Source organism: Protopterus annectens, chromosome 10.part0, assembly GCF_019279795.1.
Source record: "Protopterus annectens isolate FY-2018-M chromosome 10.part0, PAN1.0, whole genome shotgun sequence".
NCBI lineage: Eukaryota > Metazoa > Chordata > Ceratodontiformes > Protopteridae > Protopterus > Protopterus annectens.
The window spans coordinates 641,272,020-641,848,735 of NC_056744.1; the positions used below are offsets into that span (position 1 = coordinate 641,272,020).

Consider the following 576,716-nt stretch of genomic DNA (forward strand, 5'->3'; position numbering starts at 1 on the left):
ATATCACTAGGTGGGTTGCAAACTGGCTCACAGGTAGAACCCACAGTGTGAAAGTAGCTGACCAGTCACAAGTGTAGGCACACAGGGTTCGGTTGTGGGTCCTCTCCTGTTTGGCATGCACTTCTCTGAAGTCCAGTCCAACACGAAGGGACTCTGGCTGACAAAGTTCGCAGACAATTGAAAGTTGGGAGCTGCTATTAACTCCCCGAGTGATGTTGACATCCTACAGAAAGGACTCACTGAGACCAATGACTGGTGTCAGAACCAAAGCTCAGTGCCAAAAAATGTGTCACCATCCCCTTTGGGAAAAACCCGGTTCCCATGAATTACCACATCGATGGTAGTCCACTGAATATAGAAGGTGTTATAAAAGATCTGGGAGCACAGGTTGACAGCAATCTCTCTTTTGACCACCACATTGGCACTGTGGTCAGAAAGTCCTTCTATGTGGCACATCTCATTACTAAGGGTTTTGTGTCCAGGAAGAAAAAGGTCATTATCTCCCTCTACTCTTCCCTAATTAGGCCGATCATTGAGTCCAATGCCCCATTTGGCATGTACCTCACTTAAACACCTGCAACAACTGGAGAGGCCGCATACAAAGAGGATCCTTGGCCTTAAACATTAAGTTTAAATGTTATGAAATTGGATATTATGGGTTTTAGGTGTTTCAAAGTAGACCCATACATACATACATACATACATATATATATATATATATATATATATATATATATATATATATATATACAATATGTATGTATATATATAAGTATGGGTCTACTTTGAATCATCTAAAACCCATAACATTGAATTTCATAACATTGAGACCAGAACATCTAAAACCTTTAACATTTAATTTCATAACATCTAACACTACAAATCACAAGAAAATAACACCCCCTCCACATATAACAACACCAAACTACAAAACAGACATTTTACTACATTTTTGAAGATGGGGACAAGCCTTCCTGCACCCCCCCCACACCTCCTGTAAATATATATATATATATATATATATATGTGTGTGTGTGTGTGTGTGTATATATATATATATATATATATATATATATGTACACACACTGTTGAAAATGTAAAGTCCAAATACAACCAAGATATTCTGAGAATTGGGTAATTTTACAAATATTTAGAGACTTTGTGAACACAAGTTATTAATACGATATTTAACCTAGATAAGAAATCATTCCCCAAATTATTGGAATTCTTAATAAATATCAGTAATGCAATAAAAATAAATCATATTTGTCACAAGTTCATAGAATTCACATTTCACCTATTTAGGCATTTCGTATTGGAACTTCTCCTCAAAAAATTAGTAATGAGAACTTCTCTTAAGAATACAAGAAAATAATTTTAAAATCTACAGATAAAGCTACATCCACATTATACTGGAAATTTTTCATTTGGAAATTATTGCTTAATTACAGTTATGCATAAAACAGAATTAAATGCTGGAGATGTGATTCTGAAATAGACATATACAGTATACAAATGTGAAATCATCTCCCCTTTTTGGAAAGAAATGAATAATGTCATTCAAGCTCTGTGGTCAAATAGCTATAATATTTCTAAATCTTTAGTTATATTTAATGTTCTTATTCCTGAGATAATTTGAAAAACCTAAGTGCATCTTCTTTGGTCTATTCTTGCTATTGCCAGAAAAGTAATTACTGAAAATTGGAAAAGTAAGTTACCCCGCTAGTGCTGAATTTATTAGTTTGGCAAAAAGTGTTTACAGTAGTGAATTGCATACTATAAAGATGAGAACTTTATTACTCATTCATATAAATCTTGGCTTATACTTAGACTTGTTTGAAAATTATTAATTACTGATATGTAAAAATTGGATATATCAATTAGCTGTTGACCTATATAAATAGTTAATTTGCTTGTTTCATAATTGATTTATTTGTTTATTGTTTTAAAACCAAATACAAAAATAAAAAAAAATGTGCTTAATTGTGAATTCTGAAATCTGAAGATACTCATTAAAAGCAATATGATTTACAGAAATGCCTTTTTTTTCTTTTTAAGGTGGTAGCTCAATGGCAAGATGTAATGTCCGAGACTTGTAAACCACATGAACATATTCAGTCCAGATTGGCTGCTCAGCAGTTCTGTAAGGATTATTTTCTTTATCTTAATGTATAACAAGCTGTGGAAAATGCATGTGGTATAACTCAGTTTCACTCTCAAAATTCCTTTGTGCTGCAAGAAGAATGTGGTATCTTACACTACCCACTAAGATTTAGACACATCAATACAGAAGTGGTTGGTATTTTGTACACTATAAACATTAATGCACCTGATTTTACTGTGTTTTCTACTTTGTCTCATGTCTGGTGGTGAGGTGCACATTTCACCTGGGCATTGCACATTGTTGTGAAGAAAGGCTAAGGGCCATGATATTGCAATAATTTTAATTGTTAATAGCAGTTGACTTCGTCCTGGAGCTATCTATTGCAAGCACATTGATACTTTGTTCAAGTGACCCTATGTGTGGATTTAGGAAGAGTTGGCAACCTTCCAGGCATGGGGACTCTCTGCTGTCAAGTCTAGGAAGTCATAAGGCAGTAGCATAGTTGAGCTATTCCAGTACAGCACCATCTTTCATTAGAATGGCTAGTTTGCTGTTTTGTAAATAAATCAGACGTGGCATGACCCATGAACAAAGTAAACATTGTTTTCCTTGCAGTGATGTGCATCACATTTAAACTGCTTAACATGAAATTCTTGAGCCATGTACTGAGAAACTGTATTTAAAATTTGTTAGTAGAAAGTAACTTCTTGGTCTGTTCAATCTGCCCTCAAAGTAATGGATCTTCTTTGTTAAGGATGAATTCCGTCTCTGTTGGGCTTGCCATAGGAATACTACAACCTATCAACTTTTCCATCTTTACTCCCTCCCTCCTGACCTTACTCCTTATCAGCTTTCAACTATCACTACCTCTTCACCCACCTTACTTCCTTTTATACTTATCCAGTCTTCGTCTGTTCTCTTATTTTACAATAGTTAACCACCTAACTACTCACTGCGATAATGTTACACTACTCCTTACTACTCACCCTCCTTGTAACCTATGTCCTTACTTTGTACGAAAACCAACAGCTCAAAAGGTATCATTTCCCTGTAGGACACACTATGCCCCTAGCTGAAAAACTACCCATTTTCAGTTATACATTAAACCAGGGCACCAAACCAGAACACAATTTATCATCATTCTCACTCCTACAGCGTAATAACCCCCAGCACATTAGTACTAAATCCAAATTATATGACAAACATTTAAACAAACTCAAGAGGCTCATTGCTGAGTACAGACTTAGCCTTATACTCAGTGGAGACATACACCCTAACCCAGGCCCAACTACCCCCAACTCACCTTTTAACTGTGACTTAAACCACAAGAACATAATCAGAAGACCAACTAACTCCCTCTTATGTCATCTTAATATTAGGAGTTTTAACAAAAAAGTACATGAACTGTATGCCCTCCTAGCTGTCTATTCTCCTGAGATACTATGTCTGTCTGAGACTTGGCTAAAACCTTCCACTACCGACAATGAAATTCTACCACCTGGGTACAATCTACACAGGCTGGATCGGGCTTCTAGGAAAGGGGGGGGGGAGTAGCTGTTTTCTATAATTCTGAGCTGAATGTTACCACAGAAGTCTGTTAGTCCTGAATTGACAGGAGAAGAATTTTCCTTTGGGGACACATTTCCCTGATGAGAGAACATTTTAAGTAGCAGGACTCAGGTGTCTCTGAAACTAAAAAGTGATACTTTGAATTATTGCAGATGGACCAGCCCTCTCCATCTGCAGGCCCTCCCCTGCTTCCAGCCTTTCATGATGCCTTTCTGGCTGCATCCCAGACCCTTAACTCTCAGCCCCTAGCTTCCAAACATCCAGATAAAAAGTTCCTCAGGATACACAGTTCTTATTCAAGAACCACCCTGCTGTCATTGCAGTGTCAGCAGATAAATCATCCAGACAGCTGCCCTACACCTCTCTGTTTCCCACTGACAAGGACAGCAAATTTATGGATAGACTAGCCTATCCATCAGAGCCCTAACCTATAAAACTCACATGGCTATGTTTGTTTTGGATACCTTATCAAAAGCCTCTGCATTGATTCCAGATGTGCCAGACTCTCCTGCTAAGTCACAACTCTCTGCCCTGTTCTCTACTGCCTCTCAGGTGACCAAGAACTCCATAAAGTGCAGTTATGATGTGGTAGAGGCATCCTCCAAATCTGCAGCCTCGGGTTCTGTCTTAAGAAGATATTCTTGGGTGAGTTTTCAGCCCCTTCCCATGGATGTCCAGACCAAACTGCTAGGTGCACCTCTTAATAAATAAGGCCCTTTTCGGTGCACCCTTTGCAGAGCTCCTGAAATCCCTACAGGAAAAAGGCAAGGAGCTACAAAATTTAAAGCATTTGTTAGTCTTTCCTATTCCTAGGTATCATAGGAACTACCCTCAAAGGACCACCTTTGTTAGGAGGCAGTTATCTCATTCTAATGCCCCACAGTCTAAGGGAAGCAACCTAGGAGACACTGCACTCCTAAACAACCTTCCGCTTCCACTCCAACTCCCTTTTGGAGGCAGCGTGACCAGGACAGAGCCCCTCCACTGTGACTCAAACCCATTACTCAACTCCACTCCCTTTATCCCTCCACCTCACCCTTTCCCTAACCTCCTGAAAATAACCTCAGAGACTTAGGTTCTTTCTATCATCCAAACAGGATATTTTATGACTTGGTAGACACTTCCTCCCTTTCAAGGGGATACCCCAACTGTCTACAAGTCAGCTTCATCTCTTCCCCCCCAGTTCTGGATCAGCTCCAACCTCAGGGCACCATAGAAATAGTACCTCCAGAACAGAAGAACAAGGGCTTTTACTCCAGGATGTTTTTGGTTCCAAGAAAATATGTCCCTTCGAGGCCAATTCTGGATTTGTGTGTACTCAATCTATTCCTCAAGGTGCCTACCTTCAAAATGCTCACCTTGCATCACCTCCTACCCCTCATCAAGCCTTCATGGTATCCCTGGATGTGAAGGAGGCTTACCTTCATATTCCTATTCACCCTAGATACAGGAAGTTCCTACACTTTTTCATAGGTTCCTTGCATTTTCAATTTTCTGCATTGCCATTTGGTCTCTCCACAGCCCCCAGAGTATTCACAAAGTGCCTAGTTCCAGGCATTGCCCACTGCAGAGTGAGGGCATTCAATATATCCATACCTAGACAACCTCTTGATACTTCACTGGGATTGCCACACCCTCCATTACCACATAGGCATGGTGTTCAGTACCCTGGCAAACTTAGGGTTCACTGTGAACCGGGAAAATCTCACCTGACACCCACCAAAGATCTGGTTTTCTTGGGGTGCAGGATAAAAACAGACCAGATGGTGGTCTTCATTCTTTGCCAGAAGGCGGAAGCCATCACACATTTCCTCCAAACACTCCTCTCTCTCCAAACATTATCAGCCAGGGAATTCCTGGGGGTCCTAGGCCACATGGCATCCTTGATACTCATGCTTCCCTTAGCAAGGCTGCATATGAGAAAATTTCAGTGGTGCTGAGGATTTGGTGAAACCAACATTCACACTCCCTGGATACTCCTCTACCTCTCTTCCCATGCCTGAAAAAAGAGCTGCAATGGTAGGTTGCAGCCATACGCCTCAGTCAGGGATATTTCTTTGCAGATTCCTCCTCCCTCACAACAAATCTTCACAGTTGCTTCAGACCTGGGTTGGGGAGCTGTCCTGCAAAAAACACAAGAAACAAAGCAAAGTTCAGGAAAAGTGGTCTTCCCTCAGACAAAGGGACCACATCAGTATCATAGAGATGAGGGCCCTTCTCCTAGACTTAAAAACCTTCCACCCAAATCTCCTACCAGGCACCTTAAAAGTTGCCACAGACAATATGACGGTCTGTGGTGTATCAACAAGCAGGGAGGACAAGGTCCTACCCACTCTGCAGCAATTCAGATATGGTCCCTGGCAGCAGAACTGCACATTCATCTGCAAGCAATGAACATTCCTTCAGCAGAGAATGTGATGGCGGACACTCTCAGCAGAACCTCTGCACCCTGTAACGAATGAATGCTTCACAGGGAGGTGGTTTGCAGCTTATTCACAAGTGGGGTATTCTTCAGGCAGATACCTCTGTTTTGCACAAGGGATCTACATCCACAGGCTTGGAGGGTGGACACCTTCTCTTTTTCTTGGGTGGGATTGGATCTTTATGCCTTTCCCCCCCCTTCACACTGATTCAAAGAGTCGTCCTGAAGATTCAGAGGTACAAACCAAAAATCCCGCTGGTGACTCCCTTTTGGCAAAGACAGCATTGGCTTCCCCTTCTTCACCTACTAGCCAAGGGCAATTATCACAGGTTACCCCACCGATTCAACTTACTGTCACAGGACAGGGGGTCACTCATACACCCTCAGGTGCTCAACCTTAGACTCACTCTTATGGGTGATAGTGTTCTGATCCCCTTCAGACACCTATATTTAGAGGATGTACTCAATGTCCTGCAGGAGGCCAGGAAATCTCATACTAGGAGAAGTTGTGTCAAAAGAAAAAACAGGACCCCTTTCTTATTCCTGTACCTGTGGTCCTTTCTTACTTGTGTGAGCTTCTACATTTAGGACTGACTTACTCTTCCGTTAAGGTACACTTGTCAGCCATTACTGCCTATCTCCCTTTGGTTCCTCCCTTGGCATACAGATTAGAGGTAAAACTATTCTTAAGAGGAGTCCTCCATATCATACCCCCTCGAAAACTGATACTGCCTTCATGGGACCTTAATTGTGTCCTTGAAAAACTCACACTACCTCATTTTGAACCAGCTCACTCAGCATCACTGAACCAATCTACTTGGAAAACACAGTACTGCTGGTAACCCTCACATCCGCCAGGAGGGTCTCAGAATTCCAGGCCTTCATGGCTAAACCCCTTACCTCATCTTCCATAAGGACAGGGTCTCCCTCAGGACTAACCCCTCGTTCATCCCTAAAGTGGTTAATGAACTGTCCTTGAATCAAGCTATTAACCTCCCTGTGTTTTCCGTCAACCTCAAAATCCATCTGAAAGAACCCTATATTCCTTGGATGTTCATAGACGGCTTGGGTATTACCTGGACAAGACTAAATCCATTAGAAAGTCTAACCAGCATTTTGTCTCCTTTCACCCAAAGACCTTGTAGAAGGCACTCTCTAAACAGACTATATCATCATGGATTTCTAAAGCTATCTCTGCCTGTTATTCCTTTCATGGAAAGGGTTTAACTACCAATGTGAGAGCACATTCTACTAGACTAGCTGCCTCTTCTGCAGCTTTTTTCAGGGGAGTGGACTACGCTTCCATATTGGAAGCAGCCACCTGGTCCTCAGTCAATACTTTTACCAAGCACTGCAAGCTAGACTTGGTCTCTAGAGCCAGAACTAGGTTTGCTAGGACAATTTTACAGGGTCTCGTAGACCAGGCCCCTCAACCTACCTTCCAGGTTCATACCTAAAGCTTGGGTACTCTCCCTGCAATTATGAATACTGCAACATGAGAATAGAAGGACATAGAATAGTTGTGTAAGAACTTACCATAACCTTAGATGTCCTTCTCTTCCATGTTGCAGTATTCAGCCTCCCACAACCCCCTCTTGCTCTGTTTTGTCCAGCTGGAGTGACTTTCTCTACCTTCTGTCCATCCTGACAGGGCGCCATAACAGGCACATACATTTATTGGGCTCCTTTAGCCTGGTGGCATATGTGGGTCTGAAAAACTTCCTTTCCTTGCTCCCCAGGGGTACTACTGTATGCAGCAGTCATTTCTGAAGGGGGTACGTGCAGACGTCACTTTTATAGCTGACGTCAGTTTATGGCCCTGACAAGCAGCGTAGCACATACCCCTGCTCCTAAGACTTTGGTATACTGACCGAATGTCCGGTGCTGCAGACAGCAACCTCCCTACAATTATGAATACTGTAACATGGAAGAGAAGAACATCTAAAGTTATGGTAAGTTCTTACACAACTATTCTTTTTCTTTACAATGATGTGCATCACATTTAAACAGTATGACATGAAATCCTTGGGCCACACATTGACAAACGGTATTTAAAATTTGTTAGCAGAAAATAAATTCTTGGTCTATTCAGTCTGCCCTCAAAGTAATGAATATTCTAGCCTCTCCAGTGTCATAGAGGGATAAAGCCCTAACTATAGCCCAGCTGACCTGGGTTTGATTAGCGTCTTGAGTGATTGACTGAGCAGCAGGGAAGGAAGGGTGCTTGTTGTTGATGCTCATAGGCGAGTACTTGCCAGGGAAGGAAGGGTGCTTGTTGATGATGCTCATAGGCGAGTACTTGCCAGGGAAGGAAGGGTGCTTGTTGATGATGCTCATAGGCGAGTACTTGCCTAGCTGTCCTTGCAGGCCATTTTAAGTCTAGTCAGTTTCCCTTCAAAGGTGAGAAAGAAACCCTGTACCTATCGTCTGTGAGGTATGCACCTTAACATTTGTCAGCCCACATCCCTCTTGAAATAGTTGTGTGAGCCCTCTCTCTGTGCAAATCTTTCCACTGAGGGGAAGTGCACACTCACTCACTCACTCACTCACTCACTCACTCACTCACTCACTCACTCACTATCAAGTTCCTGAGTAGTAAACTGGCAAACAAGACATTCGAATCATGTCAGTATAACTCATCCAATTGCCCTCAATTTGATGCCCTCAGTTTTCATTTGCTGCTTTGTGATTAAGCAAATCACTTAACAGAGAGGTAGTTCCTTTTTTACCCCCCAAAAGAGGCACTTTTGCCTTGTGTTTAGCCTACCTCACAAGTCGGTGTAAAAAATGTATACAGATAAAAGCTCAAATTCAGAATCTGCATAAAATTATGTGCAGTCTTTGTGATACAACACTTGTCAAGCTGAATGCATTTAATTCCTATAATTTCCTTGTCATAAATTGATCCTTCTGTCATGAAGAACCCTCCTTGGTGGGTCGAGTAGTTTTGTTTATCCTCTTCACTATTCAACATTTGGCAGTGTTTTGCCAAAAGTTCTTGTACTCAGGATTGGGCATGTGCCCAAGATGATTCAATTTGTGATTAATGCATGACCTCATAACTACAGTCATCCCCTGTGTGCAACACTGCTTTTTTGGAACTTTCTCAGTTCAGGTTTTGATCATGGCATTTGTCAGCAAAATGTTCCTGTTCTCCCTTGTGTTTTGGTTTTACTTTGGTGCATTTCCAAATGGGCAAAGAATGGTAGAAGGAAGTTCCTAAAAGACTTGTGGAAGAGTCTCTTTCAACACCTGATATATGAAGTAGATTTTTTTGTTGGAGGTCCTGCTTGGAAGACTGGCTTAGCCTTTGCCATCTAGAGGTGAATTTGCATTGTCTGCAGATTTTCAACTGTCCATGGGGTATTAGATTAATTTTTCCATCTCTGTTGGGAGGCTGATGGGGCAGTAGATTAATTTTTCCATCTCTGTGGGGAGACCATGAGACCTGAGAAGAGGTGCAGTTCCAACTCACATGTTGCAACCACTAGCACTTACCGAGGATACGAGAACTTTTCAGAGGTTTGGGATACATGGCTAGGCTTAAAAAGTACCTTGTAGTCATTAACCTATCCTCTGGTGATGCATCCTGAGGTGCTTCTACCACCTCCCCCTGAGAAGCAGTTTCTGAGGTCATCCAGTTACAAGTGAGGAGTGTTTAGAACAGACAGGGACACCAATCAGTTTTAATTGATTAATTGAGCTGCTTATATAAGGGGAGGTCTACTGTGACTTTTATACAAGGATCTGAAGAAGCTGTAATGGTGAAAGTGCTCATCCGTATGTTATAAGTGCACATTCTTGGAATTAAATTTGGAGTTTTGTTCTTACTTCTGCTGTACTCTGCTTCCTTTGTGACTTACATTATATCTACCTCACGGAACTACAGCGTTTGCTTGCTGAGCAGTGGATTCTACTTTACTTTATTTTTTATTCAGTACATTTTTTCTGCTTGCCAGCAAGAGTAAGACTCTTTTCTTGGGTAATGGCGAATCTTGAACTGGATTATGTCCCAAGAAGTGAAGACCGTGGGACTGGAGCGTTGCAGGCACGCTTCCAACAGTATTTAAAAGAAACTGTCAGTGCATCTCTGTTTTTTGAGTCTACGCCGACCTCCGATGATGTCATGACGCCGACCTTGAATTCGGAAAGACTACATGCAGTTTTGGATAGCATGGAGAAGGATTTCATGAGGCTCAAACGCTTACAAACACAGCGGATACACTTCCAGTTCTGCCTCGAACAACATATTATTCCGTGAGGTTTAAGGGTTCTTAATATGCCAAATCAAGGCAAGGAACATCCAGATTTAATCGCGAAATGGCAACGGCTGAACATTGAGGTGAGTCGCAAGTATTTGCAACTACTAATTCACTTTTTCATCCCTGAAGTGGTTAGGTTAACAGATAATATTAAGCGCAAACAGCAGGAGCTGTTTAGTAACTTTTCGGATAAGGTGGTTGCACCATTGTTTGAGAACTTGCTAGATTGTGTGCTAGCGTATGAAAGAAAACTTTTACAGCAGAAAAAACACAAAGCCACCAGGGATATTAATGATTTTAAATTGGGCAATGTATTCTTATGGCCCAGAACAGGGCAGGATTCCTCTACAACGTCTCAGATGCATAGGGATCCTTCTACCCCATGCCTCCTAGGAAAGTAAAGGAATCTACACACTTTAATTTTATCAACGATGTTACAAGTAATAGTGTAACAAATGACATGAATGTGGGTGTTGAACTGAATGGACATAACAGCATTACTCCTGTGGAGATGGACTCTGCCCAAGTTTGTACTGGGGGGTCACCATCAGTAATGATGCATGTATTTTGGAAGAAATACCACCTGTTGCTGGGACTACCACAGACAATTGCAAGGACTCTGTGGATGTTATTCATATTGTACATCCCAGTACATGTACTAGAAACCACTTATATTCTGAAGTACATGTGGTTAAGAATAGACCTGTTTCTACAAAAGAAGGATCAGAGCCTGTTGTTAAACCTAAGAAAACTACTACTTTGACTGATTCCAGCAAGCTCTCAAGTTTGGATTTGACTTTTCCTCTGCCAGTGCGCATGGAGAAAGGTCCTCGCAGACCTCGCTCCATGAGCAGGGGCAGACAGAAGAGGAAATTAGGGGATTTTATGCCCCATCAGACTTTAAAGAGAATGTGGAACAACAAGCGTTAATTTATAATTTGTCCCACATTACTCTGACAGATGATGATACCAGTTTATTAAACAAAGGTTTGAATTTTATTCCTAAAAGCCAGAGCAAATTGACTGATACAATGGTGGACTTAAAACTTTTTTGTAAGAATGTAATGCTTAGATTCATTTATAATGATTCTGAGAAAGAATCAGCACAGAGCAGGAAGTTTGCTTTTAAGAATTTAAGTGATTTTGTACCAACTCACCACCCATTAGTTGAAGCATTCCTTAAGTTAACAGAGGAGGAATTGTATAGTTACTATAATACTCAACTGGGACCCCAAAAACAGAAGAGGCGGGATAACTTGAGCTTTCGGGAACGTCAGTGTCTGAGGAAATTGCAGAATGATCCTACCATTATAATTAGACCAGCTGATAAAGGTGGGAAAGTTGTAGTATTGGATATGTCATTTTATATGGAGGCTATGTCCTCCATGTTACAGGACAGGTTCTATGAACCTTCTTCCATGGAACAGGTTCACTCTGTTGTCAGATATATTCATGACACGCTTTATGATATTCTTAGAAGTAATTTGATAAATAAGGAGCTATATGGATACCTTATGATTTATACACCCACCATACCGATTATACAAGGTCTCCCCAAGGTACACAAAAATATGAAGAACCCACCCATGAGACCCATAGTTTCTGGCCGTGGTTGGGTAACTGAACACCTTTCAGTTTTTGTGGAGAAACATCTGAGATGTGTATTGAATGACAATGTTACAGTCTTGAAGGATTCCAAGCAATTTTTGATTGATCTGTATGAATGTATTGGACACCATGATAGAATCTCTAGTTGTACTTTTGTGACTTTTGACATTCAATCCCTATTTACCGTAATACCTAATGATATAGGACTTGATTATGTGTTAAATTATCTGAAAGCACACAGTACTTACACTGCAGTATTGATAGACCTCATAGTTCATTTTTTAGAACTGGTCTTGGAGAACAACTTATTTATGTTCCAAGACCAGATCTATAAACAGCGTGATGGCGTAGTTATGGGCACTCCATGTGCAAATAGCTACGCCATCATGTTCCTTGCATATTGGAAGGAACATGTTTTATTTAAGAATGCACTTTTCTGTGAACATGTGGTGTTCTACAGAAGGTTTGTTGATGACCTTTTTGTTCTTTGGAATGGAACATCAGAACAGCTGGAATCAATGCTATCCATCATGAATGATTTAACTACATTCCTTACTTTTACCATGAACTATTCCACACATAGAGTTGATTTTTTAGACCTATATATTGAGAGATTAACAGATGATATGATAAATACGGGGGTCTATCGCAAGGCATGTTACTGCAATTCCTTGTTATTAAGGTCTAGTATGCACCCACAATTTGTTTTTAAGAATATAATGAAAGGACAGGCCATTAGAGCCTCGAGATTGAACCCCACTGAACAGGGATTTATCTCAGAATTAGACAATCTGAGAAATAGATTACTGACCCGGGGATACAAGGATAATGAGATTATACCATACATGGAGGAAGCATACATGTCCCGCACCACTTCAGGTGCACCATACTTTGGACCCAGGGTCCAAGATCAAACCGTTGGAGATCATATGTTAAATAGATCTATTAAATTTTCTACTCTGTATACTTCTGATCAATATCAGTTAAAGGAAATTATTAGCAAACATTGGGATATTCTCCTGGTTGATGATGACTTGAAACGCATTGTGGGGGAGACACCAAGTTTCTTATTTCGGAATAAGAGCAACCTAAAGCGATTGCTTTGTCACCCCAGACATGATAGGATTATGAAGAACACTGGTCACACTAAACCCTGTGGTCACTGCAACTTCTGTTCATTTATTGATAGCAGTGAGGTGTTTATACACCCGAATTTACACACCATTTTCTCCATCAAGGCAGATGCAGATTGTATGACACCTAATGTGGTGTATTTAGCTACTTGTCAGGCATGCCCGAGTTTCTATGTTGGTAAAACTAACCGGCCGTTAAGGGATAGAATGAGAGAGCATATTTACCACATGAGAAAGGGCACTTTACACAATGCCTTAGCAAAGCATATAACCACCAATGACAATGATCATACTTTCTTGTTCCGGGTCCTAGAGATAATTGTTGTGAATAAGAGGGGTGGTAATACTATGAATCTTACTGAGTCTAAGGAGACTGACTGGATCATTCGTTTGAAAGCTGATAGGGGGCATGGGTTGAATGATAGAGCTTCTATAAAACCTAAGCTGAGATAACGCAGGCACATAAAATGAACTATCATTTATTTGTATATGTTCTTGATTATGTATTTTATCAATATTAACTTATCAGTATGTTTATTTACATGTTTTTAGGTCACTGTGCAAGTTTTATGTATTTTTGTCTTACTTTACATTAACATGTTTATATATGTTAGAGTTCTTTAAATTCTCCAGCATTGCTTTTAATTGTTTAAATTGTTTTAATTGATTAATTGAGCTGCTTATATAAGGGGAGGTCTACTGTGACTTTTATACAAGGATCTGAAGAAGCTGTAATGGTGAAAGTGCTCATCCGTATGTTATAAGTGCACATTCTTGGAATTAAATTTGGAGTTTTGTTCTTACTTCTGCTGTACTCCGCTTCCTTTGTGACTTAACTTAAATTTAGAGAACTGTAACTTTTAGCTAACTGATTTGGTATACTATTGTCAGTTATGTCTGAAATAACTGTGAGGTGTTTAACGCCATTTTTATTAGCTGCTGCCTCTGTGGTACATACTCTTGTGAAAATGAACGGATTCAGGGAAGCTGTGTATGGGTTGTTAGTATTTTTGAAATATTGAGCTGGGTGTGAGTGTAAGTTGGTGAAGTAACAAACATTGATAGCTAATCAGGTCACATACTCAAAATGTTTCTAATACTCAAAATGTTATTTGTCATTTTAGATGGGAAAATGAAGATTTTGAACTATTTACCTTACAATTCAGGTTCAGAAGAAACTGTTTCACTGCTGCACTTTTACAGAGAAAAGCAAAATTTATCTGCACAAAGTGCCAGAGAAGTCACAGTAAGAAGAGACACTAGACTGAAAAATAAAAGATTGCATGAGGATAGCACTAAAGAGCAGAACCCGTCATCCGTGTCACCATCACTAAAGCGAACCTACGCAGCAGAGTTCAGCTTGGAAGACTGGGACTTGTTAAATAGTTATTAACTTGGCATCTAAAGTTTGTACCATTTTCTTTAATATAATAAAATTTCAGTCATATTGAAATAGTAATGACTTGCCTGCTGCCATTTATTTTTGGTTGCTGCATTAGTCGGCCGTAGTGGTGTAGCGGTTAGCTTTGTCGCCTCACAGCAAGAGGTTCTCAGGTTTGATTCTCAGCTGAAGTGCCTTCTCTGCAGAGTCTGCATGTCCTCTTTGCGATTGAGTGAGTTTTAAAGACATGCAGGTAGGTGCGTGTGTATATGTGTGTGCCTTCTGTGAAGGTTGGGCACCTGGCTGGCAACTTGACACAGTAAAAACACCACTGCCAATCAGTCTGTGTACCGGTGATCCACTGTGGCGGCTCCTACCTGGGAAAAGCCGAAAGACATTGCTATTGAAATGTCATTACATTAGGTATTTTTTTTCAGTGTGCATTTTTACTGGACTTGCCCTGTTGAATGAAAATATGCCAGCTCTTCGTTAATTATACTATAAAACTTGTATACATGATGTGATTTAACACGTTTTCAGCCCCCCCCCCATATGCTGTGAAACAGTGATTAGAGTTGACTCTGTACCTGTGAGATGCAATAGTTTTTCATCGGAGAGTCTGCAAGAGTTTGTTTTCAGTGTATTGCATTTGGAATCCAGTCAGCTTGGAAAGGAGCCATTGGACCAGCCTGTCTATCCAGTAATCAAAATAAGTAAGTAAAACATAGAATAACACAAATTTGGTTTAGAAATAAAGGAATAAATCTGAAAGATTTTTCAAACTTGCTGTGGCTAAAGTATTACATAACATTAGCACACTGACAAAAACTGTGTATTTAAAGTGGTTACAGGCATGAAGGTGGAAATAACTGAAATGAAGTTTTCAGAAAATTATGTATGGGATACAGTACAAGTGATAAATACAACTTAGATGTGTGCTAACATTGTGAAATGTTGAATATTAATATAACTGCAGTAGTGGTCAGACTGCATAGGTTGCTTTAGAGCACAATAACCGAAAGAAGAAGTGATTGTTAATGCTAATTTGTTGAACAAGACATGACACTTGGATATTTTTATGTTTTTACTACAGCAAAGGCAGTCTGACAGTATTGGTGATAGGGGTGTGTATTACTCAGCTATGTCAGCATTCGGACATCCCACTACAAGAGCCAGCGCCAATCTCTCACTGTAGCCTTATGAGCATAGTGTAGTATAAGCAAGCAATAATGCCTGACAAAGGTGGGTGTCATTGAGGAAAATAATGCCTGCCCAGGAGTGTTACGAGGTACATTTGCATTTTTTCATCCTGTGTTTCATGGCAACTTAATATGCAGGCATTTTTAATGAAGCTATATTTGCATGCTCACACCCTGTTGGAGAATAATTAATGTTCTGCGTGTTTCACAATTGCAGTCTTCACACTTGGATTATCTACCTGCAGGTAGCCCTCAGTCAGCCTGAATACCAGAGTCTTGGGATTTCTGTGTCAGATGCTGTCGCCTCTTCCATGACATTAGGGGTATAAAACATGCAGCCGACACCAGTACATCAGCTTTTCTTACCGCGTGGGAGTCTGAAGCAGAAGCAGTTCTCAAGTGCCGGTCGGCCACTACCTGAAATTTTCGTTTTTCAAATTTCAAGCCTGAAGTCTTCTAAAGCTAAGTACCCCATTGGGGATCCTTTTTTCTTGCTCTAATCGATGTCATAAAAAGTTAACTGTTGCCTTACCTGTGGAAAGCAAATACCTCATAGAGCTTTTCATTCTTACTGCATCAGCTGTTTAGGCCCAGACCACGACATTCCTCGCTGTCGGTTTTGTGCCTTATTCAACACCCAAACTATTCATCATCGGGCTGCTTTTGTCACTAAATTATTTTGCTCTCGTTCTCCGTATTCTGAAATGTCTTTGATAAGCCATCTGACTATCGATCTTCCAAAAAAACATAAGGATAAAGACAGACCGCATAGGTCCAAAATTGCCGACGCTTCTGTTAAGCTAGTCGCCAATCCGCCAGTACTCAGTGAGACACTTTCGCAACCCCTGATACCCACGTCTATAGATTCGCAGGCCTCTACTGAGACCCATTTGGAGTCCGGTATGCCTCCAGATGCTTCTTCAACTATGGAACCTGCAGATGTCTCTACCTTGGATGGGTCCAGAGCCACTGTGCAGGCATTTACTTCTGAGGGTGTATTCAGACCTACTGATGTTCGTATTAAACCGATTACTTCATTTCTTACTAAAGCTACCAAATTTCTCAGGCCCAGAGTTCGCACTACGCCTAGAAAACCAATGACCAAAGCACATTCTAAAGCTCCCATGCCACAGAAACAAATGCTTAGAATGGCTGAAGACCTCATTACTTTAATTAGGGGAAGCCAGCCTTCCCCCTCTAAAAGACAAAGAATTGATTTTCCTTTTGATTCCTCAGACCATGAGTCCGATGACTCTGATTACCAGGACATACCCTTATCTACCTATGAGTATTCGGATGCAAAAGATTCTATTCCCTCTGCTTCCCCAGAGGATTTTTCTTTCGGTGAAACCTTGCATACCCTAAGAGGGCATTTCTGCTGGGAATGCCAGGACTAACCCCAGTCCCAAAAGAGACTCAGGGAATTCTTAGACTTGCCTCAGCACATGTCTCTAGCTATACCACCTGTCCTGGATATTGTAGATGATGTCTTCATGGAATCCAGTCTTACCCCTGATACTTTACCACCAGCTCCTAGAAAGCCTGATAGGTATTATAGAGTACCTGATGCTCACAAATGTCTCTAAGAATCCCACTGCAGATCCAGAGATCATTTCCCAGGGACCTAAAGTTATTAAGGCTACTACGCCAAAAACCCTACCCCTTCGGACAGAGATTCTAGGGTAAGAAGGTTTATACTTCTGCAACTTTTGCTTTCAGGGCTTTAAATTGCCAGTTTCACATGTTGATGTACCAGCAGCATATAGTGAAACTAATTAAACAAAAAATGTTGTTGATTCCTGATTGTGCAGAAAATAAAGATTTACAAGAGTTAATGCATTCTGCAAACCAAGTTGGTAAACATACTTTGCAGTGTAGTTTTGATGCCTTAGAAGCATCTTGCAGGGCTGCTGTCACTGTGTCTGTTCTGAGAAGGTATGATTGGCTGAAGGAACAAATCTTGCCAGACCATGTCAAAGCAAAATTACTAGATGCTCTGTTAAACTTGATTGTTTGTTTGGCACAAAAGCAGAAGAAGTTCTTAAAAAGATGGAGGAAAAAGCTAAATCTATGCAAACTGTTAAAGATTTCTTACAGGTACAGCCACCTAGATTCAGTAGGCATTGGCCTTCAAAGAACTGGTCATTTCCAGTCCCTCCCAGACCTTCTCTGTCCAAAGCCAGGGGCAACAGACCACAAAGACTACAGTCTCAGGGTACGCACAGATCTACACAATGGAGTACTCCCACCTCAAAATCAGGGAGTGGTAAGCCACCCCCTTATGGAAAAAGTAAACAATGACTTGTGCTTCATCCTTCCCAGCCATGCCCAAGTGCTTGCACCCCTAGGAGGGAAACTTTCCCTGCATGCAAAAAACTGGGAGTATATTACCCAGGACCAATGGGTCTTAAACATTGTATCCCAGGGATACAGATTCTACTTCCAGTCACTGCCAACCCCAAGCGGATTGCCAGTTCTTCCTCCAAACCAGTGGGCAGAGGTCCAAAAGCAAGTACTTCCCTTCTCAGTGTCAGGGCTATTCAACCTGTTTCCTCAGAGCAAAGGGGACAGGGTTTCTACTCCAGACTGTTCCTGCTGCCAGAAAAGAGAACTCTTGGCACCCTATCCTGGATCTGTCAGTTCTCAACACCTTCCTGGTGGTACCAAAATTCAAAATGCTTACACTCCAGCAGCTGCTTCCTATGCTAGCCAAGGACTCCTGGCTGGTCACCCTAGACTTAAAAGAAGCTTATCTGCATATCCCCATAAGGGAATCTTGCAGGAAATATCTACGTTTCAGGGCAGGTTCTATGCACTTCCCTTTGGCTTATCTACTGTGCCCAGAGTATTCACAAAGTGTCTGGCTCCAGCCATTGCATACTGCATGCAGAGAAGTATTCAAATCTACCCATACTTGGACGATTGCCTGATTCAGGCAGACAGTCAGGAATTGCTACTTCAGCACCTGACGTTTGTAAAGAGACTCCTAAGTTCTCTGGGGTGTACTATCAACGAAAATAAATCACAGATGGTACCCAGCCAAAAGATTGTATTCCTGGGAGCAAGCTTGAACACAACTTCCCAGATGGCATTCCTCACTCCAGAAAAGCAGGTTTATTTGACAAATTACTTCAAACTACTATCCACCCAAACACAGCTATCTGCAAGAAAAATACTGCAAGCCCTAGAATTCATGGCCTCATGCATTCTCCTAATTCCATATGCAAGACTGCATATGTGGAAACTTCAGTGGTACTTAGAGTCTCTGGTGTCAATACTCTCAGGATTTGGAAACAGTGATTCCTATCATTCCTTGCCCAAGGACAGAGTTCCTTTGGTGGGCAGAGGCTTGCAAACACAACAAGGGACTCCTTTTACTCAACCCCCTGCCACCCAAACCCTGACAACAGATGCATCAGACTATGCATGGGGGGCTCACATGACAGGCAAATGCATTCAGGGAAAATGGAGCCCAGGACAAAATGTACCTGCATATCAATCAGAAAGAAATTTTAGCTGTACAGAATTCACTGCCAGCCTTCAAATACCTTATCTTTCCAGGACAACTCTTGATAAAGACAGATAACACCACAGTTATGTGGTACATAAACAAGCAGGGGGGAATTCATTCCTACCCACTCTGCAGGTTAGCCATGGCTGTGTGAAACACAGCCTTGAGCAATCAAGTGCACCTGCAAGCTCAATTCCTGCCAGGCAAACAAAATTCACTGGCTGATGACTTAAGCAGAAATCTTATGGACCCACACGAGCAGAAACTAGAACCCAACTCATTCAAATTTCTAATTTACAAGTGGGGAACACCAGAGGTGGACCTCTTTGCTTCCCCCCAAAACCATCAATTGAGCAAATTTTGATCCAGAACTCCCCACAGCCAAGCATGGAAAGTGGATGCCCTATCCTTCACATGGGAAAACCTCTCAATCTATGCCTTTCCTCTTCTGCCCCTCCTCTCAAAAGTACTGCTCAAGATCAAACAGGACAGGCCAAGGACAATCCTTATTGCACCAGACTAACCACACCAGCACTGGTACCCACTCCTATGCAGCCTGACAGCAGTGCCACCCTGGCACCTACATCAGACCCCCTCTCTGCTGTCCCAGCAGGAGAGACAGATTCTGCATCCTCAGCTGCAAACACTGAACCTGGCAGCCTGGCTTATTCCCTGAATACATCACCAGTAACCCTCAGCAAATAGGTGCTGGATGTCATCCTTGAAGCCAGGAGGCCTAGTACTAGGAAATCTTATTCAGAAAAGTGGAAAAGATTCTGTTCTTGGAGCCAGTCTCAAGGAAAGGACACAGCCGTGCCCTCCTTACCTCAAATTCTAGATTATCTAGCAGAGCTGCTCCACAAAGGCCTATCCTTCTCATCTATTAGGAATCATGCCACTGCCATCTCAGCTCATTACAATACTGAGCCATCCCTCTTCTCTCACCCTCTGATCAAACAGTTCCTTTGAGGAGCGAACAATTTAAGACCCCCAAGGAGAGCTTCCACTCCTGCCTGGGACCTTAACTTTGTACTAGAGAAGCTCACGCTTCCCCCTTTTGAACCTGCAGCTTCAGCAGAGTTAAAATTCCTCTCTTGGAAAACAGCCCTACTTCTGTCCATCACTTCAGCAAGAAGTGTGTCTGAGTTACAGGCCCTTATGGCTGTGGAATCCTTCATTATCTTCCACGCGGACAGGGTTTCCCTCAGGACGAGCCCATCATTTATGCCCAAGGTGGTATCCAGTGTGGCTTTAAACCAATCCATTCATTTACCAACCATTTTCCTAATCCTCAGAATAAAGGGGAAAGGATCCTACACTCCTTGGACATGCACAGATAGCTCAGGTTCTACCTTGACAGGACTAAACCTTTCAGAAAATCTGACCAGCTGCTAGTCAGTTTTGCTACAGGGGCAGAGGGCAAGGCCATTTCAAAGCAAACCATTTCCAAATGGATAGCACACTGCATCCATTTCTGCTACAAACACCATGGAAAACCTACCCCACAGGGGATCAGAACTCATTCCACTAGGGCTACCTCAACTTCTACAGCATTTCTCTGGGGAGTCCCTACCTGGGACATCCTGGAAGCTGCAACCTGGAGTTCTGTACACACCTTCACCATGCATTACCACTTACCTATCTTTTCTAAATCCAGAGCTGGATTTGCCACAGCAGTCTTACAGGGCCTGCTAGCCAGCCCTAATACTTCTTCACTGCCTCCACCCTTCCTCAGCTTTGGGAATCAACCCGAGTGTGATGACTGCAACAGTGAAACACGAAGAACATAGTACAGTTGTATACACTTACCATAAATGTAGATGTTTGAGTGTATTCGCTGTTACAGTCCTGGTTACCCTCCCTCCAGCCTCCTGACTTTTCTATTTTTTCTACCTATCCTCTTTATTGGCCATATCTCATAGCAAAGGTATTTACTTTTTACTGGAGGTATTCCATACCATCTAATTGCTTCCTATTTTCGGGGCTCCTGACATTTGGGGCAAGAAAAACTGATGCAATGGCGCCGGCTGCATGTTTTATACCCTGATGACCTGACATCATGGAAGAGGCGACAGCATCCAACGCAGAATCCCAAGACTCTGGTATTTGGACCGACTGAGGGCTACCTGCAGGCAGATAACCCAAGTATGATGACTGCTACAGTGAATACACTTGAACATCTACATTTATGGTAAGTGTACACAACTGTACTTTATCCATTACGGTGACAGTGTATGTTTCACCCATTCTCCGAGTCCTTTTTAAAAGCAAGTAGCACCGGGGGCATCATCTTTAGTTCTTCGCCGGTCTTTGGAACCATTGATGATGTTCTTGTTTCATTGTTGCAGTCATCACATTTGGGTTATCCCTACCAGGGTAGCCCTCGGCCGGCCCGAATACCAAAGGATTAGTATTTCTGCATCGGTTGCTGTCACTTCAGGACTGACGTCAGGTCGTCAGTAGTATAAAGTAAGGCAGCCAACGCCGTTACATCAGTCTTTCTTGCCGCGAAGCAGTTCGCAAGAGTGCCGGTCGGCCGCTACCTGGGTTTCGTATTCCAAGCTGAAACTGAAGTCTTCTAAAGCTAAGTACCCTGTTGGGGATCCTTTTTTTTTTTTTTTGCACTAACCGGTGTCAGAAAAAGTTAACAATTGTCTCACCTGTGGAAAGCAAATACCAAACCGAGACTTTCATTCTTACTGCGTCACTTGCTTTGGCCCAGACCACGACGTCCCCCACTGTTGCTTTTGTGCTTTATTCAACACCAGAACTGTACATCGTTGGGCCTTTATTGTAGCTAGATATTTTCGCTTACAGTCCTCGAATTCCGATATGGCTTCGGTAAGCCATCCGACAGCAGATCTTCTGAAAAAATGTAAGGATAAAGACAGACAGACCGCACAGGTCCAAACCTACCGATGAAGCTTCCGTTAAGCTAGTTGTCAGTTCTCCGGTCCTCAGTGAGGCGCTTTTGCAGCCCCTGATGCCCACTTCTCTGGATTCTGCTACTGAGACCCTGTTGGAGTCCAGCATGGTGCAAAACTCTTCTTTGACTAAGGATCCTGTGTTTGTGTCTCCCTTGGATGGGTCCAGAGCTGCTGATCAAGCACCGGCTTCTGAGGAAGTACTTCGCACTACCGATTCTTGACTTAAACAGATGACTTTTTTCACATCTACTGTTCTTTCAAAAACGACAGAGTTTCTAAGGCCCAGGGTACGAACCACACCCAAGAAACAGACGACCCAATTTCAGGCACCTGCTTCCTTGCCTCGGTCTCAAATGCTTAAAATGGTGGAAGACCTTATCATGCTGATCAGGGGAAGCCAAGCTACCCCTTCCAAAAGAAAAAGAGATCTGTCCTCAGTAATTTTGTCTGAACAGGAGTCTGATGACTCTGATGCATCTGAATATGAAGACATGCGTTCCCTCTCTGCTTATGAGGATTCTGATGCAGAGGACTCCATTCCTTCAGCCTCTCCCCCCAAGGACTTTTCCTTTGGAGAAACCCTTCATACTTTAAGGGAGCATTTCCAATGGAAATGTCAGGACTACCCACAGTCTAAAGAGACTCGGAGAATTCTTAGAGCTCCCACAGCAGAGATACCCTGGACATTCCACCAGTCTTAGATGTTGTGGATAATGTTTTGCTGGAATCCAGTTCGACTCCTGACACCCTGCCTCCTGCACCCAGAAAACCTGACAGGTATTGCAGAGTCCCTGACTTACACAAGTTTCTTTTTAAAAATCCTACTGCTGACCCTGAGGTAATTTCTCAAGGGCCTAAGGGAATTAAAGCAACCTCTGCTAAGAATCCCACCCCCACAGATAGAGATTCCCGCGCACTAGACAGGTGGGGAAAAAAATATACACCTCTGCTACTCTTGCTATCAGAGTACTAAATTGCCAGTTCCATATACTAAAATTTCAGCAACTTGCCATGGAACTCCTCAAACAAAAAGTGTCTTCCTTTCCTGCTTGTGCAGAATCAAGAGTTAATGCATTCTGCAAGTCAAGTAACTCAACACACTTTGCACTGTGGTTTTGACACCCTAGAAGCTTCTTGCAGGGCAGCAGTCACCGGTTCTGTCCTTAGAAGGCATACATGGCTTAAGGAACAGTCCTTGCCAGACCATGTTAAATCTAAATTGTTGGATGCACCCTTGCACAAAGAAAACTTATTTGGCACTAAGGCAGAGGAGGTCTTAAAAAAAGATGGAAGGAAAAGCTAAATCTATGCAGACAGTTGAGGATTTCTTACAGGTCCAGCCACCCAGGTTCAGCAGGCATTGCCCCTCCAAGCACTGGTCCCTTCCTGCTCCCACCAGGTCAGTTCAGCCCAGACCCCATGGAAGTAGACCCCCCCCCCAGACAGCAGCCATATGGAATGCAGAGATCAAAACAGTGGAATTCCTCCACTTCAAAAATGGGGAGTTCTAAGCCACCCCCTCATGGTAAGAACTCACAATGACTCTCCTCCCCCATCCCCTCCCTCTGCCCACATTCACTTACCCCTAGGAGGAAAAGTCTTCTTTAATGCAAGCACCCAGGCCACCATTACCAACGACTGCTGGATCCTCAACATGGTGTCCCAGGGATACAAATTTTCTTTCAACACTCTTCCAGCTCCAAAAGGGTTCCCAGATCTACCCCCAAACCAGTGGGTAGAGGCGCAGAAGCAAGTCCTTTCCCTGCTCTCTATGAGGACAATAGAGCACGTTCCTGCAGTAAAGAAAGGCCAAGGTTTCTACTCCAGACTTTTTCTGGTACCAAGAAAAGAGGGCACCTGGTTCCCCATCCTCGATCTGTCTATTGTAAATACCTTCCAGGTGATACCAAAATTCAGAATGCTCACCCTCCAGCAACTGCTACCCATGATCTCCAAGAATGTTTGGCTAGCCACCCTAGACCTAAAAGAGGCCTACCTCCACATTCCTATCTGGGGATCATGCAGGAAATATGTACATTTCAGGGCAGGCTCTCTGCACTTTCAGTTCTCTCCACTTCCCTTTGGCTTATCTACTGCTCCCAGAGTTTTCACAAAATGTCTGGCTCTGGCCATTGCCATTTGCAGAGAAAGGAATATCTAAATTTACCCATACTTAGATGACTGCCTAATTCAGGCAGACAGTCAGGAAAAGCTGCCCAAGCACCTGGCCTTTGTAAAGTCCGTACTGACCTCCCTAAGGTACACAGTCAATGAAAAGACATCCAAACAAGTACCCACCCAAAGGATTATATTCCTGGGAGCAAGCCTGGACACAACATCCCAGGTGGCATTCCTTACTCCAGAGAAGCAAACTTACCTGACAGCCTACTTCTCTCAACTAGCCACCAGACCCCAGTTATCTGCAAGGGAAATCCTGCAAGCTCTAGGGTTCATGGCCTCTTGCATTCTACTCATTCCATATGCCAGACTGCATATGAGGAAACCTCAGTGGTACCTAAAAAGCCTTTGATGTCAACACTCTCAAGACCTGGAAACTCTTATACCCATGATACCTTGCCTCAAAAAATATTTTCTTTGGTGGGCAGCAGCATGCTCCCACAACAGGGGACTACCTTTCTCACCACAGATGCATCAGACTATGCCTGGGGTGCACACCTGGATGGCAGGTGCATACAGGGCCAATGGAGCCCACAGCAAATCCATCTGCACATCAACCAAAAAAGGATGTTAGCTGTGCAGCAGGCATTGACAGCTTTCAGGCCCCTTCTCTCCCCAGGGGCTCTCCTGATCAAAACAGACAACACCACTGTGATGTGATATATCAAAAAGTAGGGGAGGGACTCACTCCTACCCTTTATGCTGGCTGGCCATGATCCTTTGGCACACAGCCTGTACCATGCAACTCCACCTGTTAGCACAATTCCTACCAGCTTCTCTAAACTCTGTGGCAGACCACTTAAAATCGTCTGGACCCACGAGTGGCAACTAGACAAAAGAACCTTTACTTTGATAACTCAGAAATGGGGCACCCAAAGGTCAATCTCTTTGCCTGCCACACCAGCCATCAGCTCAGCAAGTTCTGCACCAGGGAGCATCACTGCATGGCTTGGAAAGTGGATGCCCTGTCCTTCCCCTGGGTCAATCCTTTGGTCTATGCCTTTCCTCCACTATCTCTCATCCCCAGGGTACTGCTCAGAATAAGGGAGGAAAAACCAAGGACAATTCTGATTGCTCCAGACTGGCCTTGCCAGCACTGGTACCCACTGCTGCGCAGCCTATCCGTACTGTCACCATGGCATCTCACTCAGACCCCAACCCTCCTGACCCAGAGGGAAGGAGAATTCATGCATCCCCAAATGCAGACCCTCAATTTGGCAGCTTGGCTTATTCCCTAACCACCGAGCAATCTGCCAACCTCAGTAAACAAGTCCTAGATGTTATATGTGAGGCCAGATGCCCTAGCACTAGAAAGTGTCATGCTGACAAATGGAAAAGGTACAGCACCTGGATGCAGGCGAAGGGAGCCAATACGGCACAGCCCTCCCTTCCCTCTCATCCTGGATTACGTAGCTGACCTGTTACACAGTGGTCTCTCTTTTTTCCCCTATTAAAAGTCAAGCCTCAGCTATCTCAGCTCATTTCCCCACTGAGCAGCCCGTTTTCTCACATTCTCTGATCAAACAATTCCTAAGAGGGGTTAGCAACTTGAGGCCACCCAGAAGAGCACCTACTCCAGCTTGGGACTTTAACTTTGCGTTGGAAAAGCTTACCCTGCCCCCCCCTTCCAACCAGCATCTTCAGCAGAGTTAAAATTTCTCTCCTGGAAGACAGCTTTCCTTCTGGCTATCACTTCAGCCAGAGGGGTCTCCGAGCTACAAGTACTCATGGCTGTGGAGCCATTCATCATCTTCCATGCTGACAGGGTTTCCCTCAGGACTAACCCATCCTTCATGCCCAAAGTGGTGTTCGGTGTAGCTCTCAACCAATCCATTCATTTGCCCACCTTTTTTCCCTAACCCACAGAACAAAGGGGAAAGGATCCTGCACTTTCTAGATGTGCACAGATAGCTCAGATTCTATCTAGACAGGACTAAATCCTTCAGAATGTCTGATTAATTGCTGGTTAGCTTTGCCCCAGGAGTAGAGGGCAAAGCCATCTCCAAATGAATAATTTCCAAATGGATAGCACACTGTATCCATATCTGTTAGAAGCAACACTGAAAGCCTCCCTCTAAGGGGGTCAGGACTCACTCATCAAGAGCAGCCTCCACCTCTGCAGCTTTCCTCAGAGGAGGAGTCCCCACAAGGGACATCCTGGAGGCTGCCACCTGGACATCTGTTCACACTTTCACCAAACATTACCACCTGCCTATCTTCTCCATATCCATGGCAGGGTTTGCCACTGCAGTCTTGCAGGGCATCCTAGCTTGCCCCTAATCTCCTTGATTGCCTCCACCCTTTTCCTCACCTTTGTGATGACTGCAACAGTGAAACACGAAGAACATATTACAGTCGTGTACACTTGCCATAAATGTAGATGTTGGAGTATATTCACTGTTGTAGTCCTGGTTTCCCTCCCTCCAGCCCCCTCTTTTCTTCTCTCTCCTTACAAGAGATATTTTGGAATTTACTTTCTACTGGTAGGGTTCTTCTACCAGAACCTGGCTCCCACTTGGGGGGTGCCGACAGGGCAAGAAAAACTGATGTAATGGCGTCGGCTGCCTTACTTTATACTACTGACGACCTGACATCAGTCCTGAAGCGGCAGCAACAGAAATACTAAGCCTCTGGTATTCGAGCCGGCCATGGGCTAGTCTAGCAGGGATAATCCAAATGTGATGACTGCAACAGTGAATATACTCAAACATCTACATTTATGGTAAGTGTACACAACTGTACTTTCATCTCACTGTTTTGTTTGATTCATTCAAAGATTGTGCCTGTTTATAAGTGGGCTGACCTTAAGTTTTTATTTTTGAAAAATGTATTCCATCCTGTTTGCACTAAAAGACACATGATCTGTATCTGCAGACATAACAGTTGTTCATTGTTTGTAGATTTTGACCCTCCTCCATTTCACAAATAAATAAGCCTGTACATTGTGACTGTCATAAAGAACTAAGTGACTGTATTCATTGTAATATTCACTGTTGTAGGCCTCACATTTGGAATACCTTGTATGCTGGTGGCTGGCTGAGTTTCCCTAACTTTATCCTGCCGCAGGATTTCAGCTGATGCCCTTCCACCAAGAACATCGGTATAACATTGGCTGATACCATCTGGCAACAGACTAATGTATTTAGAGAGATTGTCATCTAAAGTTGATGAGAATAAGAAGTGAGTATAGGTAGAAAAAAGTACCTATCAGCCAGTAAGAACTGCAGTGATCAGAGTCCAGTAGTGATAATAGTAAAGATTTTAGGGCAGCTATTGTACTGCATAATTCAGTTGATACATTTAGAATTATGCATATTGTTATAAATAATTGGAAGGTTATAAAATGATTCCCTGATGCAGTTAGTAATGTAGGTGTAGCTCATGTTTTTATTAAAACATAAGAGAAAAATGTTAAGGATACCTTTCAGTCTAAGTCGAATATTTTCACCAAAGATATTTTTTAAAGTTTTGAAACTTTTAAATGCACTGATTGTAACCAGTATAGATATATAGCACATGGGACTGCTTATGTGTTTTAAAAGGGAAGAAGATCTATGCCTTGGGCAGTTTTATTGTATATTTAACTTTTTTGTATGTGTGACTTGTTGACAGTTATGATGCTCCTTGTATAGGGAAAAACTATAAATTTGCAAGTTAGAATATATGAACATATGTATGCTATAGAGACCAGTAATATGGCAACCGTTTAATGCAAGCATTTAAAAAATTGTCCAAATTACAAAGCCAGTTTTCTATTATAGGTTATATACAGAATGTAAAAACAGTAGGAATTGAATTGAATTGAATTGGAAAGAGTACTGGTAGCAATCGGGCTGAATGCCTGCAGTCATCCTGGCATCAGTGGTATGGAAAATTTCAAAGTGCATCTGACATGATAAAAATTAAAAAAATTTCACTGACGGTATTATGTGACCAGTAATCATGTGATGCATGTTAGGTGTTATTTTAAGTAGAGTTATTGAAGTATTTCACATTCCGATTAAGTATTTTAGTCAGATAAAAAAGCTTACAGAAAAGTGAATTCAGATTATTATTGTTGTGTTGCAGTGGTGGTGCTGCGGTAGCGTTGTCCCGTTCGATTCTCAGCTAGACCGTCTTCTGTGTGGAGGCATACGTGAATGGGGCGTGCCTTCGTTGAAGGTTGTGCGTCAGGGCTGGTAACCTGTGCGTAAAATCCACTACCAATCATTAGCGGACCGGAGTTCCGCTGTGGCGACCCCTAACCGGGAAAAGCCAAAAGACACAAACAAATTGTTGTGTTGTTGTTATGATTATTATTATTATTATTTTGTTTGACAAATGTGGTCGGCTATTTTGTTGTCTATTTATGTATGATTTCAAGTTTATTTTTTGCTGAACATGAATTTTCAGTGGTACCTATGAAGGCTCAAGGTATAAAATAGCAGAAAAAGAAGAGCCATTTTCTTTCTGATGAATGACAAATTTTTTATCCAGTATAGCAACACTTTCCTTAGCATATAGTTTATTTTTAGGGACTACTAATTCCAACCTTCTTAGTCTCCATCTCAAGATAGTGCTTTCACCAAGACATTTAATGATATGTGACAATTATTTTGTTTTGTTTTTTCATCAAAATAAGGTATATGAAAATATTGAAACTGCCAGATTCTTGATGCAAGATTCCTCATGTAGTTAAAATGTTTGATTACTCACTGAAGCCCAGTTGTTTACATCCATACACAAACACCAGCAAAAAGTCTTCAGATGTGTTATATGAATGTACTAAGTAGGGGTCAGACCTGTATTTTAATTTGAAATTTAACCCAGCAAACAGTTTAACCATTACATTTTCTTTGACAGCACATCTTTATGTTTTAGTGAAAACTACAATAGCCAGCAAAGCTAGAGCCTTCACTGGAGGCCTGTGGGATATATGCACATGTGAAGGGAGAAGTGTAAGATGAGAAAATGTATTTTGTTATGCATGTTGTTTCAAGATGGAGCCTGACAAGCCTGGGCCTTAGCTTATTTTTCTTTTAATGCAAACATGGATATTGCCATCATAAATATTGTTAGTATACAAAGTTCCAAAGTGGAAGATCAGAACTTGTGCTTAATAAGGAAAGGCATAGATACATGGTCTGCAGATTCTTAGTTTTAATTGGTCAGTAATATAGTTTAATAGATACAAAATATTCTGCCGAGAATATTTTCCAGTACTTCTGGCCATCCTAAAGGATCAGTTTACAACACTAAATTATGGCAGCAGCAATGGCAGCCTGATGTTTCTCATTCTCATCTAATGCTAATGAAAATAGTAAATAAGGGTAGACAGTTGTATCCAGAACACAAGCATGCATCTGGGACAAAATGTATAAACAAGTTCAAATAATTCAGTAGTAAAAGCACCCCTTCTAAGACAAGTACTTTGAACAAAAGATAGTTGCACAATTTCCTGTAGTCATTCACTGAAAAGAATAGAGACACCACCTCCTAAGCAAAGCTTTGAGGATGCATCTAATTCTGATTCATCCTCTGATGATGACAGCCTCAATACTAACACACCATCTGATACTCAGAATCGCCGTATGAGGGGGGCACCTAATCCTCCAGCAGTCCGGGACAGTGATGCTGAACCTACCATAAGAGTAGTACGTCCATGGACTGCAATAGATTTTCATACTATTGTAGATTCTTTCCCTCCCTTCCAAACTCACTTAGCAAAATATGCTAAAATTTTAAAGGGACACATGCAGTTACAAAAACCTACAACTGACGACTTGTGATAAGTTTTAAAAGCTTTTCCTCCTCCTCCTCTTCCTCCAAATAGTTTTAAAAAATATGGGAAAAATCTGTTATAGGAGATGATACTCCAAAACATACAGATAAAAGATTCATAACAGCAAGAGACAATTTACTGAAAGCAATCACTACAGCATGCCATCCAAAACATAACTGGTCAAGAATTAAAACAATCGCACAAAAAAAGAATAAATCTATTGATGTGTATCTTCAGAACAAGATAGATGATGGTGAGGGGGTTTTCTGGGCATCCAGACTACAAAAGAAGCAGCAGCCTGTTGGGGTATCAGCAGCATTTGTAGAAGGCTTATTACCACCAGTACAAGGACAGATCAAGAAAGTGTGCCTGAACTGGGTCAGGCTATGTATTCATGAAGTTGTTAATCAAGCATAATATATGGCAGACAATGAAGTGAGTGAGAAAAAAGAACAGCAAAAAAATTAGTTGTTCATCTTCAAAACTGATTGATGTGGAAGGGATGGGAATGAGAAATTGCAGAGGTAGAGGTAGATTTAGATTATTTCCATAGCAAGCCCTTAGACAATACTTGCAAAATTTTTACAGACCCTGAAGCACAGGCCATGTATTTTGTGCTTTAATTGTGGTCAGAGTCAGCAGTGGTGTAATGATAATCCTTTCCTTCACCAGACAGACACTTTTTTTCAGCCTACCAGTCAGCCGTATGTTCAAGCATCACAACAATTGGAAATGCATCCTCCAACTTGACAACCACAGTCATGGTAGCACGATCATTATGATAGTTGTAAAAAGGAGACATGGCTATTTCCTTTGGTACCAGTTGACCAAGAAGGTCCCTTTGTTAATGTTATGTATGCATTTGTACTGTTCCCTTTCTTGTTGACAGAGGAGCAACTCTATCTATGATCACCTCATCAAATGCAGAATATTTTCCACTCTCTACAAAGTCAGTACAGAGTGTGGGGTCTCAGAGGTTTCTTTGGATTACCCAGGGAGGAAACCTATGCCCATCCTAGTTAGGTCCATTAAAGAAGAACATGCTTTCACTGTAGGAAATACTACCCTTTTGAATCTTTTAGGAAGAGATTTATTGTGTAAATTACACTGTCCTACATTTTGCACTCCAGAGTTTTAGTAGATTTCGGGATGAACATTCCCCTTTGGGTCTATTTTCAGCTTGTGTACAAAAAGACACACTTGGCAGTACTTAGATCAGAACTGACCTCAACTATGGTTAATTTGGACAGAGTGGAAACCATTCTTCTGCAGCTGTGGACTACCCTTGACAACGAGGTAGGACTGATGCAGAATCAGTTAGTTTCTTTAAAACCTTATGAACACGTACCTATACTCAGTTTCTCTTTCATTTGTGGCAGAGAAAGAAATTAAACCTGTCATTTCTGCATTACCTCAACAAGGAATAATTGTCCCTACTAGAAGCCCATGTAATACATCTAGTTTGCCAGTTAAAGAGATAGGCAAGAACATGTATAGGTTTTTATAAGTCTGAAGAGGCATTAATGCTATAGTAGTGCCTTACTGGCTACAATATTAAGTTCTGTCCTGCTAACGCCTTTTCAGTGATAGATATTTCCTCTGCTTTCTTCTCTAGTCCTATTTATTTGCCTTTGCTTTACAAAGAAGAGTACACAAAGACTACCTCAAGGAAACAGAGAAGCATAGAATCACCTACTCTCTTTCTCAGATAAATTCAGTTTCCACGCGTGCCTGCCTTAATGCAGTACGTAGATGATCTGCTTTTTAGCTTCGGATTCTTACCCTAGCTGTAGACAAGACACTATTTTTTCTTTTAAACAAATTAGCAGAACTGGGACTTAAGCTTTATAAAGCAAAGTTGCATCTGTGGAAACCACAAGTTCAATGCTTAGGACATTTCATTTTAGAAGGCTTCCAGCAAGTCTTACCTTCACTCATTACTGTTCTTCAAGCTGCACCACACCCTAAAATGTTAAAATAGTTGCGCGTTTTTCTGGCACTGACAGGCTGCTACTGACAATGGATTTTTAATTATGTAGAAGTAATAAAGCCATTATTAAAATTACTAAAGAAAGACTCTCCTGAGTCATTGCACTGGCAGGAACATCATGAACAAGCTTTTGTCCAACTAAATCTTTACTTTCTAACCCTCCTGCTCTTGGGTTACCCGATTATTCAAAGAGATTTTCTCACTTCTGTTGTGAAGGGAATAAAGTAGCATTAGGACTGTTGGTGCAATGTAGAAATGATAGTTTTAGACCTGTTGCTTATTTCAGTACAAATCTTGATCCTGTAGCAGCAGCTCTCCCCGACTGCCATGGGGCACCTGCTGTAATGGGCATAGTAGAAGCAGCTGCCCCAACTCTTGGGGAAGAGACTTTTGTAGCAGTTCTGCATTCTGTAAAAGCTCTGTTACTAAGAACCAAAATGCAGTATTTATCTGCTACATGATTGTCTAAATACAAATTATCTTTGCTTAATAACCCTTCTTTTCAGGTCATTAGATGTCCATTTCTTAACCCTGTTTCTTTAATTCCTTCAGTGAGTAAAGGAGAACCACATAATTGTGCTTTTGTAGTTAATTATGTGCTTCCTCCTATATCAAATTTAAAAGGTGCCCCAGTACCAAATTTCGAGCTACTTCAATTTGTTGACAGGACAGTTAAATGGAACTGTGTCTGCTGAAGTAGCTATTACTGAAGCATGCAACTTATCAAAGGTCAAAGCAGTAACAGTTTTAACAGACATGCTTATGGGGGTAGTTCATGATTTTGGGACACTTTGGAGACCGAGCTAGTTTTTGTTCACAAACAGATGAATGCACTTTTGTTATTCAAAGAAATAGCTTTGGTCGTGTTATGCACATAAGGCTGATGATTCTTGTATTTCAAAAGGCAGTAGTTTTGCAGATATGTCAGCAAGTCATTGTTTTATCCTGTTCAGGCTTCATTTTTGCAGCAGTTGCAGGAAACTAACATGTCTGTTCCTTTATCGAAATTGCACTTTTAAAATCGAAGCTGATTCCTCAGAAAGGATAAGGTGGATCTGTGATGGCTATATCCACTCTCCGGACTCACTTTGGCACCACCTGGATGGGAGGTAGCCCTGCCATCTTTTCTAACTCATTTGGTTTGAAATTATTTGCCTTCTCATTTGAAGAAAAATGCATTAAGACACATTTTGATTGTTATGCTCCTTACATTTGCAAAGTCATTCATCATTTTGTACATAATTGCATATTTAAAGTACTATGTGTCAAAACATGTTTTTGTTCCTAGATAGTCTTTGAAAAAGCCATAGGGATGTTTTTGTTGTTTACAGTGGGTTATCATTGAATTTACACATTCTCAGAAATTTAATATGTTTTCTTAATTGTAGATTTTTTTTTTTTGGAAGGGTTGAAGCTTACCCTTGTGCTAGAAATGATGCCACTGTTGTCACTAAAACTTTTGCAAGGGGTAATACCCAGATTTGTTGTTTCTTGTTGTATTTGGTCAGACAGAGGGACTCATTTAACAAGCTAGGTTGTGCAATAAATATGTAAAGTTTTAAAAGTAGACATGCAATTAGACAAACCCTAAACTTCAAGAATATGTTAAAGGGCGTTTATATCACGTTATCGAAAGATGAAAATAACGAACGCTATTTCATCGCCCCCAAAACATCTAAACATGAAAATATCGAACATTCAGAACAGAATTTTTCCCATGGAAAAAATTCACTGCTCCAAAACACACACACACAACACAAGCACATCAAACAAACAGTAACCACACACATACACTTAAATTCCTACATCTAACACTATGCTAAACTAAACATACACTACTATCTACCCACTTACCTTAACCCAAACCCTAACCCCAAGGTCCCTCACTATCGCACACTCACCTAACCCGCGCCCTAGCCCTAACTCACTTAAACCACCCCTAAGCCTAAAGTCTGTCACTATCGCACACACACCTAACCCGCCCCTAATCCTAACTCACTTAACCCGCCCCTAACCCTAACGTACAAACAATCGCACACTTATCTGAACCCAACCTGTAACTTTCCACCACAGCGCTAAGAATAGCGAAGCCACAGAAACGGGCAACCGAATTTTTCCCGATGAAAGAATTCGCTGTTCTGCAGCTTTGCTTTTCTTAGCGTTCACTGAATAGTGTTCGATATCAGAACATTCAAAGTTTTAATACTTAGATGTTCTGATATAGACCCATTAAAGGAATGAATACGATTTTAAAATCTTAGACTTGTCAAACTGTGTGGAAAAAAAACCTGTCACAAATGACCAGAAGCATTTCCTCTAGTACTATTTGGTGCTTGTAGAGCAGTGAATAGTACTAGCAACTATTCCCCACATGAAATTCTCATGGAAAGGCCTAAGAAGAATGATGGCAACACCTTGCCCAAAAATTTGGAGTTACAAAATGTTAAGGAATCTGTTTTACTTTGATGCAAGCGTCTTTTCTGTGTTCTGCAGCACATATACCCTAGAGTTATAGAAAGCCAGCAGCAACCTAGCCCAACCACCTATCATGATGTTTCACCAGGGGACCTGGTATTCATCAGAACATTTTCAAAAAGACACACTGTTAACTAAGATGACAAGGACCCTTCCTGGTTTTGTTCACAATTGTTAAAGCCATCTAATCCAAAGGATCACCCTCTTGGATTCATGTTTTGCACATCAAGAATGCCGTCCCTAGTGACAGATATCAATGAGATGCCAATGACGTCATTTCATTCAATGTATTTGGAAGTAAGACCTAGTGATTTAGCAACGTTATTATGGTCAGAAATAAGGCTTAGTGGTTCTTAAACATTATCAGAGGTGAGGATTAATGATCCAGCAGCAATGTCATCTACAATGGACGATGAGTAAAAATTGGCCCAAGAGCCAAGGAATGATTCAAGTGACCACAGAATGCTTGTGGAACTGCAACTAGTTCAAAATTCAGGATGGAGTTTGTTTGGAAATCAGTACCATATGGACTACAGAAGGTTTATCATCTGTGTTTCCAAATTTTTAAGAACCCTGTCCAGCCCTGGTCTGTTTAATATTCGTATGGACGTTATTGGGACTACTGTTTTGGTGTTCATCATTTTACTGTATTTTCTTCTTTCAACAGAAGCCATTGTAACTGTAAGTACTGAAAATTCTTGTATCCGAGGTAAGGATTTGACTAAAATCAGAGATAGGTGTTTGGTTAAAATTGAGCAGAGAATACTAGACTTAAGTTTAACTATGAATACTCCCTCTGTTATGTTGTATACATATGCAAAATGAATGTCAGTAACTGTGTACACATATAGCAGCTGCACATGATAGAGGTATTCCCCTATTTCTAGTATCAGCAAACAAGGTAGAACTTGGGAGAACATTTTGTACAAACTTTTTAACTAAAAGTCAGAAATCTAAACCTATTTCTTTGCATGACACTACCCTCTTTAAACCTGGTTCCACTTCATTTGTCAGTGACTGTGAAGGGACATGCCTGTTACATTAAAAATGGGTCATTTTATGTAGGATGGAGCACCTGCAGTTTTACGCAAGAAATATATGATTGAGCTAGAGGGTTGGGTATAGCAGCATTGCATGAGTTTTATTATATTTGTGGATCAGTAGACTGGCCAGAATGTTGTTAAATACAGTAGAAAGTCAATTATCCAAACGTCAGTTATCTGAACCTAGTCTTCTGAAATTTTTGGGTAGGAAAAAAATCTTAAAAGTCTGAATATTTAAACATTATATGTATTAGCTTGTGCATGTTTTTTGAACTTGTAGCCTGCTTGTGTGTGAACAATATTCTTTATTGTCCTCTGGACTTGCTGAATGGTTGAAAAGTATATTCCCTGAGTGCAGAAAAAACACAATTTTAGAAGTTTTATTATCCAGTTCAATGTATGTTTCATTATCCGAACAGTTAGATTTTCCGAACTGCCCTTGGTCCCAATTAGTTTGGATAATCGACACTCTACTGTAGGTCATGTTATTCCAGCTGTTTGACATTCAGAGATTTTACCTAATGGGAAAATTTGCAATGCCCACCAAAAGAGGGAGGCAAAAGACATTAAAAATTCAGTTAGGAAAATAGACATTTCTTGGGTTTACCATCACACCATAGAAGAGATTGCATTTAAAGGATTATCTCACACAGATCTGGGTGATAATGTTATTTCAGGAGCAGGAATCCTGCCCACTTAAATTTGGGAGTTAAGAAAACTGTCTAAACTAGTAGAAATATTAAGCAATGCTACTTTTGAGTCAATAAATCAGATTACAGTTGAAATGACTGTCATGCACAGTGTGGTGCTGCAAAACAAAATGGAACTTGATTTCACCTTTGCTTGTAAGGGTGGTATGTGCACACTCACCAAAACAGAGTGCTGCTGTTATTCCTGATAATGAAAATGCCATTCACTGTCACCTTGAAGTTATACAAAATTTTACAGACTTGTCTCATGCAAAACAGACTGACAGGTGTCAGTGGGCATTGTTAAATAGTTTGTTTTTTGGGTAGGGAGAAAGTATTTTGAAAAGGTTCATGTTGATTGCAATAGTACTTATTCATGTGCAAAATATAAATTGTAAAGCATCTTGAGTCTAGAAAAAGTATCAAATTGTAAAATGTGCACATTAAAAATAGTGTAGAAACATTCAAACTGACCATAGCTGAAGAAAATTATAATGATAACAGAGGATAGCGAGGAACATATATTAAGAAATTTTGGACAGATATATGATGATTTGTTTGGGACAAGGGCTGAAACTGACAAATATTCAAACTGTCTTTTTATTTTATCCACACATAAGTATGTGTTTATTGCTCACAGAACTATTTTTGGTAAGCGTTTGTATAAGTGAGTTGCAATAGTGCAGCAGTTAACATTGTTACCTCACAGCAATAGGTTCTTCGCTTCGATTCTTGGATGGGGTGCCTTCTGTGCAGAGTTTGCGTGTCCTCCCTGCCTTTGTGTGGGTTTCCTTTAGGTACTCCAGTTTCCTCCCACATTCCAAAGACGTGTCTGGAGTGTTTCTCCCCAGGCCTCTGATGAAAATATGCTCTGTCTTAGTCAGACTTTCCTGGTCAACAAATGTTAATCAAATAAAAGTGTTGTGCATGTCAAGGACAGAAAGAAACAGCATGTGATGACTGCCTGATTGCATGTGGAAAGCCCATTTAAAAACCTGCTGTTATTGTTCATTCATTAGAAAATATATGACTTGAGTGATGCTTCATAGCATCAAATGGGGAATTGTGATGGGAGAAATGTGTATATGTAATAGTTTCAGTTTTTGCAATCCGTCTTGTTTCTGGATGGATTCTGGCAGCCTGGTCTTTACTTAGTTTCCTTTTAATGCAAACATGAATATTGTAATTGTGAATATTGCCAGTATAGAAAGTTCCAAAGTGTCAGATCAGAACTTGTGCCTAATAAGGAAAGGCACCAATATGTGGTCTGCATATTCTTAGTAAGCAAAATAATACAAAAAGTGTTTAGTTTTAATTAGTCAGTAGCTATAGTTTAGTATAATAAATAGATACAAACTATTCTGCCTAGGGTCATATACAATAACATTGAATGAAGTTTCTTGCATTAGAGGAGACAAGACCTTGATTAATTTGCCTCCCACATGTATGCTCTTTACAGTAAAGGCGGTTATGCTACTCTACTGAACTGTGTTGCATGAATTTATTTTTTACCTTAACACACGTTACCCTTTAAAGGACATACTAGTGTTTGAGCTACATGGCTTCTGAATAGCCATGACTTTTTTTTACTTTGACTTTAAGTCTTTGCTGGCGCAGTCATTCTGGTAAAGCCAAAGCCCACTAGCTGTAGAGATGCCATGTTTTGCACTCTTTCTGGGCTCATCTGTGCAGCATATGTGGAGTGCCTTGCCATTCTTAAGCACAGGGCTGAAAAAGAATCCTGATATCTACAACTTTAAGGTGACTGCAGAATACCCAAATAACATCCAAGCCAAAGGGTAAAAAGATCACAGATATGTGCATCATTCAGTGAAAACTACAAGGAAGGAGCAGCAAAGCTAGAGGCTTCACTGTATAATGCCTTAAACCTCCTGTAGTAGAGGCCCATGAAATATGAAAATGTCCCCTTAAGGACATACCAGCGTTTCAGCTACATGACAGTGTAATTAGAGAGGTTTATAAAGAAGTTGGATGCATCATTTACTCTGAATAGTAGAGAAATTAAATTATCTGATTGACTTGTCTAGTTATGAGAGTGCATTTCTAGAGCATATTCAAGACACTTTGCATAAGTTAAGTAAATATTACTAGCTACTAGCTGTATATGTGTACAAGGTGACTGTGTAACTGAGACATACTACTCAATTCCAGATTTTTATAGAATGTCCACATGCTGGCCTCATATTTTTGGTCCATTTTTTATTGTGTTTTTCTGGCAAATTAGTGGTAAATCATTAAAGACTAAAGTTAAAAAAATAATGGGTATTAGAGTTTCAGACTTCATATCCTTCAGAAAATTCATGCTAATACAAAACCTGTTATTCTGCCAACTTTTTAAGTTTGTAACAGTAATATTTAAACATCGTCCCTATTTTTGGGCCTTTTTCCCACTTAGCTTTATCCAGATTTCTTGCTCTAAGAGGTTGAGAGGTGGAACTGAGACTGTATACTTAAAACTCTGAAACTGTTAAAACTTCATGTTAAAACTTTATATATGGAGTAAATAGCACTAGGTGAACTAAAACTGGTGATAGGCACTTAATGTACATTGATGCTTCATTGGAGAAATCCAATTATGATATGCCTGTATTGCGTTATAATTAGATCAGTTTGACTAATTGGTGCCTTAAAGACCTGTCCTTTTTATATGGCCGTAAAGTTCATGTCATTCATAAGAGGAGGGCTGACTGCTTGTAAGATTAGCTGCCAGTAATAGTCACTCTTTTTCCTTAGTCCAGAGTTCTTGTCATCGCCTCTTTCCCTAATAGTTCCAGTATGTTAAGCAGAATGTATATGCAGAGCATTGTGGGATCATTTTCTTTTTTATTGATAAAGTAATAATGCTCATATACACACACTTTTAACTTCCTTATGATTTTTTACTTGTATAAAAATCCATTACACTGTGCATTATAAACCACTTCTTTACTTTTTGCAGTCAGTGTCCACTTTAAATTGAATGGAGGAAGTGTCAGCTGACACAACACCACAACCCCATGCAGAAAATGGGGAAATGGAGGTTGATGATGATGATGCTGGAAGGTAATGACAGTAGGTATGTATCCCTTACATTTACATCCCCAGTTTGATGGTAGGTGTACCTCCATTGTTTACGTAACGATTCTTATAATCTTCGTCTGCAGTGGATATAAAAAGTGTACAAACCCCTGTTAAAATGCCAGGTTTTTGTTATATTAAAAAAATGAGACCACAATAAATCATTTCAAAACTTTTCCCACCTTTAATATGGCCTGTAACCTGTACAATTTAATTGAAAAACAAACAAATCTGTTAGGGGAAAAATATAAAAAAGTAAAAAACGTACAATAAGCTGGTTGCATAGGTGTACACACCCTTAAACTAATACTTTGTTGAAGTACCTTTTGATTTAATTACGACATTCAGTCTTCCTGGGTAGGAGTCTATTAGCATGGCATATCTTGACTTGACAATATTTGCCCACTCTTCCTTGCAAAAGTGCTCCAAATCTGTCAGATTGCGAGGGGATCTTTTGTGCACAGCCCTCTTCAGGTCTCTGCGCTCTGGCTGGGCCATTCCAAAACTTTAATTTTCTTCTAGTAAAGCCATTCTTTTGTTGATTTGGATGTATGCTTGTGGTCATTGTTGTGTTGAAAGGTGAAATTCCTCTTCATCTTAAACTTCCTAGCAGATGCCTGAAGGTTTTGGGCCAAAGGAACTGTTCATAATTCCCTCCACCTTGACTAAAGCCCCAGTTCCAGCTGAAGAAAAGCAACCCCAAAGCATGATATTGCTGATGGCGTTCTTTTGGTGACTGTTTCCAAATGCTTAGAGCTGGATGAGATCTTAATAAAAATGAATGTGAATTAAATTTTAAATTTATATATGTAATAGCACTGTGAATAAGGTAGGCACTAATGTTTGATTTCATTGGAAACAATTAAACGTGTTTGTTTAATAGTCAGTGACTATTTGGTCCTTAAAGCATACTTTTATTGCCTAAAGTTCATGACATCATGAAGAGGGCTACTGCTTGTAAGAGACTGCCTTATATTGCCTTCCTGTCCAGTTTGTAAGGCCTTTGCCTAATATTAACTGTGTTAAGCAGAATTATATTACCAATTAGTTCCTTTAAGAAAATATGTTTGAGCTACATGGCTTCTGAATAGCCATGACTTTTTTTTACTTTGACTTTAAGTCTTTGCTGGCGCAGTCATTCTGGTAAAGCCAAAGCCCACTAGCTGTAGAGATGCCATGTTTTGCACTCTTTCTGGGCTCATCTGTGCAGCATATGTGGAGTGCCTTGCCATTCTTAAGCACAGGGCTGAAAAAGAATCCTGATATCTACAACTTTAAGGTGACTGCAGAATACCCAAATAACATCCAAGCCAAAGGGTAAAAAGATCACAGATATGTGCATCATTTAGTGAAAACTACAAGGAAGGAGCAGCAAAGCTAGAGGCTTCACTGTATAATGCCTTAAACCTCCTGTAGTAGAGGCCCATGAAATATGAAAATGTCCCCTTAAGGACATACCAGCGTTTCAGCTACATGTCAGTGTAATTAGAGAGGTTTATAAAGAAGTTGGATGCATCATTTACTCTGAATAGTAGAGAAATTAAATTATATGATTGACTTGTCTAGTTATGAGAGTGCATTTCTAGAGCATATTCAAGACACTTTGCAGAAGTTAAGTAAATATTACTAGCTACTAGCTGTATATGTGTACAAGGTGACTGTGTAACTGAGACATACTACTCAATTCCAGATTTTCATAGAATGTCCACATGCTGGCCTCATATTTTTGGTCCATTTTTTATTGTGTTTTTCTGGCAAATTAGTGGTAAATCATTAAAGACTAAAGTTAAAAAAATAATGGGTATTAGAGTTTCAGACTTCATATCCTTCAGAAAATTCATGCTAATACAAAACCTGTTATTCTGCCAACTTTTTAAGTTTGTAACAGTAATATTTAAACATTGTCCCTATTTTTGGGCCTTTTTCCCACTTAGCTTTATCCAGATTTCTTGCTCTAAGAGGTTGAGAGGTGGAACTGAGACTGTATACTTAAAACTCTGAAACTGTTAAAACTTCATGTTAAAACTTTATATATGGAGTAAATAGCACTAGGTGAACTAAAACTGGTGATAGGCACTTATGTACATTGATGCTTCATTGGAGAAATCCAATTATGATATGCCTGTATTGCGTTATAATTAGATCAGTTTGACTAATTGGTGCCTTAAAGACCTGTCCTTTTATATGGCCGTAAAGTTCATGTCATTCATAAGAGGAGAGCTGACTGCTTGTAAGATTAGCTGCCAGTAATAGTCACTCTTTTTCCTTAGTCCAGAGTTCTTGTCATCGCCTCTTTCCCTAATAGTTCCAGTATGTTGAGCAGAATGTATATGCAGAGCATTGTGGGATCATTTTCTTTTTTATTGATAAAGTAATAATGCTCATATACACACACTTTTAACTTCCTTATGATTTTTTACTTGTATAAAAATCCATTACACTGTGCATTATAAACCACTTCTTTACTTTTTGCAGTCAGTGTCCACTTTAAATTGAATGGAGGAAGTGTCAGCTGACACAACACCACAACCCCATGCAGAAAATGGGGAAATGGAGGTTGATGATGATGATGCTGGAAGGTAATGACAGTAGGTATGTATCCCTTACATTTACATCCCCAGTTTGATGGTAGGTGTACCTCCATTGTTTACGTAACGATTCTAAAATAGCTTTTCAGTGTTCTTTTTTGTAATTAAGTAAAACATGTAGCCTCACCTATGAGCTGAACAAACTTTGTTTCTCTGGTAATATGTTCCAGTTATTGTGTGTGATATTTATAATTGCAACTACATCAAGAGAAAAACCCAGAGTGAATGTGTGCATGTGACTATGAGTCAAACAAGGCGTTTGTATCAAGAACCAATCGTAACAAGGGGCGTAAACATGTTAGGTTTCAACCGGAATCCGACAAAGCACGCTCCTTAAACTCCTCGGCTTCTGCTTCAGAGAATGGTTACACATCTTATGAAGACGATGGATTGGATTCTGATTTTCCACATTTACCAGCAGCCGAGAATCCTGAGCATTTAAGGCATAATTTTCGTGCAGAATATCCGCAACAGCAGAGAGATAATTTACGGCACAAACGCCAGCGAGAACATCAGGACTACATCCCTTCAGAATCAACGAAACGGGGAGGTTTCAAACGAGGAAGATGGTAGTGAGACTTTTAACTCATTGAACTGTTACGTTGTAAATTTATCCAATTTTGAACTTAGCAATGATGAACTATCAGTACTGAATTTAGGTTTAAAATTTATTCCAACTGTGGTCTCTAGGCTATACGACTTGCAAATGGATGTATATAAGTTTAGTCGCAAACTGTATTTGAAGTATTTTTTTAGTTTAAATACTAATGAGCAATGTGTTGATTCTAATTCTGATGACTCTAGCTCTAATAATAGTTTTTATTCTTGTTTGTCAGATGAATTTACCAACGCTTATACTAAGCTTAACACTGAAAAGGTTCCTTCAAAAAGTAATTTTTTTCCCTTGGTTTCTAACCATGATGTTGCTAATTTTACTAAAATGGTGAATCATTCCTTAGACATGGGATATCATGAATTTATGTTCAATAATAGTAATATTGAATATAATATGTCGAAAAAGGACTGGAAGATCTTAATGAACCTTATCAAGAATAGTAATGTTGTTTTTAAACCTGCTGACAAGGGCAACAAATTGGTTGTCTTAAATAGTATGGATTATTTAAACATGTGCATGCAACATCTCAATGATAATAATGTCTATGAAAAATGTGAGATACATAAATATTATGAGGCCATATCACAATATAATGAAATGATACATAAGGGCTATAGACTGGGTTATTTTGAGATGAAAGATGTGAAAAATAAATTTCAAACAGAAGGTTGTAGTAAAGCTTATTTTTATTGTTTGCCTAAGATCCATAAAAGTCTTAACAAACCCTCAGGCCGCCCTATAGTTTCTGGTCATAACTATTTTCTAAAAAATATAGGTATCTTTTTACATAATTACTTAATTTCCTATGTGAAGAAACTACCCTCTTTTTTAATGGATGTTTTTGATTTTTTGAATAAAATCAAAGATATAAAATGGAATAAAAATTTATATTGGTTGTCTGTAGATGTTAAAAGCCTTTATACCAATATAAGCCATGATTTTGGATTAGAGGCATTGAGACGGTTTTTGGGTCAGTCACCCGTCTCTGAATTTGTTATTGAGTTAATATATTTTTCATTAACAAACAACTATTTTGAGTTTAACAACATTATGTATCGCCAGAAACAGGGTACAGCCATGGGGGCTTCATTTGCCCCCATGTATGCCAATTTGGCCATGGGACTTTTTGAATATGAGTATATTTACAAACATAGGTTTTTTCAAGACTATGTTATTAAATACTATAGATTTGTAGATGATTTAATTTTTCTGGTAGAGGGGGGTCAGTCTATGGCTGTAGAATTTATTTCTGATTTGAAACATAATAGATTTGGTCTAGATTTTGATGGGTTAACTATGGGTCCACGAATACCGTTTTTGGATGTTATTTTGGACATCTCTAGTGGCCATAAACTAGTAACCTCGGTTAACAGAAAGTTTGAAGGCCCTATTGCTTATGTACATGGTACAAGTGGTCATGTTCCCCACATTAAATATTCTTTACCGTATGGAGAAATGTTAAGATGTTTTAGACTATGTAATGATGATAAAATATTTAAGAATGAATTAGATTCAGTTTATAACTCATTTCTTGTGAGAGGGTATAGTACATCTTGTTTGGAGGAATGTCTGAATAAACTATGGGACCATATTAATAATCATAGTAAAGAAAATATGATACAAAAAAGAAGACCTGAAGTTAGTATCTGTAAAAAAAAGTGGAAAAAACAAATTCCTGGTGAAGCTATATATTTTGTCACTACTTATGGCTGTTATACCCCTGAATTTGTTAAAAATGTTTTATTATTTTGGAAGTATTTTAGTTCTCTTAATGAGGTTAAAGTGTGGTTAAATGTAAATTTAAAATTTTCATACAGAAAAGGCAGAAGTATTAAAGATCTTTTGGTACGAAGCAGATTTAGTGCCCCTACGGATAGTATGGTGGGACAAGTTAGATTAAAAGGAACATATCAGTGTGGAAAATGCAAGGCTTGTAGCTTTGTTATTTGTAGTTTTAATTATATAAATGGTATCCCTTTTAAAGTTCATGGTTGTTTTAACTGTAAAACAGAAGGGGTAATCTATGCATTATCATGTCCCTGTCAGAAATTTTATATTGGTGAAACAAAAAGACCTTTCAAAGTAAGACTATTAGAGCATATCAGGGACATAATTAATGTTAAAAATGAAAGCCCTGTTGCCCAACATTTTTTTGAACAGCATAATAGTGATGAAAGGCTGCTCAAAGCTTCAATTTTGGAGCAAGTATCTAATAATGATGGTGATATGTTTAGAATTAAACAGTTACTATTATATAAGGAAACTGTTTATATTTTAAAGTTTAAAACTTTATATCCGAATGGACTTAATGAGGATTTCAACTGGAAAATGTTGTCTAATTAACTGATTTTTAATATGTTGATTGTTTAATTATTTGTATAATTGATCCAACCTGTATATAAGACTTGGTGGTTTCATTTGTGTTATACTCCTGGAAGGCGAAGGCCGAGACGTCAGAGTGCTTTGTATTTTTCATAGAATAAACCGTGTTTGGTGAATCCTGCCTTGTTGTTTTTTGAATGTGTGCATTGTCTCTTTGCTGTTGTTATATTTCCTGTCCTGTAGGCAGTATTAGCTATGGAAAACAGGGGACATTTCTGCCTACTCTGTCCTATAGAATGCCCTGTATATATTTATTTGTAACGTAATCTTTATATCCTTACTCCCATCAATGTGTTTGTAATATGTATAAAGATTCTTGCCAAAATATTGTCATCTAGAGTCACATGAGAGGCCTTGAAAATATATGTGGTTTACATTATGCTTAATAAAGTTAGGATGTAAACTTTGTTACATGTAGTTAAGTGTTTGATTACATATTTATTATGTATACTACTATGTAAATTAAGTGTTTGTAAACACTGAGGTCCAGAATATTAATATTTGCTTTATCAATTTTTTATATTAATTATTATTATATTAATTATTAATATACTTTAATCTTCGTCTGCAGTGGATATAAAAAGTGTACACACCCCTGTTAAAATGCCAGGTTTTTGTTATATTAAAAAAATGAGACCACAATAAATCATTTCAAAACTTTTCCCACCTTTAATATGGCCTGTAACCTGTACAATTTAATTGAAAAACAAACAAATCTGTTAGGGGAAAAATATAAAAAAGTAAAAAATGTACAATAAGCTGGTTGCATAGGTGTACACACCCTTAAACTAATACTTTGTTGAAGTACCTTTTGATTTAATTACGGCATTCAGTCTTCCTGGGTAGGAGTCTATTAGCATGGCATATCTTGACTTGACAATATTTGCCCACTCTTCCTTGCAAAAGTGCTCCAAATCTGTCAGATTGCGAGGGGATCGTTTGTGCACAGCCCTCTTCAGGTCTCTGCGCTCTGGCTGGGCCATTCCAAAACTTTAATTTTCTTCTAGTAAAGCCATTCTTTTGTTGATTTGGATGTATGCTTGTGGTCATTGTTGTGTTGAAAGGTGAAATTCCTCTTCATCTTAAACTTCCTAGCAGATGCCTGAAGGTTTTGGGCCAAAAGGAACTGTTCATAATTCCCTCCACCTTGACTAAAGCCCCAGTTCCAGCTGAAGAAAAGCAACCCCCAAAGCATGATATTGCTGATGGCGTTCTTTTGGTGATGCAAAGTGTTGTTTTCTCACCAAACATACCTTTTGGAATTGTGGCCAAAAAGTTCAACCTTGGTCTCATCAGACCATAACACATTTTCCCACATGCTTATGGAGACTTGATGTATTGTTTTGCAAATGTTTGCTGGGTCTGGATGTTTTTCTGTGGAAGAAAAGGTTTCTGTCTTGCAACCCTACCCCATAGTCCAGACATATGGAGAGTACTGGAGATTGTCACATGTAGTACACAACCAGTACTTGCCAGAAATTCCTGCAGCTCCTTCAGTGTTCCTGTAGGTCTCTTGGCAGCCTTCCTGACCAGATTTCATCTCGTCTTTTCATCAGTTTTAGAGGGACGTCCAGGTTCTTTGCAATGTCACTGTTGTTCCATATTTTCTCCAGTTTTTGATGACTGTCTTCGCTGTGTTCCATGATATATCCAGTGCTGTGGAATTTTTTTTGTACCCTTCTGACTGATACTCTTCAACAATGAGATCCCTTTCATTCTTTGTAAGCTCTCTGTGAACCATGGCTTTTGTTGTAGCAGACAAATGAGTAAATGTCTGGAAAATCCTACTAGGACAGCTGAACTTTATTTGGGGTTAATCAGAGTCTCTTTAATTGATGGCAGGTTGTGTACCCAGGAAGACCGAATGCTGTAATTAAATCAAAAGGTGCTTCAGCAAAGTATTAGTTTAAGGGTGTGCACACTTATGCAACCAGCTTGTTGTACGTTTTTTTTATTTTTCTCCTAACAGATTTGTTTTTCAATTGAATTGTACAGGTTATAGGTCACATTAAAGGTGGGAAAAGTTTTGAAATGATTTATTGTGGTCTCGTTTTTTTATATCACAAAAAAATGGCATTTTAACAGGGGTGTGTGCACTTTTTATATCCACTGTATGTTCAATTCTTCTCCTTAAAAAAATATTGGCAAATTAAAAAAAAATTAATAAACTTTAATAGACAAATTCTGTATCCCATTTACCTATGTATCCATTAGCAGAGCTGGGATCATTGCAACAGCAGTAGCTGTGCCTTCTTGTTTATTTTTTGGCCAAAAACAAATGCAAAATTGCTTAACATGATAATTAATAAGTTACTCAAATGTTTTGATAAAGTCGATACTGTACCCACCTTATCTCTGGGAAATACCACGGTATTCTACAGTAACAACCCCCAATGGTTGCTGTATAGTTTCCCTATATTTTCTTTTAGCTAAAATAATATGTTGGGTAAGGCAAGCATAGGGCAGGCCAAGAGATGGTGAGGGCGTGTTTTTTGGAGCATTTAAGTAGTCAGGAATATGTCTCCTGTGAGTCCTGTAGCTTTGCATTTCGTAAAAGAACAGGTCAGATTCTAATGGTCTGAGATTGTGTTAATATAAAATAAATAGAACTGTATTTGGATCTGTCTGAAATGTTGAGACAAAAAGAGACATAGTTAAAAATGAAGTATGAAACTTTATTACCTCCATGTATAAATGATGTTCCACTCAAGTACTTGCTGCCTTAAGAAGGAAATGTGTTGCAGTCAGGCGTAGTTTATTTCTAAATGATGTAATTATGTATAAGCAAGGATGAATAATTTTTTGGCACACCTGCAAAGGTAAAGGCCTAGGCACAAGTTTACACAAACCTATGATACTTTCTCATTTTTAGTTTGTGTAGTTTGTAATATCAGTAAAGATTTTCTAACTAAATCACTTTTGTCTGTGTGAGGTTATATGTTGTATAGATTCTTTAAGGTTCAACAATCACTATTTAAATAAATGAACATTGTTTGTTTGAGGAAACTGGCACAAGTTCTTCAGGTTAATATTAAATTATGTGTAACCACATTCTAAGGAGATTGCAACTCTCCTTTAAAGCCTGATTAGTAGAACCTGGCTGAAGTTCATTACTATGATAAACTAATGTCTTTTGACTTTTCCCGGTTAGGGGTCGCCACAGCAGAACTCCAGTCCACTAATGATTGGCAGTGGATTTTTTACGGTGCCGAGTTGCCAGCCCAATGCCCAATCTTCAAAGAAGGCACACCCATTCACGGATGCACCTACCTGCATGTCTTTAAACATCACTCGACCACGAGGAGGACATGCAGACTCCACACAGAAGTTGCTCCAGCTGAGAATCGAACAGGAGAACCTCTTGCTGTGAGGTGACAACGCTAATCACTGCACCACTGCGGCCCCTTCTTTATTACCATGAGTACACAAAACAAACTTTTAAAACCAGAAACAAAGAAAAAAAAGGCCTTGGAACTGTTTACCCCTTTTTTAAAACAATATTGAGTGCTTTCTTCAGTAGTAAACCATGATTTCTTCAGAATAACTCAACCACAATCAATTGACATTTATATACATACGTAAAACCACATGACCAGCACCAATGGAACCCTAATCAATTAGATTAAAAGAACACTAGAGTGTAGGTTAAAATATCATTAATTCAAATCTACACAATTGTACACTATTGTAAAGTGTTGACATAAAAATATGAATTTATACCAGACTTTAACATATGCATTACTCAAATCCTGAAAAAAGTCATGAAATGAATAAAAAACATATTTTTGAATAAAATTACATATAACATGCCATACCAAAACCTAAAATAAAATATCCCGTGTAAACATTCTATAATATGAACTCTCCCTTTACTTTCAAAACACTTCTAATCAAAACTGTCTCATTGAGGCCAGGGAATACCATACATTACATTTCAATTGCCTTATACTCAAGATGAAGGTCACATGGCGTACCGCTGGGCCCGAAATCAACCTGATGTATGGCAATGAAATTAAAATTGTGGCCGAGATATATCTTAATATGTTTGGCCAGGGCATTGGTTTCGACTTGTCTCTGAATGTCATACAGATGTTGGTAAATTCTGTTCTTAAATAATTTTGTTGTTTTACTAGTATAAAAACAATTACAGCCCTGGCACTTAGTCACATACACAATCCCTCTACTAAAACAGTAATATTTATGTGCGAGTGTAATTGCCCCATACTTTGCAATAAACACTTCTGAAGCCTCCAAAGTATGTCTGCATTGTGGCCATAGTCCACATTTGACCATAACCCCAAGGGAATTAACCTTTGGTGTTCTCTCTAATATAGTTTTAAAAGACATCTTTCCTACAAACCACCACTGTACAGGTTGGTCCCAAATTTCCTCTGAGTTCTATCTTTGAAAAAGGAAACATCAAGATAATGGTCCGTGTCTTTGTGTACTTCCATCATAAATTTCCAAAACTGAGGACTAATATTCAAGAACTGAAAAGCCTGGACTAACCTATTTCCTGGTTTGAGTCCAAAAGATGATAATATCATCCAAAAAACACCTGTAGAGAGACCAACTATCAACAAATTCAGAGGTGAAAATCAGATTGTTTTTCCATTGTGCCAAAACTATATTGGCAAAAACAGGGGCACAAGTGGCCCCATTGCCACCCTCTTTCTCAGTCTGAATAGTTGGTTTTCAAATGTTATAAACTTATTCTCTAGACTGGCCATCATAAGTGTTCTTAACATGAGCATTTTCTTGTGGTCAACACCAGAATTGGAAATCAGAAATCATAAAACAATTCCAGGCCTTCATCATGGGGATAACTGAAATAAAATCTTGAATGTCAATGGTAATGAACAGCAGATTATCTGAATAAAGGTCGTGCAATACCTTCAATAAAAAATCCCAAGAATCCTTGAAAAGATATTTTTGTTTACCAAGGACCGCTTTGTTGTGATGATCCACAAACTTTGCCAAAGGAAAAGTTTTGGATGCTTTTGCATCCACTATAGGTCTCAGTGGAGATCATAAACGCACTTATGAATGTTGGAGATGCCAAAAATTGTTGGGGTCCTGGGGTGCGCCACTCTCAAGAAGTCAAGCTTGGCCAAGCTAATTTGGTCATTAAAAACTAAGTCCTCTAACGTAACATCAATCCTTGTAAGTGCAATGTTCATCTCATTGGCCAAGACTTCTTCATAGGTATCCGTATATAATAATGCAAGCATCTTGCAATATAATCATTCACATCCATAGCAAGAAGACCTACACCCTTATTAGGTTTCATAACCATGATACATTTGTTGTTCATTATCTGCTTCAACAAGCCAGTCTCATCATAACTCAAGTTGGAGGGGTAATTCCTAACTTGGAAGAGTCATTTCCTGATGTAATTTTCACATAGTTTATTGATCAGGTGCACTACTGGATGTAATGGTAGATTGAATGTACTTGGGCCCCTTACCACAAAAGGGCACATTTGTACCAGTATTTGAATCATCAAAATAAAACCCAAAGTTGGGTTTTCTAACAAATAATTTCAAATGCAACAAAATCTCATCTATTTTTGCTAGTTTAATGGGTATGAATGTAAGCCCTTTCTCAAGCAAGTCAGCCCATTCCATAGTAATTTCATTCTCAATCAGATTGTACACTTTAAAATATCCTGTTTTGTTGACAGTTATATCACATATTTCCACCCAACTGTCTACCACCTGCTCCCTCTCTCCTCTGGTTCTCCCCCTCATTGGATAATATCCTTGAAAGGAATCGTTCTTTCTTGCCATAGACCCTGAATATTGTTGCCTCTGATTCATTAGTCATTAAGACCTCCTCAGAGGAACATCCTCTAAAGGGACACTATTGCTGTCATCATCACAGTTATCAAAATTAATTTTCTCCCTTTCATTTTGTGGCACCGAAACATTATTATGAACCAAACCATTACCTGGTGGGGTAGTGCACTCTACCAGCTTCAGATTCAAGCTTGTCCCTATGCAATTTCTTGGCTTTCTTATTTTTCAGTACATCAATGGTCTTATGTATCTGTACAAATGGAAAAAAGCATATTGCTGGCCGCTCCACTAGCACAACAATTAATATTAATGTTCTCATTTCCATTCACGGATGTCACACCTGTGTAGCCAAAAGGCGATTGGTGATTTTGTCCTCCCTGGGAGAATGATAGCCCCACGGATTTGCCAGTGGTGTTGGAATTCAAGGCAAGACCCCTCGAACTAGGAACTACCAACAATAGCTGTTTAAGTCCTTGAATCAATGCAGTTAAGTTGCCAATGGATGCAACTAAGTCGGACTGAATGGCCAAAACTGGGCTAACAGCTCTCAAGTCCTTCTCTGTTAAAACAAACCTCTTGAAAAGTACACAAAACAAACTTTTAAAACTGGAAACAAAGACAAAAAGGCCTCAAAACTATTTATCCTTTATTAAAGCAAAATTGAGCACTTTCAGTAGTAAACAATGACTTCAGAAAATAACTCAACCACAATCGTCATTTATATACATATGTAAAACTACCTGACCAACACCAGTGAAACCCTAATAAATCAATTAGATTAAAAAAATACGTTAGCGTGTAGGTTAAAATATCATTAATTCAAATCTATACAATTGTGCATAATTGTAAAGCGTTGACATACAAATATGAATTTATACCAGACTTTAACATAAGCTTTACTCAAATCCTGTAAAAAAAAAAAAAAAAAGTCATGAAATGAATAAAAACATATATTTAAATACAGTTACATACAACATGCCATACCAAAAGCTAAAATAAAATATCCAGTATAAATATTCCATAATATGAATTCTGCCTTTACTTTCAAGATGCTAAAACTGTCTCATTGAGGCCTGAGAATACCGTAACATTACATTTCAATTGCCATTTCAAAACTCAACTCTTCTCATTTCCAGTCTTGCTGGAAGCCAAAGTAAATAAATATATTCACATTTTGATTGGTCATTACCAACAGATGGATACTAACACTAGTAAACCAGAAATAGCCATTAGAGGAACTTACTAAGCTACTCTGTGTAGTGGCAGTCCTGGTCATTGCTCTGTGGTATTCCAGTGATGAGACAATGTGTCAATCATTGTGTTTAAAACATTGCCTAATCTTATGTTGGTGACAATAGCCACAAGAAAAATCAAGTGCAGTAAAGATATTTATTCTCTCAACATTATCTAGTGTTAGCGTCCATCTGTTTGTCATTACATTATTTTATGCATCTGTATGGCTAATTGCTAGTAGCGTCCTGAATGTCTTATAGGTTTATAGGTAGGTACTAGGCTATCGGCCCAAGGGCCTAAGTAAGCCTAGCCAACAAGGCTCCCTGGCTTATGCCACCCAAGAAAGTTAATTTCCTGTGCCTCTGTCGAGCATAGCCACAGAAGTGATCCCTGGGGGTGTATTTCCTATTTCCCACGTAATGTAAAAGATCTAATGTACCCCTGTGTAGTTGTTCCATGATCTACTGCTTGCCTTCATTATTAACAGATTCACAAATAGCTCCACTTCAGGTGGATACTGCTGTTAAATGAAGTAGTTATGGATGCCACACACACTACAAAGCCATCCTTTCTTCCTGTTGGCAGGATAGTAGCTTTGCAGGATCAAAAATACAAACTGAGATATAATTAGATGTCAAAACCTGACAATTAGCTGCTGAAATGAGATATATCTTATTTCAAAATAAAGTGTAATTTATACTTTTCATATGGATGGCTAAATTAATTTTTATTATTTTTGGAAGACTTGCTGAGAGTGTGTACTTTAGCACACTGGCAAAAACTGGCAGGGATACATATCTAGGGTCCCTTTACAGGTTGAACTTATCTGGCCAGAGTTTAAACAAACTTGGGACAGCTCATTTGTGTAATAAAACACTAAATAAATAAACAAGATTACCATGAAAGATCAACATTACCTCCATGTACTGCATTTATTAGATTTGTAAGAGCAAAAAAAAAAAAAAAAAAAAAAAACTTTTTGTTCATAATATTTTTGCTTGCCATCCATTTGTCCTATACCTTGATTTCTCGTTTTTTCATCAGTGATGTAAGGTGCCATTTACAGTGAGACTATCATCGAGGCAGTCAAAAGAAGATTTTGTGCCCTGACCCCACCCCCACCCCCAGCAGCTGACATGTACAGTCACATGCATGAAGGCTGGGAATGCCTTCCTTTATGAGCATGTGCTTTCAGTCATTTACCCTATAAAGGCTACCACATGCACACTTCTCGACAGAACCAAGCACACACCCCTAACTTATGCACAACATGCTATGCACCCCTCCTGTACTCTCTGTCTTGCTGTGTCTCTGTCTCCAGTAGGTGCCACCAACTTAGTAGGCTAAACTGCCTCCCTCCGCACCTAGGATGGCCAAGCTGACATCAGCTTCTCACTCCTATCCTGTGTTACCAGTTTCTCCTGTACCTGCTTTCCAAGTCTATCTCGTTTTATTTGCGTCACATAATACTTCTGTAACTTGGAGTCAACCTTGCAAGACCATACCTTTAGCAATAAACTGACAGATACAGACTAATATTTTAAACAGTTAAATACCATGTCTGCTGCCATCTCTCCATAACTTAAAAATATACTGCTTAAACATATTGTCATTTTATGAAAAGATGGCCAGAAAATGTGAATAAAAATAAACTCAGAAGCGAACCTTAGTTCAGTCAAGTCATAGACAGTACTTAAAGCCAAAAAGATACATAAATATACAGCAGAATTTAATTATAGGCAGTATAAGAAAAGTAATCAAATTTAAGATTGCCCACTTAGCTTTAAAGCAAACCTTAATAAAGGTGTCTTAATAGATATATTTGGGTGGATATTTCTGAAGCATAGTAAAATATGAAAAGTGCATTTTTGTAAGTATGCATTACTGTCCAGCTCAGAAATCTGTTTCTGCAAAATATGTTTTGTCTTTATTTTTTCTCTTACTTAAAGTGAAGTTGGTCTTCATCTTAAAAGACAAAAAAAGTATCAGAGTTAAAAAAAAAACATAAAAACATTTCTTACTGAACCTGTAACTAAGCCCGTTTTCTCTTTCTCCATATTATGCACCTTTTAATATTTCCTCTTTATTGATGGAGTGTTATTTTCTTCCCCAGACTTGCTAAAATTGTAGTGTACATGACCCAAAGTTCTAGAAGTATCCTTTGGATGAATGTCTAATGACTAGCCACTGACACATTCAGCAAAGCTAAATTTGTCTTGGACAACCCACCAAAACCACAGGGCATGTTGGATGGCTTCAGTGAATTAATCATCTCCCACTAGTTGTACTACATGCCTCTGTAGTTTGAAATGGATTTGAAGCAAAGATAGCAAAGCAATTTTGCATGTCGTGCAATAACTCTAAGAATGCAGGGGTCAAAGTCCCAGAAAATTTGATGGAATTAGCGCAATCTATATACTAGGATCCAGTGCATGCTTCAGGGTTTTAGCTCTGTGCCCGATGCTATTCATATTGGTGATGGACTACATAAGCAAACTGGTCAGAGGGAACTGATCAACAAAGCTGCTGTACGCAAATGATGTGGCATTACAAGCCAACTCTGGACAGGAAATACAGCAAAATGATAGGGAAATTGACTGCAAAACTGAAGGCACATGGGATGAAATAGAGAACAGACAAGGCTAAAATGAGGAAGTCAGCAGAACCTGAAATTTGAGATAGAAGGTAAAATAGTGGAACAAGTTAACATCTTCATGTTTCTGGGAGTGGTGTTTGAGGAGAAGGAAAGTCTGAATGAAGAGGTCAAAGCTAGAAACACCGGAGCCACTGACAAATGGTGCAAAGTGTCAGGGGTGCTATGTGAACAAAGAATCTGAAAAGTAGAGTATAAAAAACAGCGCAAGCAGTACATCTGCACGGTATAGAAACATGGGCAGAGAAAGCAGTGCAGTTGAGATGGTATAGGTGCTAGAGAAGTGCTTGAGACAGGTGGTAAGATGCGTGCTGTGAGACAGACAAATGATACAGCAAAAAGCTAAAGCAGGTCCAGTTGCAGAGATGGTCAAAGTGAACAGGGTATATTGGTTCAACACATGCAGGAAAGCAGATGATGATTTGATGAAAAAGATTTGAGAGACAAGAAGAAGGCAAGAGGAAAGAAGGACATCCAGAAAGGAGACAGATGTATTGCATGAGAGAAAACCTGCATCAGTCAAGCATGACTGACTACAGATAGAGAGTACCATTGTCTCTATCATGGTAGTGCTTCATCATGTTATCATGACAGAGTTTGTTTCTTTGCATCCTGCATGGCAACTTAATGGCATAGTTGACATCTCTTACCTCTCTAAAAGTCATGAAAGAGCCTTTTGATACTGACTGCAGCTTATACTGTCAGACAGGATTATAAGCCATCACTTTTTGTCTGCTGTCCATTCTCAGGATTTAGCTGTGTGTTCATGCCAGACCTTTTTGCTTGTGCTGTATGTGGCTCTGCCATCCCATGAGATCTCTAAGCCTGGTCCTGAACATTTGAACATGCTTCACAATAGACTGCTTCTGGGATCACATTCTCTTTTTCTTGCGCTTGAACAAAAGCAAGGGTTCCTTTACCCTGTGGCCATAAAGTAGCTCAAATGGAGCAAATCCTGTAGACCGTTATGGTACCTCTTCATATGAGATAAGACAGGTATTTGTCTCACTCCCACTTAAACTTGTCTATGAATGTTCTCAGTATGGTTTTGAAAGAAGAGTTAAACCTTTCCAACAGAGCATTTGTTTATAGGTGGTAGGGGAAGTATTTAGCTGTTTTACCTCATGATGCCTTCACAAACAGGTCAACATGTCTGGCATAAAATTAACACCTCTATCTGTCAGCATTTCTTCTTGCTAAATATTCCTAACAGTGCATTTCACACTTTTTGTGCCTCAATAGAAGACAGGGCCTAGAGAACCAGGCTTGTGTTTAACATGCAAATGATTGACTCTTATGTGAGTGAGCATTGTGTTTACCTTATGGCACAGGGATTTATTTTTCCTGCTGAAATGGTGGTACATCAGAATTCATATAAGTAGAAGGGTGTGGGTACAGTACTCCATATCATAAAGGGCTCATGGGAGCTCGCCCTACAAAAACACATTTTTTTCTGTAAATTTTACATTTCAAATGATTTTCACATTTGAGTTATTTCAATCATTTGTGATCACAGTTATGACAGTTAATCACAAAGGTATCAAAGTCTTGGCAGGGAGCTCCCTTACTAGTAGTGCTTGAAGTACTAACAGGACCGACAGTGTCTATGACTACCCTCATTAAGAGGCAAGAGCATCAAAGCAACCGTAATTTTGGCTCCTATCTTGTCAGACTTCTGCCATTGCTCCCACGTCTTGCCTATTATCTCTTATGTCTTTTCCAATATATGTGGTCAGTAGATATTTTTCATATGCCATTGTCATGTGCATTATTACCCAAATGGCCTGAAAAGGGGATATCTTAGGCCATGACTAAAAGCCCTTGATGACAGGCTGTTGGTAATCAATTGCACAAGTATAGAATCCTCCTGCCTTGGAAATTTGAAGCTTTCCTGGCTACCTCCCTTTAGTCCTATAAGGTGAATCTAAAAGCTGTGCCTGTCTCAACTCTTTGTTTGGCTTCCTTACTACGTACTCTTGCAAAGAGAGTCTAGTACCTCCTGAAAGCTGTGGCAGAGATTTGAGCTTGCCGCTACTGCCTAACTGTTCAATTGACATAGCCACATCAAAGAAAGTCTAGTACCTGTTGACAGCTTTGACTAAGATTAAAGTTTACTGTTACTACTCAGTTTTTCCCTGAAGTAACCACATTACCAGCTTGTGTTGGAGATGTGGGAGGTGTGGGCACTGTCTAGATTCCCCTCCCACTGCCTTCCCTCTATGCCTGATTGCATGTAACTATATGTATACAAGGTACTGTATCATAAAATAACTTCCTATTAACACACACTGAAGAATATAAACTATCATTGCCACCTGCTTAATTTTGTGGCCCCCTTCCAAGTAAATTCTAGCCAGTGGTACCTGAAAAGTTGTCCTTCCCAGGGACCTAATTTGAGTGGACTGCTTGGGCAAGGATTGCTGCCTTTTCCACAACTGCAGAGTTAACAGTAGTTGTGTTTTATATGATGTCCCATTTATCAATGGTTTCTTTTCCCTCCACCATGACAGGCTACAGGCCCTTGTGGCAGTTTGTAATAGCTTGTGTCTCAAGACAACCACCACTACTACAGCAATACAATCTCTGCTAACACCCTCACTTAGCTTTTGTTCCTCAGTCTGTCGATGTGGATATACGGGCTATACATGCCAGTTTTGGCTACACTGGAAACATATAACAGCAAGGTTTTGCAATGTACTGAAACAGGTGGTGCTTTTTTTGCTTGTGGAACCTGCTGTGATGGTTTAGACTACCCCTGTAGGTTCCCCACTGACCATGTGTAGTGCTAGGTAGACCTTTCTTGCGAAGCTGTGTCCTTTTGATAGAAAGAGGTCACCATTTCTGCCCATTTCCTCAGCAATGTTACTTTCAATGTCTGTCAGTCAAATTCACATATCCTGAGGTAAATTACTGAGTGCTTGCTTTCTTTTCATAAGGTCTCCCAACATTTGAAAAGTAGTAATTTGATATCCATACACCCACTTAGTAAAGTAACTATTTAGTTCTGTAACAAAATTAACATAATTTTTAACTTCTAAATAATCAAGATGCTCAGTCTTATTAATGTTACTGATAGGATGCAATGCCTTATCCAAGAACAGAGGAGTTAAAGCCCTCAGCCATTGCCCCTAATCTGTCTGGTCCTGATCATGCACACATTCAGAAGCCTATCAAAGTTATCCTGCTCCTATTTATACTGATGAAGCTGTTTAGTAGCAGCCTTGGCATCCACGACTGGGTATTTATCCCTGCTATTCAAATGCATTTAGTGAAGTAAGACCATCTCTTTTCATGTATTCAGTCTTTCTTCTGCTGTGGGTTTGGTCTCTCTTTGCTGTCACTCCTTGTACATCTCAAGCTGTTTCATTCCTTCAGCCAATTCATTTTATCTCATTTCCATCACTTCCTGTATATCTCAAGCTGTTTCACTCTTTCATCTGATACGTTGTATCCCATGTCCAATCGATCTCCTTTTTCAACTGCTCAAGCTGCATTTTGAGATCATTTGGGGCTATAATGAGTTACTTCTGTGCTGCATGCTCTGAATTAACAGCCATTATCAAATTCTCTCCAGATTTTGTAGACTGCTTAATCTGCAGCATGTGGGATTCCCTTCAGTTTATGCTGTGTTTATTTGTGATACTGGCATCTCTCTATAGTCTACAGAGCTTGTTTTTCCTGACTCCTGCATGGGGTTCACCAGGTAGACCCACAGAAGTAGAGAAACATCCTTTCATGCTTGACTGGCACAGAAAGAACTGGAATTCTTAATGCAGTTGTTGGTTTCAGAGTTGGACTAGCCTTCTGTTAGTATGGTTAATCCCCAACCCCTTACAATGATCCACAGAAAAGGTCATCACCATAATGAATTACTAGAAAGAAAAAAAAAAGCATTTAGCAAGGATGTGACTGGGAAGCAGAAACCTAACCAGTTTGTGCTGAATAGGCCCAAAGATGCCATGTCCAAAGAGATTACTGCTTAGGTCTGCATATACAAACTGTCTTATCATCATGCACAGCCAAACCACACAGTTTTGCACCTTATTTGGAAGACCTCTAGCCTGTGCAGCAGTTCTGTAGTGCAGTGCCTCACAGTAGCCCATTCCTTTAATTAAAAAAAAAACACACCCACAGAATACCTTATGGGGTATCTAATAGGACTCCCCATGGAATAACATTGAGCATACCCTATATAACAATCCATGAGGTATAGCACAGAACACCCCTAGAACAGTCCATGGCACTCATGCTAGCAGTGCAGTGTTGTTTATCCAACCCCCACCCAGCCCCATGTGTGTCCTGTGACCTTCAATATGTATATATTCCCCACCATTTTTTGATATACCCCCTGTCCCCTATGAAAAAGATGATGGATTGCCCATGTGAAATTTTTCAGCTTGTGCTACAGTGAGTTAAGATCTGATGCACAGTGTGAACAGGCCATAACCTGCACCACATAGACTACACTTATTTCAGCATGGCAGCTACTGTTTTGTAAGCATCCGTTTGTTCTGTGTAGTTCTGCCACTTGTATACTGTTATTATAAATACATCTATACCAGATGCTGCTACTTTGCCTGTGCTAACTTCTACTGGGCTTTGCATCCACAGGGTAGCCTGTCTCTCTCCACTGTCTGTTTGCTCGCCACTTTTACTATCATCACCGTGACAAAAATTGTGGTGTTCGTGGCTGGCATGGTAACGGTTGTCCACTCACAACCTAGGCAGCCTACTTCCTGATGATCATGTTGTGCAGTATGGCACACACAACAAATGTCTTGCTAACCTTTTCAGGTGAATTCTCGAATACCCTCCCACAATGTCAAGGCTTTTTAAAATTGCCTTGAGCACTGTAACTTCATGTTCAACAACATTACAAGTTTGATTATGACTGGCATTGTAATGATCTATCAATATATGAGGGTGCTGTTCTGAGGATTTCTGCCATACCTTTCAACCACTTAGAGCAAGAAGTCTGGACAAAGCCATATATAAAAGTGGGACAAAGGCCCAAAAATAGGGACTGATAGAATAACAGGTTTGCATTAGTATGAAGTCTGAAATTCAAATGTCTGTCATTATTTTCTAATTTTAGTCTTTAAAGATTTGCCACTAATTTGCCAGAAAAAGCACAATTTTATGAAACATGGACCAAAAATATGAGGCAAAAATCTGTATAGTTGAGAGGTATGATTTCTACATGAGTTGTTCATAGATTTATACATGTTATGCATTAATAGGCAATATGATTCCTGCACTGCTGAAAGAGATGGGAATGGACAAACATGTAACATATGATGACATCATGCTTACTGTCAGAGTACCAAACATGAAGAGAGAGTTTCTGGAAAACTTTGATGTCTCTGATTTATAAAGTTGGGCCTTACTCAGGCTGTGCTAAGGAAGGATGAGAAAGTACTAACTACTGCTGAAGACATTGTCAACCTCCTTAAATTGGTGAAAATGCCCTCTTATTTGGGAAGCAGTGCTTGAAATCTCTGGAAGTTGAGGGTAGATTACTCCAGCAGAAGTAACTAAAGTAGATATAGTTCTCTGTAGTGGCAAGGCTGCAGGTATGCACAGGATCTTGTAAGAGATATTGAAAGCACCGTACCGGGTTAGGTTACAGAGGCTAATGTACTTCTTCAGTGTTGTATGGAAGAGGGGGCAATACCACTCGATGGACTAATTGGGATGGTGATCCCCATCTTTAACCAGGGGATAAGAGTGTGTGTACCCACAGTACAGAATCACACTCATGGATTTCTCAGGGGAAAAAGTATGCCAGAGTACTGTAGAAGAAATGTCATTAATATAAAAAGTCTTGTATTCAAAAAGATCAGCACATTCAGTCCAGAGTGAACAGCTCTTTAGCTTTGAGCAGATTTGGAACTTGGTATGGCAGTTTGCTAATCAAGTCTACAATTCTTTTCCAAGCTTGGGCAAATTTTTGATTGTGCCATGTTATATAAAATGTGTTAGATTTCTGAAGAAGGCTGCTGCTCCTTGCTATCTAGCCCATGTATGAATTTATTGAGAATTCATACATGGGCTTCCTGTTTGTGCCAAGGTGAGGAGCTTCATAATCCTGGAGAGCACTGTTGTAAAGATGATGTTTTGGCTCAAGGCAAGCCAGTTGATGTGGTTTGAGCATTTTATAAGGATGGCCCAGTTGACCCTCCTTGGAGTTACTTCAATAATAATGTACTAGGAGGAGGCTTTTCCAAATGGGTAGATGCTCATAAAGAAATTAATCACAAACAGTAAAGAATGGCAGAAAAAGAGAGTAATGTGCAAAGTGCGTTTTAGGCCCTTGTGAGAATATGTCATCAGAAAGTATACCATGCTGCATGTTCAATATATATTGTAGAGTTGATGATTTTACTCAAAGTCCACTGTTGATTACAAAATTCTATCATTAATTACCTAGTAGAGCATTGTATGCAAGGAAGATTGTCTGAAGCAAAACAAGAGTTATATACAGAGGAGGTGGTATGTGGTGCATTTATATTACATTGATATAACAGCACTTCGAGTCTGTCTTTAAAGTGGATTTAATATTTTATCTCCTGTCTACCCTTTCTTAACTCTCAACCTTTTCTTGGCCTGTGGAAGCATACTTACATAGTCAAAGGATCTTCAGCAGTATACTGTAAGTGTGGTCCACTCTGATACAGTGACTTGTATCATTAGCCGAATCACTGGGGTCATCTAAGTACCGTGCTGCAGTTAAGAAAATAAAAAAATGTGCAGTAAAGAGAGATGTCAAAGGAGGGCATACCTCTCAACCTCTTGTCATAGGAAATCTGGATAAAGCCCAAAGTAATAGGGGGACAAAGACCCAAAAACAGTGACAGATTTTAAATATTGATCTTATAAACTTAAAAAGTTGGTAGAATAACATATGTGATTGCATGTAATTTCTGCAGGTTGTGAAATCTGAAACTCAAACATTTGTCATTATTTAGTGACTTCAGTACTCAGTGATATGCCAGAAAACCACACATTTTATGAGGGAAAGACCGAAAATATGGGTCGAAAGTCTGGACAGTCTGTGAAAATATGGACAGTTAAGATATATTAAAAAGGAATAGAATGGGACATGATTACGTGCCTTGTGGGAGCAGACAAACTTCATGAAGTTGTGTCATTAAGTAGGGTCACTGCAATGACCTGATTAGTACACTGCAGTCAAGGAAGATGAGCAGGAGTGGTAGATAGAGGCAGAAAAAAAATAGCAAGCACTGGGATTTAAGGTCTTGTATGCCCATTTCAATGTTTTTTTAAGGTCAGTAGCATCATGTAATAAATGCAGTGTAGGCAAGGTCCCTGTATAGTCTTTAAAGTGTGGTATTATATAGAGCTGCTGAGGTCAGCTGACTAATGCAGTGTAAGCAAGAAAACATGTTTGCGACATGTGGACAGACAAACACACACACTGTCAATAGGTGTGTGAATGCTCATGTGTGAACAGAGACACAGTCATATATGTGTGTGTGTGTCCTGTATAAAATCAAGCAAGAGTTTTCTTTGTGTAATACCTGTAGTCGAGGCCCAGGGGTTATACACAAATGACCTCTTAAGGACATTGTGTTTCAGCTACATGACTTCTGAATGTCCATGACTTTTGAAATATAGCCAAACTATGCACTTATGTTGTGCTGATGAGGTCAATAAAAAGGTCAAAACATGCATGTCCACAGCTAGTGGGGTTTGGCTTTACTGGCCTGAATGTAACCATAAAGACGTAAAAAGCCATGGACATTCAGAAGCCATGCAGCTAAAACACATGATGTCCTTAAGGTGTCAATTGCATATATCCCATGGGCTCCACTACAGGAGTCTTAAGGCATCCCACAGTGAAAACTCTAGCTTGGCTGGGTTTTTTGCAGTGTGCATATGTTTGTTTGTGTGTGTGTGTGTGTGTGTGAATATATATATATATATATATATATATATATATATATATATATATAGTTTGTAGAATTGACCAAAAATGTGTAAATAGTTGTGTTGTGTAAATAATACTTGTGGGAGTGTTATAAAGAGTCAAACATAAAACAATGATGTTTCCTTAAATGAAACGTTTCTGTTAAGTTGTACTGTTTATGAACAGGAAGATACCTGATGGAATTAATGAGAACAGGCTTGTTTAACAAACTATTTAATGTAATATACAAAGATGGGAGAAACCCAGTTAGAGAGCTTTTCCCTTTATGGAAGGCGATTTGATGTCCAGAGCAGTAGTTTTGGGTTAGCGAATCAACCACAGTGAGGAAGACCTTGAAGAACCTGAAATTTTTTCCTGCCAGAGAGAACTGCCAACAGCAAATACTTCCCAGTAGTATAACACTGAGTTAGTGGCCCTTGCTGTGCATTTAGTTAAATCACAAGACTGTTTTGCTTGGAAGACACTTCCTTATTTTCCTTTGTGTATAAATAAAGTCTGGTAATCTCATCTGCTTTAATCTTCCAAAGTATCTACATATCTAGATTTGAATGCTGCAAAAAATCTTGATGATACAAGCATAGTCAGGCTCAAAGGAGGTGACTTAATAAGAAAGTACCACACAGACAACATAACACAAAAAGCCAAAGAGGCAGAGACATATTGAAGCCAGTACAAAACAAGAAAATCAATAACAGCTGTTACAATATGTCACAATAATGGGGAAAAAAAGTGAAAACATTTAGTAGAACTAAGTGCAGAAAGGGAGACCAAGAATAATCTTTGAAATTTATCATTAATTATAATTGATAGGGTATGCTCAAAACAATGATTTGAATGTCTTTCCATGTATAACAACAAAGAGAGTTTAGTTATTGAAGACTTGGAAGTATTGATAGCTACATTTACAAAACTAATTCACAAGGACTGTTATATAAAGACCCAAACATACAAGACAGTCTTTAGAAACACACACACACACACAATATATTTTGTGTGTGTGTGTGTGTGTGTGTGTGTGTGTGTGTGTGTGTTTATATTGCATGGGTTTATAACAAACAACTGCTGGCTAGTTTGATCGAAACACAACAATCACACAAACTCATCATCAATTTGCAATTTCTTGATACACTGGAAAATATTAGGGTACACCCCAACACCCTAATAATGGTCAATTTCAACTACCCCACCATTAACTGGAAAAACTACTCATGTACCAGATCTTTTGCTCAACGTTTTCTGAAATTCATAAATTCCAATGTCTTGGATCAACTTATCCACACCCCCATCAGGGGCAGCAATATCCTAGGCCTGGTCATTACAAACATGGGCGATTGGTGTTCCACACCAGAGATCAGTTCCTCATTGGTCACATCCAGCCACAATCTAATCACCCTAGACATCCATATCCCACCCCCACCCCCATTAGGGAAACCACCGTAAAAAAATTCTCCAAAGCCAACTTCACACTTCTCAACACAAGTGGCAAACTTCACAACACCCATGCAGATGGACAATAGAGGTACGACTGTTGAATCCTACACAAATGCACTTTATAAGCACTTACACGAATGCATGGATCGGGCTATCCCTAACAGAACCACGATGCTATCCTCCAAAAAAAGGAAGTCAATCTGGAGGTCCCCTGCCATAAACAAACTCTACAACAGAAGAAAGAAACGGTTGCAAAAAAGAGTAAGATCTCATGATTGGAGGAACTCCCTGGTCAGCCTCAGTAAGAAGCTGAGATCCCTCATAAAATCCTCCAAAGCTAGTTACAAAAACAAAATTGCCACTGATTCTAAAGACAACCCCAAAGCATTCTATAGCTATGTTGAGAATCTCAATGGCAACACTCAGATCTGCTCTGAGTTGCAGCACAATGGCACTAAATATACCGAACCAACTGATATTACCAACATCCTGGCAGATAGGTTCAGTGCTAACTTTACACCCCTCTCACCACCTAAAGAGCCCATCTCTATACTGGAAGAATGCAGAGTTCCTGTAATCATGGCTGCATAGCTAAAAACTACACTCTCCAAAGCCAAGAACACAGCATCCATGGGACCTGACAACATCCAAGGCTGCATTCTACATGATCTACAGAATGAACTGGCACCCCACCTAAGTACCATGTTCAATCATAGCCTCACCTCAGGCTTTGTGCCCACTGAATGGCGCACAGCAACGGTTATCCCACTCCACAAAGGGGGAGCCACCATGGACCCTAAGAACTACCGCCCCATTAGCCTGACGAGCCTAATCTGCAAGGCCATGGAATGTATCATCATGGAACTTATAAACAAAGATATTGATAATCTCCAAACTTTGGACCCTACCCAGTTTGGGTTTGTAAAAACAGATCATGTCTCCTAAACCTGATAGACGACTTTGAAGCAGTCACCAAAGCTGTAGATGAGGGTAAGGTGGTTAACACAGCCTATCTAGATCTCTGCAAGGCTTTTGACATCACCCCCACTCTGGAATTATAGATAAACTCACTAAACTAGGTATAAATCCCCTATGTCACAAGATGGGTTGCCAACTGGCTCACTGACAGAACCCACACTGTGAAAGTAGCAGACTCCAAATCCGAATTCAGACCAGTGACAAGTGGAGTACCACAGGGTTCAGTCCTGGGTCCTCTCCTGTTTGGCATCTACTACTTTGAGTACAGGCTAACACAGAAGGTCTTTGGCTAATGAGCCATAATCGAAACTCCTAATGATGTGGACATCCTACAAACGGGCCTCACTGAGACATATGCCTGGTGTCAAAGCCATGGCCTCAAGCTCAATGCCAAAAAGTGCATTGTCATCCCCTTTGGTAAAAACTCTCTACCCATGAACTACCACATAGGCAGTAGTCTACTTAACACCTAAAGTATGATAAGAGACCTTGGGACACAGGTGGACAGTAGTTTCTCCTTTGATAATCACACTGCCACAGTAGTCAGGAAATCCTTCTACGTGGCACACCTCATCACAAAAGGTTTCTCATCCCGGAAAAAAAAGGTCATTGTTCCCCTCTACTCGTCCCTCATTAGACTCATGATAGAGTACAACGCCCCTTTTGGTATGTACCTCACCAGACATCTACAACAACTGGAAAGGCTGCAGAAATACCTCACAAAGAGGATTACCGGCTTCAAACAGATGTCCTATGCAGACCATCTCAAAAAACTCCAGCTTTACTGAGAGGCGATCTCTGCCTAACATACAAAGCTATGTCAAACCCAGAGCTGTTGGACATGCTCCACTTAAAGAAATCCCAATCCCTCCGAGCTACATGCTCTAGGGACCTAAACCTCATCACCACAATAAACAGAACATGCTGAAGGGATAGATTCCTGTCCCAGAGACATCCCATACTCTGGAACAAACTACCTGTCTATATCAAATAAAGCTCCTCATTAGCACTCTTCAAGAAAAATCTTGATGATTGGATAGGAAATAGGAAATTCACCCCGGAGATCACTTCTGTGGCTCTGCTCAACAGGGGCACAGGAAAATAATTTTCTTGGGTGGGGAAAGCCAAGGTACCTTTTTGGCTAGGCTTATTTAGGCCCTAGGGCCACTAGCCTAGTACCTACCTATGACCCTATGAATTAATCACAAATATAGACCAATAGGTTACATTTGAGATTACCAAAAGTAAAACAAAAACATAGCATTGACATTGAGGGCTTCATCCCCCCACACCACCCCATTGTGGGGCCTCTGCTTCCACGCACAGAAATTGAATACACTAACTCCACACAAACTTGGTGAAAGGGGAAAAGCCCATGATTTGTGTAATGGATGATCTGTTGAGCTTCAGCCATTACATAATTCAATCAACAATACAACCATGTCTCAGCACGTAATGAAATGCGTTCAGCAGTAAATCACATAATAACTATATACATAACCCCCCCCCCTCTCTCTCTCTCTATATATATATATATATGCATACATATAATACATAACACACACACAAAATGGAGACCAATACAGGCATGTGCATAATCTGACTGTGCTTTGTAACAGACTTCACCCCAGTAATTGTCAATTGTATGATTAAAACTGGCAATATTACACAATGTAGACATTTCAGTAGGCAGGGTATTCCATTTCCCAAAAAATGTAAATAAAAGTAAACAATATTGCTTCTTATGTTTACATCTCTATGGTTAGAGAAGATTTGCTGTAAGTTAATTTATGTTTTTACTATTCCTATTTCTTCAGAAAAGAAAAGTGAAAGGTTTTCCTCACTTTCTGACTGAAATTCAGTCAGAAGTACAGGAATAGAATATTGTACTTTGGGATTTTTTACTCAAACTGAAGATTCTTGGAAAGTGTTCCTGTAGAATTCCTTCCAGAAGACCTTTCTTTTTCTGAAACTTTAAAATAAAAGAGTTTCCGTTGGGATCAGAATGTTCCTTTTCTCAGCTAATGTATTATAATTTGTTACAGTTTGACATTCCTCAATCTGCAACTGTTCTTCATGTTTTATCTACATGAGAGAATGTTTTCCTCACAGCTTTCACTTTATCTGAAAACCTCCTGCCTCTAGATATACAGGGCACCTCCCACTCGCAAATTCTTGCTTTGTAATCCTAAAGCAGATCCTGCTGTGGTTTCTCTATCTAAAACTGCCTCTGCTAGACAAATTGCTAATACTAATTTCATTCCCTCTGATAGGATGAGAACGTTTTTGACATATTTTGGAATAAATTTTATTCTACTGCCATCTTACCATTCAGAATTTTAAACTGCCAGGCTCATATGTTAACATGTTTACTTCTGTTCTTGGAGAACATGAACAAGTTTAATTTCAACGGTTTGTCTTTGGAGGAAATCTTTGAAAGCCTCCTTTGTATGTGCTTCTCATGTTATTGAACATGCCTTAAAGTGTTCTTATAACACTGCTGGTACTGTCTCTAGGGCTGCTGATTATGGATCAGTCATGAAAAGATTTACTTGGTTACATTTTCAAAATCTTCATAAAGATGTTAAAATTGAAATTTTAAATTCTCCCTTGGACATTGGAGTTCTTTTTGGCCCTCCTGCAGCTGAGGTGATTAAGAAGCTTGACGGGGGAAGCTGATTTAAGGTGTAACCCAATTTTTCCAAACTACCTATTTTAGGGCAAATAAAAATATTCTTTCCACTTTAACTATCATTTTCAAAAAAAAAAGCAATTTAAGCAGCAAAGTGCCAATAAACAATAGTTTTAAAATCAGTGACAAAAATGACTCCAAAGAGAGAGCCTCACAAAACCAAGGGCAGTTAAAATAACTATTTGCCTCTTCGGACTCCCTCCTTGGCAACCACTCTCTCAATCTTCTTCCCTTGTGGCAGACAGTTGGGTTCTTCCAGTCATTCAACGGGGGTACACTTGACAATGGGCTCCATCTTTTTCAGGAGATCCCTTCTTGCCCAGCAAATGAAACATCCCAATGTACTCCTATTCTAGAGCAAATGTTAGTTCAGAGACTTGTATAACCAATGTCTGCAGACCAGAGGGGCAAAGGGATTTATTCAAGTTTTTTTTTTTTTCAGGTGCCAAAGTAAGAAGGGACTTGGAGGCACGCACTAGACCTCTCCTTTCTCAATCTTTTTGTAAAGGTCCCAAAGCTCAAAATATTGTCCCTAAAGTCCATGTTACCTCTAATCCCTTTACTAACTTTTGTGGTAAAGCTGGACTTAAAAGATACCTACCATAACATACCTACTTGGCATATCTGGCTCACATTATCATTTCTCTGTCTTACCCTTTGGACCATCTTCTGCTCTTATTGCAACAGATTTCAAGGCATTCGTACTTTTCTTTATCTGGATTATTGTCTGATATTTACAGACTTTTTTTTTTCCAGTTGTCAAGCACCCTTAAGAAAGTGTTTAGAATCTTCTGTATAGGTTCATGGATTCATAGATGAGTACTAGGCCAGCTGTCCTTGTGGGCCATTTTAACTCTAGACAGTTTCCCTTTTTCTGCTCAAAATAATGTATCCCATTTAGCTATAGACTGTTCTTACCCATCCCATGGTTATAATTATATACAACCTCGGTGAGAATAAGTGGGATCATACCATAGATAATTTTAAGGGACCTATGCATGGAATAAAGCATTTCAGAGCTGTCTCTATCAATTAATGGTATAGGGGCAGTCTTGGGGTAAATTTTCTATTTCCTGTCCATAGATCTAAGTTATGCTTGAATATGGATAGGGATGAACTTTTTCTGTAGATGGGGAGTATGTTCCACAGCAATGATATTCTCTGTGAGATATACCTGTTCCTTCAAACTGTTCTGTTGATGTAGCAGAAGAAGTTTAGATACCTAGACCAAGTATTTCTGACACCGTTTGATTTTCTGATGTGCAATGAATCCATCAATAATGGGTTGGAGGATGCCTTGTTTTACAGACATAGATCACCTCTTAGCTGTCTGTTGGATACCAAGTATAGTGATAGGGCTTTGATTTGGTCCATGTAGGACATGTTGTTTAGACCTTGTATCCTTTTAGTAAGATATTTCTGTAGACATTCCAGCTGTTGCATGTATGTGGACAGATACATGCCAAAGGGGGCACTGTGTTCAGTGACTGGCATAATGAAGTCTGAGTAAAGGGGGACAATGGGACAGTCATATCCCTAGATATAGAGGCAATCCGTTTATTTATAAGCTGTTCAATGTAGAAGGGCTTTCTTACAATAGACATGTTGGTCAAAAGTTAGGTCCCTGTCCACATAAGCTCCCAAATCCTGAAGTACTGGGTCATCTCTTAGGGGCATTTTGTCAATGTGGTAGTTCCTTGGGGTAGATGACTTCCCAAATGATACACAGTTTCAGACCATGATTTTGACAGCAGTATTTATTTACGACAAACTTTCCTGCAGAATGGCTAAGTCATTTGAGGATTGAATGACTGTTCTTTGTTTGCAGTCATCTGCAAATTTAGTCAGCCAGAGCCCTTTGGTACCGACTTTTCATCAGAAAAGTAGATGTCAAACAGGGATGTCTACAGACTGGGTTTTCAAGTGACCTTACAGTAATCTTCTCTCATTCCATCTCACAGTATTGTTTTCTTCCTCCAGACAAAGTAGAAATGTTCCAAAAGTTCTTTCTGAGATTTTCCAGTCACAACTAGGTATCAGGCAGGGAATTTCTCATGATCTTGGAGTACATGACTTCTGTGATTTTTATGATTTCCATGGCCAGATTTCACATGAGAAAACTTCAGTGGTACCTCAGGTTACTCTGGACTCAGCATCATCTCCCTTTATCTTTTTAGGTCCCCATTTTGTGTTTTATAAACAGGGAGGTGCTGTAGTGGGTAGACCAGTTTTCTCAAAATCTAGGCTTTCCTTTGTCTTTTCCACCTCTTCTTCAGTCTCTCACAACAGATGCTTTAGACTTGCTGTGGGGAGAAGTTTCAAACACAGGTGACTGTTCAAAGTATATGGAACAAACAAGAGAGACAAAAATGCCAATGAAATGTTGGCAGGAATAAATGTTGTGATTATTTTGGGAAGTAGCAACTTGGCCAAGTTTGACTCTTTAGGCTTTGTAATTATGTCAGAACAAAATAGCAGACAAGCTAAGCAGGACCAGGATAGACTGTTACAGATAGAAACTTCACCATGGGGTCTTCTGAGAATTGATCCAACTGTTGGGAACACCTCAAGTGTATATGTTTACTTCCTCTTTGAACAGACAGCTAAAGAAAATCTGTTCACATTTCCTTGCAAACAGTCCCGGAAGACATATTCTTTCTCATTCGAATGGAAGATAATGTCCTGCTATGTTTGTACATCCTTTACCTATATCCAAAGGTTCTTCTAAATATCCAGAAGGACTCTTCAAAGATTGTGATGGTGCCTCCAACCCCCCCCCCCACACACACACACACAAACACTTTCTGGCCATGGCAACAGTGGTTCTCCCTTCTTTTGAAACTGGCCAAGAGCAGTTACCACAGACTTCAACATGGACTGGATTTACACACACACGACAGGGGTTGTCAGATACATTCCAAACTAAAAAGTCTTCAGTTGACTGCCTATATTTTAGAATTTTGATATTTTTATACACCTATGTTTCCTGACGACATGAAGCAGGTATTGAAGAAGGCTAAAAAAAACTAGAAGATCATGTATGTATAAGTGAAAGCGATTTTCTAGTTGGTATCATTCCAAGAAACAGGTCACCTGATAAGGCTCAGCTGCTTCTGGTTCCTGGTTTTATTTTCCCTCTATTATGGTTCATTTATTGACCATTTCTGCTTGTCTGCTTTTGATCCTTCTCACATTCTAACCATCTTCAAGCCAGGCAAGTTTTTGAAATGAGTATTACATATCAATTTATACAGGAAACAGGTGACTACTCCTTGGAATCGTAACCCTGTGCTTGCAAAACTTACACTTTTTTCCATTTGAACCAACTTATCGGGCTGAATTGTGGTTCTTAGCATGGAAAACTGTTTACTCATTGCTCTGACTTCACCATGGGGAGTATCTAACTTACAAGCAGTAATGGCGAGTCAACATGATCTCCTTTTCCACAAGGACAGGGTTTCTTTGAGAACTAATCCCTCTTTTATGCCTAACGTAGTTTGAAGAGTCTACCTTGAGCCTGTATGTTAATCACCCTGTCTTCTTTCCTGATCATAAGAACATGGAGAAAAAAAATTGTTCATACTTTGGATATCAACAGGCAACTCGTATATTACGGAGACAAAATTCAGTCCTTCAGGAAAGCTGATCAGCTGTTTGTCTCCTGTGAATGTAAGAGGATAGGGCAACCAGTATCAAAGCAAACTATTTCTGGATGGTTGTTTCATGCTATTTCTTTTGGTTATTGTCAACCATAATAAGCCACTTCCAGGTAGGTTTAGAGCCCATTCCACCAGTGCTTTGGCTTCTTCTGTGACTTTATGGAAAGGAGTAAATTGTAGAAATAGTCTAGAGGCAGCAACTTGGTCTTCAATAAATATGTTTACAAAGCACTACAAAATTGATTTTTTTTCCAGGTCCAGAACAGACTTTGCTAGGATCATTCTCATAAGGCACTAGGATTGTTAATTTATTTCCTGTTCCTTTCTTAGTTTTTAATAATCTGCCCACATAGCTTAGGCTACTGCAAAAGTGATCTAATATTGAACATAATGCAGTTGTGCAATAAACTTAACCAATAGATCACTGATGCAGTAACCATCTCCACCCTCCAGCCCCCTTGATGTCCTTCAAGAATGCAACTGCAGTCCTGACATATGGGTTGTCCTGCCTCAGGCAGCCCCTCGGTCGGCCGGATTACAAAGTCTGGGTCCGGCGTCGGCTGTTGTCACCTCTTCCCTGACGTCAGAGCAGCTGGGGCATAAAATCATCAGCCAACGCCATCTTATTCAGTCTTTCTTGCCGCGCAGTGCCCGAAGCAGAAGCAGTTCGCAAGTGCCGGTCGGCCAGCTCCTGTGTTTTCAGTTACCGAAGTCATCAAAAAGCTAAGTACCCCGTTGGGGAACCTTTTCTTGCCTCAGCCTATATCAGTTAAAACTGCAAAAGTTAATAATTGTTTGTCTTGTGGTAAACAAATACCTCATAAGGACTTCCATTCTTACTGCCTTCTCTGCCTGGGCCCAGACCACGACGTCTCGGCCTGTGCTGCCTGTGCTTGCTTCAATAAGTGCACACTTAGGCGCCAGGCAGAATTTGCTGAAGACTTTTTTGGGGAAAATTACTCCTATATCATGCCGTCGGAGCTTCCGACAGCACACATTTCCAAAAAACGGAAGGACCGGGACCGACCTTCGTGGCCCGCGACTTCCACCGACACCACGCCTAAGCCTTCCGCGAGTGTATCGGTCTCTTCGGAGGCAGTAATTCAACCGCTCCAGGTCGACGACACCGTTTTACCGCACACTACGGTCCCGGAGGCTTCCTCGGTGCCGGTTGTTGCTTTTCCTCCAGAAACCAAAGCCCAAGATTTGCCTGACACCATACCGGTGGACAAAGTTACTCCAGCACGTGGGACAGCTAGGCCTCCTGTGCCTATGTCCATCAAGGCCTACACACGTGCCAAGGCTGCCAGCCAGGCTAAGTCTGACCCTCCTAAACCTTTTTCACAGACTCCCACTTCGGATAAACAGATCATGACTTTAGCTGCAGATCTAATTTCTTTAATTGGGCTCTCAGGCTCATCCAGACAGAGGTTCTCAGCCGCCTTCAGACAAAAGGCCTAGGGTTGAGCAGACAGATACCCTTTCCTCAGATGAAGCCTCTGGTGAGTCAGGCCTTTCAGATTCCCAGGAAGAACCCTTCCCGGCCTACGAGGATTCTGATACAGATGAATCCATTCCTTCTGCCTCTCCTCCTGAGGATATTTCTTTCGGGGAAATTCTCCACTCCATGACAGAGCATTTTCAGTGGCAGGGCCAGGATTTCTCCAACTCCAGGAAAAGGCTTCGGACTTTCCTTAAGTTACCCCAGCACAGGCCTTTAGCTATACCCCCAGTGTTAGATGTATTGGATGATGTGTTCTCAGACTCCAGTACTTCTCCTGATTCTGTCCCTCTTGCTCCTGTCAAGCCAGACAGATATTACAGGGTTCCTGAAACTCATAAGCATCTTTTTAAGGCCCACTCTGTTGATCTAGAAACTATTTCTCAGGGGCCCAAAGGAGTGGCCACTTCCACGACCAAGAATCCTTTGCCCGCAGACAGGGAATCTAGGTCCCTGGAGAGGTGGGGTAAGAAAGTTTATACCTCTACCACCCTTGCCATGAGGGCTCTTAACTGTCTTTTTCATATGTTTCAGTATCAAGATTTTCTGATGGATGATTTGCAGAAAAAGTTAGCCTCTCCTGAGCCTTTAGATAGAAAGGCTTTGCAGGATTTGGTTCATAATACTCAGCAGGTTAGCAATCATTTTCTTCAGTGTGGTTATGATGCATTGGAAGCTTCATGTAGGGCAGCTATGACAGGGGCCATCATACGTAGACATGCTTGGTTGAAAGAACAGTCATTGCCAGATCATGTTAAAGTAAAGCTTCTAGATACACCTCTGGAAAATGACAAGCTATTTGGTGCTAATGCACAGGGTGTGTTGAAATCAATTGAGGAAAAGGCTAAATCAGTACAAACAGTCAAAGATTTCCTCCAGGTTCAGCCACCAAGGTTCAGCAGGAATTGGCCTTCGAAGAATTGGTCCTTTCCAGACACTGACAAGTTTCAAAGGGGAAAAAGCAGGCATGCTCGAGGTAGTGGGCAATACCGAGGCTCCTACAGGGGCCGCCAATGGCAACCAACTACTCAGAGAAGTGGCGCAGGGACTCCCACTGCTCCATAGGGACAATCACAATGACTTGACTTTGACACCACCGACCAAGGCTCAAAGAGAAGCTCCTTTAGGCGAAAAGTTATCCTTATTTTCAAAACATTGGCACGTTTTTACAAAGGACGGATGGATTTTGAACATAATAGACAAAGGTTACAGGTTCCACTTCCATACCTTACCAACAAGACAAGGCATGCCAAACCTGCCACACAATCAAAGGGCAGAGGCACTCATACAAGTTTCAAAGCTGCTACAAATCAAAGCAATAGAAAAGGTTCCTCCTCAGGAACAAGGCCAGGGATTCTACTCAAGACTGTTCCTTGTTCCAAGAAAAGAAAAGCAATGGAGACCTATACTGGACTTGTCCGCTGTAAACACCTTTCTCTTTGTGCCAAAATTCAAAATGCTGACGTTACAGCAACCTCTTCCCATGCTGGGCAAGGGGTCTTGGCTGGTTACTCTGGACCTCAAGGAGGCATACCTGCATGTCCCAATCAGACACAGTTGCAGAAGATACCTCAGATTTCTTGCAGGGTCAGAGCATTATCAATTCTCAGCATTGCCGTTTGGCTTATCTACTGCGCCCAGAGTATTCACGAAATGCCTGGCATCAGTAATTGCACATTGCAGAATCCAGGGGATACAAATTTACCCTTACCTGGACGACTGCCTTATACAAGCGGACAGCAAACAAGCCTGGATAAGAAACTTGGACTATGTCATACACTTACTACAGGCTTTGGGATACACAGTCAACATTCAAAAATCAAGACTACTGCCATCCCAACAAATAATTTTTCTATGAGCCAAACTGGACACAAACTCACAAATGGCTTTCCTCACGGAAGAAAAACAAGAACAATTACCAGATTACTTCAAAAGCCTAGCAAAGCTCACCCAGATGACTGCAAGGAAAATCCTGCAGGGCCTGGGTTTCATGGCATCTTGCATTCTTCTGATTCCACTGGCAAGACTACACATGAGAAAACTACAATGGTACCTAAAAAGTTTATGGTCTCAACACAGCCACAACTTAGAAGAAATTATACCACTCATTCCATGTCTTCAAAAGGAATTTTTGTGGTGGGCACTAGCAAGTCAATTAAACAAAGGCATGTCTTTCAACAAACCTCAAGCAAGTCAAACCATTACAACAGACGCCTCAGATCATGGATGGGGGGCGCACATGGAAGGCAGATGCATGCAAGGGCAATGGGCTCCCCGGGATATGCATCTGGACATAAATCAAAAAGAGATGTTGGCAGTGATTCATGCAATCGAGGCCTTCGGAAAATTTCTTCAGCAAGGTCATCTGCTAATAAAGACAGACAACACCACTGTCATGTGGTACATAAACAAACAGGGAGGCACTCATTCTTACCCCCTCTGCAGACTAACAATGACTCTTTGGGAAAAGGCCCTGAAACTGAACTTACAGTTGCAATCCCAGTTTGTTCCAGGCAAGGACAATGTTCTGGCAGGCAGTCTAAGCAGAAACATTTTGGACCCACACGAATGGATGCTGCATCCAGACATTTTTTCGCAAATAACTCATGCGTGGGGAAGGCCGGACATAGATCTCTTTGCCTCTCACCTCAATCATCATCTGAAGAAGTTCTGTTCGAGGACACACCATCCTCAAGCCTGGAGAATGGATGCTCTCCCCTTCAGCTGGAATTCTCTGACAATCTACGCATTCCCACCTCTACCATTAATGACCAAGGTGTTACTGAAGATCAAAGCAGAGCAACCGAAAGGTATTTTGATAGCTCCAGACTGGCCAAGGCAGCACTGGTATCCATTACTAAGGAGCATATCTCGCACCAATCCGTGCCCTCTGCCTCAATGGCCTCTGCTACTAACTCAGCACAATTACAGGACTGTTCATCCCAACCTGCAAACATTGCAGCTGACAGCTTGGAGGGTTCCATGACTTCTACCCATATCTCTCTCTCCAAAAAAGTTCAAGAGATCCTACTGGAAGCACGCAGACCTTCCACCAGAAAAACTTATTCAGCCAAATGGAAGAGATTCATCACCTGGAATGCCAACAAGGGTCAGGATGTGTCAGTAATAAACATGGCACAGATACTAGAATACTTGGCAGAAATACTTCATAGTGGCCTTTTATATTCTTCCATAAAAATACACGATTCAGCAATCTCAGCAAAATACAACTGTGATCCACCTGTGTTTTCACATCCTTTGCTAAGACAGTTTCTAAGAGGGATAAAGAATATCAAACCTCCCAGGAAACCACCAGTGCCTGCGTGGGACCTCAACTTCGTCTTTGAAAAATTAACTCTTACTCCTTTTGAGCCAGCAGCATCTTCAGAGATGCAATTTCTCTCCTGGAAAACAGTTTTCCTGTTGGCAGTTACCTCAGCAAGAAGAGTCTCGGAGATGCAGGCCCTCATGGCAGTACCTCCATTCCTCATTTTTCATCAGGACAGAGATTCTTTAAGAACCAGTCCTTCATTCATGCCAAAAGTGATATCTAGGGTGTCTCTAAATCAAGCAATTCACCTGCCTACTTTCTTTCCCAATCCTCAAAATAAAGGAGAAAAGCTGCTGCACACTTTGGACATACACAGACTATTATGCTACTACTTGGACAGAACAAAGGCCAACAGAAAGTCTGACCAACTATTTGTAGCTTACGCTGCTGGAGTGCAAGGAAAGGCAATTTCCAAAATGGATTGGACACTGCATCAGATTCTGTTATTCTTTCCATGGAAAAGGTGTGCCAGCCAATATCAGGCCACACTCCACCAGAGCTATAGCCACCTCCACAGCCTTTCTAAGAGGGGTGGCTACAAAGGACATTCTAAAAGTTGCTACATGGAGCTCCGTACATACATTTTCCAAACACTACAACCTGCCTTTATACTCCAGATCCCGAGCAGGCTTTGCTTCGGCAGTCCTGCAGGGTTTTTTAGCTACATCATCTTTTTCTTAGATCCTACCACCCCCAGCTTGGCTATGGTATTCTACCCATATGTCAGGACTGCAGTTGCATTCTTGAAGGACATAGTACAGTTTTGTACCTACCATAAATGTAGATGTCCGATAGATATGCAACTGCAGTCAGGTTTACCCTCCCTCCTACCCCTCAGTAATTTACCTTTTTGGGTCCACTACCCCTTTTCCAACTTAGCTGGGGATAGCTTTTATGGTGCATCTGTTTATTACTATTATGCATGTCTGGAATTTTATGCATTCTCTAAATTTAGCCTTCCTTGGAGGGCACCTGGCATCTGGGGCAAGAAACACTGAAGAAGATGGCGTTGGCTGATGATTTTATGCCCCAGCCGCTCTGACGTCAGGGAAGAGGCGACAACAGCTGACGCCAGACCCAGACTTTGGAATCCGGCCGACCGAGGGGCTGCCTGAGGCAGGACAACCCATATGTCAGGACTGCAGTAGCATATCTATCGGACATCTACATTTATGGTAGGTACAAAACTGTACTTTTTGGTGTTTTTTTGTGTTGTGGTGTGGATGTATATTCCCTTATGCACATAGTTTGGTTTATGTTTTGTTTCCTAGCATCTTTTCCTTTCAGGGCTATTGCCTCCCTTCTTGAGGCAACAATGCTCTGAATTTTTTTTTCTGTTTTGTCTTGTTATAGGAACTCCTCTTGGGCACTGGACAGTTAGAACACATGAAGTACACCCTTAAGCTTTGAAAGCTGGCCAGTGGCAGGGTGTTGGACCCATACAGCTTAGGCTACAGCAACAATGCTCCATTCAACCATCTACTGTTATGGTAAGTTTACTTCCTCAACTATACTTTCTCCTTATCATATGTTTTCTCAAGTGATGCCTGTGATCCACGTTCTGGTATCAGTTTATGGTGTTTTAGCACCTGATTCCAACTGTATTTTTATTTGTAATGGAAAAATAAATCAAACTTTTATATTGTTTTTTCTCAAAGTTTTCACCAAAGGTCACGTGGCTTTTTTTTCAATTTTGAATCTTTGTTTTCCATTTCCTTTCTTTGTTGAGGTTCATGTCATAGCTTGGGTAGCCCTCTTAATGCCACAAGACAGGCCTCCCATCATTTTTAGTGTTTTGGGATTACATGGAGTTCAGAAGCTTACCATATAATTTCCTTCAAAATGCTCAGGTATACCAAATATTCTGATATTATTTCATCTCTCTGTTTTCTAAGCGTTCTATCTTCTTCATTATCTATGTATTTTGTTTTTAATAAAAATTATTTTTGATGATCCTATTACTTAACTCATCTATCCAGTTCATTTAGCATTCTGTGTGTGCCATCCTTAGATACTATATATTGCTTAACAGTTCATTATGCTTCATACACGTTTGCTGTTAAATTGTCCATTTTGTTCTCAGATAACTGTTTTTATTGTTAGTTCTTGCATTGATGTAAGCAGTTGTTGCAGATCTTTTCTCCTTCATATTCTCTTTGTTCAGTATACTTGAGCTCATTCTGTGAGGCAGTCTTCTCAATTTCTAGACAAATTCGCAGGAACATTGCTTCTTTTAAATCATTTTCCTTCATTAAAAAAACTGTTTCAGATAGGCTATAATGTTTTACTTCCTAGGTGCATTAGGTTTGCACATGTGTGATTTTTACATAGGCTCTCATGTCTGTATAAACATTTTCCTGTAGAACCTCTTCACACTGTTGTTTCTCCATCATGATTGTCCCTCTCCTGTATCTTGATCACCCCTTGAACTGCTTTCTACCGACTTTTTTTTAAAAGTAGATGTCAGCCATAGTTACAGTAGTGGGAAGTATGTATGGCATGTCAGGATATGTTAATCTGGCTGAGACATCACATACGTCAGGTATAATGTTAGGTACACATGCTCGTGTTGGATGCAATTAAGCTATTAAAGTGCCAAAATTATTTATTTAACTTCCTTACTAATGCTGTGATTACTGGGATATCTACTCTGTTGAGTCTCATTTCCAATAGAGGTTTTGTTAGGAAAGTTTCAAGTTTACATGCACATAATGACATATAATATACGCATAATATAATTATCATAGGCACATCTAGGTTCACCTAACACTTAATGACTTACTGATTCTAGAAGTGGATATTTTTTTTTACATGATTACTGTATACAAATGTACAATTAGTAGTCATACTGTGACTCGCCTTTGTTATTTATACATAGGTAGTACATGCGATTTGCAAGTATGACAGAAGACTTTAACAGTCTTTAGCTTGGTCAACAAAGTCTGTATTTAGTACTTTTTTTGAAGGCATCCATAACAGTAATGTTTGTAATAATAGCTAGTAATTAATTCCAGATCACATAATTGTTTAAACACTGCATCTCGTGAGTTGTTCCTACTGTATTTGATTGGTATGCTGTGTTTTCAGGCACAGATTAAATTGCCTTATTCAAAAGAAAACTAGTACTGCAATTGACATTTTCTTGCTTGATGTGAGGATGCGATGGCTAGTGAAGAGGAGGTTTTTAGATCATTAAATTACAGTTGGATGCTTTCCAGTAAAGTTATTTTTTATCTACGTAAGGGTATGCTAGGCTTCCACTCATATTCATTTTCTAACTGATGAGTTATTGCATTTAAATAAAAGCTTTGTTCATGGCATTGCATAGTTGCTGTAAGTTGATATACAACTCTATTTACTCATTTCATGTCTTTAGAAATGCAATACTGTCCCTAGGCACATTTCTCAAAGGTGCAACATGAAACCATACTCTTTCACTTGAATAAGCTATTGCAACATATCCAGGATGTCATAAGTAAAAGTGCATATTGAGTAAGATTTTGCTTCTGCAGGGAGCATCCACAAACATAACAATAAATCAACAGAAGGTTGTGCAACAGCTGTTAACAGTAATGTGACAAATAAATCACTGGATACCTGTGCTCGTATTAGCAATGGTATCTGGTTTGCAAAGAATAAAATCAGTAAATTAAAATTTTGTGAAAAAGAAGCCACATAAAGAGTTCCAAATGCAGTTTGGCATTTAATATTAAAACATATTTATGTTGTCTGCTTCATGATGTATACTGCATTGATTCATTCTTCTAGTGTGCTTACTTGCATTTTCTGAAACATTGTATACCAGAAAGTTCATGCATCTGAAATCACTTTACAGTTTGTATTTTAAATATTACCGCTTTTCAAGTTTCTTAATACATTTCAAATCTAGTAGAACTGCATGGTTCTTACATAGGTTAATATCAAACCAAAACAAATGGGTTGGCTTACATATGCTGAAGTGTGCATTGCCTACCACTTAAACTATTATAATACACCTCTTCTCAGATGATAGCTAGAGAACATTCTGGAATTTAAACAATTTTACCATTTTTTCCTTTATGTACAGCTACATCAAGTTTTGTTATGTATCATGCACCCTCAAATATATACTATAATCCATTAGTAAAAATAGAACATGGTGGTATTCATACACCCCACTTCCTCAGGAGGCTAATGTTAGAAAATTATTTGATCAAGTATTTAGATTTCTGTGTTCGTTTACACCTTTATCGCAGTCTTATGGTGAGTACTTAACTCAGAGAGGGCAACACAGCTTCCACGTAAGATAAAGGAGTAGGTCGTCTTAGTAACATGAAGTACAAGCTGATACAATCTCCACTGCTTAAGTTACTTTCTGATTGTTATCTGCAGGACATTGCAAAACTTAAACATTACAGAAAATGTCATCACAGCAATAAGGAAAGTTAGATGATTGATTTTACTGCACTTAAGTAAACAGTAAAATGCTACTGTACTGAAATCATGATCTGAACTTGGTTTATAGTGCAGTGTTTTATATGCTACTACTTTCGCTTATGCTAAGATGCATTTATTTTTAAAGTGCCTGTATCTTTTCCAAGTGGAAGGCAACAAGTGTTATCCTTACCTGCAAAGGATTTAAAAGAGATTTGTTAATATCTACTACAGAAGTTCATCATTATGATCACTGCTGCAGTGGCATAAGCTGTATGGGTTATATCCTGCACAGGATATAGTAGCCGACCAGCTACTAAAGCTTCAGGGCACCTTCCACACACACACAGACCATTAGTTTAAGCTGAGCTGACTAAAAGTCAGGGTTGGGTGCCAAGATCCTTAAAGCTTTCCTGAGGCTGAGAAGAGCACTCCTCTGTGGACTTTTGAAGATCAACGGTGGGCTAATGTTGCTCCATTGCTGGTCAGATAAGTTCCCTTCAAGGAAAAACCTTCTACTTTACTTTATTCATACATAAAACATACTTTACTTAAAAATAAACCCTTTTAAGCTAGGAAAAAAGTATTTTTGGATGACTGTCTTGTAACTTTTATGTACCTTTAAATGGAAGTGGACTTCTTTTTATTTTTGTGGTAGAAGGTTGTTAAAAGTTGTTTAAAACTACTTTTTCTATTGGAGAAATTGATTATTTTACTTTTCCAGGCTGGGAAAAGTGTGTTTATTCTAACTATTGCAGTTAAAGCTTCCCAACTAAACAAACATAAAGTTTGACTTGACCATGAAACAACATACCAGTTACTTGGTTGGATCTTCTTCCAGTCACAAAAAGAAAAACATTGTCAAGCACCCTTTGTCATCATAGCAGGCTGATAATTTCCCTCAGCCACAGGTGGATGATTCTGCTGTGGCAAAAGTTGGTTCCTCAGACCACTCTTTTTTTTTCAGATCCCTCTCATGTAGTCCATACACCCACCAAAGCCCAGGGTTAGACAAGTCTTCTGTGGTTGTAGGGGTCCCTTTAGTGGGCAAGGGAGGGCTGCTCTTGTCAATCATTGGAGAAGGGACAGGGAATGTACCCCTGCTTACACAGAATGTTATGCTCATCCCTGGGAAAGTTGTTGCTTGCAATGCTGGGTCTATTTTTTCAGAAACTCCAGTCAAAAAGAGACAAAAAAGTAAACATTTGTCTTCTCCTTTGCAAGTTACTCTGAAGAATGTTAATTTATTAGTTTTGGCAAAGGGTCTTGTGCAGACTGTAGACCATTCTCATAAGGCTGTTTCTGGTAAAAGAAAAAGATTCCTCTTTCGCTGAAGAGGTGCAAGAAATTGAACCTGTATGGGAATATGATGGGACAGATGCAGTTTTTCATCAGGTTTTTGATTCAGATTCTGAGGAGAGTGTGGAATCTAATTCTTCCTGTGAGGATGCATTGATGCTTTCATTGTGAGAATGCTGAGGTTTCTAAGTCCCTCAAAATATGTTATGATTTTCATTACAGCTGGAATTTCAGGAATCTCCACCTATTCTTCCAGTTTTGTTAGCTTTGGAGGATGTTTTTGTCACAGATTGCAATTTCCCTGACAGTCAACCTGTTGTCTTTAAAAAAAATAAATAAATAAAAAACAGATAGATTGTATAAATTCCTCAGTTTTTACACCTGTTCTAGACCTAGTGAATCCAGCTGCTGCTGAACACTTTAATTTTAATCCCTCTCCTTCTGATAAGGATGAGGAGGCTTTTGATAAGTTTGGGGAAAGGTGTGTGCTTCTGCAACTTTGATTTTTTAGAATTTTGAACTGCCAGGCTCATATGTTGACATACCGCTCAACCTTTTAGATCAAGAAATCTGGACAAAGCCATAAACAGAAGTGGGACAAAGGCCCAAAAATACAGACAATTTTAAATATCGGTCTTACAAATTTAAAAAGTTAATGGAAAAACGTTTTGCATTAGTATGAATTTTCTAAAGAGCATGAAGTCTGAAACTCGAATGTCTGTCATTATTTTCTAACTTTAATGATTTACCACTAATTTGCCAAAACCCCCCCACAAATTTATGAAAAACAAACCAAAAATATGAGGCAAAAATCTCGACATTTTGCAAAAATCTATACAGTTGAGAGGTATCTATGTTAAAGTTTATACTGGCTAGCTGTACCCTGGAAAACAAATACAAATATAATAAATTGTGAAAGTATGAGGAATGTTTTGGCTTCAGTTTCCTCTTGTGAGGACAAATCTGCATTGTGTAATTTAGTTTATGACTCTGTGGATACTTTCTCCAGGGCTGTTGTCACTGGAAGTGTTTTAAGGAGTTTTACTTGGCTGCATTCTCAGAACTTCACAGATGTTACAAAGGAAATTCTGAATTCTCGTTAAAAGTGAAATTTTGAATTCTCCCCTTAGACAGAGATTTAGTTTTAGAAACTTCTGCTGCAGAAGTCATGAAAGAGGTTGACGAAAAGGGAAAACTGATTCAGGGAATCACTCAGATTTTCCCGTTCTCTACTTCCTGGCAAGTAGACATTTAAAAAAAATAGCAAGAATGTTCCAGGAAGAAAGCAAGAGCCCCTGAGAACAAAGGATAGTCAAACAAGTCAAAATGACTATATGAGGGGCCTTGTCACCCCCCCCCTCCCCGTGGCAGTCCCTTAATCCTCCCAAAAAGTTTGGATCTCCTTTTTTATCTTTGGCAACAGTGTGTTTCAGACAGAGAGTTCCTGAATGTGATCAGTGAAGGTTACAGATGACATTAGGAAGCTCTCCCTCCTTTCCAAGGGATTCATCCTCCTCTCCAAAGCAAACTCCTCTCTTTCCTCCTGCCTTACATCACATGCTTTCTAAAGGGGTAATAAAAACTCTTTTTCTTCCTCTAGTTAGAGAAGGATTTTATTCAAGAATGTTTCTGGGGCCAAAGAAGGAAGATTCTTGAAGACCAAACTTGGATATGCACTTCCTGAACCGCATTCAAAATGCTTTCATTTCACAGTCTGTTACCCCTAATTCCTCATTTGAGTTTTGTAGTAGCCTTAGACTTAAAAGATGCATATCATTTCATTTATATTCATTCAGATTTCAGGCATTTCTTAAGGTTTTGTGTGTCTGGATCACATTATCAATTCTGTAACTTACCCTTTTGGATAATGCTCCATGAGTGTTCATAGAGCGTCTAACTCCTGTGATGGCCCACCGCAGACTGCAAGGTATCCACATTTTACTTATTTAGACAACTTCCTTATCTGTGCAGAGTCTTTATCAACATGCCAGGAATCTCTCTCTCTCTCTCTTGCTCTGTTGGGTAAGAGTTCTCCTACACAGGCTGGGATTTAAAAGAGAATGTTCAGAATTATTTTCTGATGCCTTCTCACAGTATTTTTTCTGGGGTTCCTACTGGATACACAGAGCTTTTCTTCAGCATAAAATATATATTTGTATTTAGGTCTATTTATGTGGTTACACATACAGACTTTAGTCTCCACAGGGGAATACCTCAGGATTCTGGGTCCCATGACATCTGTGATTCTCATAATACCTCTTGCAAGACTCCACATGAGAAAAAACAATGGTGTCTGAAATCTCTTTATTTCCAGCATCAGCACCCTTTGACTTTTCAAATTCCAGTCTTAGGTTTGTAAAAAGGGAGATCATGTGGTGAAAACATCAAATTTCTTGGAATCCAGGTCTTATATTCTCCCCTCTGCACCAAAGCATTCAGTCACAATAGATGCCTCAGACTTTGCTTGGGGAGCATAATAGTGTGTGATCTTTGAGGCAAAAAAAAAAAACCAGACCAAAATGCATAAACGTCAAAGAGATTCTAACTCTTATAAATGCTGTTAACTCTCAGAATCATCTGTGGTCCCCAGGACTTCAAGTGTTTACAGACAGCACCACAGTAATATGGTACATAAGCAAGGGGGACTATGATACAGGCTAACCATGTTAGCATGGATTATAGAATCATAGGAGGTTCCTAGGCTGTTGGCCCTAAGGCCTCTACAAGCCTAGCCATGTTATATCCTTGTTCTGGACCAAAATATATAGTCTATGTTTGTGCATAAATATAAGATCAGCACCAGCTGCCTCTGTCTAAGAGGGCCACAGGTGAAATCTCTGGTGTAAATTTACAGTTTTGCATCCAACTGCCCAGGTTACGCTTAAATAGGATCATTGAAGACCTCTGTTTTACATGAACTGGGAGTTTGTTCCAGAGGAGTGGCAAACTCTGGGAGACATATCTGTCTCATCTCTCCAGCATGTCCTGCTAATATCCCAGCCTAGGTTAAGATCCCTAGAACATGTGAATCTTGTCTCATTGGATTTGTGGATGTGCATCACCTTCATCAAGGCAGAGTGTGAGACTGCTCTGTAGGCCAGGCACAAGTTGCCTCTAAGCAGTCTATATGATACTGAGTAAAGTAATAGGACCTTCCACCTGTCCATGTAGGTCATGTGTTGTAGGCCCTGAATTTTGCTGGTGAGAAACCTCTGAGGTCTCTCCAGTTGCTGCAGATGTCTGGTGAGGTACATACAAAAGGGAGCATTGTACTCTATTATTGGTCTGATGAGACCGGGGAGTTATAACCTCCTCAGCTTTGGATGCTACACCTTTGCTTATGAGGTATGCAATGTAGAAGGCCTTCCTTACTACTGTAGACACCTGATGATCAAAATTAAGGCTGCTATCAACTTGTGTTCCTAAATCTCTCACCACTGGGTTTGAATTTAGGGGGTATTATTAATGCTGTAACTAATAGAGGTTTCTCCTTTGCTGAATGGGATGATAATGCATTTTTTTGTGTTTAGTTTAAGTCCATGGCTTTTACACCAATCATTGTTTGTATAAGCCCATTTTGTAGTGTGTTGACATATTTGGGGGATTCAATGGTTGCACCCAGTTTGCAGTCATCAGCAAACTTGGTAAGCCATAGACAATCTATTTTTGTCTAGACTTCTAAAAAATAGATACCAAACAGTAGGGGGCCTAGCACAGATCCCTGTAGAACACCACTGGTAACAGGTCTGCTAGTAGAGTTGGCATCCCCAATTTGACTTTATGTGTTCTGTTTGTGAGCCAGCTGGCAAGCCATCTAGTGATGTAAGGGTTAATCCCCAGCTGGGTGAGTTTCTCAATGATGCCTGAGTGAGGGAATGTGTCAAAGGCCTTGGCTAGGTGGAGATAGGCCGTGTGAACCGTTTTGCCTTCATCTAGGGGTTTGGTGACATTCTTGAAGAAGTCCACTAGGTTTAGCAGGCAAGATCTGCCTTGAAGCCAAACTGGGTTGGATCAAGAGTTTGAAGGTCACCTATATCCTTGTGATAAGATTCATGATGATTCTCTCCATGGCCTTTCAGTTAAGGCTGGTTAGGCTTATGGATCTGTAGTTCCCTGAGTTGGTTGAGGGACCCCATTTGTGCAAGGGGATTATGGTTGCTGTTTTCCACTCAGCTAGGAAAAATCGGTTGTTTAGACTGAGTTTGAATAGTGTGCGCAGTGGTTCCACTAACTTCTGTTTTAGACCATAAGCAGCATGGAATGTTGTCCAGTCCCATACAGGCTGTGTTTTTGACCTTGGAGAGTGCAGCTATGACCTGCTCTCTGGAGATACTAGGCAGAATACTGGTGACAGGTATATTATGGAGTATGATTGGTGGGGACGGGGGGTGAAGTTTTTGCCAAATCTGATTGCTAGCAGGTTGATGATATCTTCAGGTGCAGTATAAGTGGTACCATCCACAGCTAATTTGGCACAAAGCTGGGCCTTCCCTTTTATATTTGAAAGTAGCTAAAGAATGCTTTGTGATTTATCTTAGCTAGAGATGCTAATTTAGTTTCGTAATTAGATTTAGAGGACTTTGCAAGATGAATAATCTACTTGTTTATGCTTTGGAGGGAGTTCTTCCTTTGGTGGGACCATTTCCTCATTTTTTTTTACATCAGTTTCTTTCTCTTTTGTATAACCTATTTATGCTAGATGTCCACAAGGCAGCTTATTTTTTTGTGAGGATCTTTGCTTGATTCGTTCCATTACAGCTGCATACATTTATATAGGTGTTTATACAGGACATTTGTGTACACCTCAGTATAGGGGTCATTGCTGTCAGTGTTGGCAGGGCATCTGAAATTATTGATGTCATCACTCAGTAGGCTATAGTTTGCTTTGGAGAAAATGTTTAACCTTTTTGCTCATGAGGGTGGGTCAGGTATGATTGTTAATTCGAACGAGACTGATTTTTGATTGAACTTTACCAGGGAGGGTCCCACACATGGGACGGTGCAACGATCCCTCATGTTGGTGAGCACTATGTCAAGGATGTTAGAGCCCCTTGTTAGGGTGCTGACTATCTGCTCCAGAGCATTTGTGGTAACAAAGTCTAGGAACCTTCGGGCAAGAGCGCTTGTGCTTTATATGTTACCCAATTGATAGAAGGATAGTTAGTCACCCATGACCAGGGTATTTGACTGTACTGAGAGTGACTCAATTAACTCCAGGTAAGCTGTGTGGTTTTTGTGGTTCATGGTGGGGAACCTATAGCTGACAATGACGTGGAAGTGGGTCTTTCCTACAGTTAGTTGGACTTGGAGTAACTCTATGGAGTCCATTGTTCAACCAGTCTAGAGGTGTATATGTCTTTAGCATAATATGTCTTTTACAGCACACTCTAACTATACAGCATCTTACATTCCATCAGAACAAAATTGTGGAGTAGACAACCTGAGCAGGACCAAGGCAGCCCTTCATAAATGGAAAATGATTTCAGGATTTGATCCATCTGTCAGGACCACCTCAGGTAGACCCTTTTGCCTCCTCTCTAGACAATCAGCTGGCAAAATTCCATTCTAGGACTCCATGCAAGAAGGCCTGGAAGACAGATGCTTTTACTTTTCCTTGGCCTGTAATGTTCCTTTATGATTTTCTACCCTTTTCACTAATTTCCAGGAGGACACCCCAAAGATCATTGCAGTGACTCCCCTCTGGCCCAGGCAACAGTGGTTCTCACTATTTTTGGGACTGGCCAGGTGCAATTACCACAAGCTTCCTCACAGAATGGATTTACTCACACAAGATCAGGGGTGTTTGATACATCCTGACCTCAAACAACTGCAACTGATTGAGTGGATGAGAAAGTATTAACACCTTTTATGCAGCTGTTTTCTGAGGATATGCAGCAGGTATTAATGGAGGCAAGCAAACAGAAAAAAAATGTTTTAGTTAGTGCCGACAAATGAAGCAGCACCCATTCAGGGATAGTGTCTCCCTGGTTTTACAGTATTTGTGTGAGTTACTTTCCTATGGCCTATCTTACTCCTCAATCAAGATACATTTGTCAGCTATTTCAGTATGTCTGCCTATGGATCCCCATCTTTCAGTGCAATCTTATGTGAAAGTTTTTGAAAGGGTGTCTGCCTAAGATCTCTCCCAGAAAACCAGTGGTTCCTTGAGTTTCTTAACATGGAAAAAAGTTTTACTCATTGTTCTAACTGCTGTAAGAAGAGTATGTACATTGCACACTCATGGTGGTCAACCTCATCTCATTTACCACAGAGATATGGTTTCTTTGAGAATTAGTCCTTTTATGCCTAAATTGATATCTAGGTTTACTTTATGTCAATCTATCCATCTCCTCTCTTCTTTCTAGAACCTAAAAATATGGGACTAAGAATACTTCATACCTTAGATGTCCATAGACAAGTTAGGTGCTATATTGACAGAACAAAATCTTTCCGAACTTCTGATCAGTTGTTCTTTTTTTTACTGAAGGTAAGAAGAAGGGACAATCTGTGTCAAAGCATACTATTCCAAATAGTTGTCTCAGGCTATTACCTTTTGTTCCTTTTCTTACTCCAATGACAAGAAAACCATTCCAGACAGGGCCAAGGCTCATTCTACCAGGGCATTGGCTTCATCTGTGGTGTTTTGGAAAGGGTTAGACTCGAAGTATTTAGAAGCAGCAGTTTGGTCTCCTCTTCATTCTTTTACAAAGCATTGTTAACTAGATTCCATCTTCAGGTATAGGACAGGCTCTGCTAGGACTATTCTTCAGGGGCTCCAGGATCTTTCTCCTACCACATCACATTTTTTTTCAAGCTATGGTAATCTATTCATGCAGCTTAGGCTACTGCAACAGTGATCATAATGATAAACATAGTATAGCTGTGTAAGTAAATTTACCATAACAATTATGCTCGAATGCTCAGTGCAGTAGCTGCTTCCTCTCTCCATTCCCCTTATTTTTGTTTGTTTTTTATGCCAGGGTGTAGACATGTATTTTTTTTTAATTTTCTTAGCAATGTCTTTTCAGGGCTTAACCTCCCTCTCAGTTGTCATGAAAGCTCTAAAGGTCTGGACACCCAAACCTGACTTTGTCAGTTCAATTTGAACTAACTAATGATTTAGACATATGGAAGGTGCCCTGAAGCTTTGGAAGCTGGTTGGCTGCTATACCTTTGGCAGGATATAACCCACACAGCTAAGGCTACTGCATCAGTGACCATTTGAACATCTACTGTTGTGGTAAGTGGATGCAATTTCTGGCCTGAGTTGTGCAGGAGAAGCCATAGTTGGAGGACCTATACAAATACAAACCCCTCTTCCAGTCTTTTCTTTAAACATTTATCAAAGAGAATAGAGAGACAGTCTAGGGCCTTGGAGTTGGAGATGTGTAGTTGTCTCCTCCCCTGGGTATGTTGTATAAAAGCTATGTCTGAATTTATTCCAACATACTGTAAATCACTAATAACTTCTTCTATTCAAGACCTAGAGAAATCTCAAGCAGGTACAGGTGACACTGAGGGGTTGTGTTTGTTGATGAGCATCATATACAAGATGCATCATTTTTTTAAATATTTTTATTAAGGATATAATAAGAGAATAAACACTGTTTAATACATTGATTATACTGAACAGACAACTTTTAACAACAGTGAAACTAAATCAACTATTTACATAGGCCTGAAAAATGTTTGAGTAGTACAAATTTAAGAAAAAAAGATGTCAGTGATGCAAACAAATGATGATTAAACAGGGTTAAAAATCAAATTGGAAAGTCTCAGTTAGGTTTGAAACCTTTGTCCATGGATTGTTAGTAAAACTCCTCTGATATATTCTAAGTTCTTTAGTTCTGACTTCCTTGTTTATGGTTTCTTCTAGTAAGGAGAGAAATTCACCAAGACTCGGAGAGGTGGTAGAGGTCCATTTCCTTGTAATATATTTCCTGGCTACTGCTAATATTGTCCATAAGTATGAATCTAATTTATTCAATGCAAAGGTTTCATCAGCATTAAGAAAAATTAAAGTTTTAGTTAATGTGAAGTTATCCGAAAATAAAAGATCATCAATATCTCTCCAAAAATTCCTTAGTTTAGAGCAGTCAGAAAATATGGAATCAATCTGCATTACATGGTGTTAGACATCTCCAGCAAATGATGTTATTCAATTTTTATGAATTTGGTAAGTTTGTCAGGAGTTAAAATGTTTTGTGTTAATACTTCCAAGTAAATACACTCCAATATTGACCCCAAGAAGTGAATTTTACTGAAGATTGAATTTTAATTTTTTCTGTCTGGAAGCGACTGTGAGAAAGGCCTTTAGTCATTGTGTTCCATTGCTTAGTTATTAAAATGAACCTGTAACTTAACAAAATGGTGTATAATTTGGATACTAAATTGTCAAGCTGTTGATCATTAAATAATATAGATATGAGAGTGATTAAAGGAGGTTTTTCTAAATATGAAGAGATCTAAATAATTCTGCATAAGTCTTGAGAATAAGCAATTACACTTTGTAGTAATAACCAGCCTTGCGATGATAAGTTATACCCTGGGATTCATGAAGCTTGTGCCATGCGCCGGAGTAGCGTCGGCGATCTAGCACCAAATATGGCCATCGAGCGATTCAGGTAAGAACTGTTTCCACGTACACTACCAGCGTACGCCAGAGCTGTGCAGCTCCTGGCACATGTATGCTAATTACCCCATGTGCAGCAGTGTAGCATGCAAATGAAGGTATATAGCGATTCATGAAGTTGTGCAGGCATAGCGTAAGCATGTAGAAATGTAAACCAAAAAAAATGATTTACATTTTGTCAAACATAAAATCGGTACCCATGAAAGCGGACCAAACTTACATATTATAATGTTAATATATGCCAATGGCTAAATATATAGCTAATGGCATAAAACAACATACACAACATATAAAAAATAACATTTAATGTCATGGCCACACCAATGCAAAGTAAAACCGCAGTGCATCGGTGCGCAAACAGGATCACAAGGAAAATATATTTTGATGTCATAAAACTGTAATGTAATGCAATTCATGATATCCCCATAATAGTCAATGGCATGGATGCTACACCACAACCATGGTGCAAGGGTTGCTAAGGGTCTGTGACAGTGTTCCTTGCGGTAACTAGGAATTAGCAGTCAATGCCTTGCAAATGAGTCAAGTAATACTGAATCGCAAACACCCCACCTGCATAAGGGTGCACCACACGGCGTAGTGTTACAACACTGAGGAGTGGCCTGGAGGTAAACATGACATCAAGAGAGGGGTGTGCCACCATAGCTGTAAGCACATTGGATCATTGCTAATCCGTGTTGCTAGGCAAAGCCACAGGATAGGGGTGTGGAAGTAGCCATAGCTTTGTTTGGCTGAGAACAAACAAGGTAACTGAAAGTTCATGTGAACGTGGATGAAAATGCGCACGAAACCCGGTAAACGGCTGTGTGCGGCATGCACCACAGCTGAAACAGGAAGGATACGGGAAGACAATAAGGAAATGCTGCAGCATGGTAATTGGAGTACAAATGAGTAATTAACACCTAGACACTCACAGTGGGCCATAGACAACAGCTAAAAAGGCTGCTAGCAGCTACCTGCAGAACAGGAAAGGGGAGGTGCCGTACAGCAAAGAAAAGAGAACTGTCACAGCAGAACAAAGCAAACTTGCAGTAGATCAGCTGCATAACACATTTCCCAACACAATCCTGGGTTGTGGAAGCACAAAACAAGAAAGGCGGCAGCTGGATGCATGCCTGACAATGGGAGGTGAATCAGGTTGAAAATAGAAGTAAAGGGCAATAGATGAATCACGGCAGACAAGCCTAAGTCAACACCAAAGACCCCAAAATAGCAGTACCTGCTGTAAAACCAATAATTAAGATACCCTGCAGCTGAAATAGCAGAAACACACCCAATAACACCAGCATCATCCATTGCACAATAGTATAAGGTGTGAAAGCCCCACACACACACTTGTGTATTCCCAGACACTCTGCACTATTGGTGTATACAGACGGGGAACTTTTAATATGTATATGTTAGGAGCTGCCATAGCTTTGATTCACCAGCATGTGTTGGAGACCGATGGTGGTGTGGAGGATGATGCTAACAACCATCTCAGGCACCTGAGGAGGAGACGAGTGTTCAGACCCAGGGTAACCTACCAGGGGATATATGATCTGGAGATAGTGGAGTGTTACAGGGTGGACAGGGGCATCATAAAGCAACTTGTTGAGCTGTGCCGGCCACGCCTCAGAGCCAGAAGTAACAGAGGGGAACCCATCCCAGTGGACATGAAGGTATGTGTAAGCTTGAGAATACTAGCCACAGGTACCTTCCAAAGGCCAACTGGGGATATCATGGGGATCTTACAGGCATCAGCATCCAGGGTACTCCACCAGTTCCTGGATGCCATGTTACCACATGTCAATGTGCACATATACTTCCCCCGAATGCAGGGAGGAGTTGGCCAGCAATATGCGTCTCTTCCACCATGTGGCAGACTACCTGGAGGTACTGGGTGCAATAGACTGCATGCACATACACATCAAGTCACCACCCGGTGAGCAGGGTAGGCACTACATAAACCACAAGGGATTCCCCTCCATCAACTGCTAGGTCGTGTGCAATGTCCAGGGCATTACCATGGATGTGTGTGCTGGCAGCCCTGGAAGCCATCACGACTCCCACATCTGGCATGCCTCATAGCTGTATCAGGTATTTGCCAGGGGGGACATCCCATATGGCCACCTGGTGGGGGATGCTGGCTATGCACTGGAAACATGGATGATGACTCCCATCAGAAATGCACATACAGCCACGTAAGAATGCCGTAATGAGGCACACGCAGAAACCAGAATCATCATAGAGCACATGTTTAGGATGCTGAAATCATGGTTCTGTTGCTTGCACATATCTAGTGGAGCCTTGCAGTACTCTCCAGGAATGTGTGCCCACATCTTCATAGTATGTGCCATGATACACAATATGATCCTGCGGAAACAGCTGCAGCAGGGACAGAATGGTGAAGGCCCTCACAGCCCACCACCATTGCCAAGGGACCCACAGGCACAGGGGGACTGAGACCATGAACACCCTATGCTAGCCCCAGTAGGCAGACAGAGGCGTGCCCAGTATGCCCATGCCTTGGCAAAGAGGGTACGTATAGCGCACACACTGACAGTGTAGGCACTCATGGACTAACACCCTTCTCCACCTGTGCACACATCAAACATGGATGGCACACACATGACCACCTGTAAATTGTCATGTATAGGTGGCCTACTGTTCACCACCCACTCTGCAAGGATTCCCCGGAGGTGAGGGGTTTTGTATAATTCCGAAAGAACATAGGTAACCCTCAACTATTGTACACACGGCCGCCATTGGCACAAGGTAAGTCAATACCTGAACAGTAAATTAAGCTATCCGCATGTGTCCATACTGTATGTACAGGTTCATAAATACATAGGTAGGTACATGCCCAACCGCCGAGGCCGCTCATAAGCATAGGTAAAACGTGTCTGCTGTCGCCATCCCATCAATCAACTAACTGTCCCTCTGTGGAGTAGAGCCAGTTGCGGGATCCCTGGGTTGTAGCTACTGTTCACCACCCACTCTGCAAGGATTCCCCAGAGTGTCAGTGAGGGGTTTTGTATAATGTAATCAGGGATGTAGTTCCAAATAATGGGGAGTATCCCTGACAGGAATCTTCACAGATGTGCACATGTTACATAGTATACCTTAAACACAGCTTGCATATATAGGTAGTTCTCCACAGAATAATAAACATGTGGAACACACAACTGCTGAAATGTGCGTTACTTTGCACTACCAGTGCCTGCTCTGAGAGATAAGATATCACTGCCAGGATTAGAACACTCAACCATGTACACATTCATCACAATAACTTACCACTAAGCTACCTGAGATGTACCAATGGTAGTCGTGTATACTGACAGGAAAAAACACAAAAGGTAAGAATGTGTTGAAATAGGACAAACTGGCATGTACCCAATGAAAGTGTATGTTTTATATATATATATATATATATATATATATATATATATATATATATATATATATACACACACACACACACACACACACACACACACACACACACACACACACATCATCCTATATAGAGAGGGAGAGATATGTTGATATATGGGGATATACATATATATGTAGATATATAGCTAGGTTAACAACATCTACATAACCATGGAGGTACATATAAATGAGATACCTATCACATACTGACTGCTTTACATACCGACGCGCGTAATCCCCGAAAGAACACAGTACCGAAACACCAGATGCACGAGGTGTAATCTCACAATGCTAATGGACAGTTAGTCAGTGCTTCTGGTATTGCAGTTTGGGTAGGTTACTGTGTGTACGTGTGTTTCATAGGGCTGTAGTGTGTGTAAGTGTGTGTTCTGTGTGTGGTGTGTGTTCTTGGGGGACTGTAATTTGTGGTTGTGGGCTAGCTTTGTGCATCTGTTTGTGCAACCTAGGATGTAGAATATTAAAGTAGGGGGTGGTGTGGGGGGTGTAGGGGGGCTTGGCCATCTGCTCATATGTGATGTAGGATGGTTTGTTTGGATGTGTTGGGTAGCAGTGTGTCTGTGTGTGCATGTGTGTGTTCCATGTTCGTGTTAACTTCGTGAGTTACTGTCAATGTTGGTAATGTGGGGTATGGGAGTCCTGGTATGTCGGAAAATTGTGGTTTTGGGATTCCGTAGGTCTCCCATATACAGCGGTTGAAGTGTTCATATATGTGTATAACATAGACCATAGCAATCACACATTCCACCACTACCAACCTTTGTGAACAAAGGATATGGAGAGTATATGCCTATACACTATTACATATATGTGCTGTGGACATGAGCCAATGATAGTGTTACCACCTGTCCCACTTTGCGAGGGACACTCCCTCTTTGGGCGGTTGTGTCCCGACCAAATATATTAAACGTGGCAAATGTCCTGGGATTGTAGGACATAATTATGTCCCATATGTATTGTAATAGTTGCATATAATAGTTATTTCTGTATCTAAAATACCTACATGTTACAGGAAACAGGATAAGCAACTAAACTGCTACAAGAATAAGCTTATAATTAGGCAAGAAAGGAAAGTTCTACCCCTTGTACTGACCATGGGTTTGTGTCTGCCTGTAAAATCAGATGTGTGTCCCAAAAAGGTCCCACTATGGCCATATGAAAAGGTGGCAATCCTAGCCAAAGAGGGTCAGTCACCAACACAACTACGATGACTGAAAATACCTATGACAAAAATACACAGCTATCATGTAGCAACACGTTATTACATTCAGATGTATTACCGAAGGGATTCAAGGACTAACATCACCTGCATGCTATACAGGAACCACATAACAGTGCCTTAATGAATCAGCCTGCAATTACTATTGTATTAGTCCACAAAAGGATAGGTGTTCAAATCGGGAAGGAACCCTCATGCACATAGTGATTATGTATAAAAGCAGTTCCTACACACCTGCATCTGCTAAGCACACCCACCAACATCACCACCGCACCCAAACATATTACAATGCAAACTGTAATAACATCACAAATCATTCACACACTGTACGACATCTGCAGAAGCCTTAACATACCTTGTCAGAGACACACTAACATGGCCCTGTGTGAAATAGCTTCTGTTATACAATGGAACAGCTGCTAATGTAATAGGGTTTGTTTGCACTAATCCCATTTCAGAGGGTTGTGCGTACACCAGGATGTGTTAGCAATTAGTGAGTAACAGCACAGTATGATACACTTGTACACCAAATCAAGGATGTCTGGTGAGCACACTGTACACCACATAACAGTTCATGCATAGCCATACGGCCTTGAGCTGGCCAAACATCCTTGCCAGACTTAAACATTTGCAGAAGTATCATGTACAAACAAACCCTGCATAAGTAGCAATGTTCCGAAATATAACAGCTGTACTCACATGTAGAACTAAATCGTCTAGCCATTCGGAAGTCATGAAGCTAATCTCTGTGTGTCTCCATATATTGCAATAACACATCTAGGCCGTCTCCCTCGAAAGTAAGGCAAACGGACAACACTCATAAGGAGTATTCACTTATACACCAGTGTTGCCATGGTATCGGCTAATGGAGTAGCTGCACAGCTGATGTGCATCCAATTAACTACTTTGTAACAGCAATTGGTGGACAGGATACCACGTTACCGATATGCAACTAGAAAAAGATGTGTTATCACACATTTAAACCATCCATATATACCAGCAGAACGTTACAAAGAACATTGAAACACAAACCGAAAAGGATTGAATCAACAGTTAACGACACCTCAGGTTACTAATAAGATATGTAGAACAGTCAGTATGTCTGTGTATGTAGTACTGTTCTGTAGTATTTAAAGTGCACGCAATCCATATAGTGGAAACAGTTATCTTGTAGTGATGTATTGTTGAGCATAGTAACACTTGTAGTATTTGTGTGTACTGCTGTAGGTCACAAGGCAAACACTGCATACACCACAAGGGATGCTATATAAGGGCTTTGAACAGAAATACTCCTCACCAGCTGATGTCAGTGGCAGGGCTGGTCCAACAAGTATGTGCTATAACAGGGGATAGTATATGTTGATATATTGTAACTGTAGCCATATGTATGGGTGTATTACAGAGAATAACATGTGGAAGGTTGGGCCACTGTGCAAGTATGATTTGCATTGTGGGATATTGTGCCAATAACTGTGTAATGTACAGTATTGTAGGCAGATATGTATTACAAGCTAAATGGCATTAATGTAATGTTAGGCAAACATTAGTTATGTCAATTGGCATTTACAATACACAATAATAGGATACATATGTCTTTTAGTGAGCCGACAGTTTATCAGCATGATAGCAAAGTAAAATGGAAGAGCTATTTAACTATCCATGCACATAAGACATGTAGTATGTGCAAAGGTAGGTACTAGGCTGTCTTACCAAGGGTGTCTGTAAGCCTAGCTAGCGTGTGTTGGCTTTTGCCACCCCCATAGGTTGGTTCCCTGTGCCTCTGAACAGCAGAGCCAATAGTTACCTGTGCCTCTGTCCAGAAGAGCCACTGCAGTGATCCCTGGGATACATGTCTGTCTCCCATCCACACGTCATGGTTTCCCTAGAAGAGTGCTCATGAGGGGCCCTACCTGATGTACATTGGAATCATGTTCCAAAGCATAGGGAGTGTCCGGGTCAGGAATCTATCCATCCAGCACATCCTACTCATCATTGTGGTTAGGTGTATATCCCTAGAGCATGTGGCTCTCAAGGGCTTCTGTTTAGATGGAGCATATCCAGCAATACAGGGTTGGACATGGGCCTTGTATGTCAAGCAGAGATCACCTGTGAGTATACGGTATGCAGTACAGCTGGAGTTTCGTAGGTTGGGCTGCTTAGGTGATCTGATTGAGGTCAGTAATCCTCTTGGTGTGGTACTGTTGTGGTCTTCTAAGCTGTTGCAGTTGTCTTGTAAGGTGTATCCCAAATGGGGTGTTGTATCCTTTAATGGGTCTAATATGACATGTGTAGAGTCACAATGGCCCCTCTGATCTGGATGCAAACCCATTAGAGATTAGGGGGGCGATGTAGAAGGATATTCTAACCACCTTGTCATTATGGGTATCAAAGGAGAGATTGCCATCTACTGGGGTTCCCGGATCCCATATTACCTTTTCTGTATGTAGGGGACTAACACCTATGTGGTAGTCTGCGGGTAATTAGTTATATCCAAAGGGGATGACTATGCACTTTTAGGCATTCAGCTTGACGCCATGATATTAACACCAGATATCAGTTTCAGTGCGACCCTTCCAGAGGGTGTCTGTAACAGCTGGGGAAACAATTATGTCCCCTAGTTTGCAGTCGTCTGCAAACCTTTTCAGCCAAAGCCCTCCTGTGCTTGTCTGTATGTCAGAGAAGTATATACCGAACATGGAGGGGTCCTAGGGTATACAGTCAGACCTAAGGTATGCAACTCCCACTGTGTGGGTTCTGTCTGTGAGCCTCTTTGCAAACCATCACAAGACATAGGGGTTAATGTTTAGGCGGATGGGTATGTTGATAATACCAGAAGGAGGAATGGTGTTGAAAGCCTATGAGAGATCTAGGTAGGCTATGTGGACCTCCTTACCCTCATCTAATGCCTTGGTAACTGTCTCTAAGAAGTCCACCAGGTTTAGGAGGCATGGTCCTGCCTTAACAATGCCAAACAGGGAGGGTTCAAAGGTTGGGATATACCCAATGTCTCTGTGACAGTGATCCATGATGTGCACCATAGCCTTGCGGACCAGACTAGTCAGGCCTATAGGGAAATAGGTCCCATGGTCCATTGTGGTGCCACCTTTGTGGAGTGGGATAACTGTTGCTGTGCGCCATTCAGGAGGCACTATGCCCGATGTGAGGCTATTATTGAACATGGTACGTAGGTGGAGAGACAGTACGATCTGAAGTTCATGTAAAACACAGCCTGGGATGTTGTCTGGTCCCATGGATGCTGTGATATTGCCTTTAGAGTGTGCTGCTTTGAGAGGGATCTGCCAGGATTTTGCCAATATCAATTGTTTCTGTAATGTTCGTGCCTTTGTGCTGTAACTCAGAGCAGATATGGTTGCTGACATAGAGATATGTGACATAGCTATAGAATGCTTTGTGGTTGTTGTTGGTATTAGTTGCGTTATAGTTTTCTTAGCTAGCTTTGGAGGATCTTATAAGGGATTTCACCTTCTTACTGAGGCTGGCCAGGGATCTCCTCCATGCATGATATTGTACTCTCGTTTGTAACAGTGTCTTCCTCCTGTAGTACAATATGTTTATGGCAGGGGACCACCAGATTGGTTTAGTTAATTAGGAGTATAGCGTCCTGATTCTGTTTGGGATAGCACAAGCCATGCACTCCTGTAAGTGCTTATAGAGTGCATTTGTGTAGGGTTCAGCAGTTGTAACAATACTGTCCATCTGCATGGGTGTCATGACGTCCACCATGTCTGTCTTAAGAAGCATGTAGTTGGCCTTGTACACATATTATACTGTGGTTCCCTTAATGGGGGGTAGGATGCGGGATGTGGATATCAACGGTGTTCAGCACATGGTCTGATCGGACCAACGAGGAGTTTGCTTCACATGTGGAGCACCAGTCACTCATGTTGGTAATGTTTAGGTCTAGAATATTGTTGCCCCTGGTGGGTGTGTGGATATGTTGAGTCAGGGCATTGGTGTTTATGAATTCCAGAAACCGTTGAGCTAATGTGTTGGTACAAGAGTAGTTTTCCCAGTTAATGGTGGGGTAGATTCAGTTAGACTTATGTGATGAGTGTGGTGTTGTGCGACTGTGTACCTTCTCCACATGACAGTCAGGGTCAGGCTTGGCTGGAGAGACCTTTACCTCCACTTTGGGCTAGATGAGTGCATCTCTCACAGGTTGTAATGTTGGGTGGTAGGTGGAGAGGCTTGTCTATGTACATGAGCAATGTGTAAATTGCCTCAAGATGTCCAGATTCATCAGATAAACTGACAATAGTTGAGTAAAAAAGAGACCTTTATAGTAACAACAAAACTTTCAGGTTAAAAAAACCTTTCTCAATGTATGACAACAGGTTTAATAAAAACACCCATATAAATACAAAAAAGAAATCATATGACCTGCAGCCATGATCACATGATTCACATTAAACAAGCATTTAAAGCCAATGTTCAAAATATAAAATTAAGTAATTATTTAAACATACAGAATTAAACTATATTAGCATTGTATATAATGGCAAAACATAAAACACAAAAGTAAATATAAAAAGTAAATATAAATATAAATATAAAAGTCATTTTAATCTGGTCTGCTGTATCCTAGTTAGAATAGGTTTTAAATATACTGTTGCATTTAGACCAGGAGGTATATCAGCAGAAAGTCTAACTATCCACTCATATTCCTTAAGGTCCAAATATTTGGACAAATCTCCTCCTCTAGTTGTTGCTGAAACATGATCAATCACCCTAAATTTGAAACAATGCCTACTACCTTGAGATACAATATGCTTAAATAATGCATTGTTCTCATTAGAATGTCTAATATTAGACTTGTGTTCTGTTATTCTTTCCTTAAGTTTTCTCGTGGTTTTTCCCACATAAAAAGATGGACAGATTTCACATGTTGCCAAATAAACCACATAATTGGTAACACAAGTAGCATAACAATGAAAAGTATATAATTTTCTTGACACAGGGTGTAAGAAAGTATCTAACTGGGCTAAGCCTTTGCTCTCATACTTGACTATATCTCCACAGCAACTACAGTTATGACAAGCATAAGTACCATGCTTTATGGTTACATTCAGACTAGGTTTTACATTACTAAAATCTTTATATCCAAGTATACTTTTTAATGTTCGCATATTTCTATAACTAAAATAAGGTTTATCACCTACTATCAGTTTAATATCTTCTTGTGCTAGTAACACCTTCCAATATTTGGTTATTATTTTCCTGATGGCATGTGTCATTGAATTAAATGAGGTTATAAATCTCAATCCGCATGCATTTCTTAAAGACTCCTTTAGATCATCCCTTTCAATGGGTACCCTATGAAAAATAGGTTCATATAGTCCTTCCCTATGAGATGTTACATATTCCCGGATATTTGCAAGTAAATCTACAGGATATCCACTATTCTTAAATTCTTCATAGGTTTCATCTATTTGCTTCATAAAAGTCTCATCCATAGAATTTAATCTACTTACTCTAGCCATTTGGGCTTTAACAATACCTCTAAACACGTGGGGTGCATGCATGCTAGTTGCATGCAGATATCTACCTGCTGCTATTTCCTTCTTAAATACAGATGTATTAACATTATTATTATGTTTGGTAACTGTAACATCCAAGAAATTTATGGATATATCTGATACTTCTATTTTAAACTTCAGGAAGTTGGTAGTGTCATTTAAAAATGAGATGTAATTCATAAGATCAGGTAAACTTCCCTTCCAAAGAAGGAAGCAGTCATCTACGAACCTCTGATAGAAAACAATATTATCATTCAGGAATTTTTCACCATCACTTACATAATCCTTCTCCCATTGGTAAAGGACAAGGTTAGCGTATGTATTTGCCACAGGTGTACCCATTGCTACCCCTGTTTGTTGCAAGTAAAAGTTATTATCAAATAGAAATATGTTGTTCCCCAATACTAGTTCTAATAATATACAGATATTCTTTATATGTCTAGTTGTGAACTTAGAACGTTGTATTAAAAAGCTTCTAATAGAATCTACTCCATAGTCATTAGGAATGACGGTAAATAATGAGTTAATATCCATAGCTACCATGTATATGCTATTAATATTAGCATCTATTTCCTTCAATCCTACATAACACTTCCTTAATTTTGCCAGAAAATCAACCGTATCTTTAAGTACTGTTTTACATACAGTTAATAAAGGCTGTAACTGCTTCTGCAAGTATAAAGATATCAGCTCGGTAATCCAGCCCTTGCCAGATACTATCTGCCTCATTGGTGGATTTTCCCTAGATTTATGTACCTTAGGGACACCATATAATTGTGGAATAACAGGACAGGAAACTGTAAAGAAATGAAACAGGTCTAATGTTATATCATTTGACAATTGAAGTTCGTAGATACACATATTTACATAACTAATGCATCTCTTAACTTCCAAAGCTGATATCTGTTTAAATGCCGTTTGATCTCCAATTAATAACATTACAGATTGCTTATACATCCATTTATCCATAATAACAATAGAACCTCCTTTATCAGCTTGCTTGATTATGATGTTTGAATTATCTCTAAGTTCATTCATTGCTATATATTCAGAGTATGTAATGTTAATTTATTATACCTGTTGTCATACATTGAGAAAAGGTTTTTTAACCTGAAAGCTTTGTTGTTACTATAAAGGTCTCTTTTTTACTCAACTATTGTTGGTTTATTTGGATTTATACAGACTTTATACCAGTGCTTGGTTTTGTTCGTCAGATTCATCAGATAGACAGGTGAGAACACTCGCAGTTGACTCTTGGACATGCCTGAATATAGAACTACATTCACCTAGATAAATGAGGAAAGTGAGTACAAGAGCTACATTACTCTACGCAAGTGAGAAAAGTATGCACAAAACCTGTTCACCCTTATCTGTAGATAATGAGGAAGATCGAGTGCTATAGTAATTATTAGCTTACGTAGTGTTTACAAGTCCTGAACAAGTGCTTAGCATGAATAAGCAATCTGGATAGGGTCTTGGATAATACAAACACACAGCCCCCTCCCCCCAACAGGTACACAAGCATATATCCATGTACACCTCAGGGCCCTTGTACCCACAACTCACTCAATCTGCATGGGACCTGCCCACATCACAGGTTGTATCATACACATATGGCAAAACAAGATGCTCTCCATATACACATCATGCTCCATGTCAGGTTGTGTACACACTGAATGGTGCACACCAACAGGTATCACAACCCACAAAGGGGGAGACACCACTGATAATAGGTAAGTACTTTACTACTACCCTGCTGAGTCTGGTCTGGAAGACCATGGACCTTGATCACTTAAGTGATGTCAGCAGTACAGATGTAGATGACAGTATGGTTGATGTCACACTGCATATTGCCAGGTCATAGGACATCATCACCCATACTGTGTACCACCTACACTCGGTATACTAGATGTACATTCCTATGTCACAGGAGTGTTTTGCAACAGGACTGCTGACAGAACCAACAGTAGAGAATTTGTCTGAATAATACGTGATCATCACACCAGTGGCAGCTACAGTATGTCAGGGTTAATGAATTTTATTCCCTCTCATTGTAGTCCATACCTCACAGACAAACAGAAGGCATCTGCCTATTGACGTATGTGAATGACTATGACCTAGGAGCAATAGCTGACTCGCATTGTCACCCCTATGTTAACCCCATACCCATGAACTACCACCTAGGCAGCGGTCAACATAATGGACACTTGTGTGTGAGGGATGCAGCTGGACAGTTGTCTTTCCTGTGATAGCTACGTCACCACACCTGTCAGGTAGTCATATGTGGCAACCCTAATAATGATAGGGTGCCATTCATGAATATAGAGATCATTGTCCAGCCATACAGAACACTCAAGTGACCCATATCAGATCACATATTTCCTTTAAGGGGTATTGGCCATGTGCAGATGGCCTACACCAGCCTTCCCATTCCCCATCTCCACTATGTAGCATGATGCATACCCTGAATAAATCCATGTCCAACCCAGTGATGTTTGACATGCTACACATACTCATCCTGATCTCGAATACATACTTCATGGACAGCCACCTACCACATGCTGGACAGATCCTTGTCCCATACACTTGACATAGTCCTGCCATACTATGCATTCCTGTCCGTCAAAGCTGCATATTGCTCCCCTCTCAGACATGGTGCGATGACCACATGGTAATGCATGGTATATGTATCATTAACCCTGTGGATCAGTAATGTGGCACTGCTCCACCTGGCCGCACAGACCCGCCTGTCGGCTACTGCCAGGTAACCTTTCATCCTAGATTCATACATGGCCCATGACATATAGCCCACTAGTTGACTTTCACTGTACATGCTATAGTTGATATCCATCTCTGCAAATACCATCTGGCTAGCCAGTGTCCCATGTGTATTACATGTGCAACACAGGTGATACATGGCAGGATGTTGAATCACTGTACAGTGCCATGTAGATGTATATGGCAGAACACATACATGTAAAACCTTATGTGAGCATGTCTGCAGGGTCACAGGTCATGTCTGTTAAGGCAGTGTAAGTCCTTATATGTGACATATACACTGCATCAAGGTCGACTGCATTAATGTGGGCACATCCAGCCATGTGCTGATAGGTAGGAACACCAGTACAGGCAAACAGACATGCCCACATCAAGACAGCAACCATGTGGAGTATGAGCAATGTAATCAGGTGACACATACACACATATATGGTGATAATATCAACATTGAGTGTCACGTGTGTGACACAAACACGTCAGTGTCATGTAGGTTTGCAAATACAACTATTTAAACTGAATTAATGAGATACACATGTATGTTCAGCTGTAGCACTGTATGTCTCTGTGAGTTACTGTGACCTGTCTACATCATTATGTCTTCCAGGTATGCCACGTGCAAGGCTTCCCCCTTTTACACGCTTGGAGGATGAGGCTGTCATCCCATACCTACTCGACAATCACAATATCCTGTTCAGCCATGTGCCACAAGATGCACAGCAGCGGGATGCCCTGTGGATGGAACTTCGCAGGAGGGTTAATGATGTGGGTAGCCACAACCACACATACCAGCAGGTGTGCAGTTACTGTGCAGACCTCATTAGATGGGCGAAACAGCGTGTGAATGCAATCACCAGGGAACAAGGTGCAATAGGTGGTGGACCACCAACCCAGCCCCCATTCACACTTACCGAGAAGCTACTGGCCAACCTGGGGACACCTGTAGAACCATATCCACAAGCCTTAGCCGATATTGTGGAGGTGGGTGTCTCTCAACCACTGAGCCTGGAGTTGCCTGGTAAGTCAGTACTGCACCTATAACAACTATATTCCATATAGTTGCATGTGTCACTGTACAATATGTAATGTAACATCATATGCAAGGCATGTATACACACATGCCGCATACCATAGTATGCTACTCTGTGTATGCACACATGTGCATACACCATAGTATAGTCTAATGTACTGGTGTATGTGTTATGCACATTGCTCCCTGTAGCCTTTATACAGAGGTGGATTATGCTCATACTGCTGTGTTACTCCCATTTAGTTACATCTGGTGTTCCGCTGTGACAGCAGCCCATTGCAGATGAGTGTTATTATTTATCAGGAACCATAATGCACAAATCTATCTGCCATGTGGCCAATCACAACATGTACACATAATGTATGGTCCTGTCACAATATACAGGTCGGACCTGCAATGCATCACAATGACTACCCATGTGCAACACTTACAAACTATATGAATCATTTCACCGACATGAATCCTCACAAACTTTATTGCCAGATGTGTTACAGCTGTGCATACAATGGTGGAGGTGCTGTTCACTTTAGGGACGTACAACAGATCTGATCTACACATGTGGTGAATACAAACAGTACTACACAGTGGGCTGGAGTATAGCCAGCACACAAGTTTCACCGGTGTGGATCATAGCCCTGCTATGAATGTCACACAATGTGATGTGCTATCTTGACATGTCCATGACATCTATTGGCCTGGCTGCTACACTGCCTACCTAACCTGAAAACATATCCCACATACCACCCTTTATCTACATAACCCTGTTGTCAGTGGAGCATATATGTCATATGGGACAACACAGACATGTGAAATAGATGCCCATCACAATAATTTGGAAAACACATGTACACACATGGCCATGGAGGATGGCCAGAGACATGGAGCAACACACACAGTAGATGTGCTGTGCTTGTGTGTACACCCTGTCGTACAATGGCTACACATGGTTCAACCATGGCCTTTGTATAATGGTCATAATGTAAATGTGGAACACTAGACATCCTACAGGCCTGTGCACATTTTGTGTAGGCGTAACATCAATCCACCACATAAGATGTGTTGAACATCTTGAGGGTGTTGCAACATGACAGCAGTCACCTGTACAGTGTCCACATTGGGCCACAGATACAATACATTCCCGTTGCTGGTGTTGGACATAAATGCCATACTAGCTCCTCGTGTGTGTGTGTGTGTGTGTGTGTGTGGGTGTGTGTGTGTGTGGTACATAGATGTCATGTGGGACATGGTGTACCGACATGTTCGCCATGTCTGGCCATAGTTTCCAGGCTGCAGCAATATGGTTACAGATGTGCAGGGGTGTCATCCGTATACCCATCAGTGACCTGTGTCACAACTTCCACATCATGGTTTAGTGTGTATACACATCAGTGACGTGGGTCACATTCCACAGTATATATGTATTGTATCTGAACACAGTCAGGGCTATGAACCCTGTCTGTAACTCACACTGTATAGCACTAGAGATGCCTCATGATTCCCTGCAATGGCCATGCACATCAGCTAAATTTGCAGTATATCTGTCGGGTGGACAGACAGCACTGAATTGGTACACCATTGCCCCACTGTATATTTGACAGGACACCATTGTGTTAAACATGAATGCATGTCATTGCACACATCATCAGATCACATGTCATACTTCATGTGATTATCAAGGTTATATGCCACATATCAGGCAGGTGTACTGTCAACCTGTCCTGGTCCACATGGTGTAACACAGGGATGTATGCTAACCACTACTATGATTGTGTAATTTGCATGCCATCTGCTATGACACACGCATGCTGTTGTGTGCAACCTACGGATGTATAACTACCACTATTATTGTCTGTGCTGCAAGTCGTCTGCCGTATCACATGCATGTTGCATGACTTCTGTCATATCACATGCGTGTGTGTGTGTGTCTGTTGTATAGATTGTAATGTACAGTTCTTGTCTGCCCTCACAAGTGATGTAGGTGCATTGCCCTCCTGCGGTACATCAGATGTTAGTGTCCCCACAGACTCTAGCAGTGATGATGAACATATGATTGGGACACAGGCAGAGTTGTCAGGGCTGGAACTGTGCCATTAGTTGCTATTCCATCTATATTCACTTCATCCCCGCACACAGATCCCATACCTGCACATACCCTATCACCAGTGGTCATAGAGGAAGGACAGTTGGCGCGTGGTAGCTTGGAACAGGAAAGTGTGGGGGGCTATGGAAGGTGTGCCTGCGCATCATGGTGTCAGCCAAAGTACTGGTGGTGCCCCACACAGGCACATGGCCAGTGCTGCTCGTAGGAGGACCTCTGGCCAACATGCTCCTGCATGACAGAGCGCAGCAGCTGGTGTTACCAGACGCATGTTTCAGGCTGTAATGGAGGCACAGGCATGTGCTGAACGGTGCAACAGAGAATATCAGAGGCTACAGTGGGATGCTGTCCGTTTGTTAAACAACAGCATCCAGGCAATGGTAAATGCTCAACAGCAGATTGCTGATGCTTTGGTTAGACAGTTGGGTGACATGGTTGGAGTCCTTGACAGTGGCATGACAATCCGCGAGCGTGAGCTGTTTGTGTTGGAACATCTGGTAGGAGTGAGGCCTCGGGCATGTGGATGCAGGCCTGCTACATCACCTGTGTCAGGTCTACGTGTATGAGCTACCTCACATGCCCACTCCCATAGTGGCGGTAGCAGCAGCAGTGCATCTGGTGCTGTGCTGTTCACACCACGACACAGCAGGCCACGTGAACATGGCCCAGGATGGTCCCAACAGGGACACGGTTCCAGTGGACAAGTGACATCAGACAGTACCTAGTCTGCACCTCTGTCCGGTAGTGCCCGTGCAACCCCTGGCAGGCACAAACCTCGCCTGTACAGTCTTCAGCTGTCAGTAATACCCCTGTGTAGGCCAGACACATGGGAAAACTGTGTGCAGACATACACGCACACACTGGACACACATGTATGGCACCACAGCACACACATGCATAACATCCACACATGCCCAATTAGATTAAAGATCCAAACCCACATACATGATGTCATCCAATAGTGCAGCCTAGGCCTCTGGCAAACATTAACACCGAGTGCATATGATGATACCTGTGCCACATCCCTGACATCCACACCATCAGTGCAGGGACATGCTCATATGGTCTGATGCACATGGTGAATAGACTAGGATGATACATGCAGTTTGCAAATGTTGAGGACTGTTGACAGACAGCAGATATACCATGTAGTACAGGTGTACAATACTGTTAACAGTATGTGTCTTGTGTAATAACAGTGCAGCCTAGGCCTCCACAAACATTAACACTCTCTGCATATGATGATGCCTGTGCCACATCCCTGACATCCACACCATCAGTGCAGGGACATGCTCATATGGTCTGATGCACAGGGTGAACAGACTAGGATGATATGTGTAGTTTGCAAATGTTGAGGACTGTTGACAGGCAGCAGATATACCATGTAGTACAGGTGTACAATACTGTTAACAGTATGTGTCTTGGGTAACAACAGTAAATGCATGTTGGTCATGATGTTCTGCTGTCCTTCTTCAGGTCTACTTGCACGTGCCGGTGGATGTCAGTGTTTGAAGTTGTGTCCCATATGTCATTGTGGACTACTCACAGGTATGTATGAATATACCAGCACACACCGTGTAGCTGCCACATACCAGTGAGAATGTCCTATGCTACAAACATGTCTACCATTCCAAGAGCATAATAGCTGTGTATTAAGCTACTTTGGCCACAGACGTAACATCCATAAAGGGTGACATCACAGATACAGTTACATGGAGTGGTGAGGTAAGAGAGTGGAAAAGCTAATTACAAGGGTAGAGGCCAGTGGGAAGTGTGATGCCTCAATGGGAATCAGTAATACACGTTCCCATGACAGGATGCCAACACACAACTGCACCCACACACTCCGGTATTGACACACATGTATTCAGTGACACTGTAACACACACACACGGCTTCACCAACACAGTAACACACACTCGCACACAGTTGCTACTGGTGGGACGAGGACCCCTGCCTATGTGCAAATCATAATTACAGTACTGTGCACCTACATGACGCGCCACAGAGAATACACATGTACAGGTAGTCAGTACGGCCTAAGATCGGGGACACCAACATGGATAGTAGAATGCATCGCCTGGATGGTGGGAGGGGTCTTATCAGTTCTGTATGGTAACATACATCCTCATCCCAGTGACCAGTCAGCCCTACATACACACACTGTGGCATTCAGTAATTAATACACCTATTTCATGCACATACAGATACCTCACGTGTGAGATACATGCCCCTGCCTATGTCCTGCTTTCTACATTGCAGTCTGTACAGATGTGTACACTAACAATTGAGATGTATTCCTCACAATACGTGACATATATGGACACACACGCAACCACACGCCAGTACTGTGAATCTCAGACCTGCCTAGCTCATGTTATATGTGTCAGACGTACAGCAGTACTGCATGCATTACAAACTGTACTGATGCTTCCTGTGCCAACAGTGCTGATATATGCACTAGGAACGTCATATCTATTAACAGGTGTCAAGTGATTTACCTTCGCTGTCACCCTGACCGCTGTCTAAGTTGTGGGTTATGTCCTTCAGTTAACGAAACCATTGCTTACCAGTTACACAGGGTATTGTAGAACCACTTGTGATGCACCTGTGAGCTGTCCACAGCAAATATCCATCTGCAAAGATGCTCCACCACTTAGTTATTTCAACACATCTGTCCATACCTGTGGTACATCTTTCTGTACATTCAGCATATCACCATATACAGCTGGCAGTGTTGAGGCTGCATTGCAGCTGCATGATGTACTAGGATACACGCCACCTGCATACATCAGCAACTGCACACATCTGTCCATACCTGTGGTACATCTTTCTATACATTCAGCATATCACCATATACAGCTGGCAGTGTTAAGGCTGCATTACAGCTGCATGATGTACTAGGATACACGCCACCTGCATACATCAGCAACTGCACACACATGTTATTTGAATGCACAACACTACATGTACAGGTGTGTAGGTCCTACAATCCTGACATTTGGTCATGTTTGTAGACATTGCAATTGGTGGATATGTGTAATGACATACATGACACATGGACTGTTGTATGATTTGATGGGTGACCAGTACAGAGGGGATGTTACCTCTGTCAACATAGATATCACACCTTATGTACTATTAGCATTCAGCAGCCATGGACCTACATTCCATGTGCATGTGTGTAATGGCTGTAGCCACCTGTTTGCATAAAGGACTACAACAGCTATGCTATTTACAGGTATGTTGTGTGTGTGGCATGTACATAACCAGGGCAGGTACATGTATGTCATATCCATACATGAGGGTGTGTACTGGTGTACAGCAACAGACATCTGCTAATGGTGGAAGTACTGAGGGCCCCTGGTATGTGTACAGCTGACCTGGTCACAGACAGTGGTATCATTGCATTGCATAACACATGATGCAACTGTGTCAGTACATGTGTACTCTCTACAGTTGATGTAGAGCCTAGTACAGTACACAGGTCAAGGGCACATGGTGGTATACTCGTCTATGTCATACATGTATGGTTGCATGTTGGTGGTCCGAGGGCATGGTGGTGTCTGCAATTTACATCCTAGAATGCAGCATGTGACACTGTGTCCTGCACATGGCTCATCTGTGATGGCTTTCATGGGGGGACCGATCAGTACATGTGAGTGGCCTTTATGTATGTGGGTACACCACCTGGAGCGGTCTGTACCTGTGTTATGGCCCACATGTCTGGTTCTGAGATATATTGCGGTAGTGCTATTATGCACTACAGAGACATCAGCCAGGTGTTACTGCACAGATGGCAGTACTCCCCATTGTTGGATCTACAGTGACCAGCTGTGAATATGGATGCTACACATCTAGCACTGGTTAGCATAAGAAAACAATGCAGTTGTCCTGTAGGTGTATGGGAGTTAACCTGTGTTTAGGAAATTTGCCTTGGAATGGCACTGTGTGGGTGGATGCAACTTGGGTAATATCCACACTTCCTTGTATCATGGATGCATGTGATATGTGACAAAGGCCTGCCTACTGTCAGCCATGTCATCCCAGAATGACAGCTGATGTGTAAAATACCAATGTCAAATATATGTAGAGCAGCGTTCCCACTAACAGTGACAACTACTAACACCAGAGCCCATTACAATGTGTTCTTTATGTCTACCTGTAATAGCATGGCCACTGTGGCCCTCCGTGTTTAGCATCAGAGTGCATCCCAGTCAGCCTTGTGCAACTAGGAGTATGAGCATGCCCAGTATATCCTTGTGTAGATGGACACCTAGTAGTGCATTCCGACCAGCCTGTGCTACTAAGTGTGTGAGCATGCCCCCTGTGCTACTAAGTGTATGAGCATGCCCAGTATATCCTTGTGTAGATGGGCACATAGTAGCACAGGGCTGTTCGGAATGCACTAAATGTGTGAGCATGCCCAGTGACACCTTGTGTCGGTTATGTGCCGCTGTGTATGGGCATGGCCATTGTAACCCTGTATAGTGGTAGTAGTCGTCCATTCCACAGATGGGCATACACCAGGTCAGGATGGATTCCTACTTTAAACACACAGGTTCACAGGTATGTACATCTTAACTGCCAGCATCCCTGTTAATGTCCGCATTCCCAGACAGTCATAATGACAGCCTTGACATGTAGTCTGTGTGGCATATTTTGTAAGTATGTAGTATTGTAATAGTAATCTGTAAATAGGCAGGTGTTCCGTAACCACCACTGGCGTGTGTGTGTGTATGTCTGTCCCCGTTTGCCAGTGGACTCTAAATTGCTTTTAGACTGCCCACACTCCATACATTTCTTATACCCACCATTCGCAAGGCCGATGATGTCACCCATCTACAAATACACCTTTGGGAGGGCTGTGTCCCAGTAATCTCGGTAGCGCGTTCTGTAACTGCGTAATGCTGTAGTGTAATAAAGTAGTTAAGTCGGTGTTCTAGCCCACACTTGCTGTGTGTGTGTGTGTCTGTGTGTGTGTGTGTGTGTGTGTGTGTGTGTGTGTGTGTGTGTGTGTGTGTGTGTGTGTGTGTGTGTGTGTCCATTTGCCTGAGGACTGAGTAATGCTTTTATACTACTCACACTCCATACATTTCTTATACCAACCGTTAGCAAGGCCAATGATGTCACCCATCTACAAATACACCTCTGGGAGTGCTGTGTCCCAGGAATTTCGGTAGCGTGTTCTGTAACTGCATAATGCTGTAGTGTAATAAAGGAGTTAGGTCGGTGTTCTAGTCCCACACTTGCTGTGTGTGTGTGTGTGTGTCCCTTTTTGCCTGAGGACTGAGTAATGCTTTTATACTACTCACACCCCATACATTTCTTATACCCACCGTTATCAAGGCCGATGATATCACCCATCTACAAATACACCTATGGGAGTGCTGTGTCCCAGTAATCTTGGTAGCGCATTCTGTAACTGCGTAATGCTGTAGTATAGTAAAGTAGTTAGGTCAGTGTTCTACTCCCAGACATGCCAACTGTGTGTGTGTGTGTGTGTGTGTGTGTGTGTGTGTGTGTGTGTGTGTGTCTCTGCCTGCGTGAGACAAGTACAGTGCTTTGTAGTATTCACTGTAGCGCGTGCCCTAAACACGTATTGCTGCAGTGTGATATGGTAGGGGTTTGTATACAGGACATGGCAAGTGTGTATTTGTCTCAGAGCCTGTGTAGAGGTGGCCGTGATTGTCTTACCATTGGACATGTTTGGAAGCAGGTTTTGTAGTTTTCCTATATAGTATTCGTCTTATGACACATTGGCCACCTCACGAGGAGTACAGCTGTCAGTCAGCCACGGCATTGTGTTGGCAAGCCATACCAATACATCTGGCAAAAGGGCTGGTGAACTAAGTATGCAGCCCTACTAGTACCCGGTATATGTCCCGCACCCATGTGCCATGCACATACAACCTTGCCTAGGATATCCCACTATGTTGCTAGTAACATGCACATTGAGGACAGATAGTAGGCATGGTGTGACCGCAGTGGCCTGCAGAGGACATGGCACCCTGTACAGCAGTACAATAGGTACATATATGCGGACATTGTGCCTTCACTATGTTCCACACTGAATGGCTGCAACATATGTGGTGCCATCATATGTGATCCACTAAGACCAGACAATGCTGTACACATGTGCCCTGTATGGCCCCATACCACTGACACTATGGAATACTTGTCCATTCTATCCATGCAGGTGCTGGGCCGACCTGCTCACTATAAGCAGGTTTCGCCACACCAAGCCAGTATTGGCATATCGGGGTATAACAGGCTGTGTACACTACATGTGTCTGCAAACCAGGTACACCTGTACATGTCACTGTACAGTATTGTGGGACATGCACATCCCAGGCAATGTCCATGTGAAGGACTGTCAAACACAGACATGGCATGCATTGCAAAGCTATGGCCCTACACATTGGTAACCAGGATGTCAGGCCAGATAATGCAGTACCCATCTGTGTGGGACATTGCAAACACTACACCCCTGCACTGCACACCATTGTTGGGTGACGCGATGGCAAGGATTACCCCTCACCCAGCCTTGTACAGCCATCTTGCACAGCCAAACACTACACACCCATGGATCAATGCATTCCTGCATGACAGTGCTGGCACCCTGTGTCTGCATGTGAGTTGTGATGCTCCCAACCACAGTCACTCCCAGTATAAACCTCGTTGGCATACCAACAGTTGTCAAGCACTTTCACATGCCCTAGCCCATATAACCTCCAGATATCCCCTGTGGTGCATGTGGTCCTGTGCATTACTGCAGTTTGGCAAACTAACTAGTTACATTGTGTATTTGCCACCCTGGCAAAGGTGTCAATGCATGTCCATTAGAGTGTGGCTGTGGTGATAATGGCATCCGTTCATGTGGACTGACGTGTGCCACACCAAATGTATGTCTACTATATCTGTTGCAGATGGCACTCACTAACCTACACACATGTTCTTACAGCACTGAAACATGCCACCTCTGTGGCACATGTAACGTCATGCACATGTAATAGTAATGAGTAATCAGGGGTTTTCCCCTGTACTATTCAGCATGTGGCAGATGTTGCTTATGGTTAAGTCTCCAAGCCCTTCCCTGGTGTACATTCCGTCTCGCGCACACACTCTCTGGTGGATGTAAATGTGTACACCTGCACAGCAGCAGCATGTGTATTGTAACAGATGGAAATGGTCAGGTGATGGCCTCTGCACCTATTGCAGTCCTCCTCTAGCTGTTTGCATGTGGTACATCTGGTATTCCCATAGCCATCCGCATGATAAACACAGTACACTATCTAGGGAAACATGTTATTATCTGGCCATGACAGTCGCTGTGAGTGGTACCTGGATGTGTGTTCTGACATGGCATCACAGATGATATCTGGATGTACTGCAATCATTTTCCACAGTGGGAAATAGCCTAATGACAGGAGGGTGATGTGCCACACAACTACAGCATGTAAGTGTAGCTATACTGCATTGAGACTACTGCCTGTTTAACATGTGTGTGGTAATGGCTATTCTGCATGTTAAAATACACACAAGACAGTACTGTGTTCATAAGGGAACCCCATCTGTAGGGCCATCTGTGAACAGGTCAGTGTGTGCAACCATTTGTTTCCTGTGTTACACACTGAACACACTTCTGTGCACAGCAGAAGCATGGTGTGGGGATTGCAGACAGTACATGATGATAGGGATGTGTTACTGCCATCGCATCCCTGACTGGACATGTGTCACATGAGACAGTGGTATGACTGACACTGTGTGGGATTCCTAGTGATAAGCCAATGATGGGTAACTGTTCATAGCTGCAGTCACACGTTTACTACACATTGTACAGTTGCCATGCGGTATATATGCATGTGTTGTGCTCCCTCTGCAAATGTATACCATCTGTTGTGTTGGGTTGCTGGTGATATATATACATACTGTCATAGGTAATCCTGTATGCTGTTTTCTATCACTAAGCCATACGTGGATTTAAAACTCAACACCATGCTGAATGGGTTGGTAGGTCGCGGCAGATCCTCCTGTCTCAATTCAGCTGACCATGGCACCGGGCCCTAGCACATCTGGGGCCCAGCCATTAACATCAACCTGTGTTGGCTCTGCACCACCTTCTGGTGGTGCCACCACTGAGGATAGAACATGTCCTCCTTGGGAGCATTGCCAGACAGGTACATATCTGCTGTCGTGCGGTCCTGAACATATTGCATATGTGACTCTCTAAGGGGTTACGAAGCCAGATACGCCAGTTCAAGGGCGGAGTGTCACATTTACAGGGTGGTGCTGCCCCTCCTGGACAGCCCCCAGCATTGCCTCCTTTGCAGCTGTGTAGGTGCAGTGGCAGTTGCCCATGGCTGGAGACCTCCGTCCCACTGTTCCCATGGGCTTTTGAATGCCGAAGACCCATCCCCATCCATGGTGTATCCCCCCCACATGTGTCATATACCAACCCTGTATGCTGTCATTTCTGTGCTCCTACCTATCCTCCATGGCCATACCTACACTCCTTCCCCAACATCTGACCCTTACCTACGGACACATAAGGCCATTCGGCTCCTAGGACACCATCTGCCCTATACATAGCTGTCCATTACACACACGTGCCCACTGGACACATGAAACCCTTGTGATATGCATCATAACATACTACTGTTATCCGTACCACTGTCCCTCAGGCGCATGGTCCTGGTATGCACATCACTCCTACATAGTCCTGGTACACGTGAGGACGACGACCCCATTGTACACAAAACACTACTGGCCCCCCTATGGTTACCCCATTTACCTTTGTCATGATGATGATGTTGCACACAGCACATTGCAGGAGTACTGTTCACACATAATGATTGGACAGGTACTGTTGTGTTAATGTACATTACATGCACAGAGTGATGTATAGGGCCAGTGTACAACTATTTGCATGTATGACTGACACATGTCTGTCTGAGGGAGCCTTGTGATCACATAGAGCAACACCACTACATAATACAGGCGTCGCTGGTGTTTCCCATTTCATTTGTTTGTAATGCTTTGTTGCCACATGGTATGTCCCTGATACATCTCTATATATGTATGTACCTATATGCTGGACATAAACACTCACATGTACATCTACATGATGGGATACATTCCTATACTGTTGAATGACTGTGCTGTATGATATCCTCTGATTACAGCCTCTTATGCTCGATTAGCCTCTACATTGCTTAACCAATGCAATACTCGCATACTGGTAGCCAAACACACTTACATCCGCTCGATCCCGCACTTGCTAATGCACCGGCATTGGTGCTTGCATCTGTCATTCACACCCCTGGGTGTGAGCGAGGACCACAATGTTACTTTGTGATGCCTATTACATCGTACTACATGACTCCAGTATCGGGATTGGCCACCCATTAGGTGACGGCATCGCGTTTGACTGTACAGAATCAGCGGCCTGTCCAGTGACACAATCATATTTGTGTGTACCTCATACAATGTGCTCCCACCTTGTGATGCCTATTACATTGGAATACATGAATATAGTATCGGAAATGGCTGCCTATTAGGTGACAGCATGGCGTTTGACTGTACGGAATCAGTGGCCTGTCCAGAGAATCATTCATATTCATGTGTTCCTCTTAGGCATTCCTTGTGATGCCTATCACATCAGACTACATGACTGCAGTCATAGCCGGCCTTAGGCATAGGACACCTAAGCAGCCGCCTAGGGTGCCGCTTTAGTGGGGACACTTTACCAGTAGTTAGTTGGTGTAGGTAGACCAGGATGGGGGGACTGGGTGGTGTGGTGGAGGCTGCCGCTGTGCCCTCTGCCTAGGGCACCAGTTGACCTAAGGCCACTCCTGACTACAGTATCGGGAATTGCTGCCCATTAGGCGACGGCATGGCATTCGACTGTACGAAATCAGGGGCCTGTCCAGTGAATTAATCATATTTGTGTTTTCTGCATACACTCTGCTCCCGTCTGGTTGATACATGGGAACCGAGACCCTGCATTACAAACGAGTAGTTGGGTTGTGGTAGCCACATCCGTCGGACGGGTCATGCTACTGCATACCTATTATAGGTTTGCCACCTTCTCAATTGGCCAAGGTAGGACTTTAGGGTTACCACCTGTCCCACTTTGCGAGGGACAGTGCGAAAATAATCAAGACATAGCACATGTCCAGATTACAGGACATTATTATATTCTACGTTTCATTAATAATTGCATACAACAGTTTCTTCATATATGACACTTCTATATGTTATGTGAAGTAGTATAAGCATTTCAAATGCAACTAGATTAAGCTTTTATTTGTGCAAATAAGTGTAATCCTGTACTATGCATGGCTGTAGGTATGTTCAGTCTTGGAATGGCTGACATTTCTACAGAACATGTCCCACTCTGGCCATTTGGAAACTTGGCAACCCTATAGGACCTGTATGCAGAGACATCAGACTTTGCAGGGCAACACACCCACAGCCAGTAGAAAGGGGTGTACTTCACTGTTTTGCCTAAATAAAAGGTTACTCTTGTAGCATTATAGTTGCTTATACTGTTACCTATAACATTTAGGTGTTGAAGAGGAACATAATTGTTTTATGCTACTACTACAGACAATATAGGTAGTCTTTGCCCTAAATCACAGGACATTTACCTTAATTACAGTTATGCAGGACACAACTGCCCACAGGGGAGTGTCCCCCACAAAGGTGGACAGGTGGTAACCCCGAACCTATTATTCTATCAACTTTCTAAGGTAGTTGGCGGAACAAGACCTCTCATATGAATGGGGAAGAATAAACACTGAGTCAGGGACACTGCATAACAACCTCAAGGACGCATTTAGAAGGTTGGTGCTATTAACCTGACACATTGATGGACACAGAGCACATATGTATTCATACACATTGTCTGAGGTGTATGCAGTTTGAGTCTTACATGTTGTCATTATTCATTACATGTATTCCGCCACCTTTCCTCCTAATATCACTAGTTCTAGGATGGTTTAGTTGGGACTGTGTTAAGATTCTGATTCGTAATCATGGACGTCCCTGGTAATCAGGGACAGTTCAATGATATAGTCCCTATGTATTCCCCCAGTGGTTTACGGACTTTCCAGTAGATGTGCTGTTACAGTTTGGGAGGTATAGGCGTCTGCTATACCCACATCGGAATATTACTTAACGCCCACGGGGCAGTCCTAATACGTGTCTGCCAGCCAACACCTGCACGCCTAGCCCCATAATCGCATATCCATAGTTCCCCCACCTGCCACTATGCTACAGCACTCATCCTTACTGTGGGCGCAGGTGGACACAGGTGGGATATGAACACACCCCTACACACTGCCCACTCTCCCCATGTCAGGACACATGTCATACGTTGTGTCAACCCATGTGTTATCAGGCTTGCACAACCTACTGTTCCGTGTACAGCTACATCCTGGTCATAATTATGTTCCCCCATTGGCTGAATGTGCCAAATTTTTGGTGTTCCGCAAGGGACGTCACTGTCCATGTTTAAAGTGTAGACCTTGTAGATCTCTCCCACTGGTAGTTTCCTGCCAGTGGTCTGGGAAACAGTGTTGTATTTACCTTTATTGCATGTCTGTATGTCTCACCGGCCTAGCTGGGGGGGGGGGGGTGGTGGTGGTAAGTAGACATTTGTTGAGTGGACCTCCCACCAACATATGCCCAGTCTAAACATGTTACGCATAATTGCTGTAACATAACCTAGGTATATACATGTGTATATTTATTGTAACATATATATATATATATATATATATTTACATTAATATATACAGACATATCTGCATATGTATTCATACATGTATATTCATATCTTGCTGTTTTTTATATATATATATATATATATATATATATATATGATTATATATATGTACATCAGTGTGTCAATACATTCCCCGCTCATATGCACTTACACATGCGTAATGGTGTTTATAAGCCTCACCAGCATACTAGTGCCTTATTCATTATAACACTGACACACTCCAGTTATCTTTTAATCGGTATGTAGCACGTTATACAGTGGACAGATGTCGCTATATGTTCATGTACGGATTACAGATGGTAATTGGAATGTGATAGTGTGATTCGACCTGTCCCTGTTCTGCACAGCCTATTATTCCATGTACTGTCGATGTTTGTATGGGCACATTTCTATTATTTATGTCAACAAATGGAATGCATGTATTACAGAATTTGTACTTCAACATATATTGTTGTCTGCATGTGAGTATGCATATATACCTATTACGACCTAGCTGACCTCCACGGGGTGGTCCATTAGAACCGGCCCATCCAACCGTGGCACGCCTGGATCCATAATTGCATACCCATAGTTCCTCCACCCCACCCATGTTAAATTTACACGCGTAACATCCATTATCCACTTGTTATTGCAGCCATGACATACCTTTACACATTTCCCTCTCCAGAGCTTTTGGGGCCCTACACACATTCTGTACCACCTCGTGTATTTACAGTGTCTCCTGCCATGTATATTTGCACATACGTGCTTTTACTGGGGTTATGGAATACGGCCATTTGCACTTTCCAGTTTTTGGAGGTCCCAGTATGGGACTACATTCCGTCTGTGTGTAAAGTAGACCCAGCATTTCAACAATGTTACTCCCACTGGTAAAATCCTGCCTGTGGTGTGAGTAGTGGTGCTCTGCTCACTCCTGGGCAACTTTTTATGACATACGCTGAAAGCACTTTATAATACCAACATTGCTCTTGATTCCCATCACATCCCTTGTGTATGCTTTGTTACAACGTCCATTCTTTATATATATATATATATATATATATATATATATACATATATATATATATATATCTATATATATATATATATATATATATATATCTATACATGTATATGTGTGTGTGTGTGTGTGTGTATATATATATTATATCTGTACATACAAACATACATTTCCTATGCTGGGAGCTGCTTACACCTGCGCAGGTGCACTCGCCTATGCTTACTGTGCATTACATATGTTTACTGTTGCTTATTTGTGCTTTATACATTATGACAATACCACTTTGATTGAAAGGATCTGGTTAATAGTCCCATGCGATACACATGTTTACCTTTACATGTCTAAATGTCGGCTTTTCAGCAGAGCAACATTCATTCCACAAGGAAAATATGTGCTATTGCCGACCTTGAACCGTGAATGCCTTTTCGTTAGGCGGATGCTCTAACCACTACACTATTGGTGTTCTGCCTCATTTATATGTATACCCATGGTGCATAGTTACCCGAACACATTCCTCATCACTTCACTTACACAGTAGGCATCCATTTACCTGTTGGGGAAAAATGCACTACTACACATGCACCATTCCCTATTCCCTACTGCTGTGGACTCGTGCCGCATGGTGACTCACTCCGAAGATATTCAGACCTCCAAAGCCTATAGTCCTGGCACATAAGTGTGTACGATTGTCAGGGTGTTCATATTGTCTTTTGGGTTTAGGCTTGTCCGACTGGGGACTGGGACTGCCCTGTACCTAGTTGAAAGTCAGACTTAGCAAGTGGAGATCGTTTGTTCCACTTTTAGCGTCCTACCTGTGGTTGGGGATGCAGAGGTGTGCTCACCTATGGCCATCCTGATATATAACAGCACTAACTATTACGGGGATTTCCTATATTGTGACCATGTTCATTCTTTGTATCTACATATATATATATATATATATATATATATATATATATATATATATATATATATATATATATATATATATATATATATATATATTATATATCTATATATCTATATATATCTATATTTATATATATTGGTCTGTACATACACATGCATATACACCTACATGCTCATTTACATTTCCCATACCGCTGAATCACTGCCACCTACCGTCACTTATACACGCTTGCATACCCACTTACGTCTCGGGTTGCCACCTTTTCATATGGCCAAAGCGGGGCATTTTCGGGACACACTTCAGATTTTACAGGCCGATACATACCCATGGTCAGTACAAAGGTTAGAACTTTACTTATTTGCCTAAATGAACACTTATTCTTGTCGCGGTTTGTTTGCTTAATCTGTTTCTTTGAGTATTTTACATAAATAACTATTTTATGCAACTGTTACATGAAATATGGGACATATTTCCTACAGTCACAGGACATTTGCCATTATATTATATTTGGTCCGGACACAACTGCCCAAAAAGGGACTGTCCCTCACAAGGTGGGGCAGGTGGTAACCCTACTTACGTCTGCTTTACAGCGCCTTAAGCACCCTATATCCGACTGCCACTATGCGAATGTGTAAGGTATATATTCCCGATAATGCACGTGGGGAGACGTGCATCATGGTCAGGTGTTTAATACCGGGTCATAGATTCTGCAGGACCGGCTGGAGGCTGAGCAGTCTTGTGGACAACTACTGCTCATACAACTTGTGTCCAGGTGTATACAGGACTAGACATCATGTCGTGACTCGAAGTCTAGTGTTTAGAACAGATACATATCCCATGAGGGATATCCAAAAATTGTGGGGACCGATGACCATGTTTGCTTTATGGCTGTAAGGTAGGGTTATACATGCAAAGGATACATAGTTTGCAATCCTGAGACTACTTAGGGTGAGACTGCCTACTAGATATGGGTAGGGGTCACTATGTGCAGATATGGCTGCACCTATCTAGCAGTCCGAGTATAGCTGGTTTTGGTGGACGTTCAGGAAGGGGAGGGTGGTGTGCTGTGAAGGGGATGATGGGTATTCAGTTATGAATCCAGGTGTGTTGGGGCTGGATAACTCAGTTCAGGCCAGACCATTATGTGGGTATGTGCCGGTAATGTTTCTGTACATGTGTATTGCACATTTTAATGTTCACATGTTTGTGGGATTGTATTGCGGATGTGTAAATTTGTTCTTTGGTTATCTTCCTGATTCACCCACTGCTCCCTCGTAGACTTCCAGTTCACCTATTTTGCATCCAACCCAGTCTCCCCTTGGTGAATTATTACATTACCCGTCACCCCCACCCCCATATTCCACAAAAAACATTCATCCCTTCCCTAGTTGATGACCCATGGCACAGTCAACGGAACACATTGCGTACACTACATATCTATGGGACCAATATGGTTGTGAGGTCTATACTAACATTTCAGATCATCCACATGCTTTACTTCACGCAGATAGGTACTCGCAAATACTTATCTTTCATAACATGGTAGGTAGACCCAGTTAATACCCGTTCATCTCTGGGCTGTCCTGACAAGGACAACTTGGACCGTGAATGGGCAGATATTGGGCAAATGCTCTGACCATTGGTAAGGTTGACACCTTTTCATATGACCTGGATGGGACATTTTCATGGCACACATCTGAGTTTACAGGCCAACACATACCCACGGTCATTACAAAGGATAGTACTTTAGTTTCATACTTACATATAAGCGTTTATTGTTGTAGTGGTGTAGTTGCTTATTCTGTTTCGTTTACTTGCTTATTCTGTTTCTTGTAACATATAGGTATTTTATATATGGACATACATACTGTATGGGACTATTACATAACATATGGGACATAATTATGTCCTACTATCGCAGGACATTTCACATTTATTATGATTTTGGTATGGACACACCTGCCTAGAGGGGGATTGTCCCTCACAATGTAGGACAGGTGGTAACCCAAACCATTGGCTAGGTTTGGCAATTGGCGGTGTGCTAACACGATGCGTTTCGCTTCCACTTGGTATAACTAGCGACACTACAATGGAATACAGGCACAGGGTTTTAAATATCTTTGTTCGAGGGATGGGGACTCAATATTCAGCTATGTGCCTTTGTGTTTAATTCTTATTGTGGTTTTCACAATGATGTCTTGTATGCTTAGCATACATTTCAGTTTCCATGGACACTGACAGGAGTGATTGTTATTAGAGGCAGGCTGTACTAGCCAGCATTTTAGGTTGCGTGTCTGCAGCCATGTTCACACCTCCATGCAGCGCTTGGACATGGCCCCTGCACTTGTACATGTTTCCTATGCACGTGGCCATTACGACAGCGCACCTTCATTAATATGCATGTGGTGCTGCTGCGCCATCTCTACGCCACACAGTCGGTGCAAGGTTAACGCCGTCTTTGCGCTGAACTTCATGAATCCTGGGGATAGTCTTTCATAATTTGCTGAAGTTGTAAAGTTTCCAAGTCTTTAATACACTGTTTCCAACAAGTAAAACTTTTAGTTTCCCATTCATTAAAGATGTTAATGTGAAGTTTATCTGGGAAGTTTTTTTTTGTGATTTTAAAGGGGATTATTAGATCAAACCAGGATTTGATATCTGCATTTGAGTATATTACTTTCTAAAGTTGTCAATAATGTTATTTAGATAGTTTAGTTTCATGGGTTTTGTCACATTATATTGAACCGTGTGACTAAGAAGAAACCAGAACTTATTGGATGGATGTCTGGAAGGAATTTTACATGACAGTTTTCATTCTGTATTATAGCAATATGGAGATCTTTCCAATCTGAGTTGTAATTTGAGTCAATCCAATTTAATGTGCTTTTAAGTAATGATGCTTTGATATATGTTTCCAAGTCAGGGAATCTTAAACCACCACCATCCCAAGATCTAATACGATGTGTATACGCAATCCTATTTTTGTTTGGGTACCATAGGAAGTTTAATAAAGTTTTATTTATGAGTATAATGTAATTATTCCCAGGAAGGGTGTTTAGAGCCAGAACAATATATACATTTTTTGGAAGGAGAGTCATTTTTAACAATTGCAGTCTGTCCTCGAATGAAAAAAAACATGTTGTTCCAGCTATTTATGTATGAATTTACCTGAGATATTATGGTTTTATAATTTGTTTCTCTTATTTCTTTCCAGGTTTTTGCTTAAGGTTATCCCTAAGTAGTTTAGTATATTACCTTGTTCTCCAGGAATGCTTTGTTTAACTATCTGCAACTTCCCTTTGTCATTAAGAATAATATGCTTAGATTTTTGCTTATTAAAGTGGAGGCCTAACATTTTTGAAAGTTATTATTGTGTCTATTTCTAATAATTCTTGATTTGACTTGGGTAAGGTAAGCAGAATATCATCAGCAAATAGCGCTATTTTAGAATTGTATTAATTATTAATATTACTGCCTTTGATTTCTTGATTATTTCTTATTGATGACACTAATATTTCTGTGACAAGGGCAAATAATAATGGGGATAAAGGGCAACCTTGTGTGGTGCCTTTGGTTATGGAGATGTACTTTGAAGTCAAGCGGCCTAATTTGATGTATGCTAAATTATCTTTATAAATAGCCTTTATCATGGAGATGAAAGATATTGGAAATGAGAATGCTTTTAGAGTTTCAAACAAAAAAATCCCAGTTTACAGAGTCAAATGCTTTTTCTATGTCTAGACTCGCCAACAAGGCTTCTTCATTTTCTTTGTTTAAGAATTCTATTAATGTTAATATTTTTTTGATATTATTATTGTGTGCCTTTTATGAATAAACTTGGTTTGGTCATTATGAACTAATTGTGAAAGTGGAACCTTTGTTGTGTCCTCAGATACAGACGTAAAGATTTTGCAGTCAATTAATAAATAAATTGGTCTATATGATTTGCATAGCTGCGAATGTTTGTTGGATTTAAAAATAGGGGTAATCAAGGAGCATCTCCAAGAGGGAGGGATCAGATTTTTAGTTTGTGCTTTTACCAGGGTCTTATGAAACAAAGATATAATTGAATCTGGAAAAAAATATATAAATCTCTGCTATGATGCCATCTATGCCAAGAGCTTTGTTAGGTTTAAGGTTTCTGATTTTATTTTTCATTTCATTTAGAGTTATTCATTTCTCAAGAGTTGTACTAAAGTTTTCTGGGATGGCATTCAAATTTAAAGTGATTAATTTTTGGGCTATAATGTTTTTGTTTATATTATCAGAGTTATAATGTTTGGTAAAATGATATTTAAAGGCTTCTAATATATATTCTGTATCAGAAACTATCTTATTAGTGCCCTCTTGTAATAATTTTAAAATATTATTTGCCTCGGAATGTAATTTTGCTCTTAATGACAAATTGTGCACGTGTTTGGGAGTAAGAGTGTAAGAGTTTAATTTCATTTTTTCTAGTGCTAAGTTTGTTTTGTGTGCCAAAATATCTAGATATTTCTTGTTTATTGTGTCTATTTTTTATTTGAGTTTAATTGCGACGACTCAGGGAGGTTAACTGAGTTTTTAGCTTTTGTAGTTCTGATTCCCATTCATTAAGTTTTTTTCTTATATGAGAGTATAGTTTTACCATAAATATATGCTTTTAGAGCATCCCAAACTATAATAATGCTTGTTTCAGAGTTATTTGTCTCTAAGAAGAAGTTTAATTCTGATAATAACCATAGTTTAAAGTCTTTTAGTTTGGCAACATAGGCAGGAATTCTAATAATAGTATTTAGTTTCGTGAAGTATACTTGTATATCTAATATAAGACAATCATGGTCTGATAAAGGGCAAGGAAGGATAGTAAGGATGGTTTGACTTTTAAATCGATGATCGGTGTGTGTATAACAGCGATTTGTTATTTTTAGAGTTGTATGTATCATACAGATTATGAGAATTTATCCATTTCTTAAGAATTTTGGCAGTGGATGTTAGTCTAAGTGGATGACTACTTGTTGTATCAGAATTTTCTAATAAGCTGTTAAAATCACACCCTAGAATCATATTCCCTTTTGATATACTGTCAATAAGATTGAGATGTTGTTTAGCAGTTGAAGCACCCAGTCCTGGGAACCAGTAAAGGTTAGCAAGTGTCCAAATTCTAGGATTGAATTGTAGGATAGTGATAGCTAGGAGTTCCTCGGGGTCTTCATGCTTGTATAATATTTTAGGGCAGATAATATTAATCTTCCATAGGATCATTACTCCTCTCCTTTTAGACGTAAATGAAGCATGAGCTAGTATCGTGTAAGTGTTTGGTTTCCAAACATCCTTTTCTGTATTTTTAAAATGTGTTTCCTGTAGGAATACTGTTTGTGGTTTAAGTTAAGGTATCTCAAAAAGTTAGACCTCTTCTTTGAATTATTGATGCCATTTATATAAGTGAAGCTAAAGATAAAGACAAGGTGAGTTATAGCAGTAATTTCTCAAAGCATTCAATGAAAAGTTGAGACTTCCAAACTTTGATTTGTTTAAATGACATGTTTGCAAGAATCATTACTGTGAATATAATGTGAAGTGTATTATAATTAAGTCTAAGTGCAGAAAGAAACAACAAAATAGTCATATTTAAACAAAGAGAAACAAATAATGCATTTCCCAATCACATACATGGAATTAAAAAAATTCCTAGTTTGAAAGATGAGAGAAAATGAATCAAACTGCTTTCCCAAACCATCATGAAAATACATATCAGCTGCTCTAAAATGTACTAGTAAAGAGATTTGTGCTTTAAACATACAATTGAATGAACAGTTTCCACTAAGTTATTAAAATGTAGTGAGGAAAAAGGAGAAACGCGCATATATCAGTATCTTAAATTACATATGTAATACTGGGTGTTGAGATTCCTATCTTTGACATGAATTACTGTATGAGATTAAAAGAGTTTTAAACAATAACAAAATCTTTATCTAATACCTAGAGTCAATAAAAATTAAAATGAACAGGGTAAAGGAAGTTGGGCTCACCTTTTATAATATATATGTTTCAAAAGACTGGTCACATATATTAGAAAGTATTGTGAACAACAGTAATGAATATCAAAGGAGCCTAAAGTCTGGCTCAGACATTTATATCCCGTTAGAGTATATGTCAGTCCAACTGAAAGTCTATCATTTTGTATTTAAAAACACATTAATTAACCAGCAACTTGTGTAAAAATCTCTGAGACAGTGTAATACATATATAAAAAAATGCATAAATGATTACTTGTGCATAGTTATTCATCAACACTGTAATCTTTTGTTCATCTATATTGTTCTAATCAAGTAAAAGCTGGATGTAAAAGTAAAAGCTCCCAAAGATTTCTCTTAGATTAACATTAAGGGGCTTCACAGTTACCTCAGTGAAATATATTAAAGTACATTTTGTTAAGATGGACAGATAATGTTGGACTGCATTTATTTCTATAGGATTAAGTCTAAATTCATTGTTATCTATATTTGTAACAAGAAGTAGTGAATGACCAAATCAGTAAATGGAAAGGGAAGGGACTACATTAAAATGTGTTTAATGTTGACTGTTCACCAACACTGCAAAAATAAAACCTCATGTAGGCTGTTCTTATAATGGTAGTAACGCAGCTTCGTATCGCTACTAAGCATTGTTAAGTAAAGATTAGTGATGATTTTTACATATCCTGTATTATTAAAACAAACTTCTTTACATCACACTCTTTCATCTTCTGTTCAGATACAGATAATTTATTATGTGTTCTGTTCTAACCATTCGTCTTACATCTATTTATTATTTCTTTTACTTCTGCAAGGTCTTCTTAACTTGCTTCTTGTTTTCTAAACAATCTCAGTTGGAGTGTAGCTACTTCAGATATTTTACATATAATAGAGAAATTCCAACAAAATTTGTAATAGAGAAGCAAGTTATATGTTCATTAAGAAAAGGAACCTTATTGATGTAACAATGCTTGCAATTGTTAAGTTTACCACCAGAGGTCAACTCATGTATTTTTCTTTTGGTCAGGCTGTAAATGTTTTTTTTTTTCCAAAAAATTTTTTCTATATTGAATTTTTCAAAGACCAAACAACATCAACAATGTATTAATACACTGGGTACAGAATTAAAGGTGGACAGTATTTATACATCACATGATACATCAGTATTTACAACTGTACAAACTGCCATAAATTATTTTGTTACATCCATTTATCGAGCTTACCCTGTTATGGAGAAATCTTGTCATTACATAACTATATATATATATATATATATATATATATATATATATATATATATATATATATATTGAAGGTATAACTGTGCATAAACGCCTGTGTCTTTATGATAATGTGGGTGGATTAAGCTAGCAGAATGTTAAATATCTGTTCCCAACTCATGTATTTTAATCTATGTTAAATCTAGTTGTCATTAAAAGACAGATGATTCTTAGACGTTTTTCTTACTCAAGATTCTTTCAATTATAAAAGCTTCTAGATAGCCAAAATCTGCCGACATTGGACTGCGCCTGAGGCCACTATCTTAGTGCAGTTGTCTACAGTATCATAATCACGTTTAACTGCGTGGTTATTCACCCTAAGAGCTGTCAGCAAAAACGTTTCTGAGAAGTACTGTTTGACGGTGGCATCCAGGACCATCTCACACACGTTCTTATCCTCATAGTAATGAAGCTTTTTTTTTTACATAACTGCCTTAATGTCTACACTTAGCAGAGCTATAACACCTTCTAGTCAAAAATGTTATTAGTTGACACCCATATAGACCCCTCTAGTCTTATGCAGCAATATGAAAAAGCTGTTAACCAGGTTCTGTTGTACAAATACTCTGTACTTGTCTTCAGTTTAATAGAACTTCCTTGGCACTAAAGCTTGAGGGAGCAGTTATAACCAAAATGTACTCAATAGCTTGTACAGTTTGCTGTCTTCAAGTATTACATAAATCAATACATTTCTGATCTAAATTTTATGAGATGAATATACAGGTGTCACAACAGCTGAAACCCAGAATAAAGAAGTTATCAGTGAGACAGGATGTTAAATCTACTGCAAGAGGAAATTGGTGATTCAAAGACATTTTTAATGTCTGGAACTTCAGTGGCAGTGATCATAAAGAATTACAAAAACTTAAGAGAATATGCATCGAAAATAAAATTAGACATATTTTGATGAATGAAGAAAATGTGGGAGAAGAATCAAGAGGTGAAGTCCGAAGGTAAAGATCAGGAACAGAAGCTATCCTTGTATGTTCAGGAAAATAATGTTCACTATATGGAAAAAGAAGCATTTATCAAACTGTTAAACTAAAAAGAAGCTAAAAAGAGGAAAAAGGCTAGGCAGATATCTCATCCAGAGGAGGTTTGTGACAAAAAAGGATAAAAGGTGCTAGTGTGCACCACTATGAAGGGTTTACGTGTGACAGAGAAATAGGAGTTATAGGCGGCAAATGGCTAGGAGTAAGAGAAGGAAATAAACTTATAGCAGTCCAGTGAGTGACAGCAATAACCAGTGTTTGTCTAAGAGAGTGCTGAAAATAAAGTGCATAAAAAGAACTCTGAAAAATATAATGACACCTTATTTTGTGGAGAGAGTAAAAAACTCTACTGATGGTGAAGTCCAACAGGAGGCAGCAGTACATGTTGTAAGCTAAATAAAGAAATGCTTCCTGAGGAGAAGGAAGCTGTAACTAAATCTGCTATCAGTGAATCAAAGGAAGGAAGGACAAGTGCTGATAGCAACAGGATTGACAGATGTGGCTGTACAAACTGGCATGTTAGCTCAGAAAACTCACTATCAATACCAGATGCTAACACATCTGAGGAGGATGTACAAAGTTTTTAGTGGAAACCCAAAAAGAGGCAAGAAAACAAGACAGAAAAGGACTGTGAGATTTGTTCTTTCGTACAATAATGTATAGAGACATCAGTCTGGAATAGAATGCTTATTGGGTGAGGAGAAATGTAGTAAGGTTTTGGGGTGGCCTGAAAAGCAATGTTTTGAACTCGGGGCAAATCCAGAAAGTAAGAAGGTATTCCTTCATAATAAGAGGACTCATAGAGGCAGTACCAAACATGAATGAGTTAAATCTTGCTGCTCTAACCATAGAATGTCTTCTTTTGTCTTCAATACTTAGCCTCATAATATTAATCAATAATGGATGATTACATGTCTGGATGTGTCTGAAGAGGCTGTTTATAAAGCTATTTCTCACAGCTCCTGAAAAAAAGTCATCCTGAAGCCAGTGACAGCATCACTTCTAGCTAAACTATAATGCAAAGAATGTTACACCAACCCGTCCAGACATTGATAATTGGAAAGTGATGATAATTTTTTAAATTTCCTTTGTCTAATACCTTCAAATTCTTTCTTGATATTTAATGCAGGTCATATTGTACATTTAGAAATTAGCATGATACTCAGTGTGATCAAACTAAAAATAAGCAAACCAAAACAGGTAAACTATAAAACTACCAAATCCTAATATAACCCTTGCTATACAGCCAAAATACGTAAAATGAAATGTCATAAGAAAATAACCTCAGAATTAGACTACAAAACCATTCATAAGACCGTATTAACAACAGCCAACAACAACAAAAATCCTGCTTAACTTGATAGGAACATTAATCAAACACTCGCACTTACACATACCCTTATACATTAACACATGGGCGCACACGCGTATACACACACACAAAATAAATAGCATGCGAGGTCTGATTTGTGAGATACATGAAACATTGTGCTGTACAATTAGTGAAATTGGATCATGATTTGAAGCTTTACCAGTTGTAATTAATTTAAACGTACAGTACAAGATATTTCATGTATTACATACTATACTACCCAATAATGTCTGCATCCATGGGCACTGTGCACTGTACCAACAGCATTATTATCTGGATGACTATAAGTGTTACTATTACTAAACAAGATGATAAATCTGAGCCCCAGTCTAAGCTTGTGGACATTAAAATGAGGGTGGGGGGTCCAATATAGGACAGGATAGCAAGCCACTCTGGTACAGCGTAATTCAGCTCTTCATTATTATATTCAAATGGTTTATGAGTATGATCAGCTGCAAGTGAGTGACTCACAGTATAGAAGCAAAAAGAAGCATTGAGTCCTTGCATCATCTTGACTGCAATAACCAGCACTGTTAGCTGCCACTGCCTGAGTAGGGTGCTGCCGTTTTCAGTCAGTCATTGAATATTTTTATATGTAAAATATTCAGTGAAGACAATAATATTGTTATTTCACTTTACTACTGTTATTATTTATGAATAACATGTCTGCTTATCTGCATAGTCTTAAAATGATTCTTTATGACTAGGTTTAGTTTATTCCATTGTCAACCAAGTGTCCAGTGCCCATCTTAGTGACCACAGTGTTACACTAACCCTCTTTGCCACCCAAATACAGAATCTAATGAAGCCAAGTTTAAAGCATTTTGGGGCCTCTGCCTGCTGCAACCTTTGCTGCGGGAACGCCCTCATCTCTTATCTCTAAGTATAGCATCTTCAAGGCTGCATCAACTCTCACACTGGAAAGTAGACTTATTCCATTTTCTCTAAGTTGGTATGACCTTGGAGGTTAAATATTTAGAGTTCGAGGAATGGGACAAAGCCCCTACTTTAGTGGATGTAGGGAGATGCAGCACCATTTCAAAAAAATATTTGCTTTAGAACTGTACTACTCACACACACAACTATACTACTTTGTGCACACAGAACTGAATTACTCCACTCACATAGAACTGTACTACTTCATGCACATAGAACTGTACTACTTTGTGCACATAGAACTGTACTACTCCTCTCATATAGAACTGCACTACTTCTTGCACATAGAACTGTACCACTCCTCTCATATAGAACTGTACTACTTTGTGCACATAGAACTGTACTACTCCTCTCATATAGAACTGCACTACTTCATGCACATAGTACTGTACCACTCCTCTCATATTGAACTGTACTACTTTGTGCACATAAAAATGTACTATTTTGTGCACATAAAACTGCACTACTTCTTGCACATAGAACTGTACCACTCCTCTCATATAGAACTGCACTACTTCATGCACATAGAACTGTACTACTCCTCTCATATAGAGCTGCACTACTTCATGCACATAGAACTGTACCACTCCTCTCATATTGAACTGTACTACTTCATGCACATAGAACTGTACTACTCCTCTCATATAGAACTGTACTACTTTGTGCACATAGAACTGTACTACTCCTCTCATATAGAACTGTACTACTTTGTGCACATAGAACTGTACTACTCCTCTCATATAGAACTGTACTACTTTGTGCACATAGAAATGTGCTATTTTGTGCACATAAAACTGCACTACTTCTTGCACATAGAACTGTACCACTCCTCTCATATAGAACTGTACTACTTTGTGCACATAGAACTGTACTACTCCTCTCATATAGAACTGTACTACTTCATGCACATAGAACTGTACTACTCCTCTCATATAGAACTGTACTACTTTGTGCACATAGAACTGTACTACTCCTCTCATATAGAACTGTACTACTTTGTGCACATAGAAATGTACTATTTTGTGCACATAAAACTGCACTACTTCTTGCACATAGAACTGTACCACTCCTCTCATACAGAACTGTACTACTTTGTGCGCATATAAATTTACTATTTTGTGCAAATAGAACTGTACTACTCCAGTCACATTGTGGCAGACTTCCAGGCAGTGGCCAGGTAGTCTTCAGTGAGCTGAGCACAATACAGTCTGCTTCAGTAACTCAAAGTAAACTCCTGTGATCTAATGCTTCCAAAAGGACAAATACCGTAATAAATTGGACCCAGACCTGTAGCAAAGAGGGATAAAGCCCTTACTTCTCCCTAGGTGATCCCTGTTTGATTAGTGCCATGTGCATTTGAGGAACTGGGAGGGGAAGAATGGGAGTGAGTGGCTGAACTGGCTTGCCATTCAGGGGGAAGGGAGGATGCCAAGGTTCTCTGTTACAGTGATATTAAAAACCTGGTGAGCTAAGTGGTGCAAGTAGTGTACTTCTTGGTCAGAAGGTTGCACATGTCTGGAAGCATGCACTCATCTACTGAAGACAAAGATTGAAGAGGTTGTAAGGCTGCCATAGGTTGGTGGTGGGGCTGGACAGTCCCTGGTAGCAGTATGATACTGCACTAATGCCATTACTCATATGGTGATGCAGGCTGAATACTTTAGTTTGGCTACTGTTTATGTGCAATCACTGTGGACACTTTTACGCCATTAATTTAATCACATCTGAAGTGTACACAGTAAACAGATGTGGGTCAGAATGATCCTGGGAAACATTAAGATGGGTCTGGCAGACCCAGTGATCAAGGAGCCATGCTGGTGGCAGCTGATAGCCAGCTGTGAGAGGAAAAAATAGCGTAGTGAATTGGAGGCCTGTCTTCAAGATGATTCAACAAGATCAACTTTCTGGTTTATATCTAAAACTTGATAATCCATTATATTTAGCACTAGCTAAAAAGTTTTAGTTTCCTCCATTCTTATGTACTCTGATCCACAAGGTAATTATATTACTCCTGTGGATAAGTGCAAATATTTGGGTATCCTTATGGACATTGTTGTATGCTTTCATTGGCATGTTGAAATATTGATCAGTAAATTTCTGTGTCATCTCAAATTTACAGATAAATTAACTATCGTTTTCTCTCTGAAACTCATAAAGATATAGTCAAAATGTTCTCATTCTCAAATTCAAATACACATTACCTCTATACACTCTTGCTAAGTCACAAAACATAACTTCTGTTCAAAGAACACTAAATACAATTTGGCAATAATTAATTTGGCTATTTATAGAGCCCATCACTGCTTTCTACTTATCTCTAGAAACATTCTCTGTGAGAGGTATTTATAAATGTTAACGCATTGTGGAGTGGGGCTTGTGCACTATTCAATTGCACTCTAAAGCACTGTATGATTTTCAATAACATTAACACAAAGGACCAAGAGCCACAGCGTGGTCTTGTTTAATTATGTAGTGCTAGTACCCTAACCCCTACCCATATGTGAACCCCCCCCCCCGACTATATGCAATTCACAAATCCAGCACCACTGAAGTAGTGACTGGTCCCAATGGGGGTACTTACAGGGCATCAACAGAGGAACATAAAAGCACCAGACGAAAAAAAAACCCTCCTTGGCACAGAGGAAACTATGAAGTATGACAATAGATCCCTGTTATTTGTGCTAAGATACCACTGACAGAGTTACTCTACATTTTCCAGTGTTATCTTTTGTAAGACTTGCAGCTACTGAATTACATTATCTAAATTCTCGTTTGTAAACTTTACAAATGTTAAATACTGATTAGATCTATATATATATTTTATATATATATATATATATATATATATATATATATATATATATATATATATGGTTCTACCTGACATAATCGAAACCACACAACACCGACAACCACATCACCGACACCACATATTCGACAGTCCATAAACACGAAACCACACATAACCGACAACGAAATAACCGACGGTACACAAACACGAAACCCCATACAAAACAAAACACATCCCCATTCCACAAACCACACACACAACACAAGCACACCAAAATCCTTACAAGCCCACACTAAACCTTACCTAACCCTAAGGTCCGTCACTATCGCACACTTACCTACCGCTCCCTAACCCTAACTCACTTAACCCTATCGCCCCTAACCCTAACTCACTTAACCCACCCCTATCGCTCCCTAACCCTAACTCACTTAACCCACCCTATCGCTCCTAACCCTAACTCACTTAACCCACCCTATCGCTCCTAACCCTAACTCACTTAACCCACCCCTATCCCCACAGACCGTCAATCTCCACACTTACCTGCCTCGCACCCTAACGTCCGTCACTACCGCATACTCACACAGCCTTTCCCCATGTCGGCATCCTCGGCGTTGGTGTTGTCATCCGTCGTGTCGGTCTTCTGCATTGTCGATGTTCTGCAACCCGCGATTCGCGTCGGTCTTCTTCGCTTTCGATCTTCTGGAGCTCCGGATTCCGATGTCGGTCTTCTCAGCTGTCGACGAAGTCAGGTAGAACCATATATATATATGCATGCATTAATGAAGATGTTGCTTACGCTATTTTATGTCTTGGTAAGCTACATTTCTACATGTTTTCTTGGATTTTCATGTACACTTGCATTTTAGCTGTTAGAGCCTTTTGTCTGGGTCATTTCGCTCTGCTTCCATCATGTAGATACATTTGAGTAGTGATTAAACACCAGCTGTACATATTTGGCATATGTTTATTTATAAACATAGTGTGCATGTCTCTTTAATAGCAGTAAGGAATGGGTTATACACTTTCATTTTACTTGGATGGTCTATTCCCAAAATGCACTATGTCTGACTTGCAAATGTGGCCTGCTTGTGTACATACAGCGCAATGCCAATGTATGTTTTATCTAACCAGTGCTGTTGAGATGCATCTGACTCCTGTAGTGACCCCATGAACAGCTGATGTTGTCAACAATTAGGGGGCAGAAGTAGATTGCCAGGCCTTTCTTCCTTGTGTTACACACACACACAATTTAGTGTCTCCAGTCTACCTACTGCAGTTCTTATGGATGTAGGAACAACTTAGGGTCTCAGGGAAAACCTACATAAATCCATGCACACACTGGAAAAGCATAATTTGTGTTTAATTTGTCAGCACTGTCTTTGCAAACCTACATCAGCATGATGCCACTCGCTTTACTCTGTTATAGCCCTCTTTTTTCTACACTATGTCCAATGATTACACGGAGTATTGCACTCGCACATAAGGGGATTTGCTACCTTAATACTGAATACACTAATACAGCTTTCTTTATGAAAATGCGTATATACTCTTCATAACGATCCTCCAGCACACCAGCTAATGATATTTTGCTGTAATGTCACTGTTTTCCTTCATTTATAACTACAACTTTAAAGGACTTTATATTAACACCTCACACTTATGAGACTGGAGGACTAACAATTGTTACCCATGACTTGACACTTGTTGACAGAATACTTTAGTATATATTAAAATACATTTACTCATGCATTTTGATTTCAGCGTTATAAATTGCATACACATGCTGTTTCAGTTTTCCATTTTCTATATGCTTAATTTCAAGCTCAGTTTTCATGCATTTATAAGGCACACACATATACACATGTATGAACTATCAAGTTTCTCCTTACTGGATTCCAGATTAGTAAAAAAATCTCTGTGAAACTTACTTCAGCAAACATTCAAACGAAGTGCTGCCATGGGTCATACAAGGGAGTGAGTCTGTGTCATGGACAAAGGACTTACCAAGATTTCAAGCAATTGTTTATTATGTTGTGCTTTAGTAAAGAACAGCATAGCAAAATGCATGAAAAAGTGACAGTTGTGGAATTCATTTTAATTCATACACCCTCATTTTTCACCAGGATCTTTCTTTTTGAACAGGCTTTATATTCTTACCAGTAACAAAATATATTCTTACATACTTATTACTTCACTCGCTTATTTCTTCTGTTATCTGTCTACCCCTGTTCATTATCTGTCATGTTCATGTAACCTTTAACATGAAAATTCTCATTTCTGTTTAAACCAATACAGCAAATGTTTAAATTATCTAGTTGGAGACATACAAGTTTGGCATTTATTGTCCCTGTTACTTTACAAGTGACAAAGTTATAGTTGAAAATGGACTCTTGTAGTCCAGTCTACCTACCTACGTGAAATTAGTAAAAGTAAAATAAAACCAGGATTCAAGTATGAGAAGGAAGAAAGGTGAAAGTAATAGAATATAATGATCACTAAGGGGCATCAGACCTCTAAACTGTCCAGATTTTTGCTCAATGTCCATATTTTTGCCTCATATTTTTGGTCTTTTCTTCATAAAATTTGTCATTTTTTGACAAATCATTGAAAACTGAAGTCACAATAATGACAGGCTTTTGAGTGTCAGACTTCATATCCTTCAGAAAAAAATGCATGTTAACACAAAATCTTTTATTCTAGCAACTTTCTAAGTTTAAAGAAGCAATATTTAAAATTGTCCCCATTTTCAGACCTTTGTACCCCAATTATTTTTGATTTTACCCAGATTTCTTGCATTAAAAGGTTGAGACATATGAGGGGTATATAGGGAGAGATAGATGACATGCTCAGGATGTGGGACATCAGTTTGGCTTAATCCATTGGATGGCAGAGGATATGAGGCTTGCAGTATAATGGGGAAACTACAGGAAATAGATATCTTAGTGCATTGGCCTTTCAGGCAAGAAAGGGCTGTTAAGAATTGGAGAACAGGACATTACAGGAAGCCAGTAGAGAAGATGGTATAGAAAAATGAAGGGAGACAAAAAAAAACAAAGGAAAGGAAAACATGGGCAGAGGTTATCTGAAGAGTATTAACAAGTGGAGTCAGACAACATAAAGTGAAATTAGACTGTGGACAATGCAGCCACAAATTAGACTACAAGCAGAAGGAAGCCAAGGTGGAAATGCAGGTTATGAAGGGGAAGAACAGTCAGATGTGGGCAAGCAGGAGCCAGCACTGTGCCAAATGTAGGAAGAGAACGCGAAGGGAGGAACATTCAGCCAGATGGAAGTGACAGATGGAGAAGACAGGGAACAGTAGGTAAGGCTTGACAAAAGACTATAGTAGGGAGAAGGTGATTAGTTACAGCAGAAGGAGGGAACATAATGAACACAGCCAGTGAGAAATGTTGGGAATGGTAAAATTAAAAGGAGTGAGACTGCCGATAGGAGTGGTGGTGGCATATCAGGCAGAAGAGTAAATGAAAGCCACTATGAGGACACAGAGAAATGGTTTGGGTAACTGGTGACTCAGGTTTTGGCAAAGGAGAAGTGAGGAATGACTAGAATAAAATGAATATAGTCTTGGAGCTTAGATTTAGTAAGACATGAGGGAAGCGGGGATGAGTAAGGCAGTCACAGAGGGATTGATAGATCCATGCTGTGGTGCATATAAGCACCAATGACCTGTTAGAGGAGACAGATAAGACAATATGTAGGGACAGTGAGGTGGTGGTGTGATTTTACACAATACCAACAACAGAGGTCATACAGGAAGAAGAACATATTCATCCCATAAAAGGGCTGTCTGACTGTGCATTGTCAGAAGCTAAGGTAACCCGCCTGTTGGTTAAGATAGAAAAGGGCAGTTCTGGTGAGTCATTACATTATACTAGTTATAAAACACATTAATGGGCAAAGAAGAGGCTGGAAGGAGAGACTAAAGAAGAAGACTCGGAGGAAGAGGGTTGTAATCATAGTGGATCACAATATGTTAAAGGCAGATGCAGTTATGAGGTTCCCCTTGTAGAAAGTGAGTTCACTGAGGTCTGGGACTATCATGATTTAATCTGGCTGGTAAAGGCCTGCACAAAAGACAGAATTATGGAATAAGTCCTAGCCCAGTAAGAGGAGGTGAAGAATGTGCTGGAGATGACATTGCTAGACCACTTTATTGTTTATAGCTGGAAGGAAGGGTAGGAGTACAAAATGGGGAGAGATTTTGGAGGGCTAGATTATGCTGAACTGGGGGAATATATATTAGAAAGATTCCCACTAGCACTTCCAATAGAACAGTTGTTCCACTATCCACTGTGGATGGAATCACACATGAATAAAAGATGCTGTTGCACAATATATACTGCAACTCTGAAGTTTAGATATTCCGTAAGGAGCATCCTAAGGGGCTAATACTTAACTAAAGCTTGTGATGCCCCAGTGAAAGCTATCAGAAAAAATATTTAATCTTTTTTTTTTTTTTTTTAGCATCATTGAATTACAGCTTACATGCTGAGAATATCAGCAATAGAGATGGCCCACCCCCTAATTAATGAAATCAAAACTTGAAAATACTTGACTTATAACAAAGTATAATATCCAACTAGCAAATAAGATATAATAAGTCATACAGGCAACATTTTTCCAATTTGTCTATAGAAAAAGAGTAAAATGTAGTATGAAAAACAGCAGTTCAGGATATATAGATTGTACTGAATGTTGTTTGACCTGTTATTGTTTGTCTCATAGTCCTGAAAAGTTAATTACTGAAAATCTATATCTCATTCCTCTCAGTCATTTAATTCCTTTTCCTTTAGTAATCAAAGTTGAGAGACTTTATCCATTGTCAGACCATCACTAGCAAAACAGTGCACTCCAAAAGGAAGGAAAACTTAGAACAGCTGAATATATTGGACTTGTGCACAGTACTGGTTGAGTGTGGCTGCTTCCTCAAGACCCTATACTTAGCATGATATTAAAACCATTAAAAAGCATGAGTAGTCACTTTCCAATGTAGTTTTCATTCTAGGGCAGTCTAAAGATGTTCTTCGTGTTTTGCTATTGCAGTCATGACATTTGGGTTATCTGCTTGCAGTAGCCCTCAGTCAGCCTGATTATCTGCTTGCAGTAGCCCTCAGTCGGCCTGATTATCAAAGTCTTGGGTCCTATGTCGGTTGCTGTCTCATCTTCCATGACACCAGGTAGTCAGAGGTATAAAGCATGCAGCCGATGCCATTTTGCCAGTCTTTCTTGCCATGTGGTGCCCAAAGCAAAAGCAGTTTGCAAGTGCTGGTCGGCCATCTCCTGAAATCTTTGTTTTCGAGTTTCAGAACCAAAGTCTTCCACTAAGCTAAGTACCCCATTGGGGAAACTTTTTCTTGCTCTAAACCGATGTCAGTAAAAGTTAATAATTATATTTCTTGTGGAATGCAAATACCTCATAAAGATTTCCATTCACACTGCATTCATTGCCTAGGCCCAGACCACGACGTACCTCGCTGTCGGTTTTGTGCTCTATGTAAACAACGAACTATTCATCGGTTCAGTTACAATTCTAAATATTTTGGTACTTGGTTCAATTATCCAGTAATGGCTTCAGTAAGCCACCCGACTACTGACATTCTGAAAAAAAATGCAAAGATAAAGACAGAGACAGACCACTTAGGTCCAAAGCTGCCAACGACGTTTCTCCTAAGCTGGTCGCCAGTTCGTCAGTACTCAGTGAGGCTCTTTTGCAGCCCCTGATACCAACTACTTCTGATTCGCAGGCCTCTACTGAGACCCATTCAGAGTCTGGTATGCCAAGAGATGCTTCTTCTACTGTGGAACCTGCGGCTGTCTCTACTTTGGATGGGTCCGGTGCTGCTGTGCAGGCACTGGCTTCTGAGGGTGTATTCAGGCCTACTGACTTGCATATAAAACCAATGCCATCTTCTTCTTCTAGGCCTAAAACTTGATCTATGCCTAAAAAATGATGCCCAGACCACATGGTCAGGCCCCTATGCCTAAAAAACTAATGATAAGAATGGCTGAGGCCCTTATTACTCTAATCAGGGGAAGCCACCCTTCCCCCTCTAAGAGACCTAGGACTGATTTTCCTTCTGATTCTTCTGATCAGGATTCTGAAATTTCTGTTTTCTCTGATGACCAGGGTTTGCCCTTATCTACCTATGAGGATTTTGATGCAGAGGACTCAGTTCCCTCTGCTTCCCCTCCAGAGGATTTCTTTTTTGGTGAAACCTTGCATACTCTTAGGGATCATTTCTGCTGGGAAAGCCAGGATTACTCTGACTCCAAAAAGAGGCTTGGGGAATTCTTACTCCTCCCTCAACACAGGCCTTTAGCTATCCCTCCTGTACTGGACATTGTAGATGATGCCTTCTCGGAATCTAGCCTGGTCTCTGACTCTCTACCTCCTGCTCCCATAAAACCTGATAGGTATTAAGGGGTACCTGACTCTCACATTTTACTCTTTAAAAATCCTACTGCGGATCCTGAAACCATTTCACAATGACCCAAGGGCATTAAGGCTACTACTGCCAAAAATCCTACCCCCTCTGGTAGAGATTCCAGGGCACTGGATAGATGGGGAAAGAAAGTATACACGTCTGCTACTTTAGCCATTCGGGCTTTAAAATGCCAGTTTCATATGTTAAAGTATCAGCAGCATATTATTGAATTGCTTAAACAGAAAATGATGTTGATTCCTGACTGTGCTGAAAATAAAGAATTACAGGATTTAATACATTCTGCTGAACAAGTTGGAAAACATACTTTGCAATGTGTTTTGATTCATTAGAGGCATCTTGCAGGGCTGCTGTCTCTGGGTCTGTACTTAGAAGGCATGCTTGGTTTAAGGAGCAATCTTTGCCAGATCATGTTAAAGCTAAATTGCAGGATGCTCCCTTAAGCCAAGACCGCCTGTTTGGCAACAAAGCAGAAGTATTTAAAAAGATGGAGGAAAAAGCTAAATCTATGCAAACTGTTAATGATTTCCTGCAAGTACAACCTCCCAGATTTAGTAGGCACTGACCCTCTAAGAATCGGTCCTTTCCTGCCTCTTCCAGGCCTTCTCAGTCCAAAGCCAGAAACAGCAGAACACCCAGGCTTCAGTCCCACGGTACTCACAGGCCTAAACAGTGGGGGGCTCCCACTTCCAAAGCAGGGAGTAGTAAGACTCCCCCCATGGTAAACTATCTCATTGACTTAACTTTAAACCTTCCAAGCCCTGCTCAACTGACTGTTCCTTTAGGGGGAAAGATTGCCCTGCATGCAAAAAATTGGGAACTCATTACCCAGGACTAATGGGTTTTAAATATTGTTTCCCCAAGGATACAGATTCCACTTCTACTCCTTACCAACCCCAACGGCTGGCCAGACCTACCCCCAAATCAGTGGGCAGAGGCTCAAAAGTAAGTTCTCTCTCTTTTAAGCATCAGGGCTATTCAACCTGTTCCAGAAGAAGAATGGGGGAAAGGTTTTACTCAAGACTTTTCCTGGTACCCAGAAAAGACAATTCCTGGCATCCTATCCTGGATCTGTCTATCCTAAACACATTTTTGGTAATCCCAAAATTCAAGATGCTAACTGTTTATCAGCTGCTTCCCATGCTAGGCAAAGATGCCTGGTTGGCAACACTGGATTTGAAGGAAACCTACCTGCACATCCCAATAAAGGAATCTTGCAGAAGATACCTACGCTTCAGAGCAGGCTACATGCACTATCAGTTCTCTGCACTGCCCTTTGGCTTATCTACTGCACCAAGGGTATTCACAAAGTGCCTAGCTCCAGTCATTGCATTTTGCAGGCAAAGAAATATTCAGATATACCCATACCTGGACGATTGTCTAATTCAGGCAGAAAGCCAGGACATACTATTAAATCATCTGGCATTTGTAAAGAAATTGCTAACTTATCTGGGGTACACCATAAATGAAAAGAAATCACATATTGTACCCTGCCAACAAATTGTATTACTGGGAGCAAGCTTGAATACAACTTCACAGATGGCCTACCAGACGCCAGAGAAAAAAGTTCATTTGACAGCCTACTTCAAGCTACTGGCCACAAATACCCAGCGACCTACAAGGAAAATTCTGCAAACCCTGGGGTTCATGGCCTCCTGCATTCTACTAATTCCATATGCAAGACTTCATATAAGGAAACTACAATGGTATCTAAAAAGCCTATGGAGTCAACATTCTCAGGATCTAGAATCAATGTTTCCTGTCATACCTTGTCTATAGATAGAGTTCCTTTGGTGGGCAGATGCCTGCCTCCACAACAAGGGACTGCCATTCATTCTACCCCCTGCTACCCAAACCCTAACAACAGACACAGACTATGCATGGGGGGCTCACTTGGCAGGGCAGTGCACTCAGCGCAAATGGAACCCAAGTCAAATGCACCTGCATATCAATCAAAAAAAATGTTAGCTGTACAGTATGCTCTGACAGCCTTCAAGGACCACATTCTTCCAGGACAATTATTGGTAAAGATGGACAACACTACTGTTATGTGGTACATAAACAAGCAGGGGGGAACCCACTCATACCTTCTCTGCAGGCTAGCTATGGCTCTGTGGGTCACAGCCTTTAGCTACCAAGTGTACCTACAGGCTCAATTCCTGCCAGGAAAGCTAAAAACACTGGCAGATGACCTAAGCAGAAATCTCATGGACCCACACAAGTGGAAACTGGAACCAAAGATATTCAACATGTTGAGAAACAAATGGGGGAGCCCAGAGATAGACCTGTTTGCCTCCCCCCAGAACTACCAACTGGACAAATTCTGCACAAGGACTTCCCACAAACTAGTTTGGAAAGTGGATGCCCTGTCCTTCACCTGGAAAAACCTATCAGTTTATCCCTTTCCTCTGCCTTTCCTCTCCAAGGTACTACTAAAGGTCAAACAGGACAAACCAAGGACAATACTGATTGCACCAGACTGGCCTCGCCAACACTGGTACCCCCACTTGCGCAGTGTGTCACTGCTGACACCATGGCACCTGCCTCAGACCCCTGCTCTGCTGTCTCAGCAGGAGGGCCAGATTCTGCACCCACAGCTTCAAACCCTGAACTTGGCAGCCTGGCTAATTACCTGATCTCACCATTCCCATCACTCAATAAGCAAGTGATGGATGTCATTCTGGAGGCAAGAAGGCCTAGTACTAGAAAATCCTATGCTGAAAAATGGTAAAGATTCTGTTCCTAGAGCCAAACTCATGGGATGGGCACAGCAGCTTGTTGTATAAGCAAGGTGAGGCCGATGCCAATAAGGAGATGAAACAGGCTCCAAACAGACTCCAAAACAAAGACTTACAGGTACCAACCAACTCCAATAATCCACAAAGAAAACTCTGTACCAACTTAATATCGAACACTGCTTTATTGTTGTAATTGACCTAGGTTTCGTCCTTACGAACTTCTTCAGAATACTTTCTATCATTTTACTTCACCCTTTTATACACCATTAATTATTCAATAATCCTTCAATTAACAAATTAATTTCCCGCCATAAATTCTTAAAACAGTAATGGTTTTGTTTAAAAACATTTTCTTATTTAAATACAATGCATTTATACATCTCTACTTCATATATATCTTAACTGACTATTTATGCATAGTTACACATTTAAAATTGCTTATAAACTATCCAATTAATCTTTTATATATATATTTATTCTTACAATTGCATATATAAAACGTTACTACAAAGAATCGTACATAATGTACACTAATAATGTTTTATACTCAAACAAACATATATATAGTTATTTAAAACCCATTAGTTTTTAAATGTTCCAAATAAATGTTAAATATACTCTATAATCTTTGTATGAAATATAATGAAACTATGTCCTAGTGGTATGCATAATTATTATCAATTGACTTTATGTTGTTTTTATAGTATACCAATTATACATGTTTTTCTTGATGGATGCAAGTGTTTTATGTATGTTGTTGTATGTATATAGTGTGCAACCCATTCATTTTCAAATCAATTTCTTCAATATATTTCGATGAATTATTACTAAAAATTTTTTTTCATATAATATTGTTATAAATATATTTGATGAATTTATATTTGACAAATTTAATCATGATGTGTTGTTATATATAATTGATGTTATATGTCATTTATTGTATATTCTGTTCAATTTCAATAATGGCATGATGGTCATATATTCATTTAAACCCGGATGTATACAGGAATTAAGGAATATTTGCCATTTTAGTTCTTCCATATCCAAGTGATACATGGTTATCCTTCCTTGTAAGTCGTGTTTTATTTGATTTACGACCATAAATTTAAATTTATGGTCGTTGTATTCCACTATATGTCTTGCCAAGGCGTTACTATTTTTCTGATGCTGAATGTCTAATAAATGCTCTTTTATCCGTTCTCTAAATTTTCTCTTGGTTTTTCCAACGTAAAAAGCTTTACATTGTTGACATAAAGCTATATATATTACATTGTTGGTGTAACAATTATAATGCCCATGTATTTTTATATTACATTCATTAATCCTAATATTAGTACCTGTCTCGTGGATATAACTACATGTACTACATGTTCCGCATTTAAAATTACCTTCTCTTAAACATGTATATTTTTCAATATTTCTCTTATTTTCTAATATATTTTTAAGGGAGGGGCTTTTTTTATATACAAATTTTATTATTCCATTAAATATGTTTCTCCCAATTTTGTCATTAATAAAGAAATCCCAATTTCTTTTAATGATATGTTCTATATCTTTAGAACAATCGTCAAATTGTATTATATATAATGGGATATTATTACAAGTTTGTTGATCCGTTATATCTTCCTTATTAATTGACATTGCCCCAGTGCTTAAAATTGCCGTATATGTTCCATTTTTTCTTTTATTTATTACTTCATTAAATATTTGAATACAAAGTTGTTCTGGATATTCCCTATTAATGAATAATTGCATGATATATTTCATTTCTTCTAAAAAATCTGCTTCTTCGCTGACCATTCTGGCTGCCCTGACCATCTGCCCCTTTATTATAGCTTTTTTCTGATGGTCAGGGTGCCAGCTATCATAATGCAAATACGCATTTGAAAAAGTGGGTTTTCTATGTATCTTTGTCTTCAAAATATTTATTTCTTTGTCATGTGTTATATCCACGTCCAGATAGTTAATATTATTGTCTTGTACATTATAAGTGAACTTCAAAAATTTAACTGTATTATTAATATGTTGTAGAAATTTTTCCAACATATTTTTATTTCTATCTCGATCCCATATGATAAAAATATCGTCCAAATATCTGGTATACATGATGAGATGTTCATGAAACTCTGTTGTAAATATATAATTATGTTCCCAATAACTCATGATTAAATTTGCATACATGGGGGCACAAGGTGCCCCCATGGCTACCCCACTGATTTGTTGAAAATAACTGCCTTCAAAAAATATATAATTATTATTGAGTACTATTTCCATTAGATTTATTAATATATTTATCTGATCTTGTTCATATAATTTTGTCAAAAAAAGTTGTTCTTCTAGCCATAATAGGCCTACATCATGGGGTATTGTGGTAAATAAATTTACTACGTCTATTGTAATGAAAACATATTCTTTCTTCATTGTTATTTTATTGAGTCTACTCAAAAAATCCCATGAATCTTTAGTTATGTAACTGAAAGATTTCATACTTTCCTTAAAGAAGTGATCCAAGTATTTACTGATGTTACATGTAACACTTCTATTTCCATCTACTATGGGCCTAAAATCCAAATTATTGAGGCCTTTGTGTATTTTTGGTATTCCGAAGATACCACTGATAACTGGATATTCATTTCTCAGATATTCATGTTCTTTTTCAGTGATACCCCCTTGGTATAACATGTCTTCTAACATTGCTTCAATTCTTTTATATGCTATATGTACTTGGTTTCTACTGATTTCTGCATATGTATTACTCATTAACATGTTGGTCATGTATAGGCTATAATCATTATAGTCCAATATGACTATCCCATTACCTTTATCTGGCCTCATTACTCTTAATTTTGGATCATGTTGTATATCTTTCAAAAGTTGTTTTTCAGTTGTTGTAATATTAACATGTTTTTTGTATTTGTATTTCTTATAAAATTTTCTCATGTCATACTCACTTCTCCTTTCAAAATACATAATTTCATCATTCATGGGTGGATTGAATAGACTTGGTTTCGTGAACTTCCCATTTACCCCAGTTTGACATTCATTACTGTTGTTAAAATATACCTTTAAATTTAATTTTCTAGAAAATAGCTTTAAATCTAGAATAGATTGTACCATATTGCCTTGAATACATGGGACATAATTAAGTCCTTTTGAAAATAGATCAGCATGTGCTGTTGTAATATCCTTGGAAGAATAATTATAGATTTTATAATCTTTTTTTTTTTTTTTTTTTTGTATTCATTATAACACTTGGATTACTTAAAAATTGCTCCTCATTTTCTATTGTTGAATTCATATTTGAACATACTGCTTTATCTATATCATGTGGGTGCACACTATTCCCACTTTGCACAATGTAATTATCTGGGTTTTGATTTATATAAAAATTAATTAATTGACTTTGATCGTTGACACATTCTACATCATTTTCATCTCCATTTATATCTCTTACATTGTATACATCGTTGCTTATTTCCTCCTCATGATATTGGTATATACTTAATTCTAACAAAACATTGTCATGCTCGTTGTCATTTTGTTTGTAAAATAATTGAGTGTTTATATAACACCCATTATTTTGCTTTTGCGTACCACTATTACCATTAATTATATTCATATGCGATGCATTATCATCAGAAGAAGACGTAATGTTATTACAAGTGTCCTGTAGATAACCAGAGTTAACTGTGGCATTATTACAGGATTTACTCACTGTTGGGTGAAAATGTTCCGAATATATCATTGGTGACAGTACATGAGGTTCTTGTATAATGTCCGTTGCTATCTGCACTCTTGCTGTTCCACCAATGATACGGTTTACATTCTCCGTTTTTTGCCCATGGTTAGTCCCAAAAAAGTCTGTTTTGGTCTTGCGCCTGCTTTTTGATTTTCATGCTGGTTGTTCACTTCATTGTGATTCCTTAACCGCTCAGACCATCTTCCGCCTTCTTCCGTGCTGTCCTCACCTTCTGTACGGATGTTATCGTCATCTCCCTCAAACGGCGGATTGACGTCATCAATGGTGGTCGGATGATGTGGTGTATGGCCGTTGTCTTGGTTACTACTGCCTGGATTATACGATTTAGGATATGCTTGATGTTTTGCATACATTTGAAGATCTCGTTGGATTTTATTGCTTTTTTTTCGAAATATATTGTCACAGCATGTAGTTACATCTGTAATAGTATAGGAATACTGTTCGTAAATATGTTCAAATAAAAGATCTTTAGATATGTTATCGTTGAGTTCTTCTAATTGGGCAAACAGTTCTGAAATCTGAATGTCATTATGTTTGACTATGATATCCATTAGTCGAATGCCACAGTTGTCAAATAAAGCATGTAAGTCTTTAAGCATATTCTTATTGTTTGCACTACCATTTGGATATCTCCAGAGCCGTAAGCCTTTGGGAACAATTCCCAATTCGATGTTCCTCAGTAAATAACTGTTTTCCAATTGTAGCCGTTTTAATTTAAAAAGTTTTTTCTCAAATAGTTTGAGCATGTCTTGCATAGGTTTTGTATTTTGTATGGCTTCCAGAATGGAAGTTTGTTTAATAGAACCATTTGTAAAATTATATTTATTGTTCTTCCAACTATTAACATCTTTAACCGGTTGTTCTTTATCATTGCTTAAAAGGTTACCTTGATTGTTAGAGTTGGATGGCGTTGGTTGTGTCAATGGGAACCCCAGACTGTTCCCTACTTGTGTAGAATTCACCGTATCTCTGGTGAGCAATTGTTGTATAAGAACCGAATGTTCTTGTAGTGTCTCTTGTATATGCTGTAACATACCCCCGACATCTACTGGACCACTCTCGCTCGCCATAAACCAGGAACCAAAGAATAAACTGTAACTTGTTGTATAAGCAAGGTGAGGCCGATGCCAATAAGGAGATGAAACAGGCTCCAAACAGACTCCAAAACAAAGACTTACAGGTACCAACCAACTCCAATAATCCACAAAGAAAACTCTGTACCAACTTAATATCGAACACTGCTTTATTGTTGTAATTGACCTAGGTTTCGTCCTTACGAACTTCTTCAGAATACTTTCTATCATTTTACTTCACCCTTTTATACACCATTAATTATTCAATAATCCTTCAATTAACAAATTAATTTCCCGCCATAAATTCTTAAAACAGTAATGGCACAGCAGCACCCAATTTACCTCAAATTCTTCAATACTTAACTGAGATGCTTCAAAAGGGCCTTTGCTTTTCCTCCATCAAAATTCATGCCTCAGCCATTTTGACTCATTACAATACAGAACCACCTCTCTTCTTTCATTCACTGCTGAAGCAATTTCTCAGAGTGGCCAAAAACTTAAGACCACCTAGGAGAGCTTCTACTCCAGCCTGGGACCTTAACCTTGTATTGGAAAAGATTACTCTACCTCCCTTCGAGCCAGCTGCAAGTGCAGAGATGAAATTCCTTTCTTGGAAAACAGCTTTTTTTCTAGCCATCACTTCAGCTAGAAGGGTATCTGAATTACAGGCCCACATGGCTGTGGAGCCTTTCATCATATTTCATGCAGACAGGGTGTCCCTCAGGACCAATCCCTCCTTCATGCCCACGGTGGTATCCAGTGTGGCCCTTAATCAGTCCATTCATTTGCCAACCTTTTTTTCTAATCCACAGAACAAAGGGGAACAAATACTGCATTCCTTGGATGCGCACAGACAACTTAGATTTTACTTGGACAGGACTAAACCTCTCAGGAAATCTGAACAGCTGCTGGTTGCATTTGCTGCAGGGGCAGAGGGGAAAGCTATTTCAAAGCAAACCATTTCTAAGTGGATTGGCCATTGCATTCATTTCTGCTATAAGCACCATGGAAAACCTACCCCACAGGGGATAAGACCATTTTCAACCAGGGCTGCATCTGCCTCTACAGCCTTTCTCAGAGGTGTCCCTACCAGAGACATCCTAGAAGCTGCTACCTGGAGTTCTGTACATACCTTCACCAAGCATTACCACTTGCCAATTTTTTCTAAATCCAGAGCTGGCTTTGCCACTGCAGTCTTGCAGGGTCTTATAGCTGGTCCTAATGCTATCTAATTACCTCCTCCCTTCCTTAGCTTTGGGAATCTACCCAAATGTGATGATTGCAACAGTGAAACATGAATAACATAGTGCAGTTGTGTACACTTACCATAAATGTAGATGTTCAAGTGTATTCACTGTTGCAGTCCTGGTTACCCTCCCTCCAGCCCCCTGACTTCTATTGTCTATACCTCTGTTCTTGTTTACTATGCTTAAAGCTTTCTGGTGTATTTGCTTTTTGTTGGAGGCGTAACCTTGCATATAATTGCTTCCCATTATGGGGGCACCTGACATCTGGGGTAAGAAAAACTGATAAAATGGCATCAGCTGCATGCTTTATACCCCTGACTACCTGACATCATGGAAGATGAGACAGCAACCGACGCAGGACCCAAGACTTTGATAATCAGGCTGACTGAGGGCTACTGCAAGCAGATAACCCAAATGAGATGACTGCAACAGTGAATACACTCAAACATCTACATTTATGGTAAGTGTACACAACTGTACTTTATCGTCTTTTGGCTGATAATGGAAGAAATGGATTGTCTGGTGGAATAAAAGTACTAAGAGGAAGGAATCAACCGTAAGCTGCACAATGGTGGTCCTGATGTTATGTGACCTGTGTCTAGAGAAGTTAAAACGCTGTTGAGCTTTAAAATTGTTCTGGTCAAAACTGCCTGGAAACTACATAAACTGGACTATGGACTTGCAGTGGTATGTTGGAAGTATACATGAAGCAAATGTCAACTGAAATGGGGAAATAGTTGAAATCCTTGCAAAACCAGCAGGTGGCAATGGAACCTGTTAAACAGCAAATATGTGAAGTCTGAGATAAAGCAACTAGAAGTACAAAATAGATTGAGCAGCTAAAGCGGTATCTAACTGGAATAGAGAATAAAGGCAAGAAAATGACATTTAAGACTATATGGAATTATAGAATGCGAGGAGTACAAAAAAATTATGGAATATGTGAAAAACCAAATGGCAGAGTAGACAACTGCAAAACCCTAACAAAAAAAAAAAAACAAACTGGCTCCCAGTCAAGCAAAGAATTGCCCTCCTGCTAGGATCTCAAATATTCAAACTTATATACAACCAAACATTATCCTCCTTAGCAGCTAAACTAGTTTGACAAGCCCGATCTTACAACCTCAGGAATCATGACCATTCACCCCTAAACTAAGCTTCACTGCACATATCATTGCTTCTCAATTTTTAGCCCAAAACTCTTGGAATCTATTCCCTCATATCTCAAAGAAATATCATCATGCCAAATCTTCCAGACACAACTAAAAACTAATTTTCTGAAAATTCCTAAAGGACAGTGTTACACCCTTGGCCACATTACCTAACTCACTATATTCTCTTACTGTCTAATAACTTTCATACTCTCTTGATCCCTCTAACCTTAATATTTGGCTGTCTTGTACATTGGTGTATATAACTTCTACTCAATTTATAAGCTAATTTCAACTTCAATCAGTTGTATAATGTAAAGACATTCTCATACTGGATGCCTAACTATATTTACAGCGTTGTCACATTACTCTAACCTTGTAGTACTCATTGTATTGCATTGACTCTCTGTATGTATTGCATAATTTAATTTTATTGCTATACTTCTCTGTGGAGTGAAATTGAAATTGGTCATTTGTGATCAGCATTCTAATGTAGTTAACAAGTTCAAATAAATAAACTTGTGAGATAGAATAATTCTCTGTAAAATGCAGGTACCACCGAAAGATAAAGAAGAAGTTCAGCTGAGAGGTGTGGATGCTGCCAGAAATGTGAATGATGACATGAATGTGCTAGGATAACTGCTGTGTGTGCATGTGTGTTAACTTGTGGTTGATTGTAATCTGTGAGAGGAAAATAAAATAATGAGTAGCATACCTCTCTTGATCTCAGAAATCTCTTCTGTCATAAAATAAGTGATCATTTCATAAAATATTACAGTTTATTGTCAACAAATAATGGAAAATAGTACAATTACAGGACTATTTTAATTCTGAAAATGTACAAGAATTGAAGCTGTTTTATTCCATCAGCCTAATATGTCAGCAGGACAGATATTTAAAAGTGCCACTGATATGGGCTTTGCCTTTGATTATTTTTGGATTTGTTCACTATTTTGGAGTAAAAGGTTAAGAGCAATGATGAGCAATACATTACTGTGGCCATTTTTTTTTTTTACAATTAAACAGCATGGGGTGTATATAGTCAAGTCAGTATGACAGTAAATCATACATTAGAGCTGAACTATACATACTCAAAATATGTCAATAACTGCTGAGTAAGGGCGCTGTATGTGAATAAAAGTGACTGACCCTATCATTGTTTTCTCATGTAAGCAGTCATTACTCATTTGAGTGACACAGGCTGAATACTTTAGTTTGCTTGCTGTTTATGTGCAATCACTGTGTATATTTTTGTGCCTAATTTTAATCACATCTGAAGTGTACACAGTAAACAAAGTGGATATAATTGTTGGGTATGGGGATGTTTGTGAAGACTAATGTGTATTTGTATGAAGTAAGTTAAAATACTTTACTGTGACTGCTGTGCTTTTGTTGGAGATACACCTGCAATATATTACTGTGGGCATTTTTTCACCACAACTTGACATCTGTTTTATAGTTTGCTGTGGCTGTAATTGATAGTTATGGTTGTCATCTGTGGAAGAATGTAACTTTCTCATATTGTTTGCTCACAGCTAAGCATTCACTGATAGGAGTAGCAAGAGCAGTGTGGCAATGCATTTTATTTGATAAAATCAGTGCAGAATGATCACTGTACTGATGAGTGTGTGTGTGCTAATAATAAGCTAACTATATGCACATGATAGCAATAAAGTGAAATAATATACCATTGCTATTATTTATGCATGTATTCATTTGATCACAATCAGACAGCTATGATGTACACTGTCAACAAACTGTCTGTAACTGGTAAACCCATCTGGTTTTGTGTGGGAGGAGTATAACATGTTGCAATATATGCAATTGACAGCAATAAGGTAAAATATAGTACTATGTCTTTTGAACTTATGAGTGTATTCATGCAAACGTGTTCATTACTACACTATCATCTATTAACTGGAGCTTCCTAAAAATCCTCCCCTTAGACAATACTATAAATTAATTCAGTACAACTTTTCTAAATATCCTAAATAACCTTGGACCTCCTAGAAGGAAGAGACTAAAAAGAAATAATGTAATCTAGCTATCCAAAAAGAGTAAAATGTTAATGCAGGTTAGAGAAAAAGCATGGAAGGAATGGCAAAAGTGTAAAACACCTCAGTATCTCAAAGTCTTTAGAATGCTTCGCAATCATTTTAAAAATGAAGACAAAAACTATACTATAACCTTCAGAATAATATTAAACCTAACCGTAAAAATTTTGTGCATCCATTAAGGAGGTCTTAGATCCAGGCCAAAAATTCAACCCAAACCCCTCTCCCAATAACATACCACTCAAAACTACAATACAGTTCAGCTCTTATTTTATAGATAGTATAGTGTCTCTAACCAAGGATTCTTCAGCATTTAATCCAAACACTACCCAACAGACACATATCGCCACATCCACTTTCACCTTCAAAGTTGTGCCCATGTCATATATGAAACTACTCTTGAACAAACTTAAACCTTAAATAGGTCAATCCAGGAATCTCATGTTCCCTCTCTCTCTGGAAAAAGTCATACATTATTTATCTCTCTGCATAAAAGAGGAAATTCAATAGACATTAATAACTTTAGACCTATAGCAATCTTATCTCCCCTCACCAAAATACTTAAAAATGTATTCAAAAACAATTTCTGACTATCTCCTGAAGAAAGAACTCCTATCCACTACACAGCATAACTTCCATCCTTCCCATAGTACTAGCACTGCCCTTCTAACTTGTGTAGATACTGTCAACAAAGCTAGAGGTAATGGCAAACTAGTCTCTTCCTTATTTCTAGACTTGTCTAAAGCCTTTGAAACAGTTTGTCACAGCAAACTTCTACTTCAAATGTCCTCACTAGGTCTCTCTCAGCCCACCCTTCTGTGTTCAAAAGCTGCTTGTCCAAGGTATCACTCAGTAAAATGGCACTCTACACTCTTTCCTTACCCCCCATTCACCACTGGTGTACTTTATCCTTGGTCCTTTCCTCTTTAACATTTTTACCAACACTCTCTATACATCCACACAACAGGCCACCCTAATACAATACGCAGATGATTCCACTCCCATTTGCACATCTGACAACATGGCACACCTCCAAAAACTTAGGAAGCATTGACAGCCACTGTAACATGACTTTGTAACTCACAATTTATGCCCAACTCAAAAAAAGACCAAACTACTACTTTTTCCCCAAATTCCTCTCTTATGAAAAAATAAAATTTAAAGTCCTCTCTTATGATAATACAACCATTGAAGTTGCTTCTCATAGTTAGGGGTGGTGATAAGCTTACATTCAACTTGCATATATAAAATAGCATAAGAAAAATTCATCAAAAACTAGGGATGCTTTACAGAGCCAAAACCTTTCTCACCAATGCAACTAAAAGTACAATTGCCAAGGCTTTTCTCCTCACCATACTGTTTTATGGTGCTGTCATCCTTGCTAACCTCCAAGCTTCAAAAAAATTGAAACTTGAACAATGCTATAACAAAGTCATTAAATTTGCAGCAGATAGTCCCTTTGGAACCCACCACTGTATAGCGCTAAACAGCCTAAATTGATTAGAACAGCCTCATCAACTAACATATACACAATTTCTTGCCACCTGTAAAATTTATTCAGCATCTATTTATTTACCTGGCCAGCATTAAAAGCCATTCTACACAACTATGTTCCCTGCTGGTTATTGCAATACAGTGACCAAAAACTCCTGTCTGTTTACAAACCTATTGAATCTGCTGAGCATTGTCTGTACTTGTGTAATGTTGTTAAGGCCTGGAACTCCTTACCTGTATCCATCAGGTCAACACCCTTCCTCCCATCTTTCAAAACCACTCTGAAAGACTTTCTAGCTAAAATCTCTCTGTTCTTGCTAAAATTAGGATAAAATATATCCCTAAATGTGAGTGCAAGTGCTGTTTTATTCCTTATACATCCTTACTCATTTACTTCTTTACTTCCATCAAATTCTTTTCCCTGTCTTTCTCTCCTTATACATCCTTACTCATTTGCTTCCATAAAATTATTTTCCCTGTCTTTCTCTCCTTATACATCCTTACTCATTTACTTCTTTACTTCCATCAAATTCTTCTCCCTGACTTTCTCTCCTTATATATCCTTACTCATTTGCTTCCATAAAATTATTTTCCCCTGACTTTCTCTGTAAATGTACCATAAGCCTGTTTTTCCCTCACTTCATATTGGAATTCCTGTTTGTATTAGACTAACTTACATTTAATTTCTCTAGAAGCTGTCTAAAATGTATATAAATATTAAATGATTGTCATATAACTTGCATTAACTCTTAATGAATGTTTTATATAATCACTAATTTGTTATAATTATTTAAACTGCAGATGTTTTTGTTTTAATTTTAAAGATTATAAAATTATTGTTTTTAAAATGTTTTGTAATAATTTAGATCTTTTCTCCCCAGGCCTCCACTGATAATGGGCTTCTACCCAGTCAACGAACAAAACAAAGAGGTGAGTTCAACAAACCACAGGAAGCCGAAGTGGAATCCAAAATAGCTTTTACTGGAAACTTGTAAGCGCTTTCGTGTTGTAGTATCCAAACACTTCTTAAGACAAGTTTTTTTTCATTTCCAACCACAGTTTAAATATACATCTCTATTACCACATTTATTCAATTACATAAAAAAACAATTAAACCAATTTTTCAATTAGTTAACTCCTGCCCTAATAAAAACTGAATACTACATTAAAAACAAAGTTTTTTTAAAACCAGTGTTGTTATTGCAACAATTTATTACATAAGTTAAAAACCTAAGTCAAAGTAAATTTGTTAAATACTGTTAAAATATATTATAATTCCCAAGAAATCATGTTTATGTTTTCTAGTCATTGCAAGTCAAACTTATTATATTAAATTCACTATTTTATTTTTTATTTTTTATATATATATATATTTATATATATGTGTGTATATACAAAAATTGTTTATGTAGACAAATAAATGAATGAATACATAAACAAAATGTGTAAACAAAATGTATGAACAGAATGTGTGAACACTATCCCCAACTTACGTATATTAATATAAAACAGTTATTGTTTATATGACAAAATTTTGTTTATCTTATAAGTGCTTTTTGTTTTAATAAACATTTAATTGAACATGTTTCGTTTATCCCAGGGTGGATATGTGCATTTGTTTTTAGTTGCCAAAGCAACTCACATTCTTCTAGCTTTAAATGCCATGGTCCTCCCCTGGGGTTTGTTGTTATTTTTTGCACAACGTTGAACACAAAGCTATGGTTAATATTTTCTGAAATGTGTTTTGCAAGTGCATTATTACTGAAACCATGAAGTTTATACTGCGGCGGTGGTGCTGCGGTAGCATTGTCGCCTCATAGTAAGACGTTGTCCCATTTGATTCTCAGCTAGAGCATTTTCTGTGTGGAGGCATACATGAATGGGGCATGCCTTCGTTGAAGGTTGTGCATCAGGGCTGGTAACCCGGTACGTAAAAGTCCACTGCCAATCATTAGCGGACCGGAGTTCCGCTGTGGCGACCCCTAACTGGGAAAAGCCGAAAGACACAAACAAACTGAAACCATGAAGTTTGGAACTTTGAATTTACCAGCTCACCTTTTTAATTTTAAATAAATGTTTGCCAGTGTAACTCCCACATCCCCTTCCACCTGTGTAAAGTGTTTGCAGAATGTTATACAATTTGTGGAATATTTCCTATATTTGCAATAACTGGGTTATAAATGGAGTGTGAAAATGTTGTGATAAGTAAGACCTGTGCATGCAGTTGTTGTAAGAGAACAAATGATGGAAAACACAAGTGAGTAAGAAAAACATAACAAAAATGTTACTCTCCATATGAAGTACACTGTATTAATATTAACATTATTCTAACGTTGGTACTAATATATCATGAAAAGTAGGTTATTGGTTTATAAAGAAGGTGCCATCTGTATTCTGACAAGATTTTCTAAGTACCATAAAAAATATCACTGTTGGATATACAAAGGTTTAGTTAATGAAGAATGTTTGAAAAGGTTATGAAAAATGTGAAATATTTTACATAATTAGATTCAAGAAAGCAAAAAATGGTATGTGATATTGTCATGGGGGTTACACACCCAGTAGTTGTTAGAAGAAAAATGACACTTAGACAGACTTGGGTGAAACAAGCAGAGACATAACCATAACTATTTGCTTGATGTATACCGTGGTCATTTTAACAATATTCTAATCATAGTATAACATCTTATGAGCAATGAGCTATGCATAATGGGCTGCAGTGCCATCTGAAAGCTAATATGTTTTTGAATGAATAATTAAGTCACTGATATATTGAGTATATGTTACATAATTACTGAATATAACTATTTGTTAGTCCATGATACTAATATGTTTTGGTAAGTAAAATGTAATTTTTCTTTCACAAATTTGCACTATAAATTCAATGTAACAGTTGGGCTTTTGATACTAACATCAGTACATAGCCATAATCTAATGAACAACTTCTATATTTTGCACTTTTTTATAATTGCATTGTTTCTTAGATATTGCAAATCATATGAGGCATGATTTCAGTAGAGGATCTGTAAGAAAACCTCTCAGGAAGCCAGTGTTGTCTTGTCATAAGTGACTTCAGGACTGAATGAGTTCATGTTGGTTCATTTATGTAATTTGATATACCTAGCTGCTGAACTGTAAAGTTATCTGAGCTCATAATTAAGAAATAGAGTCGCTTGTTTAAATATTTATAGAAATTCAATGTTCTTGCCCTTTAAACATTTTCCTGGATTTTCAAACATTAGGATTTGTACTGCAAAATTAGTTCATGCTATTGTCTGGTGACTTAAACATTTCTTACAATCTACTGAGAAGTTCAAGAATGATAGTATTACGAAGTCTACAATGTTTTCTTAACAGCTGGCATAAAAAATGTAAATATTAGGTTATATCTGCATTAATTAATCTCTTGTTAAATGCACTTTGCCTTACTCTGCTAAAAAAATGAACTTTTGAATGTGAGTTTAACTAAAAACTCTGAGCAACCATGAAAGACACCATTTATCAGAAAGAACCATGAGATCTCTGAATGTTGGGTCATTTATTTATTTATATATTTTTAATTAATTAATTAATTTATTTATTTATTGACATGTCAGGGATCACAGGGTTGGGCCTTGCAATTCTGATGGCCATAAAACCGATATTGTGTATGGAGGGGAGTCAGGAAAATCCGTGGAAATGTAAGCATGCTACTGTAACAATAGTGACAGGGAAAGTAATGGAAAGAATGGTGTGTAATTAAAGTAGAGAATGCAGAGGGTTTTGGAGAGAGAGGGAGAGACATGATCTCATTAATAAAGAAATTGACTAGTAAATTGCTTCTTGGGTCAGCCTTGGGTTCACTGTTCTTTAGTGTTCTTGTGTCACATGTATCTGACAGAACAGACGATGGGATTATACTCATAGCAAGAAAAGCTATGTTCTGTTTACTCATTCTACAATGGGTCATGCATCATCAGTTGTTTTAATACTCAATAAGCATAACTCAGAAAACATAAACACTGAAAGAAATGTTTTTTTTTTTTTTTTTTTTTTTTGCAGTGAAATGTTAGGTTTACTCCCCATGCCCTCTAAGTTATATATACCAAGTCCAATGCCACACTACAGTAGGGAAAAGTAAACAAAAATGTAGCACACTGGCAGGTCACATAATATATGTATGTGTGTTTGTGACAAGCCACAATTAGAAGAAATTAAAAAAGACACTCTATGAACTTACTCCCATTGGAGAATAGGTGTGCCATTCTGGCAAAGAGTAGAGGCTAGAGGGGTAGAAGAGTCTAAGGAAGGATTTGGGAAAGCTGACCAAATGAGCAAGATGAGCAGAAAGTCTTAATTTGAAGTTCATTGCAGACAAATGAACTATATAAGTACTCCACTTAGTCAGAAGTATCAGCTTAATGGGGGGAAATGATGGCAAGAGAGACTTAAAATGACCTGGGAATGCCGATCATACCTGGACTGGACAAACAAAGCATACTGGGAGCAAACAGCAATGCTTAAGAGATCCCTAGGGGGATAGAATCCAGAAGAAAATATGTAATTCTTCCACATTACTGACCAATGGTCAAGCCACACTTTCAACAGTGCATGCTGTTCAGGATGCCATACAAGGAGAGGGGCAGAAGGAGTCCAACCACCAGAAGAATGCATGACATTGAGGAATAACAAGATGACCAAAGCCTGGAGGTAGATGCAGTTGTTCACAAGAGAGACCAGAAGAGGCAGGGAGGACATTATATTGAGTACAAGATCTTGTCAGTAAGATGTAAATGGATCCCCCTTGATAAAGAGGACGGATGAGGAGGAGGTAGCAAAAGTAGCAGATTGTAGGTGCTGTAGCCCTGTGAAAATACTTCTTCAAAAAAGAGGTTTGTGGACTCATGGAATGGACTACAGGACTGTAGAAAAGGAATCCACAAAGACATTCAAGAGGTCAGGGGACAGGCAGATGATCGATAAGGAGAAAATGTGGCATGGAAATGAGACAGAATGTTAAATTTGCGTAAAGGGCAGATTAAAGAAGCTAATTGCCTCCTTCTGCCATTAAGCAAATGCAGAGTAATAGAATGAACTGAAACATCCTCTGCTTCCATAATTAACAATAATGTGAAAAAAATAAAATATGACCCACTCTAGGAGTATGTGTGCTCTGGATAATAATAGTTCAAGGAAATATTACATGGAGGAATTTTGGAACAGACTTTTCAAACTAAATAGGATTTGTAAGCCTTACTGCTCTTTGAGAGCTTATTCTTTCAAAATACTGATTTCCAATTCTTAGAATATAACAAATGAATTTAATAAAATCTTTTTTAATTTCTAACTCCAGGGCTAAACCAGTATAATAAATGTATGGCAGAAACCGTTAACTACCAGATCATTACCAAAGATATGATTATAAATACTATTCAGAGTAAAAACTGTAGTATTCCAAGCATATTAATGAAAAACATAATTACCTACTGAGCCATCACCTTTTTTTATTTAATGTTTATCTTGCAAACATTGTTTTTTGTGGTGGCATCAGGTTCAAATTAATATCTATTTATAAGACACGAAGATGTTTTGTACAAAATCACAGCACATTTAGCTTCATATCAGTTATATCAATTTCTAATAATATATGTTTACAGGACTGGAAGAAGATATTTGGAACAAAACTGCAGCACAATTAACCTCATCTCATTTATAAAGAAATCCTCTGAATAATCACTGCTGAGGTTATTAGTGGACAGTAAATGTTATAGACAGCTGGAGAATCTTTACCAACATTTCAATTGACTTTTGTGAGAATGTAAGCCTATCTGTTTATCTTAAACTCACTGTGTGCTGTGTGTAATAAGATTTAAGCTATATATATTTTAATGACATACCCCGTTATTATTAAAAGTATAGTCCTAAGATCGTTAATCCTTTAACTACTAGAAGGGTATTATTTGATATTTACATGGTTTATTAATAAAATGTAAATTTATAACTAAAGTACTGTCAAGTGTAGAGAAATGTTGGAGGCTCCCTATTTGTTTTTTGAAATCTGAAACATGCATCAATTGGTATAAAGATATGTTGAAACTTATTTGGGTCTTATGGGGACAAATAAACAGAAATGAATGATAGAATAGTAGTAACTAAGGGTGCGACCTAAGACAGAGGTAAGATGGCATGTAAGTCAATTGATGAGACTCTATAATCATTCTAAATAAATTAGAGGGTGGACTAAATATAACAGGAAGTGACTGTCTTCCAGTCATATCTTGGAATATTCAGCTAATAGAGGTATAATCTAGAGTAGTATGGAATTATAGAATGTAATATCGGAGACTAAACTAATTCATATGTCACAGCGGGGGACTGTGCTGACAATGATACCAAAGGAAGGTAAAAATTCTAACACATCATCATTGTATAAGCTGATATCAATGTTAAGTAATAATTAGGAATTGTTTATTGAAATTTTGGTAAGAAGATGGCTAGAGTAATAACAAAATTGATATACAGTGATCAACGTGGTTTGTTGCTGCAAGAAAAATGCTTGACAATATTTTGAAATCTGCTGTGTTGGTGGAAATAGCTCAGCAAACATTGCAAATGCTGTTTGTGGTGAGTTCTAATAGAAACAAGGCCTTTGATAGCATAGAATGGCATTATTTGATGTAGGCCTTATTCGAATTTTGCTTTCCCAATACAGTATGTTGAACTGCTAAACACTATTTTTTCAGAACCATGTAGAACAATTACACTGCACTTAGGTATGTCAATAAGTTTGAAAATATCAAGAAAACCTCAGAGCGATAGTCAGATGTCACCAGTATGTTTTGCAATGTATTTTTAAATCACTGGCCTTGATGATTAAAAGGTCAAACTTGAAGGGCTACAAAATAAGTGGGGAAGAATCTAAAACATCATTGTTTACACATAATGTACTAGTGTATTGGCCTTATCTCTAGGATATTGGTAGGTTATTTCAGATGTCAGATGACCTTTGTAAGACTTCTAGTTATAACGTGAATAAAATGAAAACTAAGGCAGTGATGACAAATTATGGCCTTTTCTTTTTTGTACTCAAATGATTTTTATTTTGATGAAATAACACAATCATTTAATACATTATGCCCTTTTCTTGACAGCCGCAGTGGTGCAGCGGTAGCGTTGTCGTCTCACAGCTAGAGGTTCTCCCGTTCAATTCTCGGCTGGAGCGCCTTCTGTGTGGAGTCTGCATGTCCTCCCCGTGGTCGAGTGGCATTCAAAAGGCATGCGTGAATGGGCGTGCCTTTGTTGAAGGTTGTGCGTTGGGCTGGCACCTCGGCACCGTAAAAACCTACTGCCAATCATTAGCGGACCGGAGTTCCACTGTGGCGACCCCTAACCGGGAAAAGCCAAAAGAAAAACAACATGGCCTTTTCCTGATACCTTAGAGAGAATGTGACTATTTATGGAAGGATAAATAGTTATATATTCATTGGGTTAGGCAGTTCTTTAGTGGAATCTAGTAGCAAAACATATGAAAACTTGAGGAATAGTTTATAAGGACTTCTGAAGATGAAAAAAATATAGGTTTGCAGATGGATCACTGGGTGCAGGTAAAATACTTTCTCTATAACAATCAGTTATGTGTGAATACTAACAAATTATTTACATATTTATAAAAAAAAATGGGCGTAATTACTGTACGTCTTTAAATCTTATCATTTCAATGTATATTTAACAACACCTCCCCCCTTCCTGCAAGTGATTCTTTACAGTCACAAGGAATTTTTTTCAGCACTGTTGTCTCTAACAATCCATGTCAAATTTCACAGTTTTATTCAATTTTCACATCTCTACATATACCATTCCTTAAATTTCTTGAAAGCAAGATAAATGCTATTTTACTTATGAGTTAATTGTAACCTTACTTTCTTTCTGTGCCTTGGAACCTATAAAAAGAGAAAAAAAAAACTCTGCTTAAAATTCTTACCTTTGTTTCTTCATTTGTAATTGTTGGTACTTCAAACTTCCATACCATAATGCCCAGTATCAGCAAACGGGTAATTTTCCCCCTAATATTGCCCTGGGACAGTACATACAGCATCCATTCTGTTATTTCCCCCAAGCATCCCTTGCTTTATGTTTTCCTCCACCACTCACATAACATGCAACTATCCACACTAACCCATCAAAGATTGAAACAATACTAATTTCATGAACTTTAATCATACTTTGACTTAGAAATGGGGTCCATTCCCCTCATGGTCTTAGAAACCCAAAAGATTTGGAGAAATTAAAAAGAGAGAATTGATATTTTACTTGGTTTTCCATCTTATAATTGTTGCAAACTGTGGTGCCACAAATCTTCTCTTACTCCCAGCTTCCTATGCATTCATTAATCTCTTTTCATATCTTTCAACAAAAATAATTCTCATACTTTCTGTGCATTCCACATTCTCAGCAGAATAATCATCCTCCAGCCTTGTTTATGTACTTACATGATCCATTGCTTTTAGAAGGGGCCTTTAACATGCTCAGAAGAAACATCAATTTTTGATGCCATTTTGTGGTTAATAGAGCATTATTTTCTTAATTTTTTAGTCCCCTCAGACCTCATTTTTACCAGCCCTGCCCACATTACCCAATGTCCACACCAGATCTGCCATCTACTCGCCAACCATCTGGACTTATTCCATTTTTACTGGGGCTGGTCATGGATCCTGAAGGTGTCCTGGGGGCTGAGCTTATCTGTGCTTCTGTCCAGGGGGAAATTTTTTTTAATATGATCTACCAACTCCCTTTCCCTGGTCCTCAAGCTCACTGATTATGTCTTAGGGCAATTACCCTCTTTGGACAACACCTCCCCTTAGGGAGCATATCGAGGAATGCCCTCCCACCTTGGATGGACACACCCATCACTTCTCTGCTGCTCCATCAGTCACCCAATCCTCTAATCGAGGCCATAGTCAAAGCGTTATCCCTATATGTTAGAGGAATGGCCAGTTAACAGAACATTCTAAGCACAACCAGAGTTTACTGTATTGCACAAGGCATTCATTTCAACCTGTGATTAACATATTTAAAAACATTCTTATTTTCTTACTTGTGGCAACAGAAATGTGAAATGTGATCAAAGTGTCCTGGGTACATGGGGAAATACTTTTTTGCCCTATTCATGTTTGGTTTACATTCCAGTATGAATTTTGTATGCTTACTACTGAGTTTAGCACAAAAGGATACATGGAATGAAGAACTTCGTATGCTAATGGAATGGAATAAATGCATTTAGTGTAATAGCATGGAGAGGGCAATGTTATTTTTAATAATTTTAAAGATAGCTAACTAGGATGACTCTATCAGTTAAATATGTTGTAATGATTATGGATGAGTTAAAAGCTAAACAAAGTCAAATAGTAAAGAAAAACACATGGCAAAAATATGACCCTAAATAGTTTCCTTCAAAACTTTACGACACTGTTAAGACTGATGTAAATGGTAGTGGGCTATGACCCTTGGATTCATAAGAAACTATTTGTTATTATATATTCTTTTTCTGTCTGTCAGTATTGTAAATGCAAGTACTAGGCTAATGACCGCTGGGGCTTTTGTAAGCCTAGCCAAGCATCCCAATTGTATCCCGCAAGTTTATATACCTTACAGGTTATTTAAAGGGTTATAGTTAGAGCAAAATTTACAGGCTACCTCTGTCCTTTAGTGACACAGGTGCTTGATGCAGAGTGTATTTCTGATTTCCCATTTTTATTTTATTTTACATTTGTTAACCGGGAAAGTCCGACTGGATACAGGTCCATTTTCAGCAGAGGCCTGGGGAGAAAAGTTCCAAATATACAAAAACAAGTGTAAATACAGTGAAATTATTACAGTGAGTTATCACAAAACTGAGATTCGTTTAACAATATGTACACACAGGTACATCCACTGGTCCAGGCTTCTCTTGAATAGGATTATGTAAGAGCTCTGCTTCACATGGATGGGAAGCCTGTTCGAGAGAAGGGGAATTCTCTGAAACACATACCTCTCCCTCCAAAGTGTCCTATTTATGTCACAAGCAAAGTTTAAATCCCTAGATCAAGTAATTCATATGCTATTTATTTGTGGATATGCAAGAGGTCCATCAGAAGGGGATTCAAGGATGCCTTGTATGACAAGCATAGATTGCCTCTCAACAGTCCATAGAAAACAGAGTATAGTTATTTAGAATGCATTCTGGTATATTATTGGGGCCCATCAATGCAGTATTCTTGTCTTTAGAGAACGCATCTAGGACTACTCCCTTATGATATTTGGGGGAGTTTGTTTGATGGTATTTCCAGGAGGGTGACTGGGGGAAGGGGCAGTAAAATTGGAGCTGAATTTCTTGGCCAGCAGATTTGCTCTGTCTTCCAGCTCTGTGTAGGTGGCTCCATTTACAATCAGTTGTGTGCACTGCTGTGTGCTGCCTTTGATATTTTGGACATAGCTAAAGAAAGCCTTGTGGTTGTCCTTTGCCAGGGAGCCTAACTTTACCTGAAATTTGGCTTTAATAGACTTGATTTGCCCTCTTAATGGTTTGTTTAGATTGATGAGGGAGTTTTTATAATGCTGGGTGTATCACTTCCTAATCTTGACTGTGATTTTTTTCTTTTGTTGTATAACCTGTTTATGTATGGATTCCACCAGAGAGATTTGTTTTTTGAGTTAGTTCTGGGCTTGTTTCTTCTGGTAGGTACAGATGTCTTTATACATTTATTGATATGATTTTAGTGGGTTTCTGTAAGAATTCTGCATAGGCAGCTGTGTTCTCAGAGTTTATTGGTGGCTTGGAAGTTTGTCAGGTTATTACTTATTAGCAGGTAATTTGCTTTAGAATAGTTTCTAAATGTTACAGGGTTAGCCAGAGTCACAGAATATATTTTTAATATGAAAGAGACAGCTTTGTAGTCTGATCTTACCAGAGAGGACATTACACTGGGGGGGGGGGGGGGGGGTAATCCTTTCTATGGCAAAATTACAAAGGATTATTATAAAATGTGATATTAAAGGGCAATGAATTCAAAGACTGAAACTTCGTGTTCATTTAAGTATTTAACATTTAGCCATATATTTCAGTATAACTTGTTGAAAGCCATCAGAAGTAAACATCTAAGAGAAAAAAAGGAGTGTTCATCAATTGTAAATGCATGAATGAAGAAAATAACCATTGTTAAATATGGTTGGAGTTTATTATTGTATTTTTGGACTTGTTAATTGTTGGACAAGTAAGGCAGTGTTTTCAAAAATATTGCTAACAAAGAGAACACAGCTTCTATTCATGGTCATCTACCAAATGAAGCTGTGGCTAATGACAGAGTACCACAGAGATAATGGTTCGGGCACACTACTTTTTAATTTTTTTCACATCACCAGCATCTAATAATACAGGAATACATTACTACAAGACTACCAAGATCTTCAGTCTTTATTGTCTTCACTGTGTCTAAAGAGTTACATACAAATGAATTTGAAAAGTGTGTGATGTACTGTGTCCCCCATATTATGTACTTATCTTACTGTGAACACTTGCAATTACTAATGAAATCAACACTTTAGCTATTACAGTAAGTAACACTGTATTGTATAAAATGAATGCTATACTGGCAAAAATCAAAGTTAATTAAGTACATCAGTTTGCTGTACATATTAATGATTTCATGTGCCATCACTATTTTGACTGAAAATGTATAAAACTATACTAAAGCCAGTTCTGCAGTGTAGCTCAGACTCTAACAAAGATGGTTATTAGCAGCTTTGACTCTGTAGAAACAGTTAACATCAAAGTAAATAGCAAATATGTATGCATTTTAAAAGAAATTGATAAAATAATGCCCCCTTAGATTAGTTCCCTGTACCTCTGTCCAGCAGAGCCATTGAAGTGGTTCCTGGGGTAAACTTTCTGTTTCCCATCCACTCGTCAAGGTTTCTCTTGAAGAGGGTTAGCGAGGAGCTCTGCCTAATGTAGATTGGAATCTTGTTCCAGAGCATGGGAAGTCTCTGGGGCAGGAATCTATCCCTCCAGCACATCCTATTTATTGTTGTAGTGAGGTTTAGATCCCTGGAGCATGTGGCTTGAGGGGATATGGTTTTCTTTAGGTGGAGCATGTCCATCAATTCTGGGTTGGACATGGCCTTGTATGTCAGGCAGAGATCACCTCTGAGTAGGCGGTATGCAACCGAGTACAGATGGAGTTTCTTCAGTCGAGCTGCATAGGGCATCTGCTTGAGGCCAGTGATCCTCTTGGTGAGGTACTTCTGTGGTCTTTCCAGTTGTTGTAGGTGTCTTGTAAGGTACATCCCAAATGGGGCATTGTACTCTACGATAGGTCTGATGAGTGATGTGTAGAGGGGCCCAATGACATCTTTTGATCTGGATGCAAACCCTTTTGTGATTAGGTGGACCACATAGAAGGATTTTTCTAACTACTTTGGCAATGTCATTATCAAAGGAGAGGTTACTATCTACTTGGGTCCCCAGATCCCTTATTATGTCTTCCGTATTTAGGGGGCTACCACATATGTGGTAGTTTGTGGGTACTTTGTTTTTTCCAAAGGGGATGACTATGCACTTTTTGGCATTTAGCTTGAGGCCATGGTTTTGACACCAGGTATCTGTCTCAGTGAGTCCCTTTTGGAGGATGTTTGTGTCAGCCAGAGAGTCAATTATAGCCCCTAGTTTGCAGTCATCTGCGAACTTGGTCAGCCATAGTCCTCCTGTGCTTGCCTGTACCTCTGAGAAGTATATGCCAAACAGGAGGGGTCCTAGGACTGACCCCTGGGGAACGCCACTTGTAACCAGTTTAGAGTCAGACCTAGCTCCTGCAACTCTTACCATGTGGGTTCTGTCCATGAGCCAGTTGGCAACCCATCTCATGACATAGGGGTTTATGTTCAGCCTGGTGAGCTTGTCTAATAATACCTGAGTGAGGAATGGCGTTGAAGGCTTTTGCAAGGTCTAGGTAGGCTGTGTGGACCACCTTTCCCTCATCTGTAGCCTTGGTAACTGTCTCAAAGAAGTCCACCAGGTTTAGGAGGCATGATCTGCCCTTAACAAAGCCGAACTGGGTAGGGTCCAGTGTTTGGAGGTTTCCTATATCTTTGTTAATGAGATCCATGATGATGTGCTCCATAGCTTTGCAGACCAAGCTAGTTAGGCTTATAGGGCAATAGTTCCCGGGGTCCGTTGTGGCCCTACCTTTGTGGAGTGGAATAACCGTTGCTGTGTGCCACTCTGTGGGCACGTAGCCTGTGGAGAGGCTGAGTTTAAACAGTATGTTTAGGTGAGGGGTTAGTTCATCTTTGAGCTCATGTAGGATGCAGCCTGGGACATCATCCGGTCCCATTGATGCTGTGTTGTTTTGGCTTTGGAGAGGGCTGTTTTAACCTGAGTGTCTGTGATTTCAGGGGCACTACATTCTTCTAGTATAGTTATGGGCCCTTTTGGGGGTGAGAGGGGGGTGAAGTTTGCACTGAACCTGTCTGCCAGGATGTTGGCTATACCGGTCGGTTCAGTGTATTTTGTGCCATTTCCGCACTAACTCTGAGAAGATCTGAGAATTGCCGCTTAGATTCTTGACATAGCTAAAGAATGCCTTGTGGTTATCTTTGGAGTCCATGGCAATTTTTCTTTCAAAGCTAGCCTTGGATGATTTTATGAGGGAATGTAGTTTCTTGCTGATACTGATCAGGGATGTCTTCCCTTCTTGGGATTTTACTCTTCTGTACTAGTTTCCTCCTTCTATTGATATAGCTTGTTTATGGCAGGGATCCCCCAGACTGGTTTCCTTTTCTTGGAGGAGTGAGTCTTGGTTTTGTTTGAGATAGCACAATCCATGCATTCTTGAAGGTGCCCGTAGAGTGCATTAGTAAAGGACTTTGCAGCTTGGACAGTGTTATCCTTTAGCATGGGGGCTTTGAAACTTCCCACCTCGGTCTTAAATAATATGAAGTTTGCTTTTGAAAAGTTTTTCACAGAGGTTTCTTTGACCGGGGTTGGTGGCGGAATGTGGATATCCAGAGTGATTAGTTTATGGTCAGATCTAACCAGCAAGGGGTTGACCTCCAGTGTGGAACACCGGTTGCCCATGTTGGTGATGACCAGGTCCAATATGTTGTCACCTTTGGTTGGAGTGTTGACCAGTTGATCCAGGGCATTTGAGTTTATAAATTCTAGGAAATGTTAGGCAAGGGAGTTTGTACTTGAGTAGTTCTCCCAGTTAATGTTTGGTTAATTGAAATCACCCATTATCAGGGTGTTTGGTAGGACCTTTATGTTTCCCAGTGTTTTCAGGAATGTGGAGTGGGGGTCCTGGGACATGGTGGTTGATCTGTACCAAGCTATCATTTGAATAGCAGTTTTGCCTGTTAGTTGCACGTGGATGATCTCTGAAGCATCATGCTGTGCCACTAACCTGGAGGTGTGAGTATCCTTGATGAATATGGATACTTCCCCACCTTTTGTATTTTAGTCAAGGTTTTGTGGCCGAAATGTATGGTATGAGTTGTAGCTTGGTAGTGCTGGGGTGCTCTCTGGAGCCTTACTGCACATATGTCGATTTTCTCCTTACTGAGGAGTGCCTCGAGTGTGTGCATTTTGATGTTTAGACTTCTGGCATTGAGTAGCATTACCCTCAGTTTTTTGTTACTTGTGCTATTTATGGCAGTGGGTTTGTCTTTTGAGCCTTGCCTAAAAAAGGCACTATGGGGATGCCAAGAGCCTTGACCATTATTCAAAAGCCTAAGGGTGACAAGTGCAAGCCGTCTCTAGTGAAGCAGCGTGGCTTGTCGAGCATGTCATCCCAGGCTGACAGACACTGGATTCCCTTTGAATGACACCAGAAGCTTAGCCAATTGTTGAAACTGATCATTTTTTCTCTATACCATGGTATCATTCTTGGTGAGGGCAGCATACTACTCAGGGTCAGAGTCATACCGGCCTGGGCTACGTGATCAGAGAGCTCCTCCATGTCCCTTTTCATGTAATCCAGGGAGGTACGGCTCAGGTCATTCACACCAACATGGACAATGACAGAGTCATATTTGTACTTATTCTGGAGTGACCTGAGTGCTTGAGTTATGTGGCAGATCCTAGCACCCGACAGGTAGCTAACAGTAACCTTCTCCTTGTTCAACCTAGTGAGTGGGACGTCAGTGTGTCTGACTATAGAGTCACCTATTACTAGTGTGTTGGGTATGTTATTTTGCCTTAAGGGCTATGCTTGTGTGGCACACTGGTTTTGTGAAGTATGTATTTTATAGTTTATGTTGGGGGGGGGTGGAGGTTGCTTGGATGTCTGCTTTGGAGGTCTCTGTTGGGTTTGCAGATTGTTATTTAGAGCCACCGAGTATGTTTTCGTGTATTTATATGTGTTTTTTGCCGGTGCTGGTTTTATACGTCTTTGTGAGACTGGTGGTGTGAAGCAAGTAATTCCCTTCTCCTCTTGACTGCCTGGTCCAGTCTTGGGTTGAGAGAGCTTAGCCTCCAGTTTGGCTGTATAATTGCATCTCTTGCATGTATTAATGTTTGGTGGATGGAGGAGAGGGTTGTCTGTGTAAATGAGGCAATTGTAACATTGCTTCAAAATGCCCAGATTCACCAGTTGGACTGGAGAGTACACCTGAAACTGCCCTTTGTACATTCCTGGATAGGTACAGTGAACTGTTTTACTGATTAGCTGGCAAGGTCGAATAGAGAGCATTGTCCTTCTCTACAGTATAGGAGGGTCTAGTGCTAAGGTTTATTAGTGCTTGCTATGAGTTTTGAGCAAGTGCCGTGATGAGAAGTGAATGGTTTGAGTGCTTAAGTTGAAAGTATGTCTAGTTCCAAGGGGAAAATTGAAGAGTACACTTTGTGGAGCCGGGAATAGATATACCCTAGCTAACCGGTGTTGCCCAGCGTGCAAAACTTTGCAAATGCGGGTTTTATAGCAGAGAAATGAAAGAGAGAGAAATTAGCCAAAAATGGCCAATAAACTACTAATTTCTGGGCTGAAACCACTCCTCCAGGGACAGATAGGCTGCTCAAAGCTCCCTCTTTCACAGTGAACAGAGAAACTTCCTTCTATCCAAGTAAGGTATGGGCAAACACAGAAACTTGTAACACAGCCCTGAATTCAGCACTAACCTGAAAACTGGACTATACTAGCTTAGAAAGGTGGGAAAACAAGTATATATATATATATATATATATATATATATATATATATATATATATATATATATATGGTTCTACCTGACATAATCGAAACCCCAGAACACCGACAACGAAATTACCGACACCACATAACCGACAGTGCAAAAACACGAAACCTCACATGCCCGACAACGAAATAACCGACGGTACACAAACACGAACCCTCATACACTGCACACACCACAATAACAACAATCAACAAACAAAACACATCCCTGTCCAAAAACCACACACACAACACAAGCACACCAAAATCCCTACAAACCCACACTAAACCACACATACACAACTATCTACAACCCTAACCCAAACCCTAACCCTAAGGTCTGTCACTATCGCATACTCAGCTAACCCGCGCCCTAACCCTAACTCACTTAACCCGCTAACCCAAAGACTATCACTACCGCACACTTACCTAACCCAGTCCCTAACCCTAACTTACTTAACCCACCCCAACCCAAACACTATCACTACCACACACTTACCTAACCCGAGCCCTAACCCTAACTCACTTAACCCGCCCCTAACCCAAAGACTATCACTACCGCACACTTACCTAACCCAGTCCCTAACCCTAACTCACTTAACCCACCCCTATCCCCACAGACCGTCAATATCCACACTTACCTTACTCGCACCCTAACGTCCGTCACTACCACATACTTACACAGCCTTTTCCCATGTCGGCATCCTCGGCGTCGGTGTTTTCATCCATCGCGTCGGTCTTCTGCATTGTCGATCTTCTGGCGCGATTGCTTGTCGGTGTTTTCCGCTGTCGATGATGTCAGGTAGACCCATATATATATATATATATATATATATATATATATATATATATATATATATATATATATATATATATATATATATATATATATATATATATATTTTTTTTTTTTTCCAGAAAATAAAGCAGATACAATAAAAAAAACACTTTAAATGCACAGAAATGGCTATCACACTTGACTGTGTAGCCTACAACAGTTAAACAGGTAATTTAAACACAAAAACAACTTTGTTAAAGTGCAGGTAGTACAATAAGTACAATATGTAGCTGAAACAAGTTTTTTAAATCACAGAAACTCTAGATAATTAGCGTTTTAGGCAGAATTAGCTAAAGGCAGCAAGAAAATGCAGAAAAATGATACTTAATCACTCCAAAGTCTCTCTGCTGCTGTAGAACTCTGCAGGGCAACAGGTAGGAGCTTGCTGAGCTGTATACTAGCACAAAAACCTTGCAAATGCTGGTTTTATAGCAGGGAAATGATATATTGAGATATTGAACATTATTTGTATACTGTTTATTTGTATTGTAATAATGTTCATATTTCTCTAAATATCTCAACATTCAGATAACCTCATATGAAAGCTCACAGCTGTATGAAGGAAATCCTGATGGTAGCATATGCCTTGGTTGAATAGTTACTGAAATATCATGAGCTTTGTATGCAACATTGCAAAATGAATATTCACTGTCTTTATTTTTACGTATAAAATCCAGTTTAAAGCATCAAACTGAATGAATGCCACCAATATAAAGATACATTTATCCTGAGTAGCTTTCCATTTACATTTTTCTAGTAACACTTACAGTTCCAGTGATATGAATATTTTTTCCTTCCCTGTCATCCTTCCTTCCCCCTGAACCCAATTACATCCAATAACTCAGTAGGGGACGCTCAGCTGCTCAACTTTCCACTATGATTTGGAATAAAAGACCCACTGCCTACTTACCCTAATGTCTCTCCCTTTCCTTCATAAGAGTATCCCTGCCTCTCTTTCATAACAGTAACTATTCTACTTCCTCTATGAAAATAATCTAATCCTTAAACTCTACCTATACTATCCCTGATACCTTTCCTATCTTTCCTTCATCTCTGTTCACATTTATTATCATTTCATTTAATATGTTTTTATAATGAGGATTGTGCTAAGCACATCACACAGTAACTGATTTTCTATATTTCACATGTGTGTAAAGAGTACTGTGTTATGAACATCTCATAGCCTGTTACTTTTACTCACTTAAAAAGTAATCTCAAAAAAAAAAAACAATTTTTCCCGTTTCCATTACATCTGCATTTATTTTTATTGTTACACTTTATTAATTGATGTACTAATAATTTGGAGCTTTTCTCCCCAGGCCTCTACTGAAAATGGACATATATCCAGCTAGACTAGCCCGGTCAACAAATGTAAAATAAATAAATAAATAAAATAAATAAATATTTGTTTGAACTGTAAGGTGATAGCTTCATTTTTTTAAAGACTCAAGCCACATCCACTGGGAGTTAAAGGTACACACTCAGAAGAGCTGCACTGGAGGGAATAAGTTGACTTATCCATGCCATGGTACTACCACACTTAAGGAAAGTTAATTGTCAGAACTTGCTTACTTAACATAGATTATAAAATGTTTATGGCAATTTTTGCAAATAGAATCAAGCATTTCCTCCCCATAATAATAAATGAAGATCAGACAGGCTTTATAAAAGGAAGAAATACTTATGATAACATTAAAAGAATCTTAACACTAATAGATTATGCTAAACATAGAAACAAATATTAAACCTTAGTTTCCTTAGACATCAACAGTGCTTTTGATACAGTAAATTGGAGATATTTAAATTTAGTTTTAGAAGAATATTTCCCAAACAATTTATAAACTTAATGATGACCTTACACGAAACTTCTTTAAGATATGTTAAACTAGGATCTTATAGATCAGGTCTATCTCAATTAAAAAAAGGAACCAAACAAGGCTATCCATTGTCACCTTTATTATTTGCCTTATTGACTGAACCTTTTACAAATAATATTAGATCACAAGATAACATACAAGGTATAGAAATAACCAAAAACTTAAACTTAAAACTCCAACTGTTTGCAGATGATATTCTCTTAACTCTGTCCAATGCAAACCATTCTATACAAACATTATTTAAAACCATGGCTAATTTCCAAAAAGTCTCTGGGCTACGGTTTAACGAAGAAAAAACAAATATTTTATGTCTGAGTTCCAAAACAGATATCAACTTAAATAAACAATCTTTCAAAATATCTTGTTACTGAAGGTAATCTTCCATATTAAGGAGTTCATTTAACACATGACTTAAATGATACTTGTATTTAACTACACCACTATAATAAATAATATAGAGACAATGATTACAAATTGGAATAAATATCTATTTACAATGGAGAACAGGTTGTATTTGATTAAATCAATTATATTCCCCAAATTACTATATCTCATTCAAGTATTTTCTCTACCACCACCTAAATGTATAATGCAAAAATATAATAAGATAATGTTAAAATTCCTGTGGCATCCACTTAAACCACGAATAGCTCTAAATCACTTACCAAACTGGGAGGATGGAGAAATTAATCTTCCAGACATGGGACTTTATGCTCTATCTGCTGTACTTAAAAATATTACATTTTGGCTTCATCCTTCATTCTCTTCTATATGGAAATTACTACATGAACAAATTTGCTTAGCAACTATGCAAAGAATGAAGGAATGAAGGTCAGCAGGACTAAGACAGAATATGTGTGTGAATGAGAGGGAGGATAGAGGAATGGTGAGGATGCAGGGAGTAGGGTTGGTGAAGATGGATGAGTTTAAGTACTTGGGATCAACAGTTCAGAGTAATGGTGAATGTGAAAGAGAGGTGAAGAAGAGAGTAAAGGCAGGGTAGAATGGGTTGAGAACAGTGTCATGAGTGATTTGTGACAGATGGGTACCAGTAAGAGTGAAAGGGAAGGTCTACAAGAGGTTAGTGAGACCAGCTATGCTGTATGGGTTGGAGACAGTGGCATTGACAAAAAGGTAGGAGTCAGAGCTGGAAGTGGCAGAGTTAAAGATGTTAACATTTGTACTGGGTGTGACGAGGATGGACAGGATTAGGAATCAGTATATTAGAAGGTCAGCTCAGGTTGGACGGTTTGGAGACAAAGTCAGAGAGGTGAGATTGTGTTGGTTTGGACATGTGCTGAGGAGGTATGATGGGAAAATTGGGAAAAAGATGCTAAGGATGGATCTTCCAGGTAAGAGGAAAAGAGGAAGGCCTAAGATAAGGTTTATGGACATGGTGAGAGAGGACATGCTGGCGGTTGGTGTGACTGAGCAATATGCAGAGAACAGGAAGAAATGGAAACAGATGATCCGCTGTGGCAATCCCTAATGGGAACAGCTGAAAGAGAGAAGAACTATGCAAAGTCATATTCAAGAACATTTACTTATTGTATCAAATATCTTCTACTAGATTTTAAAATCATACAGTTTAGAAAACAAAATAAAATATCATCTTATATAAGTTATACATTAACTACATTTAAAAAAAACGTGTAAACTCAGATCCCAGCATTAAATCCTGGATATTTTTATAAAATACTTCTAAAAATTTTAAAACAATTCAGTTTAATAAAATGGAAACATTGAAGAAAGCAGAATTAATATACTAGCATCAATTATTAGACAAAGACAAGACACCATCCATAACCTATCTTATAGATAAATATAATTTAACCAATGACATATGGCTATCATTAGAATCATTGAGACAATCTCTATTAAATAAAAGAGATGCAATGCAAATTTCTGTTAGAGACAAAATACCTAAATTCACTGACTACATAATAATTATCACAAACTAACCTTTCCAAGGAAATGGATACTTGTCTAGTATTTACAAATTAATTAAAGAAATGAAAGTTTATCACAAGAACACTTATTGGAGCTATTATACAGAGGTTAAGAAACATCCACCGCAAGATGATGAGAAAAAAAATTTAAGGTCCTCAACATATACTACATTGTCACTATACTGGCATTTGTTCTCATGGAGATTCCTACATAGAAGCTTTTACACTACACATAAATTAGCATTAATGTTTGATAAACAAGATAGTTGTTGAAGATGTGAAAAGAAATTAAAAGCAAATTGGGAACATGCATTCTGACTGTATAAAGATAGAAAACTACTGGAACAACATAAATTCTTTCTTTCAAGCTATATTTAATGACAACTTTAAATTAACTAAAACATTGGTTTTATTTAACTCACCTATACCTAACTTTATTTCAAGAAATAGACTATCAATTCTATGGACTTTGTTGTCTATAGTCAGAAAGATAATTACCACTAACTGGAAAAAAAACATACTTATCCTACATTTAAGGAATTTAAAAACATTACCATGTTGGTCAAATGGACATGAAGATTGTAAAAAAAAAAAAAAAAAAAAAGAGCTAACAGAATTACATCATACCTGAATACTTGGATAATAGTAATAGAAAATGGATAACATGTCTAATTGATTTGAAATGATTTATATTACATGCAGTCATTTCTTTCAAAATGATTAGACACCTTTGTAAATAGTTCTGTTTTATGGATGTTATATTATTACTGTTGTAATTGTCTTCTATTTCAAATTTTCTGTAATATTTATCAGAATTTATATATTGTAATTTCTAAGTTATCTTAAAACTGTTACTTATTCTGGAAAACAATAAAAAATATAATAGAAAAAAAGACCAAGTCCTAAAAGTGCTAAAAAAAAAAAAAAAAACAAGGACTTGCTTGGGCTATGTCTGATTGTCTCTTTCAATGGCCATTTAACAGTGTTTATAATTTGGATGCATAGCAATTGTACTCTTTGGCCTCAATTGTCCCAAGCTACTAAGATAAAGATATATGGAACTTCTCCCCTCAAAAGCTTAGGCTAGTTCTACAAGATACTAATGGGCACCTTTGATTTCTCTTTTCTACGATAAATCAAGCTATTGGGTCCTTTACTTTCTGTTTCTTTTCAGTACTTAGTAATAGAGCACCCATGAAGAAAATGAGAGCTAAGAATACCCACCTTCTCAGATGATAAAGGTGTTATATATTTGCATGAGGATAAGGAACAAGGCAACCCTCTGCTCATCAGACATACTGAGCCCACTGGAACATCTACATGACCATGGCAAGAGAAAGAAATAAGCGCTATGTAATAGATTTTCAGGAGTGAAATTATACAAATTCTAAGGCATTCTGGACTGGATTTAAGACCACAATGGACAGGACAACTAGCAAAACACAGATACCTTTTACTGCTATATTAGCTGAGCCTTTTGCAGAAAAGTTTGTTCAGCCATTCTTTGGAGCATCCTCATTATCTGTAAGTGATCTTCCTCAAGACATAACTGCTGGGTGCTATCACCTATACCACCCTTTAATTCTTTAGCCTGTCAGTACAAAGTTAGTTTTTAGGTTTCTGCCCCAAAGCAATAAAGACTCTTTTTAGTGGTTGATCTTCCATCTATGTTCATGCAGATATTGATTTCTTCGCAAACTCATTTATCTGATAATAATGTAATATTATGGATTTTACAGTTCTTCTTTTATAGAGGTCTGTCTTTGTTTTGTTCTATCCAAAAAGGTAGTGACCCTAACCTAATTAATAATTACGATCTATTGCATATTTAAGTGCTTAGCAATGGGATTAGAGAAAGCTGTCCATTTCAGGCTCGTTTTCTGTCCATTCACTTATACCCTTCTGTCTGAAGTGAAACAGATTTCAGACTAACAACATTGTAGCCAGTGGTCTGATTGCAATTATAAATCAGACTGCAACCTTTATAGATAAAAGTAACTTTGCTAGAGCTGTTTCTCAATGTCACAAAGCCATCTGACTCAACTGCACATGCTCTTCTGTGGAACAGAGTGAAGTCTGAAGGTACTGACTATCAGAGGTGTGCAATGGTTTTAGAGCTATCTGTCCAACTGTACACAGTTTGTCTGTTGGGCTTATACTACAACAGTTCCTAATGTTTTAGAGATGGGAATTCCTAAGGGATCAGTGCTAAGCCATTTAATTTTCTTTTCTTTTTAAAAATTACATGTGCCTTTCCTGTGGTGAAGTACACTGATGATTTTACTTTGGTAAATATTGCCTTTAGGGCATATAAACACAGCTTGATAGGCAGGAAACACTACATTCTGTGTAAACTTTATAATCTGATAGTGGTCTGTTAGTGAATCCTTCCAAATTCAAAGCCATGCTACTTGATCCTAGGTTCTACTCCACTCCTGTCTCTCATCTCCAGAAATTGCACACTTATTTTCATTGTGGTTTAAGTTGATAACTGGGCATCACACATAAAGAGAAGCTAGCTTACAGCAGTCCTGGAACTATCACTGTCAAAAAAGTTTCAACAACAGTTTGTTTGCTGTGTCAGAGACCACCTTACCATGATAGAGAAGTGCAGCATTGCATGTTATATACTCCTGCCTTATCTACTGTTTGACAGTTACGGTAATTTATAATTAGTGTTCATATAGAGCCTGGAATTGCATTGCAAGGTTTGCTGAGGATGTGCCTTGATCTCAGTGTTGTTGTATATTATCTCACTTTGGGTTGCTCTGTTTCCAATAAAATTTGTGCTTATTCCATTGAAAATTTGTGCAGTATTCCATTCAAAATTTGTTAGTGGCAGCTGTTAAGATAGATGGCAAGGTATCATCAGTTTTAGCTGATAGTGCTCAGGACTTTTGGTGCTGTGGGGACAGATACTTTATCTCAGAAGTTCCTTAAGTATAAAACCTCTTGCCAGTACAGGTCTAAGGTCACTTCTGCTATACAATATTTAAAAATGAGGTATGTCTTTTCTAAAAGCAGTTCTCAAGCTACACTACCTGTGGTGTTATGTGGGAATTTTATGACCAGTATGGTGTATATTAACCCATTAACTCCACTCATTGTCTGCATGTACATTCTATGACTGTATAAATATTATTGTGGTTGCATATACATGTTATGGACTTAAATGTAATACTAAAATATTAAGAGGATCAGCTATTTTGATAGCCGAGTGTATGAAAGATGGCTGAGACAGAATTATACATTAATGATTACTGCTCATTTTTCCATTATATTTACCTTTATTTAGCCATATTGATAGATATTTTCTCCCAAGGCCTGTACTACAAAAAGGTAAGTCCAGTTATACTAACCTCATATGCAACTGTAATAAATAAATAAATAATAATAACAATAAAAATGGTACTTAGAGAAAGGATACTTTTATTTCGCAGTCCATTCTATGCAACAGGCTATGTTGTACCATCTAATGCAAAAGACTAGATGAAAGACAGGGTCAAAAATGTGTAAAGGAGACCATGTTCCTTGAAGGCAAGTAGGAAAAGAATGGGTGTGTTATTAATGAATCTGTGAAGATTACTAAGAAAATATTCTTGGGAATTCATTAAAGGGCATAGCACGAGCTATACAGCTCACACTAAAATGACGCTGCTTCCATGACCTGGTATTTTGTGATTCAGAAACATGTTAGCTGCAATGAAGTAAGAGATCATTATCAGCAAATTTACCTGCCCCTGAATCACAATTACTACCATGACATGCAAATTATTGCTTTTCTGCACATCTTGGTAGTAAACTGCTGCTTTTGTAGGCACTGGCATTCCCCACCACAGTCATCCCACACACACAAGTATATAATCAAAATACACACACACCTATTCCTGACTTCTCTGTCCTCCCATGCCCCTCCCCATTCCAGATCCTCATAGTAGTTGAAATGCCATTATGACACAATTGTAGTTATCATGGTGACTAGTGCTTCCATCCCTCAAACTCTGTACTGCTGGAAGTGCTGCTATACCACGTTTGTAGAATCCCTGATATTTAGTGTTCGCCCCTGTCCCTCAATCCCATACTGTTGTCCATTGTCATTATAGTACTAAACTGTAGAGTTATCACAGGAGTCAAGTGTTCTCCCCCACCCCTGATCCCTGTGTGCAGTCATGTTAGGTTGTTGAACATGGCCTTTTCACCCAGTACACTAAATGAACTTGGTAGGCCTAGCCATGCTAATATATACACTCCAGTGATTTCTTAAATTGCTTGCCCTGCAGATGCCTTCCTGGAGACAGTTTTAGGGGAGAGAACACATGGCTAATAAGCATTTATGTGTCCCACAGACTATCTCATTAACATTAGCACAGCCTCACAGCCGGCCCTATGAGGTACTGTACATCTTCATGACAGCAGAGTCTAGTGTAAAATGTAATATACTATTCATTGTCCATTTATGGGAAATCCATTAACTTGTGCAACATATATATGCCAAAATGTAACTTTACCTTTCCAGTAGTGTGCTGGTTTCACTCTTCTAGAGTAGGACAGGATGAAGCACTGGAACCCATTGTTCTTTGGTTGAGCATATTGTCTGGATTTTGAACCCATGGTGCCAAAGTAGGCATTCTAATGAAGTAACAGAACTTGTCTCCTTCAGGGATGGATTAAAGGGTGATTAAAATGTACTAAAATATAAGAAATAAATATGGCCTTAGAATAGTAACAGAGAAAACTATAAGCATTTGCCTGCACAGTAATAAAGCACTTCTCACAAAAATGGAGAATGGGGCAGATGTGAAGTGTACTGAGCCATGTCATACTTAAGATACATTCTTAAGCAAGATCTATTAAAGAGTTACCTAGGCACATTCCTAGGGTCTGGTGTTGGGGGCGCATACATGCTGCAAGCCCCATCATGCAGCCAACATCATAAATGCTCTTTTGCCAGTATGAGACTGACCGTAGCACAACCATGTTAGTTGTTACTAAGTTCCATGATTAAGTTCCAAGTTCTAACATTATTGTGTATGAGTATAGTTACAACAAATAAATTAAAAAAATGTGTTCTACTTCAGTAGCCTTCATTCCATCCCACATGTTTTACCATTGTCCGACTGGACTTTCAGCAGTGTGAGCAAATCTCACAAACACACACACACACACACACACTCTTCGAACTTTGGGTTTTTCCACTGTGGGAGGAGGCAGCAGGTTAGGGACTAGTGTTTTCTATTTCTGTTATATTTTAATGAGATGCAGAAAATTTCCCAAGGTGTTTTTGGCCACTTCTTCTCCTTCAGACAGATTCAATGTATATTATTATAAGCCCTATCCCTACTCCCTCCCCATCTTGGATGGAATGTGCTAGTTTGATCAGACCTGTAGGAAAATTCTTGGATTTATTTTTGAAGTAAAGTTCTGCAAAAAATTTGGCTACCACTGTGGCACATAGATTTAAGGTAGCTGTTGTTTCAGGAAAATATACAAAGGTTCCTTGACTGACTCAAAAAGAACTAGTTCAAAAAGAAGTTGTGCATTTGACATTAGACTTTAGGAAAGTGTTTTACATTTACACAGTCTTGACACTAGTTGAATGGTGGTAACATGGGCAAAACTTTGGCAATGCACCTACATTCTGTGTACTTAAATAGGCAGTCTGTATCATATAAATCAGGATGGAGATCCAGTGAAGTCCTTAGGAATTGAATGGCATTCTTGAGTTTGTTTTACATTCAAGAATCTCATCAGAATTCCCTGGATGTTTTATTGAAAAATGCCTTTGAGGATCTGACAAATGACCTCTTATATACTGTTAGTAATCCCAATGTTTCAGGTAGTTTTTTTGTTGTCACACTATGACGCAATACTTAACACAGGGGCTATATGACCTCTGCACAAAAAGCCCAGTAAGACGGATGTCCAGAATATATGTGTTCTAAGTTATAATTATGCTACAAGTAAAATATTTCACTGGGGGAGAAAATAATTTCAGGTATAAAATGTTGTGACTACAGTGCCATGATTTGATATGGCTAAGGGTGTTCTTTCAAGCAAAACACTGAGGTTCACTGAAATTCTTGAGAATTGAATAGAATTTTAGGTGCATTTTTTAGTTTCTCACCTTGCCTGCTACTACCTTAAGATTTCATAATGAACTCTAAAAGGCAAAATTGAGACATAGCTTTTCAGAGATTGCCAACAGAGGCATTGGGATTTATGTGTTTACTGCCACAGTCTGACATTTACATTATATTAGGTTTCATGTGAGTGCTGTAGTGTGCTTCTGCTTGGCATTCTGAGTAGAGTAATGGCATTGAATAGTTCTTTATTGAATTTTTATTACATCAGATGTAAAACTCGTATATTTTACCAAAAATGTTTTGTCTTCATTTGCAACTTACTATAGTCAACATGCTAAATGTTTGAGAACTGCAGTTATTGGGTCAAATTCAATGCAAATATGCAATGAAACTCAAGGGTAGTATATGCATCTTATCTGTTTTTTTAGCTGATTTTACTTTTACTACTTCCTGGAAGTTTCACAAAGAAATCTCAAAGTGGAAGAGAAATGTAGGCTTTTACAAATAGACACTAAAACAATAAGGTTTGATGTGTTTACCACCACTGCCTGACATTTTGCAATATATCTGGCTTTTATTTGGAGTGTTGCTTTAAACTTCTCAGTACACAGAACAACATAATGGTGTAAATTACTTCTTTTCTGTGCTATGATTAGATCAGAAGTAAAACCCCTATGTATCTCACACCAAAAAAAATGTTATTCAGTTGTAATATGCTGTAAATACAATCCCATACTTTCAAGTGGTTAAAGCTATGAGGTCAAATTCAATAGAGTACTGCACAGGTAGCTGTGAGGTTAGAATTGCAGTTTAGTTTTCACTCTTTAGTTTCTTAATTTCATATTCACACACATTGTTGTCACTACCTCAAGTTTTATAATAAAATGCCAAGGGGGGGTGGCAAAGAGATAGGTTCCTAAGACAATGTCCTAATAGCTTTAGCTCATATGCCTTTACACCTAGAGTCTTACATTTTGCATTATACTTGGTTTTCTTTTTGGGTGCTGTGTTGATGAGTACAATAATTGCCTTGAGTAACTAATCACTGAGTTGTCATTACATCAGTGTAATATGTAGTTTTCTATCATTGGACTTATGACCCCCCACACACACACACAGATTAGACTCATCTGCAATAAAGTCCATTACAAGAAGATAAAGTCATATGTGGACATTTACAGATGGGGCCACCAGCTAACTACACTTTGTAGCTGAGGATAATGATCCTTACAGATTTGTTACAGTACTTAATACTATTTACACAGAAATGGTTCTTTATTTCTAGGTGCCACCAAACATCTTTATATGGCCATTTGCACGTTTTACTTGTATTGTTCCTTTCACAATAAGATATATAATTAGCACTGTCTTGAGGCTAAAAACCTCAGTATGCATCTGAGGCATATCATTGGGATATTTTTATGAAGTGAGAGCCAAAACTCACACGTTTCTAGGAAAAAGTAATGTCTTGTTACTTGTATACTATAGCAAAATACATATAATTTACATGTACAGCAGAGCATGTACATACATGAGTTTCTGTCGTCTACTTTCCCTTATATCTGATAGGATGTGTTAAACACAAGTAAAGTGTAAGTACAGTGGGATCTTGTCCTGAAAATGTCATGAGAATATCTTGAAGCAGCAGAGGGATAATATCATTTGAAGTTAGAGTGGAATTTAAGATAGAAGGACCTTTGTAAATTCAGAGGGTTCAACTTTTACAAAGCAGTCACCTGAAACACAATTGTGTAGATTTCAGTTCTCTTTAGAGTAAAATAAATAACATAAACATAAGTAGATAATGCTGGGGTGATTTCAGAGTGAAAAAGAGTATGTGTTTCTTCATTTATAAAAGTGATCAATTTATTCTTGGTATAGGTTGAGGCATAAAAAAATTACACTAAAATTGATTTCTGTTTCTCTACATTCAAGATGAGTTTGCTCTTTTGTCTTTGAGGGTAGGAGCCCAGTCTAAAGATGTTTTATAGATAATCATGCTGGCACAAATACAAATATTTAAGACCTTGCCAAAAAGTAATGTATTTTCTGTTAGAATGTATAATCGTTGATGCCAAATTATAATTCCCCTTGTACAGTGTTTCCAGTAAATGTTACCTGTATAAATCAGAGGATCCCATAGTTTACTGGAAATCACAGGAATGGATAGTTCTCTAAGGAGGCAAGGATCAATGTCTGTTTACACTGATAGTTTCTGCCTACCTTGAGATATTCTTTGGGTAAACAAGTCAGTAGCATTGCACTGCATAACATTAGTTTGGAGCATTACAGGACAATAAATGCAAATAGATGGTAACTATGTGCACAACTGATTGATAAAATCAGAACTCTTGATTGCTTTACTGGGACAAAAAGATTAGTCTGGCTGGGAGAAACATTGTGACAAGAAAAGTAACTGTCAAGTTATTCATTACAAGCGTGAAACAGCATAACTCCCTGATAATCTCATCTTCCATTATGGCTGTTGTTTTATCTTTATTTTACTGTACAGTACTAGTGAATTAAAATGTGCTATAGAACCAAAAAAAAAGACAGTAATACATCAAGAAATACTTTGTAAAGTAATGAAATAATCAGAATTTGTAGGTATTCAGACAGTAATACCATCTCTGAACATAACGCACAAAATACATTTTGTTGTGAATGTAATTGCCACATACTGGCATTACTGACGTAGTAATACCCATAAAAATGATGATTAGAAATTACATCAAACATAACTTTGTGTTTCCTGTCATTTATCAAACATAATTATGTTTTTCTTAAAATTCTGCAAAAAGACAGGTGTTTTCATTGTTTGTTTGTTTGTTTTCTAACCAAGATGAGACATTACTGAAACTGGCAGTTAATAAACTATACAGGTAAAGTGTATGCAGTGCACTTTCTTGCATCTACTACTGTTTCTGCTTCTGTATTTAGTTTGTGCAGGTAAATTCATCCGACCAGTCTGAGCAGTGTTGTATACCATCTCTGCAAAGGCTCCTGGGAATGCAGTTGCAATACTGGTAGAAGACAGATACACATGTCCACCACTGGGATCCACATGCTGGGCAGTTTGCCCCTAGAAAAGAAAGAAAATATAATCAACCATGTACATAAGAGTTTCTTCCTTCTGTCCCTTCCTCAATATTTTCATCTCACCCTGGTTTTATGTTTTACAGGTAAGTTTCCATTTGGAAAAAAATAAATTATAGTGTCAACTACAGACATATATATTTTTTTCATCTTGCTCCATCCTCACTGTTTTCATCCCATTCGAATTCTGTCTTCTACCCAGAAGGAATGAAACAAGAATTTATAGTCTATGTTGTTGTCCTATGCAATGTTTTTAAAATAGTATGAATTGAGAGTGTTCCATAATCTCTGCGCCCTCTCCAAAAATGCTGAAGTTATTTTGGAAGGAATTAGCATAAAGCTCTTGAAATTATATGTAAATGGATGCTTCATTCTTAACTGACTTGATAATGCTTCTGTAACTTTGGTGATAGGTCTCCAGAAGTATGTACAGTACTCCAAAATAGTAGTCAGCATCTGTCTATACAGAGGTAATTATTAATACCTTATCTTGGGAAATATGTTCCATAACACATCATTGTTGCTTTGTCACTTTAGCTATTTAACTCATCTAATTTAATCATGCAAAGGTCCCCTTCATTTTATAGTGCAGCTATTACTTCCCGCCAACTACATAAGCTTTTGAGTTTTGTTTCCCCGATGCATTATTTTGCATTTCTTTGTAGGCTGCAGCAGTGTCTGATGTACTTTACCCAGCTAATGAAATATAAAAATTCACTAGATTTTCCTGATCTTTCCAAAATCAAATTAATTATTGCTTACTGTTTCCATTGAAAACAGGGAGAAGACCATAAAACTATGTCTAGATGCTTGCAACTAACAAAGAAGAAAAGGAGTCATTAAGATATTCCTTCTCCATTTTAAGGACCCGGAGAGCTGCACTATAAGGGTCTTAGTTCAAGAGCCTACAATCCTCAGCCACTGTTAACAGAGCAGTAAATTAAAAGGAAAGGCAAAACTGCATACTATTATGAAAATATGCAATGCTCTGTGGAAAAAGAAGCACATTAACATGGGTGTAAACACTGTGCAGTTTTCATGTAGAGCAGTTTATAAATTAACCACAGAGGAAAAAGAATCAAAAGCTAAGGCCGAGAAGTTGAATGCTTTCATCTTCTTTAATCCAAGAATTCAAAACAAATGAAATATTCATATGGCATTAATTTTCAACTGACGACAAATGCTTTGTTTAAGCATTCAGTGATATATAATCACTCTAGATTTCATTTTTTTGTAGTAGATTATGCTTAGCATGCACAATTGCAGAGTTGTAACTAGGGCATAGCAAAGGGGACAGTTGCCCCAGGCACAAGATGTTAGGTAGGATGCATAATCGGCAGATGCTGACAAGGAGATTGCAGTGCTGATACTCCATTTGCAGTCATTGCTGAAGTGCTGAAGCACTCATTGTTTGGAAAGGAGAAACTGTAGCAAACTGCTTGTTATATTTGTAGGAAGCAGTTTGCTACAGTTTTAAAGCAGAAGAGCTATTTTGGGGGATTTTCAAATCTGAGAAGACATTTTTGCTGCTCATCTTTGACTTGAATTGGGCATCAGTCCAAGGCATTGAAGGGCACCAGATGACATAGCAACAGTTCTGCACAGCTGGCTGAGGGTAGTAAGATACTGCTTAAAATCAAAGAACTTTTTTTATCAATTAAGGACAAATCAAAGTATTCAACCAAAGTGAAATAAAGGGGTAATATTAAATACATTTAAAAAAGGAAAGCTACTAACCTTTAACTCATTATTTAATTAATTTAATGACCCCATTAGGCTTTGCCTTTTTGATTGCTCTGTGCATGTGATCATGTGATTAGTATACTCTCTTAAATCATTTGATTTTAGCACCTGTTTGATTTCTGATGAAGTTTTGAATTAAAGAAGATGAAAACACCTATTTTCCTGTCCTTGGCTTGTGTTGCTTTTTGTTGTGTGCTATTGAGATGTGATTCACACACTGCATAAAGGTGTGTGTGTGTGTGTGTGTGTGTGTGTGTGTGTGTGTGTGTGTGTGTGTGTGTGTCCTTTCCTTTAATTTTCTTTCATTTTAAAAATGTATATAGAATCATATTATTTTTTTCAGCCAGCTTTGTAATGTCCATTTGGTTTAATGTGTTTCGATGTGTTTTTCTTTTTATGTTGGCCAAGTGGCTCTTTTCCCGGGAATCAGTTTCGGTGATTCATTACAATGCGATTTTGTTGTCTTGGTTATTTGTAATTCGAGTAAGTGGTATTTCGGTCTACGGAAGTATATATATATATATATATATATATATATATATATATATATATATATATACATAAAAGTCTACTTCAGAAACCCGAATGCTCACTTACCCAACTTTTAAACCACTGAGATGAAAAGGCTGATGACTGCACAACATCGACGTCCCAGAACACTTTACACTTCAGGTAAGTATATTTTTCAAGTATTTTGGTGAGGGAAGATAAAATTGCTATAGGTCTAAAGTTATTAATGCCTGTTGAATTTCCACCTTTGTTCAGAGAGATAATGTACAACTTTTTACAAAGAGAGGGAACATGGTATTCCTGGATTGGCCTATTTATAAGGATTGAGATATGATAGGCAATGCTATTGTCTGCTATTTTTAGGTACTTGCTTGGAAGGTAATTAGCTAAAAAAGCATTATTTAAATTTATTTAACAGATTTTTTTATATAGGATGTGGGCACAGGCTTGAAGGTGAAAGTGGATGTGGTGATACGTGGCTGTTTGGCAGGGTTGGGATTAGATGTTGAAGAATCCTAGGTCAGAGATGATATACCATCTATAAAATAAGAGTTGAACTGTTTTGCAGTCTCAAGTCATGAGTTATCAGGAGAGGGGGGTTGGGATGAATTTTTGGCTGGGATTTCTTTTATGGATGTCCAAAAATTTTTAAAGTTGTGTTTAGTATTATTCTGAAAGTTATTATAGCATAGTTTTTTGTCTTCTTTTTTTGCTTTTTAGTACGATTATAAAGCATTCTGAAGTTTTCAAGATATTGAGGTGTTTTATATTTTGCCATTCTTTCCATGCTTTCTCTCTATCCTGCATTAGTATTCTACACTTTTTGGACAGCCAGATTGCATTATTTATTTTCAGTCTCTTCCTTCTAGGAGGTGCAAGGCTATTTAGGATATTTAAAAAAGTATTGAATTTAATTACAGTATTGTCTAAGGGGAGAATTTTTAGGAAATTCCAATTAATAGATAATAGTATAGTAATGAACATTTCTAGGTAAAACTTGGAAAGGTTATGCATTGTTTTATAAATATGCTATTTAACTGGATGTGTGAGATGTCCAGTCATATACATTGGGAGATGATCACTAAGACAGCCTGACATTGTACCTGTGGTGGAGTATATGATGCCCGTGCACTGGCCCAGCAATCAAGGAGCCTCAATCCTCACCACTAACACCAGTGAGGGGCGTCCACATTGAGAAGGCTAACAAATACAGACACAGTAAAGTACAATTTCCCTTAAGAGCACACAGAGATCACAGTCAGTCTGGGGCTGGTTTCTCCCTTTCTCTCCAGATCCCCAGTAAGACTCTCCACTGGCACAGCTATGGGGTCCAGATCTCAGCCTAATGGGCAAGCTAAAAACTCCAGCACCCTCTCTGTCCAACCAGTGCTTCATGTCCCTGCCCATGTAGCTGAAACACACAGACACACACACACAAACACACACACACACACACACACACACACACTTTGAGATATGAGTTATGTGCAAACACAGAAATACTCCTGGGGAAGACTAGCACAGATTCTCCAGCTGTACCCTCTTTCTGCCCAGTCTAAAACATAGTACCAGCTGCCACCACCCACTAATATCAGCTACTAAAAAGGCCCTTAACAAAGGGTGTCCAATTATTACAGTGCAATATTATTATCCAATTACTAAGTGCAACTGAACAGCCGAGGCTTATTTGGAGTGACTTGGACAGTATCACTATGTACATGCAATGTACTTTAGAGCAAATTATCTCTACACAAAACAGCCACAGTAAATAATAAAAACACACGACAATACTTTTACTACACGGTGCTAGTCAAGAGTTCAGACACAGGAAACTGCATAAAATAATACAGTAAAATAGTTCTGACATCAATACAGAAAAAAGACTAATCTACTCTTCGTATTTTCTAGCTATATCTAAGAGAAAATCAGTTCTAAAATAAACCTACATATAGAGCATAGGCAGTGCTGGTGAGTTGGATGTTCTCAAGACAAATGTTAAATGCTCTCTGATTCTCTCTCTTTAAATTGATAACACAGTGCTGCTTCACATTACATCACTCTTAACAAATTTCTGTTTTCCTAGGCTAGAACAAACTCAGAGGTTAATAGCCCTTTTGATCTTGCAGCTGGTCTGGAAGCTAGAGCAAAAAAAGAAATTATACATGCCAAGTCTAGCAATTAACTCTGGTTTCAAAACAATAGCCAGAATTCCTTCATCCAGACATCTCAACTCCGAGCCCTGAGATCAAAGACAGTCATGAAATGCTTGACTTACCAGCTTTCTTACAGCAGAGTGCACTGTTGTTACATTTTTGCAGTTCCACATTTAACACCATATTCTTCCATTTAAGAGAACAAGCCTGCAGCTTATATTAATATTTACAAAAGACAGAATTATCTACAAAATTCTATCTTGCTAGGCTGGCAGCCTTCACCTATCTTCATATATCTTCCCCCCTGGAGAACTCAAGCTAGTTTTTCAAGTGACCCTTGAGAAACGTTGCTTGAAAGTTTTTGGTCATATACCTTACTCCATTCCCTGTCTTGAGAGCCCATCTGTATTGGCATTGCTAATCCCACTGCAGTGCTGCACTGACATATATGCTTGCAGCCCTAGGCTCCATCTTAGCAACTTGGCATTTTGCTGGCTGACTCTGTGTGACAATATTAGGGGTTGTGATTTGTCACTACAGTGAATTTTCTTCCATACAGATCAGGCTAAAGTTTCTGCAGTGCCCACACTATGGCTCGGCATTCCTTTTCTACAGCTGCATAGCATTCCTGCCTGGGTTGGAGCCTATGACTGAGATAAACCACTGGGTGCTCTTTTCCCTCTGAAGAAATCTGGCTAAGTACAACCCTACCCCATGGTTTGAAGCATCCACCTGCACAGCAAATTCTTTGATGTAATCTGGACTGGCTAACACAGGGGGTACTCCCAAAGCTTCTTTAAGCTTCTGGAATGCATGCTCACATGCTGGGGTCCACACTACCTTATCTGGCCTGTTTTTCATTGGCAGGTCTGTGAGGGGAGCAGCTATGGTACTGTACCTGAGGACGAACTTTCTGTAGTACCCTGCTGTCCCCAAGAATGCCCTCACATGCTTTTTGGTAACAGATGCAGGCCATGCCTGAATGGCTTCCACTTTGGCAGGTGCAAGCCATGCCTGAATGACTTCCACTTTGGCAGGTTCTGGCCTGATCTTACCACTCCCCACTCTATGTCCCAGGTAGGAGACCTCTGCCATACCCACCTGACATTTGCTGGGCTTAATAGTCAACCCTGCCCTCTGTAGTCTGCCCAGTACCTCCCTGACATGTTGAAGGTACTCTTGCCAGGAATGGCTGTAGATGGCAATAGCATCTAGATAAGCAAGGGCAAACCCTCCTACTAGGATGTGATTTACCAGCCTGTGGAAAGTCACTAGGGGATTTTTCATCCCAAAGGGCATCTTTGTGAACTTATACAAGCCAAAAGGAGTCTCAAAGGCTGACTTCTCTCTAGCACTGGGAGTCAAGGGCACTTGCCAGTAACCCTTGGTAAGATCAATGGTTTGAAGATACTTATCCCCACCCAGCTGCTCTAGGGCCTCATCTGTCCAGGGCATGGGGTAAGCATCTGACTCTGTGTGACTGTTTAATTTCCTGTAGTCCACACAGAACCTGGTACTACCATCATTCTTTGGCACCAGCACCACTGGGGAGGCCCAGGGACTGTTGGACTCTTGAATTACTCCTAGTTCTAATATCTCCTGAATCTCCTCCCTCAGAGTCTGTTTGACTCTCTCAGGCACCCTATAAGGGGTCTGCCTAGTAGGCATTTTGGGGCCTGTATCCTCCTGGTGCTGCACCAGGTGGGTGCACCCTGGTTTCTCAATGAACATGTCTACAAACTGCTGTAGCACTGCTCAGATTTCTTGATCCTGGGTAGGAGATAGCTGCTGGGACATTGCTACCCCTTCCACTGAGGTGTCAGTCCGAGCCTCACTGAGGAGATCAGTCACCAGATCTTCCTCAGACTCCTCTTGCAACCCACTGCAAATATTCAGCATAAGGGCCTCCCTATCATGGTAAGGTTTCATCATGTTAACATGGTACAATTTATGCTCCTGCCTAGGAGTTCTACAAGTAGTTAACATCACTTACCTTTCTTACCACCTTGTAGGGTCCCTCCCAAGCTGCATGCAGCTTGTTGTGTCTGACAGGAATGAGAACCATTACCTGCTGCCCCACAGCATACTCTCTAGCTTGAGCATTCCTGTCATACCATACCTTTTTCTGTTGTTGGGCTTCTGCCAGGTTCTCCTGGGCCAAGCCCATGAGTTCCCTGTGCCTTGTCCTGAGGTTTAGCACATATGCCACAACAGACTCCTTGTGAGATTCACACTCACCTTCCCACTTATCACAAATTAAATCTAGAGGTCCCCTCAAACTATGCCCATACAGCAACTCAAAGGGTGAAAAACCTGTGGATTCCTGGGTGGCCTATCTTTAAGCAAACAACAGATGGGGCAAATATTTGTCCCACTCCCTCTTAAACTGGTCTGCAAATGCCCATAGCATGGACTTGATTGTAGAGTTTAACCTCTCATCAAGACCATTAGTCTGGGGATTGTAGGTGTAGGCTTCAGGTGCTTCACCCCACAGTCCTTCCACAGACAAGCCAGCAGGTCTGACATGAAATTGACACCTCTGTCAGTCAGTATTTTTTTTTTGGGAAACCTACCCTGCTGAAAATCTTTAACAACACATTTGCCACCTTTTCTGCCTCAATGGAGGACAAAGCCATTGCCTCAGGCTATCTTGTAACATAATCTACTACCACTAGGATACTTTTTCCCTGTGGAACTTGGGGTACTCAGAGGCCCTACAGTATCCATAGCTACCCTCTGAAATGGCTCCTCAGTCACAGGCAAAGGCATCAAAGGAGCTCTTACCTTGTCTCCTGCCTTGCCTACCTTTTGGCACTGCTCACAGGTCCTGCAGTACCCTGTTACATCTCCGGAAATATCAGGCCGACAGAAGTTCTGCATAATACGTCTCTTTGTACATTTTATGCCCATATGGCCTGCAAAGGGAATATCATGGGCTATGACTAGAAGCACCAGACGGTAGGCTCTATGCACTACCAACTGCTGTATTCTCTCACCTTCTAGCCCTCCCTCAAGTGTCCACTGTATACAATAACCCTTTGTCCTAGTATACAGATTCCCCCTTCCCTTGAGAATCAGGTGCCTCACTAGCTACCTGCCTCAGGCTTTACAATGTAGGGTCTGAGAGCTGAACCTGTCTCAACTCTCTCTTTGTAACCCTTCCTAGCTCCCCTTCCACAGGAAGTCGGAATCCTCTGACAGTGGTGCCTCACTGTCTGCCTGGGTACTACTACTCACCTCTACCTTTGCAGTCACTCTGTCCAAGGGAACATCAGTACCCACAAGCAGCTGTGGCTCACACTCATTCTGACTGCTACAGAGTAGCTTGCTCCCTGAAGTAGCCAACTCACCAGTCCTCGCTGCATGTATGTGGTCTATCTGGGTCTATCCCAGGCTGCCAGACCCACATGCTTGTCTCAAAGCTTGACTGCATGTAATTGCATTAACACATAGTACTGCCTCATCAAAATCCTTCCCCATCAGAACATCTGCAGGATGGTAGTTTGGTATCCCTGTTGTCTCAAGACAACCTACTATTGGTATTTTGCCTTTCCCACTTACTGGCTCCCTCAGCTTTTGTTCCCCACCTTGCCTCCATGGATATCTGTATGCCACATGGCCCCACTGGTTGCATTCAAAACATTTAACCCTAGGTCTTGGATGTGTACCTGAACTAGTGGCTTCCCCTGCTACTGACAGATTCTGTTGGGGCAGTCTAGGCTGCCCACCATGGGTTCCTTTAGACCCATGAGCAATACTGGGGGTCCCTTTCCTGTGCGGGGATGCCCTGCTTGCTAGGTATAGGTCTCCCTTCTTCCCCGGCTCCTCAAAGTAGCACATTGTCTATCAGATAACCAGATCCTCAAGCAAAGTGCTACGGGCTTGTTCCCTCACCAAAAGTCTGCCAACTCTTCAAAGTGGTGACCTGACATCCACTTACTCACCTATGAAAATAAGTGCTCAGTTCAGAAACATATTCACACGGACTTTCATTTGCCTTGCGTCTATGCTCACAAAACTTTTTCCGATAAGTTTCAAGTGTTAGCTTAAACAATTCTAACAAACAATTCTTAACAGCAGTATAATTAAAACAGTCAACATCAGACATTTTGGACAAAACAGTTACAGTTTTACCATGGAGTAAGGGAGTGAGGAACTGTACCCAGAGCCTTTTGTCAGCATCATACTGTTTACATACCCTCTCAAACATATTAATGAAACTATCAAAATTATCCCCCTCTGTAAACTGTGGAAGAAATCTACTGACCTTTTGTGTTTCTGGGGTCCAGTTACTCCCTTCCTCATTACCTCCATGACTCTGGCAAAGAGTCAGCATCTCCTTTTCATGTTGCCTCTACCTTTCCTTCTCCTCAGCTTCCAGGCATAGCAGTTTCTCATTCTCCTCAGCCTGTAGATGTCTCAGTCTCTCTGCTGCTTCTGTTTCCAAATGCCTGGCCTCCAACTCAAGTCTCTTTAGCTACAGATGGATTTTTAAGTCTTCTACAGGAAGGTTGAGCTTTCCATTCTCTGAGTGTTTTACACCTCCACTGCCAGGCTGATTGTCCTCCTGATTGATGTTTTCTGATGCAGCTGTGACCAAAGCTGCAATCATGTCTGCCTTAGTCAGGTTTCCATGCACCAGTCCCCTAGCCTGGCACATTTATTTATTTATTTATTATTTATTTTATTTTACATTTGTTGACCGGGCTAGTCTAGCTGGATACATATCCGTTTACAGTAGAGGCCCGGGGAGAAAAGCTCCAGTTCAGTTCAAATTACAGTAATGAATATGATTAAAGCAAATATTTAACAATTTTTCAACAAAGATTTCTAATAGGTACAAGAGAGGCAGAGCAATAACATTTCAGAAACTTATCAGTCTTACATTATAAGAGAGGATAACAAAAACATTTAAAATGTACAATGTCTAGTTCTATTAGTAACATAGAAGGATGTAAAAAAAAACAAAAAACTAAGGATAAAATAGTTTGTGGCATAAGTTAAGAATAAATCTCATCTCCAGAAGGCATCAGGTAGGGGCTTAGTGAGAAGGCAAAATTAGTTGTATTTCGACTATATTTCAGTCAGGATTGGTACAGGGACATAGCCAATGTGAAATAAGATGTTCTTTGATTTGTTTTTTAAATAGAGAGGTAGATTCAAGACAAGTTAAAGTTTGAGGAAGTTGATTCCATACTTTACCTATAGAATTAGAAAATAATGCATCCCCAGCTTTATTGTATGATTTAGTTATTGATACAAGGAACTTATTTGCAGAACGAAGTGTGGTTAGGTTCTTATATGGAGAAATGAAGTCTACAAGGCTGGGAGTATTTTCGGGGAGATGAAGAGTTTTGTGTATGATGAGTAATTGTTGATACAATAGGTGGTTCTTTAGTTCTAGCCAGTTTAGTTGTTTAAGGTTGTTACAGTGAGCCAGCTGGCTCCTTGTCAGCTTTCAATACTCCTCTGCTGACATGCCTGCCTGCTCTCCCTTTCTAACTAAGCTAACAAAAGAAATAAAACAATTGTGATCTACTCTGAGTATTCACTGCATGGCTGATTTAGAGTATAAAAACACCTTCAGAGATCACTGTACACAAGCTATAGGAATTCACACTACCCACACCACTACAAGCCAATTAGTATTTGCCAACCAATTAATATGTAATGTGGATATCCCGCCACTGCCAAACAATTAATATGTGATGCCCATGCACTGGCCCAGCAATCAAGGAGCCTCAGTCCTCACCACTAATACCAATGGGAGGTGTCCACATTAGGAAGGATAACAAATACACACACAGTGAAGTACAATTTCCCTTAAGAGCACACAGAGATTACAGTCAGTCTGTGGCTATTTTCTCCCTTTCTCTCCAGATCCTCAATACAACTCCCCACTGGCACAGTTATAGGGTCTAAATCTCAGCCTAGTGGGCAAGCTAAAACCTCCAGCACCCTCTCTGTCCAACCAGTGCTTTGTGTCCCTACCCAAGTAGCTGACACACACACTTTGAGATATGAGTTATCTGCAAATACAGAGACACTCCTGGGGAAGGTTGGCTCAGATTCTCCAGCTGTGCCCCCTTTCTGCCCAGTCTAAAATGTAGTACCAGCTGCCACCACCCACTAATATCAGCTACTAAAAAGGCCCTTTAACAAAGGGTGTCCAATTGTTACTGTGCAATATTATTATCCAAATGCTAAGTGCAACTGAACAGTCAAGGCTTATTTGGAGTGACTTGGACATTATCACTATATACATGCAATGTACTCTAGAGCTTAAATTATCTCTACACAAAACAGCCACAGTTGAAAGGTTTAAATATATTTAATTATAAATAATAAAAACTCATGACAATACTTCTTACTACACCCTGCTAGTCAAGAGTTCAGACACAGGATAATGCATAAAATAATACAGTAGAATAGTTCTGACATCAATACAGAAAAAAGACTAATCTAATTTTCCTATTTCCTAGCTATATCTAAGAGAAAACACAGTTCTAAAATAAACTTACATACAGAGCATAGGCAGTGCTGGCAGGTGGATGTTCTCAAGACAAATACTAAATGCTCTCTGATTCACTCTTTAAATTGATAACACAGTGCTGCTTCACATTACATCATTCTTAATTTTCTGTTTTCTCAGGTTAGCAGAAGCTCAGATGTTAATAGCCCTTTTGATCTTGCAGCTGGTCAGGAAGCCAGAGCAATAAAATAAATTATACATGCAAATTCTAGCAATTAACTCTAGTCTCAAAACAATAGCCAGCATTCCTTCATCCAGACATCTTGGTTCCAAGCCCTGAGATCAGACAGTCATAAAATGCTTGACTTATTAGCTTTCTTACAGCAGAGTGCACTGTTGTTACATTTTTGCAGTTCCACATTTAACACCATATTCTTCCATTTAAGAGAACAAGCCTGTGGCTTATGTTAATATTTGCAAATGACAGAATTATCTACAAAATTCTGTCTAACTAGGCTGGCAGCCTTCACCTATCTTCACAGAGTATTTTCTAGGGTCTGATAGTAGGATCCAGTCTAATAGAGAATTTGATGTCTTGCTATAATGTATATGGCTATTAATTAGTTGTATTAAACCATATAAGTTCATGCTAGATGTAGGGGAGTCAGAGTTTATGTCCAACCAGTTGACATTCACATCACCTAGTAATATTTTTTCTTCTGGAAATGTTATGGATATCCAATGTAGGATATCTTTCAGTATAGCTGTATTGTTGCCAGGAGGGATATAAAGGACAGTAATACATATTTGTTTATAATTGTTTATTTTCAAGAAAGCAATAAGAAACTCTGCTGAACAGAATGTTGGTGTTGGTTTGCTGTAAGGGGAAATGTGGTAGGTATTGAGAATTATTAAAGCAATACCACCACCTTTCCTCTTTATACGGTCATTATGGATGACATTATAGCCTGGAGGTATAACTCTGGAGTTGTTTATGTTGTGTTTAAGCCACGTTTCAGTTACAGTGAGAATATCAGGTTTATGTTTGGTAATCCAGGCATGTAGTTCAGCAGTTTTATTTCTTATACTTCTAATATTTGTTGCAACAAAAATTAGATCACCAAAGCTGCAGATTGGCTGTTATCGAGTTGCAAAACTGTGAGGGAGAGAATTATCTTTGTGTTCAGTTATGATAGGTGGGGCAAGGATTAGGGTGTATATCTCTTTGTAAAGGATTCTTGCACTTCATTTTGTTTTGTTTCCTTGACTCTCTCTCAGATATATCTGTGCCTTTCAGTTCCATGTTCACAGTTATAGAGATAACTGTGGCATCTCCTGACTTCCTTACCAACAATGGGATGTCTTGAACAATATTCTTACTGGATAACACAATGTGACTTTTAAAAAACTTCAGAAGTAGCAAATATCTGGGATTAACATATATTATCTGCCTCTCTCCTAAATTATTCTTATTGCACCATATGTTTATGCAACTGTTATGCTAATGTTGTTTTTGAGCTGTAATTTCCTGGATCCCAAATCTATCTTAATATACAGTGTTGAAGAATAGCTGTTGTAAGATAACTTTTTTGGGCAGAAGTGTGTGTGTACACATACACACACACACACACACATATATATATATATATATATATATATACATACATATATATGTATATATATATATATATATATATATATATATATATATATACGTATATATATATATATATATATATATATATATATATATATATAGACCCACAAGAAGCAATTCTCCACTGGTCATCCCAGGCTTCCCCCAAGAAACACTCATACTAGGCAACTTTAATATCGACTTGTCTACATGTCTCTCTCCCCTCCCCACTGCTCACATAACCTACATGGCTTTATTCAACTAATCCAAACCCCTACCAGAATTGACAAGTCATCCAAGAAAGAATCCATTTTAGACTGGATTCGCACCAATCGGCCTTCTCAACCCTACAACTGTGGGAGACTACCTGACAGTCTCAGTGACCACCAACCTATTTTCGCCCTAAAGCACCACATTAAACCCACAAAAACATCCTCTCTACAACAAATATACTGCACAAAAAAACTTCAAATCTCAGGACCTCATAACTGCTCTAAATCATTGTAACTGGTCACTCCTATTAAATCTCCCCCTGGACAAAGCAATGGATTGCTTCAACTCTACTTTCTTAAACATACTCAACCAGCGTGTCCCTTCTAGAACAATAAGAACAAAATCCAACTATGCCCCCTGGCTTACCAAAAATACCTGACAACTCCTAAAACAGAGAGATAAGGCTTGGGAAGCATGGCAGCAAAACAAAAGTAGCAAAAATAGGCAAAACTACATTGCGCTAAGAAACAAGTCCAAAAAACAAATAGGAGTGGACAAGAGAAAGCACTGAGATTCAGGCCAAACACAGAGCAAACCCTCAACATTTTTGGGCAGCCATCAATAAAATACTACAACCAGGTAAAACCACTACTCCTCTCCCTAATATTGACACCTACACCAGCAACACCCCTACTAAAATTAATGAATACTTTACCAACTCCATTCAAAATCTGATTAATAACAGCTCTCCCACAGCTCAAAATCCCCAAAGCACCAACCACAGACCAAAACGGCTACTGCCTACAACCAGTCCAAACCAATACAATATATAAAAATCTGACAAAACTAAAACCCACTACCCTTGTAGCTGACAAACCCCCAGGTGAATACCTCAAGATTGCAGCCAAAGCAATCTCATATACCATCTCCATACCAATTAACAGGTCAATAGCCGAACAACATATTTCATCCCTCTGGAAAATCTCTCATATAATGCCAGTACACAAATGTGGCAATTCTACTGAATTGACTAACTACAGTCTAATTGCCATACTATCCTACCCTATCAAAAATCCGTGAGAAATGCATTCATTCCCAAATACTATACTTATAACTAACAATCTCCTGGCTGAAACACAACACAGATTCCGCACAAACCATGTTACCACTACTGCACTTATCCATTTCTCCAATACCATAAATCAACAACAGAACAAACAATCTTGTCTCTACCATATTCTTAGACCCCTCCAAAGCCTTTGATACAGTTGCCTATTCCAAACTACTAACCGTAATCTCAGTACTCAAACTACACAACTCCACAACATCATGGTTCAAATATTATCTCAAACCCTCAACAAGCCATAAAATGAGTACACAGCCTATCCCCCTTCTCCCTATAAACTTATGAGTTCCACAGGGATCCATCCTTGGACCCCTTCTCTTCACCATATTCACCAACAATGTACACAAAACTACCCTCCATGCCAACATAGTCCACTATACTGATGATTCTACCCTAGTATGCTCTGCTCTGTCACTCCAACAATTGCAACAAATCACCCAAGAATCATTTATAGCAATAGAAAAATGGCTATCTCACTCACAACTAATACTCAACCCCCCCAAAAAAACAACAACTAATGTTGTTCCATCCCTCTAAAGCTACTGACCCAATTATATTATTTAAAATAACATCCTCCAACAATACCCCTATCACACCCATTACCCAAATGAAACGGTTAGGTGTAATCCTAGATCACAGTATGAAATTCGACAAACATGTACCTCAAACCATTACAAAAGTTCACAAAAAACTAGGTATCCTCTATAGATGCAAAAATGGCCTAACCTCTGAAAGTAAAGTCATGATTGCAAGAACCCACCTACACTCCACACTACTGTATACCTCCCCAGTACTAATCAATCTAAACAAAGATGAATTAAATAAACTATCTGCTATCACACTTTTTGTAGCAATTATTGTAGCACAGAAGTGCTACCAGCACTAAACGTTCTACAAGGAAACAGATCTGGTACTTATCAATGCCCACACTGCCAGGCATATCTAAAGGTCAGTTCCCTGTGCTTTCTCCTATTAATCTGGTAAACTTGGGCATCCTGAGGCAATGTAGCAACTGCCTCATGTACACTGACAACCCTCTCCTCTTACCTTACAACACTCAGACTTGCGAGAGATGCACTTATATATCCAAACTGGAAGCCACACACTCTCCAGCCAAGGCCGGAATAGCTGGTCAAGAGGAGAAGGTCGACATTTGCAACACACCACATGGAACACATAGCCCTCTGGAACATACACCAGCACTGCCTTCACATAAAAACACAAAACACACACCCACCTTCGCGGAGGGTCTCAATAAAAATCTACCCAAACAGCAGAGACCTCCAAGGCAGAAATGCACTCGACCACCACAACACTAATCATGAGACACATAACTCTCCTAAACAGTGTGCCACTCAACCAAAGCCCCTAAGGCAAAACAGCATGCCCAACACACTAGTAATAGGTGACTCAATAGTGAGGCACACTGATGTCCCACTCACTAGGTTGAATAAGGAGAAAGTAACAGTCAACTGCCTGTCGGGTTCAGGATCCAACACATAACACATGCACTCAGGTCGCTCAACAACAGGTACAAATATGACTCTGTCATTGTACAAGTGGGTGTGAATGACCTGAGAGGTACCTCCCTGGACTAAATGAAAAGAGACATGGAGGAGCTCCTGGATTATGTGGCCCAGGTGGGTATGACCCTAGCCTTGAGCATCATCCTACCATCACCAAGAATTATACCACAATACAAGCAGAAAATGATTGATTTCAACAATTGGCTAAGTTTCTGGTTTCATTCTAAGGGGATCCAGTATCTGTCTGCCTGGGATGACATGATTGACAGACCTCAATGCTTTGCCAGAGATGGCCTGCATCTGTCACCCCTGGGCTTCCAGATACTGGTCAAGGCTTTTGCTTCCCCTATAGTGCCTTTTTAGGTGGTGTTCCAAAGACCAAATTATCACCGTAACAGCTATAAACAAATACAATCTGAGGGACATGTTGCTCAATGCTAAAAGTCTAAATCTCAAAATGCACTCCTTAAAATGGAGAACATCGACATTTGTGCTGTAACAGAGACCTGGTTCAAGGCAGCAGAAAGCACCCCTGCACTACCAGGCTATAACTCATTCCACACCTTTTGGCCCCAGAACTTAGACCAAAGCTCCAAAGGAGGTGGTGTTTCCATATTCATAAAGGATGCGCACACCTCCAGTCTGGTAGCCCAACATAACGCATGAGAGATACTTCAGGTGCAGCTAACATTAGGTAAGATAGTGATTCAGGTCATAGCCTGCTATAGGTCCCCAACTATGTCCCAAGACTCGCACTCCACGTTCCTAAGCACCCTGGAGAATATTAGAGTCCAACCTAACACTCTCTTACTAGGCGACTTCAACTACACCTCCATTAACTGGGTAAACTACTTGTGTACCAATACACTTGCCCAATATTTCCCGGAGTTCATTAATTCCAATGCCCTGGACCAGCTCGTTCTTACCCCAACTAGAGGTAACAACATCCTTGACCTGGTCATTACTAACATGGGTGACCGTTGCTCTACACCAATAGTCAGCTCCTCCCTGGTTAGATCTAACCACAAACTAATCACCTTGGAAATCCACATCCCTCCCACCCCCTCAGCAAAGGTAACCACCATGAAAAACTTCTCCAAAGCTAACTTTGGGATCCTAAAAACAGAGGTGGCTAGCTTCACGGCACCCATGCAAATGGAGAATAGTTGCGTGACTGCAGAATCATACACCAATGCACTGTACGAACATGTACACAAATGCGTGGATCTTGCCATATCCAATAGAAGCATGACACTCTCCTCCAAAAAAAGGAAGCCAATCTGGTGGTCCCGTGCAATAAACAAACTCTACAACAGATGGAAGAAATTGATGTGGAATAAGGTGAAGTCCCAAGACTGGAAAAACTTCCTTATCTGCCTCAACAAAAAGTTGAGATCCCTCATCAAATCCTCTAAAGCTAGGTATGAAAACAGAATTGCAGTAGATAGTAAAGACAACCACAAGGCCTTCTATAGTTATGTAAAAAATTTCCATGGCAATACCTAGATTTGCTCTGAGCTACTGCATAATGGTACCTCTTATACCGAGCCAACAGATATTGCCAGCATACTGACTGACAGATTTAGTGCCAACTTTACCCCCCTCTCACCCCCAAAGGACCAATCACAATACCAGTAGATTGCCAGACACCCAGTATTACTGCTGCACAGGTTAACACAGCACTGTCTAAGGCCAAGAATACAACTCCTATGGGACCTGACAATATCCCTGGTTGTGTTCTATATGAACTACAGAGTGAACTGGCACCTGACCTGTATGCCCTGTTCAATCACAACCTCAACTCAGGCTTTGTCCCTGCTGAATGGCGCACTGCTAATGTCATCACTCTCCACAAAGGAGGAGCGACTACATACCCTAGGAACTATTGCCCCATTAGTCTGATGAGTCTGATATGCAAAGCTATGGAATGCATCATCATGGACCTAATAAACAAGGATATAGGGAATCTCCAAACTCTAGATCCCACACAGTATGGTTTTGTGAAGGATAGATCATGCCTGCTCAACTTGGTCGACTTCTTTGAGTCAGTCACCAGAGCTGTGGATGAAGGCAAGGTGGCTCATACAGCCTACCTTGATCTGGCCAAGGCTTTTGCTACCATTCCCCACTCAGGAATTATAGAAAAACTCACTAAGCGTGGGATCAACCCCTATATCACTAGGTGGGTTGCAAATTGGGTCACAGGTAAAACCCACAGTGTGAAAGTAGCTGACTCCAAGTCTTACTGCCGATTAGTCACGAGTGGAGTCCCACAGGGTTCGGTCCTGGGTCCTCTCCTGTTTGGTATCTACTTTGCTGAAGTCTAGAACAACACAAAGGGGCTCTGGCTGACAAAGTTCCCAGATGATTGCAAGTTGGGAGGTATTATTAACTCCCCAAGTGATGTTGACATCCTACAGAATGGCCTCACTGTGACCACTGACTGGTGTCAGAACCATGGCCTTAAGCTCAATGCCAAAATCCCCCATCATCCCCTTTGGGAAAAACCCTGTTCCCATGAATTACCACATTGATGGTAGTCCATTGAACACAGAAGGCTTTATAAGAGATCTGGGAACACAGCTTGACAGCAACCTCTTTTTTGATCACCATATTGCCACTGTGGTCAGAAAGTCCTTCTATGTGGCACATCTCATTACTAAGGGTTTTGCACTCAGGAAGAAAGAGATCATTGTCTCCCTCTACTCTTCCCTCATTAGGCCAATCATTGAGTACAATGCCCCATTTGGCATATACCTCACTAGCCACCTGCAACAACTGGAGAGGCCACAAACATACCTCACAAAGATGATCCTAGGCCTTAAACACTTGTCCTATACGGACAGACTAAAAAACTCCAACTATTCTCTGTCTCATATCACCTACTTAGAAGCGATCTCTGCTTGACTTACAAAGCCATGTCTGACCCAGCTCTTTTAGAAATGCTACATCTAAAGAAATCTCAATCCCTCCACACAACATGCTCCAGAGACCTCAACCTCATTACCACAATTAACAGAACATGCTGGAGGGACAGGTTCATAACCCAGAGACTGCCCATGCTATGGAACAGACTTCCCATACATGTCAAGCAAAGCACCATCTGACCCTTTTCAACAGAAATCTTGATGAGTGGATGGGAAACAGAAAATTCACCCCGGGGATAACACCAGTGGCTCTGTTTGACAGAGACACTGGGAACTAAGGTCGGGTGGCACTATTCCAGGATAATCCTATGGCTAGGCTTGTAAAGGTCCCAGGGCCATTAGCCTAGTATACAGCTATGAACCTACAAACCTATAACAAAATAGCAAAATTTGTCACTGACTCATACAGATCCCATCATTGTCAATCCCTTAAAAAACTATCCTGGCTAGAATTACCAAACCTACTAACTTTTAAACAACTTACAATAGCTCACCAAATCCTCTATCACCCCAAAAATAAAACTGCCCTACCGGGACTACTACAGCAGCAATTGTCCACCAAGAAGTACCAACAAATCATTGGATGAAATTTCTAAAAGTAGATATAACTCTGTGGACTCCCCCTATGCTACTGCTGTCACTAAAACATGGAACACACTTCTTCTAGATATCCAGTCACGAGAAAACACACATGACTTTAAGAGCCTTCTTAAGTCACACTTATGCTCCTGTACTAGCCCTTGGTAATAACTACCAATCCTCTTACTCAGACCTCCTCTCTCTCAACTAAGCTATCTCATTCAGTACTTCTAGCCCCCTAAAACAGACTGAATGCATATTAGTATTATTAGTACTGCATACTCTTACAGTTTACTGTGTGTGCCTATTGATGCAACCATCATATATATTCACCACTGAATGCATAGACTTGACTATATTTAATAGAAATATAAACTAGTGAAGTGTCTTGACACTATTTTTACTACATGTATAATCTCAACTATTTCTATAAATTCATGTTACTACAAAATGTAGTGCAACTGTTACCATTGTAATCTTATACTGTCTGTATTGCCCTTTGTATTATTATTGTGTGGTAGTGTAAATGTTACCACCACTTACTATTTCATTACTGTATTTTATTACTGTATTCTGTTACTGTATTTTATTGCTGTATGGAGTTTTTCCTCCCCTGTTCCCGGTAAACAAATATAAAATAGATAAATATATATATATATATATATATATATATATATATATATATATATATATATGTTCACTACGAAATTTCGAAATCTCAAAATCTCGAGTTTCAGAATATCGACTTCAGAATCTCAAGATCTTGGAATCTTAAAATTGTGAACCCCCCACAAAACACCACCCAACACACTAAAACGTGTATGCAGGGGGAAAGCCCCCCTGCACCCCCCCTCAACTCCGAGATTGCACTACAGCAAGGCTAAGGGAAATCTCCCAGTCCACGCTGTATGCCAATCTCCATTCAGGATTTTGAAGGTTTGAAATCAAACATATGATCTTTGAAGTTTTGAGCTTCGAAATTCTGAATGGAACCCATATATATATATATATATATATATATATATATATATATATATATATATATATATAACCCCACATAACCATCATCAAATACCCCACCCTGCTCCCAACTAACCCATTATTTCCTTCTATATAACGATGAGAACCAGGCCTTTTGTTCCCTTAACTATCTAATAACCCCATATTCCATACATTCCCAGTTTAGGTGAGAGATCTGTTACCCATTCACGTCCAATGACCCAAGAGTCAGACTTTAGGAAGGGGACCATCTCACAGTCATGAAGGCGTATGTCTATATTTTGAGTAACACGGATCATGGCTTAAACTTTATAGCTAAAGAGCAGAGCAGGTCACCCAACTAGTTAATAAATGAATACTTTGAAAAACAGATGTGCCTGCAGGTAAATTATTTTTGCAAACCGGTTTTGCTGATGTATTGAATGATTCATGTACTTTATGTATGCTGTTTTGTTATTAGAAGAATAACAAACATACAAAATGACATATTCAAGATATTTTGCATACAAGAATAAAACCCTTACTGTGACCCGGCTCACCTGAGTTTGATTGGTGGCAGACAGTGTAGGAGCTAGCCAGGGAATATAAGTGAGTGGTTAATAACACTTCGCTCATTCTAGAGGAGAGATGAGAGTTCCATCCACCGCAGAACTGGCATGTAACAGAGGCTGTGTGTTGCTACAGGCATTAGAAGTCCAAAGATATGTACCCACCAGTCAGCTAAATGCTGCTAACTGTAGGATACATACTTGCATTGGAGTGTATAAGCATTCATAGCCAGCACTGTTGGACTACCACATGCCCAAGATGTTGAGGTAATGGAGGTGAAAATATATGAAAGCCAGATGACTGCCTAGATGATGGTCTTAATTCAGGGAGTTGATGGTCAACAAGCAATGCAGAGAAAAAGTTAAACAGAAAAAAAATCTATATGTATAGCTGTATTCACACATGCACACACACTCACACATGCATGCGCACACACACACACACACACACACACACACACATTCATACATGTTTACACAGACTGACATGTAAACATAAAACAGAAATGTGGCACTTACTGATAGACTGACAAACTTCACTTGATTTTTTTTCATGCAAAGCAAGAGATCTTCTGATGGACAGGTGCATGGTGCATACACAATACCAGTTTCATAGGTGGCTCAAACAGTGTACTATGCCCCCTCATGTATTCAAGTTGAAGAGCAGGTCTTTCAAACAGTACCCAGTCACTTTGCTACTTCTGCAATCCCTCTCCTGCCCCAGCTATTCAGGTCCCATTTCTGTGCCATGACCCCCGGCCCTTCTTCCTCACACTTTAGTAGTAAAACAAAAACAATTTATTCTTTTAAATGGTAGAAAACTACTTGCTACCAATGTAGCAGTCATTTGCTACAGTTTATACTCTGCCTACAGAGAGTGCTATGGTGCTCAAGTTTTATTAAAATAAATAAATAAAGCAAATCTTTTCTTTTATTTTAAACTGTAGCAAACTGATTGCTACAAGTATAACAAACAGTTGCTACAGTTTATACCCTGCCAGTATGGACTGCTACATAGCTTAGGTTTTAGTTAAAAAAATGTTGTTGTGCTTTTAAAACTGTAGCAGACTGCTTGCTATAATGTACCAAGCAGCTGCTACAATTTAAACAAACATGAAGCTCTACAGTGTTCATATTGGACCACAAAATGCAATACAGGCTTTCAAAAGCTGGTATTTTACTAAAGAGCAGTAAATATGATTGACGGACTATCATGCCCCCTAACACTTTGTGGCTGGGCAGTTGTCCCTCTTGCTGTGCTCTAACTACACTACTGCACAATGCAAACATAACTGCAGCACATTCTGAGTGCATAAAAATAAGAGTTGACATCAGATTTGTTCATAGGTTCATAGGTTCATAGATTAGTACTAAGCTAACTGCCCTTGTGAGCCATTTTAAGCTTAGCCAATTATCCCTTGTGAGACTCAAACCCTGCACCTTGTGTTTGTAAGGCAAACACCTTAACCATTATGCCACCCTCCCAACCCCTTTTTTTGTAAATTATTATATGTCATGTGTGAATATCAACATGATCTATATAAGATGCTTGTGTTACAAATGTATTAGAACTGTATGTCATGTGTATATCAAACTGCTGGTACAGAAGTGTGGGTTGAAAAGGTTTTTGCAAAGTACTTGAAATGTATCCACAGTATACCCTACTGGAAAAGAACAGAAATGTACATGTACTATTCTGTTTAGATGTATGTATTTTAAAAGGGGAAACTGGGATACAAGAAGTTAACATCAGTCTAGTAAATTTTAGAAAAATAGCTGAACTTAAATTACTTTATAGGCTAGGCCAGAGACACAGAGTCTGTGCTGAGAGGCTTTCTGTATTGTCTTGGAAGTGTTTTATTGTTTTATGGCTTCCAGTATTTGGCAAAGATTTGAGGATAAGCCCTTGTCTATGTATTTTTACAGGTAGATGCTAAATTCTACCAGCTGCCATCAATGGTTGTTTTGAGCCTGAGGACTAGAAGTCAGATGGCAAGAAATGATGTCCTTCTGCAAGCTAGCCCAGCAGTAATATTTGAGATATTGATTTGAAAACTCTCTGAAACACAGCATTCTGTATTCTGTTTTTGACCTGTCAACTAGAGAAGATCCATCCACCACATCTGCCTTGCTCTGTAAGTTTCTAAGGAATAGTAACTCTCTTAAATATAGTCGAATATAGCAAAACTTAGTTTAGATATTTTTTCATTTACATGAGACTGTCCTGCAATGTTGTTTTAAATATTTCCTGTGATTTTGAACTCTGGTGTCACTGTAAATATATATTTTGTATTGTCTTGTTCTTTTATTACTAATTATTAAATATATTTAAACATTTCATTGTGGCTGATCTGTCTAGAGATATTTAAGTTCTGAGAGTACTTGCATATTTATTTGGTGACACTGTGGGCCGTTCCTAATAGCCTTGCTCTTGGTCAAACTACCATTTGTATTAATAGTAACATTACACAGTAAGATTGGACACCCTTTGTTAAGTGCCTTAATGTAGCTGATAATGAGCTGGCTGGTGGCAGTCATAACTACCTTATAGTCTGGGCAAAAGGGAACATAGCTAGTAAACCTGTGCCAGCCTTTCCCAGGTGTGTGTATAAATCAAACCTCAAAGAATGTGAGTGTCAGCTACTTGGGCAGGGACACAAAGTACTGGTTGGACAGAGAGGGTGCTGGAGGTCTTGGCTTGGCCACTCAGCTGAGATCTCAACTCTATAGCTGTGCCAGTGGGAAGTCTTATTGGGGATCTGGAGAAAGAGGGAGAAACCAGCCCCAGACTCACTATGGTCTCTGTGTGCTTTTAAAGGAAGTTGCAGATGCAGAGAGCTGCATCTGGTAATATTGTGTGTGTACCTTGTCATCCTCTCAGTGTACGACCCCCCCACTGGTACCAGTGGTGAGGATGAGGCTCCTTGATTATTGATCCAGTAATGGATTGCCACAGTAAGAACTGATACTTGCACATCCTTAAGATATACCTATATAAATGTCAGCAGTGTGGCTCAATGGTTACTTGACATGCTTTCAGAGTCTGGAGTTCAGCCATAAACTCCTGTCACTATCTATATAGAGTTATGTGTGTTGTTCCTCTATGTCTGTGTGGGCTTTTCCAAAGTACTGGGTCTCAAATGATCACATTAGTAAAATAAATTGAATTCCTTGCAACAACAAAAACATTTACAATGCACTTGTGGCCACTGAAAACACTCTGAGAAGTGCCATTTATAATTCATTCAAAAATTAATTCAGACCATTATATAGTATCTTAGGTTTTAATATTTTTTTGATTTTCTTTTTCTACAAAATATAAGGAAAATGATTAAGCATATGATTTTAGAGGCTGCCATATTTTAGCCCTCTAAACACTGGACAGACTCATATATTGTAAATACAAAGAAACAATTTCTTCCATAATATTTACCTTGTCCTGATTCATCTGAACAGTCTCCACAATCATTAATACCATTGCACTTCTTATCAATAAAAATCCAAAATCGAGGATCTGCACATCTGAAGATTAGATATCCTGGTAGATTGTTTGGGGCATTACCTAGAAATAATAATTATATATTATAATAACATTGTTTGCACTATTTCATTGTGCTACCACTGATATGGCTCAAACATGAAAATGAAAATTAATATTAATTATATAAACAGAAGTATTTATATTTTCAGCTCTGTAATTACAACACAACTACGAGAAGAAGAAATGGGAATGAAGAAGTTGATCATTTTTGTTTTATTGATTTACGTTAGTGAAATAGTTTTATTTACTGTTTAATGAAGACCCAAAATATGAATGTTTTTTCAAATAGGTTAGGTACATTATTGTAGCTTTTATTTTCTTGTTGTTGTGATATGGCATCCTATGTAAAAAAAAACGTAAATGTTCATGATATCCTAATTGTTCATGAGAAACTAAAATCAGTAATAATTAGTAAACTGAATTTCAATTCTTACCATCTTTATTATTTTAGCTGAGTTTCATAATAAATATCAAAACATTTAATAGAACTAGCTTACATAACATATGATCACAAGCCAGTTCCACAAAAAGTAATGGGATCTTATAAAACATTTATAACAATAAAATAAAACAAGATTGAGTCCTGTATTAAACTTACAGATGACATTGCAAAATAGTATAATAAAGATTATTTTATTCTGAAAACCCCTAATGAGGAAAATTACTTCCTTTGTTTTTCCTTTCTATTGTTCATTATGCAGTCAGACTTAATGGTTTCCCTATGAATGGTTTTACCTTGGCCTGTTGCAGCATGTCTTTTGCTCCTTGGGGGCGTGCACTGCAAGTTGAATGCATTTTTGTTGGTTCACCACCTCAGGGGATGGTGGTCCTTGAACATGGGTTGTGCTGTTCACAGGCACTAAGGCATCCCTTCCCCCAAACAGGAGGGGGGTAAACCACTGTTGTCTCATGCTACTGATATGGATAGGGCAGCCGTACAGTGAATCATACGTCTCCATTGTCCAGAATCTTATAGAACATCCGAGATTTCACCAGATAATTTACTGTATCCTAGAAAATGGTTGAGTACCCTGTACATCACTGAGGACTACAGTCAGGTAATAATGACAACATTAGAGTATCATGCCTTGTTTCTTAAAATACAAGTAGCACAAAACATGTTATGGAAACTTCTTAAGTTCACTTGCTTAACATTTACAAATTGTCCTTGTGGTCCCCCATTAATTTTGTCACTGTATGGAATTCTTCAGTGAAGTTGTTGAGAGTTATGGACATTGGAATATGATATGTGGGATTAGTGTAGTGTAGTTATTTCATTATTTAGGTAATACTGAGCTGTAGGGAAGAGATACGCTCTCTGTGTGCCTCTATCAACTGCAGCCAGGAATACTTTGATCAAAGTCACACTGGAGGAAAAGAAGGCTGTGGTAACCAAACTATGGACCATGGGAACTAGCATATTATCATTACCAAGCCTTACTTCTATGACCTACTGAAGTGTGGAAACCTATATAACCATCAGCACTATAGACTTGGAAACAGTTGTGTGGTAAGATGGTCACTAACTCACAGTAAGAATCCATGGAGTACCTTGCACAGCCATCCTGTGTTTGAACAGCTCCCTGAATTCCTGTGTTGGCTAAGCGCCATATCATTGTTTGTTTTTTGTTTTCTTCTTTTTATTCTCATACCTTCCACTTAATAACACCTCCACCTCCTCCCTAATGACCTTCCACTCTCTCCTATTTATTCACTATTGAACCTCCCCCTCCCATTCATGCAGTTCAGTTCACTGATTTGTATTTCGGCAACTGAATCACATCGGCCAGTACAACTTGAATATTCCCTACACATCCAGTTGTCATTCACCGATTAGTAGGAAACCCAAAGGAAACAGTTGTTTTAATCATCTTACCATAAATTCAAATATGATTAAAAGAGAGAGTTTGAAGGTGCTTTCTGGTTTTCCTTAGATTTATTGACTCTAATTAACTTTGAACTATGTGATTAAATGTTTTAAAATCTAGGTAAAATATCTCTAATGTATTTTAATTGGCCTGAAAATGAGGACATATGTCAACATTATTTCTGCTTATTATTAAGTAACTATGCCAGATTTTAACACATGAATGAGCCACTCCACTATTTTTTTTCAGAGGAATAGTGAAAAAAGCTTTTGAAATCCAAATTTTGAAAATGAGTACAGTGATACATTGGTATGAAAATATTTTAGTAAATATAATTTTTACTGAAAAGAAACTGTGTGCCCAGTGACCCTACCTGGTCAACAAATTGGGTGCTACTATGGCACAACAACATTTTGTGGAAATTATATTAAAAGGAAATGCAGTTATTTCATGTTTTCATTTACTTGGACAGTGTTCACTATAGGCACAGCATTTACATATGATTTCCATGATATGCACAATATGTATATATGTTTTTGCAGTATGTACAGAATGTGCATATGGTTTTCATGATATGTGCAGCAGTGGCATGTGACCAAACAGCTTTATAGATGAAAGTGTTCAGACATCAGTTTAAAGGGTAATGCAACATGTTCATTGTAGCATGTTGGTTGAAATGTCTTATTACTACCTGAGCTAACAAGAAGTAAAGGTTATTTAATGAAATTCAGAATGCTATAGACCAGGCTTCAATGAACAATATATCATGGAATATGGGGTATAAAAGAATGCTGATAGAATTTTGCAGATTTGGTTTAAAAACATCAGGATTTGCGTGGAACCTATATGGAGTTTACATGTGTGCGTAGTGGTGCGTGATGAGCAGCAGCTAGCATTGTATATTCATGCCACATACCACTTTTAAATGTAAATAAGCAAAGTGTTGTGGTTGGCAACAGTGTTGTCAGCCAGGAAACCATGTAAGTGAACATAGATAGCACTCCTGTTTAAATCAGAGCACTGACGGTCCATGGTTTTGTGCATAAGGCCACAGTGATTACCAGGGATTTACAGCTTTCAATCTCTTAGTGCAAACCATCTGGACAAAGGCCAACAAAATGGGGGTACAATGACTCAGACATAGGGATATATTTGACATATTTGCCCTATAGAAATGTACTAGAATAACCAGGGGGTTGTTTTAAAATACATGTTCTGAAGGATTTGAAGTATAAAACTCAAATGTGTGTAATATTGAGCCACATCAGTCGTGAGATCATACCAGTGATATGGCAGAAAGCCACACATTTTATAAGAAACACATCTGGACATTCTGTGAATATATGGACAATTAAAAGGTATGAATGTTAAGTATGTGGTCCAAACACAGTACAGAACAGTGTGTCTACAGTGCAGAGTGTTGTGAAATCCTGTTCCTGGCATTCTGTACTGAAGTTGTGCAAATGATCTGTAATGGTACCTGGACTGCCATGTAAAATAGACACTCAGGGGAAGTGTGTGTATTGAGTAATGACACACAGATAAATTGTAGGAATGAACACAGGGAAAAGGGACAGGTGAAATAACCAAATGTACAGCAGATGAGGGCATGCCAATGGAAGATGGTTGTAGCAGCAACATTAATCACATATAAGTATGGTACAGTAAGGACTACACAGTGAAAAAGTGCATTATGTGTCTGTCACACAAGGTAAGGATGTATGTGTGAGATAAGCATCCTTACATGAATAATGCAGAAGACATCTATCAGGGGTCGGACATACAATTGGGGGAGGGTGCATATTGTGAAGCTGTACAAACTGATATGCCTGAGTATGAGTGTACACTCAACAGGGGTCTCCAGCAAACGGGACATAGGTAAAGGCTCATGAACAACATTAAAAGAACCAACCACAATCATGGTCAATATCAGAAGAATACCACCAATAATCCCATGCCTCTGACATAACATATGCGATTTAGAGTGATCAGAGATGATTCTGCACAAACACACTTGTACAAGTATGCATGGTGCACACCAATCATCTTGCCTGTGTTGCTCATAATGTTGCATACAGGTATAGCAGTGTCCCTCCTAACACCTCCAGCAGATGTTACAGTGCCCGGACAGTGTGTAAGATTATCCTCATAGAGTATGGACATATCATAATAGTTGTACAAGTGTGTTTGTGCAGAATCATCTCTGATCACTCTAAATCGCATATGTTATGTCAGAGGCATGGGATTATTGGTGGTATATATATATATATATATATATATATATAAGTACACTATGTAATCTCGAAATACTGAAATCCCGAATGTCAGTATTTCAAAATCACATAGCCGAAAACCCAACTACAACACACATTTCCTAAACTGCATAACTGCGAAATTCAAAATCCCGAATTTACGCTACATGTACAGCACACACATAAACATACACACAACTCTCCCACAATCAAATAAACAATACTACACTACAGATAAGCAGGGGGCAAGCCCCCATGTGGGGTTCTGCACCCCCCTACTTATATATTCTAACTCCGAGATCGGACAAACAGACACACAAAGGAAACTCACACCCACAGATTTTACAGTCCCTCACACACACACACACAAACACACACAACGCACACTTATACACACCAAAGCCCTTAACCAACAAACTTACACATAAATACTTAAATAAACTTCTACCCATCCAGCCACACACTGCACCAGTGGAGGCAGAAATTCAACATCTCTGTGCTTTGGGATTTTAAATTTCACGCTTCTGCCAGTTTCAGAACTTTAGGTTTTCAGCTATGTGATTTTGAAATACTGAAATTCAGGATTTCAGTATTTTGAGATTAGATAGTGAATCCATATATATATATATATATATATATATATATATATATATATATATATATATATATATATATATATATATATATATATATATATATATACAGAGAGAGAGAGAGAGCACAATCCACACTGTCACAAATGTTATCCAAGGCATTAATGTTGTCAGACACCTATGTATATACTGTGTGCATCACCAGAACAGGTAGCACACATGCAGCTGATGTAACAACTTGATGGGAGTCCCGCACCATCAGACAGTGATGTTTATGTAACAAAAAGAATTCCTAGGTATGGCCAATAAGCTGTGTGACAGCGCACTGTGACAAAGGTGGTACACTTCAGTTACACATTGGTGGAAGATGTGTAGGGAGGGTACATGAAGAAGGGTGTATTATACTCTGTTATTGATGTGATGAAGGCTGGGAACTATGGTGGCATTATGTCCTCTGATATGGATGTCCTTCACATACTCAGTACTTGTGTTACATACAGGGGAGTAGTCAGCACTATGACCACATGCTGGTGGATGTTCCACTTACCATCTACTCCAGGACACAGGTCACATACCTATTGCTTTGACTATAGGGTGTGATGTCCACATTATACATGGATTGTGTGTTTCTTTTCATGAAATAACAAATCCCCCCATGTTTTCTTGTCATTGCAGGTGTTGTCATGGCTGTGGTAGCAATCTTTGATGTGTGTTGATACTATCTGTATTATACTAATATCACAGTTGGAGTCAATGATTGCCCACAATCTGTAGTCCTTCAGGCAGCTGTTTGGACACAGGATGTGTATGTCATCAGGAATTTCCATCACTTAAGTAATGGACAGGAAAGGGCCTAGCAGATAGCCTTGATGTATAGACCTGATCACTGGACCTGAGATATAGGCCACTTCACACATTTCAACATAGTGAGATGCCAGGTGTATGATACACTGGTCCTCCCACTTGGTGATATAGATGTTTATGGCTACATCTGACAGTATTGATTAAATACCTCAGTGTGAATTTGTGTCAAATGCCTTGGCCTGGTCAAGCTCCACAGGATGATAGTGTTGTCATCATGAATTCCCTCAATGACCTCTTTGAGGACATCTATCAGATGTAACAGACATGATGTAGCATTAATAACTCACACATATCTGTTGCACATAGCCAGGATATTACCACTGTCCATTTAGGAAAGGTACATTATGACATGATGGTATACCTCACAACTGAAGAGATTCAGGATGTGTCTATACATGCATGCATCAGATGCTGTCCCCCCAACTCAGATGGATGCGTTTTGATGTACACCCTTCTAAGGGAACATAGCGTGTATGGAGGGTGTGTTGAAGTGTGTATTCATCTGTATCATGAAGGTGTATGTGCTGAGTCATGCCACTGGCACTCTATGATGTTATTGCAGCCCATTGATTCTGTGTGATAGGCCTGGATGAAGGTAAGACAGTGCATACAGCCTATTTTGATCTGGCTTAGGGTTTTGATGCAATCCCCCCCACACAGGTATCATTAAGAAACTCTCCCAGCTGGGGATTAACCCTTATGCCACTAGTTGGGTAACCAATTGGCTCACTGACAGAACACATACTGTGAAGGTTCGTGAATCAACCTGTACCAGTAGAGCTATCACAATTGGCGTACCCCAGTGATTTGTGTTGTGCTTGGCCCTTTATTGTTTGGAATTTATTTCATGACAGTTCGGGCTAAAGAATATAGCTTTTGGCTTACCAGGTTTGCTGATTCTTGCATATTGGGTGCAATCATTGAGTCCTCCAATGATGATAACATACTACAGGAGGAGCTATCACAACAAATGACTGGTGACGAAGTCACATGATTTACAAATAAATGTAGAAATGTCTTTATTTTGTCCTTCTGAAAAATGGAATTCCATGCTAATTACAGCATTAACAACAGTCCTGCTATGCTGAAACCCAGTGATGCAAGCATTGGGAACACATGTAGATGGCAATCTGAACTTCGATCACAAAGTGTCAACATCATAAGTCACACCATCATATTCAGATCTTAAGACAGTATGACAGCACTGTACTTGAACCTCATCAGAACACTAATGGAGTATAATGCTCTCTTTTGCATGCACCTCACCAAACACATGCAGAAGCTAGAGAGACCACAGGGGTTTCTCACCAAGAAAACACAGGGCCTACAAACCATGCCATGATGTATGTGGATAGACTGAAAGGCATGTCACTGCAATCTGTATCATATAGGATGAGGTGTCTTCTTCATAGCCTCCAGGCCAGTCTCTGTCCCTGCCCTGGTTGGAATAGTGCATATCCACAAATCAGATATAGCTGATGACATCAGCAGTGTCTGTTGAGGAGAACATGGTAATAATAACCAACCTTTCTAATTAGGCATCAACTGAGTCCAACTAAATGTCCTACTCATCAATTAATAAGGGACAAAAGAAACTTTAACCCCACCAATTTCATATCTGACCTTAAGAGATGCAACTGTTAACTTCTGAAACTGCTTAACCTAGAAGATGCAGTTAAATACTTTACCCTCATAGATATTTTGAACTTACATGCCCCTTCCAAAACTATAAGGGTTAAAGCTAATTTCACTCCTTGGTTAACCAACGAAACCAGGTCAGTACTTAAGATCAGGTATCAGTGGCATAAAACTAGAGCCCAAGCCTCCAAACAAGCATTTCTCAAACTTAGAAGCAAAGCAAAGTGACTAGTTAAACAAGACAAGATTAACTACTACCATAACACCCAAATTAAGCATCAAAACAACCCACAAAAATTCTGGGCAGCTATAAACAACATACTCCTACCAGGAAAATCTAGTGCATCCTCCCCAACTACTACTAACACCTCAGAGAACATAGCCACTCTATTCAATAAATACTTTACTGAGACAGTACTAGGTCTCTCCAACCATCAGAACTTGTCGCCTACAGTAGATCCACTCAAGTGTCATGATAACACCACCACCTTTCCTTATCAGTTAGTCCCAATAGACAGGATAAAAAGATTGCTACAAAGACTAAAACCTACAACATTGGCTGCAGACAAACTTCCAGCAGATTTTCTCAGAATTGCTGTTGATGCTATAGCCTACTCTGTAGCTATCCTTATTAATAGATCCAGCTCTGAAAATATAGTCCCAGAAATTTGGAAGATATCACATATTATTCCCCTACACAAAGGGGGTAACTCCACAAAACTCAACAACTACTGACCAAATGCCATTTTATCCCCTCTGTCTAAAATTCTAGAGAGCTGTATCCATAAACAAATTATGGTTTACCTACAGAATCACAAACTTCTTTCAAACACACAACATGGCTTTCGAGCTTCTCACAGCACTACCACTGTGGTAAATGTCCTTCACCATCACAATCACAAACTTCTTTCAAACACAACATGGCTTTCGAGCTTCTCACAGCACTACCACTGTGGTAATGTCCTTCACCAACACAGTTAACCATCATGGAAACAATGGCAAATTTGTATCTGCAATCTTTCTTGACCTTTCTAAAGCCTTCAACATGGTTTCACATATTAAACTCATTAAAGTTCTGTCTAAGCTAAATTTAAATCAAAACACCATTTCCTGGTTCTAAAGCTATTTATCTGGATGCCAGCAGACAACCCAATGGCAGCATGATCTCTTTCTTCTCCCAGTCACTCTAGGTGTTCCACAAGGTTCCATTCTTGGACTCCATATCTTCTCTCTATTTACTAACAATCTCCATACTTCTACAAAATGTGCTTCTGTCATCCAGTATGTAAGCCACACTAATATGTGCTGATACATCCTTAAAAGATCTCCACTCTTTCACCTATTTCTCCTCAGTTGAAGCTTGGCTCACTAACTCCCAATTGATTCTGAATCCTAATAAAACAAAATGTATGCTTTTCTATCCTACTAGACTCAATGCACTTTGCCCCAAATTTAATATCCTGTCCACAGCAAGACCATTATCTCACCAATAACCCACACCAAACTCCTAGGAGTAGTAATTGACAGTAATATGAGATTTGATATCCACATCTCCCAAACCATAAAAATGTACATAAAAACTTGGAGTTCTATACAGAAATAAGCAGTTTCTTACAAAAAACAGCAAATCCACTATTGCACATCATATTTCAACACTTCTCTGTGTCTCACACAGTTTTATTAACCAGAGAAAGACTGAATTAGCTAAACTGGACACCTGTTACAATAACATAGCTAGGTTTGTTACTGATTCAGATCATAGGTCACACCACTGTGTAGCACTAAAGCAACTTAACTGGTTGAAACTGCCTCAGCTCCTACTCTATACACAACATACACTAGCCCATAAAATCTTGAATCAGCCTGAAAAAACACCAGCCCTTCCAAACCTGCAACATCCATACTCACGCAATAGGATCCTCTGCTCCAGTAACAAATTACTATTAGATAGAACTAAAGCCAATAATATTGCTGGTGAATCCCTTTTCTCTAATTTTATCCCCAAAATCTGGACTACACTGTCTGTCAACATATCAACCTCTATTGCCACAGTACAGTTCAACAAATTACTAAAAACTCACCCAAATAATACTTGGCTCTGTTCTTGTACCACTCCTGCTTAATTTAACCTTTATCCTATCACCCTAACTAGGCTTATCATCTAACTCAAATATTACAGTAATATCCCCAGTAACTACTTGAATGGTCCTATCCATCCATGTTCAACATATCCATACACCACTTTTCATCATCCTCAAGTCTCTTGTAAATAATGATTTATTTGCTGACTTTATTTGTCAATGTCTTAAAATGAACGTAGCTGCTGAAGTCAAATTGTACTCTTATGTAAATATAGATTGTCATTTATGTAAATGTAGCTGTCAAATGCAGTAGTGTACTGATTGCTTAGCTTAATGGACATGTTTATATGATGCTTAATGCAAATGTAAGTGATGAACTCTATAGTCATATGCAAAAGTACATTGTTTTCTATGCATATGTAGCTGGTAAATGCAAAATGTATCCTAAATCAAAATGTATAGTGTTTGCTTATGTTAATGTACATGTTTCATGGGAAGCTTTTCTCCCCAGACCTCAGCTGAAAAAGAACTTGTGTTCAGTCAGACTTTCCCAGCAATCAAATGTAAAATGCAAAAAATAATAAAATAAACAGTGTCCCACATGCTGGTGTAAAAGGCTCTCTGTAATGTCAAGCAAGAGCACAAAGACGCACACACATTTGACTGCAGTAAGAATAGAACCCCTACCTAAGTACAAAGACTACATATATCTATATTTAAGGCAAGCACCACAGCTCAAGTCTGACTTGGAGTATCTCAGACAACAGTTTATAGCTGATGACATCAGCATTAGCAGTGTCTGAAAGAATATGGCAATAACAGTATCCCACATGCCAATATAAAAGACTCTCTGTAATGTCAAGCAAGAGCATACACACACACACACACACACACACACACACACACACTTGACTGCAGTGAGACTAGAACCCCTACCTAAGTACACAGACTACAGATCTCAGTACTTTATGCAAGCACCACAACACAAGTCTGACTTTTACCAGACTGCAGGTCAACTTATAGTGGATAACATCAGCAGGGTATGTTGGAGAGAACATGTTGGGAGGTCTGCATGAAATGGATGTGTAGGCATGTGCAAGCATCAAAATACTGTCAAGCCATGGAATTGGAGCAGTAACTGTAGGATAAACACTTCTGCTCTTCTGTCTAGACACAAAAACACACACATTGTTGACTTCAGGGAGAACTGAACCCCTACCTATCTAAGTACACAGACTACAGAACTCAATACTTTACACAAGTGCCATGGCACAAGTCTGACTTTTACATTACTGCAGGTCAACTTATAGTGGAAGACATCAGCAGGATATGTTGGAGAGAAGATGCTGGGAGGCCTGCAGAGGTTCATAGGTTTGAGGTTACTAGCCTAATGGCCCTAGAGCATTTACAAGCCTTGTAAAAAAGCTGTGTAAAAACACAAGTACCTTTATTGAGCATAGTTAGATGGGTGATGTTAGCAGAGCAATTTTGTGATCAGCACCAACTGACCCTGACCATGAGAAACATAGGTGCCACCCCAGGGATGAATTTATAATCACCCATCCAGTTGTTATGGTTGAGCTTGAATAGGGTCATGGAGGAGCACTGCTTCACATGCAGTGGGAATTTATTACAGAGGAGTGTCAATTGCTGGGAGATATATCTGTCTCCCCAGCATGTTCTGTTTATTTCACAGGCTAGGTTGAGATCCCTAGAGCAAGTTGTTCTTGTCCCATGTAATTTGCAGATGTCCAGCGTTTCCAGTAGGGCAGGGTCTGAGACTGCTCTGTAGGCCAGGCAAAGTAATCTCTCATCAGTCTGCATGATATTGAGTACAGTGACAGGTCTTTCAGTCTTTCCATGTATGTCATGTTTTGGGGCCCTGGATTCTTCCTATCACAGGCCTCTTTTTTTTCTCCAGTTGCTGTATGTGTCTGGTGACATACAGACACAGGGAAGCATTCTCCTCATTTAGTGATCTGACTAGGGTAGAGAACAGCAGAGCTATGACCTCCCTGGTCTTGGTTGTAGTGGTCTTATTTATAGGTTGTGCAATGTAGAATGTGCGTCTCACCATTATGAATACATAGTGATTGATGTGTTGATTGCTATTAACATATGTTTGCAAGTCTTGCAACACTGTGTTTGAGCTTAGAGACATGCTATGTATATCATAATTAGCAGGGGTACTTTATTGCCAAATGGGACAATGAGGCAATTTTTGCTCTAAGGTTTGGTCAGTGAGTTTGGCACCAATTGTTTGTCTGCATCAGCCCCTTTTGTAATATGTTAACATTGTTGGGGGACTCTATATGTCTGTGTCCATCCGACAGTCATCTGTAAACTTGGTAAGCCACAGGCCATCTACCTTTGCCTGACCTTCAGAGAAATAGTTGCTAAACAGTTGAGGGCCGAGCACAGATCCTTGTGGTATTGCACTGGCAAGTGGCCTAGTAGTGGAGGTGCAGTCCCCAACTTTGAGATTGTGTATTCTGTTGGTGAGACAGTTGGCTATCTATCTAGTAATGTATGGGTTAATTCCCAAATGGGAGTTTTTTTTTTTCTATGATACCTAAATGGGGATAGTGGTAAAGGCCTTGGATAGCTCATCATAGGTGGTATGTCTTGTTATCCCTCATCCAAGTCTTTGGGGTCAGTATCAAGGAGGTTCACTATGTATAATAAGGAAGATCTACCCTTAAGAAAACTGTGTTGAAGGTCACATATGTTCCTGTGGATAAGGTCTATGCTGATTCCTTCCCTATTATTGCAGATAAGGCTTTTAAGGTTTATGGGTCAAGTAGTTCTAATTCTGCATGTTACGTGATTGATGTGCATTGTGTATCACACATCATTTGATATTAATTTCTGTAGTGTAGGTGATATATGTGTGGAAAAAGTACTGAGACACCAGGATTGCAGTGGAGAGGCAACACATGGCTGTATTGTAAATATGTGATATATTGTTAAATAGGGCCTTCAGTTTGTTATGTTTCTACATGTAATTTCATGTCATAGACAGGAAATGGACAGTAAACAGCAGTAATACATATTTTCTTTTCCATAGCTCAATAAGCAGCTGGTTTGCATCATCGTTGGCCAAGTGTTGGCGCATGCAACATATACATTTCAAATACTCTCCATGTTTGCACATAGTTAAGCAGTGCACAAATGTGTGCCACATTGCCAAATGTCTGAGAGTTAGTACTGGGTCTATGAAACACACCTGCTTCTTAACTGACTCTGTGGCAGCAGGTGTAAATGCATTAATGCATTTCATTTGAAGCTCAGATGATATTGGGTTCAAATCCAGGTGTATAGGTTCATAGGTTGGTACTAGGCTATCAGCCCTAGGGCCTATTCAAGCCTAGCCATAACAATTCCCTGGCTCTTTCTTCCCACCCTATTTACTTCCCTGGACACCTGTCTAGCAGGGTGACTGACGTGATCCCCAGGGTGAATTTCCTTTCTCCCATCCAATCATCAAGGTTCCTTTTGAAGACGGCCAAAGAGGCACTCTGCTTGACATGTATGGGCAGTTTATTCCAGAGTCTGGGGAGTCTCTGGGTCAGGAACCTATCCCTCCAACATGTTTTGTTTATTGTGATGACACGGTTTAGATCCCTGGAGCGTGTGGCTCTGAGGGATTGGGATTTCTTTAAGTGTAGCATGTCCAGCAGCTGTGGGTTTGACATGGCCCTGTATGTTAAGCAGAGATCGCCTTGGAGTAGATGATATGTGACAGAGTATAGCTGGAGTTTTTTAAGGCAGTCAGCATAGGGCATCTGCTTTAGGCCTGTGATTTTTTTAGTGAGGTATTTCTGTGGCCTTTCCAGGTGTTGCAGATGTCTTGAGAGGTACATACCAAATGGGGCATTGAGTACAGGGAGACAATGACCTCCCTTTTTCTGGATGAAAAGCCCTTAGTGATGAGGTGTGCCACATAGAAGGATTTCCTGACTGTTGTGGAGATGTGGTTATTGAAGGTGAGACCACTGTCCACCTGTGTCCCTAAGTCTCTTATCACACTTTCGGTGTTTAGTGTACTGCCACCTATGTGGTAATTCATGGGTACATGTTTTTTCCCAAAGGGGATAACTATACATTTCTTGGCATTGAGCTTGAGCCCTTGGCAATGCCACCAAGCATCTGTTTCTGTAAGGTACTTTTGTAGAGTATCAACATCATTTGGGCATTCAATAATGGTTCCCAGTTTGCAGTCATCTGCAAACTTTGTTAGCCAGAGTCCCTTAGTGTTGGCCTGTACTTCAGAGAAATAGATGCCAAACAAGAGAGGTCCCAGGACTGAACCCTGAGGTACTCCACTTGTCACTTGTCTAGAGCTGGATTTGGAGTCAACTACTTTTACAGTGTGGGTTCTGTCAGTAAGCCAGTTGGCAACCCATCGAGTGACGTAGGGATTAATGCCCAGCTTAGTAAATTTATCTATGATTCCAGAGTGGGGGATGGTGTCAAAGGCCTTGGTGAGGTCCAGATAGGCTGTGTGGACTGTCTTACCCTTGTCCACGGCTCTGGAGACTGATTCAAAGAAGTCAATCAGGTTCAGGAGACAAGATCGGCCCTTCATGAACCCAAACTGAGTGGGGTCCAGTGTTTTAAGATTGCTAATGTCTTTGTTTATAAGTTCCATGATAATACATTCCATGGCCTTGCAGATCAGGCTCATCAGAATGATGGGGCGGTAGTTCCCTGGATCCAAGTTGGATCCCCCCTTGTGGAGTGGGATAACTGTAGCTGTGCGCCACTCATTGGGCATGAAGCCTGAGGTGAGGGTATGATTAAACATGACACTTGCTTGAGGTGCCAGTTAATTTTGTAGTTCATGTAGTACACAGCCCGGGATGTCATCTGGTCCCATGGATGCTGTATTCTTAGCTTTGGAGAGTGCATTTTTTACCTGTGTGGCCATTATTACTGGAATATGGCAATCTTCCGGTATTGAGATGGGCCATTTAGGGGGTAAGAGGGGGGGTGAAGTTGGCACTGAATCAATCTGCCAGGATATTGGCAATATCCTTGGGATCACTATATTTAATGCCATTCTGTTGTAGCTCAGCGCAGATCTGAGCATTGCCATTTATATTCTTGACGTAGTTTTAGAATGACCAACCAAGGAAAAGGAACGCTAAGAAAATCCAAAGGAAAATGTGGTCCAAAACCGAAAAGAATTTATTCAATAAAACAATAAAACAATGAATTGAAACAAACAGAATTGACCTAGGTTTCGTCCTTTTTAAAGACTTCTTCAGAATACATACCAAATCCATGCTAACCTATTTATATGAACACAAGCCACACCCCTTAATGAAACAATTAAATCTTAAAATTCACTTCTTACACATTAAAAATATAAAAATATAAAAATAAATGTGTGAACAATGTAATACTCAAAATGTGTTAAATATTTAACCTAAAAACATTAATATATATGAATAAAAATTAATTACTGGCTACATGCCACAGGTAATAATTTTACCATTAATAAATACAATATTTATATTTCAGGCCATTATGATTGTTTTTCCAAAAATGTGGTTTATGTTGCTAAATGCCAACAATGTTTGGCATTTTATATAGGTAAAACATGTAGAAATTTTAGAGAAAGGGTAAGAGAGCATCTTTTGGATATTAAGCATTTAAAATCCACTAATGCATTAGCCAGGCATGTAGCCAGTAATTTAACTCATGAATTCAAGTTTTGTGTGGTGCAACAAATTAAATATGATAAACAGGGGAAAATCTTGGATATTCATCTTGATTTATGTGAACTTAGATGGCAGATTAGGTTGGATGCACACAAATACCCTGGTCTAAATGATTATTGTTCTATTAAACCTTTTTTAAGGTTAAAATACATCACAGGGTAGTTTTGTGTGATGTTGCATTCAATATGGTAAAAATTCAAGTATATATATATAATATATATATATATATATATATATATATATATATATATATATCTATATATGTATATATATATATATATATATATATATATACATATATATATATATATATATATATATGTATATATATATATATATATATATAGATATATTATTTATTTAATTTTTATTCATATATATTAATGTTTTTAGATTAAATATTTAACACATTTTGCGTATTACATTGTTCACACATTTATTTTTATATTTTTATATTTTTAATGTGTAAGAAGTGAATTTTAAGATATAATTGTTTCATTAAGGAGTGTGGCTTGTGTTAATATAAATAGGTTAGCATGGATTCGGTATGTATTCTGAAGAAGTCTTTAACAAGGACGAAACCTAGGTCAATTCTGTTTGTTTCAATTCATTGTTTTATTGAATAAATTATTTTCGGTTTTGGACCACGTTTTCCTTTGGATGTAGTTATAGAATGCCTTGTGGTTGTCTTTGGAATCTTTGGCAATTTTATTTTCGTAACTAGCTTTGGAGGATTTTATGAGGGATCTCAGCTTCTTACTGAGGCTGGTAAGAGAATTTTTTGCATCCTGGGATTTTCTGCAACAGTTTCTTCCTTTTGTTGTAAAGTTTGTTTATGGCAGGGGACCATCAGATTGGCTTCTTTTTTTTTGAGGAGAACATCTTGGTCCTATTTGGGACTCATGCATGAGTGGATGTGCTCGTACAGTGCCTTAATGTGCAGTTCCCGTCTGCATGGGTGTCATGAAGTTTGTAACTCATGACTTGAGTAGCATGAAGTTGGCTTTGGAGAAGTTTTTTATGGAGGTTTCCTTACTGGGGGGTGAGGGTGGGATGTAGATGTTAAGGGTTATTAGCTTATGGTCTGACCTGACCAACGAGGGGGTGACCATAGGTGTGGAGCATCGATTTCCTATGTTGGTAATGACCAGGTCTAGGATATTGGAGCCCCTGGTGAGACTATGGATTAGTTGATCCAGGGCACTGGAATTTATGAATTCCAAGAACCGTTGGGCAGAGGTGTTGGTACATGAGTAGTTTTCCCAGTTAATGGCAGGGTAGTTGAAATCACCCAGTATTAGGGTGTTTGGTTGCATATTAATATTTTCCAGTATGCTTAGAAAGGTGTAGTTAGAATCTTGGGGCATGGTGGGGGATCTGTAGCAAGATACAATTTGGATTGCAGTCTTACCTAGTGTTAGTTGCACCTGGAGAATTTCAGACGCATTGTGTTGGGCAACTAACCTGGTGATGTGAATATCCTTGGTGAATATGGACATTCCTCCACCTTTAGTGTTTCGATCCTGGTTTGGTGGCCAAAATGTGTAGTAAGAGTTGTAGCAAGGTATTGCAGGGGTGCTCTCTGGCGCATTGAACCATGTCTTAGTTACTGCACAGATATCGATGTTCTCCATTTTTAGGAGTGCCTCAAGAGAGTGCATTTTGAGGTTTAGACTTCTAGCATTGAGTAGCATTACCTTCAGATTTTGCATACTTGTACCTGTTACGGTGGTGGTTTTGTCCTTTGAACTTTGCCTAAAAAGGGTTGGCAAGAGCCTTAGCCAGTAACCTGATTCCCAGGGACGACAGGTGCAGACCATCTCTGGCAAAGCATCGTGGTCTGTCGATCATGTCGTCCCAGGCAGACAGATACTGGATCCCCTTTGAATGACACCAGAAGCTTAGCCAATTGTTGAAGTCAATCATTTTGTCCTTATATTGTGGTATTATTCTGGGCGAAGGCAGGATGCTACTCAGGGCTAGGGTCATACCTGCCTGGGCCACATGATCTGAGAGCTCTTCCATGTCTCTTTTCATGTAGTCCAGGGAGGTACGTCTCAAGTCATTCACTCCAACATGGACAATGACAGAGTCATATTTGTACTTGTGGAGTAACTTGAGTGCATGAGTTATATGGTGGATCCTGGCACCTTACAGGCAGGTCACTGTATTTTTCTCCTTGTTCAGCCTGGTGAGGTGGACATCAGTGTGCCTGACTATAGAGTCACCGATGACTAAAGTGTTAGGTACGTTGTCTTTCCTTAGGGGCTGTTGCTGGGTGGCACACTGGTGTTGTGAACTATGTGACACTTTGGTTGTGACTGGTGTTTGTTTGTGTTTCAGCTTCAGAGGTCCTTGTTGCTTAGGCAGGTTACAGTTAAGGGCCTCCGCATATGTGGATTTAGTGTTGCTATGTGTGGGTTTTGGTGGTGTGAGTTTAGAAGGGCTATGTGTTGCTTGAGGTGTAGTGTAGGTGTCTACCTTCTCCTCTTGACTGTCTAGCACAATCTTGGCTGGAGAGAGCTTTGCTTCCAGTTTGGCTATGTAAGAGCATCTCTCACAGGTTGTAGTGTTGGGTGATAGGAGGAGAGGGTTGTCTGTGTACATGAGGCAATTGCTGCATTGCCCGAGTATGCCCAGATTCACCAGGTGGACAGGAGAAATCAATGTAAGCTGACCCTTGGACATGCCTGGTTTGGTGCTTTTTTTGAAAAGTACAGGAGCTGTTTTCCCTTACCTTAGCAAGTTACTTTGCAATTATAGGCTGTTTAGTGACTATGATTAATTTCTCCTTATTAATAAGGAGAGCTGAGTGATTGTATCAGTTTAATGCTTCATAGTGCTTTCCAGCAGGTATTAGAGCAAGTGCTAGTCATAGGGATGCTTAAAGGTACAATGAAAAAAATGGTTTATCCTAAACACTGCAGTGTGCACTAGAGAAGTTAGATGTGAAAGTAGGTAACTTAAGTTTTACCTGTCTAAAAAGTTAAGTTTTAGTGGAGAGTCACTATTTTTAAAACAGCAAGATAGATTGAAAGAGGGTGATCACTTTTGTATTCTGGTACTATGGAAAACAGTAGAATGGCCAATAAATTTAAATAGTTGAAGGGGAGTGATTTCACAAAATGATAATTTTGTGCTTACTCAAACAAGCCAGTAAAAGCAGAGAGGAAATGAAATATATGGTCAAATTAACATAAGAGGCAGGCAACTAGAAAGACAGTGGTATTTAAGAACACAACAGTGACAGGGTAGGGGCGGGTGGGGAAAAATTTCTGCCTGACTCACAAGAGACAGAGCTCTGGTGTCTTTTGAAGTTTTAATATGCAGTTAAAAGCAGAACACAAGCAAAACACAAGGTAAAGAAAACATATCACAGCACTCAAAATATAAAAAGGCAATAAACTAATACAAAATACAACAAATAAAAAGCAAACCAAACTTTCCCTCACAGCAAAGTGTAGCAGAGTCTGGGTGAGCCTTTCCAATAAAGCTCTGAAAAGTTTTATTTTACCCCTTAAATAGAAGGTTTAGTTCCTAGCTCCACCCCCTCAGTTCACAAATGATTAACCTTAAGTGACCTCTTCTGCCTTATGTATGAGTATTTAATTGACCAGTTCTAATTTCTGCCTGAATCACAAGTATCTAATACTTTTAAATAAATAGTGGTAATGCAATGACATGAATTATTTATAGTACATGTGTTGTGTGTTGGCATAATGCAGTGGGATTAAGCGGCATTGAGCAGAGGTAACCTCAGCAATGTGACACCGCTCACCATTGCTACACATTGGTGCATGATGTTCACCTCCGTGCAAACATAGAGTCCAAAAAGTGAAGGGATCCATTGCTTTTTCTACTACTTATGTGTGGTGTGTGATTCTATTTTTGACCAGATTATAGGTATTAAAATGGTATAGATAGAAAAGTGGTGAAATGGGCAGCAAGCAGGGGAAGAACAAAGGGAAAGCAGTACAGAAATGTGCAGAAAGGAGGGAGGACAGAACCATAACTATCTATTACTTTAACATTGTAAATTGAAAATACGTGCACAATATTAACTGAATTTGGACTGTCACCTCCACAAAGAGGGGTGACAATACAATCATACTGTATTGCCAAATGGATTAAATCAAGTGTGTCAAGTAGACATGTCTGCAAAATGGAGAGCTATGTATGAGACAATTTTTTTTTTTGTGGGACAGGTGCCCATTTTTTTTTAATTCAGTAAGAGAGGTCTGCTGGTTAAGGCACGTAGGTATGTCTGGGTCAGGTATGTTGAGTAGGTGGGGAAGCAAATGCAAACATACAAGACAAGAGACAGGGATGGTGATGGACATAAAAGGTTGGGAGACACCATGGTTTGGGTGATGAGGGGACAACACAGGCTCATGCCCATCAAGCTTGGAGATGGTGAGAATCGAGTCCTCACCCACTGGACTGTCATCACTGTCACCTTACTCAGCTAGTGTATGGAGTGCTTGACATCTCCTCCTCCTCCTATGCCCATGAGGGACAGCAACCTCTCCATCCAGCATAGGTGTACACCAATGGTGCAGCACATGACCCTACACACCATCCCTGGCAACTCACTGCAGGTGATGAAATCACCACCTCCACCACTGTTTCCAGAGGGTATCAACTTCCAGGGCAGAACCACCTGTGGGCACAGGTAGTACAAGGGCAGCAGAAGCAGTGCTTCCAGGTTGGCTGCCAGACATGCTGGACATTGGTGATGGAGCTGGTGGAGCAGGGGGAGGCTGATCCACTAAGGCTGGCTTACCTCACTGTGCTGTGTAGCATTTAGTGATGTGGTACATATGGATGGCATGAAGACATTTTAAAGACACATAATAGAAAATAAAAAAGAAAGATAAGGGTTAGGGTGAGAGAAAAAAAAAGAGATACAATTAATACCATTATATGTGACATACATTGCATTAATACAATTACAAAACTTTTATCTGAAGTATTACATTTAAGTATATGTCCTAACAGAGATGCACTATACTACAGATTGCTGAAAGTAATCCTTGAAATGTGCATATATTGCATTTTTCCAGTTATACAAATTACAGTTTACAGAAGGTCATTTGTGCCACTGGTATAGGGTTTTTAATTTAGTGCAAATATTATTGAAGAAATAACAGTATTGTATAGTTGAGAATTGTGGTATTTGAACCCACAACCTCTGACTACAGTCTAATATTGGACTCTTACAATTGGTTTGTGCTACAGACTAATACATGCAGACTTGCTTTTACAGTTGGATTATGCATGGTCAATTTGATACAACTCTATAAAAGACCAAAAACGCTATCTTTAACTTTTAATGCTACAATAACACTTCTCTTCTGCACATACATGCCACTTGCTTCCCTCAGTCTCTCCAGTCAAGCAACATGAGCTTGTCTACTGAACTCATGCTCAGTGGCTGCTGAGGAAAGAACAGAAAGAACAGAAGAGCATTATGCATACCAGTCTTGCCAATATTTAGTTTTTAAGTCTTACAAGTACTCTCTTAATATCATATAAGCACATGTGGGGTGTCTACAGTCTTAAATTCCTCCAACCAATGGTTAAGAGTATCTTTTTTTCTCCTGTGTGGATCATTAAAATGATGCCTACATTGCTGTCCAGTGCATGGAATACCAGTGGCATTGGATACAGCCTGGGCCAAACTATTCGACACCTCAGACTTGTACTAGGAGCCAGAATTGTACCCCTGCAGAAGCCTTTGGTTGTGGTGCTTTACCAGGAGTTCAGTAAATATCCTGGACTCCTGGACACCCCACATCTGTGCCCTAAACCAGCCATGTCTACCAGCTGAACTAAGAGCAATGGAGACTAATGTTTTCCTGCCAATTCCAGTTATCATGTTTACTGGTTGTGAGCACACTTGAGCAATGATGGCAACTGCATTTGCAAGATGTTAAGTGGAGAGCAGCAGTACCAAGCAGGGAGGAATTCAATAATTGCAGTTTTAAACTTAATCTGACACTTGGCCTTAGTTTGAGGGGTGTCTACTGATGTAGCATCAAAATATATATTGCAAATTGGAAGGTAACTGTTAGGTGAGTTAGGTTTGCACACCTGCACTGGCAGCACAAATGTGATGACCTAACACATTTGTTATCTTACACTGTGGGATTAAAACTGAGGCACAAGGGGCAACAAAATTTCTTCCACATTGTTGATTTTCCATAGTTGGCATAGAAGAAGTGCTGGCTCAAACTTAGTCAGGAATCATACATAAATACAGGTGACAGTATAAGCTGTTACAAATGTATGTGTGAGACCTGAGAAGGTTATTGGATATAAATTCAGTTGTGTATGTGTCTTAGGTAATTGTGTATGTGTCTTAGGTAATTGTGAAGGTCATGGAAGTCCAGATAGCAGAATTATACTTGTAGAACTATAGCACACAATATACCCTCAGCCATACATCTGAAAACACAATAATGGTGTCTCATCCCTCATACCTTTTAATTCATATTAGCTCCATTATCTAATAAAGTGTTATAAGTGAGAATGAATATAATGGGAAGTTGAACAACAGTAAAATTATATGGAAGATCCTGTATTAGAGCCCAGGACAATGCGTATGGCAGTCCTACACTTGCACCTGTTACACCAAGAATGTTGAAATAACACCTGTCTGTTTTTCAGTTCATTGCTATAAACTGCGCTGTCACAACAGTAACAAAAAAGGTTGTACACCTGCTGCCACAGGACTAGTTACATGACATTCCCTAATTTGCTAATCATTCTTAAGGTCTTTGTGTTAACTGCTGCACAAAGCCTCTTAGTGGGTTTGCACAGTGCCCAAAAGAATTAATTGAATGCATCCAGTTTAAATTATTGGCTGTCTGAGTCATGTCTGCAGGTGCTTTGCCTGCTTCCTGGGTGGGACAGTTGTCCAGTTTGCACACTGCCACACTTTGCGCAAACAAGATAAACACAGCGAAACCTGACATTCAGTTGCCTCCATTTCCCATGATTGCGCTAAGTGGTACATTGAGCAAACACTGCCCCTCCCCCCAAAAAAGAAAAAAGGGACAAGTAGTTAAGATGAGGAAAAACAATCTATGACATACACACTAGAAAATGTTGGTTTGCATGAGATAGTTCTACATAGATCTGGATTTGAACTCTCACTCCAATGAACCTTGAGAACACAGGAAGGGTGCCTCATCCCTCTTTGCCACACAAACAGCCTTGCAGCAAGGAACTGAAATCATTCTGCATACAATGAACTGCAACATCATCTACAGTAATATGAAACCATACAACTGCTATTTGTACATTTATTATTTTTGGATGTAGTACACTAAGTGATCACACAGCCAATTATGACTATTGCTTGCAAATATTCAGCCCTGTCTTAGCTCTCTGTGTTTGTTGGTCATTCTTCTCTTATCTGACCAGTAATCTTAGACATAGAGTCTGTAAGGCATTCTACATCATTGACCTTAACATGTTTGAGGATATTAAATGGCAATAATATCATATGCAGTCGCCAAGAAAGAAACTGTTATAAAAACGAGTAAAATCCCATGATTGGAGGAACTCCCTGGTCAGCCTCAGTAAGAAGCTGAGATCCCTCATAAAATCCTCCAAAGCTAGTTACGAAAACAAAATTGCCACTGATTCTAAAGACAACCACAAAGCATTCTATAGCTATGTCAAGAATCTCAATGGCAACACTCAGATCTACTCTGAGTTATAGCACAATGACACTAAATATACAGAACCAACTGATATTGCCAACATCCTGGCAGATACGCTCAGTGTTAACTTTACCCCCCCTCTCATTCCCTAAAGGACCCATCTCTATACCGGAAGAATGCAAAGTTCCTGTAATCATGGCTGCACAGGTAAAAACACACTCTCCAAAGCCAAGAACACAGCATCCATGGGACCTGACAACATCCCAGGCTGCGTTTTACATGAAATACAGAACAAACTGGCACCCCATCTAAGTACAATGTTAAAGCATAGCCTTACCTCAGGCTTTGTGCCCACTGAATGGCACACATCAACAGTTATCTCACTCCACAAAGGGGGAGCCACCACACCCCCTGGGAACTACTGCCCCATTAGCCTGACAAGCCTGGTCTGCAAGGCTATGGAACGTATCATCATGGAACTTATAAACAATGACATTGATAATCTCCAAACTCTGGACCCTATCCAGTTTTGGTTTGTAAAAGGCAGATCATGTGTTCTAAACCTGATAGACTTCTTTGAAGCAGTCACCAAAGCCATAGATGAGGATAATGTGGTTTACACAGCCTATCTAGATCTCACCAAGACATTCGGCACCATCCCCCACTCTGGAATTATAGATAAACTCACTAAACTAGATATAAATCCCTATGTTACAAGATGGGTTGCCAACTGGCTCACTGACAGAACCCACACTGTGAAAGTAGCAGACTCCAAATCCAACTTCAGACCAGTGACAAGTGGAGTACCACAGGGTTCAGTACTGGGTCCTCTCCTGTTTGGTATCTACTTCTCTGAAGTACATGCTAACACAGAAGGTCTTTGGCTAATGAAGTTCGCAGCTGACTGCAAACTAGGAGCCATAATCAAAACTCCTAATGATGTGGACATCCTACAAAAGGGCCTCACTGAGACAGATGCCTGGTGTCAAAGCCATGTCCTCAAGCACAATGCCAAAAAGTGCATTGTCATCCCTTTTGGTAAAAACTTTGTACCCATGAACTACCACATAGGCGGTAGTCTACTTAAGACTGAAAGTGTGATAAGAGACCTTGGGACACAGGTGGACAGTAGTCTTTCCTTTGATAATCACATCACCACAATAGTCAGGAAATCCTTCTACATGGCACACCTCATCACAAAAGGTTTCTCATCCAGGAAAAAAGAGGTCATTGTTCCCCTCTACTTGTCACTCATTAGACCCATTATAGAGTACAATGACCTTTTTGGTATGTACCTCACAAGACATCTACAATAACTGGAAAGGCCACAGAAATACCTCACAAAGAGGATTACCTGCCTCAAACAGATGCCCTATGCAGACAGTCTCAAAAACCTCAGCTTTACTCTGTCGCATATCACCTACTCAGAGGCGATCTCTGCTTAACATACAAAGCTATGTCAAACCCAGAGCTGTTGGACATGCTCCACTTAAAGAAATCCCAGTCCCTCTGAGCTACATGCTCTAGGGACCTAAACCTTGTCACCACAATAAACAGAACATGCTGGAGGGATAGATTCCTGTCCTAAAGACTTCCCATAGTCTGGAACAAACTACTCATCTATATCAAACACAGCTTCTCATTAGCACTATTCAAGAAAAATCTTGATGATTGGATGGGAGATAGGAAATTCAACCCTGGGATCACGTCTGTGGCTCTGCTCAACAGGGGCACAGGAAAATCATTTTCTTGGGTGGCAAAAGCCAGGGTACCATTTGGCTAGGCTTATATAGGCCCTAGGGCCAATAGCCTAGTACCTACCTATGAACCTATGAACAAATGAAAGGGAAGTTGGATGTTAATGAACAGAACTTGTGAAATGTGTGGTACTTGCTTACATTTCCAACCTTACATCTAACACTTTGTAAGTCTAACCTGACATACCCACTGGATGTAGGACAGCCTGTAGCATTGTTGTGTTTTCCTTCTGCCAGTCAGTAATCATTCACAGTTGCAAACCATTAAAACAAACACTGAAGTAGTGCCTGCACTATGTTACATCTGATACATGGAGCCAAGTACTTGGGATTTAACAATTCTAATCAGTTCACCCCTGATTTGCATCTTCACTGTGTTGACAACCCTGAATCTATACCATATAAAAAGGCAACTGTGTAGCTAGAAAAGTTGAAGGTGATGAGACTTGTTTATGTGGAGAACACAGAACAGAGGCTATTACTTTGGGATGTATCTGCACAAAGGATTATTGAACTGGAGAAGGTATGCTTGCATTTTCTCAGCTACATACTGCATATGTTGGAACGTAATTATGAAAAATCTGAAGCAAAGGTTTTTACACTTTTACCTGTATGCATTAGTTAGTAGTGCACTGATGTCATAGGCATGTTTGTCAAGGTATCTCACAGGTATACATGATTGTCAATACCTTAAAACTGAATGTTTGGTGATAAATCTGTAAACATGTTTCAGGGACAGGTCACTTGATAGCACTTTTAGAATTTCAAAGATGGTTTGTCAGCAAAATGTGTCATTTGCTTGTGGGGAGCAAAGCTGCATTTCTGTTATGGCACCAAACAAGGATATGTTGCTATTGTTACTCTCTTTTTTTTTTGCATCCACCCTGTTCATATTTCAACTCTCTAGACCATTTTTTGTCTCTCCGGTTGATGGGGAGATATGTCACACAGAATGCAGTTTTGGCAGCAGATTTTTTGATGATGTTAATATATTGGGTAGCCATGGTAGGACATATGAGCATGTGAGTCATAGGACCACTAACATGATCACATCTGCACAAAGGAGAGCAGCTACAGTGGGCTGTGATCATATGGGTACCAAGGGGGGTCTGCTATGGAGTACCAATGACAAGGACATGCTGTTCTGCACTTTCCTGGGAGCTGTCTGGATCCCAGAGCTCATACAGCAGACAGCAGTCACATTTAGGTAGCAGCAGTGCATCTGAATTTTGCATGCCAGTGTAACTCCTGGCAGAGCCAGTTCTCACAGTTGGGGATGACAACAATGAACTACCACCTCTACCATGCACAGTTCATACCTGTCTGACATACCAAGACGTAGAGCTATAACAGAGCTTGGCTGTGTTCATGCAGACACTTACACACCAATTTCACCTGGGGGACCCTAAAGGCACACACATAACAGTTACATCGTTCAGCCATACAGCTTAAAACTCATTTTATCTTACTGGCCATTTGTTGGTTTATCCAAATGCCTGCCTGCTTCTCTTTCTTACTCACACACACTTGCTGACCTTTTGTGTCAGCCTAGGCTTCTTGCCCTCCCACACAATACCCTGTGCAAGTGATAACTATGCCATATCCTTGTTTTGTATCTTTTGGATTCAGGGATACATAAGTTTTCTGTCTGATTCTCAGGGTGCATAGCTGACTTAATGCTTAGTATATCTGCATTTGTGATGTTGAACTGGTAATTGTACATTGACATTACATGACTTGGCAGTTAATAGAGTAGAAGCCCCTTGTATTCATGTACAGCCTTTCCTGTTACCTGGATGGTGCCTTAATTTTTATATGTGTGCAATCTATAGCACCTAATAATTCAGGGTAGTGGGCTACAGGGTAGAACTCCTGCATATTTCTGGCCCTATCTTCAGGAGTATGGGGAAAATATATGTGGTCACTGGCATGTTGGAGCATAGCATTCAAGAGCTGATGGAGGATCCTGGATGCTGATGCCTGTGACACCCCAGCAAGTATGCTGTTGGCCTCTGTAAGGTACCTGTAGCTAAGATTCTAAGTGTTACACATACCATTATCTCCACTGGGATGGGTTCTCCTCAGTTTGCCCTGGCTGTGAGTCTACACGGTTGCTTTATAGCTTGTTGAATAGCTCCTGCATCTTGGATTGGTTGATTACCACACAATTCAGGTGCCTATGCTGTAATTTGCATGCCACAGTGTTTACCTTGTTTGTGCAGCAGTGCACACAGCTTAAAGAAGCCAAATGGTGCACTATATGGTGTAAATGGACTAGGCTTTAGTGAATCTGACTGATGATTTTAATGCATATCAGGATAAAAGAGGAAAAATGCTCATTGCAGATTGGCTTGTGAAAGTGAATAAAATGCGAAATAGCTCTTATATGCAGCAGGATTCATGGCGATCAAGTCCTGACCTTTGTGATATGATGTCAAATAGCCAGGTGTTTCTGGAGATAGCACAGTTAAATAAAATGTATTTATTGTCAGTGAGAAAGAAAAAATGTGTGAGATAAAATTATTACAAATCATTTCAGGTAGTGAAATAAGATTTTAAGGTTATATGGGTATACTTTAAAGTTGTAAGTTTTCTATTTGTCAAAGGAGCTAATGTCTTCAGTAAGTAATCTGTTTCCAGTTTTGGAAATTAGATTTTTTTAAAAAGCTCTTAGTTGTAGTAATTATGATACTAATCTTGCTATGCTTCACGTGTAAGACATGAATAAAATAGCACAAAATAGATGCTAAAACCTGATAATGATGACTGAAAATTTTTGCATATAAATACATGGAGTGATCACTACCATTCAAGTACCTAGCCAGTATGATTTGTTTTAACCTGGGGTGCATTTTTCATGAACGTATGTCTATCCCAATCAGTTATTTCTCAGTGTAAATCTAAAAATAAAACAATCAGATAGTTATCTGAAGTTGCCTAGACTCAAATGTTTTATAATAATTTTCTTAAATAAATAAAAAAGCTTGATTTATTGATAAAAATAAATAAAAGTGGGTACTATTGGGAGGCCATACATCCTGGTAGAAAATAAGATAGTATTAGAGGCAGAATCATCTGTAATCTTTGAGCTAGAATAAATGCCAAGATTTTAATATCCCAAGTGGCAAAATACATTTTTGTAAAATAATTATTTCAGACATTACAAGTGACCAGATGATTTTTGTATGTCAAACTAAAAGCAAGTGTACATTAACTGTGTGATGCAAGCTAGATAAAGCTCATAGGACTGCTTTGTTATAAAACAAGGAATATTATAGAACATTGCTTACCTGAGTGAAGCAGTTAGAAAGATAAATCATATGATTCTACATTTTGGCCTTGTTTTGTTACAAGTTTTGTATTAAATACAGCCTTGTTTCTGTGACTGCATGGCTAACATGATGAAAACATGGTACTGTAATGGAAATATTAAAAAAAATGTAATGAATGCCAGCAGTCTCCCTAATAATAATTGCATATTTATACTCTGAATGAGGGATATAAGTATGATTGAAAGAAGTATTTCAGAACCTATCTGTTCTTTGTCTCAAGTAAATAAGAGTCTGTAGTAGTTCTGTCGTGTTACTTTGTCTAGGCTTGTCTAGTCTAATTTAAAAGTTTTGTCAATCTAGTGTAAAAATAAATGTTTTGGTTCAAACTGCTTTTATGTCTTAGTGGATTTTACTAATATCTAATAGTAGTAAAAAACTTCTTAACAGATAGTTTATTAAAAAGTGAACATGTTTGGCTAATCCACCATTACACATCTATTTTAAAATCATCTAACATCCTGAAACAATGTAGTTCAGTAAAATTTAATTTGTTTTGAAAAATAAATTAATGCCCAGTTGGTTAAATTATTTAGCACTTTAATAAGCTGCACTGCTAATTCTATAAAGAATTTTAAATATTATCACATTGGAATAGAAGGGATTTGCATACATTTAATTTAGACTTGAATATTTCTGAGAACTCTTCTCTTGCTCAAATAGTTTTTTGGTGCCACAAAATTTGGATGAAAACAATAAACAATTAAATCACCTCTGAGAGCAGAGACTTTAAACTGTTTTACATAACTTTGCAATGAACAGAACTAAACTGAACTAAATGAGAAAACAGGTGCTCCAATAAAATTTGAATAGCTAGAGAAATAAAGAGCATCCATGCTCTCGGATTATGTAACCCAAGCGGGTACGACCCTAGCCCTGAGAAGCAACCTACCATCACCCAGAATGATACCACAGTACAAGAAGAAAATGATTGATTTCAACAATTGGCTAAGTTTCTGGTGTCATTCTAAGGGGATCCAGTATCTGTCTGCCTGGGATGACATGATTGACAGACCTCAATGCTTTGCCAGAGATGGCCTGCATCTGTCACCCCTGGGCTTCCGGGTACTGGCCAAGGCTCTTGCCACCTCTATAGTGCTTTTTTAGGTGGTGCTCCAAAGACCACATTGCCACCATAACAGCTACAAACAAATGCAGTCTGAGGGTCATGCTGCTCAACGCTAGAAGTCTAAATACCAAAATTCACTTGCTCGAAGCACTCCTTAAAATGGAGAACATCAACATTTGTGCTGTAACAGAGACCTGGTTCAAGGCAGCAGAAAGCACCCTTGCACTACCAGGCTATAACTTATTCCACACCTTTCATCCCCAGAACTTGGACTGGAGCGCCAAAGGCTGTGGTGTTTCCATATTTATAAAGGATGCGCACACCTCCAGACTGGTAGCCCAACATAACGCATCAGAGATACTTCAGGTACAGCTAACATTGGGTAAGACAGTGATTCAGGTCGTAGCCTGTTATAGGTCCCCAACCATGTCCCAAGACACTCACTCCACGTTCCTAAGCAACATGGAGAATATTAGAGTGCAACCTAACACTCTCATACTGGGCAACTTCAACTACCCCTCCATTAACTGGGGAAACTACTCATGTGCCAATACACTTGCCCAACATTTCCTGGAATTCATTAATTCCAGTGCCCTGGACCAGCTCGTTCTTACCCCCACTAGAGGTAGCAACATCCTTGACCTGGTCATTACTAACATGGGTAACCATTGCTCTACACCAATAGTCAACTCCTCCCTGGTTAGATCCGACTACAAACTAATTACCTTGGAAATCCACACCCCTCCCACCTCCCCCCCCCTGCAAAGATAAGCACCATGAAAAACTTATCCAAAGCTAACTTTGGGCTCCTAAAAACAGAGGTGGCTAACTTCACGGCACCCATGCAAATGGAGAATAGTTGCATGACCACCGAATCATACACCAATGCACTGTACGAACACATACACAAATGCATGGATCTCGCCATACCCAATAGAACCAAGACGCTCTCCTCCAAAAAAAAGGAAGCCAATATGGTGGTCACCTACCATAAACAAACTCTACAACAGAAGGAGGAAACTAATGTGGAATAAGGTGAAGTCCCAAGACTGGAAAAACTTCCTTATCAGCCTCAACAAAAAGTTGAGATCCCTCATCAAATCTTCTAAAGCTAGTTATGAAAACAGAATTGCTGCAGATAGTGAAGACAACCACAAGGCCTTCTATAGTTATGTAAAGAACCTCCACGGCAATACCCAGATTTGCTCTGAGCTACTTCACAATGGTACCTCCTATAATGAGCCAACAGATATTGCCATATACTGGCCAATAGATTCAGTGTCAACTTTACTCCCCCAAAGGACCAATCACAATACCAGTAGACTGCCAGGTACCCAGTATAACTGCTGCACAGGTTAAAACAGCACTGTCCTAGGCCAAGAATACAGCTTCAATGGAACCTGACAATATCCCTGGCTATGTTCTACATGAACTACAGAGTGAACTGGCACCTCATCTGTGTGCTCTGTTCATTCACAGCCTCACCTCAGGCTTTGTCCCTACTGAATAGTGCACTGCTACAGTCATCCCTCTCCACAAAGGAGGAACAACTACAGACCCTGGGAACTATCACCCCATTAGCCTGACAAGTCCGATATGCAAAGCTATGGAATGCATCATCATGGACCTAATAAACAAGGATATATGGAATCTCCAAACTCTGGATCCCACACAGTTTGGTTTTGTGAAGGGTAGATCATGCCTGCTCAACTTGGTCGACTTCTTTGAGTCAGTCACCAGAGCTGTGGATGAAGGCAAGGTGGTTCATACAGCCTACCTTGATCAAGCCAAGGCCTTTGATACCATTCCCCACTCAGGAATCATAGAAAAACTCACTAAGCTAGGCATCAACCCCTATATCACTAGGTGGGTTGCAAACTGGCTCACAGGTAGAACCCATAGTGTGAAAGTAGCTGACATCAAGTCAGACTGCTGACCTGTCACAAGTGGATTCCCACAGGGATCGGTCCTGGCTCCTCTCCTGTTTGGTATCTACTTCTCAGAAGTCCAGGCCAACATGAAGGGACTCTGGCTGACAAATGATTGCAAGTTGGGAGCCATTATTAACTCTCCAAATGATGCTGACATCCTACAGAAAGGCCTCACTAAGATCAATGACTGGTGTCAGAACCATGGTCTTAAGCTCAATGCCAAAAAATGTGTCGTCATCCCCTTTGGGAAAACCCAGTTCCCATGAACTACTACATTGATGGTAGTCCACTGAACACAGAAGGCGTTATACGAGATGGGAACACAGGTTGACAGCAATCTCACTTTTGACCACCACACTGCCACTGTGGTCAGAAAGTCCTTCTATGTGGCACATCTCATTACTAAGGGTTTTGCATCCAGGAAGAAAGGGGTCATTGTCTCCCACTACTCTGCCCTCATTAGGCCAATCATCAAGTGCAATGCCCCATTTGGCATGTAACTCACTAGACACCTGCAACAACTGGAGAGGCCACAAAAAATACCTCACAAAGAGGATCCTAGGCCTTAAACACTTGTCCTATATGGACAGACTCAAAAAACTCCATCTATTCTCTGTCTCATATCGCCTACTTAGTGGCGATCTCTGCTTGACTTATAAACCCATGTCTGACCCAGCTCTGTTAGAAATGCTACATCTAAAGAAATACCAATCCCTCCACATCACACACTCCAGAGACCTCAACCTCATTACCACATTCAACAGAACATGCTGGAGGGACAGGTTCATAACCCAAAGACTACCCATGCTATGAAATAGACTTTCCATACATGTCAAACAGAGCACCTCACTTCAAGAGAAATCTTGGTGAGTGGATGGGTAATAGAAAGTTCACCCCAGGGATCACTCCAGTGGCTCTACATGATACAGGCACTGGAAACTAAGGTTGGGTAGCACAATGCCAGGGTAATCCTATGGGCTAGGCTTATAAAGGCTCCAGGGTCATTAGCTTAGTACACACCTATGAACCTATGCCTGGTTCGTTTTAAAATTAGTGGAGTGAGAGTTTATTCTAGTTACAAAAGGTATGACAGAATGATTAGTACACACTACTGGCATTTTTAAATTAAGTCAGCATTACAGTTTATAAGGTAAGAACGGTTCTGTCTTTTCTAGGAGACCATACATCCTGGTAGAAAAAGAGATCTTATTAGAGGCAGAATCATCTGTAATCTTTGAGTTAGAATAGATGCCAAAATTTTAATATTCAAATTAATTTTATAAGAGCTATAAGTCTACAGATTTTGTAGCTTTTAGATCCGTATTTGGCTTAGATGGTATTATCATGCATGACTGGTAAATAAAGGCATCTTAAATTCCATCTATAAACATGCTTTCATATACTTTTAGTAAAACCTTACTGATACTATGCATGAAAGTCATGTAAAGACTCACAGAATAGTCTCCTAGGCCAGGTGCTTTGATTTGTTTTTCAAACCAGTAGCTTGGTTTGCCTCATTTAAAGTAATTCTTACAGTCAAAACAATAGACCACTCCCTTTCAAGCTTTCTTGCTGTTTTAAAAATAGTGACTCTCCCCTAAAACTTAACATTTTAGACAGGTAAAACTTAAGTTACCTACTTTCACATATAACTCCTCTAGTGCACACTGCAGTGTTTAGGATAAACCATTTTTTCATCTTACCTTTAAACATCCCTGTGACTAGCACTTGCTCTAAAGAAAACACTAGGAAGCCTTAAAGTGATACAAGCACTCAACTCTCCTTATTAATAAGGAGAAATTAATTGTAGGCACTAAACAGCCTATAATTGCAAAGTACCTTGCTAAGATAAGGGAAAACAGCTCCTGTACTTTACAAAAAAAAAGCACCAAACCAGGCATGTCCAGGGGTCGGTGATTTCTTCTGTCCACCTGGTGAATCTGAGCATACTGGGGCAATGCAGCAATTGCCTTATGTACACAGACTACCCTCTCCTCCCACCACCCAACACTACAACCTGTGAGAGATGCACTTACATAGCCAAACTGGAAGCAAAGCTCTCTCCACCCAAGATTGTGCTAGACAGTCAAGAGGAGAAGGTTAACAACCACACTACACCTCAAGCAGCACATAGCCCTTCTAAACCCACACCACCAACACCCTCACATAGCAACACTAAACACTCATATGCGGAGGCTCTTAACAGTAACCTGCCCAAGCAACAAGGACCTCTAAAGCTGAAATGCAAACAAACACCTATCACAAACAACGTGTCACATAGCTCACAACACCAGTGTGCCACCCAACAATAGCCTCTAAGGAAAGACAACATACCCAACACTTTAGTCATAGGTGAATTGACTCTATAGTCAGGCACACTGATGTCCCACTCACCAGGCTGAACAAGGAGAAAATTACAGTCAACTGTCTGTCGGGTGCCAGGATCTGCCACATAATGCATTCACTCAAGTCACTCCACAACAAGTACAAATATGACTATGTCATTGTCCATGTTGGAGTGATATGACTTGAGACATACCTCCCTGGACTACATGAAAAGAGACATGGAAGAGCTCTCAGATCATGTGGCCCAGGTAGGTATGACCCTAGCCCTGAGTAGCATCCTGCCTTCACCCAGAATGATACCACAGTATAAGGACAAAAGGATTGACTTCAACAATTGGCTAAGCTTCTGGTGTCATTCAAAGGGGATCCAATGTCTGTCTGCCTGGGACGACATGAATGACAGACCATGATGCTTTGCCAGAGATGGTCTGCATCTTTCACCCCTGGGATTCAGGTTACTGGCTAAGGATCTTACCACAATAGTGCCTTTTTTAGGCAAAGTTCAAAGGACAAAACCACCACCATAAAAGGTACAAGCATGCAAAATCTGAAGGAAATGCTACTCAATGCTAGAAGTCTAAACCTCAAAATGCACTCTCTCGAGGCACTCCTAAAAATTGAGAACATCAATATCTGTGCAGTAACTGAGACCTGGTTCAAGACTCCAGAGTGCACCCCTGCAATACCAGGCTACAACTCTTACCACACGTTTTGGCCACCAAACCAGGACCAAAACACTAAAGGTGGAGGAGTGTCCACATTCACCAAGGATATTCATACCATCAGGCTAGTTGCCCAACACAATGTGTCTGAAATTCTCCAGGTGCAACTAACACTAGGTAAGACTGCAATCCAAATTGTAGCTTGCTACAGATCCTCCACCATGCCCCAAGATTCTCACCAAACCTTTCTAAACATACTGAAAAATATTAAGATATAACCAAACACCCTATTACCGGGTGATTTCAACTACTCTGCCATTAACTGGGAAAACTATCCATGTACCAACACCTTTGCCCAACAGTTCTTGGAATTCATAAATTCCAATGCCCTGGATCAACTAATCCATAGTCCCACCAGGGGCTACAATATCCTAGACCTGGTCATTACTAACATGAGAAATCGATGCTCCACACCTATGGTCACCCCCTTGTTGGTCAGGTCTGACCATAAGCTAATCACCCTTGACATCCACATCCTTCCCCCACCCCCCAATAAGGAAACCTCCATAAAAAAACTTCTGCAAAGCCAATTTCATGCTACTCAAGTCAGAAGTGACAAACTTCATGACACCCATGCAGATGGGAACTGAAAGTTCGACTGCTGAATCCTACACTAAGGAACTGTACGAGCACATCCACTCGTGCATGAATTGTGCCATCCCAAATAGAACCAAGATGCTCTCCTCCAAAAAAAGGAGGCCAATCTGGTGGTCCCCTGCCATAAACAAACTTTACAACAAAAGGAAGAAATTGTTGCAGAAAAGAAGAAAATCCCAGGATGCAAAAAACTCCCTTACCAGCCTCAGTAAGAAGCTGAGGTCCCTCATAAAATCCTTCAAAGCTAGTTACAAAAATAAAATTGCAAAAGATTCCAAAGACAGCCACAAGGCATTATATAGCTATGTCAAGAATCTAAATGGCAATGCTCAGATCTGCTCTGAGCTACAACAGAATGGCATTAAATATACTGATCCCAAGGATATTGCCAATATCCCGGCAGATTGATTCAGTGCCAACTACACCCCCCTTCTCACCTCCTAAAGGGACCACCTCAATATTGAAAGATTGCCAAATTCCAGTAATAATGGCCACACAGGTAAAAAAATGCACTCTCTAAAGCTAAGAATATAGCATCCATGGGACCAGACGACATACTGGGCTGTGTACTACATGAATTACAAAATGAACTGCCACCTCACCTAAGTGTCATGTTTAATAATAGCCTCACCTCAGGCTTCATGCCCACAGAGTGGTGCACAGCTACAGTTATTCCACTCCACAAGGGGGGATCTTCCTTGGATCCTGGGAAGTACCACCCCATCAGTCTAACAAGCCTGATCTGCAAGGCCATGGAATGTATTATCATGGAACTTATAAAAAAACATTGGCAACCTTCAAACACTGGACCCCACCCAGTTTGGGTTCATGAAGGGCCGATCTTGTCTCCTGAACCTGATTGACTTCTTTGACTCAGTCTCCAGAGCTGTGGACGAGGGTAAGGCAGTCCGCACAGCCTATCTGGACCTCACCAAGGCCTTCAACACCATCCCCCACTCTGGAATCATAGATAAACTTACTAAGCTGGACATTAATCCCTGCATCACTCGATGGGTTTCCAACTGGCTTACTGACAGAACCCACACTGTAAAAATAGCCGACTCCAAATCCAGCTCCAGACAAGTGACAAGTGGAGTACCACAGGGTTCAGTCCTGGGACCGCTCTTGTTTGGCATCTCCTTCTCTGAAGTACAGGCCAACATTAAGGGACTCTGGCTAACAAAGTTCACAGATGACTGCAAACTGGGAGCCATTATCGAATCCCAAAATGATGTGGATATTCTACAAAAGGACCTTACAGAGACAGATGCTTGGTGCCAGAGCCATGGGCTCAAGCTCAATGCCCAGAAATGTATAGTTATCCCCTTTGGGAAAAAACATGTATCCATGAATTACCACATAGGTGGCAGTACACTAAACACCAAAAGTGTGATAAGAGACTTAGGGGCACAAGTGGACAGTGGTCTCACCTTCAATAACCACATTGCCACAACAGTCAGGAAATCCTTCTATGTGGCACACCTCATCACTAAGGGCTTTTCATCCAGAAAAAAAGGAGGTCATTGTCCCACTGTACTCACCCCTCATTAGACCCATTATAGAATACAATGCCCAGTTTGGTATGTACCTCTCAAGGCTTCTGCACCAACTGGAAAGGCCGCAGAAATACCTCACTAAAAGAATCACAGACCTAAAGCAGATGCCCTATGCTGACCGTCTAAAAAAACTCAAGCTATACTCCGTCACATATCATCTACTCAGAGGCAATCTCTGCTTAACATACAAGGCCATGTCAAACCCAGAGCTGTTGGACATGCTACACTTAAAGAAATCCCAATCCCTCAGAGCCACATTCTCCTGGGATCTAAACCTTGTCATCACAATGAATAAAACATGCTGGAGGGTATGTTCCTGACCCAAAGACTCCCCAGAATCTGGAACAGACTGCACATACATGTCAAGCAGTGCTCCTCTTTGGCCCTCTTCAAATGGAACCTTGACAACTGGATGGGAGATAGGGAATTCACCCCTGGGATCACATCAGTTGCCCTGCTAGACAGGGGTCCAGGGAAGTAAATATTGTGGGAAGAAATAGCCAGGCTTGTATAGACCCTAGGGCCGATAGCCTAGTACCAACCTACAAACCTATTCCAATATTCTTTGGTATAAAAAGTGGATTGATGTTTGACAAATATCTAAAAATGACATACAAAGTGATAAATAAATCCCTATCAATATACACATCATGAAATCCTTTATCAATGATATTAAAATATATCATACTTTGTTATATCTTGTGCCATGAATACAAATATTACAAATGAAATTTCACAGTGTTTCTAACTTTATTATCATAATAAGATAAAATGATGGTGCAGCTGCACATTCAGAATAAGTAAGTTGCCATTTACATTGAAAAGTTTACTTCAGTTCTTATTGGTTTATTATTCTTCCTTTGTAGCCTGGTCAAAGTTTACTAACTCTCTTTTTCAATTACATTCATTTAATTCAGTATATCTGATTCTTTTTTCTGCCCATGTTAAGGTATGCAAAAAAGTATTTGTCCAGTACTCTCAAACTGCTAATCTACAAGCTTATGGAATGCCATAAAATTATGAGGGAGACAATACGATCAATTTTTTTAACATCATGGTTGCAGAAGAACTTAAACTTACCAGAAGCTCTTTCATTCAGAATTGAAAGAGTTCAGACTTCACTAATTCCTGTTTCAAAAAGAGAAAGCACACCTCCCATGTTTCATTATTGTTAAGTTTATGTCTAGTTTGGAAAAAGACTTAATATTAAAAACTGCCTGATCTAATGCTCCTATCAAAATAGGAGGAAATCAGATTAGGTCTGATAATGAAGGGAATTAGTAGAAGGAAAGCATGCCTTCTTTTGATCAAATAACACAAGAAAAATGGAATTAAATTAATTTATAGGTTGTTAGGCTCATAGGAGGTTACTAGGATAGCAGCATTAGAGCCCTTGCAAGCCTAGCCATGTTAATCCTAAGTTGCCTGAATTGTCCTTGTTTAGATGGACGTAATTCACAGAGAGAGTCTATGATAAATACCTACTACTCCTGTCCATGAGGGACATGAATGCCACCCCTAGGGTGAATTTGAAGTTTCCCATTCATTGATCCAGCTTGTGCTTGAATAGGGTCAGTGAGGAGCTCTGTTTCATATGAATTGGAAGTTTATTCCAGAACAGTGGCAATTCTGGGAGATGTATCTGTCTCTCCAGCATGTTCTGTAAATGCCACAGGCTAGGTTAAGATCTTTAAAGTGAGTGCCTTTTGTGCTATTTTACTTACAGATGTGCAGCATTCCCATCAGGGTAGGGTCAGAGACTACCCTGTAGGCCAGGCACAAGTTGTCTCTCAACAACCTATGTGATACACAGTACAGTGACAGGGCTTTCAGCCTATCCACGTAAGTCATAGTTTGGAGGCCCTGTATTTCTTGGTGAGAAACCTGTGTGGTTTGTCCACCAGCTGCAGGTGTCTGATGAGGTACATGTAGAAGGGAACATTGTATTCTATTAATGCTCTGACGAGGGTTGAGTACAGTGGAATTATAACATCTTTAGACCTGGATATAATGCCCTAACTTATGAGATGCTGAACACAGAAGGCTTTGCTTACCACTGTGGAAACATGTTGGCCAAAGTTCAAATTCCTATCTACCTGTGTTCCCAGATCTTACACCACTTGATTTAAACTTGGGGGAGGAGTGAGCTGTCAATATTGTAATAAGCAGGAAATTCCACTTTGCCAAAGGGGATAATAATGCATTTTTTTGCATTTAGTTTTAGACTGTGGCTTTTCCACCAGTCATTTGTCTGTGCTAGCCCTCCTGTAATATATTAGCATTGACAGGGGACTCAATAATTGCACTCAGGTTCTATCATCAGTGAATTTGGTATACCAAAGGCCATCTACTTTAGCCTGGACTTCTGAGAAATAGATTCCACACAGTAAAGGGCCCAGCACTGGTAACAGGTCTACTGGTAGAGTTGGAGTCACCAACTTTGATAATATGCATTCTGTTGGCAAGCCAATTCTCTACCCATCTAGTTATATAAGGGTTAATCTCCTGCTGGGAGAGTTTCTCAATGATACCTGAGTGGGGAGATTGTGTCAAAAGCCTTGACTAGGTCTAGATAGGCAGTATACACTATCTTACCTTCTTCAAGGGCTTTGGTGACTTTCTCAAATAAATCTACTAGGTTTAATAAGCATGATCAACCCTTAACACAGCCAAACTGGATTAAGTCTTGAATTTGAAGGTTGCCTATGACCTTTTTGATAAGGTCCATGGTGATTCTTTCCATAGCCTTGTAGATGAGGCTGGTTAGACTTATGGGTCTATAGTTCCCAGAGTCGGTTGATGGCCCCCCTTTGTGCAAGGGGATTACTGTTGCTGTTCTCCACTCTGCTGGAACAAAGCCAGTTCTCAGGCTATAGTTAAAGAGAATGCCAAGTAGCTTCACTATGTTCTGTTTTAGATTTCTTAATAAGCAATCTGGTATGTTATCTGTTACCACTAAGGCTGTGTTTTTGGCCTTGGAGAGTAAATATATGACCTAATCTCTAGAGGTACTAGGCAGAGGACTGGTGTCAGGTATGCTTTGGGGTATGGCTGGTAGGGACATGGGGTAAAGTTTGTGTCAAATCTGTCAGCTAACAGGTTGGCAATTTCCTCTGGTATGAGTGGTACCATCTACTACCAGTTTGACATGTAGCTGGGCATTCCCTTTTAGATTTTGGATGTAGTTAAAGAATACCTTTTGATTATCCTTAGCTAGGGATGCTATTTTAACTTCATATTTAGCTTTAGAGGACGTTGTAAGATTCCTCATTTGCTTGTTCAAGCTGTGGAGGGAATTCTTTCTCTGCTGAGTCAGTTCCCTCCTGTTCTTAGACATCAGTTTCTTCTTTTTGTTATATAACCTGTTTATACTTGAGGTCTACCAGGGTGGCCTGTGTTTTTGGGAGGACCTAGTTTTAATCCAGTCTGGTAGAGCAGAGTCTATACAGTTGCTTAAATCTTTATACAGGGCATTTGTGTACACCTCTACACAGGAGCATACCTCTCAACCTCTTAGTACAAACAATCTGTACAAAGCCTGACAGAATGGGGGGGGGGACAAAGCCACAAAATAGGGACAGACTTTAGATATTTAAATATTGATGGGAAACTGCCTGACCATTATAGCAGGTGTGTACTGTAAGCCCTATTAGGGTAGGGAATTAACTATTCTCGTCTAGGATTAAAATAACTATTTCTAAAGGAATGGGAGTTTTTGAATTATTAGAAGAAGCTTCGTCATTTATACAAACAAACTAGTCAAAAACCCTGAAGATATGGATTGGACTTCCATATCTCTTAAAAGGTAAAGTGAAAAAAAAACACTTGGAAATTTTCCATAAAAATAAGAAATTAACAAAACAAACGCCATGACTGGAACTACTGAATTGTTTTCTTATATCTCTACTGTGCATAGTTTGCTTAGCAAGTTTAGACCTATATGAGAGAAAAAAAGAGTTTGATTTTACATGCAACATCCATTTAATGGAGAAAATAAAAGAATGGCAAGTCAAAGCTAACCGAATTATAAATAATGTTTATTAACCTCCTTCACTTGTCATTCATATTATAGTAAGTCAAGTGTAATCCTTATTAGTTCTTATGCATGTCTTTGTTAATTATATTATATTTTAAAATGGCACTTATAGTTCATCTAATAATTATATATGAAAGATATTCTCTTGTGTGAGTTAAATAGGACAGCATGAACTTTCTCCTTCCCTTTTTGTTCATTTTCTTCAGTCATTTGTTTGAACTGTGATGAATTTGGCTATTTCCATATCTTATATTATATATGAAACTTTTCTATGATATTTATGGGTTAAAGAGCCTTTTTTTGTGATGTTTGACAGTTTTGGTATGGTGAGGAGAAGCTTTATTCTCTTCATTATATTGGTGCTTCTGATGATACACTGCCTGGTATGTGTGTTTCTCAGATATTCATGATGGTGGGTCATCTTGGGCTGAGGGTTGGTGATGTTTTTACTTTATTTTGTTTTGTTTTGTTTTTTTTATTTTGATGTTGGAGTTTCTGTTTGAGCCTGGTCTTTGTGGTGGTGATATTTTTGGAGTGTTGTTAATTGATGGCCGAGTTAATTTATGTGAACTCATATTTGCTTTCCCTTTAATGAACTTTTTCTCATGGCACTGACTTCAAGTTTCAGTCATGCAAGTAACAATATAACATGACATGCAGCATTTATGTGAAGAGATGAGGAAGGAAAAAAAATAGGAAGGTAAAGCATACAAAAAATAATTCTAAGGGGGCGTGGCTAGGATGATGGCTTGGTAACAGCACAGTTCTTTAGCTCCTCTATATCAAAATAATTTCTGACAGGAATTATTAGTTTTCAGTAGTAGTTGACTGAATATTATTACACTAATCTACTTTTAATACTTTATGAAATACCACAGAAGGATTTTTATCTTCTGACATTTTAAAATTTCTGTCATTTTCAACATAACAAGATACACTCTTCTCAGCTATTCAGAATGAGTCATACTAAAAATTCCTCACAGGACTCTTCACTTAAAAAGGAGTTGCAGTCTTTATTGACTAACATACAGGACTTATTAAAAATTGATAAGATGGACAACAAACTGGATGCCTTTAAAGATAAATGTTCTCAGCAACTGGAACAACTACAAGAAATTGTTACAGAAATCTTATATTTTAGCCATAGAAGAATCTCTAAATGATATGGAAAGCAGACTTTCTGAAGAACATCAAACTGAGTTTTTATTAAAACAAAATACTTTCTTACTAGATAAGATAGATGATTTGGAGAACAGATCGAGAAGAAATAATTTACATATCTATGGGTTACCTGAGAAATCCGAAGGAGACAACATAATTAATTTGCTTAAAACTTGAATTCCTTCAGCTTTAAATCTACATGAATCTCTCTCCTATGGTATTAAAAGAGCCCACAGATCTTCATCTACACCAGAAACATCTGATAAACTAAATAAACCCAGATCAATAATTGTGAGGTTTTCCTGCAGTCAAAACAAAAAAACTGGGTCTTAAAATCTGCTTGGGCAAATTCACCAATTAAATTTCAACACTGTATCATCAGATTTGACAATGATTACTCTTCGACTGTGGTAACAAAAAGAAAATAATTTTTCCCACTGATGAAAGCATTGAAGAAGAAACAACTTAAAGCACATCTGTTATTCCCAGCATGACTGAAAATCTTAGGAACAACAAAAAAGAGCAAAAATAAGCAAATATGACAGTCCAGTAATCACCAGGAAAATGTAATGATTTCTCTCTAGCTCCTCAGCATACAATGCCTTCAGTGGAGTAAAAAACACTAAACAATACACACCTTTTATAGTATAAAAACAATCAATTACTTAATAAAATGCAAGTAAACAATTAAACACTTACTAACACCTTATAATGAAACTTTCCAATTACAAAAAAATGAAAATTTTCTTCCCTGAAGGTATAAAAATCTTTGATTCAGTTGATTTGGCTATACAACACTTTTTAAACAATAAAATATTAGACCAAGTAGAAGTTATAGAGTAGTCTACAAGTACTTTTAAAAGACATATTGAAAAGAATGGAAGGAAAACTATAGAACAAAAGAAGAAAAAACTAAAAGAAAAATAAATTATTAATTCTCTATGTTTATATGTTTCCAAATTAAATATGTTACCTTCACTTCAATTCTTTAATTTAAATGCTTTTACATTTTCTATGATACATCTGAATTTTATCCAAAACAGATGTAACATGGGACAAAAACAAAAGGTAAGAAAGAAGGGAGGGTAAATATGTATATATATATATATATATAAAAGAGGGTGGGGAGGAGGGAAAGGCAAAATGTGTTCATAGGTTCATAGGTTCATAGGTTCATATTAGGCTATCTGCCCGAGGGCATTTATAAGCCTAGCCCATAGGTTTTTTTGGCTTCACCTTACCTTTTTGAAAGAAAACTATGCCCATTATTTTGCTGTGCCTCTTCTGCAGTGACACTGAGAACCCCTGGGGGTGGGTGTGGTGATCAGCGAAGCTCTGCCCCTCACATAAATTTTTTTTTTTGTTCCCACAGCATAGAGGTCTTTGGGTGATCCATCTCCCTCAGCACGTCCTATTAATAACCAGGTAATGGGTTTTTTTCCGTAGCCATGGCTCTGGCACCAGTTATCCGTTTCTGTGGGACTTCTGAAGGATATCTGTGTTGGATGTGTTTTTTTTCGCTCTAAACCCAGCATGATACCCAGTGAGGTATTGTATCAAAAGCCCTTATCCAGGTGGTAGAGGTAGGCTGTATGGACTTTCCTCGCACATGGCCTTGGTGACTGTTTTTCAAAGTCAACCAAGTTTAAAAAAAGGCATGATCTGCCTTTGACAAAACAAACTAAGTTGGATCCAAAGTCTGCAAGTTCCCTATGTCTTTATTTATGAGGATCCATTATGATCCTCTCATGACTTTTTGCAGATAGGCTTGTCAAGCTAATGGGGGACTAATTTCCAGGGTGGTGTGGAGGCACCGCCTTTTTGTGGAGTGGGACCATCCTTTCTTTATATATATATATATATATATATATATATATATATATATATATATATATATATATATATACAATCTGATTGGTACTGCATTTTTTTAAATGTTTAACATTGATTTCATTTATTATAAAATGCTTTTGAATACTGTTATTACAATTTTGTTTGTAGGACTAAGAAGTTGTGCTTGATATGACATTGGGAAGCTTGTGTATGTTTGCTGGTGCACTGCGAGTGCAGATGTTCTTCCCTCTTATTTTCTGCCTTCGTCTTTGTAGCAGTGAAAGCATTTGGAGAATTTGTTGACTGCATTTGCCATGTAGCCTTTCAGATGTTGTGTTCCATGTTGTTGTTTTATGGAAATGGCATGAGTGTTGTTTCTTTTTTTTTTTTTTTTTGTAGTGTTTGATGCAGTTTGTGCAGTCTGGAATGAGTTCTATGTTTTCTCCATGTATGGTGTTGTCTGCAGTGTTTCATTTGAGCTGGTGAGATTCTTTAGTTAACTGTATGGAGCTTCTGAAGGGCTTTTGGATGCTTGTTGTCAGTGAAGCTAATGAGTTCTGCCTTTTAGGTGTGTTACTTTTACCTCTTTATGCTGCTCTTTTTTTCTTTTGTATGATTATAAAACATAAAACAAATTGAAATCACACTGCTGAACAGGATGCTTAAATTTGAACTAGAATGTAATATACATTATGTAACATTTAAGTCTGTTTAAAACAGATAGACTGCAATCTGTAAAATTACTCCTAACTCCTAACATATTGAATGTTTTCCTTTTTTCATTAGCCTTATTTCAAATTAACATATTTGTTACAAAGTATATTAGAGTGTGGTTGCTAGACTCACTTATCTTCACTTATTTCTATAACAGGTGTTTATCTCTATGTTCTACAGATGACCATATTTATAATGAGTTGCATTTTTTCATATCATCATTATTATAAAACATTATAGAAGTTTTAAGTTATGCTGAGCTTACATCTTATAAGTATGTAAATGTTTAATAATATCAATAATAATTTAGATAGAGTAGTTGTAGATGTGTATAGAAGACATGGTTAGAGGGTTTGCTTGGGTAGCTTCTCTATTCAAGCTTGGGTTTTTATACCTCATAGTGTTGGACATTGGGGTTTTTAATCAGTTTACTAAGTTTGTAGATTTAATTTTTTTCGGTGTGGTGTATACCAGGGCTAGTTCCATTACTTTAGTACACTGATTCCTAAAACTTTCTATAAATTTGTATGTAATTTCCTCACAATTATAAGTATATAGAACTTTCTTCATTTATATCATAATATGAGCATGAAGTGTTTATCTATTAACACAAATGGACTACATAATGTCAAAAGTAAAAGCTTATTTAAATATCTTAATTTACATAAACCTCAACTGTTTTTTCTTCAAGAAATACACCTGTTAAAAGAGGATGTAAATAAACTAAATTTTAATAATTACACAGTTTTAGTAACCTCTCATTACAAACAGAAGAAAAGGGGAGTAACAATACTAATGAGAAAGTATACTTCAAGTTACAAAATCATTAATACATTTTATGATTTTTCTGGTATGATGTGTTTGGTGTCCCTTGGAATAAATGGAAGAATTTATACACTGATTAACCTTTATTGGGCACCCAGGTTAGGAGCAAAACAGTTAAACATCAATTTGAAAAAATGATTTATAATGCTAAAGGAAGTTTTATACTGCTGGGTGATTTCAATTGCATTATGCATGGTAAAGATACTGATGCAAATTGCAAACATAAAAAAATCTAACTTCAGTGGCACTATTGAAATTCATTGATTCAACATTTATTAAAGACATTAACTAATTTGCTGTGCCAAATTCATTATTTTTTATATTTTATTCACATCAACATAAGTTTCACTCTAGAATAGATAGGGTATATGTGTCAAATGATATAATAACAAAACTAGTTAGAGTGAAAATTATAACATGGCCACTGTCTGATCACAATGTAATTATCTTTGATTTAGAAACTGTCAATACACATACCCTGCTTGTCATCAGAATACCTGTATATGTAATACATTTAAAAGAGTTTAAAGATTTTTACATAAATGAGATAAAGACCTTTCTTGGACTTAATATTACTGAGGATATAACAGAAATCTATATCTGGAATTCTTTAAAGTCTTATATTTATGGTGAAGCTTTATTTTGTTGTATTAATAAGAAGAAACAGAGGAACACAGAAATGTTGGTGTTACAAAACAAACTAGATAATTTAAAATTAGAAATACAAAAAGGAAATATGGATTTAAAAGCAGAACTTGAACAAACAATAGGTTCTAAAAAAATTCACTGATATAAATGACATTCTGGAGGTGTTTAGAGCTCATTTTAAGACACTTAATATACCAAACACAGACAGAACAGCTTCCAAATGTATTAAACTGTTTCTTAAGAAACATATTGTTAGTAGATTAACCCAGGAGCAGATAGACATTTTAGATAAACCAATTACAATGACTGAACTGAAATCACAAATTAATAAATTGAAAACAAATAAAGCCCCTGGTATGGATAATATTTTACCTGAAATGTACAAATTATTGACAGGTAAAGCCCTGACTTTATTATTAAAAGTATATACATTAGCGAAACAAAATATAAAAATATCCCCTTCATGGAAATATTCTTTAATATCCCTAATTTTAAAATCTTATAAAGATGAAAAACTATGCTCTTCATACAGGTCTATATCCTTCCTAAATATAGATTACAAAATGTTTATGGCAATTTATGCAAATAGAATTAAACACTTTCTTCCCCCTATATACATGAAGATCAAACAGGTTTTATGAAAGGAAGAAATACTTAACTTATGATAATATTAAAAGAGTTTTAACACTAATAGATCATATTAAACTTCAACAGAAAGACTTGACTATAGTAAGTATAGATATTAACTGTGCTTTTGATTCTGTAAACTGGAATTATTTATTCCTAGTTTTAGATTAATAGAAATTTCCAAAAGCCTTTACTAACATAATCAAAGCATTATATGAAAATACATCAACTTACATTAAATTAGGGTCCTTTCATTCTTTATCTGTTGAAATTACTAAAGGAACTAAACAAGGCTGCCCCTTGTCTCCCTTATTATTTGCTTTAGTGATTGAACCCCTTGCAAATTGTATCAGACTTGATGCAGATATCAAAGGTATGCAATTTAAAAAAGGACCAGAGTTGAAACTTCATTTGTTTGCAGACGATATTCTGTTGACCCTAACTAACAGAAATCATTCCTTAGAAGCATTATTCAACACTATGGTTAACTTTCAAAACATCTGTGGTCTTTATTTTAACAAAAATAAAACTAGGATTTTACCTGTCAATTATAAAAGGAAATCTATAGATAAAACGTTTTCCAGCTATATTGTACTGGATGGTAAAATTAATTATTTAGGCATTTTAATATCAGAAGATTTGAATGAGACCCTTTTATTAAATTATAACACTATGTTAAATAAAATTAATCAGATGATGACTGGTTGGAACAGATTCATTTTTACAATGGAAGATAGGCTGTATTTAATCAAAACAATTGCTTTTCCCAAGATATTATATCTTATACAAATGTTATCTCTCCCCCTCCTAAACACATTATACAAGAATATAATAAATTGATATTATTTTTTGTGATTCCCTAATAAATCTAGAATTGCTCTAAATAACTATTTGTTGAATTGGGAGGAAGGAGGAATTAACCTCCCAGATATAGAGATCTATGTTTTGTCTTCTGTTATTAAACTATAACATTATTGTTAAACTCTGCATATTCTTCTACTTGGAGACAATTACAGGAACAGATTTGTTTAGAGTCAATTCAGCTATTGAATCAGAACTTTTCAATAATTTTACCAAATTACTTTTGTTGGGAGATTAAGGATTATATACTAGAGAACAAAAAGATAAAAGTATTATACCAGTTTATCACTAATACCTTATCCATATTTAAGATTTTTTGAATAAGAACCCTAATATTAAAGCTTGGTCTTTCTTGCTTCTCCCTATAGCCAATGCATTATAATGCAGATACCTTTGACATCAATAAAATGAGTAACATTAAATAAAAAGCTTAATATTTTGGCATTAATTAACAGACTCAGGTAAGGTTTTATTGATTAATCAAATAATGAATACATGTTATATAGATAAAGACATGTGGTTAACATTACAATCTCTAAGACACTATGTTATTAGTAAGAGTGAGTTAATACACCTATCAAATAAACAAGATTTTTCAAAATGTATTGAATTTATTATTCTTATAACAAATCAGCCAGTTCAAGGGAATGGTTATTTCTCTAAAATATATAAAGTTACTAAGAAAACAAAAATATATCACAAAAAGAACTTCTGAGGCTATTTTACTCTAGTTAATTATCATCCTCCAACAGAGAATGCTAAAAAAGTCATACTTATGTCCTCTAAGCAAAGTACATTATCTTTACATTGGTAATTATTTTCCTGGAAATTTCTACATAGAATTTAGTTTACACCTCATAAAATTGGAATGATGTATGAAACCGAAGAAAGATGTTGGAGATGTGCATTAAAATTAAGGGCAGATTGGCAATGTGTGTTTTATGATGGTAAAATTCTCAGTGTTTACTGAGAAGAAATTAATGATGTCCTTCAGACTGTCTTCAGTGACAACTTGCAATTGACCAAAGCTTTATTTTTTTTAATGCACCTATCCCAAAAGATATTCCAAGGAAAAATATTCAGTTTTCTGATCTTTATTAGACATGGCTCAAAAGATCATTACTATTAAGTGGAAACATCTTTCTTCTCCTTCTTTTAGTGAATTTAAGAATCTTGCATTATCTGTTGGTCATATGGAAATTGCTACCTTAAAGTCTAGGACTAATAAAATCACTTCTAATTAAAATACATGTTTGAAAGTAATGGAAATATTAGATAAAAACAAAACATACATTAATAAATTATGTAAATTGTATAAATCAAACGTCTTATAAAATCTGGTTAGAGACATTTGTATATAGTTTTGCTTCATATGTTATGTTGTCTTTTTTAGATTTATTGCAATACATTTTCATCTTCTTCCATGTATGTTTACATTGTTTGATGTTAAATATTTTGTAATATTTCTTTGTTGATTTGTAAGTTATTATATTTATGAAAAACAATAAAAACATTTAAAGGAAGAAAAAAGAATTCTAATTTCCTATATTTGTAAAACATCATAGAACATCATCAGCACAAATAGCCAGTGAGATACAACATGTCAGCTCAGCAAACATTATGACATAAGCATAATTGGAGTCGAAAGGGGAACTATTCAATCAGATTTACTTGAATAAACATGAGTGACATTCAACTAATTCTAATTAATAGATATGAAGTTGAAAAATGTTATTATATCTTAAGTTATATCATTCTGTGATGAATCCCTTACTTTGTTCTCAATATATAAGGCAGTATATCCTGCACTGCATATATATATATATATATATATATATATATATATATATATATATATATATATATATGTTTATATTTACATTTCCCTTTCTTTGTCTACCACATAGTTATTAGTAAAGGCAAATATGTTTCTTAATATAGATCTTTATTGCAGCAATGCTTTCTTTTTAACTGATTACTTGTCTTCATCAGTATTATAGTTCTTATAGTTGCATATTTATTAATGTAATGTAATACATTAATAAATGCTAAAATATCACAGTTCTGATTTAACTGATGGCCTATATATAGTAATCTCTGTCTAGCCGCTCCATTAAGGTGTTACATAATTATAAACCTAGAAAGACTTTGATAATGAGTATGTAATAGTGTGTTTACTTTAAAGTATTGTTTATTACCACAAACTATGCTCCAGCTGATAAACCACAATGTAAAATGTTACAATTTTAGTTTTGTTTATTGATTAAACAGGCAAATTCACTAATATCAAAGGTTGTTTTTCAGTTTTTTTAAATACTATTTGTTACTTACATGCTTATACAACATTAAATGAACAAACGTTTTTGTTTGAGAGAGTTTATTAAAAATGAATACTAATTTATAGGAGTTATTTTTTACATATTTGATAAAATCAACACATAATAGATGTCCTCACTAATTAAAGAGGAATAATCTGTAAACTGTTTAGCTTGAATTATTGTTCCCAAATGAATCATTTACTGTATTTTAGGATTTTGTTTGAATTTTATGAACCTTAATAAATAATACAAATATTATTAAATCATTCTAGTGGAAAGTTGTGATAAGTAAATAATCAGTAATGCTACATTTATTTGAAATTTATTGCAGAGGGAAGAATACACAGTTAAATACTGGAAGATAGTTAGAAACTTAAACATCTTATAATAAGTAGATATTTAGAAGATGAAGTGATGCTGTCTGAGGTGAAGTGAAGATAAATAAAAAACATATACCATCCAAATACTTGGTACTTTCATATATGAATGGTATGAATTAACAAGGTAGGCATATATGTGACTTAAAATGAATACATTAATTTTTGGCTCTATGATTTCAGTAATCAAACAATATAAGTCTGTATGAGTAACATTAAACTATAATATGAATTTAGTAATACTTAATATTTAAGTTCATGTGGGTTGCAAATGTAAAGACATGATGAAAGATGAAGTGAAACTATTTATGGTGACACAATCTCTGAACTTCATATTTGCTAATTTTGTATATGTGCATGTTTATATACATGTTTGTGTTTATGTACATGTGTGTTTAACTATACAAAGTTTTAGTTACATATGAAAGGCTGCAGTTTTTCTGACATTAATAATGTATACATTTCTAGTTAGCCAATGGTAAAATATGTAGAAATCCTTCTATAGTTAATTTTATAACAATATAGAGGATGATGCTTTTCTATACAAAATACTATCACCTGCAAATAATTGGTTTAAGCAGAAATCAGAACAAGATTATTGCTAATTAATAATGAGAATAGTCTTAACTTTTGTACAAGTGATTAGAGAACTGCAAAAATGTTGTCATTGGCATCCATGGATTATAGTTTAAAAAGTTACTTGTTCTAAAGTATATAACATAATGAGAAATATAGTTATTACATAATACATTAATTCATATGTAATATATATATTGATTATATACATTACAAATGTATTAGTAAAATTAATTTTAACTTTATGTGAACTTTAATATTGTATTTGTTTCCAAAGTTTTAAATATATTGTTGGGTTTAAAAACTTAGTTACAGTATCTACTATATTGATGTCTGTAAGAAGGAAGTGTGTAATAAGTAATCTATCTAGATCAGCAGACAGACTAAGAATGGTTGTGCTCATGATTTGTGGGTTAAAACTTGTATACAGTTTACTCTTGAAAAAAATCAGATTTTTTTACTCATTTTTATCTTTTTTCATTTTTATTTCCTAGAAAAGAAAATGTGCTGTTTATCTCTGTTTGTAAATAAAGCACAGTTCTCTAAAATGAAACTGAAAATGAGCTACAAGATAAATAATATTTTCAACAAACTTTTACAGGTTTATTTTATTATCTTATACTTGTCTGTATATGAACACAGTGAATAGTATATCTATTAATGTGAATAGTATAAACATCAGTAACAAAAGAAACAAATTAATGAGGTAAACAAGGGAAATACTATTTTTCTACAAGAAATCATTTAATTGTAAAAGATGCTCATTATTTAAATATTGGCTATCTCCATCATTTTTTTTAAAAAAGAAGACACGTTGCTATTTTATGGAAGAAAACTCAAGATTTTGCCAAACAATTTTAAGTAAAGTAAATGATCATAGAGATATAATTTGTACCTCTCTTAATTTAATAAATAAGATTAGTAGCTTTAAAACTTTTCCTTCTTTCCTGTCATATTACAATTCAGTTTCAGCTAAGTTAGTAATGGATTTGAGGAATTATCGGATTTCATACAAAAATCCTGTCATATATGATAAACTTCCAGAAACATTTAAAACATCAACTTGAAGAATATCTTACATTAAATAATAGTAATAAAAATAATCAAACTTGTCCAAATAAATGAAGAGAGTCCAGATTCCACAAAGATAAAACAAATAGTCCACTTTATTATGTTTTAACCACAGGAGCAACCAGAATAAGCACTTTCATCTTTGCCACAAGACTTCATCAGATAGCGCTTATTCTGGTTGCTCCTGTGGTTAAAACATAATAAAGTGGACTATTTGTTTTATCTTTACATTAAATAATAACCAAATGGTTAATCAAATCATCCTCTGGGACTCTTTAAATATGTTTATTAATGAAAAAAGAAATATTAAAAGTGCAACAATACCAAAACAACCAACCAAATCCAAAAAGATATCACTACAGTCAAACAACGGACTCTCATTCACATAAACCATACACATTATTAAAAATCCAAATAGAATGAATTGAGTGCTTTGCAATCATAATAATGCCCTGTTTAAGCATTTATTGAAGTGCCCCTCTTATAGGAATTTTGGTTTTGCCATTTTGGAGTACATTAATGTAAGTTCTAAGGGAGGTGATTTTAAATCTAGACTGGAAGAAAAAGAATAGAGGTGGCAGGTATGGCTACATGCTTCACACTTTCCAGGATTAAATGAGAATATTTCCCTGCAACCAGTTCTTAATAGAACAAATTTTTGAAGGACCTAGTTTGGTTTTTAAGCATGTTGTTAGATTGTGTTATTTTATTTTAAATATTTAAAGTTTAGTGTTTTCGGAGGTTAAAATGTTGCTACTTGTTCTCTTTAAGAGAGTTAATTAAGACAAAATATGGTTTCTTTAAATACATTTAGTACAGTAGTTTGTGATTCTGCTGAAGTCCCAGGTGGTTGGGAACGAAAGCACTCAATTTATTCTATTTGGATTTGTAATCAAATGTATGGTTTTATGTGAACTAGAGTCTGTTTTCTGACTGCAACAATATCTTTTTGGATTTGGTTAATGTTTATTAATGAAAAAATTGGGAAACAGTATTGTAACAAAGAGAATGGGATAATAACATTTTAAATATACAGGAAAAACTGCAAAAAGCCAAATTAAATTCAAAAGAAAAAAACTCTAATGTTTTAAAACACTTTAAAAGTTTGATAATACAATATCGGGAAATTTTGAATTATAATACAGAATTAGCTTTTGAAAAGCTTAAAATTCATAACTATTCAATGTCACAAAGGAATTTTCACAGACTGGCTAATAGAATCAGATTAATAAATAAACGTGCACATATTGATAACATTTTAAATCCCTATAAAAAGAAACTTCTGACTAAGAAGACATGCTTCTTTTCATTAGAACTTACAGTGAAGATTTAAATAAAAGAAATAGTCAGTGTTGTAGATGATAACATGTTAGAGAGTTATCTATAAAAAGTCATGGAAATAACAGCCATTTATAAACAAGGTAAAGAAAAGCATTTAGTTTCTTCTTATAGACCTATTTCTTTTCTTAATATTGATTATAAAAGTTTAATCCTATATTAACTACTAGGCTAAGAGGTATGGTAGATATTATTATTGTTGATAAATATTATTGATAAAGATCAAGCAGACTTCATTATTAATAAATTAACATGTAATAACATTAAAAGAGTAATTGCTATCTTTGATCTAGCCAAAATATAAATAAAGAATTAGCTCTAATAAATGTTGATATCAGGAGAGCCTTTGACTCTGTGAATTGCAATTATTCATTCAAAACTGTATTTTTTTTTGTTTTCCAGAAGAATTTATAACCATTATAAATAGTCTTTACATTGATTCTAAATCCTGTATTGAAATAGGTCCTTACATTTCTCAAGCATTTAGTCTGAGGAAAGGACCCAAACAAGGATGTCCTCTATCCACTTTGCTTTTTGCCATAGTAATTGAACCTGCAGCTAATACTATTAGATTATATAAAACTGAAGGCTTTAAAGTAAATACTAACTTTGAATCTAAAATATCCTTAAGTACTATACATAATTCAGTGGAGGAATTATATAAGGAAGTTAACAGATTTCAAAAAATATTGTCACTGAAATTTAATGACAGTAAAATGAAACAGTGTTATTAAATCAATAAATTAAACCCTCATTAAAAACAAGTGATTACAAATGGGAAAATGAGATAAAATATTTGAGAATAACATTTCAACTGGATTTTAACTAAATTATCAATAATAATTTTGAAAATCTCATTGAGGAAATAAAATGTATAACTAAACAATGAAATGTGAATATTTTTACATTTGAGGAAAGATTAATACTTATCAAAATAATAATACAACCTAAGATTCTATATTTATTGCAGTCAACATTGTTAATTCCTAAGAAAATACTAATTAAAAATTTGGAAAAAATATTATTATCCTATTTATGTCACGGTGGTACGGCGATAGTGCTGTTACCTCACAGCATGAGGTTCTCCCGTTCGATTTTTGGCTTGGCATGGGAGTGCCTTCTGTGTGGAGTCTGCATGTCCTCTCCACGGTTGGGTAGCATTCAAAAGACATGTGTGTGTAAATGGGCATGCCTTCATTGAAGGTTGGGTGTCGAGCTGGCACCTCGGTGTTTCATAAAAAAAATCTACTGCCAATCATTAGTGGACCAGAGTTCCGCTGTGGCGACCCCTTACCGGGAAAAGCCGAAAGAAAGACAAACAACAACATTATTATCCTATTTATGGCCCAAATATGAACATATATATATATATATATATATATATAAATATATATATATATATATATATAATTTTAGACCATGGGAATATAGATGAATTAAATTTCTTGATTTGGAATCTTATTCATTAGAAGCTATTTTTAATGGGTTCATTTTCTGGTTAGATCTCTTTTGTACTAAATGGAGCAAATTATTTAAAAAATCCTTCAGAAAAACTGATGTAAACAAACTCAAAATAAATAATATGTTAAATGGAGACTGAAAGATAGCATTGATGTTGAACGGTTTCAAAACTTACATTTATAAGGTTCAATCTTTTAAAAATTTGAAGAAATTAGAAGATTATCCTGTTTCCTATATCTCATATTATTGGCTTTATTGAAAATCATCATCTTAAAGATACGGAAATATTGAAAAATAGTAATTTAGTAATGTGGCACAATTGTATAGATAAAGAAGAGGCCATTTATCTAGACAAAGTTTTAAATAATTGTAAATGTAACACTTCACATAGATTACTGTTAAATAGAGTAAGGGAAAACTAAATATTTTTATTACTGAATAAGGTAGAACAGAAAAATCAACCACAATGTTATAAGCTCATGATTTCTATTGTATTAAAATCATCATCTTAAAGATACGGAAATATTGAAAAATAGTAATTTAGTAATGTGGCACAATTGTATAGATAAAGAAGAGGCCATTTATCTAGACAAAGTTTTAAATAATTGTAAATGTAACACTTCACATAGATTACTGTTAAATAGAGTAAGGGAAAACTAAATATTTTTATTACTGAATAAGGTAGAACAGAAAAATCAACCACAATGTTATAAGCTCATGATTTCTATTGTTGAAGGAAATCTTACAAGTAAAGGATGTTTATCTAAGTTATATTAGTTAATTTCTCTTAGTATTAATATTTTTGATAATTATTGGAATTTCTTGGAAAGAAGCGATTTAGCTCAGTTGGTTATTGAGGAAAGCATATTATTAAAATCAATTATTTTATCAACCAGTCTCTAATGGAAAATATACACGTGGAAATATTTATGCAGAATGTTTATAATTTCTTATATAATATTTAACTTAAAAAATCTGACAATTCAATCTGTTGGAGATGTCATAAATCAGTTAAAGCAGATTGCATACATATGTTTGTAAATTGTGAAAATGTACTTCCTGTTGGGAATATAAAGCAAAGCAAAACAATGTTCTGTCTCTAGTAATGTCACTCAACTTTATTAAAACACAAGCTTCAGGCTTTCACACAAAAAGTGTTTCTTCAGGCAATAAAAACATAATAAAAATTGCATTTATATCAAAATTCAAATAACAATTGCATGATAAAAGGAACAAATAAAATATTTAACACATCTACATTTTAATGCTGTGATTGAAATGTTCTAATTTAATCCAGGATACGTATCTGCCTTAATGTTACAAATCCATTTGAATTCCTCTTTCTCTTTAGTGGTGACAATGTCCACTCTATATAGACTGCATCTAATATTTTGTAAAACTGCAAATCTACAACAGTGTGAATCACTCTCCTTTCTTATATGCTTATACAATGCATTTGTTTCATTTTGGCTTCTAATATCAGACATATGCTGAGATATCCTCTCTTTATATTTCCTATTAGTTTTTCCAACAAAAATGTAGGGGAAATATATATAGATATATAGATATAGATAAATATGTAGATATAGATACAGATATGGATATAAAATATTTTCACAATCACAATTAGCATAATTTGATAGGGCAAAATATTTCCCAGTTAAAGGATGTTTAAATCTGTTAGACAGGTAAATAGATTTACTTCCACTACATTTATATCATAGCCAGATGCCTTCCTTTTGACTCTCTATCACATTCTTTAATTTATACTGTTCCTTGTAACACAAAATTTATTTTAAGTTCTAAATTCTTCTATAACCAAACGGGGGACTAAATGATATAATGTACAACAACTTAGGTAAACTAGCCAATGTATACTAATATTTCTTAATTATATCTTATATTTGATAACTCATAGTATTATATGTTAGAGTATATCACATAATATTTATCTTATTCACATATTGATCTATTGGTACCTTATCTGAAAATATGGGACCATTACCATCATTTCTTTTAGATATTACAGCATTGTTTACTTTCTGTATTTCATCCATAAAATATTGTCTCTGTATAAAATCCTGTCCCATCTCTTCAAGTTCTTTTGTAAACATCCCATCATCCATATTAAGTCTATTCATCCTCACCATTTGTCCCTTTACTTTATTTTTAAACATAAATATCAGGTGCATGCTTTGTCAATGTAAATAAATATTTATTTTAACATTTTTATTAAATGTGGATGCATTTAATTTACTATTTTCTGTTTTACTTATGGCACCATGCAGAAACTCAGTTTTAGTCTTAGAAACTGTCATTTTAAAATAGAAAAAATCCGCAGTACTAGTCAAATATTCAGTATAACAATCTAGCTTGTGCATAGTACCATTCCATAGCATAAATATATCATCAACAAACCTCTTATATAGCAACACATTGTGTGTATACCTATTGGCATTCATAATAACGTCATTCTCCCACATTTACATAGCCAAATTAGCATATGTATTGGCCATTGAGGTGACCATTGCAACCCCCTGCTTTTGTAGAAAAAAAATTTTCTTGAAATGTCAATACATTGTCTGTTAATACAATGTCCAATAAATTGAATTGAAAATATTGTTAATAAAAGTGTTGTCCTTATCAGTTTTAATTGTTAAAAATTTATAACAGTGTCTGTACTATTATTTGGATAACTGTAAATAATGAGTTACCATCTAGAAATAATCATATTGATTATGCTTTCCCATATACCATATACCATTATCTTACATAACCTATCTCACCCAACCTCTCAGTGCAAATCAGCTACTCCCATTTCATGCAACTAACCCAATGTCCATGATGCACACATATTCTTCAACCTGCATATCACCCAGTCTCTACCCCTTCAATAATAGTATGCTCTTCACCTACAAACTCTTACTTAACTCCAAAAACTCTACTCACATTTATATTAGCCACATCCCCATAAAGCATAGATTACATACCAAGCAACTCAAATACCTCTTCTGCCATCTCCTCTCTATCCTTCTCTCTGGCGACATTCACCCAAACCCTGGCCCTTCTCCCCCATACATCTCAACCTCCCAATCCCATCCTTCTCCCACAACTGGTAACTCCCACAACTGTTTCTCAGCTCTAAATGCTCAGAGCATGTGCAACAAAATTCCTAACCTCCATGCCTGGCTTCTCCATATCCAACCCAATATTCTGACCATCTCAGAAACCTGACTCAAACCCCATATAAAAGACTCTGAACTAACACCACCCAACTTAGTTACCCCTGTACGAAACCTATTCCCAGATTTGGCAAGGCAGACCTAATTCCAGCCCTACTTCATATAAACAAACATAAACTTATATGAATAGTCTCCCTTTATATCCCTCCTGGAGACAATATCTCAACCCTTGAAGATATTCGTTCTTGGTTCTCTAACAACATCACTAATGAAACTATAATCCTGGGTGATGTTAATATTAACTGATCTACAATTCAATCTCCTACAAACTCACTTAATATAAACTTGTATAACTTCACTCAGCTTATTAACTCAACAACTATGCCTTCCAAGAACTTCCTTACTGGAAGCACCCTGGACTGGATTCTACTTTCTCATCCACATTACATCTCTGATAGTGGCACTCTGTTCAACCCATTAGGCAACCACTTCCCCACTTTTGCCCACCGTCTTACCTCCTCCATACAACTAACTCATACCTACACCTTCACTCGCTGTCTAAAAAAACTTTAATCCTAGCACATTCTCAAATGCATGAAAAAAAATAAACTGAAACCCACTAAAAACCCTTCCCTTAGAAAATGCTGTTACCTACATTAACTCAACTTTCCTCAACTTGCTTGACTCCTTTGCCCCTCTGAAAACAAAATGCATAAGAAGCAATCCTGTACTTTGGCTAACCAAAAATACCTTACTAGCCATGTGATTTCAGGATAAAGCCTGGAAACGCTACTCCAAAAATAAAACTGTCACCACCCTTAATGAATTTAATACACTTTGTAACAAAGTAAAAAAAACGTATTATCTCAGACCACAAAGCCTACTTCTCTACACTCCAAACCAACCATAACACCAACCCCAAAAAAGTCTGGCATGGAATCTCCTCCCTTCTCAATCCCAGGCAAAAAAGAAAACCCCTGCCCTGATCCAGATGCCTCTGACTTGGACTTAGCTCCTCAATTTAACACTTTCTTTATCGCTTCCATAAGTAAACTTACATCATCATTCACTTCCCATTTGGCTACCCCACCCTTAATTCCACCTATTGCTCCCTCCCTTAGCATCTAGTGCTCCTAACCTCCTCCTTTCTCCTTCAATCCCATCCCTATAGCCATCATAAAAAAACTTCTACTAACATTGAAACCTGGCTTCAATGCCCATGATGATATACCCTCATATTTATTAAAAGTTGCCACAGAAGGCATAGCTCTTCCCATCTGCATTCTTATAAATCGATCTATTGCTGAATGTCCAGTTTCCCAACTCTGGAAAAAGGCCTTTATTATTCCACTCCATAAAGGTGGTAATAACAATAATATCACAAACTTTTGACCTATCGCTATCTTACCTCCCCCATTTCTAAACTTCTCGAAAAATGCATCCATCTACAACTTCTACCTTACCTCATAAACAACCAACTTCTAACTCCCTACTCAACATGGTTTCAGACTCAGCCACAGCACTACCACAGCTCTCCTTCCTAGAAACAGTTAATAAAGCCCGTGACACTAGCCACATCATGTCCACTCTCCTCCTTGACCTCTCTAAGGCATTTGATACTATCATAACCTTCTTTTCACTAAACTCTCCAAACTAAATCTATTCCACTCCTCTATTACCTGGTTTACCAGTTTCCTCTCAAACAGGCAACAAGCAGTCAGATGGAAAAAAGCCACCTCCCCTTTTCTCGATACTCCCACAGGTGGCCCCAAGGTTCAATTTTAGGCCCCTTCTATTCAATATATTCATAAATGATTTCTACCAAGCTATCCCAAATGCCAACCTTGTCCAATATGCCAACCATTCAACAATAATCTGCTCTGCCTCTTCTATACCCACCCTGGTTAAATTAACCCAAAATGCCTTCTCCTCCACTGAGCAATGGATGATGGCCAACCATCTAGCACTCAATGCTACTAAAACTAAACTCATGATATTTACTGCTTCCAAAACCACCACCCTAGATAAAACTTCATTCTCAGTCACCAGTCAAAATAATACTCTTCTCGAAATAGTCTATAATGCTAAACTACTAGGAGTCCTGATCAGTGACCAGCTAAAGTCTGATAATCATCTACAAGTAAATATAAAAAAACCACAAAAAAATAGGCATGCTTTACTGCCACAACCGTTACATCTCTCCCTCCATTAGGCCCACCCTCGCCAACACTTACCTTATCCCTTCCCTCCTATATGGTGTCTCTATCCTTACTAACCTGCAATCCTCCCTCAAGACTAAAATCTCCTCTTGCTATAATAAAATAACATAATTTGCAACTGGCCATAGATCCACTTCCCATCATTGCACTACCCTACACCAACTGAATTGGCTTGAGCTGTCCAATTAACTCATCTATATTCAACGTGTCCAAGCACACAAATTTATTTTTACCCCCTCTCTCTGTCCCTCTCTTGCTACCACCTTTAAAATGCACCAAGCAAATAGACTTTTGAGATCTAATTCCCAAAATCTAATTGAACTGCATAAACCTGCCCATCCACCAGGCAAACATCTAATGTTCTTCTCTCTAGCATGCCATTGGAATTCCCTCCCACCTCTCATCCGTACCACCAGCAGCTTCTATTCATTCAAAATCTTACTTCACACACACCTAACTTCACTATGGAAATGCTCTTGTTCCCACCCCACATAATTTCCCTACACTAAAGCTACTCTCTATAAGCTATAATTCACAATAGCCTCCCATTGTTTAGTACCCCTAATAAACTCTAGGAATTAGCATAACTCCTAGAATGGTACAATTCAGTAGCCTAGAAATTAACTGCATGAATTAGCATAACTGTTAAAAAATGAAATAGCTACAAACATGCATGTATAGCCTCCCTTTATATTCCTCCTGGAGATAATATCCCAGTTCTCGAAGATATTCTCTCCTGGTTCTCCACCAACATATGCAATGAGACCATGATTCTGCATTGAGTCAACATTAACTGGACAAGCATTCAATCCCCAACAAACTCCCTAAATATAAACCTCTATAATTTTACTCAGCTAATAAGTTCCACTACTATACCTTCCAAAGACTACTCCTCAGGCAGTACCCTAGACTGGATCTTAGTCTCTCACCCTCACAACATCTCTGACAGTGGCAGCCTTCCCGAATGTCTTTGTGATCACTTCCCCACCTTTGCTCATCATCTTCCCTCTCCCCTACAACTTTCACACAACTATATCTCCATATGTTCCCTAAAAACTTCAGTCCCAATACCTTCTCAAACTCACTAAAATCCACAAATTGTAACCCTCTAAAAACTCTCCCCCTGGAAGATGCAGTTACTTACTTTAACGCAATATTCTTAAACCTCTTAGATACCTTTGCCCCACTAAAAAAAAAGAATACAAAGTAAAACTGCCCCTTGGTTAACCAAGGATACACTAGTTGCCATGCACCTAAGAGACAAAGCTTGGAAATGCCACCAGAAAAATAAAACTCTCATCACCCTTAATGAATATAAACCACTTTGCAACAAAGTCAAAAAGCTTATTATAGCAGACTGCAAAGCTTATTTCTCCTTACTCCTCCCTCCTCAACCCCGGTAAAAAAGAAAACCATTGCCCCGATCCAGATGTCTCAGACATGGATTTTGCCACCCAATTTAATTATTTCTTCATCAACTCAGTTGCCAAACTAACATCATCCTTCACTAACAACTCTACATCCTCTCTTTTACTTCCCCCTACCTGCTCCTCCCCAAACATCACCACCTCCCAATTTCCTCCTTTCTCTATAAAACCTATTCCGGTGTCTACTATAAAAATAACTTCTCCAGAAATGAAAACCTTGCTCCAATACCCCTGATAACATACACTCCTACTTTCTAAAGATAGCTGCCAAAGCCATCACCCTCCCCATCTGTGGCCTAATAAATTGCTCAATCCAAGAAGGCTACATACCCCAGCTTTGGAAAAAGGCCTTTATTATTCCCCTACACAAAGGAGGCAACAATAACAATATTCCAAACTTAAGGCCCATCGCCATCCTATCCCCTAGCTCTAAAATGTTTGAAAAATGTATTCACCTACAACTTCTACCCTATCTTATAGACAATAACTTACTAACCCCCACACAACATGGATTTAGACCAAGCCACAGCACTACCACTGCTTTTCTCTCCTTCCTTGAAACTGTTAACAAATCCCGCGACTCTGGCTGCTTTGTATCTACCATCCTCCTAGACATCTCAAAGGCCTTTAATACCATCTTGCATAACCTTTTTCTAACTAAGCTCTCTAGTCTAAATCTATACCTCTCCTCTCTTAACTGGTTTACCAGTTACCTCTCTAATAGGCAACAAGCAGTGAAATGGAAAAAGCTACCTCCTCATTCCTTAACACCCCCACAGACATACCACAGGGTTCAATACTAGGTCACCTTCTATTCAGTATTTTCATTAATGATTTCCACCATTCAATCCCTCATGCAAAACTCATTCAATACGTAGATGATTCCACTATCATCTTTTCTGCCATCTCCACCTCCACCCTCATAAAACTAACCCAACACGCTTTCCCTATCACTGAACAGTGGATGTTAGATAACCACCTAGCACTCAGTGCTTCAAAAAACTAAACTTATGATATTTATCCCTTCTAAAACATCCACCATAGACAAAAACTCACTCTCCATCACTAGCCTGAACAATACTTCCCTCAAATTAGTACCTGAGGCTAAACTATTAGGGGTCCTCATTGATGACCAGTTTAAGTTCAACACCCACCTACAAATAAATATAAAAAAAAAACATCAGAAACTGAGTATGCTCTACCGCCAAAATCACTACCTCACTCCCTCTACCAAGTTCACTCTTTCTACCACATACCTCATCCCTTCTCTCCTATGTGGTGCCTCATTCCTTAATAACCCACAATCCTCTCTTAAGTCAAAACTTTCTTCCTGTTATAATAAAATTGCCAGGTTTGCCTCAAACCACAAATCATCTACCCATCACTGTATTGCCCTTCATAAGCTAAACTGGATAGAGCTACCTAATCATCTCACCTACATTCAACTCATTCATGCCCACAAACGTATCTTCAGTCCCTCCCTCTGCCCCTCCCTGTCTTCCACCTTCCAGACAGACTGTTAAGATCTAACAATCAGAATCTGATTGAATTGCATAAATCTGCCCATCCTCCAGGCAAAAAATCTCCTATCCTTTGCCTTAGCACACCAGTGGAACTCCCTGCCACCATCCATCCTACCACCGCTAGACACTCTACTTTCAAAACCTTACATAACTCCCATCTAATATCCCTCTGGAATGCTCCTGCTCCCACCCCACATAACTTTTTCTGCCTATTCCTCCCTCCCTGCTCTTCTCCTCCTCCTCCCTCCCCATTCTCCTCTTCCATCTCTTCCTCATCCATCCACCTCCTCTCCTCCCTTTCTTCTCCCTTTTTCTCCCAACTCCTCCCCTCTAGGTTCATTTCTCCCCTATCTCTCTTCCCTACTTGCACCCTCTAGCACCCCATGTACTCATTATCCTGCTATTATATTTCTACAGTGGGGACATGTATATTTGTAAATATTTACTTATGTTTATAACATTTATTGCGATATTTCGTGAATTGTACCTTTAAATGCTATGATTTAATCTGTACTTCTACATTACTATGTAACCTATAACTCTGACGATAGTATTGTCTTGATTGGAGCTTTTCTCCCCAGGACTCCATTGAAAACAGGTTGTTATTGTCCCAATGGACCATCCTGGCAAACCAACTGCAATAAATAAATTAATAAATAAATTTAGACTGTTTCTGTTATTGCATTGTGCTAATATGTTAAACTGTTAAAAACTTTGACTGTTTGTAAATATTACTCTTATTGCATTGTACTAATATGTGCACTCTACTAATATGTGTTTTTCTATTTGTTTAATTTTGCTTCATTTGTGCACATTACATTTCTCTAATAACTTACTCTTATGTTAAATCTGTAATTTGTAATTTTCTGGAGCTTTTCTCCCCAGGACTCCATTGAAAATGGGCTCCTCGTGGCCCAATGGACTATCCTGGCAAACAAACCATAAATAAATAAATAATAATTGATATAATTGCCTTAAAATCATTACTATCTTTTATAAAACTAGGCATCATTGGTAATAGTCCTTTTAAACTCTCTTCCAAATATACAGAAATTGATTCAATGAGTTATCCCTGTGACAAGGCAATATATCTAAAAGGTAGATGTAACAAGTCTTTATGTATTTTATGTAGCCCATAATACTCAGGAATTATGGAATGTGATACATAAAATAATTCAACAATTCGCTTGATTGCCCACCATTTAGATGTAGCTCCTATATATCCATACTAACAATTTTATCATTTCAACCTGCATTCTAGTGATTTCGTAATATGTATTTATATCCCCTAATAACTGATTAATTGATTCCATATAAAAATCAGAATCAATCACAACAGCAGCGCTCCCCTTACTGGCATTCTTAATTACAAGGGATTCACTGTTAATCAGTCCAGTTAATGGATGACACAAGTCAAAAGATACATTATCACTATAGTCTCTATTCTCACCAAAAATATTTCATAAATGTCCTTAATAAGGGTTTTTTTTCAAATAGTCCCACAACTGGATTAGATACCAGAATGAAGGTATTAGGTTTCTTAAAAGTCTGAATGTTGCTACCATTAGTACTCGCTTCTTGAAATAACAGAGACAAATTTAGACACCTGGTAAAAAGGTGTACATCAGTTAAAGTTTCAGTTAAAGAAGCAGTAGCTGTTGGTATAAACCAACAAATAACTGGGGATGTACTATATGTGTTTAATGAATGAGGTTTTTTTTGCATCTATAGAAATGATTATTTAACTACAACAGCCTCTTTAAATATGAAGGTAAGAGAAAATGTGTTATTTCCACAACATTTAAAACATTTCAGTTATATGCTTGATGGTGTCTCTACCTTTAACCAATAATTGGTTTCTATCAAACAGCAGAAACTTAAATGTGATGCATATGACTTTAAACATGGGCAAGTTTTTTATGGACAGAAGGATGACAAATAAGATCTGATTAATAATATACAGGATTCCACTGACTTGGATGGATCATTTCCTGTCTTACCATCTCCAGTCAAGACTCATGTTGACACCAATTACATTTCAACAAAAAAAAACAGGCAAAGGAGGAAGAGTCTGAGGAAGAAAGAAGAGCATTCGAGGACTGGTCACATGGAGATCTCAATAACAACACAGTCTGCCATATCTAGTGAAACATACATCCCTGTTTGGAACTGTAGCACTTCCATGACTCTCTGACCCTTGTACAAAACATATGTTGAGTGGTGCTCAATCTTTGCTTGTAACAATGTCTGGCACTCTTAATATGTATTACAACTAAACTTTATAAAGCCTAAAGGCATAAATTATTGCTCATTATCCTAAAATACATCTTTACCAAAACAGTACTATTCACTATTGTTTCTGCCAACAGCACCCTGATAGAACAAGTAAACCACACAAAATTAATGGGTGTCATCATAGAAGACCAGCTGAAATTTGACCACTATATAAAGTACATGGTTAAAAAAATCAAAAAACTATGTACATCAGACATAGTAAAAACCTACTAAAATCTCATAGTCAGAAGATGTATTGCCTCTACGTTCTTACTGTCATTTCTACTCTGTGCTGCCACAATCTTCAATAACCTTCATATCTCAGAACTCTCCAAACTTGAACAATACTATAATAATAGCCAAATTTGCAGTAAACATTAAAGACAGAACACATCACTGCCTAGCCATCAGAGAATAAATCTGGTTAGAACTACCACATCAGCTCTTTCCCAGCTGACCACAACATACAGACTTCTCTATAAACCAGAAAAATCACCAGCCATTAATAACACAATACAGCACTACTTCCTAATATAATTTTATGCTCTAAAAAAAAATCACTAATCACCATAACCAAATCATCTAATACTGCAGGCAACTCTCTATGTTCAGATTGTGTAGCCACTGAAATCCATTCAGAATGTAAAACACAATTAAAACTTCACCTATAAAATCAATGGATCTGTTCTTGTACATCTCCAGCATAAATGCCACTATGATCTTCAGCTTACCATATCAATAAAATAATTTCTCTTCATTCAGAATCCTATGCCCTACAGCCAGTCTTCACCAATACCAGAATAGTTTTACCCCTCTATACTTTTAATATAACTACCTAGTTCCTTTCTTCACCTCCATATCTTTCAATTTCTAAACATTAATTATATGATCTATTATATATTTGAAAATCTCACTAATATACCTCTTCAAATACTAAATAGTTGCCTTTATTTCATATGAATGTAATCTAGTTATCAAATGCATATGTAATTGTTAATGCATATTAGTTAATGTTCTGTTCATGTTTATTACTGCATGTCTGTTTAAAATGTTTGTAATATGTTGAGAAATGGCTTTTGACAAAACCCAGACTGACAATTTAACTACTTTAGTATGGTAATCTGCAGCCATTTGTAGATGACATTATTTATAAAGCTGTCTGACAAGGACTAATGACAAGATAACAGAAGCTGCACTTAGTGTATGATATTGTTCTATGATGAGTTTTACTCCCCTGCATGTGCATTCATAGAGTTGGGAACTACATCTCTTGAATCATGTACCAGAAAGAAGACATACTACTTATACTGTATCCTGGAGCATTACACTTTAGGTACTTTTTCTTATTAGTATTTAGAAGACAAAAACTTGTTTCAACAAGAAGATGCACATTTAGGTGAAAATGCAAGTCTAAAACACTAAAGAAAAATATAAATGAAAACTTCTAACAAAATAACATGCCTTTTATCAATTTATTTATACCTTTGAAGTAATTAAATAGTACACAGCCTATGCAATATTTACACTAATAAATCTATGACATCAAGCAGTCCCTTAATTTTGGTATATAATTTATTACTACAATGTAAGGTAGTAAAATGACTACTATCACTACTTTTTAAACAGTGTAACCAAAGTTTGTGTCATAGCTCAACCTTATGGAAACAATTCAATTTATAGGTTCATAGATAAGTATTAGGCTAGTGGCTCTTGTGAACCATTTTAAGCTTAGCCAGTTCCCCTTTCAAAGGTGTGAAATCCAACCCTGTACCTTGTGACTGTGAGGTAAACACCTTAACCATTATACCAGACCCATCCCCGAATACATCTTACATAGTTTATATAGACAATGCATTGACAATTATCATTTTATCTATTATCTCATGGCACAATGACTCACATAATATGCCATCTTATGTCATATTAGGAAGATTAAGTAACTTAACTATATCTGCAATTTTTTATAACTGAAAAACAGAACATTTTGCAAAAAAAGTTTATAATTCTTTCAGTTAATGTTTCTTGCTCTGGTGTGCTAACTTCCTTGATGTCACAGAGTCAGACATGACTAAATGAATAAACAACAAACCTTGTGTGAGATAATGAGATGTATATATTGATATTTGATTTTTGTAATTAAAAAAACTTTACATTTAGTGATATTACTGTATCAGTACTATGTAATAACTAGTTAGCATACTGAAAAGTATGTGATATAAACTGAACAGCATTGTCTGTTTCAGTGCCATTTACTGAATGGGCTTAGAACAAATATAGGAAGAGAATAACCATATTTTTAACTTTAAATTTGAATTTCTTGAGACTTCCTGGAATTGAATGTGCAATAAAAGATAAAGTTTCAAACTCAGATTAAAATATCTACCAAACAGTAAACTTCTGTCTTCACCTAAGTGGTTCCATTGAAAAATATCCTGAATACTGATTATTGCTCTCCAGAAATCTTATATTTTTTCACTAAACTAGTGATTATAAAGTCATGTGAGATGTGTGAAAATAGTGTTTAAGTGGCAAATATTACTTAAATAGGCACCAAAGTAATATGTTTTATTTATTAATGGTATTAACAGATACAAAGCTTAATATCAAGTTTTTGTAATTTATTGTAATTTAGAAATGTCTTGTTTCTTTTGTTAATTATTGATTGTCTATTTCAGGAGTTATAAAATCAAGTCTTTTCATGGAAATGTAATAATAAATGATAGACATTGGATTATTAGCAATATAATGCAAAAAAACTGTTTATATATTTTGTGATAGTGATAGAATTTTCTGTTTATTAAAGTTTGAAGATGTTAGCAAAGTAGGCTACAGAACTTAAATTCTACATTACCCTACTTCTAATGGTTGGCTAGTGAGGTTGGCTTACAGGAAAGATAACTGAGTATTGCATCAAAGAAAGACTAAAACATCAGAAAGGAACTTATTTTGTATAGATTTATGTTTGTTTTACTTAAAATTATGCTATTCACCTGGGATATTTTAAAAATATATTAAATAGATTTAATCTTATTTGTGGTAATTAAAGAATATATGTTACAGAGAAGAGTTTAATTTGTATTTTAAAATGATATTACTTGTTTCTCTCTATTGAGAAGGCTACATGAAAATTATCTGGTTAGAACAATTGAAGTATCTCATGCGACTATTTGTCATGTCATTAAAGAATGGTTCTGTCCCAGTAGAGTATAATATAAACATAAAGTAGTAAACATATTTCATTTTATTTTAAATTGTATTTACAAAGAGTATTCTAATTACTGGCTTTTAATATTTTATTTTTATTTTATTTTATTTTATTTGTGGCTTTTTATCATACGGAAACATGTAAACATAAGCCAATTTTAATAACTGGCAACAAGTTTCCTTGGCATCTTGAAAAGTCTTCACCAAATGATTAACTGTATTTACAGAAAACACAGACATCACTAGCCAACCATTAGAAGTAGGGTAATGTAGAATTTAAGTTCTGTAGCCTACTTTGCTAACCACATTTAGAAGTATTATGTTTTCTTCTGAAATTTATGGACCATTTTCTCAAATTAGGAAATTAAATTATACCTTAATTTGCAAATGTTTTATTGATGATGTACATTTAAAATGTAACCATGAAGATCTTACTATTCTTCATTATAGCTCTTCGATTTGTGATCAGATAACTACTTGTTGCCAGTTATTAAAATTGGCTTATGTTTACATGTTTCCGTATGATAAAAAGCCATCTCAACAATTACTTTTGAGTTCTTGCAAATTCAGTCACTAGTTCAGTAATCGTACATATCCCTATTAGCTTTTCTACTGCCCCCTTTTGGCATTTGATCTTTTCTAGCATTAATGTCTTCTCTAGTGAATCCTGTCTTCAAATTATATCACCAAAGTGTATGAGTTTAATTTTACTATCAGGATTTCTACTAAACATACTGGGTTTATTTTTCCTTAAGAATCAATTAATATGAACTTTTAACACAAAAAAGAATTCTCAAATGTTTTCTCCAACATCTCACTTGTGTAGTGCACAACCTCTCGAAACCATATGTTAAGACTGGAGAGCCAGTAGTTTTGTCTATATGGACCTGTGTTGACAATGTGATGTTATTGCTCTTTAAAATCTCAATCCACATTTGCCATATCTTTCCTACCAAGAAGTAAACATATTTAATTTCAAGGTTGGTGTGAATTACCTTTTACACAGAGCTATCAGCCCACACAAAATATGTCACTGTCTCCACATCTTCCCCATCTATCCATAAAAATTTGGTAAGGCAAGATGACCAAATTTTAGTTTTTTGATATTGAGCGGCAGGCCAACATTTGTGATTTCTAAGTTCACCTTCATCAACAGACTCTGCAATTCCTTTTCACTTTCAACCATCAGAGTGGTATCATCTGCACATCTGATGTTGTTAGCATTTATTCTTGTCATTTTGACTCCAGCATATAATTTGTCTAATACAGCATTCAACTACCTTCCCAATCTTGAACTAGTCAATTATTCCATATTCAATTCTAACTGTTGCTTCCTGCTCTTCATGTATATTCCTTAGGACACAAGTATGCTGACACAGTATTGCCACCCTCTTTGAATTATATGATGTTCCTTTTCCCTTTTTGCTGAGAGAGTTTGCATATAACAGATTGCATAAAGATGTATTTAAAATATTAGTAAGATCACACAATACATTTGCAGTCCTCTACATGTAATCAAAATCATTGCTAGTCACTAGCTAATTTTGAAGTAATAGTAATATATAGTGATTTAAAATAAGTTATAGTTTAAAATAAGTTATAGTAATAAAATACCTGGAAGTAGTTTTTAAAATGTTTCCTTGGCATCTTGAAAAGTCTCCACCAAATGATTAACTGTATTTACAGAAAACACAGACATCACTAGGAATCTTAGTTTAAATGTAATAAATTTATTAATTACAACTTTTACTAATTTATACAGGCTTTATCTTTTTGGATTAACCTCAAGAAGTATATTTAATTGAAATATGTGTATTTAGTGCATCCCTTTTCTGGAAGTGTTTTATTGATACTTTCCTGTCTTTAGTATTTGTAGAACATCTTGAAAAAATACAAGCTAAGGTATAAATACATTTGGTGCCATTCTCAAGGTCTAGTATCCATTGCTATATAGAAAGACTTTGTCAGTCTCAAACATTAATCACGAAAAACTAGACAATACTGATAGAATAAAAAACCAAAAACAATCCACAGATGGTGTTTACTATTTATTCGTACCAAACAGGCATCTGGTACCTCAGCATATCGCCTTCAAGGATAATTAACATGATGCACCAACATATTTTTATACCAAGTAAACCATTGAAAATGCCTCATCATTTTCCAATTACATAATTATATACATTAAATGTTAAAGGAACTATTCAAATAATCCTACTACACATCAAAAATATAAAAAATATCAAGATATAGCATAACAACATTTATACAGTTGTAATATTCACCTCCAAATTTAACCCCCTGAGGTATAAAGTACCATAATTTAAAATTAATCGTCACCACCTGTAATATTATAAAGGTTGGCAATTACACTAAAGAAGAATGTATTATTATTACCCCCCATGAAACCTGCAAAAATGTTCTCCCACTGGACTATTAAAATTCTGATTTCTGATATCTCCCAAATGTTCTAAAATTCTAACTTTTACTGCCCTCTTAGTTTGACCAATGTACCATTTTATTGGATTACATCCACAGCCTATTATATACACAACTCTGCACGAATTGCAAGAAAACCTGTTGTTGTTTTCAAATTTGTTACCATTAGTTGAAGTACCTGACAGATTTTTAACAAACTTGCAAACCTTACATCTCTCACAAATATGGGAGATATCAGAAATCAGAATTTTAATAGTCCAGTGGGAGGACATTTTTGTAGGTTTCATGGGGGGTAATAATAATACATTCTTTTTTAGTGTACTTACCAGCCTTTATAATATTAGAGGTGGTGACCTAAAGTATAGGCTACACAGTTTGGAAAGTAGATTAATTTTAAATTATGGTACTTTATGCCCCAGGAGTTTAAATTTGGAGGCAAATATTACAACTGTATAAATGTTGTTATGATATATCTTGATATTTTTGATATTTTTGATGTGTAGTAGGATTATTTGAATAGTCCCTTTAACATTTAATGTATATAATTATTTAATTGGACAATGATGAGGTGCTTTCAATGGTTTACTTGGTATAAAAATATGTTGGTGCATCATGTTAATTATCCTTGAAGGCGATATGCCGAGATACCAGATGCCTGTCTGGTACGAATAAATAGTAAACACCATCTGTGGATTGTTTTTTGTTTTTCAAACATTAATCAACCACATACACACACACAAAAAAATTATCAAAATACCAGTTAAAAACTTATTTGCATAAGAGTCAAGTCATCTATTATTGATTCAGTTGTTTCTCTGGCATCTGGTTTCTAAGTCTGAAGTTTTTTCCTCGAAACCTTTACTTAAAAAAATATAACCCTTTACAGCATAATCATTATTTCATTATTTCATTATTTTTGAAACTGTTCTCCAATAGAATGATCATTTCTTCTGTTTTCGGTTTTAATTGCTTTGGTCAATTTTCAGTGTAGTGTTAGCATCTGTAAAAATCATCAACTATTTTGTTTAAACTTCCTAAGTCACAAAAAATATAAGGCCACTTAAACATCAAGCATGCACTAGACTTGCATAAAATGCTGTACAAATGTTTGTGCATGTTTTTTGCAGGCTCTAATCTGAAAAGAAAATACATATCATACATTCTGTTTGCCACATAGTGCTACTCCATCATAGCTTAATATTTTAAGTCTTCCAGAATGCTCTGCAAAATGCTTCTTTGTACACTCTGACTTCTGAATCTCTAAAATGTTGAGAAATTCAATAAAATTGTTCTTCTTTCTATTGTGCTAAAAACAATCAAAGATGCACTGGGAATATATATTTTAGTTGCCAATATGTTACAGCTCTAGTAAGAAGCAGATAGCAATTTTTCCATATTTGTGTCATGAAAATGGATTGTAATGGATTATTTGACAATGTTAATAAGATTACATAGTTTTGTTAACAATCTTGAAACTATGTCTATGTAAATTTAAACAGCTTACTTAAGAAGTGTTACATAACATTGCACTGCTTCAAATCCCGGATGCTCTTCTTTATTGAACAGTGAGAACAGAAAACTACTTGAATTTCTCTTTTAGGGTCTGTTGATTGAATATTTGCTGTTGCAAAGGACTTCACTCATCTCTTTGTTTAGTGAGGTGTTGCTTTACACTAGCAAACATATTGTCCTGTGCAAGGCATGCACAAATTTCAGCCTGTTTATTACTTTAGTTTTCATTTTTCACCACAATAGTTATAATGCTGGTTTGTCTCAATACACAATGCTTTGATCACGTGGAATAGTTTACCTCCCTGCTATGTGGTATGCTTTGAAAGCTATATTGGAGTAACATATCTCTCTGGAACTGCTTTAATTATATTTCCATCTGCTTTACTTTCAACTGTTTTATTTGTTTATTTATTTATGTGTTTGTCTGTTTATATGTTTCTTCTCCCTTGTATGTGTTTGTTACTGTAGTGAGAGCTGATTGGATGTCCATTGCTCTGGCTCCACCCCTTACAGGTTTCCAAATTTTTTCACAAAGATCTAGGAAGCATGATGGTATCACATAACTGTTTCTGTTAAGTCTCAGACTCTACCTAGTGAATGCCTGGCCTGCTAAACAGTCGTGTGTATTATGATATATGAGGACTTCACAGGCAAAGATAAATACTATGGATGTTGCTGGAAACACACACCATTCTTCTCTAAGTAAAACTATGTGAAGGTAGTACAACATGAAAGAAGAAGAATTTGTACAGCTTCATCTGCACATTTGCCACCATACTTAGCCTAGCAAAAAGGTTAGCTGATTTTTAAAATGTTTAGGCAATGGACAGACATAGCCTTCATCTTTCTATGACATTTTTGAATTCTGTTTGATTAGCATACCAGTGCTAAATGATTATTTTAACAAAAAAAAAAATCAGCTTTTTATAGATAAAACTATAAAATGTGGTTAAAATAGTCAAAAGTAGAAGTAAAATTAAATGCATAATATAGTAACTAATATTGTACAAACGAAATTGGCAAAAGAGTAATTAGTTTTATCAAGATGCATGTTTTGCAGCTTATAATTGCGCAGCTTATAGTGCAAAAAAGGAATTATGTATTTTACTGATGCATATGTTTTTTTTTTTTCTTTATTGTGTCTCTTAAGCGGTTAACATCAGGATCAGTTGGCTATAGAAAGGATGATAAAAAAAACAGTGAGGAAGATATCGATCCAGTTTCTACAATTGCTTGAAAACAATATTGCTGAATTTTCCACAGTACTGTTAAAACGTATACTTAAATCTTGTATTCACCTTTTTGATCTTATGTCTTAATGATTCACATCGAAAAAATGGCCAACATTATGTTAATTGACAGGCATTTTGGCAGCATTTTAATAAAATGTGTGAGCTGCTGTTAGGAGCTTTCTGACTAACACAAATGTTTTCATCAAAATTATGTAAAGCAGTAACAGAGGTTATTGTTGGGAGAAGAGGACTGCAACCCCATCCCTTTATTACATCTTATTAATACAAGGTCCAAGCAAAACTATTGTAAATATACATTAGTTGAAAATGTTCACTGAATCACTGGTCTATATTACCATGCCAACAGGGCTGTTCATTGAACACCCGTATCTTGACACATGTACACTGAAATACCAAAATGTTGAATGGCCACAAAAGCGATTTTTTTTCCCTAGGAAAAAAAACACTGGGCCATTGTTGGGAATTTGCCATTTCCTCCACTGTAGTGCGATCTCTGAGCAAAGCCCCGCACTTCATTGTGTCTATCACTTTATTTTGTTTTTTGTTGGCTCAGCGATTTTTTTTCCTGGGAAAAAAATTGCTTTTGTGGCCATTTGACATTTAGGTATTTCGGTGTACATGTATCGACATAAGAGCATTCGATGAACAGCCTTGTCGACATGGTAATATAGACCCTGAATCACAACCATTTGAAATGATAGCTTAAAGATGGAATTTGACAGACATACCAAAATACAAAATTACATATTTTGCATGTTGCAATGGATGGTGTTTTTCAGTATCATAAATATGCAAATTAATATTTATCATTAAGGAGATAAGTTCATGCTTCCTTACTGCAAATATCTGCATCTTCATCCTCGCCATTTAGGCAGTTCTTTATCCGATTGCAGAGCTCAGAAGCTTCAATGCATGTTGTTCTGTCATCACAAAGAAAGCCTGCTTGATTGCTTGAAGCTGCACAGTATCGGTTTACTGAAAAATAGATTAGGGATTCATTTTTTTGTTTTTTCTTAATGAGTAAGATAACACTATAATGTATCGACATCATGAATGGCTCACAAAGCATGTAATACATACACAAGCACAACATCCAACCATTATTAATGTTTTAAGAGTTTTAAAGTTTTGTCTTGTCTGACAGTCACATTTTTACCACTGAAAAGTATTTTTAATAAAACAGAACAAACAGCTATCATCTAACTAACAAAGGTCAGTGTTGAACTCCTTTAGAATATTGGATACCTCCTCAGTAACTGTCAAGTCATGTAAGACATTATTATTGAGAGACCAGTTAAAACCTTTATTTATTAGGGATGTGTTAAGTGCAAAGTTTATCATTAAAGCAATCTTTGAATGGTCTGAAAAGACTCTGGTCTCAGATGAATATTTTATTTGCCAATTAGTTAGTGTACTGGACATTAGAAAGAAATCTATGTATGACCAAAAGTTATGGCATCTAGAGAAGTATGTGTAGTTGTTGTTGTTCCGGGTGTGATTATCAAAGGATACAGGGTCAACTAAACCAAAGTCAGAGACTAATTCCATTAGAGCCAGGGAGGCTTGTGTGTTATATGATTTGGATTTATTAGAGCGATCAATGTTAGGGTCAATTACTGCATTCCAGTCCCCCCTAGGATATAGAAATGGTTGGGGAAATTAAGCAACATGTTATAGACTTTTAAGATGAATCCCTTTTGTCCTGAGCATGGTCCATACAGATTTAGGAATAAAATTGGTTTGGCAAGTAGTGGAGTTAGGCACGTGAAGTAGCACCATCTACCCTCCTGATCTGCACCCTTGTCAATAATGGAAGGTTAAAAAGAACTAATAAAGAACTAAGATAGTAATCAGTACCCCTTAGAGTTACAGCTGATTCCTGATGAAATAATGCCTTTTATCCACTTCCTGTTCTTTTCCTTTACCCATTCATCATCTACCATATGTGATTCTTGAATGTAACAGATATCTGCTTCTGTTTTAACCAATAAGTGCATTAGAAGATTCCTTTTATTTTTGTCCTGGAGCCCTCTGACATTCCAGGAGATTAAATTCCACACCTCATCTATAGCTATGGGGACTTAAGGTTAATTTATTGGAGTTTATAGAGTGATCAGTGGGAAGTGGACTAAAGTGCGGCTCAAGATTGACTCATAGGTTAGGTATGTGTGTAACAGCTACTAAGAATACAGCACAGAGCTCTCTCATAGGTTCATAGGTAGGTACTAGGCTATCTGACCAAAGGCATTTATAAGCCTAGCCAGAATGTGTTGGCTTTCGCCACCCCCTTAGATTAGTTCCCTGTACCTCTGTCCAGCAGAGCCACTGAAGTGATCCCGGGGTAAACTTTCTGTTTCCCATCCACTCATCAGTGTTTCTCTTGAAGACTGTTAGTGAGGAGCTCTGCCTAATGTAGATTGGAATCTTGTTCCAGAGCATGGGAAGTCTCTGGGACAGGAATATATCCCTCCAGTACGTCCTATGTATTGTTGTGGTGAGGTTTAGATCCCTAGAGGAGGGGATATGGTTTTCTTTAGGTGGAGCATGTCCATCAATTATGGGTTGGACATGGCCTTGTATGTCAGGCAGAGATCACCTTTGAGTAGGCGGTATGCAACTAAGTACAGCTGGAGTTTCTTCAGTCGAGCTGCATAGGGCATCTGTTTGAGGCCAGTTATACTTCTGCAGTCTTTCCAGCTGTTGCAGGTGTCTTGTAAGGTACATCCCAAATGGGGCGTTGTACTCTATGATGGGTCTAATGAGTGATGCATAGAGGGGCCGGGCACAATGACCTCTTTTGATCTGGATGCAAACCTTTTTGTGATTAGGTGGGCCACATAGAAGGATTTTTTAACCACTTTGGCAATGTGATTATCAAAGGAGAGATTACTATCTACTTGGGTCCCCAGATCCTTTATTACGTCTTCCATATTTAGGGGGCTACAATCTATGTGGTAGTTTGTGGGTACTTTGTTTTTTCCAAAGGGGATGACTATGCACTTTTTGGCATTTAGCTTGAGGCCATGGTTTTGACACCAGGTATCTGTCTCAGTGAGACCCTTTTGGAGGATGTCTGTATCAGCCGGAGAGTCAATTATAGCCCCTAGTTTGCAGTCATCTGCAAAATGGTCAGCCATAGTCCTCCTGTGCTTGCCTGTACCTCTGAGAAGTATATGCCAAACAGGAGGGGTCCTAGGACTAAGCCCTGGGGAACACCACTTGTAACCAGTTTAGAGTCAGACCTAGCTCCTGCAACTCTTACCATGTGGGTTTTGTCTGTGAGCCAGTTGGCAACCCATCTTGTGATGTAGGGGTTTATGTTCAGGCTGGTGAGCTTGTCTATAATGCCAGAATGGGGAATGGTGTCAAAGGCCTTTGCAAGGTCTAGGTAGGCTGTGTGGACCACTTTTCCCTCATGTATAGCCTTGGTAACTGTCTCAAAGAAGTCCACCAGGTTTAGGAGGCATGATCTGCCCTTGACAAAGCCGAACTAGATAGGATCCAGTGTTTGGAGGTTCCCAATGTCGCTGTTAATGAGATCCATGATGATGCGCTCCATAGCCTTTCAGACCAAGCTAGTCAGGCTTATAGGGCAATAGTTCCCGGGGTCTGTTGGTGTTCCACTTTTGAGGAGCGGAATAACCGTTGCTGAGCACCACTCTATGGGCATGTAGCCTGTGGAGAGGCTGAGTTTGAGCAGTGTGTTTAGGTGTGGGGTTAGTTCATCTTTGAGCTCGTGTAGGACGCAGCCTGGGACAACGTCCGGTCCCATTGATGCTGTGTTTTTGGCTTTGGAGAGGGCTGTTTTTACCTGAGTGTCTGTGATTTCAGGGGCGCTACATTCTTCTGGTGTGGTTATGGGCCCTTTTGGGGGTGAGAGGGGGCTGAAGTTTGCACTGAACTTGTCTGCCAGGATGTTGGCGATATCGATCAGTTCAGTGTATTTTGTGCCATTCTGCACTAACTCCAAGCAGATCTGAGAATTGCCACTTAGATTCTTGACATAGCTAAAGAATGCCTTGTGGTTATCTTTGGAGTCCTTGGCATTTTTTCTTTTAAAGCTAGCCTTGGATTATTTTATGAGGGATCATAGTTTCTTGCTGATACTAATCAGGGATGTCTTCCCTTCTTGGGATTTTACTCTTTTCTGTACTAGTTTCCTCCTTCTATTGTATAGCTTGTTTATGGCAGGGGTCCATCAGACAAGTTTCCTTTTCTTGGAAGAGTGAGTCTTGGTTTTGCTTGGGATAGCATTATCCATGCATTCTTGTAGGTGCCTGTAGAGTGCATTAGTAAAAGATTTTGCAGCTTGGGTAGCGTTATCCTTTAGCATGGGGGATTTGAAACGTTCCACCTCTGTCTTAAGTATAGTGAAGTTTGCTTTTGAAAAGTTTTTCATGGTGGTTTCTTTGACTGGGGGTGGGGGTGGAATGTGGATATCCAGAGTGATTAGTTTATGGCCAGATCTAACCAGCGAGGGGTTGACCTCTGGTGTGGAACACCGGTCGCTCATGTTGGTGATGACCAGGTCAAATATGTTGTCACCTCTGGTGGGGGTGTTGACCAGTTGATCCAGGGCATTTGAGTTTATAATTTCTAGGAAATGTTGGGCAAGAGAGTTAGTACTTGAGTAGTTCTCCCATTTAATGTTTGGGTAATTGAAATCACCCAATATCAGGGTGTTTGGTAGGACCTTTAGGTTTCCCAGTGTTTCCAGAAATGCAGAATGGGGGTCCTGGGACACGGTGGGTGATCTGTAGCAAGCTACAATTTGAATGGCAGTTCTGCCCATTGTTAGTTGCACGTGGATGATCTCTAAGTCATCGTGCTGTGCCACTAACCTAGAGGTGTGAGTATTCTTGATGAATATGGATACGCCCCCGCCTTTTGTATTTTGGTCTGGGTTTTGTGGCCGAATTATATGGTATGCGTTGTAGCCTGGTAGTGCTGGGGTGCTCTCTGGAGCCTTAAACCAGGTTTCTGTTACTGCACATATATCGATTTTCTCCATACTGAGGAGTGCCTCGATTGCGTGCATTTTGAGGTTTAGACTTCTGACAGTGAGTAGCATTTGTTTTTTGTTCCTTGTGCTAATTACGGCGGTGGGTTTGTCTTTTGAGCCTTGCCTAAAAAAGGCACAATGGGGGTAGCAAGAGCCTTGGCCAATATTTGAAATCCTAAGGGTGACAGGTGCAAGCCATCTCTAGCGAAGTAATGTGGCTTGTCGAGCATGTCATCCCAGGCTGACAGACACTGGATCCCCTTTGAATGACACCAGAAGCCCCTTTGAATGACACCAGAAGCTTAGCCAATTGTTGAAATTGATATATTTTTTTTATACTGTGGTATCATTCTTGGTGAGAGCAGGGTGCTACTCAGGGTCAGGGTCATACCGGTGTGGGCTGTGTAATCAGAGAGCTTTTCCATGTCTCTTTTCATGTAGTCCAGGGAGGTACGGCTGAGGTCATTCACACCAACATGAACAAATCTACCCTAGTGCCTACCCACTTAACCCCTATATTTGAGAGAGACAAAAAGAGAAAATAAACAGGAAAACATGTCTTTAAAATAATTATGTAGTTAACAAAGGTAGAATAACTATATTTACAAAATATGTACATCATTGATCCAATTCCAAAGGTTGCCATCCGGTACCCTTCTTAGCTTATCCAACTAGCTCTTTGCTGAGGATTCTGCCAGTTATGGAAAGTAAACTAGTGCTTAAGTGTCAAACCATTTTATGATATAAACATAGAGCAAGGGGAACTAATTAAGCAACTAATATAAATGAGTACCATATAGTGATCTATGCAGATGATGACTAAGAATACAGGCAGAACAGTATACATCTAGGAATAAAGCAGTTATTATGCTATACTTTTAGTTTTCTTTCCCTTCTCCCTCCTTACAGACTGTTTTTATTTTGTTTAAATGACAAGAAATAACCCAAACAGCAATAATTTGAACCAGAGCATAAGTATCTGAAAAATCTTATTGTTTTGATTGAGTAATTATAGCCTACAAAAAAAAAAAAAACTACTGAACACATGTAACAAGATATTTCCCAGTCCCTCATGTCTCTTGTTTTTGATTTTTCTCAACAGGATTTATGTTATCGTAACAAAACAAAGTAGAGCATATCGGGATTTCCCTATTAACATGGGGCATTGCATCTTATCTGTATACCAAACAGACATTAATTGAGTGGCTTTATTATCCGGAGGGTGCAGATAAAGGCACCTTGGCTCACAACCACTTTATTAAAATGAGTGTCATCTGGCAGGACGATCCAATTGGGTAGAGGCAGATATGGCATATCATAAGGTTGTGGATAGGTGCCGGTTATGATTTGAGATTCCTATCACAATTTTAGTGGGGAATCTGCAGCACAGCGCGGTCTTTAGCAGAGGGGTGAGATTGTGCAGTTTGATGTGAGGGAGGGTGTACCTCGCTCGTTTACATTTAGACTGGTCCCACATAACTAGGATAGACCTCACCTTGGCAGTTATCAGGTTGTTGCAGAGATTATATTCAATATTTGGAACCGCTTCCATCTGCATTCAGAGAGGATTCTGAGAGGAGAGCCAGATAAGTAAATGCAGGAAGGACTTCGCTGTTTCGCATTGTGCAAGCTAATCCAGTAGGAAGTCTTTACTTTTCCTCTTTCCTCTTTGACTTGCTGCACTTGATTACAAGAGTTGTACTTGCCACCGCTCATGAGTCCCCCCGGCTACACCATGTTGGAATATTCATTCCTGGGGCTTGCGAGTGAATAGCAGATTTTACTTTTAAGCTATATTAACTTTTTTTAACAGAAGAAAATGAGTATCCAGGTTAAGGTCGAAGACTTGGGGCTGGAATAACCAGAAACTATCTCCGGTAAGAGATTTACTACTGTGGTAAACATCACAGTTATGCCTCCGGAGCTGAACCAAAGAATTTTAGGAAAATGGGATTAGCTTCCTTGAGTGAAGCCAATGTAAATTTTATTTCTTTATGGTAGAAGGACAGAATGTTTGGAAATCTCATCTGACACATGATTTTATGTTTGATAAGATCCACACAGTATGGAGACAGTTTGCAGTGCTTTTCCTTAATTTCTTGGGGGAGATCCTGGGAGATAGAGATTGTATAGGTATTCCATGTGAAGTGTTTTAACTTTTTATAAGCTGTAAGGATAGCTTGCATGTCTTAGTGATTTAGAAGTTTCACATATATAGACCTTGGGGTTGTAGTGCTTTGTTGAATTGGAGAGCTCGGTGTGCTCTTTCAATTATGCATTCAGCCGGAGGATCTCTTGGATGAAGCAGAATGCTGAAGATTTGTTTAAGAGTTGGAAGCAGTTGATTTTGATCATATTTTTCTGGTAAACCCCTAACGATAAGGTTGTTTCACCTGCTCCTTGCTTCCAGGTCCAGAATTTTTAACTGTATATTGGATAGTGCCTTATCCTTAGTTTTTAATTCAGCTTTCAAGTGTTTGATTTCCATTTCATTTGCTTTGGATCTCCCCTTTACTAGCTCGAGTCTTTCAGCAGTTTGGTTGATTGTGGTTCCAAAGGTATTTAGTTTATCAGAAAAGCCTTGGACAACAGATTGCAGAGGTAAAAGGGCGCTATTCAGCTCGTCCATATGTATGGTGATATTGGCCTTCTGCTTTGTGGATTCCTTTATTTGTTCTTGTTGAGCTTTGGATGTTTTTTGCCTTTTTGGGGTAACTTCTTTTTCTGGAGATGAAATTGCTGATCATTTAGTTTTTGAGGTTTGCGTGTCCATGCCTTCGATTTCTTTGGGCATTTCCTCCCCTCGTGGTTGTTGTCAGTTGCTGAGGTGCTGAAGCTTTCAGGCCTCTATTATCCACATGTAAACTCATTTTGGTGACTGCTAGATAGTAAATCTATGTTTAACTTACAGATTTACTGGATTTTAGGGTAATTCAAGTGAAATCATGCTCAGTGCAGGTATTTTTTTCCTGATGAATGTTCTTATATTTCGATTTGCTGGCTTATTGCAGTAATTCAAGCTGTTTAGAGTAAGAGCTATGTGGAGAGGGTGCTGCTCAAATGACCACGATCTTGGAATCTTTATTAGTAACTTTCAAGCAACCAGAAACTACAGTTATCCGGCATCTACCAATCCCCATGGGTGCCAGTTAACTGATGGTTTACTGTATATGGCTCAACGGCATATTATTAAATGCTCATATGAGCAAATGTCAGAATATCAAGCTGAGAAGATCAAACTCCAATACTATCAAAGGGAATGGGTCTTGTATCGTGTGGGATTTTGGCACAGCAGGGATCAAGGTATCGCTACTTTTGTCACTGTTTTGCAGTCTCAAAGATGGTATATGTAATTAGCAGGGTGTATGGGTGCATGGGAGTTTGCCCTCTTGAAAAAAAAAAAAAAAAAACAGGTTGTGCTCAGTTTCACTATTTGAGACTTTGAACTTTTCATCTCTAAATTTTGATGTTCACTCATATGAGTTTTCAGTTATATAACAGGAACTTATCAAACCTGGAAAAACAGACACAGCTGATTGAAAATCAGCTGTTTGAATATGCCGGTGGTGTTTCTGTGCAAGATCATAGTACAGTAGGGATCAGGGAATTTGCCCTTTCCCCATTGTACTGTAATCTCAGAGTTGGAATATATACTTTGAATGGTGTGTGTGTGTGGGGGGGGGGGTGCAGGGAGCTTGCAAAAATCCCTGCAAAAACATTTCTTCTTTTTTTTTGGTTGTTGTTTGACAAGTTGTATTTGAGCAGTTTACAGTTCTACTTTCAATGACATGACATTCATCCATGTGTGTGTGTGTGTGTGTGTGTGTGTGTGTGTGTGTGTGTGTGTATATATATATATATATATGTGTGTGTGTGTGTGAAAAGAAGGTTTCTTAATAAGTGTTAACAAAACTGTCTCAAGCATAGACGTTGAATATGTACTTTGTATTTTTGTGTGGTAACAATATGACAATAAGAACCACTGTAGGTATGTGTGGTAACAATATGACAATAAGAACCACTGTAGGTATGGGTAAGTATAAAAAATAATGAGACGTGAATTAACTTTTAAACACACACACACACACACACACACACACACACACACACATTGGCATAGGAAAGTCTGAAAGAAGGTCAGAAGGGCATGGACGTTCTGTATGTTATGGAGATAAGTCCCCATGTTTTTAACCAAGATCAAGGATGGTTAAAACTAGTTGCATGGTTAGAGGAAAACAGGTAGAGAATTAGAGAATTACACAAAAAAAGACTATAAAACATCCAAAAATAAGTTCATCAGGCAAATACTTACTGAATTGTTTGGTCTTTAAAGTGTCTATTTCATTTATATGCTTCATTTCTTTTAATTCCCACTACAAGAAATTGGTTAAGTTTATAAACCATAACATGGAAAAGGTGATATAGAAGGTAGGGCTTCCTATAGGAATGTGAAAGCAAGGTGCCACGATGGAGGCTAAGTCATACTGGAAGGAATAGACTATGTACAGTAGCATAGTGAGTGAGGAGATCAAGAAGGAAATGGTGGTATGGATGGAAGAGACAGGGACTAGACAGATTGCCTCTCAGGTTTCGCTGGATTTTGAATGATATGCTAACATGTTTTCTGATAGAGGTCATCCACAGGTCACTGACAAGCACTGCAGTGCCTGTGCAGTAAGCTTAAGTGTGGCACCCTCATGCAGCCAAAACAAAAGCCATCTGTATTCCACGTGTAGCACCCTCACACTGCCAAAACAAAAGCGGTCTGTATTCCACTTTAAAATATTTATTATACTTTAGCACTTTCATCCGTAGGTTGTAACAGACTTCTTTAGAACTGGTAAACCAATAATTTAAACTGCTGTACAAACCTACACTCCAGTGTATGCACCACAGTTCACTTCAGTAGGCTCAAAGGCAGTGTAAAATCAATGCAGAATCCAAGGTAGTAATAAAACTTCAGTAGGCTCCCAGGCAGTGTAAAATCAATGCAGAATCCAAGGTAGTAATAAAAACTTTGTTTATTGTGAAAAACAATAAAACGAATCTCCAAAATGGACAGACCCCTTCACTAACCAGGCACAGTCCAGAAGTAATCCAAAGGAAAACCAAGTATTCCAGCTATAAAATGTTCCCCTGTTGTAAAATAAAAAGCACAATCCAGTTGTAAAAACCTACTACACTTTATTTCTGTTAAGTGCTTTTCATCTCGCTTATAGCGAGACTTATTCAAACCACATACAGTTCTACATCACACTGTGGTTTAAAACCTGTTCCACTCTCAACTTCCCTTCAGTTAATTACACAAGTAAATTATGCTGCTTGATTAGTAATTGATAAATGATACATCAATTAAGTTAGTTCTTCACTGTTACTTAGATTTCAATAAATTAAGCTCCTAAATAATGTGCTGTGTGTGTTGCTTACATTAAAAATATATAGGCTCTTGCTGAAATACATGTACTTGCACAGTACAATAATTAAATCAATTGTATAAGTTTGTGTCAAGTGTTATGAATTTATATTTATATTTGTTTAAAAAAATACTTGTTTAAAATACATAGTTGAAAAACATAGTTAAAAAGTTATGAATTTATATTTAGAATAAATACTTGTTTAAAATGCATAGTTAAGAATACATACTAAAATGTTTCACTTCTACTAAGTCTATTACTTAAAACATACCTTAATACAAAATAAATCAAGACATTAATACATAAATCACCTCTACCAAAACTGTTACAACTATTTGCTTGAAGCATGCAGTATTTAAATAAATTTAAGTATCTAACAAATCTTATCTAACAAACCTGTCTGAAGTACATTTCCTGAAGTTTATAAAACAAACAGCGCTAGTCCTAAATTGCCTGATCATTGCATTTAGAAATGATGAATAATAAAAGCAGAATTAAGGAAAGGGAAAAGGGGGGAGGGGAAAAAAGAACTGGAGGGAAAGGAATTCTACAAAATTTTCTATGTACCCTCTAGAATGCATGTTTAGATTTGTGACTTCATGAATAAATTATCTTGAAAGGCTCTTCAATTTCAATATACAAGCTATTGAATACATTTCATTCAAACCAGGGGCATGACAGGCACGGGTTCTTAGTTGCCAGGATAATTCTAATTTTTCCAAGAGTAAAGCACTGCTGCACAAACCCACGCTCCAGTGTATGCACCACAGTTCACTTCAGTAGGCTCAAAAGCACTGTAAAATCAATGCAGAATCTAAGGTAGTAATAAAAACTTTGTTTATTGTGAAAAACAATAAAATCTTGGCACAAAATCAAGGGACATCATCAGAGTAATGATTCAATCAAAGTTGCCATATTTAAATGCAAAAGCCGAGGAAATTTACAAGGTAACCAACTGTCAAGTCAGCTTAAAGGCATAGTAACACGAAAAAAACAAGTTACATGTTCAAACTTTAAAAATCATTGAAACTTAAACGCCTTGGGATAAAATTCTGCCTCCATAATTATAGTTGCATGATTTTAACACAGTTGTCTTAAGTGAACTCACACAGTTTTGGTAATTTTCCTGGGACATGTTCCCCATCACAAAGAAGAAAGAAGAAAAGTGTGTATGGGGAGCTCATACCACATAGAGCTAAACACAAAAATGGCACTAACTGAAGGCTTTGAGTTTAAGTAAGAAAGCAATTGAGATGCCTTCACTTAAACCATAGGGTCTGGTGGCATTTGCTCTAATCTGCCACTCGATTCCTTACATTCTAACTTAATTTTCCACAGTCCCCATCTATGGTCTACATCAAAAACATCTATCACAAAAAATTGAAACCATGGTCATTATATATTTGAATATGCTCCCACAAACTGTTCCTGCTATCTTGTTTTTTAATGTCCTTTAAATGTTCGTAAAATGTGTCTTTTAAAGCTCTTTCAGTTTTGCAAATATAGAAACAGGAACACTGTCAACAAAGTGCTATGTAAACCACCTAACATTGTCCCAAATCCTTGCACCTTTACTTTCTCTCCTTCCTAAAATATTTAAAATAAATAAACATAATGTAATATGTTCTGAACTGTCTTTCTGTCCTGCCTTTACAATTACCTTTCTTAAATTTAACTATTGTTTTATTAACATTGTCAAGTATAACTTGTTTCTCCACTAATATATCCTTACACTGATGGCAAGCTCCACATTTAGAAGTTGAAGAATTCAAGATGTTCCTAGGTTGATATCCTTTCTTCCTACCCATCTTATAGACAAAAAGAGGTGTAGAGCCAATTGTATTTAGAACATCTTCTTCAGTAAAATGTGTTTGCCAATGTCTTATCATAATTTTCTTCACTGCATGTGTGTGAGGCCCAAATTCTACTATACAAGCTCTGTTAAATTTTGAATCTGTGTTATTGCTATCCATCAAAATTGGTCCATTAGTGCAATTTGTAAATACTTCCTTCCCCATTCCTCTACATCATTCTTTCATCATACTTTCTTTCTCTAAAAGACTAGTAATAAACTCATCAATCATTTCCTTATAATCAGATGTCATTCTGACAGCTCGAATAAGTTGTCCTTTAAAAGCTGTCTCAAGTAGGAATTCGTGAAAGTAGATTTTCTATGTATCCTGGATTTGAATCTATTACCGTCAAAACTAATAAGTGTATCAAGATATGCTACTCCAGTACCATTAATTTCTGATGTAAATCTAAGATAATTGGTACTGTTATTTAAATAATGTACACAATTGTTAAATGAGTCAACATCACCTTTCCATAAAATGTAGATATCATCAAGATATCGTGAATAATACTTAATAGATGTCATATATTCACTGTTGAATATGGTGGACTCTTTTTGTGGAAACATTAATGTAATTGTGGTCCAATATAATGCTCATTAAATCCACCAACATACTAATTCTATCCCAACTAAATCCTGTATGTTTTCTCATACTGTTGGTGAATGCTACAAGACCTTCGTCTGGGGGAATGCATGAGAACAAGTCCACTACATCAATGGAGGTGAATAATAACCCATTATTCACGATATCTTGATGATATCTTTTTGTCTATAAGATGGGTAGGAACTTGAAAAATATTCTGGAGAAAGGATATCAACCTAGGAACATCTTGAATTCTTCAACTTCTAAATGTGGAGCTTGCCATCAGTGTAAGTATATATTAGTGGAGAAACAAGTTATACTTGACAATGTTAATAAAACAATAGTTAAATTTAAGAAAGGTAATTGTAATATATCTTCAGGACAGAAAGACAGTTCCACTTTATAGGTGATGAACATTATTTTAAGTTTGCTATTATTGACATTATACATGTAGACCCTAAGCCTATAAAGAATAATTAACTGATGCCACGACTTATCCTGGCATAAATGATTTTATTTCAGTTAAACCTGTTTTGATGTTAAACAGATAACTTGCAGATTTTATTTAAACATATTACATTATGTTTATTTTTACAATTAATTTTTAATTAATTTAATATATGCTTATTTGCAGATTGATGTGTTATAAACTTTTTGAGACATTGATACATACTGTAATTTGTATTGGCTTCCTTAATATAGGAACAATAAGAACAACAACCACATTTGAGCATTAGGTGGGTATGCTTACTTCCATTAGTTTGTAAAACTTTCCTTTCTAGACAATTTTTCATGTTTCAGTCCCTTCTGAAAGTGACTAATGGTTTAGCCCCTAACTTTTCCATGTTCAAGCCACCAATTTTCAGGATTTTCCAGTAGTTCCTCAAAATATGCTGAACATCCCTGCCTTCATTGTTGTATGTAAGGATGCACCCATGGTTAAATTTCATGTTCTCCACAGGATTAATATTCACCTTGACACTGCTGATACCGAATAAGGGTACATAAAACTGGTCAAGTCTTTTTTGTTTAACCTCCTGAAATATCACATCCAAAAATTGGGGTGGGAACCCTCAATTTGTTAACATATCCATTAAAATTTCCCCTTCCTTCAAAAAGGTGTCAGTCTCAGAAATCTTCCTTGCTAAATGAATCAGCTGGTCTTTGGCCAGTGCTTTCTTCTGGTGCAAAGGATGCCAACTGTCCAAATGAAGCAAGGAGTGTGAATATGTGGGTTTTCTGTATAATGTAGAGGAAAAACAGTTATCAGGCTGATAAATTCTAAGTTCCACATCTACTAGTTTATGACTTCAAATGATTTAGTCATAGTAAAACTAAAAAAAAGAGTAGTGGTGTTGATAAAGGTGAAGAATTTGTCTAGTTTAGCCATGCTGTATTTCCAAAAAAGGACTATATCATCAAGAAAATGCCCATATCGGCTTCAGCAATTGCCAAATGGTGGATTAAACAATTAGTCATGTTCTCAATAAGCTAGAACTATGTTTGCAAAAATGGGGGCACATGCGGCCCCCGTTGCTACACCATTGGCTGGCTTATATGTAGTCTCTTCAAACCATATAAAGTTGTTTTGTAAAACCTTTTCCATAAGGGAGGTAACAGCCTTTACCAACCTATCTTCCAGTTATGTATACTGGCATAAATACAACTAAAATCAATCAATGCCTGTGTCATATGTTATTACCGAAAAAAGGGGTTCAAAAAATATCAATGGTGATAAAAATGAATCTCTCTTCATAAGTATCCCTGTGAATCTTACTCATGAAATCCCACAAATCCTTGTAAATATGGGTTTCTTTTGATAAGATATTTTTTAGTATCATGTCAATAAATCAATCTATTGTGCGAGTTTTGGACCCTTTTTCATCTACTATTGGTCATAGTGGTGGCTCTGTCAAGTTCCTGTGAATTTTAGGGATCCCAAAAATTGTGAGGATCTGTGGAAATTCATTCTTAATATAGCTGAATTTGCCTATAATAATCAACTCTTCAAACAATAAATCATACAGAGCCAAATCAGTTTTTCTATAGGAAACATTTAATTAATTCCTAGAGCTCTCTTCATACTGGTTAGAAAAAAGCATAGTCTCCATCCTATTAATATAGCCAGTATGGTCCATTACCATCATCCCCCACCTTTGTCAGGTTTCATGCATCTAATGGTTTGGATCTCCATCCTATTAATATCATCAGTATGGTCCATTACCATCATCCCCCACCTTTGTCAGGTTTCATACATCTAATGGTTTGGGTCTCCATCCTATTAATATCATCAGTATGGTCCATTACCGTCATCCCCCACCTTTGTCAGGTTTCATGCATCTAATGGTTCGGGTCTCCATCCTATTAATATAGTCAGTACGGTCCATTACCATCATCCCCCACCTTTGTCACATTTCATGCATCTAAGGGTTTGGGTCTCCATCCTATTAATATCGTCAGTGTGGTCCATTACCATCATCCCCCACCTTTGTCAGGCTTCATGCATCTAATGGTTCGGTTGGTGCTTATTTCACTAAGTAAAGCTTTCTCACCCTCCTCAAGATTGTTCCAGGTCAACCCACCTCTACTTTTGAATGCTCTCCTCACCTCTTGTTCACACATTTTTTCAAAGAATGAAATGGTGGGGTGTAGAGGGGTTAAAGACACTAGCTTTTTACATATGTTCTTGGGTTCAGTGTTCAATTTCACATTATCAAAAAACAAAAACAGTGAGGTTTAACTTTCTAGTAAACATCCTTAAATCAACAATAGTCAGCTAAGTTTCCTTTTCTAAGTGGAACAAATATTAAACCTTTTTCAAACAGAGAGGTGTGTGCTCTAGAAATTTCAAAGGAACTATAGTTATAAACTTTAAAGTCACCTTTCCAGCAGGGTCGGCCTTAGGTCAAGTGGTGCCCTAGGCAAAAGGGCTCTACAGTACCCCTCCACACACCACCTGGTGCCCCCATCCTGGCCTATTTGCACCATCCAGTTTACTGGAAAAGCACCCCTGCTAGATTGGCCTCTTAGACAGACACCTAGTTGGCCTTTGCATAAGGCTGGCTATGCTTTCCAGTTTGTAATAATCACAGATCCTTTGGAAATAATTTATTCCTCGCACGTCCCCTCTCCCCCTGGGGCAATGGTGAATTCCTGAACTTAGTTGCCTGGTGATGTTGCTCCTGTCACCTCTCTTGCTGTGCTCTCCACTGGTTTAAAATCCTCTCCAATCTCCTGGGAGGAGGGATCCAAAGGAGCTGGTGGGTAACCCAAAGGGGCTGGAAGGTATTCATTGTTTTTTTTCCACTTCCAGCCTCGATAGGGGAATCCCTGTTGTGCACAATATTGTTGACCTTTTATGGTGGATGATATGCCTTCTTAATGTTGTAGTCAGTCCTGTCACAGACCAGCTTCTTTTGTTTTCTTTGTTTTACTTCATGTAAGGTTTGTTCTAGCCTGCTGAACAGCATGTGGAAGTCTCCTCTAAAGGAGTTAAAAGTCAAATCATTGGAAATACTAGTGTCCATCTGGCTAATTTCTAGTTCTATTTGTTACATCATCCCCTGGTTATGCTGCATCAATATTTCCATAAGTTCAAATCCTTGTTTGCTAAATAGTGCAAGAAGTTTGTGGTATAAAACTGAGCCAGCAACAAGCCCAGAAGGTTATTTACAAGATCTTAAAACTTTGGGAGTAATACCCCATTTGATGCATTCTTGAAAACAGCTGTTTTTATCCTGTAGCTTATGATATATCACCAGTTTGTTCTCAAAAATGTTTAACTGCTGTGAAATAGAGATATTGTTTGGTACCATATCTTGTGGGGTAGATTCAAAGTCAATGTTGATTTTAAACCAGTCAGATAATGTGTTCCCTCTAGAACCCTTTCAAACAGAACTGGGCCCAAAAGTATTAGGGAAAAAACTTCAGTTAGTGATGTCTTTGTGTTTTGCTCTATGTGGCATGAGCCCCCCCCCCCCAAATATAGAAACACCGGCAACAGATGTACTGTTTTAGGGCTCTCTCTGAGGAAAACCATGCTACTGAAGTATGGCTGGAACTCAAGTAAAAGCGGAAATAGAGTCAGCAGTCCTTAAATTGCAAGCAAAAACAAACATTTTATATAAATATGTAGAGAATCCCAGACAACTACAGCACTCATCTGTCAGAAAGGAATAGTTTAGTTAATGTTACTGTTTGGAAAAAAAAAAGACTCTGCAATTCTTTAGATCTTTATATAAAATATTTGTTTTTGCTTGAAATTTATGGACTGCTGTTTCTGCTTCTTTCTGATGGGAAATATGTCCCAGGAAAACTATCACAATTGTTTTGTGAGTTCATTTAAGACAACTATGCTAAAATCATGCAACTATAGTTATGCGGGCAGAATTTTATTCCAAGACTTTTAAGTTTTTATTATTTTTAAAGTTTGAGCGTGTAACTTGTTTTTATTGTTACTGTGCCTTTAAGCTGACTTGACAGTTGGTTACCTTGTATTTTTCCTGGACTTTTGCATTTAAATATGGCAACTTTGTTTGAATCATTACTCTAATCATATGTGGAACCATAATTACAAACACAAAAAATACAATATGTGATCACTTTCTCCTACCATTCAAATTCAGCATTATAGTTAAAAATTAAAACCATCCAAAATGTAAAAAAATACATTTTCACAAATTTTTAAAAACATGAACTATTTTTGTCATCTCTAAAATTGCCATCAGCTAAAAGATACATACCTAAGTTTATAATTTTGTGAAACAAAATGTTAATACACTATTTATAGAAATGTTTTCATTTAATTCTGGGTACGTAGTAGCATTCAATCTTAACTCTATAAGTCAGTTGCATCATTGGTTACAAATGTTACATCATCACAACACAGTTTTTGGAATCACCATCAAACCCTCTGCAGCAGCTGTAGGACAACTGGTACAGGCATACAACTGAAAAGCAGAAAACAATCTGGGCAGCAGTAAACACCTTATATATGCAATACTCCTTTTATGTCATTTTGACTTGCCTATCAGGATAATAAGGGCTTTTGATGATGAGTAGTGACATTATTGACCACAGTGTTATGTCACTGTATCATACCTCATGTTCCCAGTCATTTCTAGATCCAGTATTCCTCGGTGCATTAATTTCAGACATATCCATGACAAGAGAAAACAGATGACACAAAGGCAGGAATATCAGGAAAGAAGGAGGGTATAGTCTAAAGAAGGACCTCAAAAGCTGACCAAGTAAAAAGAGAGATGGTATTTGCAGTTCATTTCAGACAAATGCATAGTACTGAATTTGGACTAGAACAACCCTAGTGTGAAGAATCAGCTGAAGGGAGTCAATACAATGGTGATGCAGCAAGAAAATGATCTGAAGGCATTTATCAGACCTGGACTGTACCACTTGGAACAGACAGAGAGTCTTGGAAGAAGAAGAAGAAGAAAACAGAAATCTGGGATTTATCCTCACATGGATATACTTCTGAAACAAAGATATGATGCTTGTGTTCTGTAGTGGTCTGATCAGTGCACACCTCAAATAATGTGTACAGTTCTGAACTGATTACATGAAGAGCAGTAGCATAGCTAGGTTGTGAGAGGCGTAACTGCCCTGGGTGCAAAGTATTAGGGGGTGCAATCATCCATCCATCATCCCAATCACTATTTAGTACAATACTGGCTTTTAAAAGCCAGTATTGCATCTGTGGACAAACCTGAGCACTGTTAGTGTTTTGTGCATGGTCTAAACTGTAGGAACTGCTTGCTACATTGTGGCAAGCAATTTTCTACAGATTTAAATATAAAAGAAAATCTTGTTTTGTTTAACTAAGACTTGAGCACCTAGTACTGTGTGCTGGCAGGGTATAAACTGTAGCAATTGTTTATGACATTAGTAGTGAGCAGTTTTCTACAGTTTAAAAGAAGATTTGTTTTTCTACTACTAAAGTGTGAGGAAAGAATGTTGGGGGCAAGTCACTGAAACTGGACCTGAATGACTTGGGGGGGGGGGTTACGTCATGCATCTGGCCACCTGGATGGTATGCCTGTAGAAGAAATGTACATTTGGATACTTTTTTTATTTATTTTTATTGCTTCTCACTCAAAGAGCTTGGGAGGGCATGAGGATTGGATACTGTTTGAATGACCTGCTGGAAGAATCTTGGAGAATTCCTTTTTTTGCTCTTCATTCAAAGAGCTGAGGCAGTAGGATGCTAGTTCATGGGACCAGTACAGGATACTAGTTGAGCCAGCTATGGCTCTGATGGAGAGGGGCATTAGACTGCTGGACGGAGACGAGGAGAAACCATCAGACAGGTGAGTGACAGGTTAGTGGGTTAGAGGATGAACAAAGATTAAAGGAATTGGAACTTCACTCAGAGAGAGAGAAAAGAAGGGATTGGTGGAAATTATCATGTCAAAGAGATGGGAAGGTATCATCTGAACAGGAATAATAGGGGGAGAAAGAGGGCACAGACAGAAGGCGCCAACATTTCAATTACTGCTTGAAGAGAATTGTGATCCTGTGGAATGAATTGTTGAAATGCTTAGCAGAGAAGGAATGAACCGAGGCACTGAAGGAAGAAAGTGGGGGATGTGGAAGAAGTGAAATGTTAAATGTACTAAAAGGGCAGAGCTAACAGGGTGCTATACAAATGTAATGCAATGTAACTCCTATGTCCAGTGGTGATTTAATGGTCTTCTTAAAGCTGGGACTAAATCCAACTAATTTTACAAGATGTTTTTGGAGGACTTGGGGTATAGCAAAACAAAGGATATGACCAGAGGTAGCTCAAGATGTACAATTACTTCAAAAATAGGCCATCTATTCTAGATTCAAAACAGGTACAGTACAATATATTTTTGCTTTTCTTTTGAAGATCCTAATTTCATTAACAAGATAAAGAAAAAATCAGAATATGCAACTCTGAGACATGTATAGGAAAGCATTATGGCTCTGGTGCCTCCATATACCATATATGTTTAAATAGACTCGATCGTACTTTTTGGAAAACACATTTTGCAAAGAAATGTAAGTCTAATAGGCAATAAATGGCAGAAGAGTGCAAGAAATCACAAGCTCAAGTAGGGTGCATGTTGGCATCAGTGCTGTCTTCTTTTATTACTCCTGCTCCTTAGCATCATATATATGACTTAAAGGATTTATTGTAATAAACTGAAAATATCATTACAAGTTAACTCTAAACAAGCATTTAATGTACTTATGCTTTGATAGAAATAAAATATTACAAGCTGTCATTTTAATAAATATACTTTTCTTTAAATCTCTAACCTGGAGGTTGTTGAGGAAGTGCAAAGATGATTACACAAGCTACAGCTGCAACAATAGTTCCAAGTACCAAGAATGCAACTACACAGATAAGAATGCATCGTCTGGTGCAGCACTTGCAGTTTGTGCAGTCTTCATAGCAATCTATTAGAGAAAATTTAAAAATATAAATTAAACAGATATGCAAGTATAATAATACAGCTAAACCACTAGATACAAACATCTGTCAGAAAAGCAAGTAGTTAACTGGACTGGTTTCCAGATAACATTGATAAGTACATTAATCAAAGGAAATCAGTGGTTTACAGAATAGTTCTTTAGTATTGATGCCACAATATAGTACTCAATTTTTTAACTGAGATATGTATGCCAGTATTTATATAATCTGATTTTTATTTATGTATGCATGTATCTATTACTGTTTTGTCTTACAAAGACGAAAATTGAACAATAATATTCCTTTTTCATATATATGTGTGTACATGGCTGCAGTTCACTGGGCCGAATACTCATTTGGCTGACAATGTAAACTGTAGATCCATTTGCGTGAATAGCATGTCCTATTTGTGTGAACGACGTGTGAGTTTATGTTGATTAGCCTTAGACTAAGAATCAAGCAAGAGAATATATTAACTGTATGTGCAAGTGTGTCTGTGTGTTATAGTAGAATAAGGATTGAGTAAGGGGAAGGATTAGTGTATGTGTGGGTGTAGGGGTAAGGGCCAGGTAAGGGGATACATTTAGTGCTGTGTGGGTCTGTGCATGGTATAGCACACGCCAAACCTAATTCTGTCTCTGCTCCTGCCCTAACCATGCACCTTACTTTAAAAAAAAGAAAACTTTCCATATATAAACAATCCTGTCTTGGTTAATGATTCATTGATCTTTACTGTTACAAAGAGGTATGACTGTTAACAATAGTGAGCAGAAGCTACGGGGCACATTCACATGTGATGCAAAGGAATTCCATCTTTGTGTGACTTTCACAACTTGTACAGTGGTTACAGCAACAACTTTACTGTAGTTAACTTAATATTTAGTTGTACACTGATTTGTGACTTTTCTCTTAGAAGTTGATTTAATTTCTCTTTGAATTCTGTTAGCTGATTTTGATTATGCATTTCTTTTATAATATTTTATTCATTTGCAGCCGTATATGGATTCCTTAATTGAGTATGCAATTAATGATTTGCTAAAGCACAAATATCTTGTACAGTATAATAAATGCTATGCATATTTAAAGGTAACAGCAGATAACACTGGTGATCTGTGTTCCTCATGTCAAAAGTTGGATGATTTGCTTACCATTGTTAGAAGTAAATCTAGACTTAATGATGACAACTGCACTTGTGCAATTGGCATGGCTTGGAGAACTGCTGTTACATATATTAATGATTGGACTGGTGATTAAAAATTATGTTAGGCATAGAGCAAATAGAAAAGGAATGGATGTGTACATTGTCTGTAAAGATCACTCAACCCCGGTTAAACAAGATACTGCCACATTCATCAATCTGAAGATTCAGAGCATATAGAAGGAAACAAAAAAGACAGAAAGGAAGTTCACAACAAATAACTAAGAAGAAAAAGAAAATGATAATGTTTGTAAAGCAAATAAATTACATACTAAAAGTGCACTGCCTCATTATGTAGCACACACATTACACAAATTATAACATTTTCTTTCAGAAAACCTTCAATCTACAGAAAAAAGGCATACTTTTTCTAAAAGAGAAGGCAGAAAAAAAGGCAAAGGGCAGGTGAAAAGGTAAAAATCAAAACTGAATGTGAAAGGACTGAAGAACATTACTGAGAGAAAAAAGGAGAAAGACATTGGCAACATGACTCATGCTGTGGATGTACAAAGCCAGCTGGATGAGACTGTAACATGCAATGAAAACAGTGCTATTAATAAAACTAATGGTGATGAAGGTCATTCCTTTGTAACAGTTTGCTTATATTACTGAATTAGAAGATGAAGATTCTTCAGATCTGGTCAGAAAAGATATTCTTGTAATTGGAAACTCAGTTATTAGAGGAACTGATACTTACATTTGTAGAGAAGATAACAAACATCAAATAGTGTTATGCTTGCCAGGAGCAAAACAGAGGATGTGAGGCAGGCCTTAGAATACCATAATATAAGGAAGTATGGATCTGCTTATATTCATGTCAGTACAAATGATCCCATCTGCAAGGACTCTCTGTTAGTAAGGAACTTACAGCCATCTTAGATAACAAAGTTTGTACAGGTGTTGGGACATATTTTTCACAAATCCCATATAGAAACAATAGTCATGTCACCATGAATGAAAAATTTTTTGAGTAAATACCTACATGAAAAACTGTCCCAATTTAAAAAAAATGGAAATATGAAGATTATCTGAAATTAATTTGGTCATACGTGTTCAGACAGGATGGTGTGCACTTGTCTAGATCAGGGAAGAGAATTTTTGCAGCAGATATTTTGCAGTAGTTGACAAATGAAGGCAGGATTTTTGCCAGGTTGAAAATTTAACAGTTCACAAATAGCAACATTTGATGCATCTCTGATGGTTGTTAATGCTAGCAGCACTAATAATAAAGCTTTTTATTGGAAAAGTTGCTATATTTCCACAAAATTGATGTTATTAGGGTTTGTGAAACATGGTTAAAGAGCAATGACTGGAAACAGTTCTATCAGGGTAGAAATGTTTTTACTATAACAGACATTTCAACAAAAAAACTTGTAGCGGCATTATAATAGGTATTAAAGATAGTTATGAGCCATGTAATTATTATATGTTCAGTGATAACACCAATACTGTAGATTGTATAACTGTGACAATAAAGACAACCCTGGAGCATATATACCAATTGTTGGAGTGTACAGACCACCAAAGTCAAGTGCTGATGACCTAGTGGAATTCATACATTTCTTGCATGAAACGCAAGGGGGAAGATTAACAGTGGTTGGGGACTTACATTTACCAGAAGCAAACTGGAATAATATTGATTCAACAACATTAATAAGGAAAGTATTCACAATGTATGGTGCAACACCAAATGCTTCAGATTATAAAACAAAAAAATACCAGAGAAAAGAACATACTGGACATTGTGTGTGTTCCTAAAGAAATTACTTACTTCATGTTAAGTTTCACCACTGTTAATGTATACTGATCATGGGGATATAAAGCTTAATTTATTGCTAGTTAATTCTGTCAAACTGAAATCTAAACCAATGCACAGAAAATTAATAATAGAGTTTGTGGAAAAAAAACAGTCACTATGTAAAACTAATTGGTGTGATGTGTTCAGTGGAAAAATCTGCTGAAGGAATGTGAAAAGTTTTGAAAGAGAAATTGCTTGAATGCAAAAAAAAAATCAAAAAATGGTTAACATCAGGATCTAGGCACACAATGTCAGGAGGATATATTTCCATAAGAACAAAATTCTTGATTAAGGTGAGAGACAAAAATATATAAGAAATGGAAATGAGGTTGAACTACAACTTTGAAAACTGAAATAAACAAGCTAGACAAACAGATTAAGCATAGTGTGAGACAAGATCAAGAAGAATCTGAAGAAAATGTATATAAAGATAAGCAAAATAGGAAAACATTTTATGTATACATAAAATGCGAAAGGAGTAAAGACATACAAATTGCTAAACTGTGTAAATTCTAAAATTTATTCTCAAACACAACAGATTATAGATATATTTACAAAATCTTATGCAAAACAGTTTGGCTCCACAAAAGGGGTCATAAGTTATCCTGCTGACATCCAGGTAACCTCAGATACTGAAATCAATTAGATTATATTGAAAAAGAATTATGTAAACAGGATCCAAACAAAGCACAGGGAGGAGATGGAATTAGTAATAATGACCTGAGAACACCTCAAGAAGAAGTTACAGTACCATTATATCTATCATTTACTAGCTCTTTTAAATATGGGATGATTCCTCAAGCTTGGAGACATGCAAAAGGCCAGGTAGTGTGTGAGACATGGGGGTATTTCACCAATCTCTCTGCCCAGCATCCTGGCAGTGCACATGATTTCCATATCCAGCATACTAGCTCACTTTACCACCTCTTCTTGCATGGTAGAATGCCCAATGGTCATCTTGTTTGTAAGTGGAAAATTATTTTTTGTTATATTGCATTGAAGCAGTTATTCACATTAAAATGTATTGCTGAACACAAATTTTTTTCTGTTTTGTCGCTCCCTTTTTTCCCTCTCTGTCGCTCTCTCTTCTTTTTTTTCATGTAATGTTGGATATCCACTAGAGCCATGGTTCATGACACCAGTAAGAAATCCAAGTGGACCTCTGGAGGAGACATATACCATATCATTGTCCCAGTCCCATATTATTATTGAGAGGGTCTCTGGCCTCCTGAAGAGCCATTTCAGATGCCTGAATGAGTCTGCGGGTGCCCTTCAACATATTCCAACTACTGTGTGCATGATTTTTACATCATGTTGCATTCTGCTTAACATGATCATGCAGTCACTGCAGCTCCTAGCTACAGTCCCACTATGATTACTGATGACCAACTGTCAGCAATAGTAAGGGACCCTCTGTACATGCCATAGAACTGCACAGGTAAAGAGATGGTGTCTAGTCCAGAACTATGGGCCATGATGTTTTCTTTCTTGTATAAAACATATAGAGTATAATTGATGAATGCAGTAATATCTATAGGCTATGTTATGTAGTGCATGTTGTGCTGTCACATCTGACATTCTGTCCCATCTTAAAATATTTTTTCCATTATCTGTTAGAATAATAATCGTGTTGTTGCCATGTTTGTGTGCTCCCTGATTCTTGTTCAGTGATGTTGAAAGGCATCATATAGAAAATAATTCATATTTTGCTGCTGTCATGAATAACTTCTGCTTTAATGATTATTTAATTATGCAAAAGTAAGGAATATAGACAACAGTGAAATACTTCATGAGTTAACACACTGCAAATGTATATAATGCTTTCTTTATATATGCCATTTCTCCTTAGGTTACTCTGTTGTACTGCACATCAGATTAATTTTATGCTATCATACACAATAAATTCTGACTTCAGAAACTATCATCATTTGTGCAGTGCTGAGGGTGAAGTGGTAGCAGTGTAAGTTTACATGGCTAGATATTCATTCTAATGTGTCATTTGGTCATATTTCTCCTGAAAATTTTTGTTCTTTACTATTTTTAAGATTTAGGTACCTGCCACCAGTAGGAATGGTAATCCATGTAACATTACTTTTTGTCTAATGTTCATTGATAGTGTACATACTAGTTTTATGGGGAAGCAATGCATACATTTGCAACCCCCCAAACCCCCATTCCAGTTAAACAGACAGCTGTGTCAATGAAGCTGATTCACAGTAGTTCAAGATCAACTGAGTCATACATATTTCCTATAGTCTAGGTGATGGTGCAGCTGATTTGAAAGAGGGGCTACCATGAGAAATGTAAGGTGAGTTGGCCCGATGTTGTGACCTACTTGATGCAGGTGATCCTGCTGTCACTGACCTGTCACTGCTGTGTGACCATCATAGTGACCTTGAATGTGAGGTTCTGCTAGGTGAAGATGAACGTTGACATGACCTGTGTGAACTGTGTTGTGCTTGTTCACTTTGACTACTGACATTACTATCTTGAGAAACAACAGTAGTATCATGCACCCCCCACACATGTCCTTACCTTGTTCTTTACTCATGGCAAGACTGACTCCAACTTGATTCTGGTATGTGCTAAATAGTGTATAAACAGAGTCAGCCACTGACGCTTGGTGTGCCACCATAGTATGCATCAACGTGGCCACTGCATTATCCCTGCTCTCTGCCATTTTGAAGTAGTACTGGAAATCATCATCTATGCCCTGGAGTACTCTGACCAGTTCAGCCATGAATGGTATGTCAAGTTGTGCTTGACTTTGAGTTGCACTTTCACTTTCTGCAGTGTTACTAACATGGTGTTGGGGGATTGCCTGCCACTTCCCTCAGGCTGCCTCATAAATATAATTATGTCATCATTATCAGCAGCAGCAGCAACAGCAACAGCTCACACTCTACTGCTGACATCATACAAATTTATTAGTATAGTTGAACTGTTTGCTTCTGATACTGACGCTGTACAAATTATTTGAAAACACTGATAATAATAATAATAATGCAACAGCCTACAGTAATGTTTGCTTTCAAGGGGGAGAATGGGACACTTGCTATGCAAACTGCCTCTATTTCCATTCTTTGAGATATACAGGGTTCACCTGATAATAATTAATTGTGATGTGTTTATATCATTCCTTGGCAGCATTCAATTATTTCTATATAAAAGTGTGGTAGCAATTTTAAAATAACCTTCATGAGCAGACAAGTATTGCTGCTGCTGCAGACATTGGTAAGAAGGAGCAGTGTCCTAACCAACATCTAATTATTCCTGTTCTATCTTCTGTGTCATAGTCATTCCCACCGGTGGATAGAAGTTATTCCTCATCTGAATTTAATTGAATAAGATTTACAGACCCCCTGTAGTTGTAGGGGGAAATTGCATTCTGCCTGGCCTTGTGTCTAGCACATGGTACTACATCATTTGCCCTTTTCTTGCACTATGCCACTGCTCAGTTTCTGTCTCAAACTGCATTGATTTCAACATCTACTTGACTCAAGGCTTTGTTTCTCTTAGCCTCTCTGAGCCCTCCTTTACCAAAAAGAAGTGTCCTAAGTGCTGCCATGAAGACACAGTTTTCCGCATGGCTGAAGTTATCCTTTCTGTACATTGATCCCTTATTTTCCATCAGTACTGCGTGTATAAAAAAAGGCCACAGTCAGAAAATGTGACTGTAATGACTTGGATGTAATAACATTTTGAAGTAGAAAACACTGGCCAAGTATTCTTGCCACCCAAAATAAAAAAAAGTGTTACTAAACACAAACCAATATAATTACCTAATAGAAATCTCAATATAGTAATGTAAAATTGTAATATGTTACCCACAGTTCATTCAGGTCATGAATATGATCACTTTTGTCAAAAAAATCCCTGCTCTACCTTTTACTATTGTCATTTAGTGATAATACTGCTATTTTTTTATTCCTCACTCCCAAAAAATCAGATTCATCACACATGCCTTTTCATATCCTTAGCACAGTAAAACCTCTGTAGTAAATTATTGCATTTATACCCTTGTATGCACAAGCAGTAAATTATACCAGAGTAATGATCATTGTCTGTCATCAGAAATCATTACTACTGCTGCTGTCATGAAATCCAACTTTAAAATGACAGAAATTTACCAATCAGTCAATGTTATCATAAAATGTACAATATACATGTAAGTTAATCACAAATGACCATTAAATTGATAATGAAATAATATTTTAAATGTTTTGTGATAATAAGATTTTTAGAAATATTTTCTTACTGTAGGAAGTCTATGGTATCCTACTGCATTTGCCACCTATCTCGGCTATTGGCAAATTAATATGGTAATGCTCAACTTATTGGTGAAAATTCAGGACCATTTACATGTATTATATACAAATTAGGCTAATTTATGTGCACCTGTATGAATCTTAGTAATATGCAAACATGTCCCAATATTTTTTGGCAAATTTTGGCATTTTGCTGATTGTGAATGCATGCCCAGTGCAACATGAGTATATTTAATAGTGATGTGGACACATTGCAGATGGTTCTGAAGTCCGTATCATTCCACATCTATTCCAAACTTTCCACAGGAATGCACAAATGGCCCTCGACTAGCTGAAATCAGAATTTAGTTAAAAAAATAATAAAATGGCGTCATCTGAATGTAGGTTTGCAGCAGGTTTGAAGTGTAATCTTTATTCATCCAACATTGTGTGTCACACCCTAGCACTTCAAGCAAGTCATAACTTCATAAAAGTTAAAATTAACACACATTATGACATTTATTCCCCCACCCAAAAAAATTCTGCTGTACTATATGACATACTGGTGTTAGGATACAAAACAAATAGCATTTACCAATAAACATTATGAATAAAAATTATTACTCATATATTTCCATTTTTATGAAGCATAGAAGAAAAAGATAAGTGGTTTCCTTTAAGAAAAATAACAGGATGCTTGGTTACACCAAACTTGTCAAAAGTATCAATATGTGTTGTAATGACCATGGTAGCAAAAAGGGTTTAGTTAAGGTGATGACACATCCCACAGGAATTTGTTCTAACCCTGATCAATATATACCTGACTATACTTTCCTCATTTTTGTTCTGGCTCTTCAAAAAATGGCAGCTCCTGTGAAGGCATGAGGCCGCACTCTTAACTGGTCTGATAAACGATCATGGTCTACCTTCATCATGATTCATAACTGGATAAGACTGAGGTTCACACAAAACACACTACCTGGAAAAAGATTGATATCTTGCAGGAGATGGGTGACAACCTGTCAACCCTGTATAACCCACTCCTGCTAGCAATGCAATCACAGGCATGATGATTTGCAAAAGTGTAGGGCTGACCAGCTGGCCAAGTCAGTAGACCAGTTTGTGGAGAGAAGGCCAGAGTTCTAAAGTAAGCAAACAAAATATTTGTTTTTGTAAATGAGTGATATTAAAGATAAGAAAAAAAGTTGAACAAGTATGCTTAACTGCAGATATTTTCAAAAAAAACGTTATGTGTACCTGAAAATATTACTTGTAATGCTATTAAGAAATGCACAGGAGATTGTGAGCATGTTTGTAATCATACATACAAGAGGCATATTAGTAATGTGTTAACATATTTTACTAATATATACAAATGTCACACAAGTGTATTAAAATAATAATCTGTACATGTAACTCTATAAATCATGTACTAGGTTACAAGTACAAGTAATTGTGACTGGATTTATAAAATAATTAAATAAAAATTATAGTTACACATTTAGAATTTATTACCATTGCAAAACTGACCTATAATAGTTATATTACATGAAGCAAGTTTTGTGTAAGCCATAAAAATATAACTAAAATTGTTTAACACAGTTGTTTGTTCAGACTATTTGTAACTGCACTTACAACATGGCTGAAGTCTTACACACTGCACCCAGCACAAACTATATTGAGAAATGTTGCTTTACTTCAAGGTTGCCTATGAAAACAAACACATTTGCACAGAAAAGGAAATGCAGACTTCCATGAATTGCTACATTACTGTGTTTGTGAATTAGTGATACATGAACAAAATGGTACATGTGTTTTGAAAACAACATTCACACACATTTCTCTTGAATGATAGAGAATATTGTCACAATATTGTACTAATTCATACACCTATGCATATGCAATAAAAAATAAAAAGAAAACAAAAAGTAGTTTTTGCTCAGACAAGAATAATGGTATACATTACAAGTGCAAATACAAGTAAACAAGAATTTGTCTTCTTTGTTTTAATCATAGCTGAAGAAGCAATGAACTACAATTGCCAGCAGCAACAGGAAAGAGTTAAAGGGCTCATCATTGAATCTTCTGGTAAATATAAGTTCAAGAGATTTTTTTTTTTTTGTTTTACTGGTTGTAGTATGTATAAAAACATACAACAAGAATTTAAAATTACTCTAGTGCTGTAAAAATAGACGAGAAATATGTGCTTGTACAACTGATGTGCTATTTTTATAACTGTTTTTCTGTATTGCTAATAAAACAATTATTTCTATAGCTTTGAAGATGAAAGAAATGCCATTCAAGCTAATGTCATAGTTTTTAACCTGATTAGTTTGATTAATTACAAATAGTATTTTTAGTACTAGATTGAATGTATTACATGCATATAACTTGAGAGATACACACACCCCTTCAGAAAGTCATAAGTCCTTGCCATTTGTCATTGCAAGTATGCATAAGCACTACTCATACCATTCTTTGCAAGCACAAAAGCACATCACAAATTATTACTGCCATTATATATATAAGCACTTCTCCAACATTATTTTATTATTTTGTACAACAGGAACATACAATGAAATCAATAACAATACAGGTATAGCTCCCAAAATTCCTATAACACTTAAATACTACAGGTAACAACTATATACATTAACAATATTTACAAAACAGTGCTACTGGATTAGGAAAAAGGAGCCAAACAATCATAGATAAGAACCTTATTGCTTGTTCCAAGAAAGGATGTGCATGGTCATGGACAATGGAGAAGGGAACTAGCAACAGGGTGTAGTTACTTGAGCAAAGTTGAGCACTAAGCCTAGGACAAAAGTACGTCATTTCTGACCTCTTACTAATTCTCAAGGATGTGTTCAAAGATGTTTTCAGAAATTTTTGAAGTACATTTGTTTATTTGAATTTCTTATGATGAGTTTTTGAGAGGTTATGTATTTAGTTGCCATATTTCTGAATCCACTCCAAGAAAGTTTGGTGTGATCTAAACAATTTTTTTGTTATACATAGCTTGATTAGTAGACAAAGAAAGATTAAGATATGGTACTTTAATTTGGAGAGCTTGAGGTCTGTAATAGGGAGAACTGCTAGCTCCCAAGATAAGGTTGATTTTTGATATCCCATTTTCTCTAAACACACCTTTAAAGAGGTCCAAAGCTTATGGGTGTATTTACAAAACCATAAGATATGCAAGACATCAGCTTGGGGGAAGGAGCAGCATGGGCACGATGGGAAAACTTTAGAATTGGACTTGTTTAAGATAGAGGGAGTAAAATATGTATTATTATTGATCATTAATTGTGTATACACCAGTTTTTTGAAAGGAGATAGCTTTATAGTGGCACCAATTGCATTATGTTTCTGATCGTCAGTAAGCTCACTTCCCTGCTGATCCCAATATTCAGAAAATAACAGGGCAGATTGATAAATGACAGCTTTAACAAGTTTATAAATATTAGACAGCATACTTTTCTTGTTAGTCAAGCTTTCAATAATATCTGCTAGACAAGTTATATATTTTTCAATGATAGGTGTTTCAATAACTAGAGTTAGTATAAACCCTCTGATCTGGCATAAAATAATAGTGTATCTATAACTCAACGTTAATGCAGTTTTCAACTCTTGCAGCATTTTTCCTTTGTGTATGTAGATATCCCACACCGTACATTCCTTGATTAGAAGAAAATCTGACAGGTTTAATGGTTTATTATTAAGTCTGATATTGGGGTTCATATGTATAGGTTGGAGGAAGGGAAGGGCTTTGTCCAAGTTAAGGCTTTTGGTTAAGCCTTGGAAAATTTTAACTCTCTGCTTCAGTATTTTGTTAATACTAAAATACTTCAGACTGAGTGAGGTCAAGAATGGGAGAGCTTTGGGATTAACGTTATTACTAATTGGATGTTTGTGCCAGAGTCTTATCCATGAAGGGGACCAGGTGTCATTCTTTGGTCAGAACTTTGAGAGTAAGATAATTCTATTTGCACAAATGATCAAGTAATAAAGTCGAATGTCTGGTAAGCTCAATCCCCCCTTTTCTTTGGGATAGGATAATTTAGGATAACTTATTCTAACTAATTTGGGGAACCATATAAATTTGGCCAGAACTCTGTTGACTGTTTGAAATGATATAGTAATTTAGACAGGATATTCATCCTGATAATTGCTGCTTTAGATAGCATGGAGAGCTTCAGCTGTTGCCATCTATGAAGGTCTTGTGAAATATTTGTTCATGCTTTCAGAGAAGGTTATTTTGATACATGGATGAGTAATTATGATCATACTATATCCCCAGATATTTGGAAAAATAAGTGACTTTGAAGGGAGGGTCATACAGTAAATATTCTTTGTGGTTTAATGGATTGATAGGAAAGATAAGTGATTTTTTTTGGTTGACTTCGTAATTCGAAACTCATGAAAATTCATCAGTTGATTTAACTAACTTCTTTAGATCTGTACTAGGGTGTTCAAAATAGAAATTTAAGTTGTCCACAAAGGCAGATAAAGTTATTTTGGTATTCAAAAATTTGGGGATAGAGTGGAAGGGTGCTTGTGAGTTGTAAAGAAATTAGGGCTCAATATATAAATTAAACAGGTAGGGGGAAAGAGGACAACCCTGCTTTGTTCCACTGGATAGCTGAATAGGCTTCGATAATGTTTTGTTTATGTAGAGGTATGTATAAGATTTGTTATAAAGAGTTTTGATAAGTTTAATAAATTCTTTGGGGATGTTGAACTGGGATAAAGCTGCAAATAGGAAGTCCCAATTGACTCTGTCAAATGCTTTACAGGCATCTAGAACTAGTGCATATCTTGGGTTTCTTTCATTTCTTGTGAGGTGAATCATAGAGTCTAAGGTTAGGGTATTATCCCAGGTATGCCTATTTCCCATGAATCCTGATTGTTCAGGGGATATTATAAAGGGCATAACTTTTTTAATTCTCTCAGCTAAAATTGAGGATAGAATTTTGATATTCACGTTGATTAAAGATATTGGTCTATAATTGTGGAGATTGGATTTTTTAGGTTATTTTTGGGGATAAAAATTGTTTTAGAATTATTCAGGTAGCGATCAGTTATATAAATTAGTTTAATGTAGTTGTACACTTTAAGGAGAATAAGAAACAGTTTTTGGTTGAAAGTTTTGTAAAACTCTGATGTATATCCATCCGGACTGTGGTCTTTGCCTAATTTTAACTTTTCTATGACATTAGTTATTTCTTGCTGTTTGAGTGGGACCTTCAGAAATTCAACTTGATTTTCATTTAGTTTGGGGAGTATGAGTTTTTTAAAAAATCCTTTAAATTCTGTATCAGGGGTATGTTGGGCATCCATTCCATAGATCACTGAATACATTTGTTAGAATATTTCTATTATTTGTATATCTGTTTTATATATCTTATCCTGGTATTGAAGTAAAGATATCCTGGAAGCTTCCTGTTTGTTTTCAATTATTCTCGCTAAGGCTTTAGATGGAATTTGCGCCCATTCAACGAATTTCGCTGTGGACCTTAGCTCATGTAAGGAGTTTGGTGGAGTTGTTGTGGAGATCAAATAATTGTTTTTGTGTGGTGATAATTATTTTCTTAATATCAGAATTTTGATTCAACTGGTAATTTTTTTCTAGCTCTTTAAGCTCAGCCACCAACTTATTTTCCTTCTCTTTTGCCATTTTCTTAAGGTATGCAGCTCTCTGTATTAGTACTCCCCTCAGTTTGGTTTTACATGCAGCCCATTGGATATCATATGGAACATTAGAAGTCTCTAGGTCATCTATAGTTTCATCTAATATGTCTAGTATTTCATGAACCACCTCTGATTTTAATAGCAAATTATTGTTTAAAGACCATTTACCCCTGTTGACCCGTCTTATTGGTTTGCCAGGAATATTTAGTTTCAATGTGATCTTTGAGTGATCTGATAAATACCTAGTGTCTGAGGAATAGTTTACATCCCCTTCTATTAGTGCTTCAGAGATGAGAAAGAAGTCTAATCATGACCAGGTATTGTGACATTTAGAGTAATATTTAAAGAGATTATTTTTTTCAAGGTTGTCACTAAATGAGATGGCCCATACAAAAGTTTTACTTAAAGATTTTACTCAGTATTTCAACACACAATATGGAAAAATGTGTATATATATTGCAGATTTATTGCTATTTTTCTCTCCTTTTTTCTTTTTTTTATTTTTTTTTATTTTTTTTTTCTTTTTTTGTTTTTTGTTTTTTTTCCTTTTTTCCTACCTCTTTTATTCTTTTTATTATTCTAACTACACTTGTCCACAAGGAACCCCTATAATAAAATAAAAAATAAATTCTTTTCTTTTTAAAACCTTTTTTTTTTTTTGCATTGCAGTACACTTTTTTCCTTCTTTTTTAATTTATTTATGTGTGACTGTGATCAGTTGTGCTTGCCCATGATATATGCAAAGAAAAAAGTATATACAAACCCTCACATTTTTGAGAGTTAATTCATGACTTCATAATGCAGAACTTTACAGAACTTAGCCTTCTGCGAGTAGTGGACATGTTTTCAAAAATACTTTGCTTTTCTGTATTCATTGCATGCATAACAAATGTAATGACAGTAAACTGGAATCAAAGTCACAGGGTGAGTTTGCACAAAATAATGCTGAATGCCCATTTACTTTTGATATAGGCTCATTATTTTTTGATCTCCCACAGGCTAGCTCTGTTACCTTTCCTTTCTGTTGATTGACCTCAAAAGCTAAAAAAAACACCAATTTGACCTCAAAGCAAAGAATATAAATAAAAAAAATAAAAAATTCACAGTATAAAAAAAAAGAAAAATTAAAAATGTAACAAATTTAGTAAGATTTAAGTGTTTTAACAAATTTTAAAATATCTAACATAATAAACTAAAAGGAAATAAACTTAAAAAAAGAATTAAAAAATTATAGCAAAGAAAAAAAAAAAAAACACACATAAAGCATCAATCACACATCAAGCTCTAAAACATTTCCTTCAATATAAAATGCTAGTTTCATATTGTGCTTATTCATTGAATAGAGTTTATTGTGCTATGAGTTTCTTTTGACTTGAGACACGAGATTTTCCAGAGAGAATAACCATGAGACAGACCATCTGCTCATGAGGAGAGGAATATGCTAATTAGCCATGTGCTGTTCACTGCAAAGGTTAGCGGCCAATGCTTGGTTTGGTCAACCGATTCATCAGAAAAGTAAAATTGGTCAGAGACCGCAAAAAATCAATACAATCCCTAAAATCATGGTGGTCACCCATTAATAATAGTGGAGCATTTATTGTCATATCAAAGTTTAAGTTAATTATGTATAGATTATGTCTTCATTCAAAATGCATATGTCACATGCATGAAATAGGTATGGTTGAATAAATGAATAATGGTGTGTGTGTGTGTGTGTGTGTGTGTGTGTGTGTGTGTGTGTGTGTGTGTGTGTGTGTGTGTGTGTGTGTGTGTGTGTGTGTGTGTGTGTTGTGTGTGTGTGTGTGTGTGTGTGTTGTGTGTGTGTGTGTGGTGTGAATTGTGTGTGTGTGTGTGTGTGTGTGTGTGTGCGTGTGTGTGTGTGTGTGTGTGTGTGTGTGTGTGTGTGTGTGTGTGTGTGTGTGTGTGTGTGTGTGTGTGTGTGTGTGTGTGTGTGTGTGTGTGTGTGTGTGTGTGTGTGTGTGTGTGTGTGTGTGTGTGTGTGTGTGTGTGTGTGTCTATGTAGTTGTGTGTGTGTGTGTGTGTGTGGGTGTGTGTGTGTGTGTGTGTGTTGTGTGTGTGTGTGTGTGTGTGTGTGTGTGTGTGTGTGTGTGTGTGATGTGTGTGTGTGTGTGTGTGTGTGTGTGTGTGTGTGTGAGTTGAAAGTGTTGTGTTTCCATCAGGGGCATTGTTGTGTGAGTGTTAGGCTGTGTCCTTGAAGTGTGTAATGAACATTGTCTCACACCAACTGTCCTGTGTCTATTGAATGACCAGTGTGTTAGTTCCAGAATATGATTGACTGATGTGTTATTTAAAAAGCCAAGCATTCATGACAGTGTTGTTAATTTAATTTTACATTAACTATGAATAGGCATTTATGACCCTAAAATCACTTCTTATTTCATAAATAGATTGTTATCATACTATGACTATTTAAAATTAAATTATTACTCACTCCACAATAATAATTACAAGTCAGTCAGCACTCTTTCTTACAATTATCAAGTGAGTTCCTTTCGTTCTTTTAATCTTCTACTAGCTTTCTTCTATCCAATGTTCTTCAGCTTGTGAATCTCTTTGAAGATCAGATCAAGGTCACTCCCATCTTTTTCTCATTGTTTACAGTCCTGTCATCCCTAATTATCAAGGGCTGGTCAAAGGAGCAAAAGACCATCTTTTGGGCCACTCAAGTTAGGAAGTGTCAAGGGCTTTAGGTCCTTGAAAACATCACAGGTCCCCACAGTTATGCCATCTTTCCTATTTGCTGCATCCATAAATCAACTCCACAGGAACAGGACCATTCCCAATGCTTGTGCGGGATGAGAAAGGAGCCATTTCACTCTTTTATTCCAATATTCAATCATTTCTTCAAAAGAAACTTCTGAAATGGTAATTTAGTTGCCCCCATTTTTCAATACATTCTATGCCTATATTGGAGAAAACTATGTATATAATTCCCCATCATTGCATTTTTTTTCATTGTATTTTTGACAATTCTATTTCTTTAAATATCATGGATAAACCATTTATTTCATTTCCCATTCAACTCATTTATTATATCATTTCTCAAGTTCATTGTTCATTCTGTTCTCTTTTCTGTTAAGGTGGTTTTTTTGGGGGTCATTTCATTTCATTTTCTCAAGTTCATTTTTCAATTCTATTAAATTAAAATCCCATTTTGGAGCATGGTAATTTATTCTGATCCCCTACCTTCGTAGCACATAAATAACATTAAGATCCACAGTGTTGATTTCTGACAGATTTAATTTTATTTGCATAATAAGAAGAAAAAGCAAGAGCAACAAAGAGTCTGATCCTGACTGATTTGTTGTGTCTCAGCCTGTGATTCTGAGAGCAAGCAACAGGGGCAAAATCACTTGACTGCTCCCCAAAACTCGTGCATATCCATATATTCTGTTATGGAATACAGGACACTGAATTAAACTTTTATCAGACAAACTGAGTCTGGTTTTATTCCCTTATGTATTGACTGAGTTTATCTGCATATAGTCCATGGAATTCTCAAATGTTTTCTCTAGAACCACAGTTCAAAAGCATTGTTGACAATCTGATATCATTGCTTTTGAAATCTTAACCATATTTGCCATAAGTCTCTTTCCAAAACTCAACCATATTTTAATTCCATGGCTGCAAACACCATCTGCAGATATCTTTGAACCCAAGCAAATAAAATCAGTCATTGCTTCCACTTCTTTCCCATCTTTTTGCAAATAATTGACAGAGCTAGATGATATAATTATTATTTATGTATTTTTGTATTTATGTATGCATTTATTTTTATTTTTTAATACAACTTTATTGAATTTCAAATAAAGATACGTGTTTACATAAAGTATTCACACATATTTCAACTTGAATATATAAAACAAAGTATATCAAACATAAATAAAGTATTTACAAAGATGTTCACAAATGTACTAGTGTTGATATACATCAGCAGATTCTTAAATTGACAGATTATTTTACTAGCAAATCATATAACTTATTACACATATTATACTTAGATGTATTCCTGATATATCTTGATTTAATGGTCAAAAGTTCCAACTGGCAAACTTCAGTGAGAAGAGATTTAAATTCTTGAAAAGAGGAATAAGTATCAGATTTCCAATTTCTTATGATTTTCCTGGCAACCGCCAATATAGACCAAATCATTGGATATTTGATTTTTCTAATACATTCACGTACTAGTGTGTTAAATAAAATCATAGACTTAGATAGTGTAACATTTTCTAAAAATAAGCCTTGTAGAAAAAAAATGATGTCTTCCCAATACTACTTTAAAAATAAGCAATCAAAGAACATATGTGACCAATCAGCTTTCATTATATTCTAACAACTCCAACATATGTTATTATTCTTGTTAAATTCAGCTATAGTGTATGGAGTTAAAAAGGATCTGTGCATATATTTCCATGTGAATAATCTTCATTTAATTGATGATGTGATCCTGTTAGCTGATTCTAATATAATTTATCTTGATTATTGGAAGGATAATTATTGATAGCAAATAAATAATTCCAATAGTTCTCAGGATACACATCTGAGTTATTTCTAATTATTTTATATATATGTGATAATCTGTTTTTAATAGGAGATTTATGTTGAGTAGATAAGATCAAATAATGTAAAAATTTAGGTATTCACTGTATTATCATTGTTGAATTCAAGTCAAATTTATTTAAAAGAAATTGTCTACATTCTTGTAAGAATAACCATAAATGTGTATCTATATCAAATTCAGCTTTTAGATTGTCAGAAGGTTTCAGTTTGTCTTTTACCATCAACTGAGACCAATATATTAAATTCTTCTCTTTGAAAAGTGACATTTTGTGTAGTCAGATGAAACCATGAGACCATGAGTAAAAGCTATGGTAAAAAGAAGAAAAAAACAGGCTTTATACATTGTGGATTTATAAATATAATTTCTAAATGTTTTTAAGAGGAGTAACATATAGTTGGATTTGTGTACTAGATAAGTTTGTACAGAAAAATAATCTTTTAATATCCAAATGAATGGGCTATTCACTATTGATTTTTTTTTGAGAATTAAGAATATTATATGTGTCACAAGATAATATTTCTAAGAATCTTTTCCATTTTGCAGTATATTCATTGTCTATAAGGAGAGTTATAGATTTAATCATGGAAGAGATTGAATATAATTCTAAGTTGGGAAAACCTATACCTCCTTTAGCCCAGTCTTTCATATGGTAAGTTAAGGCTATTCTCGATTTATTAGGAAAGCATAGGAATTATAGATTCATTGAAATACATTTTTTAATTATAGATTTTGGAGGAGGTAAAGATTTTGACTGTATAATATAAAGTATTTTAGGAAGTAAAATAATTTTTGTAATTGGAAGCTTTTCTTCAATGGTAAACAGTAATTGTTTCCATTTACTTATAAGGTCTTCTATCGTAGATAGACAATTATTATAATTTAGCTGAATAATATCTTTGCTATTATTTATAATTACTATTCCCAAGTATATTATTTGATTTGTTTGTGCCACATATTTTATATGTTTATTATCTAAAATATAGTCACTTGGATAGATAGGAATAATTTTTGTTTTGTTATTATTGAAGGTTAATCCAGATTTGTTGTGAAATGCTCTCATATTTTTAAAAACTGCTGATATAGACGAGTTCTTTTCCCCCAAAGTTATTAGAATATCATCTGCGAATAGTTGTAATTTAAAAGAGTCAGAATTTAACATAAAACCTTCAATTTCTTTATCCGCCTTAATTGAATTGGCCCATGGTTCCATTATTAATGTGAATAGGAGTGGGGATGAATGACAGCCTTGCTTAGTTCCTTTTGTTATTGGAATTTTTTGCGAAATACTAGTGCAAATTGTAATATAAGCTTGACTGCCTTTATATAAATATCGAATGAGGTTTATAAAGTTATTTGAGAATTTTAACTCTTCCATGAGTATAAATAAATAATCCCAGTTAACTGAGTCAAAGGCGCAATTTATATCTAAACTTATTAATGTTAGACTTTTAAGTTTTTTGCAGATTCCATCAAGGTAATTATTCTTTTTATATTATCGTAGGTATTTGTAGTTACAATAAAACCAGTTTGATCTTCATCCACTAATGATGGAAGAAATGCCTTTAGCCTGTCTGCATATATGGACATAAACATTTTATAATCAATAATTAATAAATAAATTGGCCTGTATGATAACATTTTGTCGGATTATTATTTTTTTTTATTATAGGGGATATGAAGGTATATTTCCATGATGGTGGTGTAATAATATTGTGAGAGATATTAAAAATGTTATGAAGTAAATTTAATACTGTTTTAGGAAGAATGTTATATATTACAGGAATAATACCATCATTACCAGGTACTTTATTTAGTTTAAGTTTATTAATTTGATTTTGAAGGTCAATAAAGGATATAGATTAATCCATAGTTATAGTTTGTTCTTCTGATAACCTATTTTAGTTTACTTAGTAATGAAGGCTTTGATCTCTTTTTTTGAATCTGTTACCTGCAATTTCTGATTGATGTTAAGAAAATATTCTCTAAAATCTGTTAAAATGTTCTGTAGATCAGAAACCATCTTTCACTTTTTTGGAGAGAAAATCTCTTTAATATGGTTAAGCTTATTAAGTTGTTTGTTTTTTTTTTTGGCTAATATATTTAAAGATCTGGGATTGGTAGAAAAAAATTATAAATTTAAATTTCTCTAAGCTAATTGTTGTTTTATGATTTAAGATCTCCAAATATTTATTTTTTAATGGGGGGATTTCTTTTTCCTTTCTATCTTTATCTCCCCCAATGTTAAGTTTTAAGTTATCTAATTTGAACTGTATGTCATGTAGGTATTTATCCCATGATTTCTTTTTATCATTGAACCATGTGAGAATTTTCCCATAGAGATATACTTTTAAAGCATCCCATGTGTATATTTCAGAATTGTCTTTTGTAGTATGTAGAGTAATAAAGTCTTGTATTTCTGACAGAAGGAATTCTTTAAAGTCTTTTAGTTTTGTGATGTATGCAGGGATGCTTTTAATCTGAACATCATGGGTTGTTTTAATTAGTAACTCAAAGGTTATAGAATTGTGATCTGATAATGGGCAGGATATAACATTGGTTTTTGACAAGCTATTAGTCAATTTGTTAGATATAAGGACTCTATCTATTCTAGAATGAGTATTATGTGTATGAAAGTAGAAGGTATAGAACAATGAGTTTGATTCAGCAACGTTATTGATATCTTTCAAAAGATATAAGTCAATAAAATCCTTTAACTATTTAACTGAAGATTAAATCATCCTTTTACTTCTAGTATTAGTGTCTGTGTTTAATATACAGTTAAAATTCCCTGCTGTTATAATATTACCTTTAGATACACTTACAATCTGATTTAAATGTTGTTTGGCTTCTTCATCCCAATACCTGATAACCAATAAATATTTATAAGTGTGAATAATATTTTCTTGTTCATTTCTATTGTAACAGAGCAAAACATTCCTTTATCATCATTATATACCTCTATTATCTTAGGGAGGGGTATTGTTTTGCTCCATAATATGACTACTCCTCTCTTCTTTTGATAGTGTTCTAACTTGATATTACAGTATAAGGTTTGGTATTAAGTTTGGTTATATCCTCAGATATTGAATGTGTGTTTCTTGTAAAAAACTAGATGTGATTTATGTAATTTAAGGTATCTGGACAAACTTCCCCTCTTACAAGGATTATTTAAACCATTAATATTAATTGAGATACCTTTTAGAAGAAACATATGTAATTGTTTATGTGGTTTGAATATAAGCTAACCATTAATACTTTATATGTATAAAAACACATGACGAATACCATCATATACCATATAACTGATAGGAAACAAAAAATCAAATGATGATCAATCAGTAATATTTTTAAACATAAAGATATAGTGAACATCTGTAAGGATTCAAATAACCATTGAATATATAAATGTAAAAAATTAAATTTGCCAACACCCTTTCTGGAGTTAAAAACTCCTAAACCGAGGAGCATAGACTACTCAAATTAACCACCAACCTAACAGTAACAGCTAATCAACTACTGCCAACATAGATATTATCTTTGAATGTGTTTATATGTGTACAGTAGAAATTCTCATCACTTTTTATAATAAACTAACCTAACAAATAAACTCAGTTTAAGTATAATCATCTTATGTTGTATTTTCATCTAAATATGTAATTAACTGTAACAAGGATTTTATATATTGATTCATTTTGCTTTAAAATCAAACAAATTAATTAACCTCTGTAAACAGTATAGTAATAATATTTCAATAGGCAAAGCAAACATTATTATTATGTTTATAAATCAAAGAGTAATTATCAAATAGTAATTGTAGCTTAAGGAAACTGTACACCTTGAATACCAAAGTTATGCTTAACTAATATATTCTAATATATGATTATAAATTTCAAATGAATGTAAGCTATATTTCCATACATCCTTCGCAGTACTTATCATATGTACTACATTTAATACTTTCATAAGTGATATTTACTTATATGAATGTAATCAAGTGTAAAATATATCACTGATAATGCTAATATAAAATATTAGTCAAATAACAGGAATATATTGTGGTTAGTGTTAAATACAATTGTGGTCTGAAAATGTATGAAAGCACTTGTACATAATCTGCTGCTTTGATTTAAAATTGGGTAACATAGTTTACTACACTGCGTATAATCTAGTGTGAGTCCTAAAAAACAAATAAAAAAGAAGTGCTTTAAATATGTACAAGCACAAAAGTAAAATATAAATACTATGGGTGAAAATGGATTAATGTAGGCATAGGAAAAACAAATATTAGGTATGTGAAACTTTTATACATCTTATGACAAGTATCATTAAGCATTTGGCTTAACTAACAAAACAGATATGCTATGCCCCACAGAATAAGAGCAAAACTATACAAACCAATAACATGTAGTATAAACTGAGGACCTGTATATCATGTTGTGATACTGTATACCAAAATACATTTAGTAAGTCATATTATTTGATGTAATAATCTAGTTTTGTAATTGAATTCTGTTGAGCTTGTGTTTATAAATCAAACTGCACAATCAAATGACTAATAAAATTCAGTGCTCTGTTTGAAATAATATAGAATAAATCAATCAACCACGGTTAAAAAAAATGTTTGCAAGAATAGTAAATGCCTCTAATTAAATCAATATTTAAAGATAGCTATTTTAGAAGTCATTTGTAATATTTCAATATACTAGTATAATAAATCAATAAGCAGAAAACAAAAGATATGCTGTCACACACGATAAGACTTTCAAGATATTGTATTACTAATTATACAGCGTTTTAGCACCATAAAAACAAAATCACATATGTCTATATTAACTTATCTATTCTTGTAATTAAAAGACAGTTGTTTCTGATGTTGATAGAGTTTAAATCCTTTTATATGGCGCTAAATCCATTTGGAGTTTCCATCGGCATTTCAACATTTCATCCTGGATGTGCGAAGTTAAATCAGAGTTCAGAGTTTACATTAAGTCTTGTTGTACACTAATGATATCTAAAGAAATGATGCAGTCACTCAATGGCTCGAGACAAGGTGCCACGAGCTCAAAGTGAAGGAAAAGGAAGCTCAAGAGCTGAAGTGGGAAACTGTGAGTGTTTTAAATGTTTTTTTACACTAATATGGCTCATGCGGCTCCTGAAGGCTCGGAGAAAGCCCATCTGGCTATCCAAGCACCAAAATACATGCATTAGCAAGTCTCCACATGACTGGATTTAAGCATTAAACCACATAAGCGGACATACAGATTAACAATGCAGAAATATAACAAGTGAAAACTGAACCATTATGTAAGCTACCATTTCCCCAAACTCGGCGAAAGCCCCTCTGTCATTCAAGTCCTAAAACAGATGCACTAATAAGTCCCCATATGAAAATCTAGATTAAATATCAAACCATATTAAAGTACGTATAAGTTATTAATTATTATGTATAATAAGTCAAAAATGGACCACTATGTTAAGCAAGCAATTCTTTAAACACCACTAGCTTTCCTTCTATATTATTCATTTTCCTGGAGTAAAGTACTACCCATTTTAAACAACAAAAGAACACCATTTGATCGCCTGAGTTTAAGTCCATAAATTTGTGTAATAAAGGAGATAACCAGAAATCTATTTACAACTTACATTAAGCAACTGAGAAGCTACATCAAATAAAAGGGCAGATAATTGTTCATTTTTCAGCTTTCTTTTCTTTTCAGAAGTTTTCCAAGTAGTTTTCTGCTATTCTTTTCAAGCTTGCATTAGCCCACTCCAGTTCTTCTATTTTGTCAAGAATTGTGTTTGCTCTAATAAATGAAAGAGCAGTATTCATGTCTTCAAATGTTTTAGAGCCATCTTGTAAAAAGATTTTCAGTCTGACTGGGAACAAGTGGGTTTTTATTTGACATTTTTTTAGTTCTTTAATTAAGGGCAATTTTTTTTTTAACTATAACAAATGGTGAGTAATCATTGTCAAAACAAATAATGTTATCATTTATTTTAATGGGTGCTTTAGCCCATGCTGTTTTTAGGATAATTTCTTTGTCATGTGAAGAAAGAGATCTCACAATCACAGATTTAGAAGAATTGTTATTACTTGTTTTAGATGATACTAAGGATCTGTGTGCCCTTTCGATACCATAAGATAAAGCTTCAGGGAGATCCAGGACTTCATACAGACAGAAAGTTAGAAAATTTGCCAAGCTGTTACCTTCTGTGTTATCAAGTAATCCAAAAATTCTGATGTTGTTTCTGCATGATCAGCTTTCTAAATCATCCACTTTTGATTGAAGTAATGTATTTTATTTTAATAAAAATTTTATGTTGTTTTCTCCTTCTTGTAACCTGCTGTCCATATCATTAAGAGATTGATCAATCCCAGCGATTTGTGTTTTCTGTTGTTGGAGATCTTCATGTATATTTTCCATTTGTTTGGAGCATTTCTCCTTGAAATTATCTAGTTTTAAGTCCATTTTGTCAATTTTCAATAACAAGTCCTGGATATTAGAGAGTAGAGACTGTATTTCCTTTTTGAGGAATGTTTCTTGATGGTTAGCTTTAGAAGAGCTCATTCTGATGACCAGTGATGAGAGAATTTATCCAGTGTATTTTTTACAGGTAAAAAAATCTAAATTTATTTAAAATTTTTATATACAATCCTAGAGTCTATTTAGGAAAATCTATTAGTGAAGAAAACACACTTCTAGGATAGTTTTTGTCAAAAAAATCCTGTCATAAAAGCATTGAACTGGCAGAGCTGAAAGGAACTGCTGCTATTCAGAGCACATCTTGGTCACAGCCCTCATATTTATTTTTATTGATGTTAAGCAGCAAGCAATCTTTTGAACATTTTATTTTCATCTCCATGAGCAGGTTCTTCAACGTTTCCTCAGTTTCTGCCAACATAGTGGTATCATCTGCATATCTAAAGTTGCTACATTTCTCCAGTCAATTTTGACTCCAGCATCTGATTCGTCTAACCCAGCATTTGGTATGATGTATCCACTGTATAAATTAACTAAACAGTCAGCAAAAACATGACGTGGAGCTCACTGTTAATCAGACCATCATCTTTCTATTATAAAGTTTAAAATTAAATTAAAGATTACAAGAAAGGTCCCCAAGCCATGTAGATATGAGCTCACTAATATTCCAAATGAACATGCAATGGTGATGAAGAAGATATTAAAGGGATTAAACCTGCTTGATAGAACATCTGAAGAACTATGGACAGTAGTTCATTATATTGTCCAAGAGGTGACGACAGAAATATTCCAAGCAAAAAGAAAATTAAGTAGATAAAGTAACTGTCTGTGCAGTCTTTTTAAGTGAAAAAGGAAAGAAGAAAAGGAAAAGACAATGGAGTTAGGGAACATATGACAAACAGAACGGTCAGGTTCACTGAATAGCACGAAGATATACGTTTATATACTTAAATGAGTAGTACAATGAACTTAAAGAAAATAATAGAATGGTAAAGTTAAGAGAACTCAGCAAGAAGATTGTCAATATTAAGGGAAATGTTTCTATACAAATGTGCATGAAAAAGACAATAATGGTAGTGACCTAGTAGAAATAGAAGATACTAGATAAGATGCAGAACTACTACATAGAAGGACCCTAATGTCACTGATACAAATTATGGAATATTCTCTGATTAGAGCCAGGCATTCCGGAGAATGAAGTTAAATGGATCACCAGCAAAGAAAATTATTTTCCTGTGCCCCTGTTGAGCAGAGCCATAGAGGTGATCCCCAGGGTGAATTTCCTATTTCCCATCCAATCATCAAGATTTTTCTTGAAGAGTGCTAATGAGGAGCTTTGTTTGCCAAGTCTCTTCTCCTTTCTATACCTTCTTCCTTATTGGCTCTGTTACATAATATTTTATTATCAGCAAAAAGGAAAATGTTTTCCTTCCAAACATTCTACTGTGTCATTCAAAAAAAGACAAGCAGTGGCATCGATTTCTATGGCAAACTACTTGCACCATTTTTATTTTATCTCAGTGGACCTCATTTATACTTGCACCATTTTTTTTATCTCAGTGGACCTCATTTATTATAAAATCCTGTTTTTGCTTTTTGTCTAGAAGGTATTTTATCTAAAATACTATATTTGTATCCACCTAAAAGGCTTTTTAATTTGTTTTGTAATCTTTTGTGTTTCATTGTGCCGAGGGCCTGCTGAACTTTAAATAGGACATGTAACCTTCCAACTTTTATTGAATACCCTTACTAAGTCAAATGTTTGCTAGATTTTCCCAGTGTGACTTTCCATTGATATATCCCCACTCCTTTGGGTCTAGTATATCAGTAATGTCCATGCAATCTAAACTTATATTCTTTGATGGTGAATTTATGCTTTCTGTTCCATTTGAGGTCAACATGATAAGCTGATAGTTTCCAAACTACGTCTTGCTCTTATTCTTGTAAATGAGAATCATATATGTTCCCTAACAACTTTGATTTGTCTCTCATTTTTGTTAAAACTGTTAGTACTATTGCCAGTTCATGCCTCAGTTCTAAAAGAATTCTAGAACATTTGCTGATAAGCCTCACTTTCTTGCGCACCTTTGGTTTATGGAATTTGGACTTTTGGAGTTATTTCAGCATCTTTTTCATGTGAAAGGAATATAATCCATCACGTTATCCTGCACACTTCTGCTGGCTAGATTTTTTGTATAACTTTAGCTTTTGCAGTTCTTTCAGAATAATTTTTTTATGAAAGGAATATAATCTCTCTCTCCATATTTTGCACATTTCTACTGGCTAGATTTAATGAAATTATTTTCTGCATTTTGTAAATATGGAGTATAACTGCCAACCACCAGAGGGATGGTATTAATTCATTTATCCTAAATGCCGCAGCATAAAGCTAGGTAAATAAAGTTGCCCAAGTGGCTAGTGAAAGGAAATCATTGACTAATGTCGTTAAGCCCTTTATCACTGTTGGTAGCATTTGAACCCGTAATGGGCACTGGCTATCTCTAAGCCCAACATGCAGGTGACACCAACCCTTTACTATTCTGTTGATCCACCAGTGATGTTGCACATCAGGTAGGGACAAGCATTTTGCTAACCAACCAAGAGCTAAGAGGTGAATTCTCAGTCAACATGGGGAGTTTTTGATAGACACCTATGCAACAAATAGACTGCAAACACTTATGTGGAATATTTCATGTTGCTAGGTCGCCCATTCCCTGTTGCTAGGTGGCAGATGCAAGTAAAATTCCTTAAATTTGAACACGGATGCTATATAAGCTCTTCTGGTGTTTACTGTCCAAGAATTGGAAATAAGGGACTTTTAGTCTTCCCTAATGAGCCAAATTTATTCCGAAACTGGATTAGGTAATTGATGGACTTCTGTAGTCAAAGTATGGAATCTGTGAAAATGAAAGTGGGGTAGACTGTTATCTAGAGAGCTTTTCACACCAGGAACATGTTTTACAGTAACAGTTAAATTAATATTTAGGCTGAGCAGTAGCAATAGTCATGATACAGATTGTACTCTATTGGATCAGGAAGTCCTACTCTGCAAAGCTGCTACCACTGCTTGGTTGTCTGAGTTGATAACTAGTTTCTGGTCCTTAAATTGCTCTGGCTGTATGTAAATGCAGCCCAGATGGGTAAGATTTCTAAAAATGTAATGTATTTCTTGACACTGTTTGCCCACTGGGATGGCCATTCTAATGCAAACCATCTTCCTTTCATGAATCCCCCCCATGCCTGTTGAGGCTGCTGCATCAGTGTAAAGCTGAAGAGCATCAGTCATGATCCAATCTGACTGCCATGATGAAGACCTATTGAATTGTCCTAAAAATGTATTTCACAACTTCTGATCTTCTTTTAGCTTTTCCTGCGTGTGGACCCAATGGTACTTTTCCTTGCCCCCTTTTAACAAATTTGCCAAAGACCTAGTAAAAGTTTGATCAGGGAAGATAACCCTGCATGCAAAATTAGCCAGCCTTAGTAGGGCATCACCTGACTGATCCTTGTTATATTTTTCTTTAAAGATTCATCAAGAGCTGCTTTTAGTTGCTGTAATATTTCTGCAGGAAGAATAAAACAGAAACTGGGAATATCAATATCTAAACCCAAAAATGTCAATCAGATGCTGGGGCCCTCAACTTTATCCCAGTGACACAAAGATCAATGAAAATGATCATATCCTTGTATGCCCCTACCTCACCCTCACCATTGATTAAAAAAAATATCAAGATAATGTACTCCTGCCTGTTTTCTGGCCTTTCTCTGCCAGCAGCTTCATAGTATTGACCTAAAAGATTAAAAAATGGCACATGCTGTGGAGCAACACATCAGCATTGTCATGTCAACATAGAGCTGGCCCTTAAACGAGAAATCAATTAACGGCTAGTCTTGCTCTTGAATGGGTAGTAATCTAAAGACTGATTTTATGTACAATTTGCTTAACCAGGTCTCTTTAAATTTATATATTATTTGCACTGTCTCATCAAAAGTAACATATTGTATTTGAGAGTCTTTTTTGTTAATGAAGTCATTGACAGAGGAGCCCACATTGTGGGGGAAAGGTGGGGAATAAGTCAAAATTCACCTTTTTTTCCTTAGGAACTAGCTCTATTGGTGATGTCTTGTAATGTTCCCAGGGAGGTGCACTGAGTGGGCCCATTACTCTACCAACCTTCAACTCTTCTGCTATAATGATTTCTACTGTGTTATCTCTGCCATCCAATGACTTCAAGTTCTTTACTATCTTCTTATTAGGAGGCGTAGCAGATTTTAATGCAAAACCTTCAGTAAAACCTTATTACAAAAATTGGATGATTCCTCTATCAGGGTATTGAGTCAATTCTTGAAGGAGCTCTTTTACTTTTATAGGTGACTGGTAAGGATTAATAAAATTGGCCATGCTGTCCATGTATGTTTTTGTTGGGGCAAAAGGAGCCCTTTCCCCCCTGAAAGTTCCTTGTGGCCTTACTGTGGAGAAATTATCTCTGCTCTGTTCCCCCAAATTACAAGTGATTTGACTCTTCTTAAGTGATTGAAAGCCGGGTGGGATTTGCCACAATCAGAACATGTAGGTGCAAATGACAAGCAGTCCATAGGTATTTCCCACTACTCAACATGATTTATGTGTTTGAATACCCCATTTGCTGACCATGTTGCTGGAAATCAGTTTAACTAACACAAAGTTCAACGAAGTGTCTGGATGACATTGGTCCCATCTTAGGGTTTTATCAGTTGCTTTTAGTTTCTAAATCTCTGATCATATGTTAACTAAGCTATCCCTCTTCAAACATGATGAACTTGCATGATAGATGGCATGTATGAAATTAGAGGTAATGCATGCTGGGGTTAATTTTCTACTATGACTGCCATGAATAACAGGAATCCTCCCATCTTACAATCCCAATTCTTCTGAATATGCTTAATGTTTGACTTTTTGCCTAAGGCAAAGAGAGCTGCCATTAAATCTTCAGAACCATATTTCTTCACTTCCAGAAGTCTCTGAATCCTATGTTAATTCAAATATATCTATACAACAGCAAACTGAGTCAACACATGACTAAACATGCACTATTCATTAAAGAAAACAACAGTAAGACCGATTATAACATAATTATCTTTACTTCATATAAAAATAATAAAAACAGTAAGTGCTTTCACAACTCTCTCTTGCTTCATCAGGCCAATATAACTGTTCTAAAACACTTAGACACCAATCCAACTCTATTAATTCAAACTAGGTGCTAAAAAACTAGCCTATTACAAAACGGATCTACTTTGATAGAAAACACATTTCACTGAAACTCATTTCGTCAAAGCCTAATTTCACTGAAAATGAATTGCCTGAGCACAATTCACTGAAAGCTCACTTCACTGAAAACTCATTTGACTGAAACTAATTTCATCTAAACAGGTATATGCCCTGTTCCCCACTGTAGTGCGTTCTTGTAGTTAGTATATATAGTAAGGGGGATGTGGGGGGCAGAGATCCCCACATTGGGGGGTGTGGAGGGGGTAGAACCCCTCATCTATTTTAAATGTTGTAAACCATAGACATAGATTCTTACTAGTCAAATGAATAACTCTTTCCAGAAAATAATATATATGCAAAATATGTCTATGAAATGTGTTTTCTATCAAAGTAGACCCCACAAAACACATATCAGAACATTGCTTTCACTCAAGTTGCAGTAAATAAATAGCAACAAACATTGTTTACATTTAGTCCATAGAAAATCAAAACCTTACCGATGCGTTCTTGCTTTCAGATGGCGTTAAATAGGAATCCTATCATTGAGACCACTGTCTTCAGTTGCTACTAATTTAATAATCCATTCTGATTCATTAATCTCCATTTTATTTCTTGTGTCTCCTTGCCTCATAGTGACTTTTGTTTTATTTACTACCCTGAACTCAAAGCAGTGTGATTCATTAGTGTCTCTAACATGCTTAGCTAAAGTGTTATCTGGTGTTCCAATCCTAATATTGTAAACATGTTCACGTATTCCCTTAGACAGATCTCTAGCTGTTTTTCCTACATAAAATTTACTGCATATTTGGCAGCTTGCTAGCTACACTAACTGACTGCTGCCACACTATGCTATTAGCTTAAAGAAACATATCTATGCATTTCTCCAGAGTAACCTTTTCTTTAATTACCTTAGGAATATGTGCCATAATGTGCCCCCCCCCGTACCACTGGAATTTGCTGTAATTTGACATGTGCTAATAGCTCCTGATGACATCAGCTATAACACATTGGTGTCCTAAATCACATTTCATAACTGTTATCTGAAATGCATGCAGTTTTATCCTGTTCCTTATTTATGCTATGCCCCCTGTTAGCTAACATGGCAGCAGATGTATATTGTCCTCTTGTTCCCCGCACCGTTTGCTGCTGCTTCAGTGTTTAAGGCAAATGTATTACCATTATTCCAATACATCAACTGCTCTTTCTTTTCCTTTTTTTTTTTTTTTTTTTTTTTTATAGTATGTAAAATTTAGGTAATTCAAGTGACCTCAGCACTTACCAGTACGGTTGTTGGTGATCAACTCTGTATCCATGGTATTGCAAAATGGATTTACTGCAAAGCTGAATACTTTCATGAATATACTTGTCTTTCCAAAGGAAGCCTGTTGTCTGGGATGGCCAGTGCAGTGGCTGTCAATCATGAAAATTTTAAAGTGACAAGGATGTGTCCTTTTTCTGACAGCCTGTAGCCATGCTCCTCCCCAGATCAGGCTCGTCCATCTCAAGCTGGCAATAGCATTTAACTTTTTTCTAACAAAATACCCATTTTTCCACAAAAATATAAGATAGCCAACTTTTCGAACCACATCAAAAAAGGACAAGGAAATCCACTGACAGGACATACAGTTCTTTATTACATCCATTCTGGTACCTCAGCTTCTTGCCTTCTGTTGGAACATCCATTCCTTGTCCTTTTTTGATGTGGTTCGAAAATACCCATTTTTCTCTTAATTTGTCTCTTTTTACTTCCTTGTGTATTTATAAAATATTTTCTCCTTGTTCACCACTAAAATGCCTACACTTTCCTCAGGTCAGGTATTTGATTTTTTAATCTTTCCTGTTTCATTTTGCTTTAATTCTATTGTTCTCTGTCCTCCCTTGTATATCCTTATATTTCCTGTATGCTGTATGCTTTTGCTAACCTTTGATGTCACATTGTTTGAGAAACATTTGCTTTTCTCTTTTTTGATCTGTTCTGTTAACTTCAGGAAAGCAAGACTGACATGGAAGGCTAAAACTACATGACTTCTGGGTCAGTCAAATGCTCAGATCTCACAGAACACAATAGACAACATCCACAACTGACAGAGTAAAAAAAAAAAAAAAAGAGATCCTCGGCTGCCTATTCAGCTTGCTTTGTACACTGAAGAAGTGAATGATTATTCCCATTCTGTTTTGTGACAAAATATTAGTCACTTCATGAGATGTGAAGAATGTAACATATACTGTTTTGCATGCTAAGTAGCGAAATTTCATTGAACTATTATCTGCCAAAGCTTAAAAGTAAAATTTTTGACTTGATATAATAGCTGTAATATCTGTAGGGATAGAGAGGCATTCAGAATTTATTCTGTTCTGGCCAATGATTTTGATACTTCAGACTTTACTCTTGGGATCACACCAGGACAATAAGAAGTACATCTCTCTACACCTTCCACCCCTGCCAGGTAGTATAACTATAATAAATGAGGTTCCACTACATTATCTTTTAAGGTATTGAAAAAGGATCCCCATATGGCTTCTGAATGTACAGATTTGTCAAATTCTAAATTATTTGGAAAATAATGAATTTTTTGAGTGATATATTTTGATATATAAAAATAGATCAGGATATGTTAAAAAATGGGGCAGGGAACACAGATCACCTTTTCTACCCTAAAATAGGGCAATATTTGAATTTGACAGGGTCATACACAAAACACCGATCAATAAATTAGTACAAGTAGGTATTGATGTACTCTTGATAAGATAGATAGCTGCATAGCTTACAAATAGGACATGACAAGTGCCATACAACAACTGGACAGGCAAAATCCTTGGTTACAGTTAGGGTGTCCCACAGGTCTCTGTTCTAGGCCATTACTTGTTTAGATTGTATCTTTTAGACCTAACTTTTTCATCTGAGGTGTTCTACAGTCTTTATACAGACTACCGGAAATTGGGTAAACTGATTACATGTGTTACAGATAAGGCATGTCTGCAAAATAACTTGGCTAAATTGACCATTTTGGCACAGGAGAATAATATGCTGATAAATATATCAAAAACTAAGCATATGAGATTTGGGAGACATAAATTGAAAGGTGAATATTTTAATACAGCACACAGTGATTGAAATTGTAGACTCATTTAAGGACCTGGGTATATGGGTAGATTCAGCTATGAGTTTTTCTAATCATATCAACCAATTGGTTAATGATAGCTATAGAACCATAGGTTATATAAAAAGATTTGTAAAGTCTAGGAAATCAGAAGTGAGGAAGTCATTTTGTTAGTTACATTAGACACAAGTCTGAGTATGGAATAACAATATGGAAATCCTATAAGAAAACAAGCTTGAGTAAACTGGAAAGAGTACAGAGGAAATATACCAAGAGCATCCATGGATGTAAACATTTAAGTTATTATGAAAGACTAAAATATCAGAACTTGTACAGTGTCTGTTACAGATATCTAAGAGGAGATCTTATTCAGGTATATAAGACATTTAGAGACAACTACCTCTGGGAATGTTTGGGGTTATCAAAAAGTACTAGAGAATAATCAGACAACCTATGTAGAAGATTCTATAGGAGTGAGAAGTGCCCTAATTGGTTCTCTGACAGAATAGTTGATGCATGGAACAGACTAACAAATTACATTAAAGCTAGTACTAATTTAGATATTTTTAAGAACAGCCTGGACACTTATTATGGGAACAACTGCTTTGGTATATTGGCAAGCTAGAAGGGTTTACTATCATTTATTCAAATGGAAAAACATTTTCCGTTCAAATAAACGAATGGTAATACTGAAAGTAAAAAAAAATAACTTCCACAATGTCGAACCAAATGCTCGACGCATTTGACTCAACATTGTTGTCAAAACCACCACATGATAGCCGTATAGGAGCTGATATAAATCAAACTCCTATACAGCTATCATGTTTTTACTGTTTGTTACATTTGTAGCATGCAGTTTGCTACCGCTTAAAAAAGAGAAATTGTTTTTTTTTCCTTAAACTAAAGTATGAGCTCTGTAGTGCTTCATGCAGGCAGAATGTGTTGAAGGAGGCTGCGGGCAGGGACTCAGAAACAAGACCTGAATGACTATGGCAGTAGGGGTGATGAGGGATGGAGGGTGTGGTCTGGGGGTTAGCTCTAAGAGTAATAAGTCACTCACTTATCAATTGGCTTATTCCAGTGAATGAAGCTGTTTTATAACACAGCCAGTGTCATGCATAGGTAAACTAGGCAGTCTCCTAGGGCATTGCTCAGTGTAGGGGCACCTTTCTAACCTGTATTTATGTGTTATATTTATTTAGTTATTTTTTAAGTAAAGAAATAAGTAGCATAAGGATTTAGGAGCATGAGATAATTTTAAATCCTGGCAGCCAACCGGATCTCATGGGCAATGGACAGATTTGCAGAAACAGAATATGTTCAACTTCCTGACTTATCTAATTTTTTACCCCCCCATTTAGTTCTACATCCTATTTGTGACATTTACCCAACCAGTTTTACATTATCTGTCACAGATGAGGTAACTGATTTGCATTGTCCATATATGTCTGTTATTCAAAAACAATACACATCCATCTTCCTAGTAATATTGGTCATATCCTACCAAAATATCTCAACGTTAGCCATATTAGTAGTATTTGCTAAGCCCACAACTAGTTGCTGAAAACATAAGGATGTCAATTTAATGCTCACATGGCCAACCCTAACTCAGTGATCATTTGCATGCTAAAAGCAGTCTTGCCATGCCCAGTATTTAGAAGCTTCATGTACATACTAGAGAATATGAAGTGTTGATGCTCAGGTAGTACTGGCCCTTAGACCACATGACTACTGATCTGCAGTTCAGCAAAACCCCATGAAGTAATCAGATGGAGAGGCACTTTAACAGTGTTTAAATAATGGAAAGAAGCATCTATATTACATGATAACAATTGCAAATAAAGATAACCGATTAAATATCAATATGTATAAGTGGTCATTTCATGGTATTTCATGGTATTTATTAAGAAGATATTTACAGACTCAGTTATAAGCTCAGCAGTCATTTTTTTCTTTGAAACTCTTGAGTTGAATTATATAATTATCTACTCTATTTACTGGAACCCATTGCACCCTCACATTTGTATACAGCTGCGCCAGTCAGTTGCCCCACTCAAGCATCTGTTAATATTAATGAGATATTAATGACCAGAAAGAAGTCACTGAGACCTCTTAACTACAGTGATCAATAGAAGTTCATGCTTTGAAGCTGTGGGAAAAATCTGAATACTAGACTAGAGATGATATTGAATCCTGCTTGACTTTCAAGCCCAGAGTCACTATGTTAACCCAAAAAGAACAAAGTTTCAGTGGATTCCATGTTTCTATGCATGACACTAGCTAATTGTATTGTTTTTCCTGCTTGTTAACATTGGGTTATGGGCTGGAGGTTAGCATGGGTGTTTTAAACACATTTAAATTTTATTTTTAAGAGACTTTTAAAGGAGAACTCTACCCAAATGTCAAGTTTATCTTTCTAAAAAGTAATTTTCCTTCCCTAAAATTCAGCACTACACACATCACATACAGAAAAAAAAAATGTAATAATTATTCCATTTGTTTATTTTTGTTTCCTTTCTTTCCTGCATTTGTCTCATCTGCTTCATCACAAAGACAACTAACAGTGGCAGATTAATTAGGTAAGGTCATTAATTTCAACCACAGAGCCATTACAAAAATCAATGGCTCTGAAACAGTGATAATCAGTCACAGATTGTCCCTCAAGTAAAATGTAGCCTGGAGTCTGAAGCTTAGTTTTCAGATGCAAAAACAAACAAACAAATAAAAATCACACACAGTTTATTTATCTATTTGCAAATTAGTTGTCTTTCCTTTTAATTAAATGCTGAAAGCCACAAAGATAGACATTTTCATTGTAGTCTTACTTTCTATCAGTATTTGTTTTTGCATTTTTCTGCTTTGTAGTTTCTGTAAGAGTGCATGCTTCTACTGATGTTTTGTTACATTTTTGCATGGCATACAGTCTTCTGTTGAGACTTGTCAGTGAGTTGGGGAAAGAAGATTGACATTAAAGATTGTAATTATAGCTACAATATTCAAAACTGGAACAAGTTAAAAATCTGAAGGGTAATAAAGCCCCAGGGTTAGATAGGATAATCCCAGAAATATATAAAATTCTTCCAGAGCACACAATTATTATTAATCACATTCTCCATGGTTAAACAAGACTTAATTTTCCCTCCCTTATGAAAGTATTCAATAATTTCCCCCATTCTGAAACAAGGTAAGGACCCCAACTATGTACATTCTATAGACCCATATCATTGTTAAATATTGTCTATCTTGGCCAAAAGACTAAAGAATATATTACCCAGTCCAATACACTTTGATCAAACTGGCTTTATCTTACATAGAAAAGTACTATCTCTAATAGACATTGCAAACAAAACCAAGAAACAATTAACTATTATTAGTCTGGATATTGATAAGGCATTCAATTCCCTTAGTTAGTCATACTTACAAAAAATCTTTAAAGAATTTAACTTTACTTCAGATTTCACTAAACTGATATTAAATATTTATAGTGATTCTAAAGCATTTGTTAAGATTGGTTCACGTCTATCATCCCCAGTAAAAATTCATAAGGGAACTAGACAAGGTTGTCCTCTATCCCCATTATTTTTCACTTTATCAATGTAACCTTTTGCTTCATTTATTAGAATTAACCCAAATATAAAAGGATTTCAAGTTAATGAGGGATACTGTCCAAAAGTTCAGCTTTTTGCTGATGATATTCTACTAACATCCGGTGACATAGAAGGCTCTTTACAACATATCATGAATGCCATAACTCTATTTGGAAAAATCTCAGGGCTCAATTTTAATCAAAATAAAACCAAAACACTTTTAATCAATAAGAAAATAAATAGCAATTTGCAAAAATACAATGCATTCAACTGAGAAAACGATAAGATAGATTATCTAGGAATAAGTGTTAAGAATAAATGGAATGAGACTATTAAATTTAACTTCACTAAACTGGTAGCTATACTCAGTGACTTGGCTAAAAAGTGGAACAAAATGTTTTTCACCATGGAAGACAGACTTACATTAATAAAAATGATTATTTTGCCCAAGATTTTATTTTACATACAGTCATTGATTTTACCTCTTCCTAAGAAATTCTTTAAACAAATAGATCCCCTATTATTAACTTTTCTATAGTTCCCAAAGAAACCAAGAATAGCCTATAAATGGCATGTTAGAGCCTGGGACAGTAATGGGATTGGCTTTCCCAACATAGAATTATATTCCAAATCTGTTATTATTAACATAATATTACACTGGATTTTATCCATATACACCTCTAGCTGGAAACAACTACATGAAATACATATAACTTCCCCTGAGAACCTAGAAACACAGTATAAGGAAACCTTTGGAATTAACAAAATATTTTGGATACTCTGTGAATATTGCTTATATAATAAGAAATTTAGCCACTTCTCACATGGTATAAACCAAATATTTTATATTTTCAAAAATATAATCGACAATTATAGTCTAAAGAACACCTTTTTCATTACATTTCCCATAGCTTATACACCAGATTGCCTAGATACCTTCAATATCAATAAGATGTGGAATCTTAAAGAGAATAATCTAAAGTTTTGGCACCAGTTTATAGACAATAAGAACATCCAACCAATGAACTTTCTCATGTCTGTCAAAATAATTGGATCTGTATTCAATCTTTAAGACAATTTGTTGAAAATAAAGTGAGAGTGTCAATAAATCTGGAAACTGATATTATACCAAGATTGATACAACTATTCATATGGTGTAGTTCGATGAACATTGAACATAAATTAAGCATATCACCTGTATATAAAATCCTATGAGAAGACTTGATTACTTTTGACCAAGCTTTTGGAATTGCTCCATAAAGATTAATGGTGAACCTTTATCAAACGATAAGAAACAGTTATTAAATTCAATAAAAAACACTTCATCATCTTTATATTGGAGACTATATACCTGGAGATTTATTCATAGAAGCTTTTACACTCTACACAGAATTGACCTTATAACCAAGAGTAATGAAAGCAAATGCTGGAGGTGTGGTGATATTCTTGAAGCCAACTAGGTTCATATGTTCATTGAATGTAAAACTCTTACACAATACTGGAGTGATTTTAGACATTTCGCAAAAGCCCTGTGGTCTGATAACTGTCAAATTACTATCTCTTTGATATTATTCAATGTCCCTACCCCAAGTGTAATTCCTAGGTATCAGTTACCTGTTCTTTGGTTAATTCTAGCTATTGCTCGAAAAATAATTACATTGAACTGGAAAAATAAGCAAGATCTTATGTTTACTGAGTTTATTTCAATAGCAAAATCTGTATGTAAAAAAGAAATGCAAACTATTTATCAGAGATCATCAAATGTAACACACAAAATACTAGCTTGCCAAAAATTCGAGAGATTGTTAGATAAATACTGATTACCTTTCTTGGACAAAACAAATGTTTATCATGGATGTTTGTATATAGTGTAAATAGTTATTATGTTTTATATTGTTTATTTTTAATACTTTATGTCCATGTTTATTAACAAAATTTAATAAAAATGTTTTTGGGAAAAAAAACTGGTAATGTAACACTCAGCCCATCTTAACACTTATTAATCACAGGGGTCAAATTTCTCACACTTAGCACTTAACTACAGTTGTTACTTTGAAAAGAAAAATTAACTCGGTTACATTTTCAAGCCTGTCATTCAAACATTCCTTAAATTGCTGTAGCAGAAATGGCCACTAATAAAAATCGAAGGAAGCAGAGTAATAGATTGATATGAACAGTCAAAGATAGCCAGTCACAGTACTGCTGTAAGCTGTTGAAAGAGAAAACCGCAGTAAATGTTCCTCGTCTGTCCCTCTAAAATGGCATCAGGAAGGCCAAGGCATTGACTGTAAAACAAAATCACGGTACCATGGCAGCCCCCTTTTAGGGAATTTTTCTGTGTAACAAAATAGAATATAATAACCACTTACTTTGATTCAGAGACATTAGTAATGCAGAAAAGTTCAAGATATGCTGAAAAACATATTTTTTCAGTTTTTGTGTGTGGTTCTCCTTTGATGAAAATAACAAAAAAGTTTCCCATACTTTTAATACTGAAACTGCTGTACCTCTTGTGAAGTCCTTTTATTTCAATATATTTCAATATTTCAGAATATTTTTATTTTCTTTGGTTATTCTAAAATGTACATATTGTGTCAAATGTCTTTTAAAATAATTTTCAATGCTAGTTAATGGTGGCATTTCTTCATAAACATTTATTTGTGACAAGACACTTAAATATTTAAATTATATATTACAGTCAATCATTCTCAAATGTTGAATTCAACACCAAATATAGTCCTTTATGTATCCTCATTTCTTGTTCTCCTGGATTCCCAGTTGACTGTAGAATTGTCAATATCAGGTCTTCTGGAATCTTCTGTTTAAAGTCTATCTGTGAGTTCTCACAGACGTTTTGTAACAAAAGTGTCTGGTCACTTTATAGAATATAAAGTGATCAATTAGGATCTAATGTGATCAGTTAACAACAACTAACATCATATCTCAAAACATCAGAAATAAAACATCAAATAGAGTACAGTTGTGTAAAATCTTATAACAGTAGATGTCCTTGCCTTCACTGCTGCAGTATTCCCGGGATTCCCTGCAGCTAAAGCCTGATGTTCGGCCAGTCTTCCAAAGACTTCTGAATTTAAAAGGTATGCCAAATGTCACCATATGCTCCCTGCATAATGTAAGAACCCAAGAGGTAATGTTTACATCCAGGAAGGCAAAGAACTAGGGGGATGGAGGGAGGGAGTGAATATCGCAACAGTGAAGGTAAGGACATTTACTGTTATGGTAAAATTTTACACAGCTGTACTATGTCCTTACATTCTGCAGTATTCTTAACTATATGGGAGAATGCCAAAGCTCAAGAGGAAACTTTGGAAGAGGAAAGGGCAGAAGAGTCCCCTAAAAAAAAAAAAACATGAAGAACTGAACTAGCAAAACCATCCCTAGCTCTAGAGATATCATCCAACTTGTAGTGCTTGGTAAAGGTATGCACAGAAGTCCAGGTAGCTGCTTCAAGAATAGAATTAGTATCTAAACCTTTGAAAAAAGCACCAGAAGAAGCCACAGCTCTAGTAGAATGAGCCTTAACTGAAAAATAAAGACTCTCACCATGAAAGCTTTAATAAAAGGAAATAGCCTTAGAAATCCAAGAAAAAACAGTCTGCTTGGAAACAGCAAGCCCCAAACATCTAGGATGAAAAGAAACAAATAACTGATCAGATTTTTTGATAACCTTGGTCATATCCAAATAAACACTAAGTTGCCTATGCATGTCCAAGGTATGCAGCACCCTCTCAATGACAGTTTGTGGAGAGGGAAAAAAAGTAGGCAAATTAATAGACTGATTAAGAGACAGCTCATTAACCACCTTTGACATAAAAGAAGGGTTAATGCACAAGGACACTCTGTCCTCATGAAAAATCAGAAAGGAGGGAAAGCCATAAGGGCCTGCAACTCAGACACCCATCTGGCAGAAGTAAGTGCTAATAAAACAACAGTCAAAAGGAGCCTGAGTCAACTTCTCCAAAACAAAAGTAAGAATCCAGGGAGGAAGAACAGCCTTCCTGGGAGGTCTAACAATAAGGACACCTTTAAGAAATTGTTTCCCCTGAAATCTAGCAGCTAAAGGGGGAGAAAAAGGCAGATAAGCAGAGAAAACTGATAGGTGGGCCTTAATAGGAGAATAGACCAAATCAGCATTGAGCAACTCACACAAATAAGAGAGAACCAAAGGAGCATCTGCAGTAAGTGGGTCCAGGTTACAAGAAACACCCCAAAAGGAAAACCTTTTCCATTTGGATAAGTAGAATTTCCTAGTTGTAGGTTTCCTGGCCTCCCACAGGACTTGCAGCAAATCCTTAGAAAAAAGATGTCTATGAGGAATCAAAATCCTATCACTCACAGTGTCAGTTGAAGCGTGGACTGGTGGGGATGGATAAGAGATCCCTTGTTGTGTGCTGATTAGATCCACCCCATGAGATAACTTGTGATGATTGCCCCTGGTTAGATGCAGAAGAAGAGGGAACCAGTGCTGTCACGACCAAAAGGGAGTCACCAACAGGATTTTTGGAGCATCCTCTTGAATTTTTAACAGGACTTTTTGGAAGGAGAAGATTTGGAAGTAATATATAAAGAAACATCCTCATCCAGGAGAATGAGAGGGTGTCCACCTTCCATACCAGAGGACCTGGAACTCTGGCACAAAATAGAGGAAGTTGTCTGTTCAAAGGGTAGGCAAAAATATCCACTTGAGGAGTACCCCACTGGTGGATAATGTCCAGAAACACATCCCTGTGAAGGATCCATTCATGTGACTGAGTTAAGGACCTGCTCAGAATGTCTGCCACAATGTTCTGACTGGAAGGCATAAAAACTGGCTGAAAAGTCACTTGACACTTGACAGCAAGATCCCATACCAGAAGTGCCAAACAGCAAAGAAAATAAGATCTCGTTCCTCCCTGATTGTTGATATACCACATCACTGTGGTATTGTCTGTGAAAATCTTGAAAGGCACTGGAGAAAAGAGAGACTGAAAGGCCTGAAGAGCCAGCAGAAGGGCTCTCTTCTCTTTGACATTGATGTGATTCTTCTGCTGATGAAGCAACCACATCCCCTGTACCTTTAGGGAGCCAGACGTTGCCCCCCATCTCATGTCTGATGCATCTGTCAACAATTCCTGGGAGGGAAGAGAGGGATGAAAAGGATCCCTGGATTCAAAGACAACTGCTGAATCCACCAGGTTAGTTCTTGTCTGAGGAAGAAGAGGAACTACAAATTCTAGAGGATGAGCACATTGAAGCCACACTGACTACAGAAACCACTGAAACTTTCTCATATGAAGTTTGGCCAGAAAAAGCATCAAAATGGGGGAGGCCATGAAACTCAGAACTCTCAGAAACTCACTGATGGTAATGGATGCCAGAGGAAGAAGAGTGTGAAAGAAAGAAATGAGAGTTAAGACCGTTGGAGTGGGCAGAGATGCAAGAATTGGTACCATCTGAATTCTGCAACCCAGAAAAACACAATCCTTAGAAGTCAGAGAAGACTTTTTTGAAATTTATAATTAATCCCAGGCTCTGAAGAAAGGATATGGCAAAGTGAAAATTTTGCAAAAGAGTCTCTGGAGAGGACCCCTGAATCAATAGGTTGTCCAAGTAAGGAAATATTTAGATGAAGTCTGCAAAAAGGCAATCACAGGAGTAAGGCATTTGGTCAACACCCTTGGGGCAGTAGATAGACCAAAGGGCAAAGCAGAGAAATGTAAATGCCAGGAAGCAACAGAGAAATGCAAAAACTTCCTGAAAAGAGGACGGATCGGAATATGGAGATAAGCATCCTTGAGATCCAGAGACTCCATATAGGCCTGAGAGAGCAAGAGAGGAAACAGAATCTGAAGGGACAACATCCAAAAGGATGGTACCTTTAGAAAAGTGTTTAGAGGAGAGCGGTCTAGATTAGGTCTCCAAGTGTCCTCTTTTCTGGGCACTAGAAACAGTCAGGAGTAGAGCTCCTTCCCCCTTTGGGACACAGGCACCTTTTGAATAGTACCCAGAGACAAGACATCTTGAAGAAACTCTGGTAAAAAGGGGAGATGTTCCTGAGGAGGTTGAGAAATGCCCATAAAAGGAGAATGGGATTTACACACTATGAAGTACCCTTGACAAATGATTGACAGAACCTAAGTGATCTGAAGACAAGCAAGAAGAGAAAGAGAAAGATGAAGAGAATGATGCTGGGAAGGGGTGGATAGTCGCACAGTGCTTGGTTTATCCACAAAATAAGGCTTTGGAGTCACCAAAAACTGAGTAGGCTTAGCAGGAGGAAGCCGTTTGCCACTCTTCTTACCTTTAGTAAAAGGATGGGATTGTCTACAAACAAAGGCAGGCTTACTGGAGTAGTTTATCTGAAATTTAGGCACAGGAGAAACAAACACATATTAGGTTCATAGGTTCATACTAGGCTATCTGCCCTAGGGCATTTATAAGCCTAGCCAGAGTGTGTTTGGCTTTCGCCACCCATTTTAAATTAATTTTGCTATGCCCTTTTTTGAGGTTAGTATACTGTGCCTCTGTCTAACAGTGACACAGAAGTGATACCCGGGGTAAACCTATGATCTCCCATCCACTCATCAAGATTCCTCTTGAAGAGAGTCAATGAGGGACTCTGCCTAACCTGGACTGGGATTTTATTCCAGAGTGAAGGGAGCCTCTGGGTTATGAATCTGTCCCTCCAGCATGTCCTATTTATTTCAGTGCTGTGGTTCAAGTCTCTTGAGTGCATAGCTCGATGGGATTTGGATTTTCTGAGGTGCAGCATGTCCATTAATTCTGGGTTGGACATGGCTTTATACGTCAGGCACAGATCGCCTCTGAGCAGGCGGTATGCCACTGAGTAGAGCTGGAGTTTCTTTAACCGGGCAGCATATGGCATCTGTTTGAGCCCTTTGATCCTCTTGGTGAGGTACTTTTGGGGTCTTTCCAGTTGCTGCAGGTGTCTGATAAGGTACATCCCAAAAGGGGCATTGTACTCAATTATAGGCCTGATGAGGGATGAGTAAAGAGGCACGATGACCTCCTGATCTAGATGTGAATCCCTTCATGATTAGGTGGGCTATATAAAATGTTTTTCTAACCACTTTGACCATGTGGTTGTCAAATGAGAGATTGCTATCAACTTGGGTCCCCAGGTCCCTAATTACTTCTTCCGTACTTAATGGATTACCACCTATGTGGTAATTTGTGGGCACTTTGTTTTTGCCAAAGGGGATGACTATACACTTTTTGGTGTTTAGCTTGAGGCCATGGCTCTGACACCAGTTGTCTGTTTCTATGAGGCCCTTTTGGAGGATGCTTGTGTCAGCTGGAGAGTCGATTATGGCACCCAGTTTGCAGTCATCTGTGAATTTGGTCAGCCACAGTCCTTCCGTGTTGGCCTGTACCTCCGAGAAATATATACCGAACAAGAGAGGTCCCAGGACTGAGCCTTGTGGGATGCCACTTGTAACTGGTTTGGAGTCTGACATGGCTCCAGCAATTCTAGCCATGTGGGTTCTGTCCTTGAGCCAGTTTGCAACCCATCTAGTGACATAGGGGTTTATATTTAAGCTGGTGAGCTTATCTATAATGCCCGAGTGGGGTATTGTATCAAAGGCTTTTGTGAGATCCACGTAGGCTGTGTGGACCACCTTCCCCTCGTCAATGGCCTTGGTGACTGTTTCAAAGAACTCGACCAGGTTTAAGAGGCAGGATCTGCCCTTAACAAAGCTGAACTGGGTAGGATCCAGTGTCTGTAGCTCCCCAATATCTTTATTTATGAGGTCCATGATGATCCTTTCCATAGCTTTGCAGACCAAGCTAGTCAGGCTTATGAGGCGATAGTTTCCAGGATCCGTTGAGGCACCACCTTTGTGGAGAGGGACCACTGTTGCTGTACGCCACTCTTTGGGTACATATCCTGTAGTAAGGCTGAGATTGAACAGTAGTTTTATGTTTGGGTTTAGCTCTTCTTGGAGTTCATGTAGGATGCAGCCAGGGACACCGTCTGGTCCCATTGATGCTGTATTTTTTGCTTTGGAGAGGGCGGCTCTTACTTGAGCATCTGAGATGTCAGGGGGGCAGCACGCTGCTGTGATAAATATTTGCCCTTTTGGTGGGGAGAGGGGGAGAAGTTTGCACTGAACCTGTCAGCTAGGATGTTGGCAATGTCTGTGGGTTCAGTGTATTTTTTTGTCATTTTGGACTAATTCTGAGCATATCTGGGAATTCCCACCCAGGTTCCTAACATAACTAAAGAAAGCCTTGTGATTATCCTTAGTGTCCTGTGCAATTTTTCTCTCGAAACTGGCCTTAGACGATTTTATGAGTGCCTGTAGTTTTTTGCTAATACTGATCAGAGATGCCTTCCCTTTTTGGGATTTTGCTCTATCATGTAGTAGCTTCCTCCTTCTATTATATAGTTTGTTTACGGCTGGGGTCCACCAGACAGGACGTCTGCCTTTGGAGGATTGGGTCTTGGTTTTATTTGGGATTGCATGATCCATGCATTCCTGAAGGTGTTCATAGAATGCGTTTATAAAGGATTCTGCGGTCTGGGCCATATTTTCCACAGGCCCGGGGGCTTTGAAGTATTCCACCTCGGTTTTGAGGAGTGCGAAATTTGCTTTAGAGAAGTTTTTCACTGTGGTTTTCTGGGCATGGGGTGGGGTCAGGATGTGAATATCCAGTGAGATTAGTTTATGGTCTGATTTTACCAGTGAGGGATACACTTCTGGTCTGGAGCATAGAGTCCCCATGTTGGTGATGATCAGGTCCAGTATGTTTTCCTCTCTTGTGGGGGTGGTAACAAGTTGTTCCATAGCATTTGAGTTTATAAATTCTAGGAACCTTTGGGCTAGGGTGTTGGAGCTAGAGTAATGCTCCCAGTCTATGTTTGGGTAGTTGAAGTCACCCAATAAAATGGTGTTTGGAGAGACTTTCATATTTTCCAGTGTTCTCAGGAAGGCCGAGTGGGGTTCCTGGGTTTGGGAGGGTGGTCTGTAGCAGGCTATAAACTGGAAGGCAGTTTTACCCACTGTTAGTTGCACATGGATAGTCTCTGATGCTTCGTGCTGTGCCACCAACCTGGATGTGTGGGTATCTTTGATGAATATTGATACTCCCTCTCCTTTTGTGGTTCGGTCCAAGTTTTGGGGCCAAAAAGCATGGTATGAGGTATAACCTGGTAGTGCTGGAGTGCTCTCGGAGCCTTGAACCAGGTTTCTGTTACTGCACAGATATTGATGTTCTCCATGCTAAGGAGAGTTTTGAGTGCATGCATCTTGAGGTTTAGACTTCTGGCATTGAGTAGCATTACTCTTAGTTTCTTATCCTTGTGATACCTATGGAGGTGGGTTTGTCTTTTGAGCCTTGCCTAAAAAAGGCACTATGGGGGTAGCAAGAGCCTTTGCCAATATCCGAAAGCCCAGGGGTGACAGGTGCAAGCCGTCCCTAGTGAAGCATCGTGGCTTGTCGAGCATGTCATCCCAGGCTGACAGGCATTAGATCCCCTTTGAATGACACCAATACTTAAGCCAGTTGTTGAAATTGATCATCTTGTCTTCATATTGTGGCATCATTCTTGGTGAGGGTAAGATGCTACTCAAGGTCAGGGTCATACCAGCCTGGGCTACATGCTCAGAGAGCTCCTCTATGTCTCTTTTCATGTAGTCCAGGGAGGTATGTCTCAGGTCATTCATACCAGCATGGACAATGACTGAGTCATATTTGTACTTGCCTTGGAGTGACCTGAGTGCTTGTGTTATGTGGCAGATCCTAGCGCCCGACAGGCAGCTCACCGTGACTTTCTCCTTGTTCAGCCTGGTGAGCGGGACGTCAGTGTGCCTGACGATAGAGTCACCTATTACAAGTGTATCAAGTGTGTTGTTTAGCCTTAAGAGCTGTGACTGTTCAGCACACAGGCTTTGTGAGCTATGTGTTGCACGTGTTTTGTTTTGGGGTAGCGGTTGCTTGGGTGTCTGCTTTGGAGGTCTCTGCTGCTTAGGCAGATTTTTATTTAGAGCCTCCGAGTATGTTTTTGTGTGTTTATGTGTTTGGTTTGCTGTCATGGTAGGGCTATGTGAGACTGGAATTGTAGTGAGTGTGGTTTCCTTCTCCTCCTGACTGGTTATGCCAGTACTAAGTTGAGAGAGCTTAGCCTCCAGTTTGGCTATATGGTTGCATCTCTCACATGTGTTGGAATTTGCTGGGAGGAGGAGAGGGTTGTCTGTGTACATGAGGCAGTTGTAACATTGCCTCAAGATTCCTAGATTCACCAGCTGGACCGGAGAGGAAATTGACAACTGACCTTTGGACATGCTAGAATAGTATTGGGAATTCCTTTATAATTGAAAAAAGGGCCAATGGGGAACAAGGTACTCAAGGGGAGTTTGTGACTGTGTAGTGCTTTTAATTTTTTAGTGCTGACTTATATAATTTCTTTTGTGAGCAAGTGCCATGTAACTTAAATGCAATGTGTTACAGGTAACTTAAATGCAAAAATGACAAACAGTAACTTTCTTTCAAGTGAAACAAGGAAATAAGTACAGTAAGCAATGCAGATATCACTAGGGATCCACAGAAGCGCTGAAAAGCCGAGCTTTAGGTGGAATTAGTGTTTCAGGGAAATAACAAGCAAACAAACAACAAGCATACAAACAAAGCTAGATTCAGCAGGCCTGGATCTAGTCTATGCTACAGCAAACAAGGTGTACCAATTTCAGTAAGAAACAGTTCAAATATGCAGGCACTATAAGCCTTTAACCAGAAATTCCCAGCTCAGAAGGGCAGAGTCCAGCCTCTCCTCCCACAAGAGTGCAGACCACGAACCTTCTTAATGTAAAATAACTGGCCTGAAGCCCAAGTGCTTAAACCAGAACTAATACACTTTTAGAATAACAGACACTGAGCCCTCAATCAGCAGTTCCCAACTTAGAAGGATGTAAGCTACCTGTCCTGCCACCACAGTGCAGGCCACAAACCTTCCTAATGTAAAACAACTGGTCTGAAGCCCAAGTGCTTATTTAAGCCTTACCCTTGTCCTGAAGAGATTTAAACAAACCAGCAGCAGCTTCCCCAAACAAAAGTTTAGAATCCAGAGGAGCATCCATCAACTTAGCTTTAATATCATCAGGTAGAGGTTGAAGCCTAAGCCAAGAACACCTCCTCTTCACTGAACCAAAAACAGCAGCCCTAGAAGAGGCATCTGCTGCATCATAACTACATTTAATAGAATGATGAATAACTTGAAAGGAAATTCCTAGCAAGAAAAGAACAGAAAATTACCTTCAGAGTCTGGATAATCTGAAATAAGTTGACAAGCCTGAGAAAGAAAAGCCAACACATATCTAGACATATTGATCTGATAATTAATAGCCTGAAAAGCTAGGGTAGCAGAAGTGTAAATCTTTTTGCCCTGCCTGTCCATAGTTCTGCTGTCCTTGTTGGAAGGCAATAACTTGGATGGAGGAAGCAATTGAAATGGCTTATCACAGGCTACAGACAGTACCAAATGTCAGGATATTTGGAACCCTATAAAACCTATCAGGCTTCTTGGGAGCAGGGGGGAGAGAATCAGGTGCCTGAGAGGCATTGGAGAAAGTATCCAGTAAAGCAGCCAAGACAACAGGAATAGCTGCAAGTTCAGGAGAGTCCAACTGCAACAACTCATAGTACCTCTTATGGACATCAAAGACCTGAGTACAATCCCACTTAAAAAATCCATCATCCTAGTGTTCCCCCAAAGAAAATTTCCCCAAAAGAAACATCAGGACTAATAGGTTCCTACTCTTCTGACACATAGTCCAAAGGGAAAGGAATTTGAGTAGAATAAGTTAGGGATTCATCAGCAGAATCCGACTCAACCTCAGAAGAATCCTGGTCTCTAGCCCTTTTAATAGGAATAGAGGACCAAGGGGAAGCAGAAAAAGTAAAAGCCTGCCACTCATTTTGTGGATCCCTAGGAACAGAATAAACTTGTTTAATTTTTTGTTTCTTTTTTAAGGGAACATCCTGAGAAGGCTCAGATCCAGGACGACAGTCAAGACCCATAGCAGGAACTTCTTCCCCAACTAAAAACTGAGGAACACCCCTAGGCCCCCTCAGAAAAATAATCAACCCTGGTTCCCCCTGAAAGTCCGAGATCGACACCTGCAAAGCCTCTGATGTACTATGTGCCAGATCCTCACTGGCCTCCAACACGGTCACTGCAGAAAAATCTGATGACGCAGCCAGGTGAGCCTCCAGGTTAATAACAACCTTGGGAGAAACACCTGTCAGAGGCTGGACAGCAGAAGATGTCAGTCATACCTTTTTCAACTTCTCCTTCCCTAACAGCTGACCCTCGGGGTGGGAGATTCCCTCCATAGTATATTTAGCGAGTAGTTTAAGATGCTGAATTTCAAGATACAAGGATTGGGAAGAAAGTCTACTGTGATGGGTTTTTGGAACAAACACCTGATAAATAGAACAAGACATATGGTCATGAGAAATAACTAAGCAAAAAATAAACTTATTGTGGCAGTTTGTATGGAAAATCTGTCTCCCACACTGTCATTTACCCATCCTGGATGACATTAATCCCAAGAAACACAAAAAACAAAACAAAAAAAAAAAACAAAATCCCCAACAGGGCACTTAACTTGCAAAAAAAGGAAACAGATGTAGGAATTCCCTGGAGAACATAAATGCATTCAACTGGCAGTAAATGGATCCAGGTAAACAGACCGACAGTGTAAAAGGTGAGTTCAGACTGACATCAAAGAAGTTCTGTTTTGTGTAGGCCTGAATGACACCTAGGGAGTGCGTGATGATTTTCGGCATACCTTTTAAATTCAAAAGTCTTTGGAAGTCTGGCCAGATGTTGGGCTTCTGTGGCAGGGAATTCCATATAGTTAAGAATACTGCAGCAGTGAATCCTCAAAGTAATATGGATATACAAACTCACAGCACAAAACATCATGCAAAATTAAAAAGAACTCAAAACAAATAATGGACCCACCAGCGATTATTACTTGTACTTTCAGAGATGACATCCTTTCCTATTCCGAAAAATGTCATAAAAAGCCAGTTTGTGAGAATAAATACACTCATTTCTGTACAGGAAGTGTTTGAAAGAGAAAAGTTGTTACTTGTATGTTTTTTAAGCAAAGGAGTTATCCATAATGGTTAGTAACTGATATTACGAACTAGGTTGACAATAAGAGAAATGCTAGGTATTTACCCATATTAAAGAGTGATCAAAAAAATTGGCTTTATTCAGCTTTGAATGGTGAAAGTATTAATTTGAATTATGTTCTGTCACATTTATTTGATTCATTTGTTTTTTACTGGCATTGCCAAAGACAATTAGAAACTTTTGTGGGATAATAGTTGTCACTCGTCTTGGTTTACTATTGAAAACAAACAGGTGGGGTAGTGTGTTTATATGCTTTATTACATAGAAACACATCAGGATGGATAGCAGCAGTACAAAATATAAACAAACTGATTTAACTGACAGACTACACAGACACGCATGCTTACATCTCAACAGCATACTACAAAATGGCAGTCAGGTTTGCACGTGTTTAGTATTTATACACATGTACAGCCCCTGGAAAGCTTCTTAAAGGCATACATGCATGTTGATCTACATCCTCCCTCTTTAATGTATGGCCCACAATCAAGTGACATTTGAAAAAGATATGCAATTGTATAGACACTAAGAAATAAGCACAATGTTCATGTCCAAGTTGCCGTATATCTGGAACATGGACTGGAAATGCGACCTGATCTAGTGATATAGGAATTAGAACTGGGTTGAGAAACAGGGACAATCATTGATGAACAAACAGATTCTGGAGTTTTGCGATTCTTATCAGGAACAGGGATATTTACTGGATAACTCACTCTGAGATTTAGAATCTTTCTCACTAGTATGATATTACAATACAGGCTCAGACACCAGGACCAAATGTGTCTGATTCCACCTAAACTCTACTCCTTGTGATTCCACAATGTATGATCTCAGCTCTGGACATACAGTTTTCATGACACCAATCTGATCAAAACCTTTGGACATCTACATCCTCACTATCTCCCCTTCTCATAACAGATTGAGTGGTTTGCTGTACTTATAGGTTCATAGGTTCATAGGTAGGTACTAGACTATTGGCCCTAGGGCCTATATAAGTCTAGCCAAATGGTACCCTGGCTTTCGCCACCCAAGAAAATTATTTTCCTGTGCCCCTGTCGAGCAGAGCCACAGAAGTGATCCCCAGGGTGAATTTCCTATCTCCCATCCAATCATCAAGATTTTTCTTGAAGAGTGCTAATGAGGAGCTTTGTTTGATATAGATAGGTAGTTTGTTCCAGAGTATGGAAAGTCTCTGGGACAGGAATCTATCTCTCCAGCATGTTCTGTTTATTGTGGTGACAAGGTTTAGGTCCCTAAAGCGTGTAGCTCAGAGGGATTCGGATTTCTTTAAGTGGAGCATATCCAACAGCTCTGGGTTTGACACAGCTTTGTATCTTAGGCAGAGATCACCTCTAAGTAGGTGGTATGCGATGGAGGCAAGCTGGAGTTTTTTGAGATGGTCTGCGTAGGGCATCTGTTTGAGGCTGGTAATCCTCTTTGTGAGGTATTTCTGGGGCCTTTCCAGTTGTTGTAGATGTCTTGTGAGGTACATACCAAAAGAGGCGTTGTACTCTATAATGGGTCTAATGAGTGATGAGTAGAGGGGATCAATGACCTCTTTTTTCCTGGATGAGAAACCTTTTGTGATGAGGTGTGCCACGTAGAAGTATTTCCTGACTACTGTGGCGATGTGATTATCAAAGGAGAGACTACTGTCCACCTGTGTTCCAGGGTTTCTTATCACACTTTCGGTGTTAATTAGACTACCGCCTATGTGGTAGTTTGTGGATGCAGAGTTTTTACCAAAAAGGATGTCAATGCACATTTTGGCATTGAGCTTGAGGCTATGGCTTTGACACCAGGCATCTTTCTCAGTGAGGCCCTTTTGTAGGATGTCCACATCTTTAGGAGTTGTGATTATGGCTCCTAGTTTGAAGTCATCTGCAAATTTCATTAGCCAAAGACCTTCTGTGTTAGCCTGTACTTCAGAGAAGTAGATACCAAACAGGAGAGGACCCAGGACTGAACCCTATGGTACTCCACTTGTCACTGGTCTGAAGTTGGATTTGGAGTCTGCTACTTTCACAGTGTGGGTTCTGTCAGTGAGCCAGTTGGCAACCCATCTTGTGACATAGGGATTTATACCTAGTTTAGTGAGTTTATCTATAATTCCATAGTGGGGGATGGTGTCAAAAGCCTTGGCGAGATCAAGATAGGCTGTGTGAACCACCTTACTCTCATCTATGGCTTTGGTGACCGCTTCAAAGAAGTCTATCAGGTTTAGGAGACATGATCTGCTTTTACAAACCTGAACTGGGTGGGGTCCAGAGTTTGGAGATTACCAATGTCATTGTTTATAAGTTCCATGATGATACATTCCATAGCCTTGCAGACCAGGCTCGCCAGGCTAATGGGGGATAGTTCCTGGGGTCCGTGGTGGCTCCCCCTTTGTGGAGTGGGTTAACTATCACTGTGTGCCATTCAGAGGGCACAAAGCCTGAGGTGAGGCTATGATTGAACATGGTACTTAGGTGGTGTGCCAGTTCATTCTGTAGTTCATGCAGAACGCAACCTGGGATGTTGTCAGGTCCCATGGATGCTGTGTTCTTGGCTTTGGAGAGTGTGTTTTTTACCTGTGCAGCCGTGATTACAGGATGTCTGGGATAAGCATGTCTTCAGCAGATGGGTTTTCACTGATCTGTTGTTCTTGACACACGGAACAAATAGATGACTGCTAATTGGTAGTGTGGTTCTGGTTAGTCTCGACAAGAGTCTCTCTGCAGGTGAACCAAGATGTTTATCACAAGGAATGTTTCTGAGATTCAAGAGATTCAAGAAAATATCACTATTGTCTTATTTTGACTTCTCTAGTAACTGTTTTGTACTTTAAACTGCACATTCTACCAAACTATTTGACTGTGGGAACTCAGGGCTACTTGTAACATGAGAAAATTCCCACTCTTCAGCACATCTTTTGAACTGCTGACTTGGAAACTGTGTACCATTGTCAGAAATAATGGGAATACCATGGACTGCAAAATGACACTTCATCTTAGTAATGACTGTACTGGATGCTAGATTAGGAAATAGGTCAATCTCAAACCAATTTGCATAAGAGTCTACTAACACCAAGTAATGTTGACCATTCCATTTGAAAATGTCTGTAGCTACTGTTGACCAAGGTAGTTCAGGAATCTGGTTTAAATGAAGAAGTTCTTTCTGTTGATGTGGCTTAGAACTGTTACATACAGAACAAGATGAAAGTACTCTCTCAACGTCTTGTGACATGGAAGGCTAAAATACTAATCCTCTCACCCTTTTTTTGGTAAAATCAGTTCCTGGTTGGACACGATGCAAGATAGTAATATACTCTTGTTGCAAGGACTATGGAACAATCATTTTTAGATCTTTCATGATGATACCATTGTCAAAAAAAAATCTCATCTCTGTAAGGAAAATAAGGTTGCAGGTCTACTGGTAAGCAAGACTGCATTGACGGCCATCCTCAACTGATAAAGTGGTTTGGCTTCTGACTTATCTTTTGTTTAGTCTCTTCCCCATATCCTTAGCTGCCATAACAGAATTGTTTTTAACCCATACTCCTAAATATTTAATTTTATTGTGTCCCCATAGATATGGGTATTGCTGAAGCAGTTCATATGTGGGTCCATAGTTTACAGCTATAGCCTTTGTTTTGCCTGTATTCATGTTATATCCTGACAAAACTTGATGCTGTCTCGGAATGTTCTACATCACTGAGATGTCCTTTTTTACTGGGTACAAAGTAATATTGTCTGCTAACAGAGCCAACTTTTCTTGATTACCATACAAATTATATCCTTGAATGTCTGAGCCCCTTATTTTCTTTGCCAGTGGCTCTAAATATAATGCAAATAGAAAAGGGGAAAGAGGATACCTCTGCACAGTTCCTCTATTCAGATTTAACTTATCAGAGAGGAACCCTCCCATTTTAATTTTTGCCTCTGGTCCCCCATATGTCCTCCTAATTAACCATATTATTGTATTCAGGGAATGCAAATGCTTCCATTGTCCTACTCATAAAATCCCAGCTTACTCTGTTGAACACTTTCTCTGCATTAAGACCCACCAACAACAGCAGTATTTTCTTACATTCTGCATCCCTCTAGATCATCATTTCTCTATAAATATTATCAGATATTTGCCTCCCCTCCACAAAACTACATTGATCAATATCTATTAATTTTGGGAACATATTTGCCATTATTTTAGGTATTATAGACATAGATACTTTATAATCATGGTTTAAAATTGAAATGGGCCTATATGAAGCTGGGTCTGATCAGTCTTTCACTTGGAATTACAGGCACCACAGCTTTCTTCCAGGATGTTGGTGCTTCCTCTCTTTTTAAAACATAATTAAACAAAACCTTCCAGATCTTTAGCACTTTCTGCCCTCCTAGTTCCAAACGTCCATAACATACCATTTATTCCTGGAGACTTTCCTGCAGATTGACTATACATCACCATTTTATCTCATCTCCTCCAATCTTAACTGTAAATTGTTGAGCCTCATCTACCTCTAACCTCTTCCATAATATTGCTATGTGTACCTTTTCTTGATTTACACATTCTCTACTTTATACAAATTTTCATAAAATGTCTGAACTCTCTCTAATACCTCTATAGGATCTCTGGTTATTTTTCTAGTTATAGGATCCCTAAGTTTGGCAACAACCTTTTCTACTTTCTGTTGCCTAAGTTGTTGTGCTAAGAGTTTTTTTGCTCTGGAATTATTATCAAAAAACAGTTGCTTAACAACAATCTTTCTAAACTCATGCATAGTAGTCACATACTCCCTTATTTTCTCTTTAGCACTCTGCAGTTACTCCTATGCAAGTTCTGTGAGATTCTCCTTATTCTGCAATACTTTAACCTTTATCAGTCCCTCTGATTAATTCTTGTTACATCTTAACCATATCTCTTTTTCTTTTAAAACTGTACTTTCATTTTATCTCACTCATTAGCTATGGCGTCTGAAAAAATGTCTGTCTTCCCTAATCATTCTCTAATAATTCAACGACTTTTTAACAGGTAGGTGGGGAAGCACCAATATCTCATTTTTACTTCATTACCTTGCATTTTTATCTTAGTTGTGATTGGTACATGATCTGAAATAGTTATTAGATGTGTGTCAAAGCTTTCTATTAAATCCACATGTTCCGGTGAAATATAATTTCGGTCTAGTCCAGCCCAGTTATTGTACCTTGGGGCGTAATACGTAAATTCTCTCCAAGTTCCTACTACTGAATTCACATCTTCCATACCAAATATTTTCATAAATTTCTTTAGAAATCTACTCTGTTTTGATGTATTTTCCCTTGTAGGTCTTCCAGATACATCCTCACTGTTGCAAAAAGTTCCAATCCTCACCTAAAAGTAATATTCCTGCTGAAAGCTGATTATTTCTCACAAAATTTTCTTAAACTCCATAACAGCAGATTTAGGTGGAATATAAATACGTCAGCATAATTCTCCTCCCTTGCCAGTTGCCCCTTACTACCACAGATCTACCAATCATGTTTCCCCTATGCTGTCACTATTGGAGCTTTTCTAACAATTAGTATCACTCCCCTTTTCCTTTGCTCCTAATATTCTACTGAATACCAATCCTGGCATCTTTTCTTTATCAAATGTATATGCTCATTTCTTTCCAAATGTATCTCCTGTAGCATTGCTATTTGTACTCTGCTTTTCTTAATATAAGTCAATACTCTTAACTTTCTGTCTATACCTATGAGGCCATTCACATTCCAAAATAATATGTTGAGCATAGCCCTTATGATAAGTTAGTCCCATCTGTTATGTACAACAGCTTTTTAAATGTATGTTTCCAGATTTTGTGTTACATGCATACAGTAATGTTTGGCAGGTTGATCTCTTATATCATGATAAGCTCAGGAAGTTTGCAATGGTAACTTCCAATGGGCGGAGCCTAAGCCTTTTCACAGAATCAAGTTATGGCCTCACAGTTCAAACAAATATTCATATCTCTGGAACCATAAGGATTATTAAACAATATAAATGGCAAACTATTCAGCACAAACCATTTTTATAGTGGTAGTATTCTTTAGGTTCTAGGTCTTAAATTAAATTTTATAAATCACAGTAAACACAGTAACTATTACATTTGTAATATTTTGTAAACAGCTTACAATAATATATATCACAGCAATCAGTCAAGTTACACACATACTGTCAGCAGCATTTTATTCATCTAGCTAAGAGCTTTCATATGAGGCTAAGGAGTTCTGTCTGTGTTACTTGGTTGTTGAGATATTTAGAAAAATGTGAAAATTATAACTATAAGAAATATGAAAATTATAACTATATAAAAAATATCATAAAAACAACAGTTAATATCTATTTACCTGCACTAGACAGAGGTCAACTATTAATGCAGTTGAATTTGCTATTTCGTAAGTTTAAGGATGAAATCTTTTAAAACCTTGACCATAGCATGGTTTTAGAATTACTGATGCTGATATGAGCAAGCAATATTTAACACCTAGAGGCATCAGTAGCAGTTAACTGCAAATGCACCTGGATTTAATGAGTTAAACAAGTAGTTTCTTGTAATCTGCATGTGAATCTATGTCACATTTTACAAGAATCCATTTTAATTAAAACCATTTAACAAAAAAACACTCTCTCTGAACACCTCCATAGCCTATTAACTTAAAGCAAACACACATAACTATGTGCATCTCCAAATAATGAATTTAACCCTCCATATAGGAACAATTGTCCCAAATTGACAGCTGCACACACAAACATAACTTAAATTAACATTAAAGTTATCCACACTAAAATGTTATGTTACAGCATGTGATACTATTTACACTAATTTCTGTCTGTTCTTGTATTATCTTCATTCCCCTCCCAAATGTGAAAAACAGTTTATATGCTTTCAGAAAACATTAAGATTCAGCCTTAAAATATGTTTCAGCTTTATTACTTCTCCCTGTGGTCAGCTTGTCTCCATGGAAATACAAGTTCAAAATTTACAGCTCTGCAAACTCTCTACTTACACTGAACATTTATTTGCCAAAGGAAAACATTTCATTACATTCAGTTATTTACTTGCATACACAAAAAAGTAGATTAAGCCGAAGGCCTTAATCCAGATATACACCTATACAGAAGTAAGAGAGAGCAAATCCACTCTACATATATCTTAATCTGTGCACCTTTGCATCCCATCCTCCACCTCAACAGCTCAATATTACAGCATATTAAATTAAAACATGCTTTTGTCCAGCCTTGCTTCTCCTTTTACATTGCAATTCCTACATTTCTTAAAAATATAAAAGAAGGAAAAAGGTACTTGTTTACTCAAGTATCTTTATCACATATAACAATAGCTAAAAATACTTTCCTTTATAACATACAATTTGTATTATGAAATGTTCCATACAAATACTGTTAAGAACAAAAAATGTTTTACTTACAGTTACTTTTTTCAACCTTCTCTTCAGTGCCTTTCCAAACTTTTATGTCTTTAAGTAGGGCATATTTATTTTAGTTCCCCACGAGTTTAACAAAGTCAACAAAATTCCAATCTTTCCACTTTTTTTGTAAAGTCATATTTCACAAATGTGACTGATGCTTTATAGTCTCACACTTATTCACTAATTTCAATATTGCTAGTTTTCTTCCTGTTCATCTCCATCTCCTAACCCCAAAATCTGTCTCAAGTCCAATGTACTCCAAATTTTTCTAGTCAGCTCCTGTGCTTTTTTTTCTGTCTCTTAAGCATTTTTCTTTGGAACACTAGAAAATGTTTCACTTTCAATGTCTCTATAAGCTTTATTATCAGAATAATAAGAATCAGAGTCCCCTTCTGTCTAATGGCTCACTTTTTGTTCGACAAACTTTTGTATTTTGTCCTTAGCCTGTTCTCCATCAAAAATTACTTTGATCCTCCAGGAAAAAATATTCTGATGACATCTGGGTACATAAGCTTGAATCACACACCTGCATCTCAACATTGTCTTATTGCTGAGATTAATTTGCTTCTCTTCTACTTGCTGTACAGTGAATAATCATTTTCCATAAACACTCTAATATCTCCAGTTTTTTTAATATTTTGCCCTTTTGTATCAGTATCAATTCAGTATCAATTATTTCTGCTGCCATGATTGCATCTTTACTAATGCAAGTCTTGGCTGATTTTTCATTGCCAGGTTTGGAGCATACACATGATGTCCCCTTTCAATTAACAAATCTTGCTATGGAATACCAGTCCAGTTGCTGTTTTCCTTGTGAGCTCTGTTCTCTAACTCTAACATTTTTTTAACCAGTTCTTTTTGATCAGCCATATTCGGCCAGCCTTTTCTTCTTTTTAATCTCTGATTTCTGCAGTTTTATCAGATCATCTGAATAGCTGTTTAAAGCATCTTTCATTTTTTCCATATTCTTCTTATCAAAGCTGATATACTCCTTCACTGTTTCATTTATTTTAATCAGCTCTGAGCACATTTGACTTTTTTCTTCTAAATTACTGGAAGCCATGTCTTGCACCAAAGCTATACCTTGAACTGCTTCTTGCTGAACAGCTGCATGATTCTTATCAGTCAGTACAGTCTCTTCACCTTTTCTAAATTATTTTCCTTCGGGCTGTCTAAGTTTCTTCTTTTCTGAAATCCAGGAGTGTACTTACTAACCAGTAACTGAATTTACTAAAACTTGCAGAGTTTCTGGTCCTTATCTCTGTTTCTTTTTTCACACTGGGACAGCTGAAATCAAGCTGTTAATCATCATGCAGCTATCTTGGAAGTCTCTATCACCCCACATTTTGACCTCTTCTTGGTTTCTAGCTTTATGTCCAGTGCCTACTAGTGATACCTAAGGTGTTGGTCCACTGACTTTTTATATTATGTTAGATACATTTTCTATTTTAATATTTCACTAACTCTCTTGTGATATAAAAAATACTCTTGTGGGGTTGGCATACTGATGTATATGGATGCAGCTTAACTTTAATGTTTCTCAATAATTCTTCACCAAAAATAAATATGCCTGAAGAAGGACTGGACACTATCTGAAAGTTTACTTTTTATTTATTTTGGAATAAACATGTTGGTTAGCTACTTGTGGTGTTGTGTAACTCCTTCTGAACTATAGTTTCTGCTCTATATGTTGACTTTCCATATGTATTTCTGTAACTGGGTCTGAAAGTGGGGAATCATGGTTGTTTTCAGTTGTGATTAAATATTTGTCCATACTCTTCCTTTAGACTACTGCTGAATGTTGTCTCACATTATTAGCTCATTCTCTCCAAAGGAGCTCTGGAAATTTATACTGTAACTTCCAATGTGCAGAGACAAAGATTTTTGATAGGATCATATTATGTCCTCACATTTCTAACAAATGTACATATCTTTGGAATCATAGGGGTCAGAGCTGGATCCAGCATTAGGTGACTTATGCAGTCACCGAGGGCTAACTGACTGGGATGAGACCCCCACTGGCTGGGAGGTGCCCCACTGGTTGGGGTGCTGTCACATTTGCTTTTTTAATTAAGAAAATAAACAAAAAATACATTTTAGGGTGTTCTTTTTAAGATTGCCCTATGTGTCTGCTCACGCACACCTGTTGCATCTATAAGTCATCATTGCATAGATCCGTTGTTTGCTTCTTCCTTTCCACATTCTACACATGAAATGTAAATACAAGAAGATGTTCTTGTGCTTCCAGATGTGTAATGTAGACAACATGTTTGCTACCTAGAACTAATTATTTCCACAGCACAGATGGACAGGGGTAAGGTGTGTGTGTGTGTGTGTGTGTGTGTGTGTGTGTGTGTGTGTGTGTGTGTGTGTGTGTGTGTGTGTGTGTTTGTGTGTAGGAAGTCTACTTCACATAACCAAATGCTCAAATGTTCGAAATTCATATGACCAAGACCATATGATCGAACATTTGAATGTTCGAAAATGTGAACTAGACCCGTAAAAATAAAAATAAAAAACACAAATTAAACTGTGTATAGCAGGGGGGGCTTCGCTCCCCTCCACCCCCCACACTCCCCCTACTTAAATATGCCAACTCCGAGATGGCACTACAGCGAGAACAAGGGAAATCTCCCAGTCCATGCTATATACGATTTCCCATTCAGAATGTTGGTATTTTATAACTTCAAACATATGGTCTACGATAATATGGGTTTCAAAGTTTTGAAATTTGGCATTCTGAAGAGGATCCATGTGTGTGTGTGTGTGTGTGTGTGTGTGTGTGTGTGTGTGTGTGTGTGTGTGTAATGCCAAGGAAATGAATTTGAGTTTCAAGTGCATTTTCAAGGAATTGAGTTTGAGTTTCAAGAGCATTTTCAAGTAATTGAGTTTCACGTGCATTTGTAAGGCATTGAGTTTCAAGTGCATTTTCAAGGAATTGTAAGACTCAGTGCATTTCCAAGTAATTGTGAGATTCATGGAAAGAGAAATTTACTTCTGCTCTTGCTAAATTTGTTTACAATGTGTAAATGTTTTGTTTAGCAAATGGTCATCACTATTGTGCTATAGAATTTAAAAGCATTGTTAGTTGCACAACAGGTAGCATACTTGCTTTTGGCTGTGGGTTCTACTCCCAAGGTATAGAGATGGATTGCTGAAACTGTGTTGTACGTTAAGGGATGGTGGGGGTGCTGCAGTCTTGAGTATGTCATCCTTTGGATGAGATGCCTGGTAACTATGAACCTTTTGTCAGTTTGCCATCCATTCCTTATTGCAATATTACCAGCTTGCCACTTTATAGGTAGGTACTAAGCTAACTGCCCTTGCGAACAATTTTAAGCAAAGCCAATTATCCCTTGTGAGACTCAAACCCTGAACCTTGTGTTTGTAAGGCAAACATCTTAACCATTAGACCACCCTCCCACCACATTTTAATGTAACATAGGTAATTTATTCTTCAAGGGTGGCAAGCACTGAATTTGTAGATGAAACACTGAAATATAAAGTTGTTTGCTAGCAGCAACCTCTTCATTAGCTACAGATCTCTTTAATATAAAATTATTTAGATGAATTTTACTTCTGCAGAGATTGTCCTTATTGACTGATAATGGTGGATTGTAATGACAGAAGTCTGAATGGCCTTTCATGGTTTAAATGTTCTAAATTGCCCAGTTTTGTCATTATTAGTTCATGCGTTTTGTTTCATTGCTTACTGGAAAAAGTGCTCAAAACTACAAATTTAAAACACACTCCAACAAGTGGTGTTGTATAATACAAGGAATGTAATTTAATACAATTAGGACGGTGCTTCAAAGAGCACATGCACGTATGTATATTCCTAAAGATGAGTGCAAAGGGCCTATGATTTGAAAACAGCCCAAAGGTAAACTTTATCTACCAGTGGCCAGATGCATTTTCTTTCAATGTGGGTTTCAATGCTATTGCAATGAATCTGAGTTTCAAAGGCAGGGAATGTTACTGTTAATGCTAAGTCTGTTTTCATTGTGAGACTGTATTGTTTTGTTTAGCAAATGACTATTAGTGTTTGTGCTATAAAATTTGAAAAAAAAGTTTTAAATTAAATCAAATATCTAAAGCAGAATACCGTATGCAAAATGAAAGGTTTGAACAGTGTTTATGGTAACTGGGGAGAAATATCCAAGTAATGAGATACTGGCATGACTGTGGGGGATGCTATATATGGGGAGGGTGATACATTACCCTGCCTAGGGCCCCATTTGAACATGATCTGGCTCTGTTAGGGGTTACTAAAAAAGTGTAAATAGCAAAATATTCAGCACAAACTATTTTTATGGTGGTAGTATTCTTTAGGTTCCATGTCTTAAAATGGATATTATAAGTCACAGTAAACACAGAAACACAGAAACTATTATGTTTGTAATATTTTGTAGACAATTTACAATATCTCAGCAACCAGTCAAGATACATACATTCTGTCAGCAGCATTTTGTTCAAGCAGCTGAGAACTTTCATATGAGACTAAGCAGTTCTGTCTATGCCAATTGGTTGTCATGTGTTTACTTTGGGCATAGCAATTTACTTTATTAGCCCATAGACTGACATACATTGAGAGGATAACCCTTACAGTACAACATTACAGAGAATTCTTACAACCATGGCTGAGACTAATGGCAATCCTCATTTTGTTACTGGTAGTTGCAAGTAACTGTAATGTTCTCTTTAAATTATCAGAATTTATTTTTTATTGTTGTTTAGTCATTTAGCCAACTCTGATTCTTCATAACTGCAAGGACGTTCAAACACTAGTTCTATCTGACAACAACAGCATGTGTAAGTCCCAGAAAAGTCATATTCACTACTCATTATTCCATCTAACCATCTTAGCCTCTGACATGTCTTTCTTATCAGTGTATAGGTAGTTACTAGACATGCAGTCTAGAAGACCATTAAGGAGCATAGCCCAAATTCCCATTTGTCCCAAAGTACCATTTGGTTAAGTGTTTATTCAAAGTCACACAGTAAGTAAATGAAATTTGGGGTAATCAAACTGTCTGCCACAGGAAGTAGCTCATTAATAACTCATAGCCTTAATCCTTTCCACCAACTACCTTTTCCTATCAGTCTTTCCAAGAATCATTGCCTTGTTTTCTGAATCCTGTCTTCAGATTATATGGCCAAAGTATTAGAGTTTGATTTTTGCTTTCAGGTCTTCCACTAAACAGTCTGGGTTTATTTCCTTAAATAGAAAGACAAACACTGGAACCAGGCACTACTCCAGAAGAACGCAAAGAAGACAACCAATATTTTTAGCGTAATAACTTTACACACAGACGCACACACACACACTTATATATATATATATATAAACTCAAATTTCAGTATCTCGGGACCATAAAGGTGAAAATGAAAAATGTTGAAATTGCATAAGCGCAAATTCGAATATCTCAAATCTGTGCTTATACAGTACAGCAATGGGACGGGAAGTGTTTGGCCGGGATGTTTTAAGGAAGTTGTGCGTGTGGGTTAGGGTAGGGATTTGAAAGTATGGGTGTGAGTGTTGGATGTGTGTGAGTGTGTGTGTGTGTGTGTGTGTGTGTGTGTGTGTGTGTGTGTGTGTGTGTGTGTGTGTGTGTGTGTGTGTGTGTGTGTGTGTGTGTGTGTGTGTGTGTGTGTGTGTGTGTGTGAGGGAGTGTGGAATGTCTGCGTGTGAGTAATGCATTTCTTTACTGTTAGTGCGATCTCGGAGTTGGTATATATAAGTAAAGGGGGATGTGGGGGGTGCAGCCCCCACATGGGGGAGTGCAGGGGGGCTTTCCCCTCTGTGTAGATGTAGTGTAGGATTGTGTAGTTTGTGTGTTGTGGGTTGAATGGTGTGCATGTTGTGCGGTGTATGGTTTGTATATGTTCAGGACTGTATTTTTCTTGTTTGTGTATTTCGGGATTGTGGGCTGTTCGACTTTATAGTTTTGAGATATGAAATTTGAGCTTTCAGTATTTTGAGATTATAAAGGGGAACCATATACATATATATATATATATATATATATATATATAGATATGGATCACCTAAAAAAGGTAAAACAACTAGAAGTTCAAACCTCAAACTATAGATCACAAAGGATTCTTAGACACACACACACACACACACACACACACACACACACACACACACACACACACACACACACACACACACACACACACACACACATGAAAAAAACAGAGTAAAATAATCAACTTTCTCCCTGCACCCCCTACACCACCTGCTACTTATATATACCAGTTCTGAGACTGCACCACAGTGGGGAAGGACAAATTTCCATTCCCTGTTGAGCTGTGAACTCACATACAGGCTGAAACCAGGACTTTTTGAAATATTATCTGGTGGCAACATACATGCTTGACACACACATATATATATATATATATATATATATATATATACTGATATTCACGTGCACACACACAAACACACACACCACATATAGACAAGCATACAAATTATATATAGAGATATAGAGACAGATGTAGATAATATACAGATAGCTATACATAGATATCGGTGGGTATAGGTATATCACTGTATGTTTGTCCATGCTCATGAGTGCATATGTGTGTGTGTGTGTGTATGCGCATATACTCATACATTTGTATATATGCTTAACTTCTACTTCTTTTTTTTTTGGCTTTTCCAGGTTAGGGGTCACCACAGCAGATCACCTGTCTGCTCATGATTGGCAGTGGAGTTTTACAATGTCGAGTTTTCCAGCTGGTTGCCCAACCTTCCACTGAAAGCACACACACACACACACACACACACACACACACACACACACACACACACACACACACCTAGGGCCAATTTGGAGTGTCCAATCCACCTACAGCATGTCTTTGGGATGTAGGTGGAAACCGGAGCACCCGGAGGAAACCCACGCAACGACATGCAGACTCCTCACAAAGGCACCCCAGCCGAGAATTGAACTGGAGAACCTCTTGCTGTGAGGCAACAATGCTAACCACTGCACCACCATATGCTTAACTATAAATACAAATATATATATGTGTGTGTGTGTGTGTGTGTGTGTGTGTGTGTGTGTGTGTGTGTGTGTGTGTGTGTGTGTGTGTGTGTGTGTGTGCGCGCGCGCGCATATCTATGCATGCAGGTGTGTGTGTGTGTGTGTGTGTGTGTGTGTGTGTGTGTGTGTGTGTGTGTGTGTGTTTGTTTCTGCACAGGTGCACACACAGACATGCATCTCCTGGTAGCACTCAACAATAATTAATTTTTCACTTCTACGAGATTCATAAATGCATAGTTAAGTTACATAAATGTACTTCCTGTATAAAACATAGAAATATCATTATCATACAAGTAGAAATATCATTCATTTTTCCACTAGTAACCTGGGAAGCTGAAAGGGAGGCTGGGGTGGAAGCTTGAGCAGATGATAGCAGTATCACCTACCTCAGAGGTTAGTGGTACAATGCTGCTCTCTGTTAGTGGCTGGAGAGCATCGTTAGTATTACACGGATACATGTATGTAAAGGGGGTGGGCAAGCATCACTAAATCATGTGCAGGAATGTGCAAGGGCATGTGATTACATCACTCCATACCGTCCCCCTTGGGAACTCTAGGAAATATAAAAAAATCCCTGTCATTATGAGTGGATGACACAGGCTTAGGACATTTCAGTCTCCTCTCCCACTTTCTGAAGATGGTTAAATGTTCCACCAGCTGTGTCTCCAGTCTGGTTGCCCCAGTCCAGGGGGAAGCTGGTCAATGTTGAGGGGGACTGACAGAAAGAGAGGCGCCAACCACCTGCAGATGGCCATCCAGGCAAGAGGACAACAGATATTTTAAAAAGAAATATAATTCATTTTTTACTTTTTTTAATTCTTATTAGTATTGTATATTTAAATATATATATATATATATATATATATATATATATATATATATATAAATATTTTTTACTTTTTTAAATAATTACCTTTTTCAGAATATGTAGACACGGTCGATCCAAATGAACTGGCATCAATACTCCTTCTCTAAAAAAAAAAAAAAACATTACAAATATTGTGAAATGGAGCAAAGAGAAAAGTCAGGACAGCAACAAAACTTTTGCAAGATGCCTGTTTATTTGACATAAAAAGGTTCTTAGAATCTACAAACAGTTATGTAAAGTCCATTTAGAAAGATAGGTCTTGATGCACTAATTATACATAAAAATATTCCTGACCTAAGTCAGAGCACAAAATGATACGTATGATAACATAGTAAATGTTTTATACTTTTCTTGTGTAAAATTTACTTAATTTATGTTTTCTTTATTATGGTATCAATTTGTAGTGGTAGAGTTTAGCTGTGAAATTAAATTCAAATGTTTAAGAAAGCAAGCATTATTTTGTTGAGTCACTGAGTATTTATATTAACTGATGCCGCAAGAACAGCTATTTTTGCTTTTAATGAGTTGTTTGTGTGTTGTCATCATAACTTTTGCTCTTAGAACAACTCAACAGCTTGCAGTACTTTTGTTGTTAAGAGAGTTAGAACATCAGTCTTTTCAAAATTTGTCATGGCTGGATGCTATTTCCAGACGCCCATGCATAGCTTTAAAGTACAATTTTCTATTCAAGAACGGCTTAATATCCATTTCTCTCTTTAAACACACAGTTTTTTTTAAACATTGTTGAATGTCATAATTTCTGAAACCATGAACATTAATCTTATTTGAAGTTGAGATGTTTAAAATGAAGACATCTCTAAGACATAATGGTTTCTCTTACTGCTTCCCCTTTATGGTCACTTCTTCCTACAGACCTGAGCAGGAGGAAGCATTGTTTTAAACATAATTCAGAAAAAGAATTATACCTTCCAAACTCACTGCAAAAATCTTCCAAAAACAATCTATTTTCAGCTAACAGAAAATGATGTTTAAAATGGCAGAGCAAGTGATTTATAAAACGTAAATAGAAGGAGTTCAAAGCAGTCTGTTCTTCTTACTTTCTGGATTAACTCTGCTCCATTTCCATGTTTTACTGCATTGGTCACTCATACTTACAATCTGATATTTACAAATCTGTATTCATTTTATGGTTTAGTATCTATAATAACTACAATTTGTTACAATTTGAATACTGAAATATGATTTTATAACTCACACCTTATGCTCAATCCAAAAAAGAAACTATTTTCCCCAAATCCCTCTCTCATGAAAAAAAAATGAAATTTAAAATCCTCTCTCTTAATAATATAAGCACTGAAGTCATGTCTCATAGAAATTATTAGGGATGACAGTGAATGACAATCTTAACTTTGATTTGTATAAACAACATTGCATAAAGACTCACCAAAACTAGGGATGCTTTACAGTGCCAAAAACTTTCTCATCAATGCAACTAAAACTATACTTGTCACTACTTACCGCATCCCTTCACTGGTTTATGTTCTCCATGTATCACAAAAATCAAAACTTGAACAATCCTAAAATAAAGTGGATATATTTGCAGGAAATGCCCCTTTCAGAATCCACCACTGTACATCACTAAAAGTCCTAAATTGGTTAGAAGTACTTCATTAACTAACATATACATAGCTTTTTACCACCTATAATATTATCCGGCACCCATCAGTTTTTCCAGCACTATATGCCATTCTAAGGAACTATGTTCCCATTCAGTCATTACGATCTATTGACTAAAAACTCCTCTCTAGCAACAAACCTATCAAATTTGCTGGGCATGGTTTGTGCTCATACTGTGTTGCTAAGGCCTGGAACTCCTGACTTGTATCCATCAGGTCAAGACCCTCCCTCTAGTCATTTAAAATCATTCCAAAAGACTTCCTAGCCAGAAATATGTCTCTGTTTTTGCTCAACCCCAGGATAAACTTTATTCCTTAATATAAACAAGTACCTATTCATAACTTCCACCTCCTTTATTCACCCTTCTTTATGCACTTCCTTATGTCAGTCAGTTGCTGTCCCCGACTCTCTTTCTAAATATGCCATAACCATAATTTTTCTCTCACTTCATGTTGCAGTTCTTGTTTGTTTCATACTAACTTAAATTTAATTCCTCTATAATAAAAATTGTGAAATTATTGTTGTAACACTTTGGAGGTTTTCTTCTGGACCGCCACTGAAAATGGGCTCCTACCCAGTCAGACTTTCCCAGTAATTGAATGTTAATAAATAAATTAAAAAAGTTGATATGTATTATTATCTTACCATGCTGCCTGTGATTTGATATGTTGCAGTGGGTGGAAGTACTCACATACTAGCAGCAGACTGGATACTTGCTCACTGCCACTTATTCCAAAAAGCAAGTGCTCTAACTCCCACTAGCCCAGTCACCTGTTTTGGCATATCCCTGCTAAAACTCCGTCATATAAATTACATTGCCCTACCAGAACCTAAACTGTAAACCTAAAATTCCCACTCAGTTCCAGACTTGATTTTGTGGTCCCTTACCCTAAACCTCCACTTTTCCTCCCTAACCTTAAAGTCTCCCTACACTTAAAACTCCAACCTGCCCTTCCTAAACCTAAATTCCCTGATTGTTCCTCAATCCTAAAACTCACTTTCTGCTTCCTAACTAAAATTCCCTTCCCACTCCCTAAGAAAATCCTTCCAGCTCCCTAACCTTAAACCCCGCTGTCACTCTCTCCCCACAGCTGCTTGCTCAAACTCATATTGGACTTAGAGTATGAACAGCACTCCTTCCACACAACTGCTATCTGGCAGTCATATTGGGGTTCGAGCGTGAGCAAAGCTTCCTCCCCACAGCTACTTGCCAGAACTCATATTGAAGTTCATGCATGAGCAGCCATCCCATCTCCAGCTGCTTGCTGGAACTCACATTGTAATTTAAGTGTGAGCAGCATTCACTGCACAGAATTGTTTGCCCAACCTCATAGCTGTGGTACAAGTTGCTCAGTCCCTGGGTTTGAGACAGTGGTAACTAGAATGTCTGTATAGGTGATGCATTCAGATTGTTTATTTATCATTGTTGTAGTGTTGTAAGTTTTTGAATAGTACATTAGTTGAAGAAGTCTAATAAATTTTGATCAAATGAATAATTGAGAACAAATAACAATAGAAGGTATAACTGCATCCCCTTGCATTGTCTTTACAAATTGGTGGGAGGATGTCTGTCCTCAGCAGAAAATATGATAAGAACTCAGCAATGGAGAAATAACAGAAAAAGCTGTTTATTCAAACAAAGCTTTCAGGTAAAAAAAACTTCATCAGTGTATAAAACCAGCACTTAACATCCTCACTTTATATAACACACAGTCATCAATTAATCAATTACATATGCTAAGCATTTAAAGAGCCATAATATTCATATAAAATTTCAACATTTAATTACCATATTAATACAAAAGACATGAATACAAAGGATGTCTGTCCTACCAGCTTCCACTGCACTCACCTCTCATTAAGTGAAAGTCTGCTGCCCCATTTAAATAATTACAAAAAAAAAAATCCCCGTATTGTAACAAAACAAACTATTAGTTTGATGTATGCTGAAACAGCTGGCATGCAGTGTAATCTAGCTGAAATATTAATTCCATGTTCAGTTATGATTCCTGTCCTCTGATTTCAAGCATATTGTCCTCTTGAATGCACTGAAAATCTAACCCTAATTGAAATAAATACTCCAAAGTTTTAACTAAGAGAATCTAGGGATTCAGGACCTTGTTGTTCTGACATCCTGAAGCAGTCTTATTTGTGAGAGGACTATTGTTTATTGTGTAGCATGTAATCATGACACAAAATGTCTCATCTGGAAGATCAGAAGGGTTTGTTGTCAACATTATAACATCAAGACTGGGTGGCCACAAAGGCGTGGTTTTGTTTTTTGGTCACACAAGTCAGAAAAGAGGGTGATGGTAAGTTTTGTTGTTTTATACCTTTTCCATTTTATTTGTATATGTGTAATCTCAAAGTTACATATATAGAGAGAGATAAGAAGTATAGTGACCTGCCTCCGCATAAAAAGTGTATACCTGCCTCCATATCAAAAGTGCAAGTGAGCTTGACTCAGGCAAAAAAATAGTACATCATGCATTGGCTTTCAGTGCTGTCTTGGTGTAAAATTATCTCAGCAGCAGCAGATTAATTCATTCACTTGTCTCCTGAAACCTTAGGAAATCACTTGCCTGCTGAAAACTGCAGGTTAAAATCCTCTGTTTAAACCGGTATGATTTGTTGTATCTCATAAACATGAGTTACAAAAATATGTAAAAGAAAATACATTTAGTTTTACACAGTGGGCTACATGTATTAGTATCAAAAGTCTTCTGATGATGATTCATATTACAGAGTTACAAAAAATGAATTGTAATTTATTTGTCAGAAATTACAAGTAGTATGGCCAAATGGATATAGCTCTGTAAACATGCAAGATAGAGACAGTTATCAGTGGGAAAACTGTTCTTCTAGTCAAGAGCTTTCCAAAGATGAAAACATGGCTGCATCACACTAAATGTTTGCATTATTAATGTAAATATGGAACATGTCATATTTTTCATAACATTTTCTGAACATCCCTTAATTTCAACCCTGTATATACATACATGCAAATATTTCAAGCGTGGCCATTAATGCCCTTCTAGCTTGCCAGTATACCAAAACACCTGTTCCCATAATAAGTGATGAGGTTGTTCTTAAAAATATTTAAACTAGTTCTTGCTTTAATGTAAGTTGGTAGTCTGTTCCATGCATCAGCTTCTCTGTCAGAAAACCAATTTGTACACTTCTCATTCCTACAGAACCTTCTACATAAGTTGTCTTATGATTCTGTAGTACTTTTTGATAACCCCAAATATTCCCAGATGTAGTTGTCTCCAATTTCCCTATATACCTGAATACAATCTCTTAGATATTTGTAAGAGCCACTATGCAAGTTCAGATATTTTAGTCTTTCATAATAACTTAAATGTTCACATCCATGGATGTTCTTGGTATATTTCCAATGTACTCTTTCCAGTTTACTCATGCTTGTTTTCTTATAGGGTTTCCCTATTGCTATTCCATACTCAAGTTTGGGTGTAATGTAACTAACAAACAATGAGTTCATCATTTTTGATTTCCTAGACTTTATAAAATCTTTTTATACATTCTATAATTCTATAAATATCATTAACCAATTGGTTGATATGATTAAAAAAACTCATAGCTGAATCTACCCATATACCCAAGTCCTTAAATGAGTCTACAGTTTCAATCACTGTGTGCTGTATTAAACATTCACCTTTCAATTTATGTCTCCCAAATCTCATATGCTTAGTTTTTGATGTATTTATCAGCATAGCATTCTCCTGTGCACAAAAGGTCAATTTAGTCAATTTATTTTGCAGACATGCCTTATCTGTAGCACATGTAGTCAGTTTACCCAATTTCAGTTCATCTGCATATTGACTGTAGAACACCTCAGATGAAAAAAAAAATTAGGTCTGAAAGATACAATCTAAACATTTATGGGCCTAGGACATTGCCCTGCAGGACACCCTGACTGTAACCAAGGATTTCACCTGTTCAGTTGCTATATGATACTATCCTATTTGTAAGCCATGCAGCTATCCATCTTATCAAGAGTACACCAATACCTAGTTGTACAAATTTATTGATCAGTGTTTTGTATATGACCCTGTCAAATGCTGAAGTTAAATCTATATAAATTACATCACACCACAATTGTTATTCATAGCTCTTATTATATTCTTATAGAACATCATGCTACAGGTGGTAATAGATCTATTTTCATCATATGCATGCAAATATATAGTTTCAAGTCCCAACCTGTCCAGTTCTGACAATACCATATCCAATATTACTTTCTCCATTATTTTTCCACAACATGAAAGTAGACTTAAAGGTCTACATGACTCTGGGTTTGTCCTACTCCCCTTTCCCTTAAAGACAGGTTTAATAAGCTCATGTCTCCAGTGTTGAGAAATTTCCCCATATTTATATGACCTAGTGAATAATAAATATAATGGTACCGTAAGTTCTTGCTGAAGTGTTCTCATTTCATTGTTACTAATTCTGTCTCCTCTCTGTGCTTTGTTTGGATCCAGTTTGCACAGTTCTTTATCAATATAATCTAATTTGATTCCAGCATCTGGGGTTACCTGAATGTCACTAGGACAACTTATCACCCCTTTTGTGGAGCCAAACTGTTTTGCATAAAATTTTGTAAATATATCTATAATCTGTTGTGTCTGAGAATACATTTTAGAATCTGCACATATTTTATCAATTTGTGTGTCTTTACTCCTTCCATAGCTTATGTATCTATAAAAAGGTTTCCTATTATGCTCAATAGCTTTATATAAATGTTCTTCAAAATGTTCTTGATCTTGTCTCACACTGTACTTAGTCTGTTTGTCCAGCTTGTTTATTTCAGTTTTCAAAGTTGTAGTTCAACCTTTCTTTGGTTTCTTATATATTTTGTCTGTCATCCTAATCAGTGTTGTATGCCTAGATCCTGATGTTAAACATTTTTTTGCACTCAATTTACCTTTCAAAACTTTTCACATTCCATCTGCAGTTTTTCCACTGAACATCTCAGTCCAGTTAGTTTTACATAGTGACTGTTTTAGGTCTATATAAACTGTAATTAACCTTCTGTGCAGTTTGGCAGAATTATCTAGCAACAAATTAACCTTTATAACCCCATGATCACCGATCACCGTACATCAACGATGGTAAAACTTAACTTGAAGTAACAGTAATTTCTTTAGGAACACCAACAATGTCTAGTGTGTTCCATCCCCTGATAGTTTTTTTACAATCTGAAGCAATTGCTCCTGAATATATGTTGTGAATAATTTCCTTACCAACATTGTTGAATCAATATTATTCCAGTCTGTTTCTGGTAAATTTAAGTCCCCAGCTAATATTATTCTTCCCTCCTGTGTTTCATGCAAGACCTATGAATTCCTCTAGGTCATCTGCACTTGACTTTGGTGGCCTGTATACTCCAACAATTATTATATGCTCCAGGGTTTTCTTTATTGTCACAGTTACACAGTCTGTAGTATTGGTGTTATCATTGAATATGTAATAATCACAGGTCTCATAACTATCTTTAATCCCTATCATAAACACCTCCCCTGATTTGTTGTTAGAATGTCTGTTACAGTAAAAACATTTATACCCTGACAGAATTGGTTTCCAGTCATTGTTCTTTAACCATGCTTCACAAACAATAGCAACATCAATCTTGATGGAATGTAGCAAATTTTCTAATAAAAAAATACATTATTATTAATGCTTCTAGCATTAACAACCACCAGAGATGCATCAAATGTTGTTATCTGTGAACTGTTAAATGTTCAACCTGGCAAAAATCCTGCCTAATGTTTGTCAAATATTGTAAAATATCTGCTGCAAAAATTATCTTCCCTGATCTTGATAAATGCACCCCATCCTGTCTGAACACGTGTGCCCAAATCTAGACTTAGATGCTCTACACATTTCCATTTTTTAAAACAGGACATTTTTTCCATATAGGTATTTACCCAAAACATCTTTTCATTCACGGTGACCTGACTATTTTTTCTATAGGTGATTTGTGAAAAATATCTCCTAACACCAGTACAAGCTATACTATTTAAGAGGGCTGTCAGTTCCCTGCTAACAGTCAGAGAATCCCTGTGGATGACATCATTTGTAACAACATGAATAAAAATGGATCCGTATTTCCTTACATTAAGGCATTCCAAGGCTTGTCTCACATCTTCTATTTTTGCTCCTGGAAAGCATAACACTATTCAATGTTCATTATCTTGTCTGCAAATATAAGTATCAGTTCCTCTAATAATTGAATATCCAATTACAAGAATATATTTGCTGGCCAGCTTTGAAGAATCTTCAGCTTCTAATACAGTACTATCTGCTCTATCAATTGTTACGAAGGATAGATCTTCATTACCATTAGTCTTATTAATCTCACTGTTTTCACTGTATATTTAATTCTCATCCAGCTGGTATTGTAAATCCATAGCTTGAGCCATGTAGTCAACATCTGTCTTTCTCTTCTTTTTTCTTACAGTAATGTTCTTCAATCCTTCCACGTTCAGTTTTGATTTCTTCCTTTTCATCTGCCCCTTGCCATTTTTTTCTACCCACCTTCTCTTTAGGAAAAATGCTGCCTTTTTCTGTAGACTTAAGGTTTTCTGATAGAAAACTATTATCATCCCCCGTAACCTGTGTGTTACATAAAACAGTGTCCTTTTTACTATGTGTTCTCTTTCCTTTACAGTCATTAATAAGTTTCTTTTTCTTCCTTGTTATTTGTTGTGAACTTCTTCCTTTCTTTCTTTTTTTTTGTTTCCTTCTAAACAAACTGGATCCTCAGATTGCTGAATACTTCCATCCAGGATTCCAAAGTTGTCAGGGGCATCATCTTGTTTCATAGGGGTTAAATGATCTTTGCAGACAGTAGATGCATCATTTCCTAAACGTGTTATATTTGTTCTTCGTCTAACATTATTTAGTTCATTAGTCCAGTCATTAATATATGAAACAACAGTTTATTTGTTGTATTTATTTATTTATTTATTTTACATTTGTTAACCGGGCTAGTCTAGCTGGATATATTTCCATTTTCAGTAGAGGCCCGGGGAGAAAAGCTCCAAACAGATATAGAAAGTATGAAATATTGTTACATGGTAAATAAAGGATTAATAAAAAAAGAGAAACATACAACAAGTAATTATTACATACTAAAGATATTAACACTTGAGAAAAACAGCAGTAAAAATATTTACACTTAAGAAAGCAAAAACAAATGTTCTCCAAGCCATGACAATTGCACATGTGCAATCATCATCATTAAGTCTAGATTTACTTCTAACAATGGTAAGCAATTCATCCAGCTTTTGACACGAGGAACACAGATCACCAGTGTTATCTGCTGTTACCTTTAAATACGCATAGCATTTATTACATTATACAAGATATTTGTGCATTAGCACACTGATCATTTCAATGTGCATGCTTACCAAATCACGTCAGCTTGTAGACACATTCTTGCTGCTTTAGTTTTAGGTATGTATCTCTAACAGCACTTCAGAAATTAAATGTTGAAAAAACTTAGAAGTCTACTCATATCATTTGTACAGTGAAGATTTGTGTTGAGTACAATCTTACAGGTTAGACAAGAACTCTCCTAGAAATACTCTTCTATGAAATTAGTTAATTATATGCAATAAATTTTTTAGGTATGATTATTTGTATCATGACTAAGTGAGATGCAATCAATCATAGTAAATTCATTGTTTGTGCTGCTACAAAGTTTGCAGTTTTGGTATTTTGCCCTTTTCTGCTTTAGCAACCTGTTGTATGTTACATCTTTTGTCATGAAGAAACTCTGATAATCCCTTGTTTACTAGAAGAATAGTGTTCCTGAACTGAACCACAGCACTGAGCCAAAACCTTTTGAATAATGGTCTCAGTCTTGGTGATTAAATTAGTAAATCATCAGTGTCAAGAATAATTGTATTCCGAAAAACCATGTTTCTATTATTTAGGTATTTATAGTGTTAATACATTCATTAAAATGTTTACAATTAAATAATGAAAAGAAAATGTGCATAACGTGAACAAAAACAATTCAGAAACCAGAGTGAAAACCTTATTTAAGGTGCAGAAATCCACTCTGAGGCATCATTGTAAATGCACTTCAGTATACGTGGTGTGTTCATTAAATATTACAACCTTTTAAACAGGCCATGAAGATGGACATCTAAAATGAGGATATGATTTATAGTGACATATGGTAGCTATACCAACTGAGTATCTTGTATCTATATTTAAGTCATCTAGAGAATATCTGTCATGAGTTCCAACATGATAGATTTTCTGCCCATAAAATTTCTATGCAGTAGTTGGATACATCTGTGAATTAAATAAATCTTGCAATTTCTATACAGCCTGGCAAAATGCAAGCTCTTTTTTTCTGTTCTTAAAATGTTTACCCTTGTTAAGCATGTGGTATTGCATCTAATGAGATGTTCTCTGAGGCATGGTTTTGCATGGGAATATTGTCAGAAAGCTTTTATTACATCCGTAGATAAGGTAAGTACTTGATCCATTTCTACCAATTATTACACAGTAAGCTTCACCTCTATTTTCTCTAAAGGGTTATAAAACATTATCCTTCATGAATTATATAAATTAGGTGGAGGTTGCATAGCTATTGATATCAGTAGTGAGAGTTCCTTGAGTCAGGTCATATACTGTTAATTTCATGCAGTTTTCTTATTTATTTTCAGATGCACATCACCATGGTATTCCAACTAGCTTTATAGGTAACTAGGTTAGCTGCCCTTGTGGGCCATTTTAAGCCTAACCAGTTTCCCTTTTTGTTCTCAAATTAACCTAGCACAACTGGTTAAAGATTGGCCTTGCCTATCCCATTGTTGATAATTATATATTACCTCTAATGAGAATAACTGGGATTATAATATAGATAACTTGTGGGGGCACATGCATGGGATAAAGCATTAAGGAGCTGCCTCTGCCATTAGTAGTACAAGAGGTAGGTCTGGGGTAAAATTTCTGTTTCCTATCCAAAGATCCAAGTCACACTTGAATGTGGACAGGGATAATGTTTGTTTTATGTGGATGGGGAGACCACTCCAGGGCACCACTGTCCTCTGCGAGATATACCTGTCCATCCAAACCATTCTGTTCATGTTGCAGAAGAGGTTTAGATCCCTAAACAGAGTATTTCTTTTTTTTCCTAAATTTTTTTTATTTTTCAAATACAGTTGAATAAATTCCATAGTATTTGTATATAAAATCTTAATACCTATGTACACTATTTACATCAGCCTGACACTATAACAGAGCTCAAGATATACAATTGATTTATAGGTATAACAGTCCAGTTATCACAGTGTATCTGTTCAGTTATTGTAAAGTGTCAATCAATGATAAGATTTTTTTCCATGGATTGTTAATAAATGGCTTAGGATGAATCGTTAATTCTTTAATTTTAATTTCCAACAGTGTTGTGGTCTTCAATAAAATCAGTATTGTGTTTGTATTCCATCTTCTTGTTATAAACTTCCTTGATATTGCAAGTATTGTCCATACTAGATACATATTTGACTCATTCAAATGAGGACCTTCATACACGTTTAATAATACTAGTGTTTTAGATAAGTTAAATGATTCATCAAATAAAGCTTGTAAAAAGTTTTTAATACTATTCCAAAATAGCTTAATTTTAACACAGTCAAAAAAATGTGATTCCAACCCGCATTGTGTATTTGCTCACACCTCCAACATAGTCCCTTTGTGGAAGAATTAATTTTAGTAATTCTAGCTGGAGTTAAGAATGTTCTGTGCAAGCATTTCCAATTAAAAAACTTTCCAGTATTTTGTAAAGGATGCATGTTTTATCGATAATAAAATATTTGATTTAATTTCTTCAGTTAGCTGTAATGAGTGTCCTTTTGTTATGCAATTCCAATATGAGGATTTGGGTGTTGTTTTATAATTTATCAATATCTTGTAAAATTTTGAAATACTATTTCCCATGTCATAATCATTATATATGATTTCATATAGGTATTTCATAAGTTTAGGTATTTATTTAAATGAAGAATTACTAATTATTCTGCATAAATCTTGTGAATACGTCAGAATGCTTTTCATAGTTAGCCAATCTTGTGGAATTTTGTATGTTGTTTCTATTGTTTGCATATCCAGAACTTTTAGTTCTTTGATACATTGAAACAAACAAATCCTTTCTGTTCCAAGGAATTAATTATTTCTCTGTATATTTTTTGTGAATAGCTCTTTGTAACTATGAATGGTGTTAAAAGATCAAACCAGATTTTTAAATCTATATTTGCATTAATAATTTTCCTAAATTAGTCAATGTAATAATTAATCATACGAGTTTTAGTGGGCTTAGTTATGTTATATTGCATACTAAAACATATGTGCCATGGCAAATTGTTTTTATCTATTTGATTTTTTTTTTTTTATAAATCAAATTCATTTATTGATATAACAATTAGTAATTATTTCCAATTTGTAAAATAATTTGGACTTATCCAATCAGAGATTGTTTTAGATATTGATACGTTTATATATGTTTCTATATCAGGAAAGTTTAATCCTCTCTGTTTCCATGGTCTGATATGATGTATTAAAACTATTCTGTTTCTTTTGGGAAATCATAAACATTTTATTAGGCATGAGTTTATTTCTTTGAGTATATTCCTTTCTGGTAACAGTTGTATTGCCAAAGCTATATATAGAATCTTGGGTAGTAAAACCATTTTTATTAACTGTAGTCTGTATTCAAATGATAATATTATTTTGTTCCACTTTTCCACAGAGATTTTAATTGTATTGATGATATTAGTTTTTTGAGAATAATTCTTGTAACTAACCATAACCACAATAATAACAAACTATCCTCAGCACTCTTTTTAGATCTATTCAAGGCTGTTGTCATGGTTGACCACAAAATGCTTATAAATACCTTGAAGGCCTTTTCCTTAAACAGCCATGCACTCCAGTGGTTTCAATCCTACCTGCTGGGCAGGCAACAGGCAGTCCTATGGCAGGACAAGCTATCATCTCACCTACCCATCACATTAGGAGTCCCCCAGGGCTCGATACTAGGACCCCTTCTTTTCTCCATCTTTATCAATGACCTTCATTCAGTCATCCCAGATGCTACCTGGATTCAATATGTGGATGACTCCACCTTGATTTGTTCTGACACCTCACCAGCTACTTTATTCACATTAACCTCAAATACCTTCAATACAGTGGAAAAATGGCTCTCCAATCAACATCTAATCCTAAACCCCAACAAAACTAAGCTGCTCCTCTTCTCTCCCACATGCAGGACCCCCCTGCCATCCTTCAACATAACCGCTAACAATGGCACTATCATCTCCCCAGAAGTCCGAACTAAACTACTGGATGTCATAGTTGATAGCCTGAAGTTTGGTGTGCATATCAATCAAACTATCAAAACCACTAATAAAAAACTTGTCTCTCTTTACAGAATCAAACCTTTCCTTACCCCACTTGCTAAAACTGCAATTGCCCATTCCCATCTGCTATCAACTCTTCTCTATGCCTCACCTCTATTCTCCTAATTAAACAAAACAGATCTTAATAGACTATCATCCTGCTATAACCACATTGTCAGATTTGCTAATGGCACAGCCTACCGGACACACCACTGTCACAACCTAAATCACCTAGGATGGCTTGAACTGCCTAGCCTACTGCAGTTCAGCCAGCTAATAGTGGCACATAAAGTCCTTTACCAACTAGAAAATACACCTGCAATAAAAAATATTATCAGCCCCTACACCAGTACCCAGCCACTGCAATTATCCACTAGACTCCTTGTTCAAACAAACAAATCCAACTACTCAGCTGGGGACTTTCTGTTTGCCATCTCTGTTGGAAAAACTTGGAACAGACTCCCAGCTGACTTGACCCTAGAACCCTCACTAACTTGATTCAAAAATAAACTCAAGAAATACTTCAAAACTAATTGGTTATATCCTTGCACTAACCCCAACTAGTGACCTCTCTATTACTTAGGTGCTTTACCTTTAACTACTTCTAACTTTTTTCTACCACACCATTTCAGGAAGGGTCAATTGTATAACTGCTGCTCAATGTGTCTTAAATCTGAATGTAATGTTATGTATATATAACTTTGAAAATAATGTTATGTTTTGTAAAGTGTTTTATAATAAGTTAGTACTATATGTGCTAAATGCTGGTATTGCTTATGACTGTAATCTGCTTGAAACTAGCATTTACTAAATGTTCAATGTGTATTATTATCTTGGAGCTTTCCTTCCCGAGCCTCCACTGAAAATGGACATATATCTAGTCAACAAATGTAAAATAAATAAATAAAAAAATAATTCATTCTTATCCTTGCATAACTCAATTCTTAGATATTTTAATGTAGATTCCTGTTTCCCTACAATGTGATTCCCCTTCATCTGCAATTCTTTTTTTTTTAATTTAAAAAAATAAATAAATATTTTGATTTATTGAAATGGAGTCTTGAAGTCCTATAAAATGTGTCAATTAAAATATCTAATTCTTCTAATGTCTCTTTTGTATTGGATAATGTTAATAATATGTCATCAGGAAAGAGCATTACTTTAGAATTGTATTGTTTATAAACATCTACTCCTTTGATTTTTGTATTGTTGCCTATTGTATCTGCCAATATTTCAATAGCCAAAGCAAATAGAATCAGTGACATGGGACATCCTTGTTTAGTACCCTTTGTTATATGTATAGATTCAGAGGTAAAATGACCTAGTTTAACATATGCTAAATTATTTGTATATATATATTCTTTAGTAGGTGAACAAAGGAAGGAAGAAATTCAAATAACACCAGAATTTTGAATAAATAGTCCCAATTTAGGGAATCAAAGGCTTTCTCTATATCTAAGCCAATTATGAGTGTTTATTTATTTTCTTTATTAACATAATCTGTAAGAGAAATTATCCTTTTAATATTATCATGTGTGTGACTATGATATATAAATTCAGTCTGATCATTATTTATTGTTTTGGATAGTGATATTTTCATTCTGTTAGTTAATATTGTCATAAATATCTTATAGTCATTATTTAATAATGATATAGGTCTATATGAAGTACAGAGGTTTGGGGATTTGTTTTCATTTAGGATTGATGCAATTAAGGAATATCTCCAAGAGGGTGGTATTAAAGTTTGTGACTGAATTTCTAATAGAGTTTTATAGAAGAGGGATAGTGTCTTTAAAGGAAAATGTTTTTATATTTCCATAATTATGCCATCCATCTATACCTGGAGTGTTATTATTTTTACCCTCTTTTATTGTATCTGTAATTTCTTTGTAGGATATGAGTGCTTGAAGATCTAGTTTTAATTTTTCTAGTATTTTTTTATATTAGAACATTTTTCATCTAGATTTAATTGATCGATGTGTATATTTTCTTTTTGGAAATGTTCCATATAGTGATTTCTATAGGCACCAAGAATGTCATCTATATCCGAGACATTTTTTCCCTTTCTTTTCAAGGAAGATACTTTTAATGTTATTAGCTTTTGATTGCATTTTGATTCTTGTGGATAAATTATGTAGATATTTGGGAGAAGTGGCCAATGTATTAATTTTTAGGTTTTCTAATGCTAAACTAGTTTTATGTGTTAGAATTTTGTTGTATTTATTGTTTAATACTTCTACTTTCTTTTTCATCTCCAAATGATTTTGATTTTTTTCAGCTTTTACTGACAAAAGTTTGGATTGTAGATCTAATAATTCAGAATCCCATTCTCTGATTTTTTTTATACCAAGTTAGGGTTTTTACCATATATGTAAGCTTTTAATGAGTCCCATATCATTATTTTATTTATCTCTGTGGTGTAATTAATGTCTAAGAAGAAATGTAATTCAGATAATAACCAGGGTTTGAACTTATTAATTTTAGTTATATATGCTGGAATTCTGGAGTTAAAGATTAATGGTTTGTACCCATTTTGAAGTAAATGAATTGTGGTTTGAAAGGGGGCAGGGAGTGATTGTGAAATTAATGATTTTAGAGTGTAATTCATGGGCAGCAAATATTTTATATATTCTAGTTTGGGTACCAAATATGTGATCTTGATGGGAAAACAACAAAGATTTATCTTCTTTAAACTTGGAAGTATCTACAAGATGAAATGATTCTACCCACTTGTTTAAAGCTTTTGATACAGCAGATGTATGCAGCGGTCTTTTATTTGTAGTTTCAGAAATATCAAATATACAGTTAAAATCTCCTCCTAATATTAAGTTGTCTTTATAATTACTGGAAATTAAATCCAAGTGTTTTTATAACAGTTCCTGATCCAATGCCTAGAACCAGTATAGATTGGCTAGGATCCATATTCTCTTAATGCCATAAGGCCTTCTTTAGCTTCATACTTATAAATGATTTCTGGGTTAATCACATTAGTTTTCCATAAAATTGTTGCGCCTTTTGTCTTTGTCTTATAAGTGGATTGCGCCAATATCATATATTCTTTAGGATTCCATTTGTAACTGTCATTTGTTTTGAAATTAGTTTCTTGAAGGAAGACAATTTCTGCTTTGTTCAGTTTTAAATTTTTAAATATTTCAGTAGATTTGATCTCATGCTAGGATCATTTAGTCCATTTGTATTTAAAGATAATAAAGTTAAATCCATCTTAGGTTATTTAGACTATGTATTTTTGTTTTATAGTGACTATTAAACATTTTCCTCTGATAACTAAAAAGTATATGTTTGAGCTTTTAAAGGAAATTATCAGTTTTATACTTTGAGTATTTACCAATAAAGTAATGCTTTGGTCAGGCATACTAAAAATGTTTTTGTGAAATAACAAATTTAAACTAATAAATGTTAACAAAACTAAGATCCGCACTAGCCATGGAATGAAAATCATTCCTAATCTGATGGATAAACCTAAGTCCATCAGATTATCACATATAACTTGACAAACCAGAACATCTGAGCTCCGTAAATTGAATTATCATATGGAAAATATTTGTAATAGGAATAGGTAATATTTATTTTTATTTATTTTTTATTTATCATTTGCTGACCGGGAATGTCCGACTAGGTTCCACAGAGCCTGTTTTCAGCGGAGGCCCGGGGAGAAATGCTCCAGATTTATTTGTAAATAAATAAATAAATAAATAATATTTGTATTATTTTGGACAGATATAGTACTGTTGTAGATTAGACAGAATTCTAATACAATATAAATGTCTACTTATTGTACAAGCAATTAATATTTATATGAAAGATTGATGACAAGCAATTCAATCATAGTAAAGTAGGATGTATCATATATAAAACCTCAGTAAAAGATTATAGCACACAGTTATTTAACATATTCACCTTATTGATGAAGTCTTTCAAAACGTATAACTTAATATATGGTGAATCTGGGTATCCTGAGGCAATGATACAACTGTTTCATGTACACAGACAACCCTCTCATCCTACCATAAAACACTAACATATGCAAGAGATGCAATTATACAGCCAAATTGGAAGCTAAGCTGTCTCCACCCAAGACTGGAACAGACAGTCAAGAGGAGAAGGTTAACACTTGCATCACACCTCCAGCTGCACACAGACCTACTAAAACAGCACTGGCAAAAAAGTACACATAAATACACAAAATCATACTAGGAGGCTCTAAAAAAACCTGCAAAAGCATCAGAGACCTCCAAAACAGACACCCAAACAACCTGCACTTCCCGTAACAAACCAGACAACACATAAAACACAAAATCAGTGTGCCGCATAATCACAGCCCTTAAGGTGAAATAACATATCTAACACACTAGTAATAGGTGACTCTATAGTCAGGCACACTGATGTCCCACTCACTAGGCTAGACAAGCAGAAGGTTACTGTTAGCTGCTTGTCGGGAGCCAGAATCTGCCACATCACACAAGCACTCAGTAACTCCAGAACAAGTACAAATATGACTCTGTCATTGTTCATGTTGGTGTGAATGACCTGAGACGTACCTCCCTGGACTACATGAAAAGAGACATGGAAGAGCTCTCCGATCATGCAGCCCAGGCTGGTATGACCCTGACCCTGAGTAGCATACTGCCCTCACCAAGAATATTACCTCAGTATAAAGAAAAAATGATTAATTTCAACAATTGGATAAGCTTCTGGTGTCATTCAAAGGGGATTCAGTGTCTGTCAGCCTGGGACGACATGCTCTACAAGCCACGTTGCTTCACAAGAGATGGCTTGCACCTGTCACCCCTAGGCTTTCGATTACTGGCCAAGGCTCTTGCTGCCCCCATAGTGCCTTTTTTAGGCAAGGCTCAAAAGTCAAACCCACCTCCGTAAACAGCACAATTAACAAAAAACTGAGGGTTATGCTACTCAATGCCAGGAGTTTAAATCTCAAAATGCACACGCTCAAAGCACTCCTCAGTATGGAGAATGTCGACATCTGTGCAGTAAATGAAACTTGGTTCAAGGCTCCAGAGAGCACTCCAGCACTACCGGGCTACAACTCATACCACAAATTTTGGCCACAGAACTCAGACTGAAACACAAAAGGAGGGGGTGTATCCATATTCATCAAGGATACCTACACCTCCAGGTTAGTGGTGCATCATGATACCTTTGAGATCATCCATGTGCAACTAACATCGGGCAAATCTGCAATGCAAATTGTGGCCTGCTATAGATCACCCTCCATGACCCAGGACCACCACTCCACCTTTCAGGACACACTGGAAAACATGAAGGTCCTACCGAACACCCTGATATTGGGTGATTTCAATTACCCTACCATTCACTGGGAAAACTACTCGAGTACAAATTTCCAGGCCCAGTGCTTCCTGGAATTCATCAACTCAAATGCCCTGGATCAGCTGGTAAACTCCCCTACCAGAGGTGAAAACATATTGGACCTGGTCATCACCAACATGGGCAACAGGTGTTCCACTACGGAGGTCAAGCCGTCACTGGTTAGATTCGACCATAAACTAATCACTCTGGATGTCCACATCCCAACACCACCCCCAACTAAGAAAACCACAGTAAAAAACTTTTCTAAAGCAAACTTCACCTTACTTAAGACAGAGGTGGTAAGTTTCACAGCCCCCACGCTAAAGCATAATGCTGCCCAAGATGCAGAAACCTTTACAAATGCACTCTATGAGCACCTACAAGGATGCATGGATCATGCCATCCCTAGCAAAACCAAGACTCACTCCTCTAAGAGAAGGAAACCAGTCTGGTGGACCCCTGCAATAAACAGGCTATACAACAGAAGGAGGAAACTAGTTCAGAAAAAAAGCAAATCCCAAGAAGGAAAGACATCCCTGATCAGTATCAGTAAGAAACTAAGGTCCCTCATGAAATTCTCCAAGGCTAACTTCGAAAGAAAAATAGCCAAGGATTCAAAACATAACCACAAAGTCTTCTTTAGCTGTGTTAAGAATCTAAGTGACAACTCACAGATATACACTGAACTAGTGCTAAATAGCACAAAATATACTGAACCTACTGATATTGCCAACATCCTGGCAGATAGATTCAGTGCAAACTTTACCCCCCTCTCACCTCCAAAAGGGCCCACAACAATACTGGAAAAGTGTAGTGTCCCAAAAATCACAGACGCACAGGTGAAAACAGCCCTTTCAAAAGCCAAAAACACAGCGTCAATGGGACCAGATGGTGTCCCAGGCTGCGTCTTGCACGAACTACAGAACAAACTAACCCCCCCATCTAAACATGCTGTTCAACCTCAGCCTCTCCACAGGCTACATGCCCATAGAATGGTGCACAGCAACGATTATTCCTCTCCACAAAGGAGGGGCCACAACTGACCCTGGTAACTAAAAGTCTGACTAGCCTGGTCTGCAAGGCTATGGAGCGCATCATCATGGAACTCATTAACAAAGACATTGGGAACCTCCAAACACTTGACCCAACCCAGTTTGGCTTTGTTAAGTGCAGATCATGCCTACTAAACCTGTTTGACTTCTTCGAGACAGTCACCAAGGCCATAGATGAGGGAAAGGTGGTTCACACAGCCTACCTTGACCTCGCCAAGGCTTTCAACACCATTCCCCACTCGAGTATTACAGAAAAACTCACTAGCCTGAACATAAACCCCTACATCATGAGATGGATTGCCAACTGGCTTACAGACAGAACTCACAAGGTAAAAATAGTGGGCTCCAGGTCCGACTCTAAACCAGTCACAAGTGTGGTGTCCTGCAAGGCTCGGTCCTGGGACCCCCACTGTTCGGCATATACTTCTCAGAAGTACAGGCAAACACAGGAGGACTATGGCTAACCAAGTTCACTGATGACTGCAAACTGGGAGCCATAACTGACTCTCCAGCTGACATGGACATCCTCCGAAAGGGCCTTATTGAGACAGACACCTGGTGTCAAAGTCATGGCCTCAAGCTAAATGCCAAAAAATGCATAGTCATCCCATTTGGGAAAAACAAAACACCCACAAATTACTACATAGGTGGCAGCCCCTTAATATAGAAGAGGTAATAAGAGATCTGGGGACCCAGGTAGATAGTAATCCCTCATTTGACAATCATATTGCTAAAGTAGTTAGGAAATCCTTCTATGTGGTCCATCTAATTACTAAAGGGTTCGCATCTAGAAATAAAGTGGTTATAGTGCCCCTCTACTCGTCACTCTTTAGATCCATCATAGAGTACAATGCCCCATTTGGGATGTACCTCACAAGACACTTCCAACAGCTGGAAAGACCACAAACGTACCTCACCAAAAGGATTACTGGCCTCAAAAATATGTCCTATGCAGCCTGACTGAAAATACTCTGGCTGTACTCAGTGGCATATCGCTTACTCAGAGGTGATCTCTGCCTGACTTACAAAGCCATGTCCAATTCAGAATTGATGGACATGCTCCACCTAAAGAAATCCAAGTCACTGCGAGCCATGCGCTCTAGTGAGCTAAACCTCGCCACAACAATAAATAGAACATGCTGGAGGGATAGATTCCTGTCACAGAGAATCCCCATGCTTTGGAACAACATTCCAAATTACATCAGGCAGAGCCCTTCACTAACACTCTTCAAGAGAAACCTTGACGAGTGAATGGGTAACAGAAAATACACCCCTGGGATCACTTCATAGGCTCTGCTTGACAGAGGATTAGTTAATTAATCAATGGGGCAGCGAAAACCGACACACTCTGGCTAGGCTTATAAATGCCCTCGAGCAGATAGCCTAGTACCTACCTATGAACCTATGAATATAAATAGATGGTAATAATATTTATACCTAATGTTTACAATACAGTGTATTTTACTGGATATATCAGAAGTTATATTTCATTGTTTGCCAGCATTTAAGTAATCACTTTGTTTGTTGCTAACTTACTTAAAGCATCAAATTTGTTTTATGTGAACATTGATGAAAGTTAGTGCATTTTAATTATCAGTGCATCCCTCTTCCCCCCATTTGCTACACATAAGAATTTTAATACCTGTCATTTCTTATTATAAAATGAGTGAAATTATAGGTTAAAAACAACAAATTCACTTATTGTGATTAATGATTACAAGTTCCCTTTCCATATTCATAAATTGCCATTTTATGGCATATACTGAAAGTTTTTAGATTTAAATTGAAACATTCTATTTTGTATAATCAGCAAAGGTTAAACTGAGTGATTATTGTCAATTTAATATTATTTGTTCAGAATGTGATTGTTACATGCTGTGTCATTCCTAATTCAGGCTTTTATTGTTTCCCTTGAACAACTTTGTCAGTTTGATGTCATGTATAAAACATTAGTTACCTTGGTAACAGCTTAAGTATTATGTATGGTCAAGATGTATTACAAAACCACAATTCAAGTTAAAGGGATTACATGACTTGTTATGCATATTTACTTATATAAGCAAATCATAATGCTTCCCTTTTATGTTCAATGCAGTGTATGTAATTTATGACTAGTTGACAGTAGTGTTATTATACACAAGCCCATGTTATTAAATCCTGTCTTTAATATCTAAATTCAGCAGACTGCTTCATCTTATATAACGATTATATATTTTATGTCTGGATTTACTAAAGTCATACATTATATAACTTTTTTTTTGTTGGCTGTTGCTTAGTTATTTGAGAGACCACAAGCTGTAATGTTTATTCTTATTATTAGCTCCTTACAAGCATGTTTATACAGTCCACAGACTTTAAATTATGAGACCCTTCTAGTTTCTTATTTGTTGTATTTCCATCCTTACATACACACATATCAGTACTTCAAGCATGGGCAACAATGCCCATCCAGTTTTGCCATAATACCATTCACTAGTTCATGTGGTGTGTTTCCAGGCTGTTCTTAAAATATCCAAACCAGTATTTGTCCTGTTCCATTTTACCAGCCTGTTCCATGCAGTGGCCATTCTGCCAGTGAACCACTCAACACACCTTCCATTCCCACAGATACTTCCACAAAGGAAATCTGATGACTCTCTAGCACTTCCCGGCAACCCCAAACACTCATAGAATCAGCTATCCCCAATATACCCAACACGACTCAGCAAGCTCACCTCCCAGACCACTGCAAAGGGTACTGCAGACGACCAACTGCTCTTAGTCTTTCACAATAACTCAAACTTCCACTCATATGTATAAGTCCTTACTGTGTTTGGGCCAAAATACATTTTAAATATAAAATTGCGTTTTTTTATATTGACATTTGTACTAAGAACTTGCTGCTATTATTTAATCAGGATATACATGACATTTCTAAATCATACTTTAACTGAAGAAGGCATTAGTCTCCATGACAGCATTTTTTCCCCAACACTCTACTGTTACTGCTATTATATATGATGTTAATTTGTTACATTTGAGTCTGAACTCTGATGAATGGTACCTTGTTGAATTAGTTAATTAATTACTTAAATGATTATAAGTAAAATCAATGAAAAATGAACAAGATAAGTATTCACTGAGTACAAGTAGGGGAATAGAAACTTCTATGTTTGTATTATATGTTGCTTTGTTTGGCTTATATATAATGTAAATAGTAACCCATCTTGACCTACCTTTGTTTGTGAAGAATTATTGGACTCTGAACATTCTGAATAAATCATTACTGTTTCTCAGTTGTTTAAGAATCCCTCCTTTTTTTAAATAAAAACAGATGACAAGTGATGTACCATATCAGTTGATACTTTGAGAGATGTAGTTGTAAGAGTTAATGTTAAGTTGTCAATCTCGCCTTCATTCTTGCTGGATGGGTTCGGAGCCGATCCTCGCCTCCGACTTGGCCACTCTAAAAGCTTGAGAGCTAGTTCCACCGGCTCGAGGCTCCCCTATATCCCACAATGCTAGGCGGTAACTCCTCAGATCTCATTTGCCGCTACAGCAATCGAGGTGTGTTCCTACCGGCTCAGGTTAGTTTTTGGTAAAGAACTAGTTTCTTAGCTTTTTTTCCCCTGTTAAAGTTAGTTTTTTTTATATATATAGTTAGTTTGGAAATAGTCTATCCCTTTCCCGTTAACTTTCCACCCCCTTTTTTCCACAAATCTCTAGAATTTTTCCCTCGGGCCCTAGGCCCATTCCCTCCCTTCCTAGTGAGTGACTGTGTTTTGTAGGGAATTTTATTTCTAGTTACTATAATTTATTTTAAATTAGTTTTAAATTACTCCTAGTGTAATCGGTGTGTGTGTGTGCTTGTGTGATTACACTTTTCCCTTAGATATGTCTAAGGAATCAAAGGTCTCAGGCTTTAAGAAGTGTGACTCGTGCTGTCAGAAGATGTCTCTGACAGACGGTCACACTTCTTGTGTGTACTGCCTGGGAACTTTGCACCTGCAGGACTCATGTGCTGTTTGCCATGGCTTCAGCCCTAGAGTCCTGCAGGAGCGAAAAAATAAACTTATTTTAAGGGGCTTACTTAAGCCTGAGGGTCCCTCGACTCAGTCATCGGGGAAACCCTCTAAGTCTTCCAGACCTTCAGCTCCAGCATCTGAGCCGTCTTCTGGAGGCCCTAAAGCTATTCGAACATCGGCTCCGGCCAGAGCCGATGAATCTCGAATACAAGCCCCTATGGTGTCCTCGGCTCCGGCCGGAGCCGAGGAAGACATTACTCTGTCGGCTCCGATTATTTTATCGGAAGCGACATCTAGAAAAAGGTCCCGATCTCCATCTATTGGCTCCGTTCATTCGGCTCCAGCATCACCCTTGCTGTCTGAACATAGATCCCACTCTTCTAGGTCTTCCAGGTTATCGGACCATGACCTTCAGAGAGTAGTGAGTTGACTTCTTAAGTCCGAGGCACTAGCCCAGATGCTTCAAAGTCCGACTCAGCAGTCGAGACCTACTCCTATCACTCAAATTCCTCCTCTGACTCTTTTGAGTTCGGAGCCAGGGCGGCTCGGACCCGAGACTGTGGTCGCGTCGGAACCGATACCTTTGTCTTCGGTTCTGTCCTCGGCTCTGATGTCTTCCTTGGAAGAATTTCGGTGCCGGACTTCCCTCGTCGGCTCCGAGGGGGCGAGTGGCATCGGACCCTTGTCCGACCCCGCTCTCCCTCTCGGTGCTTCGGCGCTGGTGAGTTTGGCTCCAACATCGGCCTCGGAGCCATCACTGTCGGTGCGGGAGGTTTCCAGTTTTTGAGCGGAGACCTCCGGCTCTGCCTGACAGGGGTGCCTTCGAGGTCATGAGGCGTGTTGGAACCAGGTTCAACTCCACAGTCGGTTCTTTCTGCCCTCCCTATGGTGCCTCGGTGATTTCTACTCACTCTCTCATCCCTGACCGTAGAGAGCCAGCTCCTCAAGTTTCCCCTGTGGGGATCTCCTCCTCTTCCAAGGCCTCTCCTGACCCTGTAGGAGAGCCCCCTAGGAAGAGGCAGTGTAAGAGGAAGCACATTGACTCCCCTGAGTCTGTCACCTCTGACACTGATTTAGAGGATTCTGAAGGTTCCCCTCGTTCCCCCTCTGAAGATGTCTCCTTTGTAGACATCCTTGAAATCTTAAAACAGAGGGGGAATTGGCCATCCCTCAACCCTTCAGAGGATGAATCAGTGTATCTTGAGGCATTTGGCTCTCGCCCTTCCACCTCCTGGGTGTCCCCTCCCTTTGACCCCCTTATGCAAGTGGTGGCAAAGAAGGCTTGGGCGGCTCCTGACTCAGTGGAACCCACCCCCAGGAGACCATCAAAGTTCATCACGGCCCCCAAGGATAAAGAATTTCTGACCAAAGGCGTCTCTGTTGATGCTATGGTGGTGGCTGCGGCTACCAAGAAGGAGTTAGCTGATCCTTCGGTGCCTGTTCATCCTCCTAACAAGTAGTCTAGGTCGATGGACAGGTACAGGAAGCGGATGTTCTCGTCAGCGACCTTTACTATGAGATCGCTGAATTACCTGTGTCATTTTACTCGTCTTCAGAGGGATTTACTCAAAGAAGCGAGTGAAATGTTGAAGGACCCAACAGCTGAGGGTTTTCAGGATAGGATGAACTCTCAGCTGGCTACCCTTAATTCTATAACCAACTCTTCCATGCGCCTCCTTTCATATGTGGCGGATGGAGCAAGTAGAGCGGCAGGTACAGGTGTAGCCTTGCGTAGGCACGCCTGGATGCGGCTTTGTAACTTTGCGGACCCTTTTAAGGTGTCCTTCACTAATTCCCCCTTTGATGGATCATCCCTTTTTGGTCCTCAAGTGAAGGAAACCCTGACTAGGTGCGAGACTGATGGCAAGACTCTTTCTGCCGTCGGAGTCCATTTTTCTACTCTTTCTAGACCTTACCCCAAAGGTCAGAAGGAGGGAAAGATGTGGTTCCGCAAACAATCTCAAGGAGACTTGCCTGACGCACAGAGTCATTTCCCCTCTAGAGGCAGAGGGGGGAACAACAATGGTAGACACTGTCCCAGGGGCAGAGGGGGTCCGCAGAATCAGGGCAGTCGAGAATCCTTTTCCGACAAGCCCTTTCAGCATCCCTGAGGTGTTGCCCGACTGCCCACCTTCGGAGGCAGTTGGGGGAAGGTTGTCACTGTACCCAAAAGCCTGGCTATCCCTAACTCAAGACAAGTGGGTACAGTCTATCATTTCAAAAGGCTACAGAATCCCTTTCCTTTTCATTCCGAAGCAGTCCAAAAAATCCCTTCCAGACGTTCCACCCAGTCAAAGGGAGCAAGCAGCATTAGAAATTTCAAAGCTGCTCACAAAAAGGGCCATTCAACCAGTTCCAGCAGACCAAGTGGGATCCGGAATCTACTCCAAATTCTTTTTGGTTCCAAAGAAAACAGGGGACTGGAGACCCATTTTGGATCTCAGCAACTTGAACAAGTTTGTCAAGAAAACAAAGTTCCGGATGGTCACGCTGCAGTCCATTCTTCCCCTTTTGGGGCGGGACAACTGGATGTGCTCGATAGATCTCCAGGATTCATACTATCACATCAAGATGAGTCGACGCTCCAGGAGATTTCTCCGCTTCAGGCTGGGAACCAGTCATTTTCAATTCAGAGCCCTGCCCTTTGGTATCACTACAGCCCCCTGAGTGTTTACCAAATGCATGGCAGTGGTAGCCTCTCACCTGAGACGACAAGGATTCCAGGTGTTTCCTTATTTAGACGACTGGCTCCTTACAGCCCCCACCAAGCATCTTTTACTTCTCGCCAGAGACTACACTTTTCGCACATGTCAGGCACTAGGCATATCAATAAACTATGAAAAGTCTGTCTTGTCGCCTTGTCATGTTATTACCTTCATAGGCACAAATCTAGACACAGTCAAGATGTCAGCCAGACTCACAGAGCAGAGGATAGCAGACATACACAAACAGGTCTTTCTTGTCTTGCAGAGCAACAAAGTCAAAGCCAGACTGATCCTGAAAGTCTTAGGGATTATGGTGGTGGCCATCCCTCTTCTACCATTAGCTCGCTTCCATATGAGAATTTTACAATGGATGCTCTTCACACAATGGTCTTACCAAAGTCTCCCAATGTCTCATCCTATTCGAATAACTCAGTCGTGCAAGAATCATCTCTATTGGTGGATCACATCTCCTCAGCTCCTCCTAGGGAGACCTTTCGTCCCCCCCCCTCCGGTTGCTACAGTGACAACGGATGCCTCCCTGATCGGGTGGGGGGGAGGGGCATTTCCAGGGCAGGACAGTCCAGGGCATGTGGCAACCGTTCGAGTGCCACTTGCACATAAACGTCCTAGAGATGAGAGCAGTGCTTCTAGCATTGCAAGCCCTACAAGACTCTCTTCCCAAGGGAACTATAGCAATTCAAACAGACAACATGTCTGTAGTGTGGTACATCAACAAACAAGGCAGAACCAGATCTTACCCCCTATGTCGAGAGGCACTCAGACTGTGGCAATGGGCGATTTCAGGGCTCATTCAACTAGAGCTTTAGCCACTTCTATAGCTTTCCAAGATAGGCTGCCTATTGATTCGATTTGTTCTGCAGCTACTTGGGCTTCTCCCCATACCTTCATTTCTCATTATAAGTTGGACTTGGCCTCTAGAGACCGAGCCAACTTTGGTTCCACTGTACTCAAGAGTCTGTTCCGATAGGCCACCGGGACAAGGTGCTAGGGCCGGTCCCATCCAGCAAGAATGAAGGCGAGATTGACAACTTAACATTTAGAAGTTATGTACCTACCATAACGTTCCATGTTAGTTGTCTTCTTCTCGCCTTCTTTCTTGCATCCCACCCTCCTTCCCCCTAGCCAGGACAGACCTAGAGGAGTTTTCTTGGTTCCTTATGGAATTTTATTGCTGGCCTTAGCTTTCAAACGAGATCTGAGGAGTTACCGCCTAGCATTGTGGGATATAGGGGAGCCTCGAGCCGGTGGAACTAGCTCTCGAGCTTTTAGAGTGGCCGGGTCGGAGCCGAGGATCGGCTCCGAACTCATCCAGCAAGGAAGAAGGCGAGAAGAAGACAACTAACATGGAACGTTATGGTAGGTACATAACTTCTAATTTTTTGGGGGCAGCTGTCTTGGAATCAGTTGTTTCTTCTTTCTTGCATCAGTCCAAGGATTTGTTTCTTTTATTCTTTTAAGAGTAGGGTCCATCCATTCCATTTCATCTGGGGTAGACAATACGTTGTTGTTTTTGATGAATATAGTAGTTTCTTCTAAGTCATTAAAGGTTCTCATCTCATTGGCAAAAAGTATTTTTATCTTGGCTGGAAAGGGTGATATTGTAGTTGAGAGCCTCACCAGATGCACAGTAGCAAGCCCCGACCAAAACCCACTCCTGTCATATGTCATTCATGAATATGCATTCCCTCCAAATGTACAACCGAAGAAAAAGTGCACTGACATTGTAATATGACAGTAAATATAACAGTAAACTGTTTACCAACATCTGTAATTGACAAGTTTTATTGCACTAATAATATATACTATAATCAGCAAAGAAACAAAACAGTCAAAACACATGTCGTCAGGTTTTTTACTGTGTAGCAGTATAGCTCTCTTTGTCAGAGTCGGAACGCAATGGTTCACTGTCCCAATTAATGCCCAAACGGACTCTTTTTATTTGGTGCAGGTGTCACAGCCGACTCTTCCTCAGTATCATTGGCAGGACCTTTTACAAGAACAGCTTTCCTGGGTGATACTGTATTAACCGTTTGTGTACATTTAATATTTTCATATCATGTATGCACGAGCAAATTAAATATGCGGACCAGGTTGTCACTCAATTTGCGACATGCCCACTTCTGCGCGAAACGAACTGGTGAGGCCCTCAACTACAATATCGCCTTTTTCCTTTGTTCTACTATTCTGGAAGAATAACCATTGTCAAACTTTATCAGGCTTTGATTGTATTTTAAGGATGATTTTCTCCAAGCAGATTTTAATATTAGTTCCTTGTCCAGAAATTAAAGAAATTTTATAGCTATGGCTCTAGGTGGAGTATTTGTTGAATTAGTAGCAGGTTTTCTCAGTGTTCGATGCGCCCTTTCAATTCCAAATGAAAGTCCCTCTTTCAAGTCTAAAAATTCAGGAATCCAGGTTGTTAAGAATGAAATAATGTCTTCTCCTTCAGTGTTTTCAGGCAGACCAAAGATCCTTATGTTGTTTCTCCTTTCCGTGTTTTCTAAATCATCTATTTTGTTAAGCAGCTATGTATTCTGTTTAAGCAGAAATTCTTTTTGGAATTTTTCCTCTTTGAGTCTCCCTTCAATGTCATATAGAGAAGTCTCTATATTTGTTTTTTTTTGTATGGTGTTGCTGTAATAGTTCCTTAAGAGTATCAGTCTGTCTTTCAGAATTTAATCTGAGGTTTTCTAAGTCATTTTTAAAGACATCCATCTTCAAAGATAGTTCCTATAAGGTAGATGTCATCAATTGCAGTTCTTTTTTCAAAGCAGCATCTGGATGAGAATTCCTTGAGTTGTTCATATTCAGTGACTCAATATATTGCCAAGTTACTTGCCAGGAACATTTTTGTACATCTCCACCAATATTGATATTTATGTAGTTTAGTAGTTTATCTATAGATTTCTCATGTTTTAAACTTGAAAATAATAAAATTTTCCTATATTATTATACTAGTTTCTGGAGCTCTCAGTATTCACTGCTCTCAGTTGGCCATCTAGGCTCTGCCCCCTAAACAGTGTATTTCTGATGCCATTTGACTTGCTGATGTGCAGTAAATCCATCAGTACTGGGGCATATGATCCCTTGTATGCCAAACATGGGTCACTTCTTAGTTGTCTGTAGGACACTGAGTATAACGACAACGTTTTGAGTCGGTCCATTTAGGAAAGGTTTTTTAGGACTTGTATCCTTTTAGTAAGGTATCTCTGTATCTTATATATGTTTGCACATGGTAGAAGCCTTGTATTCACCTTCTTTACATAGTCATCTCTATAACATTGCATTGTATAAGGTTAGTACCTATATAAGCTACTGAGCACATCACTAGTTAAGCAGCTATGTTTTAAAGCTTGATGAGTACAAAATATCAGGTCATGTATCTGTAATTAGCAAGGCTCTTTAGGGGTAAATAATGCAACCAAATTTCAGATTCAAACATCAAAGTAGAAGTCAAAATTCACTTATTCTATTTTTCACTGCCAGGTTTGATTTTGAATGCTACCAATGTTTTGTACCCTTTTTATTAAGTGTGAGTTTGTTCCAACAAGTTACAGCTCTCTTGGTGAGATATCTTGTTTTATTGTAAATCTTGTTCATCTTTTATAATTTATCATATTAGTATATAAAGTATTTTTTGCACAAGCCTTTCTAAAATTATATTCTAAAACAAGCTATAATTTCTAAAGACCTTATACAAAACCATGCTCTAGAAAGAAAACTGTATAAAGTGTTCATTGCTTTCACTGCTTTCACTTTTTCACTAACCTAAGTGTTTTTGTTGTTCCTGACTATAGCTGTTACCTTAATGACTATGCCATTCACTACTGAAGTTTGGATGGCTAAGTTTGTCAGTTTTATTTGTGAGAACAGTAATCTGCTTGGGCTTTACTACACCTAACTAAGTAGTACCTTTGGGCCTGTACAAAAGACACCGCATTTAACATTTCTAAATTATGTTATTTACATTATGAAAGTAAAAAGTAGACATATGGTTTTCCTGTTGTTCTAGCTAGAGTTCAAAGCTTCATAGGTTCATACATAGTAAGTAAGTGGTCCAGAAGACCTTTGAGGAGCCTGGCCCAATTCTCCAACTGTCACAAAGCACTGTTAGGTTAAATGACTTGCTGAAGATCACATAGTAGGCAAATGAAGGCTGTGGGAATGAAACCCTATACCACAGGCATGAGCTTGTTAACAGCTTATATAGTCTTAATTCTCTGTTGTGAAAGAACTTGATGACATTCAGCATAATTCGTGGTACAGGCTATGTATATAAATGTAGTCAACTTAAACAACCAAAGGCTCTTTAATGAAAAATAAAAAATTAAAATAAAAATAAGGTAAGTGCTTTCGCGACCACAAACTGTCGCTTCATCAGACAAAGAACACTGAAAAAAGGACAATGATATATACAGACTGTTGACTGAATAATTGGCTGTTGTCATCAAATTAAACATTAAGAAAACATATTTAAAAAGACAGAAAGGTAAAAACTGTTAAAAACCTATTAAAGGTATATATGGATCCGTGTACTAGGTAATAAGCAGGCATATAAAAATGCATATATAAAATACATATAAAAACATATAAAAAGGTATAAGATAAATAGAGTTTCTGGATGTGACACTAAGGAAATCAGAACTGGACTAAATATGCAGCAGCATATATAAGAAACCAACAAGGAAAAATGCATTGCTACACAAAAATAGCATGCACCCCAGACACAGACCTCGTAACATGTTGAGGGGACAAGTATACAGGGTGCTTAGACTACACAATAATGACACTGATGCATGAAATGCCTTACAGATAAGTAAACAAGAATTTTTAGAAATAGGTTACTCTGAACAAGAAATCAACAAAGTGATAGAACAAGCATGGACACATAGGAAGGACAATGTAGACCCTATTTTAGAAATAATTAGTTAATTAGTTAATTAATGGTAACAGTAATTAGTGACTCTTGTGGCAGGAGAGGTAGCTTATATCCTTCTAAGTTGTGAATTGTTGGTTGAAGGCTTAGTGTGTCTTAGTTCCGATTTAAGCAATTGGGCTTCAGGCCAATTATTTTACATTAAGAAGGTTTGTGGTCTATACTCTAGTGGGAGGAGAGGGTAGATTCTGCCCTTCTGAGCTGGGAATTGCTGGTTGAAGGCTTATTGTGACTACTTATCTGAACTCTTTCTTTCTGAAATTGGTGCACCTTGTTTGCTGTAGCATAGACTAGATTCAGACTTGCTGAATCTAGGTCTATTTGTATAACTTGAGCATTAATCCTGGCCATCTTTTTTTGGAGACGGTTGCCCTGCACCCTCTTCCACAGATTCTGACAACCATGGACAGACAATTTCCTATGTTTTTTCCTGCTAGTCTGGTTGATATGGGCATCCTGAGACAGTGTAGCAACTGCCTTATGTACACAGAAAACCTTCAACTATTACCACCTAAGGAACACAATGGTTGAGAGATGCAATTATATTAAGAACCTAGAATCCTTGCTGTCTCAGTCTCAAGCCAGTCCATCTGACACTAAGAAGATTGTCTGTGCAAACACGACAAACACCACACCTGTAACACCATCCACACCTGTACAACACACTCCTACATATGCAAAGCTTCTCAACAAAAGCATACCTTAACAAAAGAGACATCCAAAGCAAAAACACACACATCACAACCCACATCACTAAGCACCGTACATAGTACACACACCTGTTTCACAGCCTCTAAGGCTCAGCCCCAAACTCAACATACTAATCATAGGAGACTCTATCATGAGACACAGATGTGCCCCTCACCAGGCTAGACAAGGATAAAGCCATGGTAAATTGCTTGTCAAGTGCTAGAATCCACCATATCATGCACACACTTAAGTCTCTTAACAACAGGTACTGTTATAACTCTGTCATAGTCCATATTGGTGTGAATGACTTGAGATGTACCTCTCTGGACTATATGAAGAGAGACATGATTGAGCTCGCTGAATATGTGTCCTAGGCAGGTATGTCCCTAGCCTTAAGCAGCATCCTACCATCACCTAGAATGATGCCTCAATACAAACAGAAAATGACTGACTTTCACAATTGGCTTAGTTTCTGGTGTCTTTCCAAGGGGATTCAGTACCTGACAGCCTGGGCGGACATGATTGACAGACCACAATGCTTTGCCAGAGATGGCCTTCATCTGTCTCCCCTGGGCTTCAGGCTTCTGGCAAAGGCTATTGCCTCCCCCATAGTGCCGTTTTTAGGCAAAGCCATGAGCACAAAATTACCAACATGAAAAATTATTCTAAATGAAATTTAAAGGTCATGCTGCTAAACACTAGGAGTCTTAGCATGAAACTGCTCTCATTGCAAGTATTCCTCACCCTGGAGGATGCTGATATTTGTGCAGTCACTGAAACCTGGTTCAAAGCTGCAGAGAGCACCCCAGCCTTACCAGGTTAATTATCCTACCATACTTTCAGACCCCAAGGGGAGGTCTACAAAGCCAAAGAAGGTGGAGTTTCAATATTTATCAAAGACATACACACCTCCAAGCTGGTCAAACAGTATGATGCACAGGAGACACTCCAAGTGCAGTTAACTGTTGACAAAATACCTATTCAAATCATAGCTAGCCACAGACCCACAACCATGACTCAGGACACCCATTCCACCTATCTGGTTTTACTTGAATCCATCAAGATTCAATCCACTACCCTGATCCTGGGTGACTTTAACTACCCAACCATAGAGTGGAAGACCTATTCTAGCCCAAACATGAACAGCCAAAGATTCCTTAACTTAGTCAGTGCCAATGCATTGGATCAGCTGGTCAACACCCCCACAAGAGGTGAAAATATCCTGGACCTAGTACTAAGCAACATGAATAGCCACTGTAGCACCCCTACAGTGTCATCCTCCTTGGTAAGATCCGACCATAAAGTGATCACTTTCAAAGTCACCATCTCCCTGACCCCCCTTGTCAGGGTCAAACAAAAAAAGTTTCCAAAGCTGACTACAATCTCCTGAGAGCAAACATAAGCAGCTTCACAGCCACCATCCTTTCAGTTGGAACTAGCACTAAAGTCCAAGCCTACACCAAAAAACTATATTAGCACCTACATAGCTGTATGGACTCAGCGATATGTGAAACGACCAAATCATCTTCCTCAAGGAAGAGTCAACCTGTCTGGTGGACACCAGCAATAAGCAAACTCTATAATAAAAGGAAAAAAATTGCTGTCCAGGATCAAGAAGGAGCAAGTGCTGAGTTGGAAGCAATCTCTCATTTGTGTGAACAAACAAATAAGGTCACTGGTGAAATCCTCTAAGGCTAACTTTAAGTCCAAATTGGCCACATACACTAAGGACAATCACAAAGCCTTCTTCACATACATCTGCAATCTCAAAGGTAAAACCCAAATCTGCTCTGAGCTGGTGGTCAAGAACACCACATACCCTAACACTGTAGATATAGCCAACCTGCTGACAGACAGGTTCAGTGAAAGTTTCATCCCACTGTCCCCCCATCAGTAAACCAGGACATCCCCAGCACCTGCCCCCCTCCCTTCATCACCAGGGAGCAGGTCTTTAATGCCATGTCAAAGGCAAAAAAATGCAGTCTCCATGGAACCCGGCAACATCCCTGGCTGCATCCTGCATGAACTCAGGCATGAGCTCCCATCTCCATTAGGCACCCTATTCAACCAAAGCCTGAGCACTGGCTTTCCCTCTACACAAATGTGGAGCGTCCACTGACCCAGGCAATTATAGGCCTATCATCCTAACTAGCCTAAATTGCAAGGGCATAGAATGCATTATCATGGACCTTATAAACAAGAACATTGTTAACTTCCAAATGCTTGAGCCCACACAGTTTGGTTTTGTGAAAGGGAGATCATAGTTATTAAACTTGGTCAACTTCTTCAAAACAGTCACCAAAGCCATGGATGAGGGGAAGATGGTGTACACCGCCTACCTTGACCTAGCCAAAGCCTTTGACACTATTCCCCACTTAGGCATAATAGATAAACTCTCCCAACTAGGCATCAACCCATATGTTGCAAGATGGGTAGATAACTGGCTCACTGATAGAACTCACTCAGTCAAAATAGGGGAAGCCACCTCTAGTAGTAGACCCATAATGAGTGGTGTAACCCAAGGATTGGTATTGGGGCCTCTACTATTTGGGATATACTTCTCTGAGTTGCAAGCCAAAACCAGTGGTCTGTGGCTGACCAAATTTCAGATGACTGCAACCTGAGAGCTGTCTTAAATTCCCCTAGTGATGTGAGCATCCCCCAAAATGGCCTTATCCAAACTAATGATTGGTACCAGGAGCATGGCCTCAAACTGAATGCCAAAAAATACATCATTATCCCCTTTGGGGGAAATGGCATCCCCACTAATTATCACATTAATAACAATGAACTAAGCACCAAACAGTCGTGATGGACTTGGGCACCCAGGTTGTTAGCAACCTGACTTTTGACCACCACATTGCCTGCATTGTATGGAAGGCTTTCTACATGGCCCACCTCATAAGTAAGGGTATTTCATCCAGGAAGAAGGAGGTCATAACATCCCTGTACTCCTCCCTTATCAGACACATTATCAAGTACAATGCCCCCTTCAGCATGTACCTTGCCAAGCACATGCAGCTGCTGGAGAGACCACAGAGGTTCCTAACCATGAAAATCCAGGGACTCAAACACCTGTCCTATACAGATAGGCTAAAAGTCCTGTCCTTCTACTCAGTCTCATACAGACTGCTCAGAGGTGACCTGTGTCTGGCATACAGCCTTGCTGGAGTTGCTGCATATCCCTAAGTCAAAATCCACTCGGGCAACCCACATGCAAGGCTTAAACCTGGTCTGTGACATTAATAGAACTTGCTGGCAGGATAGATTTGTGTCCCAGAGACTCCCCCATCTGTGGAATAGACTCCCTCTCCATGTTAAGCAGAGTACCTCTCTAGCCCTCTTAAAGAGGAACCTGGACAACTGGATGGGAAACAGAAAATACACTCATGGTATCCCACCTGTGGTCCCTGCTTGACAGGGGAAACACGTGATGACTTTGTGGGAACATGGACAAAATTCTTGGCTAGACTTATAAAGGCATGCAGGCCAATAGCCTAGTATCATCCTGTGAACCTATATGAGACCTCCATGACTGGTCTGATTTTGGATCACTGTACAACTTAGCTCTCTTCAGCTGTGCTCCTGTTCATGCTATCCAGGGTATCTACTAGGAGAATGCTGACAAAAGCCTACAGAACTTCAGGACATTTGGGACAAGACTGCTAATCACCAAAGAGCCTGTCACTTGCTTCTGAAGAAACAGTTTGAGATTAATACTACTGTTTAACTTCTAGAGCGAGGAGTGAAGAAACATTGAATCCTAGCTGAGTATAACTGTGGTCAGACCAGCACAAGTAGAATCCAGACAGTAGCCAATAGGCAAATCAACACTATTTATCATTATTGGCTAACTTAGTGAGTGGCTAAATTTAAATAAATAAAAAACTCAAAAAGTGCATAAGATAACAAAACATCACTGCCCATAGTTACACTTATTAAAATATCATCATTTAGTGCCTCGGCTAAATTAGTCAGTTTTTGCTGAAATTAATTTACTGGTAACTTCTAATGGCACAATAAGGTTCCAGGATAGTTGTGGGCATTACTTGCTACTGGAGTTTACTTTAAGTATCTTGATATTGGTAAGTGTGCTCTATTCACCTCTTTTGTTGTGTACTTTTTATGTTATAAATAAGTAGATTATCACAATGCTGCCTGTTGCACAGTAGCATGGCAAACTGCACTGTATAGAAGCAGGCATATAGAGCCTTAACTTTTCCTGTACAATGTACTCTCTAATTTCTATTGTACTTTAAATAATCAACAGTTGTACAAAGAGGCTCTGTGTTGTGGTAGGTGATGAATCATTCTTCATGTGTAGACTTAGGTTGTTAGTTTTAGATAGCACCTGCAATAAATTAACTCCAAACCTCACAAGTGCAACTCCTCCTAGCACTCACATTAGTAAGCACCTGACACCATGGATTTGCATTTTTCAACCATCTCTGTGGCCAGCTTGGTTGAAATGAGCATCCTAAAACAATATAACAATTGTCTCACGTTTACTGATAACCACTTAATACTTAAATAAGATTACATACCTGCATCTACACTTCCCTGAATTGCAAACGAACCAATCATTAATGTTCTAAGAACAAGAACAATACTTTCATGAGGTTAGACAACTTACCAGACTGTCTACTGGTTGCCCTGAAACATGAATTGCCAGACGCCGTATGAAGACTATTCAATATTAGCCTCAAAACAAGCTTCATGCCAGATGACTGGATGACAACAACACTCAATTCCTTGCACAGGTCAGTCTTCAATGGATTCAGGTAATTATAGACCCATAAACCTGACAATTATCATCTATAAAGCTATGAAAAGGATCAATACAGAATTAATAAATAAGAGCCTAGTTAACTCATTCCCTCCAGTAGAGCTCTTTTGAGTGTGTACCTTTAACTCCTAGTGGGCATGGCTTCAGCATTTAAAAATTGAAGTTATCACCTTACATTTTTAACAAATACCCATTGACAGAGGTCATATATCAGTACAATTGTGTTTGCTATCATGTATGCTTCAAGATAAAATTTTCCAATACCTTGTATGTAACATGGTTTTGGAATTATTAATGCAAATATAAACAGGCAATATTTGACGCCTAGAGGAGCAGTAGGGTGTAACTGCAGAAATGCCTGGAGACGTCACTCAGCTGTACAGACTCTCAACTCAAGCCAGTTTGGATTTATCAAGGGGAGATCCTGCCTACTTAACCAGGTTGACTTCTTCAAAAAAGTTACTGCAGCAATAGATAAGGACAAATAAGTGCACACACTGTATCCTCACAGCCTGTCACTAGCAATATACCACCACAGAGTTCAGTCCTTTGTCCACTCCTCTTTGGCATTTACTTCTTGGTGGTGAACGCAATTGTTAAATGTCTGTAGCTGACCAGGTTTGCAGATGATACTTGACAGAGATGCATGTTTGTCTATGGATATGATTAAAAGAATTCATGATATGCAAATGGAAATATGGTTTACAGTCTAGGGTCAGCCAGAAATGATAGAAGACAGCTAATAGCCTGCTCTTCTACCCAAAGAGGAAGAGCTTGAGGGTGCTTGATATCTGTGTGATTTATGGTGGAGACCAAGAGCCTTGGGGGACATCTCAGGTTAAAACAATGGGGCAGTGATGACATCCTGATGTTATTGCACTTGCTGTTGCTTCAGTTAGGGACCTTTACCAACCCACCACATGAATGATGGCTTCCAGCTATCTGCTCACAACTCCCTACTGGATCCTTTCCTTTCTAGGGTTATCACTGTTTTACAGCAAGGTCAACTTCCTGAGGAGTCAGGAAGCAGATGCATTGAGGATCACTTATGGAGGTACCTTTTTAGGATGGAGTGATAGGTGAGTCCAGGGCTTGACGACTGTGGAAGCCAGGATGTCAGCTAGAGGCTGCACATAGATTGAGTGTGGAAAACAAAAAAAAAGAAAGAAAAAAATGCAGTTTCAGTCATAATGTGTAAAGTACAAGTAATGTGGAACCTAAGTCAAATAAGCACTGCATATACATACTCTGCAAGGCAGCCGGAGCACTCCAACAGAGAACCAGTGTACAAGTGAATGCAGTATGTAGCCAAACCTGTATAGAAGCAACTGAAATTAGAGAGAAATACATCCAAACTAAATAAAAAACAAAGGTTTGAAGCTACTTCAAGTAAAAGGTGTGAAGCAAAAACTGACTGCAAAAAGATTTGTTCTGCAAACATCAATGAAGATGTTAATATGCAATTTGCAATGCAATGACACTAAAACAGATGTCCTAACAAGCTGTTCTGAACTAGCTGCTCTGAACTATTTGAAAGTCTAGTGTCCAGAAATAAAACCAGCGATGCATACACAATTATTACATCCATAGCTTTTACAGAAAATGTCAAAAAAGATCTCAAGTTTATGGAACAAAGGATCATATAGGAGTGATTATGAAATAGACTGAGCCCACGCAAAATAGTCTGGTAAATGTTTCAAAGAAAAACATTAGAATCTGACTAGATGCATACAATCTTAACAAATGGATAACAAGTGAGCACCATCTACTACAAAAAAGTAATATCCATTATGCCTAATTCAAAATTGTTTTCAGTGCGAAAAACAAAGAAAGGATTTGAGCAGACTGCATTGGATGAAGCAAGCACAATGTATGATTATTCCAAATGGGATAGGTTATTTGGGGCACAAAAAGGGAAATTGGCTGTGCTTAAAATATCCCACAAGGGGATCTAGCCTAGAACTTAACCATTAACCTATAACATAAACCTATATATATATATATATATATATATATATATATATATATATATATATATATATATATATATTTGTCTGATGAAGCAGCTTTGGCTGCAAAAGCACTCACTGTTTGTGTTTTTGGATTCAATTTTTGAACTCTACTGCTGTGTTCCGCTGCCCCCTTCATTTCTGTTAATATATATATATATATATATATATATATATATATATATATATATATATATATAAAATGCAATCTGTCATTTAAGCATCATTGGACAGATATATGTCTACCACTGAGCAGATGATCAGGTCCAGAGGTTTTTCAAAGAGTTGAAGGTGATATGACTGAAAGCTGTGAAAGTGTTGTGAACATAATTTATGATATTTTGGTTTAGGACACAAGAGGATGACAATGGATTGACTAAGCTACGGGATAGATTAAAGTCACAGATATCTCTAGCTGCTAATATCTTACAGCCAGGTGCTGATACAGTAAGTGCTACTGCAAACATACAAACTCTAACGGACAATCCACATTAATGCAGTTGTTTGGAATTGTACAATAACTGTCCAAGTTCATACCTCACTTGTCAGATATTACTGTACCACTGAGAAAGCTCATTTCCAATCAGTAGCTCTAGCAGGCAAATTTCATACCAATGAAGTTCAAATTCAAACAAATTCTAGTACTGATTCAAGGAAATCAGATAAATATTTGTTTCATTTAAGATCAACAAATCAATACATACTTTCTATAGCCAGTGCTTTATCAGGTATTAAACTTTTAAGCAATTACTATACATTGTTTCAAGGTATCATTTGAGCATTTCATATGCAAATTAATGTGTGATTGAGCTTAGTAATATAGGAGAGAGACTGTCAATGTTTTGTCTAAGTTTTAAAACAGGTTTTATACCAGTAGAGCCATGCAAGCCTGGAGGTCTACCTGCACATAATAAATTCATCCTTTTATGTTCTTGCTTCTCAGTGTAAGTATCTTTATCATATTTTGTTATATTTTTATACAAATTGTTGTTTAGCAAATCTAAACTTGTGTGTTTCATCATGTTCCATCACTTGTTTATATAAAGCATTTGCATGCACCACTGAGAAAGCTCTTTGAGCAGGAGAGATACTGGAGTTGGACAGAACATGCGCTTGAAGATTATTAGGGTAATTTGCAGACTGTAAAAAAAAATCTACTGATGGTTGAAGAAGTACAAAAACTGAAGACAGCTAATGGGGGTGGGTAAGAGGGGGTCTGGTAATGTACTCACTAAGAGAGAAGCCATAACATTAGGTTGAACATGTAAGCTAAAGTATTTACATCCTTTGATTCAACCACATTATACATTCAAGGAAGAGTTGTCCTGTATTTCAAGTATGTTGTTTAAAGATAAAAAACTTGCAATTCTATCACAATTGAAAGCTCAGATACTGTAGAATATCCATAAGTTTCACTTAAAAAAAAATCAAAGTGCAAAGAATGGACTAGAGATATAATACGTTGACTTAAGATGACAGTACAAATAAAAACAAATGCTTCAAAACTGCTTTCTAGTATACACAAAAGACAGAATCAGAAAGAGGAACTTATGCTTCACAAGATTTTATTCTTCTTCTTCTTTCGGCTTTTCCCAGTTAAGGGTCGCCACAGTGGATCACCTGTCCGCTCATGATTGGCAGTGGAGTTTTACGGTGTCGAATTGCCAGCCTGGCACCCAATCTTCCAAAGAAGACACACACACGCGCACGCACTCACACCTAGGGCCAATTTAGAGTGTCCAATCCACCTATAGCATGTCTTTGGGATGTGGGAGGAAACTGGAGCACACTGGAGGAAACCCACGAGACCACAGGGAGGGCATGCAGACTCCACACAGAAAGCACCCCAGCTGAGGATCGAACTGGAGAAGCTTCACAACATTTCATTATCCTGGCATAAAGTAGATGCTGAGTTGTTTCAGCATAATAATCTGACTATTATACAAAGTTCACAGATACAACTTCCACTAAAAGTGTACTTAAGTCAATGTTTGCAAGACATGGCATTGACATGGCATTCCTGAACAAATGATGTCAAATAATGGTCCTCAATTCAGTAGACAACAGTTTCTGTTTTATGTATCATCTGTGAGTTCTGGCAAATCTCTTTTGTCATTTTAAATATCTTTATTAAATCATCACACACTAATAAGAAGAAAAACTGTTATAACAGTTTGAATTATTATCATCATACTGTGTATGTATTTCCTTTTTAACAATTTTCATGCACTCCAGCATTACATAAATTGCTGAATTCCTGACATCCCTTAAACCTCACTACTCTTCCTGAACATTATTCTGCATTTGTTTTTTCCCACAAATTCTATTTATTTCTGTAAAAGTTACTCCTTCCTGTTGCTTAAGATGTCTCCTCCAGTTCTTTTTATCCTTTACAGTGTTCAAATCTTCCAATACTGCTGGTTTACATTTTTCCTGTTTTCTAATAATTGCTTTTTCTACCAGCCAATAACATTACACTTAGCAAAGGCTTACTATGCCTAGGCAATTCATAACTTACATCACCACTCAAAAGAATCATTTCCATAATTACAACAACTTGTTCTTCCAAGACTCTTGTAGGGAATTTTTAAAATCTGCCAACTCATTACATTCCAAAAACACATATTGCCAATTACCTCTCTTTTCCCCCTTCATATCTCTATCAGTTGCAACATAACTGAAAAACAATCCTCTAAAGACTGCTTGGGGTATAAACATACTTACACTAGAACTTCCATGCAAACATCCTTAATCTTCTAGATGGTGCAGCATACTAGGGAGCACTACACAATTCTTCCAGTTTGTCCTTTGCAATTTGCCTTTCAATTCTCTTTTCCCAATATTTCTGAGCTCCTCTGATTGAGTTTTATAGTACTCATGCAACATTTGATATGCTCTACTAATCATCACTATTTTAACAACATTGTCTGTCCTAGATGCTACTCCAACAACCACTTCATTAAATTCCTTCTTTTCAACAGATATGTAAGAAAGTGAAACTGTCTATTTTTACATGGTTACCCTACATCTTTATCATAATGTTTTACTGATGCATAATCTGATATAGTTATCGACTGCATCTCAAAGCTTTCAATTAAATAAATACATCCTGAGAAATATAATTTCTACCCAGTCTAGCTCATCTATTCTATTTTGGAGAATAATATGCAACTTTTTCAGAGTTTTTCCTACTGAATTCAGATCATCATATTATCAAATATTCTCTTAAATTTCTTTAGAAAATTATCCTCTTTTATTATATTTCCCTTTTAGGGTCCCCTGATGCATTACTGCTACTAGCAATTAAGTTCCAGTCACTACCCATAAATTATACTCCCTGATAAAAGATTACTATTTTTCCCATGATTCTCCTAAGCTCCATAATAATAGTTTCAGGTGAAATATAAATACATGCCTGAGTAATCCTCCTTTCCTGCCAATGACCCATGCTGCAACAAATTTGCCATCATTGTCTTTTTTCTCATCCTATTTTCCTCTTCTATCAGTACTGGGCCTACTCTTGCAGTGTAATTGCCCCCTTTTTGCTTTTTCTCTGATATTCTACTGAATATCCATTTTGAAATAAATTCAATGTCAAATTCACAAGCTTATTTTATCTATATACATCTCCTTTAACATTACTATTTGTACTTTACACTTTTTAATATAATTCAATAGTCTTTGTTTTTTGTTTATACCTGTAAGGCAATCTATATTCTATGCTACTACTACTGACAATGTAGCCATTCTGATATAAAGCTATTACTCCATCATATTAAACACAACAAACAAACATAAATCCACAGACCACCAACATGACTGTTAAAAGCAGCTTTTATTCAACTGTTAAAATAAACAAGAATTAAAAATGAGCACAAATAAGCAAGAAATAAAGACAAATGAAAATATATCCCTTTCCAAATGATAAGCGCTTTTAGTAAAACCTTTTTCAGATCGTAAAAACACTGCAACACTCTTTTTTATTAATAAAGATCACTAGCCAATCAGATCAATAGATTACAGCCAATGCCTTCATTCTCTGAAGTAAACCTTTATCCAATCTAGAATCCATAAAAGGGACACACCTCCATTTTAACCAATCACTGGACGTCTGGCTTTAAGTATTGGTCTCAATGGTATGACTGCATTACGACCTGGTGGGCAATTGGCTCATAGACTGATGACCCATTTTATTTCATTTTTTACAGTTCTGTTCATATCTCCCTTTTTCATCCCTGAGTAAGTGCATTCCACAACTTTAAAGCTGAAGGTATGCATTGGGAACTTCATGATGCTGGAAATGCATTGATTGTGACTTTTAGATGTGGGAAATACATTGCTTGTGACTTTATAGATACTGGGAATTTCTTTTGTCATCCGATTTCAGGAATAGAATATAGGTTTTCTTGTGTGGCTACTTGCAATACTCAACATGTTGTTTATCTAGCCACCTGCAAATCCTGTTCTGTTTTTTACTTTGGCAAGATTGAGTCAAGCCTTTAAGAACAGGATTCAGAGACATTTACGAGATATATGTCACAAAGACCAACATAATGCCTTGGCAACCCACATCTTGAAGTTCCTGATGCATACCTTTAAGTTTAAAGTTGTGGAAAGCACTTACTCAGGGATGGAAAAGGGAGATATTATAAACAGAACTGAAGAAAATGAAATAAAATGGATCATTAATCTGCCAGCCAATCGCCCACCAGGTCTCAATGCGGTCATACCATTGAGACCAATACTTAAAGTCATTGTTGGGTTAAAATGGAGGTGTGTCCCTTTTATGGATTCTAGATTGGATAAAGGTTTACATCAGAGAATGAAGGCGTTGGCTGTAATCCATTGCTCTGATTGGCTAGTGATCTTTATTAATTAAAAAGAGTGTCCCAGTGTTTTTGCGATCTGAAGAAGATTTTACCGAAAGCACTTATCGTTTGGAATGGGACATATTTTCATTTGTCTTTATTTTCTGCTTATTTATGCTTGTTTTTAATTCCTGTTGATTTTAAAAGTTGAGTAAAATCGTCTTTTAACAGTCATATTGGTGGTGTGAGAATTTACGTTTGTTTTTTGTGCTATACCTATGCCAGCTTTAGTAATTACAAGGAATTCTTCTGGGAGTATTATACACAACAGGTCTTTTGAATACATGTTTCCATCTTGCAGTTTAAATGCACACACCAGTGACATGTAGTTGCTTCATCTCATTTTAATAATAACCCAAAATATATTTTCCTATACTTTTCACTTCAATAAAAACACTCAGAAAAAAAAAAACTAGATGCATTTTCAAAGCAAAACTCTTTTAACTTGCAGCAAACACACAAAACTATATAAGCTTTCAAAAAAGAACACTTACCCTTCCAAACAGGAGTAGTTTCTCCAAATTGACATTTGCACCCACAGGTGTTACATAGTCTAAAGTCAAGGTTAACCATACTATTGCACATGTTAGAGCTGATGTTCCCACTTATTGAGATTGATATATGTTCTTATCTTATATCTATTCTCATCTTAAATGTGAAAAACAATTTGCATGCCTTCAGTAAACATTACCTATATACAGAAAAAAAGAGTGCTGGTTAGCCTTAAGTAAATTAAAATGGTCGCTGTTATGTTTAATGCATTAACTTAATCAAGTCTAAAATGTCTTTTTGTATACTTCCAGTTCACACCCATACCTCCTTATGGTGTCCAAAATTATTTTGGATCTGTCTTCTTTAACTAAGTGACTTACCAGCTAATAATAGGCTGTATTAGGAAGAGCAAGGAGTTATTAACAAATGGCACTAAGATCATTAGTGTAGGTTGTCCTGTAGTGGTAAAATGAATCTTTTTTTACACTTATTTTTCAATTGTTCATGTTCATGTTCATATTTGCATAACTGAAAGCCTACATTTTATTGAGGTGTATAGTGTGAAACACCAATGTAGGTGGCAAGACACTTCACTGAAAATGCTGTTTTATATTATACTATACTGGAAATATTGCTATTGTTTGTTAGTAATTATGAAAATAAACAATATTTCTGTATGTATTTAATACTTCAAAACCAGTGACTTACAAACTGTTGAATGACATTAGGTGAAACCTTAGATATTGAAGAAAACTGTGTTTAATATTTGCACTGTAAGTTGCACATCTTAAAACATATCCAGTATTATTTGTATTGCCAATTACACAATCATGTTTTCATATTTCTGTATATATCTCAATAATTATACACTTACAGATAAATTTCTTGTCATGTTAAAGCTTATGTCTGGGTAAAAAATGTACTAATAATATATGTCTAGGTTGTATAATTTTCAAGATATGAAAATTTGTGAACATTTCAAAAAATATAATTTGGAGTTTGTGTGCATAATATGTTATAGGATTTAAGCAAAAGACAATGAATACACTGACGACTATCACTGTAAAGAATATTTCTTAATGATAACATAGCTCTTTATACAGTTTTAATAGCTTTTATTGTTCACTAAATATTTTCATTATGCTTTTAAATTTATTTTTCAGAAAATGTTTTGGAATACAAGATGTATGTAGGCTGCTAGAGGTGTAACATTCCACACCATGTAGATGTTAATGAATTAAAGTATTAAGGTTGCTGAGGAGGTAACTATTGGTATAACTATTCACTTCCCACAGTTTCAAACTTCATTTATTATCATTATTATTATTATTATTATTATTTCAGTGATGTACTTGCCAATATCCATTTAAAAGTTAATTGCATTGAATCATGCACATTTCACTTAAAACACAGTGTTCATCCCTGTCTTGATTAATTCTCTGTCCCTGCAGACTGTTTGTCTTCAGCTAAAAACAGCTGCTAAGTGAGAAAAACAAGTAGTTACTGTTTACTAGAAAGAACTACTATTTTTTAATCTTCTTATGACACTTGACCTCATGTGCAAAAATGGGAAAAGGGGCTGAGGATAGCTGGATGGATGGATCATTTCTTTTGTTTTTGATTGTTTTTTTTTTTTTTTGCTTAGAAAGTTGTCTACATCTTCAGCTAAATTATTCATCCAGACAGCCACCACAATAAAACAGGGGAAATCATCTTTTAATTCTATATATAATGTGATCAGTATACATTTACATCCCCAAAGCAGTCAAAGATCATAACAACATATTAACTTTATCTTGCATTTTCCAGGTTTTCTTAACTTGTTACAGTGTAAAATCTATATACATTGAAAATAAGAAAAATATACTTGCTTGCTTTAATATCACTAGAATATATAACAGTCACTGATAAAACTCCTTCTACCTCTCCTTTAAACTACATCTGAATTTATGTTATACAAAACTACTTTACAGTATAATATGAAATTTACATCAGCACGTTTTTAAACAAAACTAATAATAACAAAAGCAGATCTACCTGCGGTTACATCCTCATCCAATTCAATTGTTCTTCTAAACATTAAAAGGGGTTTATGTTTTACAGTTCTCCCACCAGTTTAGTTTAACACAGTCAGCAAACTTCCAGCCTTTTCCATTCATGACTTCTTGCAGAACCAATTTACATATTTAAACTACTAATAGTGGGATTGATGCTTTACAGTTTTCCCACTCATTCACTATTTTCACTTTGTTGTTTTTCTTCTTCCTGATCATCTTGATCTCCAACAATGGTCTCTAGTTGGAGTACAAGGTACTCCTGATTTTTGTATTCAGCTCAATCTCTTTTTGTTGCTCAAAAATGTTCCTTATGTTTCAATGGTAAAGTCTCTGTGTGGGCTGTCTTATTGTCAGAAGATTAAGAAGCAGAGTCTCCTTCAGCTTGTAGGTTCTGTGTTGGCTTACTTCATTTCTTTCATACACTGCTCTGCATCCAAAAACATCATTGATCATAAATATATATATATATATATATATATATATATATATATATATATATATAAATGATTTACTATCATCAACAGAAACAGAAAGTTCACACTGGGGATCACACCAACAGCACTACTAGATAGGGGCCAAGGGTACTAGCTGCTAGTACAAGGGTCTAGGGAACTACTAAAGGGGCGGTGAATACCGCACAATGTGGCTGGGCTAATATATGCCTTTGGGCAGATAGCCCAGTAGCAACCTATGAACCTATGAACCTATCATATACTCGAAGTTCAAAACAAAATCCATCCACATCTGTGAATCTGATGTGCAAACTTGAAAATATCAAGTAGGTCAGAATGTCGAAATGCACACAGCAACATCATCGAATTCGCACTTTTGACATTCTGTTAAGCAAGTCCCTAGTCCACACTATGAAATGTCATCTTTTTGCAAGGGGAGTTATGCCTCATGCACCCCCACACCCGCTCCAAATAATATATTCCAACTCCGAGATGTTACAGTGGGGAAAATGGCTATTTCCTGATCCCCACTGTACCACTATCTGTATTCAGAATACCGCATACAGGTGTGCAAATGCACTGTTGCATTCATGAATCTGAACACTCGCATTTCTGCAGGTTAGATGAAATGGGAATTGTCCAACTGTTGTTCAACATTCCCATTTCCGTTTAACAGGTACTCTGCATTTTGATAGTAAACCTATATATATATATATATATATATATATATATATATATATATATATATATATATATATATATATTGAAAACATCTAGACATAACTTGAATCTCATAACAGCCTGTTAACATCCCCTTATTACTGAGATAAAGTGCTTTTCTTCTGTCTCTTGTGCAACAAATCATTTTCCATGAACAATCTGATTTCCCCAACGTTCAATACTTTTCCATTCTACCACAGTTTTATCAGGAGTAGCTCTTTTTTTGTGTCTTTGCTTATATAGGTCTTGGTTGTTTTCAAATAGCTGTGTTTTGAGTATGCACACACTATGCCCTTTTCTATTAATGCATCCTGCTGTAGAACACCATTCCAGTTGCTTAATTGTACTTTCATAAAATTAACACATTCTATTCCTTCTAGTTTCTATGGTATATCAAAAATCTTAGGGTTCTTCTGCATTCTCTGTCTTCTTACTCTACTATGCTTTTTGAAATATCTCTTCTTGAGAAAATTCATATTCAGCCAGTCTTTCCTCTATTTCAGTCTCTGATTTCTACAGTTTTATCATCTCCTATAAACAGCTATTTAAAGGTTCTATTTTCCAGCTTTTTGTCATTTGACTTAAGATATTCCTCAAGTGTCACACTTATTTTAAACCCATCTACACAAGTCTGATTCATTTTCTTCCGTTAAATTATTGGAAGATATCTCCTGTACTAAAGGTGAAACATGAACTGAGCAGCTGCATGGTTCTTTCCAGCTAGAGATTTGTCTTCTTTTCTGGATAATGTTTGCCAACTTTTCCAATTTTCTTCTTCCATGGTATTTAGGCTGTGCAATTACTAGCCAGTAATAAATTTTACCCAAGCTGATAACTTTTACTGGCTTTTTATCATATTTTAGCTTTCACACTGAGAGAGCTCTAATCAATATGCTACTCAGTATTTGACCATCTTGGAAGTCTTTTTGACACATCACTTTGAATTCAAGATATTTTCAATCAAATGGATAAGTGGGATGTATGAGAGAGGACGTGAAAATATGCTGAAAAAATGGGATGCATCACATCAAGTTGGCATTTTCTTAGCATTGTTAGGATACCAGCCTATACCATTGTAATCTGGTTTATCACCTTCATAATACTGTTGGAAGAAAGGTTAAGACTAAATTTACTGGCATAATTTACTTTAGTAGTACCAGAGAGCAAAAGGTGAGCTTTAGAATTGCTGAGAAAATATAAGCTCAAGTGAAAAGACTACTATGATGGGTACACTAGAAGTTTGTCTCAAAACTGGAAACAGAGTGAGTCCAGGATCCTATATTGTGCAAGGAGAAGATATGCAGTTAAACAAAAGAAATCATAGGTATTTTGTAAAAGTGCCACATCAAGATTTCTTGTTTATGAGGCAGACAAATATGTCTTTTTTGTAATTTTCAGATACTAGCACAGAATATCTGACAACTTGCTCTTAGCTAAAATAGAGTTTTGTATCTATGTTCTACTTTAGCCTTTACTCATGAGTCTACTTCAGAATCTCTGAGCAATCTAGTCAAGGAACTGTTATCTTCCAACAGTAGTGATTATATTCCTCTTATTAAAAACTACTTCACTAGATATGGTAAAAAAAACACTCGGACATAGTAACTGTACATGATATCTTTAATGTTAGTTAAATTCTAATTGCTTTGGGATTTCAAATTATTCTGTGCATTGTCTCAAAATTCATTTACATACAGTAGCAACAAAACATATACTGACTAAAGCATCTATTTAAAAAGCCAGTCCTTTTCCAACAAAAGGGATGTAGTATCCCTTTAAGAAGGAAAGTATGTTATTATCTGAGTCATGTGACAGGATGGCTCTTGGCACCTCTGAGTAAAGATATGAAGGCACAACATACTTGTCTCATATCTTTTGCATTCCTAAGGCCTAGTGTCCTAAGGCCTAGTGCTCATGATGGTACATAATACAATAATGTCTCTTTCAGGAAGATCAAAACTTCAGTCTAATACACTGAGCAGATCTGGTTCATAACATTAAATTGTTGCTTGGAATAGTAATACAATTAAAACCTGAAAAATCAAATAATGTGCTTCCATCATGTAACTCATTGGGTATTCATAGTGTTTTTACATGAAGTCAGGCGACTAGAAATTACTACTACTGCAGGAGATCCTTAACATGCATCTAGGAAAAATATATGGTATAATGTGGGTGGCTGAGAAGAGACAGAAAAAAGTATCACTTTACTGAATAAGTGGTAAATGAGTGGAACTGACCTCCTGAAGAAACAGTAGGTTCAAAATACATGTGATATAGTCAAGACTGTGGGAGGACACAAAATATGTGAAAGGAGAAAAAAATGAAGTTGTTTTCTAAGCAGATTTTGCATCTAATCTGGTGGCCTAGGCCAAATGCATGTAAGCCTAGTCAATGAATCCATCCTCAGCATTTATACTTCTAGGTAAATATGTACAAAATGCAAATCAAGCCATGTCCAGGATTGTAGTAAACATGCTGGAACTGATAATAAAGCATTTGTAGGCTACATTCAAAATGTGAGAGTTGGCAGGATTGTAATGGGAACAAATCCTGTTGCATGTTGGGTAGCCATTAATCTAATATAACAGTTAAACATCAACTACTGGCCAGTCATTAGGTGAATTAGAGTTGCATGTAATTTCACAGACATAATTTGCCAATTTAAAGTTGATGCTTTCTTAAATAAGATCATATGTAACAATATCAAGTTTGTAGAATGCCAGCCTAAACATCAAATTATGACACTTGATACTAGGGAGTTTGTATTTTACTAGTCTTCTTCTCCCTTCAGCTTTTTGCATTAGGGGTCGCCACAACAGAGCAACAGTCCTCAGAATGATTTGCAGTAGAGTTTTATGGTATCGAGTTGCCAGCCCAGCACCCAACCTTCCACTGAAGGCACGCACATGTACACACTCACACCTAGGATCTAGGGCCAATTTAGAGTGTCCAATCTACCTGCAGCATGTTTTTGGGATGTGGGTGGAAACCAGAGCACCCAGAGGAAACCCACGCGACCACAGGGAGGACATGCAGACTCCACACAGAATGCACCCCAGCCGAGAATCGAACCAGAGATTCTCTTGCTATGAGTTTGTATTTTACTATTACTAGGTCTTTTTGTCCAAAATGTATCCAATCTACAAACTAGAGTCAGCACTACTTTTTCAAAACCAATGTAGTCATCTCATACAATGCATTTCAAACTCGAGTAGTTTTAGGTTTTGTAATGCTAACAATAAAAGTTTGATTACTGTTACTGTGCTAAGTATTGTAAAGGTAGACTATTGTTATTCTCTAATATCCATCAAATCATTTGGAAAACTAAATGATGGAACTTCAGTCTGTCAGATAATCTGTTGATTTATAAAAATGAAAAAAAAAAAAGTAAAATATAATATAGCAAAAATATGATGGTTCTGCCTACCAACATAATATAAATCATAACATCTCTGACTTTTGTTATTCTGAGCCATTTCAAAGTGTAGAAATTACATTAAGCCTTCAATTTGGGCCTTCACTTAAAAACTGTATCTTGGGATAGCAACTAAAATTACTATTGTTAACTTTCTATTTGCTCACCACACACACAGACTTTTCAAACACATTTCAGAGATGTGCTCACAGTTCTGGACATTATACTTTTTACACCTGATCTTGATTTGCAATCAAACAAATACATTCTTATTTTCTTTTGCATTTAGCCTGATCTCTCACAGAAGCAATCTAAAAATGTAAATATTTTAAATGCTCTTATTTTCTGGTTTATTTTATCCTGTCCTAAAATGGTGTCAGAGAACTAAAGAGACTGACCTTATTTCAGAAATATTATCATAAATATATAGGCATTTGCTAGGTTTGCAGTCCAGGGGACCATTGAGGAGGCTAGAGTAAATTCCAAGTTGCCCACAAACACTGTCTGGTTAAGTGACTTGCTCAAAGTCATTCAGTAGGCAAACAAGGCTGAGGAAATCAAACCTTGTACCATAGGAACTACAGCTCACAGCCTTAACCATCTGCCAGACGTAAAATTAATATAAGTGCCTGGTATGGGGAAAGACCTCACAGCCTTCTAGGCCATTGTGCTACCTTTTGAAACTATTGAAATTGAACATTTGGAGAGTTAGACTAAGCAAGTAACATATTAATCTGAAAAATAGATGTACTTTTTAGTGCTTGCTACTTTTGAAACGTTTTATAGTTGCGTTGACTGCTGCAAGAGTTTTATTTATTTATTTATGTATGTATGTATGTATGTATGTTTGTTTTGGAGACTGAATTAGCCCCAATACCTAAGGGGGTATTCATATTGACCAGAGAATATTTGACAAGGAAATTGTGGAAATTCTGCTCTTCTTCAATAAGTGCCAGTTCTCCTATTCTTTGTTTGATGTGTTATGGAATCTTTTACATCCACATGAACTGCAACCAACCCCTCATTTTAACATCTCATCCACGTGTTGCTGGATTTGCCAAAAAATTAATTTTAGAAAATCTGACTTGATAAAGAACATTTTAGCAAATACAGATTCAGTGACTATCAGCACTGCCCAGATGGACTTAGTTGTAACCTTCACTGATGTAAAATTATTCAAAGGAAAAAGCTTGTCAAATTAAAATTCAGTTGTTTGTTGTCTACTTCATGAATGTGATTTTAAATACCTAGATGATACATAAAGATTATCTGAGGGTAGCATAAAATATTCTATTGAAATAATTTCAAACACCAGATAATTTTTGTTCTGACACTGCCTAGGCAGATTAAACATAATAATGTAGCAAGTACCACTCACAACTGGTACTAATAAGTCTGAGCACAAACGGTATGCTTTGTTCACAAGAGTGAAGCAGGGTGCATCCAACAGAAATATTTTTCTTTTTAAATCAGTATGTTGTATGGCTACTACATTGTGTATCCGTTTGTTTGTTTTTTTCATTAAGAAAGGAATGTTCACTTAGGCTCTATATGCTTATGCTGGTGTATTATGGAAATGAAGTGCAGTATATGCTATGATTTCCATTTTTTTTATTTGTCCTCTCTTTTCTGATGGCTGCTTTTGTCTTAAGCAATGTTGAGAATTTCAGGTAGGTGTTTTATTTATTTTTACAACTGGAGGTTGTATTTTCTAAGCATGCCAGCAGCTACATAACCGAAACAAGCCCAAGTCTGTTTTGAAAAACAGGGTGAATTCTATAACAACAGGAACTCAAACCATTGCTCAAAATTCTAGCTTAGCTAGGACCACAGCCTTGTAGCTTAGACTCACAGAGAGCACTGTGATTTTCTGCAAACGTATATTACAGAATCTCATTGGCCTTAGTTTCTGGCTTTTATAATTGGTTTACTCTCCAAGCTCATGTCTTACAATTTGCTCTGAGCTGTGCTTGCCCAGGGTCTTTGAATCACATCCCTGGACAGTTTGGAAGCCAGGAAATATTGAGAAAAGAGCTGTTTTGATAGTGATGCACTCCTGGCATTCAAAGCAGCATTTTCTTACCAAAAGGGAAGAAAAATTATCTGTTTCAACTTTGGATTGCTTATTTGTGTTGTACTTAAAGTCACATATAAATCTATACATTTATTTCTGCATTTGTGCAGTTTTGCTCTGTTTTTTTTTTTTTTAACAAAAGTTGTTTAGCTGTGTTTTCAGCCTGGTCTGGTGTCATAGTCTTGTAGTTTGATTTGCAGTAGTGGAAGTATTGTGTTTTTCTGCAAGATTTGTGTTCCAAACAGCTTTCATAAGCAATTATTTAATATTTTCTACTTTTTTACTTATTTATTGCTAATAGTAACTGTACTTGCACATCTTGTCTGGTTTGGTGCCATAGTCTTGTAAGTTTGATTCACAATGGTGGGAGTCTTGTGTCTTAATACATGACCTGTGCAATATTACAGCCACTTTTTATCCACTATCAAGTTTTCTGCTTGCTACTACCTAGATAGACTCCACTTACTATTTTAAAACAGTTGTTGCTGCTCTCCCTATTTCTGTTCTGTTCATTACATTGTTTTTGCCTTTCTTGCTTTCTTTTTGATTCAGTTGCTGCTGGTTTCTCTGCCCCCACAGAAATTTCTACAGTAGCTATGGCCACAGACTTGTCGTTACTAGTTTTCCTGCCCTCACAAAAATAGGATGCTTGAGATTCTAGCCCATGTAGGACCACAGGCTTGTACTTTAGACTCACAGTACTGAGAGCATTGTGATTTGTAGAAAGACCTGTGTTACAGAGTTCCATTGACTCTAGTGTCTGGCTTTTTTAATTCATTTACTCCCCTAGTTTGTCTGACTGAGCCATGGTTCAAATTGATGGAGAGCACTCCAGTGGTTTAGGGCTACAACTCCTTCCATTAAGTTTACACCAGGCACTACACAGGAAGGGAAGAAAGGGGGAGATGTCTCAATCCTCATCCAGAAATGGCTCACATCAAGGTTGATAAAGCAGCATAATGCACTTGAGATCTTTCATGTCCAACTTACTATCAAAAAAGTTCCTTACCATATCCTGGGGAGCTACAGAACATCCTGTATAACCAACAAATGTCATAGTGCCTACCTAAATAAATTAGATTCCCTTAGCATTGATCCAAACACTATATTCCTTGGCAACTTCAACTTTCAATCCATAGACGGGGAAACATATATCATCACTAGTATGCAAGTACAGAGATCCCTGGACTGTGTCAATACAAATACCCTGGAGCAACTTGTTAAAGTACCCACCAGGAGAAACAACATTGACCTTGTCCTCAGAAATATTGGTGAATTATGCTCCAGCCCCCAGTATAACATCCTCACTTTTCAGATCTGACCATAATCTTCCTCATAATAAAAATAAAACTAGAGTCCCACCTGGACCCTGGTACCTTTAAAAACTTCACCAAGGAAAAATGTTTCTACTTTTGGCTGACTTCCTGACTAGATTGAAATCTCCCCAAACCTGGAAAGCTCTACTGTTTATGTGGAAATACACACTGCCAACTTTTGCCAGCATGAACAAAATTATACAGAATCAGACATGCCCAAAGAATCAAGTATAAAGCAAACCCTTAAAACAAACCTCCCTGGTGGGATCACAGTTAAGGTTTATAACAAAAGGAAAAACATAATAGCCAAAAATAAAAAGGGGAACACCCAGTAAAATAAGAATCTAATCATCAAATTAAACAGACAATTTAGGAACAGAATAAAAACCACCAAGGCCAAATTTTAGAAAAAAATAGCCACTCAGGCCAAGAATAACCACAATGCTTTCTTTAGCTAAATCCACAATCTCAGGGGTAATGCACAAAAGTGTGCTGAGCTAATTAGAAGTGGCACCATATATATGGAGGCTGAGGATATAGCAAACCTACTAGCTGATAAATTCAGCTCAAACTTCAGACCCCCCCCCACCCCTCACAAGAAATATCAGGAAATCATACAACCCCAGCTATTACACAGTACCAAGTCCTTGAAGTGCTCTCAAAGGCCAAAAATACAGCTTCTATGGACCCTTGCAGTATTCCAGGATACATCATAAATAGCATGAAATAAAATGATTCTATGCCTCTAACAACATTTTTACCCTCAACCTGCAAACTGGCTTCATAAGAAGTGAATGGAAGACTGCAACAGTCATATCTCTGCTTAAGGGAGGGCCATCCACTGACCCGGACAATTACTATCCAATAACTGATCAGCCTTATATGTAAAGCCATGGAAAGACTTTGGAACTAATTAATAAAGACAAAGGAAATCTCCAAACACTAGACCCATCACAGCTTGGTTTGGTCATGGATAGGCATGCCTGCTCAACCTAATGGATTTTTTTTGAAAAATTCACTAAAGCAATAGATGAAGGGAAGACAATATACACTGCCTACCTTGACCTGACCAAGGCCTTAAGCACTACACTCCACTTGGGATCTGTGGATGAGCTTGCAAAACTAGGAAAAAACCCCTATGTTACACAAAGGATTGGAAACTGGCTCACAGTGAATAGGTTTTGCCACCACAACAAAAAGATTTGTCACGAGTGGGTTTCCACAGCACTCTTTTCTGGGGCCAATATTATTTGGCATCTACTTTTCGGAAGTCAAAGCAAATATCAAAGGCCTATAGTTTACCATGTTTGCATATGACTACAAGGTGGCAGCAGTCATTAACTCCCCTAAGGACCCAGCTATCCTACAGGAGGGCTTCTCCCAAACAAATAACTGGTGCCATAGTCATGGACTAAAACTAAGTGCCAAAACATGCATTACTGTGTCCTTTGGAAAAATGACTACCACTAGGAATTATCAGAACAACACGTCCTTAAGAGTATATACATACATACAAATATTTCATGCACAGGCAATAATATTCTTCTAGCCTGTCAATATACCCAAAATAATTATTCTGATAATAAGTGTTCAGGTTGTTCTTAAAAATATTTAAACTACGGCTTACTTAAATGCAATTTTGTTGTCTGTTTCATGCATCAGCTTCAGTCTCAGAGAGCCAATTAGTATACTTCTCATTCCTATAGAATCTTCTACATAAATTCTTTGATGATTCTCTACTAATTTTTGTCAACCCCAAACATTCCAAGAGGTAGTTGCCTCTAAATGCCCTATATACCTGAATAAGGTAGTAGTAGTGTAGCTAGGGTGGTGGGGTGGCCGCGGTGGTGCAGCAGTTAGTGTTTCTGCCTTAAAGCAAGAGGTTCACTGGTTCTATTCTCAGCTGGGGTGCCTTCTGTGCGAAGTCTGCATGCCTCCCTCTGGTCAAGTGGGTTTCCTCCAGGTCCTCCGGTTTCCTCCCACATCCCAAAGATATGCTGTAGGTGGATTGGACACTCTAAATTGGCCCTAGGCGTGAGTGTGTGTGTATGTGCCTTCTGTAGAAGGTTGGGCACTGGGCTGGCAATTCGACAACCATAAAACTCCATTGCCAATCAAGAGCGGACAAGTGATTCACTGTGGCAACCCCTAACCGTGAAAAGCCAGAAGAAGAAGAAGTGTAGCTAGGGTGGGGAGAGAGGGCAACTGTCCTGGGTGCAGTGTTAGGAGGGCACATTCAGCTGATCCTGATCCCTCTTTAATGCAATACTGGCTTTTAAAAGCCGGTATTGCATTTGCAGTTAAACCTGAGTGCTGTAATGTTCAGTCTGTGGTCTAAACTTTTTTAAAACTAAAACGTGTAGAGTAGTCCTCTGTGGTAAGCACTGTTTGCTACATTTGTATCAAATAGTTTGCTAAAGTTTAAAATAATTTTTTTTTAAATAAAATATGTTGAATGAGGGTTGGGACAGGGCACAGAAATGGGACCTGAATGGCTAGAGCAGGAGGAGGGTGTCATGCTCAGCTCATGCTTCTGGACATCTGGTTGGAGCCATTAGAAGAAATGCCTGTTTTTTTTTTTTTTTTTTGATTCTCAATGGAAGAGTTGTGGAGTGACATTAATAATAGCAATTGGCTTATTTATTTATTTTTTTTTTTTGAGACACTGTACAAGTTCAGATAGTTTAGTCTTTACTAGTAACTTAAAGTTTCACATCCAGAAATGCCCTTTGTATTTTTCTGCAGTACTCTTTCCAGTTTACTCATATTTGTTTTCTTATAAGATTTCCATATTGTTATTTCATTTATTTATTTATTTGACATTTGTTTACCAGGATAGTCCGTCTGAGTTGCATAACCCATTTTCATAGGAGACCCAGGGAGAAAAGCTCCACATTTATGGCTTGGTTATACAATTATACAATTGGATTACCTATATGAAACTACACAATTGGAAATTAGTGAACAAGCACTTACAATTACTTAAATAATACTAAAATATGTCATACTAAACATTTATAAAAATTTAGAGTTGACATACATAAACATGTCATACTAAACATTTAGAGTTTACATACATTCACAATTAGGAGACTGGCTTCATAGAGGTAAGAGTATTTACTTACACTGTACTTGCTTATTATGAAACAGATTGGAGTCAGTCTATATGACTGCTTAGACCTTGGTCAGTGTAGGTAGAATTGCAGGCATGAGAAGGTACTAAGTTGTTAGAAGATGGCTTGGCTTCCAAACTGTTACTGTTGTTATTAGTAGATTAGTTTTAGAGGAGGGAAGTTAGTGTATTATGAGGAGGTAATATAGAGGAGTAGAGGGGGTTTAGCCCATATGCATAGCCATGATTTGTTTAAGTGTTCTTTTAAGGAAGCTTTAAAGAGAGATAGGATAGGGGTTAGGCTAATGTTTGGTGGGAGGGAGTTCCATAATTTTGAGGCAGAGAACGAGTATAGAGATTTTCCAGAGTTTTTGGAAGGTTTGTAGATTTTGAGTAGGTTTTTGTCATTGGATCTGGCAGGTCTGCTAGGTTTGTATTGTTTGATTAGGTTTGCTAGGGCAGGACAGGCAGTGGGTTTATAGATTAGTTTATGCATTGTAGTTAAGTGTGTATATGTTAGCTGGTTTGATAGTTGTAGCCATTTTAGTTCTTGTAGTGATTTACAGCTATGTGTGCAGTACTTGGAGTTTGCTGCAAACTTTGATACTTTATTATAATATTGTTCTATTTTAGCTTTGGAAGAGTTTTGTAGATTAGTTAGTATATAAGAACCGTAGAATAGGGATGAGATGAGAAAGGTTTTTGCCATGGTTGTCTTGGTTAAATTGGTAAGTAATTGTTTGTTTCTATAAAGTAGTCCTAGATTTTTTATTGGTCTTCTTTATGTTTTGTTGGATATGAAGGTCAAAGTTCAGTTTGCTATCGATAATAACATCTAACAGTTTTGTTTCTTGTACATTTTCTATGATAGTTTTGTCAGCTGCAAGGATGTTAAATTGGGCAGGGCTGATGGTGGTATTTTTGGGTTGAAAGGCTAAGAGTTTGTTTTGGGTTTTTTTGGATTAAGAAAAAGACTAAGAGTTGTTTTTCTTTTGGATTTAGAAAAAAATTGTGCCTTTGTGAGCTAGGATTCAATTGCTGTGAAAGATTGTTGGGGTTTGTTTTGGGGCGGCTCATGCTATTGGACTATGGGACTGCAGCCCTCCCAGCTGTAAAAACAAAAAATAACTAAACAATAAATTAAACTAACTAAAAAATAAATTAAGCTAACTAAAAAAAAAAATTGCGAACTCCTGGAACATTGCACATGCGCACACACACGTTTCCAATAGCCAGACTGCTGGTGAACCAGTCCGGAGCATGCGCACAGACTCCTGACTGTCTCACCAGCAGTCTGGATTGACAAGACAGGAAGTACCTCCAAAATATCCCAGAAGTCTATGCAGTTCTAACTGCATAGACTGGAATGGGATCGGACTGCAATGTCCACAGGCTGGTACTCTCGCGGCGCAAAGGACTGGTGCTCTGCTCTCACGGGATTTATTGCAGTTGGATTATGTATTCGTTGTTGCTCCAGGGACTCTCTCACTGTGTTTTGGACTTATTCGTTGGTACAAGGGTTATGTATTCATTGCAGGGATTTTGCTGTCGCTGTGTTTTGGACAACTTTGCTTGCTGGTTTCATGGACCGACTTTGATACAGGTACAAGAGGGTGTGTGTGTGTGTGTGTGTGTGTGTGTGTGTGTGTGTGTGTGTGTGTGTGTGTGTGTGTGTGTGTGTGTGTGTGTATGTGTCCGTCCATATCTGTGTGTAAAAGGATATATATGGGAAACAAAGAATACAGTGTAGCAGAAATTGTCAGTTATTGAAGACCACCTGTCTTTGAATCTTTCCCGTTTCTGTACTTTTTTTTTTCATTTGCTATGCAACAAGGCCTGTGAGACAAGTGTTTTTGCCTAAAGTAGAATTTAAGAAAACATTCACATCTGTAGCTCTTTGTGATGCTGTTTCCAGTGTAACAGAATCACCAAGCTATTGCTGAAACATATTAGAAGAGGTCTTATGATCGTCATGGCAACTTGGCTTGTCCTACATGATATGAGACTTCTCCATCAACCAAAACATTCCGTAGAAAGACTAGCCTTGTTTCACTGGTTGAGTTGAGCAAATAATGACCAGAATGAATTAATAGTCCTTTTCCTAGTACTCATAGTGGCTGAGTATGTTGTATTAGCTCTTGCTTACAAAGTAGGGAGGATGAGTAATGTAGCGTACTGTCAAAAGTTTCTCTTTCTAATCTTGAAGGTTATAAAGTTACCAAAAGTGCACGCAGCATATATTTCACCAGATATTTTACATCCCTACATTTTAGATTAGTTTGGTTGTTTTATTAAGTGGTATTGTTGCAGTGGTGCTCTTATTATTCATATTCCTGTTAAACTTTACTCACTGCAACTTGCACAGTTGCTTCATGGGTCAGCATAGTATGTATAGGGGACTTCCATGATTTATCTGTATATCACATTTTTTAACATGTGGATGAAAATGATAGATCTGTGACATTTATTGAAGGTTTTTTTGAAGTTATAGCTGTAGCTGTTTTTATACCACACTCATAGCTCTAAAGCTGTGTGTTAAGATCCAAATGGCACAATGGCTTACTTAACTGGTGGACTTGTGTTAGGTTCCTGTTGCATCTTACATGATTTTGCTGATTGGTATTTTTTACATCTGTTTATGTTGCTAAACTTGTTTATTTTTGTGAAATCTGGTGCTCTGATGTTACAAGTTGTATATTTCAGGTAGTTTGCATGTGTCTGTACTATGCTTTGTGCCTCATCTTGCTTATTGGTAATACAGATCATATCTCCAGCCTCTAAGGATTTTATTTTACAGTATAATGTAATAGTGTCTTTATGGGGCATCTCTGTGTTTCTTAAATTACATCTTTTTTTAAGAGGATGCCTTTCTGTATTGCTTGTGCCATTTGTTTTATGGTTGCTGCTTTTCTGCTTTTCATGGGAAGTCAAATCTAGAAAATTCCCAGGATGCCTTGCAGTGAAGGTGAAGATAAATATAAGTGTTTTTATCATATTTATGACTGGCTTTCCTGTTTGCATTTGAAAGGGCTCATTATTCTTTTAGCTCAGACAACAGTAACTTACTGTAGTATTAAAGAATGAGTAAGCCATTGACATATGTCTTTTGTGTGTGTGCTACAGCACTTCCTGGCATCTTAAAGGCAAGCTAAGATGGTTATGTTGTATTATTTTATTTTACTATAGCTAGTCTTTATTAACCAGGTAGTAGTCATTACACGCACTTTTCTATTTTGAAGCAGTGGCCCATACACTTTGGATTGGTTAAGCATATACAGTAGTAGAAGTCTGAAGGCAAAGGGAATCAAATCCCAGGCTGCAATATGTACCTTACTGCCATAAGCCATTCTGTTGTGCTGTCAGTCTGCATATGATACTGTTGTTCTGTGTTGTATTTATTTGCATTTGTTTGCCTAATATTTTGTTCTGTTCTGTTCCTCATAAAAGATATGGTTTCTGAATACTTAGTTCTGAGATATTTGATGTTGCAGTGGTAGTATTGTTCCCTCCACAGCTACAGGTTCTCAGGTTTGATTCTTGGCTGGGGTGCCTTCTGTGTGGAGTCTGCATGTCCTTCCTATGTTTGTGTGGGTTTGGTCTCATTTCCTCCCATGTTACAAAGACGTGTCTGCATTATTTCTTCCTGAGCCTCTGCTGAAAATTTATTTTTGTTCCAAGTCAGACTTTCCTGGTTAACAAATGTTAAATAAATAAAATTGACAGGCATTTGAATTTCAGACTTCATATTCTTCAGAAAGTACATAGTAATAGAAAACCTTTTATTCTAGCAATTTTCTAAGTTTATAAGATGAATATTTGAAATTTGTCCCTATTTTTGGGACTGTATTCCCCCATTATTAGCTTCATCCAGGTTTTTTGTGCTAAGGTTGACAGCTATGGCAAGAACTGAATTCATTGAATATGTTTGAGGGCTGTATTCCCCAGGTGTTTTGTGCTAAGAGGTTGACAGCTATGGTGAGAACCAAATTCACTAAATGATAGCCATTTAAGTTTCAGTCTTCCTCTCTTTTGCAAAGCAGCTGATTTGGCCTAGTGTATGTTGCTTTGACTGTTATGTACAGGGACCTGGGTTCAATGCTGGGCAGTAAAATGTATGGTAGTAACACAGCATTTTATTCTAGCAACTTTCCAAGATTATACAAGCAATGTTTAATGTGTCCCTGGTTTTGGGGCTTTTGTCCCCCCCCCAATAAAGTTTGGCTTTTTCCAGATTTCTTGTGCTGCAAAGTTGAGATACAGTTGAATATTGAGTAGATTTTACAAGGAGCTGAGAGCTGCAGGGGAAGAGAAGTTTAGTGCTGCTTATGCTGAGTTTGCTTGCATTGTTAATATCACAACAGGTTGCGTACTTACTTTTGATGCAGAAGGCTGTGGGTTCTACTCCCACAAGGGGTGGATGCTGCCGTACTAAGAATGTTCTCTTTGGTGAAGAAACTAACGATGAACCTGTTATCAGTTTGCCATCCATTTCCTATTGCAATATTACTAGCTTTTTTTAAATGTAACATAGGCAATTTATTCCTCAGGGGCAACAATCACTTTATTTGTAGATGCAACAATGAAATAGAAAGTTGTTTGCTAGCAGCAACCTCTTCATTAGTTACAGATCTCATTAATATGGAATTATTTAGATGACTTACTTCTGCAGAGATTGTGCATATTTACTGATACTGGTGGATTGTATATGTATGAGGACTTTTTTTATGATGGAAATGTTATCATTTGGGCAGTTTTGTCATTATTGGTGCATGCATTTTGTTTCATTGTTTACTGGAAAAAATGTTCAAAACTAATTTAAAACAGCCTCTAACAACTGTACTGTATTTTACAAGGAATATAATTTAATACAATCAGGAAGGTGTATCACACAACACATGTATGTTTTGTGTGCAAGGGGCCTATCATTTGAAAACAGCCCAAAGTTAATCTTTATGCTACCCAAATGTATTTTCTTTGAATGTGGATTTCACTGCTGTTTCAATGAATGTGTTTCAAGGGCAGAGTTTTAATGCTAAGTCTATTTTCATTGTGAGACTGCATTGCTTTGTTTAGCAGATGTTTTAATGTTTGTGCTGTAAAATACAAAATAAAACTTTCAAGTGAAATCCAAATCATTGTAGAAGTAAAGCAGTATGCACATTGCAGTGTTTATGGTAAATGGGGCAAAATAGCCAAGTAATGGGACATTGGAATGGCTGCATGGGGTGGCTCCATTCGACCATGATTTTGTGAGGGGGAAGGATGGCAAACTCAGACAGTCCCGGTTCAGTTGAACTATACCTCTCAGCTGTCCAGATTGTCAAAGAATGAATAGATTTTTGCTTCTTCTTTTTGGTTTGTTCCCCATAAAATTTGTGGTTTTCTGGCAAATCATTTAGGAATTAAGTTACTAAATAATGACAGACATTGAGTTTCAGACTTCATAACCTTCAGAAAAATGCATGCAGGACCTGTTCTATCAACTAAGTTTATACAAGAGCAATTTTTAGTACTGTTTGTATGTTCCCCCAATATATTTGGCCTTGTCCAGATTTCCTGCGTTAACAGGTTGAGACATACGTGCAGATTGCTTTATAGAATTGGGCATATCCAAAGCTCTCAACTGCCCCTGATTTTGGCTCAAAATGTTGCTCTCCCTCTAATCCCTCTGCAAAATGTCAGTTTTGGAAGAAAACATGGAGGGTTTACAATTAATAAATAACTGTAATAATCAGAGTTATAGATTACCTTTATTTCAGAAATGCATGTAGATTTGTTTATTTTGTCAGCTGCTCAAGCTAACAGTGCTAATATTAAAAAGTGTCCCTTCTTTGACAGGTTCCCAGCTGTATTGTGTGGCTATTTTTATATTTTTGCATCACGTTTTTGGTCCATTGCTTTTCTGGCAAATTAGTGGCAAATCAATAAAGGTTGAAGTTAAAAAATAATGACAGGCATTTCAGTTTCAGATTTCATACCCTTCAGAAAATTCATACTAATGCAAGACCTACTATTCTATTAGAAAGTTTATAAGAACAATATTTAAATATTGTCCTTAATTTTGGGCCTGACTTTGTCCAGATTTCTTGCTCTGAGGTTGAGAGGTATGACAAATATTTCAGAGCCTTTGCAGTCAGCCAGAGACATTTAAAGTTGTGACATACTTGTTGCACCCCACTCCCCCATGTAAGTGACTCTGGATGTGTCCAAGCAAGGCAAGGAACAGTGTAAGTGTGCAGAGTATCCCCCCTCCCATCCAAGGTAGACACAAATACTACATTGGCTTTTCATCTGTCTTGCTTGATTTTGCAGAATGTTCTGGTATTCTGTCATATCTTTATATGGTTGATTATGCTTCTTATTATTCAGAAAGTGCCTGTTGCTCTGTGTTTAAGTAGCAATGATTTCATGACCATCAGGTAAGCTTGTCTGAGACTGTAAGATGCAAGTAAGCTTACTGTTAAATAATTACCAACATTGAAAGCCTTTTTGTTGTTGCCATGCAGAGAATACTTGCATAACTAGATAACGTATAAGCCTTGGGTATTGAAATGCATATGACAGTATTTGTAATAAAGGACAGGATTACAGTATTTTAAGAAGCTCATTACCTTTGTTGGAGCCTTGCAGTCATCTTTGCAGGCTTTACCCATAAACTAAACAGAATGCCAGTCTATCATGTGTGGTCCATAACCTGTGCAGTAATCCTTTAAGCAATTTATCTTGAGCTTGTTTCTTGTTTGCTGTTCATTTTTTACTTTGATCATGTTTTCCCAATGAAACAAGTAGATAGTTGTCAGGCAGCAGGTCTTTTTTGGATAAGAAACATTTTTACAAGTGGGGGGTATCATTGCTACTTTCAGCATGTTACTTGGTACTTTTTATAAAGCTGAATATAAATCATAATTAGAACTGCAGTGCAAGGAGAAGTGGTTTGAGATGAGTGCTGCTTGTTTTTCTTATACTTGATTTTGACTGGCATTCCAGTAATGTATTTAAAAAGTAATTTATTTTTTCATGCCTCACCAGTCAATGCATTGAAAATTTTTTTTCTTCTACACTTCATTTTGTCTTGATTGGACTCTCATAATGATGGTTTGGCACCCAGGGCAGTATATTTACATTTCCAGTTTTTGTGGTTTTGAGCATTGCCCCTCCCCTTTCTAGTTGGTCACACCCCTTCCCATTGGCCCCACCCATTCAGCTGTCTCCTGCAGCCCCCCTTTGATTTGACGTCACCAGCCGCCACTGTAGTTCAGGGAGAGTACAAGATGAACAGATTAAGGTTGACTCATTTGCACATTGGATTATTGTTCCTGGGGAGGAGGTAGTGTGTAAATTATTGGTGAATATGTTAAACAGTAGGGGACCTAGGATGGAGCCTTGGGAAACTCCTGTATGGTTAAGTAGGAAGGGGGAGAGTTGGTTACACCATTTTACTGCTTGGTTTCAGTCATATAGGTAGCTCTAAAACCACTGAAGTGTGGTAGTGGAGCATCCTAGGTTGGATAGTGTTTCTAGAAGTAATGGGTGTGAAAACATGTCAAAAACCTTTGAGAGGTCTAGGAATACTGTGGATATGAGGTATCTTTTATCTCTGGCCCTGTTAATAGTGTCTGTAAAGGATAAAAGTGCAGTGGATGTGCTAAGCTCTGGCTGGAAGCTATTCTGCGCTGGAGTGAGCAGGTTGTTTTGTAGTAGGTACTTCACTAACTGTTGATGGATACATCTTTCCATTACTTTAGATAGAATGGATAGTATGGATATTGAGCGAAAATTGGATATTTTTGTGGAAAGTCCTCCTTTATAATATTGGTATTATGTGCAACTGTTTCCATATTGTAAGGGACCTAAGGCTTCTGAGAGTGATCTGTTTATAAGGATGCCGATGGGTTATGTAACTGAGTCTGCAGCGAGTTTTAGATGTTGGGGTGGGAGGCTGTCTGCTGATCTTGAGCAGTAGCTTTTTTATTTTTGGGGTGAGTATATGTTGGAAGGAGAAAGGGGTAATGGGGCTACTTGGTTGGTTATTTGTGTAGCTGTGGGCTTGGTCTGTTTGGGTGGTGTAGAGTTATTGTAGCTAGTGTTTAAGTTTAGATGGGGGGGTGTCCTAAGTTAGTTTTGGTAGTGAGTAGATTGGCTATGGATTTTATAAAGTAGTTGTTAAATTCCTCTGCTATTTGAGATGGATGGGTATTGGGAGATGGGGAGTGATCCTTGCTTGTTCCTGGGTTGAGTAGGGTAGATATGAAGTGCCAGAATTTTTGGGGGTTATATTTGTATTGCAGCTGAAAGTTAGAACAGCAGAATTGTTTTTACATTTTTTGACACGTTTATGCACTCTGTTATGTAGCATTTTAAAGGTTTGGAGATTTTGTTGGGTTTTATTATTTTTCCATTTATTCCATGCTGTGTGTCTTTGTTTCATGAGGCCTATGCAGTCAGAGGTTATCCATGGGGTTTTGGTTGTCTTCACTCTATTTTGTTTGTACAGGGGCACTACCATCAAGTATTTTCAGGGATGTGGTATTGAAATATTGTATGGCATCCGTTGGGTAGAAATTTTAGGGGTGTCCAGTTTATATTTTATAGTAAGTTGTTAAGTGTCTGTTGATTAAGTTTAGTTGTATTTTAACTGTTTTTAAGAAGTGTTTTTTAGGAAGGTGTGTGGTAGCCTGATGGCAAAGGCTAGAAGATGGTCACTTAGTGAGTCTGAGATTGTGCCTGAGGCGAAGTTAGTTGGGTCTAAGGTGGAGTAACTAGTAAAGTCTTTACTGAATCTTGTTGGATTTGTAATTAGTTGTTTGAAGCCGTACAGATTGATACTTGTGATGGGGGAGTTTGCATTGATGGACTGCCAACTTATGTTCATGTCACAAAGGATGACTGTTTCTAATTTAATGTTTTCAGATGTCCAGGACAGTATCTCTTCCAGGGCTGGTACATTGAGTCCAGGTGAGATGTAGACTATGGTGTTACAGATTTGTTTGTTGTTGTTAATGTTTAGGGTGGTTATTAAAATCTCAGCATTATGAAATGTGGGTATACTTCTTGGGTCGGTAGTAATGTTAAGTGTGGAGGGGTTTTAGAGGGCTATCCCCCCACCTTTCTTTTTTGTTCTGCTGAGTCTGTATATGGTGAAGTTGGGGGAGTTAAAATTTTGGTATCTTTTATGTTCGGGTGTTGCCATGTTTCAGTTATGGCTAATATGTCTGGTTTATTCTGTTCAATCCATGCATGCAGGGGTGCTATCTTATTGAATATACTTCATAGGTTGATAGTAATTAGGTTTAAGCTTGGGTTAATGTAGCTAACAAACAGATATTTCATAGTTTCTTATTTCTTAGACTTTATATATCTTTTGATACAACCTATGGTTCTCTAACTATCATTAACCAATTGGTTCATATGATTAAAAAAAACTCAATCCGGATCTACCCATATACCCAGGTCCTTAAATGAATCTACAGTTTCAATCATTGTGTGTTGTACTAAATGTTCACCTTTCAGTTTAGGTCTCCAAAGTCTCATATGCTTAGTTTTTGATGTGAGAATAGACCCAGTTGTCAGGGATTTAGGCCTTTACATTGACAGTGACCTAGTTTTGAGCAACATGTGTCCACTGTTCTGAGGATGTCCTTCTACATTGTGCAGGTTATACATAAAGGCATAGCATCTAGGTACAGAGAGGTCAATGTTTTAGTTGAATCACCTCTCATTAGGGGCACCATAGAGTGCAATGCCCCCTTTGGTATATACCTGTCCAGGCACTTGCAACAACTGGAGAATCCACAGAAGCTTTTAACAAAAAGAATAGTGGGCCTAAGGTACATGACCTACATGGACCACCTCAAAGCCATGTTACTATACTCAGTCATATAGAGGTTACTAAGAGGTGAACTATGCCTGACTTATAAGGCATCCACAGACCCAGCACTAATGGAACTACTGCACATCTGTAAGTCAAATGGTAGTAGAAATACCCAGTCCAGAAACCTCATCATCTTCTGCAACATACACAGAATGGTCTGGAAGGACAGGCATGTATCCCAGAGCATACTACTACTACTATGGAATAGACTCCCCTTATATGTAAAACAAAGACCCTCTATGGCCTTATTTAAGTGTAATTGGGACCAGTGGATGGAAAATAGTAAATTTACCTCAGAACTGACCTCTTTTTTCCTAATGGACAAATGCAGTGCTTACCTTACCTTACAGAAGGGACCCCTAATACACTGAAGGTGAGACCTAAACAAAATAATCCACTACAGATGAGAAGTATTTAAATATAGCTATGGCATGGATAGTTAAAATGCCTATAGGATAGCAAAGCTGGGTGACAAATGGGAAGCATGTCTAGGCTTAAAATGTCTCATCGAGGATAATAATCTAGTAATCTCCTATGAAATTACAAACCTATAAGGCAAGTTGATATGTCTAGCTTGTGAGAGTTTCTAAGGTGGTTGCAATTCTGACAGCAGTATTACATGCATTGAAAAGGAGTGTAAGCCTTCACATTCAAGTCACATTCCCTAAGACAAATCCAATGTGAACAGCCATATCTTCAGGACACCATTAGGTTACATGCTGGCTCTAGCCCAAATGGATGAATCCATGGGATAGGAGGTGGCTGATAGACCCATTGATGAATGTGGGATACAGGGTAGAGAGCCAGAAGATGATGCAGGGAGAGAAAAAGAGACCCCCCCCCCCAAAAAAAAAAAAAAACACGGACACAATTTATCTGTCCAAGCTAACTAAAAATAAACTAGCTGAAGTATCACTAAACTATCAACTTAAAAACAGACACTATAAAAATAAGATTAAAAAGTACCTTGCATGAGGTTGACATGGGGTTTGGGGGTTGACAGGATGGATGTTTCTTGGCATAATGTTTAAGGTATTTACCTTACACACAAGGTGTTGGGTTTGATTTTCAAATAGGATTATTGGTTAGATTTAAAATGGCTCACAAGTGTAGTGAGTCTATTATTTACCAATGAACAGTAAAAAAGTGCTCACTATACACTGCAGCCATAAAAACTTTCACAACTACCTAAAACCCTACCAGTAGAAGCTTAGGCAATTAATGTAATTTACAGAAATGTATTTATTTATTCAATTTGGTAATCATGGTAAATAATGTGTATTAGTAGTGTGTAATATATTTCTATTATCCCACCTCTTTTAGCTTAAATATAGAATATGTTTCCACTTTATTGCAAATGATTTTTAATATAATTTTACTATCAATTTACAAGCTAATTATTCTTTAATTGTCAGATTTTTTTTAATTATGAATAGTTTTTTTATTTAATTTATATTGGGTTATTAATTTATTTTTAAGTTTTGCTCTTAGTGTTATTTTATATGGAATCTTCACTACTTTTATAAGGACACTATTTTTTCTGTCACACACTGACCAGCACATAGTTGATGTACTTTTCCTGGTTTAACTTACTCATTAAATGTACATATAAGGTTGTATTCTTGTTTTAATTTTGTTTTACTGTTTTTTACTAGGCATATTGGTTAGTTTTAGTAAGATTTTTGTAGATATATATATTTTTAAGGTTCTTGTACACAGACCTGAAGAAGTCTAGATGAATGAAAGCAATCTTTGTTAAGAATAATTTGTGGAACTACATTATGTTTTGGACAATATATTTTCTGGATGCCAACATATATATATATATATATATATATATATATATATATATATATATATATATATATATATATATATATATATATATATATATATATATATATTTATTGTCAAATGGTCAGTGTTTAAATATTTTCAACCATGTATTATAATGTCTTTGATAAATTCACAAACTTTGTTTAATAAAAATATGTTTAATAAGAAGCACCACATCATTATTATTTTTTTAATTTTGTTTGAAAAGAATAAAGTTTAAATTATTAGGACATTTAGTAAGTAGGACAGTACCAGCTTGAATATCACACTGATAAGGATGGGGAAAGAGATTTGAATTTGTTAACATGTATACCAATACACTTTGTTTTACAACAAAACAAACCACTCCCATACCTGATAACAGGTATATAGTCAAAGTTTGGGATGAAACTGTCATTCTGTTTATTCTTTTTTTGTTTGAATTACTTTTCTGTGTGGTTAATAAAATATTTTTTTGACTGAAAACAGACTGTCTAGCTTCTTGGATCACTTCTGAATACCTACTAGAGATAATAATTCTGTATAATGTTAATAATATTTCAAGATAAGTTTTTTAATTTTGATTTAGGATGTTTTAAGTTCACTACTTCTACTACCATTTTCTGATTTTTTTTTTTTTGCTTTTTAATATATAGTGATTAACTAGACATACAGGAATTGAAAACTTTCGCACACAGAGAAGTTTCTTACACTGTTTTTTTTAATTATTAAAAATAAGAAAACAGGCTTCAAGCTGGTAATGCTTGTTCAAACTATGGTGTATTCATTTACAACAAGAGATGAGCACTTCTACCTTTTTCAGAGCTTCATCAGATCTAAGTTATACATAGCAGCAGCACGTATTATATATTTTTCTATTTTCCATATAAAAAGCCATGTAAATTACAATGAAGGCTTTACTCCAAGAGCACATAAAGAGGTCACATTCAGTGACAATGACTGGAACAGTGGTGCATACATAGCTTGCATCTTTATTGTGATTGATGATTGTGCTCCTTATCTAAATAAGTGCAAAGTCATTGCGTAGCTGGCTGTTGATCAGTATGCTAGGTATAATGTCAAATAATAATATACGCATCTGCTCCACCATTTTTGTTACATGACTATAGTATATTATACAACAGATGTACACCTCTGCCCTTAGCAGAAGAGTTATTGTTTGAGTTCTGATAACCACCGCTCTCTTCCCCTCATACCTCTCCAGTTGTACAGATTTTCACAGAATGTCCAGATTTTTGCCTTATATTTTTAGTCTGTTCCTCATAAAATTTGTGTTTTTTCTGTAAAATCATTCAGAATTGAAGTCTCTAAATAATGACCGACATTTGAATTTCAAGGGGAAAAAACTACCTATGTTGAACGTTCTTCAAAAATAAAGCCTTTGAAAACCAAAAGAAAGACTTTAGTGGCTTTATTCAATTTTTGAAATAGGAAAATATGAGATTGTAGATCGAGGACTGGGTTTATTCTCTTAAACTAACTTGGAAGCTTGTCCGGCCAGATTGAGTTTGTCAGCTGGAATTCAATCTTTGTATTGTTATTTTTTAGACTTCATACCCTTCAGAAAATGTATGCCAATACAAAACCTATTATTCTAGCAACTTTCTAAGTGTAATGTTTAATCTGTCCCTATTTTTGGACCTTTGTTCCCCCATTATTTGTGTCCTTGTCCAGATTTCTTGTGCTAAAAGGTTGAGAGGTATATCTCCCCTCCACTCTCACATCACATCATTTCACACAGACTTTAGTCTTACTGCCATCTGCTTTATTATATATATTATAGCAATAAACATAAATTTACTCATGGTTGCTGTGGTTTAATCATGACGGCGAAGCCCGAGTGATTAAACAAAGGCGACCTTGGCTAAATCAATATATCACACCCAGGAGTTGGTTATTGCTATTATACAATGGCATTATTTAAGAAAAAAATGACTTACTTTTCTTAAATAATGTCTTTGTGTAATGGTGCCGTGGTGTTCTTCTGCGTTATTTCCATATCCTGCAGCTTTGTTGATGTACTGCGAATGCATATGGGACTTACATTCCCAAACGTACGCAGTACATCAGTGCTTTGGAAAGCAAGCAATGGAGATGGAAAGATCTTCATTTCTTCTTCTTTTTTTTTTTTTTTTTTTTTTAAAGAAATGGTGAAATTTAGACACTTTAGAGATATGACAGAGAGGGCAAAAAAAATAAGGAAAATCAGGAATGCTTCTTTAGTTTTGTATAACGTACCTGATTCTCCTTGTATTTTCGCTGCCCTATGTACCTACCTCACGACCTCTTAGCTCAAGAAAGTTGCAAAGCATTTGCATATATTTAGAGAAGAAAGTCTAGGCGACTGGACTTTTTTCGATTGGTATATGCTTGAATTACAATGGGCATCCTGGTTGGGCTGACTAATCAGCATGCACGTTTTTGAATGTTAATTACCTGTCATTGTATAATATATATTATAATGTAGTTTAAACAAGCCATACCAGCTTGAATCCTGTGTTTTTTTTAATTTTTAATAAAAATGCAAATGGTTCTTTGACAAGGATATTAGATAAGAAGTTGTGACAAGGTCTGTTTCAGTAATTTGTATCCTGATGTCAAGAATAATCATTCCAGTACAGCTAGTTTTCCCTTTTTGGCTTTGTTCTTCCTTAAGGAAAGTATGCACTACCCTTAAGGCTGGAAAACTACATTTCCTTGGTACTAAGTTATGTAGTGTGTATATATATATATATATATATATATATATATATATATATATATATATATATATATGGGTCCACTTTTTAATTTCAAAATGCCATAATGTTGAGATTCATAAAATCGAACCCAGAATCTTGACATTATGAAATTTCAAAATCATAAAGTGAATAGAAAAAGAAAACATGTTAAACAAGGTTTTTGCAGGGGGGGCAAGCCTCCCTGCACTCCCTACACTCCCTGTACCTTAAATATACTAACTCTGAGACTGCGCTACAGTGAAGAGAACAGTAATGTTTCCATTCCACACTGTTTAACGATCCCCATTACCGTTCTCTTCGTTGTAGAGAATTTTTTTTTTATTATTAATTTCGAGATTACAAGATCTCAAGGTTCTCGGTTCGGTATATAGAACTTCAGGATTTTGTAATTTTGAAATTAAGAAGTTATATATGTATATATATATATATATATATATATATATATATATATATATATATATATATATATATATCTCACAAATGGTCAAAAAAGGGAGAATCACAAAACACTGAAACACCACTAACAGCAAATCACACAAAATATTGAATATTGTCTCCCATTGAAAAAGCCCTACATCAGTAAATTCCATTTACAAAAGCAAGATCAGGTGTCAACTTGGTAACAATACTGTTAGAGAAAGGGTTTTTAGTGATGTAATGTGTAGGGTTAGTGTTAGCACACATGAATAAGGTGGTGTGGGGGCATTACTAAACTCTTTCCCCAACAGCACCACTACACAAGACAAGATAACACAGAACATATACAACTCCAAACATACAAAACAGTAATTCTGTCCTCTCACCTAACCCATAGTCTAATCTTAACCCACAAACACTAGCACATACACACTACCACTAAATCTTTTTCAGCCAAACATTCATTTTCCTGTACACTCTTACTTAACTATAGTATAACATAAGCATTTAGTCATTTTTGAATTTGAACATTTCACAATTACTTTTTTGAGCAGTCTTTTTTAAACCCACCAAAACTTTTCAGTTCGATGACCAAGGACTATGTGAACATTCACTGTAGGTAATTGTCACTGTTGATGTGACCCCCGACCCCATGTGGAGAAATGAGACAAAAAAGGGGTTATGTAAAGATGAATGGATAGTTGAATGGATGAATTCAGACCAAAGACAGGTATTACAATTAAAACAACCCTGTGTTTAAATTTCAGTAATATGTAGCACCAAAAATTGTGGCTGTAAAACCACACTGGCTAGTAGTGAGGGAATACTCACATCCAGCTTTATGGCATGTGTAACATCTATATGAATGAATGCACAGCATATTTGCTGAGCTGTGGAGTGCTCTGCTACACCTGGCCATTTTAGGTTGCCAAACACATTAGTTGCTATTAGGTAGATGTGAAAATGTTATATTATCAACAGCTGATAGTCCATCATTTACAGACCAAGTATATATTATGCCGTATGACCATTAGCTGGGTAAATATCAAAAGACAATACCCCAAGCATTTTCTAGTTTTCCGAGTAATGCAGTTCAAAGTTGTGGGTATACTTGCCCATTCCAGCACGCACTAGGTACAACACAGTCAGAACTATCCTGAATGGAGAACAAATGAATCACAGAAGTGACACACATATTTGTTGTCACACAGTATACACACCTAATGGCATTTTGGAGAAATGTCAGTTCATCTATGCACTTCTATGAGATGTGGAGGAAAATAAAGCATCTGGCAAAAATCCATGCAGACACAGGGAGGCCTTGCAGACTCTGTGCATAAGGTACTCCAGGAAGGAACCAAGCTGGAGAACAAAGTGCTGTGAGACATATAATCACCACACCATTGTCTCAGCATAAAATACTGAAGGAAGATAATCATTGTAAAAACAACAAACATTAAAAACTATAGTTTATCCCTCAAGAAAGGCCTGTAGTTAGAAATTCTTCTTAGGGAAATAGCAGCAAGAATCTTTCAAGGCAATTATTTCAAGTAAGTTATATTTACTGTCAAAAAGAAAGTAAAGTCTCTAGAATAATATTTAAATCCCAAGCTGTAATCACTAAATGTCTGTGGGGTCCTTAAATATAAAGCACCTTTTGGAAACTGCTTAATCGCTGTGTTTGTAGTTAAAGGATGCTATATGCATAAACAAGCAGAAATGACTGACAGATGTACAAGTCAAGCTTTTGTTAAAATAGATAATTTAGCTACTATAATAATTAGGGAACTCAAGCACTGTCTGCATTAATTAACCTATTCTAACACACACAAAAAGAAAATCCAGTCCCTTTAGAGATGGAGGACTCACTCATAGTTTATTTTTAGCCCCATTTAAAATCAACAAGGCCTCATTAGAAAATAACTGTGTTTAGCTTGAGATCTCCCATGCTATAAATGAAAGAGTTACAAGACTGGCAAGGATCCCACCTGCTGGGTGAGCAGCTTTTTGTTGCCCTGGTAATGCCATCTGAGTCTGCAGAGTGAAATATAGTTGCCTTGCCAAGAGGACAGCAATTCAAATTAGATTTGCTTTCTTTCTTTCCCCTTCAGAAAAACATTTAGTAACAGAAAGGGAATGAATGCCAGACACAGCGGTTCCCTGGTACTGAAAAGGATTCCATTATTATTACCAGTGGATGAGGTAACATACAGTAAAACCACTGAAGCTAGTTGTTCAGCTCCATCATTAAACAACCCTACTGCTTTACTTGGAACAGGAAAAGCATTCTTTCCAGTGCTCATTCATGAGACAGAGACATTTTCATCTTAACCTGTCTGTCACAATGTCTTCCTGACTTAGGATTTAGAATGATCGCAATATTAGATTTATTTTGATTGCCTGATCCCAGATAATCAATATTAACCTGTACAACTGTCCCCTTTCTCGTTTAGGTATCACATTACTGGCCATACCTCTCAACCTCTTAGTGCAAGAAATCTGGACAAAGCCTGATAAAATGGGAGACAAAGGCCCAAAAAGAGTGACATATTTAAAAATATTACACTTATAAACTTAGAAAGTTGCTAGAGTAATAAAAGCTTATGTTAATATACTCTTTCTGTAGGATATGACTTCAGTCCTTAGATCATCCCAGTGATTTGACATACAATCACAAATTTAATGAGGAATAGACGAAAAATATGAGGCAAAAATTTGGACATTCTGTGAAAGTCTGGACAGTTGAGAGGTATGTTACTGGCATATTGACTAGGATATTTTACAGATTTCCTTGTCAAATATTGAATAACAGGGATTTATTGACAAAAAGAGAGCTAACATATCTTTTACATTACATACTTATTCCTTCTAGAACAAGACTAGGTTCCCTTCACTAGCTTACCTTGAAACTCGGGTCCCATTTGTCATCATAGGTACTAACAGTGAACTCCTGGTTTAGAACAGGAGGTAGAAATGAGAATCTGGGTTCATAAATAGTTTCTAGATCCATTGCTGTAACTCTTTAGTCAGTGAGGATAGAACAAGAAGACTGAACTCTATAGCTGGTACTTGTGGTTCCAGAAGTTTCTCACATACTACTGTTTTTTCATAATGGACCATTAAGTGGGAGGGGAACATGAACTTCAATATCATTAGGAATCTGGTCTGTTAAATGAATTTCTTTCACTGTCCAACTAAAACATTTCATTAACATGTATTTATTTATTTATTTTTCATTCTTTGTTGACTGGGCTAGCCCCACTAGGCCAGAGGCCTCTTTTCAGGGGATACCTGATACTGACTAGAGTAAATCTGGTCAGAGCACCAGGGAACTTTCAGTACATTTTTTGATAAGTGCAGTGGGATATTTTACATCCACTTAAACTAACTCATACTATAAGATGACAAGCAAAAAACAAAATAAAACTGCCTACATTTGTGCCCAAGTGGCTGCTACATCTTAATACAGAACATAAAGCACTGAACTGCTTCACCTGGACTACAAAAGCATTATTGGCATTAATTTCTGTACTGACATTCTGAAATCCAGGTATGGAAATGAATGTCAGTACTGCTCCCATATTGTGCCCCTAACATCTCGAGCCCAGAGTGGCTGCCCCCTATGCCCCTCTCTAGCTATGCTTCTGAGTGTACCACCTGTTGAGTGACCGTCACTGAAAGCATATGAGCCTTTCATTGTAACAAAAATAATGCAAGCCTGGCACCGGACAGGCAGCTGACCATGACTTCTCCTTGTCCAACCTGGTGAGTGGGACATCTTTGCGTGTCACTGTTAAGTCTCCAATGACAAGAAAACTTGTTTTTTCAGTGTTACACCTTACAGGCTTGGAGGGTGAGACACTGGTGTTGGTATGTGCCATGGATGCTGTGGAGACTGTGTTAGCTGTAGCAAACTTGTATTGTGGAGTTCTCTGGAGTTTCAGTAAATTTTTCAAGAGAACCTCTGCATATGTGGATTTACATGTTTGATGCATACTATGTGTTTGAGTAGTGGTATGTGTATATGTAGTGGTACTATGTGAATATGTAGTGGTGGGTCAGTTGACAACTTTCTCCTCATTACTGTTTTGAGTAAGAGAGCGCATGGATTCTAGATTCTTGCTGTAAATGCATCTATTGCACTCTGTACTAGATTGTGTTATTAGTAGAGGGTTGTCTGTGTACATGAGGCAATTGCTACACTGTCTCAAGAGACCCAAGTCAACAAGGTTGGCAGGAGAAACAAGGGTAGCCCAACTGTCCATAATGCTAGGTTGAAGACTATTGTCACTAGGGGTGGTATTTTTTCAGAAACAATTGTGGAGGAGCTCGGAGAAGGAGAATGGATATTTCTGCCTGGGTTTTAAGGGAAAATTTGTTGAATTCATCTGTCTGGCTTTGACGCACAATTGCGCAGCAGTGTGCTTTGCTGCATGACATGCAAACAAGCAGAAACCTGCTCAGATGCAGGACCTAAATACCAGAAGCTAAAACTTGAAAAAATACTCTAACAAAATATAAAGAAAAGATAATTGGTTTCAATAACTTTTTTAATAGTTGGTGTTATTCTGGGGGGGATCCAGTATGTGTCAACAAGATGTAAGTTACTCAACAGCCAAGCTTCTTTTACTCAGGATGGCCTGTACCTGCCATTTAATGGCTTGCTCATTATGGCTAAAGCCTTTGCTGCCCCCCCCCCACCCAGTGCCTTTTTTAGGCAGAGTACAGATGATGGATATTCCAACACAAAAACATACCAGTTTTAAAATCAGATCATATTAGACTGTCTCTTTTCAATGCCAGAAATCTAAACAATACATTGCATGATCTTGTGATACTCCTGCATTTGAAAAGCATCCATGTCTGCATAGTTAATGAGACTTGGTCTAAGTGCAAAGAGGGCACTCCCTCCTAGCTGGGGTTTATACTTTTCATGTCTTCAGACTCACTGTCAACTACAATGGAGTCTCCTTATTTGTCAAGGAGCATATTACCTACAGGAAGATCCTTAAGGGCCCACAAACTGAACTCAGTAAATTACATATCACTCCAGATAGGATTAATTATTATTTGCTTGTTACACAACACACACTTTGTCCCCTATTGACCACATAAGATTCCTCAGTGCTCCAAATGATCTTATTAGCAAAAAACTCAATTACTTTAGGTGACTAACTACTCTTCAATAAACTGGGTTACCTACAACTCCAATGTAGGATATGCACAAAAATTCCTAGACTTTAGTAACAAAACTCCCTTGAGCAATTGGCAAACAAACCTACTACAGGACAAAACATCCTTGACCTGATTCTTACAGATATGGCCTCCTCTTGTACTACTCCTGTTCCGGTATCTCCTTCCCCAGTGAAATTTGACAACAAACTTGTGACCTTCTCTTTTAAACTCCCAAAAGCCCCTACAGCAAACTGCCATTGAATTCAAGGAAAACAAATGTACCAAAATATGAGGAAATATCAGAATTCACTTGCAACTGCATCACCCCTCACCTAGCTACAACAGTAATCTTCAACATCCAGTTTGAAAAATACATAGAGCTAGCAGTCACTAGAATCAAGCATCATAGGAAATTCAAAACAAAACCACCCTGCCAGTCCACCATCATAAATAAACTCTACAACAAAAGCAAGAAACTCTGTAAATTATATAGCAACTCTAAAACCTATATTCATAAGGAAAATAAGAAAAGAACTACAAAAAACCTGAAAAACAATATCAGGTCAACTAAAGGAGCCGATGAACTTATGCCTGCCTCTGAAGCCTAAGATAATTATAAATCCTTCTTTAGCTATGCTGCACCAAACTTGAGTGTGCTACCTCTTGAGTAGCTCCTGCAGTGTAAGTGGCACAACAGGTAACACCGTCATCTTTGATGCAGAAGGCTGTGGGTTCTAGTCCCACACAATATAGATTAGTTGTTGACACTGCAGTGCGGCAAAGGTGGATGCTGCACTCCTGAGTGCGCTCTCCTTCTGATGTTAAACTGAGGCTTTAGGTGGATGTAAAAAGTAGCAATCCTTTATTTAATACAACATAAAAAACATTACTTACATACAGAATTTACATATATACACATTTTGATTTCTTATTGTTTATCACTTTCGTATAATATTTTCATTGTTATTCTTTCATAATTAAATTAGTCCAACAATGGCTGCTTTGTGAATAAATCTCCCAAACAAGCAATAAGAACAATTGTAAAACAGCGGGAGAATGGCAGGGCAATATGCTCAGGACACAAGTGGTAAAATAATGACACAAGCCACGTTTCACCAAACACGGTTCATACAGCAGTCTCCAGTCAACCACAGTTAAAAATCCAGAAATAAATAATCCATTTAGTAGCGTAACATCTACTTTATTAACTGAGACAAAAGGCAAGTGCTTTCACCATAAAGGCTTCTTCAGGCCAAACAATCAAACTAATTTTACAGACATTTAAATAGTCTAAGCTCTATTGACATCACTTCCGCGTACCTAATTAAAATCATTGAGTAGTCATGACAACATATACACTAAGAAAACTCATGACATTTCACCAAAAATCCACTCATTATGTTACTAAGTTAAAAAATAACATCATATAAAAAACATTCTGTTAAAGTTAAAATTAGTAGGTGCTTGCACAAAACTATATGTCAAAACATGTCAATAAAATACATATACAATGTAAAACCTATTCACTAAACATACAGTAAAATGAAGAGAAAGCTGACTGACTCAATATTTCTTATAAAACAGCAAGATGCCTGAGTGAAGCTCCACAATCGCTGGCAACTGAAAAAACGTTCTTCTAGTCACTTCTAATACCTAAAAACATAGGACAGCAACCAACAGCACAGGTGAATCTTGCCTATTTCCTAAGCCTCCTACCTTTCAATATAGGTTTAATTGAAACTCTATCATTCAACCCGGGCTGTCTGTCCACTCTTAATCTAATGATCCACTCACTTTCAATCTGTTCTGTCCTATTCCTAACATCACCCCTTCTAATATTAGTAAAATTCCTTTGTATAACTTGAAAACTGAACCTTTGTCCAGATGTATTCTCAGTGACATGCTTAGAAGGGGCATTCTTATCTGACTGAATCCTGATGTTATAGACATGCTCCTTAATTCTTTCTTTCAGTTTTCTATCGGTCTTGCCTACATAAAAAGCAGGACAAGCCGAACAAGTTGCAAGGTACACAAGATGTTGAGTCATAACTGGCTTGTACCTGAAACCAAAAACATCTGTTGGTAATTGGATGTATAAAAACCCCTGAGCCATCTATGTACTCACAGTAATTACACCTGTGGCATGGTCTCGTGTAAGTACTCTTAGTTGCAACAGATGCTCTATGTTGCAATCTATTCGGTCCACAAAGCATCCTATGTAAATTGATTCTATTCTTATAAGTACATGTTGGTCTATGTCCTATTATCTTATGGATATTAGGATCTACTGTTACTATATTCCAAAACTTCTGGTACAAATCCATCACCTGATTTACATCCTGGGTGTAATAAACACATACTCTTATACCAGCTTCCTCCGGTTTATCTTTTAATCCAACAGCACTACATTCAAAATTATTACAAATGGAAAAATAAGGCTGAGCTCTACCTTGCCTCAATACCTCTACTTCAGTCAGGACATTAACTATTTAATCTTGGGTGTAAAGCCTTTCATTAAATGCATGTTCAAGTTTTAACAATTCATCAGCAAAGCCTACGTCAGATGAGTTCAAACGAGAGGCCCTCATGGCCTGACCACGTAGAATGTTCCTGAAAACAAATCTAGGATGCATGCTTGTCCTGTGCAACAATGCATTCCTGTGATACATCTTCCTAAACACTCCAGTGTTCAATAAGCCAGATGGCAACCTCTCTATGAACACACCCAAAAAAGAAATTCTCTCCCTGGAGGCAACCATGGTAAATTTCAAATAGCTAGTCAACCTATTGATTTGTTGCAAAAACTCATCCAACTCATTTTCTCCTGATCTCCAAACAAGAAAGAGATCATCCACAAAGCGGATGTAAAATCTAACATGTTGTTTAAATAATTCTAACTTAAATAAACTTCTACTCTCCCAGTCTGCCATAACTAGGTTGGCGTAGCTATTGGCACAAGAAGTGCCCATAGCTACGCCATCCCTCTGTATGTAAACCTGATTGTTAAATACAAAGGCATTACTGGTGAGTACTACTCTCATTAAGTCACATAACAAATCAACGTGAGTGTTGGTATACATCCCACAATCCACCAAACATCTACGAACACTCTCTATCCCTTCCAAGTTAGGTATACAGGTAAAGAGTGATTGAACATCTAAAGTTACCAAAAGAAATTGTTCTGTCTCTGTAACACAATTCATCTCATCATACAACATTACTAAGTATTGTTTGGTGTCCTTGAGTATATACTCATATTTACTAACTACTGGACTAAACTTAGTTTCTAAATACAGGGATAGGGGTTCAGTGCTCCATCCTCTACCAGAAACTATTGGCCTCATAGGGGGATTGTCAGGATTTTTGTGGATCTTTGGTAAACCTTGTATACAAGGCGTCATCGGTTCATTAACCAAAAAATATTGAAACATCTCATCACTGAGTCTCCCCACACTTAACATATCTAAAAGTGTTGCTCTAACTTTACAAATAATCCTGTCTACATGGTTGACATTAAGACGACTATAATATGAGATATCACTTAACAAACTGTTTATGCTAGTGATATAATCACTGGAATTCATAATCACTATAAGGCCTCCTTTATCGGCTGGCCTGATAACTATATCAGAATCATTTTTAAGACTCACCAAAGCTAATCTGTTTCATATGTAAATTTCCATACCAACGCTTATGCCTATTATTTTCATCCTTCTCATGTAGATCTTGCTCAACAAGCTTTGAAAAGGCATCAACCAACGGATGTAAAACCGGAACATAGCTACTGGGTTTCTTAAATTTATTAATGTATACACCTTGATTGAAATTTCCAAAATTCAACTTTAATTGTAAATTTCATGCAAATAATTTAAGATCCATGACAGAGTCAGTGATATCACTTCTAGTTGAAGGTACAAAAGAAAGACCTTTCTCTAATACATACTTCTCATCATCTGTAAGGACTCTATTGGATATATTCCAAATTAGGGACCTGTAGTTTTCTCCCACATTTTCTTGAGATTGGGACCTATATGTTCGTCCTCTGCTAGTCTCTTTTTCTACCTTCCCCTGCTCATTGAGCGATCCCTGCCTGTCTTCCAATACTCTGATATAGGGAAAGGGGCAACCACTTCACCCCTCACATTGTTAATCTTATTAGTAACAGTTTTCTTTCTAACTACTGCTTCCTCTGTTATTATTTTCTCAGTGGATATGCCAGGGTCAGAGTTTATATCTCTAACTCCCATACTGCCATTCAAAATAGTACTTTTCAATTCATTAAAGGTACTATTGGTTGTACCATCAGAGGGTGTTCCATTAAGTTCCTCCTCCCTATGCACATCAACTACAGTGACAAAAGAATTCTGATGGTTCACCAACCCCCTATTAACATCATCTGCGATGTCATTGCTAGAACGTGAAGCAACAGTATCATGAAAAACAGTATTGCTAACAATATCAATATTACCACAATTGGTTGTATCATTGGTATTTACAAATTTATTCTTATTTCTGTTATTATAATTATTCTTGTACTGAGTCTTATTTGAAGTATGCATTCCAAGATTGTCTTTCAGCCAAATAAAGATCTGGCCTGTTTTAAAATCTAAAGTGTCCCTCCGATTCTTACCACGTTTCTGTTCCAGCAACTTTTTCTCATAAAAATAAACATTGTCCAACAATTTACTGAACGTTTTGTCCAAAACATGATTAGAATAAGTCTCAAACACATGTCGTTGCTGCTCTCTAATTTTCTCTCTCAGGTTAATCTCTTCCGGTAAAAAATATTCATTGAGTAATTGCATATAGCGTATGCTCGTATCAATGTTAATTAACTGCCACTTATATAACAAGTCAGGATAGAGAGTACCTGTGGTGGGCATCTTGAATATATGCAGACCCCTCGGAACAATTCTCCGCTCAATAGAAAGTTCAAAATGTTGCCTTTGTAGCTGTAAAGATTTCATTTTGATAAAGTCCAACTCCATGTGCTCCAATAGCGTGCTTAGTCCGCTGCAGTCACTCTCATCACTGACTTCCTCCCTCAAGTCACTCATTATATCGTACGCCAATAACGGATTGTCTTTGCCGGCAACGTATTTTTCAAATCTCACCACATGGTTATAATCTCGCTCAGGTTTGTAATTAACCTCCACTCCTTCTTCTCCAACCACAATCTGATTTCTCATACTATATCTGCCAAAACCAATTTCCCATAAAACAAAATTTAATAATTTTCTTCATTCCAAGTAATCCATATTACGTAATATAAATTCTTATCTACCTGTCTCACATATTCTCTCTTCTTATTTTTATAATATCCAGACATAATCATATTTGTATCTATATTGTTTATGTCATTAATATTCTCGAAGATTTTTCTTTACACAACTTTTTTCTGAGTTTCACCAGTGTTTTCCACTTCAAAATATATGGAAGAGGGAAGTGTTGTTTTGTCTAAAAAAATAAAGACACTCTTTCAACTTTCTTTTTAAATGGCATATTCCACTTTACTTGTAACTTATTTATTACCAGTCTCCATAGGAAATCCTGACACTCTACTATCTTGTTACACCACTTTTCCTTACTTTAATTGCTTTAATGTTTTCTGGCAAATTATCCAGTGGACTTACATAATAATATTGTTTCATCACATTATTATAACACATCCTTTTATCTTAATCCATATCATCAGCTTGTGTTTTCCATGTATTATTCTTGATCATTTTTAATTTCTTCATTCACATACTCGTTTTCCGTTTCTCTTATTTTCATCTATAATTTGTTGTACTTAAATTTATATATTCTCACTATTAAATTCTCATTCTCTTCCTTTACCCATTTTAATACTCTATACAATTTAAAGAAGCAGAATAAACAAATGGATTTAGTAACCCCAATCCCTCTTCATCTTCACTTATACAACACACCTTTTTCCCTTGGGTTTACATAGTTTCCTTTTCATATTTTATTAGCACCATATAAACATTTGACATATATTCTGTTTTCCTATTAAAACGGAATTCATAACATAAACCTTTTTTTACTTAATGCTAATCTGTATGCCTTCCACAGCATATTTATTTAAACAACCCCTTCCATTGCATAATTACATAATTTTTACCAAATTTTATTCCTAGCAAAGACGGTTCATTCATTTAAAAATACACAACCCCAATTTTCAGCACATCACCCAAAGCCTTACTTCTATCTTTATTCAGGGTCATTCCCATTTCCTTTAAACATCCATTCAGACAAAGCAACACCTCCCCCATCCAAATTTTGTACATTACATGTATACTAACCACTATTATATCAAAAACATACATCAGAATTACCAGTATCACCACCTCCTTTTTTATCACATATGTAGCATCTTTCATTTTATAAGCTACTTTACTCACTATCGCATTTATCACAAATGCAAACAGTATTCCACTTATGGAACATCCTTGCCTTATACCACACTGCATGCATTTTTCTTCACTCAGCCCCCCCCCCATTCACTGTCACTCTCACTCTGTTATTCTGATATACTGACATACACACTCTCCTAATTCTAGTATCTGTTCTATATTTCTCCATAACATCCCACAAAGCATCATGTCCTACTGTATCACATGCCATGCTGATATCACCTACCATAAGTCTCACATCCTCCTTTTATTTATAGCATCATCCACAATTTCTCCCACAAACAATAACAATTCTTGGCATCCCTTCCCTTTTATACCAAATATCATTTTCTTCCATAATATCCCTCATCCTTTTCTTCCATTCTTTTTTGTATTATTCCCCAGAAAATTATAATCTGTGTTATTTAGCATGATGGGCCTCATTTTTTTATTTCAATCTTCTCCTCGTCTTTTTTCCATATAAATGTTAATATCCCACTACATAATTCTTCATAAACATACCCTTCCTTCAGCCTCATTCAGCACATTTAAAAATGCCCTCTTTCCCAGCCCATTCATTTCCTGTATATTCCATATCCTATACTATATGGACCCGATACTGACACTATTTACTTTCTTAAGTACTTCATCCAATTCACTAATAGCAATTTCTTTTTAAAATTCCTCCATAACTCATTCTGGATTTTTTTTTTTATTTTCCATTCTGTCTTCTTTTCCATCCTTATACATATTTTCCACATTGTGTACTACAATACTCATAAGTGACTCTTGCAATCCTTTTACCTCTCCTTTTACATTTTTCCTTTTTCATTTCTTTCATTTTACAAATATCCTCCTTTACTATTTTACCCAAATATGTATATACATTCTCCCATCTCTGTTGTTCATAATGGGCTAGATTACAAAAGAGCTGCACTCCATGTAAATCTACCCTGATTCTGAAATACCTGCTCTCAGTGTAAGTGAATTGCTTTGGTGAAAAGCCTATCGAAAAACAGGCTTACACCGGGGACCAGATTCAAAATGAGCTGCTCTCAGCCTGCTGTCAGTGTAAGTGGTCACTTAAAGTGAAAGCAAGTGTTTCGGAATCGGGCCCAATATCTCTATGTAAAAAATAATGCCTTATTTTTTATTTCTTTTATATATTTCTTTTTCCATATCATAATACTCTCTTGTATTATTCTCTTTATTATCTAATGCATTTCTCTTAATTTTCCCATACTTCACTTTTACTTCCTTACTTACATCATCCTGCCACTGGGAAAAAATACTTTTTATAGTTCTTTTTAAATTCAGTCGACCACTCAGACCAGTTTTTACATAAGACCTTCATGGTTATATAAAACTTCCATAATGGCAATACTTCCCACTCTCCAGTTTCACCCCATAATTTCTTATTTATTCTTTTTATTCCCTTTAGTTTTTTAATATACTCCCTTTCTTCCAGTTCCTCCATGCATTTTGCTAAATGGTCTGAAAAAAACATCAGAACTGTATCACCATCTGCTATACCCAAGCCTTTGGAAAATACAAAATAATTTCAGATCCAAGAGAACCCTTCTAGAAGTCCATTGACTTTTGTTCCACATGGCTAATTTACCACATTTTATTACTTCCTGTAGTTTTATTTATATCTTTCCCTTTCTTTTTACATTTTTCCCCTTAAATCACAATTAAAGTTTTCCATGATTATAATTTTCATGTTAACCACCACATAGTCTAACATTTGTTTACTGGGAAAGTCCAACTTGGAACAAAGGCAATTTTCAGCAGGGACCCAGGGATAAACACTCCAGATGCTTGTTTTTGTAACATGGGAAGAAACCAGAGCACCCAGAGAAACCCACACAAAAGTAGGGAGGACATGCAGACTCCACACAGAAGGCACCCCAGCTGAGAATCGAACTGGAGAATCTCTTGCTGTGAGGCAACAATGCTACCACTGGACCACTACACCATCCAGTTTGATGAACCAGATTTTTCTTCCCTTGCTATATATGCATGCAATGCTAAAATTCTATAAACATGTTCTCTCTACGTCACAGTTAACCTTCCTTACCAGTGTTAATCTAGTATTGTCACCAGTTTTTTTACAGAACACAGCCACTCCAGAACAACTTTCACTTCCTAAATTCCATATTTTATTTCCACCTGACAACTTTTCTATTTGTAGCTTTCTTCACTTGTCAGATATCTTACATCCTCATAATAACATCCACATCACATTTAACACACCATTCCAGAATCCCTTTCCTTCTTACAGTGTTAATAATACTGTTCACACTTACTAAAAGTACTCTAATATTGTTGCTTTTCCTTCTTAGGTTTAGGGGAAATATTTAAATTTTTTGTTTTCTTATTTTTACTCTTTCTCTTATTATCTTTCTAGTCAGGGTTTATGTCCAAATAATCCTTGATCCTCAAAATCAGACTTTGCACTGGCTAGAATTAAAAAAAAAAAATCTTTGAGTCATTCCCTTCGCCTGACCTCTTTCCCTGCATGCAAATGTTCTCTTCCTTTTTCCCCTCCATATTTTTGTCTTCTACAGTTTCTTCTTCACCTAGTTAACCTTCTCCCTCATCCTCTCGTTATTATTTGTGTATGTTTTCTAGCTTCCCCTACTTTTTCATTATTTACTGTTTGCTCTTGACAGTTCATACGAAAGCACCCCTTTTTACACAAACTGCATTCAGCCATACATCTTCTTCTTGTATGTCCTCTCTCCCTACACTGGTTACATTGTATCTTGTCACAATCATTAACTAAATGAGAAAGTTCCCCACAAAAGAAACATGATTTAGGGTGGACAGTGTATCTTAATGTCCCTCTATGACCATCCAGAAAATAACAGCTTCCAACCTGCACCCTCCATTCCATATGTTTCTTTCGTATCTAACATTCATAATGTTATCAACAGTTTCACACAAACCGTGCATACATTCTTCCAGTTCTTTAGTCCAAAACTGCAAAGTAACATTTTTTAACATTTAAGTAATTACCAGAATATAATTGTTACACATATAAATGCCCTTGTTTTTGTTACACAGTTCTAGAAATGTCATCATCAGTCCATCATTTTCAAATATTGAATCACAAAAAAATCTCAGTCCCTATATGTATAAAAGACCACATTTCTCAATCTTTAAATCTCAGAACATTACAAAATTGTCCCATAATTAATATATATTACAGTCTCATTTTGGTTCTTATTCTCACAGCTCTTCTCTTCTTTTTAAAACAGTTTTACTTACCATTTTCTGCTGTCTCCTTTTTTTCCCTTCTGCCACTACTGCCTAAGTTTTAACTACTGCATTCTCCACTGCCACAAAACCAGACTCTTTCCCAGTTAATTACTTTCCTGTTTTACTTTCTGTCACTGTTACATAAGTTTTAATTGCTCCATTCTCTGCTGCCTCATCACCTGATTCAATCTCTGTATTACCATCTTCTGTACTTCTATAAAACTTATCTGCCAACTCACACCAAGAAACAGCAGAACTGTTACCTGGACCATCCTGCTCAATTATTTTCAACAGAACATTATCTACAAGCTTTCTTGATGCCAGTTATTTTATCTGAACCAAACCAATGGACTCGCTTACTTCATTCCCCATTGAGACAGCTAAACACTGTTCATCTGTATTATCCATAACACATGAATCTGCATTCTGATAATCCATAGTGAATGAATTTTCTCCAAATTCTCACTTTCCACCTCCAAGCTCTCCATAGCTTTTTTTTCTTCCCCCAGGCTGCTGCATCTCTCAGGTCTTTGCTTTGATACTGTAGGAACCCTCCTGCATCATTTAGTAGCTCTAGAGAGTAAGGAGTAACAGAAGTTCCTCCATTGTTCTGACAAAATTTCTCCTATTCAGTATGAATACAACCTTGGGCCTCCTCTGAAAAGAAATCATTGGCTTATTGGGACTAACCTGGATGATTTCAACTACCCTGCCATTAACTGGGAAAACTACTTGTGTACCAGCACCTTTGCCCAACTGTTCTTGGAATTCATAAATTCCAACATCCTGGATCAACTAATCCATAGTCCCACAAGGGGCTCCAATATCCTAGACTTGACAGAAAAAAAACTTTTCTTACACTGTTTAAGGATACCGATGGAAAAATGAATTCAAAAAAGGTAAGACCTCCGGTAATCCACCACAGCAAAATTCCGGAGAAATATAAATAAAATCAACAATATTTATTCCACAAAAAAATAGAGAGCAGCAGTAAAATAATAAAACTCAGTCCTTTGCAGTCCGATAAGCGCTTTCAGCAATATACCTTCTTCAGATTGAAGATTGAAGTTATAATATCACTCTACTCAGCCCTTATCAGACCCATCATTGAGTATAATGTCCCGTTTGGCATGTACCAAACCAGACACTTGCAAACATTGGAACACTCTCAAGGGTTCCTCACCAGGAGAATCCAGGGTATGAATACCCTGCCCTACACAGATTGTCTCAAGGTCCTGTGTCTGTACTCAGCCTCCTACAGGTTATTGAGAGGTTATTTATGCTAGTGTATATGGCATCAACATATCTATGAATCTCTTGCATATGCAGAAGACAAACAGCACTAGAAACACTAAATCGAAGGACCTGACCTTTGCTTACAACATAAATAGAACATGCTGAAGGGACCAATATGTGTCTCAAAGGATCTCCATACTATAGAATAAGCTCCCCATCTACGTGAAGCAGAGTTCATCACTGACGGTATTCAAAACAAACCTTGATCATTGGATGGGAAATTGTAAATTCACCCCCTGTCTGGCTCCCATGTCTCTGACAGACAGAGGTCCATAATAAGTAAATTAATCTTCAACTAATATACCCCACCCCCCACTCAACCCTTAGCGACCTCTTTACTAACATACCCCACCATGTAGGCATCCAAAGAACTCAGGGACAAAATTGGGTTGGGTTGTATTGCTAGCCTTGTAAAGTCCTTGTGATCGTTAGCCAAGTATGAATCTATGAAGAAGAAAAAGTATGGGTGAAGTGTTCCTAATCAGCCATAAAGTTAATGATTTTATATATCTTATCACAATCTTTGCTAATAGATGTCATGGGAGAAGAGTTGAGAAGTGAAAGAAAACTGCAGTACTAATCCCTAGCACTGTTGATCCCTCAAGTTAGCTCATTGGAGGGCCCATTGTTTCTGACTTAAAAACACAATGTGAAGCCATATAAGTTATTTGCTTATTTGTTTTATTTTGACATTTGTTGACCAGGTTAGTCTATCTGAACAAAAACCCTTTTTCAGCAGAGACTCGGGGAGAAACGCTCTAATTTTATAAGTTTTAATATAAAAAAGTTACAAAACTTTTTTACAAAAGAGAAGTTAGAACTTTATATACAATGAGCAGTAGACACTGTGATAAAATTAATGTTACTTGTGCAACTATAAAACCAAATCAGTACATACAGGATACTATTGAAAAACAAAGAAAATCAATAGCATGTACAGGGTACTGTGTGACCAGACTTTGAGGCAGAAGTTTCTATGATAGCATTTAGTTAAAGGTTAGAAAAGGGTTTGAGCATCTCAGAGGAGAGAAGGAAGAGGAACAGTGTCTTTAAGATATGTATATTCTAAGTTGTAATAGTAAGTGTGTGAGTGAATTTTGAACGAGAAAGATAGTATATGGGTTAGGTGTGGTTAAGAGTCAGTGTAAGAGAGGGGCAGAAGTAGTGGGGGTGGTTTGCCTTGGGTCTGACATGAGTATGTCCTAGATTTAAGTCGGTGTTCTTTTAAAATCAAAATGTTGTTATATGGAAGATACAACTTTTCCGGCAGGGTACAGTTTTCGATTTTTTATGATGGTTTATTCTAAGTCTCTAACCTTTGACCAACCACTACCACTACTGCTTCAGACTTGGAGAGAATTTTTTTTGACTTGTTGCTTTACATTCCTTTTGTAAGTTAGGATTTTGGTGGTCATTATTTGGTTATCCTCTTCTGTTGCTGTATTGATCACATCCTTCCACTACCTGTACTCTTCTTACACTCATAAAGTTTTGTAATCATATCTTACAGCCTTTGCAAGACAACCTACACGGAGGATCCATGTTTCCAACATGTGAAACAGGCTTCTACTTTCTGTAGCCCTTTTATTGCTAATTATATTATCATTTAATTTTCTGCCCATCTTTCTCCTCTTTGTGTTCTTGCCTTTCCGCTCTCAGCATTGTCGGTGTCTTTGCTGCCACCTGCTTTCTTCTTTATTCTCCTCTTCTTTCCCCTTTTGTTACTAACTTTCATTTTTCACTTATTATAAAAAACAGCATTAAAACTTTGGGTAATCAGACTGCTGGCATGTTTGCACTAAAAGTCACACCTCTCAATTGCAAAATGTAACAATAGCACAATAATTTGTGCCCTTATATTTGTGCTCACTTTACATTGATCTACAGTCTGCCCGAACAATGTCAGAGCTATTTGTTTCTCCGTAGAATATAAAATTATTGAATTAAATCTAGAAAGGCTGCTTTGATTATATGTGATCTACTGTGATATACAGCACTCTGGTATTCCACCACAGCAAAAACCCACCACGATAGAGTCCTGTGTCAAACAGCAAGCAAATTTAATGGAAAAAGTAAAAAACAGCATTAAAATAGTGATAAAACAATGTTTTAATGATATTTTAATGCTGTTTTTACTTTTTCCATTAAATTTGCTTGCTGTTTGACACAGCACTTTATCGTGGTGGATTTTTGCTGTGGTGGAATACCAGAGTTTTTTTCTTTGTTTGCTTTACTTTTCCACTGGTATACCTTCAACAAGTGTAAGATAGTGTTTTCCTTGATATACAGCACTGTACAACAAACAATTCTCCTTTTTTTGCTATGATGTTACATAGGGGCTACAGTAAGTTTTAATGTTTGTACGTTGAGAGGAATTACACCCTATCTTAATGGTTTTGTCAAGTGACTACATCTTCATTTTACTGCATTCTGTATATTACATTCTGAAATTATCCTAAATTTATAGCTCCACATTAGTCTTGGTTGCCTTCATTTAACAGGCACTCAGACAGATCATTTATTATCTCTAGGTGCATATTACGACCTTCTCTGTTCATTCACTGGATTTTTTTTTTTTTTTAAAAAGGTTATTGCAGCCTGAAAGTTGCCTGGTTGAGTCAGATGTCATGGCACTGACAAAGGGTAGGACATTATTTTGCACTCCATTTGCTTTCCAGTTTTCCATAGTGTTCCATGGATTCTGTGACATGTGACATGGGTTATGAACTACACCACAGGCATGCTCTGCTTCACATCAGCAGCCCTGTACCTCTACAAAGTAGTCATAAAGAGCCAGGTGCTGAACCCTCCTGGGCTATCCAGTAAACTCTGCCTAGAGATGCATTCACTGTACTTTTTTTCTGTTTAGATCTCAGGAACATGGAATTGCTCTTCAGTACTGGTTTCAATGGAAAAAAAGTGAAAAAAAAAAAAACGCATTCAGGGAGATAGCAATATGTTTTTAACATCTGATATCTTGTTTAATATATTTTCATTTCATTTTATATTTGGCATTACATTTCCTGCAAATAATAATTTATTTTTTTATTTTGTGTGTTCCCCACACAGTTAATTCTGCCTCCTCATTACCCCTCCCTCCTCAGCATGCATACACAGGCATGCAAGCACAAAAACACAAACACACGTACACAGACACATGCACACGTGTGCACACATCCACATCTAGTGGCACATGAATAGTATGTGTAACTGTAACCTACTGGTGGCTCATTATGACTTTATTTTAACAACTTAATACTTTTTAAAGTTCTGACAACATTATGAAAACTGATTTATTACCTTATTTTCATATTATTCCCTTTAACTTAATAATTTTCACCATGGCTGCTAAGAGCAAATCGACCCTATATTTCATAAATAAAATATGATTGTTTTTAACCTTATGGAATTACTTGTTTGTTTAAAGTGAGGTTTGTAACTATAAAATGTCTCATTTTCTCACACCTTTCCCTGCATGAAAATATGCCTTCCTTCCTCGTTTCTTGATTTGCAGTGTGTATTCTATTTCTACATTATTCAAAGATGAACATGCAACACATTTTTCAAAGATTATAATTACTTTACATTATACAGGAAATACTCAGTTCTGTAGAAAGTTTCTTGCTGACAGTTTTTCTTTTGAAAAAAAAGAAAAAAAAAAGAAAAGAAAAATTAGCTAAACAAAAGCTGTGACAAGCTGTTTTATAGTAAATGTATGAGATTAATGATTTTTTTAAAGATTTTTAAGATAAATCAAAGTTCCCATCTTGCAAACAACTTGAGCATGCCAGATATCATTCAAATACTTGGAAAGAACCTACCAGCATCGTCAGTTCAGTAAAAAAATAACATAAAAAGTAACCCAAATGAATTACCTGGGGGTGAATTCTAGTCATTCCTAAGATCTCTGTCCTCTGGCACTAATACATAAAATTACCGGTGTAGTCTTTTGCAGGGTGTTTTCTGTTTAATTGCTAACTTTATTGTTAACTAAAATGAAAGCAGAATATCTCCTGTTTCTGTGACGTGGGTATGTTTTATTTTCACACAGATGTCCTCTGCTCTGCAGTTTCAGTGTTAACTTTCGTTACTAAGAGAGACGCTGATAAGCAGGAAATGATGTTGATATGTGAGCTATTCAAATAACAAATCACCAAGTAAATCAACACTTGCAGATTTGCAATATATGCAACAAAATGCTATAAAAGTTATCACCTGAAAAGATTCTAAAGAAAATACATCTTTGGAATGATTAAACAATTAAGAGTTCACAAACTTTTTTGTAAATAAATAAGCTAATAAATGTTCTCTTTTAGTGACTACCTATTATATTTATCAAAAGATCAAATGTAGAAAATGTGATGTTCATAAAATAATAGAACAATGGCATTTCAGAAAAGAAACAGTAAACCTTAAAGTCACCAAAGGTTTTATAATGCATTGAAAATGCAGCGTTGTTAAACACATCAGTCCATATTTACCATTAACATTTTTATAGTAATTGCTGTGTTTGCTCCCCACCACCCCCTCAGCATTGGGTGGCTCCCACAACCTACCTGAACTGACATTTTCTACTTTCCTGAGGAAAACCTCTGTCCATTTAAGGTATCTTCCAGTCAGATGTACAGTTAGAAATGAAGCCCAGCCATTTCAAGTTTCACTGGGTTTTTAATGTTTTGCAATTGTGATGCGAGCCATGGCTATGTAACAAGTATTAAATATTCTCTGCTCTACATGTAATCTCCAGCTGTAGCCTTCAGAAGTCTGATAGTGTCATGTATTGCTCTCCCTCATTCCTGTGACGATTCAGCATAGAGTTTGTAAATTCAGTCTTTGGCTTCTTTCTGAGGATACCTGGATGCTAATCTCAAACATCTGATGTCCTTCCATGTTACTGTTGCAGTATTCATTACAGAAGGGATATCCCACCATGGTGGGCAGCCCATCATTCAGCCAGTATAAATAAGCTTATAAAAGATCTTATTTGCACTATATATGTCACATTTAGGGTCTATATCATATGAGCGAATCGCACAAATTGCGAACGCTCATAATATCGAACATACCAGACCTCGCGCTTCCTATTATGGGGGGCTGTGCCCTGCACACCCCCCACTAAATATATATTCCAACTATAAGATCGCACTACAATGAGTAAAGGGCAGCTATCCCATTCTTCACTGTACTGTGATCTCAGAAAAAGCACTTTGAAGTCTGGTACATTCGATATTATGAGCATTCGCAATTTGTGCGATTCGCTCATATGATGTAGACCCTCACATTTATGCTCCTCACACAGAACATAGGGCGTAAAAGGAATGCACGGATGCAGCTAGCTAGAACTTCTTTTGCCAACAGTTCGAATGTCGTTTATGCCAGTTAGGGCTGTGACTTTTGGGTCCATCATGAGGCATTTTTCTTGCCTTCATTTCATTCTCTTCCTGTGGACATTAAGGCCAAGGTGTTGGATGCTCCTTTGGATAATATTCATCTTTTTTGGGACTGCTGCTGATGACATGTTTAAGTCTCTTCAAAAGAAAGGCAAAGCCTTGCAAGACCTTAAACATACTTTTGTCTCTCCTATCCCTAAGTTCCAGAAGAATTAACCTTCTAGGTCTGCTTTTGTTCACAGGCAATCCCAACAGGCCCCTTAGGGCAGGAAGTGTGGGAGGCAGGCCCCCTCTGCTATTGCTTCTCAGCTTTCTGTGGCCCAAAAACCTCCTTTATCTGATAAGCCTGCTTCTCTTTGACAGTTCGACCCCCCCTGCCTTTAACCAGTTTCCTTTGTCTCTTCGGATTTCCTTTTGTCTTCCAAATTGGCGTCTCATCACTTCAGACTCTTGGGATCTTTCTATCATCTGTCAGGGTTACTTCATGGTATAGAAACCTCTCCCTCCTTTTTCTGGAATGCTTCAACTTCCTCTAGAGCAACTTTCTCATTTCCTGGAGGTTCTAGGGTCCCTGTTGAACCAAGGGACCATTCAACCGTTCCCCCCTTCCCAAGTGGGAAGGGGGTTTTATTCCAGGATGTTCTTGGTTCCTCAAAAGGAGGGCACTTGGAGATGACTTTTGGATCTCTCCTGGCTCAACACCTTTCTCGAGATCCCTTTTTTTCAGATGCTTACTCTTCAAGCTCTATTTCCTCTTTTATTACCCCAGGCATTTCTGGTGTCCTTGGATCTGAAAGATGCTTACCTTCATATCCCTATTTACTCTTTCTTTAGGAAGTTTTAACATTTCTCTGTGTCTTCCTATCATTTTCAGTTCTCTGCTTTGCCCTCTGGCCTCTCTACTGCCCCAGTGGTATTCACAAAATGTCTAACTCCTGTGATTGCTTTCTGCAGGCTCCAAGACATTCAGATTTTTCCTTATCTAGATGACCTGTTGTTTCAAGTGCCTTTTCCTAGTCGATTGCTGCAGAATCTGCAGTTCACCATCTCTCTTCTTCATTGTCTGGGGTTTACGATCAACTTCCAAAAGTCTGTCCTAACTTCCTCTCAGGATCATATGTAAATGGGATGCAGGATTCAGACGGTGCCAATGTTGGCCTCTCTTCCACCTCCAAAGGTATTGTCATTGACAGCCTTCTTTCAGTGTCTTCTTCCTCTGACTGCCATGCCAACTAGGGAACTTCTTCAGGCCCTGGGATTCATGGCCTCTTCTATTCCAATGCTTCCTCTTGCCAGACTGCATATGCAAAAGCTTCAGTGCTACCTCAAGTTGGTTTAGCTGCAGCATCGTCACCCTCTGAATTTCATTTTACCTTTCCTTCCCTGTCTCAAGAAGGAGCTTGAGTGGTGGATTTGACAGTTCATTCTAAATCCAGGCCTGTCCTTTCAGCCTCCAGCCCCTTCTCAAGAGCTGCTCACCGATACCTTAGACATGAGGTAGAGGACATCTCTTGGTCACCTGAAAGTTCAGGGTCTTTGGTCTCGCCATCAGAAGTCATAACATATCAGTGTCAAAGAGATGAGGGCTCTGATTCTGGCCCTTCAGGCTTTTCACCCCATGTTCTGGGCCCTTTGAAGGTGTACACAGACAACACTACAGTGATGAGGTATATCAACAAGCAGATGGGATACAAAATCTTACCTACTCTGCAGAATGGCACTTCAGGCTTGAGAAGTGGTTATCAGTTATTAGTTAACTCTCCAGGCAGTATACATTTTTCAGCACATAATCTTGTGGCAGACTCGCTGAGCAGGTCTAAAACACAAACTAATGAATGGATGCTTCAGAGAGATGTGTTTCTGGACATTGTCCATCAGTGGGGTATTCCTCAGGTAGATCTTTTTGCCTCCAATCTTAACAGGCAGCTTCCTCTGGTCTGGAAGGTAGATGCTCTTTCCTTTCCTTGGAAGGGGATGTTTATTTATGCTTTCCCTCCTCTTCCTCTACTTCCAGGAGTCCTGCAGCAGATCCAGCTGGACTCTCCAAAATTCTTGCTAGTGACTCCCTTTTAAACAAAATAACACTCCTGGAATTGGTTATTTCCTTGTTCAATTGGGTAATTAATTTATGGAAAGAACTTGTGTAAAGGGAGCACTGATGTGTGTAGAAAATTATTCCTTGAAGGCATAAGCTGAGTACAAGAAGCACCAGTAAAGGAAAACGGCTGTTGAACTGCTGGCTCCAGGATTGTTTTTGTTTACTTGGTTGGTTTGGACTTTACATTGTTTTTTGTAGTGACTCCGTTTTGGTTGCGACAACACTGGTTCCCCCTGTTAATGCATCTGGCCAGGGGCAATCATCATAAGTTACCTCACCGGTTGGATCTCCTCACACAGGACAAAGGGTCTCTCATCCATCACTACTTGTCCACTCTGCAACTGATATTGTGGGTGATAGGGTTTTGATCAGTAAACCCTCAACCAGAAATTCTTATATGCCCAAATGGAAGACATTTTCAGTCTGGTCCCATGCTCATAACCAGGGCCCTTTTCAGTGGGGGTCCCTATGGTCCTCTCTTATTTGTGTGAGCTGCTCCAGTCTGGCTTGGCTTATTCTTCTGTGAAGGCCCATTTCTCAGCCATTTCTGGCTTGTCTGCCCTTGAATCCTCCTTTGACTTCTCAATTTGTGGTCAAGCAATTTCTTAAAGGCATCCTGCATATTAGGCATTCAAGAAAGCCTATTCCTCCTCTTTGGGACCTTAATTTTGTTTTGGAAAAATTGGCTCAGGCTCCCTTTAAGCCTGCAGAGTCTACTTCTTTCCAACATTTTACCTAGAAGACTGTTTTGTTGCTGATTCTTACTTCTGCTCATAGGGTCTCTGAAATCCAGGCCCTTATGGCCATTCCTCCTTTTTTGTTTTTTCAAAGGGACAGGGTGTCCCTTCATACTAATCCTTATTTTATGCCCAAGGTAGTCAATGAGTTGTCTTTGAATCAGTAGATATAACTCCCTAACATTTTACCCTCTCCTCAGTCTGCTACTGAGAGAGTCCTGCAAAACATAGATTTGCACAGACAGCTTAGGTATTATTTGGATAAAATTAGGACTTTTTGTAAGTCTGATCAGCTTTTAGTTTCCTTTCCCAGGTCTTTGGGTTTGGCTGTCTCTAAGCAAACCTTATCCTCCTGGATATCTAAGGCCATTTCTTTTTGCTTTTCTTTTCATGGCAAATCTCTGTCTGCTTCTGTTACAGTTCATTCCACTAGGGGTGTTGCCTCTTCTGGTGCCTTCTTCAAGGGGTTAGACACCAGTTCCATCCTTGAAGCTGCTATTTGGTCTTCAGTGCATAACTTTACTAAGCATTATAAGTTGGATATGGTTTCTAGGGCTAGAGCAGGTTTTCCTCAAACCATTTTATGAGGGTTAGTTGAGAGCTTTTCTCAGCTTTCTACCTCCCATTCTCTTTCTTGAGCTTTTTTACTCTCCCTTCTGTAATGAATACTGCAACAGTGATATGGAAGAACATAGTACAGTTGTGTAAAATCTTAGCATAACAGTAGATGTCCTTCTCTTCACTGTTGCAGTATTCGCTCCCTCCCTCCATTCCCCTCTTGTTTATTCTGCATTTTTCCTTCTGGGTGTGCATGGACGCCTTTGTCCTGTGATGACTATTCTTTTCGCAGTATTCGCTCCCTCCCTCCATTCCCCTCTTGTTTATTCTGCATTTTTCCTTCTGGGTGTGCATGGACGCCTTTGTCCTGTGATGACATTTCTCTTCTTGGGCAATTCGCTTCTAGGTAGTTGCATTTGTTTGCCCCTTTTATGCCCTACTTTCTCTGCAGGGAGCATAAATGCGACATACATCACAAACAAGATCTCTTTTAACCTTATTTATACTGGCCAAGTGACTGTCTGCCCACAGTGGGACATCCCTTCTGTAACGAATACTGCAACATTGAAAAGAAGGGCATCTACTCTTATGGTAAGATTTTACACAACTATACTTTCTCATCTGTAAGTTAGAGCTGCCTCAAAGATGCTTGTCCCTTCCCTCTCAGATGGTACAATGATAGCTTTCTACTATCACCAAGCACAAGTCTCCGGTATCACAAAAAAGAAGCCCCATATCATATGCCAGCAATGAATTTTATCTTTATAATTCATAGGTTAATATGAAAAAGGCAGCAAAGCTGATCTTACAGAAGTCATTGGGCTGTACTGGTTTTCCAGTACCAGATGTCAACATGTTCTCAGCACCAAATATCAAAGTATTATCATTATTCTTGTGATATCTGTGCTTTTTATGAACAGACTGTGATGTTACAGTGAGAAACTGTGGAATTCTATGGGCTAAAGCTCTTGTACTATGGCAATCTCTATCTGAATGGATAATGCTTAGAAGAATGGGAAATAATCAATGACATGCAGTCTCTTTGTGGTAAAGTTTAATGCATTTTCAAATCTTTTTTCAAAGATTTTACCTATATGTAAGAAAAATAAGAAGCAATCTCCTTTGCCATATTCTCTCCTACTACTCTGTTCTGTACTGCACTAAGAGCTCTAGCTAACTCAAATAAAGGATGAGTGTACAAGCACATATTGTGACAAATACTAGATAAGGGGACATGCCTACTTAATCAACATTTCCCCATCCCCATATGAAATCTCATACATATGTCCTGTGTATTATTTGCAGTAACTTCAGATAGTTTGTTTTCAGCATCATCATCCTTTCTGTCCAGAAATATTTCCTTGTGTCTCTCCTTAGCTGTCCGTGTTGTATTTTTAGATTGTTTACCCCCGTTCTCATAAATCTCATTTCACTGAAATATGGTAAGCACTCTCGGCATTTCCCTTGAAGAACTTAAAAGTTGTGTCATATCTCTCTATAAACGGTTATTCAAAACTGTACATAAATTTCTTTTTATTCTCATTTTACAAGTTTTTTGGTGAAGGTCATACACTGCTTTGCTGTCTTTCATTGAAATTCCACTGTTCTGCCCACATCTTTGTGAAAAAGGGATTTATAAAACTGCAGATGGCACTGTGGCAGTGAAAGATAAATCCCGATTATGGTCCCGATGACCTGGGATTGATTAGTAACTTGTCAAAAAAGCAGCTGGCAAGGAAGAGAGGGAGTAAGCAACTCATGACAGATCACCTATCCTGGAAGGTGGGTTGCAGTCTGTTCTGCTGCACTGCTGTCATCCACTGGGGGAATAACTGCACAGCATCAGTATATGGGCCATGAAAGTGAGCTTGACTTTGCCCTCATTATAAGGATATATGATTCTGCTATGCTTTCAGCCAAGGTGTCCACTAAAAAGTACAGTTGTGTTAAGTTGTGTAAGTTTGAACTTACCATAACAGTAGATGTTCAAATTATCACTGCTGCAGTAGCCTTAGCTATATGGGTTATATCCTGCCAATGATATAATGGCTTACCAACTTCCAAAGGTTTAGGGCACCTTCCGCATGCACAAACTGCCAAAAAGCTTGAGCTGAGCTGTCTAAAAGACACGTTTAGATGCAAAGCCCTTCAGAACTTTCCTACCAGCAGAAAGAGGGAGGCTGAGCCCTGAAAGGACTATGTTAGGAAACACAAAATCTAAATGCTCTGGCATAAAAAAAAAACATACATAAAAAACAAGAAAGATGGAGGCAGGGAGCAGCTACTGTACCAGTAATCGTTCAAGCATCTACTGTTATGGTAGGTTCAGCTGTACTATATTCATCATATTGATCACTAATGTGAGGTGGAAGGAGAAGAGTCCAGGAGGCTAAGGAGAATGGTGCTAGCAAAAATTGATCTGGACCTAGATAAGGAATCAAGCTTGTAGTACATTGTAAAAGTATGCACAAAGGACCAAGTAGCAGCTTCTGAAATATTTCTAGAATCCACCTCTTTCCAAAAAGCTATAGACAAAGTCAAGGCCCTGGTATAGACAGCCTTGACCCTGCCTGGAATAGTTTTGTTATGATGAGTATAACAAAAGGTATTAGTCTTAGACAACTATTTGAAAATAGTCTGTTTTGCCACAGGTTGTCCCTTCTTCTTACCTTCACAAGAAACAAACAATTGATCCAAAGATTTGAGAGATATAGTTCTGTCAGCATAGTACCTGAGTTATCTGTGGACATCTAAGGTATGGAATATTTCTTCCTCATTTTTAGATTCAGTAAAGAAAACAGAGAGATTGATAGTTTGGCTTAAAGTAAACTTGGATACTACTTTAGGCATAAAAGAAGGTGTGTTTGCTCAAAGCTCCAGTGAGTTAGGCCTTCTGTCTTTGCTCTGCTGTTTTCCAAAAACCTGCTGTGAGACTACAAAGGATAAGTGCTTATTTTCAACAGTTTTCTGCACTTCTGATTAACTAAAAAAATATTTGCTGCGTATCTGTTTAAACTGTGCAACTGCATTTTAGGCTTAATGAATTGAATCCTTACCTCTGTTCTGATCTCTGTCTCCTTTTTGTTTCTTTGCTTTTTCTGTTCATTTTACTTGTTGCTGCACTTGAGAAACACTACCATAAACTAGGTTAAGGATCTGCTGAATCTAGTACTGTTTGCAACACTTGGAACTTGTAGTACAGTTAATCTTTTGTCTAGAGAGACCTAGCTGTGCTTCATGGGAGGAGGTTTCAGTTTGGTCTGATCTAGCTAGAGTTGCTGCTACAGGGCTCTGTTTGAGCATTTTTGATTGGATTATTTGAACTTTTTCTGGTGGCTGTTTCTCTGTCTTAAATTGCCAGTGTTTGAACCAGTTTGTGCTTGTTTGTTCAAAGCTGCAGTGAGTTAGACCTTCTGTCCTTGCTCTGCTGTTTTCCAAAATCCTGTTATGAGACTTCAAAAGGTAAGTGCTTATTTCTGTTTTTCTGCACTTCTGATTAACTAAAACAATTTTTTTGCATATCTGTTTAAACTATGCAAGTATATTTTAGGCTTGGATCCTTACCTCTGTTCTGATTTTGTCTCCCTATCCGCCCAACTGTTGTTGTGGTGGTCTTAAAGCTTGGTGGCTTTTGTGTTGTTCACCTCTGCTAGAAATTTGATATCAGACACTACTCCCAGTCTCATTTTATCAGCTCATTCTACTGAGTACAGTGAGATCAGTTGTTAAGGCCCACCACTGCATCAGCTCATTCTACTGAGTACAAAGAAATCAGTTGTGAAGCTCCACCCCTTTAGCTTCTTAACCTTGAATTATCTTCTGTTTCCTCTCTTTCTACTAAAAAAAACTGTGCCTCTTCCTACTTTATTTTGCTGCTTGTGCTTAGCTGTTTAATTGCGTTTATTCTGCTGCATTTGTTACTGCTTGTTGGTAGCCTGATTAAATTGTTCTGCATCTACCCTGTGCCGATTTCAAAGCTGCTGAGAGAATCTACAAAACTAAGTGCCATTTTCAGTTTATTCTGACTTATACTGCACTTGTATTTGATTAACTGTGCTGTTTTATTAACTTGCAGTACATCTGCACTGTATTTTTTCACTGTTTTACTGTTAAACTGTTTAATTGAGTATGAACTGATCTGCTGTTATATTTAAGTGTCTATCTCTTCTGTGTTAAATTAACCTAAACAAAGATAATATCTTTAGCATAGTCTGGTTACAGATTTTGCTGTACCCAGATCTGTTTGTGTGATTCCTGTCTTTTCTGCTATGCCATCTTGTGTTGGTTGGGGCCTACCTGCAATTAGTGGGAGTAAGTGAAATGTTTGGAACTGGTCTGGCATAGGGTGTTTAGCTAAGATCTCAGGAACAACGGTGGATCTGTCAATTCCAGTGTTTCTATTTTACTTTTATTTTTGTGGTATTTAAACCCAGTGTTTGCATGGGTTTGTGCATCGCACACTGCCGCAGCACTGTCTTAACCCTTTGTGAGGAATCCCAGCTGCATTTCTTCCCTTCCAGCACTCCTACGTAAGTGAGGCCCTCCCTTGCAACTAATGTATTGATTTTTATCCAGTCTTGCTCACACCTATAGGTACTCTCCTCAGATAGTACCCACTCTACTATCCCTGACCTCTCTTCCACAGTTCTGACAACCACGGATGGACAGTTTCCTATGGTTTCTCCTGCTAGTCTGGTTGATATGGGCATCCTGAGATAGTGTAGCAACTGCCTCATGTACACAGACAACCCTCTACTACTACCACACAAACACCACACCTCTAACACCACCCACACCTGTACAACACACTCCCACATATGTGGAGGTTCTCAACAAAAAGATACCTAAACAAAAGAGATGTCCGAGAAAAAAACACAGCACCAAGCACCAAAGATAATATACACTTCTGTGTCTCACAACCCCTAAGGCCCAGCCACAAATCCAACATACTAGTCATAGGAGACTCTATCGTAAGACACACACATGTGCCCCTCACCAGGCTAGACAAGGAGAAAGTCACGGTAAGTTGCTTTTCAGGTGATATAATCCACCATATCACTCATGCACACAAGTCTCTCAACAACAGGTACTGTTATGACTCTGTCATAATCCATGTTGGTGTGAATGACTTGAAACATACCTCTCTGGACTATATTAAGAAAGACATGATTGAGCTCACTGAATATGTGTCCCAGGCAGGTATGTCCCTAGCCTTAAGCGACATCCTACCATCACCCAGAATGATGCCTCAATACAAACAGAAAATGATTGACTTTAACTTTTGGCTTAGTTTCTGGTGTCATTCCGAGGGGATCCAGTACCTGACAGTCTGGGAGGACATGATTAACAGACCACGATGCTTTGCCAGAGAAGGCCTTCATCTGTCCCCCCTGGGCTTCAGGCTTCTGGAAAAGCTCTTGCCTCCCCCATAGTGCCTTTTTAGGCAAAGTCATGAGGACAAAATTACCAACTTGAAAAATTCTTCTAAATTAAATTTAAGGTTCATTCTGCTAAATGCTAGGAGTCTTAACATGAAACTGCAATCATTGCAAGAATTCCTCACCCTGGAAGATGCTGAAATTTGTGCAGTCACTGAAACGTGGTTCAAAGCTGCAAAGTGCACCCCAGCCTTACCACGTTATTCTTCCTACCATACTTTCAGACCAAAAATGGAGGGCTACAAAGCCAAAGTAGGTAGAGTTTCAATATTTATAAAAGACATACACACCTCCAGGTTGGTCAAACAGTATGACACACAGGAGACACTCCAGGTGCAGTTAACTGTTGATAAAACACCTATTCAAATCATAGCTATCTACAGACGCCCAGCCATGACTCAGGATGCCCACTTCACCTATCTGGACTTACTGGAATCCATCAAGATTCAACCTTGATCCTGGGCAACTTTAACTACCCAACCATAGAGTGGAAGACACAAGCACAAACATCCGGAGATTCCTCAACTTTATCAATGCCAGTGCATTGGATCAGCTGATCAACATCCTCACAAGAGGTGAAAATATCCTGGACCTGGTACTAACCAACATGAGTAGCCACTGTAGCACCCTTACAGTGTCATCCTTCTTGGTAAGATCTGACCATAAAGCAATCACTTTCACAGTAACCATCTCCCCTGACCCCCACCTTCCCAGGATCAAACAAAAAAACTTTTTCAAAGCTGACAACAACCTCCTGAGAGCAGGTATAAGCAGCTTCACAACCACCTTCCCTTCAGCTGGAACTATAACTAATGTCCAAACCTACTATATGAGCACCTACATAGCTGCATGGACTCAGCAATACCTGACAGGACCTAATCATCTTCCTCAAGGAAGAGTAAACCTGTCTGGTGGACAGCAGCAATAAACAAACTCTATAACAAAAGGAAAAAAATTGCTGTTCAGGACCAAGAAGGAGCAGGTGCCAAGTTGGAAACAATTACTCCTTTGTCTGAACAAGTAAATAATGTCACTGGTGAAATCCTCTAAGGCAAACTTTGAGTCCAAATTGGCCACATCCACTAATGACAATTACAAGGCCTTCTTCACATACGTCTGCAGTCTCAAAGGCAACACCCAAATCGGCACTGAGCTGCTGGTCTTGAACACCACATACACAAACAATGTAGATATAGCCAACCTGCTGGCAGACAGGTTCAGTGAAAACTTCACCCCCATGTCCCCACCATCATTAAACCAGGACATCCCCAGCTCCTGCCCCCCTTTCCTCATCACCAGGGAGTGGATGTTTAGTGCCGTCTCAAAGGCAAAAAAAAATACAGCCTCCATGGGACCTGACAACATCCCTGGCTGCATCCTATATTAACTCAGGTATGAGCTCTCAGAACCATTATGCACCCTATTCAACCAAAGCATGAGCACTGGCTTTGTCCCAGCTGAATGGAGGACAGCCACTGTCTTCCCTCTACACAAAGGTGGAGCATCCACCAATCCAGGAAGTTACAGACCCATCAGCCTAACTAGCCTGATCTGCAAGGCCATGGAATGCATTATCATTGGACCTTATAAACAAGGACATTAGCAACCTCCAAACGCTTGACCCCACACAGTTGGGTTTTGTCAAAGAGAGCTCATGCCTGTTAAACTTGGTTGACTTCTGTGAAACAGTCAGCAAAGCCATGGACGAGGGGAAGACAGTGCACATTGTCTACCTTGAAATAGACTTGACCTTCAACGCTATTCCCCACTTGGGCATAATAGATAAACTCTCCCAGCTAGACATCAACCTTCATTTTACCAGATGGGTAGCTAACTGGCTCACTGATAGAACCCACTCACTCAAAACAGGGGAAGCAACCTCTAGTAGTAGACCCATAATGAGTGGCCCACCCCAAGAATCAAATCCAACTCGACAGTTACTATAGCTCATCGAGCTTCACCCTTACCCACAATGAACCAACCCCTAACCTACCTCAGATCTTGTTTGCTAGATTAGAATAGGTAAGAAATATTGTGGTGAATTTCTGGTTACAGAAAGCCAGTATCTGGAGCTCAACTGAAGGACCAGAGGAGTCCTTTAAAACTCTTGTTCTTCCAGAAATCATTGTTGAATGGTTGGGGGTTGGTGGGAGGTGAGTTGAGGAAGAGTGAAAATGGACAACACAGATGGAACATTATGGTGAGTATATAACTTCTTTATTTGATATTGTCAACTTTCGTTCATTCCTCAACATTTGGACAGAGTTCCCAGCTACCTGAAATCCCAGGTGGACTCTAAGGAAGGATATTCCTGAACAAGAGTGAGCCAAAGGCTTTTCTTCCCCTTGAGACCAGATCTAGATTGTAATGAGTAATAAATGTATGAGGATTAGCCCAACTTGCTGCTGCACATCCATGGAATGTCTGCATAAAAACACTGATGAAGTCGCCATGGATCTAGTCGAGTGGGCTCTTAAAGGTTTTGGTAATGGGGGCCTCTTCTGTTTGGGATATACTTTTCTGAGGTGCAAGCCAAAACCAGTGGCCTGTGGCTAACCAAGTTTGCAGATGACTGCAAGCTGGGTGCTGTCTTAAATTCCCCTAGTGAAGTGAACATCCTCCAAGTGGGCCTTACTCAAACTAATGACTGGTGCCAAAAGCAAGGGCTCAAACTGAATGCCAAGAAATGCATCATTATCCCCTTTGGGGAAAATGGCACCCCCCCCCCAACTAATTATCACATTAATAACAATGTGTTGAGCATGCAATCAGTCTTGATGGACTTGGGTACCCAGGTTGATAGCAAACTGACTTCTGACCACCACGTTGCCTCCGTTGTATGGAAGACTTTCTAAATGGCCCACCTCATAAGTAAGGGTATTTCATCCAGGAACAAGGCAGTCATAATATCCCTGTACTCCTCCCTTATGAGACCCATTATTGAATACAATGCCTCCTTCAACATCTACCTTGACAAGCACATGCAGCAGCTGGAGAGACCACAGAGGTTCCTGACCAGGAAAATCCAAGGTCTCAAAGACCTATCTTATACAGATAGGCTAAATGTCCTGTCCCTCTACTCAGTCTCATACAGATTGCTCAGATCTGACCTGTGTCTGCCATACAAGACCATCTCAGAACCAGCCTTGATGGAGTTACTGCATATCCATCCTTAAGTCAAACTCCACTTGCACAACCCACATGGAAGGTCTCAATATGGTCAGTCACATTAATAGAACTTGTTGGTGGGATATATTTGTGTCCAAAGACTCCCCCGTCTGTGGAATAGACTCTCTCTCCATGTCAGAGTACCTCACTAGCCCTCTTTAAGAGGAACCTGGATGGGGAACAGAAAATACACCCCTGGGATTCCTAACTGTGTCCCTGCTAGACAGGTGAAACAGGTGTTGACTTTGTGGGAGCATGGGAGAAATTCTTGGCTAGGCTTATAAGGGCCTTCGGGCCAATAGCCTAGTATCATCTTATGAACCTATGAAGGATTAGTTCTCAAAGAAACCCTGTTTCTATGTAAAATGATGTAGGCTGACTCACCATATGATCTCACAACTTAGATACCTTTCTTGCAGAGGTCAGAGGAGTTAGTAAAACTGTTTTCCAAGTTAAGAACCTGAAGTCACCCAGATTAGCTAGTTCAAATGAAGCAAGTGTTAGTTTGGTATCATGAGAATCATAGATGCCAAAATTCTGAGGTATTCCCTTGCAGTGATTGAAGTCTGAGTGCAAAACCTTAGAAAAAGATATAAATAAGGATCTATCTTTTCCTGTGGAAGAAAAGTTCTATGAGCTGAAGTGTCTAGTTCACATCCCAAGACAAACTCCTGTGTTTGTGAGTCAAGAAAGACTTTTGACAGTTCTCTTGGAATCCTAGCTTGTCTAAGAGATGTCTCACACAAGAAATAGATTCCTGACACTTTAAAAAAGACTCTGCAAAAATAAGCAAGTTGTCTAAATATGGAAAAATGTGGATACCCTGTAGCCTGTAATGAGCTATAACTGGAGCTAGACACTTTGTGAACACTCTTGGTGCAGTGGCTAGTCCAAAGGTTAAGACAGAGAACTGATAATGTGATTCAGACACACAAAACCTTAAGAAACATCTGAAGTCTGGATGAATAGGGATGTGATGATAAGCATCTTACAAGTCTAGTGTTACCAGGAAACTTGAAAGGGGAAGTAGAGATAACAGGTTGTGAAGTGACATAATTTTGAATTGGGGCACTATCTCAAACAAGTTTAGAAAAGAATGATCCAGAAGTAGTCTCCAAGGATTTACTTTCTTTGGCACTACGAACACTCTTTTATAAAAACCCTGCCCCCTAGGAAGGAAGAACTGGTTTTATCACTCCTTGGGATAGCATGTGATGAAGAACAGGTGGAAACAAAGCAGTCTGATCTGGATGATGAGGAATGACTCCCTAGAAAGGAGGAATTTCCAGCCACTGCCATCTGTAACCTTGATGAATGAAATCTGTTGCCAAAGAAAAAATGGAAATTAAGACTTTCTGGAAGAAAAAGGAGGCCAGGGTGGAAGTGGGTCAAAAGGTCTCTTAAATAGAAAATTCAGACATATTGGACTGTCCTTGGTTTTGGGAGGACAGAGACATCTTTTTGGAACTCCCTTGCCATCCGTTCTTAAATGTCTGTTTACCTGAATTCTATTGAGACTGTTTATTCTATTTGCTGCCAAAAAAAGAAGACGAGAAAGAAAGTCCCTTGAATAATTTGGGAAAGGTGAGCTGATAAATCCTAGAGATTCCCTGGATCAGGTTACCCCTTTCATCACACTTTTTGATCACCTCTGAAGTAGAGGGGCCAAATATTAAATCTCTATTAGGTTCATAGGTTCATAGGTAAGTACTAGGCTATCTGCCCAAGGGCATTTATAAGCCTAGCCAGAGTGTGTTTGCTTTTGCCACCCCCTTAGATTAGTTCCCTGCCTCTGACCAGTAGAGCCATTAGTTCCCTGTGCCTCTGTCCAGCAGAGCCACTGCAGTGATCCCCGGGATACATTTTCTGTTTCCCATCCACCCATCAAGGTTTCTCTTGGAGAGTGCTAGTGAGGGGCTCTGCCTGATGTATATTGGAATCTTGTTCCAAAGCATGGGGAGTCTCTGGGTCAGGAATCTATCCCTCCAGCACATCCTATTTATCATTGTAGTAAGGTTTATATCCCTAGAGCATGTGGCTCTCAAGGATTTGTTTTTTTTTAGGTGGAACATATCCATCAATTCTGGGTTGGACATGGCCTTGTATGTCAAGCAGAGATCACCTCTGAGCAAGGTTGCCAGATTTCCGACTGGCCAGGTAGGGACAAACAAAGTGAAGACTAAAAAAAAAAAAAAAAAAAAAAAAAGTCTTCCACGCCAGGTTCTTTAATGTGGAACATCAGAGTTCCGCATTAAACAAAAGTAGCTCTGTGTTTATTTTTTATTTGATTGGCCCAGGTCAATCAAAAATAAATAAACACGGAGCTGCTTCTGTTTAATGCGAAACATCGCAGTTCTGCATTAAACAGAAGTAGCTCTGTTTTGCGATTTTTTGATTGGCCCGTATACCAGTACGGGCCAATCAAAAATCGCTAACCACTTCTGTTTAAAACAGAAGTAGCTCTGTTTTGCGATTTTTTCATTGGCCCATATACCGGTATACGGGCCAATCAAAAATCGCTAAACACAGAGCTACTTCTGTTTAATGCGGAACTGCGATGTTCCGCATTAAACAAAAGAAGCTCTGTGTTTAGCAATTTCTGATTGGCCCATATACTGGTATATGAGCCAATCAAAAAAAAAAAAACAAAGTGGAGGCTGCCCGGGATTTAAACTGGCAGTGCAGGACTCGGGATCAGGCTGCTGATCTTGGGACAGTCCCGCCCAAATAGGGACATCTGGCAACCCTGCCTCTGAGTAAGTGGTATGCAACCGAGTACAGCTGGAGTTTCTTTAGTTAGGCTGCATAGGTCATCTGTTTGAGTCCAGTAACCCTCTTGGTGCGGTACTTTTGTGGTCTTTCCAGCTGTTGCAGGTGTCTTGTAAGGTACATCCCAAATGGGGCATTGTATTCTATAATGGGTCTAATAAGTGATGTGTAGAGAGGCACAATAACCTCCTTTGTTTTGGATGTGAACCCTTTTGAGATTAGGTGGGCCATGTAGAAGGATTTCTAACCACCTTGGCAATATGATTATCAAAGGAGAGATTGCTATCTACTTGGGTCCCCAGATCCCTTATTACTTTTTCTGTATTTAGGGGACTACCACCTATGTGGTAGTTTGCGGGTACTTTGTTTTTTCCAAAGGGGACGACTATGCACTTTTTGGCATTCAGCTTGAGGCCATGATTTTGACACTAGGTATCCGTCTCAGTGAGACCCTTCTGGAGGGTGTCTGCATCAGCCGGAGAATCAATTATGGCCCTTAGTTTGCAGTCGTCTGCGAACTTGGTCAGCCAAAGTCCTCTTGTGCTTGCCTGTAGCTCTGAGAAGTATATACCGAACAGGAGGGGTCCTAGGACTGAGCCCTGGGGGATGCCACTTGTAACCAGTTTAGAGTCGGATCTAGAGTCTGCAACTCTCACCATGTGGGTTCTGTCTGTGAGCCAATCTGCAACCCATCTCGTGACGTAGGGGTTAATGTTCAGGTTGGTAAGGTTGTCTATAATGCCAGAATGGGGAATGGTGTCAAAAGCCTTTGTGAGGTCTAGGTAGGCTGTGTGGACCTCCTTACCCTCATCTAATGCCTTGGTAACTGTCTCAAAGAAGTCCATCAGGTTTAGGAGACATGATCTGCCCTTAACAAAGCCAAACTGGGTGGGGTCCAAAGTTTGGAGGTTCCCAATGTCTCTGTTAATGAGTTCCATGATGATGTGCTACATAGCCTTGCAGACCAGGCTAGTCAGGCTTATAGGGCAATAGTTCCTGGGGTCCGTTGTGGCGTCACCTTTGTGGAGTGGGATAATTGTTGCTGTGCACCACTCTGTGGGCATGTAGCCTGTAGAGAGGCTAGTTTGAACAGTGTGTTTAGGTGAGGGGTTAGTTCATTTTGGAGCTCTTGTAAACACAGCCTGGGACACCGTCCAGTCCCACTGAGGCTGTGTTTTTGAATTTGGATAGGGCTGTTTTAACCTGTGTGTCGGTGATTGCCGGGGCCTTACATTCTTCTGGTATGGTTTTGAGCCCTTTAGGGAGTGAGAGGGGTGTGAAGTTTGCACTGAACCTGTCTGCCAAAATGATGGCAATATCAGTTGGTCCAGTGTATTTTGTGCCATTCTGCACCAACTCAGATCAGATCTGAGAGTTTTCACTTAGGTTCTTGATATAGCTAAAGAACGATTTGTGGTTATCTTTGGAGTCCTTGACAATTTCTCTTTTGAAGCTAGCCTTGGATGATTTAATGAGGGATCGTAGTTTCTTGCTGATACTGATCAGAAAGATCAAGGGAGAATTTTTAACAACATCTGGAAGGTTCTGATAATACAGCCATGCAAACCTTAAAACGGTACACATTGGCCATAGCCTTGGAATAAATATCAACAGTGTCATACACACACTGCAAACAATGAGTAGTGACCTGTGCAAAAGAAGAAACTATGTTATTTAAAGCAGATTTTTCCTAAAGATGAAACCACAGATATACTTTCATAATTTGTCTGAACAAACTTTAACATATGAACCTGAGAATTCAAAATCCTGAAAACCAAAGTTGCAGAAAAATATATTTTTTCCATGTCAATAATTTTCTAAGTCTTATCAGAAAGACTAGGATTGGAATTAGGTAAGTGCTTAGCAGTAGTGGGATCAACTAAGACTAGTGTATAAAAATTTAAAAGTCTGAGGAATTTTATATATCTTCTTTGCCTTTTTAGGTGCAGCTAGCTGACTAACAGGGAAATTGAAGGCAGTAGCGCAAACATTTTCTAAAGGTGACAGTACAGAAGGAATGGATGCGGGTTCTGGAAAATCCTTCTGTAACAACTCATAGTATTTTCTGGGAAACTGAGAAACAACCTCAGTGTCCTCCCACTGAAAGCACTGGCACATTCTACCAATAGTCTTAGTGAAAAAGGACCCCCCCCCCAAAGGGAGTATGAGAAACCGAGCTTTTGTCTGAGTCTGAATCAGACTTCTGAGCTAAAAAAAACTGAATTCATCCCTGCATCTTCCTGTTAAGATTCAGAATCGTAAATTTCTTCAGGAAAAGAAAAATCCATATTTCTTTTACTACTAACTACTTTAGAAGAAGGATCAATATCCTGAGCCAGACCCAGTAAACTACTGTGTAAAAAATTGAGGAAGAGTAGATACATGGGTTGATCTTCTGTTTCTTTTTGACAGGAAAAACAGGGCCAACTATGTTACTAATGGCATCAGCTGTTTCCCAACAGATGTGCACAGCATTCTGGCACAATAGAGAAACCTTCCCTGTTCCCCCTCCCAAGACCAAAAAAATGGCCCTCCCTTGCCCACTGAGGGGACTCCAATAGCCATAGAGGACATGACTAACCCCCAGTCCATAATAACAGTAGGTACTAGACTAGAGGAATCTGAGGTAAAAAGAGTCACCCACCTACGGATGAGGCAAATTCCTAGCTTGCTATGGTGGCAAAAGATGTTTGCTCAACTTTTTCTTTTTGCAGCTGGAAGTACCAACCATGGGACTGATAGTCTTTTCTATGGTTAAGATGAAAATGGAACGAATCTTTCCTGGGGAAGATAAGCATCAAATGCTGGTAAAACTACCAGTCCAGAAAAGTTATTTTTTTACTTTTCTTATAGATAAAATACAGTAAAAAGCACTTTCAAACACTATGCCAGACCCACCAGGGAAAAATGAATACAATTCCTCCACAGAAAGTGTTTTCAGTTAGTTAACACTACCTGTAAACTGACAAAAAATAGAAGTGCTCTGTTAAAAAGTGTGTTAACAGTCTTGAAACAGTTCATTAAAAAACAACACTCCTAGCTTTAAAATTACTTTCCTAAAGAGGAAAGTGATAAAACATCAATAAATTTAAGAAAATGAAAGTTTTTTTTCTCAAAATGACCTTATCTGTCCAGCAAAGGAAAGTACAAGACAACCGTTGATCCTCAAAAGTCTCAGAGAGTGACAGTAAAGCTCTGAAGAGCTTTGCACTCAAACTTGTCTTTTAGTCAGCTAAGCTCAAGATGCTTGGCAGTTTGGGCATGTGGAAGGTGCCTTGAAGCTTTGGAAGCTGGCCAACTACCATATCCTTGGCAGGATATAAACATTATAGCTAAGGCTAGTAGGGCAGTGATCAATATGATGAATGTGCTCAGTTTCATTGTTCATAGTGGTGGGAGACTAACAGTGTTCCCCATTAAGTATAGTTTACTCACATATCCCAGGAGAAAATTTGTGATCACCCATTCAGTCATTCAGATTGGCTTCAAAGGTAAAAATGGAAATACTCAGCTTGATATGTAAGATACCTGACGTGTCATTTGGTGGTGTTGATGCAGCACTATGGGTTTAAGTCTTTAGACTGGCTAATTGCTTTATAAGGAATTCATTTTAGGGGGAGGAATTCAAAGAGTGCTAATCAGTTTGTAACATGAGATGCTAAGCAGAAAACACCCCTCATCTGCCTTAACAACACTGAGTAGCTAAAGGTACTGAGACCTGAGATTTTTTTTCTTGAGGGAACATTGAGATCACTTGAGTTTGTTTAGACATTTGCAAAGGACATTTTGAAGGGGGCATCACATTTAGAGATGGGCCAAATAAGGGAGCAGTCATGTGGGACTGTAACTTCATTTGACCACGAGGACATACCATGAAGGATATGCTGTGAGGGAGAAAGATTTTCTAATCATGAGAGAGATATGGTAATCAAAGGTGAGTTTGTTGTCAACAATGATACCTAAGTCCCTGATGATGGCAACGCACCTAAGTGCAATATTATCAATATTGTGTGTAGTGGTCAAATCAGATTTACCAAAAGAGACTATGCTTCACTTTTAGCTGTTGAGGGTAAACCCATGATTAACACATCAAGCATTTGTTTGGTTCGAGCCTTGTTGGAGAACTTGAGTGCAATAATGGTATTTGATAAGCATCTCAGTTTGCAATCATCAACAAATTTGGTTAGCCATTGCTCCTTGAGATCAGCTTTCATGACAAAGGAGCAATATAACAAAGAGGAGGGGGGGCAGGACAGAGTCCAGTGAAATACTGCTAGTGATATTTTTCTGTCCAGAAAAAAACTACCCCTGACCTTAATGACAGGGATTCTGTCAGATAGCCAATTATTTACCCAGCAGTGTGAACTATATGCTCCTTATCCATGACCTTTGTGATCATTTTGAAGAACTCAGTCAGGTTAAGTAGTCAAGATATTCCTTTTATAAAATTATGTCTATCCAGTGACATGAGACTACCTATATTGTTATTGATTAGCTCAGCACTGGTATGTCCTAAGGCCTTGCGAATAATACTCGTGAGACTACTAGATCAATAATTCCTCTGGTTGGTAGAGATACCACCTTCATACAGGGGCACCATAACAGATATTCTCTACACCCCAGGGATGTAACCAATGGACAGAGACAAGCTGAAGAGTTAATTTAATTTAATTTTAATTTAACATTTGTTTACTCGGAAAGACTGATTTGGAACACAACAATTTTCAGCAGAGAACCAAGGAGAAATTATCCAGAAGCATGTCTTTGTAATGTGGTAGGAAACTGGATAACCAGGAGAAACCCACATGAATGTAGGGAAAACATGCAGACTCCCAATAGAAGGCACCCCAGCTGAGAATCAAACAGGAGAACCTCTGACTGTGAGACAGCAATGTAAACCACTACACCACTGCACCGTCCACATACAGGAATTTTGCTTGATGGGACACAGAGTTATTTTCTGTGAGATGCTATCAGGCACTTTTGGGAGCAAAATATACAGAATTATGTTCAGGAGGAGAAGTGAGGTTTAAGGGAAGCAACTGACTGATCAATTTATGCAATGTTGGAGTTAATGATACTTGTTAAAAAGAAAATATTGATTTACAGTCCATGAAAATAATGAGAAATGTTACAAAGGTTTGTTTTCTTTTCTATAAATGTATGTGTCTTTATGTCATTGTTTCAATTAAGATTTAATAAAGTTAAATGCTAAAAAAAAAAAAACCTCTGCCTGCATCTCCCCCAGGGTGAAATACTTAAGATTGTTCATTCCCAAATTGTGCAACTACAAGGTCATAATCATATTTGGGGAGATTCAGGGACCTAAAGATCTAGTCACATCTCTAATCTTAGTGCCAGAGAGTTAGTTAAATGTTATCCTACCCTTTGCCAAACTGGTCAGTGCTCTGTCTGTGTGGTTTATAAGTGAGAGTCACCTATGACTAAGACATTTTTCAGATGTGATGCAGGATTATAGACCCTATGAGTATTGACTACAATACATGTTACTCCAACTAAAAGCAGGTGTAGGTGTGAGCATGCTGTTAGTATTTTGGCTATGCGGCTAAGGTAAGCAAGCAGGATGCCTAAGAAGCCTAGAAAGTTTTGGCAAGGATTTCCAAAACACCTCATTTATATATATATATATATATATATATATATATATATATATATATATATATATATATATATGTACTATATAACAAGGAAAATACCCAATGTTGACTGTAAAAACATCGACTGCATAAGGTCGAAAATATGGAAGTCAACAGTCCAGTATGCATGTACAAAGAAACAGTCTTGGTTCATGCAAAATCTTATTTTAAAAAAAAATACACCTCCAGGTTGGTGGCACAGCACAAAGCATCAGAGACTATCCATGTGCAACTAACAGTGGGTAAAACTGCCTTCCAGTTTATAGCCTGCTACAGACCACCCTCCCAAACCCAGGAACTCCACTCGGCCTTCCTGAGAACACTGGAAAATATGAAGGTCTCTCCAAACACCATTATATTGGGCGACTTCAACTACCCAAACATAGACTGGGAGCATTACTCTAGCTCCAACAAAAGGTTCCTAGAATTTATAAACTCAAATGCTACGGAACAACTTGTTACCACTCCCACAAGAGGGGAAAACATACTGGACCTGATCATCACCAACATGAGGACTCTATGCTCCAGACCAGAAGTGTATCCCTCACTGGTAAGATCAGACCATAAACTAATCTCACTGGATATTCACATCCCACCCCTGCCCAGAAAACCACAGTGAAAAACTTCTCTAAAGCAAATTTCACACTCCTCAAAACCGAGGTGGAATCCTTCAAAGCCCCTGGCCTGTGGAAAATACGGCCCAGACCACAGAATCCTTTATAAATGCATTCTATGAACACCTTCAGGAATGCATGGATCATGCAATCCCAAATAAAACCAAGACCCAATCCTCCAAAGGCAGACGTCCTGTCTAGTGGACCTGAGCCATAAACAAACTATACAATAGAAGGAGGAAGCTACTACATGATATAGCAAAATCCCAAAAAGGGAAGGCATCTCTGATCAGTATGAGCAAAAAACTACGGGCACTCATAAAATCATCTAAGGCCAGCTTCGAGAGAAAAATTGCACAGGACACTAAGGATAATCACAAGGCTTTCTTTAGTTATGTTAGGAACCTGGGTGGGAATTCCCAGATATGCTCAGAATTAGTCCAAAATGACAAAAAATACACCGAACCCACAGACATTGCCTACATCCTAGCTGACAGGTTCAGCGCAAACTTCTCCCACCAAAAGGGCAAATATCTATCCCAGCAGAGTGCTGCCCCCCTGACATCTCAGTTGCTCAGGTAAGAGCTGCCCTCTCCAAAGCAAAAAACATGGCATCAATGGGACCAGACAGTGTCCCGGGATATGAACTCCAAGAAGAGCTAAACCCAAACATAAAACTACTGTTCAGTCTCAGCCTTACTACAGGATATGTACCCAAAGAATAAGAGCCGCCCTCTCCAAAGCAAAAAACACAGCATCAATGGGACCAGACGGTGTCCCGGGATGCGTCCTACATGAACTCCAAGAAGAGCTAAACCCAAACATAAAACTACTGTTCAGTCTCAGCCTTACTACAGGATATGTACCCAAAGAGTGGCGTACAGCAACGGTGGTCCGTCTCCACAAAGGTGGTGCCTCAACGGATCCTGGAAACTATCGCCCCATAAGCCTGACTAGCTTGTTCTGCAAAGCTATGGAAAGAATCATAATGGACCTTATAAATAAAGATATTGGGGACCTACAGACACTGGATCCTACCCAGTTCAGCTTTGTTAAGGGCAGATCCTGCCTCTTAAACCTGGTCGATTTCTTTGAAACAGTCACCAAGGCCATTGACGAGGGGAAGGTGGTCCACACAGCCTACCTGGACCTCGCAAAAGCCTTTGATACAATACCCCACTCGAGCATTATAGATAAGCTCACCAGCTTAAATATAAACCCCTATGTCACTAGATGGGTTGCAAACTGGCTCAAGGACAGAACCCACATGGTTAGAATTGCTGGAGCCATGTCAGACTCCAAACCAGTTACAAGTGGCGTCCCACAAGGCTCAGTCCTGGGACCTCTCTTGTTCGGTATATATTTCTCAGAGGTACAGGCCAGCACGGAAGGACTGTGGCTGACCAAGTATGCAGATGACTGCAAACTGGGTGCCATAATCAACTCTCCAGCTGACACAAGCATCCTCCAAAAGGGCCTCATAGAAACAGACAACTGGTGCCAGAGCCATGGCCTCAAGCTAAACGCCAAAAAGTGTATAGTCATCCCCTTTGGCAAAAACAAAGTGCCCACAAATTACCACATAAATGGTAATCCATTAAGTATGGAAGAAGTAATTAGGGACCTGGGGACCCAAGTTGATAGCAATCTCTCATTTGACAACCACGTGGCCAAAGTGGTTAGAAAAACATTTTATATAGCCCACCTAATCATGAAGGGATTTGCATCTAGATCAGGGGAGGTCATCGTGCCTCTTTATTCATCCCTCATCAGGCCCATAATTGAGTACAGTGCCCCTTTTGGGATGTACCTTACCAGACACCTGCAGCAACTGGAAAGACCCCAAAAGTACCTCACCAAGAGGATCAAAGGGCTCAAACAGATGCCATATGCTGCCCGGTTAAAGAAACTCCAGCTCTACTCAGTGGCATACCGCCTGCTCAGAGGCGATCTGTGCCTGACGTATAAAGCCATGTCCAACCCAGAATTAATGGACATGCTGCACATCATAAAATCCAAATCCCGTTGAGCTATGCACTCGAGAGACTTGAACCTCAGCACTGAAAATAAATAGGACATGCTGAAGGGACAGATTCATGACCCAGAGGCTCCCTTCACTCTGGAATAAAATCCCAGTCCAGGTTAGGCAGAGTCCCTCATTGACTCTCTTCAAGAGGAATCTTGATGAGTGGATGGGGGATCGTAGGTTTACCCCGGGTATCACTTCTGCGTCACTGTTAGACAGAGGCACAGTATACTAACCTCGAAAAAGGGCATAGCAAAATTAATTTAAAATGGATGGCGAAAGCCAAACTCACTCTGGCTAGGCTTATAAATGCCCTAGGGCAGATAGCCTAGTATGAACCTATGAACCTATGAACCTATTGTTATACTAACTCCAAGATTGCACAAAAATGGGGTAAGGGAAAGTTTACCAACCCTGAGAAATGTCCGATCTCAAACACTTGTTGACCATCTCCTTAGGCAACCATATGTGGACTTCTAAACAGCTGCCAACCCTCCCCCCACACACACACACACACACACTCTTCTATATATATATATATATATATATATATATATATATATATATATATATATATATATATATATGTGTGTGTGTGTGTGTGTGTGTGTGTGTGTGTGTGTGTGTTTGTGTAGCTGTTTCAGTCCGCAGTGTGTTTGAACAACATCTGTTTAGTTACCACATGACTAAACAGATGGGCAACAGGTGTGCAGGATCACATAATACTTGAGGTTTGAGAATATTTCATCTTCCTGATATTATGCAGTCTTAGAGTTAGTACATATAATTAGCAGGGGATATGTAGGGAGCAGGGGGCTTGCCCCAGCAAAAAATAGAAGTTATGTAGTCACCATAATGTTCCATCTGTGTTGTCCATTTTCATTCTTCCTCAACAGCTGGGTTTGGATCCGATCCTCAGATCCGACTCGACAGTTACTATAGCTCATCAAGCTTCACCCTTACCCACAATGAACCAACCCCTAACCTACCTCAGATCTTGTTTGCTAGATTAGAATAGGTAAGAAATATTGTGGTGAATTTCTGGTTACAGAAAGCCAGTATCTGGAGCTCAACTGAAGGACCAGAGGAGTCCTTTAAAACTCTTGTTCTTCCAGAAATCATTGTTGAATGGTTGGGGGTGAGTTGAGGAAGAGTGAAAATGGACAACACAGATGGAACATTATGGTGAGTATATAACTTCTTTATTTGATATTGTCAACTTTCGTTCATTCCTCAACATTTGGACAGAGTTCCCAGCTACCTGAAATCCCAGGTGGACTCTAAGGAAGGATATTCCTGAACAAGAGTGAGCCAAAGGCTTTTCTTCCCCTTGAGACCAGATCTAGATTGTAGTGAGTAGTAAATGTATGAGGATTAGACCAACTTGCTGCTGCACATCCATGGAATGTCTGCATAAAAACACTGACGAAGTCCCCATGGATCTAGTCGAGTGGGCTCTTAAAGGTTTTGGTAATGAAATACCCGATTTATTGTAGACAAAAGATATACTGTCTATAAGCCAGCTTGTCAAAGTTACTTTTGCAACTGATTTACCTAATATGACATTCAGAAAGGAGTCAAATAGTTGATCAGATTTTCTAAATTCTTTTGTCCTATGTAAGTAGAAACATAACTGTCTATGAACATCTAACAAGTGCAACATATATTCTCCTTTGTTTTCAAATTTTGGAAAGAAGACAGGCAGATTAATAGACTGGTTGATGTTGGATTCTGACACCAACTTAGAAAGGATAGTGTTGGTTCGTAATGTTACTCTATCCCTATGAAAAATCAAGTAGGGAGGTTTGGAGGACAATGCTTGAAGTTCAGAAATTCTTCTAGCAGAGGTAATGGCTACTATAAAGATAGTTTTCCAGTCAGAGATTTAAGGTCATATTTTGCTGTTGGTTCAAAGGGGGAATGAGTTAAGGTCCTGATTATTAAATTCAAGTCCCATGGTGGGGTAGGGTATTTATAAGGTGGTCTCAATAGAATATTGCAGCTCCAGAAAGCCTTACAAAGTTTAGATGAAGCCAGGGAAGAATTCTCAAAACCAATATGGAAGTCAGAGATTGCTGCACTCTAATGGCTGAATAGCTAGCTCCTTCATTAAAAATTGTTGCCAGAAATTCAAGTACACTCTGTACAAGGGCTGAAAAAGCATCAATATTTTTCTGATGCACCCAAAAAAACAAATCTCTTCCATTTACTTCTGTAAAGTTTCTTCGTAGAAGCTTTACGGGAAGATAAAAGTATATGACAGGGTAAGATAGCATATGTTGTCTGACTATTAAAGAAAGTAGAGAAACCATGCTGTCAGCTTTAGGTTTAAAATATCCAGATGAATCATTCACATTGGATGAGACAGGAAGTCCAGAATCGGATCCAGAATCCAAGGTTGGTAGACTAGATGAGGTCAAAGAAAGGGGAACCAAATCTGTCGAGGCCAGTAAGGTGCAATGAGGATAACTTTTATCTTCAACCTGGCAGCTTTCTGCAGAAACTGGGGATCAAGGGAGTTGGGGGATAAGCATAAAGGAGACCGGGGGGGGGGGGCAATCATGGAGCAGAGTGTCTGTCGGTGATTCCCCTGGTGGGTGGATCAGGGCAAAGAAACTGCTGCATTTGTTGTTTAGGGGAGAAGAAAAAAGATCACAGAAAGGCCGGTCCCATTGATGGAAAATCATTTCTGCCACTTTTATGTTGAGAAACCCTTCATGAGGTAGTAGAATGGACCTGCTCAGCTTGTCTGCTATCATGTTGGACTTCCCTGGGATGTGCTTAATATCAGAAAGTGGTTGAAAGAGATCTCCTACTGCCACACTATGAGGGCTTCTCAGCACAAGGGGTAAGACCTGGTTCCTCCTTGTTTGTTTATGTACCGGACTACTGACATATTGTCCATCTGAATTGCAATCGTTCCTGAAGGGAGCGAGTCTTGAAATGCTTGCAACACTAACAGCACTGCTCTCATTTCTAGGAAGTTGATATGTGTGTTGGCCTTTTCGGGAAACAAGTGCCTTAGACTACTTTCCCCCATGAAGTGCCCCCCAACACAATCTGGGATGCATCTGTGGTCACTGCCTTGGGCTGAGAGAGAATGAAAGGACAGCCTTGAAGAACTTGATCTGATTGAATCCACCACCAAAGATACCTTTTATATGCTTGAGTGATTTTTACTTGCACTGACATGCTTGGATAAAGAATCAACCATTGAGTTGCTAGCATCCATTGAAGAATCTTCATGTGGAATCTCACTAGAGGAACTAAAATTATGGCTGCTGACAATGCCCTAGCACTTGTAGAATCAATTGTGCTAAAATTGTTGAACTGTGAATTATCTTCTTGACTTGGAATTTGATAGTCTACAGACAGGAATAAAAAGAGAAGCTGTTACTGATACCGTGTTGAAGATTGTTCATATAAACTCCAGTATCTGAGATGGTTCTAACTGGAATTTGCTGTAATTTATGGAAATTCCTAGAAGAGAGCAAGTTTGGAGTAGCTGATCTCTTGCTCTTGGTCGTGGCAGTAATGAGCCAGTTGTCTAGCTAAGGAAACACCCGAAAACCCTGCAGTCTCAAGTGAGCTGCCACCACTGCCATATATTTGGTGAACTCCCTGGGGGCTGTGGTGAGACCAAAGGACAGGGCTCTGAACTGGTAATGGCTGGCTCCTTTCTGGAAGTGTAAGTACCTTCAGGATTGTCTGTTCATTTTTATGTGATAGTATGCATCTTGAAAGTCTGTTGAGCGCATTCAGTCATCCTTGCCCAATAAGAGCAAAACGGACTGAATTGTGACTACTCAAAACTGTGTGTTAAACTGATTTGTTCAAGTTGCTGAGATCAAAAATTGGTCTCCAGTCCCATTTTCTTTGGCATGAAAAAGAAGTCTGCATAAGTTCCGGATACTATCTGTTCTGGTGGGATCTCTTGGATGACTCTTTTTTTCTAGCAGCGTTTTGTATTTCTAGTGCTGTTGTTTTCCTCTGATTCGGTGGAACATTGGGAAAGTTGCATGAGGGTGGAGGTGGAAGGGAAAAAGGAATTATATAACCTGTGGAAATAATCCCCTGTACCCACAAATCTTTTGTGATGTCTAGCCAGGCTGTCTGGTGCAGAGATAAGCAACCCCTGATTATCTCTAGAGGTGGAACAATCAGATCTCCTTTCAGGAGCACTGATAGGGTCTGTCAGAGGAAGAATCTCTAGACCCTTGCTTTTGCAGGAAAGCCTGCCACATGGGTGGCATCTACCATTTGAGTTCCCCCCTTTGCCTCTGGGGGAACTATCTCCATGTGAATCTTGGAAAGGACCCTGTGATTTTTTTGAATCACATTTTTCACCCTCCCCATTGGTTCCTAGAGAAGAACCTTTGAGGGATCGAAAAACATACTCCCACTACAGAGAGGGTCTTTTTCATACTGCACACACCTGGAGAGCGTGTTTTTCATTTTGGGGCTAAATAAAGAGGTTCAGTCAAAAGGAGCATTAATGAAACAGGACGTGAAGGGTTCTGCAAAGTCACACAATCATATCCAGGCATGCCTCCTAATGGAAATGCCTGAACCTGGTGCCCTTGAGATACTCTCTGCTACATGAGAGGTAAGCCTCATGGACAAATTTGAGATGGACTGAAGGGTTGCCAAACCTGAGTTTCAGCAGTAATAGTCCCAGAAAGGGATTTTGACAGTTCCTTAATTAAGTCCCTCTGGAGTCTTGTAAAATGTGCCAGGTAGTTCGGTGATCTGAGGGCAATAGTTGCTGAAGCATAGACATGCTTCCCCAATCTGTCCAAAGCCTTAGACTTTCTGTTAGGGGGATGGACAGTGGAACTCTGTTCTGCAAGTTCCTTCATAGTGGCCTTTGCCACAACCATAGCATCTACAGTTACTCCCTTACTCCAAAACTCCATTCCTGTAGGTGGTCCCAGAATCCTCTCCTGTCTCTTGGGGATAGGTTCAACCAAGACAGGCTCCTTCCACTCCCACTTAGAGATCATATCAATGAGCTCATCAGTGAACAGAGTCACCCAGGAGGTAGACGGGACAGATCCAAATGCCTCCAGGAATATTGATTCCTCCAGAGCAGGATTGTTAGAGGACCAACCACCACTTTGTTTAAGGATCTCTATGATGTCTTCAAATGAAACGTTTTTGGGTGGTGATCCTGAGGATCCTTCCCCTTCATTGAAATCAGTATCTTCAGTGTTAGATTCCAGTGGGGAATCCAAGTGCCTCCTTTTGCACTTTCTTTTCCAAGGTCCTTCTTCAGTGGGATGCTCCAGATAAGTTTCAGAAAAGATGGTGATACTGTGCTGGGTATCTTGGAGAGCTGGCTGTCCTTGTGGAGTCAAATGTTGTGGCTCAAGGCACATAGACACATGAGATCCTGAACGGAGATCCAAAGGGGGAGAGAGAGAGACCATCCATCCTGTTAAAACAGAGAAAACTCTGTCCACCGCCTCAAAAGTAGAACATTCCTGGGAGAAGGAAGCTGATGGAGCCATGATGCCAAGCTTCCACCCCATCAGCTCTGTTTGCTCTAAAAGCATTCCACCTAAGGTGGAGGTTGGAGGCAAGCTGTCCAGTGCTGAGGCTCCAAGGGACAGAGACAGTTCTGACAACTTTGGAGTCAACTCCAATACCTTGGATCTGGCAGGGACATTGCAGCTCTAAGAGTCTTCTGGCTCTGAACTCAGAGCTGGAGCACTCAGAAAAATCCTTGGATCCAAGGATAAAAATGTCCTTGTAACTGACCCAGACAGTCTCAGCAAACATGGATCCAAGGGCTCTGAAATGGACTGCTGGATCAGAGAAGGAGCCAATAATGGAGGGGTAGAGCAAACCAAGGCTTCCTGACCTGAAGCAGGGAGAACCTTTATCTGTATCTATGCCAAAGAAATCTCCTTATCATCTTATCCACATTGGCTTTGGTGACACTCCTGGAAGAATGAAAGGAGGCTACAGAAGGAGATTTTGAATGTACCTTTCCAAAAACAGAGATGGGACCTCAGATGGCACTGGGTCAATGGTTGGTGAATACTGAGTTCTCGGAAGAAGTCTTGGATCCGACAAACTCAGATTTGAAGAAGTTTTTGAAGATCTGGGAACCAGCTTCAATATGGGAGCATTCGGATCCATCCTATGTCTATTTATTGGAGGTTCTGTCAGCGATGGAGTGGAAGATCCAGGCAGTCTCGGGGACTTTTTAGAAGTCTCTTAGAAATAGTTTTAGGGGGCTGAGCCCCAGTAATTGCTTCTGAAAACGCAGATGGTAAAAAAACTTTTAATAGCAACTTGTTCTTAAGATCAGTGACAGCTTGCAGGTTAAAATTCTTGTAAATAGAATATTCTTTGTTTAGGTGTTCTGGGCCCAGGCAATAAACACATAAAATCATGTGCATCTGAGAGCAGAAGCTGTCAACCAAATTTTTTACATTTCTTAAACCACAAAGGGCCTTTTTCAGGCATCTTCAAAAACGGGAAGAAAAAATAGAAAAGAGTTTTTTTTTTAAAGGGCAAGGGAGGAAAAAGTACCAACAATGGTATGCAAGAGTACACTGAAGAGTGTAAGGAAAAAGTTCAATAGAAAAAGGGAAAAAATCTATGAGAATACTGACAATGGTATATATAAGGGATACACGGTGTAAGAAAAATATGTAGAGAAAAAATAGCCAAGAAAAATACACAGCTGAAAATAAGCTCGAAAGCTCAAATGACCATGTCTATTTTGTGAAAGTGGCAAACAAGATCTAAGGTATGTTAAGGCTTGGTGCATTGTGGGTAAGGAAGATGCCTGAGAGCTTTATGGTCACCACAAGCAATAGTAACAGCCACATTGGATCTGAGGATTGAATCTGAACCCAGCTGTTGAGGAATGAATGAAAGCTGAGAACATCAGATCAATTTTTTTTTGTCTGTCTTTTGTTTTGCATCCACTAAGGTTGTTTCTCATTCCATGCATAGTAGCAGGTGAACATTTATGTTTTTGACAGATTGTGGTGTATGTTTGGGACATTAACTAATGCAAAATGTCAGAGTAAACTAGTATAATCATATATGTAAGTGATTTTGCAGTGATGTGGTAATATAGCATTGTTACGTAGCTGTTTACGCGCCATGGGTAAGATGGAAAGACTAGCCTTTAATTTAGATAAATAAGTGCATCTCCCACAAGTGGAATCAGCAGCATGTGTTAGAAGATGGTTGTCAGTAAACATGGGGCAAATACTACTCCATCTCAGAAAATCAAGTGCTATTAGGCTGTGTATGATTAAAGTTCGTGAAATTAGTATTCCTTCAGTCTTTGTTGACAAGAGTGCTCTTCTCATCACCCACAATGTACCCAGAACTGCTTCCTTCAGTTCATATGGGATTTCACATACTGGAAGCATATTTAAGCACACTTGTAAATTCTTTTTTTATTAGTCCTGCTGCTCCTACTGTTGGAAATGTCTTGGTAGCTTTATTCCTCATTGCTATTACTTCTGTTTGCAAATTCTGGTATTTTATGACTTTCGGACAGATTTGATAAAGCCTACACACACACGGTAGTGCACTGTTTTGGATTCAATAAGCAGCTCTACGTGGTGTTTAGAGCCACACAGAGCCACACAAACAAGGTAAACACTGTGGCATGCAAATGAAAACATGAGCAACTGAATTGTATACTAATCAACCAATCCAAGATGGAGGAGCTATTCAACAAGCTATAAAGCAACCATGTAGACTCAGTGCTGGTTTTCCCTGCAAATCTCAAAACCTATTGGAATACAGATCTTCAAAACCTATTGGAATACAGCCACAGAAAGGAGTCTACACAGAAACAATGTTAGAGCTGCTGTTGCTTTGATTAATTTGTATGTGCAACAGGCTGAAGTCTATGCTGCTGCTAATAGATCAAGACCAAGTAGGAGAAGAGTTTTCAGACCCTGGTTTACTTATCATAATTAACAAGATGTGGAAATTGTAGAGCGCTACAGGGTGGACAGAGATACACTACAGGAACTCTGCAACCTCTGTCATCCTCAACTCAGAGGCAAGGAAAACCAAAGAGAACCCATCCCAGTGGACACAAAGGTATGTGTAGCACTTAGAATTGTAGCTACAGGTACCTTCCGGAGACCAACAGTGGACATGTTGGAGGTGTCACAGGCATCAGCATCCAGGATCCTCCATCAGTTCCTGAATGCTATGCTCCAACATGCTAGTGACCACATATATTTTCCTCATACTCCTGAGGAAAGGGCCAGAAATATACAGGAGTTCCACCATGTAGCACACTACCCTAAAGTACTGGGTGCCATAGATTGCACACATGTAGAAATTAAGGAACCACCCGAGGAATAGGGAAGGCTATACATAAATAGAAAGGGCTTCCACTCTATTAATTGCCAAGTCATGTGTAATGCCAAGGAAATCATCTTGGACATGTGTTATCATGACTCACATAACTGGCATACCTCCCAAATGTATCAGATGTTCACTAGGGAGATATCCCACAGAGTCATTTACTGGGGGATGCAGGTTATGCACTGGAACAGTGGCTGATGACATCCATCAAGAGTACAAACACACACACCTGCTGAAGAATGCCATAATGAGGCACATGCTCAAACAAGAAATATCACAGCACATGTGTTTTGCCTGCTGATGTCATGGTTCCGGTGCCTAGATACATCTGGGGGAGCCCTGCAGTACCATGCATGTACATGCATGTACATGTACTGAAATATTCCAGTATGTGGCAGGCTACGCAACATCATCCTGAGAAAACAGCTTCAGCAGGATCTACAAGGGGAATGGACACACATCCCACCACCAATGGCAAGATCACCACAGCCACATGCAGGTGAGGAGTCAGAGGGGGGCACCAATAGCTGCTGTGGGTGTAGGCAGACATAAAATCAAAAAAGGAAGCCAGCACCAAGAGTGATAACTCGGTTTATTTTAGTCATTATTTAGAAAAAAATGAGTTATCACTTTTGGTGCTGGCTCCCTTTCTTGATTTTGTGTTTGCATTTTGGCCATTTGCACCTGCCTTACGTGCGGAGTTTGCTTTGGTTTGGATTACATAGGCAGTCATAGGCATGCACAATATGTTGTCGCATTGGCTAAAAGACAATGCACAGCACACTCACTCACCACCTAAGGGGCTAAAACCTTCCTCCTACGCACATACATATAGTAACATTGATGCCAGACAACACTCACATCCTTTACCTACCCATGTAATGACTGTGTAGTGCTTGCATCAGACAGTCAGCCCTAAACTAAAACTGTTCCAACTGCTGGATTTGCAAGGTAAGTGTTGAACTTGGAGTGCATTGTGTAATAATATGAATGACTGGCATATCCTTGCATGTTGTCACTTGGTAGTGTAAGCAAGTAAAAGATGGGTGATTTTTACAGAAATTACCTTAACATGTGACAGCAGAGACTTATTTGACTTTTATGTGTCCATTATTAAGTAGTAGGCCTCAGGTAGTAAAGATTCACACAGTCATACCTCACAAAAAGTACTGATATTCACTGCATGCCCTCAGTTTAGCACTATACATTTGTACTGGGAAATCATTAAAGAGAGAAGTTAGAAAGTAAGGATACACTTTTCAGTTTCAGATTTCACAACCTTCAGAAGATCATTAACAATACTGACAAAAGAAAATGATGCTATCAACTGTCTAACTTACTAAGACAAATAAAAATCAAAGGTACAATTACCAATTCAGCATCACAAATGCAGATATGCTAAGCACTAAGTCAGCTATGCACCTTGAGCATCAAACACAAAGCTTATATATCCTTGTGCCCAAAAGACAGAAAACAGGGATATGGCACAGTTATCATCACTTGCACAGAGCGTTGTGTGGGAGGCAGGAAGCCTAGACTGACACAAAAGGTCAGTGAGTGTGTGTGAGTAAGAAAGTGAAGCAGGCAGACATTCAGATAAAGTAACAAATGGCCAATGAGACAAAATGAGTTTTAAACTTCACTGCTGAACCATGCAAAGGTGATGTGTATGTGTGTCTGTATGGGTCCTCCAGGTGAAACTGGTGTGCAAGTGTCTGAATAAACACAGCCAAGCTCTGTGCTAGCTCTACATCTTGGTGTGTCTGACATGTGTGAGCCATGCATGCTAGAGGTGGCAGTTCATCATCGTCATACCCAACTATGAGAAATGGCTCTGCCAGGAGTTGCACTGGCATGTCCACACCCACATCAGATGCAGTGCTGCTACTTGAATGTGACTGATGTCTGCTGGATGAGCTACCCTCATGAGGATGCCCAGGGCCATGACCCCATGGCCTGCTACTTCTGGGTGTGGACAGCTCAACCACTGATGGAGCAGTAGAAGTACTGCCACTATGGGAGGGTGATCAGGCATGGTCATATTGACTAAAAGCAGATGATGTGGCTGACCTACACCCACGAGGATGCCGCCCCCCTCCCAGCAGATGCTCCACCACAGATACCGCCCATTCCAATGTGTCATTCATCTGATCCATTGAATCAGCAACATGATGGAAGCAGTCACACATGTCAGCCTGTGCCACATCTACAACCCTAAGCATTTCTCTGGAGGGTCTATGGGAGCATGCCTGTGCCTCCATGTCAGCCCTAAACATCCTTTGAGTGGCACAGGAAGAGACAGCTGTATCAGGTGGAGGATGGACAACAGGCCTCCTCCGAACACCCCTAGCAACCCTCCTGCATGGCACCTTACCCACACTCTGGCTATGGCCAAAGTCAACAGAGACTGAAGCTGCAGTAACCACACATCCCTGATCGATTGTCTCACCCTCCACCTGTCCAATATCTGAGGGCTCCCTGGAATGGGTAGGCATAGGCCTACTGATTGCGTCCGATGGAATTAAACGGGATGGCAGTATGTCAACCTCAGTGTCAGATTCAACATCTGCCCCCCCCCAACTGTGGCCCTGTTTGGCCACCATCATCATCATAGTCTGCTGATACTCTGAGATCAGGTGTTAGAAGTCCCACATTTCCACCGTCAAGATCACCTGTGATAATAAGCAGCAATTACAGGAAAATATAATACCTACACTACTATAGTCCAATATATGCTAACAAAATAACAGTGGTGCTACTATTACAGACAGCACCACAATACACACAACAGTCCTGACATCAACAGTCCTGACTTCAACATCACACACTAAAATGTTTCTTTGAGCTGCTCATCAGTACTGACATAAAATGTTTGGCTTACCATGTGCAGATGATAGTATGCTCCCTATGCCAGATGGTCCTGGAAGAAATTAAGAAAAAGGTAAGGACATCATCACAATTAACAGCAACATGGGGGGTAAAACTTTTTGCCTTTTATATGTCCATGAACTATACTTTCAACAAGAACTTGGATGACAATCCCAGCCTTAGCCCCATGTGTAATCAATCAGTATGTATTGTTAACTATAGGAATCTTCAATCCCCCCAACCAATTTCTTGTTAAACAGAACTAACATATTGATGTAAATATTTTACTGTACAACAATATTTAACAACTGAGATACAAAAGCCTACCTGGAAGCTCCTCCTGGGGTATACTTGCTGTCCCTGAAACATTAGCACCAATGTCAAGGACATGCTATTCTGCACTTTCCTGGGAAATGTCTGGATCTTCATTTGCTGTTACTGGTGGCTCTGCAGCAGGCACCCCCTGATACCCATCCGATCATAAGCCACTGCAGCTGCTATCCTCTGTGCAGATGAGATCATGTCAGTGTCTCTGTGACACACCTGATCATATGTCCTGCCATGGCCGCCTACTACATTTACATCTGCAACTATCTGTTGCCAAGTTGCATTCTGTCTGACATATTCCCATGTGCTCTTTCAAGCAGAAAGGCACCATGTCATCTAAAAGCTTCCACAATTACCTGATTCTCAGGGTCACTGAAGGGTGTTTTTTGAGGACCGAGACACCTGGGTGCCATAGTCCTAGGTGTCCTAAAATACAACAGATGGATAATACACTTAAGTGTCACATAACTACAAAATAACTGCTCCCAGATAAAACAGAAAAGGTAGCATTTCAGTATTAGCCACTGGAGAAAGATAAAACAGTTTAGATATTTGAAATATGAACAACAGGCTGGATTCAAAACAGGGGAGAGTAACAGTAGCAACATATCCTTGTTTGTGCCATAACAAAAATGTAGCTTTGCTCCCACACACTCAAAAGTACAGGCAAATGACACTTTTTGCTAATAAACCCATCACTGAAATGCTAAACGCAATGTGAAATAAACGTTCTATGAACTGCAGAACCAACAACCAGATGAGAACGCTTATTACCTCCGTGTCTTTGAGACGCTAATGTCCTTTGAACAAGCAGCAAACAATGGATAAAAAGTCTCTGCAATGGTCCACAGTGAATAAAACTGATTTAATGTAACAAAACCAACAGTAAAAAAACAACAGTTAAGCGCTTTCACTTGCTCCACGGCAAGCTTCATCAGAACTCTGAAAAACGAACGTATTAACATTTAAATAAACTATTTGGCGCCAAAAGTGCTGTTTAAAAGTGATACATTTAAAAACATATAACGTACAAAGGCATAAAACTGTAATAATAGGCTAAGCGTGTCCCTAAAGCCCTAAATAACTTCCTGATGCAACAGTAAGTGTAAATCAAATACTAGCAGACCTACCTATAAACACTAAACATAACATCTTCCAATATGATTTATAAAATTATAAAAATAAAATACATTATAATGTTTATCTCATATGACAAACTACTAAGAAATGTTTGAATACAGGTGAAAAGACATATAATATAAATTGCTCATGTTATAAAAAAATATATAAGAACTATTCATATAAAAAACCTCAATTGATGTATCAAAAATCACAACTGATATACAGAAAGCCTAAAGATTATATTTTAATATTTGTAGACAATCATTCCATAGCTAACAGGGGTTTAATGGAGATGACATCCTTTAATCCCGGTGTGGTGGAAGAATCAGTATATATTTGCCACCAAAATTTTTTATATGATAATATTCTTTTATAGTCCCCCCAGGGTCTATTTGGATGCTATCCAATATTGCAAAATTGAAAAAATGCCTATCACCACACTTCTTAATGTGTCTATACAGAGCATTTTTTTCATCTTTGATTCTTATGCTATATAAATGTGCATAGATACGCTTCATAAATTTCCTTTCGTTCTTTCCAATATAGAATCCTGAGCAGACCATACATTTTGCTAAATATATAATCATTTTAGTGTTACAATTTCCTTGTTGGAATCTAGTTTTAGTTCTATTCACATTGTCTAGCACAGTAGTGTTTTCCTGAAGAATTGTGTGACATTGTTTACAACTTCTACATTTTTTTGTATGTATATTATGGGAAACTTTGTACCAGTTGCCTCTCTCTAGGTAGTTTTTAATATTCTGTCCCATCTTAAAGACAAACTGTGGTCCGGTCCCTAAGATCTTAGCTATATCCTGGTCGACTAAAATATTCCAGTTGTCATACAGGATTTTCTTTATTTTACCTGTATTCGATCCATATTCCACAACACACATTCTACCATATAATGCACTATCATCAGAAGCATTATCACATTTGTGAGCATTATTGGCCATGTGTTTGCAATTATATCCTAACAAGGGCTTGTATCTACTTCCCCATTCCTTAACTGTTTTGCTAACTTTCGCCATCATCTTGGCATCATACCTTCTATCCTTGAACATAGATGTAATAAATGTGACTTCCTCCAACATATCTGAATGCACAGATGTCATTCTTATGGCACGTATAATTTGCCCTTTATAGATGTTAAGGAATTGATTCCTTGGATGGTTGCTAGTAAATTCTAGATAGCTGTTGGAGAATGTATTTTTCCTATATATTCTAGATTTGAAACCTGTTTCTCCTTTAGAAACATAGGTGTCTAGATATGGGATGCCTTGATGATTACTGGATGATGTAAATTTGAGATAGTCACTACTCTGGTTCTAATAGTCCAGAAATTGATCCGGTAAGGTGGCACTACCATCCCATAATATATAAATGTCATCCAGGTATCGGGAATAATATTTAATGTGTTTCATGTATACACTTCTAAACACCATAATTTCCTCCCAATCTAGCATAACCAGATTGGCGTATATGGGAGCACATGCAGCTCCCATAGCTACGCCTCTGGGAGCATTAAGCGTAAATGTGATAATTGGATTTGGTGAGAAAGAATCATTTTCCATTGTGCTAGGTCAGGTGTTAGACATGGCTGAAGTTAGTGGGGAAGCTGCCAAGTATATTGGGCAGAGTTGGGGTGTCCAGGAGTCCAGGATATTTATTGGACTCCTGGTAAAGCACCACAGCTAAAGGCTTCTGCAGGGGGACTATTCTGGCTCCCAGTACAAGTCTGAGGAGTGGACTAGTTTAGCTCAGGCTATATTCAGTGCTACTGGCATCCCATACTGGAGAACAATGTAGGCATCATTTTAATAATGTACGTAGGTGCAAAGGGATATCCTCAAACATTGGTTGAATTAATTTGAGACTGCAGACATCCCATAGCTATGTAAGTATGATAAGAGAGAATTTGTAATACTTAGAAAGCTAAATGTAGGCAAAATGCATAATGCTCTTCTGTTCTTTTCTGTTCTTTCCCCAGCTAATGCTGACATAGATTTCAACAGACAGGCTCATGCTGCTCAATTGGAGAGACTGAGGGAAGCAAGTGGTATGTAGGAAGTACAACAGAAGCATTATTGTAGCTTTAAAAGTTAAAGATAGATTTCTGGATTTTTATACAGGTGTAGCAAATTGAGCATGCATATCCTAACTGTAACACCAAGTAAGCATGCATTAGCCTATAGCACAAACCAACTTTTGGAGTGAAATATAAGATTGTAGTTAGAGGTTCTGGGTCCAAATACCTTGAGTAACAAATATACATACATTTACATTTTTCTTCTCTCCTCAGCTATCAGCCAAGCTTTATTTCTTTTCCTCCCCATACTGCTAGTTTACTGTTTAAAGTCCTGCATAATGAATAACCAGTTGAAATGAAAATCACTCAACATACAGCTGTTATCTCTCACCTCACAGTGTCTCTCTTTTTATCTGCAAAGTATGTTGGCTTAGTTTTAAGTTTTAAAATATACTTATTTAAGGCATTATCTACTCTCTAGCAAGTCAGAACACTGTAAAGTAGCTCGGCAGCAAGGAACCCCCCATTCTAAAAAGACTCTCTGTTAGTTTCAAGAAACTATATTAAATGTATATTTAAATGTTGGATTTCTATTAAATGCTGGACTAATCAGCCTGCTTTAAGACATTTCTTACCTGATAGTAGTACACAAAAACTCTTTTTTCTTACTATTAACAGTACAAAGCCTTTTTCTGTAAAAGATTGTTTACTGATTGTTTTTGGACTGTGCTTACCTCTGGACTCGGCTCAACCCGCTCCGTTTGACCTCGCTTCACTTGGGCTCACTCCGCTCTCCTACCCTACCCCCATTCCCCACCCACCCCCACTTTCCTTAAATTTATAATTACACTAAACCACACCTTCTAACTCATTATCCTATAACTTGCAGCTACCTCATCCAACATGACCACAATCAATTATTTCATTCACTTTCTCCCCTCCCACCTCACTAACCATTATTATATCCTTCACACAACACTCTCTCCCCTACCACATCACTTTATCAGTATACTTCTCTCTCTACTAAACTCCACTCAACAACCCGGCCATATTTTTCTCCTATTTCTCTACTATTCACCATGTCAGTTATCACCACTCTTCTGAGCAACTCTCTCCTAATCATTACCCTCTACCTAGCCTCCCACTCCACTACCTTCATCACATTAAACATAGCATACTACCCCTCAACTACACTCCCCACTATTACATACCATACAAAAGCAAATATCCATTTCACATATGTTCTAACCTGTACACTAACTCTAACATATTACTCTTCAACTATAAATATGTCCATACCCCAAACCCTCCTTTCTATCCAGATTTCTTTCATTGACATCCAAGCTCAAACTCTCTCTTCTTCTATACTCACTAATAGAAATCAACCTCCAAGCTGACATACATCCTAACCCAGGGCCCACACAGCTACTCCTACCCCACCCAATAACACCCACAATACCTGCTAATACTACCCTCCACATTCCTCCCCTAAAAAATTCCAAATCAGACTTACTCATAACTAATTTTAACTTCAGAAGTATCACAAAAAAAACTAGTGACTTTCATGCAGCCCTGGCTACCTACACTCCTGATATAGTAATTATTACCAAGACATGGCTAAAAACCCCACATTAAAGATGAAGAAATACTTAATAGAGATTATAATGTTATTAGACAAGATAGGCTGAACAAGTGTGGTGGAGGCATTGCCATCATATATAAAAATTTACTCAAAATTGAAAAATTAATCTGTACTTCCCCAGCTCTATTAGAAAAAGAAATTCTAACCCCCCAATATGAAGTAAATCCACATAAAACCATCATAATTATTGCCTCCTACCTACCACCAGGAAATAATCTACCTACCATTGAAAGTCTCCTATCCTGGGCATCCTGTACTTTCAACCAAGAAACTATAATGCTAGGCGATTTCAACTTGGACTGGCTATCCTGCTCATCTGACAACCCCTCAAATTTTATCAAGGTATTCGATTTCACCCAAACTATGAACTCCCCAACTAGAACTGATTAAAAAATTAAGAAAGAATCTATTCTAGACTGGTTGCTAACCAATAAGCCCGACCTTGTCCACCATGCTAAGTGCCTCCCTGATTCTCTCAGTGATCACTTCCCTAACTTTCTACTAAGGAAACCCATTCACTCACCCTGTAATGTCATTTTCAAACACATACACAACAAAATAAACTTTCCCCACCTGCAACTGGTCACCTCTAAAATCACTCCACTTAGACCAAGCTGTACAATATTTTAATGATACCTTCCTCAACATCCTTAATAATTTTGCTCCAACAAGAAAAATATGCTCCAAATCCAAAATCTTACCTTGGATAACCAAAGATGTTAAATCTCTCATTAAACAAAGGGATAGAGCCTGGACTACGTATCATACCTCCAAAACCTCAGAAAACCTCACCTCTTACAAGCAACTAAGACATCTAACTAAGAAGCAAATATCTGACAAACAATCTTATTTTACAGCCTGTCAGCAAAAACACATAAGTAACCCATAAAAATCTTGGCAAAACATTAACTACTTCCTCAACCCTGGGAAAACTTCTACCCCTGCACCATCTACAACAAATAGCACCGAATGCTTAGCATCCCAATTTAACTCTCATTTCATCACGACTATCACCTCACTTTTAAACAACAACAAATCTAACTAACCACTTACATTGCCTACCTGCACTAACTCTAAACCCAACTACTTCTCTTTTAAACCCATACAAACCTCTTATATAAAAAAACTCCTATCAAAACTAAAACCTACCTGTCTAGCAGCTGACCAACTCCGTAGTGACTTCTTAAAAACTACTGCCAGCTCCATCACCTATCCCAATATCTATCCTAATCAATCGATCCAGCCTAGAACAATATGTCCCCATACTCTGTAAAATATCCCATATCACCCCCTCCACAAGGGAGGCCCATCTAATGATCTCTCTAATTTTTGGCCCATTACCATTCTCTCCCCCTAGCCAAAATCTTAGAGAAATGTATCCATAAGCAGCTCCTAGACCACTTCACTACAAATAACCTCGTATCTAGTTCACAGCATGGCTTCCATCCAAAACACAGTGCATCCACACCCCTCATAAGTCTCACTAACTACATCAACATCCTCAAAAACAATGGGAAACTAGTCTCTACCATATTCCTTGATATGTCCAAAGCTTTTGATATGGTATCCCACCAACTACTACTCAACACTCTAGCTTCCTTCAATCTCAACTCCACAGCTCTCAACTGGTTCTTTAGCTACCTTACTAATCAACAACAGGCAACTAAATGGGATAATAAACTCTCCACACTCCTTCCAGTCTCTGTTGGGGTTCCTCAGGGTTCCATCCTTGGCCCTCTGCTTTTTATTATATTCACAGACTAAACACTGCCACTAAATCTGCTTCTATCATTCAATATGCCAACAAAGCTACTCTTATTTGCTCTGCTCCCACACCCCAAGAACTCCAGGATAAACTGCAAAAATCATTTTTAGATATTGAAAATTACCTAAATGAACTTCAACTCATCCTAAACCCAAACAAAGCAAAGTTAATAATCTTCTCCAACAGGAAATCCAAAGCAAACCCACCTCCCTTTTCCATCTACTCCACTAATGGCACTATAATAGTCTCCAACAGGAAATCCAAAGCAAACCCACCTCCTCTCTCCACCTACTCCACTAATGGCACTATAATAGAAACAGTTAACCAAACAAAATGACTTGGTGTCACAAAAGACGCCAACAACCTATTCAATAAACACATATCACTCACAATTAAAAATGTTCACATCAAACTTGGTGCACTATATAGGGCCAAACTGTACCACTCATAAAACACCAGACTAGCCCCAGTCAGATCCCACCTCCTATCTACTCTCCTCTATTGTTCTCAAATTTTCACTAACCTGTGCATGTCTGATTTACATCTACTTGATTCCTGCTAAAATAAAATAGCAACAGTTGCTGCTAATATACCCAACAGGACCCACCATTGCCTTTCTCTTCAAAAACTATACTGGCTTGAATTTCCCAATCTGTTATCACTCAGTCAGCTCACCACTGCCCACTCCATTATCCACAACCCTGAAAACTGCCCTGCACTCTCCAACCTAGTGCAACTAAATACCAACCCCAAGACTCTTAGATCATCTGATAAACTTATACTCAAGGTAACAAGGTCCAAAATTAGTTTGGTGAGTCTCTCTTCTTCTACAAAGTAGCCAAACAGTAGAACCTAATACCCCAGAATGTCCTGAAAAATGCAGAGAGTCGTAGCTTCAAACAACTCCTATAGGAATACTATAAAATCCAAAAACACGACAAATTCCAAAGCCATAGCAGATGAATACTTTACTATAAAAGTCACCAAATAATCACTCAATAAGCATTTTCATAACTCAGGGAGACTTCATCAGATAAAAAACATCCAGCCCTAAACCTCTTTATATATTTAAATTCAAAACATTAATTACATTCATTATTTTAATTTAATTACATGAAATTTGCTTCTTAAAGCTATACAACACCATAAAGCAATACAAGATGCTTCCCTTCCCATCCTTTACATACTATTAAAGTATACACACCACCTTAAATTTCACATTGTTTACAAAATTAATTAACCTCGACCAATTATTTTCTTATGTTAAAACCTCAGCTCTTAATTTTAATATTGGTTCTATCGATACATGATCATTCAAACCAGGGAAAATGTGGCATTTAACTTTAACTGCCACACTAATTCTCTTTTAAGGAGTGTTCTGTGCCAGTCACCACCCATGTTATTTATTTTGATTTTTTTCTAAAATGCCAAAAATGGACCTTTTAAAATTGTGGCATCAATAGAATGTTTGAATAGGGAGTTTGTCTCCTTCCTTTTGCTTATATCATATAGGTGCTCATAAATTCTCATTTTTAAAGCAATTTCAGTCTTACCGATGTAGAATGCTGCACAATTTTCACACTTGGCTAGGTATAGCACTATACATTGAAGTTCAATTTTCTTACATGCATTTTTAATTCAATGATGACATTAGCAATGTTAACTGGACAGGTGGGTACAAACTTGAACCCTTTCATAAAAAGGAAAGGGGAAAAGAGATGATAAGACCAAAAGTGGCTGAGAAAGGTAGACATTATGAGAATGCTTTAGTTTTAGAGCAGAATAATTACATGAATGATATTAGAGGAATAGTCAATAAAAATTGGAATATTTTTCAGGGTGAATACAGAGATTTATGATCTTGTGGGGCATGAACCTATCTTTACATATAGGACAGGGAGGAACTTTAAGCAGTTATTAGAAAATGGGTTGGATCAGGAGGATGCCATTAGGAAGGGGACTGTACTGTGTGGATGTTGCACTCAGTGTATACATATTAATAAAGAAAAAAACCTTGTTTTTGAATAACATATTGCAAAGTAAGGTGTCATTTGTCAATGGTAAATGTGCAACTAGCAAACTTGTATACCTAGCCAAGTGTGAAAATTGTACAGCATTCTTCATTGGTAAGACTGAAAGGGCATTACAAATAAGAATGTATGAACACCTATATTATATAACCGAAAGGAAGGATACAGATGCCCTATTCAAACATTCTATTGTATGCCCCAATTTTAAAAAGTTAAATTTTGGCATTTTAGAAAAAATCAAAATAAATCCCAGGGGTGGGGACCGGCAGAGAATGTTCCTTAAAAGATAATTAGTGTGGCAGTTAAAGTTAAACACCTCACTTTTTCCCTGGTTTGAATGACCATGTATCGATAGGACCAATATTAAAAGAAAGAGCTGAGGTTTTAACATAAGAAAATAATTAGTAGAGGTTAATTAATTTTGTAAACAATTTAAAATGTAAGGTGGTGTGTATACTTTAATATTATGTAAAGGATGGGAAGGGAAACATCTTGTATTGATTTATGATGTTGTATAGCTTTAAGAAGCAAATTTCATGTAATAAAATTAAAATAATGAATGTAATTAATGTTTTGAATTTAAATATATAAAGAGGATTGGGGCTGGATGTTTTTTTATTTGATGAAGTCTCCCTGAGAGACAATAGTGTTTATTGAGTGATTATTTGGTGACTTTTATATTAAACAATTCATCTGCTATGGCTTTGGAGTCCGTCATGTTTTTGGATTTTATAGTATTTACTGTGTGCCACAGTTTGTAATTTTATTAACTCCTAAAGGAATGCCTTACTCAACAATGGCTATGCTCCTGTAATAATCCTGGCTAGTTTCTCACACCCTCAATCAAATGTTTCTTTTCTGCTATCTTCTCCTTGTCTTACTTTTACCAAATGAAAATACCATAATAGTTTATTTTAGTTATGTATCTAATGAGTTTCATATTACTGTCTGTAGTAAGGCTCAGGAAATGTAATCTTTTCTGTTTACATTTTCTTTTTGTAAACTGTTAAACTTTTTGTATATTCTTTGTAAATCTTTGTAAATTTTTTGTAATCTTTTTTGTATTATTGTTATGGAGCTTTTCTCCCCGGGTCTCTGCTGAAAATGGGCTACTTGCTCAGATGGACAGTTAAATGTAAAATAAATAAATACTGCATTTCTTTAATAATATTTACATTAAATTAAACTTTATACAAGTGGCATAAATACCCTGCTATTAGCTGTAATCTGTATAACTGGAACATGCATATGTGCAATATATGCACATTTCAAAGATTACTTTCGACAATCTGAAGTTATAGCATGTATTTGTTAGGATGTTTTCTTAAATGTAATACTTCAGACAAAAAAGTTGTATACTTGTGTTAATGCATTGTATGTCACATATGATGGTACAAATTTTATCTCTTTTTTCTGTCACCCAACCCTTATGTCTCTTTTTTATTTTCTATTGTGTGTTGTCAAAATGTCTCCATGTCATCCATCCATACCAAATCACTAAATGCTACATAGCACAGTGAGGTAGGCCAGCCCCAGTGGATCAGCCTGTCCCCACTCCACGGGCTCCAGCACCAATGCCCAGCACTTTTGGGACCAACCTGGCAGCACTTCCTGTGCTGCCTCTGCACTACCTGTGCCCTCATGTAGTACTACCCTAGCAGCTGGTGCAGTGTTACCCTCTGGGAGCAGTGGCAGAGGTGGTGATTTCATCACCCATCAGGAAATGTCAGGTTGGTGCATAGGGTCATGCACCACACCATTGGTGTATGCCTATGCCAGATGGAGAGGCTGCTCTCCCTCATGGTCCATAGGAGAAGAAGACAGAAAGCACTCCAGCCACTAGCGGAATAAGGGGACACTGATGACAGTCCAGTGAGTGAGGACTCAATTCTCACTGTCTCTATGCTTGATGGGCATGAGCCTGTGTTTTCCCCTCCCTCACCCCAATAATGGTGTCCTCAACTTTTGTGTCTCTCACCATCCCTATCTCTTGTCTGGTTTGTCTTGTTTGCATCTGCTTTCTCATCTATCCAACTTGCCTGACCCAGAAATACCTACATCCCTTACCCAGGATTCCTCTCTTACTAAGTTAAAAAAGAAAAATGGGCACCTGTCCCACAAAAAAAATATCATCCCATACATAGCTCGCCATTTTGCACACTTGTCTTCTTGACACACTTGATTCAGTCCAATTGGCTATACAACATGATTACATTGTTGTCACCCCTCTCTCTGCAGGTGACAATCCAAATTCAACTAATAGTCTGCACATATTATCAGTTTTTACTGTTGAAGAAATGGAGGGCATGGTTCTTACCTACCTCCCTCCTGCACATTCCTGCATTGCTTTCTCTTTGTTCTTCCCCTGGTTGCTCTCTATTTCACCACTTTACCATCTATCCCATTTTAACACCTTTAATCTGATCAAAAAATACAATCACACACAACACACATAAGTAGCAGAAAAAAACAATGGATCCCTTCACTTTTTGGCATCTATGTTTGTATGGAGTTTGATATTGCACACTAATACCAAGCAATGATGAGCATCTCGGAAATGTTGCAGTACCTCCATGCAATCCGCATAACCCTGCTGTGCTATGCCAACACATACAGCAACACATATACTATAAATTATTAATGTCACCACATTATCAAACTGTTTATTTAAAAGTACTGCATACACCTGGAGTCAAACTCAGTATCATCTGGGCTCAAAAAGAAATGTGTCAATGCAGTTACACCTGCTGCCACAGAGTCACCTAAGTAGCAGGTGTGTTTCATATACTCAGTACTAACTCTCAGAATTTTAACAACATGGCTCGCATTGCACACTGCTTAAATACACGCTAACAGGGAAAATAATGGAAATGTGTATCTTGTATGCACAAAAACTTTGTCAACTGTAACGCTAACCTGCTGCTTGCTACTGTGCTATGCAAAGTCAAATTTAGCATGTGTTAGGGCTGTTTACTCTCCATTTTACTCTTTATGCTATGAAACTACATGTGGAAACAAACTGAACAATATGGCACATATTTATAATGTAGCCATGTGGTGCATCCCCCTTAGACTGCAACCCTGGTGTCTCCAGTACTTTTTCATAAATATATCATCTGCACTACATAAATTAATATCAAATGTTGTGTGATATGCAATGTATGTTAATCTACATTAATCTGGTAACATGCAGAACTAGAATTATCTTCACAGTTGAACATCCCTATACAGCCATTCACTGACTCTAGGAACTATTGTACCCTAAGCATAACCAGCCTTATCTGCAAGGCTGTGGAAAGATTCATAGTGGACCTTATCTACAGGGACATAGGTGACCTTCAGCACTCTTGACCTGACCCATACTGGTTTCGTCAAGGGTAGACCTTGCTTATTAAACCTAGTGTACTTCTTTGATAATGTCCCCAAAGCTCTGGATGAGGGAAAACAGGACATACCAGCTATCTTGATTTAGCCAATGTCTTTGACACAATCCTCCATTCATGTATCAGAGAGAACCCTACCATCTGAGGAGTAACCCATACAATACTAGATGGATAGCTAATTGGCTCACCAATGGAATGCACAATGTCAAAGTTGAAGGTCCACCTCTACCAGTAGATCAGTGACCAGTGGGGTACCACAAGGATCTGTGCTGGACCCCCTACTGTTTGGAAATTATTTCACCGAAGTCCAGGCAAAGGTAGATGATGTGTGGCTTACTGAGTCTGCAGATGACTGTCAACTGGGTGCAATCATATAGAGTCCTCAATGATGGTAACATATTACAGAAAGGCCTGACACAGAAAAATGATTGGTGCCAAACTCAGGGACTGAAACTTAATGCAAGAAAATACTTCATTGTCCCCTTTGGCAAAATAGTAGCCCTGCTAATTATGTTAGACATAGCTCCCCCTCTATGCTCAAACTCAGTGGTGCGAGACTTGGGAACACAGGTTGATAGCAATATAAACTTCAATCACTATGTATCCACAATGGTAAAACTCACATCCTACATTGCCCACCTCATAACTAAGGGCATCACATCTAAGGCCAGGGAGGTCATAGCGCCAATATACTCAACCCTTATCATACCACTAATTGAGTACAATGTTCCCTTTTCTATGTACCTCCCTGGACACCTGCAGCAACTGGAGAGATCACAGAGGTTTCTGACCAAGAGAATCCAGGGCCTCTAAAACATGACATATGTGGAAAGACTGAAAGCCCTGTCACTGTACTCTGTATTATACAGGCTGCTGAGAGGCAACCTGGGCCTGGCCTACAGAGCAGTCTTGGACCCTCCCCTAATGTAAATGCTGGACATCCGCAAATCAAATGGGACAAGAATAACTTGCTCCAGGGATCTTAACCTAGGTTGTGACATAAACAGAACATGCTGGAGAGACAAATATATCTCCCAGCAATTGTAATTTCTCTGTATTAGGCTCCCACAGCATGCAAAGCAGTGCTCCTCAATGACTCTATTCAAGTGCAAATTTGACAACTGGATAGGTGATTATAAATTCACCCTAGGGGTGGTGCCTATGTCCCTCATGGACAGGGGTAGTTGGTGCAGATCAGAAAATCACTCTAACAATGAACATCTAACTATGCTCAATAGGGATACTTGGGTTTTTACATGGCTAGGCTTATAAAGGCCCTAGGGCCATTAGCCTAGTAACCTCCTAGGAACCTATGAAGCTATGAACCTATGCAGACCTCCCATCATCTTCTGTCCTACATTTAGTGCTGATGTCATGCAATATAAGTTGTCCTGCAGCCTTGTATAAAAGTCAGATTTGTGCCATGGAGCTTGTATAAATTACTGAGTTCTGTATCTGTGTACTTAGGGGTTCTGTTCTCACTGCAGTTAACTGTGTGTGTGTGTGTGTGTGTGTGTGTGTGTGTGTGTGTGTGTGTGTGTGTGTGTGTGTGTGTGTGTGTGTGTGTGTGTGTGTGTGTGTCTAGCCAGAAGAGCAGAATTGTGTATCCTACAGTTACTGCTCCAATCCTATGGATTGACAGTATTTTGAGACTTGCACATGCCTACACATCCTTTTCATTGCAGGCCTCCCAACATCTTCTCTCCTACATCCAGTGCTGATGTCATGCTCTATAAGTTGGCCTGCAGCCTTGTAAAAGTCAGACTTATGCCTTGACACTTGCATAAATTACTGAGTTCTGTTGTCTGTGTACTTCGATAGGGGTTATATTTTTACTGAAGTCGTGTGTGTGTGTGTGTGTGTGTGTCTAGCCAGAAGAGCAGAAGTGTGTATCCTACAGTTACCACTCCAATCCATGGATTGACAGTATTTTGATACTTACACATACCTTCACATCCATTTCATGCAGGCCTCCCAACATCTTCCCTCCTACATCCAGTGCTGATGTCATCCACTATAAGTTGACTCTTTGTATGTAACACAGCTACAGTATGTTACACCAAATGCATGTGTGCTACCTGTTCCAGTGATGCATACAGTACATACATAGCTGTTTGACAACATTAATGGCATGGATAACATTCATGACAGTGGGGATTGTGCCATATATATCTGACAGTCATGAGGAGAAGGTGAACAGTTACACCACACCACACTCATCACATAGTCTCACTAAATCTACACCACCAAAATCCACACATAGTAACACAAAAACATTCGCAGAGGCTCTCAATAATAATCTGTCTAAGCAACAGAGACATCCAAAGCAGAAACGCAAGCAACCTCCATCCCCCAACACAACCCAAATGACACATAGCCCACATACTCAGTGTGCCACTCAACCACAGCCAATAAGGCAAAACAATGTACCCAACACACTAGTCATAGGTGACTCTATAGTCAGGCACACTGATGTCCCATTCACCAGGCTAAACAAGGAGAAGGTTACTGTCAGCTGCCTGTTGGGTGCCAGGATCCGCCACATAACCCACTCACTCAGGTCACTCCACAACAAGTACAGATATGACTCTGTCATTGCCCATGTTGGTGTGAATGACCTGAGATGTACCTCCCTGGACTACATGAAAAGAGACATGGAAGAGCTCTATGATCTTGTAGCCCAGGCAGGTATGACCCTGAGTGGCATTCTGCCAATGCTCAGAATGATACTGCAGTACAAAGACAAAATGACTGACTTCAACAATTGGCTAAGCTTCTGATGTCATTCTAAGGGGATCCAGTATCTGTCTGCTTGGGATGACATGGTCGACAGACCACGATGCTTTGCCACAGATGGCCTACACCTGTCGCCCCTGGGATTCCGGATACTGGCTAAGGCACTTGCTGCACATATAGTGCCTTTTTAGGCAAGGTTCAAATAAATTCACCACTGTAACAGGAACAGGCAAGCAAAAACTGAGGGTAATGCTACTCAATGCTAGAAGTCTAAATCTCAAAATGCACTCACTCGAGGCACTCCTTAAAATGGAGAACATAAATATCTGTGGAGTGACTGAGACCTGGTTCAAGGCTCCAGAGAGCACCCTTGCACTACCAGGCTACAACTCATACCACACTTTTCGGCCATGTAACCTGGACCAAAACACCAAAGGCGGAGGTGTGTCCATATTCATTAAGGATATCCACACCTCCAGGCTAGTTGCTCAGCATAATGCATCTGAGGTTATCCAAGTACAACTAACTCTGGGCAAAGCTACAATCCAAATTGTAGCTTGCTACAGATCCCCCACCATGCCCCAGGATTCCCACTCCTCTTTTCTTGATGTACTGGAAAATATTAGGGTTCAACAAAACACCCTAATAATGGGCGACTTCAACTATCCCCACCATTAACTGGGAAAACTACTCGTGTACCAACTCCTTAGCTCAACACTTTCTGGAATTCATAAACTCCAGTGCCCTGGATCAACTTTTCCACACTTCCACCAGGGACAACAATATCCTAGACCTAGTCATTACCAACATGGGTGACCGGTGTTCCACACCTGAAGTCAACTCCTCGTTGGTCTGATCCAACCATAAGCTAATCATCCTTGATATCCACATCCCACCCCCACCCCCCATTAAGAAAACCATGGTAAAAATTTTCTCCAAAGCCAACTTCATGCTTCTTAAGACAGAAGTGGTGAACTTCATGATACCCATGCAGATGGACAATACAGTTACAACTGCTGAATCCTACACAAATGCACTCTATAAGCACTTACATGAGTGCATGGATCATGCTATCCCAAACAGAAACAAGATGCTATCCTCCAAAAAAGGAAGCCAATCTGGTGGTCCCCTGCCATAAACAAACTGTACAACAGAAGGAAGAAACTGTTGCAAAAGAGAGTAAAATCCCATGAGTGGAGGAGCTCCCTGGTCAGCCTCAGTAAGAAGCTGAGATCCCTTATAAGATCCTCGAAAGCTAGCTATGAAAACAAAATCACCACTAATTATAAGGACAACCACAACGCATTCTATAGCTATGTCAAGAATCTTGATGGCAGCACCCAGATCTGCTCTGAGTTGCAGCACAACAGCACAAAAAGTACAGAACCAACTGATATTGCTAACATCCTGGCAGATAGGTTCAGTGCTAACTTTACCCCCCTCACCCCCTAAAGGGCCCATATTTATACAGGAAGAATGCAGAGTCCCTGTAATCACAACTACGCAGGTAAAAGCTGCACTCTCTAAAGCCATAAACACAGCATCCATGGGACCGGACAACATCCCAGGCTGCACTTTACACAAACTTCAGAACAAACTGGCTCCCCACTTAAGCACCATGTTCAATAATAGCCTTGCATCAGGCTTTGCACCCACTGAATGGTACACAGCATCAGTTATCCCACTCCACAAAGGGGGAGCCACCACTGATCCCGGGAACTATCGACCTATTAGCCTGACAAGCCTGGTCTGCAAGGCCATAGAATGTATCATCATGGAACTCATAAACAAAGACATTGGTAACCTCCATACTCTGGATCCCACCCAGTCCAGGTTTGTGAAAGGCAGATCATGCCTGCTGAACCTGATTGACTTCTTTGAGGCAGTCACCAAAGCCGTAGATGAGGGTAAGGTGGTTCACACAGCCTATCTTGACCTTGCCAAGGCTTTCGACATCATCCCCCATTCTGGAATTATAGCTAAACTCACTAAACTAGGTATAAATCCCTATGTCACAAGATGGGTTGCCAACTGGCTCACTGACAGAACCCACACTGTAAAAGTTGCAGACTCCAAATATGACCTCAAAGCAGTGACAAGTGGAGTACCACAGGGTTCTGTCCTGGGACCTCTCCTGTTTGGTTTATACTTCTCTGAAGTACAGGCTAACACAGAAGGCCTCTGGCTAATGAAGTTCGCAGATGACTGCAAACTAGGAGCCATAGTCATGTCCCCAAATGATGTGGACATCCTACAGAAGGGCCTCGCTGAGACAGATGCCTGGTGTCAGAGCCATGGCCTCAAGTGCAATGCTAAAAAGTGCAGTGTCATCCTCTTTGGTAAAAACTCTGTACCCATGAACTACCACATAGGCAGCAATCTACTTAACACCGAATGTGTGATAAGAGACCTTGGGACCCAGGTGGACAGGAGTCTCTCCTTTGATAGTCACATCGCCACAGTAGTTAGGAAGTCCTTCTATATGGCACACCTCATCTTAAAAGGGTTCTCATCCAGGAAAAAGGAGGTCATTGTTCCCCTCTACTCGACATTCATTAGACCCATTATAGAGTACAATGCCCCTTTTGGAATGTACCTCGCAAGACATCTGCAGCAGCTGGAAAGGCCACAGAAGTACCTCACAAGGAGGATTACTGGCCTCAAACAAATGTCCTATACTGACCACCTCAAAAAACTCCAGCTTTACTCCGTAGTATATCACCTATTCCAAGGTGATCTCTGCCTAACATATAAAGCTATGTCAAACCCAGAGCTGTTGGATATGCTACACCTAAAGAAATCCCAATCCCTCTGAGCTACACGCTCTAGGGATCTAAACCTTGTCACCACAATAAACAGGACATGCTGGAGAGATAGATTCCTGTCCCAAAGACTTCCCATACTCTGGAATAGGCTACCCATCTATGTCAAGCAAAGTTCTTCATTAGCACTCTTCAAGAAAAATCTTGATGAGTGGATGGGAAATAGGAAATATACCCCGGGGATCACTTCTTTGTCTCTGCTCGACAGTGGCACAGGAAAATAACTTTCTTGGGTGGCATAAGCCAGGGAACCTTGTTGGCTAGGCTTACGTAGGCCCTTGGTCCGATAGCCTAGTACCTACATATGAACCTATGAACCTATACCCACCAGTCAACTAGACTGTATTGATCATAATGTTGCATATAGATATAGCAGTGTCCATCCTAACACCTCCAGCAGATGTTACAGTGCCAGGACAGTGTGCATGATTACCCTCATAGAGTGTGGACATGTCATAATAGTTACACAAGTGTGTTTGTGCAAAATCATCTCTAATCACTCTAAATCACATATGTTATGTCAGAGACATGGGATTACTGGTGGTATTATTCTGATATTGTCCATGATTGTGCATGATTCTTTTAATGTCGTCCAAGAACCTTTACTGTGTCCCACTTGCTGGAGACCTATACTGAGATTACATTCATATTCAGGCAAATCAGTTTGCACAGCTTCACAATATGCACCCTACCCCAACCGTATATCACATCCGTAATAGATGTCCTCTGCATTGTTTATATAAGGATGTTTATCTCACACAGACATCTTGCCCATTATTATGTCACCTTGTGTGACAGTCACATAATACACATTTGCACTGTGCAGTCCTTGCTGTACAATACTGACATGTGACTGGTGTTGCTGCAACAACTGCCTTCCACTGACATGCCCTCATCTGCTGTATATTAGGTTGCTTCACCTGTCCTCCTTCCCTGTGTTCATTCCCGCAATTCATCTGTGTGTCCCTATTCAATGCACCCATTTTTCCTGAGTGTTATTTTACATGACAGTCCATGTACTCTTACAGATCACTTACACAATTTCAGTACAGAATGCCATGAATTGGATTTCACAATACTCTGTACTGTATGCCCTGTCCTGTAGTGTGTTTGGACCATATACAACTATCATACCTCTCAACTGTCCGGATTTCACAGAATATCCATATTTTGCCTTATATATCTTTTGGTTTGTTCCAAATAAAACCTGTGGTCTTCTGCCATATCACTGGGATGATCTCAGGACTGATATCATGCAATAATTATATACATTTGAGTTTCAGACTTCAAATCCTTCTTCACACAACCCCCTTGTTATTCTCGCACATTTCTAAATTTAAAATTGCAAATATGTAAAATCTGTCCCTATTTCTGATTCATTGTCTTCCCATTATGTTGCACTTTGTCCAGATTTCTTGCTGTAAGAGATTGAGAGGTATGAGAAATATTATGTTAAGCCCTGATGATCATTGTGGCATTCTGTACAAACCCGTTAACCTACTGTGCTCTGTGCTAAACAGGTTTGCTATCCATGTTGCATTACACAGTTTCCTAGCTGGCAATACTGTTGCCAGCCACAAAACTGAGCTTATTTACATTTAAATGTGGTGTGCAAAATGAATATGCAATTAGCTCTGCTGCTTACTATGCACACATGTAAACTCCGTGTAGGCTTCGTGTGAAGCCTACATGGCGCTTACTGAAGCCCAGGTTTTGTCTTCCTCGGTACATAAGTGCAAATCTGGGCTTACTTTTATTATTTATTTTGCTTTTGTTTACTAGGTTTGCCTAACTGGATTTAGTCCAAAACTTCTTTTCAGTGGTGGCCTGAGGAGAAAAGCTCCCAACATATTACAAACATTGTTACACATACTTTCAGTATTATACATAAATAGAGATTAAATAATGCACATTAACAATTACACATACATTTGCTAATTTGATTACATTCATATGAAAGTAGAGGCAGCTAATACAGTATAAAAGATAACTTTTGCATTAGTAGTGTTGAATGAACATTCCGTATTTGAAGCAGCGTTTTAGTGGGTTTGTCAGACAGATAATTAATTATGAGATTACTGCTAAGAAATTCAAAGAAAGTGAAGTGAGGGAAGGAACTAAGTAGGGCAAAAAGTGTTGATATAGCAGTTAAGAGACAGGATGTAAAGCAGGTACAGGGACAATTTTGTATATATTCTGCAACAAAATACACAGTGCCAACACCACTGCAATAATCCACATGGAGTTTATTAGAGAAGCTGCATCAAGACTTTTTTAATTCATTTCCTGTGGATTATTGCAGCGGTGTTGGTGTGTTGGTGTTGTGTATTTTGCTGCAGAATTTGTATTTTAAAATGTGCACCACAGTTAATTTATAGCTCAATGCATTGTTTTTGGGGTTTATACACACACACACACACACACACACACACACACACACACACACACACACACACGTATATATATATATGGGTCTACTTCATTTGCCCGACACCCATTTTCCCGAGAGTAAATGACCGACACTTCATTTGACCGACAAGTATTATTGACAAGAAAAAGGGATATGCCCCCTTCCCCACTGTAGTGCATTTTGCTAAGCAAGTCTGTTTTACTAAGCAATATTAAAGCAAAATTAAACAATATAATATGAAATTAAGTGGGGGGCTTCGCCCACCATACCCCCCATTGTGGGGGGCTGTGCCCCCCACACCCCTCCTAACTATATATTCTAACTCCAGGGTCGCACTACAGTGGGGAAGGGGGCATATCCCATTTTCTTGCCAATAATACTTGTCAGTCAAATGAAGTGTCGGTCAAATGAAATTTCGGTCAAATTGGGTCGGGCAAATGGGTGTCGGGCAATTGGAAGTTCGGGCAAATTAAGTAGACCCATATATATATATATATATATATATATATATATATATATATATATATATATATATAAAATATTTAATTATTTAATATAGTAATATTTATATGGGTCTACTTTCATTTATCAAAAGTACAGTTACCCAAAATGCTAAACACTGAGATGACTTCTTTGAAACACAAACTATGCAAAACCATGCATAACTAAAATTTTTCATAGGGAAAACAACCACTTGCCCACCAGGTCAAAATAATAAAACAAACATATTTAAACCCACCCAAGTAGGGGGATTCATCCCCCACACCCCCCTAACTAAATGTACTAACTCCGAGATTACACTACACTGGCGAAAACAGCATGGTTCATCATGGTGGCCAAGTCGTTGTTTTCCCAATGTAAAATGTTGGTTATCTGTGGTTTCACATAGTTTGTCTTTCAAAGAAGTCGTCTCACTGTTTAGCATTTTGGGTAAGTATAATTTCGATAAAGGGGATGGGACCCATTTGTATATACGCACATGCATAATGCTATAATAAGATTTATATTAAAAGTATAGAGGTGGTCTGAGAAATGTCACTAAATAATGAATATAACTTGGAGATGCTATTAAAACTATTCAGGCATAGGTGAAAACTGGTTGTGAAGTATAGGTTTCTGAAAGAAGAGAAATGGTTTGATAATATACCAAGCTGAAGATAACAGTGGCATTTATCCTCGAGCTGTACAGGAGCATATAGCTATTTCAATGATTAATGGTAACTTTGCCTGTTTCTTCATAGACTACAATATCTGTTTTTCTTGTATCTGTTTTCTTAACTACTGGTATTGGATGATCCCATGAGATCTGAACTTCATGAATGTCAGTAATGCTTTGTGGTTTGTGTTTTCAATGCTTTCCAGCTACCTGTGTATTGTAGTGTTTGCACAGTCCCCAGTGCAATGCTTCCCAGCTACTTGTATATTGTAGTGTTTGCACAGTCCCCAATGCAATGCTTTCCAGCTACCTGTATATTGTAGTGTTTGCACATTCCCCAGTGTAAGTGTCTTGCCACATTGTTGTGCCTTTCGGAATACAGACCCTCAGACATGAGTGTATCACACCGAGCAATGAGATGGGAAACTATTTCTAGTTCTATTTTACAGAACCAACATTTGTCTGTTTCTTCCACTTTTTTATACCTACCTGTTATAGCTCACTATCTTGGGCCGCCATTATTAGACTGCCATCTTTTGCTTTAAATTCACCTCTCCTTAACAATTACTGCATCAAATTTTGGTCATGTTGTTCTAGCAGTTCTCTATACTTGTCATTATATTTGTGGGCTTTCCATTTCTTTTTTCTTTTCTTCTGGTCATTTTCTTTATATTATTTTTTTTTTTTTTGGCTCTTTCATTTATTGTCTAATTCCCATCTACTTCTAGTTTGATTTACATTCCAAATCATTTCTGAAATGCTTCTGTTAAACTAAGGAAAATGTCATCTTAGACTTCTTCTCTTCATTCTTTAGAACTTTCACTTAGCTTGGATCTGAAGAGGTTTGGATATATGTATGCAATCATACGACTGCAGTCCTATACATGTAGTCATTTTGAGGAGACGCATACCTTTTCCTTGTTTTCTTATCCAATTCATTCAGTGTTGTTTGGGGCCAGTTAATCACACCAAGTTGTAAGACAGAAGTCAAAGTCAAAGTAAACTTTATTATCAATCAGATATACACAGCAGTGCAAGCTGAAGAAAATTATGTTGCTTTAGTCCCCATGCAAGACATAACAGTGAACACAAAGTTTCAGTGACAGTAAGACTAATGCACATACAGTAATAATAAAAATATTAACACAATAAATTACCACAATTGGACAGGAAGACATTAGACAATATTATACTAGTAGGTATTGCAAAGCCTATGACTTCACATTATAATTGCTTTGATATTGCACTTCATCAGTTGTAGTATGATATATTCTGATGTTCATATTGCACATGTATGGAGTGGTAACCCACTACTGCACATTCAGGAAGTAATAGCATAAGAAATCAGGCTAGCTGTACCAGTTATTGAAGCAATTTGCCAGAGTGATTATTATAGATGGTACTTCACAGCAAGTGGCATATTGTTCCGATTATTCGCTGTCATGCCTGGCATTCATGTTCAGCAGCCTTATGAATAGAGGGAAGAAGCTCCTGTTCAGTCTAGATGTTTTGCAGTGAAAGCGGCGATACCATCTACCCAAGGAAAGGCGGAAGTAGATGCCATGGACGGGGTGAGTGGCATCATTGATTATCTTCCTAGCCCTTCCCACACATGGAGTCTCATGCAGCTCATCTACTGATGGGAGCAAGGAACCAATTACTTTTTCCACTGTCTTCACGTCCCTTAGGGGAACCTTGTAGTTAGATGCTTTGCAGTTACCATACCAAACTATGATGTTATTTGAGAGGACACTCTCGATGGTCCTTCTGTAGAAGGCTTTGAGGATAGACTGAGACAGATTTGCCTTCCTCAGTTTCCATTGGAGGTACAGATGTTGTTATGCCTTCTTCACTTTGTGGCTAATATGAGTCGACCAGGATAGATCATCTGAGATGTGCAGCTCCAGGAACTTGGTATTCTTGACTCTTTCAAACAATTTTTCAGAACATAAACAGCAAATTGACTTATAGCTTAGACTTTATTCCTACATGTCATGGCAGTTTTCAACATTAGCTTTAGTCTTCTGAAGTATTCTTTACTAAGTTTTATTCTCATTTGCTCATGTTTTTTGATGACTCTTCATCTATTCCCAAATTTTTATACACTCCCCCCTATTCAATTTCCTTTATATCTCATTCCTGCCCCAGGTTAATATTTTCTTGGTGCTGCTGCTTTCCTGTTATAAATGTTGCTTTTTCACATTTATCAAGGCCAAATGCTGTTCTTATATAATTTGAGAAGGTTTTAGCCATTTGTAGTTATGCTTTCAGATCCTCAGCTGCTGAACTGTACAAGTTAAAACCATTCATAAAAAGTATATCTTTGAACGAGGTTTGTTTCTGGAAGTTAAGCTGCAACCTTAGCTTTGTCTATTTAGTAAGCAGCTTAATTGGTTAAAAGCAAGACAAAACATCAGTGGTGATGAAGAATCACTCTGGAATACCCCCTGTGAATATTTATTTCTGGGTTAATTTGCCCTTTAACAAGGCTCAGATGCAAAGTTGTTTGCCACTGTTTCATAGCCACTGTCATGTAACTGATCAATGTAGGATGCATCTTATATATCAGTAAGCATTTTATAATCCATGAATGCGAGATATTGTTGAGTGGTTATTGTATTCTGCCTATACAGTGCCTAGATTCTTCACCTTTTCATAGCTCCCTGTTTTGGCTTCATTTACCTTTTTTATTCTATTGCCATGACTGAATTTATTTCTAGACTGTTATAAACTCTGTCTGACACAATAATAGTCTATAATTTATATTTTGTTGGAAGGCAAATTTTGATCTATACAGGATGGTTTGCAGATACACTCTTCAGGAGCAATATGATTTTTCCTGCTTTTAACCAGATTGGTGTTGGTTTAGGATGTGCATATAAATAATTTTTACTCTGGGCTAAATCTCTGTGTAAAGATTTTAATACAGGAGAGACAGTTGGTAAGAACGAGATGATGTTTATATTCTTAGTAGGACAGTGACAATTTACTCAGGGTGTAAGCATTTACAAAGTCAAAAAATATGGGTATAGTTGATAAATGTAGAGGTTATCTAGTTGATTGAGGGGTAATTATAGTTAACTATAAATAAGAGTATTTGTTTAATGGGTAGCTTTTTGAGTTGATTTAGATATTCAGTTATTCAGTATGTTTTAAATGGGATGCACACAGTGACCTGCGTTAGCAACAATATGGTATGATTTGGTGAGATACACAAGGCTATCTGTGAGGGTCTAGGCTGGTATTGTGCAAGATTTGACTTGAAACAATAGTCTCCCTAATAAGTATTGATACACAACCTCTGTTCCAAATGCTCCTGAATGTATGGCAGATGCAGTAATCTGGTAAGGAGGGAGTGCTGTAGTTCATAGGATATTGGTTCATAGGTTAGTACTGAGCTAACTGCCCTTGCGAGCCATTTTAAGCCCAGCCAATTATCCCTTGTGAGACTCAAACCCTGCACCTTGTGTTTGTAAGGCAAACACCTTAACCATTAGGCCACCCTCCCATCCCCTAAAAAGGTTGCTCCTCCCCAGTTGGCAAGTGCAGGATTTGAACCCTTACCTAACTACATTATGATACTACAGCAGTACTCATTTACACAATGTGCTATACACATTACTAAATAAACAGCCTTTGCAGGTCTTGAACCAAGGACCCTGTATACTATAGTCACAGTAGTTAACCACTAAGCCATCACAGCAATGTGTGTTGTCATTATTCTGAAGAAAGGTCCTGGTAACTATTCCAGCTACCCTAATATGGCTAACTTTGAGTGTGAGATAGGTTTGTAGCTCAAAAATTTTTTTGTTTAAGCTCCTAGCATTAAACAAAGCATACCTGATACTGCTTGATCCGGAATGTGTGTGGGTATGCTCATAAGTTGAATATTGTGTAAAAAAGACACCGGGGTTCCACTCATTACATGACAGCTATGTGACAAGACAAACACACGGAGAACAGCTGAACTGACAAAAACTGCACTAGTAACCAAAAGACAGCTAGGCAGCAACAGCAGTAGTCCAATGAAAATCTACCCCTCAACAGTGTACCAGGTTAACAGGAAACACACACCTCCCAACAGTACAAATTGATAAAACTTTATTTGAATGAAGCGCTTTTCATTTCAACACATGAAACTTCTTCAGAATAAATAATCTACTCATTGTTGTTCTTAAATATCCATGGTGGGTTGGTACAAATTAAAAAAAAAAGCAACCATTTCATTGGATGCCAGTTCCAAACAATTAACTTTGAGAGACCATAAAAAATCACAGAATTGTAAAAATAAAAGTGCATGTTTGTTTTTTATATTACACAAAATAACCACTTTAAAAATATACACTTTGAAAGTATGTATACACATAAATGGAGTTTAAATGTTATGTTGTTTTATGTTGTAGGGTAAACAAGAAAAAGAGAAAGAAAAAAAAAAGAAAAAATAATGCACAAGAAAGGTGCATCTAGTAATTCTGGTGTATTTTATTTTATTTGTGTTCCTTCACCTACACCAGTGCTCTCATTTTTAAAGCAGGTATAACAGAGAGGTGGTCATTTAACCCTGGACTCGTGCAGGCATCACGTTAACTCCCAAAATTCTAACCGGGTCTCCCAACCCCCCCCCCCGTTCAGAAGGATTCACATGCTTAATAACCCAAAATCTAAAATGTGCATTTTTACATAACACACCATGTTTGTATAGGGCATTAGTTTCCTTTTTCTTGTATATGTCATGGATGCGTTCATATAGCCTATTTTTCAAACTTCTTTCAGTTTTGCCTATATAGTAGGCATAACATATAGAGCAATAAACTAAATAAATCACACTCTTGGTTTGACAGTTGTAGTAACCCTTAGCTAGCATAGCCTTATTTCTGTTAACATAACTGAGGCTTGGAATGGAAAGCTCACTTTTGTTGGCAATAAATCTGCATTGGGAACAATGTCCACATGCAAAAGTTCCTACTTTCCTTCTAGATCCTCCATTAGTGTTGGTTACCTTGTGGTTACATTCAAATACCATTTTTAAATTTGCCCCCCTCTTGAAACTAAATTTTGGGGGGGAAGTAAATACTTTTAAGCTGTTGGGCATAATTTTAAACATCTCCCAGTATTTACAAATGGTCTGTTTAATTTTGATCGTATCTTTGTTGTATGTAAGTACAAAAAACTGATCACACCCAGTGTTGTTATTATGAGTATAATTCTTCACCTCTTCTATGTTATTCCTATCCTCTGGTGGTACCCCGGGGGGGGGCAGATCTGGGGTGTTAACTTCAAAATTCAACAGAGGTATATATTTAGTACCCCATCCAGCACACACTTCATATTTTATGGTGTTAATCAAATCAGGAGGGTAACCCCTTTCTATAAAGAAACTTTTGATAGTTTCGATCTCCTCAACCAGATCTTCTTTAACAGAAGTCATTCAAACTGCCCTAACCATCTGTCATTTCATGATGTTTTTCTTCTGGTGGTAGGGATGACTACTTTCAAAATGTAAGTAGGTGTTGGAAAAAAAATTTTTACGGTATATCTTGGATGCAAAACATTTCCTTCCACTGTCCTTTGTAATCCGGACCTCAGGATAATCTATATTAGTATTCCCTACTTGATGGGTGAATTTTAAAAAATCAGTTGTATTCTCAATATATTCCATAAACCGGTTTATAAATTCAGGTGGTCCATCCCAAAATCTTATTATATCATTCAAAAATTGAAAATACCCCTTAATATGGGCATAATATTCAGAGGTAAATATGTATTGTTTTTCCCAATACACCATTATGAGGATCGCATACACTGGGGCACATAAGGCTCCCATGGCAACACCATCTAGTTGTTTATAATATTCACCTTGGAAGAAAAGGAAGTTGTTTTTTAACACAATTTCCATGTTTTCCATAACTAGCCTAAAATCAGAAGCTGTTAAGAATCCCAAATCAGTAAGTATGTGTTCAAACCATTCTAAACCAATAGTTTGAGGAATAACGTAGAACAGGTCCCTGACATGTATGGTAATGAATACCATACTATCCTTGTATGCTAGTTTACCAACCTTATATAAAAGTCCCATGAGTCTATCAAAATACGACCAACTAGATTGTACAAGGATTTTAATTTGGTATCCACAAATATAGCTAAAGGCTGGGTTTTTGAACAACCCGATACAATGAAAGGTCTAAGGGGTGGATTGTAGGTGCAAATTGTGGGTCTTTGGTATCCCAAATATCCCTGGTATGACTGGTTTGTTCACTCACAAGAAATTAAACAGTTGCTCTCGGCTGGAGCGCCTTCTGTGAGGAGTCTGCATGTCCTCTCCACGGTTGAGTGACGTTTAAAGACATGCAGGTAGGTGCGTGCATGAATGGGTGTGCCTTCTTTGAAGGTTGGGTGTCAGGCTGGCAACTCAGCACCATAAAAAATCCACTGTCAATCATTAGTGGACTGGAGTTCCACTGTGGCGACCCCTAACCGGGAAAAGCCAAAAGACATTTGTTTTTTATCTATGGCTCCTTGAAGTAAATTGTCTTCCAGTAACCAGTCAATTTGCCTGTAGGCCACATCAATTTCACCATGGATACCTGGGAATACCTTTCCCCTGAATTCAATAATTCAAGCATCTTTCCACAGTAATCTAGATGTTCCATTTTTACCACCCCTCCCCCCTTGTCAGGTTTTATGATTCTAATATTTTTGATGCTACTTACGTTTCTTAGCAAAATCTCTTCCTCTTGAGTCAGGTTTCTCCGACACCATGTTTTGGTGTTCAAAAGGCCTTTGATTTCATTCTCAATCATTGGATGCAATGGAGGGTTAATAATACTCTTTTTATATAACCTCCCCTGAGATGAACTATGTCCAGAGTCATTGAACATTTCCCCTAAGTTAAGATTCCTCAAAAATAATTTTAGATCTAACAGTGTCTCAGTTATTTTACCTTTAACAGTGGGCATGAAGTTGAAGCCCTTCTCAAATAGCCTAAAATGTGTAATTTCCAAGGGAACATCTGTATAATTAAATTTATGAAACTCGTTATGGGTGTAAATAGGTCCTTCATGATAAATACGATCTTTTCCTTCCGTAATACCTGTAACTGTATTTTCTGAATCAACAGTGTTAGAAATGTTATAAATATTTAAGTCACCCTCCTGTTGTTCCTCTTCCCCCATAGTAGTTCTTGGGGTTCCACCTTCTCACTGCTTGGATGCTGTTCTTATATAATTTGAGAAGGTTTTAGCCATTTGTAGTTATGCTTTCAGATCCTCAGCTGCTGAACTGTACAAGTTAAAACCATTCATAAAAAGTATATCTTTGAACGAGGTTTGTTTCTGGAAGTTAAGCTGCAACCTTAGCTTTGTCTATTTAGTAAGCAGCTTAATTGGTTAAAAGCAAGACAAAACATCAGTGGTGATGAAGAATCACTCTGGAATACCCCCTGTGAATATTTATTTCTGGGTTAATTTGCCCTTTAACAAGGCTCAGATGCAAAGTTGTTTGCCACTGTTTCATAGCCACTGTCATGTAACTGATCAATGTAGGATGCATCTTATATATCAGTAAGCATTTTATAATCCATGAATGCGAGATATTGTTGAGTGGTTATTGTATTCTGCCTATACAGTGCCTAGATTCTTCACCTTTTCATAGCTCCCTGTTTTGGCTTCATTTACCTTTTTTATTCTATTGCCATGACTGAATTTATTTCTAGACTGTTATAAACTCTGTCTGACACAATAATAGTCTATAATTTATATTTTGTTGGAAGGCAAATTTTGATCTATACAGGATGGTTTGCAGATACACTCTTCAGGAGCAATATGATTTTCCTGCTTTTAACCAGATTGGTGTTGGTTTAGGATGTGCATATAAGTAATTTTTACTCTGGGCTAAATCTCTGTGTAAAGATTTTAATACAGGAGAGACAGTTGGTAAGAATGAGATGATGTTTATATTCTTAGTAGGACAGTGACAATTTACACAGGGTGTAAGCATTTACAAAGTCAAAAAAATATGGGTATAGTTGATAAATGTAGAGGTTATCTAGTTGATTGAGGGGTAATTATAGTTAACTGTAAATAAAAGTATTTGTTTAATGGGTAGCTTTTTGAGTTGATTTAGATATTCAGTTATTCAGTATGTTTTAAATGGGATGCACACAGTGACCTGCGTTAGCAACAATATGGTATGATTTGATGAGATACACAAGGCTATCTGTGAGGGTCTAGGCTGGTATTGTGCATTATTTGACTTGAAACAATAGTCTCCCTAATAAGTATTGATACACAACTTCTGTTCCAAATGCTCCTGAATGTATGGCAGATGCAGTAATCTGGTAAGGAGGGAGTGCTGTAGTTCATAGGATATTGGTTCATAGGTTAGTACTAAGCTAACTGCCCTTGCAAGCCATTTTAAGCCCAGCCAATTATCCCTTGTGAGACTCAAACCCTGCACCTTGTGTTTGTAAGGCAAACACCTTAACCATTAGGCCACCCTCCCATCCCCTAAAAAGGTTGCTCCTCCCCAGTTGGCAAGTGCAGGATTTGAACCCCTACCTAACTACATTATGATACTACAGCAGTACTCATTTACACAGTGTGCTATACACATTACTAAATAAACAGCCTTTGCAGGTCTTGAACCAAGGACCCTGTATACTATAGTCACAAGGACCCTGTATACTATAGTCACAGTAGTTAACCACTAAGCCATCACAGCAATGTGTGTTGTCATTATTCTGAAAAAAGGTCCTGGTAACTATTCCAGCTACCCTAATATGGATAACTTTGAGTGTGAGATAGGTCTGTAGCTCAACAATTTTTTTGTTTAAGCTCCTAGCATTAAGCACAGCATACCTGATACTGCTTGATCTGGAATGTGTGTGGGTATGCTCATAAGTTGAATATTGTGTAAAAAAGACACCGGGGTTCCACTCATTACATGACAGCTATGTGACAAGACAAACACACGGAGAACAGCTGAACTGACAAAAACTGCACTAGTAACCAAAAGACAGCTAGGCAGCAACAGCAGTAGTCCAATGAAAATCTACCCCTCAACAGTGTACCAGGTTAACAGGAAACACACAGCTCCCAACAGTACAAATTGATAAAACTTTATTTGATTGAAGCGCTTTTCATTTCAACACATGAAACTTCTTCAGAATAAATAATCTACTCATTGTTGTTCTTAAATACCCATGGTGGGTTGGTACAAATTAAAAAAAACAACCATTTCATTGGATGCCAGTTCCAAACAATTAACTTTGACAGACCATAAAAAATCACAGAATTGTAAAAATAAAAGTGCATGTTTGTTTTTTATATTACACAAAATAACCACTTTAAAAATATACACTTTGAAAGTATGTATACACATAAATGGAGTTTAAATGTTATGTTGTTTTATGTTGTAGGGTAAACAAGAAAAAAAGAATAAAAAAGAAAAAATAATGCACAAGAAAGGTGCATCTAGTAATTCTGGTGTATTTTATTTTATTTGTGTTCCTTCACCTACACCAGTGCTCTCATTTTTAAAGCAGGTATAACAGAGAGGTGGTCATTTAACCCTGGACTCGTGCAGGCATCACGTTAACTCCCAAAATTCTAACCGGGTCTCCCAACCCCCCCCCCCCCCCCGTTCAGAAGGATTCACATGCTTAATAACCCAAAATCTAAAATGTGCATTTTTACATCACACACCATGTTTGTATAGGGCATTAGTTTCCTTTTTCTTGTATATGTCATGGATGTGTTCATATAGCCTATTTTTCAAACTTCTTTCAGTTTTGCCTATATAGTAGGCATAACATATAGAGCAATAAACTAAATAAATCGCACTCTTGGTTTGACAGTTGCAGTAACCCTTAGCTAGCATAGCCTTATTTCTGTTAACATCACTGCGGCTTTGAATGGAAAGCTCACTTTTGTTGCCAATAAATCTGCATTGGGAACAATGTCCACATGCAAAAGGTCCTACTTTCCTTCTTGACCCTTCATTAGTGTTGGTTACCTTGTGGTTACATTCAAATACCATTTTTAAATTTGCCCCCCTCTTGAAACTAAATTTTGGGGGGGAAGTAAATACTTTTAAGCTGTTGGGTATAATTTTAAACATCTCCCAGTATTTACAAATGGTCTGTTTAATTTTGATCGTATCTTTGTTGTATGTAAGTACAAAAAACTGATCACACCCAGTGTTGTTATTATGAGTATAATTCCTCACCTCTTCTATGTTATTCCTATCCTCTGGTGGTACCCCGAGGGGGGGGGGCAGATCTAGGGTGTTAACTTCAAAATTCAACAGAGGTATATATTTAGTACCCCATCCAGCACACACTTCATATTTTATGGTGTTAATCAAGTCAGGAGGGTAACCCCTTTCTATAAAGAAACTTTTTATAGTTTCGATCTCCTCAACCAGATCTTCTTTAACAGAAGTCATTCAAACTGCCCTAACCATCTGTCATTTCATGATGTTTTTCTTCTGGTGGTAGGGATGACTACTTTCAAAATGTAAGTAGGTGCTGGAAAAATTTTTTTTACGGTATATCTTGGATGCAAAACATTTCCTTCCACTGTCCTTTGTAATCCGGACCTCAGGATAATCTATATTAGTATTCCCTACTTGATGGGTGAATTTTAAAAAATCAGTTGTATTCTCAATATATTCCATAAACTGGTTTATAAATTCAGGTGGTCCATCCCAAAATATTATTATTTCATTCAAAAATTGAAAATACCCCTTAATATGGGCATAATACTCAGAGGTAAATATGTATTGTTTTTCCCAATACACCATTATGAGGATCGCATACACTGGGGCACATAAGGCTCCCATGGCAACACCATCTAGTTGTTTATAATATTCACCTTGGAAGAAAAGGAAGTTGTTTTTTAACACAATTTCCATGTTTTCCATAACTAGCCTAAAATCAGAAGCTGTTAAGAATCCCAAATCAGTAAGTATGTGTTCAAACCATTCTAAACCAATAGTTTGAGGAATAACGTAGAACAGGTCCCTGACATGTATGGTAATGAATACCATGCTATCCTTGTATGCTAGTTTACCAACCTTATATAAAAGTCCCATGAGTCGATCAAAATATGATCAACTAGATTGTACAAGGATTTTAATTTGGTATCCACAAATATAGCTAAAGGTTGGGTTTTTGAACAACCCGATAAAATGAAAGGTCTGAGGGGTGGATTGTAGGTGCAAATTGTGGGTCTTTGGTATCCCAAATATCCCTGGTATGACTGGTTTGTTCACTCACAAGAAATTAAACAGTTGCTCTCGGCTGGAGCGCCTTCTGTGTGGAGTCTGCATGTCCTCTCCACGGTTGAGTGACGTTTAAAGACATGCAGGTAGGTGCGTGCGTGAATGGGTGTGCCTTCTTTGAAGGTTGGGTGTCAGGCTGGCAACTCTGCACCATAAAAAATCCACTGTCAATCATTAGCGGACTGGAGTTCCACTGTGGTGACCCCTACCCAGGAAAAGTTGAAAGACATTCGTTTTTTATCTATGGCTCCTTGAAGTAAATTGTCTTCCAGTAACCAGTCAATTTGCCTGTAGGCCACATCAATTTCACCATGGATACCTGGGAATACCTTTCCCCTGAATTCAATAATTCAAGCATCTTTCCACAGTAATATAGATGTTCCATTTTTACCACCCCTCCCCCCTTGTCAGGTTTTATGATTCTAATATTTTTGATGCTACTTAAGTTTCTTAGCAAAATCTCTTCCTCTTGAGTCAGGTTTCTCCGACACCATGTTTTGGTGTTCAAAAGGCCTTTGATTTCATTCTCAATCATTGGATGCAACGGAGGGTTAATAATACTCTTTTTATATAACCTCCCCTGAGATGAACTAGGTCCAGAGTCATTGAACATTTCCCCTAAGTTAAGATTCCTCAAAAATAATTTTAGATCTAACAGTGTCTCAGTTATTTTACCTTTAACAGTGGACATGAAGTTGAAGCCCTTCTCAAATAGCCTAAAATGTGTAATTTCCAAGGGAACATCTGTAGAATTAAATTTATGAAACTCATTATGGGTGTAAATAGGTCCTTCATGATAAATACAATCTTTTCCTTCCGTAATACCTGTAACTGTATTTTCTGAATCAACAGTGTTACAAATGTTATAAATATTTAAGTCACCCTCCTGTTGTTCCTCTTCCCCCATAGTAGTTCTTGGGGTTCCACCTTCTCACTGCTTGGGCATAGGATGGTTTGTTTTGCATATTCTGTATCCTCGGGGATCTCCTCTGGCCTTCTCTCCCTAAAGGGATATTTTCATTTAGGCCTAATGGGTATGCTAAATCTGTGTGACAAGAGGTGCACACTGTCCCAAACAAAAGAATATCGTGTGTTTGTCATCTGGTCCATGGCAGACACATACTGCATCTCCCTCAAATGATATAAGGTAACAAGCCAATAATTATAGCTAATTAATGTTTCTTTAAACTCAAACATAATTCCTGGTGAGAGAAGACCACTGTTCAGCACTAGTGGTTTGCCTTCCTCAGTGGTGAGGTCATCTGTGCCTCATTAAATCTCCTTTATGGTCGAACACCTTAGTTCATTCACCCCATATGGACAAGTGTGTGTGTGTCTGTGTGTCTGTGTGTGTGTGTGTGTGTGTGTGTGTGTGTGTGTGTGTGTGTGTGTGTGTGTGTGTGTGTGTGTGTGTGTGTGTGTGTCTGTGTGTCTGTGTGTGTGTGTGTGAAGCTCAATACATGAGTCAGAAATTGCCTGTCAGTAGCTTGTATGACATTAAGAGTGAGACATGGCTTTCAGATGGTGTGCATAAATTTTAGGATTTAGGCCCTTGATTTTCTCAGTAAGAATGTTCAAGTTGTGTCAGATGTTTTGACAGGTACATACCGATGGGGGCATTATACTCAATGATCATCCTGATAACTGTAGAATATAGGGAATGATCACACCACTGTATTTGGACACCATACCTTTAGTAATAAGTTGTGCAATAAAAAAGATCTTTTTTACACGGTGGATATGTGGTCCCTGAAGGAAAATTCTTTGTCTACAAAGATTCCCAGGTCTGTAATTAATAGACCATTTAAAAGGGGTGTGTTGTCAATGTGATTATTACAATGGACGCCTTGCATGCCAAAGGATACTATTACATATTCCTTGTCATTTAGTTTTAGTCCATTGTTTTGACACCAGATATTCTTTTAAGCAAGGTTGTCTTGAAGAATCTTGGTATCCTCTAGAGAGGTTATGATGGCACCAACTTTGCAGTCATCTGCAAACTTTGATCTCCAAGAAGTAAATGATAAAGAGGAGTGTCCCAATGACAGAAAGTACTGGTTTGTAAGTTGAACTTACCATAACAGTAAATGTTCAAATGATCACTGCTGCAGTAGCCTTAGCTATATGGTTTATATCCTGGCAAGGATATAACAGCCAGCCAATGTCTAAAGCTTTAGGGAACTTTCATGCGGCCAAACTCTCAAGCAGCTTGAGATGAGCTGGTTAAAAGAAAAGTTGAGGCATTAAGCCCTTCACAGCTTTCCTGACAGAAAAGAGAGGGCGGGTGAGCCCAGAAAGAACAATGCTAGGATTAACAAAAAATAAATGTACACACCCTGGCATACAAAACACACAAAAAAAAAACGGGGATAGAGGGAGGGAGTGGCTACTGCACCAGTGATCATTCAAACATCTATTGTTATGGTAAGTTCAATTTACACAGCTGTACTATGTTCTTAATACTGATTACTGTTGCAGTACAGGTAGATTAATATGGCTATTTTGTGAGGAAGAAGGCAAAGGCTCCAGGAGTCCCTGGAGAATGGTCCTAGCAAAACTTGATTTAGACCTAGAGAAGGAATCAAGCTTATAGTGCTTTGCAAGAGTACCAAGTAGCAGCTTCTAGAATACTTCTCGAATCTGACCCTTTCAAAAAATCCAGAGATGAAGCCAAGGCCATGGTAGAGTGGCCCTTGATGCTGCCTAGAATAGATTTGCCATGGTGAGTATAACAAAACTTAATAGCCTTAGACAACCATTTGGAAGTAGTATTTTGACAAAGGTTGTCCCTTCTTACCTTTACAAGAAATGAACAACTGGTCCAAGATCTGAAAGATTTAGTTCTGTCAAGCTAGTACCTGAGTTGTCTGTGGAGATCCAAGATATGGAATGTCCTTTCTCCCTCCTTTTTAGGTTCAAGAAAGAAAATGGAGAGATGGATAATTTGGCTTAAAGTAAACTTGGATACCACTTTAGGCATAAAAGAAAGATTAGTTCTCAAAGAAACCATGTCCCTATGGAAAATTAGGTAGGATTGACTCACCATAAGAGTTTGCAATTCAGATACCCTTCTTACAGAGATCAGAGCAATTAGTAAAATTGTCTTCCATTGTTAAGAACCTCAAGTCAGCCAGATTAGCTGGTTCAAATGGAGCAAGTATTAGCTTCTCTAACACAAAATTAATATCCTGAGGAGCAGCTACTGGTTTATTTGGAGGCCTCTTAAGCAAAACCCCTCTTGAGAACATTTTGTCATGAGACTGCCTTGAAAGAAGAGAATCCATGGGCAGACATGGTAAAATAGCCAATAAATGAACCTCGATAGAGGAATAAGAAAAGCCATAGGATAGTAACTAAAATACTGTAAAATCAGAGTGCAACTAGCACTGAATGGGTGTTGGTTATGCTGCTGGCACTAACTGGAAAACCTTTTCCATTTTCTAATATATGATTTTCTAATAGCAGGCTTTCTTGCCTCCATTGATACCTGCTGCACATCCTTGGAAAACAGGTGCCTAAAAGGAATTAAGACCCTATCATCCAGGCAATCAGTAGAAGATGAGTGAAGTTGGACTGTATCAAACACACCTATTCTGGTGTGAACAAATCCATTCTGTGAGGAAGCTTGTAGTAATTGCCTCTGGTTATTTCTAAATGAAGGGAGAACCACTGTTGTCTGGGCCAGAAGGAAATCACCACAATGATCTTGGGGGACTCCTTCTGAATCTTCAGAAGTATCCTCAATATTAGTGAAAAGAGTGGAAAGGCATACTGGAACATTCCCATTCAAGATAAGGAAAAGTCATCTGTCTTCCAGGCCTTCTTACATAGAGTTCTGGAACAGAATTTTGCTAATTGATTGTTCAGAGAGGAGGCAAAGAGGTCTACTTGAGGAACTCCCCATAGACAGATCAAATCTTCAAAGACTCCTTGATCTAGTTTCTATTTCTGAGGGTCTGCCCTGGTCCCACTTAGCTTGTCTGACATGATGTTTTGTTCTGACAGAATGTAGGGTGAATGTAGAGTGAGATTGTCATGTAAAGCTGTATCCCAAGATAACATGGCTAGTCTGCAAAGGAGGTAAAACCTCGTTCCCCCTTACTTGATGTACCACATGACTGTGGTATCGTCTATAACCACTTGAAGAAGTACCATAGACCAAAGATGGCTCGGAAAGTTGAGTGTCTTGATCAGGAAAAGCATCTCCTTGATATTTATGTGCTTGCATCTGACTATGGTGTCCCACATTCCCTGCATTTTTGTCCCTATCAAAGCTGATCCCCAAGCAAAGTCTGACTGACTTCTTTAGAGCAGGGAGGGAGAAGGGGGAACCTGGATTTAAGGATATCTGTTGTCTCCACCAAAATATTTCCCTTCTGACAAATCCCAGTACTAGGTCTGAAAATATAAAGGGTGTTGATGCTAGGACCAAAGAGATTTCAGATGCTGCTGTATAATTCTCATTTGGAGTTTGCTAGGGGGTATCATGAGAATCATAGTAGTAACCAAGGTCTGACTGGAAAACCTTAGAAATAGATATAGATAAAGATCTATTTTTCCTATGGAAGAAAAGTTCTTTAACCCAAGAACACAATCCAGTGTAAGGGAGTCAACAAAGACTTTTGAATATTCTCTTGGAATCACAGCTTATGCAAGAGATCTGTTACTCAAATGAGAAAGAGACAGAGAGAGAGACAGAGAGAGAGACACTCATGACATTTTAAAAAATACACCGCAAAGATAAACAAGTCATCTAAATATGGAAAAATGTAGATATCCTGTTGCCTGAAATGAGCTATAATTGGAGCCAGACACTTTGTGAACACTTTTGGCACAGCAGATAGTCCAAAGGGTAAGGCCAAAAGCTGTTAATGTGATCCAGGAACACAAAACCTTAAGAAATGTCTGAAGTTTAGATGAATAGGGGTGTGATGATAACCATCTTTAAGTCTGGCGTTACCAGGAAACTTGAAAGAGAAATAAGAGTTAACAGGCTGTGAAATGATATTGTTTTTAATTTGAGGGCTATCAGAAACAAGTTTAGGAAAGAAGAACATCCTTGAATAAAACCCCTACCTCACCTGGGTAGAAGGAACTGGCTCCATCTCTCATTGGGACAGAATGTGATGAAGAACAGGAAGAAACTAAAGAGTCTGTGCTGCAGGATGAAGAATACCCCCCCCCAAAAAAAAAGGAGGAATATCCCTCTTACTGCCATCTCTAACCTTGTTGAATGATTTTCAGAACCCATTTGTCTGAAAATTTGCTGCCAAAGAGAAAAAAAATGGAGATTCAGACTTTTTGGAAGACAATAGGAGCCAGGTTAGGAGGTGGGGGGGGGGGGGTCACAAAGTCTCTTGAATAGTCATTCATATTTGTTGGAGTATTCTTGGTTTTGAGAAGTTTGAGAATTCTTTTTGGAACCTCCTTGCCACTTCTTAAATATCTGTTTACCTGAATTCCATTGAGACTACTTATTTTGTTTTTTTGCCAAAATTGGATGAGGAAAAAGAAAGTTTTTGGACAATTTGGAAAAGGTGGGCCGGAAAATCTTAACAGATTTCCCTAGATCAGCTTGCCCCTTTCATCACGCATTTTGATCACCTTTGCATCTAAGGGAGAATTTAAAATCTCATTTTATAAATCATCTGGGAGGTTCTAAAAATGCAGTCAAGCAAACCTCCTTAAAACTGTACCATTGGCCATAGCCCTGGAAGAAGTATCAGGAGAATCATACACACACACACACACACACACACACACACACACACACATACTGCAGCAATGAGTAGTGACTTGTGCAATACAAAAAACTAAGTTATTTATAGCAGTTTTTTCTTCAGAAACACAAACTGTAGATAAAACAATCATCTCACAATATGTCAGAACAAGCTTTCCTGAAAATTAAAAATTCTGAAAATCAAAGTTGCAGAAGTATACACATTTTCCCCTTACCTATCAGTACATTTTCCCATTGTTATTAGAAAGTGCAGGATTGGAATTAAATAAGTGATTAACAGCAGTGGAGTCAACTAAGGCTATAGCTATTGGGTCAGGTTTGGGAATAGTGTATAAACATTTAAAGACTGTGGAACTTTATATATCCTGTCTGCCTTTTAAGGACAGGTGGCTGAATATCATGAAAATTGCAGGCAGTACGACACACATCCTTTAAAGCAGAAAGGACAGGAGCATACCTCTCAACCATACTGAATTACTTAGTATTTACCGGTTTTGAGGCAAAATAATGGAGTGCCACGAATTCCTGAGTGGCCCCCTTCAATTCCCGATTACTTTTAAAACCTTTTTTTTTTTTTACGTCATCACACAATGCATGCAGGTGCTTGTGTAATCGTGTTACTTTATGAAGCAGGCTGCCCGCCTATTTGAAAATTTGAATTGGAAGGGAAGGAAATGGACAACCCACGTATATGATATACTTCAAGTTCTGCACTGTAGTGCAGAATCTGTCCAGTCACCCAGGTCCTACCTGTGTTCCACTGTCCGCGCTCACTCAGTCCCACCCCAGTCCCACCAGCCAGGATTCAGGAATTTACTTTCTTCGGTAGCACCTTATTGCCTTGCTTAATAGAAACTGCACATTCCAACTGTAAGTGCCGAAACTGCCGATAGTCTAGCAATGCAAAAAGTAAACTATTGATTTTAGCCATCAGTTCACACAGAAGGGAAATGAATGGTTAAATTACCTAAGATGTGAATTCCTTTACAGCAGGTGGTGAGGTAGCAGGTTGCTATGGGTAGCATACAACATGCTGTGATGTGCAGCCATGTTAATTGACATTTTAATGACTTTACGTCATGAAACTAGGGACTTCCTCAGTTTGCAATCTAGGGTTGAGATCTGCAGAGCAGAATTCTTCCCATGACTTTGTCATATAGTACAGAACATCCTCCATGTTGTAGATGTTATAGAGAACTTTTAAGATAGGTGTGTGTGTTTAGAGTACTGTTTAAATGAATATGTGCTGCATGACAAAGGAAAAGAGAAAGCTACATTATTGTGGAAAGCTTCCCTGTGTGGATATTTATTACACTTAAATACAAGGAAGTATTTGTGTTATTAAGGAACTGTTGTGTCATGTATACTAAGCCTTACCCGAAACATTTAAGTGGGGTAAGGCTGGTACCATTTTCCATTGTTTAGTGTCCATTTAAAACTGCTGTGAAAAGGAGTGTGACTGATTCTTTGAGACCTAACTACCTGTGCTAAGTGATTTCATTTTCTGGATAGTAAACATTCACACTTAGTGGCAGGAGCAGGTATATGAGTCGACTCTATTGAAAATAAGCCTCTATACCCCAAGCTGGATATGCTAACAAAGCAACACAGATAATTAAATTGGAATCTTTTTTCTGCATGTGGGAGATGAGGAAAATATCAGATGCAGACCATGTCAAATGTCTTTAAGGTTGTATGATTCTCTTAGTTGTTTGGCCATGTTGTTGGATAATTCTCATCGGGTTCATGTGCAGTTAACAATGTTGTAAAAGTTTATTATCTTTTACAGAGGTAAGGCATTTCTCACTGAGGTTACTAGGGGAAAAGAAATCCTTTTCTGTTCTATTATGTGGTGGCATTTTGCATGTGTACACACATATATATATATATATATATATATATATATATATATATATATATATCCCTGACTTCTATCAAAACTGAAGGAAATAGCTTATCACATGGCTGCCAAAGCACTAGTTGTAAGGTACAGAGTATGCATTATCTTCAAAGAAATTATATGACAGTATTACTACTACAGCTGAAGTTATAACTGTGGATATGATTTGTGATTAATATTAGCTAATATCTGTTGGGCTGATCTTTTTATTATGCATGCACAGACAAAACAGGGAATCATTTCTGCAACACAGTTCTTCTCTGCACTTGCAGACAGTATATATTTAGGAAATGATCTCAGTGGCAGTGCTATTAACTCCTGTACTGTCAGTTCATATTTCAGCTGTCCACAAATCCTGTCATTCCAGTAACTTTCTAAGTAAGCTTATGACATCAACATTTAAAATATGTCCTCATGTTTTGGACATTGTTCTCCCATAATTTTAAGCTTTGTCCAAATTTCTTGCTCTAAGAGATTGAGACTGAGGCATGACCTCTGTGTGTGTGTGTGTGTGTGTGTGTGTGTGTGTGTGTGTGTGTGTGTGTGTGTAATATCATTTCAGACCTGCCATAACATTTAATTTTGTATTTTTTATATAAAATAACATTTTTTGGTGAAATGAAGCACAGTAGGTTAATTTATGACAGACTGCAGAATGCCAGGGCACTTCTATGGGCTAGGTTTGTAAAGGCTCCAGGGCCATTAGCCTAGTACACACCTATGAACCTATGAAAAAAAGTATTTCCAAATCTGCCATGCAGCAGGGCTTCACGTTAAAATAGACCTCAGACTGTCAAGCAGTCTTTACCAATAAAAGAGAAATAAGCAACTGAAACATTCTACAATAGAGCACTGAATTCAAAGTTACTATATTAGCATGCATTTACTTAATTTTTATTTATATGCTGCATGTGTAAAAGAATCTAGACTTCTTGTGGAGGCATGTTAACACTGCAAGAAGCATTTATGTAGATGAATAGGCTGTAGAATAATTACATCCACAGATTTATAAGGGATAAAGGGTTAGACTTTGCAATTTGCCAGCCATGCATGCCCATTCTAAATCTCTCTGTAAGGTTTCTGATAGGAATTAATGCACTGTCTGCTAATCTATGCAGCATTGCTTTCTAGATAGTTTCTCTCTAGATTTTGTAGTAACTTAGCACTGCCTGTTCCCAGAGAACAAATGCAGCTATTATGTTAGGTTGTCTCAATCTGTTGTGTGGGTTTAATGTGGCTAATTGATGACTTAAAGATGAACCTTCAGAGGTGTTGCTTTAAGTTCAGTACCTACAGAAAACTTTTGAAGTGTTAGGTAGCGGATCTGGTTCTGAAAGGCTGTAGGATTAGAAGCAAAATGTTTTAACATGACAAGCTGACTTTGATAAACATTTGGGTAATGTAATGTACTGTGTAAGCCATCAGTACAGCTCCATATGTTATACAAAAAGCAATACAGAATGAGGTAACTATATGCCAAGTCCCAAATGGGAAAAATGGTTAGTTAATAAAAAATTGTGTTTAACATTACAAGCAATCATCATAGTTAATAACTGTATTTCAGTTTTTTACACAAGTTCAAAGTTTAATGCAATTTCAAATGTTAATATAAATAAAACACCATTGTTCTGGTTATATTTCATGTTTAATATTGTGTCTGTTGTTCTTCAATTTGCGTTTGAATGTTGGTATCCCACAATTCCACTGAAGTGGGTGGAGTTACATAATTATGTATGCACATGTTATGTTAACCAGCATACAGATTAATACCTATTTGTCATGGGCCTTTGTCAAGATTTTTGATGTTTCCAGGTTGAGAGGTATGGACAGGAGGAATGGGTGTAGCTTCTAGAAAATCCTCATAGTGTTTTGGATGGACTGAGAAACCTCGGTGTCCTCTCACTGAAAAGGACACTCTAACAATAGTCTCAGAGAAGGAGACCCCCCCCCCCACAGGAGGAATCAGAAACTGAGCACTTCACTAAGTCTATATCCAACATCTGAGACCAAAACCCTGAATTCTTCCCTGCATCTTCTTGTTCAGATTCAGAATCTTGAATCTCTTCAGGAAAAGAGGCATCCCTCTTTCTTTTACCAAAAATTACACTACAAGAAGGATCAATAGTCTGCATTAAACCCTGAGCTAGTCCCATTAAACTACTCCTATCCAAAGAAATTTGAGGAGGATTAGATACATGTCTGGTATTCTGTTTCTTTTTGTCAGGAAATAGGGCCAGCCATGTTACTAATGGCAGCCGCTGCTTCCCCAGGGATGGGCATAGTATGTTGACATAACAGGGAAACCTTTCCTATTCCCTCTGCCAGGACCAACAAGAGTGGCTCTCCCTTGCCCACTAAGGGGACTCCAACAGCCACATGGATATATTCAACCTTAGGTCCACTGTGGCTGAAGTTGCTATACCACAGGGATTCAGGATAAAAGAAGAGTGGTCTGAGGTACAACAAATGGCCACAGCACAGTCACCCACCTATGGCTGAGGCAAATTGCTAGCCCTCTGTGCTTGCAAGGGCTGTTTGCCTAACTTTCTCTTTTTGTGGCTGGAAGAACCGACCATCTGTTCCATGATCAAGTCAAAAATGGTACCTCTTTCTCAGGGAAGATAAGCAGCAAATGCCAGTAAAACTACCAGTCCACAGATTACTTTTTTGACAAAAAAAAAACAGTAAAAAGTAAATTCAAACATTATGACAACCCACAAGAGAAAATTAAACACAAATTATCCATAGAAAAATGTTATCACTTTAAAACTGACAGAAAAAACAAGTGCTCCATTTAAAAGTATGTTAAATTCTTAAGACAGTAGAAACACATTACTCCTAGTTTTACAATAACTTTCCTAAAGAGGAAAGAAGAAAAGGACAAGCTGATGATCAATCGTCAAAAGCCTCAGAGGAGTGTACTCTTCAGAGACAGTAAAGCTCGAAAGAGCTTCGCATGCAAAAAAGAAGTAATGTAATCACCATAACGTTCCATCTGTGTTGTCCATTTTCATTCTTCCTCAACAGTTTGGTTCGACTCTGACTCAGCTGCTATTATAGCTCATGGTAACATATAAGCTCTTGAGCTCCTCCCTACACACAATGCACCAACCACTAGCATACTTCAGGTCTTGTTTGCTAGATGACAAAAAGTAAGAAATTAAGAACTGAGACAAGCAAACCAAACTGTAAAAGACACATACCTGTTGCATTGCTGCAGAATAGTGGAAAGAATCCAAGTCAGTCACATAAAAGTCATTTATTAAAAAAGTTGAGTGCTTTTGTTCCACCTTTCATGGAACTTCATCAGTTCTGATAAGTAAAAAATAATATAATATCTGTGACAGAAAAAGCCATTATTTGGAGCTCAAATTAAGGCTCAATGGTGCCCTTATGAACTCTCGTTCTTCCAGAAGTCTATCATGACAAAGGATGGGGGTTGGTAGGCAGGGAGTTGAGGAAGAATAAAAATGAACAACACAGATGGAATGTTATGGTGAGTACATAACTTCTTTACCTGATGTCAATTTTTATTCATTCCTCAACAGTTGGGACAGAGTCCCCAGCTACCTGAAATCCTGAGTGGACTCTAAGGAAGAGTATCTCTGAACATGGGTGAACCAAATGCTGCTCTTCTCCTCAAGACCAGATCTAGTTTGTAATGAGTAATAAAAGTATAAGGATTAGCCCAAGTTGCAACTGCACATATATCGTCCATGGAATTCATAGATAGAAATACTGACGGAGCTGCCATGGATCAAGTCGCATGGGCTCTTAAAGATTTTGCTAATGAAACATCCAATTTATTGTAGACAAAGGCTATACAGTCAGTAAGCCATCTTGCCAAAGCTACCTTTGTAACTGATTTACCAATTTTGGATTCTGCAAAGGAAATAAATAGTTGATCAGATTTTCTAACTTCTTTTGTTAGAAACGTAATTGCCTATGAACATCTAACAAATGCAACATGTACTCTCCCTTTGTTAAATAAATTGTTAAATCAGACTGTAAAAATCATTAGGTATTTCGAAAATGACAGACAGTAATGCAGGGTGCTCAGATATCTAACAATTATGCATCTATGCTCTAATGATCATTAGGAGGCAAAAAACCATACACAAGCATGTACAGAATTTTGACTAACTTTATTGAGGAATTACCCTCCATTTTATAATGTTTTACAATCAGCTTTTGCCCACCTCACTGACGTGGTCAGTGACAGGCCCTTTACATCACTACCATTCATAAGAAAAATGCTGATATTACAATTTTTAAAAAGTTTCTTTCCCATGAGAATATTACAGCCTTGCAAAGCACCTGGTCAGTCACAATGTCTTTATGAAGATGTAGCTAATCTAAGGCTCTTAGATTAGTTCGAATACAATGGATGCATGTCTTTTTAATACAGTTCTTTGTCTCTCTGTTCACCAGCTGGGTTCTTATCACCGGTAGTGTTCACAAGACCATTCTCCTTGGTGGAAGCAGGAAAAAGATACACATGCAGACAGATTCATTATTTTCTAACTTTGCAAATAATTATTCACTGAAAGACATGTTCCAGCCGAGCTGGCTGCTTTCAGGGTCAAGCTTTATTCACACTGCATCTAAGCTTCAAGCAATAATATGCAAGTTCATTTCTACTATTATTCTAGTAAAACAGAATTAAATGCATTACATATTATACTATTTTTCAACCTTTGCTCTTCATATAGATTTGAGCACATTTATTCATGTCTAAAGCACACATTTCCCTAATAGTTTATAGATGTTTGAATACATACTTTCCTAATAATATATATATATATTTGAATACATATTCTTCTAACAGTTTGTATGTCTGGATACATATTTTTCTGACATTCTCCCTCCTGTTAATGCATTTCATTCTATTAGAAACATAAACAATATCATTTCATTTCTTAGCTTTTTCCCTTTGAGGACTTTCAGCTAAGTAAGTCATTTGTTTTATATTTCAGATAGGCTTTCACTTGGTATCAACAGGTTCAGTTCCAAGTCCTGGTACATTGTCTCAGTTACTGATATGTCAACAAAATCTCTAACTAACCTCTTCATACAGGGTATCCCGCAGCAGACACATGCTCCAATTATGAGCAGTACCACACAAATAGCAATTAAAATATTCATCAGGATTGACCCCCACCCCCCAAACAGATTCTGGAAAAAGTTCGTCAGTGGGTTTGGGCCTGGTTCCGCCATTGCTGATACCTGCTGTATTACCTCCAGGTGGTCGTTGATTTCATGTCTGTTGTCTGGAATGTACGCACAGCATTCTTCTTTGATAAGCGCGCATGTACCACCTCTCGCCGCTAGGGTGAAGTCAAGAGCCATCCGGTTTTGCAGTACAACAGTTCTTATTGCATTCAGTTCATCAGTTACAAGTTCGAGAGCGGAAAAAGTTGCATTGCTCATCACTTCGAGGAGTTTTGACAATTTCCTCAGTTCCCAAATCGATTTGACTGCTCCATAGGCTGGAAATATTCCAGCCCAGGATATGACACTGTCACTCAAGTCCATATGGGTCAATTTCTCTTTATCCTTCACATTCGACTGGTCTTTCCAGCTTGCTTCAATCTTACCCACTGGATTAGCAGGTTTCTTGACCGTGTTCCCGGTTTGTTGGACTACATCTCTTACATTTATCTTACCCAGAGGTAATTCTGCAGTATGTCTTATGGCTGGAACCAGATAACCCAAAAACAACTGCCGGACCAATTCTCAGGTAACCATTTATAGGCTTTTTCCCACAAACAAAATAACAATTTTCAACTTTAGTACTGATGCGGTTAACTCTGGATGAAACATTTTCCTGTCTATAGCAGATAACTGTTTATACATTTCAGGATTTCTCTGCACATCTCTTAATGTTGTTTTCATCAAGCTTAAATATGAATCATAATTGCTACAACTAGTACTCTTGTCTTTAGCTTTTATATAACATTTATAAGATACAGTTATGTTACAATTACTCCAACCAACTTGGAGTGTATCATTTTTAATAAAACAAACAATTTCTTTTTGAGTAACGGTAGGTATAATGCCACTTTGTCCTGTGATCTCACAGTACCTGTGTCAAACAACAGGTTCTCCCAAGTTTCATTTATCCCCAGAGGGACAGCAGACATCAAAAGTCCTCCATATGCTGTGGGTATTGGACTACAAACCCAGCAGTTTGAAACGCTCATTGTCTCTACGCATACTCGTTTCATGGCTAGGTATGTGTTAAAGTTCGGATGCCAATCTATAGCAAGTTCATTACGTTTCATCAGTTTCACTTCTGTAGTTATATGCAAGAAAAACCACAACAACAAAAAGGTTACCACAAACATGGTTAACAGGTGTATGATTAAGTAGGCCAGTGAACCACTGTCTTTGGGGTTGCTTTGTATTTCTATACACTCTGCCCCTGGCCATCCTGCTTCTGTGGTATATCAGTTACAAAATGTTTATCTAACTTAAACTCCTTGAGTGGTTTACAGTGTGTCAAATGAACCCAAGATGATCTCTCAGCAATTTTCACTGCAGTAGGCGTTGCCAACAGTACCTGGTACGGACCTTCCCACTTTGGACTCGCCCAATTCTTCTTTTTGATAACCTTCAGCCAAATCCAGGACCCCGGGGTCAGCACGGCTTCCGGCTTTGCTTCTTCTTTGAAAAAGAGTTCAACTGCAAAACAGTCTTATTTGTTAACAATTTCTTCATATAACTAGCTAATGAGCTATCAGCCTCCAGCTCTGCAGGCATGAGGGCTTTCCATTGTGGCACATAATATGCTCTTCCAAATACTACCTCAAAGGGGGTCAAACCCTTTACATTTGGAACAGTTCTCATGCTCAGCAGTGCTAAAGGTAGACAGCAAATCCAAGTCTTCTGGGTCTCATTCATCAATTTTCTCAATTTATTTTTCAAAATCCCATTGTACCTCTCCACCAGTCCTGCTGACTGGGGGTGATAAGCACAATGATTCTTCAAAGAAATCCCAAAGAATCTCCCAAGCTGCTGTATTGTCTGATTAACAAAATGTGTTCCATTATCACTATAAATTCTCTCCGGTATGCCAAATCTAGGAATGATTTCTTTTACTAAGGCTTTTGCTACTGTTGCTGCATCCGGATTCCTAGTCGGGAAAGCTTCTACCCATTTTGAAAACATATCTATAATCACTAAACAGTATTTCTTCCCTTTACATTTATTCAATTCTATGAAATCCATACAAATAGTATGGAACGGATATGGTGGTGTAGGGAAACTCCCTTGCTTTGGTTTAAATGCTCCCTGTGCGTGATGTTTATTACAAATATGACATGCTGCACAAAATTTTTGTGTATAATTCATGAATCCGTATGTTTGGAATGTTCTGTTAACTAACTGTACCATCCCCCCTGTTGAGACATGGCTCTGCCCATGGCTCAACAAAGCCGCATATCTAAATAAATTAGATGGTAATATTGGCTTTTCCTCTTTGGAGATGTACAGTCCTTCTTTGAGAATTGCTCCTCGTTTTACCCACTTCTGCTTTTCTGCTTTTGTAGTTAATGTCTGCATTGTTTTCAGCATTTCTAAATCTAAAGTCTCAGAAGGTTGTAGTTCTTCATTTAAAAACAAGGTCTCTGAGTCTGAGGCAGCTTGCTTTGCAGCTGCATCAGCCCGAGCATTTCCTCTTGAAATCCTATCCTGTTGTTTAGTATGGGCTGCACATTTACAAATAGCTATTTTGGTAGGTAACTGAATGGAATCTAACAGGTTCAAAATCAATTGTGCATGGTTAATCAGTTTGCCAGTAGATGTTATCATTCCCCTGTTCTTCCACTGTTGTGCAAAAACATGCACCATAGAGAAAGCATACTGACTATCAGTATATATGTTTACACATCTATCTTTCGCTAAAGTGCAGGCACGTGTCAAAGCTATTAATTCTGCTGCTTGAGCAGATAGGTTATGCTGCAGGGGTTGTGCTTCTACAATTTCAACATCTGTCACTACTGCATAACCCACTAGGTTCTTTCCTGTAGGACCCTTTCTACATGATCCGTCTACATAGAATGTCACCTCTGCATCAGCTAAGGGCACATCAGTGAGATCTTGTCTGGGTAGGGTTATCCGTTCCATTTCCTGTAGGCAACTGTGTGGTGTGCCATTCACAGGAATTGGAAGCAATGTTGATGGATTTAATGTTGTGCATCGTTCAATTATCATATGAGGTTGACTCAACAGTATGGTCATACAGGAAAGATGTCTAGCAGGAGATAAAAATGCTATTTTTTCTTGCAGTAAAATTATTGCAACTGCATGAGGCACCCTCAAAGTAAGAGGGTGAAACAACACCACTGAGGCCGAAGCCTGCACTGCCATAGCTGCTGCAACAACTGCTTGTACACAATGTGGCAATGATTGCGCCACCGGATCTAACTGCGATGAATAGTTTGCTGCCATGTTGTTGCGTCAGTACTGACGTCATATATCCCTGCCTACAATCTACGGTCTGAAAAAATCTCCTATGGTAATTCGGAAGTCCTAAAACAAATGATGAAACTACCAATTGTTTTAGTCTGCAAAAAGCTGCCTCTGCTTCCGACGTCCAATGTAGTTTTTCCTGCGCTGCCATTGGTGTCTTAAAAATTAAATCAGCCAATGGAGCTGTTTCCAAGGCATAATTCGGTATCCAACTTCGACAAAAATTAGTCGTTCCCAAGAAGGACATTATTTCCTTTTTGGTAGTTGGTTTAGGTGCTTGTAAGATTGCTGTTTTCCTATCCTCGTCTAATGTTCTACCTTCCTTGGATATTACATATCCCAGGTACTTGACCTGTTTTTTCCAAAGTTGCAATTTGTGCTTGTTTACTTTATGCCCTTGTTTTGCCAAAAATTTTAACAATGCTATTGTGTCTTCCCTACACTGCTGCTGGGTAGGGGCTGCAAGCAAGATGTTATCTACATAAAGTAATACTTGACTGCCCCCTGGTGGAGTGAATCCCGCCAGGTTGCTAGCCATCTCTTGTGCGAATATTGTTGGACTTTCACTATATCCCTGTGGTAGTCGTACCTTTTGCCCTGAAATGTAAACGCAAACCAATGTTGGCTATCAGGGTGTATAGGTATTGAAAAGAAAGCATTGCTGATATCTACCACGGAAAAATATTTCTGTTGTGGCTTCAAATCATTTAACAAAGTATGTGGGTCTGGCACTCGGTATTACCGCATCATTTACGGCCTGTAAATCTTGTACCATCCGCCATTCCCCGTTTGCTTTTCTAACAGGAAACAGAGGTGTATTACATGGTGAATCCAAGGATTCCACCAGTATCCCTTTCTTGAGCAATGCCATTATAATAGGTTTGATTCCCTGCATCCTTCCTCAAAGGATATTGTCTTTTGTGGTCTAAAAGCCGATTTTGGTGTAATAGTTACTGGGCCTGCTGTTCAATAAGCCCTACATCTGATTTCCTGTTGACCAAAGAATGTTTGGTACGCCACTCAGAGCTTCTTTCTATCAAGAACGCCAATCAGCTGTCTTCACTCTGATGTAAGTGTACAGCTGGGGCTTGCTGGGCGTGCTTGCGTTAACCAATTTAGTTTCTGTTTCTGTACTCCTTGTTCTGACAATTCTAAGTCGGTTTGTTTCTCCCATTTAGTCACTTTGTCACCCAGATCTACCCATCTAACATCCCTGTTTTTGGTTAGACTGACATGCGGTAGTTTGTTGGATTTGTATAATTCCGTGAATTCCTGAGGTAATGAACAACTTACCACACTATTACCCTCAGTATTCCAATACAGAGTCCGTAATATTAATCTGTTTGCAGGATTTCTGAACAATTTTTGTTCATATTCCTTATCCGGTCCTGGTGTGCTACAATAGTATAGAGTACAATGTAACAAATGTTGCTGATCGAAGTCGAGGGAGGGCACCTTACTGATGGCTATGTTCATCAGTTCCTTGGTCACTGCCCCTGGACCAGATCCTGGCTGTACCAATAATAAACTTCACCCTCCGATCGTACTACAAAAGCATTCATTTGTCTCTGTGCCTCCATACCTTTCATGGTGGGAACTACTGCTATACCAAAAAGCTGCATAAGATCTCTTCCTAATAAATTCATTGGGCATTTTGCAGAAAGTACTATTTTACTTCTCTGGGTTATACCCGAGACAGGGTCAGTTATTGCTATATTATGGGAGAGTGGCTCCCTGTACAGCTGTCCGTTTGCTGCTTTCACCAATATGTAATCAGGTGATTCAGAGTGCTCCGGTAACTTTGAAGGATGAATCAAAGTCCGTGATGCTCCTGAATCGCACAAAAATTTAATTTCCCTCCCCTCCACCAGAAGTGTAACTTCCGGTTTTGTGTCTGCTAAATAGAGCTCCAGGCTCAATAAGGCCAAATTCAAAACTTCACTTTCCCCAGTTTCTACATCCATTTGTATGTCATTTGTTTCTTCTATTATGTTTACACTATCTCCCTGCTCATTAGTCTGTCCTGACGACTGCTGAGCAGTATGACTATCATCTAGTCAATCTTCATCACTTTTATCCTTTTTTTTCTGCAGGTGCTTTACTCCTGCAATCCCTTGCCAAATGTCCTTTCTTTCCGCAGTTAAAACACTCACCTCTTTTCTTCCTTTCCTCATAGTACTTTGGATCCCTGTCAGAACGTTTATTGCCCTGAGTATTTTCTTACCCTTTTGCCTGATTGTACTACAAAGACTTTGCTCCGTCTTCAGCTGTGAAGACCTGCTTTTTCTTTTACTGTTAAAGTGTCTTTCAGCATGCCTAGCATACTCTAGTAAGGCTTGAAGCCTACTCGTTCGATGATCTATCATATGCTTCGTAATGAAGCTACTGATAGGGCAATGCAACCTTTAGGAATGCATTTTCAACTGTTGTTCATATGGGCTATCATTTTCTGATTTTCAGGAATAGTCATACCACTATGGTTATTGAAACATTCTAATAATCTACCATAGTATGTGTCCACTGTCTCATTATCTTGTTGTAATGATTGGTTAATACAAGTCCAATCTGCTCTAGGTTTCCATTTTTCAGTAATGCGGTCTGTAAGACCCTTCAACCTAGTATCTAGCTCTGCGTCACTATGTAGGAGTGGCCTGAGTTGCGTCACGGGCATTCCAGGCGCCGCAAACCATGTGCCAGTCGACCTATAATTTGTCTAACTACTTTTTCTACCTCTTCCCATTCAAGTGGTAATTTAATCTCATTCCTGTAATTCTTGTACAATCTTTTCAAAGTAAATTTTGGGTGGGGAATTAGCTTTCGGATGTCCTCCGGAGTCCATGGTCTATATACTAAGAGAGTTGAGGCCTGGCCCTCCTGTCCTGCCTGTGGGTTAGGTACTTCAATTAATGGACAGATTTCCTCACTCTCATCTAATGAACTACTGCTTAGTTGAACATTTCTAAGTGTTTCACGTGTTCGGGATCTAGTTCCAACAGGTTCTCTTACAAATGGTTGTTTTAATACCCCTGTTGTCTCAGGATAGCGTGGGTCCAGCCCGCTTCATATTCTGAATAAGGTATTGGAGGTGGTAGTGGGGTATTATCTTCTTTGTCTAAAACAATGCTTTATTCTTAGTTTTCTGCTCCTCCGTTTGCTTCCTCAATCCACCTATGTGCTTGAGGAACACCCAACTGTCGTTGTTTTTTGCCTGACCTTCTGCCAGATTTTAATTGTTTCAAAAGTTTCACTAGTGACATTTTATCTAATTTACAAATTCATACTTGTTGACCCATTTTGAAAAATACCTCACATTGTCTGCTCTTTGCAATTGCATATATTTCGCACACATCTGTTAGCGGATCTCGTCCCCTTAGTGCACTCATTACCCATGTCTTAAAAAGACTGTTACGTAACCCTTCTCCTGTACCACGTGGTATCTTATTTCCATCCACAGTAGTGTCTAGAATGACTGTTTACTTTGCTTTGTTATTCCCTGATCTATGACTCAAGATACAATACTTTGACTATCTCTCTCCCTGCTATTACAAACCTTAGCAATAGCACAGTGTAACCTGGTCCCTGATCTAAAACAAAGACAAAGAGGGAAATTCTTCTTACCTGAGCGTCCCGCTGTACTTCCTTTAGGATCCAGTTTTCGGCCACAGATCAGAGAGTGGACAGCCTCTTTGCACACAACAATTCAGTCGGAGGTCTTTCCTTCTTCTGCGCAGTTTTCAGTACCACCTATGACCTGCAGCTTACCAAGGGAATTCCGGCTTGAAGGACCAAAATGTTAAATAAATTGTTAAATCAGACTGTAAAAATCATTAGGTATTTCGAAAATGACAGACAGTAATGCAGGGTGCTCAGATATCTAACAATTATGCATCTATGCTCTAATGATCATTAGGAGGCAAAAAACCATACACAAGCATGTACAGAATTTTGACTAACTTTATTGAGGAATTACCCTCCATTTTATAATGTTTTACAATCAGCTTTTGCCCACCTCACTGACGTGGTCAGTGACAGGCCCTTTACATCACTACCATTCATAAGAAAAATGCTGATATTACAATTTTTAAAAAGTTTCTTTCCCATGAGAATATTACAGCCTTGCAAAGCACCTGGTCAGTCACAATGTCTTTATGAAGATGTAGCTAATCTAAGGCTCTTAGATTAGTTCGAATACAATGGATGCATGTCTTTTTAATACAGTTCTTTGTCTCTCTGTTCACCAGCTGGGTTCTTATCACCGTAGTGTTCACAAGACCATTCTCCTTGGTGGAAGCAGGAAAAAGATACACATGCAGACAGATTCATTATTTTCTAACTTTGCAAATAATTATTCACTGAAAGACATGTTCCAGCCGAGCTGGCTGCTTTCAGGGTCAAGCTTTATTCACACTGCATCTAAGCTTCAAGCAATAATATGCAAGTTCATTTCTACTATTATTCTAGTAAAACAGAATTAAATGCATTACATATTATACTATTTTTCAACCTTTGCTCTTCATATAGATTTGAGCACATTTATTCATGTCTAAAGCACACATTTCCCTAATAGTTTATAGATGTTTGAATACATACTTTCCTAATAATATATATATATTTGAATACATATTCTTCTAACAGTTTGTATGTCTGGATACATATTTTTCTGACACCCTTGTTCTCAAATTTTGTAAAGAAAACTGACAGATTAATGGACTGGTTGATGTTGGATTCTGACACCACCTTAGGAAGGGAAGAAGGGTTGGTTTGTAATGTTACTCTATCCCTATGAAAAAAAAACAAGTAGGGTGGTTTGGAGGACAATGCTGAAAGTTCAGAAATTCTTCTAGCAGAGTTAATGGCTACTAGAAAGAAAGTTTTCCAGGTCAGAAATTTAAGATCACATTTTGCTGGTGGTTCAAAGGGTGAATGAGTTAAGGCCTGCTGTACTAAATTCAAGTCCCATGGTGGGGTAGAGTCTTTATAAGGTGATCTCAACAGAGCAGTGCCTCTTAAGAAGGGCTTACAAAGCTTTGATGAAGCTAGGAAAAAATTCTAAAATCCAATATGAAAGTTAGAGATTGCTGCCAACTGAACTTTAATGGTCAAGGAGCTAGTGCCTTCATTGAAAATTGTTGCTAAAAACTCAAGGACACTTTGTATAGGGGCTGAAAAAGGATCAACATGTTTTGGTTGAGCCCAAGTAACAAATCTCTTCCATTTACTTCTGTAAAGTATCCTTGTAGAAGCTTTCTATGAGGACAAAAACTATATGACGGACGGGATGAGACATAGGTTTTCTGGGTATTAACAGAAGTGGAGAAACCATGCTGTCAGCTTTAGGTTTGAGCTATCTAGGTGAACCATGCCTGTCAGATACAGAATCCAAGGTGGGTAATGTAGATGATGCCTAAGAAAATGGAACTAAATCTGTTAAGGCAAGTAATGTACAATGAAGATTGCTTTGCTCTTCAACCGAGCAGCTTTCTGTTGGAATCTGGGAATGGGGAGGAGGTAATTATAGAGAAGACTGGGGGGCCAATCATGGAGTAGAGTATCCTTCAGTGATTCCCCTGGTGGAGGGACCAGGGCAAAGAAGTGAAGCTGCTGTACTTTTTGTATATGGGAGATGCAAATTAGATTGCATCAAGGCTGGACCCATTGACGGAAAATCTTTTCTGTCATTTTCATGTTGACAGACCACTCATGAGGTAGTAGAATAGATCTGCTCAGCTTGTCTGATAGTTTTTATTTATTTTTATTTTGTCAGTTTGTCTGATATCACGTTTTGTTTCCTTAGAATGTGCATTGCTATCAGAAAATGGTTGATGAAATCATCCATTGTCACCCTCTGAGGGCTTCTTGACACAAGGGTTAAGACCTGGTTCCCCCTTGTTTGTGGATGTACAAGACAACAGACATGTTGTCTGTCTGAATCGCAACTGTCCCGAAAGGGAGAGAGTCTTGGAAGGCTTGCAATGCTAAGAACACTGCTCAAATATCCAGGACATTGAAATGCATATTGACCTCTTTGGGGACCAAATACCTTGGACTGTTTTCCCCAGGAAATACCTCCCACCCAATCTGGGATGCATCTGTGGTCACGATGGCCTTGGGCTGATGGAGAATGAAAGGACAGCCTTATAGAACTTGATCCGATTGACTCTACCACCAAAGATATTTCTTGCATGCCTGATTGACTCTTATTTGGGGTAACATTCAATGATAAAGAATTGACCATTGTGTTACTACCATCTATTGAAGAATTGTCATATGACATCTTGTCAGAGGAACTAAAATTATGGTGGATTCCACTGACCTCAAGGCTTGAAGAATCAACCGGGCTGAAATTTTGGCACTGTGAACTATATTCCTGGCCTGGAATCTGATAGCTTGCACACTTGCAAGAGGAGGAGAAGCTATTACTGATACTGTGTTGAAAATGTTCCTATAAACTAAAGTATCTGAGAAGGTTCTGAGATTTTCTAGAATTTATGGTAATTCCCAGAAGGAAACAATGGGGCGGTAATGAGCCAGTCATCTAGACAAGGAAACACCTGGAATCCCTGCAGTCTCAAGTGAGCTGCTACTACTACCATGCATTTGGTGAATACCCTAGGGGCTGTGGTGAGACTAAAGAGCAGGGCTCTGAACTGGTAATGACTGGTTCCCAGCCAGAAGCATTAAGTACCTTCTGGACTGTCTGTTCATTTTTATGTGATAGTACGAGTCTTGAAGTTCTGTCAAGCACATCCAGTCATCCTTGCCCAAAAAGAACAACATGGACTGAACCATGACCATCTGAAACTTTGTGAGTGAAAATGATTTGTTCAAGTTCATGAGATCCAAAATCTGTCTCTAGTCCCGTTTTCTTTGGCACTAAAAAGAATTTCACGTAAGTTCCAGATTCTAACTGCTCTGGTGGGACCTCTTGGATGACTCTTTTTTCTAGCACCTGTTTTATTTTTAGTGCTGTTGCTTTCTCCTGATTGGGTGGAACACTGGAAAATGTTCTTGAGTATGGAGGTGGAAGGACAAAGGGGATTATATAATGTTTGGAAATAATCCTCTGTAACCAGGTGTCTTTTGTGATATCTAGCCAGGCTCTTTGCTGCTGGGATAAATGACCCCCGATTGCCAGGGGGAACAATCGGGCCTCCTTTCAGAAGCATTGGTAGGTCTGTCAGAGAAGGAATCTCTAGAGCCTTGGTTTTGTGGACCACCTCTGCTGCATGGGTGGCATCTCTCATTTGAGTTCCCCCCTCTGCCTCTGGGAGAACTGTCTCCACATGGATCTTGGAAAGGATCCTGAAATTTTTTGAACCACATTTTTCATCCTCCTCATTGATTCCTAGAAAAGGTCCTTTGAGAGGATGAAAAATGAACTCCCACAGCAGAGAGAATCTTTCCTTCTTTTTCACACCCAGAAATTGCGTCCTTCCCTTTGGGAATGAATAAAGAAGCTCCATCAAAGGGGGCATTGATGAAAGAGGACTTGAAGGGCTCTGCAAAGTCACACAAGTGCATCCAGGCATGTCTCATAGTTAGAAATGGACTGTAGGGTCGCCAACTGTGAGGCCACAGAAGCCTGAGTCTCTGCAGTAGTGGTCCCTGAAAGAGAGTTTGACAGCTCCTTAATGAAATCTTTTTGCAATCTAGTAAAATGTGCCAAATAGTTCATCAACCTAAGATCAAAGATCACTGAAGTGCAGACATACTTCCCAAACCTGTCCAAAGCCCTCGACTCCCTGTTAGGGAGATGGACAGTGAAATTTTGTTCAACAAGTTCCTTCTTCGTGGCTGCCACCATGACCATAACATCCACTGGTATTCCTTTACTCCAAAATTCCCTTATTGCTGGTGGTGCCAGAATCCGATTCTGTCCCTTAGGGCTAGGTTCAATTGATTCAGGCTCCTTCCCCTCTTGCTTTGAGATCAAATCAGTGAGCTCATCAGTGGGCAGAGTTACCCAGGAGGTCTGAGAAGCCAAATGCTCTGGATTGGGCAGTACGCTCCACATTTGTGATCAGTTTTGCCCACTGTTCTGCATCAAACAGTGGTGGCTCCTCTGTGATTTTTGACTGGCTCATATACTGCAATTACAGCCAATCAACATCTCAGTATATGATCCAATCAAGTGACTACTCCTGAGGCAAAGGTGGCTAATCAGTAGGGACAAAATGCAGCCTGATCCAATCATGTGCCACTACCAGTTTTCATGGCACTGCAATATCTTTATGCTGTGGAAGATTTGGATTTGTTTGAACGGTAATTCTCTCTGACCATGGATAACATGCAAGGACCCCAGCAGGCATATGCTGTGTACACTGTAGCATACATGTGCTAAGCTCGGGAGTAACAAATTGAAATACAGTTAAAAAATAAACTTTAAGCATTAAAGTTCTTTTTAACTTTCACCTTCCCCACATACATTGCTCAGTGCTAAATGCTACTTGCACAAAGGAACAGTAGTTAACACTTCTTTTTCTTTTTGTTTGAAAACTTAGCCAACCACACTTCTTTTATTTATAATCTTTCCTTGCTGTCTGAGCAGACAGGGGCTGTCTCATTAAAGAAAGGACAGCAAACTGATTCCAAGTGCAAGATGTAGGTGGGCAGCAGGCAAAATGTGTTGCAATGTCACAGAGCTGCAGGAGGCTAGGGATGCCACCTGTATGTGGTGGGGTGTGACATAGATAGTTTGCAACTTAATTTTCTGTTGTCTGCAGACTGAATCTGTATTGGTGGATTGTCAGATTCCATTAAATTCATCTGCAGCTGATATATCCACCCTCTTGGTTTGTGCTTATGAGTATTTCATTGCTGATTTGTCGGTTCCGGTTCTAACATGATCATATCTATTTCAACTAAATTAAATGCCAGTAATCTTTTTACTTGGCTATTAATGGGCTCTAAAGTTCATTACATCTAGTTTATGTGTTGGTGTTTCTGCTAGGTTTCTGCTGTTCTGCCTACTACCATTGTGCTACTTTTCTTGCAGGTGGTAGTCAGGCAGAGAATGATGTTAATTTATTTGTTTATTTTATTTTATTTATTTATATATTTAGTTTTGCAGGAAGACAGTATAGAACTGGAAAAAGGCAAGCCTTTTTTTAACATCCAGTTAACATGCATGGTACATAATGGCATCCAGGCATGTTTTGAGACAGGCTTCCTTAACAAAATGACTTGCCAATTAATAGTAAGCAGCATTAGAAACAGCAGGGTATAAGTAATAAATTTAGACTAAGGTTGTTAATCTGGAATTCCCTGCAGTGAAAATATTCATTAACCATTTATTGTTCACTTTTTATTTGTACATTCATAGTTTTAAAACTGTGAGAGCTATATTTTATTAAAGGACATGGTATCAAACCCAGCTGCTGGAGACAGAATATTGTATTGTTAATGCTCACTTACAGCTATGTTGGAGATATTATTTGTTTTCTAACAATTATGAAATGTGTAATATTTCCATTTGTATTAATATTCCCATAACCAAGTGTCTTGCTAACTTAATACTTCTGGCAGAAAGCTCACTTCAACCAGGCCCCATGGAAATGGCACATTTTTGCGCAGTGCAAAACTAGGGTGTTCCACATTTTGACTGTTTGTCACTCATTGCCAGGGTCTGTGTTCCACATTGGCCTCTTAAGAGGTTGAGACCTATGCAGGAGGTAGATGGGCCAGAGCCAAATGCCTCCAGGAACATTGATTCCCCTGGAAAAGGATTTTGGAAGAACCAACCACCTCTTTGTTTCAGGATTTCTAGGATGTCTCCAAATGAGACGTCATCAGATGGTGATCTTGGGGATCCTACTCCTTTGTTAAAATCAGTATCCTCTGTGATAGATTCCTGTGGGGAATCTCAGTGCCTCCTTTTGCACTTTCACTTCCAAGGTACTTCTTCAGTGGGATGCTCTGGAGAAGTATCACAACAGATGGTGATACACTGCTGGGTAACCTGGAGTGTTTGGACTGGCTGTCCCTGTGAATTCAAATGTTGAGGCTCAAGGAGCATAAGACACATGAGATCCTAAAGGCAGATCCAAGAGGGGAAAAACATCCATCCTGTTGAAGCAGAGAAAACTCTCCACCACCTCAAAAGCAGGATGCCCCGGGGAGAAAGAAATCGATGGAGTTGAGAAGACATGCTTCCACCCCATTGAATCCCGTCCGAGATGTAGGTCAAAGCCGAGCTGTCCAATGCTGAGGCTCCGAGGGGATGAGACAGCTCTGATAACTTTGTAGTCGACTCCAACACCTCAGATCCGTCAGGAACACCACGGCTGCAAGAGTCATCCAGATCTGAACTCGTCAGAGCCGGAGTGCTCAAAGAAGACCTCTGAGTCAACTATAACAGAGAAAAAAGAGAAATAAGGGAAAAATATTACCAAAAATGGTAAGCAAGAAAATACTACATATAAAGAGGATATAACTATAGAAAGAGGGAGGTTATAAAGTCTAAGAAATTTTACTTAACTGAAAGAAACTCGAGAGCAATGGATGACAACATCTATTTTGCGAAGCGGCAAATGAGATCTGGGATATATTAGGGGTTGGTGTGTTGTGGGTAGGAAGAAGCTCGACAGCTTTTGGATTATGGTGAGCTATAGTAATGGCTGCATTGGATCCAAGGTTTAGATTCAAATCGAAATGTTGTGGAATGAATGAAAATTGACAACATCAGATCTTGTCATTTAGTCAGCTCATCTTGGGCTGCTTGACAGTTTGGGTGCATGGAATGTGCCCTGAACCTTTGGAAGCTGTCCGGCTGTTATATCCTTGGCAGGATATAACCCATATAGGTAAGGCTACTGCAGCAGAGATCAATATGAAGAATATCCCTGTGGTACACCACTATTACCATGTCTTTTTTGGGGGGAGGGGGGAGTACAGCAGTCCACACTGACTTCCTGGGTTCTATTTGTGAGCCAATTTGCTATCCAATGAATTACATAGGGATTAACATTTAGCTGGAATAGTTTAAGGTACCTGAGTATGGGATGATAACAAGTGCATACGTGCATCTGCTGGCACTGATATGGCCTAAGTATCCATGAAGATGTTAGCAATTGTTTGAATGGTGTAAAATTAACACTGTTTAGAACTACTTGTTCAAATGCCTACACCTCACATTAAATCTGACCTTACTGGCAAATTACAGCAGTAATTTTGCTGGCATCATTACATCTAAAATAATGATTTTTTTCTTTCCTGTTGTGTAAAGCACAGTAACCCTACTGGTGGGCTATGAGCTGTTGGTTAGTATCAATGTAGCATTACTATGTAACACAGATCTTCTAAAATAAAATATGCGGCCATTGGTTGTGGAGACCTAGCACATATGGTAGAACCAAGTTCCCATAAATTGGTTTTAACATGGTTTCTAAAGAGGGACAAGTTCTATACTCTTGTATTCTCTAATGTCACTAGAGCAGGAGTCACTATGTTTTTACAATGACTACGAAAGTTATATACTCACCATAATGACAGATTCATGTTATTTTCTTTTCATCCAGTTCATCCTTTGGGCTGTCCAACCTTGGTGCCTTTAGAAGCTGTGGATCCAGGGCTCTTACTCCTTCCCTACTGATAATCCCTCTCTTTTTCACCAAATACCTCAGATCAAGTTTGCCTACTTATCAGCTAACAAAGTGTTTTCATGTACACAAAACGACTGGCGGAGAGTATTAATGGTTCGAACAGTAATAAAAATCAATATCCAAACAAAACAATGAAGCAAAACAAGGCACAAGTTCAATACCATATGAAAAAATAAACTTAAAAGACATACACAGTAATAATAAACAGCTTCTTCAGACATTTTCAATACAAAAGAACCATCTCCACAATATAAAAACATTCAAATCATTGCAGCACCAATCATGAGTTTGAATCAATAAATAACATTACATTCAATTAATAAATATTCAATCATAATGTATCTAAATCTAAATATTCAGAAAACTAAAAGCATTCAATGTATGTATCAACATTTCAAATTACCACTGTAAAAGCTTTATATAAACTTGTGTTCGAACATGAACCGGATGTTGAGCTATGATAGAGTATACAAACATCGAATAAGCAGAAGGAATTACAGTAAGCTTATATAAAGCTTTTACAATGGTAATTTGAAATGTTGATATATACATTGAATGTTTTTAGTTTTCTGAATGTTTATCTATTAATTGAATGTAATCTCATTTATTGATTCGAAATCATGATTGGTACTGCAATGATTTAAATGTTTTTATATTGTGGAGATAGGTTTTTTGTATTGAAAACATCGGAAAACGTTTATTATTACTGCAAAAGCACTTACGAATTAAAGTTTTGTTTTTAAGTTTATTTTCTTTCGCATGTCTTTTAAGTTTATTTTTTGTATGGTACTAAACTTCTGTCTTGTTTTGTTTGGATAACAAAGTGTTTTATTACCACATAAGAATTACCACACGAACCATATATCAGAATATAACTTGAAGAAAACAACCAAATGGGGTGGTAAAAAGATAAGGTTCCTGGTTAGGTCCATTCAATCAAAGATGAGCACCAGGGAAGAAAATTTTGGAAGGGGGAAGGAGGGAGGGATGTTGAACCAGATGAAAAGAGGGCAACATGGATTTATGTTATGGTGAGCAAATAACTTTCTTATCAGTGTTGTCTTTTTTCATTTGATTCAACCTTTGGGACAGATTCCTTAGCTGTCATAACCCTGGGAGGTATCAAGGAAGTGTATTCCTGAGAATGGTGGAATCTAAAGATGTACATGATCTTGAGTGTATGTCCAGTTTATTATGAGTAATAAATGTATTTACTGTGGATCACATTGTTGGACTCACCTGCTCTAGTGAAAAATGAGGAGGTGGTGTAGGAGACTGGATCCAAGGGGGAGTTGGATCTGATGGAGGAGATAACTTCTGTACCAAATCTAAGTGTTCTGATGGGACTGAAGGCTGTTTTCTCAATTTTTCTGACTTCTCAGATTTGTTCTTCTCTTTTTCTTTCAACTTTCCTTTCTGTTTAGATTTGTCCATGGTCTTAGCTGAAGAAACTGAAGGAGTAACAGACTTTGAATGGCCCTAGAACCAAAAGATGAGTAAGCCTCACAGTCTGTCTCTTAAAAGGATGCTCTGAGACAATAAACACAGAGGGAGTGAGGGTCCTACAGTGGAATCTTATGTCCACAGGCTGTACAATTAGACCCCTGAACTGTGTCTGCCAGAGTACTGGCAAGGAAACTTTTAGGGAAATTCAAATCTGATAAAAACAAAACCATTATAATAATAGTAGAGAGAGGAAACTCCTAAATTAACAGACAAAAATGTAAAGTTTATCTATTGAAACGGGTAGAAGAGTTATATTAGAAAAATGCAAAATTATATGAATAAATCTTTTTTTTTGTTTTAAGTTCCAAACAGGGGAGGAAAAAGGTAAGGATGTAATTTCCCAAAAAACAGGGAACCAACAAAAAAAGTACTTACCTAATCAATGAAAAGTCAGAGCCTTTACAAACATGATGCTCTCGATCAGGTGGCAAACAAGATATGAGGGATTATAGAGTAGGGAAGGAGTCAGAGCCCTGGATCCACAGCTTCTAAAGGCACTGAGGTTGGATCTGGTTGGATCCAATATCCCAAAGGTTGAACTGGACGAAAAAAGACAACATTGGATCAGTGGTTATTCACTAAAACCTGACAACTATATTTCATGAATCCATGAGATATATATATATATATATATATATATATATATATATATATATATAGATATAGATATAGATATACATAAAGATATGTGTGTGTGTGTGTTTGTATATATATATATATATATATATATATATTGATAGATATAGATTAGATATATATATATATATATATATATATATCTATATATATATATATATATATATATATATCTATATCTATATATCTATATATCTATATGGGTCCCCTTCAGATGTTCGAAATTTTAAAACTTTGACTGTTCTGAATGGAGATCTCCATACAGCATGGAATGGGAAATTCTACCTTTTCCTCACTGTAGTGCGATCTCGGAGTTGGTATATTTAAATAGCAGGGGGTGTGTCCAGGAAAAGTTTTTGTTTTGTTTTTCTTTCAGGTATTCAAAGTTTAGAAACTTTGATCATATGGTCTCAGCCATATGGAATTCGAAGTGTTAAAACTTCGATCTGAAGTAGACCTCTATATATATATATATATATATATATATATATATATATATATATATATATATATATATATATATATGAAAACTCAAAGTTCCGAAACCGGCAGAAGAGCGAAATTCAAAATCCGGAGGCACGGGGATGTTGAATTTCCGCTTCTGCTGGTGCAGTGTGTGCATGGATGGGTGGAAGTTTAGGTAAGTATGTATGTGTAAGTGTTTTGGTTAGGGGCTTTAGTGTGTGTAAGTGTGTGTTGTGACTGTGATGTGTGTGTGTGAGGGACTGTGAAATGTGTGGGTGTGAGTTTTGTTTGTGTGCCTGTGTGATCACAGAGTTAGAATATATAAGTGGGGGGGGGCTTGCCCTCCTGTTTATCTGTAGTGTAGAATTATTTATTTGATTGTGGGGGGGAGTTGTGTATGTGTTTATGTGTGTGCTGTATGTGTAGCGTATCTTCGGGATTTTGAATTTTGCGGTTATGCAGTTTCGGAATTGTGTGTTGTGGTTGGGTTCTCGGCTATGTAATTTTGAAATAGTGAAATTCAAGATTTCAGTGTTTCGAGATTACATAGTGAACCCATATATATATATATATATATATATATATATATATATATATATATATATATATAGACCCATATATACATTATGGGCTGGATTCATGAAGGCTTGTACGGAGTCTAAGAGTAGAGTAAGACTCCATGCAGCCAACATGTCTGCCGAGCGATCCAGGAACAGCCGGTAGGGGCGTGCAACAGAACTCCTAAAACGAGTCTTACATGGACAGGGCTTGGATATGCAAATTACCTCAATTGCAGGTGAAAGCTATGCAAATGAGGCAAATTTGCGAGCCAGGAAACCCGAACCTGTCCGAGTAAGAGTAGTGTTATTTGCAGAAATGTACTCAGTTGACAACTGAGTATGGTTCTGCAAATAGCAAAACGGAGCCATGACAGCACCAAATAAAGGTTGCATCCAGTTGAGGAAGCATGCCAATGGCCAAATATATGGCCATTGGCAATGTTCACTGATGCAAAATAAAAATAAAAGTATTTTTTTTATCCCAATCGCCGATATTTAAGCATAGCGCAGTGCCGCGCAAATGCGCTGCACTCTAAAAAACAGAAAACCAATAATTAAAATCCACAAATGTGGATTTTATTGTAATTCCTAATTTACAATGCAAGGGAATGGCAGGCCGAAGACAACATGGCTTCCGAGTAGAGGTTGCTAAGGGGGGAAGCTCAGTCTAAGAGATGTAACCAAGCATTAGTAGGCAATCCTATGCAAATGAGGGTAAGGACAGTGAATCCCAAGTTTACATAGCAAATGAGCACAGTCAGTGGAGTGTAGGAGTAGGATAAGGGGAGTATCAGAGTAGAAAATAGGTGACATCATGAGGGGGGTATGTATGAAAGAAGTGAAGCTCATTGGAGCAGAGTGGCATGTGTTTGCTGTCAGTTACTCATCACTGGAAGAGGTGTGTCAACAGGTACCCTAGCTAAAGTCAAGAAATTGAAGGTGTATGCCATGGATAACACTAAAGTTTCTTGTAGAAGTGCTTGCACCGTGTTTGCGCTCAGGTGCGCACTTGTATATCCGAGTAAGACTGTGTGCACATGTGTATGCCTGTGTGCGTTTAAGCTGAAGTAAGCATGTCTAAGGTTGTTTAAAGTTGTGTAAGTGCATTTGCACCAGTGTGCGCGCGTTTTAGCAAGAATAAGCAAGTTTTAGTCCGTGTAAGCATGTGTGCGCGCAATTGAGCTGGTGTGAGCGTGTTTGCGCTTGTATGAGCGGTGCTGCACCCCTGAGGAAACAGAAAGGGAAAAGGAAGCACAACAGTAGTTGCAATAGTAGGAGGTTAACCAGGGAGTACTAGTAGAGCTAGCAGGTGAAAACAATCAGAATCAGACAATTACACAGGCAGTACACTAGCCCAGCACAGCACTTACAACTCTGCAAACAACATTCCACTATGTTTCTCTCAGAGACACTGCAACACTGCAGTAAGCTAATAGAAGTGAAAACTGAAAAAGCTTTACTGAGACAAAGAAATGTTAGGGGCTGCCATTGCTGTTATAAGGCAACATATGCAACATGCTGAGGGTGGTGACAATGTGAATGCTGCTGGACAACCCACAGTGAGGAGACGGAGAAGAGTGTACAGGCCCAGGGTAACCTATCAGGGGCTACATGAGCTGGAGATAGTGGAGTGCTATAGAGTGAACAGAGACCTCATGCAGCAAATTGTTGAGCTGTGCAGGCCACACCTCACACACAGAACCAATAGAGGGGAACCCATCCCAGTGGAAACCAAGGTATGTGTTGGCCTAAGAATATTAGCAACAGGTACCTTCCAGAGACCAAGTGGTGATATGATGGGGATATCACAGGCATCAGCATCCAGGGTACTGCACCAGTTCCTGGATGCCATGTCAGCACATGTCAGCGATCATGTATATTTCCCCAATTCCTGTGAGGTATTGGCCAGCAGTATGCATCTCTTCCAGCAAATAGCGGAATACCCTGAGGTAGTGGGTGCAATAGACTGCATGCACATATGCATCAAAGCACCAGCCAGTGAGCGGGGTAGGATCTACTTTAACTGCAAGGGCCTCCCCTCCATCAACTGCCAGGTTGTGTGTGATGCCCAGGGTATAATACTGAATGTGTGTGCTGGCTGCCCTGGAAGCTACCATGATTCCCATATCTGGCATCTGACACAGCTGTACCAGACATTTGCCAATGGGGACATCCCTCATGGTCACCTAGTGGGGGATGCTAGCTATGCACTGGAGCCGTGGCTGATGACACCCATCAGAAATGCACAGACACCTGAACAGGAACGCCATAATGAGGCACACACACAAACAAGAAATGTAATCGAGCATGTGTTTGGGCTGCTCAAGTCACAGTTCCGGTGCCTGGGCACATCTGGTGGAGCCTTGCAGTACTCACCAACTACATGTACCCAAATTGTCATGGTATGTGCTATGCTACATAATATGATCCTGTGAAAACAGCTGCAGCAGGACCAGCATAGGCCCCAGCCAAACAGCCCCCCACCATTGCCAAGGCCATCACAGGCAGAGCGTGACTCCGAGGAAGAACATCCTGAGCCTGCCCCAGTAGGCAGAAGGAGGCGTGCCCAGTATGCTTTGGCCTTGGCAAAGAGGCAACGCATAGCACGTACACTGGCTCTGTAGGAACCCTGGAAATGATTCCTCTCTCTGACTCGCACATATAGTAAAAGGGACGCCTAACTTGACACTACCTGTTTTCAAACATGTATAGGGAGTGTAGTATGTGCATCCGACATAGGCAGCCCTTCAGCACCACCTGATGTATGATTGCCATGTGTTAAGCAATATAAAGCAGTGCTAAGCAGATTTTACCACCATTTAGTATATATAAACAAAATTGCACACACCAACTAGCACAACTGTGGTCAATGTTGAGCAATATTGGGCAACGTTCAGCAATGTTGGTTAACATTGAGCAATGTTGGACAAGCTTGGTCTAAGTTGGGCATAGCTGAACAAAAGCCAACATGCTCATATTTGCTCTACTGGCCCTTAAGCAGTCTGGTCTGCTCAGTATGAAAATATAAAGCAGTGATAGGCCTCAAACCCAGGATACTGTGCACTATAGTCATAGTACTGAACCACTAAACCATGACAGTATTTCAGTGGTCAGCCTGTATGAAGAAATGTTGATAAGTCTATGCAAAGTATCTCATGGAAACCCTGCAGGCACAGCATAATCCCAGTCGAGTTATGACACACAGGTGAGCCCTGCAGTAAGAATAGAGCCTGATTTTCAACACACATATAGTATAAATGTTAATATTAGTCATGTTCACACACATCAACAGATGTAGTTGGCCTCAGATAGCAGCATACAGAAAAGTCACACTGGGCATGCTCACACACTTGAATAAATGAGACAAATGTCAGGCAACAAAACACTGAAAGGCCGAACTGGGCATGCTCACACACTTAGGCCATGTCTGAGTACAGCAGTGGGCCACACATATCCGGCACTTGCATGTGTTAACCCAGGAACCTCTCACTATTCAGCAATCCGCCCTGTGCAGACAGTTATATGACAACAGACACATATATAATATAGTGGAACCTTGTCATAATCAAATACGTTCTGCAGATACTAAGGTTGTTCATAGAAAGTGGGAAAGCAAAGAAGATAAAAAACCTGCAATCAGTATCATCAATAAACAATGTGCATCCCAAACATTATCATAGGTTCAGAGGTTGATACTAGGCTATCTGCCCTAGGTCATGTATAAGCCTAGCCAGAGTGTGTTTGGCTTTCGCAACCCTGTTAGATTAGTACACTGTGCCTGTGAATAGTAGGTCACACAAGCTAGCCCATTTATGTTTAATCTATTGTGCCTCTGTCTAGCAGGGACCCAGAAGATATCCCAGGGTTTAACATACGAACACCCATCCACTTGTCAAGATGTCTCCTGTAGGTGGTCAGTGGGGGGCTCTGCCTATGCGGGACTGGGATTTCATTCCGGAGTGAGTGGAGCCTCTGGGATAAGACTCTGTCCCTCCAGCATGTCCTATTAACATCTGTGCTGAAGTTTATGTCCCTGGAGTGTGTAGCTCCAAGGGATTCAGATATCCTGAGGTGGAGCATGTCCATTAATTCTGGGTTGAACATGGCTTTAAACAGGCACAGATCGCATCCGAGTAGGCGGTAAGCGACTGAGTAGAGCTGGAGTTACTTTATCCGAAGTGCGCAGGGCAGTTGTGTGAGTCCCTAGATCTACTTGTTGAGGTACTTTTGTGGCCATTACAGTTGCTGCAGGTGTCGGGTAAGGTACATCCCAAATGGGGCATTGTATCCAAGCATGGTCTTGATGAGTATAGGGGCACAATGACCTCACTTGATCTAGATGTGAAACCTTATGGGATAAGGTGGGCTATGTAGAAGGTCTGTCTAACCACTTTGGCAACGTGATTGTCAAAGGCGAGAGTACTAACAACTCGTGTCCCCAAATCCCTAACAACTCCTACCGTATGTAATGGATTACCACCTATGTGGTAATGTGTGGGCACATTGTTATTCCCAAAGGGGATGACTAAGCATCTAATGGCATTTAGCTGTAGGCCATGGCTCTGACACCAGTCATCCATCTCTGTGAGACACTGTTTGAGGATGCTTGTGCCAGCTGGAGAGTTGATTATGGCACCCAGTTTGCAGTCATCTGCGAACATGGTCAGCCATATTCCTCCTGTGTTAGCCTGTACGTCAGAGAAATATATACTGAACAAGAGAGGTCCTAGGACTGAGCCTTGTGGGATGCCACATGTAACTCGTGTATAGTCAGACATGACACCTGCAATACTAACCATGAGGGTGCTATCCCTGATCCAGTTAGCAATCCATCTTGTGACATACGTGTCGATATCGAAGCTGGTGAGCCTATGTATAATGACCGAGTGGGGTATGGTGTTGAAGGGTTTAGCGATGTCCAGGTAGGCTGTGTGGACAACCTTCCCTATGTTTATGGACCTAGTAACTGTTTAAAGAAGTTGAACAGGTTCAAGAGGCAAGATCTGCCCACAACAAAGTCGAAATGTGTAGGATCCAGTGTCTGTAGGTTCCCGATGTCTATGTGTATGAGTTCCATGACAATACGCTCCATAGCTTTGCAAAACAGGCTAGTTAGGCTTATAGGGCGATGCTATCCGGGGTCCGTTGTGGCATCACCTCTGTGGAGCGGGACCACTGTTGTTATACGCCATTCCTTGGGTACATATCCTGTAGTAACTCCGATATTGAACAGTGACTTAATGTGAGGGTTACGTTCGTCATGAATCTCATGTAAGACGTAGGCTGGGACACCATCTGGTCCCATTGATGCTTTGTTGTCTGCTTTGGAGAGGGCAGCACTCACCTGTTCATTTGTGATGTCAGGGAGCCTACACTCTGTTGGGATGGACAGTTGCTCTTTAGGGGGGATGGGGGGGAGACATTTGCACAGAACCTATTTGCCAGGATGTTGACAATGTCTGTGGGTTCAGGGTATGTTTAGTCAGTATGCAGTAACTCAAAGCATATCTGTGAGCTTCCACCCAGGTTCCTGACATAACTAAAGAAGGCCTTGTGATTGTCCTAAGTGTCTGGTGCAATTTTCCGTTAGAAGCGGGTCTTAGATTAATTCATGAGTGATTGTAGCTTTTTGCTAGTACTGATCAGAGATGCCTTCCCTTTTTGGGATTGTGCTCTATCATGTAGTAGCCTCCTCCTTTTGTTGTATAGCTTATTAATGGCCGGGGTCCACCAGACAGGTCCTCTGCCTTTGGAGGAGTGAGTCTTGTTGTTATTTGGGATAGCATGATCCATGCATTCCAGTAGGTGTCCATAGAATGCGTTTGTAAAGGATTCAGCAGTCTGAGCTGTATTTACCACTGTCCCAGGGTCTTTGAAGGATACAAACTTGGTTTGGAGAAGCGTGACGTTTGCTTTTGAGAAGTTCTTCACCAAGATTACCTAGGATGGGGGTGGGGACGGGATATGGATGTCCAATGAGATAAATGTATGGTCTGACCTTACCAATGAGGGGTATACCTCTGGTGTGGAACATAGAGTCCCCATGTTGGTGATGATCAGGTCCAATATGTTTTCCCCTCTTGTGGGTGTGGTGACCAGTTGTGCCATAACATTTGAGTTTAGAAATACTAGCAACTGTGGGCGAGGGTGTTGGGGCTTGAGTAGCATTCCCAGTCAATGTTTGGGTATTTGAAGTCACCCAATATAATGGTGTTTGGGGAGACCTTCATATTCTCCAGTGTTCCCAGGAAAGCTGAGTGGGGTTCCAGAGTTTGGGAGGGTGGTCTGTAGCAGGCTACAAACTGAAAGGCAGTTTTGCCCACTGTTAGTTGCACATGTATGGTCTCCGGTGCTTTGTGCAGTGCTACTAACCTGAAGGTGTGTGTATCTGTGATGTATATGGATACTCCCCCTATTTTTGTTGGCCGGTCCGAGTCTTGTGGCCAAAAAGCATGGTATGAAGTATAACCTGGTAGTGCTGGTGTGCTTTCGGGAGCCTGAACCAGGTTCTGTTACTGCACAGTTATCCACAGATATCGACATTCTCCATACTGAGGAGAGTCCTGAGTGCGCGCAGTTTGAGGGTAAGACATCTGGTGTTGAGCAGCATTACTTTTACCTTGTAACGTCTATGGAGGTGGGTTTGTCTTTTGAGCCTCGCTTAAAAAAGGCACTATGGGGGTGGCAAGAGCCTTAGCCAGTATTCGAAAGTCCAGGGGTGACAGGAGCAAGCTGTCCATAGCGAAGCTACATGGCATGTCGAGCATGTCATCCCAGGCTCTCAGACACTGGATCCCCTTTGAATGACACCAATATGTTAGCCAACTTTTAAAAATGATCTGTTTGTCTGTATACTGTGACATCAGTCTTGGTGAGGGTAAGATGCTACACAAGGTCAGGGTCATACTGGCCTGGGCTACATGATCAGAGAGCTCCTCTATGTCTCTTGTCATGTAGTCCAGGGAGGAACTTCAGAGGTTATTCGCACCAGCATGGACAATGATGGAGCCATTTCTGTACTTGCTTTGGAGTGACCTGAGTGCATGTGTTATGTGGTGGATCCTGGCACCCGACAGCTCAAAGTGACCATCTCCTTGTTCAGCCTGGTGAGTGGGATGTCAGTATGTCTGACAATAAGTGTCACCTATTACAAGTGTATTAGGTGTGTTGTTTAGCCCTAAGGGCAGTGACTGCGTGGCACACTGACTTTGTGAACTATGTGATATGTGGGTATTGTTGTGGGGTAGCAGTTGTTTGTGTGTCTGCTTTGGAGGTCTCTGCTGCTTAGGCAGAGTTTACTTAGAGCCTCCGAGTATGTTTTTGTGCGGTAATGTAGTTTGATTGCTGTTGCTATATGTCTATGTGAGACTGGATTTGTGGTGTGTGTGGTTGCCTTCACCACCTGATAGACTGTGCCAGTCATGGGTCGAGAGAGCTCAGCCTCCTGTATGTCTATATAGTTGCATCTCTCACATATATCTGAGTTTGTTGGGAGGAGGAGAGGGTTATCTGTGTACATAAGGCAGTTGTAACATTGCATCAAAATTCCAGTATTCACCAGCTGGACTGGAGAGTACACACAAAACTGACCTTTGGACATGCCAGGATATTATGATGACATACTCTGTTGACTGATCACAAAGGATCAGTAGGGTGTTAAGTGTGTAAAAGAGTATAACAGGTGCTCAGGTTTGTCGGTGTTTTGGAAAGATTATCTGCGAAGGAGTCCAGACTGAACCATGACAACTACTTCAGCTGTCATAAATAGCAATGTACACTCATATATGTCCTGAGTCAGGGCCAACTGTACCTGACTGACAATGCCGACATCCTGTCAGACAGGCCCATATATACATACCCACCTCCCACTGACAAAAGGCCCTATCATCATACCAGGAGATATCACATGTAGAATGGGTAAACGGCTCCCCCCAAAGCCGAAAGCATGGCATCAATTGGATTACATTGTTTCCCTATGTGTCATGAGTGAACTACAGAACAAACAGACCCTGCACCTGAACAGTCTGTTGAGCCTCACCCTCTCTACAGGATCTGAAACCGTTGAATGTGTTACAGCAACATATGGCACTCCCCACAAGTGTTAGTGCACAACAGACCATGGGAAGTATAGTCCAATAAGCCTATGAAGTCTGATCTGCAAGGCCATGGAGTCCATCATGATTGAAGTCATAAACAGAGCTATTGGAAGCCGACAAACACACAACCCTACCAACTGTGGTATGCTCATGGGCAGATCATGGTTCCCAAACCTGCTAGACTGTTTGCAAGGCAGCCACTCAGGACATACATCACTGAACGGAGCTGCACACGTCCCACATAGACTTTGAATAGCCCATTATCAACATCCCAGACACATGTCGTATCCACAAAATCAACAATCTGTGCATAAATATGTATTGTCATATGAAGGAATGGCAATTTGTCCACAGATAGATCACACAAGCTAAGAATTGTGGGGTCCTGTTCAAGCTGTTAACACCTGCTGACACACATGGTTCATTCCTGGGATTGCATAAAACAAAGTGTACACACATTATCATGTCCAGTCTGATGATGTCAGCATCCTACAAATATAGCAGGAGAAAAGAAACCACACAGTAAAGCATATAGCATGTCGTGTTAACGTGCATCTCTCTAGTATCATAACATAGTTAGGTAGGGGTTCGAATCCTACAATTGCTGTATGTGTGTGATTTATTTTGAGAGGAGTGCCTTTTTGGAGACTGGGAAAACACATTAAAAGAGGTACATTCCTCTTTGGAAAGTCTGATGATATCAGCATCCTACAAATATAGCAGGAGAAAAGAAACCACCCAGTAAAGCATATAGTGCGTCGTGTTAATGTGTATCTCTCTAGTATCATAACATAGTTAGGTTGGGTTTTGAATCCTGCAATTGCTGACTGTGTGTGTGTGGGGGGGTGTATGTGTGTGTGTGATTTCCTTTGAGAGGAGTGCCCTTTTTGGAGACTGGGAAAACACATTAAAAGTGGTACATTCCTCTTTGGAAAGTCTGATGATGTCAGCATCCTACAAATATAGCAGGAGAAAAGAAACCGCCCAGTAAAGCATATAGCGCGTTGTGTTAATGCATATCTCTCTAATATCATAACATAGTTAGTAGGGGTTCGAATCCTGCAATTGCTGACTGTGTGTGGGGGGGATGTGTATGATTTCCTTTGAGAGGAGTGCCCTTTTTGGAGACTGGGAAAACACATTAAAAGAGGTACATTCCTCTTTGGAAAGTCTGATGATGTCAGCATCCCACAAATACAGCAGTGGAAATGAAAACTCCCAGTAAAGCATATAGCGTGTCATGTTAATGTGTATCTCTCTAGTATCATAACATAGTTAGGTTGGGTTTTGAATCCTGCAATTGCTGACTGTGTGTGTGTGTGTGTGCAATTTCCTTTGAGAGGAGTGCCTTTTGGAGACTGGGAAAACACATTAAAAGTGGTACATTCCTCTTTGGAAAGTCTGATGATGTCAGCATCCAAAGCATATAGCGCGTTGTGTTAATGCGTATCACTCTAGTATCATAACATAGTTAGATAGGGGTTTGAATCCTGCCATTGCTGACTGTGTGTGTGATTTCCTTTGAGAGGAGTGGCCTTTTTGGAGACTGGGAAAACACATTAAAAGAGGTACATTCCTCTTTGGAAAGTCTGATGATGTCAGCATCCCACAAATACAGCAGTGGAAATGAAAACTCCCAGTAAAGCATATAGCGTGTCATGTTAATGTGTATCTCTCTAGTATCATAACATAGTTAGGTAGGGGTTTGAATCCTGCAATTGCTAAGTATGTATCTGTGTGACTTCCTTTGAGAGGAATGCCCTTTTTGGAGACTAGGGAAACACCTTAAAAGAGGTCTATTCCTCTTTGGCAAGTCAGATGATGTCAGCATCCTACAAATATAGCAGTGGAAATGAAAACCCCAGTAAAGCATATAGCGCGTCATGTTAATGAATATGCCTCTAGTGTCATAACATAGTTAGGTAGAGTTTGAATCCTGCAATTGCTGAGTGTGTGTGTGTGTGTGTGTGACACTGTTGGTCAATGCGGTGTGGGTTTTGCTTTTACTATGGTATGACATATCAGGATTAAAACAGTATGTGCAGTGCACACATCAGGTATCTGTGTGGCAAATAAATATATGTACATGTGACCTCAATTAGTACATAGGTGTGAAGCCTGCATACTACATGAATACATTTGTTACCTTTGACAGATTGTGCCGCTGCTTCTCAGATCATAGGTCACATATGTATGTATGTGGCAAGGCCAGCCACTGTAGTGATCTGTGGCCAAGGTCATCTGTGTCACACACACCCATGACAGTTGCTATAGACTAGTGTGAGTGAGGGTACATGCCTGGGGTATATGTCAGACATGTTCATACACAACAAAGTCTGGCAATAATGGACAGTCATTATAGGTGTACAACAGCCTTGTGGATATGCATACAGGGCCTTGTGGATATGCATACAGGCCCCTAATTTCTTATGTGATACACAGAGGGACTCCACAATACCTTTGGATATGTGGATACCAAAGGACAGATGACATAACACTTGGCTGTATGTACACATTGGTACCCGACATACATGTGGGGGGCTACCACCTATGTTGTACTGTCGGGATAGTATGTATAGTAAATGTGGATAACTATGCTATAGTTGGCTTAGAGCTATACAGCATGTGTTGGACAACAGATATCTGTCTGTATGATACCCTTGTGTAGGATATGTGTCCCATCCAGAGAATGCATTGTAGGCCAATGCATGCATTTCCAGATGTGGATGGACATATCCCTAGTGTGTTTGCATGTACCTAAGAGGGCTATATGCCAAACAAGTGTGGTCCCAGGACCGGGTGGCGGTCAATACCACTGGTTACTGTTATAGTATAGTACCGGAAGGATCCAACTGTTACTGAGTTCCCTACATCTGTGTGTCAGTTGTCAGGACATCATCTAATGATTGGTTATAGTCAGGCTGTTGAGGTTGTGTATACTACCAGAATGCAAAACATTGACAGATAGTAACAGTATCACCCACAGCATAGTGTCAAACCATGTCATACACACATGTGTACCCATGTTACAACATATCTGTAATAGAATGCATACTGGCCACCGAGAGATACTATGAGATGTTAACACTGTGTAATACAGGGTATGTCACTATGCACATACAAGCAGACAGTGCACCCCCACCATGTTCACAGATGTACACCTGCTAATCTGTACTGCACACATCACAAACGTACTGTCCACTCACTAACACATGCTGGAAACACTATACACTTCAGCCAAGTGACACATGGGCAGACAATGCATACTCAGACTTAATATTGGTGTAAACAATACTACATTGACAATCATAGCTTTGATGCGTCATGCCTGCTCAGATATACCTACAAGGATATCATTACACTTTCCTGTTGACAACATGCTAACATTGCTACACTGCTATAATATCACCCTGTGCATCAGCACCATGTTAGCCTGTTCCTGCATCAATGTTACAGATGACAGGAGGTGGCACAAGTTTCATCATATGCATAGGGTGTGTTGTTGGTTTGACAGAGCCCAACGTTGACCCATCCAGTCGACATGTGTGTGTGTGTGTGTGTGTGTGTGTGTGTGTGTGTGTGTGTGTGTGAGGGACAACAGTACAGCATGGGCCAATGTTGATGTAAAGTGTGTGTGTATGTGTGAGCCCTAGGTGTTTGGTTTATGTGTGTGTGTCTGCATGCACACAGCTCCACCATGTGGCTGTCATATACGGGAGTTTGTGGGACAGCCACAGACTGTACCTGCCAGGCTGTACAGATCACTGTCTCTGGGCACGGACACGGTACCTGTGCCTGGCAGGGGTGCTACGGACAGTATCGGGTACCAAGCCTGACTGGATACTATCATCAGAGGCAGAGGTATGTCGACTGGACCCATGTCCTTGCTGGGACTGGCCAGAGCCACATGCACGTGGTCTACTAGGACGGTCAATCGACAGGCCAGCCCCAGCATTGCTGGGGCAGGTACTGTCACTACAGGAGCGGCTGTGATCTGTGGGTCATCCACGACGACTGCCAGCCATTGATGTTGCTGGCATACATCCGTGTCGACATCTCAACCATCCCGCACGGTCCTGGCTCATGGAAAACACATTGTGGAGGGCATCTAATGTCTCCCCCAACGTCTATCAATGACCTCAGTGTAATTATGGATGGCACCGGCAAGGTCACGGATACTGTCATTGATAGTGGTGTAATGGGCCCTCTGCACCCTTAGTCCCTGTCTGGTGTACCGTTCCATACATGCCTGTGCCTGCATTACAGCCTTGAACATACTTGAGGTTGTAAGACCTGTGGGGGCACGTCTGCCAGTGGCATTACAAACAGCGGTGCTCCCACAAGAACCTCTGGACATCTGCCTATGTGGTACCATTCCAGGAATCTGGGTATGGCTGCTGTGAGGGGATGCAAGTGCCATGGATACCACACTATCCTGGTCAATGCCAACTGTATGCTGTCCCTCGGCTAAGGCCATTGGTGATGAGGGATGTATTGGTAGTATGAGTGTGCGCATAGATGGGTTGGAAAGCTGTGTACTGTCGACTGGCGGACCAACGACAGACCCTGTCAAACCTGCCTGTGCCACAATACATGTATCATCATCTCCACTATTTGTGGCAGTGACTTCAGGTTCCCTGCTGCATTCAGCCAACCCAACCTCAGCACCTGTGAGAGGAAGACAGGAAACACACTTTACAATCTGTACATGATGTTATCACACCTGCACACATGAACACATGAACACATGACCACACGCACACATGAACACATATACACTCCTCACTACAGCAGATACACACACACACCAGCAATCCAACACATAATCATGGTTGAAGGTGGGTGACAGTATCACAAGGCAGTCACCTCACACGTCAGCATGCAGAATATGTGTGGCTCAAGACGATGCAGTGCGAGTGTAGACAGCCCTAGTTAATAACAGTATACATGGCTTTGATGCATGTGTGTAGTTGTTCAGTGATTGGCTAGACCCTGGAACACAATGTGTACAAGTACATAACATTGCTGTGCAAGTATTATCAGCTCTGCAATGTCCTGTGCACCACCACTCACAGGTATACATACCATGGCTGCATGTGTTATCTGTGTGTCACATAGATTTCCATGTCTGATTACAGCGTCTGTGTCTGTAGCAGATAATAGTGGGCACAAGTGTAGCACATGCATGCTATGTACACACATGGGATGAGTGTTGCATGTATACGTGATGGAATACCAATGCTCGACATGGCCATTGTACAGTGGTTATGGTGAGTGTGGGACATACTGCAGATATGTCGGTGCCAGCCATGACATGGCATGCTACACGACTGCAACATTAAACACCACACATATTCAATGTGTGTCATGTGACCTATACACTCAACAGCATTCCAGGACATATATGTGTCACTTTGTACAGATAGCAACTGCTATGCATATTGTGTATAGTTGCATATGTTTGCACACACACAACATGCTATGCATGTTGTGTATAGGTGCATATGTTTGCACACACACAACATTGAGGTGCAAAGCAATGGCTGCTATGTGTAGTACTGTGGTCACTGTAACTGGATGGGGTGTAGTACCATGAGCCATCATCATCATGCATCATGTGGTCACTCAAGGCTACTAATGTGTGACAGACCTCCGCCTAGCATGCTGAACCTGAACTGCAGTGCCGTGGCTACGTTCACAATTACACAGCCACTTTGTACATGGGTGTGTGAGGTGCCCAATAGGGAGCATTGCCTAACATGACTGTGTTATGTGTTGAAGAGTGTTGCACAGCCCCATGATAGGCCTCTACCCCTCAGGTATATCATGTGTGCTGTGTGGATGACATGTGGGATACTGAAGTGTGACCTTACAGCGGGTGTGTGATTACGCCATGTGTAGCATGTTGAGGTGTACTGCGTATGACAAACGTGTTATTTTGTGTACAGCTGTATCAACTATCCCTATCCAATGTGCAGTACGGTGTTGCCACAAGTGTGTCTGATGCTCTGTGTATTGCATGTGATTGAGGCAGCTACTGATATTACTGAGATGTGCAACGTCTTACAGCAAACATGCACAGCATGCATTATGCGTAGGTGTGTTACGTGTACATGGCCTACACCTCAACTATGACATACACATTTCATTACCAATACTGAAGTTATAACACACTCACCAGCATGGATCGTCTGCCCTGCTGTCACACCAGAGGGACCTACAAGAATATGAGACAGTTTGTCAGTGGCCACAACTTTGGCATTGCTACTGTGGGTTTGCTAAACTACAGTAGAGCAACAGTCGACAGTCACAGGTGTACAGATAATATTCCAAACATCAGTATTGCACAACACTAGGCAGCACAACTGCTAAACACACAGTACACATCTCACATATGCATAATCTAACAATACAGGTAACTGTAGTCTACAGATAGGGCATGTTACCTGCACGTACCATGTCATGCTGGGTGGCTCCGGCCTCCATGACTACACATGTCTGTGGCAGTTGCTGTTGTTGGCCAGGAGCCACCATGCTTAGGAGCAGCTCCTTCACTCTGGTGAGGGGGGATGAATGGTCACCCCACCACCTGTGGCAAGCTGTTGTCTATGGATATTAGATACATGCCGCCAGACATGTCTAATTAAATCACTGCGGTGATGGCGTACCTGCTCATATGTCCGGTTATGCATGCCTATGTTATTTACCCAACGAACAAGATCTTGCCACAGTGCAGTCCACTCATGCTGGTGCTGGCTGCTTCTGGAAAACAGCAGGGAGTAGTACTGCACCAGGCTGTGGTGGATTTCCTGTTCCTTCGCTGCTGTGTAACAGGGATTACGTTGGTGGGCCATCAGCCTGAAAGAGAAATGAACAATATGTGTGAGCGAGTCCTGTGGCACACTTTACACCCTTAACTACAGATATTTAACTGCCATATATAGCATCCATTTGTCAGAGTATACACACGTTCAATACCACATATTGGTGCTCAGGCCACAACTGACTGACAGTGCCTGGCACACACTATATATCAAACTACTATACAACAGTACCTGGCACACTGTTTGTGACACAATGCACAACCTTGCCACAGGGGTATATATCACACTAATGCATGAAGAAAGATGTCATCCATTGCAATGAATGTAAAGTACAGTTACAGTAGTACCTGTAAACCACCCTAGTCATTGATGCCATACCCCTGCCTAACATATGTGCACAGTTGTTAATATAGGTGGCATACTGCTGTAACAGAGTATATATGTTGCTAGATACACACGTATGCCCTGTAACACAATATGATTGCGGGCATGGTACAGGCATAATCACACATACATCAGACAAACATACAACACACCAATGTATGCCGACCCAGATGAGCTTTACCTGTGTACCATACAGTACTGTGTGCCACTACTTACAAAACCTTATGCCTGAGGTATGTAATCTGTGCAGACTACAGGAAACACACAAGACAGTGTTTCCAAACAATGTGAACATACACCATACTGTGCTGTTTAGGCCTACAGTTTCAGGTAATACTACAGTTCATATGGGAGTTGGATTCACCAGCAGTACCACTCACTAAGCATACATGTATTGCTTTAGCCTACAGTGGGACACCGCAGTCATCAACAAGGAACTACGTCACAACGTATGCCATAATATGTCTGCCTAGCAATAACATACACATCTTTTGCTGGCCTCACAGCTAGGACACAAACTACCATGTCAGATACAAATTCACACTAAGCTATCACACCTTTACAGACCTTGCACACATTCAGCGTTACACTCATTCAACCTCACATAGCAGGTATTGCATTGAGTACATGTGTGTGTGCATCGTGTCATATGTAGGTAATACACTATTGGCCCTAGGGCCTAGAGCAGCCTAGCCATATGCTACCCTGGCCTTTGACACACGTAATTTGATTTCACTTGCCCCTGTCAACCAGAACCACAGAGTTGATTCCCGGGGTGTATTACCTATCTGCCAAACAATCATCAGGGGTATTTCTGACAACTGCTAATGAGGAGCCTTGTTTGCTATTGCTTGGTGGCTTATTCCAGAGTATGGCATATCTCTGAGATAGGAAACTATCCTTCCAGCATGTGCTGTTTAGTGAGCTGACAAGGTTTAGGGCCCTAGAGCATGTAGCCCGGAGGGATTGTGATATGTTGACATGGTGGTTGTCAAACAGCTATGGGTGTGACATACCTCTGTATGTCCAGCAGAGGTCACCTCTGTGTGGGTGGTATGCAACACAGTCTAGCTGTGGTTTTGTGAGTCAGTCTGCATAGGGCATCTGTTTGAGGCCAGTATTGCTCTTTGTGAGGTATGTCTGTGTCCTTTCCACTTGCTGTAGTTGTCATGTGAGATACATACCACACGGGGCATTGTAATGAGTAGAGGGGAACACTGACCTATATTTCCCTAGATGACACATCTGTTGTGATGACACGTACCACATAGACAGATTGCAAGACTAGTGTGGCACTGTGATTATCAAAGGGGAGGCTACTGTCCACCTGTGTCCCATGTTCCCTTATCACACCTTCAGTGTTATGTAGATTTCCACCTATGTGGTAGTTAATGGGTACAGTGTTTTGGAAAGGAGGGATGGCACTGCAGTATCGACACTGGTCTTCAGTCCATGCCTTGGTCACCATGCACCTGTTGCGGTACATATGACCCCGTCTCTCTCTCTCTCTCTCTATATATATATATATATATATACACACACATACATCTAAACATCCATTGCTGTACATATAGGCACATGTACAGTCCACCTTTCATGGTGGGGACATCATTTATGTGACAGTTGTGAGAGATACAGTTATGTAATAATATTGCAGTGTTGTGCAGAATGCATTTTGGTGTCCTCAGCCCATGTAGCTTTAGCAGGCCTCACTGGCTGTAACACAGTAGATCTGACAAATCATTCCCACAGCGTTTAACCACCACATGACATATACCAGCACTGCATGCTGTTTTCTATGCCACACACTACAACCTACATAGATATATGCACATAACAATCTTCAACAACATATATATGTCCACCCTTCACTAACAGTTGCAGTATGTCCCTTGCCCTATGCACATGTGCAGATACATATAGATATGTACTGCTGCCACATATGGATGATTCACAGTGTGTAGAGTACTCTTCAAGAACATCTACTACATGCCAGCAAATACATATGAGTTACATACCTTACCTTTGTATTTCTCTGCTCCGTCTGTTGTTACTGTTTTTCTTTTTTTGGGGGGGGGGTTCTCTGTCTGTTTCTGTCTCTTTTGTCTGTGTCTCTGTCTCTCTCTCTCTCGCTCTCTATCTCTCTGCTCCTGCAATGATATTATTGCATGTGTGGACAACAGGTGCAGCCTGCTTTTCTAGGTATCTGCACATGTGCATGTGACAGCCTCTGCACCAATTGGTGCCCACCATTAAGTAAATGCATGCAGCCTGCTGTGTGGTAATTGCAGTACTCACTGTGATTGCAGCCCACTGCTATAAAATGCTAGGTTAGGTAGGCATAAGCCTTTCAGCTTTCCAAAGTGGGGCCCATGCTTGTTTGCTCTGGACACCGTTGTGTCAATCAGAAGGTTGGTATATGTCTCATATCTGTAGCTAGGGTTGTAGCCAGTGATATGTGTTGTACTCAAACCTGAATGTTGCTGCTTCCAGTACACACTTCTCAGTGTAGACTTTTACTCACCCCTCCAAATGTTAACACAGGATCCATGGGAGTATGTACTTTCTTTTTAAATTAGACAATTAACTGCCATACAAATGTAGTTATTGCAATGTATTCCTCTGGCACATGCACTGTTTGTAAACTGCTATACTGTAATTATTAAGTTAACTCACTTCTGAACAGTTTGTGGTTTGTTTGTGTTGACATTAGCACAGGCTGCTCAAGACAACTGGACATATTTCAGTACTGAGTATGCCTACCTACACCCTTGCTTTTGCCTGAATACACAGGTATGTCATACTTTTGGGTAGGGGTGCAGAACTGCAAAGAGCATTATTTATTATCGTGTGATGTTTATCTTGCTGAACATACAGGGTTGCTGTGTACCTGTTAGTCTATCAAGGCAAGTAGTCTGTCTGTGTCCCACCTGTGGACATAATCCAGATGGTAGCCAGAGGTTAGCTTATTATTCTTTGTCTGTGCACCATACCAGTCTTTTCAGCACTGGAACAATGGCATTGTCACGGTTGCTAGCAGTACATGGCTACATCCTGTGATATTTCTGTGTTGTACTCCTACATAAAGGCATGCTTGTGGAACTCCTTCCAAAGCTATTTGCAGAGTGTGTAACAGCAGAAATGCTGATATGCCTGTGTGTTTCTGCCTCTGCCAGGCCTCAGATACTCTCAGGTATATATTTGAACAGCCTCAGGGAAAGGTACATATAAATGAGATACACCTGTAATATATTACAAACATATTCCAGTTGAGACTTTCTTGGGGAGTCGGAGCATATATATTACTACACCTATTCTGACGTGCAAGCAGTGTCTACTCTCACTTATTGACATTATTCATTAAGTGTGATTCCTTACTTTTCTGCCTAATGTTAGTACTTTTCAGAGTGATTCAGAGGGGCACAGCTAACATTTGTTTACGAATCAGGGACATCCCTGTAAAGCAGTCACAGTTGGGAAGTCTGGCCTCTGTCCTATTCAACTATGCCAGTGTTTATCCTAGTCTGATACTGTGTGGGGTTTTTGTAAGGTGCTACTGTAACATTATTCCCTGCTAGAATGGCTGGCTCTCTTTTCACAGTCATGTCATGCAATTCCACAACAACTGCTGGTAAAGACCCACAGAACAGGATTTGTGTTATGCCATTCCTATTTTCCCTTTGCATTCCCTCATTGTAATTTATGATATATTTATTTCAGCACCAAGTTATTGTATATCTGCTGTGGCTTAGTGGTACTTCATGCAGTCTAGTGTGTCCAAGGTCTGGGGTTCGAGACTGACAGAGGTGTTTTATTTTGCTGCTGAGCAGAACAAGGGCCCTGACATAGAGTGACTAAGGCACTTTTAAGCAGTTGTATGCAGGTTTGCGTGGGTTTGCGCGACGCTTAGCAATACTTAGCTAAGCGCACACATGCGCACACTTGCTTAAACCCACTTACTACTGCTTAAAAGTGCTTACTCCCACTAACCCCCGTGCTAATTTCTTTGAAAGAAAAGAAAATGGGGAAACAGGAAAGTGGTGAAAAAGGGGGCACAAAGAGGGAAAGACAGTAGGAAAACAAGCTCGGGATGTGCAGGACGGGTGTAGGGAAGGTCCATAGCTGCCCATTTCTTTACCAGCAACAGCTGTGCATATGCAATAAATTTGGAGTGACATTTGAAACCTTCCACCCCCGGGAGAGGGGTGAGGACAACAAAGTATGTTGTACTGCCAATTATAATTATCAGTTTACATGTCCAGCGGACATGTGTGCGAAATGGGCAGCTATGTATGGGGCATAATTTTTTTGTGGGTATAGATTGCCCTTTTTTTCAGGTGAGAGTGGAAAGAGAGGTAGAGGAAGTAGGTATGTTTGGGGAGGTAAACAGACAAGACAAACAAGACGCATACAGCGGCGGTGTATGACACATGGGGTGGGTGAACACATTGACGGGGATGGATGTTTGGAAATCGCAAGCCTATGAGCCCACAGATGGTAACAGTGGAACTGAGATCCCCACGCATGGGCAGTCACCACCTCACCTTCACAGCCCCGAGGGTGGCTGTGCTGGGGGTTATGTAGGACGGGCAGGCTCACCCATGAAGACGAGCCACTCTCGCCTCGAGCTGACGTAGTGGATCAGCGACTGAAAGCTGGATCTCCCTATGCCCCACAACCTGGACCCTTCAAAGGGTGACAGGTGGCCCTTCTCCACCCATGCTTGCAAAGGG

At 38.5% G+C, this 576,716-nt stretch overlaps 2 protein-coding genes across 10 annotated transcripts in view; one reads left to right on the forward strand and one right to left on the reverse strand.

Annotated features, from left to right (window-relative positions):
- Nucleotides 1–14,557, forward strand: part of LRRC42 (leucine rich repeat containing 42) — a 296,973-nt gene extending 282,416 nt beyond the window's left edge. For all 9 annotated transcript variants that reach the window (XM_044085477.1, XM_044085474.1, XM_044085481.1 and 6 more), the window contains 2 exons: nt 2,059–2,143; nt 14,223–14,557. In XM_044085477.1, the coding sequence (XP_043941412.1) occupies nt 2,059–2,143; nt 14,223–14,491 (354 nt within the window). In that variant the 3' untranslated portion in view covers nt 14,492–14,557. The remainder of the gene's footprint in view (nt 1–2,058; nt 2,144–14,222) is intronic.
- A 167,639-nt stretch (nt 14,558–182,196) lies between these two features.
- LDLRAD1 (low density lipoprotein receptor class A domain containing 1) lies at nt 182,197–457,488 on the reverse strand. Its single transcript, XM_044085483.1, has 6 exons — nt 457,296–457,488; nt 365,340–365,397; nt 300,677–300,817; nt 281,361–281,498; nt 207,538–207,666; nt 182,197–183,658 (listed from the first exon to the last, which is right to left on the reverse strand). The coding sequence occupies exons 1-6, from the start codon at nt 457,314–457,316 to the stop codon at nt 183,513–183,515; spliced, it is 633 nt and encodes a 210-aa protein (XP_043941418.1). The 5' UTR covers nt 457,317–457,488; the 3' UTR covers nt 182,197–183,512.
- Nucleotides 457,489–576,716: the final 119,228 nt, after the last annotated feature.

What these genes read in the sequence shown, in the direction of transcription:
- LDLRAD1 (XM_044085483.1), bottom strand. Translation starts at nt 457,316, where the DNA reads ATGACTAGAATTCACCCCCAG. An exon ending in ACTTCCTCAACAACCTCCAG is followed by an intron (nt 281,499 to 300,676) that starts GTTAGAGATTTA and finishes TCTATTTTTCAG; the next exon opens with TAAACCGATACTGTGCAGCT. An exon ending in TGAAGATGCAGATATTTGCA is followed by an intron (nt 207,667 to 281,360) that starts GTAAGGAAGCAT and finishes TATTATTTCTAG; the next exon opens with GTAATGCCCCAAACAATCTA.